This window comes from Capricornis sumatraensis, chromosome 21 (assembly GCF_032405125.1).
Source record: "Capricornis sumatraensis isolate serow.1 chromosome 21, serow.2, whole genome shotgun sequence".
NCBI classification, from domain to species: domain Eukaryota; kingdom Metazoa; phylum Chordata; class Mammalia; order Artiodactyla; family Bovidae; genus Capricornis; species Capricornis sumatraensis.
The window spans coordinates 10,051,299-10,628,014 of NC_091089.1; the positions used below are offsets into that span (position 1 = coordinate 10,051,299).

The following is a 576,716-nucleotide window of genomic DNA, read 5'->3' on the forward strand; positions in this document are numbered from 1 at the left end:
ATATTTCTCCCGGCAATCTTGATTCCAGCTTGTGTTTCTTCCAGTCCAGCGTTTCTCATGATGTACTCTGCATAGAAGTTAAATAAGCAGGGTGACAATATACAGCCTTGACGTACTCCTTTTCCTATTTGGAACCAGTCTGTTGTTCCATGTCCTAACTGTTGCTTCCTGACCTGCATACAGATTTCTCAACAGGCAGGTCAGGTGGTCTGGTATTCCCATCTCTCTCAGAATTTTCCACAGTTTATTGTGATCCACACAGTCAAAGGCTTCAGCATAGTCAATAAAGTAGAAATAGATGTTTTTCTAGAACTCTGTTGCTTTTTCGATGATCCACCGGATGTTGGCAATTTGATTTCTGGTTCCTCTGCCTTTTCTAAAGCCAGCTTGAATATCTGGGAGTTCATGGTTCACTTATTGCTTAAGCCTGGCTTGGAGAATTTTGAGCATTACTTTACTAGCATGTGAGATGAGTGCAATTGTGTGGTAGTTTGAGCATTCTTTGGCATTACCTTTCTTTGGGATTGGAACGAAAACTGACCTTTTCCAGTCCTGTGGCCACTGCTGAGTTTTCCCAATTTTCTGGCATATTGAGTGCAGCACTTTCACAGCATCATCTTTCAGGATTTGAAATAGCTCAACTGGAATTCCACCACCTCCACTTGCTTTGTTCGTAGTGATGCTTTCTAAGGCCCACTTGACTTCACATTCCAGGATGTCTGGCTCTAGATGAGTGATCACACTATCCTGATTATCTTGGTCATGAAGATCTCTTTTGTATAGTTCTTCTGTGTATTCTTGCGAACTTTTCTTAATATCTTCTGCTTCTGTTAGGTCCATAGCATTTCTGTCCTTATCGAGCCCATCTTTAGATGAAATGTTCCCTTGGTGTCTCTAATTTTCTTGAAGAGATCTCTAGTCTTTCCAATTCTGTTCTTTTCCTCTATTTCTTTGCATTGATTGCTGAAGAAGGCTTTCTTATCTCTTCTTGCTATTCTCTGGAACTCTGCATTCAGATGCTTATATCTTTCCTTTTCTCCTTTGTTTTTTTGCCTCTCTTCTTTTCACAGCTATTTGTAAGGCCTCCTCAGACAGCCATTTTGCTTTTTTGCATTTCTTTTCCTGGGGATGGGCTTCATCCCTGTCTCCTGTACAATGTCACGAACCTCATTCCATAGTTCATCAGGCACTCTAGCTATCAGATCTAGGCCCTTAAGTCTATTTCTCACTTCCACTGTATAATCATACGGGATTTGATTTAGGTCATACCTAAGTGGTCTAGTGGTTTTCCCTACTTTCTTCAATTTAAGTCTGAATTTGGCAATAGGAGTTAATGATCCATAGCCACCCCCATAGCCACTCTGGTGTTGATTTCATCATCATTTTGCAGTTGCTAAGACAAGTGTCCAGAAGTTCAAGCATCTTGTATTGGGGTCTTCCAGGGAAAAGAATTAGAAGACAGAATTTAGACCCCAAGGCTTGCCTTCTCAATCTGTTCTTTTCAGCAAATCAATATCTTGCTTGGGACAGGTTGGATATTTGCATCGTACCGTTAGTAAACAATTGGAATCGACCTGATAATGCTGAGTCTGTCCACTAACACATCCATCCTGTGGGAACACACATACCCTGTGTATATCCCGTCTGTACCTAGAGGGAACTTGAATACTTCTCCTTTTTAATGGGGTAATTCAGCACAGATAACTTTTACTGGTATCTACCATGACCTTTCCAGAGCTGGCTAGAGAGAGGGTCAGGACCTGTGAGTTTTTCCCAGCATGTTATTTTGATCCAGATATTTAGGTTTTGAATTACCTGGTCTCCCCACTCCCTGACCCCACCCCGACCGTAATAAAGGATGAACTGTAAACATCAATCCCTGCTCTTGCCCGCCTGGCTCTGAGGAATGGACCAGAAAGCATTTCTATCCAAGCCTTTCTAAAGAAAGGTTTATAACTCAGCCATAAATACTTGTCATCGGCAGAAACGTAGCTGGGAGGGCTGCAGTCCTGGAGTAAATTATTCATTTATATCTCTCACTGACGTGCTTTAAATTGTTTTAACTGTATTTATCTTTTCTGATGGGTGGGAAAATAATGGCTTTATGGTTCACGACACTTTTGTCCTCCCATGAATCAACACAGCATGGGAATGAAAATCGAAAAAAAAAAAAAAATCGGCCAAAAAGTGGCTGCCTGAGATGAGACAGTAATTCTTCTTTCTTTAAGAGAGGGGCTTGAGGGCTGACATTACTCAAGTTAGAATCTAGTAGCAGAATTTAGGAAAAAGTCAGCATTAGGAACTATTGAGTGACTCCCTAAAGCTTCCACCACCGTTTGCTTTTCCCTTTTGTTTCTGGTTTTAGTCACAGAGGGCCCAGCAAGTTGTGTGGTTACACTAGCCCCGGCAAGTATGGTTCACATTAATGCAGCCGAGGAGTGGGAGGCACAGAAGAGGTAAAAGATAGGATTACCTATGGACTGCCCTGGCAGGCCAGTGGTTAAGACTTCATACTTCCAATGCAGGGGGCACAGGTTTAATCCCTGCTTGGGGAACTAAGATCTCACATGCTGCACTGCCTGGCCAAAAAATTAAAAAAAGAAAGAAAGAGAGAAAAAATTTTAAAAAGTAGTATTGGCTTTAGGCCGAGATATCTGGATTGTCATACCTCTGCAGTATGATTGAATCTCTACCAGACTCTCATGATTTTTGTTTTTACCCACCATTTCATCTCTAATGCCAAGTACACACTGTGCCTTAAAATACTACGTGTTAAAAAATGAGTGAGTAAGATGGATCTGAGTCCAACATTTGCTAGAGAGGTTAAAAAGAGCCAACATACTTCACATGAAAAAATGTGAAGAATCTGAAAATTTGGTTTTGGTTTTATAAGTGAGCAGCGTGAAACAAATCACCACACTTTTTAGCGGTTTCTATTTAATTATTGTAATGGAGAGCTTAACAAAGAAAGCCATTGTGATTCTTAAGTGTTCTGAGTACAGTTCTGCAGAGAAACTCTCTACGTCCTGCACTTTAAATATAACCATTAAAAACTGGCAGAGTTTTAAGCAGGCAGACCTCTAAGTTTTCCTACTGTTTTTTTTTTTTTCTGATTGTTATCATTTAGTACATTTGGAAAATAGCAAAAAGCCTAAAGAAATAATTGCTTTTAATTCTATTCCCTGAAGCTCATCACTTTGAAACTGTGGCATGCTGTTTTTTGGCAGGCTTTTTTTTCCTCATAAGTTCTATCCTCTATTGAGATATCTTAGCATATGCATTTGTGAATTCTGGATTTGAAATTTTACTTAACTTTCTATCTAGAGTCAACAGTTTTCCATTTCATTGGAATTCTTTACATCCATCATTCTAACGTCCAGGCCCTGATTCTCAAAGAGGTGGCCCCAAACCAGCACCACACAGGACCTGCAAATTCTAGGATCCTCCCAGACCTGTGTGCTCAGTTGCTGAGTCATGTCCGACTCTTCATGACCTCATAGACAGCAGTCCACCAGGCTCTTCTGCTACCAGGTCCTTCTCTCCATGGAATTTTCCAGGCAAGAAGACTGTGGTGGGTTGCCTTTTCCTTCTCCAGGGGATCTTCCCAACCCAGGGATTGAACTCGAGTCACCTGTGTCTCCTGCATTGACAGGAGGATTCTTTACCACTCGCACCACCTGGGAAGTCCTCCCTAGCCTACTGAGTCAAAAACTCCGAGGGGACCACTCAACCATCTGCAGTTTAACAAGCCCCATAGTGATGCTAGTTACATTTGAGACCCTCCGCTATGTAGTCTTGCTTTAGTCTGCCCTCAGAAAATAAGGATTTTTTTTTTTTTTGCTGTTCTAAATGTTTCACAAAGCTCTTTGTTCACATTTCTGAACGTTTTTATAGAGAAAAAATTGATCAAATGTGCAAGCAGCTCATGAAAGGATCGATGCACAGAGAATGCTTTATTCCTAGAGGCTGGTCGCGGTAGATTTTGCACCCTAGATTGAACTTGAGGTCATCCATCTTGCCACTGGCTTCCTTTCATGCAAATTTAAGTGCTTTGGTTAATAAGTTATCCACATCCTTCTCATTGTCTTGCTTAGTTTTCTGTTAATAACAAGGGTCTGTTAAAGATGCTAACTGATTTTCTTGTTGCTGCATGTTGTTTGTGATGACTTTGACCTCCAGATACTTTTCATTTTGACCCAGTTGATCCTATGTATTTGCTTATTTGTATAAACTGGAAACTCATTTCTCATTGCAGAGATTAAATAATACTCACATTTTTCTCATGTTTACATTTAAACATTTAGATCTCTGTGGTCCACCCAGATTGGTTTTCTATCTTTTTTTACTGTAATTAAGATCTAAATAATATTTCAAAAAGTAGGTAAATTATTTTCCCAGAGTACTGTCAATGAATTTTTTGATCATAACAGTCACACGAGTGTATGTTCCTCGGTTATTTGTATTGTCACAACAAAGATTTGGAGTGACAGACATTAAAGCCCCCTCGGCATGTCACAGCTCTCAGGTCTCGAAAGGACCATGTTATAGCTCTTAGACAAATCAGTGTTACAGCTCTATTTCATTTAGAAGACAGCAGGAAAATCCATCTCTGAGGTGTGAGGGCACATGGATCCAAAGACGTGAAGAGAAGAGCGCCCCAGCGTGCGGGGTCGGGGGGGTGGAGAGAGAGAGAGAGAGAGAGAGTGAGCTAGCTTTGGTTCCTCTTTTCATATGTTTATCTCTCCCTGGGCCTGTCCTATGTAAATTGGGCCAGCCAGGAGTGTTGTTTGTTTTACCTGAGGTCCTCACTCTGGTCCTCGGACCTTCTTTTGTTTTATTTTCGCGGGCTTTTCCCTTCTTTGTCTTTTAGCCACCGCCATTTTGGACTCCTTTTCCCTGTTCTGCCTACCTAAGCTGTGCCCGTGGGGCCACCCAAGACGGGCAGGTCATGGTGGAGAGGTCTGACAGAATGTGGTCCACTGGAGAAGGGAATGGCAAACCACTTCAGTATTCTTGCCTTGAGAACCTCATGAACAGTATGAAAAGGCAAAATGATAGGATACTGAAAGAGGGACAGGGAGGCCTGGCGTGCTGTGATTCATGGGGTCTCAAAGGGTTGGACACGACTGAGTGACTGAACTGAACTGAACAATAACTTTCATTTTTTGCTTTCACGATTGTTCATTTGACTTAACCTTAGCATCTACTGTATTCAAATTATGTCAGCATAGCAACTGTGGTCCTTTTATAAGCCTGTGTTATAATGTAGAATAACTTAAGATATTTTGTTTACTTTTTAAAATGTGCCAAGAACCGAAAAATGCTAATTTATTATTTGATTGGGAGAAAATTCCCTTGTTCCTTTTGCAGTGGTGATTCAATATATTTTTGTTCTGAATAAATTTCACTTTTCTTCTCCCCATCATATCTGAACAAAACCCCATCTTAGATGCTACATACGAGGTCTTTAAAGTGTTCATATATTTTTCTACCTTTATTCACCTTATAGGTTAAACAAATTTATAGAGTAAAAATAATGTTTATTATATGATTTAGTCTTTCTTTGCAGTAAACCTTACCAAAGAATGAGTGAAGTAAACTTTGAGCTCTTATCATGAAAAAAAATCTCAGCTAAATAGGGAGCCAGGAAGGAAGAAATCATCTGAATGAGAGATTGGGAAGACTGCTATGAAAAGCATGGTTTTCAGGATGCCATGGGATTCCAGACAGCCTGGGAATCAGGAAATTAAAGCTCAGTTTCAAGAGGATGGGCAGTTGTGCTGGTCTCTGCCATAGCTACCCCTTTTCTGCAGGAGGAGGGCCTGGAAAATTTGCCACCTAAAGAGAGATGGCCATAAAGACAGTACCTCAGTTTCCATTCAATCCCACTTCCATCAACAACATATTCTGATGTCTTCTTGCAACGAGCTCTGTGGGTAGCGGTGGGTGAGGGGTGCTGTGGGCAGGAGGACATCTGAAAGATGAGATGGTCTCTGATCTCATGGGATCTCGGTCCAGAGGGGAGCAAATATTGCTCATTTGAATATTGCCTCTTTAAACTCTTATCCCAACTCCGCGATGTAATTAGGAGTGTTGGCATCACTTGACAGTTGGAGGAAGGCAGGCAGAGAAGGTTAGGAATTTGCTGGAGGTCAAATAGCTAAATAGTGAAAGAATCAGTGTGAAAATTTCAGATTTTCCCCGATTGCTGGTCTATCCAGTTAATACCTGAGTTGGAAAAGTAACATACTTTTCTTGATTATTTTTATGCTAAACTGTCATTAAGTAGACAGTATTTCTTAAGCAAAATTCTACTTACAGATATCAAAATTACATACTGTTGTGATGTACTTATTATTATCAGAACTAAGGAGTAATCTTCATTTTTTAAAAAAGATTTTTTTTTAATGTGGACCATTTAGAAAGTCTTTATTGAATCTGTTACAATATTGCTTCTGTTTTATATTTTGGGTTTTTGACTGTAAAGCATGTGGAATCTTAGTTCACTGACTAAGCATTGAACCTGCATCCCTTGTAGTGGAAGGCAAAGTCTTAACCGTTAGATCACCAGAGAAGTACCAGCAGTAATCTTCATTTATATTTTAGTTTGATAGTTTTTTTTTCCTACTAAAGATTTTGTGTTTCTGATTGGGAGTACATTAGAATGAAGTGCTACCTACCGTGAATAAATGCTTTCTATTCTTATTCTTCTTAAGGTGTCAAACCCACTATTAGATCAAGGAAGTAAGGAAAATCTGTGAGGAGTCAGAGATATTTAGGTGACTCTGAAAGAAGAAGTCTTTTACCCCTACTCATCCTATGTTTTTTAAATTGGATTCTTTGTTTTATATACGTTGTTATTCTGTGATGATTAACATTCCATGGGAAATAGATGGAGAAACAGTGGAAACAGTGTCAGACTTTATTTTTTGGGGCTCCAAAATCACTGCAGATGGTGATTGCAGCCATGAAATTAAAAGACGCTTACTCCTTGGAAGAAAACTTATGACCAACCTAGATAGCATATTCAAAAGCAGAGACATTACTTTGCTGACTAAGGTTCGTCTAGTCAAGGCTATGGTTTTTCCAGTAGTCATGTATGGATGTGAGAGTTGGACTGTGAAGAAGGCTGAGCGCCGAAGAGTTGATGCTTTTGAACTGTGGTGTTGGAGAAGACTCTCGAGAGTCCCTTGGACTGCAAGGAGATCAGCCCTGGGATTTCTTTGGAAGGGATGATGCTAAAGCTGAAACTCCAGTACTTTGGCCACTTCATGCGAAGAGCTGACTCATTGGAAAATACTTTGATGCTGGGACAGATTAGGGGCAGGAGAGGAAGGGGACGACTGAGGATGAGATGACTGGATGGCATCACTGACTCGATGAACGCGAGTCTGAGTGAACTCCGGGATTTGGTGATGGACAGGGAGGCCTGGCGTGGTGCAATTCATGGGGTCTCAAAGAGTTGGACACGACTGAGCGACTGAACTGAACTGAACTGAACATACCCTTTTAAAATTTTCCCAACTTCCTCTCTATTCTAGCTTTAGCTGAATTCCTAATTCCTCCTATAATTCATTTGTTTTTTTCCTCCTAGGTGAAACCAAGAACACATACATCCCCTTTGTGGCTGGTGGGGCAGTTCTGCTGTTGCTGTTGTTTATCCTAATTACCACCATCACTGTCATTACTTATAAGAGGTGAGTACTGGAACTCTTCCTGAGTAATTCTGATGCTCGAATTTCTCTATTAATGACCCAGTAGCTGGCCGAGCTGTCTTAGGACTCATGTACTGAGGCCACGTCCTTTAAACGCTGGTCTTAAAGGTAGAGGAGGAGCAGGGGCTGTGGGGGTGTTAGAGGAGAAGGCTAGAGCAGTTCATCTCAGAATTAGGAGGAGTGGGCCGTCTGCCCCCTCATCCACAGGTTCAACTGCCTGTCTGCAGCTGTATCTGTCTTCTTCCTCCTGCAAACACAAAAGGCTGGCAGGTGAGGGGCAAGGTGTGTGTGTGTGACAGAGGGGTCGGGGAGGGGGGGATTCTGAGGACAAGACCAGGGCTGAACACTCATTACACATGTGCTTGGTCATGTCCAACTCTTTGCTCCCCCAGGAACTGTAGCCACCAGGCTCCTCTGTCTGTGGGATTCTCCAGGCAAGAACACTGGAACGGGTTGCCATTTCCTCCTCCAGGGGTCTTCCTGACCCAGGGATCTATCCTGCATCTCTTGTGTCTCCAGCATTGGCAGGCAGGTCCTTTATCACTGCACCACCTGGGAACCCCCAACACCTTCATTTATTCATTCAGCAAATATTTATTCTGACCACGGTGAATGAGATGTGATGGCATGCACATTCTAATAAGCAAACTGTGATTTTAAATGGTTATATAATGTCTGAAACAAGTAATATAGGTGCCTTTATTACAGATTATTGAGAAGAAAGGAGTTGGGAGGGGCTACCCTAGAGAGAGCAGGGGGTCACCTGGCCTCTTCTAAAGTCTCCTACCTTTTATTGTCTATGACACACTTGGGAATTTTCTAGGATGTTCTTGGTTGGCCGTTCCCTCCTAGCTGCCCCACGTTCATCGACTCACCAGTCTAGGTATTTGTTGCAATCTTATTTGTAGTCACATTGGGTTGGAATCATTCCTTATAACTTGTGATTCTAACTAATGTATTAATTTATTTATTAAGTTATTTTTAATTGGATAGTTGCTTTACCATGTTGCGCTGGATTCTGCCATGAAACAAGCTGAATCAGTTACTTGTGTATGTATTCAGTTCAGTTCAGTTGCTCAGTTGTGTCTGACTCTTTGCAACTCCATGGACTGCAGAATGCCCTCCCTGTCCATCACCAACTCCCGGAGCTTGTGCAAACTCATGTCCATTGAGTCGGTGATGCCATCCAACCATCTCATCCTCTGTCGTCCCCTTCTCCTCCTGCCTTCAATCTTTCCCAGCATCAGGATCCTTTCCAATGAATCAGTTCTTCTCATCAGGTGGCCAAAGTATTGGACCTTCAGCTTTAGCATTGGTCCTTCCAATGAATATTCAGGACTGATTTCCTTTAGGATGGACTGTTTGGATCTCCTTGCAGTCCAAGGGACTCTTAAGGGTCTTCTCCAACACCACACTTCAAAAGCATCAATTTTTCGGCGCTCAGCTTTCTTTACAGTCCAACTCTCACATCCATACATTACCACTGGAAAAACCATAGCTTTGATTAGACAGACCTTTGTTGGCAAAGTCATGTCTCTGCTTTTTAATAAGCTGTCCAGGTTGGTCCTAACTTTTTGTCCAAGGAGCAAGTGTCTTTTAATTTCATGGCTGCAATCACCATCTGCAGTGATTTTGGAGCCCCTCCAAAATAAAGTCTGTCATTGTTTCCATTGTTTCCCCATCTATTTCCTGTAAAGTGATGGGCCCAGATGCCATGATCTTAGTTTTCTGAATGTTGAGCTTCAAGCCAACTTTTTCACTCTCCTCTTTGACTTTCATCAAGAGGCCCTTTAGTTCCTCTTTGCTTTCTGCCATAAGGGTGGTGTCATCTGCATATCTGAGGTTATTGATATTTCTCCTGGCAATCTTGATTCCAGCTTGTGCTTCATCTAGCCCAGTGTTTCTCATGATATACTCTGTGTATAAGTTAAATAAGCAGGGTAACAATATAGTCTTGACATACTCCTTTCCTGATTTGGAGCCAGTCTGTTGTTCCATGTCCATTTCTAACTGTTGCTTCTTGATCTGCATACAGATTTCTCAGGAGGTAACCGGTCAGGTGGTCTGGTATTCCCATCACTTGAAGTATTTTCCATAGTTTGTTGTGATCCACACAGTCAAAGGCTTTGGCATAGTCAATAAAGTAGAAGTAGATTTTTTTTCCGGAACTCTCTTGCTTTTTCAGTGATGATCCAATGGATGTTGTCAGTGTATGTATATCCCCTCTCTTTCAGCTTCCCTCCCACTCCCCATCCCATCCCTTATGTTAAAGTCTCAGGGAAAGAAGGAACCAAACTTTTGGTGTCTACTTTTTGAAAGTCTGACACATTGTAGCCATTTAGTATATGTTTGTTGAGTGAATGACTACATCCATCTCCACTCCTCTCCCCCAGTAATATTAATGTACACACACACACAGACACACACTCATGTGTGCTTATTGATAGGGTTTCTCATAGGTTTCTCCATCTTGTTGCCATGCCCCCAGCCTGCAGCTCTCCAAAAGTGGCCCTCACTGCTCACCTGCCTTCTGAGATCCCTCCAACTTGCTTGCCTGCTCCCAGGTATCTCTCTCCTTCTAACTCATCTGACGTTCCCCGGTTCCTCTTCTAAAAGTTAGACTGGCCACCTTGTCTCCCTGTTTAAAGACTATTTATTGTGTTTCCACTGCAACCAGAATAATGCTAAACTCATTAACCTTGTGTCACGGTTGCCCTCTGTTCAGCCTGATTAATCTAACCTCAATCTAATATTTAGGAACTTCCCTGGTGGCTCAGATGGTAAAGTGTCTGCCTGCAATGCTGGAGCCCAGGGTTCGATCCCTGGTTTGGGATGATCCCCTGGAAGAGGAAATGGCAACCCACTCTAGTATTCTTGCCTGGAAAATTCCATGGACGGAGGAGCCTGGTGACCTACAGTCCATGGGGCTGCAAACAGTTGGACACGCCTGAGTGACTTCACTTTCTTTCAATCTAATATTCATTTGTATTTTCTAGTTTACTTACTCTCCTGATATTGACCAGTTGTATTAAAATACAGCTTTTATTCTGTGAACACACCCGGCTCTTCCCCTCTGTGATGCCACCAAAATGCTGGTTTCCCCAGATTTAGTCTCAGTCCTGCAGATGTTCTGGTGCAGGAGCATGTCCCCTCTGGGAGGCTGCCCTGCATTCCACCTCCTGCCAGCAGACGGGAGGTCACCGTCCAGAGTGCCATCGCGCCTCTCACCCTCCCCACCTCGCAGCCTGCTTTGCAGTTTAATCATTTCCTCCTCACTTGTCTTCCCTGCTATTCATAATGGCAGGGGTTGTGTTTTGTTCATTTCTTCGTACTTGATGGCATTTACTGCTGGTCTTTCCAAACAGTGGATGGTCTACAAGCATTTGTCTAATTAAGTTGAAACATGAAACTGTCAACGTCCCTTTCTCTGCATCGTGGGCTGCCCTCCAGTCAATCCCTGGTCAGAAACAAGCAAATCGATGTGTGGAACCCAGGTGGTTAGTGGCAGTGAGGGTTTCTCTGCTGCTTCACCTTGGTTCATAAAAAATGTGCCAAGGGCCAACGTGACAGCCGGAGCACGTGGGAACACGAGGAACACAGCGGAGAGAGACTGAGTGACAGGCAGGTCTCGGGAGGGTCACAGGTGTCAGACAGGATGGATTTTGAGTCCTGAGAATGCATCACTTTTACATGAATAGCTAAATGGAACAGTAGAATATATTGTTCGACTTGGTTAAATGTGAGAAAAAGAAGATTAGTGGACCTGAATGCACGATCATGGCCAAAACCACAAAGCAAAAATTGAGTGCTCTTTTCTACCCTGTTGCTAGTATCCGTTTGTGGTCGTTGCTTAGAAAAGAAACATCTTGAAAAATAACCCAAGGGCCTGACAATGACCTTCTGAACTGTGTTTAACTGTGTTTAAAAAAAAAAAAAAACTCTTTTTTTTTTTTTTTTAATGTTTAAAATAATCCTGCTGCTTCAGCTTCAGATGCGCTGACCTGGAGAGAAGACAAAATACATCACAGGGTGCCTGGAGGAAACAAAATCCTTCCTTCATGCTTGGCACACACCCAGAAGCCCCTGGGCACCAAGAACCCTTTCCTTCTCCAGGGGATCTTCCTGACACAGGGATCAAACCCACGTCTCCTGTATTGTCAGGCAGATTCTTTACTGCTGAGCCTCCAGGAAAGCCCATACAGTGCTCCATGTTAGTTATATCTCAATAAAACTGGAAGAAAAAAATCATGTTCTCTTTTCTTTCATCACATTGTATACACTAAGGCTTATGTTAAAATATATTTCTTTACACATGCATACACACAGATACACACGTATACATATATTTATATATATTTGGACCTACTTAGAAAGCTAACTCTATATTATGATATAACAAGCCTTATGAATGATAATTTAACAATGAATCAAAGGTCAGAGATCTGCATATATTTCCTCACTTGTGAAAAGAGTTTGATCCCTGAGTCAGGAAGGACTCCTGGAGAAGGACTTGGCAACCCACTGCAGTCTTCTTGCCTGGAGAATCCCATGGACAGAGGAGCCTGGCAGGCTACGGTCCATAAGGTTGCAAAAAGTGGGACACAACTGAAGGGACTCAGCAAGCAAAGCAATACAGATGGTTTAGTGAAATGCCTGCAAGAGTCTGTAAAGCTTAGTTCTTTTGTCATTGTCATCCAAGAAGTTACACTGTGGGCATTTAAAAGGAACTTTTAATTGTGGGATATGTCTGAGATTATTTGGAGAAGGTTGTCAGTCATATATGTAATAACCCACTCTGCAGCATTCTTTAGTAAACTCCCTGAGATTAATTACTAAGCTATACTACTAGATATCCATTTAGTTGCCTTTGCCATTTGTGAGCACATTGGAGGATGTAGGAAAAATGGATAAATTTAGGTCAATGGAATTTTGAGTGACTACATATAAAGCATCCATGATCAACTTCAGAATAATCAGTAAGGGTCGGGGTGCAGGTGAGGTATAGAGCGTTTGAAATCATGAGAGTGCTGGGACTTACCTGGTGGTCCAGTGGTTAAGACTTCACCTCCTAATGCAGGGGGTACAGGTTCTGTCCCTGGTCAGGGAGCTGAGACCCACATGCCTTGCGGCAAAAAACCAAAACTTAAAACAGAAGCGGCATTGTAACACATTCAATAAGGACGTTAAAAATGGTCTACATCAAAAAAAATCTTTGGAAAAAAAAGAAGAAATACTGCTAGTGCTGACATGTCATTCTTAATTTCTCTTTTGTACATGCGTTCCCAGAAGGAAAAGGCAACAGAAAAGAGGCCTATTTAAAGACTTCTGGATCACACAGAATAGGGTAAGTGTTCTCAGAATAGTTACTCACCCCTCCCCCCCAACTCTTTCTTGCATCCTAAGTGTCTTGGTAAGTCAGTCCATTTTGCAGCTTGCAAGCTTCTTTTTTATTCTCAATAACCTAACCACATAGTCGCCTGTTGTTCAAGTCTCAGCTATTTGATGAAGCAGTTCTTTTCTGATTTAGTCTCCTATGATTTGCCGACTAAGATCCGGCTAGTCAAGGCTATGGTTTTTCCTGTGGTCATGTATGGGTGTGAGAGTTGGGCTGTGAAGAAAGCTGAGTGCCGAAGAATTGATGCTTTTGAACTGTGGTGTTGGAGAAGACTCTTGAGAGTCCCTTGGACTGCAAGGAGATCCAACCAGTCCATTCTGAAGGAGATCAACCCTGGGATTCCTTTGGAAGGAATGATGCTAAAGCTGAAACTCCAATACTTTGGCCACCTCATGCGAAGAGTTGACTCATTGGAAAATACTTTGATGCTAGGAGGGATTGGGGGCAGGAGAAGAGGCGGACGACGGAGGATGAGATGGCTGAATGGCATCACTGACTCGATGAACGCGAGTCTGGGTGAACTCCAGGAGTTGGTGATGGACAGGGAGGCCTGGCGTGCTGTGATTCATGGGGTCGCAGAGTCAGACACAACTGAGCGACTGAACTGAACTGATGATTAATACCCTTGGACACTGTTTTACATCCATATAAATAAAGGAGCAATTACACTTAAAATAATGGTCAACATTGTACATTTAGCTGCTGCCATCGGAGGCCTGCAACGACAAAATTACCACAAAGTGGGTGACTAGAAACAAGAGAATCCTGTTGTCTCACAGCTGTGGAGGGCTGAAATCTAGAATCAAGGTCTCCGCAGAGTCGGGTCCTTTTTGGCAGGAGGCTCTGCTCCATGTTTCTCTCTCAGTTGCCGTGGTTATCAGCGATCTGCAGCTTGCCGACACAGTGCTCAAACCTCTTCCTCTGTCTTCACATGGCGTTCTTCCGCGCGCACATGTGAATGTCTGTGGGGGGGGACCAGTCATATTGAGCTAAGGGCCCATGGTTCTTCAGTGCGACCTCATCTTAAACTGTGACAGCTGAAGCAACCCTATTTCCACATAAGGTCACATTCATCAAGGTCTAGGAACTACATACATTTGGGGGTGATGCTATCTGACCCGGTGCAGGGCTTGATAATATTTCTGTGTCTTGAGGTTTTTGTGAGGGTTAAATTAAATTGAACTAATGCATAGCAAGCACATAAAAGGACGCAATACAGGATATTCATTACTATGATGATGTTTGGATTAATTGATTAATTAATTGATGTCCAGATTATGAAGCTAGAGACCCTTCTGCTAGGCGGCAGGACTCGGGTTAACTGTGACATTGTTTCCGTGTTTCTACCTGCTCCTGCTCCTTCATGTTTAATTGAAAGAGGAGGAAATTTACTTCTGGGTTTGCAGATAAGATGTATGCTTATTTTCATGCTCACTCATTGTCTCCACTGTAGGTCAAATATTCCCTCTAATGCACATCAGTCTGTTTACAAAATCTTACAATAAAACATTTTCCTGAGTGTTATCTAAAATTACATCCATTTCTCTTCAATTAAATTATTTGCACTTGAATGCTACATGGCCAAAACGTCTAGTACTAAAAAGCTTCTGACAATCCAGTGTGTGCGCTTCAGACTTCTTAATAATCTCTCAGTTTAGCTTTCTTCTTCTATTTAGGAGTTACTCTTTGCAAAACAAATTTTTGTCTTCCTCAATAACTCATGTGTTGCTTCTGGGCACCAAGTGCAAAGGCTGGAGAAGTCTGGCTTTGTTCTGTCACATACGATTTTTGGGTCTCTTCTCTGTCCTTAGCTGTTGTCCACTCAAGCCAATGCAAAGGCACACGTACTGCTCTGAATTCCAGGGGAGGAAAGGCGCTTTGCAACTTCCTGCCCTAGATATTCAATGCTTCCAGGCTTCTGCAGGCTTTTTGATATTTTGAGTGGCAATTAGAAAGTTAGATAGTCAGCTGGTCTGTCAAAGTGAGACTTCCTTGATTCTTCAGGGGCTCTTTTAAAAAAGACAAATTGAGCAGACAGCAATAGCACTTGAACTTTCCTTTTACTTTCTCTGTGCAAACACCAACACCACTCTAAATTTTCAAGCTATTCACTACTCACCAAAAGGCCTCTCTCTTCTCTTCCTCCTCTTCCCTTCATTTCTGTCCCCTGTTCTCTCTCCCCGCTCTCACTTATGCCTCTGTATTTTCTGTCACACACATACATACATGTGGTCAAAGTGACTTGATTAGCTAGAGAAGATTAATGATTGTAAAAGATCGTCTTGAAAGTGAATGTAGTCTTGCTTTTGTAATTTTTAAGTTGTGTTCAGTTGCTTATTCCTAAGCCAGGACACGGTGTACTTTAAAAACATTTCTTTAGTAATTCATCCATTCAACAGAAATTAATGGTTATCCACTATGGGAAAATACTGTACTAGACTTTCCATATAAAAATGTGAATTATTGTTCTCTTTGAAATAGCATAACTTTAGGAGAGAGAATTTTGCATCTAAAGAGGTAATTTATACCCCTCTATATCAAGTGATAATCAAGACTAATCTCTGTTGTATCTCAGAGTCGTGAGATCAAGAATGTGATTTTCTCATGGAAAGTCCATGCAATGAAGAGAATGTTTTGTGAAATTAATCGTAATAGAAATTTGACCTATATTATGGATGAATTGAGGAGAAATTTGTTTTGAGTGTCTTGATTAAGTGCTGAAATGCAGTGAATTATTAACATCCTCTGTGTTTATCTTTCTAGGCAACCAACAACTACAGAAATCCCTTCCCTCCCAATCCACCATCAGGTGGTGCAGGAGAGGACATTTATGTCAACCACCCGGTCTTCTGTCTTGGACCAAGGGCTAGAGTCTAAGCCCATCATAGGAGAATGTAAATGATAACTGTTATGTACATGGATCGTCATAAAATGTCTTCCCACTATTTACTGTCTACCTTGGATATTGATTGATCAAATTTATTTCTTTTGACAAGAAAAATACTACCTAACCATAGAGAGCATTCTTAACAGATATGTTTTAGAAAACCTGACTCTAATTAGCTTATACATAAAAGGAAACATTGAATCATGTAATGGGACAATCCAGGGAAGATCAAGCTTCAGGGAAGGGTTATTTGCCAGGGCTTAAAGATTATGTCCAGAATTAAGAATGGACAAAAGACAGCTTCTGGATCCCCTGTCACAGCATTGGATCTACTTCCCTTGATGTTAGCCTCACTCTCCTTCAGACTCTCTGCTTGTGTTTCCAAGATGACTGCCGACAACTCTCAGCAAGTCATAATCCTTGTTTCTGCCTGGTAGAGAGCAAGCACATTCGATGACTTGTCCATTGTTAAGCCGTCATCATGGCCATAAAGGAAACCAACCCTGAATATCAGTTGGAAGGACTGATGCTGAAGCTGAAGCTCCAGTACTTTGGGCACCTGATGGGAAGAGCTGACTCACTGGAAAAGACCCTGATGCTGGGAAAGATTGAAGACGAAAGGCAAGGGGAGCAACAGAGGTTAAGATGGTTAGATAGCATCACTGACCCAGTAGACATGAATTTGAGCAAACTCCAGGAGAAAGTTGAGGGCAGAAGAGCCTGGTGTGCTGTAGTCCATGGGGTCACAAGGAGTCAGACATGACTTAGTGATGGAACAACAATAACAACAACACGGCCAGGAAGGGTGGGTGGGCTAAGTCAGTTAAGGGCTCGCTAGAGCTGTGTAGGAGTGGGGCCCAAGTCCATTGCTGGGAAGGAGAGGGGAAGAGGCTGAGGAGCGTGGAAGGAAGGAGGAAAAGGGATCAAAGAGTAGGAAGGTACAGAAAAACTTTTTTTGCTTCAAAGTTTTGACCAGGTACACAGCTTGGCCTCATGATATGACTCACAGAGCAATTAGACCATGCCTGCTGTTGTCCAAATTCTAGATGGAAGCAACAATGAAAAGTGTTTGTCAAACTCAGTAATGGTCATGGCCACCTTGAAACCACAGTGATTTGGTAATGACAAAACAGTGATCATTCCTGTCTCATGTCCTCATTACTCATCTTTAAAAGGTCCTCATTTCTAAAAGATTCATCTCAAAGATTCATTTAGGTTCCAAAGTTGGAGACTTGGCATGACAATCTGAAATGAACCCAAAGCAAATTCTCACATTGTCTGGATTCTTAAGCTGTAATTTACAGTTTTAGCAAGACAGTGGATATGTTGTGGTTTTATCTTTAAATACCATGCACACTAAATAGTGCAATTATTCTGTGAATTATGGAAACTGTGAGTGCCCCTAACTGTTTCAGAAGGGAAAGAATGAAAATGATCACTCCCAGTTGTACTATGTATGTGCAATGACAGTTAGCTGTCATTTTTATTTGTTTGCTTATAGATACTTATATCTGGATTCAAGAAGTGTTTCCACAGATATATTTGTAACAACGTAGGCAGGCAGTTTTACAAGAAAACCGTCTACTGTTTTGTTAACTAGATCAGATCTATGAAAGTGTCCCTTGCTGACTATCCGTTTGCATGGTGAAGCAAACTTGGCATCCTTTAAAAGATAAATGACTTCTTCCTAAAAGTTAATCAAAATATTACTTTCTGGGAGATTCGGATAACCAATCCTCTGGGAGATCCTGATAACTAATGACTAAATGACATAGATGAGAAGTAAAAAATTTCTACCATGGCAACATGATTTCATGGAGGATTTTTATGTAAACCACTTAATGTGTGATTTACAGAAACCACAGTATTTGAAATTTGTCTCTTTTTCCATGGATGTTTTAAACTTTTTAAAAAAAGTCTCTCAAAACACTTATGAGAATTATTTACTCTGTCCCTTCTTTTCTAAATTCTTCATCTCCAGGGTTCAGAATTTTTACGGATTTGGAACCTTCTTAAGTCCTGCTGAAATTTCTCCAACCTCCTCTGTAGGTCCTGCTGCACTGTCATCTGTTATGCCACTGAAACTCTGTTCATTCATTTTCTTTGGACATCTTTGCTTAACAAAGCACTTTCATTGTAGTCTCTTTAATATTACATAAACTTGCTAGAATTGTCAACTGTGCCTAATATATTAGGGTTGTAAATTCTAGTTTTATATATATATATATGTATACATATATATGTAAAAGTTAAGTCGCTCAGTCATGTCCCACTCTTTGTGACCCCATGGACTGTAGCCCACCAGGCTCCTCTGTCCATGGGATTCTCCAGGCAAGAATACTAGAGTGGGTTGCCATTTCCTTCTCCAGGGGATCTTCCTGACCCAGAGATCGAACCCAGGTCTCGCGCATTAGAGTCAGACACTTTAACCTCTTAGCCACCAGGGAAGAGCATATATATGTATATATATATATATAAAACTATGCCTACTGTATATGTATACAATATATGGTATCCATAGTAGGTATATGGTATATATAGTATGTGTGTATATATACGTACACACACTAGCACACACACACATATATTTCCCTAACCTACTGTACCTACTATTCCAGTTGTTACTAAGGAAACAGATCCGCAGCATGAAAGGTCAGAATTGAATTAAATTATGTGTTAAATCTTTTCTGCAAGGTGCTATTTAGGAAACAAATGCTTCCTAAGATTCTTTTTTACATACATGATTTTTATTGGTACTATATTAAATAAAATCTATGTTTTCTTTGAATGCCATTCTTTTAGTATCTGTAAAAGTAACCAATTACAGGGAGTTGCTGTGTGGTGACAAGGTAGGTAAGTTTGTTAAATGCCATCATAGAGTACACAGTTTTGTCAGGGGAAGAAGACATCTTATTAGCCTACAATGATTAGGTATTGATTATATTATCATCAGAGAGACCTTGAAACATTATTTAAAAGCCTTTATGCACACTGGGAAAATAGAATAGGAATTTCATTAAATTGAAATTATGCTTATAAATGGGAGGCAGGTGGATGAGGTTATAATTTTTAGCTAGTAAATACTGATACTTATAGAATTTTAAGTAATTAAGTTTATTACTAAAATATACATATACGTTTAAAAGATATTATCCATTTATACAGAATTAAATAAAAATGACTTAACTTTTATTGTAAATAACCAAATTATGTTTGTTTTTCTAAAACTATATTAAATAAAAAGTCCAGCTGCATTGCAGTAATTTTCTAATTTGGTAGAGTCCACATTGAAATTAGAAGTCACTGTAATCAAGGAGCTTCTCCTTGATTTTTAATAATATGCTGTTTTGTACCACTTGTATGAATTTCAGCAAGATTGAATATTGTAGAATACAGATGCTTATAAAGTATGGGTGGAGGTGCTAAATTGTGAATACAAAGTTAAGCTTTTTTCCACAATCATGATAAAAAAATATCTTTGAAAAAATATAAAACAGTATAAACATGTATTACCATTGTTTTGTTATCATCATTAGTTAAGCCATCGTTAGAATGTCCAGAAAGTATTGACCTTCACATTTGGGCTTTTTGCATAAATTAGTATGCTCTTCCACTGATCTGTCATTGCATTATTCTAAATCAAGTCTCTAAGCTCTTATACATTTGCTGGTCATCCAATAGGTGGAACTGTAGCTTCTAGAATTAACTGCAATGCTTTATAAAATTATTTTTTACAAATATTCAAAGTTGGTTTACGTATTTTACTGTCCCAGATTTAAAGCATTAACTATGTTGTAAGGAAAGATCTGATTTGTGGGTATGGGTAATAAATGTCTTAAATTATCCCCATTTATTATCTGTTTTCCCTGCTGGAATGATGTTATATAGTCACCCTCTTTAGAACATTTTTTTTTTTCCAGTTTTATGTGTAATTTTAGACTCAGGTTTTGTAGGGCATGCAAACGTTTACCTTGATTTACTATATTCTGTTGTTTGAATGAATAAAATGTAGAGCTCCACTATCATTAGTTTCACTTATCAAAGGATATTAGGGGAAAATTCCTGATAATATTAACATGAAGATTAAATGCAGAAAAAAAAATCAAATGAGTGACACTTTGTCGCTTCTATCTCAATGCCGCATTTAGTGTGTTTTGTAAGTGCATGTAGTTCAAAGAGTTGAAGTGTGCTGTACAAGGGTCATTTTGGCAAAAAATGAACAAAAAAACAAACAAAAAACCTGTCCTGATTTTACCTCCATTGAAACAAAAAAATGTCACTTCTGATTATTTATTTTTCTGCTGTTAAAAGAGTTTGTTTGGCAGCAGCAGGAGTTAGTTGCAGCATGCGGGATCTTAGTTCCCTGACCAGGGATTGGACCCAGACGCCCTGCATTGGGAGCATGGAGTCGTATCCACTGGACCGCCAGGGAAGTCCCTCTGCTTTTCTGAATCGTGTACATATATCACCACTAGATGTTTTTCCATTTTGGACATTCTTTATTGAATTTGATATTATCTTTTCTACAAACACCACACACACACACCTTTGTCATGTATCCATCCTTCCAAAATATTTACATTAAAGTTTTGATTATTTCAATATTTGTTGTTTATTTTTTAATGATCTTGCCAATGCTCTTCTTAGTTGAATACCATGATAAAAATGATTGTTCATTCTCTTCAGAGTTAATATCTTTTTTTTCTGTCTAGCATTAACACTTGTCTCTTTTCCTAGTTTACTGTTTTGGTATTTACCATAACTTTATCTCAGAGTCTTCAACCATGGTCTAAAGGCTCTCTCCAGATTCTCTGAGACACAGTGGATATTTAGACAATCTTGTGTTCCTAGAACAGAACCTTGACCTGGGCTGATAAGCAGTGGTTATAAGAACAAGTTATGACTGCATAACTGTCATCCCAATGTCTCTCTTCATCCAGAAAAATAGTGGAGAGGACCATACAAGCTGGAGTTGATTCTACAAAATTTCCCAGTTGGGCTGCTATCCAAAAGTCTACAAGCAATAAATGCTGGAGAGGGTGTGGAGAAAAGGGAATCCTCTTACACTGTTGGTGGGAATGCAAACTAGTACAGCCACTATGGAGAAGAGTGTGGAGATTCCTTTAAAAACTGGAAATAGAACTGCCATATGACCCAGCAATCCCACTGCTAGGCATACACACTGAGGAAACCAGAATTGAAAGAGACACGTGTACCCCAGTGTTCATTGCAGCACTGTTTATAAAAGCCAGGGCATGGAAGCAACCTAGATGTCCATCAGCAGACGAATGGATAAGAAAGCTGTGGTACATATACACAATGGAGTATTACTCAGCCATAAAAAAGAATACATTTGAATCAGTTCTAATGAGGTGGATGAAACTGGAGCCTATTATACAGAGTGAAGTAAGCCAGAAAGAAAAACACCAAAACAGTATACTAACATATATATGGAATTTAGAAAGATGGCAGTGACGACCCTGTATGCAAGACAGCAGAAGAGACACAGATGTATAGACTCTGTGGGAGAGGGCGAGGGTGGGATGGTTTGGGAGAATGGCATTGAAACATGTATATTATCATATGTGAAACAAATCGCCAGTCCAGGTTCAATGCATGATACAGGGTGCTTGGGGCTGGTGTACTAGGATGACCTGGAGGGATGGTATGGGGAGGTCGGTTGGAGGGGGATTTAGGATGGGGAACATGTGTACACCCGTGGTGGATTCACGAAGATACATGGCAAAACCAGTACAATATTATAAAGTAATTAGCCTCCAATTAAAATAAATAAATTTATATTAAAAAGCAATGGATATAAGGTGGCAGATTACAGATTTTTAATCAGTGCCCAGAACATGGCACGATAAGAAGCCTGTTATGTTTGGGTTTGTGTCTGTAAAAGTTGAGGGCATTGGTTTTAAGCATTAGAAGCAGATGCTGACTGTGTTATAGGAAAACAAAACAAAACAAAACCACAAAACCAATTAATTTATTTGAGTGATAGGGTGACTCAATAGCAGTTCCAGAATGTTGATGGAATAAGTTTGGAACATGGAAAATAAGTGGCAACTCCAGGGGTCCACAAGCAGGAAACCACTTTGAGCTTTGATAACTTTCTTTACTCACTCTTCAAAATTTGATCTCAACTGATTCTGTATTTTTCTGCAAATTCAGTCTTAAGATGATCTTCTTCTTATTTAATCGTTTATCCATAACAGCATTTATTCCAGATATTCAAAAATGCTTATAGTGAATAAGACTGTTATCCTTTAAGGGCTTCCTTGGTAGCGCAGTTGGTACAGAATCCGCCTGGAGATGCAGGAGACCCCGGTTCAATTCCTGGGTCTGGAAGATCCGCTGGAGAAGGGTTAGGCTACACACTCCAGTATTCTTGGGCTTCCTTAGTGGCTCAGCTGGTAAAGAATCTGCCTGCAATGCTGGAGACTTGGGTTTGATCCCTGGATTGGGAAGATCCCCTGGAGAAGGGAAAGGTTACCCATTCCAGTATTCTGGCCTACAGAATTCCATGGACTGTATTTTTTAATATTCCAGATATTGAAAAATACATTGAATAAGACCATTACCCTTTAATCTCATGACTGAATAAGACTGAACTCTCCAATTTACTCTCAATGTTATTAAAATTTCTTGCTACAGTTTTTGATGTGGCTTCAGTTGAGCTAATTTATCTTACTTTTAACTTTTATCATTTCTAATGAAGATCTTCAGAAGCAAATTTGAATTTTTTTAGCTCACGTGGTGAAAGGACAAAGAGATATAATGGCTCAGTAGTTTGTAGAGACATACAAACTTCTTCGAGCCTTTTTATAATCTTGGATGTCTGTTTGATCATCATTTCAATGGCTAATGAATAGCAAGATATTATAAATTTGGTTTATTGACAAAAATATCATTATATTATTTTCCTGTGCACTGTCATTCTCAAAGCACTTTCTTATGTTATTCCATTTAAGTTTTAAACAACTCTAAGATGTAGGCAAGGTAAATATTATTATCCCAATTGACAACTGAGGCAAAAAAAATCCAGAGACACTGTGCGTCCAACTGTGTTTTGTCAGTTGGTTTAACCGAGGAACTCTTACATCCCAGAATCTCCTTTTTAAATATGATTATGGGTTGCTGCTGCTGCTGCTAAGTCACTTCAGTCGTGTCCGACTCTGTGTGACCCCATAGATGGCAGCCCACCAGGCTCCCCCGTCCCTGGGATTCTCCAGGCAAGAACACTGGAGTGGGTTGCCATTTCTTTCTCCAATGCATGAAAGTGAAAAGTGAAAAGGAAGTCACTAATTATGGGTTAGAATTGGCCAAAATAGAGCTTTCATGCGATGTGGGCCACTGGGTATTGCTCTCTGTAGGTCATTTTGGGAAATGTTGATGAACAACTGGAGAAGGTCTGGCACGTTCTAGTTTGTCTTTGCCCCCTCTATTGTATGTCTTATTTTTCTTATCTTTTCAAAGAATCAAATTTTGGTTCCATTGATTTTTTTTCTATTATTTTCAATTGCATTGATCTGCTCTGTTTTTAAAATCATTTTCTTTATTCTGCTTGCCTTAGGTTTATTTTGTTCTTTTTCCTCTGGTTACCTAAGGTGTAAGCTTAAGTTATTGATTTTAGATTCTTCTTCCTTTTCAGTCTTGGCATGTGTGTGTGTGTGTGTGTGTGTGTGTGTGTGTGTGTGTGTGTTAGTTGCTCAGTCATGTCTGATTTTTTGCAACCCCATGGACCACAGCCCACCAGACTCCCCTGTCTATAGAATTCTCCAGGCTAGAACACTGGAGTGACTTGCTATTCCATTCTCCATCAGTCTTGGCATATAATGTTAGAAATTTCACTTCATCCCCCAAATTCTCTGTGTGTTAGGCACTCAGTCATGTCTCACTCTTTGAGATCCCATGGACTATAGCCCATGAGGCTCCATGGAATTCTCCAGGCAAGAATACTGGAGTGGGCAGCCATTTCCTTCTCCAGAGAATCTTATCTACCCAGGGATCAAACCCAGGTCCTCTTCAATGCAGGCAGATTCTTTACCAGCTGAGCCACTCTGGTAAGCTATAATTTTATTTTTATCAAATTAAAAAATTTTGGATTTCTCTTGAGGCTTCTTGGGTTATTCAAAAATGTGCTTTTAAAATCTCTCTGTATTTTTGGATTTCTCTGCTATATTTCTCTTATGGAACTCTGATTTAGTTTTATTGTAGCCTGAAAATATTATTTGTATGATTTCTCTTCTTTTAGATTTATTAAGGTGTGTTTTATGGTCCAGAATATGGCCTACCATGGGGAATATTTCATGTGAGCTTGGGAAGAATGTACATTCTGCTGTTGGATGTAAAATCCTATAAGTGATCAGTAGATCAAACTGACTGATAGTGCTGTTCAGGTCACCATACTCTTTCTGATTTTCTCCGCGTTTGATGGATCACATGCGGATAGAGGCAGGTTGCAGTCTCCAACCATAGCTATGGATTCGTCTATGTCACCTCTAATAGAAGAATTTATAAACGTCACACAGACATCTTATCAGCTTTTGCCTCATGGATTTTGATATTTTGTTATTAGGAACATATGCTTTTGGGACTGTCAATTTTTTTTTTTTTTTTTGAGAATTGACAACCTTTTCACATATGATGTGCTTTTTATCCCTGATAACATTCCTTGTTCTGAAGTCTGCCTTGTCTGAAGTCAAATAGTTGCTCTGGCTTTCCTTTGAATAGTGGCAGCATGTCTTGTCCACCTCCGGCTGTGGGCTGAACCATGGCAAACGCCCCCCAGGAGCCCTCACAGTGGCCTGGATGCTATGCTCTGGAAGTATACTCACTCTCAGTCCATGTGTGTGCATACATGTCCCCCCCTTGGCTGTGGGCATTCCTTCCCATGCACGTCCTCTGGCCCAGAGCCTGGTCCCCACAGCTGGCTGTGCCTTCGAGGTGAGACTTCAGGGCTCTGTGATTCTGACTGAGGGTTGGGAGCCCTTGGCATTCACGGTGGCTTGCTTGAAAGATGGCATGAACCAGCTCCTGTACTGACAAGTCTAGAATGAGGGCCTCCGGCAACTGGGGGGTTGGTGTTTCTCATCCAAGGGCTCTCATTCTTACCCCACCCCTCACCCCACCCAGGAGCTCCTGGGATCAGGAGACAGGGGGCTCCGTCAGGGATGGATGTTCCTGGCACTGACTTGGGCCTTTTCTGGGTTCCTGTTCGCTGCCCTGACCCTCTGCACACCCCAGCTTGTTGTGAGCTTCTACCTGGACCTGCCTTTTACTCCCCACCAATACACAACCATGGTCACAAAGTGTGCTCTCCTTCCCTTCCTGCGGGGCTTCACAAAGAAGAAAAAAGAGAAAAATGTACTGAGTACTCCTAGGTGCCCCTGCCACAGCTCTGTTGTCTGCAGTCAGCTGTGGTTACCCTGGATCCCTGCTGCTGCGATGGTAAGTGGTGGGGAAGGGGGCTTCTACCACCGTAGGATTAAGTCTCCATCTTTCAGTCAGCCTGTGACTTTGTAAGGTTCACAGCTATCTCCCCAGTGGAATCTCTTGCCCTCTACCTCAGGTCCTGGCTGCAGAGTTTCCAGTCTGTTTCCATGATGGCCTGGCACCTGCTGACTAGGTGATTATGATTATGATCTTTATTTCTCTCCCTTAGGTGAGACAGGAAGACTGCGGGAGCTGGGAGTAGACTTGAGGATTGGGCTCTGATCGTGTCCTTTCCTCTGGAGTGTTGTTGTTCAGTCGTTAAATCATGTCATACTCTTTGCGACCCCCATGGACTGCAGCATTCCAGGCTTCCCTGTCCTTGACTCTCTCCCGGAGTTTCCTCAAATTCATGTCCATTGAGGTGGTGATAATATCTAACCATCTCATCCTGAGTTGCCCTCTTCTCCTCCTGCCTTCAGTCTTTCCCAGCATCAAGGTCTTGTCTAATGAATCAGCTCTTCGCATCAAGGGGTCAGAGTATTGGAGCTTCAGCTTTGGCATCTTTTCTTCCGGTGAATATTCCTTTGGAGTGTAGGTCTTTGTTACAGAGAAGGCTCTCAGCTTGTTCTACAGGTTGATCCTGTTCTTTCCTGGCTAGATCTGTGAGGGGGTCTTGGATCCTCTTGGTGAGAATTTGGTGGCTTTTGGGTCTCTCTCAGACTGTGGTCCCCATGAGTTTCTCACACTCATTAGTCCACAGCTGTATCCAGCAATTCATCCAGCTGACTGTTTAGGTGTCCCTGTTAGTTTTCCGCCACAGCACTCTGTGTGAGGAGACGCTGCTTGCTGAAGGTCTCTGGATGTGTCTCTCTGCAGATTTTGGGGTGGAGGTTTGCCTTGGAACCTCAGTTTTCTGATAGGTTCAAGAAAAGAGATTTTAGTTTGTTCACCTTTTTCTTATCGTCACGGCCATTGCCAAGTGCTTTCTATGTTGGCATTAAAGCCAAAGTCCTTACCTGAGTGCTTTTGATATGTATGTTTCCTGCTATCTTGGTTTCTGACCTCTTTTTCCGTCCTGATCTTGTGATGCTTCAGTAGGGTGGTCTGACACTAGACTCCCACGCTTCTGACTCTCTCTGTTCCATACTGATTTCTTGCTTCCTTTCATAAGCTACAGATCTAGCTGACAAAAATTTCTATGGTTTATTAAAATTGAGCACAAATAAAACATAGAATATAATTGGAAGGTTTGTGTGGATTGTATGGTCATACTCAGTTTCCCTGACTATTCAGATCAGCATCAGGCCTCCTAAACTTTTAGTCCGAAAAGAATCAAAAAGGGAAGGAGGTTCAAGCGGAGGGAATGTCTGTATACTTATTGCTCCTTTGCTGATTCATGTTGATGTATGGCAGAAACCAACACAATATTGTTAAGCAATTATCCTCCAATTAAAGATAAATTAAAAAGAAACAAAAGGTAGTAAAGAGACATTCTATCTCAAGCCACAAGAAGACAGTAACGAGTCAAGTCTACCAGTTGGCAAAAACTAGGTCAGAGGCACTGTCAGTAACACCCACCCAGAGAACACTGTCTGAGGCACCAGACTTAACGATTTTTTTTTTTTTTTGGATTCTACTAAAATGAATGAAATGTGAGTCGGGAAAGTGTTTCCCTGGTTACATGTATTAAGTATTAATTTATTTCAAAGATTATCGCACAAAAGGTAAACGAGAGTCAGAAGAATGCCCGGCTAAGAAGAAAGAAGGCAGTCACAGCATGATCGGGGTGTATCTATGAACATTTGGTTTCCGTGGAAGAAATACACAATGGAAAGCAAGGCAAACAAAACAGAATGGCAACCTGAGGAAGTCCATACATCCAGAGTTACACAGTTCTAGTTAGTTATATGCTTTTATAAATGGGTGAAAGTGTCACTTTAACATGAACAATAGACCCAAGTCGCAATTGCCTTATAGCGTCTTCACTCCATAGGGCCATAAACCAAGATTTTCTCGATAGATCACTGAACAATTTCTTCTAAAATGTTACCCTCTTTCTCTTTACATGTTAATGGGGTGGTACTGAAGTTGAACATTTTTATTAAGTTAGACTGAAAAACAGACAACCCACTACTGCCCAAGTCTTGTTACCATCACTTCCCGATCAGATCACAACGTAAATAATGACCACCAGTGGTTACTGTAAGAATCACACGTCATTTAAGGAAGAGATGGTGTCTGGACAGGAAATAAAAAAGACAAAGACGATGTCTTTTACTCGAGTCATCAGCAATGACCTGAATTATCTGAGAGCTCACAGAGTTCTGACTCATTCAAAATAACGCTCCCATCTCTACCCATCAGCCCAACTTAAACACTCAGTTAAATATAGCATATAAATATTATTGCTTAAAATATCACACATCGTAATATAAAGTCTCTCTGGGGCTACTGTGCCTCTTGGATAAATATACATCTTAGGTCTACATTGAAGAGCTGGGAAGGACAAATGTAGCATAAAGGATGGAATTTCTACATTTTGTTCATGTATGCAGTGAGCAGGTTGTACTATAGGCAATGTTGATTTTACCCGAGATATCAAATATCACCCCAAGTAAGTCTATGCTGTGCACAGTGTTAAAAGTAGCAGTGGGCAAGCTTTCCTGTGTCATACCTAGTCCTGCCACTTCCTATTTCTAAATTTATGATAATTTATTTTAGTTACACTCCTTAGAATCCTCAGTGGTCCATGCAGTTTAAAATTTAGAATGTCGTTCCCTGTCAGTATTCAGGAAGAGGGACCAATGGTGAGGAAGGAGGGGTTGTGGGGAGCTGAACAGAACATTCACAAAATCTCCTTTGTGGCATTGTTACTTTAGATTATATCCCTGACAGTGAGGTGGCTGTAGTCAGAGTGAGTGAAATGGATTATTTCTGGCTAATGGACCTAATGGGCTTCCCTGATGGCTCAAAAGTAAAGAATTCACCTGGAATACAGGAGACGCAGGAGACGTGGGTTCAATCCCTGGGCCAGAAAGATCTCCTGGAGGAGGACTTGGCAACCCACTCCAGGATTCTTGCTGGGAAAATCCCATGGATGGAGGAGCCTGGCAGGCTACAGTCCATGGGATCACAGAGTCAGACATGACTGAAGCAACTGAGCTGAATGGCCCTAATATTTATCGTTTTTGGATATCAAACTCTACTTCAGTTCAGTTCAGTTCAGTTCAGTCGCTCAGTCGTGTCCTACTCTTTGAGACCCCATGAATCTCAGCACGCCAGGCCTCCCTGTCCATCACCAACTCCTGGAGTTCACTCAGACTCATGTCCATCGAGTCCGTGATGCCATCCAGCCATCTCATCCTCTGCTGTCCCCTTCTCCTCCTGCCCCTAATCCTTCCCAGCATCAGAGTCTTTTCCAATGAGTCAACTCTTCAGATGAGGTGGCAAAAGTACTGGAGTTTCAGCTTCAGCATCATTCCCTCCAAAGAAATCCCAGGGCTGATCTCCTTCAGAATGGACTGGTTGGATCTCCTTGCAGTCCAAGGGACTCTCAAGAGTCTTCTCCAACACCACAGTTCAAAAGCATCAATTCTTTGACCATCAGCTTTCTTCAAAGTCCAACTCTCACATCCATACATGACCACTGGAAAAACCATAGCCTTGACTAGACTGACCTTTGTTGGCAAAGTAATGTCTCTGCTTTTCAATATGCTATCGAGGTTGGTCATAACTTTCCTTCCAATGAGTAAGCGTCTTTTAATTTCATGGCTGAAGTCACCATCTGCAGTGATTTTAAAGCCCCCCAAAATAAAGTCTGACACTGTTTCCCCATCTATTTCCCATGAAGTGATGGGACCAGATGCCATGATCTTCCTTTTGTGAATGTTGAGCTTTAAGCCAACTTTTTCACTCTCCACTTTCACTTTCATCAAGAGGCTTTTTAGTTCCTCCTCACTTTCTGCCATAAGGGTGGTGTTATCTGCATATCTGAGCACCCTCTTCCAACAACACAAGAGAAGACTCTACACATGGACATCACCAGATGGTCAACACCGAAATCAGATTGATGATATTCTTTGCAGCCAAAGATGGAGAAGCTCTATACAGTCAACAAAAACAAGACCAGGAGCTGACTGTGGCTCAGGTCATGAACTCCTTATTACCAAATTCAGACTTAAATTGAAGAAAGTAGGGAAAACCGCTAGACCATTCAGGTATGACCTAAATCAAATCCCTTATGATTATACAGTGGAAGTGATAAATAGATTTAAGGGCCTAGATCTGATAGATAGAGTGCCTGATGAACTATGGACAGAGGTTCGTGACATTGTACAGGAGACAGGGATCAAGAGCATCCCCATGGAAAAGGAATGCAAAAAAGCAAAATGGCTGTCTGAGGAGGCCTTACAGATAGCTGGGAAAAGGAATGCAAAAAAGCAAAATGGCTGTCTGAGGAGGCCTTACAAATAGCTGTGAAAAGAAGAGAAGCGAACAGCAAAGGAGAAAAGGAAAGATATAAGCATCTGAATGCAGAGTTCCAAAGAATAGCAAGAAGAGATAAGAAAGCCTTCTTCAGCGAACAATGCAAAGAAATAGAGGAAAACAACAGAATGGGAAGGACTAGAGATCTCTTCGAGAAATTAGAGAAACTCTACTTAGGTCTCTGAAATAAAAATGTATTTGTTAAAAAACTATAAACTTAAAAAATAGCAAGGTCCTTAAAACATTTTTTTTTAATGAATATTGAAACAAAGAAGGATCAAGCGACATTAGTTGAACAGCGCTAAACTGAATATACCTGCTTCATAACTTGAAATGCATCCATTTCCTTAAATAGTGAGTTCCTTAAAGGATGATCCAAGTCTTATTCTTTTTTGAATACCCAGCTCTTAGAAGATCCAATTAATGTTTTTTAAAATTAAATTTTGAGATAGTAGGTTTTTTTCTTTTGGCTACCTAATAATCAAAGTTTGCAAATATTCAGAAGAGTATTAGGTATGTAGAACAGGTCTCTGTAAAATTCACACAGACATAGAAAGTGATGGAGAGCCCGTATTTGTCTTATGTACATATTTGCATCAGGAGGAATAGAGGATTTTAGAGAAAGTGGTTTAACAAAATTTATATGACTGAAATAGCAAGAAGTATTTTCGGAGTTATGTTAGACTGCTGCTGCTGCTGCTGCTAAGTCACTTCAGTCTCTGTGCAACCCCATAGACTATGCTGCTTAATAATTTCCTGTGATTAAAAAAAAAGGTGGGACTAAATATTTAGAGAGAAAAAGATAGAAAAGAAGGGAGAGGAGGGGGGAAGAGGGAGGGGGAGGAGGGAGAAGGTGGGAAAGGAAGGGGAGGAGGAGAAGGGTGGGAAAGGAGGGGAAAGAGGGGGAGAAGGGGGAGAGGGTGGGAAAGGAGGGAGAGGGGCAGAAGGCGGGAAAGGAGGGGGAGGAGGGGGAGGGAGAAAAGGAGGGGAAGGAGGGGGAGAGGGTGGGAAAGGAGGGGGAGGAGGGGGAGGGTGAAAAGGAGGGGGAGGAGGGGGAGAGGGTGGGAAAGGAGGGGGAGGAGGGGGAGGGAGAAAAGGAGGGGGAGGAGGGGGAGAGGGTGGGAAAGGAGGGGGAGGAGGGGGAGAGGGTGGGAAAGGAGGGGGAGAAGGGGGAGGGTGAAAAGGAGGGGGAGGAGGGGGAGGAGGGGGAGGGTGAAAAGGAGGGGGAGGAGGGGGAGAGGGTGGGAAAGGAGGGGGAGGAGGGGGAGAGGGTGGGAAAGGAGGGGGAGAAGGGGGAGGGTGAAAAGGAGGGGGAGGAGGGGGAGGAGGGGGAGGGTGAAAAGGAGGGGGAGGAGGGGGAGAGGGTGGGAAAGGAGGGGGAGGAGGGGGAGAGGGTGGGAAAGGAGGGGGAGAAGGGGGAGGGTGAAAAGGAGGGGGAGGAGGGGGAGGAGGGGGAGGGTGAAAAGGAGGGGGAGGAGGGGGAGAGGGTGGGAAAGGAGGGGGAGGAGGGGGAGAGGGTGGGAAAGGAGGGGGAGGAGGGGGAGGGTGAAAAGGAGGGGGAGGAGGGGGAGGGTGAAAAGGAGGGGCAGGAGGGGGAGAGGGTGGGAAAGGAGGGGGAGGAGGGGGAGGGTGAAAAGGAGGGGGAGGAGGGGGAGAGGGTGGGAAAGGAGGGGGAGGAGGGGGAGGGAGAAAAGGAGGGGCAGGGTGGGAAAGGAGGGGGAAGGAGGGGAGGGTGGGGGAAGAGGAAATGCAGAGAAACAGTTTTGAGAAAGGGATTTGGGGATCCTGATGAGGCTGGTCTTTCTTCCTTACCCTGCACCCTTATTTCTAGTCATCTCAGGTTTTCCGTGGAAGCCACACGCTTTGCCATCAGAGCTCACACCTGGCACTGATGCGTATCAAGAATATTTCAAAGGAGGTGAGAATAAGAGCCAAGAGGTATGGGCTGTCCTGTACTCACGTTCTGTTGGTAGCAAGCATTCAGGAAGTACTTATCCACTGACTCGCCTTTGAGATTATACAAATCAGCAGCCTGATTTCCTAAGATACCTAGATATTAGGATAATTCATGTTTCCATGAATATTTAGATACTCTATCTAGTTCTCGCTCAAACATTGATTTTAAAAATTACCATATGGATATCAAAATTAGGTATATTGGTCTAATATTTTTCTTGAATATTTGGAAATAAAGATAGCAGTTTTTCCATCTTGGGAGAATTACCAGATTTGGTTGTTTGGTACATTACAAAAATAGCATAGTAATTGCTTTTGGGCTGTACCCTCTGACCTGCATTTATTCAGTGTCTTGCTGCTGCTAAGTCGCTTCAGTCATGTCCGACTCTGTGCGACCCCAGAGACGCCAACCCACCAGGATCCCCCGTCCCCGGGATTCTCCAGGCAAGAATACTGGAGTGGGTTGCCATTTCTTTCTCCAATGCATGAAAGTGAAAAGTGAAAGTGAAGTCACTCAGTCGCGTCCGACTCTTAGCGACCCCGTGGACTACAGCCTACCAGGCTCCTCTGTCCATGGGATTTTCCAGGCAAGAGTACTGGAGTGGGGCGCCATTGCCTTCTCCATTCAATGTCTTATGTCGGCTCTAAACTTATACAAGCTTTTGTAATTTTCATACGCTTTCCCCAGTAAACATGATCCCCATGATTTTAATAGTGACAGAAAGGGAAAGAAAACTCCATCAAGTTCACATCAATTTGCTCTGGAAGCACGTAGAAGTCATAGACAGAAGAAGCTGTTTCATTCAGCATTTAGAAAGAATGAGTGTTTGCACCACCATCGCCCGCCTAAGCATTTTCAGTCTTCTACTGGCTGCACAGAATTGAAAACAATCATACATTTTTCATTGCTTTCCTCCAATTCATGACCTTGTCCAGACCTGCTTGAAGCAGGACACTTCAGCACTAGGACTGACCTCGTACTTCAAGCTTCCTCTCCCGTTTTGATTTCTATGATATTATGGAAGCTTCACTTTCTCTCTCTAAAGCCATGACTCTATAAAAGGACAAAAATATTCCTAACTAATTTGGTAATAGCGAATAAGAAATGCCCAGGTAATATTTAAAGGTTAAGTTTGAGAAACAGATTCTGCAAGTCTAAATCCAAGTCACAAAGGATTCTGAGTCACGAGAGAGAAAGTAGTAAAGAAAGCCACTGATGGCTAGCACAGTCATGACCACACACATTTCACTTTGGACGTTCAATCCTTTTCTACCAAATGCTCATTTTCAATAATTTTCTTTATTTATTAGAGGATGAGCATGGTTCTGGAGGAAAGCTGTTTTCTAGTTGTCTGACACTGCGAAAGCCACTTAAAAATTCTGGATATGGCTTCGCTAGTAAATGTGTTGATTGCCAATGTCATTTTCAACATTGATATTCTATGATTCTGTCAAACCAGAGTCAACCTAATAAAAATTATATTATACCAGAGTTAGGAAAACAGTGGAAATGCATAATAAATTCTCAGTGACCGCATATTTAATAAAGGCCTTCTTTTACTTTATTTTGAAAATAGCAAGCCAGTAAGTGAAGGAATAAGTGACATTTTAAAGGTTAGCAGAATATGATTGTCAAAATTCTGTTTAATTACATAGTTACAGCTCATCACACAATAACAAAAATTAAGGAAATCATATACTATTACAGTTTCAACAATATCAAATAACTCGTGAGTAAAAACCATCAATTTAGATGTTCAAAGTCTTGATCATGCAAAGTTGTATTCTTGAGCTGCTTTTCCTTTTTTACAGTGGGGTGGGGGAAATTTTAATACTGTGCAACTATAACATCTTCCTGGTAGTCATATCTTTTGTAAATTGCTTAAAATTATGAGTAAGATGTTAATAAGTTTTCTCTATTAAGAATTGAGATATAGAAACTATGAATTCAGAAAATGGTAATTCTTGAGCTATGCATTTCATGTATTTTACCAAGGGGAATAATCACACAGACAGATTTTTAAATAATTTAATTTCCTAATTTTATTATTGCCGCATTATAATAATATTTTCTGTTCTGCCAGAAATTCACATTTAGTTTCCAGGGACAGCTCTTTCTTTGCATTCCTTTTCCAAAGGTGGCCCAATGTTAAGTAGAGATGTCCCCAAACTGTTATTTATCTGGGATAAATTGTGATTCAAGGTAAAGGATGTCAAATCACATATTTTCCAATAGAAGCAAATTTGCAATGGATATTTTATTTCTTAACAAGGGCCTAGTGTCCAGTTATTTACCAAAATGCTCATAAACAGTAAATGGAATCAATGACAAATGACATATGTTTACAATGTACAGTATAAAACTTCACAAAGTATATATAAATTAATTTAAAAGTTTTACATAAAGCAAACATATAGCACACAATTTAATATAGTTTGAAGATCCACAGGGATGAGGAATTTACAAGATGGGATAATTCTGTGTAGACCTAAGAAAAAGATCATTGTAGTGGAACATAGACAGTGGGTAAAAAGTCAAAAATGTGTGTGCGTGACAGAGAGATAGGGCATGTGTGGAGTAAGAGGTTCTCTGCAGGTCCCAGGAGGTCTCCTGTCATCTGCAGTAAAGATGGTACCGGCTTTCATGCATTATTTATTGTCAAGGGGTAGACTGATTCGTTGCTATGATTTATATACTGCCTGCTATAACTAAAATAATTGTATCATAACTGGAAAGAAATTCTATTTCAGGTTGTCACAAAAAGTTGGAGCTCCATTTTGCCCCCCTCTGCCCACCGATACAGCCATATATATTTTTGATAAAAGAAAGCATTGTTCCTTGAATTATGCAATATATATGTAAATCTAAATTTTATTAATCAAATTATTTGCCAACCTATATCAGTCATACTAATTTCTAATTCATATTTAATATTAAGATACCCCTGTCATTTTCACTTTTCCTGCCTTTTCAGCTTCTGTCAAATAGTTAATGATATTGAAACACCATAAAAACCCTCTCATAATTTTTTTTTTGAGAGAAATCCTACAGTGACTTAAAAAAAAAATTCTTTAAATCATCTCAGTTTTCTTTTTCTCCTGAATTTAGGTTTTAAATGTCAGATTCCTGAAAATAAGCAACTCTTATGAGTCTTATGTGGATCATTTGAGTGTTAAGATAGTAATCAAGTTCCAGCATGAACACAACTACAGAGATAGCACGGAGACCTTGTGCCATTTGACTCACAATTCTGTGTCTACAAAAAGGGTTGAATTTATGTTCCTTAAAACCATCCTAAAATCAGAGCACAGACTGAAAAAGCTAACTGTGTCAGCTACCAAACCTACCAAAATAACTATTAGAAAATTTAAATCCAGTCATTTTTCTTCAAACCAGAATAGCAGGCAGAGAAAACAAAGCAAAATAAAAACTTACTAGGTAGAATTAGTAGAATAAAGTTGGTGTATTTTGATTACAAATGTATTTTTCCTTTAAGTGTATACAAGATGTTAAAATCTTCAACAAGAGAAAAGTGTATGAAAATCACAAGTAAAATGTGTTTTTCATATTATTTAATAATTTAACTTATTTACTTATCTAAAGTTGATTTAAATAATTGCCTACTGAAGTATGTAAGAAAAAACTTGATATTTAAGGTATTTTAATGTAAAAAAATGCCATTCTCCAAATTTCAGTTGAAAATGGAAGCTTTTTGAGTTCCCAGGGAAAAAATGTAGCCTAGATATTATTATCTAACAAAGATGTGACAATTGCAATAAATAATGAAACAAAAGTGCTACAGAGTGATAAAGATCCCCAAAACAACACTCATAAAGACATATGATGAACTAGTGGGAATACAAAACATAGACATCTACTTAATTTTTTTTGTTCAACTATCACATTAGGATAAGTAAATCTGGATTTCCAACAAAGAACTCAGTAATAATATAAAAGTAATAAAACTTATCCTAATCACTTATGACCTACAACCAGTCTAATGAATTGCCTCATCAAGCCTTTCTATTGAACTAGTGGTGATGGGTTCAGGAAGAGTTAGAAACATCTGAAAAACAGGGAGAGACACTTACACATGCAAGGGCCTATTTACTTGTGTGGCATTTCTCAGCTCCCACCATGTCTAACTGGGAGATGCCATGAGCCAAGGAAACATTCCTGGATTAGAAGCCTGGAACGAGGCAGGACTGTTCCTGACCATTTCTTTGCCTTTACATGAATTACAATACCAACAGGTTTGGGTTTTCTCCTGAGCAGAGCATAAAGTGGAAATGTTCTTCTACGTGATTGCTTTCAGAGCTGGCTAGCATTCCATCTATCTAGAAAGGGTATCCAACATCTAATGATACTTCCCCAAGAAGTATCCTGTGTCTCCACTAATTGTAATAGCTGCAGAAATGTACAACAAAGATTCACATTCTCAGGTAAGAAAAGGAGGATTTGTGGTCATTTCAGAAAGCAAAAGTGGGTGACTCTTTCCAATAGACTGATAGGGAACACACATGTGAGGCTGTTGACCTTTTAATTAGCCCCCAAGCAGTGTCACAGCTAATACACCTTTGTGTTGAAACTCAAATGAGGTTGACTGTACAGAGATGATCGTGTTACTGAAGAGATGTTTAACCATGGGTGTTTTGGGATACACATTATTTTGTGTGCGATAATTTTCACTAAACCAAAGGAAGCATACTTGATACGTGTTGTCTTTCTGTGGTGACTTCAAAACCTGATAAACTGACGTCTTCTTTTGATTGCATACTTAGTGTGAGGTGAAACTAGTAAAGGCCACATCTGTGACATAGAACTGAGGTCAGAATGTGAAGACAGCAGAGTCTGGGGTCATGCTGGACACTTCCCTGGAGTCTTTGTAATTTTGTCTGAACTGTTGCTCTCCTGACTCATCCCGTCAGCTTGTTCTGCCTGCCTCCAGGGGACACTGCACTCCACACATTACAAAGGCTAGAAGGGCATTCATGTGGCATATTGCCTGCCATAATTATTAACATAGGTCCAGTGGCAAATTTTTATCTATTTTGAGAAGGCCAAGGTCAGGGGATTGTAAAGTATATTAATAATTGGTAAAGTAATTTGAAATTGAAAGGTATTCAAAGTCATCACTGATTTGGAGAAAATGTCTAATTTTCACTTTGAGCAGTTTTCAGTATAATATTTGCTATAAGACACAAAGTGTTAGAGGCCTAAGTTCAGCCCCACTGAATGTAGACTGCACATCTATTGTGCTGTGTTGTAAAAATAAAATCTGGACTATAATTTTTTTTTACAAGAATATAATTTTCTCAGCTTCTTTTCACTGTAGCATTAGCGGTCCATTTTAGTAAATGGCTAAAATAACCTAGGGAGTAGGGTACTCATGCTTTTTACTGATTTTCTGAGATTCTGGCCAAAGAATGAGGGGCAGACATCAATTTTTATGGTTTTAATATCTCCTATAAAGATACCACATGCAATAAATTGGATTTGTAGAAACTACTAACAGTGCAAAGTTATTTACCCATCCACTGCTTCTATGCTGGACAAAAAGAATAAGTGGTTAATCATTTTATAGGTGATAAATTATTTTCAAAACATAATTGCCCAGGGAAGACAGAGGAAAATTGTATAAGATACAAGGACTAGCACTTTTTCACTACTTGGTGAAAAAGGTGAGGTTTACTTTTAATAAATACATTTCACTTTATTTCACATGCTCTATCAAACAGCATCTTCCCTAACATATAAGTAAATAGGTATTTCTTATTTCATTAAGTTCAAATGGCGGTAGTGGCCAAAACCTACTGATTCATAAGTATTTATTGTATAAACAATTTAGTTCTGAGTGCCTAGTATCATTTGATGAATAAGTGAAAGAAATGTTTTCTTTTTCCCTCCCACCAGGATAAAAAACCATTGGGTCACAGTTATTTTGTACTTCTCTGCATAAATATAACCTCATGGCTTGGTCGTGTGTACAGCAATTAATATTATCAGAAGAAAAAACGGGGACATAAAAAAAATAAATCCCTTCAGATAATCTTTCCATGAAATATGTGTGTCTTCCAGGCTTTCTCTGTGCTCAGAAGAGCCTTTGTGACTTGTGTTAGGTTCTTTGACCACGAGTTTCTTCCAACCCGATGTGGGAATTCTGACCACCTTCATCCACCTGTCTAAATCTGGGTGGAAAGCCATCTGAGTTTCAGAAGGAGTCAAAAGATGTTTTTGGTTTGTAACTGTCACTGCCTCATGATGAAAAAGTCACATGTATATTAAAGAAGAAGATAGTTTCTGAAGGGAGAGAAATGCTTGCAAAGTGTAGAGGCATCTTTAGTCAAAAACCTGCAACCTCGAGTGAGCTGGATACATGCCTATGACCCCTCTTCTGACTGCTATCGTTCTGGCTTTACGAAGTTCCAGCAGACTGGTTCAGTAACTTCATCTTTGGTTTGTGTAGAACATTTATCTGCTTGTCACGTTGATTACAATGTGCATTGCCTTATGCCAAGTATATTAGGTTAATATAAATTGTCCTATCTGTTCATTTAACAGTTTCAACTTAGCTACAATTTTAAGTACAGCTAGAGGAAGGCTAGAATAAGTCTCCAAAAATTTACCACGAAATCTTTTATAGCATTATTCTCATTGTGATAAGATTGGGTTAACGAACGACACAGGAAGGAAATTTCTCTCTCACTGACTCTTTTTATGACATGATTCTCTGAATGAACTGGCCCAAGGTTATGCCTGATCTTTGGGACCCCTCCTCAGTTACACTCACTGGTAATGATCACAAGCAAATGGCCTTCTGGAAACTACTTCATGCAGGTATCGTGTCTCCCGCCAAACAGACAAAAGAGCAGACTCGTCTAATCAGCAGAATCTCCCCCTCCCGCCCCCCTCCCCAGACCTGCTGTCTGTACTGCTGGCACGTTAATAACGCTGAGACGTAAATCAGGACCTCTGAGGGTCTCTCCCCCTAAGTCCCTTGTAGAAACTTGTGGTCTCTAGGCAACAGCTCTACCGAGTGAGCCGCAGGAGGCTTGCTGTGAACGCGGCACCACTAGGAGCTGGGCTCAAATGGTCTCAGCCAGGAGTCGCTCTGATGTGTTTCTTTAACGGCATTTCCAATGCAAATGCCACGTGCTCAGGTAATTCGGAGGTGTTCAACCCTGGAAGCTGGGACTTCAGGGAAGGCTGTATGAACATCAGCAACCCATCTCCTGCTCTTCTGCTGTGTCAGCAAAAGTCACAGCACAGAGCATTTGAGTAATTTTCTTTTTACCCCTGAAAGCTTAGGATAATTATTTTTCACAGCCACATTAACTCTTATGATTAGCATCTTGGTGGCATTTTCAAACTCATCTGAGAGATGTGGAGAGTCTAGGTAGTGGCTATAAGTGTGAAATTTTTCAAGAAGGGACTGGATACTGCTTTTATCTAGTAGTAACTGTCTATAATGAACTGTCAATCTGCATTCAAGCTATGGCCATGGGTGAAAGAAAAGTCTCATCACAGGTCAGCAAATCAGGTACCCTTTCAATAGACTAACTCTGAAAGCTTAAACAATTTTGATATTGGAAAAAAATCAGGTTTTCATCTTACAAGACCTAGGATCATGGTTCTTTAAATCCACCTTGGGGTGTTGGGAGCTGACCATTTTAGGTACGTGGCATCAGACAGTTCAGGCAGAATGATTTTTATTTTTACTTGAGTAAATTCCAAACTAGAAAAAAATATCTATGTTGATCTGAATTAGCCAAATTTCCCCAGTTCACGTGGGAATCACCACTTCCTTTTAAACCTTATAGGTCTGTCATTAGTCTCAGGGATGAAAAAACTTTTTGTTGTTGTTGGATACATTTTCTCTTATAATCCCAGCCAACCCATATCCAGTCAAAGGAGAGTAAAACCCAGCCAATTCTGGTTATGTAGTAATTACAAGCCCCTGATGGCTATCTGAGAACAGCATCTCTAACGCTTAAGAATGATACCTACCATCCTTTCCATGCTCTTCTTCTCTTGACTGCAAAATGTCTGAGTTCTTTTAAAGTGTATTTTTTTTTCCCTTAATCAGATTGTCATTTAGAGTCCTTTTCCTCCAGGTTAAGTGGAAGCTGATTGGGGATCACACCCTATCTTCCCATGTAGCTCAGAGGGGGCCCAAGGGAGAAACAGCATCAACAACAAGGGGTACTTAAACAGAAAGACAGGGCTGTGACGTGATGAGCAGGACAGCCAGACTGCTTCCTTCGCTTCCAGAGTAGTTCCCCGTTCTCACACTGTCACCTCCGTTTGTCATAGGAGCAGACGTGAATACATAAATACTTTGCTGATAAGAAGCCTTTTTTTTTTTACAGGACTATTTAAAAAATAGTTATTCAACATAACAATCTTAATTTTAATGCACCAAATTACAGTTTTCACCAATTTAAGTGAGCATATCCTGTCACTCTCGGCACACATGGATATATACGTGTTAGATATAGATGGATACAGCAATATCCATATCTGTATTGTCTACAGACACACACACACACACACACACACACACACACACACAGCATAGAGCTACAAGGCCCTGGGTAATAGTGTTCTAAATTTTGTGTTCCCTTAATTGTCACTGGGCTTACTTATATGGAGAGTTGTGATATCATTTGTAGAGCTTACTGAATTTGTCCCTGTTGAAACTCTCCGAGCCACACAGCTTGTGGTGGGTCACCTTTCTGCCCAAAGTCAGACCTCTCATCAGGTGGGAGGACTGAGCCCAGAGTAATAATGCCAGGGGTAATGCCCTCACCCAGGTCCGGTCCCGTCCAGCTTGGCAACTTCTCACCCTGCCCAGGTTCCTGCTGCTGTCAGACCCAAAGAATTTTATTTAAATGACTGTTCAGACGATTTGAATTCTATTTTTGTAAAACACCGACTCCCCCCCTCCCCCCCCATCCCAAGAAACTCAATAAATAAAGGACTTAGCCACAGAATCAAGGAAGCAGAACTCCAGTTTTGAACCTTCTACCGGGACTGGGGCCAGACCCGACCCAGGTCAATGTTCCCTGCAGTTGGTCCTCAGAGGGCGCATGCCTTGCAGGCAGGCAGGCGGTCCGGACAGACGGTCTCTCTGGTCTCAGCCTCGCCCTGGGTGTCACTGGATGAGGCTGGAGCTGTAGCTGAAGCCGTAGCTGCTGGAGCGCGATAGGGCCGGCTGCGTCTCCTCGCTCTGCTCCGAGGCATAGCTGGGGAAGGTCTGCGCACGTGACATCTTCGAGGGCCCGAAACCGTGACCTGGAGGGGCACAGAAGGAGAGCTGTTATGGGGGGGCTGGCTTGGTACCGGGGGCTGGCTCCGAGGGGCGCCGGGTGAGGGGGCAGTGAGCGCCCAGCGGCTAGTTCCTGGGGGGTGGCTAGGATGTGGTCTTCAGGGCCCAGTTTTGGACCCGGGTGGTGTCAGAAATTCTGGATGCCGGAGAGCTAGGGAGGACTTTCTAGGGATCTCAGACTTCTACTGTCCTTCAGTCTCTGGAACAAAAGCACAAAAGCTCCCCCCACGACCAAAAGCTGCTTTTGGTGGAGAATCTGTAAACGCCTTCTTTTCTTTGATGGTCCCTTTTCAGCATACAGGAACGAATGACACACTCCTTAAAACCTTTTTGAGCAGCCAACTTCATTTTATCCTAACCAGTGTCAATTATCAGGAAAATTATCAGGGGGATAGCGTTTCAGTACCCCAGGTTTGTGAGTAAAGGCACCCACTTCATGATGCGGTTATTAACCCAATTAGAGTGGTCTAAAAGCTAACTCTTACGGACAATTTATTTAAAAAAAATTCTATCTATGATTTTATAGCATAGATGTACCCCTGCGGTGAGAACTTTAATGCAAAATCCAAAGGTGACTATTGGAAAACTAATGGCACCCCACTCCAGTACTCTTGCCTGGGAAATCCCATGGATGAAGGAGCCTGGTAGGCTGCAGTCCATGGGGTCGCTGAGTCGGATAGGACTGAGTGACTTCATTTTCACTTTTCACTTTCATGCATTGGAGAAGGAAATGGCAAGCCACTCCAGTGTTCTTGCCTGGAGAATCTCAGGGACGGGGGAGCCTGGTGGGCTGCCGTCTATGGGGTCGCACAGAGTCGGACACGACTGAAGCAACTTAGCAGCAGCAGCAGCAGTGGAATGCTAACATCAGGAGAAAGGAGAGTTCTCGGGCCTCACGTGGACTTCCCAGGTGTCTGTTCTAAATGAATCAGGATTGTTCTTCGCACATGAGGATGAGTATCTGATGGATGAGCTCAGTGCGGAGAGAAGATGGAATAGATGTGGTGTGCTGTGCTCTCGGACCATCTGCGTCACACAAAGCAAGAAACGTACTGAGTCTGGTTGATACGTTTTCTGGTCTCTGTGGCGAGAAACCCAGGAAAGACGGTCTGCTAACACAGAAAGAGCAAACTCGGCTCCCTTTACAAGCTTACGCGCTTAAAGCCGGTCTCATCATCTTCGGGTGTGTCTGACGACTCAGAACCCTATCCTTGTTGAGATCTGGGAAGGAAATGCAGATACATCGGGTAATAATAAAAAGCTAATTAAAGTGGTAGAATCTCCTAACATTAAGAAAAATCGTGAGAACGGAGCCTTCTGTTCTAGATAAATATCCTTCTAGGGGCACTGTTAGCCCGGTTCTCTGGGTGAGCCTCAGAGCAGGGCAGGGCGGAGAGGGCCCCACCGCCCCTGCCAGCCTGCACATCTCCTGGCCTCCAGAATTTCGCACTCCCTCTCCTCCCTCTCCGGGTCCAGAAACCCCGTCTCCTCTCTCTGCTCCTTCAGGCCTGAGGGTGGCGGGTTGCCTTGCTCCCGCCTGTCGCTCACACGTCCTCATCGGCTCAGTACCTGGATCCACAGCTCATCCAAACCTCAGCTGAACGTGTCTTCTCTTTCCTGTCGGACCATGAAGATGCTGTGAGGAAAGGGAAGCTGGGTGTTGGAGGGAAGATGGAGCCACCAGAGGCGAGGTCAGGAGTGGGGTCTGGGGAACTGGCCCCGCGTGACCAGCTGTAACTGACTTTGAGAGACTACTGGTGTCTGGGTTTGTTGATTCCCTTCTCTGCACGGTCTGTATGGCAGCAGTGGTATAATATGGCTTTTTGAGTCTGAAATCAGTGTGTATCAATTAAATTCATACATGTTAAATGCATCGTCCCTGGTGGCTCAGTAGTAAAGTGTCTGCCTGCCAATGTAGGAGATGTCGGTTTGATCCCTGGGATGGGAAGATGCCCTGGAGAAGGAGTTGGCAGCCCACTCCAGTATTCTTACCTAGAGAATCCCATGGACAGAGGAGCCTGGTGGGCTCCCGTCCATAGGGCCACAGAGTCAGGCATGACTTAGTGACTAGACAATAACAAGTCTGTCATCCTAGCAAGAAACAGATGCCATGAGGGCCCTCCTCCAGTAGGGCCACCACAGGGGCAGTCAATGAAGACTTCCCTAAGGAGGTGGCCTTTTTACATGGTGCTTGTATGACAGGGTTAGGATACACTGACCTGATACTGGAAACTTCACTTAAAATTTTACAGTTTGCTTCCTTATCTCACCATTGACTTGCTGGATGATAATTCATAGTTCTTATAGGAGGAGAGACTAGCATTCATGAGCAAAAACCAGTTGGAAGTCCTAATGTTAAGACCATGTTACTGGCCTTGGTTTTACCTTGTTACTTAAAAAAAAAAAAAAAATTAGAAATATCTGAAAGAGAGCAATGTGAGAGCACACTTTGTTCACATTACTTGTGGCCTGAAGGCTAAGGTTGGAGTTGTGAAGATAGAAGCGTCTTTGCCCACGCACACAGGTTTCGACCCTGGAATCTTGGTGTAAAACTTCAGTCATTTAAGTAACATTTGCCAAGCAGCTACTAAAACAGTTCAAGACTCCACAGGGAAGACAAAGTAGTGGAAACCACGGTCCCTGCGTTTCTGTGGTCCACAAGCTGCTTTGGGACACTCATTAGACAGGGACAGGCAGCAGCAGACACCCAGTGCAGGGTCTGTGCAGGCAGTGTGGTCTGGGAGAAAAGCAGGACGCCAGCGTGGCCCATGGGCTTGGTTCCAGGGCTGTACACGTCAGTCCAGCCATCACAGTGACCCCTGCTCCAGACTGTGCAGACCTGCCATGCCCTCAACGGAAACAGCCCTGAGTTCAAATCCAACCCTACTATCCCTTTTTGAGCCTTATTTTCTTGCACAGACAGGACACACTTTCCTAAGGTTTTTTTTTGGGGGGGGTCATGCTGCATGGCATGTGCAATCTTAGTCCCCCAACCAGGGATTGAACCCCAACCCTTGCCCCCTGTAGTGGAAGCACAGAGTCTTAACCACTGGACCACGGGGGAAGTCCCTTTCCTAAGGCATTTTGAGGGTTAAACAAAACAACAGGTAGCACAATGGGAAAAGTGCCTGCAATGCAGGAGACCCAGGTTAGATCCCTGGGTCGGGACAATCCCCTGGAGGAGGAAATGGCAACCCACTCCAGTATTCTTGCCTGGAAAATTCTATGGACAGAGGAGCCTGGCAGGGGTCATGGGACTGCAAAGAGTTGGACATGACTGAACACACACACATACTTTCAAACAAAACAACATACAGGAAGCCACTTGGGGTGGTAGGTGCCTAATAAATGTTAGTTTTTCCCCTTCTTTCTACACTGAATGTGTCCACACTCTTGTCTGACTTCCTATTCAGTGTCTATACTTTCTCCATCATCGCTGTGTGCCGTCCTCATTATGACAGGCTTTGAATATTGTTCTCATTCAGTCATCTTGAAGATTTCATCATCTCCTCTACAAAGAGTTTCTAGTCTAATTGGAACTGAAATGGTGAATTTTTCTTACTTCAGTCATGTCTTTACAGTTGATAACTGATGCTATTTAATACTTATCACAAAAATAATATACCTCAATCTGAGCTGAATTTATGCTTAATAAATGCTGTTTGATTTTGGCAACAATGAGTATGGGAAGAAAAGAGAGAAATAATTAATGATTTTCTCAACATTCATTTGAATTCTGCCCCTAGGCACTGTTGATGAAAACAAAACAAAAAACAGAAATCAACTCTGTGGCTTAAAAACTTCCTGGAATAGACCTGTTCACTCCACTCAACAGAGACTCTATTTCAGTTCTTCCTAAACTTCCCCTCCGGTGCGTTGCGCTCAGTCGTGTCTGACTCTGTGCGACCCCATGGACTGCAGCCCGCCAGCCTCCAGGCAAGAACACTGGAGTGGGTTGCTGTGTCCTCCTCCAGGGGATCAGGGACTATTATTTTCTTGACTTTTTCTCTGGGAGGTATTTGTACTTGCTAATGAATTTCTTTAATTTGCTTTAAGATTACATAAAATGATTAAACATAACGTGTAGTTTTTCATCTTCAATGATCAAAAAAAGGCAAATTTTAAAAGTTCATGCCACCATGTTTCTGATATAAATTGTCAATTTGCATCACACTAATTTACATCCCCACCTAGAGGGTATTAAAATACTTTTTATCCTAATGTTAGATAGATCTGGATTATTAGATTAAAAAATTCTGCCAACTTGAAGGATAAAAAATTGCATCTTGTTTAATTTCTTTTTGCTACAATTAAGTGTTTAACTTTTGTAGTCAAGTGTTTGTGGTTTCTGGTTTTGTGTCTTGAAATAAGTCCTTCTTTATCACATTATTAAAATATTTTCGTACAAGTTGTTTTCACATTTTCATAAATTTCCTCTACTATCTTCAGCTTTTTAATTCATTGTAAATCTCTCTCGGTTCCTGCCCTGAGGATCCTGTGTTGTGCGATGGTTGATCGTGTTAGCTCTGACGGAAGAGGACACGGGTTTGAGTTCTCACTCTGTCCCTTGACTCTTCTGTCCCTCAAGTGTATAATGGCAGTTGTAATAGTTTCTGTCAATAGGATCATGTGCTAAATGTGTTAATTCATGATAGCACAGTCTCATAGTGTATTACATTCGTGTGTGTGTCACACAGGATTACCACTGAGAGCAGGGTATACTGTGGTACACACACACGCAGCCCACCAGTTCAGTCTTCACAGCCGGCTGCTGGGGAGAAGCAAAGCGTTTTCAGTAACACCTCTCATTGATCCTTTGTTATGAGGTTCATGAGTCTCAGTGTGAGTATTTTTCCGAAGGCGTCATGAGGTTTTTTTTTTCAATCAAGGAACAAAGGTGTCTAATTTCTGGGAAATACTTCTGAATTATTATTATAATTTTTGTTGATTATTTCCCTCCCACCATTTTTCTCTGCCCTCTCTCCCACCTTTGTTCTTTTTCTAACCTTCTATTATGTATACGTTCTAGGGCTGTTCTAACAATTTTCCAGTCTTTTCCATCTTCACTCTCTTTTTTGCTGCTTTATTTTGTGGATTTGAGGTTTACTTTACCTTCCAAGCTTACTAAATTATAAAAAAGATTCTGCTACTCTAATTTTAATTGGAAAAACCTTTCTTTTCCCTTTGTCCTTCCCTGCTTTGTTCTCCTTTCTTTAATATACATTCATATATTTTGTTATTTATAATGACACTTTCACCCCCAAAATGATGGACCTTTTTGGCTTATTTCATAAGTAGATATTTAATTTTTTTTTTTTTTTTCGATTCTCAGCCTTTTAATGCATTTAGCATCTGAGGGACGTAGACTTCTCTGAAGATTTTGGGAATCAAAACACTTGGATTCTAGAGGCTCGTGCTAATGGTTATCTCACAGACACTCCCTCTGTCTCTCCCTCTGTCTCTGAGAAGCGGCACATGGCTGTTCATTTCCTGACGGAGAACTCCCGGGACTTGGATGTTTCCGATGGATGCCCTTTATCTTTGGAATCCCTTCCTTCCCTCATTGGCAGAATCCAAATCTCTGGGCCTTCCACAACTCATCTCTTTAAAGATTAGAAAATTTTGAATGGAAAAATGCATGTTATTTAATTCTATGTAGTACCCTCCTCTAGTTATGAAAAACTGATGAGTTAGCAGCCACATTCTCATGCTGGGAAAAGAAAAATCAAACACAATATCCTTCTAATACTTCAATTTGCTTTAAAGATGGTTTAATTTGATTCATACAGAATTATGTTTTTTAATACCCATTTCATAAATTTTCTAGACCAAAAATAGTCTTCTGTTATTTTGGTTGATGTACCATTTATTTATTCCTGTTGTGTACATTTCATTTCTCTTGTATTCTAATTACCTACTGGGATCTAATTTTATACAGCTGTGATATTAATTTCCTATAACTGTAAAATTTAGTTGAACTCTGTCAGTGGACTGCATTTGAGTAGCTGTGGAATTTGTAAGCAATCTGTGGCAGCTAATAAAATGGTAAATATTAACATGGGATAAATCAAAGTTGAAATAGTAGAGAATATGTGAAAAAAGTTATTAATGGTGCTCAAAAAGAGGAATAGGACAATATTATAAAAATAAAAGTAGATATATTTAGTTTTTGAGCTATAAATTTTTCATTGCTATTTTCAAGAGTTTAGGTATAAATTTTTTAATATAATGTTAATATAAATTTGTTTAGTTGCTAAGTTGTGTCCAACTCTTTTATGACCCCATGAACTGTAGCTTGCCAGGCTCCTCTGTCCGTAGGATTTCTCAGGCAAGAATATTGGAGTGGGATGCCATTTCCTTCTCCATTAATATAAATGAGTTACATATTGATACACCTTTTTCCCATTTTGAATGTATTTATAGAAAGGTTTAGCAATCAAAGAACTATTAAGGATCATGAAGTAGGGTGTGCCCAGTTCAAGCTGAGATCTGCAGAACTAGTATCTGAAGCATTTTAACAAGTTTACTACCTAGTCACATTAATTGCCTGCAATGTAATTACAAGAATACATATCAGCTGATCATCCTTAAGATGACATCTTAAGGAGAAGATGGAGAATTTCATTTGCTGTAATTCTTCTCTAAAGATTTTAAACAAATGCACAGAAACAATTTTCCAAGAGAGTGAGGCTTTCCTATGTAGTATATGAGATTTATTATGAGAGTTATAAATTATAGATTTGATTTACAACAGAAATAGAAAAAACTGAATGTCACATACATTTACACAGGAGGAAGTTTGCAAAAAAAAAAAGACTAAATTGAGGGAGATAAGTTGATTGAAAATTTGATGCCAGGTTTTCATATAACGTGGTGCAGTTTTATTCTGCAGTGGATACAATGAGCTTGCATTTAGTCTGAGGACTCTGAGATGAGTTTGAGGATGTGTGTCCAGAAACCTGCTTAGCACTCAACACATCTGATTTCTCATCTCATCCTATGAAGAAATTTGCCTTGAACTTCTCCTTCTAGTAAGGATTAGGTTGATTTTTCAGAGATCTGGGAAACATTCCGATAACCACAAACAAAATTATGTCTTCTTAGGTTTTCTAAAAATACTTATTTGACAGCGTTGGGGTCTTAGTTGTGGGCCCTTAGTTCCCTGACTAGGGATCGAACCCACAGCCCCTCTACTGGAAGGTGGATTCTTAGTCACCAGACTACCAGGGATGTCTCTGTCTTCTTAGATTTGTAAACATTTTGTTTGTCTGCATAAGACCACAGTACCCAAACAGTCATGGCTTTCAGACTCTGTATCTCATTATTAGGAATCAGGCCCTCCTGATGCTCATGATGAAAGATAAAGTTCTAGATGGTGAGTTGTAGCAGGTGAGATGGAAGCATGGAGAGGGCACACCCTGGGGAGTCGGTTACATCTTATGAAGCCAACTGGATATTTTTTTCTAATGGATGAGGAAGAGTTTTGAATGATTTAAAGATGAGTGATTGGATCAGAGTTGCTGGCTTACTCAATGAGACTACAGAGGAGCTGTTGGCAATCCTTTCCCATCACACAACTGAGAGATAAAATTCAGCCCCAGAGAGAACAATTTCTCAGAGAAGGTGTTTCAAAGGTAGAAAGAAGCCTCTGATTTTATGTACATTTCCTTAGGTTTACTTATCACTCTTCCTTATTATCTCCAGCTCATCAGCATTCCTCCAAGTCCAATAACAGAGATGAAAACCGCTGGTATCAACTTGCACAGGAATGAGGCCAAAATGAGTGGGTGTAGTGAGAAGTGAGGATGTTTATTCTTGCTGAGAAAGACTTATGAGTACCTCTCAGTGTAATTATATTCAATATTTTAAGTTTCCTCATGTAGTCAATAAACTGCGAGGATTTCAGAACCTGGAAATCTGAAGCCTAGAGTTTCTGGTTAGTAGTGCTTCCTGGTAGGTCGATATTGCAGTGATTTCTCTGGTTGCTTTGAGAATAGCCAGATAAATAGAGAATAGGAGATCTGTGATTCATGAAAATGGAGTTAGGGAGTATAGAGCAAAGGAGGTGATGTGGACATTTCTTTTATGAAAAAGTACTGCCAAAATTCCAAAGTACTTTTCCAGGCAGGCTGAAAAATTGTTGGTATGCATTTTACCATCAGTGTACCCAGCAGACAGCAATGAAAGCCGTCTTAATCCCCAGTTAGTTTTTAATTAAAAAAATTAATTTTATTGTGTTTTTTGGCTGTGTTGAGTCTCTGTTGCTGTGCAGGTTTTCTCTGTTTAGGGTGAGCGGGGGCTACTCCCTCGTCGCGGGCCACAGGCTCCTCCTGTGATACTCGTTGCAGGGCACCGGCCCCCGGGCGGACGGTCTTCAGTAGCTGTGGCTCCGAGGCTCGGTAGCTGTGGTGCATGGGCTCAGTTGCCCCGGAACTTGGGATCTTCCCTGACCAAGGAGCAAACCAACGTCCCCTGCACTGGCAGGTGGATTCCCAACCGCTGGACCACCAGGCAAGCCCTTTTAATTTTTAATTAGTTATCTTTATGTTAGCTCTGTGAGAGATTGAAATGTATTTTCGTCAGTTATTTTTTTTAACAGTAGTACTCATGTCAAAAGGCTGAACGGTTTGTGGAATTATTGCCATTGTATAATGTCACATTGCCTGTAGTCATATCACTGAAAACAGGCTAGGCCAGGGAAGGGTTGGGAGCACAGCCACTGAGGCTGGTACTGGCCTCACCGGGTGACCTCGGGTCGGATACGATTGGACATTAAGTAGCTGAGTGCTCGGGTCATGATATTACTGCTCATTAATATGGAGCGCTAACTGTGTCCCAGGAAGTGGCAGAGGTTTCACTTGCATTGATTGACTTAATCCACCTGGTAGCCCTGCAGGACTGGCCCTCTTGCCCTCTCTCCTGGGCACAAAGACACCAAGGTTGTAGTCCAGGCTGCTGGCTCTAAACACTTCAGTGACCCCAGAAAGTTGTCTACCCTACAGTTAGCACAACAACCAGAGAAAGAGGCATGATTTTGAAAACAAAAACATATTTTAGAGGTAAGGGAGCAAGCAGGCCTCATGCCTTTTTTTTTCTTTTAATTCCCCTTAGTTATATTCATTTTCTAAAGAGCACAGGATAATCTGAATTACTTATATTTCATATTTCTTGATAATAAGAATATGGAGATTCACTGTTTTTTTCCCCCAAAAGTCTATATTTCTTTATGTTTTACTTCAATTTTATAATTGTGAAACTCAGAAATGTTAGTTTTTATCTTTTTCTTTTTTAATATTTAACAATCACTTACTAAAATAGCCTCAGTGGTAGAGAATCTGCCTGCCATGCAATCGAGATGCAGGTTGATTCCTGGGTCAGGAAGATCCCCTAGAGAAGGAAATGGTAACCTACTTCAGCGTCCTTGCCTGGAAAATCCCATGGACAGAGGAGCCTGACAGGCTATAGTCCATGGGGTTACAAAGAGTTGGACATGACTGAAGTGACTCAGTAGCAGTAGCAGCTTCTAGAAATAGGATGCTAAATCCTATAAAATTATCAGTAGCCCCTTTAGATTGATCTTAGATTATGTCCAAAATGGTGAATTGGCCATTGTTACCAAATTCACTCATTTTCACTACTGCTGTGGAACATAATATTTTAATGAAAACCATTTATGTTTACATAATTAATAATATTAACAGTATAAATTGATAAATCATGTAAAAATTAAAATTTGTAATTAAGTCTGAGACAGAACAGCTTTATGGTTGCTCAAGTCTTCATGCCTCTATATAAGCCTATTCTAATTCTTATCAACTTCAAAAAACTTCTAGTTCTGGGAAATTTGGCCAGTTCTTTAAGGAAACATACTAGTTTATATTATTTCCTATGTGATATATAAAAATAAATTGCAAAGACCTTGAAAAGAAGTGAAAAAATAAGCATTAAAGATCATTAGAAAGAAATTTAGGAAAATAGTTCAAATTGGGAGATTTTTCTAAGTACAAAAGCAATTGAAGTTAAAATAGAGGATCATTTGTCACTGTTTGACACCAAGTCTAAAAGGATGAAATTTTGAGTTTAACCCCCTGAAGCTGGACAGCATTCAGTTCTTTGAAGCCTCAATTTTAATGACTTTCCCAGGAAAGCATTCATTAGCTATCATTTATGTGTCAGAAAACATTTCAGCTGGGTTGATTCACTGAGGGGTCCTGATAGTGGTGGTGAGGGGCCTTGAAGTGGTCATAAAACTATTTTTGTTGAAAAATTTACAGGAAGTTACTTTTTTACCTAAGACAAGCTGCCCAATGTGAGAACATTGTCTACTTTCTTTGCTTTGGATGGATATATAAGTATAAATATATATGGGCTTCCCTAGTTTTGGTAGTGGCAAAGAATCTGACTGCCAGTGCAGAAGATTCAAGAGACATGGGTTCAATCCCTGGGTTGGAAAGATCCCCTGAAGGAGGGCATGGCAACCCACTCCAATATTCTTGCCTGGGAAATCCCATGGACAGAGGAGCCTGGTGGGTTACAGTCCATGTGGCCACAAAGAGTCAGACAAGACTGAGCAACTGAGCCCATACACACATAAATATATATTTGTGTGTATATATATATATATATATATATATATTTATTTCAGGCTAGTAATACTGTCATCTGACGATTGCAACTTTGGGTCTTAAGTCATGTGTATTTTTAAAACAGCATATTTTTTTGATAGACAACTCTTTCCAAACATGAATCCAATGAAATGATAATGAAAGAATCAATGAAGATGCGTGTAGCAACTAAGACAAAGAACAGGTATCTCGTGGGAGCTGGGAACACGGAATCATAGACAAGGGACCAGGAGGATGCTGAACAAAGAGAAAGGAGAGCATTTCCGTTTGACACCTTGAATTCCATGCAGTATTGTATGAGTTCGGCCACAGCAAATAGGCCCTCCTGTTTCCTTCCATCAGGAGGAGATTAGAAATTGTCATTCTTAGAAAGAAAATGAAGCCGAGAAGTTCAGCTGCGTAAGAAACATATTCCTCTCAGCCTGGGAGATGGGAGCTGGGACCTTGAGAACTGCTGCTTTGGGCAGAGCAGCAGCCTTTCTTTGGTTTACACCTCGAGCAGAGTTACGGGACAGCAGTGAAAATGGTTTTGGCAGGCTTAGAAACACGACTGAGATGGCAGAGTACCACACCTTTTAGAAACTCTGAGGAGAAACTGGATGGGGCACATAGGAACGTTAAATAATTCGGGGTGTGATAGACTTGAGTTCAGCATCCTGGCTGTAAGTGAAGCCTGAGGTTCCTCTCGTCTGTGGGATGAGAAGGGGCCTAGAAACCCCCCAGAGCCTTGAAGCAGAAGTGAGACAGTAACTAAACCAGCACAGGGGGCGGATCCCCGCATGGCGCGCTACTGCCTTCATTTCTGCTTCCCTTTTATTTGCAATGCGTTTCTAGATATTGTTGGATTGACTAAACTAGGCTCTGATACACTGAGGAGATAATTTTTTTTTTCTAAAAATGGAGGAGGGAAAAGTGAGTTGCTTTGGGGGTTCTTGTTTGGAAAAGCCTGACAGCTGGAGGTCAGATGGCTGCAAGTTCTCTGTCACCTACAGACAAAGAATGAGAGGCTTTAAAAACGAAGAAAACGAAAAAAAAAAAAAATGAAGAAAACGTTCATGCCTCTTCATCTTGGCATTGGTTGCTGAAACAGGAGAGCGTGGCCAGGAGACAAAAGCTTGTCTGGTACTGAGAAGGGGTGTTTCAACACTGAACACAGGATTCTTGCTTGATTTCCTGTCCTCCTGGACTTGCTGTTTCGGTGAGCAGCACCCATCAACGTGACAGCCCGGGTCAGCGAGCTGCGGCCGGTCTGGTCTGAGGGCTCTGCCACCATCAGCCACTGAGTCCTGCAGTTTCTTCCTCCCCGAAGCCTCGTGAATCCACGTGCTTTCTTCGTGCTCACTCCCTTCACCCTAAATTTCCCACCAGGTTTATGGCTGCAGCCGCCCAGCTGGTCTTCCTGACAGCAGTGTCTCCCTTCTTGGATCTGTTCTTTGTGGGGGTGACTGTGAGCATCGGGGCATCCCTCCCCTCCACACTGGTCCAGGATAAAGGCAGACTCGCCTGCACAGCACCTATGTATGCAGGGTCCTCAGTGCTGGTGACACGGGTGTGATTAGAGGATTCTTTACTCAACCCCCACGTGCAAAATCCATCAGTTCCACCCCTTTCCAGTAAAACTCCTTGTAAAAAACATTGTTTCATTTATAAATAAGCTCTAGACTTCCTCTAGGGCTTCCTTTTCAGGGAGGGGGATGTATTTCCCTTTTATTGATTTATTTAAATTAATTTTTACAGGCGTGTAGTTGGGATGAGGCTGGGAGAGCAGGCGTGGAGGTGGAGATTGGGATAAGTTGAAGCTGGAGAAGTGAGCGTGGCTCAAATTGCGTGAATATATGTGGAACCCAAGGCTTTCTTTTAACCAGACTGTTAACCCTCAGACTCTCTCATATATAACATATGTTTATAAACACGTCGGAACTTCCCCTGATGACTCTTTGATTTCAGCCGTACTCCACCCCACCTCGGCTCCCCCAGCCCCTTTTGAAAGGACACGCAGTTCCCCAGGAAGGCAGTTCCCTGCCCTGTGGCCTGGGCTCCTACCCCCCGTGGCAGTGTGCCCCCTCGCCCTCCTTTGCACCCACTCTTTCAAACTGGTTCCTGTTTTTCTTAAAGAATTCACGTAGGACGCCTCAGAGAGTTCTGCACACCATCTCGCCTGGCCTGATCCTGAGCCGCTACATGGCACTCTTACCCTCTCCTGTGTATCCAGCTCACCTCTTAACTCTTTGCCTTCGTATCTCCTCTGTGAGCTTATCCTGAATGTGAGGAAAGAAGGTCTATTTACCTTTGTGTCTGTGGAGCCTTGTGAAAGGCCAGGCTCACAGAGGGAACTCAGTAAATGTTAATGCATAAAACTGTGAGAAATGCTTGCAGCAGCTCTATGCAGAGAAGGTAGACTCATGTCTCATGGATCTCCTTGCACATGTTTGGTGGTCAGTAATTACTTTGTTGAATCAGAATAATTGAACGATATGGCCTGGTTCTGGCCAACTGGGAAATGATAATCCTTTTAAAAATGAGAATTTTAATAATAGTGTAAGACTATATATGATCGTCAAATGTATGCCATAGGTGTATAGGAGAATGAGGAAATGATTATTTTTAGCTGCCTCATAATATACTGATCTCAACAAATGTACCAGTTTAACAGGTTTTTCAGTCTAAACAGATGTGAGTTGAGTGGAAAAATGAGGAAAGTGAGAGTTTGCTGGTAGACAATCCTGCCTGAACCTCCCTCCCCTCTGCGTGTTTTGTGAGCAAAGGCAGGGAGGGCCCTTGTTCTGAAAGATGGAACAAGCATCTCCCTCTGGAGAAGAGGGGAGATTATGTCCCTCACAGTAAGGATGTCTCCCTCTGGGACAAAGTGTGGGCTGGATCATAAAATACGAGGGTTCCCTATGCTGTGATTCCTTTCCTGTAACACAACCTTCTTCATATGTGGGTGTCACCTGGCCCTCTCTGCACCTCCCTGTGAGAAATGGGACTCAGGAACCCGACAGAAATGCTGGTGCACTGGCTAATACTATTGCTCTGAGTAATAAAGCTTCCTGGGTCTCTGATCCAGGCATCCCTCCTCTTCTGCTGGCATCCATGAAACTGCGGCAGGCCGATTGGCTAGCTGGTACAGGGCGTGGAATCTTAGACCCTCACAGTTCTCGACAGTGTTAATACACAGTGATGCTTAATGCTTTTTTACCGTAAGGGTGGGCTTCCCTGGTGGCTTATATAGTAAAGAATCTGCCTGCAATGTGGGAGACCTGGGTTAGATCCCTGGGTTGGGAAGATCCCCTGGAGGAGGACATGGCAACCCACTCCAGTGCTCTTGCCTGGAGAATCCCAGGGACAGAGGAGCCTGGCAGGCTACAGTCCACGGGGTCACAAAGAGTTGGGCATGACTGGGCGACTAAGCAGAGCACGGCATAAGGGCAGTGACTCCCAGTTTCTGTTGGATTTTTACATTGACTTATTATTTAGTAAGACTTTGCTAAGCTTCAGTGAAATTCTTCCTTTTGTGAAATCATCATGGCTTTATGAAATAATTTCAAGATAGTGACCAGCAGCACAGTTTCAGAGAGAGAGCTGAATAACTCCTTGATATGTGAGAGAGAGAGAAAGAAAGAATATGGATATGTTGGAATTCTTACTGGAGAACAGAAAATTAGGTGAGTGGTTCTCTTACCACTCAAATGCATGGGGAAGAAATAATTATTAATGGAAATTAATTTCCAATAAAGGTAGTCCAGTCATCTAAGAAGAATTATCCAAACTGTTTCTTATAAGGCACATAGATTTTTGTTGCTGCTACTGCTTTGATGCGGGGAATCTCTTTTTTAGATATTTTTTTAAACAATAGCATGCTCTCAATGTAAAAATAAAATGGGGGATAAAAATCAGAGTGCTTATTTGATTTTCCCAGTGAAAAAAGAAACACTTGTTTTAGGACAAACACAAAGCAGAGAAAATGAATGATTCCTGCAGTTTTAGAATGAAGCTTTTATCTTGTTAGAGTCTTTGTTAAGAACAGCGAAAAGCAAGTTTAAATTCTGAATATGGAAAATTGTTCTCGAAGATTTTCTGCCCTTTAAAATTGCTCTGAGAGATGATTGCTACACCACAATAGGGAGCTTTAAAGATAGAAAATAAAGAGATTACAGGGTAAATAGCCTGCAAGCTGTGATGGTTAACATTCAGGGGATGAGTCACTGGTGAATGTATCACTTATCAGAGTTCTTTGGTGAGTATAGTTTCCTTTGTTTCCTTGACGGACAGTTAAACTGAACTGAGAAGATGCCGTCAATGTATTTTAGAATGTCCTGTTAACCACTGTCAGAATGTGGAGCGGACAGCAGAGAAACGTGGCCCATACAGGAAGCATGGTGCAGGGGCTGTGAGAAGCTGGTTGATAATCAGACAGCTCTGTCTATTGATAACTTTCAGTTACCGACTCGGTTCATTATTCTTAAGCATTTTAACCACTATGTGTCATTTTCACAGGATGGTTGACATGTGAGTTGATTGAAAAAATTTGATCCTATAATAAGTGAATGGTCGATGATAGTTATTGATATTCACAAACTTTTGAATGATTTTCCCTTTCGTTTAATAACAAAAGGTCCTGGCAGTGTTTATGTATTGCATCTGTATGTTTAAATTTAAATTTAAAGCACAGGCTTCCCTTGTGGCTCAGCTGATAAAGAATCCTCCTGCAATGCAGGAGACTTAGGTTCAATCCCTGGGTTGGGAAGATCCCCTGGAGAAGGGAAAGGCTACCCACTCTAGTATTCTTGCCTGGAGAATTCCATGGACTGAATAGTCCATGGGGTCACAAAGAGTCGGACATGACTGAGCAACTTTCAAAGTCAGCACAACTTTAAATCTCTTGAGTAGAAAGAGATATGGTATAAAAACAGTAATCAGTGTGTGTTCAGTGGCTTGATCGTATCTGACTCTTTGTGACCCCGTGGACTGTAGCCCACCAGGCTCCTCCATCCACTCCTGGTGGTACCGCCAGACACCTGGGTGTACTTTTTAAGAATATTTTTTGCTTCTGTAAATATAGGCAGACTTTCTCTGATACCAGTGCCAATGACAGTAAAACCGAAACTCTTGTATGTGTGCAAAATGTTTCTTTTTGGTCTCTTTTCACATTGTTTCACGAAGCCTGCCCGGTAGAGAACTACTTGTAGATGTCCTTGCGGTTGTGCCGCCATGTCTGGCAGCCTTGCGGGGGGGGGCGCCTGCAGGCTGGGTGGTCTTTGCTGAGTGTGAACTTGGCTGGGCCACAGCCCTGGTTTCGATCAAACACTAACTTAAGTGCTGCTCGGAGGAGTTTCATAGGTGTGATTAGAGTCCACAGGGAGCGAGATGATCCCAGACAATCTGGTGGAGCTGATTCCATCAGGCAAAAGACCAGCACCCAGGGTTTCAGTCCTGCCCGTTAACAGCAGCTTCACATTTGATAGTCAATAAAAAAGTGATACTCACAAACTTTTGAATGATTTGCCTTTTTGTTTGACAACAGAAGGTCCTAGAATTGTTTAAATATTGCCTCTATGTGTTTAAATTTAAATTTACCAGTTAAAGTAAGCACAACTTTAAATCTCTGGGTGGAGAGAAATATGATATAAAAATAGCAATCAATATATGCTCAGTTGCTATGTTGTGTCTGACTTTTTGTGACCCCCTGGACTGCAGCCTGCCAGGCTCCTCTGTCCATGGGATTTTGCTGGCAGGAATACTGGAGTGGGTTGCCATTTCCTTCTCCAGGGGATCTTCACATCCTGGAGTCCCTACCTGCTCTTCCTGAGGTTGTGGTCTGTGGGTCTGTTTTAAAAATAATTCTATTGTTTGTTTATTTTGGCGTGCTGGGTCTTAGCTGCTGCAGGCGGTCTTCCTCTAGTTGTAGTGAGCGGGGCTGTTCATGGACCGGCGGCAGGATGCTCACTGTGCATGAGCCTGTGATGGTCGGGACGCTGGACTGAACTCAGCGGTTACAGGACTGTGGTGGACTGAACTGTGTCCCACTAGATTCACTGGTTGAAGCTCTAACCTTTAGTGTGACTGATTTGGAGAGAAAGCTTTTAGGATGTAAGTTAGTTGAATGCGCTCATAAGAGTGAGTCCTAATCAGATAGTACTGGTGACTTCATGAGAAGAGAAAGCAGTCTGTCTACACTCACTGAGGAAAGGTCATGGGAGTTCACAGCAAGAGAGCAGCCATCTACAAGCCAGGAAGAAAGCTCTCACCAAAATCTGACCCTGCCGATGCCCTGATGTTGGACTTCCTGTCTCCAGAAGTGTGAGAGAATCAATTTCTCAGGTTTAACCACTCAGTCTACGGTATTTGGTTATGGCAGCATCAGTAAATTGTGGAGGGATTGATATTAGGGGCAAACATCCTCACGGACCATTTTCATTATTGCCTCATTTATTAAGAAGAAAACTGAAGCTCTTTCACTTAACAAAGAGCTAACACATCTGAACTGATCAGCAGTAGTGATCAGCGGTGATTGCTGACTGGCTTACTGGAGGTGTACAAGGCGTTTCAGGAAAGAATAAGAAAGAAACAGAAAAGGTGGGCTCAGATTCAACGAACGAACACCTACTGTGCAGGAACCGTCAAAATGTAACACCATTAAAAGCTTAGTCTGCACGTCCTTCTGATGCTTGTCGAAGCTGTGGGTCTACTGTCTGGTAATGGGGACGTGCAAGGATTGTCTCCTCCATAAATAACATGTCGAATGCACAACGTTCTCCTTCGGGGTTTTCTTCAGGCTCAAGCTGGCGGACGCAGCTGTCACTTTTGCTGCAGTGGCCCTCCTGCAGCCCTCGCTGGGGCCTCTGCTGTGGCCCTGGCTGTCTCTTCCTCTCCGTGGTCCTCCTGGCCTAGCTTTCAAAGGTCAGGAACAATTCCTAAACCAGTGGTTTGCCTGTAACTGGAAGTCACTGAAAGGCCCCAGGTTTTGCATTTTTTAAGTGGGGGTAATATTTACCTTGTGGCTTAGGTTAAGTAGAAAGTGTTTTAAACAGAGTGACCCATGTAAGGGCTTCCCAGGTGGCATTAGTGATAAAGAGTCCAGCTGCCAGTGCAGGAGACTTGGGTTTGGTCCCTGAGTTGGAAAGATCCCCTGGAGGAGGAAATGGCAATCCGCTCCAGTATTCTTGCCTGGAGGATCCCATGGACAGAGGAGTCTGGTGGGCTACAGTCCACGGGGCTGCAGAGAGTCAGATGCAACTGAGCACATGCATAACCCATGAGAAGTTCTTTGCACAGCACTTACTCCTGTAAGTGCTGCAAACACATTAGCTGGTTATGTTTATGACCATGGAATAAGATACCCCAGAGCAACAGATCTCCAACTTTCCTGGTCATAAAACATCATCCGTTCACTGCAAATCTGCTTTAAGGCTGTGGAGTTAATTTGCTAATTTGCTCATGGGGAATGGGTCTAATTATTGTGATATGTGTGGCCACTGTGTATTATTATGCACAGTTCTTGTTTTTTGGAAGAGGAGCACACTGCACTGGAGGTGGAAAATGGTCAGTTCTGTTGGCCGAGAGACATGTAGGAACAGCTACTGTCATCCAATGTCCAGCACATCAGACTAGACAGGAGCCGGGCAGTGCCCAGGGTGTTCACTGCTGGAATTTGATGCTTCAGCAACACAAAGTAGGACCAATGGGATTACTGAGGGCCTCCTAATGGATTCAGGAGATTGTTTTATGTTTTAAAAATTATCACTGAATGGAGGATATGAATTACGATGTTTGATCTGTCTCTAAAACTGCTATTTGTTGTTGTTCAGTTGCTAAGTCATGTCTGACTCTGTGACCCCATGGATTGTAGCATGCCAGGCTTCCTATCCCTCACCATCTCCAAGTGTTTGCTTAAACTTGTGTCCACTGAGTCAGTGATGCCATCCAACCATCTCATCCCCTGTCGCCCCCTTCTCCCCTTGCCCTCAGTCTTTCCTAGCATCAGGATCTTTTCCAAGGAGATCTTTGCATCTGGTGGCCCAAGTATTGTAGTTTTAGTTTTATCATCAGTCTTTCCAGTGAATACTCAAGGTTGATTTTCTTTGATTGACTGGTTTGATCTCCTTACAGTCCAAGGGACTCTCAAGAGTCTTTTCCAGCATCATAGTTCAAAAACATCAGTTCTTTGGTGCTCAGCCTTTTTTATGGTCCAACTCTTACATCCATACATGACTACTGGAAAAACCATAGTTTTGACTATATGGACCTTTGTCAGCAAAGTGACGTCTCTGATTTTTAATATGCTGTCTAGTTTGGTCATAGCTTTTCTTCCAAGGAGCAAGTGTCATTTAATTTCATGACTGCAGTCACCACCCAAAGTGATTTTGGAGCCCGCCCCCCGCCCCCCCCCCAAAAAAAAAATCTGTCACTGTTTCCACTTTTTCCCCATCTATTTGCCATGAAGTGCTGGGACTGGATACCATGATCTTAGTTTTTTGAATGTTGAGTTTTAAGCCAGCTTTTCAGTCTCTCACTTTCATCAAGAAGTTTTTTAGTTCCTCTTTGCTTTCTGCCATTAAAGTGGTATCATCTACATAGCTGAGGTTGGTGATATATATCCCAGCAGTCTTGATTCCAGCTTGTGAGTCATCCAGCCCAGCATTTCACATGATGTACTCTGCATATAAGTTAAATAAGCATGGTGACAATATGCAGCCTTGACGTACTCCTTTCCCAATTTTGAACCAGTCCATTGTTTCATGTCTGGTTCTAACTGTTGCTTCTTGTCCTGCATACAGGTTTCTCAGGAGGCAGATAATCTGGTCTAGTATTCCCATCTCTTTAAGAATTTCCTATAATTTGTTGTGATCTACACAATCAAAAGCGTTCAGTTCACTCAGTCATGTCCGACTCTTTGTGACCCCATGAACTGCAGCACGCCAGGCCTCCCTGTCCATCACCAACTCCCAGAACCTACCCAAACTCATGTCCATTGAGTTGGTGATGCCATCCAACCATCTCATCCTCTGTCGTCCCCTTCTCCTGCCTTCAGTCTTTCCCACCATCAGGGCCTTTTCCAATGTGTCAGCTTTTCACATCAGGTGGCCAAAGTATTGGAGTTTTAGCTTCAACATCAGTTCTTCCAATGAACACCCAGGACTGATCTCCTTAAGGATGGACTGATTGGATCTCCTTGCAGTCCAAGTCAAGAGACTTCTCCAACACCACAGTTCAAAAGCATCAACTCTTCAGTGCTCAGCTTTCTTTATAGTCCAACTCTCACATCCATACATTACTACTGGAAAAAACCATATCCTTGACTAGACAGACCTTTGTTGGCAAAGTAATGTCTCTGGTTTTTAATATGCTGTCTAGGTTGGTCATGACTTTCCTTCCAAGGAGTAAGCGTCTTTTAATTTCATGGCTGCAATCACCATCTGCAGCGATTTTGGAGCCCCCCAAAATAAAAGTCAGCCACTGTTTCCCCATCTATTTTCCATGAAGTGATGGGACTGGATGCCATGATCTTAATGTTGAGCTTTAAGCCAACTTTTTCACTCTCCTGTTTCACTTTCATCAAGAGGCTCTTTAGTTCTTCACTTTCTGCCATAAGGGTGGTGTCATCTGCGTATTTGAGGTTATGGATATTTCTCCTGGCAATCTTGATTCCAGCTTGTGCTTCATTCAGCCCAGTGTTTCTCATGATGTACTCTGCATATAAGTTAATTTAGTGTAGTTAATGAAGCAGAAGTAGATGGATTTTTGGAATTCCCTTGCTTTTTCTATGATCCAGCAGATGTTGGGATTTGACCTCTGGCTTCTCTGCCTTTTTTAAATCCACCTTGTACATCTGGAAGTTCTTAGTGCACATACTCCTGAAACATAGCTTGAAGGATTTTGAGCATAATCTTGCTAGCATGTGAAATGAGTCCAACTGTACGGTAATTTGAATATTCTTTGGCATTGCCTTTCTTTGGGATTGGAATGAAAACTGACCTTTTCCAGCCCTGTGGCCACTGCTGAGTTTTCTACATTTGCTGTCATATTGAGTGTAGCACTTTAATAGCATCAAGATATTTGATAATGACTTTTCTTAAGTCATATTGTTTTATTTTTGGATAGCATAATCATATCCGTAGAAAATAGCATTTTTCAGAAATCCTGCTGCTGCTGCTAAGTCGCTTCAGTCGTGTCCGACTCTGTGCAACCCCATAGAGGGCAGCCCACCAGGCTCCCCCGTCCCTGGGATTCTCCAGGCAAGAATACTAGAGTGGGTTGCCATTTCCTTCTCCAACGCATGAGGACATAAAATGTAGGAGGGAAAATACAGTTGTATAAATTGACACCTGTGCAGATTATTTTTCATGCAAATATGTTTAATCAGTGAAATGAAAATGAAACCAAAAAAGAGAATTTTAACCAAATACTGATAAATCTCAAGGCATATTATCTATTCAATAGGAGGATAGGATTGAATCCTATAATATTTCACTTTTTAGGTTATGAACTATAAAATATCAGAAATATCATGGCATGCAAGCCTAAAATACATACATTCAGATTTTAAAAATGTGATTATAACAAAGTTTTTTTGGTCATCTGTCAAACTTGGTTTGCTTTCATTTGCATGATTTATTCCTGTAACCATATTCTTATATCAGAGCATGGCAGTCATGTAGGAGCTGCAGCGCTGATCACGTTAACTCTGCAGATGCTCAGACCTTCTTCCTGGCCCCAGGTAATGGCTTCAGCGCCAATTTTAGCACACAGCTCCATAACATAGTATTGTTTATATTGATCTCTCTGTGTAAGGAATCCCTGGTGGCTCAATAAAGAATCTTCCTGTCAATGAAATAGATGCTGGTTCGATCCCCGGGTTGGAAGACCCCCTGGAGAAGGAAATGGCAACGTGCTTGCCCAGAGAACCCCACGGACCGAGGAACCTGGCGGGCGACAGTCATGAGGTGGCAAAGAGTCTGACAGGACTGAGCGGCTGAATCACCACCACAGCTGTCTGTTTGGCTGCCTCTTAGTTGCGGCACAGGGACTCTCTTGTTCTAACCCGCGGGCTTAGTAGTATCAGCACCCAGGCAGAGTTGCACCTCGTCACATGGAATCTTAGTTCCCAGGGACTGAACCTGCGTCCCCTGCATTGGAAGGTGGATTCTTAACCACTGGGGCGCCAGGGAGGTCCCTATGGTACTGTTTTTTATTCACATTTCTTTTCTCTGATGCATTTCCAATCACAGAAGGATCTCCTGTTGACTGCAGGGTGAGAAACCAAACGATATGAAGATGAGTAAAAGCAAGCCCACGTTCCCGCCTTCCTCCATTCCCCGCTGAGATGCTGCCTGTCTCTCTGCAGCTCTCCCCCCCGGGCCTCCGACCGCACCTGCCCCGCGGCCTCCGTCCCTCCCGGAGCTTCGCTTTCCTGCCCCCTTGGCGGCTTCCCCGGGTGCACCAGGCCCTGGTGTGCCCCCGCACCTTTCTGCTCTGGTCGCAGTGCCGGGCGCCCGGGGACCAGCCCGTTTCCCCTTTCATTCTTACAGAAGTCAGATTTTCAGACTGCCTGCAGTGATTTCAGAATTATCGAAGAGAAATGAAAATCCAGCCCCGACTCCACTGTACCTTTCTCCCTTATCCGGCCACTCTGGCTCTACTGGTCCCGTGGCCCCTGAGGGGCTGTGGCTTCATCTTTCACAGCACCCCTCCCCCATGTCTAATGTAGCCTTTAAAACACTTATTTGTTGTTGAGGTCCAGCCTTGTGATCAGGAACTTCTCCTTCTGCCCACCGCTTTCACTTCTCTTTCCGGTTGGTACTAGTTTCTGATTGCCGGCTCCTATATTTTTAATCAGCTCTTCTTCTAATTGCTTTTCTCAAGGCCACCCAGCTCTAGGCCAGGGTCTGTCCCTTCCTCTCTCCTGGGGCCCCGCCCATTACTCCCCCAGCACCTGCTCCCATCACTTCCGGGTTACACACTGTTCCTTCCTCTCTCCTAAGGCTGCAGTCAGCACTCCCTCAGCACCTGCTCCCATCACTTCCGGGTTACACCCTGTTGGCCACAGGTCTCAGTTTTGATCAAAGTAGGAAAATGTTTATATGTGGCTGTCAGGCTTCAGATATTTTCACAGATAATTACTTTTTCAATTCTAAAACCAGCACTGAGAAGTAAGAGGGAAGGCGTTGTTACTTGGTACTTGGAGTGACACCCTGGGGGCTGGTGTGACATTGCTAAGGTCTGTCAGGTGCCCGTGAGATTACAGCTCAGATGGCCAAATTCCTGGTTGTGTGTCTGCTCCCTCACATCATGCTCTAGGTGTCCTCTGAGCTCCGCTTTGTGGAGGCTGCAATATCAGATGTCTAACGACGAAGCTCTGGTTAGTCCCCTTCCTCCATTTTACTCCTCAAATGAGGTCCAGTTCTGCCACTCAAAAAAATGCAGTCATCTCTGTGAATAGTACAGGATATTCTCTTGGAAGTCAGATCTGGGAGTCCTTCTGACTTTATTGTCCAGTGATTTGTGTCAACCTGTCATTCAAAAAGTGGAAAAAAATGGGATGGGGTTGTTTGGAATTTAAGCATTTATCAGAATCACCTGAAGGTTTGCTGCACACATCTCCGGGGCTCCACCCCTAGAATTTCTGGCTCAGTAGGTCTGGACTTGCATTTTTGACAAGTTGCCTGATGCGAATGCTGCCGACTTGGGGACAACACTGTAAGAACTACTTTGTTGTTTAGTCACTTTGGTCGTGTTCGACTCTTTTGTGATCCCGTGGACTGTAGCTCACAGGTTCCTCTGTCCATGGGGTTCTCCAGGCAAGAATACTGGAGTGGGTTGCCATTCCCTTCTCCAGGGGATATTCTGGACCTAGGGACTGAATCCTCTTCTCCGGCATTGGCAGTCATGTTCTTCACCACTGAGCCACTTGGAAGAACACGTGCCCACGTAATTTCTAAATTCCTCTAAATACCAACCAGTTGTGACTGGGAGTGACAGCGCTCACCATCAGTGAGCTGCTGATGACACCGCATCCCTTGGCGCTTTTGATGACAGTCAGCTGGAGGCTGGAGATAGAGGATGTGCATAATAACACCCCCAGCACTTCCTGCAGGCCTGCTTGAAGCTGGGTGTGAATCCAGTGTTGGTCCTCTTTTCCATTTGAATGTAGGATGAACTTGGATGGCTAGTGTTTATTTTAGAAATTTGTAGAGACATAAAAGCCAGTCTGCATGCAATCTGATTCCTGAATGAGCTTGTCACTTAGCATAATAGCGTCATATAATAACCTGCCTGGTGGTGTAAGTCTCCAGTTACCTTGCCTGCCTTGTACAATACTGATCCTTAAGGTTGATGGTAACGGGACTACAGTGACTGATGAATGGGATTTTATTCTGTAATTCTGGGTCTCAGAAAATTACACAGAAAAGGAATTTATTTGGGTTCTGTAGCTGGTTTCTAGTCAGGGCAGGAGCTGCAAAATTTATGTTTCTTATCTATGATTCTGCTAGGTTCATGGGTTCTGAGGGAAATAATCCTATTCTCCTGCTAATAAATACAGGGTAAACTCATTAATTACACTGAGATTAATCTGGCATTTAGCACAGACACTAAAAAGAGCACTGCATTGAGTATTTGACCTTTTACAATATTAACAGTTGGAACGGGCTAAAATTTAACATACAGCACAAGTCCAAAAATAGAATTAGCAGCAGGCTCCAGAGAATTTTTGTATTTCATTCAGCTGTCTTCCCGTAAGAAATTACAGGCAGTGAAACCATCTAAGAAGACATAAATAAAACTGATTTTCTAAACTGTGTGGATACCATTAAATATATCATTTATTATACTAATTATATAATAGTAATTCTCTTTGGTGCTTTGCTAGGTTAGAGAGCTAAAAAGAGGCCAGATAAGAAAGACATTTAAATGGGTGTAATGCAAATTTCAATTTATAACTTTGAAATACATCCAAGAAATTTTGAAGGGAAAGTAAACAGTAAGGCTACACAATCTTTTTGTTTGGTTCTTTTTTTTTTTTTTTTTTTTTAGTATACACATCCACACAACATAAACTCAGTTTCAGAAACCAAATAATAATAAGGGAAGTTATTATCATACCATGTCCTTTAATAATAAAATGAAAAAACTTGTTTGAAAGGACAGATACAATTAATGACTTTTCTTCAGAGTTTATTCATATATTTGTACCCTAAGAAGTTTCAGCTAAGCCTGTGAACCTTTGGCCAAAGTTCAAGAAAATGTTTCTTGCTTGTTAATGGACAATGTTCAAACATTATCATGTATGTGCTTTCTATTAGATCAGGATTTATTTGGGAGAAGATCTGTTTGGAAATACTCTGGCCTGTCTTTTTTCTTTTTTTTCTTCCTGTGTGTAAGAGAACCATCTTAATAGTGCTGTGGTTTATCTGGAAAACTGAATGAAGATTACTGAACTGTAGAAACAAGTTCAATCCAAATTATAGCACCATCTATTTTGCATGTGGCTACGTGTATTGAAAAAGAGCCAAGTCTGTTTTTTGCATGGATTTTACATGGATTATTTCATCAATATTATTATTATTTCTTTCTCATCGCTCATTTCTTTCATGAAAACTCTCAGTGGCCTTCATACCCCTCTTCTCTCATCTTCATCCTCCCCTCACAGGACATAAGAGGTGAAATAAGACCACCGTCTAGGTACTCATGAACCTCCCTCCTCTGAGATGGAAGTACATCCCTTGGTGATGAGTTTTAATGTCTCGCCAGCATGTACGCCTCCCTTTAGATTATAAACCACAGGTGCAGGAGCCATGTCTCTTTATGTGCTGTCCAAGTTCTGACTTCTGATGGCACTTAATCATAAGAATCGTCAAATGAGTGAGTTAGAAAGTGCTCTTCCAAACGCCTCCATCTTGGCAGTAAAAGGATTAACTAGAGCTTGCCCTGAACTGTCGCCCTGACGTGCTCCCAGGGTGTAAGGAGTCCCCTTACCTTCTGAGCAGAAATGTATTTTGACCCTTCCCCTGTTGCTAAACTTCATTCTTTATTTTTATCCCACCCTGCAGAGACTCCATTTGGTAGATAGCCTGCACCAAAGTTAGAAAAAATTTATGACACAGAAAACACCAATACCAGTTGGGAGTCTGTGTTAATATCTAAGATGGCAGAGCAAGCATATGTGAGACTAAGGAAATTCATGGCTTACGGTTTCCTGAGGAAGCTTAAGAGGTAGTTTGGGTCCAGTAATAAGATACCTAAGTTACGGGGATATGAAGCACAGCACGGTGACTGTAGCTAACAATATTGGATTGTATTTTGGAGGTGCTAAAAAGGAGATGTTAAAGGGTCTCATCACCAGAAAAATACTGTGATGTTTAACAGCAAAATAAATAGAAAACCAAACCAAAAAACACAAACATGAAACAGTCTAAATGTTTGACAGTTGGAGTTGTTTATATGGATTAATCTACAGACCTACTGCTTGGAATATCATTTAGCTATTATAAGTGATGATGTACAAAGATATTAATGATGTGGCATTAATATCAGCCATGGCACACTGTTAAGGAAAAGGCTGATTAAAAAGTAGTATTGAAGGTAAGATGCACTGAGTAAAAAAATCAAACCAAATGAAAAGACTGGATATATCTTTATACATAAATACAACATGACAGTCTCTGGGAGATGGTTTTAAACATTTTATTTTATTCTCACTTCTCATTTTATTCTCAGTGCTTTATTCTTTCCCCAAATTTTCAATTCTCCAAAATTATTTTAATCAGAAGTATTTGTACTTACAGATAGATGTAAAATAGTAACTTGCTTGAATAAATATTCTTGGAGAGTTTATAATTTTGTAATTGTATTGTCCTAAAATATGCCAGCTACTGTTTACTGCCTAGACAACTGCCCATTTTGCCTTTTCTCCTTGTGGTAAGAAGCCAGGGTGGAAATATTTTGATCTCAGGGAAGTCAGGATTTTCCTTCAGCCAAGGAGATAAACAGTGACCATGACTAGTAAGCTCATCACAGCAGTTCCTTCCTCTTGGCCCAGTTACTAACTTTGCTAGCCTCCCTTGTCCACAGAGATGCCCATAATGTCAGAATTCTGGCCCATTAAATGGAAGACATCTGCATGGAAATTTGGAGAGATTTCCTTCACTGATTAAAAAATGAATAAGCCTCATAATAGGAAAGCTTCTTGTTTCTTCCTTTTGCATTTTGAGAGTGAGTGTGAAGCCTGGAGCTCTGGCAGTCATCTTGTGAGCAAGAGTTACAAGCATGAGGGTAAAAGGAAACTGGCTAAACACAACATAACAGAAGCATTGAAAGAGACTGGATCCCCAATGTCATCACTGAGCTGCTAAACCTGCAAGAGCCTCCAAATGATCAGGCTTTTTTATATGATAAAGAAATGAGCTATTGGTGTAAATGTCAGTTAGTTTTAACTTATTTGTAGCAAAAAACATTCCGAAGTATTACATGAAGTCCATTAGCAAAATTAGATGGTGGGATTGTAGCTATCTTTAAAAAAAAAATACTCTTAGAGCACCCCCACCCCATAAACACATTTTTTGAAAATGTATTTGAAAAGAGAGGATGTTGTAAACAATGTATTTGTTATAGTGCAGTCTGGAGTTGTTTCTCTTTCTAATGTGTTTGAGATCATGGTATCTGGTCCCATCACTTCATGGCAAATAGATGGGGAAACAATGGAAACAGTGACAGACTTTTATTTTTTGGGGCTCCAAAATCACTGCAGATGGTAACTGCAGCCATGAAATTAAAAGAAGATGCTTGCTCCTTGGAAGAAAAGTTATGGCCAACCTAGATAGCATATTCAAAAGCAGAGACATTACTTTGCCAACAAAGGTCCATCTAGTCTAAGTTATGGTTTTTTCCAGTAGTCATGTATGGATGTGAGAGTTGGACTATAAAGCTGAGTGCCAAAGAATTGATGCTTTTGAACTGTGTTGTTGGAGAAGTCTCTTGAGATCCCTTGGACTGCAAGGAGATCCAACCAGTCCATCCTAAAGGAGATCAGTCCTGGGTGTTCATTGGAAGGACTGATGCTGAAGCTGAAACTCCAAAAATTTGGCTACCTGATGCGAAGAGCTGACTCATTTGAAAAGACCCTGATGCTGGGAAAGATTGAAGGCTGGAGGAGAAGGGGACGACAGAGGATGAGATTGTTGGATGGCATTACTGACTCAATGGACACGAGTTTGAGTAAACTTGGGGGGTTGGTGATGGACAGGGAGGCCTGGCGTGCTGCAGCCCATGGGGTTGCAAAGAGTCAGACATCACTGAGCTGAACTGAATGTGTGTGTTAGTCGCTCAGCTGTGACCAACTCTTCGTGACCCCATAGACTGTAGCCCACTAGGTTTCTGTGTCCATGGGATTCTCCAGGCAAGAATACTGGAGTGCGTTGCTATGCCCTCCTCCAGGGGATCTTTCCCACCGAGGGATCCAACCCTGTTCTCCTGCATTGCGGGCACATTCTTTACCTTCTGAGTCACAAGGGCAGCCCCTCCTTCCTAGTAGTGGTGCCCAAAATGTTGTTCCCCTGAGACCCAGCCAACTGGGGGCTACTCTCTGTTTGCGAGGGGACAGAGGCAGGTGGTGGCTTCCTGCTGTCCTCCGGCACCTGGTGTGGGAGATGCTGATGCACCCCACTATAGCACAGTAAGTCTCGGGGCGGTGCTGGCCCCCACGGGCTGCCTGCTCAAGGCTCAGCTGCCAGCCTTCATCTCAGGCTTGAGCTTTCAGCTCACATGAATACTACAAATGTCGGTTTTGAAAAATAAAAAGAAAAAAACTTAAGTGGCCTTTAAAAAAATTTTATTTTTGGCTGTGCAGGGTTTTGTCTACGTGTGATGAGCAGGGGCTACGCCAGCTGTGTGACTGCGTGGCTTCTCTTATTGCTCAGCACTGGCTCTGGGCACACAGGCTCCAGTAGTTGCGGCACGTGGGCTCAGTAGTTAGGGTGCACGGGCTTAGTTGCTCTGTGGCATGTGGGATCTTCCTGGATCAGGGACTAAACCTGCGTCTCTTGCTTGGCAAGTGGATTCTTTACCACTGAGCCCCCAGGGAAGCCCCAGTGGCCTCTTAAACTGTGGAGAAATAATTGTCTTTTTTGAATTTTTTTTTACTGGAGTACACACTGCTTTACAATGTTGTGTTAGTTTCTGCTGCACGGTGGAGTGAATCGGTCACATGTATACATATATCCCCTCAAGAGGGAGGGGGCAGACATGTAGAGCCCCGAGCTGAGCGCCCTGCGTATACAGCAGCCTCCCACTGGCCGTCTGTTTTACATACAAGGGGATATGTGTATCAGTCCTACTTTCCCTGAATTTTCATCTTCGATAGTTTTTCGACAGTTAAACAAATTCCCAACTATGTGGTAGTGAAACAAGAGCCCAGTATTCTCTAGCACAGAGGTGACCTCAAATGGGCAGTGTTCTCTGTGGATTAGCCTAAAATGTGATGAAAAGTTTAACAGCCAGAGAGTCAGAGATGCGGTGATAGTTTTTGTATCCAGTCGGGCGACTGTTTTCCTACTGCTGCTGTAACGAATGGGCACAGACTTAAGGCCTTTAAAAGCACCGACTATTCATGGCGTCGCAAAGAGTCAGACACGACTGAGCGACTGAACTGAACTGATTCTCTTGCAGTCCTGGAGGTGGAGTCTGAAGGGCATGTCCCTGCACAGAAAGGCCAGCAGGTGGCGCCAGCTGCGGCCTGTTTCCTTGCCTCGGCCTGCTCCTCACTGGAGGTTTATGAGCCCAGAGCCTCATCTTTCCTCCGTCTGCTCCCACAGTCAGCTCATCTTGTCCCTCTTCTGTAGCCACATCAGGTCTCACCAGTCCATATCCTTAACTGAGTCGCCCCTGCAGAGTCTCTCTGTCATGTCAGGTCCTAGGGATTTGGACACGATGGATGTCTTTGGGGAACCATTATCCAGCCAACGACAACAGTCAGACCATTAAGTAAAAATAATACTGACAACTGAGCCCATATTGTGTTCCATGCATTATTCTAAGACCTTGAAAATGGGTAAAGTGAACATTTAGGAGAAAAATATTAACGCACTTTAATACTTGTGTCTTTATGTGTTTAAGTACTATAATTATTCTCATTTGACAGATGAAGATAATAAAGTATAGAGACACTAACTAGTTTACCTGAGATCATAACGCTTGAAGAGGCAGAGTGGTTCTTCAGTCCTAACCAAGAATCCCTACTCCTTCTCTCTGTACCACATGCCACCTTGATCTGTGACTGGAGGTTCATGGGGTGATGGGAGGGTTAGTAGAAATAGATAAGCTCTGTATTTCAGGTTCTAATGGATTCTTTCCAACTTAAGGTCATAAGTACCTTTTGCCCAATGAGAAAAATTCTAATAGTATCTTAGTTGTAGCAGCAAAGTCATTAAAGCAAATGTTTCAAATTCATTCATTATATTCTTTGGAAAGAGTCTAGTGTAGGGGGAAAGTCACATTTTTTAAACACAGACTTCACTGAAATGTTAGTAATGACATGTCTAAGCTGGCCCAGAGTGAGCTTTTCACAGGTGGGGTCTGAGAGGCCAGATTATGTATCAGACAGCTGATAACTAGTGAAAAAGAAACTCCATGTTTTTCAGAGGCCATGTTCATAAATGAATTTTAAAAATCTAGCATTCTGAAACTATTATGAAGCCAACAAAGGAGAAGTCTGGAGAAAATAAAACACATGAACATTTTTTATAAAATTATCAATTCTGACAAAATAAAGTAACAAAACTTTTTGTGTTAAGGCAAGCCTATTAGATATGTATACAGATAGAGTGCATATGTTTAATAATAGCACTTAATATCTTTCCCAGAAACATAATGGGCAATTTCTGAAGCATAAGTGATTTCTGAAAAGAGGAACTAAACAGAGAAAAAATAAATGTAGATATAATTTAACTTCTTTGTTATAAGCAATTTGAAACTATAATGAGGGAGAGCAGAATGTAATTGTAATGTAGAATGTATTTTAAAATCCCATTTATTGAGAAGCCATTTGGTAAGTGGTGTACCTAAAGAAAAATATTCACATACTTTGAAATCAGGGAAATTCATAGATTAGTGGCTTTAGAGTTCATTTACTGTTTCAATGCAATAGAAAAAGGAAGCCAAATTGGCTCCAAATGTTGTGTTTTTATAGCACATGTGGAGATAAAGAAAAACTAAGACTAGTAAAAATAACTCCATAAAGATAAGCTGAATGTTTCTTTCCTGCTGATTTCAGTTTGTTGCCTTAAAATTGTAACAGGCTGGGGACGGACTCCCACCCCTTGAAAGACGGCTGTTATAATTACTCCTCTTTGCTTCTATATTCAAGTCACGGGGCTTGGGGAATGAAGCTGTGCAGCTCAGTTTAGCGGGTTTCTCAGCTGAGATCCAAGCAGTCAAGTGTGAGGAAACTAACAGCGGGTAGGTCGTCAGGCCGGCATGGACGCAGACGAGATGGGCTCTCCGCGGAGAACCACAGCTCGGGTTTACTACGCTGTGCCCTCCGCAGATGACGGAAGCAGCCTCGGTACTCAGGACGGTGATTCTTCGTGACCAAGCCATTACATTTCAATGCCACGGCCAAAACTTGTTGTTAGAGTAGTTTCCTTTGTAGAGCTAACTCACTTGTTAGGGGCACTTCGTGAGCTTGGATGCTCGTCAAGAAAATATCAGAGGTGCTCAAGCAATGCTAAGGAAGTATATACCTTTTATGACCTTTTTCAGAATGAACAGTTTCAGTGATTTTAGATGGTGCTTTTCAAAGCCCATTTGTTGCTTTTTGGCTCATAGGCAAGTCAAAGTTAATGACTTTATTTATGTATGAATAAATACATACATTAGGCGTTCCCAGATTTAAAAATATTGAGTCTTTTTCACATATTGCTGCTGACAAAAATTTTTCTAAAAAAAAAAAGAGCTGCTAATTTTGAAATATCTTAATGAATTTTGAAAGAACATGATTACAGTATTTAAAATTCAAGTGAAAAAATTTCCTTTTAGCTCACAACTCTACTTTCTTGCTTCTTGGTCCATATATTAGGGTTAGGAGTAGCAGTTATTAGCAGTAGCAGTAGAAGAATGATCATAGCACTCATTTTAAGTTTACAATGTGCTAGGAGTTATGGTTTCCATAGACATATTAAATTCTGTTTATAAGCCAGTGACTTGCTAAAAAGATTTTTAGTTCTGTTTTGCACATTAGCAAACAGATTTATGGTAGGTAAGTTTTCTGCCCATGACTGTAGAGCCAGTACTCCAGTAACATTGGTTTGGCCTCAAAACTAACGCCCCCATCCCCTCCAAAATGCTACAAAACATGAAGTGAAAACAGTTGTCTCTGTAAACTGAAAACTTAGGAAAAAAACAATCAGCAGGGTGTTTCTTTCTAAATTTTATAATATTAAGAATAATATCAATGAATAACACACTATTGTTTCAGTTTATTTAAGAGATTCCAGAAGTATACAAAACAGAAAATAAAAGAATTCTGTTCTCCTCAAATCTGGTAAGATCAATTTATGGCATTTTTGATAGCCAAATTTTCACAAAGATTTGAAGACATTTTAATATGCAAATATTATGTAATTAATACAGTTAATTTTTAAAATTATGATTTTACTTTTTTGAGTTGTTTTAACTTCACAGCAAAATTGCAGGTGCAGAGATTTCCCATGCTCACTGCCCCTACACAAGTGTAGCTTCCCCTGTTATCAACACCACCCACTAGATGTTACGTTTGTTGCAGTAGATTAGCCTAATTTATTTTAGGGTTCACTCATGGTGTTGTACATTCTATGAGTTTGGACAAATGTATAAAGACATTTATCCATAATTATGGTATCATACAGAGTATCTTCACTGCCCTAAAAATCCTCCTTGCTCTGTCTGTAAACCTCCTCTCAACTGACCCTGGCAACCACTGATCTTTTTACTGTCTCTACAGTTTTGCTTTTCTCCAAATGTCATATAGTTGGAATCATAATTACATAGAAAGCATAGGTTAGTGAATTACTATAAAGAGAACACAATTAAACCCATCATTCAGGTTAAGTAACGTAACTGTGTCTTCCTGTCCTGAACCATTCAGTTTGCCCATCCTCATCACAGTCCTCTCCCTCCAAAATAACCCCTGTCCTGACATTTACAGTTGCCACTTCCCTATGTTTCTCTATGGTGTTAACCGCTCAAGCGTGCATTCCTAATCAGTGTAGTTCATTCTTGCCCATTTTAAAAAAGCTTGACTATATCTTTTATGTCTCTTTCAGTCCACAGGTTCTCTCTCTCACTTTATTCACCTCCCCATTTATCCGTTAAAGACCCTGGACTGACTGACCTGCAGGGTTGAGGGGCCCACAGGCTGGACTCCCCGTGTCACGTTTATATATGTGCAGGTCAGTATATTCTGCTCTTCTTCGTTTGTGGAAAATTAGCTGTATATGGAAACTTTATCAGATATATAAGATTGACAACTTATATAAATGATTTTTGACTAAGATGCCAAATCAATTCAGTGGGGGAAAATGAAGTCTGTTTGATTTTTGAACAGCTTGTACTAGAACAACTTAGTATCTATAGAGATTTGGAAAAAAAAAAAATCCTCTTCCTACTTCACTCTTTGTAGAAAAGTCAATTTGAGGTGAATCAAAGGCCTAATTGTAATAGTGAGACCACAGGGCTGCTAGAAGAAAACTAGAAGACAGTCCTTGTGTTCTTGAGGTGAGCAATGTATTCTCAGACAGGACTGAGCACAAAGCACAGAAGAAAATGGTGTGAAACTGGAGCTTTCCAAAGTTAAAAACTTCTGCTCCACAAAGGACTGCAGTCAGCAAGTACAGAGGCAAGCCACAGCAAGGGAAAGAGTTTGCAATATTTATACTTGACAGACAACTTATATCAGGAAAATACAGAGAACACCTATAAATCAAAAATAAGGAGACCTAAAACCCAGGGTTGAAAGAAGCAAAAGGCTTGAACAGAAGTGGGCACAGGGAAGGATGTTCAGCTTAATACTCACGTCACTGCAGATAAAAAACTGATCTACAGCAGCACACCCAAGGAGAATCACTGAAGGTGAAATCTGGAAACACCAAGATGGGATGGGAAACTGCGCTAACTACACACCCACCTGAACGACTGGTATAGGAGAGATGGGCAGCATCAGATGTGGAAGAGCAGCTGGAACTCTCCCAAGTGGTTGGTGGGAATGTAAAGTAACAAGGCTTGGGGGTTTCCTACAAACTTAAACACACATCCAGCTTATTACCTAGTGATTCCTCCCCGATTATTTACCCAAGAGCAATGAAAACATATGTCCAAAAAGACTTGTACAAGATTGTTTTTCAGTTTTACTCATGATAATGAAAACTGGGAATAATTCACAAGACGATCAGCAAGAGGATTAATAAATTGTGCACTGGACAATAAGGGGACAATATTTAATTAAAAAAACCCCAAAACACTACACTGTACAACAGTCTAAGTATCAAAAATGTGTCGTGAGAATGAAGTCAGAGACGATGATATACAATGTCTGATTACATTTTTAGAAGTCCAAGAACAAGTTAAATTGCCATGGTGATTGAGGTCTGAAAGGAGTTGTTTTGTGGTAGGGAATTTGACTGGAAAGATACACAAATGAACTTTATGAGGTGATAGAAATGTTCTGTGTTTAGATGGTGGTTATGTGAGTGTAATTTCAAACCTGGAAGATCTGAACTTAACCATCTGTTTATTGTATGTAAATTATAACTATAAAAAAATTATATGGGAAAACAAATCAATCAAGTTGGTTTATTGTAAGAGCCTGTATCAAAGTCCAGAGTGTAAGCTGTGATGAAAATCTGCATCAAGAATCATGTTGAAAGAGGAAAATTGTATGGAGGCAACACCTTATTTTTCAGGCTTAAAGATGAATAGATATTTAATGAAAGAATGAACAGAAAGAAGAAATGAATATAAGACAGTGATAGGTGAGGAAATAAAAAATACTGCCAACTTCTAGAGAAAATAAACTATGTAATACTATTTGTAATACAAAGTATGAAATAAGTGTCACCAAAGAAAAATAAATCTGGCAGTTCAACAGTGAAAAACACTATTCAGTTGGGGGAATCTGTGATAGAGAAAGCCTTAGTAGAAGAAGTAGAAGATAACTTACCTATGAAAATATGCATTAACAATTCACCTGTATTGTATATTTTAAACTTAGTATATTAACAATTTTGAGCTATATTTCCCCTAGCACTGAAAAATAGAAGATTCTGGCCCTACCTTGATGTATAAGGGTATTTTATAAAGGTTAATGTCATTTCAAGATGTTAGCATCCTGAGGTGACATTCTGACATTTTTATAGGCATCCTGAATGGAAATAAAAAGCCAAAAGGCAATTCAGAAAATGAGACATGGCTTATCCAGCATGCGGTAAATAATTTTCAGGCAAGTGTAATAAAAATGTGACAAAAATGAAAGTAAAGCAAACAATGACACATACTTTCCTAATTGTTCTATTTTTTTCACATTTAATATGCATTTGGTGAGTGCACATGACATTTTCTGACTCCAGTGAAGGTGGCATTTTATTCCCACAAAAAGGATACAGCTGTTTTCTTAGAGAATTCTAGAAGAATTATGCCACAAAGAATTTCTACATCATTTGTCTTCTTCCTTTCAGTTGGTGAGAAGACCTATCCCTCAGGGTAGGTTTTGTGCAGGAGCAAATCACTGGTTTCTAATTCACTTCTCTAAAGTATAGGCAGTGGCCACAGGACTGGAAAAGGTCAGTTTTCATTCCAATGCTAAAGAAAGGCAGTGCCAAAGATTGCTCAACCTACTGCACAATTGCATTCATCTCACATGCTAGTAAAGTAATGCTCAAAATTCTCCAAGCCAGGCTTCAGCAATATGTGAACCATGAACTTCCAGACGTTCAAGCCGGATTTTGAAAAGGCAGAGGAACCAGAGATCAAATTGCCAACATCCACTGGATCATTGAAAAAGCAAGACAGTTCCAGAAAAACATCTATTTCTGCTTTATTGACTATGTGAAAGCCTTTGACTGTATGGATCACAACAACCTGTGGAAAATTCTGCAAGAGATGGGAATACCAGACCACCTGACCTGCCTCTCGAGGAATCTGTATGCAGGTCAGGAAGCAACAGTTAGAACTGGCCATGAAACAACAGACTGGTTCCAAATAGGCAAAGGTGTACATCAAGGCTGTATATTGTCACCCTGCTTATTTAACTTATATGCAGAGTACACTGTGCGAAATGCCAGGCTGGATGAAGCACAAGCTGGAATCAAATTTGCTGGGAGAAACATCAGTAATCTCAGTGATGTGAATGACACCACCCTTATGGCAGAAAGCAAAGAAGAACTAAAGAGCCTCTTGATGAAAGTGAAAGAAGAGAGTGAAAAAGTTGGCTTAAAGCTCAACATTCAGAAAACTAAGATCATGGCATCCAGTCCCATCAGTTTATGGCAAATAGATGGGGAAACAATGGAAATAGAGACTTTCGGGCTCCAAAATCACTGCAGATGGTGACTGTAGCCATGAAATTAAAAAGATGCTTACTCCTTGGAAGAAGAGTTATGACCAACCTAGACAGCATATTGAAAAGCAGAGACAAAAAGCAAACAAACAAACAAAAAAAAAACCAAATAAAAAGCAGAGACATTACTTTGCCAACAAATGTCTGTCTAGTCAAAGCTATGGTTTTTCCAGTAGTCATGTATGGATGTGAGAGTTGGACTATAAAGAAAGCTGAGCACCGAAGAATTGATGCTTTTGAACTGTGGTGCTGAAGAAGACTCTTGAAAGTCCTTGGACTGCAAGGAGATCCAACCAGTCCATCCTAAAGGAAACCAATCCTGAATACTTACTGGAAGGACTGATGCTGAAGCTGAAACTCCAATACTTTGGCCACTGGATGTGAAGAACTGACTCACTGGAAAAGACCCTGATGCTGGGAAAGATTGAAGGCAGGAAGATAAAGGGAAGACAGAGGATGAGATGGTTGAATGGCATCACTGACTCAATGGACATGCGTTTGAGCAAGCTCTGAGAGTTGGTGATGGACAGGGAAGCCTGGTGTGTTGCAGTCCATGGGGTTGCAAAGAGTTGGACACGACTGAGCGACTGAACTGATTGCCAGTTTCCAGAAAATAATCGCCATAGTGAGGCTGAGTTGCCATGAGACATGAGCTGATTTCAAGAATCTTCCTAAAAAGTATTCACATGGACTTAGGGTGCTTTTAACCCGAAGTGTACCCTCTGTGCAGGATACCACCCTCTGCAGGAATCATGCAACAGCAAATAGCTCCCTTATCCTTATCCTAGGCTGCCCCCAAAGTAGGCCATGAGGATCAGAAGCCACGGCCACCTGCAGCCTTGTCGTTGGCTTGACAGTTGGGGGCTCTGACTACACTTTCTTCTCTGGAACAATGCTGAGCCCCTAACTGGACACGTACATTTCCTACGTTCATTCATGGCAGGAAATTTCAGCGAGTTGCCAGTGACTTTTAAAATTTTTCTGTAAACTATTAAGGAGCAAGATTTGCTCTCTTTTGAAATGTATCGAGCTCAGCAAATTCTGCTTCTAAGGGTATGTGCGTTCAGACATTAGATTGTTCCAAGCTGACAGCGTTCCCTCCGAGACAGTGGTCTTAGGCTCAGAAGGCTGGTTTTGGGTCGGCCAAAATGTTTGTTTGAGATTTTATGCAACATCTCATGGAAAAACCTGAACTTTTTGGCCAACCCAGTATATAGGTGAGAGCCGACAGAAAAGATGTCATTTCTGCCAAATCCATGTGTTAGACTTACATGCAGCCTTCCCAGGTGGCTCAGTGGTAAAGAATCTGCCTACTGATGCAGGGCATGCAGGAGACACCGGTTTGACCCCTGGGTCAGGAAAGATCCCCTGGAGAAGAAAGTAGCAACCCACTCCAGCGTTCTTGGCTGGAAATTTCCATGGACAGAGGAGCCTGGTGGGCTACAATCCATGGGGTCTCAGAGTGGGACATGACTGAGTGACTGAGCACCATAACCATAGACTTAATATGTCTGTGCGCTCAGCCGTGTTCAACTCCTTGTGACCCCACGGACTATAGCCTGCCGGGCTCCTCTGTCCGTGGGATTCCCCAGGCAAGAGCACTGGAGTGGGTTGCCATTTCCTCCTCCAGGGGATTTTCCTGACCCAGGGATAGAAGCCGAGTCTCCTGCATTGACAGGTGGTTTCTTTACTGCTCAGCCACCTGGGGAAGCCCCTGTTAGACTTACAAAGAGTACAGTGATTAGAACCAAGGGCAAGCGCAAATATCCCTGGAGGCGGATTCACAGTGACAACTTTTCCATCGTGTGGAAAGGCAGAGTTAAGGTTAGAGGAACTGGGACCGTGGATCCCCAACATCCTGAAAAGCAAGCCAGGCTCACTGGTGTTTCCAGGGCCTTTCTCCGGGTTTCTTCTCCACTTCCCATCATCCTGTCATGAGGCCCACCGGAAGTGCCAGGGACCCGCCGCTGTTTAATCCACTACTGGGACTTCCCTGCACTGCCCACCACCCAGGTCACCATTGTGACATCTCATTTCTCCTCTCGCAGAGACACTCAGGCAGAAAGTTCATTCTTTTAGAAAGTGCCCCAAGCCCTGAGTTACAGGACAACTGTGGTTCACAGGGATGTGACCAGCTCTGTCTCTATGTGGTTGGATTACTCAGAGCAAGAATAAGACTGGACAGATATACAGAGCTGTTTCTCCCTGCTTTCCCACTTATCAGTAGGTAGTTAAAAGGGGATAAAACTTCTCGTTAAAGACCCTTACTTTGAGTGCAGCAAGACTTTCTATTTACCCTGCCTGCCAAATGAGTAAAATTCCCAAACTGTGGTCTCATTAAGTGAGTCCGTTTGTATAGCAGGAACTTGGTCATACAGAAGACCAGGCCCTTTGCCTGGGGGTACAGTCAGTACTCAGGAAACATGTTACATGGACACAGCATCAGAACTGGACCCCTCTCCTCACATTAAACAGTGTTTTCTGAGCTTTTTAATCTTTATCTCTGCTTTCTCTGATGATCAGCTCACACCATCTTTCAGTGGATTGTTATTAAATCTTGCAAGCTGTTTGTACCTGCTGTTTCATAGTTCAAAATAAATAAATTCTTAGCTCTACAGAACTATCCCCATATCCTTCATCACACGTTTAAAGAGATTGAAGGATTTCTACAATCACTGTGAAACATATACTGAGTGAGGCAGATTGAAGGGCTGAGCATACCAAGCTCACCGGACCTCAGCTACACCTGGTCCACATTTTACAAGAGAACTGTACAGTTCTGAGAGGTGGTCAACTTGTCCACGGTTGTGTGAGAAGCTAATGACAGAAGCGAGATGAAAACCCAGGTCTCTCAGCATCTGGAATAACTGTCAGAAGGACCTGAAGACCACAGGGTCAGAGAGCATAGCGTCACTCTATTCATTTGGCATGCCTGTTCTGAAATCCCGAGCTTCTGTCTCCATCTGCAAACTAGGATGTGCTGTCACTACTCCCACTGCCAGTAATCTTAAGCCAAAGTAGTGCTTCATTTGAGGAAATGGTATCACTGGGTTTTAAAGCTAAAAAATCAAAATGAGGGGGAAAAAGCACATTTTTTGTGTGTTTGAAAAATAGATATTCACTTTCCATAGAATTACTTTCTCCTTTACCTTCCCTGGTGGCTCAGAGGGTAAAGTGTCTGCCTGCCAATGTGGGGGACCAGGTTCAAATCCAGGGTCAGGAAGGAAATGGCAGACCACTCCAGTATTCTTGCCTGGATGGAGGAGCCTGGGAAGCTATGATCCATGGGATTGCCAAGAGTCAAACATGACTGAGCAACTCCACTTTACCTATTGACATTAATACATACCTCTGTAGGGAGGTAACATGCAGCCCAGAACACCACAAAATATTTTGCAGAAACCAAACTAAAGTGTTTTGGATATCTGGTAGATCTATATGCTGTTGAATAGTCCTATACAATAGTGCTACAACTGAATAGCCACACTTGGTGTGCTAGCAATGATGATGGGACCCAAGTGACATGAAAAGTGGGCGGGATCCAATGACCATGAGACAAATAACATTCTAATACCTGTTTAAGTAGACCATCCTCATTTTCAGTGGAGACTACTCCTATTTTTCTGTAATTTGCATCATGTCAAATTTATTTCCTAAAGGATTATTTACCAAAATGATCATGGACGACAAAACCTAAGTGAGCATGTGATGTGTTGTCATTACAAAGCTCAAGAACTGACTGTTTTTATTCGTGATAGGTGATATTCACCCACACACCAGGATCTGGTTCAGCCCTGTGTGACTGCATGTATGCTAAATATAGACGACTGAGATCTAGGTATCTTCCATAGAGTTTAAAAGGAATTGCAAACATTCTTACGTAGAATGTTGGCTTCAGCTACGCAGCACAGTTATAAACATGGTCTAGATTTTGTCATGTGATTCTCAAAAACAGCACATTTTAAATGGCAGAGATGCCCAGTGCTTCTTTGGCCGAATGAGGAGACATCCTTTCCTTTGAGAAGATCCCTGACCACAGGTAACAGAGGGCTAGGGGTTTGTGCTCTGTTCAACTGTGAGGACGTGGGGCTTGTCATCCGCTGCGGCCACAAAGGGAAATTGGTGGTGATTTTCAGCATGTGACTATGTCACAGAGGAGAGGTGTTTTTGCCTCTCAGACACAGTATCTCCTCAGAGTCGCTGCATTGCAGCCTCTGCTCACGTGCTCACAGCTGTGTAGGGACCTTCATGGCAGAATGCCTGCTGGATATTCAAATTAAGAAGAAAAAATGTTTAAAAATTTATTCTGAACATGAGATTCAGATAGTCACAGCTGAAATCTTAGTGGTTACCCACAGTTACATTTGGAATAAACCTAGGTTTAATATATTTAATCTGGTTGGATATCGCTAGTAAATTGATACATATTTCAGGAAAAGTATTGCAAAGTATGGCTGTGTTAATGTTCCTTAAAATGTTATTTTTAGCAGCTCTGACAATCACAACCATAGTCGCAGTTACACTCAGTTATTAAAGAATAAATCTAGGGGGTCTGATGAGCATAGGGATTGCAGTTGATGTATTATGTACTTGCAAGTTGCTAAGACAGTAGATTTTGAATGTTTTTTGTGCAAAAAAAGGTAATTATGTAAGGTGGTGGCAGAGTTAAGAAATGCTATGGGAGTAATCATTTCTCAGTACAAATTATATCAAATTAACACATACACCTTAAACTTTCATAATAGTATATCTCATATATAAAGTTTTAAAAATTATAAACAGATATACAGTTAAAATTGGTGATTTTGTATTTGGGGTTACTGCAGCCTGCCAGGCTCCTCTGTCCATGGGAGTTTCCAGGCAAGAGTACTGGAGTGGGGTGCCATTGCCTTCTCCGCAACAATATAAGAGATGATAATTTCATTTTTAAAAGCTTTTTAGTTACAGACACACACACATCTTACCAAATGGTCACACATCTGTTTATAGTGTATTTTGTGAAAATTTGGGGAGGTCTGCCAATGTCTTGGACTGGCCAAAAAGTTTGTTCGGTTTAAAGTAAAAGATTTGTCCATTTTCTCCAAGAACTTTATCCATCAACATATTCCCTAATGGGATGAACTTTTTGGCCAATCTAGTAACTTAAGCATTTTTAAGATAGAGAAATTTAAATGGGGAACAAAAGAAAACTAAGATCTATCTTATAAGATAAATGGTTTACTTGTAAAACCAGTTTATATAAATATGTTATTTATTTGACATAGTAATTTACATAAATTCTATCAGTAAATACTAATTACTCTAGTGAAAAGAATTCAGAATCAGGGGTGAAAACTGTACTGCCTTCATTTTTCACAAATCATCATACACACTTGGGCTTTTACGATCATGTCTGTAAACAAAATATATGGGCTTGGTTTTGATTTGGCAACTTTTTAAAATAGCAAAACATTATTTACCTTTAAGACCGGCACTGAATGACGCTCTTCTCTTTCCTGTTGTAAGATATCTGGGGCATGCCAAGCAGGTTGAAGTGAGTGGAAGAGAGGGACTCCATTGTGTTGGAATGAATCACATTATTTCTATACTTATGAATGCCTTGCCAGAAGTGAAAACACAGGGAAGTGAAACCAATTTTTTACCCTCCTAATTTACAAAGTGGGACGTATTACAGAAGTAAACGAGACAGCCAATTCTGATCAAGTGCTCCACTCTCGTTACCTGGCAGTGACTGTTGCTGACATGGGTGCGTTTAGGAGGCGTGGTGACCACAATTCCCACTCTGACTGCACTCGGCGCGGTGTTTTACAAGCCAGCCCCTCTGGCCAGTGTTCCAGACGATCAGTGAGGACGGCTTGGACGGCTTTATTCAGAAGCTCCAAGCTTAAATGGATCCCATGCTTCACGTGACTTTAATGCTGGCATCTCCACCTACTCCTTCATTTCTCTTTGCTGCAGAACACTGGAAGCTTCCCTCCTGCCCCTCTGTTCCCCCACGCGGCATAAATGGAACGGAGCCCTCTAATCTCTTCTCATGACGAGTAGCCGTTTATGCTCCTCAGCTGGGCCCACCCCCACAGGAATCCATCATTACTCTGTGTGTCTGAGCTAGGCGGTTGCTCAGGGGTGAGGGGGGCTCCAGAGACCCCTACGTTCCTGCTGACATGTGCGCACCCCCTGGTCCGGTGTGGTTCTGCTCCCTGGAGGGCTGGCTAATTAATCTGCTCTGTGAAGAGAACTTCATGACCCTCAGTTCAGGGGAGACCCACATCACCTTCAGTTTTTCTAAAACTCGTTAGCACTTCAGAAACTGAAGTACAAGACAAGGTGTTGATCTTTAGAGGTTTGAGGGTTGCAGACAGGGTCCTCTCCTGTTTAACCCACGTCCACTGAGTGGGTTCAGGAAGACTGTGCCATTGGAGGGTTTCCTAGAGGCGCCGGTGACTCAGTGCTTCCTTCAGAAACACTCTGAGAGGCTCACAGACTTAGAGAACGAACTTCTGGTGGCCGGGGGAAAGGAAAGGATAATTAGGGAGTTTGGGATGGGCGTGTACACACTGCTGTATTTAAAATGGATCAGCAACAAGGCCCTATGCATGGCACAGAGAGCTCTGCTCAACGTTATGTGGCAGCCTGCATGGGAGGGGAGTTTGGGGGACAATGGATACGTGCATATGTACAGCTGAGCCCCTTCACTGTGCACCTGAAACTGTCACAAGGCTGTTCATTGGCTACGCTCCAGTACAAAATAAAAAGCTTAAAAAATACTCTTAAGGATGCTAATAAGTAAACAGGAACCAGGGTATGGACACCCTCAGAAGCAAGTGTAATTTTGAAGCTGAATGTATTTAAAATACATGTGGACAGAAAAGGGAGGAGACTAGAGATGAGTTATAACTTTTCAAGGTGAGACTCGAAAGATCCTTTGCTCCTCTGTTGGGCTGACTTGGGTTTCCCCAGACCCTGTAGGGACCCAGAGCCCCTCACCTCTGCTCACGGGGCCGCCTTCTGCAGAAGAGTTTGACAACAGGTTCTGAGTGATACTGGAACCACCTTTTAGATGGTCATTGTAGAACAACCCAGAATCCCACTACTGGCAGTGATGGAGGACTGGGCTGAATTTACTTCCTGACGGTGCTGTGCATGCTTAGTTGCCCAGTCATGTCAGACTCTTACGACCCCGTGCACTGTAGCCCACCAGGCACCTCTGTCCATGAAGATTCTCTAGGCAAGAATGCTGGAGTGGGTTGCTATGCCCTCCTCCAGGGGATCCTCCCAATCCAGGGATTGAACCCAGGTCTCCTGCTTTGTAGGCAGATTCTTTACCATCTGAGCCACAAGGGGAGCCCAAGCATACTGGAGTGGGTAGCCTTTCCCTTCTCCAGGGGATCTTCCCAACCCAGGAATGAAACCAGGGTCTCCTGCATTGTAGGCGGATTCTTTACCAGCTGAGCTACCAGGGAAGTCCACTTCCTGACTTAGTTCAGTCCAGTTCAGTCGCTCAGTTGTGTCCAACTCTTTGTGACCCCATGAATCGCAGCACACCAGGCCTCCCTGTCCATCACCAACTCCTGGAGTTTACTCAAACTCACGTCCATCAGGTTGGTGATGCCATCCAGCCATCTCATCCTCTGTCATCCCCTTCTCCTCCTGCCCCCAATCCCTCCCAGCATCAGAGTCTTTTCCAATGAGTCAACTCTTTGCATGAGGTGCCCAAAGTACTGGAGTTTCAGCTTTAGCATCATTCCTTCCAAAGAAATCCCCGGGTTGATCTCCTTCAGAATGGACTGGTTGGATCTCCTTGCAGTCCAAGGGACTCTCAAGAGTCTTCTCCAATGCCACAGTTCAAAAGCATCAGTTCTTCAGTGCTCAGCCTTCTTCACAGTCCAACTCTCACATGCATACATGACCACTGGGAAAACCATAACCTTGACTAGACGGACCTTTGTTGGCAAAGTAATGTCTCTGCTATAAACAACTAAAAAAAGTAGATACAGTATATGAAACAACTGACTTTGGACAGTAGGCTGCATGAGAATGTGACCCCAGACAGAAGTAGAACCCGTGAGGTCCGCGTGAATCCTCCTCTTTGCACACGGATTCCCTGGACTTTCTTGCTGCCATATGGACAAGGGTAAGAGTGTGAATGGAGGCCCACAGCCCATTTCTAAATGTTCACATGTTATAAATAAAGCCTGCATGTTGTCAAAGCAAAGATGCTATAGCACCTGATATTGACAAATAAACATTAGGACAAACCAAGTGTATTGATCTTGCTGCTGGTTACAGTTATTTTGAGAAAATCATCAAGCTGTACATTCGGATCTCAGTAGTTTTCTAATTCGGTTGATTCATATGAAATTGCTTTGGGACTACAAAAATGGTCATCCTGTGGCTCAACTTTGTATATATTAATATATGGTTTTTATATGAATAAATGTCTGCAAAGTATCAAAGTTTACTGATTTTAATGATTGAAATAATCCCAAGTACTTTTTTTTTTAGCACAAGGAAACTAGATATAAGTAAGATAATGAAAATGGGAAAATCTACAAACGTGAAAATAGTAACAAACTCTTAAGGAGTGTGAGAATGAATAACAAGCTTGTTTTTTTAAAAAAACATTTGTGACCTATTGTAGTATTTTTTTAAAAATAGAAATGGTTCAATAAAACAGAACTTGCTCTTTCCTCCTGGTGCAGCTTCTTCAGGGAGATGAATGAAGCTTTAGAAAATATTAAACACATGAAATTTCCAGATAGCTCTAGGTTTAAAAAAATTTTCTCTAGACATAGAGAGAAAAAGAGGAGCTCACTTCTTCAAAATGTCTATTCTTTATTTGGTCTCTATGTGCATTGATTCTATGCTCACGTGCTCACTTGTGTCTGACTCTTTGCGACCCCGTGGACTGTAACCCGCCAGGCTCCTTTGTCCATGGATTCTCCAAGCAAGAATACTGGAGTAGCCATTTTCTTCTCCAAGAGATCTTCCCCACCCAGGGATTGAACCTGTCTCTCCTGCTTTGCAGGTGGATTCTTTACCAACACAGCCACCAGAGAGAAGTCATTCTCTCTATAGTGTTTCCATTTTTTCCCCTTTGTAATTAAGATGCTTTATTAATTCTGGACCATAATAAAACAGCTACATTATTCTTTCTGATCTCTTATTTATCCTAAGCAAATCCCATATCACAAATGTGAATAACGGGCTGTCCAATTTTGCAAAGAACTCCTTTTCTTTAATGAAATCTCTCTCTTCTGTTATAAAACATGTTACTTGGGACTTTACAGGTGGTCTAGTGGTTAAGAATCCACCTTCCAATGCAGGGGGAAGGGGTTCGATCCCTGTTCAGGGAACTAAGATTGCACACGCCATGGGGCAACTAAGCCTGAGTGCTGTAACTAGAGAAGCCCTTATACCACAACTAAGACCAACACAGTCAAACAAATAAATAAGAGAAAAAAGTAAAACACGGGGGAGTATGGCTACCGTCACCACCTCTTTTAACAGGTGGGGCCTGGTCACCTCTTTATAAAACAAGAAAGAAAAGAAAATATATAATTTTAGTTGTTTACAACAAAGTTTTCTTTCAAAGGTAAATACCATGTCAAGGTAGTCATTTAGATGAAAAGGTCATTTGTACTTTGATAAGTTTGCTTTTGACAGAGGAAATGTCACCATCTTAGAAATTTATCTTCCAAACTATTTCCTTTTGTATAACTCAACATGATGATTTTAATCATACAAAATTCAACTAAAATGATCATTATTGTATAATCCCATTGATTATCATGTTAAGTGTACTTTTTAGCCTAGCTTTTCCATCTGTAGTGGAGACATTTATCTGCATAATAAAGAAAAATCTATTTAGTTACACTAGTAATGGAGTGTTTTTCATAATTTTACCTATATATATATATATAGGTATATAATATACCTATATGTTACATACGTAAAAGCCTTTGTTATATATAGGTATCCTATATATCTATATATTATATAGGTATATTGCTGTGCTGTGCTTAGTCACTCAGTTGTGTCTGACTCTGATTCCATGGACTGTCGCTCACCAGGCTCCTCTGTCCATGGGGATTCTCCAGGCAAGAATACTGGAGCGGGTTGCAGGCCCTCTTTCAGGGGGTCTTCCCAACCCAGATATCGTATTGGAGTCTCCTGCATTGCAGGTGGATTCTTCACCAGCTGAGCTACCAGGGAAGCCCATAGGTATATTATATAGGTAAAAACCTATATTATAGTTTTGCTTTCTCTGCATAATTGTAAGTTTTAAATAAGTAAATCATAACATCACTAACAGTTACTTCTGACCACATACAATGTATCTCTAATTAGCACTGATAAAACTGGGCTAGTTTACTTCAAGTTAGTGATAATTTTGCAAGTAAAAGTATCCTATGAACAGACGGTGGGTGACAACTTCCATATTTTGTTCAAGAAATCTAGAGAAAGTCACAGGAGAAAACAGCACAGTCACACTTACCCACCAAGGCTATGTGCTTCACTCTTCTTTTGGAAAACACTTTTTAAAAATAGCACTAAAGAACAATTTCTCTCATTTAAGAGTGCAAATTATTTAAGTTAAGGAAAACAATCTGCTAACATCCTCTGAACATTCTAAAGAGAACAAGCAAATGAAGTTGAAATTTGGAAACTGTTCGCAAAGTATTTTCTCTTGTTAGCCAAGTGCCTGCAGGTATAGCAGAGACACAGTGCACAGTATGATATTTCCAACAGATGGCCACCTGCCACTCTGTGAGCAGAAAAATCCACAGAAACCTCACCAGGCTAAACTAAGGAATCCCGCATGTGACTCCACAGGAGACAGACCACAGACATCCACACCTTTGGGGCCACTGAAAAACAAACTGACCCCAAACACAGAACTTTCCCATTCTATGTGCTTTCAGAAATTTAAAACGTGATTGCCTGGTTTTCACTTAAAGTCCTAGCCCTATTTTATAATTTGCCCTGATCATGGAGTCAAGTGTATAATGAATTCTCATACATAGCAGGAGATATTGTCTACTGTTCTGTGTTGTATGCAAATAGGTTGTGTCTGCCCCAATTTTTTATTCTATGTTCAGTTCAGTTCAGTCGCTCAGTCGTGTCTGACTCTTTGCGACCCCACGAATCGCAGCACGCCAGGCCTCCCTGTCTATCACCAACTCCCGGAGTTCACTCAGACTCACGTCCAGCGAGTTGGTGATGCCATCTAGCCATCTCATCCTCTGTCGTCCCTTTCTCCTCCTGCCCCCAATCCCTCCCAGCATCAGAGTCTTTTCCAATGAGTCAACTCTTCACATGAGGTGGCCAAAGTACTGGAGTTTCAGCTTTAGCATCATTCCTTCCAAAGAAATCCCCGGGTTGATCTCCTTCAGAATGGACTGGTTGGATCTCCTTGCAGTCCAAGGGACTCTCAAGAGTCTTCTCCAACACCACAGTTCAAAAGCATCAGTTCTTCGGCACTCAGCCTTCTTCACAGTCCAACTCTCACATCCATACATGACTACTGGAAAAACCATAGCCTTGACTAGACGGACCTTAGTCGGCAAAGTAATGTCTCTGCTTTTGAATGTGCTGTCTAGGTTGGTCATAACTTTTCTTCCAAGGAGTAAGCATCTTTTAATTTCATGGCAGCAGTCACCATCTGTGTTACTGACACATAACCTTCATTCCTAATTATAATTTTAGAATTACATATTTATGTTTAAATATATTAAGTAATATATTGATGTTAAATATATACTATCATATACAGGGTACTATAAGTTATATTAACATATATTAATGTATTATAGTATATTATGTTAATATGTTATAATTAATATATTAATATATGTTTCACATATTATTATTTATTCATATGTAAAGGTGGGCCCACATTTTCATGTCCTATTGTTTATATAATTATACAATCATTTATATAATTCAGATAAAAATAAGATATTTTCTTTTTCCAGTAATAGTACAGTAAATAAGACGCTTTGGCTTTGCAGGTGGCTCTAACACACCTGCTAACGTGGGTTCAGTCCCTGGGTTTGGAAGGTCCCCTGGAGGAGGGCAACCCACTCCAGTATTCTTGCTGGAGAGCCCCTTGGAAGGAGGAGCCCAACAGGCTGCAGTCCATAGGGCTGCACACAGTCAGACATGACTGAAGTGACTTCGCATGCATGCAAGGCCTCGTTACAGCTGGTGTGAAAGGGACCTGACTTAAAAACATTTCCCTGTGTAAGCAAAAGCTGATTCTATTACAAGTAGCAAACTTGAGTTGACTTGCCTCCTATTATTAGCTGGGATTACTGGGCCCAGCTGCAGCTAGGGAGCTGGCCGACCACAAACAGGATGCTATCGCTGGATTCAGATGATTTTTTTACAAAAGTGAAAATATGAAAAATATGTCAAATGTAGACTCAAAAGACAGAAAAGGTCAGGTTCAGGTTTGAAGGACTCTGAAGGCAGAAGCTGCTGGGCCGCTAACATCATTTACCAGGAAAAAAACCAGGGAAGAACTTCCTAAATATGAAGTCAAATGAATTATGGTACAACGGCAGGTTAAACACACACACAGAGAAGGACAGGGAGCTGGAGAGGGAAACCAAGCAGGACCCTGTGGGGCTTCTGGGCACAGAAGACTCTGTGTCCCCTATTTCTCGTTTGTTGGAAACAGACTCCAATCTCTTGACCTTCCCTGAGTTCCAAAGGGCAGGGAAGAGAGAGGATGCAGAGACAAGGAAGAGCAGTCAAGAAACAGGCCCCCGCTCTGCCTCAAGGGATACACATAATGGTATCTTCAAGCTCTTTATAGCACTAATGAGGGTGAAAGAGGAGAGTGAAAAAGCTGGCTTAAAACTCAACATTCAAAAAACAAGGATCATGGCATCCAGTCCCATCACTTCATGGCAAGTAGATGGGGAAACAGTGAAAAAAGTGTCAGACTTATTTTCTTGGGTTCCAAAATCACTGAAGATGGTGACTGCAGCCATGAAATTAAAAGACGCTTGCTCCTTGGAAGAAAAACTATGACAAATCTAGACAGTGTATTAAAAAGCAGAGACATTACTTTGCTGACAAAGGCCCATATAATCACAAGATGGCAGAGTAGAAGGATGTGCGCTCATCTTCTCATGAGAGAACTCCAAAATTACAACTTGCTGCTGAACCATCTACAGGAGAATGTTCGATCCCACCAAAAGAGGATACCCACATCCAAGGGCAAAGGAGAAACCCCAGCGAGACTGTAGGAGGGGTGAAATTTCATTTAGAATCAAATGCCACACCAGCCAGAGAAGCTCGGAGGGCTCAAACAAAATCTAGTGTGCACCAGGAGACACCACAGAGACTGACCAGACCTGCCTTCGAGTGTTTGAGTGTCTCCTGCACAGGTCAGCAGTGGCCTGCTGCAGGGGCACAGGCTATGGGTACAGCAGTCCTGGGTGTGGCAAAAGCCCTCTAGGAGGAGGTCGCCAATAACCCCACAAAAGAGCCACCAGAACTTATACAGGACTTGGGGAAACAGACTCTTGGAAGGCACAAACAAAACCTTGTGTACACCAAGACCCAGGAGAAAGGAGCAGTGACCCCACAGGAGACTGACCCAGACTTGCCTGTGAGTGTCCAGGAGTCTCTGGCAGAGGCCTGAGTTGGTGGTGGCCTGCTGCAGGGTTGGGGGCACGTTGTGTAGCAGTGCCTGCATGGGACCTTTTGAAGGAGGTCGCCATTATCTTCATTACCTCCACCATAGTTTGGTCTCAGGTTAAACAGCAGGGAGGGCCACAGCCCTGCTCATCAGCAGAAAATCTAATTAAAGATTTACTGAGCATGGCTCCGCTCATCAGAACAAGACCCAGTTTCTCCTACAGTCAGTCTCTCCCATCAGGAAGCTTCCATAAGCCTCTTATCCTTATCCCTGTCAGAGAGAAGACAGAATGAAAACCACAAGCACAGAAACCTAACCAATCTGATCACATCAACCACAGCCTTGTCTAACTCAATGAAACTATGAGCCATGCCATGTAGGGCCACCTAAGACGGATGGGACATGGTGGAGAGTTCTGACAAAATGTGGCCCACTGGAGAAGGGAATGGCAAACCACTTCAGTATTCTTGCCTTGAGAACCCCATGAACAGTATGAAAAGGCAAAAAGACAGGACACTAAAAAATGAACTTCCCAGGTTGGTAGGTGTCCAATATGCTACTGGAGAAGAGGGGAGAAATAGCTCCAGAAAGAATGAAGAGATGGAGCCAAAGTAACAACAACACCCAGTTGTGAATGTGACTAGTGATGGAAGTAAAGTCTGATGCTGTAAAGAACAATATTGCATAGGAACCTAGAATGTTAGGTCCATGAATCAAGGCAAATTGGAACTGGTCAAACAGGAGACAGCAAGAGTGAAGATCAACATTTTAGGAATCAGTGAAGTAAAATGGACTGGAATGGGCGAATTTAACTCAGATGATGATTATATCTACTACTGTGGGCAAGAACCCTTAGAAGAACTGGAGTAGGCATCATAGTCAACAAAAGAGTCCGAAATGCAGTACTTGGATGCAACCTCAAAAACAACAGGCAATGGTTTCCAAGGCAAACCATTCAATATTACAATAATCCAAGTCTACGCCCCAACCAGTAATGCTGAAGAAGCTGAAGTTGAATGGTTCTATGAAGACCTACAAGACCTTCTAGAACTAACACTAAAAGAAGATGTCCTTTTCATTACAGGGGACTGGTATGCAAAAGCAGGAAGTTAGGAGATACCTGGAGTAACAGGCAAGTTTGGCCTTGGAGTAAAAAATGAAGCAGGGCAAAGGCTAAAAGAGTTTTGCCAAGAGAACTCACCAATCATAGCAAACACCCTCTTCAAACAACACAAGAAAACAATCTACACATGGCCATCACCAGATGGTCAATACCCAAATCAGATTGTTCATATTCTTTGCAGCCAAAGATGGAGAAGCTCTATACAGTCAGCAAAAACAAGACCAGAAGTTGACTGGCTCAGATCATGAACTCCTTATGGCAAAATTCAGACTTAAATTGAAGAAAGTAGGGAAAATCACTAGACAATTCAGGTATGACGTAAATCAAATCCCTTAGATTATACAGTGGAAGTGACAAATAGGTTCAAGGGATTAGATCTGATAGACAGAGTGCTTGAAGAACTATGGATGGAGGTTTGTGACACTGTACAGGAGGCAGTGATCAAGACCATCCCCAAGAAAAAGAAATGCAAAGTGGCAAAATGGTTGTCTGAGGAGGCCTGACAATTAGCTGAGAAAAGAAGAGAAGCCAAAGGCAAAGGAGAAAAGGAAAGATATAGCCATTTGAATGCAGAGTTCCAAAGAATAGCAAGGAAAGATAAGAAGGCCTTCCTTAGTGATCAATGCCAAGAAATAGAGGAAAACAACAGAATGGGAAAGATTGGAGATCTTTTTAAGAAAATTAGAGATACCAAGGGAACATGTCAGACAAAGATGGTCACAATAAAGAAATGGTATGGACCTAACAGAAGCAGAAGATACTAAGTAGAGGTGGCAAGAATATACACAAGAACTACACAAAAAAGATCTTCATGACCCAGATAACCATGATGGTGTGATCATTCACCTTGAGCCAGACAACCTGGAATGTGAAGTCAAATGGACCTTAGGAAGCATCACTATGAACAAAGCTAGTGAAGGTGATGGAATTCCAGTTGAGCTATTGCAAATCCTAAAAGATAACACTGTGAAAGTGTTGCACTCAATATGCCAGCAAATTTGGAAAACTCAGCAGTGGCCATGGAATGGAAAAGGTCTGTTTTCATTCCAATCCCAAAGGAAGGCAATGTCAAAGAATGTTCAAACTACTGCACAATTACACTCATCTCACATGCTAGCAAAGTAATGCTCAAAATTCTCCAAGTGGGGCTGCAACTTACTTCCAGATGTTCAAGCTAGATTTAGAAAAGGCAGAGGAACCAGAGATCAAATTGCCAACATCCGTTGAATCATTGATAAGGCAAGACAGTTCCAGAAAAACATCTACTTCTGCTTTATTGACTACGCCAAAGCTTTGACTGTGTGGATCACAACAGACTGTGGAAAGTTCTTAAAGATGGGAATACCAGACCACCTTACCTGCCTCCTGAGAAATCTGTGTACAGGTCAAGAACCAGCAGTTAGAACTGGACATGGAACAATAGACTGGTTTCAAATAGGGAAAGGAGTACATCAAGGCTGTATACTGTCACCTTGCTTATTTAAATTATATGCAGAGTACATCATGCAAAATGCTGGGCTGGATGAAGCACAAGGTGGAATCAAGATTGCCAGGAGAAATATCAGTAATCTCAGATATGCAGATGACACCACCCTTATGGCAGAAAGCAAAGAGGCACTAAAGAGCCTCTTGATGAAAGTGAAAGAGGAGAGTGAAAAAGTTGGCTTAAAACTCAACATTCAGGAAACTAAGATCATGGCATCTGGTCCCATCATTTCATGGCAAATAGATGGGGAAACAATGGAAACAGTGAAAGACTTTATTTTGGGGGGCTCCAAAATCACTGTAGATGGTGACTGCAGCCATGAAATTAAAAGGCACTTGCTCCTTGGAAGAAAATCTATGCCAACCTAGACAGCATATTAAAGAGTAGAGACATTACTTTGCCGACAAAAGTCCATCTAGTCAAAGCTATGGTTTTTCTAGTAGTCAAGTATGGATGTGAGAGTTGGACTATATAGAAAGCTGAGCACCAAAGAATTGATGCTTTTGTACTGTGGTGCTGGAGAAGACTCTTGAGGGTCCCTTGGACTACAAGGACATCCAACCAGTCCATCCTAAAGGAAATCAGTCCTGAATATTCATTGGAAGGAGTAATGCTGAAGCTGAAACTCCAATCCTTTGGCCACCTGATGCAAAGAACTGAGTCACTGGAAACGACCCTGATGCTGGGAAAGACTGAAGGTGGGAGGAGAAGGGGACGGCAGAAGATGAGATGGTTGGATGGCATCACTGACTCAATGGACCTGAGTATGAGCAAGCTCTGGGAGTTGGTGATGAACAGGGAAGCCTGGTGTGCTGCAGTCCATGGGGTGCAAAGAGCTGGAGATGACTAAGCGACTGAACTGAACTGATGGTTTTCTAACAGTCATGTATAGATGTGAGAGTTGGTCCATAAAGAAGATTGAGCACCAAAGAATTGATGCTTTTGAACTGTGGTGATGGAGAAGACTCTTGAGAGACTTGGACAGTAATAGCATCAAACCAGTCAATACTAACGTTAGTCAACCCTGAATATTCACTTGAGGGACTGACACTGAAGCTCCAATACTTTGGCTACCTGATGTGAAGAGCTGACTCATTAGAAAAGACCTTGATGCTGGGAAAGACTGAGACCAGAAGGAGAAGGGGATGACAGAGGATGAGATGGTTAGACATCATCACTGACTCAGTAGACATGAGGTTGAGCAAACTCTGGGACTAGTGAATGACAGGGAAGACTGGCGTGCTGCAGTCCATGGTGGTCACAAAGAGTTGGACATGACTTAGTGACTGAATAACAAGAACAAGAACAAAACTTATGCAACCACAATTTAAAGTTTTAAAATATTGGATGTTTTCAGTTTGAAGTAGTAAACTTTGAATTAGCATGTATTATTTATAGAGCAGTGGGGTAAGTGCCAGAACTTTACTGAAGGCCACATCCCAGCTTAAATTTATATTAACTCTGCAGTATAATTTTCACATCCCTGGAAGAGGGCATGGCAACTCGCTCCAGTATTCTTGCCTGGAGAATCCCCCGGACAGAGCCTGGTGGGCTACAGTCATTAGGGTTGCACAGAGTCGGACATGACTGAAGTGACTTAGCATGCACACATCATTTTAATGATGTGAATTTCCTGATGTTTCTCATTTTTTCTTATTCTCCAATCATGACATCATCCAGATGTCATATTCTTTGGCAGACAAAAGAAAATAAGGAGTGGGGGATGGATGAAAAGCAAGTATTAATGTTAAATCTAGAATTAGGGTTGGGGTACATTTAGTTGAAGGGTAATGGGGTCGCACAGAGTTGGACATGACTGAAGCGACTTAGCAGCAGCAGCAGCAGCAAGAGGTAGAAATGAGGTTAAAAAAAACAGAACAAAAAACAGAATCAGGAAGAAAAATACAAGTGAACTGTTTTTCCTCTCAAGATTCTTCTATGTAGTTTCTAGTTTGTGAAGCATAGCTTAATAGGTACATGTTCAAGGGAAGTGATAAACAGTGGACAGCAATGAGCCAAATGGTCCCGTGTGTGTGTAGACGTGTGTGTGTGTGTGTGTGTACATGTTTGAGCATATGCACCCAAATCCATGACAGAGACAGCTGACCTTCTGTCGTGGTTGTGTTAACCTTTCCTTGAGCTAATATTATGTACCAATTTTATCCCCTACAGAATAAAATGGAATATATTTTTTCCATAAAAGTTTGATCAATATAGAACTACACGTGTTACCTATTGTGTTTTAGAATATTGCAAGGTAGAAGCTTGATGGAGGAAAATCAAGTAGAGAGACCAAGTTTCAGGTTTAATTCAAGTCTGAAATTGAAGTTTCAATTCCAGGTTTGAATTAGAGAGTGAAGCAGTCTGTTTGAATAAGGCCCTCGTTAGATTATCGCAATCCAATATACTATCTGGAAGCTCTGCGCCTTTTATTAACTACTTTTTATACCTAATAGACCAGGATTAAGTGGCTGACTATTGTATTTCACACTGAGTTATATTCCATTTTCACTGTGCTAGACTTAATTAACTAAACTGTGCCTTTCACCTGTGGTCCAGCCAGTAGAATGTACACCGTGATGAACCCGACTTGGTAATAATGGGATCAAGCAAAGCTGGTCTACCCAGGGAGAGAGGCTGTGCCTGAGGCGGGCACCAAGTGTTCAGAAAAGTTCTCAGGAGACAGGATGGGTGAGTCGTCAGAATGGATCTTGGGTGGGAGTGCAGGCTGCGGTGGGTTCACCTCTTTGTCACTGAGCTGGATAAAGTCCTTCAGGAGTTTTTAACTCCCCAGCCTGGAAAACGGAGTCCTGTTTTCCTTAGGCTACATGGACTGTGTGATGCAAACTTGGGAGGAGTGTCACCTCCTTAGAGGGCAAGAGCTGGCTTATACTGAGAGGGGAAAGAAAAAACCAATGAAGACTTAAGCCTGACATTGTCCCTTTTCCTCTTGCATCAAAAACTTAGGTTAGAGTTAGTTTTTCTCGAATTTCAGATGCTGGAAATGTATTTCTTTTTTTAATTTTTAATTTTACATCCTTAAAAAATTTTTTTTCTCTAATTGGAGGGTAACTGCTTTACAATGTTGTGTTGGTTTTTGCTGTGTGACAGTGTGAATCAGCCATAAGTGTACATATATCCTCTCCCTCTTGAGCCTCCCACTCCCGGAATACTATTACTTAAAGCTAGATTTTTATAACGTCCTTAGAACAAAACAGAATTCTTCATGCATAGTGGAAACTCTATAATAACATCTTAAAGTAAAAAAGTGGAATAAACTGGAGTAGGATAGCATGATTCTCTGTCTGGGAAAGAAACTTCTCAGCGTGAATTTAATTTACTTCAATATATTGACAATGGTTAATGACTAGGGAACCTTTACGCCTCATGTGGACAATCTCATTTAAGCACCGTAATAGGTAGTATTATCCTTGGTTTAGAGATGAAGACAGTGACGTTTAGAAAGATTAAGTAAATGGCCCCAAGACACACAACTTAGCTCTGGTAAATATTCAAACTCTGATTAACTTAGCTCCCAAACTCAAGATTGTAGCTTCTGCAGGTAGAGCCTCTTCATCATGACTGAGCCCCCAAATTTGGTGGCGCCATGGGGATAAAAAAAAAAAAAAAACAAACTTGCTACCTCACAACCTAGTGGAAGAAGCAGGTTTGTAAACAAATACATTGATGTATGGAAGTTAGACCTGAACGTCTGGGAGCCTGGAAGAGCGAGTGACGGACTGTGCATGCAGTGAGGACAGTTCGCGCTGAGACTATTGTAGCATTTTTATCTGACGTCTGTTTCGGGGGTGCAGATACCCAGGGAGGCCCTTCCCTGCACTCACCCTTTGTAAGGCAAGGCCATGCTGTAGGCGTCATGTGCTGTTGTGCTATGCTCAGTCATGTCTCAGTCTTATGTGACCCCGTGGACTGTAGCCCACCAGGCTCCTCTGTCCATGGGATTCTCTGGGCAAGAATACTGAGTGGGTTGCTGTTTCCTCCTCCAGGGGAATCTTCCTGACTTGGGGATCGAACCCACATCTCTTGGATGGGCAAGCAGATTCTCACCTGCTGAGCCATCCGGGAAGCCCACCATAAATGTTCACATAGATGAAAACTGATGATTCTAAAAACTAGCTCTTGTTTTTAATGGTTGTGGTAGAATCTCCAAGGGCAGGCCGGGGCCCTAGGGAAGACGTGTGATGTATTTGGCTGCCAGGGACCCAGCGAGACTGACTCACCCGACAACGTGCAGATCACATTCTGGGAAGACACGTGGCTCATGAAGTTCCTTTCTACCCCTAGTGCAGAAGTCTCTGTGTGTTTTACTTGCTGCAGGAGGCTTTCATTAACTTTGCAATTTGGAAAACATCATATCATGAAAATTTAAACAGAAGACCTCGATGGAAGCAATTTAAAAACCAGGCAAACTCGAAATTGAATGGGCAGTAAAAGAGGACAGAGGGTCAGAGCCGACGAAGAGTAAGTAAATCCTTTGATTTACCTCCCTCGTCTCCGCCAGAACTCTATTTACTATCTTGCGAAGGTTATCTCTAATTCTAATTGCCTGTTTGCATCCTGTCCTTCGGAGAAACTGGCGCCGCGGATGCCCTTTCGGCCAACATAAACTGCCTTCTGTGTAACCAGGTGCGCTGCTGTGCTAACACTCGGGGTCTGAAGCTAATTATGGGCGATGGGCGGAGGGCGGGCTTAAGGCAGTTGAGAACTGGCACGTATTAATCAGCGTTAATGAAAGCAGAACTCCAAAGTTATCACCTTTACAAACGGCATCTCCAATGGTCCTTAATTCAAAGAGCAAAGCTGTTCAGACTGTTCAAAAATGAGTCCCAGCCTATCTCATAAAAACTGGTGCAAAAAAGGAGTCAATAAATGTATCAGGGAACATTGACGGGTAACACCCAGTCCCCTAAGCCGGTGCACAGGGCTCATTTCCGGCCCATATTCTCGAGGCCCCTTCCATCACTGTAGCATGTGGGAGAACTCACCCTGGAGGCGAGCGGCAGATGGAGACAGAAACCTGGCTACCAGGGGCAGGAGCCTCGGCATCTCCTGGCGCCTCCTGGGCCACCTGAGCGAGGACCAGCAGCTGCAAGCATCGGTGTCCAGGGAGAATGACGGTCCTTTAGCGAGCAGCAGACGTGCCAGCTGTTCAGGCAGGCAGCCTGGCTGTGCAGGACATGGGCCGCCGGGCCGCTGGGGCTGGGTGCTGCTCCTTGAGACACAGGCTGAGGACTGTCCTCGGGGAGCGGTATCGACGCTACCCCTCCCAGTAGCTTTTCAATGCATTTTCTATGGCAACCCACTCCGGTATTCTTCCCTGGATAATCCCATGAACAGAGGGCCCTGGCAGGTTGCAGTCTGTGGGGCCGCAAAGAGCTGGATATGACCCAGCGACTAACTACTAAGTTTAAAGTGGGAACGCTTTTAATAAGAGGTGTAAGTAAAGATGACGTCAGCTTGATGTCTGATGCAAACTTGATTCCTCCCATAATCTATTTAAATTCGTACTTATGGCACGTTTCTTCGTTAAATGTTGCTGCTTTTTTGTTAAATGCAGCATTTCACCATTGACCTTCAGGCTTCAGACTTTCCCCAAAGCTCTGTGCTCCAGAGCTCTGAGTGATGAAAGCCCCAAACCATTTGACATTCTCTGGGCGTCTCTGGTGGCTCAGATGGTAAAGAAACTGCCTGCAATGCAGGAGGCCCGGGTTCAAACCCTGGGTCAGGAAAATCCCTTGGAGAAGGGAATGGCAACCCACTCCAGTATTCTTGCCTGGAGAATCCTACAGACAGTGCTTGGTGGGCTATAGTCCATGGGATCACAAAGAGTCGGACATGACTGAAGCGACTGACTCTGTTCCATAATCTGTTGTGTACATAAGTAGAATTGTGATTAAAAGTCATGTTGATGTATAGCAAAAACCATCACAATATTGTAAATAATAGAGTAACTAAAAAGCCTCTTGATGAAAGTAAAAGAGGAGAGTGAAAAAGTTGGCTTAAAGCTCAACATTCACAAAAGGAAAATCATGGCATCTGGTCCCATCACTCCATGTGAATAGATGGGGAAACAGTGTCAGACTTTATTTTTGGGGGCTCCAAAATCACTGCAGATGGTGATTGCAGCCATGAAATTAAAAGATGCTTACTCCTTGGAAGAAAAGTTATGACCAACCTAGATAGCATATTCAAAAGCAGAGACATTACTTTGCCGACTAAGGTCCGTCTAGTCAAGGCTATGGTTTTTCCAGTAGTCATGTATGGATGTGAGAGTTGGACTCTGAAGAAGATCGAGCGCCGAAGAATTGATGCTTTTGAACTGTGGTGTTGGAGAAGACTCTTGAGAGTCTCTTGGACTGCAAGGAGATCCAACCAGTCCATTCTGAAGGAGATCAGCCCTGGGATTTCTTTGGAAGGAATGATGCTAAAGATGAAACTCCAGTACTTCGGCCACCTCATGCGAAGAGTTGACTCATTAGAAAAGACTTTCATGCTAGGAGGGATTGGGGGCAGGAGGAGAAGGGGACGACAGAGGATGAGATGGTTGGATGGCATCACTGACTCAATGGACATGAGTCTGAGTGAATTCCAGGAGTTGGTGATGGACAGGGAGGCCTGGCGTGCTGCGATTCATGGGGTTGCAAAGAGTCGGACACGACTGAACGACTGAACTGAACTGAACTGAAGGACAACTCTGACCCCCTTACTGGAAGCAGCTTCCATGTCCCTTTTGTTTGTTTATCTCTGTTTTCCTTAGACTTTAATCATAAAGACTAGATCGTTAGGCAACAGTTAATGTAGCTCCTGATTTCTGCTTTCCTAAATATACACCTTAGGGCTTCCCAGGGGGCACAGTGGTAAAGAATTCATCTGCTAATACAGGAGACTACGGTTTGATCCCTTGGTTAGGAAGATCCCCTGGAGAAGGAATTGGCAGCCCACTCTAGAATTCTTGCCTGGAAAATTCCATGGACAAAGGAGTCCATGGGGGCTAGAATCCACGGGGTCGCAAAGAGTAGGACATGACTGAGCACACACACAAAAGTGTACACTTAATCTAGCCTGTTGATTCCTTTCCTAGATTAGAAGGAATAATTAAGTAGTTAAAGAAGCTAGGTCTCTACCCTTAGCTTCTTCTCCTTTGCAAATCCCCAGGCCGACTCTCCTGGCAAGACAGCATCCTAAGGATGACGGGGAGAAGTCAGCAGGCCTGCATGCAAGAGAAAATGATGAATAATCTGACTTCCTGCCTCAATGATTAACTGAGATTGTTCCCCCTCTTTTCCCTTTAAAAGCTCTCATGGCTGAGCAGAATCTTGGGAGTTGGTTTTCAGACATGAGGCCACCATCTCCCCAGATCACCAGCTTTTCTGAATAAAGTTCTTTCTTCTCTACCGAATTCTGCTCCTCAATTTCCTGGCTGTTGAGCGGTGAGCAGCTGAACCTGTACTCGCTTACATTACGGACTTATTTTCTTTTTCTCCCTCCCTTTCTTTTTGCTTTTCTGAGTGTTTCTCATCTTCCCAACACATTTTGTGCTGAAGGCCTTAGAACTAAAATCACAGTTCTGATATGAGTGAAACAAATAGTGTGTTTTAAGCCTTCACTTTTGGACCAAGAGTTCCCTGAGACTAGAAAGAGCATCACGAGAAGGTGTAGTGACATAAATGTTTTTCATAAATGCAGAAGTTAGAGACATAGAAAAACTACCTTCTAATAATCAACCATCCTGACTGCCCACTAAAAATCTAGAAAAGTCTTTATGAACACCCTCTGCAGGAAGGGGAGTCAGAACCCATCACAGCCGTTTAGGGGCAGAGATTTTCAACAGCAGCAGCCTTGGATTTAGCCACCTAAAGGTGAATTATTCTGTTTGTCAATTTTTTTTTTTTTTGACTCCAGAGAGCTAGCGTCCAACAGGGAAGCTGTAAGAGCCCACTCTTTCTGAGCGCCTAGTGGGAGATCTGGAAGATTACATTGCACCTCTTTTCCAGACATTAGTGTAAACACAGGATGTCAGTATTGATACGTCAATCTTTTAAGTCTATCTTGCCTCTACGGTTATAGAGTAGATGACAGACATGAATACAGTAAAACCAAAGAGAGTGCAGTTTTGAGGGTGATAGGCAGCTGAAGTTATAGGTAAGTCCTGTAGAGAATGGATTTGGTTTCACACCAGGAATTTTCTTTTCCACTTCCAGTACATGTGCTGCTTATTAATGAATTCCAATCTATTAAACTTTAAGCATATTCACTTCCCCCTATTACCTTGTGAATGAAAGCCTGATGAATTGAATTCATACTGGCCTCAGCTCCACAGTGAGAATGTTCACAGTATGCTGGAAAGACCCTAATGATATTTTTAGTCCCCGATGCCACCTGCGGTTTACTCGGTGATGTGTCTCCCCCCAGTGTCAGTTGTCCTCGGACTCTGGACAATCAGTGACGGCAGCTGCTTGACCATGTTCCCCTCCTTGTAAAGAGGGGGTACCACTTTAATGAGCACAGGTGAGGACTGAGATGCCAAAAACCACACTTGTATATGTAGTTTAGTGGGATGAAGGGGTGATGAGATTGTCTCTATTTTCCTTCTCTCTCTTTTTAAACATCTGCCTGCAATGCAGGAGACCCCGGTTCAATTCCTAGGCTGGGAAGATTCACTGGAGAAGAGATAGGCTACTCACTCCAGTATTCTTAGGCTTCCCTGGTGGCTCAGCTACTAAAGAATCCACCTGCAACGCAGGAGACCTTGGTTCGATCTCTGGGTTGGGAAGATCTCCTGGAGAAGGGCATGACAACCCACTCCAGCACTCCAGTATTCTGGCCTGGAGAATTCCATGGGCTGTATAGTATATGCGGTCACAATGAGTCGGACACAACTGAGTGACTTTTTTCACTTTTAATTTATTTGGGCTTCTCAGCTGGCGCAGCAGTAAAGAATCCGCCTGTCAATACAGGAGAAGCCAGAGACATGGGTTCGATACCTGGGTCAGGAAGATCCACATCCTGAGGAGGTGGATGAGGAGGAAATGGCAACTCATTCTCTACAATATTTTTGCCTGGAAAACTCCATGGACAGAGAAGCCTGGTGGGTTACAGTCCATGGTGCTGCAGAGTTGGACATACCTGAGCACGCAGGCAAGAGGTATGCAACGCAAAAATAAATGCCCAGAGAGGAGCATAAAGATGGCGGAGGAATAGGACGGGAAGACCACTCTCTCCCTCACTAATTCCTCAAAAGAACATTTCAACGCTGAGCAAACTCCACAAAACAACCTCTGTAGGCTGGCAGAGGACAGCAGGCAACCAGAAAAGCAGACCATTGTCTTCAAAAACAGGTAGGGAAAAATATAAACGACGAAAAAGGAGACAAAGGAGGTGGGGAGGGAACTCCGTCCCGGGAAGGGAAGCCCGTCCCGGGAAGGGAAGCCCGTCCCGGGAAGGGAATTTTAAGAAGAGAGGTTTCCAAACATCAGGAAACACTCTCCCTGCCGAGTCTGTGGCGAGTCTTGGAAACCCAGAGGGCAACATAACAGGAAGGAAAAATAAAGAAATAATTAAAACCAAGAGATTACAAGCCCAACAGTAACTCCCCCAGCGGAAAAGCAGCACAGACGCCTGCATCCGCCATTGGGAAGTGGGGGCAGGGTAGGGACGCGCGGGAGGCGCGGGCTGCAGTGCTTTGTAAGAATCGGGCAGGAACGCCCCACGCGCAACCAGAACGATCTAACTTGCGCTAGCAAACCAGACTGTGGGATAGCTACCGCACGAAAAGCTCGAACATAAGACGCCGCCAGGACCGAGCACAGAACAAAGGACGGAACGGAAAAAGCCGGCTGCAGACCATCCCCCGCCGGGGACAGGCAGCCAGAGCCGTAAGGACTGGAAAGGGGCAATTGCAGACCTGGAGAGACTTTACTTACCTAACTGCAAGCGGGCTTCTTTGCTAAAACTTCTGGGGGTGCTGGACAGTCACAATCTGCCTCACGGGGGACGCCAGCGGTCCACCCAGAAAGTTGAGCAGCAGAGACAGAAAAGGTGACAAGCCGCGGCGATCACGCTCGCCAAACTCCTGAGCTACTCGGACCTGGGAAGGGCACAAAGCGCAGTCCCAGCCGAATCTGTGCCTCTGAGGGCTGCCTGAGCGCCAAACATGAGCGGCTTGGACCGGGAAGTGCACGCAGCCTAGGGCCAGCCCCAGACGGTTCCCGGCTGTGCATCGTAGAGCCGGAGCGGTTTGTGCGCCGCGAGAAGGGACAGGTCAAGCGGGGCTGTGACACTGAGAGCACACGACAGCGCTATTTGTCTGCGGCATTCCCCCTCCCCACAGCGCGACTGAACTAGTGAGCCTGAAAAACCAGCAAACGGAAGAAGTTAAACAGAGGGAACCACCTTGGAAGTGATCCCACACGGCCCAAAACATCAGAGAAGAGCCAGATATATTTTTACTATTTTAAAAATCATTCCTTTTTTTTTTTTCTTTCTTTTTTTTTTTCTCTTTTTTTTTCCTAACCTTTTTTTTTAATTGTTAAATCTTCTATTTCTCCTTTAATTTTTATTACTATAACCTATTATTACTATTTTTAAAAAAAAAAGACTTTTTTTTTTTTTAAGGCAAACACCATATATAGCCTTTGGATGGTTGTTGGTGGGGTTTTTGTTTGTTTGTTTGTTTTGTTTTGTTTTGTTTGCTTGTTTTTTTTTTTTTAATAATTCTTGGTTTTTTTTCTTTCTTTCTTTCCTGCTTTTTCCTTCTGCTTCTTTTCTTTAATATTGTATTTTTGAAAATCCAACCTCTACTCTAGATTTTTAACCTTTGCTCTTAGGTTTTTGTTGTCAATTATGTTCATTTAAAAACCCAAACTTCACGACCCAAGTTTACCTGAGAGCGAGATTACTGGCTTGACCACTCTCTTCTCCTATAGACTCTCCTTTTTCTCCACCAGGTGGCCTCTGTCTCTTTTCTCCCCCATCTCTTCTCTATCCAACTCTGTGAATCTCTGTGTGTTCCAGACAGTGGAGAACACCTAAGGAACTGGTTACTGGCAGGATTTGTCTCTCTCCTTCTCATTCTTCTCTCTTATCCTCCTGGTCACCTCTGTCTACTTCCTCCCTCTCCTCTTCCCTGTATAACTCCGTAAATACCTGAGCGGGCCAGACTATAGAGCGCACATAAGGAAGTGACTACTGGCTAGCTTGCTCTCTCCTCTTTTGATCTCACCGCATCTCATTCCAGTTACCTCTAACTACCCCCTCCATCTTCTCTTCTCCTTGTAACTCAGTGAACCTCTCTGAGTGTCCCTCAATGTGGAGAAACTTTTCATCTTTAACCTAGATGTTTTATCATCGGTGCTGTATAGATGGAGAAGTCTAGAGGCTACTGTAAAAACTGAAGACCAGAAGCAGGAGGCTTAAATACAAAACCTGAAAACATTAGAGAACTCTTGAATTCAGGGAACATTAAGCAATAGGAGCTCATCAAATGCCTTCATACTTACACTGAAACCAAGCTCCACCCAAGGGCCAACAAGTTCCAAAACAAGACATATCACTCAAATTCTCCAGCAACACAGGAACACTCCCCTGAGCTTGAATATACAGGCAGCTCAAAATTATTCCAAAACCTTTGATGTCTCATAACCCATCACTGGTCACTCCACTGCACTCCAGAGAGAAGAAACCCAGCTCCACCCACCGGAACTCCAAGATAAGCCTCCCTAACCAAGAAACCTTGACAAGCCACTGATAGAACCCCACCCACAGTGAGGAAGCTCCATAATAAAGAGAACTCCACAAATCACCAGAATATAAAAAGACCACCCCAAACGCAGCAATATAACCAAGATGAAGAGACAGAGGAATACTCAGCAGGTAAAGGAACAGGAGAGTTGCCCACCAAACCAAACAAAAGAGGAAGAAGTAGGGAATCTACCTGAGAAGGAATTCCGAATATTGATAGTGAAAATGATCCAAAATCTTGAAATCAAAATGGAATCACAGATAAATAGCCTAGAGACAAGGATTGAGAAGATGCAAGAAAGGTTTAACAAGGACCTAGAAGAAATAAAAAAGAGTCAAAATATAATGAATAATGCAATAAATGAGATCAGAAACACTCTGGAGGCAACAAATAGTAGAATAACGGAGGCAGAAGATAGGATTAGTGAAATAGAAGATAGAATGGTAGAAATAAATGAATCAGAGAGGAAACAAGAAATACGAATTAAAAGAAACGAGGACAATCTCAGAGACCTCCAGGACAATATGAAACGCTCCAACATTCGAATTATAGGAGTCCCAGAAGAAGAAGACAGAAAGAAAGATCATGAGAAAATCCTTGAGGAGATAATAGTTGAAAACTTCCCTAAAATGGGGAAGGAAATAATCACCCAAGTCCAAGAAACACAGAGAGTTCCAAATAGGATAAACCCAAGGCGAAACACCCCAAGACACATATTAATTAAATTAACAAAGGTCAAACACAAAGAACAAATATTAAAAGCAGCAAGGGAAAAACAACAAATAACACACAAGGGGATTCCCATAAGGATAACAGCTGATCTTTCAATAGAAACTCTTCAGGCCAGGAGGGAATGGCAAGACATACTTAAAGTGATGAAAGACAATAACCTACAGCCCAGATTACTGTACCCAGCAAGGATCTCATTCAAATACGAAGGAGAAATCAAAAGCTTTACAGACAAGCAAAAGCTGAGAGAATTCAGCACCACCAAACCAGCTCTCCAACAAATTCTAAAGGATATTCTCTAGACAGGAAACCGAAAAGGGTGTATAAACCCGAACCCAAAACAATAAAGTAAATGGTAACGGGATCATACTTATCAATAATTACCTTAAACGTAAATGGGTTGAATGCCCCAACCAAAAGGCAAAGACTGGCCGAATGGATACAAAAACAAGACCCCTCTATATGTTGCTTACAAGAGACCCACCTCAAAACAAGGGACACATATAGACTGAAAGTGAAGGGCTGGAATAAGATATACCACGCAAATAGAGACCAAAAGAAAGCAGGAGTGGCAATACTCATATCTGATAAAATAGACTTTAAAACAAAGGCTGTGAAAAGAGACAAAGAAGGCCACTACATAGTGATCAAAGGATCAATCCAAGAAGAAGATATAACAATTATAAATATATATGCACCCAATATAGGAGCACCGCAATATGTAAGACAAATGCTAACAAGTATGAAAGGGGAAATCAACAATAACACAATAATAGTGGGAGACTTTAATACCCCACTCACACCTATGGACAGATCAACTAAACAGAAAATTAACAAAGAAACGCAAACTTTAAATGATACATTAGATCAATTAGACCTAATTGATATCTATAGGACATTTCACCCCAAAACAATGAATTTCACCTTTTTTTCAAGTGCTCATGGAACCTTCTCCAGGATAGATCACATCCTGGGCCATAAATCTAAACTTGATAAATTCAAAAAAATCGAAATCATTCCAAGCATCTTTTCTGACCATAATGCATTAAGATTAGATCTCAATTACAGGAGAAAAACTACTAAAAATTCCAACATATGGAGGTTGAACAACACACTTCTGAATAACCAACAAATCACAGAAGAAATCAAAAAAGAAATCAAAATATGCATAGAAACTAATGAAAATGAAAACACAACAACCCAAAACCTGTGGGACACTATAAAAGCAGTGCTAAGAGGAAAGTTCATAGCAATACAGGCATACCTCAAGAAACAAGAAAAAAGTCAAATAAATAACCTAACTCTACAACTAAAGCAACTAGAAAAGGAAGAATTGGAGAACCCCAGAGTTAGTAGAAGGAAAGAAATCTTAAAAATTAGGGCAGAAATAAATGCTAAAGAAACAAAAGAGACCATAGCAAAAATCAACAAGGCCAAAAGCTGGTTCTTTGAAAGGATAAATAAAATTGACAAACCACTAGCCAGACTCATCAAGAAGCAAAGAGAGAAAAATCAAATCAATAAAATTAGAAATGAAAATGGAGAGATCACAACAGACGACACAGAAATACAAAAGATCATAAGAGACTACTATCAGCAGTTGTATGCCAATAAAATGGACAATGTGGAAGAAATGGACAAATTCTTAGAAAAGTACAATTTTCCAAAACTGAACCAGGAAGAAATAGAAAATCTTAACAGACCCATCACCAGCACGGAAATTGAAACTGTAATCAGAAATCTTCCAGCAAACAAAAGCCCAGGTCCAGACGGCTTCACAGCTGAATTCTACCAAAAATTTAGAGAAGAGCTAACATCTATCCTACTCAAACTCTTCCAGAAAATTGCAGAGGAAGGTAAACTTCCAAACTCATTCTATGAGGCCACCATCACCCTAATACCAAAACCTGACAAAGATGTCACAAAAAAAGAAAACTACAGGCCAATATCACTGATGAACATAGATGCAAAAATCCTCAACAAAATTCTAGCAATCAGAATCCAACAACATATTAAAAAGATCATACACCATGACCAAGTGGGCTTTATCCCAGGGATGCAAGGATTCTTCAATATCCGCAAATCAATCAATGTAATTCACCACATTAACAAATTGAAAAATAAAAACCATATGATTATCTCAATAGATGCAGAGAAGGCCTTTGACAAAATTCAACATCCATTTATGATAAAAACTCTCCAGAAAGCAGGAATAGAAGGAACATACCTCAACATAATAAAAGCTATATATGACAAACCCACAGCAAACATTATCCTTAATGGTGAAAAATTGAAAGCATTTCCCCTAAAGTCAGGAACAAGACAAGGGTGTCCACTTTCACCGCTACTATTCAACATAGTTCTGGAAGTTTTGGCCACAGCAATCAGAGCAGAAAAAGAAATAAAAGGAATCCAAATTGGAAAAGAAGAAGTAAAACTCTCACTGTTTGCAGATGACATGATCCTCTACATGGAAAACCCTAAAGACTCCACCAGAAAATTACTAGAGCTCATCAATGAATATAGTAAAGTTGCAGGATATAAAATCAACACACAGAAATCCCTTGCATTCCTATACACTAATAATGAGAAAGTAGAAAAAGAAATTAAGGAAACAATTCCATTCACCATTGCAACAAAAAGAATAAAATACTTAGGAATATATCTACCCAAAGAAACTAAAGACCTATATATAGAAAACTATAAAACACTGATGAAAGAAATCAAAGAGGACACTAATAGATGGAGAAATATACCATGTTCATGGATTGGAAGAATCAATATAGTGAAAATGAGTATACTACCCAAAGCAATTTACAAATTCAACGCAATCCCTATCAAGCTACCAGCCATATTTTTCACAGAACTAGAACAAATAATTTCAAGATTTGTATGGAAATACAAAAAACCTCGAATAGCCAAAGCAATCTTGAGAAAGAAGAATGGAACTGGAGGAATCAACTTGCCTGACTTCAGGCTCTACTACAAAGCCACAGTCATCAAAACAGTATGGTACTGGCACAAAGACAGACATATAGATCAATGGAACAAAATAGAAAGCCCAGAGATAAATCCACACACATATGGACACCTTATCTTTGACAAAGGAGGCAAGAATATACAATGGAGTAAAGACAATCTCTTTAACAAGTGGTGCTGGGAAAACTGGTCAACCACTTGTAAAAGAATGAAACTAGATCACTTTCTAACACCGCACACAAAAATAAACTCAAAATGGATTAAAGATCTAAATGTAAGACCAGAAACTATAAAACTCCTAGAGGAGAATATAGGCAAAACACTCTCAGACATAAATCACAGCAGGATCCTCTATGATCCACCTCCCAGAATTCTGGAAATAAAAGCAAAAATAAACAAATGGGATCTAATTAAAATTAAAAGCTTCTGCACAACAAAGGAAACTATAAGCAAGGTGAAAAGACAGCCTTCTGAATGGGAGAAAATAATAGCAAATGAAGCAACTGACAAACAACTAATCTCAAAAATATACAAGCAACTTATGCAGCTCAATTCCAGAAAAATAAACGACCCAATCAAAAAATGGGCCAAAGAACTAAATAGACATTTCTCCAAAGAAGACATATGGATGGCTAACAAACACATGAAAAGATGCTCAACATCACTCATTATCAGAGAAATGCAAATCAAAACCACAATGAGGTACCACTTCACACCAGTCAGAATGGCTGCGATCCAAAAATCTGCAAGCAATAAATGCTGGAGAGGGTGTGGAGAAAAGGGAACCCTCCTACACTGTTGGTGGGAATGCAAACTAGTACAGCCACTATGGAGAACAGTGTGGAGATTCCTTAAAAAATTGCAAATAGAACTACCTTATGACCCAGCAATCCCACTGCTGGGTATACACACCGAGGAAACCAGAATTGAAAGAGACACATGTACCCCAATGTTCATCGCAGCACTGTTTATAATAGCCAGGACATGGAAACAACCTAGATGTCCATCAGCAGATGAATGGATAAGGAAGCTTTGGTACATATACACGATGGAGTATTACTCAGCCGTTAAAAAGAATTCATTTGAATCAGTTCTGATGAGATGGATGAAACTGGAGCCGATTATACAGAGTGAAGTAAGCCAGAAAGAAAAACACCAATACAGTATACTAACACATATATATGGAATTTAGAAAGATGGCAATGACGACCCTGTATGCAAGACAGGAAAAAAGACACAGCTGTGTATAATGGACTTTTGGACTCAGAGAGAGAGGGAGAGGGCGGGATGATTTGGGAGAATGGCATTCTATCATGTATACTATCATGTAAGAATTGAATCGCCAGTCTATGTCTGACGCAGGATACAGCATGATTGGGGCTGGTGCATGGGGATCACCCACAGAGATGTTATGGGGAGGGAGGTGGGAGGGGGTTTCATGTTTGGGAACACATGTAAGAATTAAAGATTTTAAAATTTAATAAAAAAAAAATACAAAAAAATAAAAAAATAAAAAAAATAAATGCCCAGCAGAGTGAAATGTACTCTGCATTGAATACATTTTATAGTTATCTGATTTACAGTGATTACCTTCGTCAATGCATTTTTTTTTTTTTTTTTTGGTCAGCTACAAACAACAACCAGAGAAGAATGTGACATTGAGATTGAAGGGGTTCAGAACGAGCTTCCCCAAAATGTTCCACTTTGGCAAGTGGATTATTTTGAGCCAAAGACAATGAAGGCCCAGAAGACTCAGGAAGAGTTTTTAACCTCCTGCTTAATTGCCTAAAAGAATCCAGACTGAGCGCCTGGCTCAGATGCAGAGCTGTTACCAGAGATAACTTTTATCAGAAGGACCAATCTGTGTGGCAGGGCAAACATCTAATTACCAAACACCTGCTCTTCTTGTCACCTGTGTCCTGCCACCCACCTCTACCCTTGGAAGCCCTAGGCCCTGTCCCTTCCCTTAGCTCAGAACACTGGATAAGCCTCAGCCACCATTCTTGGCTTTGGGTCTCATGGGAATCCCTAATGTATACCATTAGATTTATTTTTCTCCTGTTAATTTCACATCAATTTAATTATTAGAGCAGCCAAAGAACCCTGAAGGGTAGAAGGTATATTTTTCCTCCCCAACACAATCATCTAAATAGATCATAACTAATAAGGCATTTGAAACCCTTAACTGGAAATATTAGTGAGATAAATCATAGAGTATCTAATCACTTATTGATTCTGTTTTATTGTGTAAATCACCACTGTCCTCCAACAAGTCTCACGGCAATGTTTTCAGCAATTTCACTGCCTTCTGGCATTTTCTGTTGGGCGCTTATGACATTATTTTGGAAGTTATCCACCTAAATCTTAATACTACCTTCAGAGAAAAGTTTTCCATGTTACCATGAAAACCATAGTCTTTTATTTGCTGGAATTATAGACCAAAACCTTGTTAGAACCCAAAGTTATCAGTAGAGTTGTTCCAACCCATTTCCAACTGATTTGTAGTAGTATTTCTACAACTTATTTGCAGTAGCTTAGAGATTTAGTTTTTTTTGTTTTCTTCTTTGAATATTCCATATTTTTAGTTTTCTTCTATTGAATATTTACAGATATATGATTACATTTAAATAAAAATAAATTTATATTAAAAGCACATTTTCTAATTATTTCTAACCACAGGAACAAGCAAGATGAATTTTACAAGATCACGACTCGGGCAATTTAAGTGTGTAGTGCTGGCATTTCTGGAGGGAACCAATGGAATGAGAAGCACGTCTTCTCTGATTCATGAGCTGTCAGAGCAGTTTCCCCTCCCTTTCCCAGTCCTCTAGTCCTTATCCTACTAAAGATCTTCTCATACAAATAAATAATACAAAAAATAATCACCACCTGTTAAATACAGCAGTCAAGTTGGTGGTAAGACAGTTCATTGAAAATATCAAATGCAGTTATCTTCCATAAATGACTAAAATGGTTCTGCTTTTTCCTGCAGAATGTATCTTAATCATTCATTCCCACTCATTGAATCTCATTATTCTAGGTCTGAAACTCTGGCAAGCAAATATTGCTTAAAAAATAACACTATTTCAGGTTGTTTGTCACCATTTTTTTCCTCTCAAAACATTTAGTGTTGTTAATATGAGCAAAAGTTCATGCATAAAAAGAAGAATATTCTGAGTGCCTAATTACGTTGAAGGTTATAACGGTCATTCCTTCACCTGATATTTACTGGGTAGCTCCTACATTCAAGCCTTTTGTGCTCAAAAAAGGTTTGTCTGATGAGTTTTCAGCTGTGTGTGTTTGGTTTTGTTTTAAGCCTTATTTTCCCTAGTTCCTGCTTCCTCCTGTCTTGGTCAGTTATTAGTTTCTTGCAGCTGAATATTTTATTTGAAGGATAAGTTTATTCATTAAGGACAGAAGGGAAGAAACAGGAAGAGAACTGTGGAAGCTGAGTTCTGCTGTTATTGATCAAATACCTGCCACTGTTAACCTGATTCATCTGCACGTCTATGCAGTCAGTCAACCATTTACCATTAGGAAAAATACAGAAGCAACGGATTTACACTCCTCTTCTCCTGCCCTGCTCCCTCCCAAATGGTTTCGACATCAGCCTTAAAACTATGAGAGTTCACGGAGCATCTCATGACGAAGCCAGCAGTCAGCCTCCTGAACAGAGAGTCAACCCTCTTATGGCAAAAAGATGCTAAGAGGCAAACCCTTTGTAAGACACAGCAGGAAACAGACCCTGGTAGTAGCCACTTTTAGCTTCTGACAATGTTTGTATCATTTTTTCAGTTCCACTCCTTCGCCAAAGCAGTTCCTCGGCCCTTGGTTAGCTTTGCGATAATTTTTACCATGAGTCTATGAAATAATAATTTTAGAAAAGCCGTGGTAAGTCTCAGAGCTCCCACTGTGGGCAGGGAAAGCAGATAAATGAAAATGGAGGAGAAGCAAGCAGGGAAAATACAAAGCAAACTGCGTGGCTCCTGGTTTCACCCCCAGGAAGCTCACTTGCCTTGCAAACTGTAGATTTCTCCAACGCTGCTCTGCCGGGTGATGTGGTGCCAGTAGGCGCTGCGAGGAAGAGAGATCGATTTGGATAACGTCATGGGTTCCGTCAAGCTTGTCTGGAGCTAAAAGAAAAAGAAACTGTGTCTCAGGCTTTACTTAAAATATGCAATTGAAATCGGCTCTTGAAAAAGTTCAGGGTTAAATATGAGTGACATATAATAGACTCTGTTACAGGTTCGTGCATAACATGCTGTTTCAAGATATCATTGGGGGGTGGGCTGCGCTAGGCGGGCTTGAAGGATCTTAGTTCCCTGACTGGGGATTGAACCCGGGGCCACCGCAGTGAAAGTGCTGAGTCCTAACCACTGGATCGCCAGGGAAGTCCCAAGATCATCATTTTCAAGTAAGGAAAATCGTGACTTAAAAAAATATGAAATGAACACTTGTAAACAATTGATCTCATTAATTCAGAAGTGAAGTGAAGTCGCTCAGTCGTGTCCGACTCTTTGCGACCCCGTGGACTATAGCCCACCAGGCTCCTCTGTCCATGGGATTCTCCAGGCAAGAGTACTGGAGTGGGTTGCCATTTCCTTCTCCAGGGGATCTTCCCAATCCAGGGATCGGACCCAGGTCTCCTGCATCGTAGTCAGACGCTTTAACCTCTGAGCCACCAGGGAAGCCAAAGTTGGTCAGGAACGTGGGTGAAGAACCACAGTGGTGATCCATTCTATTCCACCAGATAAGTTTATCTACATTTCTATAAGCGAGAATTACCTGCATGACTATCAGCGCTCTACAGTTTACTGGACTGTAAAATAACTCAACAAATGGAGGTGCAACCCCTATCAGAAACAGATGCCCAAAATAGTAGCAAACGCAAGATAGCATTTCCTTTTCACCCGTGTGAGTGTCTGTTGGGCTGCACCCCCAGACCTATTCTAGGCTGAAGAAAGAGCCCAGAGTCAGAGACATCAGTGGTTTAAAGGCCACAGTCCCCAACCTTTTTGGCACCAGGACCGATTTCCTGGAAGAGAATTTTCCCACAGATGGAGTGGGGCAGATGGTTTGGGGATGGTTCAAATATATTACATTTATTGTGCATTTTATTCCTATAGTTATTACAACAGCCCCACCTCAGAGCATCAGGCATTTGATCCCAGAGTTTGGGGGGCCTTGGTTTAACAGATGGGGAAGCTCACATGTTGGAAGCAAGGTCCTGGAGTGACGCCCCACCGTGTGGGGCGAATACAGCAGCAGTGTTTGCTGGGGAGGGTCGGAGATCACCAGTTACAGTGGGATGGATGTCAGGAGGGCTTGTTAGTTACCAGGGTAACCAGCAGAGGCACCAGAGGCTCCTCAGCACCCCTTTGATTAGGGCAAGCACCAGGGGGTGCTGGGGTGGGCGTTCCAAGTGACTTTAGTGGTAAAGAACCCATCTGCCAAGGCAGGAGACTCAGGTTCCATCCCTGGGTCGGGAAGATCCCCTGGAGGGCATGGTAACCCACTCCAGTATTCTTCCCTGGTGAATTTCCACCCTCCATAGGGTCGCAAAGGGTCGGACAAAACTGAATTGACTTAGCACAGGGCCTGGGGCAAGTGCTTAGGCAGGTCAGTTATGCGAGCAGATTGTAGGTGAAGCAGACACCAGCCAGGCAGGGGACGGACAGAGAGCAAGAGGACAGCCATGCTGAGGAGCCTGACCACACAGCATCATCCGTTGTTCCTGACACCCGCTCCCAGCCTCGCCCCATGGCTCCTTCCTCAAACAGACCTTATCCCTCACTCCTTCAATAGAAAAAGTGCTTTCCCTGAGAAGTTCTGTGATAAAAGGGTGCCGCGTGCCTGGGTGCTCAGCTGCTTCAATCGTGTCTGACTCTTTGTGACCCCATGGACTGTAGCCCGCCAGGCTCCTCTGTCCATGGGATTCTCCGGGCAAGAATACTGCAGTGGGTTGCCCTGCCCTCCTCAAAGGGATGGTATCTTTTCTGATTTGAAAGATAAACTTAAGGTTAGTGACAGAGATCCACACAACATCACATCAGGTGATGCTCAGACACATGATTAGTTCAAAGAGAATGATACTTTACATTGCATTTTTAAGAAGAAATTCATTGTTATTGATTCAGAAGTCCTAGAAATGGTTTTGTTTGGCCTTGGCACACATTTCTCTGATGTAATCTGAATCAATGTGCACTTTCTGACAATGGGTGATCCTCTAATTAATAACACTGCACATGTCCCCTTTATTTAGTGACTGACTCCTGGCAAAACTGGGAGTCATAAGGTCACCTTGGAGTCCCATTTGCTCGCTGGTGGGGGACCCTGCCCCATGGGGCTTGTATGTCTGCATCCGGAGTCACTGCCCTTCCGAGAAGGTGCCATCCAGAGTCCCTGATATGATAAGTTAACAATAGGGCCTTAAAGCCACATAAAACTAGAAGGGTTTTAAATTTTAACTAAAGATGAAGCCATAGGACTGGAACGTATTTGTTTGATTTCACTTTTTAGTAGGGAGGACTGCTGTGTCTTGCCCTAGAAGTGCCCTACTTGGTGAATCTGAGAGTCTAACGCTCTTGAAGGTCTTTTTCTTTTTTATAAAGGATGGCTCCAAACATAGCAACAATGCAGCCAATTTTTCAAAATTTGCCGTATTTCAAAATTTTTCTTTTTTATTATGAAACGGGTATACTAACACACTGACACACCATGGTTGGTAGACAGGGGGTATAAGTGCTGTGCTAAGTCCCTTCAGTCGTGTCTGACTCTTTGTGACCACATGGCCTTCCCTGGTGACTCAAATGGTAAAGAATTTGAAGCAGCTGCAATGCGGGAGACCCGGGTTCAATCTCTGGGTTGGGAAGATCCCCTGGAGAAGGGAATGGCAACCCACTCCAGTATTCATGTCTGGAGAATCTCATGGACAGAGAAGCCTGGTGGGTCACAGTCCATGGGATTGCAGAGTTGGATACGACTGAAGCACTTAAAGTGAAAGTGTTAGTCCCTCAGCTGTGTCCGACTCTTTGGGACCCCATGGACTGTAGCCCATCAGGCTCCTCCATCCATGGGATTCTCCAGGCAAGAATACTAGAGTGGGTTGCCATGCGCTTCTCCAGGGGATCTTCCCAACCCAGAGATTGAGCCCCTGTTTCTTAAGTCTTCTGCATTGACAGGCGGGTTCTTTACCACTAGCGCCACCTCGGCTGTTAGGGAGAAGCCAAAACGTCTGGGTCACAGAAGGGCAGTGGAGGACTGATAAAGCGACGAAGACAAAGTGAAGTCACTCAGTCGTGCCCGACTCTGCGGCCCCATGGACAGTAGCCTGCACCAGGCTCCTCCGTCCATGGGATTTTCTTGGCAAGAGTACAGAGTGGGTTGCCATTTCCTTCTCCAGGGAATCTTCCCAACCCAGGGATCGAACCCAGGTCTCCTGCCTTGTAGACAGATGCTTTACCGTCTGAGCCACCAGGGAAGTTCTTGACAAGGTACTGAAGACCGCTGCAAATTATTGGAAAGCCTGTATTCAGAAACAGGGCATCTAGGTTCCAACCTTTCATGCCTGGGCTGGCTGGCGACTGCTCTAACTGATAAGGTCTGGTACTGTGACACTGTCCGTTTCGGGCATGCCCTTTAAGACCCTGAAGGCAGTCTCTTCTTGCCTCCCTTGTTCTGGGTCACCAGGTGAGCCTCACTGCTCTGAGGCTGCCGTGGGCTGAGGAAGCCCCAGCTCACTGTGTCCACAGGCCATGTAAATCGTGGTTTGACTCCCAGAAATCCAACTACTTTCATCTTACAGATGGAAAAATCCAAGTCCAGGAAAATTCAGGGATTTGCTCCAGGTAAAATCCCGCGTGCAGAACCCGCAACAGAAAACAGTTCTCCAGACTTCTGAGTCCACTGCTCTTTATCCCATTTATATGCTGATCTCTCCTGGGAAGGCGCGCTTCCTCCCGCATGAATGACGACATGTGACAACACAGCCTTGTGTTTTGAGAGGATTTTTGCTGCCAAGAAGCAGCAGGAAGGGCCTGACCACTGATGTGACTTTTGTGATTTCACTGATGTGATTTCCCAGCACCTCTTCCCATTTTACTAACAATATTTTCCAGCTTATACCACTGCCTCCTGCAATTTCCCTTCGCTGTTCTGGGACCCTGCTGGCCCTTGTGATAAAACTTAATGCTTATTTGTGTTCACCTACATAAAATTCATGTGTATTTTTTTTTTAAAAAACTGTTAAAAATCAATTTTCCTTTTTGCTGACTCTTCCTAATTATTGTCTTGAATTAAAAAAAATCATACTAGGACAAAAGTTACCATTTATAGATGAGCAGTTAGGAGGCATTCTCTATGTGCCTTGACCTATGCAAATTGGCTTCACAGGTTATCTCCTTTAATATCCACATAAATTATCAACAAATATACCATCTGACTTTTACAGACAAAGGAGATGGGGCCCTGGGGGGTCATGGGACTTGTTCACGGTGCCACAGCCAGTGGGCGATGCCTCTGGGGCTTGGAGCCCATGACATCCTTCCCTCTTTACCATAGTTCATTGTAAAATAATTGATTGGAAACTTCCTATTCAAAAAGCAGGTAAGATGAGAATTACACCAGTTGGGTCAATTCCACTGGACTGAGGCAGGAACGTGAGCGCCTCTCTCCTATGTTCAAAAATAGAAGACCATGATTTGTGTGGCAGAGTCACAGAGCTAAGCCCACTGGCTTTGTGGTCCGCAACTTGTTATCAAAGATCAACACCACAGTCACCTAGCCATTTGACTTCAGGCAAGGTATGTAAACTTTTTTTTTTTTCCTAAGATTCAATTTTTCCTTATCTCTAAATTAAAGATAAGACACATTAATACAATGTGCCTTCAGTGTTGTTGTAAATATCTTATATGATGCTTTTAGTATGAAAAGCACACTCATGTCCAAAGCGCTCAGTAAAGACCACCGATCTAACTCTAAGAGCTCAACAGAAGTAAAAAAACTCATTCCACCCTCTCCTTCCCCTGCTGTATTTGTAAGTCCATCAGTTCAGTTCAGTCACTCAGTCGTGTCTGACTCTTTGCGACCCCATGAATCGCAGCACGCCAGGCCTCCCTGTCCATCACCAACTCCCGGAGTTCACTCAGGTTCACGTCAGTCGAGTCAGTGATGCCATCCAGCCATCTCATCCTCTATCATCCCCTTCTCCTCCTGCCTCCAATCCCTCCCAACATCAAAGTCTTTTCCAATGAGTCAACTCTTCGCATGAGGTGGCCAAAGTACTGGAGTTTCAGCTTCAGCATCATTCCTTCCAAAGAAATCCCAGGGCTGATCTCCTTCAGAATGGACTGGTTGGATCTCCTTGGAGTCCAAGGGACTCTCAAGAGTCTCCTCCAACACCACAGTTCAAAAGCATCAATTCTTCAGTGCTCAGCCTTCTTCACAGTCCAACTCTCACATCCATACATGACCACAGGAAAAACCATAGCCTGGACTAGACGGATAGACATGCAGCTTTGGAGAAGGCAATGGCACCCCACTCCAGTACTCTTGCTTGGAAAAATCCCATGGATGGAGAAGCCTGGTGGGCTGCAGTCCATGGGGTCGCTGAGTCGGATACGACTGAGCGACTTCACTTTCACTTTTCACTTTCATGCATTGGAGAAGGCAATAGCAACCCACTCCAGTGTTCTTGCCTGGAGAATCCCAGGGACAGGGGAGCCTGGTGGGCTGCCGTCTGTGGGGTTGCACAGAGCCGGACACGACTGAAGCGACATAGCAGCAGCAGCAGCAGCAGCAGCAGCAGACATGCAGCTTATCAGAAACACATAACCCAATCAAAAAATGGGTGTAAACAGACATTTCTCCAACAAAGACATACAGATGGCCAACATGCATAAAAAAGATGCTCAAAATCGCTCATTATTTGAGATCTGTAAATCAAAACTACAATGAGGTAACACCTCGCAGCCATGAAAATGGTCATTATCAAAAAATGACAAACAAAAAAAAATGCTGGAAAGGATGTGGAGATAAAGGGAAAACCATCTTGCACAGTTGGTAGGAATGGAAATTGATACAGCCACTCTGGAGGATCCTTAAAATTCTAGGAATAAAGCTACCATATGACCCAGCAATCCCACTACTGGGCATGTACCCCGAGAAAACCAGTCTTCAAAAAGACACAGCTTCTCTGTATGATGAAGAGTTAAAACATGCCTCACATGGGCACATATATCGACCAGGCCCTGGTTTGCCTGAGACAAGGGGAATGGGTGGGGAAACCCTGTAGATGAGACGCAGGGCAGAAATCCAGGTGGTGGGGCAGAGCGTTCATGTGACGTGGGACATGCTGGTCAGTGTAAGAAAAAAACATGCTGCTTCATAAGGAAAAGCTCAACACCAGTGCACTCCCTCAAGATCAGTTAGTTTTGTTTGTTCTTGGAAAAGAGCTCATGAAACTTGAAAGCTGCACAGAAATCGAAGCCCAGGAGACCGTCCGCCAGCCAAGCTTGGCACTGTTAGGGTTCTGCCAGTTCTCTGGAGCTGGAAAGTTTATGGATGACGGGCTTCTCAAAGACTTGACTTAATTCTCAGTAGGGGACACACTCTTAATCTTCTATTTTATTCAACATAAATGGGAAAAAAAATAGAAGACACCTTGCTGAGTGCTGCTAAGTCGCTTCAGTTGTGTCCGACTCTGTGCGACCCCATAGACGGCAGCCCATCAGGCTCCCCCGTCCCTGGGATTCTCCAGGCAAGAACACTGGAGTGGGTTGCCATTTCCTTCTCCAATGCATGAAAGTGAAAAGTGAAAGTGAAGTCACTCAGTCGTGTCCAACCCTTAGCGACCCCATGGACTGTAGCCTACCAGGCTCCATCATCCATGGGATTTTCCAGGCAAGAGTACTGGAGTGCGTTGCCATTGCCTTCTCCTTGCTGAGTATAAATGCTCACAAATAAAACGTAGTTTATATGGTCGTGTATTGGAAGTTGTTAGGTGACGTTTAAAATTGGACTTTGTAGGATAGTATTTTCATTAACTTGAAACAAAATAGATGTCATCAGTACATATTTTAAACTGCATATTGACCAAAATACTTTCACAGGGTGTGAAAGAAAGCTGGACTTTGGAATAACATCAGAAATTATTACAAACATCTACATAAATACTTTGAATGCCACTCTAACCTATACTCAGTAAAGTTTTTTTTTTTTTTTTTAATGTTTATCAGCTTGCGTCTTCCGCCTCCTTTTTTTTCTTTATGGCATTTTGTTGTTGTTTTAATCTGTTTAGTTTTAGGCCATGCCATGCAGCACATGAGATCTTAGTTCCCCAACCAGGGATGGGATTCACGCTCCTGGAGTGGGAGCTCACAGTCTTAATCACAGGCCCACCAGGGAAGTCCCAGTAATGCTTTTAAGAATAAGTATTCTTTATCTATCTATCATCTGTAAGCAGATACATTTACAGAGCTACCCTTTGAATCTAAGGAATATGATGAATACATTAAATTAAAACATTAATTAAACATTAAAATTCATAGTTGTTTTAAATAAAAGTTTTGCTGTCATTTGATTTTGAAGTATATGGAGGCCATAATACATGTATGTAATTAATTTCCAGTGTATGCATATAGTGAATTCTGGGATGAACTTTTAAAATTTTACCCATTTAAAATGAAAGGTTTTCCTTTTGCCATGTTATGAATTACCTCATAATTACTGAGCTTTCACTAAAGACCAGGTGGTAGCCTAACCCTCTGATGTGGATATTATTGCTCCTTCTTCCTTCTTTTAAGGAGAGGTAGCCAAGACACAGCGAGGTAAGTGACTTGCAGGAGGTCACACAGCTCTGCTGGTGTTTCCCTAGAGTCTCCCTGGTTACCGACCATGCTGTGCAGCTTCCACATGGTGTGTGTGCATCCAGGCATTGACAACTATGCTCCCATTCTTTAACTGTAGCCTGAATGATCTTCTCATGCAATTCTTACATCAATTTCTTAGATTTTAGTTTGTCCCTACTGGCCTACTCCCCCACACCCATTTTACAGCATTGTCTCCAAGAGGAGTCGGTCTGATTCTTTGGGTTGTATGCATATATGTCATATACGTTTGTATGCTGAGTCATTTTGACTGACTTTTGAAATGTTTTTTTTTTTTTTTTCCTCTCTTAAGGATATTACTCTTGTAATTGGGGCTTTCCTGGTGGCTCACTGGGTAAAGAATCTGCCTGCCAAGCAGGAGACTTGGGTTCCACCCCTGGGTTGTGAAGATCTGGAGAAGGAAATGGCAACCCACTCCAGTATTCTTGCTTGGAGAATCCCATGGACAAGAAGAGTCTGGTGGGCTACAGTCCCCAGAGTCGAAAAGAGTTGGACACGACTCAGTGATGAAACAACAACACTCCTGTAATTGCCAAGAGCAGACTGTATGCCTCTGAATAAGTAAGACTACTATAGTTTAAAGAAATGAAAAAGAACAATATTTGTAGATTTCTCTACTACTGTTCTATTCTAGCAGTATAAATAAAAGAAACAAATTGTGTCTTTTTAAACACAGTTGAACTTTTTAATGTTAAACATTAATTTTCCTTATACCTTATAATTGTAATCAAGTTGATTATATGCTATACATATATGATATATAATATATTTTTTGAAGTAACATCTAGAGTCATAGAAACTTCTAAAGAAAAACAAAACACAAAATCTAAATAAAATTTTGACCATCACGCTATGTCTCAGCATGATGTATTAGAAAAATTACATACTGCCTTCCTGTCATTTCCATCTCATTTGTGTATTATTGCAGATAGAAATTAGTATTTTCTTTGTTTTTGTTTAGAAACTAATTTTCCTTTAGTGTTCTGAAACATCAGGAACACAGGCCCACTTTAGTTATCAACTATAATAATTTGTTCTAACTGAGCTTGTGTTAGTTTAATCAGTGTCGGCCAATCAGTAAAAGAAAATTTCACAAAAATGCAAACAGCATTTCCCAGCATGGAACTGGTCATTGTCAGTAATAATGAAGGCTCTTGTCTGCTGGTTAATAATTGATAATACTGAGCAAGAGAGTCAAGAATAGAATTTTGAAGAAAGAATTCACAAGCAGATATCCCTATATTTTGGTTGTAACGTACCATTTGCCATCATAAATCACACATTTAAGCAACTTATAGAATTTCATAACATTCTATGACTAAACCTAGAAAAGAGATTGCAAAAAATGTTAACATTTTCCTGTCTATAGCTTATAAGGTTATTTTGCTTCCAAATTCTTCACCTTTTCAGTGTGGGAGAACTAGTTTTTTTTCCCTTCATAGCTGATAGAGATTCACATAAAATGCATGTATGAAGGATGCTGTCACTCAAAAGAAAGCCAAACTGCCCAGGACAGGTCCCATTCTGGAAGCTTTCCTATTTCTTCAAAATGTATAAATGGGCACACGGTACTCCCCGCCTTGTTAGACAGGGACTCGAAAAGAACTGAAAGATATAATTTAGTGCCAGTTGGGAATAACAGTTTAGAGTCTTCAGAATACTTACGACAAGTATTATGGTATTTTATACACTCCAGGATGCCATCATTAGAAAGACACATGATTTTATGGAGCACTAGGAAAGAACAGTGCTGCTAATTAAACCGTTAACTCTCATCTGACTTGAGAGACATTAAACTGTGAAAAAGATACCCAGCTTGGAGTTCATGCCGTGGAACAGCATTTCCTTGGTCATACAGCTCCTTAGACAAGAACTATTTCATAGGCTGGTAGCAGTGAATACCTGGGTAAGATTGGCGATCATGTATAAATCTGGAAGGGCAAATACACTAACTTCGAGTCGCAGTCTAAGTCAGTTGTACATGAAACAACTTCGTTCTCCCCCTCCCCTTGCCCTCCTCTGAGGTAGGTGGCATTAGACTTACTACGTGCCAATGGGGTGGCTGGAGAGACAGACAGTGCTGCCTCCTCACCAGAAATTTCTTTTCATCTTACATTATAAAGGGAAATAAGATCATTTGTTTTTAAATGCTTACTGTTCAAAAGGCTTACTGTTTGGGGAACAGTAAAAGTTTCTAGTTTGTTAAATGTGTGACTTTAACTCTCTTTTATTTCTAGTAACAAGAACAAGTAAAATGACAGATCTTAGAGAAAGAAAACTATTTGTTTTCTAGGAAGGACATTTTATGTGAGACTTATGTTGTTCTTCTCCATCCACTGGAGCTTAGGAAGACCACAGAAGTGACAATTTTGGACAGTAGCCCCTTTAAGTCCTGCCAGTGGTGTTTTTTAGGCATTACCAGTGGTTTGCTATCTTGCTCATATTTCAACACCACCAATGCTATAAAAAGCCTCTTGATAAAAGTGAAAGTGGAGAGTGAAAAAGTTGGCTTAAAGCTCAACATTCAGAAAACGAAGATCATGGCATCTGGTCCCATTACTTCAAGGCAAATACATGGGGAAACAGTGGAAACAGGGTCAGATTTTATTTTGGGGGGCTCCAAAATCATTGCAGATGGTGATCGCAGCCATGAAATTAAAAGATGCTTACTCCTTGGAAGAAAAGTTATGACCAACCTAGATAGCATATTCAAAAGCAGAGACATTACTTTGCCAACAAAGGTCCATCTAGTCAAGGCTATGGTTTTTCCAGTGGCCATGTATGGATGTGAGAGTTGGGCTGTGAAGAAGGCTGAGCACCAAAGAATTGATGCTTTTGAACTATAGTGTTGGAGAAGACTCTTGAGAGTCCCGGACTGCAAGGAGATCCAACCACTCCATTTCTGAAGGAGATCAGCCCTGGGATTTCTTTGGAGAGAATGATGCTAAAGCTGAAACTCCAGTACTTTGGTCACCTCATGTGAAAAGTTGACTCATTGGAAAAGACTCTGATGCTGGGAGGGATTGGGGGCAGGAGGAGAAGGGGACGGCAGAGGATGAGATGGCTGGATGGCATCACGGACTCGATGGACGCGAGTCTGAGTGAACTCCGGGAGTTGGTGATGGACAGAGAGGCCTGGCATGCTGCGATTAATGGGGTCGCAAAGAGTCGGACACAACTGAGTGACTGAAATGAACTGAACTGAACTGATGCTGTTTGTCCTTAAACTGTGCACAGAGCTTTTCAGGTGACGAGGAAGCAAGAATGACTGAAAAGGGGAGCATTCCAGACACTATGTTTTTAAAGGACAAACTGTAACTTTTATTATGGGGGGTTCTTTGCTTTTAAATCACATTGTTACAAAGTTAGAAATGACTATCCCCTCTTCCTTCACTTATTTTTGATAAACTATAAGGGAAAACCTGTGTTTTGAAAATTTCATTTATGTCTTCTCATCATGTCCCTGTGGACATTTCATAGCACTTGTAAAGCTTAAGAACATACAAAGCAAATTAAAACAAGAAGTTTCTTTTATATTATTTGTGTTTGTGTGTATAATTTTATGTGTATGTGTGTAACAGATCCATTGAAATCCAAAATTAAATTATTTCAGGGCCTTTGAGGTTTTGTCGACGATGAGGTCAGCCTACACTCACCCTCCACGGGCAGGGCCATGCAAGCACCTTTGACATGCGTGTTTTGATGAATGGCTGTTATCACCGAAACAATGAAAACTTTCCTTGAAAATGTTGCACATGCAAAGTGGAGCACCTTTGTTTTTGACAACAGAATTAGAAGAACTTGGAGTGTTTTATCTAAGATTATGACCTCCATGAAAGTGAAAGTAAAAGTGAAGTCACTCAGTCATGTCCGACTCTTTGCGACCCCATGGACGGTAACCTACCAGGCTCCACGGTCCATGGGATTTTCCAGACAAGAATACTGGAGTGGGCTGCCATTTCCTTTTCCAGGGGATCTTCCCAATCCAGGGATCGAACCTGGGTCTCCTGCATTGCAGACAGATGCTTTATCATCTGAGCCACTAGGGAAGCCCAATAGAAACAAATTCGAGAGGTACCATTGGTTTAAATATGTAGCTTTAATAATTTCCCCTGTGTTCTCAAATAATTTCAAAGTTGGTAGTCACACTTTTTCACCCAGTTTAAGCCACTGGATGGTCAAAGATGCCCCGAGCCTGCTCTTTTAATATCTGTCCCCTTCCCCTTCCATCTTCAAGCACCCAGGTCTATGGTGTACCCCGATCCTGGCTTCCACTGCCTGAGATCTCAGTTGGTGGACCTTCCATCTGTACCATCCCCATCACAGCAATAGCCTCCCTCCTCTCCCCTTGCTTCTCAGTGGCACAGGATAAGACAAAATACAACTGCATCAAAGGCAAAGGTGAATTAAATTTGGTGTTGCAAATCTTTTGGCACAAGGTGCAGGTGTACTTGAAAGGGACGAACATATTACTGAGCTACAGCTGGGAACCAAAATATCGTGTCTTCACCACCATTGCAGATCTTAAAATTATTCAACATCACCATCGTAATAATGAACCTTTCACAGTACCTCCTGTGTGCCAGGTCTGTTCTCAGCACTTTGTATGCATTAATGCACAGATACATCTTTACAACCAAATCAGTAGAATGATTATATACCCATTCTACAGACAGAGGAAAACGAGACATTTAGAGGTTAAATGAGCTGCTCAAGATTATACAGTCCATGAGTAGGAGAACCAGAATGGGAAGCCAGCACACTGAGTGCTGTCCTTACTGCAGACAATTACTGTTGCCTGAAAGAGCTCCTGGACTCTCCTTCATGAAAATACCACCTAAGAGCCTTTACTTATGAGCATTTTGCCTGCTCAGAACAATCAGAAGTAAAGAACTACACTTGTTGACTAAGGCTTCTCTGGTGGCTTAGAGGGTAAAGCGTCCACCTGCAATGCAGGAGCCCCGGGTTCAGTCCCTGAGTTGAGAAGATCCCCTGGAGAAGGAAACGGCAACCCACTCCAGTACTCTTGCCTGGAAAATCCCATGGACGGAGGAGCCTGGGAGGCTGAAGTCCTTGGGGTCACAAACAGTCAGTACTCTTGCCTGGAAAATCCCATGGATGGAGGAGCCTGGGAGGCTGAAGTTCATGGGGTCGCAAAGAGTCAGACACGATTGAGCGACTTCACTTTGACTTTGACACCTGTTGACTAATCGCAAATGACCTCACAGTTGTTAATTTTAGGTGAAAATGAACACTAGCAGATTATAAATATGGGCTGATAATGATTGTGCCAGTTACTCAAATAATTTGAAATTTGGTAGTTATACATTTTTTTCTCCCAATTTAAGCCATTAGAAAAATGTCATATTAATTAGATAATTATTAAAATAATTTAAATTTAACCCAAATCTTTCTAAAGACTAAATTCTACCAACCTCCTGGTGGTGCTTCATCAATTAATCCCATAGTCTCATATTAATAATCCTTTTTATGTTCTAGCTACTCTTTTACCTCCCACTGAAGGCCAAATGGAAGCGTGACTTGCACTTGCCACCCTTAGATATTAGGAAGGCTCTTTAAACCATATCTTGGATAGAGAGATAAAAATGTATATGTAGTATTGACAAAATTTGAAATGTATTAAGAATAATGTAAAATCATTCCTTAAACCACTTTGTCTTCTTACATTTAAAAGATTATTTTACATTTCAAATTATTACATATTTGAAATTTTTTAAAGTCCAAATGAAATAATACTACATAGAAAGCCCCACAGTCTTTTAATGGAATAGAATTATGAGTATTTTTCTGGGTAGTGACCCATCTATTTCTCAAAATTCCACTTTTGTCCTTTCATAGATGGGTTCTTATGCATCCCTATCAATTCTGCAGAAAGACAATATTGATCTCTTTTGATGATCAATGACCAATAATAATTCTTTAGTTTGCTTTTCAAAGAAGTTAGTAGTAAAGCTTATATTGTTTTTCAGATACTTGTAAATTTTGCTATTTCAGATTCTTTATGAAATTATTTCTAAGCTCAACCTTGAAACTACAGCATAGTTCCAGGACAGGATAATAGACAACTGGTGAACAGTATAAGTGCTTTCTGAAAACATTTTAGTATTGGCTCTGAAACATGGACAGAAAGAGCTAGAAGTTTCAGAGAATTTAAAATACATACAAAGACAGAAAGAAAAATGGAACGCTTTCTGGTAGAAACATATTTTCCTTGTTATTGTGGGTCCATATTCACATCGCTGATTGTCTGGCTACGTGTGGAGATATGCAGAGGGCACCACTCCGTTTGACTCTCTGGGCACTCTATCCCTCTTTGGGTAACCATGGCAACAGGTCATAGGTACATACACAAAGTGCATGGCTCCCTGCAGCAGCCACAAACAGCTTCTTTTGTCATAAACTGAATAGAATATTTGAGAGATGAGGTTGGGTAATTGGGACAAGCTCTCAGGGCCGGGGTGGGGGTGGACACTCAGGTGCTGGCCTGAATGGGCCCACATGTACACGATGCGCATTGGAGCTCAGGGACATTCATTTCCAAGCTGTTAGGTTACCAAGGAAGGGGCCTTACCCGGGCCTTCTGCTCCATTTCTAGCATTAATCTCTCATGCTGCTCAGCTATGGCCAGTGTCGCAGAATGGACCTTCTGATAGATCATTTCTCCTTCCCTTGTTTGAAAAGTGAACAGGCCTTCTCCTGTGTCACACATTCTGTGAGAACAGAGACAGGGAAACAGATGGGTCTTCATGTGCTCAAGTGCGCAACAGTTCTCGCCCTGTAACCCCCTCCGCCTTGACCCACACAGGCATGAGTGAAGCAGATTCATCCTGGACCAAACCAACCAACCAACCAGCCGACTAACCAACTGATGCGTCTATAAACTGTGCACGAGGATGAAACTATGGGTGAATATCCATGCACATTTGGAATTTTAAAGATGAAGTGTTCACAGCAGTGTAAAAGCAATTTCAGGTATGACAGTGCATGTCTTACCAATATTTAAAGAATAAAAACAAACTGTTGTTTTAAGAATCTTCACATTGATATCATAGCACTATCTCCTATAACTTGACAGCTCTTGAAATGTTAAGAATGAAAATCTGCAATTTTATACTCATTGCAGCAGGAACCAAGGAGTAGACTTTAAGGATCTGCATACATGGGTTGAAGCTTTTATTCAAACTGAAGAATCCTTACGTAAATCTCAGAATACACTAAGAGACAACATGCCAGCGAGGAGACTCAACATGGATGTATGAATATTTGTTTGAACCTTGGCTCAGCCACTTACCAGCAGTGTGACCTTGAGCAAGATAACCCTCCTCTCAACATCTCCAGCAGGAAAAATTATAATACACATGTCATAAGATCATTATGACAGTTAAGAGACGATACAATATTTTTAGCATCATTTAGCATGTATTAAGTGCTCAAAAATGTTGGTTACTCTTATTTTCATCATAGAGAAAATATGAAACTAATCTCAATATCCACCATACAGAATCTGTTTGTGTAAATATAATATTTTTATCTGATGGACTATTACAAAGCTATTATTGTGTCATTTATGAAAGCACATAATAACATTGAAACTCTTTTTCTTCTTTCGGCCATGCCGCATGGCTCGTGAAATCTCAGTTCCCTAACCAGAGATTCAACCTGGACCACAGCAGTGAAAGCACAGAATTGTAACCACCTGGCCACCAGGGAACTGACTAAAATTCTTACAATGTAAATTCAAGTGGAAAAAAAATCAGAATACAAATTCCTTTTCAATTATTTAAGTATGATGACTTTTTAAAATGGGGTTTCCTAGGTGGTACTAATGGTAAAGAACCCACTTGCAAATGCAGGAGACTTTAGAGACACAAGTTTGATCCCTGGGTCAGGAAGATCCCCTGAAGGAGGAAATGGCAACCCACTCCAGTATTCTTGGCTGGGAAATCACATGGAGAGAGGAGCCTCATGGGCTATAGTCCCTGGCATCACAAAGAGTAGGACGTGACTGAGACGGCTTAGCACTCATGCACCTCTAAAACAATTTTTTCTTGGAATAAAACCACTGACAGTTTCTCAGGCAGCAAGATTATGGATATATTTTATTAACCAAGACTAATTCAACTTTACTTTTTTGGGCTCCAAAATCACTGCAGATGGTGATTGCAGCCATGAAATTAAAAGACGCTTACTCCTTGGAAGAAAAGTTATGACCAACCTAGATAGCATATTGAAAAGCAGAGACATTACTTTGCCAACAAAGGTCCGTCTAGTCAAGGCTATGGTTTTTCCAGTGGTCATGTATGGATGTGAGAGTTGGACTGTGAAGAAAGCTGAGCACCAAAGAATTGATGCTTTTGAACTGTGGTGTTGAAGAAGACTCTTGAGAGTCCCTTGGACTGCAAGGAGATCCAACCAGTCCATCCTAAAGAAGACCAGTCCTGGGTGTTCATTGGAGGGACTGATGCTGAAGCTGAAACTCCAATACTTTGGCCACCTCATGCGAAGAGTTGACTCACTGGAAAAGACTCTGATGCTGGGAGGGACTGGGGGCAGGGGGAGAAGAGGGTGACAGAAGATGAGATAGCTGGATGGCATCACCGACTCGACGGACATGAGTTTGGGTAAACTCCAGGAGTTGGTGATGGACACGGAGGCTTGGTGTACTGTGGTTCATGAAGTTGCAAAGAGTCAGACATGACTGAGCAACTGAACTGAACGGAACTGAATTCTAAAATAAAAATAATTAATTAGTATTTTAAACCAGCTTTTGAAAGTAGTTGGAGGCCTTCAGAAAGAGGCACTGAGTATTAGTATGATGTTCCCATTCACAGACTGGATATTAACAGGACTGCCGTGTTGGTGTTTTCAGGCTGTAATACCAAAAGATTTGCATGAAATACTCATGAGGCCAACTTCCATCTTCCATCACCAAAGAGATTTTAGATTCTTCTCTGTGATTTTCCGAGGACTTTTGGTAGAAAATAAATGTCTCAAGAGGCTTTAGAAATTACAGAGGCTGCGACTGCCAGCCCTTAGGGCCCCATAGAGCCAGCACTTAGCTTCTGTGAAAGAGATCTTAATAAAATTCACACAGCGTGAAATGGAAAGTCTGAGGGAAAAATGAAGAGTTTTCACAAAGTGAAACAAATGAGCTTTCTTTGTTGATTCCGAGGAGTAAAGAACTCCAACAGGAAGAGCAGGCAAAACATTGATAAACGGTGAGCCCATCTCATTTGAGGTTGAGTTTCGTTCACTGCCACTGGAAAAACACTGCTTATTAGCCTTTGGAAATCAGATAATGAAGATACAAATTGTTATTTTATACCTAGTCACTGAGATGCACAGGTCTAACCCTTCGCCACTTCCTGGGACTTAACTATGCCTAGTGGGGGTGTCTGAAGGCATACAGAAGGGATTGTATTTTTTTCCTCCAACCTCTGAAATAAAAATTTCATCCATTGGTCAAGAAACCAGGAATTTGAACACACTGGCTTAAAATAACAGAGTACATTTGGGCAGAAGATGCTGTTTTCTCAACAGATACCCAAAGCCAAGGTGAAATTACACTTCTTCAGTACAATTGGCTTAGATTTATGACTTCTGTCAGCAGTGTTGGAATAAACAGTTTACGTTTTTCCTAGTTACTATTTAAAACATTTACTCTTGGGAGTGGCAAGGAACAGATAAGATCTTTTTCTTATACGTCTAAACAGTTTTGTGGTAGTAAGCCAGTGCTAGAGAGGACAAGGTGAGACATGAAATCATTGTGATAACCGATGGCTTGCTCCTCAACATGGTCCCCTGACCAGCATCACTGGGAGCTGTCCAGAGTGCTGAAGCGGAACCTTCATTTGGACATTAAAAAGAATTTTTTTTTACATTGGAATATAATTGCTATGACAAAGGATGCAAGAAGATACAATGGAGAAAAGAGAGCCTCTTCAATAAGAGGTGCTGGGAAATCTGGACAGAGGCATGTAAAAGACTGAAATTAGAACAGTATCTAACACTATACACAAAAATAAACTCAAAATGGATTAAAGATGTAAATGTAAGACTGGACACTGTAAAACTCTTAGAGGAAAACACTAGAAAAACACTCTTTGACATAAGCCACAGAAAGATCTTTTATGACCCACTTCCTAGAGTAATGAAAACAAAACAAAAATAAACAAATAGGACCTAATTAAACTTAAAAGCTTTTGGTACAGCAAAGGAAATCATAAACAAGATGACAGCCCTCAGAATGGAAGAAAACATCTGCAAATGAAGCAATGGACAAAAGATTAATCTCTAAAATATACAAGCAGCTCATGAAGCTTGATAAAAACAAGCCAGTTAGAACCTGCATTGTGACAATATGCTTGCACACACATTATAGTTTGAAAAATACTGGCATATAGAACTCTTTCCATAGGTCACCATGTCATCTGAGGGAGTGGGGGATGATACTTGGGACACATAAGAGGAAAAATTAGGAGTGATATTTGTGCAGTTTAAGACTGTGACCCATGGACCTGAAAGAAAGGAAGAAGTATGACAAAATGGACAAAAAGCATAAAAGAACACTTTCCTTAACTTGGGAAGAACTAAGATAGTCACACATAGTAAACAACAGAGTCTGAAATGCAGTACTTGGGTGCAATCTCAAAAATGACTGAATGATCTCTGTTCATTTCCAAGGGAAACCATTCAATATCACAGTAATCCAAGTTTCTGCCCCAACTAGTAATGCTGAAGAAGCTGAAGTTGAATGGTTCTATGAAGACCTATAGGATCTTCTAGAACTAACACCCAATAAAGATGTCTTTTTCATTATACGGGACTGAAACGCAAAAGCAGGAAGTCAAGAGATACCTGCAGTAACAGGCAAATTTGACCTTGGAGTACAGGATGAAGCAGGGGGAAATGCTAACAGAGTTTTGCCAAGAGAATGCACTGGTCATAGCAAACACCCTCTTCCAGGAACAAAAGAGAAGACCGTACACATGGACATCACCAGATGGTCAATGCTGGAATCAGACTGATTATATTTTTTGCAGACAAAGATGGAGAAGCTCTATACAGTCAGCAAAAACAAGACCAGGAACTAACTGTGACTCAGATCATGAACTCCCTATTCCAAAATTCAGATTTCAATTGAAGAAAGTAGAGAAAACCACTAGACCATTCAGGTATGACCTAAATAAAATTCCTTACAATTATACAGTGGAAGTGACAAATAGATTCAAGGGATTAGACCTGATAGAGTGACTGAAGAACTATGGACAGAGGTTCATCAGACTATACAGGAGGCAGTGATCAAGACCATCCCCAAGAAAAAGAAATGCAGAAATGCAAAATGGTTGTCTGAGGAGGCCTTACAAATAGCTGAGAAAAGATGAGAAGTGAAAAGCAAAGGAGAAAAGGAAAGACATACCCATTTGAATGGAGAGTTCCAAAGAAGAGCAAGGAGAGATAAGAAAGCCTTCTTCAGTGATTAATGCAAAGAAATAGAGGAAAACAATAGAGTGCAAAGAAATAGAGGAAAACAATAGAGTGAGAAAGACTAGAGATCTCATCAAGAAAATTAGAGATACCAAGGGAACATTTCATGCAAAGATGGGCTTGATAAAGGACAGAAATGGTATGGACCTAACAGAAGCAGAAGATATTAAGAAGAGGTGGCAAGAATACACAGAAGAACTGTACAAAAAAGATCTTCATGACCCAGATAACCAGGATGGTGTTATCATTCAACTAGAGCCAGACATCCTGGAATGCGAAGTCAAGTGGGCCTTAGAAAGCATCACTACGAACAAAGCTAGTGGAGGTGATGGGATTCCAGTTGAGCTATTTCAAATCCTAAAGGATGATGCTGTGAAAGTGCTGCACTCAATATTCCAGCAAATTTGGAAAACTCAGCAGTGGCCACAGGACTGGAAAAGGTCAGTTTTTATTCCAATCCGAAAGAAGGGCAATGCCAAAGAATGTTCCAACTACCACACAATTGCACTCATCTCACAGGCTAACAAAGTAATGCTCAGAATCCTCCAAACCAGGCTTCAACAGTACATGCGAACTGTGAACTTCCTGATGTTCAAGCTGGATTTAGAAATGGCAGAGGAGTGAGAGATCAAACTGGTAACAACTGTTGAATCATCAAAAAAGCAAGAGAGTTCCAGAAAAACATTTACTTCTTCTTTATTGACTACGCCAATGCCTTTGACTGTGTGGATCACAATGAACTGTGGAAAATTCTTCAAGAGATGGGAATACCAGACCACCTTATTTGCCTCCTGAAATCTGTATGCAGATAAAGAAACAACAGTTAGAACTGGACATGGAACAACAGACTGCTTCCAAATCGGGAAAGGAATACATCAAGGCTGTATATTGTCACCCTGCTTATTTAACTTCTATGCAGAGAACATTATGAGAAATGCCAGGCTGGATGAAGCACAAGCTGGAATCAAGATTGCTGGGAGAAATATCAATAACCTCAGATATGCAGATGACACAACCCTTATGGCAGAAAGTGAAGGAGAACTAAAGAGCCTCTTGATGAAAGTGAAAGGAGTGAAAAAAAGTTGGCTTAAAACAACATTCAGACTTTATTTTTTTTTGGGCTCCAAAATCACTGCAGATGGTGACTGCAGCCATGAAATTAAAAGACACTTACTCCTTGGAAGAAAAGTTATGACCAACCTAGACAGCACATTCAAAAGCAGAGACACTACTTTGCCAACTAAGGTCCATCTAGTCAAGGCTATGGTTTTTCCAGTGGTCATGTATGGATGTGAGAGTTGGACTGTGAAGAAGGCTGAGCACCAAAGAACTGATGCTTTTGAACTGTGGTGTTGGAGAAGACTCTTGAGAGTCCCTTGGACTGCAAGGAGATCGAACCAGTCCATTCTGAAGGAGATCAACCCTGGGATTTCCTTGGAAGGAATGATGCTAAAGCTGAAGCTCCAGTACTTTGGTCAACTCATGGGAAGAGCTGACTCATTGGAAGAGACTCTGATGCTGGGAGGGATTGGGGGCAGGAGGAGAAGGGGACGACTGAGGATGAGATGGCTGGATGGCATCACGGACTCAATGGACGTGAGTCTGAGTGAACTCCGGGAGTTGGTGATGGACAGGGAGGCCTGGCATGCTGTGATTTGGGGTCGCAAAGAGTCGGACACGACTGAGTGAGTGAACTGAACTGAACTGAAAACAACATTCAGAAAACTAAAATCATGGCATCCAGTCCCATCACTTCAAAGTAAATAGATGGGGAAACAATGGAAACAGTGAGAAACTTTATTTTGGGGGGCTCCAAAATCACTGCAAATGGTGACTGCAGGCATGAAATTAAAAGACGCTTGCTCCTTGGAAGGAAAGCTATGCCAACTCAGACAGCATATTAAAAAGCAGAGATGTTACTTTGCCTACAAAGGTCCATCTAGTCAAAGCTATGGTTTGTCCAGTAGTCATGTCTGGATGTGAGAGTTGGACTATAAAGAAAGCTGAGTGCCGAAGAATTGATGCTTTTGAACTGTGGTGTTGGAGAAGATTCTTGAGAGTCCCCTGGACTGCAAGGAGATCCAACCAGTCCATCCTAAAGGAAATCAGTCCTGAATATTCATTGGAAGGACTGATGCTGAAGCCGAAGCTCCAATACTTTGGCCACCTGATGCAAAGAACTGACTCATTGGAAAAGACACTGCTGCTGGGAAGGATTGAAGGCGGGAGGAGAAGGGAATGATAGAGGATGAGATGGTTGGATGGCATCACCGACTTGATGGACATGAGTTTGAGCAAGCTCTGGGAGTTGGTGATGGACAAGGAAGCCTGGTATGCTGCAGTCCATGGAGTTGCAGAGTCAGACATGACTGAGTGACTGAACTGAACTGAATTGAAAATAGAGGTGCTACTTACTGAATATCCTAATTCCCACCAGTAACATGCACATTCCTCAACTGCACTGATGTGAAGAATAAGTCACAATAGGGACAATGTCTGTGTGTCCTGATTGCAAACTTGAATTCTTTTAAAATGTATAAACAATGACAAATGTTATCTCTCTTTATACTTAACAAGGTAGTTGAACAAAATTAATACTTCTTATCTAAAATAAGAGGTTAAAGAGCAGAAACTCTAAGGTCACTTTCAGCTTTAAAACAGTCTGGGGCCACATAAAAATTCTCAGAAGTAAATAGGAATGGACTTAGTTGCTCAGTCACATCTGACTCTGCCCGCCAGGCTCCTCTGTCCATGGGATTCTCCAGGCAAGAATACTGGATCTTCCTGACCCAGAGATCAAACCTGCATCTCTTATGTCTCCTGCATTTCAGGCAGGTTCTTTACCACTAGCACCACATGGGAAGCCTAAAGATATAGACAAGCTGGCAGCTCTGGGATTCAAACTGATGCCCCCAAAGAGACTGGAGCCTTAATCCAGCGCCTTTGACTGCTTGGCCATGCTACCCTGCTTGTCGTAGGTTGTTAATATATTTTGTATGTATATTTGATGTATATTGGATGTATATTTGGATGTAACGGGAATAAAAACAATCAGTCTTTTTGTTCAATGGCTCTTTTGCAAATTCCATTCCTCTAGGGATTTGAGGGCATGCTCTCGCCTCACCACTCTAGCCCAGAACCCTTGACATGGCAGTCTTGTCTCCACTGTGTTCTCCTGTGGCACTATTTACAATAGCCCGGATGTGGGAGGAGCCTAAAGGTGCTGACAGATGGATCGAGGAGTTGTGGTATACATGTACAGTGGAATATTCCTCAGCCATAAAAGAAATGAAATTGGGTCATTTGTAGAGACATGGGTGGACCTAGAATCTGCCATACAGAGTGAAGTAAGTCAGAAAAACAAATATCATGTTTTAACAAATAAATGTGGAATCTAGAAAAATAATACAGGTGAATCTATTTGCAGGGTAAGACTAGAGACACAGACACAGAGAACACGTGGACGTGTGGACATGGCATGGGAAAGGAGAGGGTGGGATGAATGGGGAGAACAGCTCCAACAAATACCCACTACCAAGTGTAAAACAGGTAACCAGTGGGAAGCTGCTGTCTGGTACAGGGGGCTCAGCTTGGTGCTCAGTGGTCACCCAGAAGGTGGGATGGGAGTGAGAGGGAAGGAGCTTCAGGAGGGAGAGTATATATGTATACAGTGACTGAGCCACTTCCTTGCACAGCAAAAATGAACACAACATTGTAAAGCAATTACATGCCAACAAAAAAAAAAAAAAAAAAAAAGGAGAGAAAGAACAAGAGTTCACTGTGAAGGTCTGTATTCACATGAAACTGAACTCCTTCTGTGAATCCACTCACTCTGTATCAACCTAGAGCGGTGCATGGGTCCAAAGTTCCCTCCAAGGGGAGAAGAAACCCTAAAAGATGGTGCCATGGAGGCAATCTCACTTGAGAAAAAGCCCCTGTCATGTAATCACTACACCACTGCCTTCTTTTTCTTGTCCTTAGGTCTCAAAATCAGCTTTTTATTTTTTCCACTTTTTAGTTTATTTTTTTAATTGAAGGATAATTGCTTTACAGAATTTTGCTGTCTTCTGTCAAACCTCAGCATGAATCAGCCATAGGTATACATATATCCCCTTCCTTTTGAACCGCATTCCCATCTCCCTCCCCATCCCACCCCACAGAGCCCCTCTTTGAGTCTCATGAGCCTTAGAGAAAATCCCATTGGCTCTCTATTTTACTTATAGTAATGTAGTTTTCATGTATGGATGTGAGAGTTGGACTGTGAAGAAGGCTGAGCGCTGAAGAATTGATGCTTTTGAACTGTGGTGTTGGAGAAGACTCTTGAGAGTCCCTTGGACTGCAAGGAGATCCAACCAGTCCATTCTGAAGGAGATCAACCCTGGGATTTCCTTGGAAGGAATGATGCTGAAGCTGAAACTCCAGTACTTTGGCCACCTCATGCGAAGAGTTGACTCACTGGAAAAGACTCTGATGCTAGGAGGGACTGGGGACAGTAGGAGAAGGGGACGACCGAGGATGGGATGGCTGGATGGCATCACCAACTCGATGGACATGAGTCTGAGTGAACTCCGGGAGTTGGTGATGGACAGGGAGGCCTGGCGTGCTGCAATTCATGGGGTTGCAAAGAGTTGGACACGACTGAGCGACTGAACTGAACTGAACTGACTGAATGTAGTTTTCATTGTTACTCTTTCTATACATCCCACCCTCTCCTCTCCTCTCCCCATGTCCATAAATCTGTTCTCTGTGCCTGTTTCTCCATTGCTGCCCTGTATGTAAATTCTTCAATATCATTTTTCTTATTCCATATATATACAGTAGAATATGATATTCATCTTTCTCTTTCTGACCCAGATCACTCTGTATAATAGGTTCTAGGTTCATCCACTTCATCAGGACTGACTCAAATGCACTCCTTTTTATGCCGGAGTAATATTCCATTGTGTATATGCACCACAACTTCTTTATCCATTCCTCTGTCGATGGACATCTAGGTTGCTTCCATGTTCTAGCTATTGTAAATAGTGCTGCAATGAACAATGGGATACATGTGTCTTTTTCAATTTTGGTTCCCTCAGGGTATATGCTGAGGAGTGGAATTCCTGAGTCATATGGTGGTTTTATTCCTAGTTTTTTAAGGAGTTTCCATACCGTCTTCCATAGTGGCTGTATCATTTTACATTCTCACCAACAGTGCAAGAGCATTCCCTTTTCTCCACACCCTCTCCAGCATTTATTGTTTGTAGACTTTTTTTTATCATGGCCATTCTGACAGGTGTGAGGTGGTATCTCATTGTAGCTTTCATTTGCATTTCTCTATTAATGAGTGATAAACAGTTCATGACCTGAGCCACCGTCAGCTCAATGAAGATTACCGGGAAAAATATCAATAACCTCAGATATGCAGATGACACCACCCTTATGGCAGAAAGTGAGGAGGAACTAAAAAGCCTCTTGATGAGTGTGAAAGAGGAGAGTGAAAAAGTTGGCTTAAAGCTCAACATTCAGAAAACGAAGATCATGGCATCTGGTCCCATCACTTCATGGGAAATAGATGGGGAAACAGTGGAAACAGTGTCAGACTTTATTTTTTGAGGCTCCAAATCACTGCAGATGGTGATTGCAGCCATGAAATTAAAAGACACTTACTCCTTGGAAGGAAAATTATGACTAACCTAGATAGCATATTCAAAAGTAGAGACATTATTTTGCCAACAAAAGTCTGTCTAGTCAAGGCTATGGTTTTTCCTGTGGTCATGTATGGATGTGAGAGTTGGACTGTGAAGAAAGCTGAGTGCTGAAGAATTGATGCTTTTGAACTGTGTTGTTAAAGAAGACTCTTGAGAGTCCCTTGGACTGCAAGGAGATCCAACCAGTCCATTCTGGTTGATCAGTCCTGGGTGCTCTTTGGAAGGACTTATGCTAAAGCTTAAACTCCAATATGTGGCCATCTCATGCGAAGAGTTGACTCTTTGGAAAAGACTCTGATGCTGGGAGGGATTGGGGGCAGGAGGAGAAGGGGACGACAGAGGATGAGATGGCTGGATGGCATCACTGACTCGATGGACATGAGTTTGAGTGAACTCCGGGAGTTGGTGATGGACAGGGAGGCCTGGTGTGCTGTGATTCACGGGGTCACAAAGAGTCGGACATGACTGAGTGACTGAACTGAACTGAACTGAATAATGAGTGATGTTGAGCATCTTTTCATGTGTTTGTTAGCCATACGTATGTCTTCTTTGGAGAAATGTGTTTAGGTCTTTCTCCCACATTTTGATTGGGTTGTCTGTTTTTCTGGCATTGAGTTGTATGAGCTGCTTGTATATTTTGGGAATTAATCCTTTGTGAGTTGTTTCATTTGCTATTATTTTTTTTCCCATTCTGAGGGTTGTCTTTTCATCTTGCTTATAGTTTCCTTTGCTGTGTAAAAGCTTTTAAGTTTAATCAGGTCCCACTTGTTTACTTTTCTTTTTATTTCCATTACTCTAGGAGGTGGGTCATAGAGGATCTTGCTTTGATTTATGTCATCGAGTGTTCTGCCTATGTTTTCCTCTAAAAGTTATATAGTTTCTGGTCTTATATTTAGGTCTTTAATCCATTTTGAGTTTATCTTTGTGTATGGTGTTAGGAAGTGTTATAATTTCATTCTTTTACATATAGCTGTCCAGTTTTCCCAGCATCATTTATTGAAGAGGCCGTCTTTGCCCCATTGCATATTTTTGCATTCTTTGTAAAAAAACAAGGTACTCATAGGTGCATGGGTTTATTTCTGGGCTTTCTATCTTGTTCCATTGGTCTATATTTCTGTTTTTGTGCCAGTACCATCCTGTCTTGATGACTGTAGCTTTGTAGTATAATCTGAAGTCAGGCAGGTTGATTCCTCCAGATCCATTCTTCTTTTTCAAGACTGCTTTGACTTTTTGGGGTCTTTTGTGTTTCCATATGAATTGTGAAATTTTTTGTTCTAGTTCTATGAAAAATGCCATTGGTAGTCTGATAGGGATCACACTGAATGTGTAGATTGCATTTGGTAGTACAGTCATTTTCACAATATTGATTCTTCCTATCCAGGAACATGGAAAATCTCTCCATCTGTTTATGTCATCTTTGATTTCTTTCATCAGTATTATAATTTTCTGTATACAGTTCTTTTGTCTCCTTAGGTAAGTTTATTCCTAGATATTTAATTCTTTTTGTTGCAATGGTAAATCAGATTGATTCCTTAATTTCTCTTTCTGATTTTTCATTGTTAGTATATAGAAATGCAAGTGATTTTGTGTATTAACTTTGTATCCTGCAACTTTGCTAAATTCACTGATTAGATCTAGTAATTTTCTGATACTACCTGTATGGTTTTCTATGTACAGTATCATGTCACCTGCAAACAGTGAGAGATTTACTTCTTTTCTGATCTAGATTCCTTTTATTTCATTTTCTTCTTCTTAGCTAGGACTTCCAGAACTATGCTGAATAATAGTGGTGAAAGTGGACACCCTTGTCTTGTTCTGATCTTAGGGGGAACGCTTTCAGCTTTTCACAACTGAGAATAATGTTTGCTGTAGCATTAGTTGCTCAGTCATGTCTGACTCTGTGACCGCATGGACTGTGACTCACCAGGCTCCTTTGTCCATGGGATTCTCCAGGCAAGAATAATGGGGTGGATTGCCATTCCCGTCTCCAAAATGGGTGCTGAATTTTATCAGAGGCTTTTTCTGCATCTATTGAGATGATCATAGGTTTTTATCTTTCAATTTGTTAATATTGTGTATCACATTGATTTGTATATTGAAGAATCCATGTATTCTTGGAATGAACCCAGCTTGATCATGGTGTATGAGCTTTTTGAATTGCTGCTGAATTCTGTTTGCTAAAATTTTGTTGAAGATTTTTTGCATCTATGTTCATCAGTGATATTGGTCTGTAGTTTTGTTTTCTTCTTCTTCTCCTTCTTTTTTTTTTTTTTTTTTTGCATTGTTTTTGTCTGGTTTTGGTATTAGGGTGATGGTGGCCTTGTAGAATAAGTTTGGAAGTGTTCCTTCCTCCACAATTTTTTGAAAGAGTTTTAGAAGGATAGCCATTAGCTCCTCACTAAATGTTTGATAGAAGTCTCCTCTGAAGCCATCCGGTCCTAGGCTTTGTTTTTTGGGAGATTTTTGATCACAATTTCAATTTACGTGCTTGTAATTGGGTTGTTCATAGTTTCTATTTCTCCCTGGTTCAGTCTTGAAAGACTGGACTTTTCTAAGAATCTGTCCATTTCTTCCAGGTTATCCATTTTATTGCCATATTGCTGATAATCCTTTGTGTTTCTGCATTGTCTGTTATAACCTCTCCTTTTTCATTTCTAATTTTGTTGATTTGATTCTTCTTTTTTTCTTGATGAGTCTGGCTAAAGGTTTGTCAATTTTGTTTATCTTCTAAAAGAACCAGCTTTTAGTTTTATTAATTTTTACTATTGTTTTTTATTTATTTCTGCTTGGATCTTTATGATTTCTTTCCTTCTACTAGTTTTGGTTTTGTTGTTGTTGTTCTTCCTTTTCCAATTGGTTTAGGTGTGACGTTAGGTTGTCTATTTGATGGTTTTGTTTTTTTCCCTTGCGGTAGGATTTGTATTACTATAAACTTCCTCTTAGAACTGCTTTTGCTGCATCCCACAGGTTTTGAGTTGTCACGTTTTGTCATTTGATTCTAGAAATTTTTTTATTTCCCTTTTGATTTCTTCAGTAACCTGTTGGTTATTTAGAAACATGTTGTTTAATCTCCATGTGTTTGGGTTTCTCACAGTTTTTTTTCTTGTAATTGATATCTAGTCTCATAGAGTTGTGGTCAGAGATGCTTGATATGATTTCAGTTTTCTTAAATTTACCGAGGTCTGATTTGTGACCCAAGATGTTGTCTATCCTGGATAATGTTCCATGTGCACTTGAGAAGAAGGTGTATTCTTCTGCATTTGGATGGAATGTCCTGAGGATATCAGTGAGATCCATCTCATCTAATGTATCATTTAAGACGTGCTTAATTATTAATTTTCTGTCTTATTGGTGTGAGTGGGGTGTTAAAGTCTCCTTCTGTTATTGTGTTACTGTCCGTTTCTCCTTTTAAGTCTGGTAGTGTTTGACTTATGTATTGTGGTGCTCCTATGTTGGGTACATAGATATTTACAATTGTTATGTCTTCCTCTTGGATTGATACCTTGATCATTATGTAGTGTCCTTCCTTATCTCCTGTAATCTTTATTTTAAGGTCTATTTGCCTGATACGAGGATTGCTACTCCAGCTTTCTTTTGCTTCCCACCTGCATGGAACATATTTTTCCATCCTCTCACTTTCAGTCTCTGTGTGTCATGAGGTCTGAAGTGGGTTTCTTGTAGACACCATATCTATGGGTCTTGTTTTTGTAACCATTCAGCCAGTCTGTGTCTTTTAGTTGGAGCATTTAATCCATTTATATTTAAAGTAATTATTGATATATATGTTCCTATTGCCATTTTCTTAATTGTTTGAGGTTGATTTTGTAGATCTTTTTTCTTCTCTTGTATTTCTTGACTATGTAAGTCTCTTTGACATTTGCTGTAAGGCTGGTTTGGTGGTACTGAATTCTCTTAACTTTTGCTTGTCTGAGAAGCTTTTTATTTCTCCATCAGTTTTGAATGAGATCCTTTCCAGGTACTGTAATCATGGTTGTAGATTTTCCCCTTTCAGTTACTTTAAATATCCTGCCATTCCCTTCTGGCCTGCAGAGTTTCTGCTGAAAGATCAGCTGTTAAACGTATGGGGTTTCACTTGTATGTTATTTGTTCTTTTTCCTTTGATGCTTCTAATATTCTTTCTTTGTGTTTAGTCTTTGTTTGTTTGATTAGTATGTGCCTTGGTGTGTTTCTTCTTGCCTTTATCCTGTATAGGACTCTTTGTGCCTCTTGGACTTGATTGACTATTTCCGTTTCCATGTTGGGGAAATTTTCAAGAAAAATTTCTTCAAAAAATTTCTCATACCCTTTCTTTTTCTCTTATTCTTCTGGGACCCCTATAATTTGAATGTTGGTGCATTTGATATGGTGTCAGAGGTCTCTGAGACTGTCCTCAGCTCTTTTCATTCTTTTTACATTATTCTGCTCTTCATAAGTTATTTCCACCATTTTATCTTCCAGCTCACTGATTTGTTCTTCTGCTTTTGATTTCTTCTGGAGTATTTTTAATTTCTGTCATTGTGTTGTTTGTGTATTTATTCTTTAATTCTTCTAGGTCTTTGTTAATTGATTGTTGCACTTTCTCCCTTCTGTTTTCAAGGTTTTTGATCATCTTTGCTATCATTATTCTGAATTCTTTCTCAGGTAGTTTGCCTATTTCCTCTTCATTTATTTGGACTTCTGTGTTTCCAGTTTGTTCCTTCATTTGTATAGTATTTCTCTGCCTTTTCATTATTATTTTTTTTAACTTATTGTGTTTGAGGTCTCCTTTTCCTTAAAGGTTGAATTCTTTCTTCCTTTTGGTTTCTGCCCTTCTAAAAGGCCCAGTGGTTTCTGTAAGCTTCATATAGGGTGAGATTTGTGCTGAGTTTTTGTTTTTTTGTTTTTCCTCTGATGGGCAAGGCTGAGGGAGGTGGTCATCTTGTCTGCTGATGATTGGGTTTGTATTTTTGTTTTGTTTGTTGTTTAGATGAGGCATCCTGCACAGGGTGCTACTGGTGGTTGGGTGATGCTGGGTCTTGTGTTCAAGTGGTTTCCTTTGTGTGAGTTCTCACTATCTGATACTCCTTAGGATTAGTTCTCTGATAATCTAGGGTCTTGGAGTTAGTGCTCTTACTCCAAAGGCTCAGGGCTTGATGTCTGGTCAGGAACAAAAATTCCACAAGTGGTTTGTTATGGCATTAACTGAGAGTAAGACAAATATCCAAAAATTAGAAACCAATGATGAAGCCCTGACAAATGGCAGTTACAAAATCAGGCAAATAATAGTTAAAATAATGGAATATACACATATACATATACACTCTTGAGCAAAGTCAAAACAGTCCAACAAAAATAAAGTACAGTAGACTGACCCAGCAAACAGAGGAAATAAAAAATTATATTTACCAGTTAAGAACAAAACTAACTAAAGCACAAACTGGAAAACAAAACTAAAGCAAGGTGCCAAGTGGGAAATAAAACAATGAAAACACAACTAATAAGTATGCTGAGAGAAAAGGAAAGAAAAAATAATATGCAAAGTTAAATAGAGGTAGATAAAGATTTATAGACATTAAAGATTAACTGCAAAGGGAAGAGAACAGTAGGACAAGCAAACAAAGGAATAAATGTAGAAAAAATAATAACAGGTTTAAAAAATTAAAAATTAAAATTAAAAAAAAGAGAGAGAGGGAAAAAAGGAACACTCCACAGAATTGAAAAAGCCCAACATAGAAGCAGAGGTCTATAACAACAATAAAAAATGTGACTGAGGAAAAAAAAAAGCTCAAAAGTTTAATTAGATTTCATAGTGCCAATAAAATCGACAACTACAACAGAGGGGGAATAAAAAGAAAAAAATCCAAAAGAATCTACATAACAAGTCAAAACATAAGAATAACAAATGTTTTTCTGAGTCACCGCTGTCAGAGTCCTTTCCCATGCTGGGAGTCACAGTCCACCTCATCTTCCTAGGATGCCCTCCAACACTGTGCTGGTCTCTGGACCTGCTGCAGGGGCAGCCCAGGTTCTAATCTGGTTCTACTCCTCTGTGTTCTTGACTCCAACATCCACAGCTAACAGAACTAGTGCGTTTTCTTTTGTGTGAGCTCTCAATGACCTTTTATATGTTCCATAGACACAGTCTGCCTAGTTGATCGTGTGGATTTAATCTGCAGCTTGTACAGCTGGTGGGAAGGTTTTGGGTCTTCTTCCTTAGACACACTGACCCTGAGTTTCAATTGTGGTTTTATTTCCACCTCTGCATGTGGGTGTCCACTGGGGTTTGCCCCTGAGGCTGCTCTGGAGGGCTTGGGTTTGCCCCTGGGAGGGCCAGGTGTGGAGGTGGTGCAGCTGCTTGGGTCACAGGGGTTCTGGCAGCACCAGCTACTCGGGAGTTGGTGGCTAGGGCAGCAGGAAATATAGTGCTCTAGAAGGGTATGGCAACCAGCATTGGCCAATACACTCCAGTACTCTTGCCTGGAGAATCCCCCCTGACAGAGAAGCCTGGCAGGCCACAGTCTACAGGGTCACAAAGAGTTGGACATGACAAAAGCAACCCTGTGTGCATGGACACAGGAGTTTTTTCCCTGTGGCAGCTCTGCCCCAGTGAGAGCTGAGTGTGAAGGTGGTGCAGCTGCTTGGCTTGTGGGGACCCTGGCAGTGCCAAGTGTGCAGGGACACAGACTGCTTCCACGGCAGGAGTTATGGCCCTATGAGAGTCTTTTTTCAGTCTCTTGTAGCTGGTGATCAGAAGGCCTCTTTGGCCAGATTTTCTCCGTAGCTCCACTCATTCAGGCACTTAGAGGGCTCCCTTGCCTGGGGTCCTTCTCTGTTGTTTGGCACATCTGCCCCCTGGCTGGGGTCTTATTCTGTAGATTGGCGCATCAGGCACTTAAAGGGGCAACCTGGGTGTGGTCCTGCTCTGTAGTTCAGTGTGTCAGGCTTTTGATGGGCCAGCCTCTCTATTGTTCAGCTGCTGATGCTGGCCTGTGAGGAGAGAGAGGCTATGGTGATGGCTCCACCCCCTACACGTGACTCAGCAGTATCACTTTGCTTCCATGGCTACCCAGCTTTCCTCCACAGGCATTTCCCACCATGATCTCCTCCCTCACATCCCCTTGATCTGTCTCTCCACAGTCAACTGCAGCCCTCACCCTAGGACTGCTCCACAATCCCTAAACTCAGCTCCCAGCCGCTGCACCTTCCAGGGGATCTGTGTCCCTGTCTGGGGTATGCATGGCTGGGGCGAGGACTGTCTGATTCTCATTCCATTTAGGCTGCCACAGGTCAGCTCTTTCACTCTGAGCCTTAAATGTTTCTCCTCTGACTCAGACAATTGCCCTGATGTGCAGATCAGACCCCTGCTTCAGTTCCCCCACCCACAGAGGGCAGGTGCAGTCCTTCTAACACTCCTGTTTTCCCCCTAGTTTCTTCATCCTACCGAGTTTTGCGTGGGTCTATATATTCCTTTCCACTGGTCAGGTCTTCCTGCCTGCTTTCCGGTGGTGTTCTGCATGCACATCTGTGTCTGAAGCTGTATTCCTGATGTATTCGTGGAGAGAGATGTACTCCACGTCCACCTACTCCTCTGCCATCCTGTTCTCTCCAAACTCAGCTCTTTATGAATGAGTGATGTCAGAATTCCAGCCTTTCCTCCAAATGACAAGCAAAAGAATTCTGCCAAGAAGGAAACAGTTTAAGAAGTGAAAATGGATGCTTTTAAAACAATTCTCTATGGGTCTTTAGATAAAATTTTTCTACAGGTGAATCTGTAGACCTCTGGCAATTCGGTCCATCTTCACACTGTGTCATTTCATTCCTGCAGTATGTTTTGCAATTTTAACCTTTATTTAGTGACTAGATATTTATTCTCTGTTCACACAGAAATTCTAAACTCTCTACAATGGTGTTAAAACAGGAGCACTTTCCTGAAAACCCAGTGGTGCTTCTTTCATTCATTTAATGTTTAATTATGGAAAGGAATGAAATTCCTAAAAGCACAGCTCTTCTGGAGAACAGTGTAAACCTATTAACACTTTTTTTCCTGATAACAGTTTAATTTTTATTGTCACTCAACAATGCTAGCATTTTACATCTTTTTTTTTTTTTTTTAAGCAGCTATGAAAAAGGCTGAAGTTTCTGTCTAAAACTTTGGTAAGTCAGATGTTGCTTTATGGTAAGAAATGATAAGCAAAATTGACAAACAGATGAAAGCAAGAGTAAGGAAAGTCTAGAAACAGACTCAATTCATACGAGAGTTAAACATGTGATACAAGCGTCATCTCGTATCTGTGGGGGAAAGCTGGACTGGTCAGTAAGCTGTGTTTGGACAACAGCCATTTGGAAAAGTATTTCAATCCATATTTCTGCTTCCACTGATATAAATTCAAGAAACAACAACAGCAAAAAAGTAAGAGAAGAAAGTAGGAAAGAATTCCTAAAGTTAGAAAATAGTAGGGTTTCAAGCTACAACCCAACACACAAAAAGTGACAAAAGACTAATAAATCTGCCTGTGAATTACTAGCATGAACTAGTAAATGGCAAATTAAATACTAGGGAAAATATTTATTAATATTAGGAAAAATATGCCTGTAAGTTAGGTATACTATCAGTAAGTACTTTGTTCATAGGGTTTGTTTGATTGTTAAATGAACTAATACATGTAAATTTTCAAACAGTGTTTATAATTTATTATAACTCATGAAATAGTACTTCTATTCTTATTATTACTACTACCAAATGGATATCTAAAACACTGCTAAATTAGTAAAAAAAAAAAAGGTGACTGTAATGTTTATAGTGTGCTAACAGTTTTGTAAAAAAAAGTACATGGGGAAGAATTTATATAAATCTTCGCTTATACGTACATTAAACTGTGGAGGAATGCACAAGAACTGTCTTATTAGTTGGGGATGAAATGAACATGACTGGCAGTCCATGAGTATGGGAGAGACACTTTCCACTGATTCTTCTTTATGCAAACCGTCATATTAAATAAAGGAATGCTATCAATTTATTAATTTAATTAATTTAAATTAGACCACATTAAAACTTAAATCAAAGGTCCAAAGACCCTCCCTTACAGGGTTTTTTGTGCAGATGTGGCGCTTACAATGTTCTCAGCTCAGTTCCTTGGCAAATAACAGGCTGCCCTTGGCAGTCATGGGGGACTGGCTCCAAGGGTGGGTACCCAAATCTAAGGATGCTCAAGCTCCTTATATAAAGTGATGCAGTACACTCAGCCCTCAGTATCAGCGGTTCCCCATCTACGGATCAATGCTCAGTTGGTTAAATTTGTGGATGTGGAACCCGCAGATAATGAGTGCCGACTGTACACTTTACTGTTAAATTTGTACAATATTGTAGTAGTGACTTTAAGGCCTCCCTTCCAGCTTAAACACACCCACACCATATACACATTTATATGCACATTTACTCTCTTTCCAGTCAGCACAGGCATCTCATCTGATTTTCAAGGGGACCAAGATTATGCAGAGTTCTGGCTTATAAATGGGCTTCCCTGGTGGCTCAAACAGTTAAGAATCTGCCTACAATGTGGGAGACTCGGGTTCAATCCCTGTGTCGGGAAGATCCCCTGGAGAAGGGAATGGCTACCCACTCCAGTGTTCTTGCCTGGAGAATCCCACGGAGAGAGGAGCCTGGAGGGCTGCAGTCCATGTGATCTCAAAGGGTCGGACACGACTGAGTGACTAATACCACCATCTGGGTTGTAAAGCACTGAGACAATACCCACTACCCATAGCAATGTTGCTGCTGCTGCTGCTGCTGCTGCTGCTAAGTCGCTTCAATCATGTCCAACTCTGTGCGACCCCACAGATGGCAGCCAACCAGGCTCCCCCGTCCCTGGGATTCTCCAGGCAAGAACACTGGAGTGGGTTGCCAGTTCCTTCTCCAATTCATGAAAGTGAAAAGTGAAAGTGAAGATACTCAGTCATGTCTGACTCTTCACAACCCTATGGACTGCAGCCTATCAGGCTCCTCTGTCCATGGGATTTTCCAGGCAAGAGTACTGGAGTGGGTTGCCATTGCCTTCTCCAACCCATAGCGATGAGAGGAAATGATAATAGCCAGCTTTTGGGGGAACACCTATAGTGCCAGGCGTGGTGATAAATGCTGTGTGTCCATTACCTCGTTGAGCTTCACAACACTCTACAAGGCTCTCACCATCCTGTTTTACAGAAAAATATCATGCTAAGGAGGCTAAGAAATTTGCCCAAGGTCATTAAAATCGAGGTGGCTGAGCCATGATCTGAACCCAGCCATATGATTTTGGAGTCTAGGCTTACTACCACTTAGCTCGGTTGCATTCATTCAAGATGAGCAGCAGAAAAGCAGGCATAGTTGTTTCATCATGACACTTTTCGTAGTGTCATGACAGACCATAGGACAGGGCTTGGGATAAAACATCTTAAAAGCACTCTCCTTTGCTGCAGTTCCATTTTTATCAAATCAGGTTTTCAAGACACATACCTCAATGGCATGGAGGAGGGCATGGCAACTTACTCCAGTACTCTTGCCTTGAGAATCCCATGGACAAAGGAGCCTGAAAGGCTACAGTCCATAATGTTGCAAAGAGTTGGACATGACTGAAGTGACCTAGCACACACACACATCTCAAAGGCATATGTGCACCAGGAAAATGCACATTAAGGTAAATTGATCAGAACTGTTAAATTGGACTCAAACATGCTCTGGACTCCCAGCTTCTTGTCAAGTCCTTTGTAAGGAGGAAAATATAATAGAACATCTGCCATCTGTCTCCTGACTGGACTACTGTACATGTTTAATACATACGGTGGCTGTTCTTGCTTTTATCACTGTTGGTACCTTAGGGCTACAAAGCTGTCCATCACACAAGCTGAAAAACTCAATCCTACAAGGAGATCTAGATTTTAGTCCAGGCTCCATTGCAAATTAGCCTGAAATGACACTTTTGATCCTTTATAAAACTAGGTTACAATGAAAGAGTTGATATAAATGATCTCTAAGGTACGAATTTCTTCCAATATTCTACAATTCCTCCACCCATATACTCAGTGATGACCAAATTATAATCACGCTAATTAAAATATCTCCATCTGTACACAATTTTCCTACTATTCTACTCTATTTACTTTTTATTATTGCCAAATGTTCTCTCTTGGTTTTTCATCTCCATGAAAAAGCCAGCTGAGTCTCCCAGAAGCAGTCTGAAGTTCTGGCTTCATAAAATTCTCGAGAAGATACATATATAACATGTTCTTTTTCTTACTTTCTTTCCTACCTCAAAAACTGAAAACTGAAAAGTCCACCAGGTGAGGATATAAATAAGCCATAACACTTTAGTTGCTATTTAGAACCTCAAAATATGATCCTAGGGCTTCCCTAGTGATTCAGTGGTAAAGAATCTGCCTGCCAATGCAGGATGGAAGTGGAAGTGTCAGTCGCTCAGTCGTGTCCGACTCTGCAGCCCCAGGGACTGCAGCCCTCCAGGCTTCTTGCCTGGGCCTCTCCAGGCAAGAATACTGCAGTGGGTTGCCATTCCCTTCTCCAGGAGATCTTCCCAATCCAAAAATCGAATTCATGTCTCTTGTGTCTCCTCATTGCATGTGGATTCTTTACCACTGAGCCACTAGGGAATACTGACAACTGTATTCCCTTAGAGCAAAAGAACAAGTAATCAGTGTTTAGAAATTATATTTTATTCTCTTTTTGCTCCAAGTGTAGTTAATTAAAATAATTTTAAAAATTATTTGAAAGATATGTTCACTGTTTCAAGTGACTATGGAGGAAAGTGCTTAAATTATAGCTAAACGAGAAAAAAAATCAAGATTATACTTGATTTTATGTTGGTAATATTGTCTTTTCTTCTCTGCTTATATTTGGTGATGGTTTAGTCACTAAGTCATGTCTGACTCTTGTAACCTCACGGGTTGCAGCCCACCAGGCTCCTCTGTCTATGGGGCTCTCCAGGCAAGAACAATGGAGTGGGTTGCCATTTCCTTCTCCGGGGGATCTTCCTGACCCAGGGACTGAACCTAGGTCTCCTGCACTGCAGGCAGATTCTTTACTGACTGAGTTACCAGGGGAGCCCAATTGCGTATATTTATTCATTTGATGACATTTTTTGAGGAGCATCAGTTAATAATGTGTCAGGTTCTGTATTAGCTTCTAGATAGTATTTCATAAATCATTTTAAAAATAAGTAAATAATAAACATTAACTCATGAGCTGCATTTGGTTTCATTATCAATCTACCCACCTACCTACCTACCTATCTTTCTGTGTGTTTACTTTTTTATTTAAAAACTCAGAAAATGAGTAGATGGCTATATGAAATACATGACACAATAACAGATTTTGAAGAACTGAACTGGTTATCAAATTGAAAACATCCATTGGATCATAAAAAAAGCAAGAGAATTCCAGAAAAACACCTATTTCTGCTTTATTGACTATGCCAAAGCCTTTGACTGTGTGGATCACAACAAAGTATGGGAAATTCTTCAAGAGATGGGAACACCAGACCACTTGACCTGCCTCCTGAGAAATCTGTATGCAGGTCAAAAAGCAATAGCTAGAACCGGACATGGAACAACAGACTGGTTCCAAATTAGGAAAGGAATACGTCAAGGCTGTGTATATTGTCACCCTGCTTCTTTAACTTATATGCAGAGTACATCATGAGAAACACTGGGCTGCATGAAGCACAAGTTGGAATCAAGATTGCCAGGAGAAATATCAATAACCTCAGATATGCAGATGACACCACCCTTATGGCAGAAAGTGAAGAGGAACTAAAGAGCCTCTCGATGAAAGTGAAAGAGGAGCATGAAAAAGTTGGCTTAAAGCTCAACATTCAAACAACGAAGATCATGGCATCCGGTCCCATCACTTCATGGCAAATAGATGGGGAAACAATGGAAGCAGTGAGCGACTTTATTTTTTGGGCTCTAAAATCATTGCTGATGGTGACTGCAGCCATGAAATCAAAAGACGTTTGATTCTTGGAAGAAAATCTATGAGCAACCTAGACAGCATATTAAAAAGCAGAGACATTACTTTGCTGACAAATGTCTGTCTAGTCAAAACTATGGTTTTTCCAGTAATCATGTCTGGATGTGAGAGTGGGACTATAAAGAAAGCTGAGAGCCAAAGATTTGATGCTCTTGAACTGCGGTGTTGGAGAAGATTCTTGAGAGTCCCTTGGACTGCAAGGAGATCCAACCAGTCCATACTAAAGGAAATCAGTCCTGAATATTCATTGGATGGACTGAGGCTGAAGTGGCAACTCTAATACTTTGGTCACGATGCAAGAACTGACTCACTGGAAAAAACCCTGGGTCTGGGAAAGACTGAAGGCGGGAGGAGAAGGGGACAATGGAGGATGAGATGGTTGGATGGCATCATCGACTGGATGGACATGAATCTGAGTAAGCTCCGAGAGTTGGTGATGGACAGGGAAGCCTGGCATGCTGTAGTCCATGGGGACGCAAAGAGTTGGACACGACTGAGCGACTGAACTGAACTGAACTGAACTGGTTATTCTTATTGTGTTAAAGTTTTCTCTAGAGGCTTTAGTTGATAGATCATTGATGCAGTATAACTTTCAGACTTTTACTGCCACTATTAAAACAAGCCACCCAGTCAAATGGTACAACACATATCATTTTAAGACACTGAGGGAGAATACTGATTGGTATCACAAAGGATGTGGGCATATCTGTATACTATGGCTTTTTCATTTGTTTAAAAACAGAAATTAAAATTAATACCATTAAAAAAATGAAACTACTAAAATTTTTAAAAATTAAAGAATTTCAAATGTAGACACTTAGATTTTTAAAAATAATTTCTGATGCCATCATTCCAGGTCAGAAAACTTTAAACCTTAATTTTGAAACTTCCTTTATAGTTTAAACTGCATTCTTTAAAAGTATCTGAAGTGAACATATGGTGAGCAGAGAATCTAAATTACCTTCAAAGTAGAAGTTAAAAAGTGAAATCAATATTTCCCCTCAAATAAAAATAATCAATTTTTTATATCTCTCGATATCATTAATCTTAGGCACAAGATTTTAATGCTCATTAAGGTTCAGATTGAGGGCTGCCCCAGTGGCTCAGTGGTAAAGTATTCACCTGAAATTCAGGAGATGTGGGTTTGATCCCTGGGTCAGGAAGATCCCCTGGAGAAGGGCATGGCAACCCACTCCAGTATTCTTGCTGGGAAAATCCTATGGATAGGGGAGCCTGGTGGGCTGCAGGCCAGGGGGTCACAAAGAGTCGGACATGACTGAGTGACTGAGCACACATCAGTATTAAAGAAGCTTTTGTCATTGTCAAAAAACCACAGGAAGAGCTCAAACCTAAGAGGTATTCTCAGATGTTGAGCGTAGAGGTTAGATGTGCTAGAACAAGCCCCAGTGACCCAGATTTCAGACACTTCAGAGAAGAGTTCACCTGGAGGAGGGTCAGGGGGTCAGGCATATTCGGGCGCTGCAGTCCTTTCATGCTGGGAGTAGGGGAGGATAATTAGTAAGCTACAAGCGATCTCTCGGGTGAGATTCGCACTTGGTAAGAAATGGGAGAAACAGTACGGAGGGAGAGAGGGAGCAGCGAATCAACAAAAAATTAAAGAAGAAAAAAGACGCTCAGGAAAGGTCAGGGAGTCCAATAGTGATAAACATCCACAAGGAGTGCGTGGAAATAATGATTATTCAAGCGGGAACGTCCTTCAGTGAACAAGCTGGCTAAGTCCTGAGGACACAGAAGGTTCTGAGAGCCAGAGAGGAGGGAGTGAGGATCAGCATGAGCCAAGGAAGTAGCTAGCTTCAATATGTAAGTGTTATTTTCAGAGTCCCATCATTAGAGAATATTCTGGATTCTCCCGGCTCATCCTGTCCACAGCCCTGGCTGATGCACTGAGTGCATTGCCCTGATATTTTAAGGGAGTGGATGGGTGAGACCATCAAAGTCTCCCTGTTTATTAACAACTTCAGCTATGAGACCCGGGGGGTAATAAAATCAGGGTTAGATGCTCAGGTGTGAAAGGAGAGACTTAGCGAAAAGGTGAACAGAGCTGGGCGAAGGTGTGCAGCCTCTTCCTGAATTTTTAGCTCTGCTTAATTTTGTCTGACTCCAGGTATACTTTGTTTCATGTGTTCAGGATAATGGGGATTGATTCTGTACATTAAATAAATACTATAGGTGATACTTTTGCAGATTTCAGCATGAAACTATTTCTTTTAGAGCACATCGTGATGGTTTCCTGCTCCACCGAATGTAGACGAGAACTAAGGGCTCCACAGAACCTTCTCGCAGGACCAAATGCTCATTAGCTTGTTTATTCAATCAACAAACACTTATTTGTCCATCACTGTATGCAAGGCATACAGTGCCTGACTCTTCACCTGACTGCAAATGGCTGTGTAAAGCTGGGTGGTGATTTGGAAAAGGAACCCAAATGAATGAGATTCTGGTACTTTATATGAGTGGTTTATACTCTATCTGCCACCTCCAGTTCACCAGTGTCTCCAGGCCTGGACCCAAATACATTCCCTTCATGTTTCCAGAAATATCTTCAATCATTAATTAAACATCTTCAGGGAAGTTGAAGGTCTGGTGGTACGAATGAATTAATCACTTGGAGTAACTGAGACGTATTTCTAGAAATAGAGTTATGCTTTTTCTGAAAAGGGCAATTTCAAGTCTTTAGCAGTGGAAACCACTGTAACGTTGGTTTTAACCAGCCAGGGGGCTGCCTGAAGATACTGGTGTCCTAGTGGGTCAGGTGGAGGAAAGGAGAAGACACAAAACATCCCAGGTAACAGATGATGCCATCTTAATATTCCTCATGATTCTGGCAGGAGCTGGTTAAGGCACCTCATGCAGTTGGCTGGACAACTGGACCTTTCTTAGGCTCTTTGAATTCTCCGTAGCAGAAGGGGCCGGCAGAGATGGGATAACGCAGAGGAGCTGACTGCCAGCATCCTCTTCTCTAGCTGCCATCTCTGCTCAAGATGAAATACTGGGGAAACGTCAAGGAGGTGGGAGTTTACTGGACTGTTTTCACTGTTCTCAGTCCAGCCCCAACTGCCGTAAAGAAATGGAATAAAAATGCCACAGGGCAAAGTAGTTGAGAGAAATTTACTCTTTCACCCTTGAGATCTAATGGGAATTCAAACAGTATACATTTTATTTCATTTTTCTTAATGGTCAAAGCCTTTGGCTACTTCTTGTAAATATCTATCACGAATGGAAGCAATCATAGTGAAAAATATCCCTTTCCGCTTTGCTAGTAGCTCAAGCTCCATGAAGCTCTCGTTTGAAATGCCACCTTCTCTATGGACAAAAGATCATCTGTTGCTAAGGAATATCTATATGATTTCCCTTTTCTTATTACATAAAAGGATGTTGCATGTGTGCGTGCTAAGTTGCTTCAGTCATGTCTGACTGTGACTCTATGGACCGTAATCCGCCAGGTTCTTCTGTCCATGGGATTCTCCAGGCAAGAATACTGGAGTGGGTTACCATGCCCTCCTCCAGGGGATCTTCCCAACCCAGGGATAGAACCCATGTCTCTGATATCTTCTGCATTGGCTGGTGAGTTCTTTACCACTAGAGCCACTTGGGAAGCCCCATGTAAGGATGTTACAGAATCTCAACATTCTGGGTTGCTTTGTTGTCTATCATTCTAGATGCTTGAGGTGTAAAGTTATCTTATGTTTATAGTATAGTGTAGTATGAATTATATAAACATAAGTAAGATATGTTATTCAATTATATAAATGAATTTATAGAACTCATTTTTTTCTATCTGGGGATTGATCCCTGGTTTTAATTCCCAATGATTGTTTCTCTCACTGTTTTCATTAGGTTTACCTACAGATTAAAGGCGAGAGGAATTTGCAAGGTAGTGAACAAAAGAGCACTCGAAAGCACAACTCCTCCAATTTGTGTTTAAGTCAGAGGAAGCAGTCAAGGTTTGGGGACCAGGGTTAAGAGTCTGAGCAGCCCTGGGTTGCAGTGGGTGGAAGCCACAGGGATAAGACAAAGCCTGGAGCAGACACCCAATGTCCCAGGAGAACACATGGAGGAGCCGAGCAGCTCGGGCTCAGCCTGGAGGCCTTGGGAAAGTCAGCTGACTTCAAAGTTGGGCGCTCATCAATAAAAACCATGCCTTTCTTTTTCTTGTCTATAGCAACTTTCTTCATAACTGCCAAAGAAGGCAGTGGCCCCCACTCCAGCACTCTTGCCTGGAAAATCCCATGATCGGAGGAGCCTGGTAGGCTGCAGTCCATGGGGTTGGAAAGAGTCGGACACGACTGAGCAACTTCACTTTCTCTTTTCACTTTCATGCATTGGAGAAGGAAATGGCAACCCACTCCAGTGTTCTTGCCTGGAGAATCCCAGGGATGGGGGAGCCTGGTGGGCTGCCGTCTGTGGGGTCGCACAGAGTTGGACACGACGGAAGCGACTTAGCAGTAGCAGCAGTCTTTATAATTGCTAAACCTTGAATGCAATGAAAATATCCTTCATTAGGTGAATGGATAGATAAACAGTGTAAAGCCATTTGTCACACACTCTAAAGGATTGCTATGAGGATCAAAATGTGGAAGCATCATGGAAACTGTTAAGGACTATGAAATGAAGGGCGTTATTGTCAACAGTGTGATTCTGCGAGAAGGTTCGGCCAGGGCACTCCTGCATCTGGGGAGCCCCTGCTTCCTCCTCGGCTATGTCTTCTGGCTGCTCTGGAACTGCGCTCGCCTCTACTGCACCTCCCCGGTGAGGCCGCATTGTGAACGTTTGGAGACGATGCTTCCTGTTATCAAACTATGGCTCGCAAGGCCTCTGGCAGGCTCGATCGCACCCTGGTGAATACTCTGTCCAACCAGCAATTGTCCCCGTCAGAGAATTTGCCTGTGAAAAACAGTTTCCTCTGGTAAAGTGGCAGCTTTCCACTGGGGAAACATGCCACTCGCTGCCACAAACAGACAATATTGGAGAAGGGAACAGAAAGCACTTTGCTGTTTCCCCAGCTCGTGTAAAGGTCCTTACTCAACCTGTTTCTCCTGCAGTGGAAGGTTTGATTTGTATGGCTCTAGCAATGTTGCCTTTTTGGAAATTCATCGTTTCTCAAGGGCTGTGCTGTCTTCCCCCTACACCAAGTTTCACTATGTTTAGTGCAGAATGTGTAAGTGATGTAGTTAGAATTGCAGGCAAAATAACCTATTCCCATTGAACCCAGGTCTCCCGCATTGCAGGCAGATTCTTTACCAGCTGAGCCACAAGGGAAGCCCTAAATAACCCATTACTACACCTATTGTCAACTTTCTGCATATTTAATAGAAATGCAGGCTATAAAACTATGTACAGGTCATCAGGACTGGCCTGAATGAAATGGCTTGGTTTCTGACTGGATTTGGGTGACTTTATATATTTTTCTCTGGGGTTCTATTTAAAATATGGCAATTCACTTTGGCACGAAGAGTAAGAAAACAATTTCTCTTAGTGAGAATGATTTCTTAGTGTTCCTGTTACTGTGAGTTCACTCTGAAGTAGGTTTACAGGTAAGGGGAGTGATGGGGCATAATTCCTCAGGATGCTGTGTTGTCATTTTAGATTTTGGTGCCAAATACTTGTCATTAATATTTTAAATTAACATTAATGTGATTGAATCTAACTTTAGAAATATCAAGTGTTTTGCTATTAATGCAAACACAGAGGAAAGGAAAGAACAATTTACCATTTAAATCGTGTGGACTAGAGTCTTACCAGAGAGAGAGCACAGGCTTCGAACACACTAGAGGTTTGGCTTAGAGGACTTCTCACTCTGGGCTAAAGAGTGTCTGGATGGAAGATGACACCATAGGTCCTGTGCTCAGGACAGTAGGGTTAGCCTCAGCACTAAAGGTTATCCAGACAGCCTTCTATCCTGAGGCATGACTGCCTGGGGAGCATGCCCTCAACAGCGTGGATCCTTCAGAAAACTGTGACAATGATCAGGCAGAAAAATTTGAGAGCTGCGTTTTAAAAACTGGATGCTCGGTACATTCAAAACGTCATGCTTGTCCAGTCCCTGCCAAGTCTGAGAGGTGCTGAGGAGATGGGCATTTTGGGGAAAAAAACATGGCAGTTGTCACTAAAGCTGAGTCACCAGTGTCTTCTGAGGTTTAGATCAAAGGCTGGGACCCGAGGCTGGCATCCGATGCTGGTGTCTCTACATCAAGAGGGAGTTGCTAGACTACTTGAGGGCACTCATTTGAAGTTAAGAATAATAACTTACTTGGAAAGCACTCTCTCCTATAAATATGAATGGAAATTTCAAAAGTATAAATGTGAATATGTTCCTAAAGAACATGTTCCTAAAGAACATATTCAGGGTAGCACAGCTTTTCAGCAGTGATTTCATTTTATTGTTGTTTTTCAGTCACTAAGTCACGTCCAATTCTGTGACCCCATGGGTTGCAGTATGCCAGGGTTCCCTGTCTTTTACTATCTCCCAGAGTTTGCTCAAACTCATGTCCATTGAGTCGGTAATTGATGCCATCCAACAATCTCATCCTCTGCTGCCCTCTTCTTCACCTGCCCTCAATCTTTCCCAACATCAGGGTCTTTTCCAATGAGTCTGCTCTTCATATCACGTGGCCAAAATACTGGTGCTTCAGCTTCAGCTTCAGTCCTTCCTGTGAATCTTCAGGGTTGACTTCCTTCAGGATGGACTGGTTTGATCCCCTTGCAGTCCAAAGGACTCTCAAGAGGCTTCTCCAACACTGTATTTGAGAACATCTTCCAGTAAAGAATCTGCCTGCCAGGAGACGTGGGTTCAATCCCTGGGTTGAGAAGATCCTCTGGAGAAGGAAATGGCAGCCTATACCAGTATTCTTGCCTGGAGAATTCCATGGACAGAGGAGCCTGGCGGGCTACAGTCCATGGGTTGCCAGGAGTCACACATGACTGAGTGACTAACACTTCATTTTATTACTTGGAATTAAATTAAGATCTTCACTGAAAAGAGATATAAGATAACACTGCATCTTCTCTGAGGGAGCTTTTAATTCCCTCCCAAGTTACCATAACATTCCAAATCGATGGATACCCTTGAACTGACCATTTTTTAAAATTTATTTTTAATTGGAGATAACTGCTTTACAATTCTGTGTTGGTTTCTACCATCCTGTTTTTATTCTAAAAGTTCTCTCATAATTTAAGCCTCTGTTTAAAGACAGATCAAGCAGGTTTTACCCAGTAGCTCTCGCTAAAGAGGATAAACTTTCAATGATCCTTTGACTTCTTTCTATTTAAAAAGACAACGCTGTTTATATTATTTATATTTTTTAGGCTGTCTTTGGTAACTTTAAGAAAAATCACTCTTTGGTATTTATTTTCTCTGTTTTTATAGTTCTTATCAATAAATGTACAAAATATATACTTTAAGTAAATTCATAATAATGCCTCCGCTGCATTTAAAAAATTCTTTCCTAGGCAGCTGGCTTAGGAAAGAACTAATATAATTAGCATTTTTTGATGGATGGCTCGTGTCAAGACAGAGAGATGAAAATGCTTGCTGCAGTGAGAGAATACACCTGAACATGCACCGCATGCAACAGAACAAAGTGACTGAGGACAGTGAATTAAGTTTCCTTTTTTTGTTTTACACAACCGAAGCATTATTCTTCCTAGTTTTAGAATTTATATCATCATAAACACATTTTTATTGAAAAACCTCCTCTTTATTTCCATGTTGAGTTTTGGCAAGATCTACACCTAGTTGCTCTGGTGAGCACTTCATGGAGCCCCTGCCACTGGAAGAGGAGGAAAGTTACCAGAACAAAACAAGACCCTCACTCCTCACGTCAATATTTAACTCAGGCCACAAACAGCTTCAGATAATTAAGCAAATATATTTTGTATGTCAGCTATGTATGCCAGGAATATATATGCTTGCTGGCAAAAAGAAAAGTAGGGATATGTTTTACAACACTTACTAAAGTGATCTTCTGAAAGAACATTTTAATCTAGACATTGGTGTAATATCCTAGGTACGTAGCGATAGGCTCTTCTTATTTATGGCCTGATGGAGGCAAGCTTTAAAATTTATGTGCAGTTTTTATGCTGGTGAACACAAACAATATTATGATGAAAATTATAAGAAAGTCAAGATTGAATCTCAAATATATTTTGGGGAAAGCTGTCCATGGGGCATTTCTAAGATATACAAGTCATTCTTTTAGATTGTATTTACTCTTTTATATAGAGTTCATGCTTTAGATTCTAAAGTATGTTCATTTGATTACAGCTGTCACTCTCGATGAACTGTCTTACAGGAAATCTTCTGAAGTTTTGACTTTGAGTCCAAGGGAATGAGATAATAAAATCACCATGTTAACTATATTTCAAAAACCAGAACACAGCAATTGTGAAATGTTGGAACTATATGAAGAAATAAATGAATTAAGTATTGTGTGTCTGTGTTAAGACACTTCTGTCATGTCCGACTCTTTGTGACTCTGTGGACCGTAGCTTGCCAAGTTCCTGTGTCCTTGGGATTCCCCATGCAAGAATACTGGAGTGGGTTGCCATGCCTTCCTCCAGAGGATCTTCCTGACCCACGGATCAAACCCATGCCTCTTATGTCTCTTGCATTGGCAGGGGGGTTCTTTACCACTACCGCTACCTGGGAAGCTTGAATTTAAGTATTATGTTCATATAAATATTCTGAAATAGAATTCAGAAACATTTGAACACTAAATACATTTCTTAAAAGTAAAGGTTTAATATTTTCATATTAAGCTTTTATTAATAATTGCAAATAACATGTACACAGGAAATGTGATAAAACAAAATATAAATGTGGCACTCAATGATACATCCAAAAGCAAATGCCAGTATAACTACCACCCAGTCAAAATTTAAAACATAGTTAATTAGCATCCTAGGTGTTTGTCCCTCCCAATTCCTACACCTTCCATGTTACACTATGATTTAACCAGATGTTTACGGCAACAGCATTCTGGGTTGTCTTTAGTTTTTCATGTAATTATGTATCATAAGCACTGTAGGTTAGCTTTCCAGGTGGCGCTCAAGGTAAAGAATCTGTCTGCCAATGCAGGAGATATGAGATGAACGAGAGGTGGGTTCAGTCCCTGGGTTGTGAAGATTCCCCTGGAGGAAGAAATGGCAACCCACTCCAGTATTCTTGCCTGGAGAATCTCACTGATGGAGGAGCTGGGAGGGGTTACATACAGTCCACAGGCTGGCAAAGAGTCGGACACGACTGAGCACAAACATTGTTGGTTAGCACTGATGATTTTCCAATTTCATTCTTTTGCGTTTAGCTTCTGCTTACTCAAAGTGCTATTTTTAATCTATGTAGGCATGTAGACTGTTGGATGCTCATTGTTTCTGAATTATCCTATTTAATTACATAAATTACTTCTCCATTCTAGTGCTGAAGCACATTCAGGTTATTTTCATGTTGTGGTTCTTACCACGTATATAAATACTTGAATCCATGTCTCTTGGTGGACATGTGCAACATTTCTATTGGGTACATAACTAGAAGTGGAATTGCTTGGTTGTGGAGTATGCGTATGTTCCTGGTAAAACAGATGAACTAGTGATTGTACAAATCTCACTCCTACTATAAAGATTAAGGGTTCCAGTTGCTTCACATCCTTACCAATGTTTGGCATTGTCTTTTTTTACTTTAGCCATTACTGAGTGTGTACAGTCTTATCTCATTGAAATCTGAATCTGTAACTCCCAATAACACTGCTGAATGACTGTACTGTTTTTATTGACTATTTGGATATCTTCTTTTGTCTAGTGTTTATTCAAAATACTTGTCTGTTTTTGTACCGAGTTGTCTTTTCCTCATTGCTCTTTTATTATATTGTCTGGATATGAGCACCTTATCAATTATATATGTTGCTACCAATTCTTTCTCACACTATGACTAATTTTCATGCCTTCAATGATCCTCTGATGGACAGTATTAATATTCTTAATTTTAATACGGTCCAAACTATTAATTGTTTTGTTAGTATTTTAGTTTTATTTAAAAAATTATTTCTCCTTTGAGCGCATGAAGATATTGTCTGCTGGTTCTAAACACTATATTAACTTTTTCTCTCATATTTTAAACACATAATTTGTCTGTAATTAATATTATTAGTGTTTATATATGTAAGGTTAGATCAAGTTACTTTTTAGTCCTTATAGTTATCCACTTGACTCAGCACCATTGATTTAAAACACTGACTATTCTCTACTACCTTTGCTATAAAACAAAAATTTATATAATGTGGCACATACAAACCCTGATATCGATTTTTGTTTTATAGCAAAGATAGTAGTAGAGAATACTGGAGAATGGTCACTGTTTTAAATAAATGGTGCTGAGTCAACTGGATAACTATAAGGAAAAGATGGGCTTGATAAAGGACAGAAATGGTATGGACCTAACAGAAGCAGAAGATATTAAGAAGAGGTGGCAAGAATACATGGAAGAACTGTACAAAAAAGATCTTCACGACCCAGATAATCATGATGATGTGATCACTAATCTAGAGCCAGACATCCTGGAATATGAAGTCAAGTGGGCCTTAGAAAGCATCACTACGAACAAAGCTAGTGGAGGTGATGGAATTCCAGTGGAGCTGTTTCAAATCCTGAAAGATGATGCTGTGAAAGTGCTGCACTCAATATGCCAGCAAATTGGGAAAACTCAGCAGTGGCCACAGGACTGGAAAAGGTCAGTTTTCATTCCAATCTCAAAGAAAGGCAATGCCAAAGAATGCTCAAACTACCACACAATTGCACTCATCTCACATGCTAGTAAAGTAATGCTCAAAATTCTCCAAGCCAGGCTTCAGCAATACGTGAACTGAACTTCCTGATGTTCAAGCTGGTTTTAGAAAAGGCAGAGGAACCAGAGATCAAATTGCCAACGTCCGCTGGATCATGGAAAAAGCAAGAGAGTTCCAGAAAAACATCTATTTCTGCTTTATTGACTATGCCAAAGCCTTTGACTGTGTGGATCACAATAAACTGTGGAAAATTCTGAGAGAGATGGGAATACCAGACCACCTGACCTGCCTCTTGAGAAATCTGTATGCAGGTCAGGAAGCAACAGTTAGAACTGGACATGGAACAACAGACTGGTTCCAAATAGGAAAAGGAGTCCATCAAGGCTGTATATTGTCACCCTGCTTATTGAATTTCTATGCAGAGTACATCATGGGAAACGCTGGACTGGAAGGAACACAAGCTGGAATCAAGATTGCCGGGAGAAATATCAATAACCTCATATATGCAGATGACATCACCCTTATGGCAGAAAGTGAAGAGGAGCTGAAAAGCCTCTTGATGAAAGTGAAAGAGGAGAGTGAAAAAGTTGGCTCAACATTCAGAAAACGAAGATCATGGCATCCAGTCCCATCACTTCATGGCAAATAGATGGGGAAACAGTGGCAACAGTGTCAGATTTTATTTTTTGGGCTCCAAAATCACCGCAGATGGTGACTGCAGTCATGAAATTAAAAGACGCTTATTCCTTGGAAGAAAAGTTATGACCAACCTAGACAGCATATTCAAAAGCAGAGACATTACTTTGTTGACTAAGGTCTGTCTAGTCAACGCTATGGTTTTTCCTGTGGTCATGTATGGATGTGAGAGTTGGACTGTGAAGAAGGCTGAGCACCAAAGAATTGATGCTTTTGAACCGTGGTGTTGGAGAAGACTCTTCAGAGTCCCTTGGACTGCAAGGAGATCCAACCAGTCCATTCTGAAGGAGATCAACCCTGGGATTTCTTTGGAAGGAATGATGCTGAAGCTGAAACTCCAGTACTTTGGCCACCTCATGCGAAGAGTTGACTCATTGGAAAAGACTCTGATGCTGGGAGGGATTGGGGGCAGGAGGAGAAAGGGATGACCGAGGATGAGATGGCTGGATGGCATCACGGACTTGATGGAAATGAGTCTGAGTGAACTCCGGGAGATGGTGATGAACAGGGAGGCCTGGCGTGCTGCGATTCATGGGGTCGCAAAGAGTCGGACACGACTGAGCGACTGAACTGACTGACTGTTGTGTCTTCCAATGGGCAAACATGTATTCCTCTGCTAATGCTATACTGCTAAAAATAATTTAACTTTATAATATGTCTAATTATCTGATAGGACTTGCCTTCTCAGCTTGTTCTTCAAGAATGAATTGGAAAATTCATACAACTTTTCCATTTTCATTTCCAGATATCTTTTAGAATCAGCTTTTAAAGTTTCACGTCTTTACTTATTTCATTTATCTTTATACAATATTTCATTTCTAATCCTCTGTCTGTGAATAGTTTCCTTTGGCATGACATCTATCTTTCTGCATATTTATATTTCCTTTGGCAAAAGGTCTGCTATCTGAGTTGGTCTGTATGAAACATTTTAATTTTGCATTTATTCTTGAATAATTTTTTTCCAAGAGTAGAATTCTGAGTGACAGTTATTTCTCTTTAGTACTTCATAGGTATCATTCCACTTTTTTCTGGCTTTCATAATTTCTGTTGAGCTGTTAGCTATAAATTACACTGTAACCTCAGAAAGTAACCTATTTCTTTCTAAAGGCAGTGCTCTTTTTATTTATCCATCTTAGGTTTAGTAGAAATTCTTCACTCTATAAAAAAAAAATTATTTTTATTTTTGAAAATTCTAGGCCATTATATCCTCAAATGTTGCACGTGTCCGATTTTTCCTGCTCCCTTACTCTAGAACTCCAATAAAGTAAAGGATCTGCCTGGTAATGCAGGGTGATATGGGTTTGAGCCCTGGTCTGGGAGGATTCCACATGCTGCGGAGCAACTAAGCCCATGTGCCACAGCTATTGAGCCTGTGCTCTAGAACCTGGGAGCCATACCTCCTGAATCCCCTGTACCCTAGGACCTGTGCTCCCAACAAGAGGCCGCCGCAATGAGAAGCTGGAGCACCACAGCTAGAGAGGAGCCAGTGCAGCAGTGAAGACCCGGTCCAGCCCCCAAAAAATAAAGTAAGTAAAATTATAAATAAAACATGGAATAAAGGCTTTAGCATTAAGAGAAGTAATTTGCTGCATTAGGAGAGTGCTGGAAGGCTTGGGTCACAATGAAGGAGTTACCTGTAGAGAGGGATGGGGAAGGGAAAAACGCATGCTGCATGGAAATTGCCCATTTTTCTCAGTTTTCAGACAGCTGCTGCGTGCTCCTACTCCAAGAGTACTTACTTCAAGAGTATCTACTCTTTTTCTCTCTTTATGTAAGCAGATATATCTGTATCTATTTATCTATCAAGAGATCATTCATAAGTATAACACCATAACATCTTGTGAAGCCAGTAGCTACTATGCTTAAAAATGCAAGTCAGATGATAAAGTACATAAATACCACCAATAAAGTCTTCTGTTTGCTAACTCAAGGTTCCATGCTTAATCTTTAAAGCATGTTTTGTTCATGAGAATTAATGTTAATGTAAACCACTCATCACCCACATGGAGCCTAGATGTTGATTACATTTTGCTTTCAACAATTTAGTTCTATTCTTTGCTCTTCCAAGACTATATAATTACTAAGGTCCAGGATATAGTAAACCATTATTTTGTACTCCCTATGTCTTAGCACTTTAGGTTTTGAGCAGACTCCAGTTTTCGTTTTTGTCAGAGTCTAGTATGTTGATGTACCACTCTGGATGGTTATCCTGGTTCTCTTTGCCAGTACTGACCCAGGTCAATGCTATCTTTGATCTCATTAAAAATTAGAGGTAAATAGAGCACTAGTGCACTGGAGATGAAGTAAGTGTCCATACTGAATACTGCTGAACTTATTTGACAGGTGGAACTCGTGGCTACTATAAAACACCAGGCAAGTTATCCTCTGTTTATGAGAAGTAAAGGTGTTAATGGGCTTCCCAGGTGGCGCCAGTGTAAAGAACCCCCTGACAATGCAGGAGACAGAGGAGACATGGGTTTGATCGACGATCCCCTGGAGGAGGGCATGGCAACCCACTCCAGTATTCTTGCCTGGAGAATCTCATGGGCAGAGGACCCTAGCAGGCTACAGTCCCTGAGGTTGCAAAGGATTGGACATGACTGAAGCGAGTTAGCATGCATGCACAAGGCCATTAGTACAATGAAAAGTGATTACTCACCCTATGAGCATGCCATAAGACATGTTTCCTTTTTTAAAACTAAATAGGGGCCTCATCATAGTAGTGGAGAAACAATTTCTGTAACAATTTAAAAATCTTGTTCTTTCCAAACCCTGCCTCAGTTCCTTCCTTGATAAAATGTGCTCTATTGTTGCTCCCAATTCACAGAAGAGTTCCTGCTTTCTGAATAGTGACTCAAATGACTCAACACTTCCTCTGGCTGCGTGGAAACTGCCTGCTTCCCTCAGCTGTCACACAGCTGCTGTGTACTCTTCCTTCCCTTCCATCCACTGCAGACCACTTCAAATGCACCAACATGCAAATCTACTCCTCATGTTTCCAAGGCTTCATGTGGACCCCTCAGGTTCCTTTGTCTTCATTCCCATCTCCTGGGGTGACAAGGATTCTGCAACTTCCTACTGATTGTAAATACATTCCTGCTGATTGTAAACTGTAAAGAAAGAATTACATTTCTCAATGGAATAAACCTTAAAATATAATACTGTATTAACTATATCTTTATTTTCTGTGTTCTGATGCTTTGATTGTTGTTATCCAGTCTTTAAGTCATACTTGACTCTTTGCAACCCCATGGACTGCAGCACTCCAGGCTTCCCTGTCCTTCACTATCTTCTGGATTTGCTCAAATTCATGTCCATTGAGTCAATGATGCTAGTGAACCATCTCATCCTCTGTCGCCCCCTTTTCCTTTTGCCTTCAGTCTTTCCCAGCATCAGGGTCTTTTCCAATGAGTTGGCTCTTTGCATCAGGTGGCCAAAGTATTGGAGCTTCAGCTTTAGCATCAGTCCTTCCAATGAATATTCAGGACTGATTTCCTTTAGGATTGACTGGTTTGATCTTGCTGTCCAAGGGATTCTCAAGAGTTTTCTCCAGCACCACAATTTGAAAGCATCAATTCTTCAGTGCTCAGCCTTCTTTATCATCCATACATGACTACTGGGAAAATCATAGCTTTGACTATATGGACCTTTGTGGGCAAAGTGATGTTTCTCCTTTTTAATATACTGTCTAGGTTTTTCATAACTTTCCTTTCAAAGAGCAAAGGTCTTTTAATTTCATGAGTGCAGTCATGATCCATAGTGATTCTGGAGCCCAACAAAATAAAACATTTAGGGTTTTGCAAACCCTAGAGGGACAGCCCCTCCCAGGGTTGGCTGATTCCTAGAGATAGCAAACCACCTGTAAGGACACTTCTCAAATGCAAACCAACCAACCCAGAGTCCACATCCCCAACCACCTTCTCTATGGGGCTCTCACACCTGAGCCACTACTCACAGATTCAGGGTCTTTACCAATGAGTCAGTTCTTTGCATCAGGTAGCCAGAGGATTGCAGTTTCAGCTTCAGCATCAGTCCTTCCAATGAACACCCAGGACTGATTTCCTTTAGGATGAACTGGATGGATCTCCTTGCAAGTCCAAGGGACTCTCAAGAGTCTTCTCAAACACCACAGTTCAAAAGCATCAGTTCTTCGGCACTCAGCTTTCTTTATGGTCCAACTCTCACATCCATACGACTACTGGAAAAATCATAGCCTTGACTAGATGGACCTTTGTTGGCAAAGTAATGTCTCTGCTTTTTAATAAGCTGTCTAGGTTGGTCATAACTTTTCTTCTAAGGAGTAAGAGTCTTTTAATTTCATGGCTGCAGTCACCATCTGCAGTGATTTTGGAGCCCAAAAAAATAAAGTCTGTCACCGTTTTCACTCTTTCCCCATCTATTTACCATGAAGTGGTGGGACCTGATGCCATGATCTTAGTTTTCTGAATGTTGAGCTTTAAGCCAAATTTTTCACTCTCCTCTTTCACTTTCATCAAGAGGCTCTTTAGTTCTTCTTCACCTTTTGCCATAAGGGTGGCATCATCTGCATATCTGAGGTTATTGATATTTCTTGGGAACTGTCAGTGACCAATTATCTTTTCAGTGGCATTCATCTGATCCGTAGGCCTCACCATGCTCTGTTGTGCTTAGTCACTCAGTCTAGACCGATTCTTTGTGACCCTATGGACTGTAGCCCACCAAGCTCCCCTGTCCATGGAATTTTCCAGGCAAGATACTCGAGTGGGTTGCCAAGTCCTCTTCTGGGGGATCTTCCCAACCCAGGGATCAAACCCAGGTCTTCCGGAATGCAGGTGGATTCTTTACCATCTGAGCCAGCAGGGAAGCCCAAGAATATTGGTGTGGTTAGCCTATCCCTTCTGCATGGGAGCTTCCCAACCCAGGGATTGAACCGAGGTCTCCTGCATTGCAGGAGGATTCTTTACCAACTGAGCTATCTGTGAAGCCCAGGCCTCACCATACTTAGATATTAATAAAACCCACTAAAATGATTACCCACATACTCTAATTCTTTTGTTTATGAGAACTTCTTGGGCACAATATGAAATATATATTTCCCATTTTTCCTATCATTTTTATAAAATATTTATTTTTTAAAGCTTATGTTTTATTCACAGAGAAATATATTTTTAAATGTGTTGTAACAAATACTTCTGCATATTATTGTTTGTATTTCAAAAGTTTTTTGTCATAAGATATTGTATTGCATGGGACTCCCCAGGTGGTGCTAGTGATAAAGAACCCACCTGCCAATTCAGGAGACATAAGAGATGCGGTTTCGATCCCTGGGTTGGGAAGATCTTCTGGAGGAGGGCATGGCAACCTCTCCAGTATTCTTGCCTGAAGAATCCCAAGGACAGGGGAGCCTGGCAGGCTACAGTCTGTAGGGTTGTAAAGAGTTGGACTTGACTGAAGCGACTGAGCATGTGTGCACTGTATTTTTTATATAGGGTTTCAAATTTAGTAATATGTCTATATTTGGAGTACAGAAATTCATGGAATCAAATGAATCAGGCTCTGACTGTGATGCAGAAAGTGTGAGAGAATTTTCCTTAAAAGCAGAGCTCACTGGTATATGTGAAACAAGAAACTACAATATGTTTAAACTTCTGAAACTGGTATATAGATAAAAGAGCTGTAGTATATTCACACCAACTCCACTCTTGGGTATATATTCACAGAAACATGTGGTCCGAAAGGATACATGTACCCCAATGTTCATTGCAGCACTTTTTAAATAGCCAAGGCATGGAAGCAATCTAATTGGCCATTGACAGGGGAATGGATAAAGAAGATGTGCTTTATATATATATGTATAATGGAATATTATTGAGTCATTAAAAAGAATGAAGGGCTTCCCAGGTGGCTCAGGGGTAAAGAATACACCTGCCAGTGCAGGAGACGTGGGTTTGATCCCTGGGTCATGAAAAGCCCCTGGAGAAGGAGATGGAAATCACTCCAGTACTCTTGCTTGGGAAATCTCACAGACAGAGGAGCCTGGCAGGCTACAGACCATGGGGCCACAAAAGAGTCAGACGCGACTGAGCGACTGAACCACAACAAAGATGGAATAGTGCCATCTGCAGCAACATGGATGGACCTAGAGACTATCATACTGAGTGAAGTCAGACAGAGAAGGCGAAATATTGTATGATATAGCTTTTATGTGGAATCTAAAAAGAAATGGTAGAAATGAACTTATTTACAAAGCAGACTCATAGGCTTAGAGAACAAACCTACAGTTATGGGGAGAGGAGAGGGATAGTCAGGGAGTTTGGAATGAATATGAACACTCTGCTATATTTAAAATGGATAATGAACAAGGACCTACTCTATAGCACATGTAAAACTGCTCAATGTTGTGTGGCAGCCTGGATGGGAGGGGAGTTTGGGGGAGAATGGATACATGTGCTTGTATAGCTGAGTCCCTTGGCTGTCCACCTGAAATATCACAACTTGTTAATTGGCTATTCCCCAATATAAAATAAAAATTAAGGAAAAAAGGAATAGACTCCTGTATATGAAGCACTATGTGCATGTGTTAATTGCTCAGCTATGTTTGACTCTTTGTGACCCCAAGGACTGTAGCCTGCCAGACTCCTCTGTCCATGGGATTCTCCAGGCAAGAATACTGGGGTGGGTAGCTGTTCCCTTCTCCAGGGGATCTTCCAGATCCAGGGATCGAACCCGGGTCTCCCACATTGCAGGCAGATTCTTTCCTATCTGAGCCACTAGGGAAGTCCATATTCACAAATAAAGTAGCAAATTCCAGCAGAATTATGAATGGCTTATCTTCTGACTCTTGCTGAGTGAATCAGTTTCTGCAGACTGTCTTAATAGCAGTACAGTGAATGCAAACATAGTCACCTGAGAATGCATAAGTAGAGCGGGTTCAGAGTGGTAACAGGGAAACAAATAGACAGTAAGTGGGGACTTCCAATGCTTACAGGGCCCATCTGACTTGTTTGAAACACAATCCCTTGACAGAGCAATGGGGAGTGAGTCGTTCAAATGTAACATTAGAGAGAGGCTTTTATTTCAAAGGCTGTAAAATTGGAAGAATTCATTCATCTGCAGAGCCTAATGTCAAAAGTTGTGCTTCTCATTCCTTACCAGCCCTGTGGTTAACAATGCACTTGACTGACAGTTCTGCCATGCAGAACAGGGTGTGCGTGTGTGCGTGTGTGTTGCGGGGTGGGGGCAAACTGACGCCTCGGCTTGAAAAGCTGTCAGTCCCCATGCTGTCTTGTCTGTTAGCATGGGTGCACAGCAAGCTGGGGTCCAACTCCTAATTTCTCTTTTAAAACAGAAAACTCTGGTGTCTGTTAAGTTCAGATAGTGCCTTAAAAATTTTGAAGACACAATTGATCTAATTAATAATAACTGGGGCTCCTGTATACTGCATAGCATTTAATGCTAAAAATGACCCTATGGCCTCAGCAAAATTCATCTCCAGTTTTCAGATGAGAATCTGACATTTAAAGGAGTTGACGCACAAGAGAATTTTAATCCAGAATTGATTGCCTGAGATTTCATATTCTAGTCTAAACCACTTCCTTATATGAACTTAATGTGAGAAATTTATAATGCCACAGTGCCAAAGTTGGTCAGAGAAAAAGGTTTTTTCAGTCTAATGTTTTTTCCTAGGGAACAAGTTTTCCAAATTACATTGATCACAACAAATATAACAAATAGAAATAAATATACAGAATGAATTTGTGGCAAGATTTGATTTATGCACATACATATTATTCATATCCAATCTTTCTTGATTCATATACCCTTGGAATAATTCTGTGAGCCAATGAAAACATAATTCAACTTACTTAAGTTCTTTACATGTTGACAAATATACTCATCATGTTTTAGAGAATGTCACTGTATTCATAAAATATTTATTACATAAAAATATTGCTAAATATTTAATAATCAAGATGAATTGCCCTTCAAAATCTCCTTCTCAGCTCTTTTTATCTAACGAGGGTGGTATATTGGTATTCACGTCTATTTGAAACATGTTTTTTATTTTTCTTCTGACGCATGTATGTGCTCAGTCATGTTGGACTCTTTGTGACCCCATGGACTGTAGCCTGCCAGGCTCCTCTCTCCATGGGATTCTCCTCCAGGCAAGAATACTGGAGTGGGTTGCCATTTCCTTCTTCAGGGAATCTTCTCGACCCAGGGATCAAACCTACGTCTTTTGCATTGGCAGGTGGGTTCTTTATCTCTAGCACCACCTAGGAAGCCATATATATTGCTAAACATATGTACATTTAGGGATTGATCATTTATAAGAAGTATTAATGGATCATAATGTCTTTCTGAATGTATATGATTTATTCCCTGTCAACCATCTTTGAGCATATTGGGGATGAGCCAATCCAAAGGGTCAGACCATCAAGAGATTTTACTGAACATAAAATCTTACCCCAACCAAGAGGCACAGCCAAGGCAAGAGAAGTGGTCGAGCCACTCTGCACCACTGAGAGCAGCTCCTCAGGACCTCCCCCCACTGCTCATGTGCACAGTCTGCTTCAGACTACATGAGTTCTCGGAGTGATGCGTACGGCAGGCACACCCAACAGGGGTAGGAAAGATGTAGCTTTATTTCCTTCCCCAAATATGTAGTTTAGGTGGTATTTAGCCTAGGGTGCACTGACTCAAGCCCACTGGTTGTAGGACTGCTGACCACAGGCAGTCTTAAACCAGGAGCATCCTGCTAAAAGCATTCTACAAATATCCTTTGTCTATTTACTAGCAGGGCTGTAAGCATGTTTGGGGTTTCCCAGGCAGTGCTGGTGGTAAAGAATCCTCCTGCTGATGCAAGAGATGTAAGAGACAGGGGGTTTGATCCGTGGGTTGGGAAGATGCCCTGGAGAAGGGAATGGCAACCCACTACAGTATTCGTACCTGGAGAATCCCATGGACAGAGGAGCCTGGTGGGCTACAATGGGGTCACAAAGAGTCAGACACGACTGAAGTGATTCAGCATGCATGCACACACAGTAACCAAGTATACAAGACTAGACTGGACCACTTGCTTTCTTTCTGTCCCCTGGACGTTCCTTCAGTGTTACTCAGGAGAGAAATGGATCCCAGACCAGGAGCTTTATTGACTCCTCTCTCCACAGTCTGATACATTGTTGAACCTGTAATTTTTTAAAAATCATTTTTCTTGGACCCTTGTCTCCTGCATTAGCAGGTGAATTCTTTACCGCTAAACACTAGGGGCAAGCCCAAAAATATTTATGAATTTTAGATTTCATTAGAGTCATGGGCTTCCCCAGAAGGCTTGGTGGTTAAGAATCTGCCTGCCAATACAGGTGACGTGGGTTTGATCCCCGAGTCAGGAATACCCTCTGGAGAAGGAAACGGCTACCCACTCCAGTATTCTTGCCTGGAGAATTCCATGGACAGAGGGGCCTGACTGGCTACAGTCCACGGGGTTGCAAAGAGTTGGGCACAACTGAGCACAATCCATATTTCTGCTTTTTGTTTCTTTGTCAGTCTTTCCTTGAACCAGGTAACACATTCTAGGGATAGACTGTGAACTAGGTATACTGTATATCCCTTCAAAGAGTAAGGGACTCAGTGACATTTTTTGTGTAAGAAAGAGTAACAGACACATTTTAGTCTACATAACCTAACATGTAAGGTATTTTGAAATTTCTAAGTTAAAATTTTAGTAAATGTAGGATCCTGTGGCTTCATATATAAATTGATGTTACACATTCTTCTGTTTCAGAGTTCTAAGAGATTTTTTTTTTTTAAGTTCATGAGTGGTTTATTTGACTTGATTTTTTTTTAGATAGATATGCTTTATTTATCAAGATACATATGCCTTATTTGGTCTTCCCAGGTGGCACTAGTGTAAAAGAACCCGGCTGCCAATGCAGGAGACATAAGAGACTCAGGTTCAATCCCTGGGTTGGGAAGATCCCCTGAAGAAGGAAATGGCAACCCACTCCAGTATTCTTGGCTGGAGAATCCCCATGGAAAGAGGAGCCTGACAGGCTACAGTCCATGGGGAGCAAAGAGTCGGACACAACTGAGCGACTGTTTATTTACATTTATGCTTTATTTATCTTTTTGCTGCACTGCACATGGGATCTTGGTTCCCTTACCAGGGATGGAACTGTGCCCTCTGCAGTGGAAGCACAGAGCCTTACTACTGGACCACCAGGGAAGTCAGAGACTGTATGCTTAGGAAGACTGACTTCTCGTGCAATTTAACAAGTTTTAGGAGGGAAGAGCTTGGGGAGAGTTTGACATTTTGGAGGGACTGGATCAGGATGTGTCAGGTCGGAAAGAGACAGGGACAGCAAAACAGATGCGAAAGTGGAGAATATCCACTGAAGAGAAGGGAGAGAAAGGAGAGAAAGGGGAGAGGTGTGGGGAGGGAAGGAGGGAGGGGAGGGGAGAAGCCAGCGGTGCAGAGGGAACCTTCTGTGAACGCGGAGAGGCAGGCGGAGTCCCACACCGCGGAGAGTGTAATAATGAAAGGACGACGCAGGAACGGGCTTCCTTTCTGCCAAATTCACCCTCACTTCACGAAACAGCAATATGTCACGGGCAACTGAGACACCAAAGGAATGAAAATAATACTCTTTCTTCATCTCTGTTAACTCTTCCCGTGATTTGCGGCGCAGCTTATCTGTCAGATTTTGTTGTAATAGGATCTAAGTGAAGAAAACACCAGACAGTTGGAAATAATAACTGAGGTTTTGTTCTCACTTGTCTGCCTCCCGAAGTGGCGGAACTGTCGCTATTATCTCTGCTGTCTCACTAGAGTCGAAAAGGCCTGCCTTAGAGACTTCTTGCTCCCTGCTTGACTAGAGTGAGCCAGAGCCGCAGAAGCGGAGCCGGGCTTCGGGTCTTGCAGGCGACACTGCCCTGCTGGCCAGGGATGGCCGCTGCCCTCGCTCAGCCCGCAGACTCTGATGGCAGAGCCCCGGCTCGCGGCTAGAAGCAGCCTCTCCTCTGAAAGGGCTCCGGGGGCAGCAGGAGGCTGACAGGCCGTGCGGGACTCTGTCATCCGGGTTCAGTCTACGGGATAGAGGATCTGTGTGGGTCACTGTGGGAGCATCCAGGTCAAACGACTGTGTGTGCGAGAGAGAGGGAGAGAGAGGGAGAGAGAGAGGGAGAGAGAGAGAGAGGGGGAGAGAGAGAGAGAGAGAGAGAGCGCGAGCGAGCTGTGGAGGGTGGGTTAGCAGGAGGGCAGTTGCAGAAGTGAAAGTGAGCCGATCGCAGGGGGAACAGAATGACAGGCGCCCAGGAAGCGTGCTGGAAGGAGGGGCGCCCCTGAGCAGCGCTCAGCTCCTTGAGGAGCCCGAGAACGTGCCAAGGAGGAGGCGCACAGCAGAGGAGGGCTGCGGCCGTCCAGGGGAGCCCCGCGGCCCCCAGTACGGCCACTCTGAGAGCAGGACACGAGCGACGGCAGAAGCGGGGTCTGAAGCGGACGGGCCCGAGCTGGAGCGCCGCCCGGCTCGCGCGTGGGGCCGCGGAGACCCGACGGGCGGGAGGCGGGCCGCGCGCAGGAGAGCGGCAGAGGCGCGGCTGATGGTAACAGGCCGCAGCGTGCTCGCGGGCGTCCTCCCTTCCTGCTGCGCTGGGTTCACTCGCTCTCTGCAAACAACTGTATCCCACCGTCTCCTGCATCAAGTCTGGGACTACCTTTCTCCAGCCTCACAGTCAGTTACCTTGCTTTCTATTTGACCAAGAAAAGAGACATGATCAGAAGACCACTTCCACACGCCTCTATCCGATCCTCAAATGCCTGCCTCCCCTTATTCCTCCATTATATCAGCCTCCATTACACTTTCCTGTTTAAAAGGATTTTTTTTTACATGTAGCCACTGACTTGTTCACTAGATCTTGTTTCCTCTCAACTCAAAGATACTGATTAGTGATGTTTCCCTCTTTCTTCTGTTTTATTATTTTTTTCCTCTTCATAGTATGACTCCCATGTGCATGCAGATTTTTTTAAAATATAGCTTGCCTTCAAAACAATTTAACGTCACATTCTTTTACAGCTACTTCTGTTTCTGTTATCTTCACAATAAAATTTCTTGAGACGTTGTCCTTGCTGACTCCACTTTCTCTCCTCATTTTCTTTGGAATCCATCCCGATCTTCTTTCCCCACGACTCCACTGAAATAGGTCTTTCCAAGTCTACCAGTGGCCTCTGATTTGCAAAATCAACATGACACTTCTCAAGCTTCACCTTACTCATCCTGTCTGCAGCACTTAACACGGTTAATATTATCTACTTCTTGAGGCACTTTTGTTTCCAGAGTAAGTAATAGATGTTTGTATCTTCTCTTCTCAAAAGCGAGGCATCCAGGTATATAACTTAAAAGCTATCTACTTGCTGGGGATTCTTTCCTGATATACAGACACATACATACAGCCACTTTCTGAAATTCCCCCTGGAAGTCCACAAGGTATCTCCAACTTACCAAGTCAAAAAACAAACAAGACTCAGGCTCACTTGTCATGGATTATTATGTTATCTTTTACATGAATAGAAAGAAAATCTAAGTAAAATAAGGTAGCCAAGGAATTTATAAAACCTTTGCACATACTGAGTCCAACTCTTCTGAATCAACTCAGAATTATCAATGTACTTTGGTTTTCTTTTTTTCACAAAATATTATTCTATTTGTCATCAGCAAGTTAGTGATACACATTTCTTCATTAAAGAGTATGCTGATTTTGACTTTTAAAATTTTCTTCTGAACCCCTGACACCTACTTTACAAGTTTTATGCTGCCTGGTGGATGTTTTGTCTACCAGATGGTGCTCACAGTTTTGTTTTTCTCAAATGGCCCTAATGGTTTCTTGAGTGAAACGCTGGAGAGCTGACATGGTACTGAAATATAATTAAACTCAAGAAGTAAAGCACCCACATTACACATAGGTTCAAGAGAAGGGATGAAAACTCTGGCATCCATGACTAAGGCTGTGAACCTGCGACAATGGCAACTGTATCACTTCCGCCCCCTGCTGGCCACCATCGGATGATGCCATTCAGTGTAAGCTGCATTAGTAGCAGGGGCTTCCCAGGTGGCTCAAGGGTAGAGAACTTGCCTGGCAATGCAGGAACCGCAGGAGAGGCGGGTTCGATCCCTGGGTTGGGAAGATCCCCGGTGAAGGAAATGGCAACCTACTCCAGTATTCTTTCCTGGGAAGTCCCATTGACAGAGGAGCCTGGCGGGCTACAATACATAGGGTTGCAAAGAGTCAGACATGACTGAGCAGGCCATGAGCACACCGTGAGCACACATGGAATTCTCCAGGCAAGAATACTTGAGTGGGTAGCCAGTCCCTGCTGTAGGGGATCTTCTCGACCCAGGGATAGAACCTGGGGTCTCCTGAATTGCTGGCAGATTCTTTACTGTCCAAACCACCAGAGAAGCCCAGTAGTAACTACATATATCTCAATTCCAGACATGTGAAAATAAGTGCATCTTTTGAATGAAGGAATCAATAAGCAATAAAAGAATGGTCCAACTGTTCTAAAGAAGCCAGCCTGCATCTCCTGTGAGATGAGAGTCTCATTGGTGGATGTGGAGACGTGCCACCATCCAAGGAGATCAAACTGGAACTTCTCATTGATTTTTCTTCCTCTTGATTCCAGCAATCATTCCTTGATTGAATGACTGTTACTAAAGTTTAGGAACTTTCGAAGGAGAATTAAAAAACCTAAAAGGAAGGCCAAACCTGTCATTGGAATCCCTATAGACCAATTAATGAAAAGCAATTCACACTAAAGCATGTGTGGGTTCAATAAAAATGTACTGAACTTTAAAGTTAATGGAGCAAAAACTAAGATCAGAGCCTCCATTTCTTGATAAGAACAGTTTCCTAAGTCATTTAATTAATGCTTTATCCTAGGGGGAAAAAATTAGTCCCAGTGTTGTAGCGGCAAGAGATTTAGCAAATTAAACACACACACAGAAGACGCCAGCATCCTCAAAGACTTTGTCTTAGCTTTACTTCTCTGGAATTAAAGAAAAGCTTATATAGACATGTGAATTTTAAAATCACATATATCCTTGATGCAAATTTTCCAGAAGGAGACCTTTCTTCCCTATCCTCTAATAGTTAAAACTCAGTTGAATATGATAACTTAATCTTTTTGTGACATCGAAAATCCCATTAATTTTCTAAGGTGCCTCCAATCATTTATCAAATACCATGATGTTTTAGAGAAACAGAGAAGAGTAACACATACTCCCTGTTTTTAGTGAGCTCATAGGGTTCTTGGAGAAACCGATGGACCAATGGTTATAATATTAAGTAGGAGTTGTAATAAAAGATTTAGTGAGTAGGTATTGAAATCACAAAAAGGTTGTGGATTAGGAAAATAAACCACACATTCCATAGGGTCGCAAAGAGTCGGACACAGCAGAAGCAACTTAGCACAGATGCTCTCACAGGCTGTGTAAGTAAAAACAAAAAAATAAAGCTTCAAATAATAACTTCAAACCTCAATGCCTTAACACAACAAATGTTTACTCCTCATTCAAGCTATGTGTTATGCATCTCTGGGCAAATCACCAGGGCAAAGTGGATTCAGAAACTGAGGTGGCTGAGATCCCATGGTTAAGGCATCTCAACACTAGACCATTTCAGCTGTACAGTGGGTAAAAGGGATGGGTGACCCCATGGACTGCAGCACACCAGGCTTCCCTGTTCTTCACTATCTCCTGGAGTTTGCTTACACCCATGTCCACTGAGTTGATTCTATTCAACCATCTCATCTTGTCCCCTTCTCCTCCTGCCTTCAATCTTTCTGGTATCAGGGTCTTTTCCAATGAGTCAGCTCTTCACATCAGGTGGCCAAAGTATTGGAGCTTCAGCATCAGTCCTTCCAATGTACATTCAGGGAATGATGTCTCACGTGGCCCCACCTAATTGCAAGGGCAAAGGTAAATACAGGGGAGGAGGTGGAAATTAAAAGATGCTTGCTCCTTGGAAGAAAAGTTATGACCAACCTAGATAGCATATTAAAAATAAGAGACATTACTTTGTTAACAAAGGTCTGTCTAGTCAAAGCTATTGCTTTTCCAGTAGTCATGTATGGATGTGAGAGTCAGACCATAAAGAAGGCTGAGAGCCAAAGAATTGACACTTTCAAACTGTAGTACTGGAGAAGACTCTTGAGAGTCCCTTGGACTGAAAGCAGATCAAACTAGTTTATCTTAAAGGAAATCAATCCTGAATATTCGTTGGAAGGACTGATGCTGGAGCTGCAACGCCAATGCTTTGGTCACCTGATGCAAAGAGCTGACTCAATGGAAAAGACCCCAATTTTGGGAAAATTTGAGGGCAGGAGGAAAAATGAGTGACAAAGGATGAGATGGTTGGACGGCATCATCAACTCAATGGACATGAATCTAAGCAAACTTTGGGAGATAGTGAAGGACAAAGGGGGCTGCTGTGCTGCAGTCCATGGGGCTGCAAAGAGTCGGACACAGTTTAGCGACTGAACAACAACAAACAGTAATATTGGAGACTGTACACTTAATCTCTTCTTTTTCTTGTGGCTGTTTAAACTTACTCTTGTCACTTAAGACTTCCTTAACTTTATCTCTTACTCTTTTGTGACTCAACATACTTATCTTTCCAGTGTTGCAGGGTTTTAATTTTTTTCAAATCCCTTTCATCTTTGCTTGCAAGTTCTCAGATTATTCCCGAGATCCTGTCTTTGTAGTATCTGGACAGCCAACAAACATTTTGTTTTCTAACTTCTTCCCCTTGATACTGTTGGGAAACACAATTAAAAAGAAAATCTTCCAATCTAGAAATCCTCTCCACAAAAGTAATAAAGAAAGAAAACACCCTTGTTATTGTTTTCACATTAAACCAGAATATGATACACATTTCAGGCAATCTGCTGAGAGATGGCAAAGACAAAAAGACATCTCACCCTTTTTATAGTTAAAAGCAGACAGAAGGCGCTATGTACATGTTCTCAAGATAAACGACACTGGTCTCAAGGGATGAGAGGGCTTCACAGCACCATTTTCCAGACAGAGTTCATTCTCGATTCACCTGGTAACTGTAGTGACAACCCAGACTAGCTAACTGGTTTTATCTAGAGGAAAAACAAACTTTTCACACCTTTATGAGAGCAGGGGGTTTTGCAATGTGGAGTCAAGTATCAATGCAGTTAGGTTCCTCCCCTCCCACAGCAACTGGGGGTTAGGGGCGTTCTCTTCTTTGATGTTTAACTTTCAAAGATGTGGCTCCAGAGTCCCTGAAATAAAGGCACTCCTGGTTCTTAAAGCTGACAAAAGCCCATTTTGTTTTCAAAAGGGTTTATATACATTTCAAAGAGAGAAATCTTAGGGCTTCCCTGGTGGCTCAGACAGTAGGAGAGACCCGGGTTTGATCCCTAGGTTGGGAAGATCCCCTGGAGAAAGAAATGATAACTCCAGTATTCTTGCGTGTGAAACCCCATGGACAGAGGAGCCTGGAGGGCTGCAGTCCATGGGATCGCAGAGTCCAACATGACTGAGTGACTAATACCACTTCAAAGAGGGGAGAAAGTACTAACAATTTTGTTGTGGTGGATTCATGTCAATGTATGGCAAAACCAATACAGTATTGTAAAGTAAAATAAAGTAAAAATAAAAATTAAAAAAAATAAAGTAAATGTTCTAAGAAAAAGGGAGGGGAGAGCAATCTTTCCCTAATTTTTAACAGAGAATGAAGCCTCTTAATTTTTAGGTTTTTTAAAAATGTTTTTGAGGAACTGCCATACTGCTTTCCATAGGGGCTCTACAAACCTTAAATCCCCACCAATAGTGCCCAAGGTTTCCGAGTTTTCTACAACCACACCAACACATTGCTATTGTTGTGGTTATTATTATTGTGATTGTAGCCCTCCTATTTGTGTGAGGAGGCATCTCATCATAGTTTTAATTTGCATTTTACTGAAAGTTTCTTATAGGTGCTTTTAGGACTTTCTTTTCAGGTGCTATTGTCTGTCTGCATATCTTCTTTGGAGAAATGCCTACTTAAGTCATTCGTGCATTTTTTTTTGTGTGTGTGTGTTGTTTGTTTTTTGTTGTTATGAACTTTTTGAAGTTCTCTCTATACTCCAGACGTTAACCCTTTATCAGATATGACTCGTAAATATTTTCTCCTGTTTTACGAGTTGCCTCTTTACTCCACTGATATTGTCTTTTGATGCACAAATTCCTTAAATTGTTAATAAGTTCCAACTTGTCTGTTTTTTCCTTTGTTGCCTTTTTGTGTCATATTCAAGAAATCACTGCCCAATCCGAAGCTGTAAAGTTCTGCTCTATATTTTCCTAGAGGAGTTTTATAGTTTCAGATGTTAAATGTAGGTCTTCGATTTGTTTTGACTTAATGTTTGTGATACACAGTAGTGATGGGCCAACTTCATCCTTTTGCATGTGGATATACAGTTTTTCCAGTTATCTGTTGAAAGACTTTCACCATTGAATTTTAGCAGCCTTGCCAAAAATCATTTGAGCATATATGTGAATCTCTTTCCTTTTTTAAAATTTATTTTTAAATTAAAACATTTCCACCTAACAGCATTCACTCTTTGCACTAGACAGTTCTCTGGGGTTTGACAGACGTATAGAATGACGTATCCACCACCACCATCAGGATAAATATCAGTTCCGCCATCGCCCTGACATTGCCCTTCTGTCGTTTCCTCATCCGGTCGTTCCCCTCCTTCCGCACAGCAACCCCTCCACAGCAATCACTGGTCTCCCTCCTGACCTTATAGCTCTATCCTCCATGTGCGTGGCATCATAGTGTACGCTGTTTGCTGGATCTGGCCTCTCACTTAGAACAAGGCATCTTTGATGCACTCATTGTGTATGTCATTCACTCCTTTTTGATGCTGAGTAGCTCTCTATAGGAGAAGGTGATGGCACCCTACTCCAGTACTCTTGCCTGGAAAATCCCACAGACAGAAGAGCCTGGTAGGCTGCAGTCCATGGGGTTGCAAAGAGTCGGACATGACTGAGCGACTTCCCTTTCACTTTTCACTTTCGTGCATTGGAGAAGGAAATGGCAACCCACTCCAGTATTCTTGCCTGGAGAATCCCAGGGACGGGGGAGCCTGGTGGGCTGCCGTCTATGGGGTCACACAGAGTCGGACACGACTGAAGTGACTTAGCAGCAGCAGCAGCAGCTCTCTATAGATTTATCATAGTTTGTTTACCCATTCAGTGAAGGATACTTAGTTTGTCCAGTTTTGGTCAATGAAGAATAAAATGGCAACATTCATGTACAGGTTTTGGTATGCGCATCTATTTTTATCTTTTGTGAGATAATACCAAGAAGTAGGAACCCGGATCAGATCTTCAGGCAATGCTGAGGTTTCTTTTAAAAACTTCAAAGTTTCTTTTCAAATCACTGTAGCACGCTACATTCCCACCAAAACCGTATGTGTTCCATCTGCTGTGCATCCTGTCTGCATTTGGTATTGTCAGATTTTCCTTTTTAAACTTTAGCCACTATAATAGCTATGCAGTTGTATCTCATCATAGTTTTAATTTGCATTCCCCTAATGAATAATTGGAGAAGGAACTGGTAACCCACCCCAGTGGTTTTGCCTGGAGAATCCCAAGGACAGAGGAGTCTGGTGGGCTAGAGTCCATGGGGTCGCAAAAAATCAGACACAACAGAGCGACTAACATGCACACGCAGTGAAAAATTAGGTCCGGCATCTTTTAGTGTGATTATTGATCAGTCATATGTCTTTTTTGGTGAAGTGTCTGCTTATATTTTTTGCCTGTTTTTAAAGCTGGGTTTCATTTTTTCTTATTTTTGACTTGGAAATTCTTTATATATTTTGGATACAAGTGCATTGTCTAATATGTGACTTCTGAATATCTTCTCTAGATCGGTGTCTGGACTTTCAGTCCCTTAAAAGTGTCTCTGGCAGAGACAAGTTTTTAATTTTGATGCAGTCCAATTTATCTTTTGTGGGGAGGGTAATCATGCTTTGGTATTCTATTTAAAAACTCTCTGCCTTACCTTTTATTATAACTGAGTGGTCATACATAACAGGAGGAGGGTTTCTCTCTGCATGACTGATGGAAAAGCTTTTTAAGGACTGAACAAGCCTCTGTGACATCAGGGAACCCTTGATTATAGCACACAGAGCATTTGCTTCCATTCACCATCTTCCTGTGGGAATTGTACTGCTTTTTATTTCCAATTATTAAAAATCTGTAACCAGATTGTTCCCAGGTTTCTCAACAGAGACAATACTATCAGAGTTAGTAAGACATATATTTTAAGCACCAATTGTTATATGAAGTGTTTTGCTGAATAGGGAGGTTATGTTTTGAACAATAATTTTATAAAAATTGATTTGGAGATTGTTTAATCTTGTTCTGCAGGCCTTTGAGCTCATCCTGACTTTTGCTTACAATACTTATAAGTTTCATGAAGTGAAAAAGCCCCATCAGCAAATTTAAAAAGTGGTTTTATCTTCTACAGGGTAAAACTGCACACTATCATGACTCCTGTGACGTCCTCTGCAGGTCTGGATATCTTGTTTTGATTTTTTGATTAAATAAGCTTGCGTGGTAAACCAGGTTGCTTTTCACTTTTAAAGTGCTCTTTTATGGTTAACTAGAAGGCAATGGCACCCTACTCCAGTACTCTTGCCTGGAAAATACCAGGCACAGAGGAGCCTGGTAGGCTGCAGTCCATGGAGTCGCAAAGAATCGGACACGACTGAGTGATTTCACTTTCACTTTTCACTTTCATGCATTGGAGAAGGAAATGGCAACCCACTCTAGTGTTCTTGCCTGGAGAATCCCAGGGACGGTGGAGTCTGGTGGGCTGCCATCCATGGAGTCACACAGAGTCGGGCATGACTGAAGCGACTTGGCAGCAGCAGCATCACCACCAGCAGCAGCAGCAATTACTCTAAGCAGTCAGGAGGCTGTGACTTCCTCTCCCAGGCCATGCCCTCTGAGTGAGGGCAGGTCCCAGTGAAAGCTCCCTGGTCCTCCTCTCCTGTCCTCACCCGCATGGGTGTATGAGTACGACTGTCGGGATGCGAGAGGTGTGTTCCTCCAGGAAGAATGATCTTGCTCCATTTCTACCATTCATGCTTATATTTTATTGGTACAGTAGAATTTAAAATGCATTTTTAAGAAAGCTCGTCAGTAGGGAGCCCAGAGCCTGGGCTCTACAAGAGAAGCCCTTGCAGTAACCTGGTGCACTGCCGCTGAGGGTGTCCCCGCTCACCGCAACCAGAGAAAACGCAGGCAGCAACAAAGACCCGGCGCGGCCAAGCACATAAGCAAAGTTGTACAAGGCCTGTCAGTAGAAAAAAGGCTAGTTTGACACCCAGTTTTATCACTTTCCAGTACATGCAGTAGTACAAGTAAACGGCTAGAAACTGCCTCCAAATGCTGTGCTCTGTGCAGAGAGGCACAAAATAAAACACAGAAGATGGAGCTCTTGAGCTCAAGGTCTACTGTGCTGACACCACAAAACTGACCTGCCAGGTTCTCCTTTAAACTGTCCCATGTCATCACCCATGCCCCTCCCACACCCCTTCTCCCAGTCCTGACTCGGGGAACTGGGTCGAACATGGACAAAACCTTCTGCTCTTGGTTACCTTTAATAGGAGTGAGATCTTTTGGAGTTTACAAAATAGATGCACAGAACAATGGTCAACATTCCAAGGGCAAGGGACACCCAAAATGCAGAGAAGGAAGAACACACAAATGAACAGTACCCACAAGGACAAACCTCTAAACATAAAGAAACAGAGGAGAAAAGAAAAAAAAAATTAACAAGATATCCAAGTCCTCTCTTAAAATAGAAACATCTAAATCATCTTTTTAATGCCTGCAGTTATGGGGTCAAGAACGCTCTTTGCACCATTAGAGGGTGTGTGAATTGAAACTGCTTTGAAAGCAATTTGCTATACTGTGAAGAACCTACGGCTTTTGACCCAGGAATTCTGCTTTAAAAAGGCTCTGCTAAAAAAATAATCAGATATTTGCACATCTTTTCACAGATGGTCAGTGTGGCTTTATTTATAATAGTTCATTTTGGGAACACCCTAATGTTAAATTGATGACAGTACAGCCATATGTTCAGATACCATATGGTCACAAAAATCTTGACTTGATACGACTTTATAGAAGACTACTTCTCAATATAATATTAAATGAAAATACGTTGATTTTAAAATACATTGGAAGGAAGTACAGCAAAATATTAAAAGCCATTTTCTCAAGATGCAGAAATAGTAAGTGATTTTAAGCTTTTCTTTCCAACTACTCCCTCAAAAGCCTGGCTTGACTTTTAAAATCAGACGATATAAAGTATTTTTTAAAAAATATTCATTTATTTCTTTGGCTGTGTCGGGTCTTAGCTGCCTCACCCAGGATCTTTGGTTATAGCATGCTGGCTCTCTATCTGGCGCATGCAGTTGCGGCAAGCAGGCTCAGTTGCCCATGACATGTGAGATCTTCGTTCCCCGACCAGGCATCGAACCTGCACCCCCAGCCTGGCACAGAGGATTCTTAACCACCTGGTGGGGCTAGTGGTAAAGAACCCGCCTGCCAGTGCAGGAGACAAGAGTCGTGGGTTCAATCCCTGAGTCGGGAAGATCCTCTGGAGGAGGGCATTGCAATCCTCTCCAGTATTCTTGCCTGGAGAATCCCATGGACACAGGAACTTGGCAGGTTACAGTCCATAGAGTCGCAAAAAGTTGGACACCACTGAAGCGACTTAGCATGCAGACCACTAAGGAAGTCCCGATGTCAAGTATTAAAACATCTCAATACTAAGGAAAAAGGGAGACCTACAAGGAAAACGTAAAAAGTGCAAGGCCTGCCTCAGGTTACAAGAACAGACTTCTGCCCTTACTGTACCTACCTAGGAATCAAGGCCTGCTGTCGCACACAGCTTCAAGGACCACCCACAAAGCTCCATCCAGAAATGCTCACAGCTCTCTCCCCTTCCTCGGGCACATTCCTCCCAGGGGAAGTGTTTTGTTGTAAAAGTGACAAATGCTCACTGTCAAACCTCAAACAGTGTAAAAGTATATAAAATAAGAAGAGTAAATACCCTCCTGCTTTCCCCCCACTTTTTTTTTTCCACGTTAAAAGCACTGAGGGATAATTTGCATGGAACGATGTGCACTGATACCGAGTAAACAGCTCCACGGCTCTCGACAAATGTCAGGATACAGGGCACGGTCACGCCCCCCACAGGTCCTGTGTGTTCCCTGGAGTCCATTCTCTCCCGACCCGAGGCAACCATTCATTTGCTTTCTGTCGCTATAAATCAATTTTGTCTGTTGCAGGGTTTCTTACCAATGTTACAACGACATTTTGGAGATTCATCCGTGCTGTGTGTTTCATGGTAGGTAGAATTCTGTTGCGTAACTGTCTTAATTTGTCTACTCTGTCACATGGCGACCTCATAATTACCTTATAAGGCCACTGATTCATTTTTAGAATGTGATAAATCATATCCCCAAGTGTGAATACATTAGACACTCCTGATATAGAATCCCCAAACCTAAGTCTTATCTTGGATGAGTGACAACAATATCACAAAGGGGTCACAACATAATGACTTGATACAGTTGATTGAAGCTCATGTCTAAATCCATATCTGTGAATAATGATTGTGAAGCAAGCATTTATTTTAGATATTTATGGATTCCGACCATATGCTGTGATCAAGAAATCAGTGTATCTGTCTTGACATACTACATTTAAAATCTGAGTCACACATTCCATAAATTATGGATTTGCCAACTTTCTTTTCAGTCATTCTGAATTAATATCAATATTTATACTTGACTAATGCTATTAACATAAACATCTAGATAAATGAATATTGCATTAAATTATCTCAAACCTAAAAAGTAATATTTAAGCAATTTTATATGAGTCCTTTCAACATTTTTTCCTTAAAAAAAAATCCACAAAGTAATGCCAGTAAGGACATGTTGACTTTTATGGAAATCCTACTGCACCAAAAATATAGGAGGATGCACCCAAAATCTCACAAATATACTTCATGATAAAAAATAATTATGAAACTAGTTTGATGCCAGCACAAGAGACTGAAGTTATTTTGAATGGGGTAATTAACCTGCCATAGAATTAACACAGTTTCATCCAGATTATCAACAAGGATCTAAAGAAATTATATTTTTGGTGACCTCTAACCTTTACGAAAACAACCATCTACCTGAGCACAGAACCTTGGTCCCAGGCCCCTCCTGCATGTTGCTTCTGCCCTCAGAGCTTACCTGCCCGACTCAAATGTGAACCACGTCGAGTCCCGCCCATATCTCCTCAGTGAGCTGAGGGGCCACATCACCAGCTTGACCTTGGCATTGTGGATATCCCAGAGATAGATATTCTCGTGTGTGATCTGCATTGTGCATTCGCCATAAATGTCCAGATTTGGTGTAGGCATAAGGTACACATTGAATCGTTCTGCAAAGAAACAAGGGATGGAGGCAATGAAGTGAAAAGAGGTGTGACTTTTACGGCAGCACTATGATAACCTGTATACCTACCTACAGCCTGCAAAAAGGGTCACTGTGTTCCTTGGTGACACCCATACACATTGTGAAACACTCTCTTTTTCCATTTTGTGGGAAAAGGGGTTGATGCATTCTTAATCATTCAGTCATTCACTCATTCTTCAACTTCTTGTGGCCTGCATCCTGTGCGCGCGTGTGTGTGTGCATGTGCGTGTGCTCAGTTGTGCCTAACTCTGAGACGCCATGGACTGTAGCCCACCATGCTCCTCTGTCCATGGGATTTCCTGGGCAAGAATACTGGAATTGCCATTTCCTTCTCCATGCATCCTCTATGGTGTGGATTAAATGGTTAAACTGTACCATGGGAACATAAGGGCAAAAAGCTAATTGGAGTCTCTGCCCAAATGGTGTTACTGTCTGCTTCTTCACACAATCTTAAGTGGATGTCATATAAACAACTCCAGGGAGGAATGCCTTATCTAATTTACACAAGAACTTACTCAATTTTACCTCTGTGGCATGAAGTGTTTAATGCCCACTCAGACTGACTCTCCAAGCACAGAGTACTCATGATCAAATTCAGCATATGATAAATGCAGATATTCGTGACTGCCTTCTGCAGAACTTCAGCCATTGTTTCAGTAAGCAAAATAAAGCCACATAAATGCTTTCATTCCTGGATATTTTGTAGTTGAAAATCTATTAGGCAATGATTCCAAACCCTTTATAAATGTCTGTGTATGTCAAACACCATTGCAAAATTCTGCAGCCATCAATTCCCATTTAAATGCATTAGAATACACTTTATTTTGAAAGATAAGGCCAGTTGGTAAGTTCCAGGAAGTAAAGAATTTGGTATGACCTACAAAGGGTCTTTATAAAATATCCCTAATTCCTAGCACCTTATCTTTGGTATACACCAAAATGTTAACTAATAAAATAAGTGAAATAAACATATCCCAAGAAGAAATAAATATATCCTTGTCAATCTTAAAGAAAAATCAACTCTGACTATTCATTGAAAAGACTGATGCTGACGAGGAAGCTCCAATACTTTGGCCACCTGATGCAAAGAGCTGACTCCTTGGAAAAGACCCTGATGCTGGGAAACACTGAAGGCAGGAGGAGAAGGGGCAACAGAAGATGAGATGGTTGAATGGTATCACCGTCTCAATGGACATGCATTTGAGCAAACTCAGGGAGATACAGAAAATCAGGGAAGCCTGGCATGCTGTAGTCCATGGGGTCTCAAAGAGTGGACATGACTTAGTGACTAAATAACAATATGACGAATATAAGGACTTCCCAGGTGGCTCAGTGGTAAAGAATCTGCCTGCTAATGCAGGAGACGCAGGTTCGATCTCTGGATCAGGAAGATCCCTTGGAGTAGGAAATGGCAACTCACTTCAACATTCTTGCCTGGGAAATTCCATGGACAGAGGAGCCTGGCAGGCTACAGTCCTTGGAGTCTCAAAGAGTCAGACAGGACTGAGTGACTAAACAACAATGAATATGGGCTGCAAGAATTGGGGAATTACAAAAAAATGAGTCATGACAACAGAAAGTTTAAGAATTACTAGCAGATACATCTTCGTGAGTTTTAATTTAATTGTGAACAGTGCTTTAAAGGCAGAGCTGTCGCATGAATTATTTGGAGAGGAATAATCTTGCAGCTGCAGTTGGTCAAGGACTGAGATATTTTCAAATATGCTACCATCCATCAGAATGTCACAGTCTTAAACACTATATATTTGCTGGTCCTGAGCTGCAACTCAGGTGGTTGTGGTGGCTGTGTGGGCGCAGGAGGGCCTAGAGGAGCTATCCCATGTTGAAGGTCAGGAAGGGCAGGGTGAGGAGATACCCTTCGTCCAAGGTAAGGAGGAGCAGCCGCGCCTTGCTAGAGCAGCCGTGAAGAGATACCCCATGCCCAAGGTAAGAAAAACCCATGTAAGATGGTAGGTGTTGCAACAGGGTATAGAGGGCAGACACACTGAAACCATATTCACAGAAAACTAGTCAATCTAATCACACTAGGACCACAGCCTTGTCTAACTCAATGAAACTAAGCCATGCCCACGGGGCAACCCAAGACGGGCAGGTTATGGTGGAGAGGTCTGACAGAATGTGGTCCACTGGAGAAGGGAATGGCAAGCCACTTCAGTATTCTTGCCTTGAGAACCCCATGAACAGTGAAGAGGCAAAATGATAGGATACTGAAATAGCAACTCCCCAGGTCAGTAGCTGCACAACATGCTACTGGAGATCAGTGGAGAAATAACTCCAGAAAGAATGAAGGGATGGAGCCAAAGCAAAAACAGTACCCAGTTGTGGCTGTGACTGGTGATAGAAGCAATGTCCGATGCTGTAAAGAGCAATATTGCATAGGAACCTGGAATGTCAGGTCCCTGAATCAAGGCAAATAGGAAGTGGTCAAACAAGAGATGGCAAGTATGAAGGTCGACATTCCAGAAATCAGCAAACTAAAATGGACTGGAATGGGTGAATTTAACTCAGATGACCATTATATCTACTATTGCGGGCAGGAACCCCTCAGAAGAAACGGAGTAGCCATCATGGTCAACAAAAGAGTCTGAAATGAAGTACTTGGATGCAATCCCAAAAACGACAGAATGATCTCTGTTCATTTCCAAGGCAAACCATTCAATATCACAGTAATCTAAGTCTATGCCCCAACCAGTAACACTGAAGAAGCTGAAGTTGAACGGTTTTATGAAGACCTACAAGACCTTTTAGAACTAACAACCAAAAAAGATGTCTTTTCATTATAGAGGACTGGAACGCAAAAGTAAGAAGTCAAGAAACACCTGGAGTAACAGGCAAATTTGGCCTTGGAATGTGGAATGAAGCAGGGCAAAGACTAATAGAGTTTTGCCAAGAAAATGCACTGGTCATAGCAAACACCCTCTTCCAGAAACACAAGAGAAGACTCTACACATGGACATCACCAGATGGTCAACACCGAAATCAGACTGATTCTATTCTTTGCAGCCAAAGATGGAGAAGCTCTATACAGTCAACAAAAACAAGACCAGGAGCTGACTGTGGCTCAGATCATGAACTCCTTATTCCCAAATTCAGACTGAAATTGAAGAAAGTAGGGAAAAACGCTAGACCATTCAGGTATGACCTAAATCAAATCCCTTATAATTGTACAGTGGAAGTGAGAAATAGATTTAAGGGCCTAGATCTGATAGATAGAGTGCCTGATGAACTATGGAATGAGATTCATGACATTGTACAGGAGACAGGGATCAAGACCATCCCCATGGAAAAGAAATGCAAAAAAGCAAAATGGCTGTCTGGGGAGGCCTTACAAATAGCTGTGAAAAGAAGAGAGGCGAAAAGCAAAGGAGAAAAGGACAGATATAAGCATCTGAATGCAGAGTTCCAAAGAATAGCAAGAAGAGATAAGAAAGCCTTCTTCAGTGATCAATGCAAAGAAATAGAGGAAAAGAACAGAATGGGGAAGACTAATTTTTCTCTTTAAGAAAATTAGAGATACCAAGGGAACATTTCATGCAAAGATGGGCTCGATAAAGGACAGAAATGGTATGGACCTAACAGAAGCAGAAGATATTAAGAAGAGGTGGCAAGAATACACAGAAGAACTGTACAAAAAAGATCTTCACGACCCAGATAATCATGATGGTGTGATCACTCATCTAGAGCCAGACATCCTGGAATGTGAAGTCAAGTGGGCCTTAGAAGGCATCACTATGAACAAAGCTAGTGGAAGTGATGGAATTCCAGTGGAGCTGTTTCAAATCCTGAAAGATGATGCTGTGAAAGTGCTGCACTCAATATGCCAGCAAATTGGGAAAACTCAGCAGTGGCCACAGGACTGGAAAAGGTCAGTTTTCATTCCAATCCCAAAGAAAGGCAATGCCAAAGAATGCTCAAACTACCACACAATTGCACTCATCTCACATGCTAGTACACTCCAGTACTCTTGCCTGGAAAATCCCACGGATGGAGAAGCCTGGTAGGCTGCAGTCCATGAGGTCGCTAAGAGTCGGACACGACTGAGTGACTTCACTTTCACTTTTCACTTTCATGCAATGGAGAAGGAAATGGCAACCCACTCCAGTGTTCTTGCCTGGAGAATCCCAGGAATGGTGGAGCCTGATGGGCTGCCATCTATGGGGTCGCACAGAGTCAGACACGACTGAAGCAACTTAGTAGCAGCAGCAGCAGCAGCAGCAGCAGCAGCACATGCTAGTAAAGTAATACTCAAAATTCTCCAAGCCAGGCTTCAGCAATATGTGAACTGAGAACTTCCTGATGTTCAAGCTGGTTTTAGAAAAGGCAGAGGAACCAGAGATCAAGTTGCCAACATCCGCTGGATCATCGAAAAAGCAAGAGAATTCCAGAAAAACATCTATTACTGCTTTATTGACTATGCCAAAGCCTTTGACTGTGTGGATGACAATAAACTGTGGAAAATTCTGAAAGAGATGGGAATACCAGACCACCTAACCTGCCTCTTGAGAAATCTGTATGCATGTCAGGAAGCAACAGTTAGAAATGAACATGGAACAACAGACTGGTTTCAAATAGGAAAAGGAGTCCGTCAAGGCTGTATATTGTCACCCTGCTTATTTAACTTCTATGCAGAGTACATCATGAGAAACGCTGGAGTGGAAGAAACACAAGCTGGAATCAAGATTGCCGGGAGAAATATCAATAACCTCAGATATGCAGATGACAACACCCTTATGGCAGAAAGTGAAGAGGAACTAAAAAGCCTTTTGATGACAGTGAAAGTGGAGAGTGAAAAAGTTGGCTTAAAGCTCAACATTCAGAAAACTTAGATCATGGCATCTGATCCCTTCACTTCATGGCAAACAGATGGGGAACAGTGGAAACAGTGTCAGACTTTATTTTTGGGGGCTCCAAAATCACTGCAGATGGTGATTGCAGCCATGAAATTAAAAGACGCTTACTCCTTGGAAGAAAAGTTATGACCAACCTAGGTAGTATATTCAAAAGCAGAGACATTACTTTGCTGACTAAGGTCCATCTAGTCAAGGCTATGGTTTTTCCTGTGGTCATGTAAGATGTGAGAGTTGGACTGTGAAGAAGGCTGAGAGCTGAAGAATTGATGCTTTTGAACTGTGGTGTTGGAGAAGACTCTTGAGAGTCCCTTGGGACTGCAAGGAGATCCAACCAGTCCATTCTGAAGGAGATCAGCCCTGGGATTTCTTTGGAAGGAATGATGCTAAAGCTGAAACTCCAGTACTTTGGCCACCTCATGCGAAGAGCTGACTCATTGGAAAGGACTCTGATGCTGGGAGGGATTGGGGGCAGGAGGAGAAGGGGACGACAGAGGATGAGATGGCTGGATGGCATCACGGACTCGATGGACGTGAGTCTGGGTGAACTCTTGGAGTTGGTGATGGACAGGGAGGCCTGGCATGCTGCGATTCATGGGGTCGCAAAGAGTCGGACACGACTGAGCGACTGAAATGAACTGAACTGAACTGAACTGAGCTGCAACTGTCTATATAATGGAAAGAATTGTTCCAGTTGCAGATATTTTATAAAGCAAAGATTTTCTGGTGCCAAGTTGGTTACATTAAACGTAAGCACAATAGTTTGAAATTTAGTAACCATATGGACACTATTTATGTTCAGTGTCTAAATATTTTGGGACCAAAAATAATGATTCAATATTTAACTTAGATTGTTGACCCCTGAAAGTATTATGGATATAGATTTCATATAATAATTATTTGAAATATAATTATTTCAAATAATTACAATTATTTCCTAAAGAAAAAGGCAAGATGAGGTAAGTTCTATGGCTGAGAAATGAAGGACACTGTCCCATCAGTTATCTTCAATGAAAGCCTGTATCTGTAGCTCCATGTTGTTACTGTTGTTCAGTCACTAAGTCATGCCTGTCTCTTCACGACCTCATGGACTGCAGCATGCCAGGCTTCCTTGTCCTCCACTTTCTCCTGAACTTTTCTCAAATTCATGTCCATTGAGTCAGTGACGTCATCTAACTCTCTCATCCTCAGTTGTCCCCTTCTCCTTTTGCCTTCAGTCTTTCCCAGCATCAGGGTCTTCTCCAATGAGTCAGTTTTTCGCATCAGGTGGCCAAAGTATTGGAGTTTCTGCTTCAGCATCAGTCCTTCCAATGAATATTTAGGACTAATTTCCTTTAGAATTGACTGGTTTGTTCTCCTTGCTGTCCAAGGGACTCTCATGAGAGTCTTCCCCAACATCACAATTTGAAAGCATCAATTCTTTGGTGCTCAGCCTTCTTTATGGTCCAGCTCTCACATCCATATATGACTACTGGAAAAACCATAGGTTTGACTAGACAGACCTTTGTCAGCAAAGTGATGTCTCTGTTTTTTAATACGCTCTCTAGGTTTGCACAGCTTTTCTCCCAAGGAGCAAGTCAGTGTCTTTTAAGTTCATGGCTGCAGTCACCGTCTGCAGTGACTCTGGAGCCCAAGAAAATAGAATAAAATAAAGTAAAGTAAAATCTGCCACTGTTTCCATTCTTTCTTCCCATCTATTTGCCATGAAGTGATGGGATGGGATGCCATGATCTTAGTTTTCTCAATCCTGAGTTTCAAGCCAACTTTTTCATGAATGATATCTGTCTGCAATTTTTTTATATTGACTTTTTCTGGCTTCAGTATCTGGTTATAGTGGCTTCATAAAATGAATTGTGAAATAATCCCTCCTCTTCTGCTTTCTGAAAAAGTTTGCATAGGACTAACATTATTTCTCCTTTAAACAGAATTCAAGAGTGCACAGTATGTGACTGGAGTTTGAGTATGGGATGTTGTACATTTTTCATTTTAATTTCTTGAATGGATACAGGGATCTTTAGGTTTTCTATTTTTTTCTTGAATCGTTTGGGTAATCTGAATCTCTATTAAGCAATAACAGTTTTATTTACAAAGTCTATAATCAGAGATAATATTTTCAATTTTTCTTTTATGGCAGATGGAAATTAAAAACATTTTTTCCCATTTTCTGCTCTGATTTTAAGATTTATTATAATCTGAGCTCTGAGAATGTTATTACTACAATTAGGATTTTAAACTATGCTCAAAGAAAAATGCAGAACTTTACAAAATATATTTTAAAAGTGAAAGGCTGAAAATTAACAATCTAAACATCCACCTAAAAGATTCGAAAAAGAATCCTGCAATTAAACGCAAAATGGTGGAGCAACTAACAGTGATTAGACATAGTGAGTGAGAGCATTTTAAATTATACTGAAAAAAGTTTTAATAAATAAGTTACCATCTGATGATGCCAATTAAGAGGGAAAAAAGCCACAAATAACCCACAGGAAGTATAAAAGGAGCTATCACTACAGTATAGACAGATATTAAGAAGGTAATACAAGGATGTTGTTATTAAATTTATGTCAGTAATTTTGAAACTTTGTAAGAAATCCAAGAAACTTTGCAAGAAATCATCCAATCATTTTAAGAATGATTTTCCTAAAATCATTGGTAGATGTTCTGAAGCTAATTATAATCAATAGTTTATCACCCTGAGTTTTCAAACTTTAGTGCATATTAGGGTTCCTGGGGTTATCAAAATACAGACATCTGGCCCCACATCCCAGAGATATTTACTTTAAAGGTGTGGGCCCAGAATTCTGTTTAATGCACACTTGATGTGAATGAATTGAAGACATTCAGAATATGCTAGAGAAATACTGTCTTTCCTGGTGGACGCTGTGCTACTTGCTTTCAGTTCAGTTCAGTTCAGTTCAGTCGCTCAGTCGTGTCCGACTCTGCGACCCTATGAAGCACAGCACGCCAGCCTTCCCTGTCCATCACCAACCCCCGGAGTTCACTCAAACTCACGTCCATTGAGTCGGTGATGCCATCCAGCCATCTCATCCTCTGTCGTCCCCTTCTCCTGCCCCCAATCCCTGCCAGCATCAGAGTCTTTTCCAATGAGTCAGCTCTTCACATGAGGTGGCCAAAGTGTTGGAGTTTCAGTTTTAGCATCATTCCTTCCAAAGAACACCCAGGACTGATCTCCTTTAGGATGAACTGGTTGGATCTCCTTGCAGTCCAAGGGACTCTCAAGAGTCTTCTCCAACACCACAGTTCAAAAGCATCAATTCTTCGGTGCTCAGCCTTCTTCACAGTCCAACTCTCACATCCATACATGACCACAGGAAAAACCATAGCCTTGACTAGATGGACCTTTGTTGGCAAAGTAACGTTTTTGCCTTTGAATATGCTATCTAGGTTGGTCATAACTTTTCTTCCAAGGAGTAAGTGTCTTTTAATTTCATGGATGCAATCACCATCTGCAGTGATTTTGGAGCCCCCCAAAATAAAGTCTGACAGTGTTTCCACTGTTCCCCATCTATTTGCCATGAAGTGATGGGACCGGATGCCATGATCTTAGTTTTCTGAATGTTGAGCTTTAAGCCAACTTTTTCACTCTCCTCTTTCACTTTCATCAAGAGGCTTTTTAGTCCCTCTTCAACTTTCTGCCATTAGAGTGGTGTCATCTGCATATCTGAGTGTATTGATATTTCTCCCAGCAATCTTGATTCCAGCTTGTGTTTCTTCCAGTCCAGCGTTTTTCATGATGTACTCTGCATAGAAGTTAAATAAGCAGGGTGACAATATATAGCCTTGACGGACTCCTTTCCTATTTGGAACCAGTCTGTTGTTCCATGTCCGTTTCTAACTCTTGCTTCCTGACCTGCATATAGGTTTCTCAAGAGTCAGGTCAGGTGGTCTGGTATTCCCATCTCTTTCAGAATTTTCCACAGTTTATTGTCATCCACACAGTCAAAGGCTTTGGCATAGTCAAGAAAGCAGAAATCGATGTTTTTCTGGAATTCTCTTGCTTTTTCGATGATCCAGCGGATGTTGGCAACTTGATCTCTGGTTCCTCTGCCTTTTCTAAAACCAGCTTGAATATTTGGAAGTTCACGATTCACGTATTGTTGAAGCCTGGCTTGGAGAATTTTGAGCATTAGTTTACTAGCGTGTGAGATGAGTGAAATTGTTTTGCACGCGGTATTTAATCCTTACTACCATCCTGTGGGATGTGTACCAACAGTATCATCCTCAAGGGCAGGAATTTGAGATTTAGAGCACTTTAGTCCCTTGACCCTGGCCCCAGAGCTCATGAGAAGTGGACACTTATGTTCCTCAGGCTAAGGGTCTGACTTTCAAGCTTTACACTATAGTTTTACTGTAGCAGGAAAATAACAAATCATCAAAAGTTGGATATATCCAAAATGACATTAGTGAACACTGAGATTTCTTTTCTCTTTTTTTGTGTGTGTATGTTTGTGCTTATTTTCTGTGAAATGAGGAGTCATTTAACTTGGTTTTTCATCATAGTTCAATCTATCCATCTTTCTTTGTGTGACCAAGAGCACAGCATACCTATGGCTGTTTCACATTGATGTATGGCAGAAACCAACACAGCATTGTAAAGCAATCATCCTCCAATTAAAAATAAATTAACTAATTTTTAAAAGATTTAAGAAATACAGAAAAATAAACAGTGATTGATACACGTTGTGGGTGTGAGTTTGTCTTGCTTACTACTCTGTAAGCTTCTTAAAAGTAATGGCCCTACTTTGTATGAAGGGAACAGCAACATACTCCAGTATTCTTGCCTGGAGAATCCCATGGACAGCGGAGCCTGGTGGGCTACAGTCCATGGGGTCACGAGAGAGGGACACAACTTAGTGACTAAACCACATTTCCTCAGCTTAGTTCTCACACAGCATAGCCTCAAAATTCTTTGATGAATGAATAATGAATGAGTGAATGACATACAAGGGTGTCTGAGTGGAATGTAGGGAGCATGGTTACTGGGGTAACCAAAGTAAATAATTTACAAACAACACTGGAATACTGTTTTGCTCCCGGAGAAAGGTTATATGCATATTCTTTGGCTAAAAGTAGGAATTCATGAGAATTCTAGCCCATTTCTAAGCAGGGACTCTTGGTCCTGGGAAAAAACCAAAGCCTCAAATCTGACTCTGAATTAACCAAATGACAAAGTCTGAGGTCACTTCTCCATTTTGTTCTGGAGGGTGATCTCTTGCATGAATAGCAAAACAGATCCTTGAATCCACTTGCAGCTGTAACAGCAGGAACTTCCTACAAGTGGCTGGCTTCTTGGTTGTGATGCTTACCTCTTCTACTAGTGATTAATACGTAACATTTGTTTCCTAGGATTGCTATTATGTATTGTGAGACTCCTTTCTAAATAAATATGACTGTAACACTGAACCAAAATGTTTTCTAAGGTCAGCATGAAATCGCTCAGTCGTGTCCAACTCTTCGCGACCCCATGGACTATACAGTCTATGGAATTCTCTAGGCCAGAATACTGCAGTGGGTAGCCTTTTCCTTCCCCAGGGGGTCTTCCTAACCCAGGGATCGAACCCAGGCCTCCTGCATTGTAGGCGGATTCTTTTTTTTTTTTTCTTTTACTTATTTTGCTATACAATACTGTGTTGGTTTTGCCGTACATCAACATGAATCCGCCACGGGTGTATACGTGTTCCCAATCCCGAACCCCCCTCCCACCCGAGCTTGGCAGGTGGATTCTTTACCAGCTGAGCCACATGGGAAGTCACAAGGTCAGCCACGAGGTCAGCACAGGCTATCTTAAATACAGCTGAAAGATGTGAAGAGTCTGAAAGCTGCAAGAAGTTAAAAGTTGAGATTGTCCACTTAATATGCACTCTTGTGTTATCTGAAGTCTAAGAATAAGTATGCATGTGTGTCTGTGTGTGGATAGGTGGGTGTGGCATGCTAGCCTCCCTTACTTTCCGTATACCATGCAGATTCGGAATCAATAGGAAAACAGCTGACAGCACTAGACAAAGATGATTAATGCAAAGAATTTAATCAATAATCACTTATCTTAGCAACACATGTTATACCTTTAAAAATTATTTGCAGGGTATACAGTGGTGGTTTAGTCACTAAGTTGCGTCTGACTCTTGCGACCCCATGGACACAAGAACCCATCAGGCTCCTCTGTCCGTGGGATTCTCCAGGCAAGACTACTGGAGTGCATTGCCATTTCCTTCTCCAGAGGAACTTCCTGACCCAGGGATTGAACCCAGGTCTCCTGCATTGCTGCTGCTGCTAAGTCGCTTCAGTCGTGTCCAACTCTGTGCGACTCCATACACGGCAGCCCACCAGGCTCCCCCATCCCTTGGATTCTCCAGGCAAGAACACTGGAGTGGGTTGTCATTTTCTTCCTTCTCCAATGCATGAAAGTGAAAAGTGAAACTGAAGTTGCTCAGTCATGTCCGACTCTTAGTGATCCCACGGACTGCAGCCTACGAGTCTCCTCCATCCATGGGATTTTCCAGGCAAGAGTACTGGAGTAGGGTGCCATTGCCTTCTCCCTCCTGCACTGCAGGCAGATTCTTTACCAACTGAGCTACAAGGGAAGCCCCTGCAGGGTATATGAACTGGGCAAACTCCGGGATGATGAGGGACAGGGGAGCCTGGCGAGCTGCAGTCCATGGAGTTGCGAAGGGTCAGACACGACTTGGCGACTGAATAAAAGCATGCCCAGTATATTAACAATGCATATATATGGCACCTAGAAAAATGGTATTAATGAACCCATTTGCAGGGAAGGGATGGAGATGCAAAGAATGGCTTTGTGGATACAGTAGGGGAAGGAAAGAACCGAACATGGAGAAAGAAGCATGGACATATATACACCACAATGCGTAAAACAGACAGCTGGTGAGAAGTTGCTGTGTAACACAGGAAGCCCAGATAGGCGCCCTGTGACGGTCTGGAAGGGTGGAGTGGGGAGGGGAGGGTGGCTCAGCAGTGATGATATATGTGTAATTATGGCTGAATTGTGCTGTTGTACCACAGCAACCATGACAACACTATAAAGCAATTTTCCTCCAATTAAAGAAAAAATAAACAATTCGCACAAATGTTTGTTCTTAGCTAGTCTCAGAGTAAATAAGACCAAGCTGTTTGAAAAGTCAAGAAAACCTTCAAGGACAAGTAGCAATTTTGAATGTCAAGAAATATGCTGTGGTCGGGACTGAGCAGTCGGTCTTCTCTTGGTGATGGGACCCCACAAAACCACCATGAGCCACGAATGATACAATAATTTATGACATCAATTCTGCACACATGTGCGTCTCATTGCTTAGGAGTAATTTCAAACGGGATCCAAGCCCATCATTGATAACATATTAAAATAATGTTTCTGATGAAAAAGAAATGGTAGAATTTAACTCTGAAATGCCTTAAGGAGAAACCCCTAAATCTGTAATAACAAATCTTTCATAAAGGAATGATTGTAATCTGAATGTATTAATGACTTCAAGCATGTATCAGGAAGTTAAAGTTTTGTTTACATGAAGAGATGTTATGATTAAAAACTGTGGAAGGACAGTTTTACAAGATAACATTGTTTTAAAAAATACTTGCATTAGCTAAACCAACAAATACTTTCCCTGCATGTAGTGAAATGAACAGGTGTCCTGTCTAACAAACAGATGTGTCCCTAAAGCAATTCTAGTGCTCAAGGGAGAGGATACACATTGATTAACAAGCACTCTTAGTCTTCAGCATGAGATTTTTATGGATTACTTCTAGTTATTTCAGGGCGGATCTTGAAATAGGATTATCATATTTATGGAAGAGGTCCATTGATTAGGAAGCAACAAAACTGGGGAATGCCAGTAACAACCTGTGCCAATCTGTGTGTGTGTGTGTGTGTGTGTGTGTGTGTGTGTGTGTGTTGGCAGCATGCATACACATATTCACTGGGATTTTTGAGCTACCAATAGTTGAGGCTGCAATTTTGACATTCTGTTGAGATTTATGCCTTCCGCATTGTCCTATGGTATAAATCACTATCTTACAAAGTTGTAGCTAGAGTTCAATGGGCCAAAAGAAATGGAGGAAAAATGCTGTTATCTGGACTTGGCGAAGCATTTTAAAGAAAGTGTATGAAGACTGGAAGAGGTGGAAGGAATGGCTATGTCCATGGCCTTGGGAGTCAGGGAGAAATTCTCCCACGTGGAAGGTGTTTCCTGGGGAAAAGAAATCCTCCCAGCTAGGATTTTCCTTTGAAAGCTTAATATGGAAGAGTTTCAATGTGTGTGTGAGTATGTGAGTGTGTGTGTGAATATGTGTGTGTGTGTATGAGTGTGTGTGTGTGTGTGAGTGTGTGTGATGTCTGCCAGTTTCCTTTAGGGTACCATGTACTTTCAAGAAGTCATTTAAACGGATCAAACACTACCTTCTCTAACTATTACTATATACTAAAAGCACATATAACCCTTTGTATAAATTTAGGATTATTTAAAAAGCACTGGATGATATTATAACTTTAGGTCTTCTCTAAACTATAACAGGAATTAATTTTTGATTTCTTTATTTTTACTTGGGCTTAAACAAACAGATTTGTGCTTTTTTTTTTTTAAAAATCTAAGCATGAGTTAGTCTTTATTTTATATTATCTCCTGTAACCATCATGATAACACCATAAATCAGTTTATTTTCACACAGTAGCAAACTGAAATTAGAAGTGACTAAGGAACCTGATCTATTTAAGGGGTGTAGCCCACATTCAAGTTGCATCCTAAAGAGTTTACTTACTAGGCTAAATTTGCTTGTGCTTCTTACACAGCTCTTGCTATTTAATTCTGTGTTTATCCTATCCTAAAAAATTTATATTAAAATTTTACCTTTATATAGTAGGTAAATTACTTTGACGTTATTATCAAATCAGCAATACAAATTATAATAATCAAAAGAGTACATTATCTATTTGGATAGGAACCATATACAACCCCAGATTTTTAAGGTAAAAGCATATAATTCACACTAAACAAGTTGCACACAGCAATGACTCCACCCACAGGCCTAATTTATTCAATTTCTTCATATTTTCTGTACGTAGTACTTGATGAATGTTTATTGGTAAAGAGTTTTTTCCTTCTTCTCTCAAACAGAATGAGCAGCATATTTTAAGCAATATGATTATGGATGTTCTGTACTTAGCACAGTTCTCAGAAAATAAGTCAGAGAGATGAAATCCAAGGAAGTGTGGGAAAGAAACTGAAATATCAAAAGTAAGCTAGAAAAAGAGTCACAGGAATGCCTTCATGACTTTCTGAAACTAGCAACATGGGCAAAATTTGTGCCTGTACGTGTTCATGATTAGTTAGTAGGGGAAAAACATTTTTTCAGTTCAGCAAAAAACAAAAAGCAATGATTTTTAATGGTATAATGAAGTCACCATCAGTGTTATCTTGATACATTTTTACCTGTGCTGTCTAGTGTATAACCACAGATTATTCCAGAATTTCTTTTAACAACTAGTGTCAAGCTTCACCAATATCCCTCATTATTTTTTAAAACACTAGTCATTAGAAATTAATAACATTGGAAAGTTTCTATTTTCATACCACTAGATATTCCAGTGATGATAGTTCATTTTAAAAATGGAGGGGAAAAAGCTCGTTACACTACTCTGATTGCATTATTCAGAGGCTTTAGACAAGAAGACACAGCATAAATTCTTAAGAGACATCAGAAAAGTTAAATTAGAGAATAGTACAGTAATATGTCACATAAACCTCAATTCTGTTATCTACACTCTGAGTTTTCAAGCATTCTACTTCCTCAGGTGTAGCACAGACTTCTCTTGTGGCTCAGCTGGTAAAGAATCCGCCTGCAAGGCCGGAGACCTGGGTTCAATCCCTGGGTTGGGAAGTTCCCCTGGAGAAGGGAAAGGCTACCCACTGCAGTATTCTAGCCTGAGAATTCCATGGACTGTATAGTCCACAGGGTCGCAAAGAGTCAGACATGACTCTTCATTTTCACTTTCAGGTGTCGTATGGAAGTGTAGTATGAAATTGGAAGTGGTCAAATAGGAGATGGCAAGAGCGAACATCAACATTTTAGGAATCAATGAACTAAAATGGACTGGAATGGCTGAATTTAACTCAGATGACTATTATATCTACTACTGTGGGCAAGAATCCCTTAAAAGAAATGGAGTAGCCATCACAGTCAACAAAAGAGTCCAAAATGCAGTACTGGATGCAATCTCAAAAACAATAAAATGATCTCTGTTTCCAGGCAAACTATTCAATATCTACATGGTAATCCAAGTCTATGCTGCAACCAGCAATGCTGAAGAAGCTGAAGTTGAATGGTTCTATGAAGACCTACAAGACCTTCTAGAACTAACACCCAAAAAAGATGTCCTTTTTATATAGGGGACTGGAATGCAAAAGTAGGAAGTCAAGAAATACCTGAAGTAACAGGCAAATTTGGCCTTGGAGTACAGAATGAAGCAGGGTAAAAGCTAACAGAGTTTTGCCAAGAGAACGCACTGGTCATAGCAAACACCCTCTTCCAACAACACAAGAGAAGACTCTACACATGGACATCACCAGATGGCCAATACCAAAATCAGATTGATTATATTCTTTGCAGCCAAAGATGGAGAAGCTATATAGAGTCAGCACAAACAAGACTGGGAGCTGACTGTGGCTCAGATCATGAACTCCTTATTGCCCAAATCAGACTTAAATTGAAGAAAGTAGGGAAAACCACTAGACCATTCAGGTATGACCTAAATCAAATCCCTTACAACTATACAGTGGAAGTGACAAATAGATTCAAGGGATTAAATATTATAGAGTGCCTGAAGAACTATGGATGGAGGTTCCTGACACTGTACAGGAGGCAGTGATCAAGACTATCCTTAAGAAAAAGAAATGCAAAAAGGCAAAATGGTTGTCTGAGGAGGCCTCACAATTAGCTGAGAAAAGAAGAGAAGCAAAAAGCAAAGAAGAAAAGGAAAGATATAGCCATTTAAATGCAGAGTTCCAAACAATAGCAAGGAGAGAGAAAGCCTTCCTCAGTGATCAGTGCCAAGAAATAGAGGAAAACAATAGAATGGGAAAGACTAGAGATCTCTTCAAGAAAATTAGAGGTACCAAGGGAACTTCTCATGCAAACATGGGCATGATAAAGGACAAAAATGGTATGGACCTAACAGAAGCAGAAGATATTAAGAAGAGGTGGCAAGAATACACAGAAGAACTATACAAAAAAGATTTTCATGACCCAGATAATCACAATGGTGTGATCACTCTCCTAGAGCCAGACATCCTGGAATGCAAAGTCAAGTGGGCCTTAGGAAGCATCACTACAAACAAAGCTAGTGGAGTTGATGGAATTCCAGTGGAGCTATTTCAAATCCTGAAAGATGATGTTGTGAAAGTGCTGCACTCAATATGCCAGCAAATTAGGAAAACTCAGCAGTGGCCACAGGACTGGAAAAGGTCAGTTTTCATTTCAATCCCAAAGTAAGGCAATGCCAAAGAATGCTCAAACTACTGCACAACTGCACTCATTTCACATGTTAGCAAAGTAATGCTCAAAATTCTCCAAGCCAGGCTTCAACAGTACATGAACTGTGAACTTCCAGACGTTCAAGCTGGATTCAGAAAAGGCAGAGGAACCAGAGATCAAATTTCTAGTATCTGTTGGATCACTGAAAAAGCAAGAGAATTCCAGAAAATCATCTATTTCTGCTTTATTGACTATGCCAGAGCCTTTGATTGTGTGGATCACAACAAACAGAAAATTCTGAAAGAGATAGGAATACCAGACCACCTGACCTGCCTCCTGAGAAATCTGTATGCAGGTCAGGAAGCAACAGTTAGAACCAGACATGAAACAACAGACTGGTTCCACTGGGAAAGGAGTAGGTCACTGCTGTATATTGCCATCCTACTTATTTAACTTATAAGCAGAATACATCATGAGAAATGCTAGACTGGATGAAGCACAATCTGGAATCAAGATTGCTGGGAAAAATATCAATAACCTCATATATGCAGATGACATCACCCTTCTGACAAAACAAAGAACTAAAGGGCCTCTTGATGAAAGAGAAAGAAGAGAGTGAAAAAGTTCCTTAAAACTCAACATTCAGAAAACTAAGATCATGGCATCTAGTCCCATTACTTCATCAAATAGATGGGGAAACTGGAAACAGTGAGAGACTTTATTTTTGGGGGCTCCAAAATCACTGCAGATGGTGACTGCAGCCATGAAATCAAAAGATGCTTGCCCCTTGAAAGAAAAGTTATGACCAACCTAGAGAGCTTATTACAAAGCAGAGCCATTACTTTGCCAACAAAGGACGGTCTAGTCAAAGCTATGGTTTCTCCAGTAGTCATGTATGGATGTGAGAGTGGGACTATAAAGAAAGCTGAGTACCAAAGAATTGATGTTTTTGAACTGTGGTGTTGGAGAAGATCCTGGGACTGCAAGGAGATCCAACCAGTCCATCCTAAAGGAAACCAGTCCTGAATATTCATTGGAAGGAATGATGCTGAAGCTGAAACTCCAATACTCTGGCCACCTGATGTGAAGAACTGACTCATTGGAAAAGACCCTGATGCTGGGAAAGATTGAAGGCGGGAGGAGAAGGGGATGATAGAGGATGACATGGTTGGATGGCATCACTGACTTGATGGACTTGAGTGAGTAAACTCCAGGAGCTGGTGATGGACAGGGAGGCCTGGCGTGCTACAGTCCATGGGGTTGCAAAGAGTCGGACATGACTGAACAACAGAAATGAAGTGAACTGTTGCTGTGGACTGAACTGTGTCTCCCTAAATTCATAGGTTTAAGCCCTAACTGCCAAGGTGATAGGATAGGAGATGGAGACTTTGGGAGTAATTAAGTTTAGAGGAATCATAATGATGGGGTCCTCATAATGAATGAGCACCCTTCTAAGGAAGGATAGGAGACAGCTTGTTCTTCTCTCCCTCTACCATATGGGTCCACAGCAATTAACTCCTGTTGTCCGAGCCACGCAGTCTGTGGTATTTTGTTATGGCAGCCTGAGCAAAGATATACTATTCTCCATATTCCCTAAAATCTACTGGAAAAAAAACATAAGCCAAGATTGTTTATTTAGACTCCAAATCTATGACAATGCTTCAAGAAGAAATGTAGGACTACTGCTGTCCATTCAAAACCTTATGTACAGTGAGTTAATGTATTGATTATTTATTGCAATAAATGGCAATGTCACAGAGCAAGAATGTAGGGGACCTGGGCTGTACCTTAGCATTTTTCTAGGTGGTATGCAGTCTTGAGACAGATCCTTAATATCTGAGGTTGATCAGTACACTTTCCTTTAAAGGATTGGTCTGATGTACCCCAGTGTTCATAGCAGCATTATTTATACAGCTAGGATATAGCAGCAACCTCAGTGTCCAACAACATGAATGGATAAAGCAGCTATAGGACATATATACAATGGAATATTACTTAGCAATAAAAAGTAATGCATTTGAGTCAGTTCTGGTGAGGTGGATGAACCTAGAGCCTGTTATACAGAATGAAGTAAGTCAGAAAGAGAACAATAGTATAGTACCAGATACATATGCAATCTAGAAAGATAGTAATGATGAACATATTTGCAGGGCAGGAACAGACACATAGACATAGAGAACAGATTTTGGACACAGTGAGGGATGGAGGGGTTGGAGCAAATTGAGAGACTAGCATTGAAACATATTCATCACCATATGTAAAACAGAGAGCTAATGGGAAGTTGCTGTATAATATGGGTGCTTGTCCCACAACTCATCCTGGTGGTTTGTGACAACCTGAAGGGGTGGGATGGGGTGGGGGCTGGGGGGGAGGTTCAAGAGACAGGGGGCATATGTATACAAGTGGGGCTGATTCACGTTGTTGTATGGCAGAAGCCAACAGAATATTGTAAAGTGATTATCCTCCAATTAAAACTTTTTTTTTTTTAAAAGATTGGTCCCAAACATTTCTGAGATCCTTTCAGTTTCAAAGTTCGACAACTCCCCGTGCACTTTAAAGGGAAGGACGGAGCCGCACACTTACCGTTCTGCTCCCTCTGCACGCCTGCCGCCAGGAGATCAGGCTCCCCGAGGCTGATGTCATTGAGCCGGGTCCCCAGACACTCCATGCAGAGGTGTTTGCACCACTCCTCAGCCTCCAGCTCTGAAAAGAAGCACAGGCCATCAGAGTCAGGCGAGGCTGCCTGGGAAGGATGGAGAGGACTGCTTCCTGAACCAACTACCCAGGCAAGTGGTGAGCCTTAAAAATCCACTTTAAGAAAACTAGAAAGCTGTATTCAAGAAGTGAAATAAAACAGTCTCCATGACTGTTGCCCATGATTTGACATTATAACATTATGTATCTATTGTATCTTAAAGATATTTTAAGTTATCCCTATGTAATTTACGGAGAAAGCAATGGCACCCCACTCTAGTACTCTTGCCTGGAAAATCCTATGAGTGAAGGACCTGGTAGGCTGCAGTCCATGGGGTCGCTTAGAGTTGGATACGACTGAGCGACTTCCCTTTCACTTTTCACTTTCATGCATTGGAGAAGGAAATGGCAACCCACTCCAGTGTTCTTGCCTGGAGAATCCCAGAGACGGGGGAGCCTGGTGGGCTGCCGTCTACGGGGTGGCACAGAGTTGGACACGACTGAAGTGACTTAGCAGTATGTAATTTATCTTATTTATAAAGAATAGACTGAGAAGATTTGTTTACTATCCAGTATACTTAAGATTGATTTAGTTTGAGGAGAGAATGCACTTAATTTAAATATTAAATATAAAAATTATGAAGTATATAATATTTAATTAAATATAAAGTAAAAATACGTAAGTGAAAAGCTGGAAAATGTCAAACTAAATGTGCGAATGTCTTCCTGAATGTAACATTGGTTTGTGCAAACGGAAGGTCTGATCTTTGAGCCATTCTGAACTGCAGTGGATCATGGATCCACAAAAGAATGTGACCATTTTTGTTCCTACAAACATCAGAAGTTTGTAAAGTAAGGGCCATCCTTACTTTAAAAACTTAGGGAGAGGATATTGAAAATAACTTTCCCCTTTCAGTTCAGTTCAGTCGCTCAGTCGTGTCCGACTCTTTGCGACCCCTTGAATCGCAGCACGCCAGGCCTTCCTGTCCATCACCAACTTCTGGAGTCCCCTTTAGAAAGCTACAATTGCCTAAAGATATTAATTAGATCACTCTTTACTGCCGTTACTCTGCAACTTCTCTGTATCTGTGTTTTTCCTTTGCTGAAAACATGAGAGTATCTCACACCTCACTGAATCTTGTACTATCAAATGCTTCCACAAACATGGATGAATTTGAACCTAATATAAGACCTAGGTGGGCGAGATGGTTAAGGATTAGCGGCATACCTGTCTCATATCCTAGCATGGGTCAGCACCAAAACAGAATTGGAAGCAAAGAGTTCTAACTATTTTTGTATCCAAAAGAGTATGAGGTTAGAAATTTGGGGCCAAGCCCTCTAATCAATTCACAGAAATTGAATAAGAGCTTTCCATTGACATCTGCCTAGAGAATAGAACTCTGTGGGAGACTGTGGGTTCTTTTTACTTTCTAACAATATTCCATGGTCTTGATAAAAGGGGAATTTCTGACTTTTTCATGTAGCATAATTCTGTACTATAGCCATTTAATATAGATTTCCTTTAAAGTTCTTGCTGCTCTCCGTGGATCACGTTCCAGCCCTTGCCTTGGCATTTTAAATCTCCATAACAACATTATCTGTGACAAGGTTTCTTGACTCCAGGGATGTGAGCACCAACTTCTCTGCTCCACGGCCAATGCCATCAAACCTGTCTAACACTTTCATCCTGTGCTGGGTCACTCTGCCTTAGCATCAAGAATGAGTTTGACCGAGATGTCAAGTCAAATTTGTCATTTATTTTTACTTTTATCAAGACCATGGAATATTGTTAAGAAAATAAAGAGAACACACAATCTCCCACAGAGCACTATTCTCATAAAAACAATAGTTCCCATGTTCCAATCACAAAAGTGATTTTTCTTCACAAAAGGTATGGTTAGTATCCTTTAGGGATGGTTCTCTGTGATGTTAGTCACTGTGCCTGCCTACATCAAGGAGAAAGTAGATTCTCATGTGGCCTGGTTTGGGTGATGGGCTTTTCCTCAGGAATCTAGAAATAAATCTAGAGAATAAACCTTCCCATTCACTCTATGATCTTTAGTTGCTAAATTGTGTCTGACTCTGCAACTTCATGGACTGTAGCCCACCAGGCTCCACTGTCCATGGAATTCTCAGGCAAGAATTCTGGAGTGGGTTGCCATTGCCCTCTCCAGGGGATCTTCCCCACCCAGGGATTGAACCTGTGTCTTCTGCATTGGCAGGCAGAGTCTCTACCACTGAGCCACCAGGGAAGCCCAGGGCTACTATAATGACAAAAAGGCGTTGCTGAGACTCACAGCTTTCTAAAAAACCCTTTTTCTTCTAGAAACAGAATGCCAGCATTCATAGAAAAAATTTATAGAAGCAACAGCAGCACATATTGAAAATAATTTTTATTAGGTATATGAGTTTTGACTTATATAATTTATGAAAGTTTTGAAAGCTTCTCTAACAACGATCAGAATCTCAAGCCAATTTCCATGACATGTCTCTAGAAGTCCTTGACATTTCTGGGAAGGGACACAACATGACTCCAGCTTTTTCTTTTTACATTTCAATGTTTTCAATGTTTCTCAGAATTATAATACTTTAAATCACCAGTGAAGTCACATCCAGGTAACACCTCATCTACAGGACTACCTGGTAGTATTTCCAGGACCCCAAAGACAGAAAGAAGAGTATCTACTATGCTATTTGAGGTGAAAATAAAAGTGTTAAATATGACAAGGCATCTTTGCACCAACGTTCCTTTTAATGTTTCTGGCCTCATGGTCCAGTGGTTCACGGGGTGTGGTGCTAGGATTCTCATTATCAAGATTTCCTGGGAGTTTGTTGAAACTGGAGATCTCCCCATTCCAGTCCTTGCTTGTTTGTTTAGTCCCTCAGCTGTGTCTGAATCTTTGTGACTCTTTGAGGGCAGGAGGAGAAGGGGACAGCAGAGGATGAGATGGTTGGATGGTATCACTGACTCGTGGACGTGAGTCTGAGTAGGCTCCGGCAGTTGGTGATGTACAGGGAGGCCTGGCGTGCTGCAGGCTATGGGGTTGCAAAGAGTTGGACATGGCTGAGTGACTGAACTCGACTGAACTGAACTGAGGGCTGTGGCTGAGCCTGGAGGAGCAGGGCCCTAGGACCTAGGCTGAGCAGCAAGCAGGGAGCCTGTTCAGGGACTTGCAGGGCGAGCAGCAAAAGGAGGGTGTGTGTGAGTGCATGTATTGGTGTGTGTCTTTGTGTGAGTGTGTATCAGTGCATGTGAGTGTGTCTAAGTGTCTATCAGTGCACGTGAGTGTGTATATGAGTGTGTCAGTGAGCATTTGTGGGAGTGAGTGATGAGTTAGTCCATGGGTCTACGTATCAGTATGTGAGTGCGTGAGGCATTTGTGTCAGAGTACGAGTAAGCATTGTCTGTCTGTGTGAGTGTGTGTCTGCACCGATGTGCTGGAGGAACCAGGCTGCATGGATGGTGGCCAGGACTGAAATGGGGAGGCAGGTCCAGGAGCCACACCGCTGCCCGTGACCAGCGCGGGTCAGCCCTGAGGTCACGGTCAAGTCTGAGAAGCAGTCGGCACTCTGGCCGCCCTCTTCTGGGTTGTGTTTGGCTCAGTTAGATCAGCCCCAAAAGTGCACGTCATGTCAAAAGTGTTCACCTTTGTAGGCTGCACACTTGATCTAACAGTCTTGTTGCAGACAAGTACATTTGTTGGGGAATTATACAAGGCTTTGTGGTTTAAAATCTGTTTTCGATGGTCACCTTTCAAATAATTATAGCTATGCTTTTTATTTGTTCTTTCTTAGGCAAATGCTCTGTATTGAAGTCCTTTAATATATTTTATTGCATGTTAATTTACTTTGTCCCATCATTATTTAACTAGCGTTTTTCTCCCAGTTAACCTTACATCATTCACCTTTCTATTTTCACAGAACTGAGCAGATTAAATACAAGGGCAATAATCTCAACCCACTGCATTTTAAAACAATTATTTTCTCATATATTCAGTGCCTTTTGTCTTCGTTTTATCTTTCAAACATCTATCTTGCTCTATACATAGTGTGTAAATAATGAAATTTCTTTGTGGAGAAATAAAGGCAGAAAGTGTTCTACAACGTTTTCTGCATTTTCTTCTTCATGGTGGAAGTGCTTTTTCATTTACATGTCTTTTTTGGGTAGCCTGCAGCTATGTTCAAATTCTTAATTCGATAAATAACTTTTCTCTGGCACAGAAACCTCAATAACATTTTCATTATGTATAGGATTAGTTAAATAGAGAAATCTGGCAATTTCCAAAAGAGAAAAGCTGAAAGATGTTTATGAATAACACGACAAATAGGAGAGAAGAGAGACTAAACTAACTGAGTGAATTATGAGACAAATGGGTTATTGATTGTAGGGAAAATGACAATCAGCAGTCCTGCAAAGGAGAGATACAGTCATAGACGGATGGCCACTCCTGAGTGTCTTCCCATCACTTCTTTTTAGAATTCTGGGGAAAGTACAGTTATATTCCTCTGCATAAGAGGAGGTCTTTACACCAGAGTCTTAATAAATACTTACTGAATAAGTGATTAAATTTAAGCTTAATTACTTTCACTAAATTTAGGCCTTAGGATAATGACATGAGCGTTAAATGATCCAAAAGGAGCTTTGAAAACAGTGAAAAATTTTCTCCCATGTATACAGAAAACAGGCTGTCAGCTAAAATCATATAGCAGAATTAAAAATAGCACCAACTCAGTCTCATGGTAATTTATTGTAAGATGCAGGCAAGACTAGCTTTATGTGGAAATAATAAATTAGTCCTCATTAAATCTGGCCTTTATCGAAAATCTTAGCAAAATGTAGGTAAAATAATACTGCTTTGTCTTCAGCAAAATGAAGAACTTTTAAGTATATGTAATTTTTATCTGCGGGGCAGATTTTCTATAATTTGGTGATAAATGTTTTTTTTTTGTGTGTGTTATTAAAATCTTCTTCAGTTCAGTTCAGTTCAGTAGCTCAGTCGTGTCCAACTCTTTGCGACCCCATGAATCGCAGCACGCCAGGCCTCCCTGTCTATCACCACCTCTCGGAGTTCACTCAGACTCACGTCCATCGAGTCCGTGATGCCATCCAGCCATCTCATCCTCTGTCGTCCCCTTCTCCTCCTGCCCCCAATCCCTCACAGCATCAGAGTCTTTTTCCAATGAGTCAACTCTTCGCATGAGGTGGCCAAAGTACTGGAGCTTCAGCTTTAGCATCATTCCTTCCAAAGAAATCCCAGGGCTGATCTCCTTCAGAATGGACTGGTTGGATCTCCTTGCAGTCCAAGGGACTCTCAAGAATCTTCTCCAACACCACAGTTCAAAAGCATCAAGTCTTCAGCGCTCAGCCTTCTTCACAGTCCAACTCTCACATCCATACATGACCACAGGAAAAACCATAGCCTTGACTAGATGGATCTTAGTCGGCAAAGTAATATCTCTGCTTTTGAACATACTATCTAGGTTGGTCATAACTTCTCTTCCAAGCAGTAAGTGTCTTTTAATTTCATGGCTGCAATCACCATCTGCAGTGATTTTGGAGCCCCCAAAATAAAGTGTGACACTGTTTCCACTGTTTCCCATCTATTTCCCATGAAGTGATGGGACCGGAAGCCATGATCTTCGTTTTCTGAATGTTGAGCTTTAAGCCAACTTTTTCACCCTCCTCTTTCACTTTCATTAGGAGGTTTTTTGGCTCCTCTTCATTTTCTGCCATAAGGGTGGTGTTATCGGCATATCTGACGTTATTGATATTTCTCCCAGCAATCTTGATTCCAGCTTGTGTTTCTTCCAGTCTAGCGTTTCTCATGATGTATTCTGCATAGAAGTTAAATAAGCAGGGTGACAATATACAGCCTCGACGGACTCCTTTTCCTATTTGGAACCAGTCTGTCATTCCATGTCCAGTTCTAACTGTTGCTTCCTGACCTGCATACAGATTTCTCAACGGGCAGGTTAGGTGGTCTGGTATTCCCATCTCTTTCAGAATTTTCCACAGTTGATTGTGATCCACACAGTCAAAGGCTTTGGCATAGTCAATAAAGCAGAAATAAATGTTTTTCTGGAACTCTCTTGCTTTTTTGATGATCCAGTGGATGTTGGCAATTTGATCTCTGGTTCCTCTGCCTTTTCTAAAACCAGCTTGAACATCAGGGAGTTCACGGTTCATGTATTGTTGAAGCCTGGCTTGGAGAATTTTGAGCATTACTTTACTAGCATGTGAGATGAGTGCAATTGTGCGGTAGTTTGAGCATTCTTTGGCAGTGCCTTTCCTTGGGATTGGAATGAAAACTGACCTTTTCCAGTCCTGTAGCCACTGCTGAGTCTTCCAAATTTGCTGGAATATTGAGTGCAGCACTTTTACAGCATCATCTTTCAGGATTTGAAACAGCTCAACTGGAATTCCATCACCTCCACTAGCTTTGTTCATAGTGATGCCTTCAAGGCCCACTTGACTTCACATTCCAGGATGTCTGTCTCTACGTGAGTGATCACATCATCATGATTATCTGGGTCGTGAAGATCTTTTTTGAACAGTTCTTCTGTGTATTCTTGCCACCTCTTCTTAATATCTTCTGCTTCTGTTAGGTCCATACCATTTCTGTCCTTTATCAAGCCCATCTTTGCATGAAATGTTCCCTTGGTATCTCTAATTTTCTTGAAGAGAAAAATTAGTCTTTCCCATTCTGTTCTTTTCCTCTATTTTTTTGCATTGATCACTGAAGAAGGCTTTCTTATCTCTTCTTGCTATTCTGTGGAACTCTGCATTCAGATGCTTATATCTTTCCTTTTCTCCTTTGCTTTTCTCCTCTCTTCTTTTCACAGCTATTTGTAAGGCCTCCCCAGACAGCCATTTTGCTTTTTTGCATTTCTTTTCCATGGGGATGGTCTTGATCCCTGTCTCCTGTACAATGCCATGAACCTCATTCCATAGTTCATCAGGCACTCTATCTATCAGATCTAGGCCCTTAAATCTATTTCTCACTTCCACTGTACAATTATAAGGGATTTGATTTAGGTCATACCTGAATGGTCTAGCGTTTTTCCCTACTTTCTTCAATTTAAGTCTGAATTTGGGAATAAGGAGTTCATGATCTGAGCCACAGTCAGCTCCTGGTCTTGTTTTTGTTGACTGTATAGAGCTTCTCCATCTTTGGCTGCAAAGAATAGAATCAGTCTGATTTCAGTGTTGACCATCTGGTGATGTCCATGTGTCGAATCTTCTCTTGTGTTGTTGGAAGAGGGTGTTTGCTATGACCAGTGCATTTTCTTGGCAAAACTCTACTAGTCTTTGCCCTGCTTCATTCCACATTCCAAGGCCAAATTTGCCTGTTACTCCAGGTGTTTCTTGACTTCCTACTTTTGCGTTCCAGTCCCCTATAATGAAAAGGACAGCTTTTTTCAGAGCCGGCGCACTGAGCGCAGGTGGTTGCAAGCCGGTGCACTGAGCATGGCCGAGCGGAGCTACCCCATGTCCGAGGTCAGGGGCAGCAGCCTAGAGTGCCAGGCTGCGACCGCACAGAAGCGGCCAAGAGGAGCTACCCTGCGTCCGAGGTCACTCGCACCCAGGAGGAGCTACCCCGCGTCCAAGGTCATGGGCCGTGACCAGGAGGAGACACCCCGTGTCCGAGGTCAGTGGTGGCTGGGAGGAGACACCTGGCTTCTGAGGTCAGGGGCGGCAGCTGGAGGAGCTACCCCAAGTCAGAGGCCAGTGGTGGCTGGGAGGAGACACCCTGCGTCCGTCCGAAGTCAGGGGCGGCCGGGAGAAGCCACCTCGTGCCCGAGGCCCGGGGCGGTGACCCTGAGGAGCCACCCTGAGCCTGAGGCCAGGGGCAGCAGCTAGGAGGAACCACCCACGCCCGAGGCCAGGGCCAGCGGCCGGGAGGAGCAACCTGAGAAGTGGTGGCTATGCAGGCGCGGGAGGGCCTAGACGAGCTATCCCACGTTGAAGGTCAGGAACGGCAGCGGTAAGGAGATACCCCTTGTCCAAGGTAAGGAGCAGTGGCTGTGCTTTACTGGAGCAGCCGTGAAGAGATACCCCACGTCCAAGGTAAGAGAAACCCAAGTAAGATGGTAGGTGTTGCAAGAGGGCATCAGAGGGCAGACACACTGAAACCATACTCCCAGAAAACTAGTCAATCTAATCACACTAGGACCACACCCTTGCCTAACTCAATGAAACCAAGCCATGCCTGCGGGGCAACCCATGATGGGTGGGTCATGGTGGAGAGGTCTGACAGAATGTGGTCCACTGGAGAAGGGAATGGCAAGCCACTTCAGTATTCTTGCCTTGAGAACCCCATGAACAGTATGAAAAGGCAAAATGATAGCATACCAAAAGAGGAACTCCCCAGGTCATTAGGTGCCCAATATGCTACTGGAGATCAGTGGAGAAATAACTCCAGAAAGAATGAAGGGATGGAGCTAAAGCAAAAACAATATCCAGTTGTGGATGTGACTGGTGATAGAAGCAAGATCCAATGCTGTAAAGAGCAATATTGCATAGGACCTGGAATGTCAGGTCCATGAATCAATGCAAATAGGAAGTGGTCAAACAAGAGATGGCAAGGGTGAACGTCGACATTCTAGGAATCAGCGAACTAAAATGGACTGGAATGGGTGACTTTAACTCAGATGACCATTATATCTGCTACTGCGGGCAGGAATCCTTCAGAAGAAATGGAGTAGCCATCATGGTCAACAAAAGAGTCCGAAATGCAGTACTTGGATGCAATCTCAAAAATGACAGAATGATCTCCGTTCATCTCCAAGGCAAACCATTCAATATCACAGTAATCCAAGTCTATGCCCCAACCAGCAATGCTGAAGAAGCTGCAGTTGAATGGTTTTATGAAGACCTACAAGACCTTTTAGAACTCACACTGTCCCCCCAACAAAAAAAGTCTTCTTAGATACACGCTTTTCTGGAAAGTGAAGAATAAAAGTCTCCTGATGTAGACTGTTGCTTAAAGACTACAAAGAACTCTCTTATTGTTATTTGAAATTGATAGGGCCATTAAAATATACATTTTGATGATACTTTTCATTCTGAAAAATTGGCACCTACTTGTTACTTAGCTGGCCTTGTGGATGCATTATGGGCTTTTCTGTTTCTCTTACTTTTTCTGTAGTAGGAAGACAAGAAGACAGTGACAACTGACCTGCTCACTTCAGCTAAGACAAGAAGAAGGTTGAGCTCACAGCAATGAGCCCCGTCTGCTGAAGTCTGACGGCCAGGATTGATCCGTTTGGAGATGTGGAACTTTTCATTTTCTAAGAGGTCCTGTTTCGTTTGGTTCCTTTAGACCCAATTTTGGATTTCACATCTTTCCTTTAAATCTCCATTTCATTCTGTGTTTACTGTTATCATATCCTTTATGAGGTGGTATAGCGGTTTAGTCATTCAGTCATGTCTGACTCTGTGACCCCATGGACTCTAGCCCACCAGGCTCCTCTGTCCATGGGATTTTCCAGGCAAGAATACTGCAGTGGGTTGCCATTCCCTACTCCAGGGGGAACTTCCCGGCACAGGGATTGAACCTGGGTCTCTTGTATTGCAGGCAGTCTCCTGTCTTGCAGGCAGATTCTTTACTGACTGAGTTACATGGGAAGCCCCATAGCCTTTATACTACTGAGCTATTTGTCTGTCCTTCCAACCAATATATTCTGATATAAGAGTGAGGGAGACACTGATAAAGTTAGAATGGGTGCAGCACTTGGATTTGGAAACTAATAAATAAATGTGGAGGGACTTCCCTGGTAGTCCAGTGGTTGAGAATCTGCCTTCCAGTGCAAGGAAAGTGGATTTGATCCCTGGTCCTGAAACATTCCACCTGTCATGAAGCAATCAAGCCTGTGTGCTGTAACTACTGAGCCCACGCTCACTAGAGCTGGTGCTCTGAGACTTGAGAAGCCACTGCACAGAAGTCCATGCACTGCAACCAGAGAAAGCCCATGTGCGGCGGTGAAGACTCAGCACCGCCAGAATGAGTAAATGAAGGAATGATCCTAAAAAGACTCAGCACAGCCAAAATGAATAAATGAATGAGCAGATAAATAATTTTAAAATGACTCAGCACAGCGAAATAAATGAATGAGTAGATAATTTTAAAAAGACAGCACAGCCAAAAACAAATAAATGAATGATTCAATAAATAATTTTTTTTTCTAAAATAGAGCTTTGGTCTTAGTCACGTTGTCATAAGGCCTAAAAGCAATTCCTTTCTACACAGCAAACATGAAGTACTTGGGAGCAGAAAGGAAAACATTTAAGAGGAGAGCCGAGTGTTGGAATATGGAAATGTGGCTAGTGCTGTGGTTAGCTGTGGAAGACTGTGACAGAAACCATATAGAGACCTGAGACAGTTTCTCTTGGTGGAGCACAATTTATTACAGAAAGCCTTGACAGCCGCTCAGAGTATGGAATGGTACTTGGTCAACAGCCCCAGTGAACTTGGGCTTGTGTCATCCTCAGAGCTCCCAGAAAGGAACGCAGCCTTGCCGGCCCTTCAGTTTCTGCCCAGTGAGCCTGCCGTTAGACTTCCGTCCTTTAGAATTCTAAGATGATGAATCTGTGTTGGTTTAAGCTGCTGCGTGTGGTGCCCTTTTTAATGTAAGAAATGGAACAACAAAACAAACAACAAAGGCCAATTAGTCTCTTTCTTTCTACCAGGAAAACTTCCAAGCAAGCAAATTAATTTAAGGGGATGTGATCTGTGAAAAATTAGGAGGGTATATAGATCTGGATGGAGCATGATGTGATTACATCTGTTTGAAGCTTAAGAAATAAAATAATGAGGAAAGATTTGCTGTTCAACAGTGGGGTTAGGAAGTCTCAAAACAGAGAATGCAAGAACTGCCAAGAATTAACCAAGAAAAAGCAGGGGGTTGGGGGAGGGATGCTGAAAGAGGACTGAGGTGAGATGGAGCAATCACTGGAAAGGTGAAACTCAGCTAGAGCCTAAAGATTTAAGAAAGGACCGGGTAACTGGGTGCATGATCTACAGGGAAGGGATGTAAAGGATGCAGAGACATCATATAAAAGGCTACTATGACTTCAAGGGACACACTGGGTTTAGAGGATCAACGGTGGTTTTTGTGGATAGTCTTCCAGTCATACAGCCTTTTAGGGAGGGGAAAAAAAGGCCAAAAAGGCCAAAAAGAAGAAGTAGCCTTTAGCAACTGGGTGGCGGAGAAGAAAAGAAGAAAAAGTAGAAAATGTATATAAGTGATACCGTGCAGCATTTGTCTCTCTCTGTCTGGCTTATTTCATTTGCCACAATGCCTCAAGGGCTTCCTTCTTTTTAAGGCTGAATAATATCCCATCACATATGTACCACATTTTCTTTATCCGTTCAACTGCTGATGGACGTTTAGGTGCTTCCATACCTTGGCTTGTGTGAATAATGCTGTCATGAATAGGGGAATAAACATATCTCTTTTAGATAATGATGTCTTTTTCTTTAGATATATAACCAGAAGTAGGAGATGGCAACCGTTCCAGTATTCTTGCCTGGATAATCCCATGGACAGAGGAGCCTGGTAGGTTACAGTCCGTGGGGTCACACAGAGTCAGACACGAATAACTGACTGAGAACCAGCAGGCAGGAATACAGCCCATGTGATGGCTCTATTTTTGATTTCTTGAGGAACTTCCACAGTGTTTTCCATTCTGTGTGCACCAAGTTATATTCCCGCCAACAGTGTACAAGCATTCCCTTTTCTCCACATCCTGGCCAGCGGAGAATTTGTTATCCCTTGCCTATTGCATATATGGTCAGTTAATTTTCTAAAAAGGCACCAAAAATACACAAAGAAAAAGTTCTTCTTTATTGAAGTAAACTTTATAATACCGGTGAAAGAGATTGAAAATCCACAGGATTCTCCAGGCAAGAATACTGGAGTGGATTGCCATGTCCTTCTCTAGGGGATCTTCCCGACCCAGGGATTGAACCCAGGGATGCTTTAGCCTCTGAGCCACCAGGGAAGCCCCTCTTATGCTTAGATTCAGCTAAAGCTACCACCTCAAAATAGTTGAATATCCTCACATTCTGAAAACATTCTGAAGAGATCCATGACTCTCTCATCCATTCACTCATGATCTAAAAGTAGAAATGTAAGACCAAGTGGCCGCCTTTGCTTGCAATGTCTCCTGATACCCATGCTGGAGTAAACCACCACCACAGAGACTAAGGGCAACGATCTGAGTACAGATTTGGCAGCCTAGGAGAGAGGACCACGGAGATTCCTCTAATTCTGAAAGGGAGGCGCCACACACCCTATTCCTCACTCAAGCCAAGGGAGGGTGTGCTCCTGTGCATCTCTGGGTGTACGTGGGAGGGGAGGCTATGTATCCATGGTGATAGAACCTCTCCTACATATTAGTGACTAAAGCTGTTGTTCTCACTCCTGGGTTCGGAATCTCCTTACTGAATTTTTTGTTCTACCTACTTGTCAATTAGATGAGGAGAATGACTGGAAAGAGACCCAAAGCCGGCACTGGAGACTGACGGACATTCTCAGACAATAGACTGCAAAGATAAAACTTTAGTGTGTCCCAAGTGGACCCTGCTGAGGTCCAAGAGGGCTGTCCGCTGGCTGGACAGGAGACCCAGGGACAGGAAGCTCTGCACATACCCTGGTGGTGGTCGCCGGCAGGGGTCAGCAAGGGACACTCAGCGGTGGAGTGCAGGGAGGCGGCCATCTGCTCAAAGAGCTCCCAAGACCCACCCAAACAGACCCTGCAGCTCAGAGACCATGCGTGTCCATGGCTCCTAGGCTGGCCAATCAAACAGGCGGCAGGGTCCCTGCTTCCATCCTTCTTCTCTGGACCCAACACTACAGTGAAGCCAGAATGTGTGGGGTGAGGAGGTCATAGAGAGGTTTATGCCCCATCTTCCCTAAAGCCTGAGTGGGGGAGAGGGAGCTGTGATCTAAGCCAAAGTCTGGCAGGCCTTGATTATAAGACCAAAGTGACCCGGGAAGGAGCTGGGGAGGGCAATCTGACAGACAGCAGAAGCTACACTGAGAGAAAACACCAACCTCCCCAGAATGCAGACTCCTCACTCTTCTGGTTCCATGCAAGTTCCCCAGTCACATTGTGATCAAAAAGGAAATATCCTTGCTTAAAGTAATTTCCTTAATAGGGAGCAAGAAAATATAATAAAACGGTGCTTTAAACTATGAAGAGTTTAAAGAGATTTTACATAAGAATAGAGAGGCTTAACAGACAAAATTGGTCAGGAAATATTCTCTGACATTAAGATTGGGATTTGTTAAAAGCTCCACTTCAGTCAGTACAAAACACATGACTGTTTCAGGGGGGAAAAGATAGCAAAACTCCCCAATTCTTTTTGGAAACATTGTTGTTGAGCTGCCAGGTCCTGTCCGACTCTTTGCGACCTCATGAACTGTTGCACGCCAGTCTCCCCTGTTCTCCACTATCTCCCGGAGTTTGCTCAAATTCACGTTCATTGAGTTGGTGATGCTATCTAACCATCTCATCCTCTGCCACCCTCTTCTCCTTTTGCCTTCAATCTTTCCCAGCATCAGGGTCCAAGGGATTCTCAAGGGTTTTCTGTACGTCTCCAGAATGTCTTAGTTAAACATTTTCCAAACAGCGGTGCTCCACAATGTATCTGTACTGTCATAATCAACCTGAGGATAACACAGGGACTATCCAGTTATTATCTCTCATTGGAGTCTGTTTTTACATCCCAGGTGGATTTTAGATTGAAGAGACTTCCTATGCTCAACTGACTTGTGAATTTTAAATTCTCTTGCAGAATCCTAAAATAAAACTAGGGAAGGCATGGCCCCAGAGCATAGCAGGACTTGGAGGATGGGGTGAATGCAAAATTGCTTCTGAGTACAGCGTGGTTTAGGGTTTTCCCTGCGGCCAAAGGGATTGGCTGAATCCATTCCACTTTTCAACCAAGTCCCTAAGGGCGACACTGCCCAGCATATCTGCAGGTACAAGTTGGCTTTCACTTTCTTGTCTTTGTTAATAACTGCACTATCTTTTAAGTGACTTGAGAACTGAAACACTGTTCCAAGGAGATAGCAAGAAGTAATTTACAAGCAGCTTAGGGATGTTTCCAAAAAACATTCTTTCATTTTCTTCATTAGCTTTGAACTAAGATGAAAAATGTCACCTTGAAGGCTGGATCCACCCTACTGCTTAAATTCATTTGTCCCCAGTAAGTATTTCTATGAAAGCAACTATTTTAACTTGGCTGAAGGTTGGTTTTGTAGCAATATGTTTAGTATGGCTGTTTGATTATTGTAGAGTTGGTGAGAGAACAATGCTACATTGACATGGCACAAGAGATTAATTTTCAAGTCATTATCACTTTGCTTATTTATGGATCACAGTTGATTTTTTCCCCTAAAGTACAGATTTGCAACCTGATGATAAAAAGTTTCAAGTCAACTGATGCACACTCATGCAAAATTTGGTTTGGTTACAATGAATCAATGTGAAACTGTGTACAAATATTTTCTATTCGAAAGAAATCATCTCTCAACAAAGACTGGAAGATAAAAGACACAAATAAACAATAAGGAGAGAGCTTAAAATCTGGAGAATATAGTTAAGTTAGAAGAAAAACATTTTCAAGGAAAGACTCTCTTTACAGGAAATGGCAGTAAAGAAAGCAGTAAGTTGTATCAGGATCAAGTATTTAAAAAGTACCTAAAAGTACATGCTGATTAAAACGTGAGTCTCAAGTCAGAGTGTGGGAGAAAGGAGAGAAGAAAACAGATTTGCTCCTGGAATTCTGAATCAAAATGCTTTGGGGAGATTCAATCCTGGGTTTTTTAGAAGAACTAGCTTGAGAAACCTATATGCAAGTCAGGAAGCAACAGTTAGAAATGGACAAGGAGCAACAGACTGGTTCCAAATTGGAAAAGGAGTCCGTCAAGGCTGTATATTGTCACCCCGCTTATTTAACTTATATGCAGAGTACATCATGAGAAACGCTGGGCTGATAGAAGCACAAGCTGGAATCAAGATTGCAGGAAGAAATATCAATAACCTCAGATATGCAGATGACACCACACTTATGGCAGAAAGTGAAGAGGAACTAAAAAGCCTCTTGAGGAAAGTGAAAGAGGAGGGTGAAAAAGGTGGCTTACAGCTCAACATTCAGAAAACAAAGATCATGGCATCTGGTCCCATTACTTCATGGCAAATAGATGGGGAAACAATGGAAACAGTGTCAGACTTTATTTTGGGGGGCTCCAAAATCACTGCAGATGGTGATTGCAGCCATGAAATTAAAAGACGCTTACTCCTTGGAAAGAAAGTTATGACCAACCTAGGTAGCATATTCAAAAGCAGAGACATTACTTTGCCAACGAAGGTCCGTCTAGTCAAGGCTATGGTTTTTCCTGTGGTCATGTATGGATGTGAGAGTTGGACTGTGAAGAAAGCTGAGTGCCGAAGAATTGATGCTTTTGAACTGTGTTCTTGAAGAAGACTCTTGAGAGTCCCTTGGACTGCAAGGAGATCCAACCAGTCCATTCTAAAGCAGATGAGTCCTGAGTGTTCTTTGGAAGGACTGATGCTAAAGCTGAAACTCCAGTACTTTGGCCACCTCATGCGAAGAGTTGACTCATTGGAAAAGACTCTGATGCTGGGTGGGATTGGGGGCAGGAGGAGAAGGGGACGACAGAGGATGAGATGGCTGGATGGCATCACTGACTCGATGGACGTGAGATTGAACTCCGGGAGTTGGTGATGGACAGGGAGGCCTGGCGTGCTGCGATTCATGGGGTCGCAAAGAGTCGGACACGACTGAGTGACTGAACTGAACTGAGGTTGAAAATAGACTAGCTATTTCTCTTCCTATTACTGTGTGTCTTTGTGCTAAGTCCAGAAGTCAGCTTCTCAGAGTGGTCGCGAGGTGAGTGTAATTATGATTGAGACAAAGAAATAAGAAGACATCTGTAATGTGCATTTATAGCCTGGGGTGATTGATTACAATCTTCATGTATTTTAAGCACTCTTTCTAGTTTTCCTTCACACTGTATCTGTGTTTTTATTCAGTTTTAAAAGTTAACCCAGTAAATTAAAATTATAATTTAATAAACAATTATTTTAGGCAAGAAGACCAAAATTAACTGGATGATCACTAATTATATTACATTTTGATATTTTCTGATAAAAATGAGCTAAGTTTTACAACCATTATCCCAATGACTACACAGAGGGAATTTTGACATTATTCTAGAGTGTAATGGGAAGGGGCTCCACTTTTTGTTCTTTTACCTTTTCACCCCCTCAACCAACCTGGACGTCTAGCACCATGAATCTATTCTCTCCCTCTACAAGCCTGCTTTGGTTTTTTTGTGTGTTTTGTTTTTAGATTTTACATATAAGAGATCATAAGGTGTTTGTCTTTTTCTGCCTGACTTATTTCACCCAGCACAATGCCCTTGAGATCCATTCCCGCTATTGCAAATGGCAGGGTGTTATTATTTTTTATGGCTGAATAATATTCACACACACCTATATACACACACATATATACATATGTATACATACATATATATATATATATATATATATATATAGCTGTCTAGTCTTCCCAAAATCATCTATTGAAGAGACTATTCTTTCCTAATTAGAGAGGGGTTCTTCCTGAAATTTTAGTTCTGATGATTATATCATTTGAGAGAGAAACATGAAATTATTTTAGTGATTGCATTAGGATCAAACTCCCCACGAAAGCCAGCCTCCTGCATTGGTTTGCTCCATCCTAAAACAGAATGAGAGAGAGAGGATGCCAGCCTCTTTGAGATTTGTATTTTGGAGTCAAAACTTACAAGCTGGTGTTAATCTTCTATTCATTAATTTTTGTTCAGGTAGACACAGACACTGCATCCTACTCCTCTTACCCTACAAAGTAACACATTTAGCTGTTGATTCAGGTCCACGTCCCCAGATATGAACAACTGGTGTCCCTTCCAGGCTGTCACGCACAGTGTCTGTCTCAGAAGCACAGAAAACATCCAGAAGAGATTTAAAACTGGCCTTCAGGGCTGCCCCGGCGACTCAGATGGAAAAGAATCCGCCTCCAGTGCAGGAGACTGGGGATTGATTCCTGAGTCTGGAAGATCCCCTGGAGAAGACAATGCAGCCCACTCCAGCATTCTTGCCCGGAGGATCTCACGGACAGAGGAGCCTGGCAGGCAGAGTTGGACCCGGCTGAATGACTACCAGTTTCGGGAAGGAAGTCCATTGGGGCCTCTCCCGTCAGCCAGCGGCTTGCACATCTATTTCTCACACGCGGAACAGCCGCTCCCAAGCGGACCTGGGGATGTGCTGAGGGTGAAGGGACTCCACAGCAGAGGCACCCCCCGCCCCTCCTCACATGTTAGGGACACACCCTGAGCCTCCACATCAGCTGACTCAGTTCTACTCTTCACTGCTTATAACGCAACATGGGATTTCTGACTGTTCATCCAACTATGCTTAAAACCTAGTACTTACTCAATGTCCAGAAAGATAGTCTCCTAGCAAGTAATCGCAGGTCCACCCAGATTAAGGTCCCTTTAGCCATTTCCAAGACACGCCCAGACACACCAGGGCTGTAAAGCTCTAGGCAGTGCGTGTTACCGCTGTCTGAGGCTCTTACTACCGTCACTGAGTTTAACGGTTGGCCTGCTCCTGTCCACAGCGCCCTTGACTTTATCTCAGGTGGCTTCACTGACAAAATTCTGCTGGTAAATATGAGCACTGCACATAGTTTCTCAGGGAACTGACTCTTAAATAAAAACACAAAGGAATGCATCGTGCAGAAACACATACCATTATGTGATTATCTTCTTTTGCAAAATCACAGCATGTATAACCTTCTTTCTCCTGTTCCTGGTCAGTTCAGCTCCTTCTTATGGGCCCTATTTTTTAATACTTTACCCTGCCTCCTTTTTAAAACAATCACCTCTTATAATAGCAAAGCCTGGATGTTGCTAGTTTCTTCTGAAAAATCAGAAGCAGAGAAAGTGGAGGTGACCCACGGGGTTAGGAGCTGGAGTGGCGGGAGCCCAGGCTGCCAGGAGCCCCCTTTCCACGTGGATTTGGGGGCTGCAGAACCAGATGCGGTGATCGCACGTGTACAGAGTTCTACCATTCGACTGCAGAGTACGAAGGAAGTTTTCAAACTCTGTATATTTGCTTTTAATATGTCTTCAAATGTTCAGAGTAGGAAAAAGTATCCCCTTAAGGGAACTGGAGGGCATTGGAAAGACTGATGCTGAAACTCCAAGACTTTGGCCACCTGATGGGAAGAGGTGACTCACTGGAAAAAAACCCTGATGCTGGGAAAGACTGAAGGCAGGTGGAGAAGGGGATGACAGAGGATGAGATGGTTGGCTGGATGGCATCACCGACTCAATGGACATGAGTTTGAGCAAGCTCTTGGAGATGGTAAGCCTGGCGTGCTACAACCCATAGGATTGCAAACAGCTGGACACGACTTAGTGACTGAACAACAAGGTACAATTCATCTTTCCTCATTCATTTTATTTCTATCACCTGGGACCTAACTTTTGTGTGTGTTTATCTTGTAAGAAACATATAACCAGGTTTTTCAAACCAATGTGATATCTCTTTAAAAAAAGTGGTAGATATTTAATTTATTTGGATTTTTATCAACCATTTCAAGTTTTCCACTTGTAACTACCCCCTCCCCACCCACCTTTCCTTGTTCTCTTCTCTACTGAAGGTTCTCAGACTTTGCTGAGCCTTCGAGTCACCTGGAGAGCTTGTTCAGTGGATTCTTGGACCCCCCCACTCACAGAGGTCCTGATTCAGCAGTTCTGAAGTGGGGCCTGACAACCTGCACTTCTTACAAGTTCCCTGTTTTGCTGCTGATGTTAAGACCATACCACCCAATTTTCTTTATTTTCTACCCTTCTCATGTAGAAGAAAAAAGTGATCTTAAAACACTTCAATAATTTCCTCTCCTCTTTGAACCATATTATTTTCCTGTAACATTTGTAACTTATCTTAAGTCTCTTATCTTTAAAGACCTAAACTAGTGATTATTTTTAGCATTTTATATCGAAGTTACTCCAAATTTGCTGCTAAGTCACTTCAGTCGTGTCCCCACGACTCTGTGTGACCCCATAGAGGGCAGCCCACCAGACTCTCCCGTCCCTGGGATTCTCCAGGCAAGAACACTGGAGTGGGTTTGCCATTTCCTTCTCCAATGTATGAAAGTGAGAAGTGAAAGTGAAGACTCTCTGTCGTATCCGACCCTCAGCGACCCCATGGACTGCAGCAGCCTTCCAGGCTCCTCCAACCATGGGATTTTCCAGACAAGAGTATTGGAGTGGGTGCCATTGCCTTCTCTGTACTCCAAATTTAGCAACTGTTTATTTATTATTCTTAGTCAACATTTACTGGACTTGTATTAATACTATTAACACGTGAAAGTGCTTTGCAAGTATTGACTTGTTTCCCTCTCATAAGAAACTTGTGATGCAATTGCTATGATCACTTTCATGTTTATTTTATATGTTGAAACTGAAGCACAGAGAGGTGAATGAGTTTTCTCTTAGCCACGCAGCACGGCTGGCTCTGGCACCTACGTCCTTAACCACCTTCACCACTGAGACGTGCAACCTTCTGTTTTCACTTTCCTTCTTCCTAAAGAATACATTTTTAGTACTTTCTGTGAAGTGTCAGGTTAATACATTTCCTCGGTTTTCATATTTCTGAAAATGTCTCTCTACCTTCACTCCTGAATGACATTCTGACAGTTATTTTCTCCAGCATTTAAAAAATATTTTTCTAGCGTCTTGCTGCTGACATTGAGGTCATCTATTCATCTGCCATTTCTTGATAAAGGTAGTCGGATTTTTTTGGGGTGTTGCTATTAAGATTTTTTTTGCTTTATATTTAATCTTGCATAAGTTGGTTTTATGTTAACGCTTGAAGACACATATCTTTCTTCAGTTCTGAGAATTTTTTTCAGCTATTTTGAGTTTTGACTCACTCCTATTCACTCTGTTTCTTTCTTGGAAAACTTGTCAGATGTATGTTAAGCATAATTTGGATATTCGCTTTCTCTTTTAAAGAGTTATGTCCCATAACCTAATATTTCTGTCTCTTCATATTTTGTGCTGCATTCTTGATTTTCTCAGATTCATCTTCTAATTAACTTGTAATCTCTTCAGTCTTTTTTTTCAGTTCTTTCAATTTCAGTAACTTAAAAAAATATCTAGAAATTCTAGTGATTTATTTTGTCTACATCCTGTTTTCATATTACTATGTTCTGATGTGATGTGTATTTGTTTATCATACTTATTTATTTTAAATGCAAGTATAACATTTAAGATTCTTTTTAAACTTTTCCTATTATTTCTGGTTCTTAGGGCACTGATATACCTTTTTTCAATCAGCTGACTTTTTTTCATTGTGACTTTTTCATATGGTTTGTACTGTTTTATTGTAATTTCATCTTCAGAAAGTTTCTCTCTCCTCTGGAAATCTTATAAGCCTGCTATTCTTAAAGTGTCTGAACCAAAAACACTGTTTCAGTTTTGCCTCCTTCAAAATACTACAGCAGCAAGCACCTCTGGATAAACTCTGAGTCTAATCCCAGCTTGGGATTCTTTCCTTATGCAAGTAGCTTATATTAATACATTATATTCATCTGTGGGGCGAGCTCTCATTTCTGTGATTCATTTCCACCTCACCTCTGAGATGAATGCCAGCCCTTCTCACTGCCTTCTCAGTCCTTTGTTGATCAACAAAGGAATCTCTGTCCTACTTCGCAGAGGAAATAGAAGTCATCATTACGGAAGACTTCCCATTACAAAACGTACAAACATCTGCGCCCGTCTTTTCTATGAAGCCCCCTGCTAACAACAGAGGTGCCAAGAACAGCAGAGGTAAAAGGGCAACAAAGGGGTTTGAAGGCACAACAGAGCCCATCAATATCCTGCAGATGGTAAAACAAACTGACCGAAAGGCAGAGGTAGAAGCTGCAAAAATAATTAGACTCTCTATTAGTCAGTGGAATGAGAAAAACAACAGAAGACATTGTCAAATAATATTTTAAAGACGTCCAGTGATGAAAGGCAGGAATCAAGCTACCTTTTTGAGTACCAAAAATAAAGGGATGACTCAGAGATCTTTCAGTGAGAGAAAAAAGTATGCCACAAGCAACAACCACCTATCAAAAATGGCTATTTCAGCTGCGGCATCACAAGCAAGAATGCAGTGGAAAGATGTCTTCAGAATTATAAGATAAATTTTTATCAATCTATTATCCAATGCCTAGATAAATTATAGATTAAACATTAAAGGAAAATCAACAGCTTTTCCTCACATATATCCTCAACCAAGTTCCAAATATTCATGAATCTTTTCTGGACTATTCCTTCTGGCCCTCTCTGATACTGGTCTGTTTGTTTATTCCATCACTCGCAAAACATAGTTATAATAACTGTGGCTTCTTAATATGTTTTGCTATCAAGTGGGACAAGTCTCTTCTTCTCCCCTGTCTTTATCGACATTTTTCTTATTTTTTGGTATTTTCCTTTTTAATTTTGGTAAGAAGGCTCACCATGTTCTTGTTAAGAGGTCTGTCCTCTTAATGTTTCAAGTGTACAACACAGTATCATGGACTGCAGTCACACTGTTGTATAGAAGATCTGTACAAGTTATCACCTTACTTAACTGAAACTTTATACCCTTGGATAGCAAGGGTGTCTCCCCTTCACTGGATATGGTCATTTTTGATCCATGTATACCAAAATATCACTGAAAATTTGAGAAGCCAAGACACAAACTTGTGAAAGTCTTTTCAGTTTTCTATTATTCCATATTAAATGCAGAGCAAGCAACTTCCAGACATTTTCTGCACGGCTCCTTTCTGTTTAGGGCTGGCGTGGCTCAGCCAGGATGGGGAAAAGATGACTGGACTGCTCTCCACTCCCGGGGGCAGACGCTCCGCCCACAGAACCTGGAGGCCACGATCGGGGCAGGCGGTGTCCTGACCCTCTGTCACTTCTCTTCCTCTCATTTGTGAGTATACTATGGTCCACGACACACCCAGAAGCAGTGCACCCTATATTTCATCCACAGATACATAAAATCAACAATGCTTTTTTTTTTTTAACAAGAAGGGAACTTTATAAGGAATTTTCAGAAATTCTTGTCTTACATGTGCCTGTCTCATTGTCTTACTTTACCTAAGAACAAAAGACAGGGGACACCGAGTGTTAATCTTAGGTACCTTTTCTTGGAAAGGAAATCCATTCCTTGTTGGTTTTTGGGCATCTAAGCTTCATGCAGGGGACTCTTAACGGGTGTCTCTTGAAAGATCTATGTTAGAATCAGTGCTCATGTTTTATTTTTTAAATTGTGATTATTAGGGTTCCAGTGCACAAACAGATGAATATAGAAAGACTAAACATAATTTACATTCTATAGAGACTTACATGTTTTTATTCAGGTCTTATATGTTTCTCAAATTGTTTACTTTGAGGAATATGATGAGAGTGTCATTTCAAATCAGTAAATTTGTTTTTATTACCTTTTATAAATATGTATTGCTTCTTTGTAAGCCTTTAATTTCCATGTATTGATTTTTTATCAAGCCACTCTACTAAACTCATTCATTTAAATACATTTTTTATTGATTTTATTTTGCACTTTCTAATTATACAGTCAGAATTTTCTGTGACTCGACTATTTAAAAAAGACAGTCATGCAGAAGAATTTCCTCATGGCAACATAAATTAATTGCCAAGCTCTGAAAGTATCTATTGAAGTTGACAAGTTTCTTCATCTTAAAAGAAAGGGACAAACTCCTGCCAGTGAAAGGGATGCAACCACAGGACACGTCCCAGACGAACAACCCCTTTTCTCATCATTACTGTGGATTTGTGCAAATTCAGGCCATTCAATGAAGAGCATCAGTTTTTAGAGCTCTGACCAGGGACTTGGTTTATATCGTCACAAAGTATTTCTGTAACAGCGTTGTTGTGACTATTTTTAAAACAAATATACAGTTACTATTTCTCTTTTATACATATAGACAAGCCTTTTAAATATAATGAGTGACAAGTATTGAAAAAGTACTAACCTCTCTCTCATGCCTGAGGTTTGCCTGTATTCTTAGAGAGAGATGCAGTCACAGACCCTCAAATGGGAAGTTGTATGGATAATGAGAAAAGTTAGGGGCACTCTGGTGCCAGGAAATGATTAGGCTATGCCATCTGGATAACACTATGCTCCAATAATGTCATATCCAGTGGGACTGTGTGCTTAACAGCACAAACTTTGTCTCTCTGTCTTTTAGTAAATTCAGCTCATGTTCTCTCTCAATTTATAGGTTTTAAAAAATACTGTACATCTGAAATTGGCCAGGGATTTAACCTCTTGCATAGAAACCAAGAAAGAAAAAAGAATCTACTGCTGTTTCCAATTGCTGATGGGAACAGGAGGCTGTTCTGACTACTTTCCACGGCCCAGGTCTAGGTACAAGCAGACACATATTGGCATTTAGTCAAGGAAAACGTGCCTGCTCCAGACTGCGGAATCCCAGGCACCGAGGTGCTTCCTACCAGTTACTATGGGGTATTCAGGGCACTCGTTCCCACACCCTCACACTGCCTAATTCTCAGTTCTTATTCTGAAGATACTAGAGCATCTTGGCAGCATGAGATGCTCCCGTTGTCTCTTCCTTTCAATCTACAATTAGTAAGACCTCTATAAAGTAACAAAGGTGCCTCTCTCCAACACGCCAGGATGCTGGAAAACTTCACCCACCTGTGCATATGAAGGTGGGTGAACAGGAACACACAGAGGAGGTGGAGCTGTGGGAACAGTGGACGAGGTGCCTCCAGTGCTGGCCCCCCAGCAGCGGCAGCTGAGTCCACGGCCCCAGAGAATCTGGAGCAGCAAGGGAGACAGTGCCCCCGACCCCAGCCTTCTGGCTGTGGCAGCACGTGGCCACAGGGAGATGGTAGCGGTGCCCGTGGCTCCTATGACCCCTTCCTATGGCTTCAGAGGCTCTAGCAACTCTGCCCCCCGTTCCTCCATGGACAGCTCCTGTGGACCTGCTAACCTCACCACAGTGGGCACACGCATGACCTAGCACCCCCTCGCCCCTTTCTTCCCCTGTAGCGGCAGAGCTTGTGACACCAGAGACCCCAAACGTAGTGTAGGTACCTGCCATCCCTGTGCCCCAGGTGACAACCCTGGTGACACCTGTGGCATCAAGGTACCAACTACCCAGAGGCACAAGCAGTGACAAGATGCTCCAATGCAAACAGAGGCAGCCCAGGTAAGGGACACCAAAAACTTGCCCCTAGAGCAGCATAGTGGAAAAGAAGAGAAAGGACCCTAACTACTAACCTGTTGAATCATTATGTGTGTATGCATGCTCAGTCACTCAGTTGTGTCTGACTCTTTGCAACCCTGTGGACAGTAGCCTACCAGGCTCCTCTGTCCATGGAATTCTCTTATAATCAGGTTATAAAAGCTTCAGTTAAAGAAGAACGGTGTTTGCTATTTCAAAGAGGAACAGCAAGAAGAACAACTCATCAGGACTTTTTAGAACCTCGGTAACATGGCATCACAAAAAGAAAATGACGATTCTTCAGAAACCAAAATAAAAGTAATGGAATACTGCAATCTGATAGAGAATTCAAAATCCCGACCCTGAAGAAACAATGAGCTACAAGAAAACTCAGAAATGTAGTTCCATGAGCTCAGGAATACAACTGATGAACAGAAGAAATACTTTACTAAAGATACTGAGACTTTAAAAAAAGAACCAAAGAAATTCTGGAACTAAATAACTCAATGAGATGAAGAATGCATTATAAAGCATTGAAAGTAGAGAAGACCATAGGGAAGAGAGAATTCGTGAGCTTGAAGATAGAAATCTAGAAATAATACTGATCGAAGAAGAGAGAGAATCAAGAGATAACGAAATGAAAAAAAAAAATTACAACTCTATCCAACTCTATTAAGAAGAGCAACATTAAGGTAATGGGTATCCAGAAGGAGAAGAGAAGAGAGCTGTGTGTTTATCTAAAGAAATAATAGCAGAGAACTTCCCAAACCTGGGGAAGAAACTGGATATACGAGTTCACTGAGCTAAAAGAACACTCTCAGAAGTCCATGACAAAGAATTTTAAAGGTAACCAGGGGGGGAAAAAGGATGGTAAATGCAAAGAAATCACCCTAGAGATTTCTCAGTAGAAGCCCTACAGGCCAGGGGGAAGTGGAGTGACATTCTCAAATACCAAAAGATAAAAACTGTCATCGAAGAATACTCTATCAACATGATCTAGGCTTTTGCAAACAAACAAAAACTGATGGAGATCATCAACACCAGACCTGCCTTAGAAGAAATGTTGAAAGGAGCTCTTCTATTTGAAACAAAAGGCAAAAGTACACGAAGCTTTGAGTAATATGAAAATGGACAGAATCAGAAAACTGCAACACTATCCCAGATTTAGTTGCTAAATACTTAACTATAGCATAACTATTAAAATAACTATAGATACCTAGTAAAAATAACTATAGCTACCCAGGCAAGAATACTGGAGTGGGTTGCCATTTCCTTCTCCAGGGAATCTTTCTAACCCAAGGATCGAATCTGTGTTTCCAGCTTTAGCAGGCAGATGCTTAACCAGTGAACCACCAGAGAGGCCCTATAGCTACTTCAACTTGGTAACAAATTTATGACATCAAAAGAGGAAAGAATGCTTCTTAACTCATTTTAAGAGGCCAACACTACCCGATACCAAGACCAGACAAAGACAATACACACAAAAAGAAAACTACAGGTCAATATCTATGATGAACAAAGATGCAAAAATCCTGAACGAAATAGTGGCAAAGTGAATGAAATAACAATTACAAAGATCATACACCATGATCAAATGGGTTTCACTCCAGGGATGCAAGGATGGTTCAACATCCACAGGCCAGTGTGACAACACATTAACAAAATGAAAGATAAAATGCATATGGTCATCTCAACAGATGCCGAAAAAAAGATTCTGATCAAGTTCAGCATCCCTTTATGATAATAAATTCTCAATAAAATGGGCATAGAAGGAATGTACTCCAACAGAATAAAGGCCAAATATGATAAACCCATAGCTAGCATCATACTCAGTGTTAGATACTGAATTTATCCTTTCAATCCTTTATTTTCCCGACAGAAAAGATAAAGAAAATGTGCTTTGGTTTTGTTTGTTTGCTTTTTTTCAGGAGCAAACACATTGTAACCCTGGTTTGCACTTAACTTACAAATATTCTGAAATTCAGCACAATAATTTTGAATTTAGTCTTTTAATAGTTACCTCAGCTATTATAGTACAGAACTGTAGGAAACTAAAATCCTTATGAAGATGTGAATGTGATCATAGTTTCCCTTTCTAGGTGTATGGAGACAAAGGTAAAACAAAATTTTGAAAGTGCTTTGCAACAAGAAAAAGAGGAAAAAAGGAGGTCCCAAGCTTCGTGATGATTCTAAACTAAGTATCTTATAGCCTCTACGTCACTGTACACTGGTTCTAAAACAAAGCTGCACGTGCACAAACGAATAAAGATGAATTCATCCTCACTCTGCCTGGGTGGTTCAAACCACTGCCTTTACAAGTAGGGTCCAGTTTGCACTGTCCCTGTCTGCAGTCAGAGGAGGGACTTTCTGTGGCCCGTTCATCACATTCTCTACTGCACTGATTCTACTGCCGCAGGCTATTACCCTGAAGGCATGGAGCTGGTTCCCAACACTTCTGTTTTCAGACGTGTCTTTTAAATATGTAGGACATAAGCTTCCATGTCACCGGAGTCTCCCTAATGCATTCAAATCCTCTTTTCCATAACTTCACCTAAAATGTATAGGAACATAGGAAGTACTTGGGCTAAGTGGGGAGTAGCGTGTTGAAGAAACAAGATCATACTGTGTCTCTCTCTCTCTCTCACACACACACACATACACATACACACACACCTTTCTCTAAAGTCTTAGGTGTCTTACTCCCCGTGGTGATATTCATCTAGCTTCGAATCTCATTTCTCTGTTTGTACATTCATATAATAATATCATTAACTATGAAGGAACTAAGATTTAGCTTCTTTATTTAGATGCTATATATAAAAAGCAGAGGCATTACTTTGCCAACAAAGGTCCATCTAGTCAAGGCTATGGTTTTTCCAGTAGTCATGTATGGATGTGAGAGTTGGACTATAAGGAAAACTGAGTGCTGAAGAACTGATGCTTTTGAACTGTGGTGTTGGAGAAGACTCTTGAGAGTCCCTTGGACTGCAAGGAGATCCAACCAGTCCATTTTAAAGGAAATCAGTCCGGAATATTCACTGGAAGGACTGATGCTGAAGCTGAAACTGCCATACTTTGGCTACCTGATGCAAAGAACTGACTCACTGGAAAAGATTGAAGATACTGAATCTTTCCCTGATGCTGGGAAATATTAAAGGCAGGAGGAAAAGGGGACGACAGAGGATGAGATGGTTGAATGGCATCACCAACTCAATGGTCATGAGTTTGAGTAAGCTCTGGGAGTTGGTGATGGACAGGGAAGCCTAGTGTGTTGCAGTCCATGGGGTCGCAAAGATTTGGACATGACTAAGTGACTGAACTGAACTGAGAGCAATTCCACCTGTTACCCTTTCATGGATCCTGGCTGATGACAAGAAACTCTTGGGTCAGAGAAAAAGGACTTTACTACTGAAGACACAGCAGTCAGCATCAGTATCAGGAGGTTCTGAGTAGCTAAAACACTCTTAACAAAGAATAATTAAGTCGACAGATTCACTCTATTCAACATTAAGGCTTATGATGTAACTATAGTAATCAATGGTACAGTCTTGGCAGGAGGTAGATCATGGTTCACGGACTTACAAGTAAAAAGCAAAACTATAAAACTAAATTGCTGGGGGCCAGCGTGAGGAACTCCGCCCATGGCAAAGGTCATGAGGAAGGAGGCTTGGCATACGCAAAGGCGTGATCAAGCCTCAGGAAACCCTCTGTTCCCGAGCATCTACCCCCAAAACCAGAGTCTGTTTTATGCTCTCACCTACACCTCTGACTTTATGGGGGGCTCTCCCCCATAACCATTTCCCTCGAAGGAGTTAACTTGCAGCTCCAAGTCAATAAAAATTCCTGGGCGTGACAAGAGTGTTTCAGCTTATGAACTCCTCTGAAGGATATCTAGCCTGCCTATATAGGTTCGTACGGCCACATGTGATTGTTTACAGCCTCCCAACCTGAGAGGCATGAGATGTTTTAGACTTACTAAAGGCAAATTCTTTTGGGGAGTTAGAAATTATTAGTATAGTGGGTTGGTTAGGAATTATATTGGTGAAGAGTTTTTTCATTTGTTGTGCCAATAATTGCTGCTAATTCCCTGCCCTGGGTGGGACAAGGGTGTCTCAGGTCAAACCTCTCTGCTGGCAAACTAGCTTGTGTGACAGGATTATCCATACTCCTGCCACTACGCACATGATTGTTTACTACCTCTCAACCATAAATAGCACAGAGAGTTTTGGAGTATTTTGAAAGTCTTAATTAGCATAGGGCTTTTCTCATTGTTGAGTCAATGATTGCCGCCAGGCCTCCATATCCTTAGGCACCTGGGAATATATTAATCAATGTATTTGCAATATAGAAAAGGAAATATAGTAGTTTTAAGGTCAGCAATACTAGACTTTTTGAGTTAATGAATTTTCTCTTTTGTAATAGATCACTGTATTTTGTTATAAATCACTGTGTCTTTGCTATGTAAAAATGTAACTTTATCACTATCTTAAGACTAAATAGATCTTAAGGGGAGCATTGGTGAAAGGATTTTCATTTGTTGGGCTGATGTTTGCTGCTAAATCTCCATATTCCCTGTCCTTATAATGAATATAACTAACATATAGGAGAAATAAGTATTAACCTTTAAGCATATAGGAGAAATAAGTGTTAACCTTTAAGATTAATCATGTTAAGCTTGGGTTAAATAAATTCCTTTTTTGACTGTAACTCACTACACCCTCACCCTATAGGAATGTAACTTTATTTGGAGGGTGGTGCTTGGTTTAAGAAAAAACACCCTTGGGAAAAATAAGTTTTTTGGTTATCAGAAAGAAAGGATCATAAAATGTCAGCAGGTCTCATGACCAGAAGATGATGTAAAATCCATAAAACCTTTTTATGTGAAGTACCTGATTTTGATAAAGGTCAGGACTGCTGACTCCGCGTGACTCTGTATTCATCCTTACGTGTAACGAAAGGTATATAAGCAAACCCAAAAATAAAGAAATCGGATCAGTTTCCAGAAAGACTGATTCCCCATGTTGCTTCTTTCTTGCTCCCCGTTTCTCTGGCTGAATGGATGCTATTCCACGTAAACCAAGTTATTCAGCCTCTTTTTCTCCACTAATTTTCCTACTACACTATCTGTTTCTAATCTCTCTATATATCTGTAATTAAATATATATTTTTCCAAGGATGCCGACTCTGTCCCCACCTTCAAATCACCCTGGATCCACCGGGGCTGGACCCCAGCACTAAATAAAAAGTAGAAAAAAATCTTGAACAAAGACTAGACAAAGAATTCTTAGGTTTGACGTCGAAAGCATGACTCATAAAAAGAAAAAGTGGATACACTGGGCCTCATCAAAGTGAAAAGCTTTTTTCTCTTTAAAAGTTCATGTAAAGAAGATGAAAATAAAACCTACCCACTGGGAGAAAAAAATTTATAAACCACTTATCTAACAAAGCACTAATATCTAAACAGTATAAAGAACTTTCAAAACTTAACAGTAAAAATAGTTTAAAAATCTAGTTAGAAAATGGGCAAAAGATGCAAACAGATATATGAATGAAGAGAATGCATGAATGGCAGATAAGAACATGACAATGTGCTCAGCATCCCTTACAATTAAGGAAACATAAACTATGAACACAATGAGGCATCATTACACACCTATCGAAACGGCTAAAATAAATAATTGTGACAACAACAGATGCTGGGGGGCATGGAAAATGGGACAGGCATTATAAAAAACATGCATCTACTATTTTAACCAGCAGTGGATCTCTTGAGCATTTATCCTAGGTCAATGAAAACTTATGCCCACACAAAAACTTATACATGAGTACCTATATCAGCTTTACTGTCAAGGCTCCAAACTGGAAACAACCCATAGGTCCTTCAGGAGGTGAATGATTAAACATATTTCAATAAAATCACATAATGAACGGAGAAGGCAATGGCACCCCACCATGGAGGAGCCTGGTAGGCTGCAGTCCATGGGGTCGCTAAGAGTTGGACACGACTGAGCAACTTCACTTTCACTTTTCACTTCCATGCATTGGAGAAGGAAATGGCAACCCACTCTAGTGTTCTTGCCTGGAGAATCCCAGGGACGGGGGAGCCTGGTGGGCTACGGTCTATGGGGTCGCACAGAGTCGGACACGACTGAAGTGACTTAGCTTAGCAGTAGCACATAATGAAACACCCAGGAGCAAACTACTGACATACGCAGGGAGGTATCATTCTACCTGTTACATGAATATAACAAGATGTTTTCAAAGGGACTGTGTTGAGTGACAAAAGACAGTCTCTAAAAGTTACATACTGTATGATTCCATTTAGGTAACACTTTGAAAGTGAAAATTTAGAGATGGAGGTCAATTACTGTGGGTTAGAGACAGGGGTGGGGTGGGGTAGGATAAGAGATGGGTGTGGTTATAAAAGAGCAACAGGAGGAACCCTTGTGATGTTGCAGTGGGTCGATATCTTGATTGTGGTGATGGATACACAAGGTGATAAGTGTATAAAACTACACACACACACACACACACACACACACACACATACACACAGGAGAAAAATCTGAATAGACTGGTGGATTATAACAATGTCAGTATCCTGGTTGTGATATTACACTACAGTTTTACAAAATGCTCTCATATTAATTTCAACTGCACATGAATGCAATAACATTAATAAACATTTCAATTAAAATAATATAAATGGTTTATAACAGTGAGTATAAAAGGAATCCATGAGATCATAATGCTACTAAGATCAGAAAGCAATCAAATAAAAATACATAAATAATAAGGAAAAATTCTTCTTTACATACTAAGGCCACCTAAAGATAGAAGTCATAGTAAAACCTCTGTTTTGAGGTTATCAGCGTGACATTTGATTCAGACATTGATCACCGATGGATATTTAACCCACTGGGCTCATGTTTGTGAGGAAAACATATGAATTACAAAGGGAAAGAGTTACTTTTACAGAAGGGAAATTTGGCAAAGTCTACCATCTCCAAAGGACAACAGCTGTAAACCCCCATAAGAGGACAAACTGACATTGTACACCTTCTAATGACAGGCCGTGTCACTCACAGTTATTCTTGAAAAAATGTTTAACCTGAGGGAAAAATGCAACAAATCCAGGCTGAGGGGTGTTGTAAAAGACAAGTTCCTGTTCTCTTCTATCATCTCAATGTCTTGGAAGACAAAAAGGGAAAATGAAAAAAGGCGGGGAGATTAAATAAAGGAGATTAAAGACGACAACCAATGCAATGAGCCAGTTTTGGGAGAACAGAATATGAAATAGGGACTCTATTATTTTACCAGTATTAAATGCCTTGTATATGACAATGCATTGTTGTTTAGTCGCTAGGTCGTGTCTGGCTCTTTTGTGACCCCATGGACTGCAGCCTGCCAGGCTCTTCTGTCCATGGGATTCTCCAGGCAAGAATACTGGCGAGGGTTGCCATTTCCTTCTGCAGGGGATCTTCCCAACCCAGGGACAGAACCTTCATTTCCTGCATTGGCAGGCGGATTCTTCACAGCTGAACAACCTGGGAAGCCCTTGATAACGTATTATACTCACATAACATTTTTAAAAAAATATTGAAATATACAGAGTAGATATGATGATGTCTACAATCCACTTTCAAAAATGCAGTTGAAAAGTTCAGAGAGGTACACAGAGACAGGGAGAGGGAAAAGAAGTCAATTAATATTGTAAACCAACAGCCACTGGGCTCAAGTGTAAATTCTATTCCTCCAATTTTCCTCAAGTTTGCAATTTTTCAAAACACAAAAACCCAGGGGCTATTAAATTTCCCTAAATAAAATTTTTAAATATATTGGCATTGTTGCTTTCAACAGAGTAAGGGAGGGTGGCTGGGAAGGAAGAGAACAGAACATACAATTTCACATCTCGGGTAATTATTCTGCAGAACACTTCTTATGTTTTCCATGCTATTCTTGTGCATGGCAAGATGGCTGTGGTAGCAGTTGGCTGTTTGGAGATTTAGGATCCTATGTCATTAAACACTGATATTTAAGGAGCTAGTTGAAAATTCAAGTCAAGAAGCCATATTTAAAAATAATAGTCATAAACATGTACCCTAATGTTCACAGTAGCATTGTTTACAACTGTCAAGATGTGGAAGTAACCTAAGTGTCCATGAACAGACAATGAATACATATATCATATCTTCAGTCAGTCAGTTCAGTCACTCAGTCATGTCTGACTCTTTGCGACCCCATGGACTGCAGCATGCCAGGCTTCCCCGTCCATCACCAACTCCTGGAATTTGCTCAAACTCATGTCCATCGAGTTGGTGATGCCATTCAACCATCTCATCCTCTGTCGTCACCTTCTCCTCCTGCCTTCAACCTTTCCCAGCATTAGGATCTTTTCTAATGAGTTAGCTCTTCTCATCCGGTGGCCAAAGTATTGGAACTTCAGCTTCAACGTCAGTCCTTCCAATGAATATTCAGGGTTGATTTTCTTTAGTTTTGACTGGTTTGGTCTCCTTGCAGTCCCAGGGACTCTCAAGAGTCTTCTACAACACCACAGTTCAAAAGCATGGATTCTTCAGTGCTCACCTTTCTTTATGGTCCACATCTTACACACACACATATACAATGGGATACTACTGAGCCATAAAAAAAATTAAATTTTCTCATTTGCAGCAACATGGATGGCATTGGAAGACATTATACTAAGTGAAATAAGTGAGATAGAGAAAGACAAGTACTGTATGATATCACTTATAAAGTAAAGTCTGAAATAAAACAAACTAGTGAATATGACAAAAAATAAAATAATAGTTATTTTGGGGTAGTGTTCTTATTGTAGAGATTCTAACATAACAGAATTACCACGGGCAGCTGAAATCTAGCTCACAAGACAACTCATGATGATACAAATACAGAATAGTAACAAGTTTGAATTACTTTCATAGTTTATCATCCGTTTCTTTAAGCAGTTTCTAAGCCTCGTTCCAAACTTAATGAATTAAAAACTCTGTGGGTAGCTCTGGACTCTAAAATTTAGTCTAATTCTTCAAAAACATTAATCAGCTGAGGTCTGTGAACCACTGGTGTAAGGTGTTATTGCTATTGTTCAAATATAAAAACAAATGTAGTTACGTTGCCCATTACCACATCTAGTCAATGGTTTAATTGAAAACTGTTTGTGGAATAACTTTGGCACTACTTCCTGTTTGTTTCATCATTAAACTTGTGTTTAGTTTTTTATGGAGATAAGCAGAAAACACATATTTTAAAGCACACAGAGGAACTTTCTTGGCGGTTTAGTGGTTAAGATGCTGCTTCCACTGCAGGGGCTGCTGGTTCGACCCCTGGTTGGGGAACTGAGATCCCACAGGCCCTGTGGCACAGCCAAAAAACAAAACAAAACAAAAAAAACCCTGTATGCAAGACAGCAAAAGAGACACAGATGTGTAGAGTGGACTTTTGGACTCAGAGGGAGAGGGAGAGGGTGGGATGATTTGGGAGAATGGCATTGAAACATGTATACTATCATGTAAGAAACAAATCGCCAGTCTATGTCCAATGCAGGATACAGGATGCTTGGGGCTGGTGCACGGGGATGACCCAGAGGGATGTTATGGGGAGGGAGGTGAGAGGGGGGTTCATGTTTGGGAACGCATGTACCCCCGTGGTGGATTCATGTCAATGTATGGCAAAACCAATACAGTATTGTAAAGTAAAATAAAGTTAAAAAAAAAAAAGTGTTTAAGAATAGCTATGATATATATTTCACTTCTGTTAAGTTGGCTAAAATAAAAAAAATTAAAAGCCAGTGGAAAGCAAGCAATTTTACTAATCTGTTACTGGGCAGCCAACATTGTTTAGAACAAGTGAAGAGTACACTGTTAAGAAAGAAAGAATAATGAACAGCATTCTGAAAGAGATGTCGGGTGGCTAAATGGTTGTATCTTTTTATGCTCTTGGAATAAGACTGTATTTTTTCATGTCTTGTTAGCCACTCATCAAACACAGACACTTGGCCACTTCCTTTAGTAAAGTTTGAGTCCTGACTCTACAACTATGAAAGCCCACCTACAATCCAATGGTCCTTCCATCCCCCTCCTCAGTCTCCTCCTCTCTTTTTCCCAAAGTATGTTGCTGTTACTTCTGTCACTCAGCTAAGAGGTGACTAAGTTGCTCTGAGCAGGGAGGTTTTTCAGTTGTTGCTGGCCATGCACAAGTGAACTACCACGCCGTTTTCTCCATTCATCAATATACACCACCGTATGTAAAGGAGGTAGTGGGGATTTGTTACATAACTCAGGGAGCTCACACCCTGTGCTCTGTGAGAACCTAGAGGGGTGGGATTGGGTGGGAGGTGGGAGGCAGGGGACACAGGCACACCTATGGCTGATTCATGTTGATGTATGGCAGGAACCAACACAATACTGGAAAGCAATCATCCTGCAATTTAAAGTAAATAAGACAAAGAAACAAAACTGAGCTATCACACTGCTGTAGAAACCATGCTGCCAGCTTGGAAACAGAGACCCTGAATGGCTGGGCATTTTATCCAGTGGCATGGAGTGGAATACAGCATAGTCTTTCTGACTCCAGAGTGCTCTTACACAACTCTGCCTCTACGAGGTTGCTGTTGTTTGGTCACTAAGTTGTGTCTGACTCTTTGTGACCCCATGGACTGTAACCTGCCAGGCTCCTGTGTATGGGATTTCCCAGGCAAGGATACTGGAGTGGGTTGCCATTTCCCTCTCCAGGGATCTTCCCAACCCAGGGAATCAAACTTGTGTCTCCTGCATTGGCAAGCGGATTCTTTACCTCTGAGCCACTAGAATGAGAAAAAAATTGCTTACCAGGAAAACTCAAACTGATGAGGAAGCTTAAAGGCAGTCAGATTCTCTTTGAGATAAAATCTGAGAACCCCTTTCAAAGAATAGATGGAGAATTGACAAGGAAAAGAGTGGGAATACCAGACTGAGCATGTCTGTGAACAGCAATTTCTCAGGCAGCTGGCAAGAAGACAGTAGCCCTCAGTAGGGCCAGAGAGTGAGTCTAGCTTGGCATGCAAAGGGCTTGGGGGCCAGCCAAATTATTCAGATTTTACTAGGCAATATGGAAACATCAAAGGCTTTTTACTAGAACTATGCTGTAGGTTAATCAAACATTTTCATTTACAACAAATTGAGCAGAGATGCCAGAATCAGGAGAACTAGATAAAAAGATCACCGAGAAACATTTGCTCAATGCACTCATGGTCACCTGGAAACCAACTGTTGACCCTCATCATCAATTAATAGGGCCATGATCTAGCTATGAAGATCAGAAAAGGACGAGGGACATTGTGGGAGATGATTCTCCTCTAAGTTAGGGACAGGAAAGAAACAGTAATGTAAGGGGTGAAGAAACTCAGGTATCTCTTGGCCAATTAATAATGATGTCATGTCTCATGTGTTCTGTTGACAGTCATGTTTTTTTCTTTCTTTTCTCTCTTTCTGACTCTCCTTCCCCTCCCCACACCCACCTCCTTTCTTCCTTTTTTCTTGAATTCATTAAGTTCTCTCCAAGCATTAGATACCGTGCTTTGGTTAGTCCCTAACCAAAAGGAGTAAAACAGTACATAAGGCTTCTCATTAGGATCCTGTTGTGTCTTACAGCAGAATTAGAAGGGTGTTAATGAGGACCAGCATGCACAGAGATGCAAAGGTGTTGGCCAGGTTGTCAGAAAGCTGTACGAGAACAGCTGGGAAAGACTTTATAGAGAAGACAGGTGAGGAGTCAGTTCCGTTGACTTCACAGGAACCCCTTTACAAATTCTCCCCAGCCCCTTCCGTCATCCCCCCTGAAGCATGGGCTCTTGGCCTGGTTTTCTTAAGTTACAGGAAGGGTTCTTCACGGCTGCAAAGTGTCTGCACTACAGCAGCCACAGGATTGGAAGACATTTAGACTTTTTGCAAATCTGTTTCTTGAAGTGGCTCTTAAGGGCCTTGGATTTCCTTCTGTTCACACAATACTGGAGAAATGGACTCCCTGATGAAGTTTTTTCCTTGATTCATATATGCTTCTAGCTTCTGTTATTACCTTTCTTTTACTCCTCTCTCCTTGACTGTAGGAGAAAGGACACAGAATTTGACATTTAAAAATCCCAGTTTCATTTACCAGCTGTGTGACTTGAGCCTGTTTTTTCAGCTACAGAATGAGGACAAAAGACCTACCTCCCAGGATGGCAAATATCAAGTGAGAATCATGTATCCTGTCAGTGGTGCAGTAGCACATTAATTCTTCTTATTATTTAATAGCTTTATAAAACCTCATTTCTAATTAGCCATCATCTCTCTTGTAATATCACATATACATCAACTGTATGTACCTATATACACACTTATCTTTTACATTTCCTTAAGTAGGCATCTGGTCCTTTAGAGCAGGGGTCCCCAACCTCCAGGATCTAATGCCTGATGACCTGAGGTGGAGGTGATATAATAATAATAGGAATAAAGTGCACAATAAATGCAATGTGCTTGAATCACTCTGAAACCACTGCCCTCTTGCTGGTCTGTGGAAAAACTGTCTTCCATAAAAACCATCCCTGGTGCCAAAAGGGTTGGGGACCGTTGCTTTAGAGGATGAGCCTTCATCTTTCTTTGAGCTACTCTAATAAATAGCTAAAGAACCAGAAATAAATCATTTAAGAGTTCACATAGCAACCAGGAACATAAACTGAACCACAAATCAATAATATAAATCATATTAATCTGCTAAATCAAATCGAAGCCAAACACTAAAGTCCTCTTGACTCAACCTTGACCTGACATGTTTTGGAAAAGTCATTATTAATCACTTAAACCTGATTTATTTATGGAAATAAACATTTGTGGTTTCCTAATATTACAAAGCAAGATAATTATACCCTAGGCCAGTGTTCCGCCAACTTGTCCCTTGGCCAAAAAATCACCTGATATGTTTGAAAAGAATGAAGATTCCTGGGCTTCACCCTACATTAGAATCAGAAAGAAAGGAGACGACAGAATCTGTGAAAAAATGAAAGTGTTATTTCCTCAGTCGGGCCCATGCTTTGCAATCCCCTTGACTGTTGCCTGCCAGGCTCCTCTGTCCATGGAATTCTCCAGGCAAGAATACTGCAGCGGGTTGCCATTCCCTTTTCCAGGGGATCTTCCCTACCCAGGGATCAAAGCCAGGTCTCCTGTATTGTGGCAGATTCTTTACTGTCTGAGCCACCAGAGAAACCCACCAGTTCATCCCAAAGGCCAGGTGATTTTTATAACTTGGGAGATAGATGAAAGAGTGCATTATAGAAGCACTTGGCCAGCTATAGCTTCGAGGCCAAATCCAGATTGTTCCATGCTTTTGTAAATAAAGTTTTATTGGAACAGAGTCACATTCATTTGTATTGTCAATTGCTGCTTTCACGCAGCTATAGCAAAGTTGAGCAGTGTCAACAGAGACTGTATGACTCACAAAGCCTAAAATATTATCTGGCTCCTTGTAAAAATGGTTTGCCAACCCCTACTCTAGAGAAACATCTAAGCCAATAGGAAGATCATGGATTAGGGAATCAGGAACTGTGAGTTTATAGTTTACAGTTCTACAAAAAAACAGTGGGCTCTAGGTAGGACATTCACTCTTTGAGAAACCAAAGCTTGTGATCTGAAAATAGCTAAGCACAGGTAAAATGTAGATCTGCCCTTAGGAGATCATAGAAAGAAGTCTTTTTTTTTTTTTTTTTCTGAAAACTTAGAAGTTTTCCAACTAAAATATCAAGATCCTTTGATATTTTGCTGCAAGTACTACTAAACCACCAAAATAAATATGTAACTCAAAGGCTCTGAGAGGTAGCTCTATAACCCTTTGCTGAATAAAAAAGGAGAAATCATTTACTGAGTGATTGATAGGATACTTCTCTCAAAACGTGTAAATATGGGAAGAAGTTAAAAATTTTTTTGTGATAAAATGTTTGAGAACTACCAAATTAGATGTTCTCCGATGTCCCTTTGAATTCTAAAATTCCGTGAACGCAAATACACCGCATGGATACTTCAAAGGTATCATGATCACTTCTCTTTTTTTTCTTCCTGAATGATGAGAAGGCCAAGGCACTGGGGACGGAAGAGGGTGAATGGCTAAAACAAAGATTAAATGGAGTTATGTATGTACATAAGTCTGGTAACTGCTGAACTGAATAAGGATAAAAGTGTCTTTTCATTGCCTTTCTACTCTCTTTTTGAAGCTTTAATATGTAAATGTGCCTGATGTATTTTCAAAAGGGGAGACATAGTATATTGTATTTCCCAAACTCATATAACTGTGAAGACTCATTTTTCTGAACATCTCTTGTGACCTCTTTTCTACAGAAAACACTGCTTTAAATAATGATGATCAGTGGGCTGTTACATTGATTTACGATAAAATAAAGCTGAGTGGCAAGAGCAATTTGGTTGTAAGATCAAGAGGATGGGGGGCAGTGGGGAGAGGTTGGGGATCTCTATCCTGCAGGCTCCAGGTAATGCCTCTGGTGCCAGGCAGTTGGTGTGGCACTGGAGTGAGGCAGGGGCTCTGCATTCAGGACAGAAAAATAAAGTCTTTCAAGTCCACACACACACCCAATCATCACAGAAACACATACTACGTGCTACACTGAAGTCACTCCACCTACTTAACACCCTCACTTTCCAGGCTGTATTTTTGCCTCTCTGACCTTATTTTGGCTTTTAAAATGACTATGAACATCTCTGAACTGGACTTTATTTGCATAAGTGCATGTGTTTTGCAGGTGTTTAGTCGCTAAATTGTGTCTGACCCTATTGAGGCCCTATTGACTCTATTGTAGCCTGCCAGGCTCCTCTGTCCATGACATTCTCCAGACAAGAATATTGGAGTGGGTTAGCCACATCCTTCTGGGGGATCTTCCCGACTCAGGGATTGAACCCTTGGCCCTGCAATGGCAAGTGGATTCTTTACCATGAGCCACCAGGGAAGCCCTGAGAATTGGGCAGTTAAAGCTTTAAGGATATTTCAGCTTTGGAACAAGCTGATGTGGGTGGGCATGTTAGGAAATCAATACAAAATGAATCAGCAGTAAGGCTCCAGCTGAAGTCAGAGTCACTTTAGTGTGATTCTTTGACTCTTCTCAGCATTATGCCCTTGGCAGAGAACAGATAAAGCTGTTACTGTGGGAAAGATAGATTTTATTGCTGGTACAGCACACACAGCATACAGAAGGTCAGTGGGATGAGGAGGCCAAGAGACCTTGGATCTTGAACCGTGGTGGTTGGATATAACCAAGAAAACCAAAGTGACGCTGATAAAAAGAACATCAGAAGGCTTACACTACCTAATTTCAAGACTTACTATAAATAAAACCCTAAGTAATTAAGACAGAGTGGCTTTGGCATAAATACAGACAGATAACATCAAAGAGGAAGAGAGAATCCATAAAGAGACCCATACATGGATGATTGATGGATTTTCTTTTAAAGCATTAATATATTTCAAAGAGTAAGACAGTCCATTCAAAACATGGTGTTGGAACAATTGCGTATCTATATAGAAAAATGAACGTTGACTCCCTTCTCACTCCATACGCTAAAATGTGAATGGATGATGGCCCTGCAAGTGAAAGCCTTGCGTTCACACCACCAACTCCACACCAGTGTCCACACTAACTCTTCCCCTCACTCGCTCCTCTCCAGCCACACCGCCCACCTTGGTGCGTAGGCATGTGCTTCCCTCTGCCTAGAATCTCCAGGTCTGCTCACAGCTTATTCCTTGCCCAAGTCAGGTCTTGGCTCAGTTGTCAGCATTTCAGGTAGACCTTTCTTGAATGGGCAATGTGGGAGACCCAGGTTGGATCCCTGGGTTCGGAAGATCCCCTGGAGGAGGGCATGGCAACCCACTCCAGTATTCTTGCCTAGAGAATCCCATGGACAGAGGAGCCTGGCGGGCTACAGTCCATGGGGTCACAAAGAATCGGACCCAGCTGAGCGACTTACACCTTCCTGAATACCTCACTGGAAACTGTCTCTGTACCCTGGGTCACTTCCCAGTCTCTAACCCTGCCATGTTTTTGTTCATTGCCCTTATTATTACCTGGAATTACATGTTCATTTTTTTACTTGTCCGTTGTCTGTCTCCCCATCCAGAATGTTTTCTCTTGGTCTGAATTTTATCTGCCTTGATCATTTCTCAAACCTCAAGCAAAGAGTAGGCAACCCGTAACTATTTATTGAATTAGTAACAGTAACTGCTATATGGAGAAGGCAATGGCACCCCACTCCAGTACTCTATAAGCTGAGTCGTGTCCTACTCTTTGTGGTCCCATGGACTATAGACCAACAGACTCCTCTGTGCATGGGATTCTCTAGGCAAGAATACTGGAATGGGTTGCTATGCCCTCCTCCAGGGGATCTTCCTGACCCAGGAATTGAACTGGCATCGCTCATGTCTCCTGCATTGGTAGATGGGTTCTTTACCAGTAGCATCACCTGGGAATCCAGTTCACCCAATGCCACACTACAATTCTGTGTAGGGCATAGTACTGAACTCAAGTTATCTAACTCCCCTATTGGATATTTTATTCTTGAATTTGTTTTTCAAGAGGAGAAAACACAGAACCACACTGCATCTTTTTGGCTGGAAGATAGCTGTCTGATATTCCTCTAGTTGAACTTTTGAACTGTGGTATTTTTGAACTGTAGTGTTGGAGAAGACTCTTGAGAGTTCCTTGGACTACAGGGAGATCAATCCAGTCAATACTAAAGGAAATCAACCCTGAATATTCATTGGAAGGACTGATGCTAAAGCTGAAACTCCAATACTTTTGCCACCTGATGTGAACAACTGACTCACTGGAAAAGACCCTGATGCTGCAAAAGGCTGAAAGTGGGAGGAAAGGGGACAACAGAGGACGAGATGGTTGGAGGGCATCACTGACTCAATGGACATGCGTTTGAGCAGGCTCCAGGAGTTGGTGATGGACAGGGAAGCCTGGTGTGCTACAGTCCATGGGGTTTCAGAGTTGGACACGACTGAGTGACTGAACTGAACTGATTCCTCTAGCTATGATTAGAACAAACTCACTGCTAAATTAATAGCCCATTTTTCTTCTGTATTCTCATGCAAGCCTTTCAGTATTTTTTTCTCTTATTTATTCTTTTCTTTTTCCCTAAAGACTAGAACTGGTGAGCAAATGACAGCCATTTAAAAATGTTCCCATATTCATTATTTGACACAGAAGTTTATGTTTTGAGTTAAAATATTTGTTACATGATCTCACAAACATCCTCCAATACAAACTACTCATTGTACCATCCACTTTTGCCAGAATTCAAGAGTGGAAATGGCAACCTGGGTATCACTGAGTGATGAGTTAGATGGCTTTCTTTAATCCAATAAGTAAATGGCTACGTTTTATGAGTGAAAAGATTTATTTAGATATAATCTGCTTCATTTAAAATAGATTTGAAAGAAAAATATTAATTTTTAAAAATTCAAAATTCCTGGTCAATAAATATTTGGCATATAATTCTAAATTGTGGCCAAAATAATTTACAAGTTAGAACTTGGCTGCAGAATTGATTATAAGAGAAGATAAATGGAAACCTACAGGGAAAAATATACTCTGCAAGACAAAATGAGCTATAGTCTCAAAAAGTTTAGCTTCATGGTTAGCAGTATAAGTTTTGCAAGAAGTCTTTGGGCTTATATTTTAGCTCTGTCAGTTATAAAATGTATGAGTCTGAGCAATTTCTTAAACTGCCTTACTAACATTTCCTTGTCTGTAAAATGTGAGTGTTCACTGCAGGTGATTATTGTGAGGAAAAGTAAGTTGAAAGTGTGAGTTGTTCAGTCATGTCCAACTCTTTGCGACCTCATGGACTATAGCCTGCCAGGCCCCTCTGTCCATAGGATTTTCCAGACAAGAATAATGGAGTGGGTTTCCATTTCCTTCTCCAGGGGATCTTCCTGACCCAGGGATCGAACCCGGGGTTCGATCATGCTGTTCTAAACTATCATGCTATTCACTGAAGTCCTCCAGTCACACATTAACTGTCAGTGCCTCAAATTCCATTTACAAATTACTGTCAGGATTCTGTTGGCCAGCCATTTGCTAGAGGTATCCATCAGTCTCAGAAGATACTGGGCTTAGACATTAACAATTATATCTTCTGTAAATCCATAGTGATTGGATTTTCTCATCCATGGGGACAATTAGCAAGCATGCTTTTCCAGATAATCTCTGTTTGCTGTATCCATGGCTGATGCTTGATTGAGGAGGAACACTGAAATGCATTTTTAAAATTCAAGACAAGAGTTGCTTTTTCAAAGCAGATTTAGCTAGAGGAAACTTATTAGAACAGGAATAATTCCCTGGCAAAGAAATGTATCCTAATTCAACAATGAATACCACACTGGATGTTGCTTATTTAACGATTTTAGTTGACTCCTTCAGACTGCAAAATAACCCTCAGTTACTGGCATTTTTAAATATTGAAAGTTACTTGGGGGCATCTACTTTTCACAGCTTCAAGAAATTATCTGAAGAAAAGGCCTATAAATTTACCTTTTCCTGAATAACACACAGTATTCAGCAATACCCAAAACATTTTGCAGAAGCATTTCACGGGAATTTGACAAAGATTTGTAATGTACAAGGCAATACATGCAGTCAGAGTATAATTTGACCATTCAGCAGAGAACAACAACAACAAAAAATCCAAAATAATGCCTGGAGCTTTGAAAAGAGAAATGCATATAATGATTAATGCTCTATGAGACTTGGGGGACATTTCCTCAGGAAGAACCATGTATCTACCCCCCATTATTATGATTTCAATTTTTTATGGCACTTTACATGGTAACAGCGAGGCTCTTAGTCTAAATTCAGCCCTTTGGCTATCTTTTGACAGTCTATTTGTGTTCTGATTTCATGAATAATAAATGACTGAATGTGAAGAAATATATAGCCTTTCTCACTCATGCAAAAAGTTTTAAGATAAAATACATTTAAAAACTTTGCTTGTTGTTTAGTCACTAAGTCATGTCCAACTCTTTTGCAACCCCATGGGCTGTAGCCCACCAAGGTTCCTCTGTCCATGGGATTTCTGCCATTTTCTTCTCCATTTAAACGTAAATGCTACTGGTTTGTTTGTTTGTTTTTTTTAATCCAAAGGAATAAAATTTGACAAAGTGAGCCATTCTCCACCCTTCCCTCCATTCCAAAGAAGCATGGTGTAATAAAAAGAGCAATGGAATCAAGAAGTCATTTTCCAGCTGGTCTTGGAAACACCATTAAAATGATCAGAGTCTGGCTGGATCCTTCAGGCATTTCTTGAGTGCTTTACTGTTCACAAGTAGAGATATGCCAGGGGGATATGTGTTCAGGGTAGACTTGCCTTGTTGTCGTTCAGTTGCCAAGTCGTGCCTGACACTTCCTGACCCCATGGATTGCAACACGCCAGGCTTCTCTGTCCCTCACTGCCTCCCTAATAGGTTGTCAACAGGAACTAAGAAATTATTAAAACATGACAAATGCAGAGTTGACTGTATATTACAGTTTCTCTTGGAATTGTGCTGGAGAGCTGAAGGTAATGAAGATCTGGGGCTGAAGGAAGGTTTGAATTGGGGTGCAGCATCCTCAGGACCCATATGTCATCCCAGAATCAATCTTTCAACATAGAAATGATGGCTTCCAGCCCTTAACTACATGGGGATGGGCTTCAACAAGAAATGATGGATTCCAGCCCTTAAGTACATGGGTTGGGCTTCAACAAGAAATGATGGATTCCAGCCCTTAACTATATGGAGACAGGCTTCAACAACCTCCATTTAAATGTATCGCTTTCTCTTCTTACTTCCATGTTGACATGATTTATCTAGTTTTTTGCTGTTGCTCAGTTGCTAAGTCATATCCGACTCTTTGTGACCCCATGGACTGGAGCATGCCAGACTTCCTACCTCACTGTCTCCTGGAGCATGCTCAGATTCATGTCCATTGAGTCAGTGATGCTATTTAACCATCTCATTCTCTGCTGCCCTCTTCTCCTGCCCACAGTCATTCCCAGCATCAGGGTCTTTTCCAATGAGTTGCCTCTTCACATCAGATGGTCAAATTATTGGAGCTTCAGCTTCAGCATCAGTCCTTCCAATGAATATTCAGGGTTGATTTGCTTCAGGATTTACTAGTTTGATCCTAGTTCCATAGGAATTGTCAATTCAAGTCTCTAGCTAATGGGAACAATGTTGTCCCCATGGGGTCATCCAAATGGAAACTCGTACAGGACCATGAATCTATTGTGGTTGGCAGTTATAAAAGAAAAATATTAACTAGCTCCTCAATGCCAAGTTCAGATGATGGTTTTTATCCCACTTCTAAGTAAATTAATAGCACAATAAAATTATATTGCTAATTTCTCTCTCAAAAATAATGACAGATGCTGGGAGAAAGATGAAGGAAAGGAGTCTGTCAGGCTGCCACTCTTCTAATTAGGTACAGAATGTGGGATGCAAAATATGTCAGGAATAAGTTTAATATGTGACCATGTAGTATGATAGGGAAAAATAGCATATCAGAAGTGAGCAACAATCATTTCTGACATCTTATTCTGAAGCTCAGCGAGCTTCCATCTGAGCTTGTGTGCACTGAGATTACAGAAAGACTGCCACTTGCTGTGTCTCTGAAGACCATAACACTCTTCTGCATTGCTCCAGGGGAAGCAGGCTATAAAGACCATAAAATGAAGCTACTGGATAGCTTTGGAGTTGCCCCAAAACTCTCAGAACAGCTGCCGGGTTAATTTGGCAGGAACCATAATCCTCAAACTGGCAGACCCTTAACATTCCCTCTGATTAGCTAGGACACCCTAAAATATTTCAGCCTTTGTGAATAAATTAGCAGTTGTTTTCCTACTATAGGATCATTTTTCCAGCCAAGGAATAGGTGCCCTCTGGTGCTGTGACTAAGCACTTAACCTTGATGTCTAATCAAGCATTTTTTTTTTAACTTTATGTCCTATATACTAATTTAAAATTTTTTCTTTTTTTTTAACTTTCTATTTTGCATTGGGGGTATAGCCAATTAACAATATTGTGATAGTTTTAGGTGAACAGCAAAGGGGCTCAGTCATACATACACATGTACCCATTCTCCCCCAAATTCCCCTCCCATCCAGGCTGCCACATAACATTCAGCAGAGTTCCCTGTGCTATACAGGAAACTGTTGGTTACCCATTCAAAATATAGCAGTGTGTACATGTCCATCCCAAACCCCCTAAATATCCCTTCCCCCCACCCCAGCAACCGTAAGTTCGTTCTCTGTTTTGTAAGTTCATTTGTATCATTTCTTTTTTAGATTCCACGTATAAGGGATGTCATATGACATTTCACCTTCTCTGTCTGACTTCACTCAGTAGGACGCTCTCTAGGTCCGTCCATGTTGCAGAAAATGACATTAATTCATTCTTTTTAATGGCTGAGTAATATTCCACTGTATAAATGTACCATATCTTCTTTATCCATTCCTCTGATCAAGCATCTTAATGTTCCCCTAGCTGGACTCTAGGTCTCTGATACCCTGCTTTCCATACCCTGATTACAGAATCCAGATGGCCTAACCACGGAGGTCCTTCTCTCCCTTTTCGTAGAGCATTCACTTTGTCCTTTTATAGGAGTTAAGTCTTTTTAAGAGTGTGATTCCTGGTTTTATGCACCAAGAATTATTTGACAGAATCTGTTTGAGACGGAACCATCTCCTAGTGTCTGTGAGAGGGAAATAGGCTCTCTTCCCTGGATGCCTTGCTCCAAGTTGCACAACTACCTCCCAGAGATAAGTACTTTTACTTTCCTCTGGGTTAGACCAGTTCTTCCTGATTCTTGCTCGTTTTCTTGATAGCACTTATCACCAACCTATTAAACATTTTACTTATTTGTTGTGATTATTTTTTAGCCTCCTTCAACTAGATTATGAGCTTTCCTGGTGGCTCAGACAGTGAAGAATCTGCCTGCCAATGCAGGAGACCCGGCTTTGATCCCTGGGTGGGGAAGATCCCCCAGAGAAGGGAATGGATACCCACTCCAGTCTTCTTGCTGGAGAATCCCATGGACAGAGGAGCCTGGTGCGCTATAGTCTGCAGGGTGGCAAAGAGTAGTATGACTAGGTACATGCACATGTCAGGATGTCAACCTGATTAAAAGCTCTTTGCAGACATGAATTTCCCTCTGCTTGTTCACAGCTGTATCCTTAATGTCTGGAACCAAGCCTTTACATGGCAGACATTTAATAAATATATTATTTTTGAATTAATGAAGGAAGAAATATAGAAAGGTGCACATATTATTTTCATTGTTGTCAACTAACTTTACACCTAAAACAACTGGAAAAAAGAGAATGAACCGCCCCCCCCTCCCCAAATTAGCAGAAGGAAAGAAATCATAAAGATCTGAGCAGAAGTAAATAAAAAGAAATGAAAGAAACAAGAGTAAAGATTAATAAAACTAAAAGCTGGTTCTTTGAGAAGCAAAATTGACAAACCTTTAGCCAGACTCATCAAGAAAAAAAGAGAGGAGAATCAAATCAACAAAATTAGAAATGAAAAAGGAGAGGTTACAGCAGACAATGGAGAAATACAAAGGATTATAAGAGACTATTATGAACAACTATATGGCAATAAAACGAATAATCTGGAAGAAACAGACAGATTCTTAGAAAAGTTCAGTCTTCCAAGACTGAACCAGAAAGATATAGAAATCATGAACAACCCAATTACAAGCACTAAAATTGAAGCTGTGACCAAAAATCTCCCCCAAAACAAAAGCCCAGGACCAGATGGCTTCACAGGAGAATTCTATCAAATATTTAGAGAAGAGCTAATGCCTACCCTTCTAAAACTCTCTCAAAAAGTTGCAGAGGAAAAACTCCTTCCACGAGGACACCATCACCCTGATATCAAAACCAAAGACAACACAAAAAAAGAAAACTACAGGCAAATATCACTGATGAACATAGATGCAAAAATCATCAACAAAATATTAGCAAACAGAATTCAGCAACACATCAAAAAGCTCATAAACTATGATCAAGTTGGGTTTATTCCACAGATGCAAGGATTCTTCAGTATACACAAATCAATCCATAAGATACACATATTAACAAATTGAAAGATAAAAACTATATGATCATCTCAATTGATGCAGAAAAAGCCTTTGACAAAATTCAGCACCAATGTATGATGAAAACTCTTTAAAAAATGGGCCTCAAAGGAACTTACATCAACATAGTAAAGGCCATATATGATAAGCCTACAACAAACATTATTCTCAATGGTGAAAAACTGAAAGCATTCCCCCTAAGATCAGGAGTAAAACAAGGGTGTCTACTTTCAGCACTATTATTTAACATAGTTTTGGAAGTCCTAGCTACAGCAATCAGAGAAGAAAAAGAAATAAAAGGAATCCAGATTGGAAAACAAGAAGTAAAGCTCTCACTGTTTGCAGGTGACATGATAAAGACAGTATCAGAAAAATACTAGAGCTAATCAGTGAATTTAGCAAAGTTGCAGGATACAAAATCAATACACAGAAATCACTTGCCTTTCTAAATAATAACAATGAAAAATCAGAAAGAGCAACTAAGGAATCAATCATATTCACCATTTCAACAAAGATAATAAAATATCTAGGAATAAACTTACCTAAGGAGAGAAAAGAACTGTACACAGAAAATTGTAAGACACTTATGAAAGAAATCAAAGATGACATAAACAGATGGAGAGATATTCCATGTTCCTGGGTAGGAATAATCAATATTGTGAAAATGACTATACTACCAAAGCAATCTATAGTTTCAATGTGATCTCTATCAAATTACCAATGGCATTTTTGACAGAACTACAACAAAAAATTTCACAATTCATATGGAAACACAAAAGATCCTGAATAGCCAAAGTAGTCTTGAGAAAGAATGGAACTAGACGAATCAACCTTCCTGACTTCAGATTATACTACAAAGACAGTATCATCAAGACAGTATGGTACTGGCACAAAAACAGAAATATAGACCAATGGAACAAGATATAAAGTTCAGAAATAAACCCATGCACCTAGGGGTATCTTATTTTTGACAAAGGAGGCAGGAATATACAATGGGGCAAAGACAGCCTCTTCAATAAATGATGCTGGGAAAACTGGACAGCTACATGTGAAAGAATGAAATCAGAACACTTCATAACACTATATGTAAAGATAAACTTAAAATGGATTAAATACCTAAATGTATGACCAGAGACTATAAAACTTTTAGAGGAAAACATAGGCAGAACACTTGATGACATAAATCAAAGCAAGATCCTCTATGACCTGTGTCTTAGAGTAATGGAAATAAAAGGAAAAGTAAATAAGTGGGACCTGATTTAACTTAAAAGCTTTTTCACAGCAAAGGAAACTATAAACAAGGTGAAAAGACAACCCTCAGAATGGGAGAAAATAAAAAAAAAAAAAGAATGGGAGAAAATAATAGCAAATGAAACAACTGACAAAGGATTAATTTCCAAAATATACAAGCAGCCCATACAACTTAAGACCAGAAAAACAAACAACCCAATCAAAAAGTGGGAGAATGACCTAAACAGACATTTCTCCAGAGAAGTCACTAGACGGCTAACAAACATATGAAAAGATGCTCAACACTGCTCATTATTAAAGAAATGCAAATCGAAACTACAATGAGATATCACCTCACACTGGTCAGAATGGCCATCACCAAAATGTCTACAAACAATAAATGCTGGAGAGGGTGTGGAGAAAAGGGAATGCTCTTGCACTCTTTGTGGGAATGTAAATTGATACAGCCACCATGAAGGATGGTATGGAAATTCCTTAGAAAACCAGGAATAAAACCACCATCTGACCCAGCAATCCCACTCCTAGGCGTATACCCTGAGTGTTAGTTGCTTAGTCGTGTCCAGCTCTTTGCGACCCCATGGACTGTAGCCCACCAGGCTGCTCTGTCCATGGCATTTTCCAGGCAAGAGTACTGGAGTGGGTTGTTATTCCCTTCTCCAAGGCATATACCTTGAGGAAACAAAAATTGAAACAGACACATATATCCCATTGTTCACTGCAGCACTATTTACAATAGCTAGAACAGGGAAGCAACCTAGATGTCCATCAACAGATGAATGGATAAAGAAGCAGAGGTACATAAATACAATGGAATATCACTCAGCCATAAAAAGGAACACATTTGAGTCAGTTCTAATGTGGTAGATGAACCTAGAGCCTATTATACAGAGTGAAGTGAGTCAGAAAGAGAAAGATAAATATTGTATACTAATGCATACGTATGGAATCTAGAAAAATGGTACTGAAGAATTCATTTGCAGGGCAATAAAAGAGAAATAGTGAAAGAGAATAGACTTATGGACATGGGGAGAGGGGAGGAGAGGGTGAGATGTACGAAAGGGTAACATGGAAACTTACATTACCATATGTAAAACAGAGAGCCAACGGGAATTTGCTGTATGGCTCAGGAAACTCAAACAGGGTCTCTGTATCAACCTAGAGGGGTGGGATGGTGAGGGAGATGGGAGGGAGTTTCAAAGGGATGGGATATATGTATATCTATGGCTGATTCATGTTGAGGTTTGACAGAAAACAGTAAAATTCTATAAAGCAATTATCATTCAATTAAAAAATAAATAAAATTTTAAAAAAGAGTCAATGTGGATGGATTGAGTGGGGATTTAAAGTTATAAGGTGAGAGGGCAAAGGGCAAAGGTTATGTTAACTAGTTTTTCTAATCAGGAGTGAATGGTGGAATTAGATGTTATCTGAAGTCAAGCGTGTTAGCAGCATCTTTGATGTGAAAGTGAACAGAGGTATGGGGCCAAGAAAAGAGGTATGGGGCCACATTTCCCTACTCCAAGTCTCAGAATTCACTTAGTTCAAGTCATGAAAATACTTCCCTGGTGGGTCAGATGGTAAAAGCATCTGCTTGCAATGTGGGAGACCCAGGTTCAATCCCTGGGTCGGGAAGATCCCCTGGAGAAGGAAAAGGCGGCCCACTCCAGTATTCTTGCCTGGAAAATGCCAAGGATGGAGGAGCCTTCTAGGCTACAGTCCATGGGGTCCCAAAGAGTCAGAAACAACGGAACAACTTCACTTTCACTTTTCATGAAAATACTTAATCTTTTAGTGACTTTGTTTTCACAGAGATAACATTTATAAGATCAAATTTTGAAACAAAAATTAAACAGGCTTCAACATCATAGAGCCTGAGTATGTGAACATTTTCTCATAGATAGCCAGTATTTGAGGTGAACAGTGAGTCCTGGTCCAAAGAAAGCATATGAAAATGATAACAGTGCTGCTATTACTGACATAGAAAAGAGTTAAATGATCTGCATCTTTTCTGAAGCTAATTTAAGACACCTTGGGAAAAAAAAAATACTTCTTAAGCTTTGAATACTTCTTTCTATCTTCAGGATTTGAATTTATACATAGGAGCATGTCCATTTGATGTTAAACTTATGAAACAAAGATAAATATTTATTATCAATAACAGACATAAGGAGTCTGGGGCAGAGTTGGCTGATGTTGACGGGCCCTTGTTATGTGTAGGACCTACTGTAAAATTTATTCTTTAAAGCAGAGTCTCAACCAAGACAACTGAAGGTGAGTCGCCCTTCTGAGAAACAATATCAGAGAACTGGATCAAGCCATAGATTTTTATTTCCCTGACAAATTATAAAACAAACTTACTCTCTGGCCATAAAACATGCTCCTCTTAGGATTTTGACTCATGAAAATGTAATAAAACCACTCCAACTTGTGACCTTAAAGTGAATTCTAATTTGGTCTTGACACTAATAAAGAGTTTACTGCATCCTCAGGTCACCTACTCACACTGCTTTATAGCCTTTTAAGTGGCACTTGGGGTATTACCTATGTGATAAGGACATGGACAATGCTAGGGAAAAAAAAATAGAAGAAAACTAGTTTTCAGATCTTCTGTAGAGTTGCCTTGTCGAGTTGTTCTAGAATGCATTTCAGCCTTCAGTATATTTTAGTAATGACTTTAAGAGCAGTATTTAAAAGATAAAAATTTATAGGTGATACCCAGTAGAATGAGATGTAGAGAAGCTTTAAAAAAAGTACTGACCTTCAAAAAAGTTTGGAAAAGCAGATAGGAGGAAAAAGGACCATATGGATAAAATTAGGTATAACTCCTGCAGCATAGTGTAAAAGTATGCACAAAATACTATTTTATATGTGCAAGTTGGGAAGAAACTGGCTTCTAGTATGTAATCTAAAGTGATTCAAAATCAAGATTCATTATAAAATGAAGAGCAAATAAAGTGGCATAAGAGAAAAAAATACGTAGTGATAATTAATTTAAAACTATGGCCCCTAAAAATAATCAGAAAGCAATTCTGTCATGAAATTCATGGCTAGGTTTTTGTTTGGTTAACTGGATATGGTTTAGGTGAAACAGGGCAAGACTCTATGGTTCTTGTCCCCCACGTCCTCCACCTGCCTTTTTTTCTGTGGAAAAACTTTAGCAAAGAAATAGTTTAATCAGAGAAATGAGAACATGCAGACACAAAGAAAAACAGCCAAAGGAGACCAAATAATAATAGTTTAGTCATTAAGCTTAGTCAAGGACTTTTAGTTCCTTCTCAAGGGCCATACATAATATTCTGAGCCATATCCTATGAGCTGTCTTATAGATACTGAAACCTCACCAGGTGAAAGAAGCTAATGACATGATGACCAGACTGTAGCTATGACATAAGCTGCTGGAATTCTGAGAATTGGTCTCAAAGATATGAGAACAAACTGCCCTGGAGGTTAACTATACTTAAAACAATTAAGATGATGCAGGTCAGACCACTGATAACCAATTTCAAGATGACCGTCAGAGCTGACTGTGCTGTTTCTACATGTAGCCTCCTCCCAGCCTGTAAATCTCTTGCTCATTGATTGTCAGTGAGGGAGGAGTTGACACTTGGGAGAGTTGTCTACCCCATTCCATTGTCAGCATCCAAAAGAAAGCTAACTTTTCAACTTACCTTTACATCAATCTGGGCTCCTTACTGTCTTCTGAGTGATGAGCAGTGGACCTGGGTTTGGTAACACAAGAATCTAATGGATAGCCAAAGATTAAAGGGAGAGATTTAACATTTGCCTGGGTTCCTATCTGGTTTTAGATTACCAATGAATAAAGCTTGAAATACAATCCTGCTGCTGGCATTTGCTATAAGAAAAGCTTGCTTTATTTTAAACCTATGTTAGGTCATTGTCTTTCTCAGCTGACAGGTGAGAGGAGTAAAAGTCATAATGATTTACTAAATCTTCTGGCACCAAAAGGGATGATGACACAGCTTTAAACTAACCTTTTTAAGGACAGATTTCAGAAAGGGGGAGAGAATTTCAGGGGCCAAAAATTAAAGCAAATCTACTTTTAAATTGTCTTTAGATTTATCTAAAAACATCACTTTTCTAACAAAGGTCCATCTAGTCAAGGCTATGGTTTTTCCAGTTGTCAAGTATGGATGTGAGAGTTGGACTATGAAGAAAGCTGAGCGCCAAAGAATTGATGCTTTTGAACTGTGGTGTTGGAGTAGACTTTTGAGAGTCCCTTGGACTGCTAGGAGATCTAACCAGTCCATCCTAAGGGAAATCAGTCCTGAATATGCATTAGGAGGACTGATGTTGAAGCTGAAGCTCTAATACTTTGGCCACCGGATGTGACTCATTAGAAAAGATCCTAATGCTGGGAAAGATTGACGGTGGGAGAAGGGGATGACAGGGGATGACAGAGTATGAAATGGTTGGATGGCATCACTGACTCAATGGACATGAGTTTTAGCAAACTCCAAGAGATGGTGAAGGATAGAGAAGTCTGGTGTAATACAGTCCATGGGTCACAAAGAGTCAGACACACCTGAGTGACTGAACAACAACAAAAACTCCCCAAATACTGAAATGGCACTGGTCCCTTAGTCTACACCAAAACTCGAGAGAAAATTGAGCCAAAAGTGGTGTAGTTACCACAACGGGCTTACTCTATACTAAGGATTATATATCTACAACGTCTTTCTGTGTATGTTTGTTTGTGTGCGTGTTCTAATACATTTATTAGAACCCACTCTAATAGTCTTGCCTGGAAAATTCTATGGACAGAGGAGCCTGGCAGGTGACAGTCCATGAGGTCACAACGAGTTGGACATGACTGACTAACACACACACACACATATACTTTATATCTATGCTGCTATTTGTTAGCAGCACTCTAAATTATTCCTTTTTGCAGATGCCAACATCAAATTTAAAATATACGTAATGCAGCAACTAGGACTATAGTTTCCTAATTCACATCCTGGCTCTAGCACTTACTAATTATGGGCATCATCCCAGCTTCCCTGTGCCTTCATTTTATCACCTCTAAGATGGGAACGACTGCCTATTACAAGTTCTGTGAGAATTGCTGTGAGATTGAAATGAAGCCACAGCGTAGCACACAGGGCTGGAAACACAACGCATGCGCGGCTGCCGAGTTGCTTCAGTCCTGTCATACTCTTCGCGACCCTATGGACTGCAGCGTTCCAGGTTCCTACGTCCGTGGGATTCTCCAGGCATCCCAGGCGAGAATACTGGAGTGGGCTGCCATTTCCTTCTCCAGGGGATCTTCCTGATTAACCTGCGTCTCTTGTGTCTCCTGCATCAGCAGGCAGGTTCTTTACCACTAGCCACGTGGACACCAACCATCATTAAAGGGATTTAATATGTTGCTTGGAGTCACAGAGCAAATAATTGGCTGGACGGGATTCATCTGTTTCCTCTGCTTACTTTCTTAGAAGACGGAGAACTTCTCTTGGAAATATGATTGTGCATATTATGAGCCAATATTAACTAGACAGCACAGATGTTTAATAAATTATTTAGACCTAGGTTGAATTTTACTCCCCTAGTTATGCTTTCGGAGAAGGCAATGGAACCCCACTCCAGTACTCTTGCCTGGAAAATCCCATGGATGGAGGAGCCTGGTGGGCTGCAGTCCAGGGGGTCGCTAAGAGTCGGACACGACTGAGCGACTCCACTTTCATTTTTCACTTCCATGCATTGGAGAAGGAAATGGCAACCCACTCCAGTGTTCTTGCCTGGAGAATCCCAGGGACAGGGGAGCCTGGTGGGCTGCCGTCTGTGGGGTCGCACAGAGTTGGACACAAATGAAGCGACTTAGCAGCAGCAGCAGCAGTTATGCTTTAGTTAGATTTTAACACCTTATCCCTATATGGGAAAACTTCCCCAATATAATACATGGAAGTTCACATTAATTATCATAGTCTATAAACAAAGTATTGTGGAAATAGGGAGATGGCAATTCCAATGTGAATGGCTTTATTTCACTTTTATATCATTCAAGAGTGATAGTGATAAACATGAGTGATTTTTTTGCTTCCCAGTTGGGTCAGTTCAGTTCAGTTCAGTTGCTCAGTCATGTCCAACTCTTTGAGACCCCATGGACTGCAGCATGCCAGGATTCCCTGTCCATCACCAACCCCTGCAGCTGCTCAAACTCATGTCCATCGAGTTGGTGGTACCAACCAACTGTTTTGTCCTCTGTCGTCCCCTTCTCTTCCTGCCCTCAATCTTTCCCAGCATCAGGGACTTTTCCAATGAATCAGTTCTTTGTATCAGGTGGCCAAAGGATTGGAGCTTCAGCTTCAACATCAGTCCTTCCAATGAATATTTAGGACTGATTTCCTTTAAAATGGACTGGCTGGATCTCCTTGCAGTCCAAGGGACTTTCAAGAGTCTTCTGTAACACCACAGTTCAAAAGCATCAGTTCTTCAGCGCTCAGCTTTCTTTATGGTCCAAATCTCACATCCATCCATGACTACTGGAAAAACCATAGCTTTGACTAGATGGACCTTTGTCAGCAAAGTAATGTCTCTGCTTTTTAATATGTTTTCTAGGTTTGTCATAGCAACAAACCTATAAACTCTTATCTTCCTGAAGTTCACAAGTGAGAGCTGGCCTCAAGGTCAATGGTTTTGCTTGTTTGTTTTTACCACTTGTATCCCTTAAACACTAACAATAGTTGCTGCACCTAGTAGTTGTTCGAATCTCTGAATCTCAAGTTTCTTTGTGTCATTATGCAATTTCCATTCAATGTCTGCAAGCTCTTGATCTGAAGAGGCCATGGGGACTTGCATAGTCTAATTTGCTGCTTACGTCTGCCTCACTATTTATAAATGATATTAGTATGATTTAGTGAATGATGACTATGTTGTTAGAAGTAGTCCACCTAAAGACAGAAAAACATAGCTTGAAGCAAACGGCAACAGAGTATTTAAACACAGAATCCTATTGCTCATTTCATAGCATTTTTCTTGACACACTAAAGAAAGATGCTTTTGGCTGCAGACATTAACAGGCAGCTTTGTGATATATTCTGCCCCAAAATTATAGTTATCAAAACAAATAAATCCTTCAGATGTCAATGTGATGTACGTCCATAATACAAAGCTGGAACTCACAGGAGACAAAGGTTATCAAACAGTGGACTAGATATAATTCTCCAGTCTCTATTTCTTTCCTTATACAGCTGGTGAACGTCATAAAGATACAGTGATAGCTTTATAAGTTAATAAGAAGGTGTGGGCCTGGAAAAAACAAAAAATAGGAAAGACTTAAGAAATTTAATAGGATTTCCCATGAGACATTTCTTAGCAGAGTACCAGGCTCAGTGGATCGTGTTTCTAGCATCTAAATCTGTTGAAATGTGAAAAATTCAAAAGGGAAATTAACACAGTATGTTTTATTTGCAAGTCATAAAATTAAAATAGTATATTTAATCATTATAAGATTATTATAATATTATATTGCTTTATCTTCTACTGCCTGTGTGCTCAGTCGTGTCTGACTCTTTGTAACCTTATGGACAGTAGCCCACCAGGCTCCTCTGTCAGTGGGATTCTCCAGGCAAGAATACTGAAGTGGGTTGCCATTACCTCCTCCAGGGAATCTTCCTAACCCAGGGATGGAACCCAAATCTCCTGCATTGGCAGGTAGATTCTTTACTACTGAGTCACCTGGGAAGCCCCATAATATTTTAATATCATTATAAAATAATAATATTTTCCTATTAAAAAATTATATGCTCCCAATAAAGAAACACAAATACAACAGGATAAACTTTTAATGATATTATTTTAAATATATATATATATTTATTTTTTATTTTTACTTTATTTTACTTTACAATACTGTATTGGTTTTGCCATACATTGACATGAATCTGCCACGGGTGTACATGAGTTCCCAAACATGAACCCCCCTCCCACCTCCCACCCCATATCATCTCTCTGGATCATCCCCGTGCACCAGCTCCAAGCATCCTGTATCCTGCATCGAACATAGACTGGCGATTCGTTTCTTACATGATAGTATACATGTTTCAATGCCGTTCTCCCAAATCATCCCACCCTCTCCCTCTCCCTCAGAGTCCAAAAGTCTGCTCTATACATCTGTGTCTCTTTTGCTGTCTCGCATACAGGGTCATCATTACCATCTTTCTAAATTCCATATATATGTGTTAGTATACTGTATTGGTGTTTTTCTTTCAGGCTTACTTCACTCTGTATATCAGCTCCAGTTTCATCCATCTCATTAGAACTGATTCAAACTATTCTTTAGAACTGTATTAGAACTGTATTCTTTTCAGTGGCAGTCATTTTCTCTTTCAAAACATGTGATTGGTAACAACATAGTTTGTGTGAAACTAATATGTGCCAGCCATCATCTTTTCTTGTTTAGGAATTAATTATTTCTCATAAGTGAAATTTCCAAATAACTGAAGTTTGTATCTTTCATTAAATCTATTTTCACATATTCCAGCATCAAACTTCACTTCTTATTTTTTTCAGTTGACTCCATTGAGTATCTCAGCCCTACATCCTTGAACTCCATCCCAACTACCAATCTACTGCTGATTCTACCTTATTTTCAAACTCAGTCACCCCCTCATGGCCCCACTCTCATCCTTATTCAGTTTAAACGCTAATGTCAACCATGATAATCACCCCAGACCCCCAAAGTCAACTTCCTTGACTCTCTCCCTTGCTGCTTCTTATTCACTTGCCAAAACAAGACAGAAAAATACATACATTCCTAAGCACTCTGAATAGAGAGAAAAAGAGAAAGGCATACAATTAAATGTTAGTAATGAGAAGAGAACTATTCAAGTGAAAGGAAATTAGAATAATAAGTTAATATTAATAAGAGCTAACACTAACAAGCACTTATGAAGCCCAGTTAACCTGCTCAGTGATCAACAATTTTAGTACTTTATGTAATTGTCCTTTTAAAGATGACAAGGGCAAGGTTTGTGAAAGGGAAGTTCCTTTCTCCCAAACACACGACTAGAAAGGGAGAATGGCATTGAAACGTGTATACTATCATGTAAGAAACGAATTGCCAGTTTAGGTTTGATACAGGATACAGGATGCTTGGGGCTGGTGCACTGGGATGACCCAGAGAGATGATATGGGGAGGGTGGTGGGAGGGGGGTTCAGGATTGGGAACTCATGTACACCCGTGGCGGATTCATGTCAATGTATGGCAAAACCAATACAGTATTGTAAAGTAAAAAAAATAAAAAATAAAGAGCAAAAACCAAACCAAAACAAACAAACAAACAAAAAAACAAAAAAATAAAGATAGGAAAGCCATTTTTCAAAAAAAAAAAAAAAAAAAAAGAAAGTAGAAAGCCAGTATTTGAACTCAGGCAGTTGACGGAGGCTGTGGTCTTGCCTGGTCAGATACAAAGAACTCTGAAAACCAGGATAAAACAAACAGTGTTTCAGGAAAATAAAATTACCACAATGCCTGCAGCTGGAAGCAGAACGCCTGCCTGGCCAAGAAGTCTATAAACAAAGTAACATGGTTTCAGAAGCAACATGGAAATAATATTTCACTTGTTTTCTAAACTGTTGGCGAGCTTAAAAACATGAATACTTGGACATTCATTTTTATGAACATTGATAATATTCTGATATAAAAGCCTGTCTAGGAAAGTAACAAAAATTCATAGACCCCCGCCCCCCCCAACTGTGAATATAGTTGTAAAAATCCTGTTAACAGAAAATTGAATTTGTTCATTAAGAATAATGCTTCAACATGTCCAATTGGGTCTGACTCTTGAAACATAAAGATAATATTCACTACCATTTGTCAAATGCTTAATATGTACCAGGTGCTGTTCTTTTGATACTAAATCTTTATTACCCCATGAGGTGAAATTGTTATTGGTCCCTTTTACAGAGGAGGAATTGGGATGCAGGGAGCATCTGAACTCAGACAGGGTGGCTCCAGAGTATGATTTTGGCCATGACTTTGCAGGAAATATATTATCATAGTTCATCCTATTAACTGTTTGAGGGAAAAGAGCCATGTAATTATACTGCTGACTTTGAGGGAATCAACATATTTTAAGAACATGACTTTTCTATCAGAAATAGAGCATAATATAGCCCTGTAGTGATATAAAATGAAGGAACTAGGATCACAGAAGATCACAAATATGACAATGAGGAAAAACAGCAACTTTCCAAAGACTAGAGGATGAAACACAGTTTTACAAATTTCAAAAATATGTAAAAAAATAAGCCATGATTCTAGAAATAAATGTAAACATAATAAACCTATAATTCACAAATGTTTAATAACTAAAACATGTAATTACAATTTTAGGGATTATACAATGGCAGCCAAAAGTATGTGTCACCTATTTACAGTGTATTTGATTTATTTCTTAAGGTGGTTGTTGGGGTCAGTGGCTTATAATATTATTACTTATATTTTTGTTTATGTATGTCATTTTAATAATATATATTAATATTCTAATAAAGTAATAAAATATTATTAAAATAATATTCTAATAAAGTAATAAAATCAATACAGACAAATTAAACAACTTTTTAGACAATAAAGATAAAAGAGAACATCACTGATATTTCTTAACCAAAACAAAGTCATAAATATGAATTTCAGTATTTCATGTTTTATGACACACAGACATATTTGGGTGTATATGCGCCTGTGTGTTTGCATGTGTTTATACACTTGTTCAAAATATTGAATCACCTTATGGTACATTTTATGAACTGCATTATTCACTTAATAAATGATCTCCATCTTTTCAAGTTAATCAATACAAATTTACATCATCAGTTTTAATTGCTGCAAATTATTTTTTTTTAAATCAGTGACAAACTAGTGGACAATTACTGTATTAAGTTTTATGTTTCATTAAAAAGCACTGTAGTGATCTTCCTTGAACATAAATTTGTCTATATCCTAACTTTGATCCATGGTGCTTATTTGCTTATAACTTGATATCTTTACTGGAAAATCCCTATTTTAGAGGTTACTTGTGGGACTCCTGAGAAATTATGTGCCACTGAAGGAGAATTACCAATACTGAGTCATTTTAGATAAACTTTTGGGCTTGCAATGTCCAGAATCACAAAAGTGGTATAATGTTACAAAAATTCCAGGGAGGGCAGGAGAGGAAGCCTAGGAGAAGAAGTCTCCTAGACATTTTTCTTTTCTGGCATTTGAATATTTTTAAAATTAATGACTTTTTACTGAAAGCTTTGAATTCCGTTTCCCTAGTTTGTAGGAGCCCAGGAACTGTCTGCTGCACCCAAGGCACAGCTGTGAGGAGCAAGGCATGTCCCATGTTCATTATAGAGATGAACAAAGGCTCCCAGGTCTTGAAAGCTTTCTCCTCATTCCTTCTTTTTGTGGTACTTCCTTGCTCCTTAGAAGAAAAGCTATGATCAATCTAGACAGCGTATTAAAAAGCTGTGACATTCCTTTGTTGACAAAGTTCTGTCTAGTCAAAGCTATGGCTTTTCCAGTAGTCATGTATAGATGTAAGAGTTGGACTATAATGAAAGCTGAGCACCACAGAATTGATGCTTTTGAACTGTGGTGTTGGAGAAGACTCTTGAGAGTCTCTTGGACTGCAGGGAGATCAAACTAGTCAACCCTAAAGGAAATCAACTCTGAATATTCAATGGAAGGAGTGATGCTGAAGCTGAAACTCCAATACTTTGGCCACCTGATGCAAAGAACTGGACTCGTTTGAAAAGACCTTGATGTTGGGAAAGATTGAAGGTGGGAGGAAAAGGGGACAACAGAGGACGAGATGGTTGGATTGCATCACTGACTTCAAGCTCCGGGAGTTGGTGATGGACAGGAAGGACTGGCATGCTGCAGTCCATGGGGTCACAAAGAGTCGGAAACAACTGAGTGACTGAACTGAGTTTCTCTGTCTCATAAGCTGAAATATGCACTTGAATATTTGTTATATTTTGCTTAGTGCTTACTTCTATTTTCAGTACATAAAGCAGCCTTATTTTTGGAGACAGGAAGCCTGTATCCCTTTGATAATCAGAAAAAAAAGTTTTTAAAAAATAACTTTAATTTGCTCCATTTGGACATGTTCAAAACAGCATCCAAACTCTGGAGCTCCTCTCAGCTATTTCCATTCCTCTTCCTCTGCTCCCAAAACTACTTTGAAAACATGAAGAAATTTCATCATTTCTTGTTTACATTTATACTCGAAATTATTTTTTCTCTCCACTGATCTGTTGAAAGCCATTCAAAGCCCTCCACAAATGACAGATTATATATATAAAATATGGAAATATATATATGTATATAGGGATGTCTTTACTTTTAAAAAATGTTGTTTTATTCTTTATTCATTTATTCAGTTGTGCTGGGTCTTTGATCGTTGTTGTGGTGTGTGGGATCTTTAGTTTCAGCATATGTGATCCAGTTCCCTGATGAGGGATCAAATCCAGGCCCCCTCCATTGGGAGCATGGAGTCTTAGCCACAGGACCATCAAGGAAGTCCCTAATGACATATATATATGTCATATAAATGTATGACATAATGACATATATATATTTCTTAAATATATATATATATATATTTAAACCTGATTTGGAAGAGCTCTGCATTAGTAGTAGGACTGCCAACTAAACGGGCTGGGTGGCTTAATGGTGTGTGTGCTCAGTCATGCCTGACTCTTTGTGACCCCTTGGATGGTAGCCCACCAGGCTCCTCCGTCCATGGGATTCTCCAGGCAAGAATATTGGAGTGGGCTGCCATTTCCTTCTCCAGGAGATCTTCCTCAGGGATCAAACCTGTGTCTCCCACGTCTCCTGCATTAGTGTGTGGATTCCCTACCACTGAGCCACCGTTGAACATTAATTGCTTAAAACATTTTCTAGAAAGCTTAAAGAAGACAGTCTTACATATTTTTAAGCTTTTTTTTTTTTACTGAGATGAGTTGCCTCTTTAAGAAACATACTCAGTTCTAAGTCTTCATTCAGCACTTCAAATTAAAATTTTTTTCTGAATAAAAATATTCAAACCACTTTTCTGCTTCAAAGATTTCAAAAGTCTGGCGCCCAATTATAGATGGCTTGCTATCTCAGAAAGAACAGTTCCATATAACAGAATAACATATGGTACAATTTTGGAGTGACACATCAAAGGTAATAGTCTTTATGTAAATCCTGAATATAAAGCAAAAGTACATTTTCTTAATGTGCAGGAATAAGGAATGACAACGATGCCTTCCCATCTGATCATTTTCCAGCTGACACCCTGTGGTAATTGTTCATAAAACTTAAAAAATATTTTGTGTAGTCTTGCCGGGAGAGCAGTTAGTTCTAACTTTCTGCAGCTTGATTGACTTTGGGGGAAATCTACTTGGTTCGCTCCAAGAAAGAGCATGAGAGCTGGATAGGGCTTCACGGTATGAAATGATGGGTAGAGAACCACGCAGAGGCAGCCCCTCTGAGGGGCAGCATGCTGGACCCAAAGATGGCATGACAGGGTGAGACAGGGTTCTGACCCAGCAGATAGTCAGTTAGCTGAAGCTCATTTTAGTGTGTACAAAGTTCAAAAGTAGGGATCTAAAGCAGGTGAGGGCCTCCCAGGTGGTGCTAGTGACAAAGAACTCACCTGCTAACGCAGGAGATGTAAGGGACTCTGGTTCTATCCCTGGGTTGGGAAGATCCCCTGGAGGAGGAACTGGTAACCCATTCCAGTATTCTTGCCTGGAGAAGCCCATGAGTAGAGCCTGGTGGACTACAGCCCACGGGGTCAAAAACAGTTAGACACGACTGAAGTGACTAAACAAAGGGGTGAAGGAGAGGGTGGGACGAATTGAGAGATTAGCACTGACATGTATACACTATCGTTTGTAAAATAGTCAGCTAGTGGGGAGCTGCTGTATAGCAGAGGAGCTCAGCTTGGTGCTCTGGGATGACCTAGAAGCGGGGGTGGGAGAGGGAAGGAGGCTCAAGAGGAAGTGGATGTATGTATACATAGAGCTGATTCACGCTGCACAGCAGAAACCAATACAACACTGCAAAGCGATTATACTCCAATAAAAATAACTTTTCATTTATCTTAAAAAAAGAAAGTAGAGCCAGGGTAAAACTGAAAAAGCAAACCACTGGAACTGGAACTTAAACAGAAGACTCTAGGGATATCTGTTAGGTTTTATTCTCCAGTTACCAATTTCTAGAGTTTATCAGTCTTGAGTGAGTAAAGCAGGATATGTCAGTATTACACATGTTACACTTAATGGTATATGCTTCTGTTGTTGTTCAGTCTCTAAGTCTCGTCCAACTCTTTGTGACCCATGGCCTGCAGCACACCAGGCTTCCCTGTCCTTCACCATCTCCTGGAGTTTGCTCACACTCATGTCCATTGAGTCAGGGATGCCATCCAGTTATTACATCCTCTGCTTAATATAACTGTTAATCAGCTTATACATTTTCTTCTCACAACAAACTAATTTGTCTTCGTTTTCAATGTCTCAAATCAAAGAACATCTTTCAGGTGATGGTGCATTAGTCCCATTCACCTTCAGTCAGTTCAGCTGCTCAGTTGTGTCCGACTTTTTAAGACCCCATGGACTGCAGCACGCCGCAGGGTCGCAAAGAGTCGGACACGACTGAGGGATTGAACTGACTGAAGGTGAATGGGACTAATGTAGTCATCTCAAATGGCATCAACTCACCTCAGCCACAATTCTAGTGTCTATGAAGGGACGGCTCTGGACTGAATCTACAAGACCACCCCACTTATCTCCATTACACATCAGTGCCTTGACACTGTAGAGTAACAAGTCATTAAATTTTGCTTAAACCAGTTCTATCTGATTTGTTAACTAGCATACCAACCTTATAAAACCATGTCTAAATTTTACAAGATGCATATAGTCTTGTTATGAGAGGGTGCAACTGGAGGTTTGGCATTTTTATTCCATGTGAATCTGAAAGAGCATTAAAAATTCAAAGTCTCATTACACTGGCACTGCTACACAGTGTTTCACTTTCTCTAAAGAAATAACTTGGAGATCACAATACATTTCAGATCACATAGGGCCACTAGCTTCTGTTTTTTAAATCACTTCTTCCAAATCTCATAGCAGGATAGCTAAGAACCAGATGGTTATAAATGGGCAATTCTATTACGCAGTGACTGAGTCAGCTACAAATATAAGTTGTTACAACTTCATTCAAGTTGTCTTTTGTATCAAACAATCGATAAACCAAAAAGTCTCCCATTATCCCCAAAGTAAAAAGACTGCTCATAAAAGAGCCTTCCTGACATCACTTGAACTTGAAGAAGTATGTTTATCCACAGACCATGTGACTGAGCAGCTGCAGGGAACTTTTTTCTAATGTCGCACCCTGATTTGACTTCTTAAAGTGTTAGTCACTCCATCATGTCTGACTCTTTGCGACCCCATAGATGTAGCCCACCAGGCTCCTCTGTCCATGGGATTTTCCAGGGAAGAATACTGGAGTGGGTTGCCATTTCCTTCTCCAGGGGATCTTCCTAAACCAGGGATCAAACCTGGGTCTCCTGCATTGCAGGCAGATTCTTTACCATCTGAGCCACCAGGAACGTTGACTACTTAAATGCAATACTGCCGGGAGCCATCACGGGAGATCCCACCCATGACAAGGTCATGTGGAAGAGAACTGTTAAGCAAGGCTTCAGGACTCAACGGGCTCCCTAGGCTTTCTCGAGCATCTACCCCCAAACCAGAATCTGTCTGTTTTACTATTTCATGACTTTCACCAACTCCTCTGACATTAACAGGGGGCTTTTCCTGACCACCTTTCTCTGGAGAAAATTAACTTAGGGCTATAGCTAATAAGTCTCCTGGACATGAGAGGAATATTTCCAATCAAAACCCCTCTGTTAGCATTTTAGCTTGCTTGGCAGATATATCCAGACTCTTGCAGCTACACATGTGATTATTTATAGCCTCCGAACTGTGAGAGGCATGGAAAGCCTAAAACATAGAGCCTTTCAAAGAGTTAAAAGTTATTAGAGTAGTGCTAATGTAGGATTTCATTATTGGGCCAATGCTTGTTGCTAAGTTCCCATATCTCTTATCCACTGTGCACCTGGGAGTGCATTAGTTAACATAGTTGGAAAGTAAGAAAAACAAGTGTAGCCTTGAAATTAACCACATCAAACTTTTGAGCTAATTGGTTCTTTCTTGTAACTTACTGCACCTTTGCTCTGTGAGAAATGTAACTTGTTTAATACTTTTTGAGGCTGACATAGATTAGAAATATAAGAAAAAACATTTCAAAGGAAAATAAGTTTTCTGGTTGGGAAGCCTTTATCAAAAGAGGGTCATAAAATGTTCACAGGCCTCCAAGGCCAGAAGATAATGTGCACAATATTGTTTATGGGAAAGGTTTGCAGAAAAAATCCTGGTTTCGATAAAGACAAAACAGATGTAATGTTTGGGCTGACTCTGTATGACTCTGCATCTTTCATTTCCCTCTATCTACAAGTAAAGGTGTAAAAGACCCTTTTGAAAATAAAAACAATGGGCCTCACTTGAAAAAGCTTGGTCACCCCATGTTTTTCTTTTCTCTCTTTTTTTCTCTCTTACTTTCTTTTTTCAGGCTGATCCCTTGGAGCATAGAGGCTCCCTGCGTTCACTTATCTGCCCAGGTTTCTAAGACCTGAATGGGAAGACGCTCTGCGTCTTCACTCCCTCGGGAGACCGGGAAGGCACCTGTGGCCTCCATGAACAGGGCAAACTTCTTGTCTCGAAGTTTTATTGGCTTTCTATGTAAACCAAGGAATATCAGCCTCTTTCTCTCCTCTATTTTCTTATCTACAATATTCTTTCCTTATCTCTCTCTAAATCAATCGCCGACGCCGTTTTTCCTTCAGGTTCCCCTGGGTCCTGCAGGGGCTGGACCCCGGCACAATACAATTGATATCCTCCTTACTGGATAAATACCAGCTGTTATTTTAAGCTCTGCAAACCAGATTTTAACAACTGAAAGTCATATTTGACTATGAACTGAACAATCATCAGAATTTGTTAGTTGTTGCACTAGCTTACTTTTATCAAATTAAATTTAATACTACAAACTTGAAAACTTCTACAACTTGGGGCCATACTTGAGGAGATTTTCCTTCACCCTTAAGCAGAAGTTGAGCCCTATATTATTATTATCCTATTATTATAACTGCAATTTAATTACTATTAAGTAATCTACATGGTTCAAAGGAGTTCTTAATCAGGAAAGGGGAATTTAGAAAAATCAAATAAAAAGCATTTTTGGTAAAATAACACACGCATATTTTATTATAATATTAATGAATAAGTAATTGGAGTTTATAGTAGTCCAAGAATATATTCTTACTCCAGTGCTTCTAAACCTTTAATGCAGATGCGTAACCAGTTCATTTCTAATGTTCACAGGTCCGATGCCACAGGTGGGAGGCAATACAGGTTTTGCAACTGCATATACAATAAAAATGTTAGTCAAAAATGGCTTAAATGTGTGCCTATTACCTGTCAATCTAAATTCAAGAGTGATCTTTGACTGCATCTTTTTTGGACTTATTTGTCGGAGGAAAGAGTATTGGAAACCTGAGAAGCAGAAAAAACCATAGAAAATCCTCTGGAAAAAAGATGTCTTCTTAAAACAGTAATAAAATATAAGATACAGGTATATTTTACTGACAAATATAAACAATTACAGGGAAAGACATTATTTTAAAATATAATGTTTTCTTGGAAACAAACCTAAAGGATTTGGAAAATACAATGTGAATAAACTGAAACAGGTATTAACTGATATCCAGGTATTCTAGGTATAAAGTATTACTTGTGTAAAAATTTTTAAAATTTTAATGATAAACATATCAATATGTTGGATTTGGGTTTTACACAAATAATTTTCATTTTACTGTGGGAGAATTTATTCAATTATGAATATTCCATTATAAATTCTGAATGGGAGAAATTATAAAAATAACTGTATTACAGAATAAATTCAATGCTTCAAGTAATTATTTAGGAAATTAACTAGGTTGTTCAGACTTTAAATATTATTTGTTCTAAATTATTTGGAGATAACTTTTCAGATTTCATATACTGACAAAGACATAGCTGAGTTGTTTTTTCCTTTTCTCTTTTCCTTAATGAATATAACAGAAACTATTACCCAACCTCTGGGTTTTCAACATCTAAGCAATCTGCTTATTCACCAGAAGGACTGATGCTGAAGCTGAAACTCCAATGCTTTGGCCACCTGATGCTAAAAGCTGAGTCATTTGAAAAGACCCTGATGCTGGGAAAGATTGAAGGCGGGAAGAGAAGGGGACAACAGAGGATGAGATGGTTGGATGGCATCACTAACTCGATGGACATGAGTTTCAGTAAGCTCTGGGAGTTGGTGATGGACAGGGAGGCCTGGCGTGCTGCAGTCCATGGGTTCGCAAAGAGTCAGAGACGACTGAGCGACTGAACTGAACTGAAGCAATCTGCTCTTTTAGTCACTAGGAAATGTACATACTCCAAAAAAAGAAGAATGAACAAAGGCTTTCTTTTCAGGGAATAGTAAATGCAGAAATTTTCATTTGTATTCGAGAATGTATTACTCACAGCAGTTACAGCAGACCTGGCGGGCTGTGGTGATTTGCACACACACACAGGACACTGATCACCATCCCCCACTCACCATCACAACACAGAGCAATCTGTTACTTGGCAATGTAAGCAATTTTTCCCATGAGGCAGTCAAATTAATCCCTTAAACTTGTTTGGAAAAAGGAGAATGATACACATATCATGATAACAAAAATTAAGTATAAATTTTACTCATTGACTAATTCAACAAATGTTCCTTAGCACGGTGGGAGGGGAATTTTTGTGGTGCGGGGGAGAAAGACACCAGAGTCGTGTTTTCATTGAGCTTAAAATCCCACAGAGCAGAGAGATTCTGAAGAGAGTACATGAAGTCCAAGCTCCAGTGCTGGGGGCGGGGGGGCGGGGGGTGGCGGGTGTGGAGGCATGCCATCCTAAGCTGAGGATGGAAGGAAACAGGGAAGTAACTGGGTGAAGTGTGTGTGAGGGCTCACTAGGCTGGGGGAGCCCGTGCAAGGACCACAGGTTAGGAAGGAGCAAGACACCCATGTGACCGAGTGCACACGTGTCTCTGTGCTCGTGAAGCATACACAGGCTGCATAGGTACACATTTAGATTTGTTTTTGTTGCTTGTTGTGATTACTGTCAGTTTCTTTAGAGAATATTAGAATATACCACTTCCTATTTCTGCAATTCTCTCCCTACTCAGTTTTTAACTTAAAAATACATCATCATCTAGATGGCTAGTGCGAAACCGCTATGTAAGACAGGGAGCCAGCCTGGCACTCTGTGATGACTTGGAGGGAAGGGATGGTGGGAGGGGAGGGAGGTTCACAAGGGAGGGGACATATATAATTATGCATGGTTTGCATTGTTGTAAGGCAGAAACCAGCACAGCATTGTAAAGCAACTTTCCTCCAATTAAAATATAAATGAAAAAATATATCATAGATGACCTTACAGATAACTGATATAGATCTAATATTTTATTGCAAATTTTACTGAGATAATTGTAGATTCATACATCGTAGTAAGAAATACTACACAGAGACCCTGCGTATATTTTGCCTACTTTCCTCCAGTGTTAGTATTCTGTGAAAGTATACTACAACATCATAACCAGGAGATTGACATTGGAAGATCACTGGTTTTATTCAGATTTCCTCAGTTTTACCTGTGTGTGTATGAAGTTTGACACAATTTATCACTCGTGTGGGTTGTGTATGCACCACTATCATCAAGATAACCACTCAGTTCCAACAGAAGCTCATGTTACCCTTTTATGACCACACAGTCCTGCTCTCACACACCCAGTTCAGTTCAGTTCAGTTCATTTGCTCAGTCGTGTCCGACTCTTTGCGACCCCATGAATCGCAGCATGCCAGGCCTCCCTGTCCATCACCAAATCCCGGAGTTCACCCAAACTCATGTCCATCAAGTCAGTGATGCCATCCAGCCTTCTCATCTTCTGTCATCCCCTTCTTCTCCTGCCCCCAATCCCTCCCAGCATCAGAGTCTTTTCCAATGAGTCAACTCTGTGCATGAGGTGGCCAAAGTACTGGAGTTTCAGCTTTAGCATCATTCCTTCCAAAGAAATCCCAGGGCTGATCTCTTTCAGAATGGACTGGTTGGATCTCCTTGCAGTCCAAGGGACTCTCAAGAGTCTTCTCCAACACCACAGTTCAACAGCATCAATTCTTTGGTGCTCAGCTTTCTTTACAATCCAACTCTCACATCCATACATGACCACTGGAAAAACCATAGCCTTGACTAAACAGAACTTTGTTGGCAAAGTAATGTCTCTGCTTTTGCAAATGCTATCTAGGTTGGTCATAACTTTTCTTCCAAGGAGTAAGTGTCTTTGAATTTCATGGCTTCAATCACCATCTACAGTGATTTTGGAGCCCCCCAAAATAAAGTCTGACACTGTTTCCACTGTTTCCCCATCTATTTCCCATGTCATGATGGGATCAGATGCCATGATCCAAGGCCCTATCCCTAATCTCTGGCAACTTACATGTCCTCCATTTGTAAAATGCTTCATTTCACAGATGCTGTATAAATGAAATCACAGAGTGTATAATCTTTTGGGGCTGTTCTTTCTTCACTGGGCATAATTCACTTGAGATTCCTCCAGATTGCTATATGTATCAAATGTTTGCTCCTTTTTACTATTGAGGAGTAGTTCATGGGGTCGGTATACCACAGTTTGTTGAAGCATCTCTGGGCTCTTTCCAGTTCTGGACTACTATGAATAAAGCTATTATGAGCACTTTTTGTACAGGTGTGTGTTTGTGTGTGTGTGTGTGTGTGTGAGTATGTTTTCTTTTTTTCTCTTCCTGAGATACATATTCAAGAGTGCAATTGCTGGATTGTGTAATAATTACATATTTAATTTTATAAGAAGCTGCCACCCATTTTCCAGGGTGGCTGTACCACGTGACATTCCTACCAGCAACGTATGAGTTGATCCAGTGTTCCTGCAACCATACGAGCATTCAGTGGTCTCACTTTTTTTTTTTTTTTTTTTAAATTTTAGCCATTTAGACAGATGCATAGTGATGTCTCCTTATGGTCTAATTTGGATTTCCCTGATGACTAACTTTTCAAAAACTTCATGGTTACATTCACATACGCATGTGCCTGTGCTAAGTCACATCAGTCGTGTCTGATTCTTGTGACCCCATAGACTGTAGCCCACCAGGCTCCTCCATGAATTTCTCCAGGCAAGAACACTGGAGTGGGTTACCATGCCCTCCTCCAGGAGATCCTCCTGACCCAGGGACAGAACCCGTCTCCTGTGCCTGCTGCATTGGCAGGCAGGTTCTTTACCACTATGCCACCTGGACACCTCACATATGCATAATTTCATACAAATGGGACAGTCTGTATACTGGATATTTTTTTCTGTTCACTGTATTTTCTTACTTTTCCTTTTTGCTTGCTGATTTTACCCATCTTCCTTTCTATCCCACTTCATTATCATCTCTTCTCACCCAGGTAATGCTTGTGAAGACACACACTCTTTCTCTCACTTTTTATTTTACAAAATGTGGCTCAGTACATTCTTCTCTGCTGGTTCTTTTGCCTGAAGAACTACACTTCACAAAATGCCTTTAAGTTAATTGGGTTATTTAGAATTCTTTCTAGTGATTGTATAATATTTCATGATAAGGATATACTATGACTTATTCAACAATTTTCTTGATAGGCAATCGGCAATTTTGTTATCATTACACATAATGTATAATACACCAAATACGTTCCCCAAAAGGTTCACTGAGTCAAGGGTATACATGTTTACAACAGCAGTTGTCAGTTTTCTTGAAAAAATAATTGAAACAATTCACATTCCCACTAACCATTATGACAGTACAATTTTATCTGCACTTTCATTCCAAATAAATGTGAGAGCTCGTTTTAATCTTGGCTTTAATCTTGTTATTTTGATTTTCACAACTCTGACTGCTTTTCAGTGTAGTCTGTTTCCATATAATTTTGTCATTTTAATAAAAGATATAGACTACTGCATTTTAGTATCTATCTAAAAAACATAACTTCCGAGGAAAAGTACTCAAATTCCTTATCGGTTTTTAAGTACTTCCTTTTTTCCCACTGGCATGCCATGAAGTTAAGACAATTTAAAAAAGCTGTGCCATGACTTTTTAAACATTTTTACTACCATCTAAAAGCAGATTGTTACATCAACATATTAAAAATGGTTTAAAAAATAATACCCTCAAATTAATCATAATTTAAGCTAGCTGAAAACTCTCTGCAAGAATTGCACATAGAAGCATTCTTCATTTTTACACTTAGATCGTGCCTCAGCTTCACTGTCAGGAAACTCTTCTCTTGGAATTTAAGGCCATTTTCTTTGAGTGAAGAGACCTTCATTTCTCAAAATTCTACCATGAAACCACCACCAATGACAAAGTAAACAAAATCTTCCAATTTCAGACTTGGGGTTTATAGCTGTGAGCCTAAATTTCAGAATTAGAGCAGAAACCAACACAATGTAAAGCAACTGTTCTCCAGTTAATAATAAATAAATTAAAATAAAAAAATAAATTTCAGAATTATGTAGAAACATAATTCACTATCCTTATCTGAAATAATAGCCTCCAGTACTGTCTCTGTACCCGAAACACAACTCAGGACAACTGAAAACTGTAAAACAACAGTGAAAACTGAAACATACAAACAACAGAGAAAATGACATTTTATCTGTTTTGGAAAACTAGTTTTCTGGGAGTTATTAGGTTTAATCTAAGACATTATTTAAGAGCTCAGAGAAAACTGAAGTGGTCAAGTAGTAAGACAGTGAACAAGAAGGCACAGATGTTAATATATGATTATTCATGGATATTAATATATGATACTAGCAAGGCTGGGACAGGTTCTATTATCACATGGGGATTTATATTACCAGAAAGACTTCTATTCAACCACCACAAAAGTCAATTCTAAATGATGAAATGAGGTCAGATGGCAATTGAAGAAAGTATATAAGAAGGATAAAGGCATTCAAGGAAAGAGGAACACTCTTGACACATTCTAATTCAATTTAGCAAAACTAAGATAAGTGTAGGTGAGTAGGTATGAGCAATTTATTTAGGCAAAGTGATCTTATCAGTCTTGAATAATATAATCCAGTAATAAATACACCTATAAACTTTAACCATAAATACAGAAGGTTTACTCCTTTTAAAAAGTTACTTAACAAAGCATCTCCTAAAAGACTTAACCATTATTTTAAATTCACATCTTTCAAAGACGTAGTGCTTTCTGCTTCCATCCAGTATAAAATGAAAACACCATTCCATTGAGAAAAATCTTTAAAAAACTATAATAAGCCAACTAATATATTACACAGTACAGGGATTCCAGGGCTTCTCGGGTGGCTCAGCTGGTAAAGAATCCGCCTGCAATGGGGGAGACCTGGGTTCAGTCCCTGGGTTGGGAAGATCCCTTGGAGAAGGGAACGGTTATCCACTCCAGTATTCCAGCCCAGAGAATTCCTATGACTGTATAGTCCATGGGGTCACGAAGAGTCAGACACGACTGAGTGACTTTCACTTCTCACAGGAATTCCAAAATGAGAAACACCACGAGTTCCAAAGGTAAACTGCCTAGTGTCTCAATAATGTCAGAGAGCTTTATGAACTGGGATGCTAAAATTCAATCTGAAATGTATTTAACTTGTAATACTGAGGATCTATGAAAGCAACCAATTGCTCACAGGTCTGCTCTGGAGTGTCTAGGGACCGTGGCTGTGCTCCCGTGCCACACTTTTACACTGTTAACGCCTTACCACCTGCCTCCAACGGCACTTGGCAAGAGCCAGAGCACATGTCAGGAGCTTGCTCTAACAAACACCCCCACAGGCATTGTTTGCTTAATTCTCCAAGCTTGGATGGAAACCTCAGAAGTCCTCAGACCACCTGGGAACAAAATCCAGACACAGCCAGATAACAAACAGGCACCCATAAGATCTGTAGCAACAGAGAGACCAAGCTTACTAATAGTCTTCCACAGCACATTCTCACCACAATAAGCCATGCAGTTCATAGGTGGATCTTAATCCATCTGGGCTCTTGTCTCAGAAGCAGCTCCAGGGCTGTGATTGCTTACCTGATTCACAAGCAAATGTCTTTGATGTTTCATCATGAAAGATAATTGCCACTGCATGCTTCTTTGTCTCTCGAGGCAGCCTGGTTATATTTTTGATGTTGTGCAGTTCAGTTACCTTGAACAAAAAACATTTTTAACTTAGCATACAGTACATGCTCTATGCTGGGTGCGCACACAAAATGATCCGTTATTACTGTCCTAAGTCACTTTCCAATGGATATTTTTACTTGTTTCTAATTAACAGGAGCCATATACCATGCAGAATGAAAACAAAATACTTTTTTGATGCCATCGATTGTGGTTATGCTTTGCTCAATTTTGAAAGAGTCTAAAAATTATGTAGAAGAATAACTCTGAAAGCAAGGACTCCCGTGTTTTTTAAAAATTGTTATCTTTTACAAACAATAGCCAGTATGACACACAGAAGAGTCTCAATAAATTTCCATTAAATACTGATTGGATTTAACATCTCAGCTGTCTTCTAAAACCCACTCATCATGCAAGTCCCTGGTAGAAATGCAGTCTAACTGACACCTGTCAATCAGCAGACAGTGACTCTAAAATTCTGGAAACATTACATAAAAGCAATGGACTTCCTTCCCAGACCAAACCACAAAGTGTTCACGGACGCTTATACCCCTGATCGCCACCCTGTTCTCTCACCAAGGCTCATTCGTGATTTATGGACCCACGTTAACACCTCTACTCTTTTAGCAACTAATAATTGTAATGAACAAGTATTTTAGCTCTCAGTTGTACGGGTATAAGGCTTTCTGCTGTAACTTGTGCATTTTTATTTCTCTTCACAGTCCCTAGAAATGAGCAGTTTATCTACTTCCCCACTTACTCTGCAAATACAACTTTACGATAAAAATGTGTGAGTTAATTTCTAAAATGCACTCAACATGCTACGTCAGTATTTTCTTCTAATAAAAGATCCAACAGGTTCATTTTCATTTCCATTTATATAAATACTTAAAATTTTCTCTTCAAGTTTCTTTGACCTATGTGCATTGTTCACTCTCCAAGTATTTCAGAATTTTCTAGCTATTTTCTATTATTGGTTTCCAGTTTCACTGCATTCTAGTTTAATTTCATCTGGTAGAGAGAAGGTATGCTACGGTTTCCATTTTTAATAAATTGGTTATGTTCTATAGCCCAAATTACCGCTCAAACCAGTGGACAATTACACTCATCTCACATGCTAGTAATGCTCAAAATTCTCCAAGCCAGGCTTCAGCAATACGTGAACCATAAACTTCCAGATATTCAAGCTGGTTTTAGAAAAGGCAGAGGAACCAGAGATCAAATTGCCAACATCCGCTGGATTATTGAAAAAGCAAGAGAATTCCAGAAAAGACATCTATTTCTGCTTTACTGACTATGCCAAAGCATATTTTGAATATGCTTTCTGAATAGTTTAAGTCAACTTTTTGGCTTAGTTTTAAGCCAATTTTTTCACTCTTCTCTTTCATTTTCATCAAGAGGCTCCTTAGTTCTTCTCTTTCTGACATAAGGGTGGTGTCATCTCCATATCTGAGGTGTTGATATTTCTCCTGGCAAACTTGATTTCAGTTTGTGCTACTCTGCATATAAGTTAAATAAGCAGGGTGACAATATACAGCCTTGGTGTACTCCTTTCCCGATTTAGAACCAGTCTGTTCCATGTCTAGTTCTAACCGTTGCTTCTTGACCTGCATACAGATTTCTCAGGAGGCAGGTCAGGTGGTCTGGTATTCCCATCTCTTGAAGAATTTTCCATAGTTTCTTGTGATCCAAATAGTCAAAGGCTGTGGAGTAGTCAATAAGCAGAAGTAGATGTTTTTCTGGAACTCCCTCGCTTTTTTGATGATCAAATGTTGGCAATTTAATCTCTGGTTCCTCTGCCTTTTCTAAATCCAGCTTGAATATCTGGAAGTTCATGGTTCATGTACTTGACTTGGAGAATTTTGAGCATTACTTTGCTAGTGTTTGAGATGAGTGCAATTGTGTAGTAGTTTGAACATTCTTTGGCATTGTTTTTCTTTGGGATTGGAATGAAAACTGACCTTTCCCAGTCTTGTGGCCACTGCTGTGTTTTCCAACTTTGTTGGCATATTGAGTGCAGCGCTTTCACAGCATCAAATTTTAGGATTTGAAATAGCTCAACTGGAATTCTATCACCTCCACTAGCTTTGTTCACAGTGATGCTTCCCAAGGCCCACTTGACTTTGCATTTCAGGATGTCTGGCTCAAGGTCAGTGATCACACCATTGTGGTTATCTGGGTCATGAAGATCTTTTTTTATACAGTTCTTCTGTGTATTCTTGCCACCTTAAGGATTCTTGCCATCTCGCAGATATGAGAGTTGGACCACAAAGAAGTCGGAGTGGCGAAGAATTGATGCTTTTGAACTGTGGTGCTGGAGAAGAGTCCTGAGAGTTCCTTGGACTGCAAGAAGATCAAACGAATTGATCCTAAAGGAAATCAACCCTGAATATTCACTGGAAGGACTGATGCTGAAGGTGAGGCTCCAGTATTTGGCCATGTGATGTGAAGAGCTGACTGATTAGTTAGAAAAGACTCTGATGATGGGAAAGATTGAAGGCAGAATGAGAAGAAGGCAGCAGAGGATGAGACGGTTTGATAGCACTGCTGACTAAATGCACATAAATTTGGGCAAATTCTAGGAGACAGTGAAGGACAGGGAAGCCTGGCATGTTGCCATCCATCAGGTCAAAAGACCTACACATGACACAGTGACTGAACAACAACAAAGTATGATTTTCTATATCCACATATTTTTAATTTATAGATGTCTTTACATTTATGGTGGGTTTCTTTATGACAGTGTATAGTTGCATCTTGTTTGATCCACTCTGACAATCCTCATCTTCTAATTGGTGCATTTAAGCCATTGATATTCAAAGTAAATATCAGTGTAACTGGACTAATATATAGAATACTTGTACTGGTTTTCTATTTCTTGTCCATCTTCCCTGTTTCTATTTTATCTTTCACTTTTTTCCTGTCTTTTGTGGTTTTAATTGTGAATTTTATATGATTCCATTTTTCCTCCTTCCTGACATGTTATGACATGATGTCATATATGACATCATATATATATTTATAACTGTATACAAAATCAAAAATATTGCTGATGCTATTTTGAACAAACTGTCACCTGTTAGATCAATTAAGAATAAGAAACAATGAAACTTTTTATTTTATCTCCACTTACATCTTTTTGATGCTTTTCCTTTCTTTATATAGATCTGAGTATCTAACCTACATTATTATTTTCTCTAAAGAAATAATTTTAACATTTTTTACAAAGTTTTACCAGCAATAAATTCAGTTTTGTTTGAAAAAGTCAATTTCTGCTTCACTTTTAAAGATAATTTTACAGGGCATATAGAACTCTAGGTCGATGGGTATTTTTCATCTTAAACATTAAATATAGTTAGCTCTCGATATCCTAGGGTTCCACATTGTCAGATTCAACCAACCTTGGATTGGGTACTACTTTTACGATCCACAGTTGGTTGAATCTGAGGACATGGGACCCGCAGATATGAGACTCAGCTGTGCTTGCTATTTTATGTAAGGGTTTTAGGCATCCATGGATTTTGGTATCTGTGTAGGATACTGGAACTGATTCCCCATTAGATACTGAGAGATGGCTGTGTTTCACTCTAATCTGTTGCTTGCATAGTTTCTGAGGGAAAGGGAAATGTAATTCCTCTTTGTTCCTCTATGGAGAAGGTGGTTTTTCCTCTCTCTGGTTTCTTTCAGGATTTTTCCCTTGATTTTCCATAGTTGAAAATGCCTAGGTATACTTTTCATTCATTCATTTTTTTTTTTTTTTTTTTTTTTGTGGGGAGCAGTAATACTGCTTGGGGTTCACTGAGATTCCTGGATCTGTAGTTTTGTGTCTGACATTAATTTGAGGAAAATTGTTAGTTATTATTGGTAGAATTTTTCTTTCTTCTCATGTTGGTACGTACTTCCATTGTGCATATATTATACCTTTTATAGACGTCCCAACAGTGCTGGAGTATTGGTTTTATTCTTACTATTTCAGTCTCTGTTCTCTCTGCTTTTCAGCTTTGGAGTTGTCTTTTTATTCATTTACTTATGGCTGTTCTGGATCTTTGTTGCTGCACAGGCTTTTCTCTAGTTGCAGCGAGTGGAGGCTACTCTCCAGTTGCCTTGCAGGAGCTGCTCACTGCGGCGGCTCCTCTTGTTTGCAGCACAGGGTCTAGGGCACAGGCTTCCGCGGCTGCAGCACATGGCCTCAGTGGCTGCAGCTCCCGGGCTCTAAAACTCAGGCTCAACAGCTGTGGAGCACGGGCTCATCTCCTCAGCGTGTGGGATTCTTCCAGATCAGGGATTGAACTCATGTCTCCTGCATTGGCAGGTGGGTTGTTTACCACTGAGCCACCAGGGAACCCTGGAAGTTTCTACTGAGACATCCTCAAGCTTGTAGATTCTTTCATCAGCCATGTCCAGTGTTGATGCAGTCATTGAAGGCATCCTTCATTTCTGTTACAGTATTTTTTTTTTGGTTCTTTAGACTTTCTGTTTCTCTTCTGACAGTTCCCATCTGTTCTTGCATACTGTCTACTTTATCCACTAGCACCCTTAGTGTAGTAATCATAGTTTTTTTAAATCCCTGGTCTGATAATTTCAACATCCCTGCCTTTTCTGATTTTGATGTTCCATCTATCTCTTCAAATTATATATTTTGAAGAGATATTTTCAAATATCTTTGAAATGCTATTGGTGTTTTATCTTTTGGTAATGCCTTGTAATTTTTTCTTGGTAGTCATTGACTTTTTTTGGGGGGGTAATATTTTCTTTTAAAATCTGTAATGATTTGGACTTCTAGCCTCATAAAATAACAAGCTTATCACTCAAGGTTGCTGTGCAGTCTGTCCAGAGGGGCCCTTATGGTCTCTGTCATAATAAATTTATAGTCTATAGTCTACATGCTGGAAAAATTATTTTAATATTTAAAAAATACTTATTTTTTCTCTCCTTGTCATTATTTCATTTAACATGCGAAACCAAAATTGGTAAGGTAAGTAATTTTAAGTTAAATAAACTAAAAATGGTTTGCTTCATATATATGCATGTATAAAAACACCTATATATGTGTATATATGCATTCATATGTGAATTTATACATATACTATATCTATCTATTTATCTAAAAAAAGAAACTCATTTTCTCTTCCACGGAAGAAAATTTAGGCACTAGTATCTTCAAGTGTCAGATCCCAGGGAGAAAGATGAGAATTTTTTTGGAACAATGATTTGTATATTATATTTGAAGTATATTAAAGCATACTCTCAACAATAAACTCTTAAATTTTTAAATCATTTGATAATGGACTCAAGTAATAGGCCAAATTTTATTCTAAAATAGTAGATTAAAGATACTTTAAAAAGAGACATTATTTCCACATGTTATTAATTTTAATAAGCAAATGATTTTACCAAAATTAAGTAGAGTTTAAAAGCAATGAAGATCATGTGTTGCTTAAGAACAGATACTATCCATGTTGCTGCTGCTGCTGCTGCTAAGACGCTTCAGTCGTGTCCGACCCCATAGATGGAAGCCCACCAGGCTCCCCTGTCCCCTGGATTCTCCAGGCAAGAACACTAGAGTGGGTTGCCATTTCCTTCTCCATGTTAGGTGAGTACAAAAGTGATAAGCCACTATATAAGATATATATAATATCAAGTTGTGTCAAAAAATATCATAAAAACTTTATTATTCTGCTCCAAGGCCTTTTCCAAATATTTTTATTTACAAATATAAAAGAATATTGGAATATTGCATAGGACATCTTTTTTTCACCTCATAGCAAAAAATCAACAGAGCAAATTAATAAACAGCCTAGCAAAATGCAGCAAGCACTAGAGATTTTCTAACTTTTGTGCCTCAGGCAATCTGACAAACAATGTAGTTCTAACAAAGTGTTTGGTCTTCTGTAAAATTCACATTTAGAAATGCAGAGAAGCTCTTCAAGCAGACATGGTTACACTGGTTTCCACAACAGCGTGAGGCTTTTTGTTGATCAATAGTGCAATGCTACCCACTTCAGTGTGTGCCCTAACAAACTGAAGGGATACCAGGAAGCAGAGCACTCACGGAGGCATAAAATCTCACCTCTCAGATTGTCTTGGTTAGGAAGTTCAAGAGTTCTGTTAGATTACAAAACGTTACAAAATCATACTGGAAGATTTTCTAAGGACTTGGTATATCTTTGGAATTTGGATGCATGCATGCTCAGTTGCTTCCGTTGTGTCCGACTCTGCAACCTTACAAACTATAGCCCGCCAGGCTCCTCTGTCCATGGGGATTCTCCAGACAAGAATACTGGAGCCAGATGTTATGCCCTCCTGCAGGGGATCTTCCCAACCCAGGGATCGAATCTGCATCTCTTATGTCTCCTGCATTGGCGGGTGGGTTCTCTACAGTTAGCACCGACTCGGAAACCCCTTGGAATCTGATATATCTTTTATTCAAAATATATTTTAAAAATATTTAGAATCATAGCAATTCAGGTCAAGATATATCTGAATCTCTTGTCCTCACTTTTCACTTTCAGTACTAAATGATTTTATGACCCAGTACAAAACTGTTTGCATTTTCTTAGAGGAAGGTAATTTTTAAAACAATATCTTTAAATGCTTTAAAATAAAAATATTTTTATTGGTCTACAACCTAACAGTGTGACATAAAACTGTGAACTTATTATTGAGTGTGAAATCCTTGTGTGCATGCTAAGTCACTTCAGGCCTGTCCGATTCTTTGAGACCCCATGGGCTGTAGCCCACCAGGCTCGTCTGTGGGATTTTCCAGGCAAGAATACTGGAGTGGGTTGCTATGTGTTTCTCCAGGGGATCTTCCAGATCCAAGGATTGAACCCATGTCTCCCACATTGGCAGGCGAATTCTTTACCACTAGCACCACGAAACCCTAGAGCATTTCAATAATATATATCTATAAATTATTACATCATTTAATAATTCAACCCATATTTCTGAAATATTAATTTTTCATATTGCCCTAAAAGGATAAAACAGTTTAATAATAAGGCATTAAAATAACTAAATATGATATTAGCAGAATTTAATTAAAGGAAAAATTACTTGAAAATAATTCAGGTTGTTCAAGTCTAAGTCAATAAATGCCATGGTCAGTAATTTAAAATACTGAGGTCTAGTAAGTGTATGTAGGTATACAAAAACAGCATGTTTTACACCTTAAATATATACAATTTTTATTTTGTTATTTTAAAAAGAATATAGTAACTGTACTTTCTTGGTGACTCAGTAGGAAAGATTTTTGTCTGCAATGCAGAAGATGCAGTTTTGATCCCTGGGTTGGGAAGTTCCCCCAAGGGAGGAAATGACAAACCCTCTCCAGTATTCTTGCCTTGGAAACTCCTTGGACAGAGGAGTCTGGCAGGCTTCGGTCTACGGGGTCAAAGAGCATTGGACACAACTTAGCAACTAAACAACAACCTTGTTTGGAGCCACTGCCTTGATTCCTGCTGCAGTTTTACCTATTATTGCCTTTGCTCCAAAACAAAGTGAAAATGACAAGTAATATGTTAGTGTTATGATGAAAAGAGTGCTGTCTGCAAGGACAATTCTGAGGTCCACTGTTTCAAACACAGGCTTCTCTCAGGCCCGCAACACCTACTCTGTCCTGAAACTCTGCCAGCATCTATTTCATGCACACGCCCCTTCTCCCTTCCCCTCCACAACTTCACAACTGCTCTTTCTCATCTCAAATATTTCCATTTGTTTTTCCATCTGGCTTCATATCCTTCATCTTCCATTGTCTTGTTCACACTGGTCTTAGACTTATATTTTTAACCCAAACGTTTTATCATGCCCCTTCATTTATCATGCCTTCAGTTAGTTAGTCAGTGTTAGATGCTAAGTCATGTCTGACACTTTGCAATGACTGTAGTCTGCCAGGCTCCCCTGTCCAAGGCATTCTCCAGGCCAGAATACTGGAGTGGGTGGCCATTTCCTTCTCCAGGGACTCTTAATCCAAAGATCAAACCTGGGTCTCCCACATTGCAGGCAGATTCTTTACTGTCTGAGCCACAAGGCATTAAAACCATTTAATTACACCTTAAAATTAAGTTCTCACTCCTTAGCAAGGACTCAATGACTTTAATGACTCAGTTCCTTCCTGGAAATTGAATATCATCTTTCTCTACATTAACCTTGAACACAAGTTAGTGTCCAGCCATGTACAAAGTCTTTGAGTTGTCTTGAATAGAAATGTGCTCTTTAAAGGTAATGCTAAAGCTGAAGCTCCAATACTTTGGCCACCTGATGTGAAGAGCTGACTTATTAGAAAAGGCCCTGATGCTCAGAAAGATTGAGGGCAGGAGGAGAAGGGAGTGACAGAGGATGAGGTGGTTAGATAGCATCACTGACTCAATGGACATGAATTTGAGCAAACTCCAGAGATAGCGGAGGACAGAGGAGCCTGGCGTGCTAGTTTATGAGCTTGCAAAGAGTCAGACACGACTTAGCGATGGTACAACAGCATTCAAAGGTTACAGAGTCTTTAACAGAATAATCTTCTTGGAGCTTCCTTCAGCTTCCTATCAAGCTCACAATCATTCATCAAGACCAACAAGCCTCCCTTAACCTTCCCTGAATGACTCATGCACAGTTAATAGCCTGTCGCTGATGGTGGTGGTAGGTGGTGTTTCTCAAGCCCTTGACAGTGTGATCTGAATTTAGATGGCTTCCCGACTCATTATGAAATCTGGTTGTGTTTGTACAGTGGACTCAGTAAGTAAATTATTGAGTTGTTCCTTTATTAATTCATGTCATTTATTTATCAATTCTCAACATAACTAGACTTCTACATAGGATTTTTTTTTCATTTTAAATATATGCTTTTCTCAGTGAAGACGAGTAGACACCTGTTAAGTGATTGGCTCTTTCATATCTGATGAGAAAAGAAAAGATTAAAGATAAAGAAGAGGATAGCATACAGCTTCACTGGGCTATATGTTCTGAAATGGAGGGCATATTTCTGTGTATCACTTAATAAGACCAAACAAAAGAGAAGCTGCTTCACTTGCAGATGAAAATAGTTCATTAGATTTTAGTTGTTCTACCAATACTTAGTTTGTAGAACTTTCAGGAGGAATCTGATACGGGCTGAAGGGCATAGTGATATTTTCTCCAATTAAGCCCAAGTTTTTCAGAGGGATCTTCTTTGCATACTTAGCAAAGTTAGGATGAACAAATTAAGGTTTACTGTAAAATTTAAAAATCACCATACTATTTTGTAATATATCTTTCCCCTTAGCCTAACTGTGCATATTAAACTATTCACTTTCAGTTCAGTTCAGTCACTCAGTCGTGTCCGATGCTTTGTGACCCCATGAATCGCAGCACGTCGGGCCTCCCTGTCCATCACCAGCTCCTGGAGTTCTCTCAGACTCGTGTCCATCGAGTCAGTGATGCCATCCAGCCATCTCATCCTCTGTCGTCCCCTTCTCCTCCTGCCCCCAATCCCTCCCAGCATCAGAGTTTTTCCCAATGAGTCAGCTCTTCACATGAGGTGGCCAAAGTACTGGAGTTTCAGCTTTAGCATCATTCCTTCCAAAGAAATCCCAGGGTTGATCTCCTTCAGAATGGACAGGTTGGATCTCCTTGCAGTCCAAGGGACTCTCAAGAGTCTTCTCCAACACCACAGTTCAAAAGCATCAAGTCTTCAGCGCTCAGCCTTCTTCACAGTCCAACTCTCACATCCATATATGACCACTGGAAAAACCATAGCCTTGACTAGACATACCTTAGTCGGCAAAGTAATGTCTCTGCTTTTGAATATACTATCTAGGTTGGTTATAACTTTTCTTCCAAGGAGTAAGTGTCTTTTAATTTCATGGCTTCAGTCACCATCTGCAGTGATTTTGGAACCCCCCAAAATAAAGTCTGACACTGTTTCCACTGTTTCCCATCTATTTCCCATGAAGTGATGGGACCGGATGCCATGATCTTTGTTTTCTGAATGTTGAGCTTTGAGCCAACTTTTCCATTCTCTTTCACTTTCATCAAGAGGCTTTTTAGTTCCCCTTCAACTTTCTGCCATAAGGGTGGTGTCATCTGCATATCTGAGGTTATTGATATTTCTCCTGGCAATCTTGATTCCAGCTTGTGTTTCTTCCAGTCCAGCGTTTCTCATGATGTACTCTGCATAGAAGTTAAATAAGCAGAGTGACAATATGCAGCCTTGATGTACTCCTTTTCCTATTTGGAACCAGTCTGTTGTTCCATGCCCAGTTCTAACTGTTGCTTCCTGACCTGCATACAGATTTCTCAAGAGGCAGGTCAGGTGGTCTGGTATTCCCATCTCTTTCAGAATTTTCCACAGTTTATTGTGATCCACACAGTCATAAGCTTTGGCATAGTCAATAAAGCAGACATAGATGTTTTTCTGGAACTCTCTTGCTTTTTCCATGATCCAGCGGATGTTGGCAATTTGATCTCTGGTTCCTCTGCGTTTTCTAAAACCAGCTTCTCAGAAGCATAAAATAAATTTTCAGTAATTAGTATACAGATAAATAACTGAAAAAAAGCCTGTTTGGTAAATTTTTTTTTAATTTTAAAGTATCTCATCAGTTTAATGTTATGACAATTGAGATTAGATACTGCCTATTGAGGCATTCAGTTTCTTCCTTTAAAGATAATTACATTTTGAAAAGTTAAAGAACTTAACTTTCAGATTTTTTTCAAGTATATTCAAATGAACCAGAATACAAACTGCACTCTTCTTTCTTATTAATCTTACTAATAATTCTTATCTCTCCTGACATTTTACTAATCTCCTATGGTGGTTTTAATTAGGTTAGAGTTTTTATTTTTGGGAATAAACACTTTAGAGGATAGTTTAAGAAAATTCTCTTCATTAGGATAGAGAATATTGATTTTCCAGTAAGAGAAAAGGTGAAAAACTTACTAAAGTTGTAGATTATTTCAATTATTACATATCAATCTCTTTTGAAAGCCCAAGTCCTAAGTGTTCATAATTATAATTTAAGTATTGGTGTTACCCTATATATTGTATGCTTTAATATTCTGGTCACAATATTTGAATAGAAAGTGTATAATTGCTTCCTTCCAAAAATTTTATATATATTTTCCAATAGCTGTTTCCTTATATTTATCTATCACTGAAAAATATGAAATGTGTACCATTGAAAAAATCAATATAACTCATTTTTTAAGCTCCTTGTGACACACTTTCATGTTTGCTGTCTGACAATCCCAACATGTTCATAATCAATAGTCACAAGTTCTGTTGTCAGCTGGCAGAGTGGTAAAGAATCTGCCTGCCAACGCAGGAGACACAAGAGACACAGATTTGATCCTTGGGTCGGGAAAATCCTTTGGAGAAGGAAACGGCAAGCCACTCCAGTATTCTTGCCTGGAAAATCCCGTGGACAGAGAAGCCTGGTGGACTACAGTCCACAGGGTCAAAAAGAGCCAGACACACCTGAGCAAGCACATGCCACTCAAATATTAAACTACATTACAAAATGCATCTTCTAGAGAAAATAATTATGGATAAAATTACAGTGGACTTAGAATTAACTATAACAGTCACTGTTGGCTGTCTACTCAGCATCCAGTTCCAGCTCCTTCATTCCTAATAGAATCTGATTTTGTTCGTTGTGCACCCCTATGTCATTTCACCCATTTACCCAGGTAGGCATTGCTCACTCTCAGTATCATGGTAGAATTTGTTACTCCTAGGGTTATAGTCTCCTTGCTCATGATTAGTTTAAGAAAGACAATATGACCTAAATATAACCAGAAGTCTTCTGGTGGCTTCAGAGAAATGTTTTCCAATCTGGAGGTAACCACCAGATGAATCTAGCCCCTTCTCCGGGGGATGCTGTGTTGTCTGGGTGTCACAATTCAGAGATGCTTCAGCTATCATTCTAGTAGACTGAAGATGAGGGCAACCATACAAATGGCAGAGCAGAGACAGGAAGAGGGGAAAAACAACAACAACAACAACAACAACACAGGTCCTTAATTTTCATTCTTGAGCAACAATCAAGAATGAACCTACCCTGGAGCCATTTTCTTTTTCTGGACATGCTGTAATATGTGAGCATGCTCGTCTTTAAGTTGTTTGAAGTGGGGTTTCTTCAACCAAAATCATTCTACCTTACAACACCGAGAGCTGAGCTGCCCTCACTTCACAAAAAGGAAACGGCTGTCCTCACGCGGTGGCCAGCACAAGCTAGAGTGATGACCAGAACCTGGCCACGCCTCCTGCTTCTCACACTGGTGCTCCTCCCACCAGTTTATGCGATAGCTACTGCTCTGAAATCCATGCTATTTAATAATGGCAAACAATGGCTAATTGAGACGTCATCACAGGAAGGAGAATTCAACTACAAAAGAGCCTCAGATTGCAGGGAGGATGAAAGGTATCCCAGAAAACTCTTTATGTTATTGCTCCAAAATTATTTTGAAGTTGTCTATTACAGAAAAAAAAAAAAAAAAAAGAATCTATTTTCAGGGCTAAGAAATACAGAACATCAGTACAAAGGAAAAATAAGCACTAAACAGGAAATCTCCATGGCTCTTTCCTCCCCCCTCTCTCCTGCCACCCCCCATCCTGGTCTCTCTCTCAACATGTTTCATTGACTCTAAAAACAAAAAGGCATGAAACAGGTCTGTCAGCTCTCGTGTCATTCTCCCCTTGAGAGGCAGAGCTTTGCTACACAGATACTAGCAGAGACACCACAGCTTCTAGGACTTTACTCAGTAGATGCACAAGTTTAGATATTTTAGTGACAGTAATGAGTAGAAGAGCGCTCTTCCCAGTGGTATGTCAGGTCCTAAACCCCAGAACCTGTGACTGGGAACTTATTTGGGAAAAGGGTCTTTGCAGGTGTGATTAAGGGCAGGACCTTGAGAGGGGTGCATCCTGGATTCAGTGAGGACACTGGAGCTGATGACCAGAGTCCTGAGAACAGAGGAGCAGAGGGGGCTGTGAGGCAGGATGCAGTGGACACGGCCATGTGCGTGTAGGCTGAATGGACCCCTGGAGCCACCAGAGGCTGAGGATCCTCTCAGAGACTCTGGGGGTGCAGCCTAGCCAACACCCTGACCCTTGACCTCTGATCCGCAGACATTAGAGAAAATAAATAGCAATTTTAAGACAAATCTGCAGTAGTCTGTTAGGCTAACCTAGGAAACTTACATGATTCAGTTCAGTTCAGTTCAGTTCACTCAATCATGTCCAACTTTCTGCAACCCCATGCCATGCCTCCCTGTCCATCACCAACTCCTGGAGTCTACCCAAATTCATGCCCATTGAGTCAGTGATGTCATCCAACCATCTCATCCTCTATCGTCTCCTTCTCCTCCTGCCTTCAATCTTTCCCAGCATCAGGGTCTTTTCAAATGAGTCAGTTCTTTGCATCAGGTGATCAAAGTATTGGAGTTTCAGCTTCAGCATCAGTCCTGCCAATGAACACTCAGGACTGATTGCCTTTAGGATGGATTGGTTGGATTTCCTTGCAGTCCAAGGGATTCTCAAGAGTCTTCTCCAACATGATTACACAGTGTTATTTGAATTTGGACAGCCAATTTGTGCTTTAAAGTCAGTTGTCTTGAGTGAAGGTAAAATGTCAGGAAGAAAATGACAAAAAATGTGTATAGAGACCTATTTCTCTAGATATTACTTTCCTAAGAAGCAAAGAACACATCTGTATTTACCTTGAGTCACCTAAAGCATAGCTAACATCAGAAAGTGTCCAAAAGTGGTTCTCAAAATTGATAGACTCCATGAGAAAAATCACATGGTTACCTCGGCGGGCTAAAAAAAATAATATCATTGATACAGTTCAATACCTTTATGAGAAAAAGACCCCTAGACATATGAAGAATAGAAAGGGATTTTATTTACAATTGATTCACCAAAACTTGTTTTACTTTATGCACAAGTACTAGACACAGTCCCTTTCCTACTGGAAGAATGGCAAAGGGGATCTTGATCAGGTAGCACAGGTCCTGGACAGGAAGGTAAGAAAAAGACTAAGAAAGGAGGAGACAGAACTATCGATATTTGCAGACGATATGATCACCGATATGAAAATACAAACAGCATTAATAGGAAAAAACTATTAAAACAAAAGTATACAGCAGTTATCAAATATAGTTAACACAAGAGACTAACAGGATCTGTATATACTAACAATTGTTAATTAGAAAAAATTACCTTCACTATAGCAAGAAAAACTGTAAAGTACCCATGGATTTTGTTGGAGAGAAATTTGAAACTTAAAGAGAGAAGCTAAAGTAAAGTGAAAGTGTTAGCTGCTCAGTTGTGTCCGACTCTTTGTGACCCCACAGACTGTAGCCCACCAGGCTCCTCTGTCCATGGGATTCTCCAGGCAAGAATACTGGAGTAAGGTGCCATTCCCTTCTCCAGGGGATCAGAACCCAGATCTCCTGCACTGCAGGCAGATTCTTTACTGTCTGAGCCACCAGGAAAGCCCAAAGTAAAAAAAAAAAAAAGCATATTCTATGCCCTTAGATAAATTGTTAAGGTACCTTCGTAAAGTAAGATTTGAGTGTGTTTGGGAAACAGTTGCTCTAACAAATGCTATAACATCATGTGATCTGCTGGCAGTTTAAGACAAGTGGCATGTTAGTGGTCCAAGAACAAACATCCAGACAGTACAGAGTAGAAAAATCCAAGAAAAACATTATGTGTGCGAGTATCGCCTCCTGGGAAGCCCTGTGAAATACATGCCACCACAATAACTGAGAAAATAGCTCATTTAACAAATAGACTAGTGAAAACTGGGTCCCTAAGTATTAAAAAAAAATGGAGTTCCTAACTTCATATAAGATCTGGACACCAGTTAGATGAAAGACAAAACTATAATCCTAATTGAATAAAATGTCAGATGATACCTTTGTGATGTATGGTGTAGGGATGTAGGGAAGTATTTCTTAAAGAAAGCTTCTGAAGCCTAACTGGCAAAGGGGCAAATTTGAATACATCCAAGTTTGGAGATTTCTGGACTCCAGAAAGTGAATAGACAGTTGACAGAGGTGAGAATTTATTTATAATACCTAAAACTGAAGTAAGACTAGTGTTTAGAATAGACAGAAAACCTCATAAAACAGCCAGAAAAATAAAGGGACCCCAATATGATATGGACCAATGATATGATCAAATGGTTCAGAGAAGAATAAATTTGGAAAGCAATTATGCATAGGAAGAATTTCCCAAATTCACTGGCAATAGAAAAACATTACACTCAAACACAATTGAATATCACTTCACACCCATCAGATTGGGAAAACTGAAAGAGTAATGGTAGGTGTCAATGAAAATGTGAGAATACAGAACCGTCATGTACCAAGTAGATCGACAGAGTGGAGATGCTTTCCGGAAATTCATCTGGTTGCACATATTCAGGCACTCCCACACTCAACACAATGATCTCATTCTTTTCATATATCCCAGAAAGCTGCTCGCATCGGGTCATAAAGGCACAGAACTAAAATCTTAATTACAGCAGTCTGAGGTAATGAGCAGTAGGTGGCTGTCTAGTTTCTATCACTGGGAAAAATGGAGAAGTAAAACACAATGGGTGCAAACCGTCAGGCTCAGTGTAACAGAAGCAACTGACAAACAGGCCTTAAAAGCCATGATGCAGCAAGAATTAAAAATAAGAAGCACAGGAAGTTATAATACAATATTAAGTGAATTTACAAAGCAGGACATGTTCAAGAAATCAACCGCATACACTTATAAGAGTCACATAAAGTTTTCCATCAAACTCATTATAATGATAATGGAAGTGGAGAGATGAATGGGATTAAGAAATGAGAAGAAAATAGATTAATCAATTATAGAGATGAATGATGATACCAATGAAATCAATCTTTGCAGCTGAGTTCTATCACACTTCAGTTCACTTTCAGTTCAGTTCAGTCGCTCAGTCATGTCTGACTCTTTGCAATCCCATGAACCACAGCATGCCAAGCCTCCCTGTCCATTACCAACTCCCAGAGTCCACCCAAACCCATGTCCACTGAGTCGGTGATGCCATCCAACCATCTCATCCTCTGTCATCCCCTTCTCCTCCTGCCCTCAATCTTTCCCAGAATCAGGGTCTTTTCAAATGAGTCAGCTCTATGCATCAGGTGGCCAAAGTATTGTAGTTTCAGCTTCAAAATCAGTCTTACCAATAAAAACCCAGGACTGATTTCCTTTAGGATGGACTGGTTGGATCTCCTTAAAGTCCAAGGGACTCTCAAGAGTCTTCTCCAACACCACAGTTCAAAAGCATCAGTTCTTTGGTGTTCAGCTTGGTTTATAGCTGAGCTCTCACATCCATACATGACCACTGGAAAAACCATAGCCTTGACTAGATGGACCTTTGTTGACAAAGTAATGTCTCTGCTTTTTAATATGCTGTCTAGGTTGGTCATAACTTTCCTTCCAAGGAGCAAGTGTCTTTTAATTTCATGGCTGCAATCACCATTTGCAGTGATTTTGGAGCCCAGAAAAATAAAGTCAGCCACTGTTTCCCCATCTATTTGCCATGAAATGATGGGACCGGATGCCATGATCTTAGTTTCCTGAATGTTGAGATTTAAGCCAACTTTTTCACTCTCCTCTTCACTTTCATCAAGAGTCTCTTTAGTTCTTCTTCACTTTCTGCCATAAGGATGGTGTCATCTGCATATCTGAGGTTATTGATATTTCTCCTGGCAATCTTGATTCCAGCTTGTGCTTCCTCAAGCTCAGCGTTTCTCATGATGTACTCTGCATATAAGTTAAATAAGCAGGGTGACAATATGCAGCCTTGACATACTCTTTTTCCTATTTGGAAGCAGTCTGTTGTTCCATGTCCAGTTCTAACTGTTGCTTCCTGACCTGCATACAGATTTCTCAAGAGGCAGGCCAGGTGGTCTGGTATTTCCAACTCTTTCAGAATTTTCCACAGCTTATTGTGATCCACACAGTCACTGGCTTTGGCATAGTCAACAAAGCAGACTTAGATGCTTTTCTGGAACTCTTGCTTTTTCAATGATCCAGCAGATGTTGGCAATTTGATCTCTGGTTCTTCTGCCTTTTCTAAAACCAACTTGAACATCTGGAAGTTCACGGTTCATGTATTGCTGAAGCCTAGCTTGGAGAAATTTGGCCAGTCCTGTGGCCAGAACTGGAAAAGGTCATTTTTTTTTTTTTCCTATCATGCTAGAAAAACAAAAAGAAGGAAGGAAGGAGAGGGAAGAGGGGAAGGGAGAGAGGGAAGAGAGGGAAGAGAGGGAGGGAGAGAGGGAGGGAGGGAAATCCACTTTCCATAGAAAGTCAACTGAATGATATTCTAATGAAATTCTAGCAGGTTATCTGCTATTAATTATATGACAATTACAACTTCCCAGTGCTCTGAGTTAGTCTTCCGCTCAGCTCTCTATGGCCTAGTATGTGATAACTCCTAATATAGCTAATGGGAACAATTATGTTTCTCTAGTAAAGGACACAGAGTGGAAAAGAGTATGTTCACTGTTTTAGTTGTTTAGTTGCTAAGCCGTGTTCGACTTTCTGCAACCCCATGGACTGTAGACTCCGCTGTCCATGGGATTTCCCAGGCAAGAATACTGGAGTGGGTTGCCATTAAAGTGAAAGCAACATTCCAATTATTGTTCGAATGTGATTATAGTGCATAATATATCCAAGCTTGGGGGATAATAATGGGTCTGACCTTGTGAGTTTACTTGCAAGGTAGAACTGGAATAAAAGAGAGCAAAGCTGACTTTTAGGTCCACCATCAGCGAGTCAGGTGTACCAGCTCTAAGACTATGAGAACTTCCTAGTAGCTCCATGATTAGGACAATTCCCAATACACCAAGAAAACCTTTTTATGAGAGGGTAAAAGGATTAGTGGAGAAATACAGTCTACTGCAAATCTGATTAAACTTTAATTTTATAGTACCCGGATTTCTATGATTAACTTGTTTCAAAGGAAAACTAGGGGGAAAATAGTTGCATAACACTTAACAATCTCTCTCTTATTTTCTCTCTTTGTCTCCAAATAAATAGGGGAAAAACATTAATTTCCCTGAATATTGTATATAAGGAATTCAATCACCTCTTCAGTCTAGACATCAAATTATGTATAAAAATAATTTTGATTTCAAAATTATTTCTACACATAATTTAACAAATGCAATAATTATCATCAAAACAAGAATTTCACTGACTCTCAAAGCCTATGGTTCCTTGAACTAAGAATATGTTCTCTAAATAAAATCAGGTTAGAGGATATTATTAGTTTCTAACTTAAGATTGTTTCATGGGCGATTAAAATTTTACCTTTTGTTACTGAAGTATTAGATGTAAAAAGGATTTATAATTTTTAAAATATTATATAAATTTGAAACAAACATTAAACACCATTATCTATAAAAGATGCTACATAGATATTTATAGCAAGGCACAAAGTCATAATTCAAGAATAAAGTCTCACTGAAACATCCTTAAAATTGTAAGTTGTAAATAAATATGCATTCATTACTTGAAATGTAATACATGACATTCCATTAATGATAGAAAAACAATTTATCCTCAGTGAACATTATGCAATTATCATTTCTCCTGCTGCATCTGTCAGATATTAGACAATTAAGTCGAGTTTGTTAATGGTTAAAAAGAGATTTTGAAAAACTCCAGATGCATTGATGATATTCTGAAATAATAATTAAGGGCACTGGATCTAAATCCATTATATATATGTAAAAATGCTTCAGAAATGATGGAAATAATGTCATAACAAAATCATGCTGTTGAATATTCTTTCTCAAATTACTATCTGATTTACCAGGGAAAATGGCTTGTTTGAAACTACGAATTACTTTATCATGCAAATTGGTCTCAGAATTTTTTAAAGTTGGTATGAAAAATGTCCCTGGTTTCAAAGATGCAAAATCTGAGGCAGAAATGACTTGTATAACCCTAGCTGTTTTACATTTACACATCATCTTACATGAAATTGTCATCTTACTTTCTGAGCTATAATATTATTTGCATTTTACAGATAGGAAAGTGAGAGAAAGACATTGTTTAAATCACACTACACTTTCTCCTGATGTAGTACCACTGTGTATGACTGCCTACACACAAGTGAGAGTTTAAAAAAGTGAACAAAGACAGTAATTTTCCTAACATAAATCTTACTGCTGCATACTCTAAATCAAGCCCAGAATACTCTTACAGATATTTTCTAAGAGTGTGATTCCTATTACTCACAGAAGAGATGACTCTCATGGACCAGTAGGTAATAAACAAATCATGATGACTGAGTGGTAGCTTTTCTAAGACTTCCTTAAACCACACAGAATGATCATTACTGAAGATTTCTTAGATGCTGCAAAATTTCAACTGGCCTTGACTCAAAATTACAAAGATCAAGTCTACCTCTGCAAGTTCCTTATTATTTTGGGAGCACAACTTTACAAATTCTCTCCATCTAGAAGTCTTTACCCTTGGCCTTTCTTGCTGATCTCCACCTCTGCCAGTCAAGTGCATCCAGCCTTGGGCATAGCCCCCCTTCATCTTATCCCACATCAAACCAACCTTTGTATTCCATTTCCATGAGCCTTCCCTGAATGACTAGCACTAGCACTCAGATATTATGAGACAATTAATAAATGACCATGGATTAACTGTGACTGCTGCAGGAACCAAGGTGTGTGTCCATGGAAGCTTCTGTTCAAGAAACTGAGATATCTTCAAACTAAGGGATTATAGGAGGATGAATGAATCAATGAGTAAATACACAAGTGGATACAATGCCCTAACCTGAATAAGTGAATATCACTCACTTGTTCCAGTGAACTTATCCCAGAAGTTCACTTACGGGAACTTCTCGAGGGGTTTCAGGAGGATCCACACCAATGATTATTCTTCACATGGTGCCCAGGAGCTGCTCATCTAAGCATTAAGCTATTTCTTCATGGAATCAAAGAGAAAATCTTCAAGACATCACATTGTACACAGTGCTACTTTCACAGTTCCCAATGCTTTTCCTTCTAGCAAAAGGATACGCTCTATTTATAGGTGGCTAGTCTTCATAAGGACATTTTCATCTTTTCCCCAATTCTCTTGGATGTTTACATATAGTTAAATACTGACAACTCCAATAGGAGTAAAGAGGATGGAATAAAATGATGTTTTCAATGTCAGGTTGTCGGGGATTTAGAAATAAGACTGGTCCCAAAACGAGCATTGCTTTTCTTGCGTCACGTAGAACTTCTCATAGGTCTATCTTCATTCATCCTTTTAAGAGACTTTATTTATATTTTCCTCCCCACAGACTGTACTCATATTTACTTTGTTAAAATTTCTATAAACTGTTTCTTTTTCATCTGCTTAGGAAATTAAGGAAAATTTATTTGCTGATTCTATGTAAATTGCTTTAGCTCAGTTTTCATTGAGGATAAATTTGTTTTGAATATCTGTTATGACAATTATATACAGCCACATTTTCAACCCTAATGCATTTTTAATAACTCGCTTCAGCAGCTAGTGATTTGAATTTCAAATTTCTTTCTGCCAAGAAGTAAAAAAAAGTACATACCATCTTATGGCAGTTTCATATAAAAATTGATTTATGCTGCAAGATCTCTCTCACAGTAAACATATCAAATGTCTAAATGAGATCATTAATACTCATAAGCTCTAGAATATGTATGTTCCATATAGAGTATAGCATTAATTTAAACTTGGTGCAGAAATAATTGTATCTTTAGATTATTTTTCAGAAGCCCCTCACTTAGGTTCGAAACATTTCATTTGATTAATTATTTTAATTAATTGCTATTGAACACTACAGAGTATTTTAGAGCATATCAAAATAACTGACTAATCACAAGTTTAAGGTATTTCAGTTCAGTTCAGTTACTCAGTCGTGTCCGACTCTTTGTGACCCCATAAATCGCAGCATGCCAGGCCCCCCGTCCATCACCAACTCCCGGAGTTCACTCAAACTCGTGTCCATTGAGTCGGTGATGCCATCCACTCATCTCATCCTCTGTTGTCCCCTTCTCCTCTTGCCTCCAATCCCTCCCAGCATCAGGGTCTTTTCCAATGAGTCAACTCTTTATATGAGGTGGCCAAAGTATTGGAGTTTCAGCTTTAGTATTTAAACATTAACAAATTGAATAATTTGGAAAATCCATAAAGGTCTATATCTTTAGGCCATCTTGAAAATGAAGTCTTTTTTTTTTTCCCCCAGTTCTGGTGATCTGATAATTGGACTGACTATCAATGCTTGAGGGAAAACAAAGATTTTTAAATATGCCACGTTCTTTCACACAGAGACCTTTATTGACCTGCCTGTCAGAGGCTGTTGCTGTTGCTCAGTCTCTACGTTGTGCCCGAGTCTTTGTGGCCCCACGGACTGCAGCACACCAGGTTCCTCTGTCCTCCACTTTCTCCAGAGTTTGCTCACATCCATGTTCGTTGAGTCAGCCATGCAATCGAACCATCTCATTCTCTGGGTTGTCTTCAATCTTTTGTCTCCCCTTTGGTCTCCAATCGTTCCCAGCATCAGGGTCTTTTCCAGTGAGTCGGTTCTTCTCATCTCATGGCCAACGTGCTGGAGCCTCAGCTTCAGCATCAGTTGTTCCAATGAACATTCAGAGTTAGGATTGACTGGTTTCATCTCCTTGCTGTCCAAGGGACTCTCAAGAGTCTTCTCCAGCATTAAAATTCCAGAAGACTTTAGAATTATCTCTTTAGAATTATTCCGTTTTTCAGCTAGAAGTATATTTAAAGAGTCTTGGTAGTGACTATACATTTTATAAATAATACTGGTTAGGATTTTCATGTTTATTTTACTAGCAGTTTCTCACTTAAACGGGACTTTTCATAATATTCTAACATTCCTTGAATTAGCTGTTTTTTTTTTTTTTTCAGTCCAAGTTTCTACCTTTTGGTTTGTAAGTCTAGATAAATTTATAATTGAAATATCTGTGAAATATCCTGATGTCACCCGAAGTTTGGAACTAAGGTCAGTGTCTTTTAGGGAAAATGATTTATTTTATACTGATAAGGGGCTTCCCTGATAGCTTAGTTGGTAAAGAATCTGCCTGCAATTCAGAAGACCCCAGTTCAATTCCTGGGTCAGGAAGATCATCTGGAGAAGGGATTGGCTACCCACTCCAGTATTCTTGGGCTTCCCTTGTGACTCAGCTGGTAAAGAATCCTCTTGCAATGCAGGAAACCTGGGTTTGATCCCTGGGTTGGGAAGATCCCCCAGAGAAGGGAACAGCTACCCACTCCAGTATTCTGGCCTGGAGAATTCCATGGTCTGTATAGTCCACGGGGTCACAAAGAGTCAGACACGACTGAGCGACTTTCACTTTCATTTCACTTCAAGGTTTTACAGATGTTAATATACACTCATCTTCATAAGAATTCTCTTCAATTGATCTCCTGGGTAGTTTCACTATAATCTGGCTGCACTTCCAACTGTTTAATAGTAGATACATGTATATACCATATATAAATCCCTCAAAATCTAACGTGCGAACAATGACCTTTTCTTCACCCTGTCTCTGTGAACAGCACGACCGCCCATCCCTCATCCAGTTCCTGAAAGGCATCAAGTCTCACTCCTGTCTCTTCCATTTCCCCAATATCCAATCAGTCACTAAGGCTTTTTTCTTACTGCGGGTGTTTTGCAGGGCTGTGTTAGCGCCTCCTGTGCGACAGTGTGCAGGGGGTGTATGGAGACGCGTGCCCCTGCCTCGTGGGCCCCTCTCCCGTCCCCAGTCCGCCCCTCTGGGCCAGCCCGAGCCCCGCGCAGAGCCCCTGTGCTGTGCTGCAGGCCCCCACTCTAACACGCGGCGGCGCATGTGTGCCAGTGCCACTCTCCCAGCTCATCCCGCCCTCCCTGCCCCCTGGTTTACATGCCCGTCGTCCACATTTGCATCTCCAGCCCTGCCCTGGAAACCAGTTCATCTGTACCGTTTTCTAGATTGCACACATATGCACTAATATATGATACTTTGTTTCTCCTTCTGACTTACTTCATTCTGTATGACAGACACTAGGTCCGTCCACGTCTCCAGTAAGTCTTCCTAATTCTCCTTGACTGTATCTGGAAAATATCACCAAAATCTATCTCCTCTTCATTCACTTCACCTTTCACCATTCAGGAGTGTGTTGTCTATTTTGGGGAAATGACAATATTACAGCATTTCATTATATTGTTTCTCTATGTATATTCTACTAGCCTATCCATTTGACGTGATGTCACACAAACTGTTTTTTTCTAAATACATATTTGATGATATGAAAAACCATTTAAAACCCTTCACAACTGCTCTGCTGCTTAAAGGACAAAGGTCAAAGTCACATGGAAGGCATTTATGACCCTTCACTGACCCCATCCACGTCCTTCGAGCTTACCATCCATCACCGTAGTCCTCTCAAGCTTCGCCAACACTAGATAGATACCTCAGATTTTCTTCAACTCACCATACAGTGTAACTTTTCAGTATGTTTATTCACCTTTTCTCCCTCATATAATGCATTCCTCTCCATTATTTTGCTTTGTCAAAAACAGAGTGATCTAAAGAAGCGCCTTGGAAAGTCCTGTTCTCCAGAGGTAGACAACCGTTCCCTTGTACTTTTATTACCACATTTCATCGTATTTCATTATAGTTAGCTATTTATAACCTTACTTTCTCAGACTGTAAAAACATAAGACGATAATGATAAGAACTCAACATTTTCTGACTGCTCTAGCCTCAGAGAGTTCACAGGTAGTATCTTCTTTATGGCTCAGTACTCCTAGAGAAGGAGGGCGACTCTCCCTACCGGGAAAAGAAGAAGAGCATCTTATCTTCATCCTCTGAACTTCAGTATCTATTTTGTCACTGGACATTGTTGTCTCACAGAACAATGTATCTTGCTGTTGCTGTTCAGTCACTAAGTCGTGTCTGACTTTGTGACACCAAGGACTGCGGCATGCCAGGCTTCCCTGTTTTTCATTGAATCAGTGATGCTATCTGACCATCTCATTTTCTGTTGCCTGCTTCTATTGCCTTCAATCTTTCCCAACATCAGGGTCTTTTCCAATGAGTCAGCTCCTTGCATCAGGTGGCCAAAATTTTTTATATATCTAATTAAAATAGCACTTTATTTGTTATACTGAATTGGGTTTGATTGTCACCTCCCCATATTCAGGGCAAGCCTCTTTTCCTTCGTAGCAGAATGGAAATTACTTTTATAGGCAAGATGCACCTGTATGTTCCTTATCTCATCCAGTGAAAGCAAATATTTACATGGAAAGTTTTTACTTTAACTTGACGAACATCAGAGTTGCCTAAAGGTGATATAATTTTGATGGCTAGGTACAACTTTATTGTGTGTGAGTGATAAAGAATGGCAGTATTGACTAATAGAAGAGATGATAAATGAGACTTTAAATAATGCTAGCTGTATATTAAGAAAAAAAAAGAAGCAAAAATCAGTGTCATGGAGCTACTTAAGACTGTAGGAAGAAGAAGAGAAGTAGTGAGGTTGATACGAATATTTTGGTTTGGATGCCTAAGAGACATTTCAGACTTAACATATACAAAGTGGAAAGCTTGTGATTTTTTTTTTCACTCACCTAAGAGACATTTCAGACTTAACATATACAAAGTGGAAAGCTTGTGATTTTTTTTTTTTTTCACTCTAAGCCTATAATAAAATAGCCAGTCAAGCATTAGGCAAAACTTGCTAAAACAGTATTAAAATAAGAGAAGAGACCATTTATATATTTTCCTGAAAACACCCTTTAAGATTTCTTATTACTGATGAATCATGACGAAATTGTTCTTCTATATCAAAACTGGTCTCTACTTCATGGTATTACTTTGCAATCACCAAAGAAAAAATAAGATAAAATTTCTGAAAGGAAATTTAAATCAGTAGGAAACAGAATTAGGCTCTCGAATGCTGTGAAGGATAAGTTGCAATAACAGAAAACTTTAATCTTCCTAACACACCCACCAGAAAAGTACATTTTAGCTGTCACATACACTGAATCTAGTTATTAATGTGCTTTAGGAAGCGCCAAGCTACAGTCAGTGATATCTGTTTAGTTATTTATTAGACGATGAACCATTCCTATTCTCACTGTGCTCCGCAGGATCTTTCGTGACTCAATTTTCACAGACTGGAGAAAGCTCACATACGTAAACTGTGTATGTTTTAAAAGTGTTAGTGATAGTTTTCTAACATTAATTTTTATTTAACCCATTTATATCTACAGTCATTTTCTTCTTCTTTTTTTGTTAAAATGAAAGCTCTCTGGTTCTGTTAAAGACCAAACCCTATCATTATACAAAGGAAACATCTAATCATTGCATCTTTAGTCTACTAGATTATTCCCACTGGCATACAAGGATATTAAATACATTTCATATTTTAAAAACAACTGTTATACACAGGCTCAATTTTACAGCAAAATATCTTGAAAATAATTGCCTGGGTTGCTGTTTGTTTCTTCCCCCTCAATCTCATGTAAGCTACTCCAAGTGAAATTAGTCCCCATATTTCATTGAAAAAATTCTTGGCAAAGGCATCGAAGACCATGTTATAAATCCAACAGTCCCTTTTCTGTCACCTTTCTCAATCTCTACAACTAGACACAGATGACCATTCGTTCAGAATTTTTAAAAACTGTATGTTCAAGTGTTTTTAGCCCAGTTTTCTCTTAGTTTCCAATGGTCTACCCTTCAAGTTATTCTTCTGCTCTTACTGCCTGCTGGTCTCAGCTTTCTCTCCTGGACCCTCCACCTCTGCTAATCCTCTAAGTGTTGGAATGTTAATTATCTCCTTTTCCTTCATTTTCTCCTAATGACATTTTATCCAGTGCTCCAGAGTAAAGCACTATCAACAGGCCAATGACAGTCAAATGAATAACTTTAACAGTGACATTTCTCCCACCCAAGCCCACATCTGTTTATCTAATTGACTACTTGACATTTTAGTTTGAATACCTAATATACATTTCAAATTTAACATATGCTAAGTGAAATCTTCTGATTTGTACTCAAAGGCTGCTCTTCTGTCTTCCTCATCTTCATAAACTGCACCATTTCTCATCTCTGTTGCTCAAGTACATGAGTCCAACCCTTCATTTACATACTACATTCAATCCATAAGTACTTTCAGTCTGTTTTCACAAACTATACCCAAAATTTGTCCTTTAACCTCCAACTTCAATAATATCAAATTCATTGAAATCACCATCATATCTAGTCTAGATAAACAATGGCCAGCATTTGCTAAATTAACCATATGACATCTTTGTCTAGTTTTGGTTTTCGGTTTTGGTTTTATCAGTCTGATAAAGTGAGTTCGAAAGGGTTTCCTCTTTATATTTTCCTTAAGAATTTATGTGGATTCTTTTTTCACTTTAAATATGTTATAGTATTAATTAACAAGTGAAATGATATGGAGATCAAGATTTTTTGGTAGGAATATTATTGAACTGTAAGTTAAAAGTTTTTATTAGATCTTGAACTACTGAATAAGCCTGGGTGGTTTGTGTCTTTCAAGGAGTTTGTCTATTTCACTTAATTTGTCAAAAATTTTAAATCACATTTGCTCACAATATACTCTTATTATCCTTTTAATATTTGTAGAATTTGTAGTGGATAACCCATCTACTCATCCCAGTCTTTGATTTTTTAAAATATTTTTTTCTTGATAAATTTGGTTAACAGTTTATCAAGTAATTTTTTTTTTTTTAAAGAAGCAGCTATGGACTTTATAAAATTTCCTTATTATTACTTTGGTTTTTATTTCATTGATATTTTCTTCTCCATTTATTGTTTCTTGGTAATGTAAGAACTTACAGATATACATTTCCCTATAATTACTCATGTAGTTCTATATTCCACACATGTTGATACTTGTATTTTATGATTTTTGAGTTTAGAATATTTGCTAATAGCCTCTGTGACTACTGCATTTCCTTTTTGATTATTACCCCTTGGAATATGCTAATTCCCAAATAATTAGAGTTTACTTGATAACGCCAACTTCTAATTTAAATTATTTATGGTCAGAGAACACACTCTTTATGACTTCAACTCTTTTCAATTTATTAAGACTTGCTCATATTGAATTAAAGTTATCTGCATATGGGTGTCTTTTCACTGGAATACAAACTCTTTCAGGGTACGTATATCTCAGTATTCCCAGTGAAGAGCCCAGGGCAAGGTATAAATCAGATACCTTATTTCAGTCTAAACTATTAACCCTAATAAGTGGTTACAATACTGGAATGTTGCCGTTTGTCAAGTAAAAGATGGCTGAGTATGAGGACTCTAGATGCACTGGCTAGAGAGTGGGCAGCCAGGACACATCAATGACCAGCAGGCAAGTGTTCTGACCAGGAATCCACAGAACATATACTATGCTTAGTCTTTCAAAATTTTACTCAAAAACTCAATGTCACAGACATACCTGGTAGTTTCTTATTAAGTCAGGTTTAAAACTATTGTCACGATCTTTATCATCATACAAAATATCAACATGACTTCAGGCTACAAATATCTTTTCCTCTAAAAACAGACATGTGATATAATGATTTTAAAATCCATGTACTCAAGAGAAAACCAAACTCTCATGAGCTTATAAGTGTTTTGGCAGGAACTTAAACTTGGATTCTCCAGTTATAAATGTATATTAATATATAGAATACCTCATAGAGAGTTAAAGAAGTTCACATTTTAAGCCTTATGATATAGGTTCAAATCTAATACAAATGACTGCTAGCTATTTGTGTAATACAATTGGTTACCACATGATTGCTGAATAATCTATTTTTAATAGATTTTACTTTTTAGAGCAGTTTTATGTTCACTGCAATACTGAGCGGAAATTACAGAGATTTCCCTTTTACTGCCTGCCCCCATATGCACGTGGGCTTCCCAGGTGGTGCAGTGGTAAAGAATCCACCTGTCAATGCAGGAGACACAGGAGATGCAAGTTCAATCCCTGGGTCAGGAAGATCCCCTGGAGGAGTGCATGGCAACTCACTCCAGTATTCTTGTCTGGAGAGGATCATGGACAAAGAAGCCTGGAGGGCTACAGTCCACAGGGTCGCAAGAGTCGGATATGACTGAGCACACACACACACGGACAGCCTCTCCCATTAGCAACATCCTCACCAGATGGCACATTTGTTATAACTCATGAATGAATCTGCTTTAATATAACATAATCACCCAAAGTTCATATTTTATAGCAAGGTTCACTCTTGGTGTTGTATATTTTATGGCTTTGGACAAATGTATAATGGCATACATTCACCGTTATAACAAAGGGTAGTTTCACTCTCCTAAAAACCTTTGTTGTTCAGTTGCTAAGCTGTGCCCAACTTTTGCGACCCCAAGGACTGCAGCAAGCCAGGGCTTCCCTGTTCTTCACAAAAAATCCTTGGTGCTACGCTTATTTAGCCCTGCCATGCTCCTCATCCCTGGAATGCACTCTATCTTTTAATAAAAGAAGAAATAAGAACTATATATTACAGAAAATAAGTTCCACAGACTCATTACAGTATTCAGGGTAACTTATTCTATGTTACTGCCATAAAGGAATTAAGGTCTTCCCTGAGCTTATGTGGGCATTCTGTCAAAAAGCAACACTGCTCCACAGTTCTGCATTCTGATCATGAATCCTCCATCTTACTAGCAAATACCTAACTCGTTTTGACATTATCACCAGAGGTAACTTTCAGCAGCACATTCGGCATCATTCTACGGTGATTTCTTACATATTTTTAACTTTCAACTCATACTCACATATTTTTAGGAAATTGATATTTGACTCATGGGATTTATGCCACATCTCTATATATCAGCATGCACAATGATCGCCTTCTTGTTAAGCTGTAAACATCAAGTGCTTTGTACATTAACAGTGTCATTAACACTGCTCACACCAGCCTCAAAAGTTTTATCTCCTAAACATTGCCCACAGTTAAAATCAAAGTAACAAATGCACAATTAACCTGAACAGAGGGAAACTGCCTACTCAGCACCTTGGGAAATGATCTGGTTGAGTTATGAGGCATCTCATTTTGCAAAGTAGCAATAAAAATGAGCCTTTCATTTTGCAGAGGTACCACTGGCATTTACAGTAGATGATTAAAATAAAGGAGAAAAATAACTTTTGCATTTTATCAGCACAGGGACGTTTTATCCTAGCCATGCATTATGGCCTCTGCAGATTTTATCTATCAAAAGAAATGTCTCCACAGTTGTTGCCAAGGGTCCAGTTATTCCCCAGAGATTCCAGAGACCATGACTTACCTTATGAAAGTTCCTGAAATATGCTGCCTTCTCATCGGGAAATTTTTCTAGCCTTCTGGGTCCTTTACTAGATGCCTTCTTGAAAACCAACCAGCAACGTCTGAAAATCTGAAAGGAAATACAGGAATCTTATTCTCTCTCTTTTTACATGCATTTAGTAGCATCAGAGGTTTATCTATTCAACTAAGCCAGTGGGAATAAATTATTTTAAATGCACTTGTTTTACAGAGAGAAAAAATTGGGATCATAGGCATGTTATTCTTTCATATATCAGCAAAACTTTAAAACCATATTAAATATAAAATTTTATGTGAAAAAATTTTGTGTTGTGAGATTTTCAGTGCACTGGTTCCAATCCTCTTCAGTCTAATTAAATCATCTGGGTATCAACACCATAAAAAATTCTTACATTCTAGTGACACACAATTCTGTTTTCCACGATAATGAAGTAACAATTGACTAACTTACGTACTTTCATAATGCTCAATTTACTATTTTGGAGAGACATCACATTTAAAAATTAACTTATCTTGTACTATTAATTTTAAAAAACCTAAACGCTCATGTATTACTTTAGAAAATGAAAGAGATGTTTGTTATAATGGATACATCTGTTTCATCCTTTATATTTTCATAGCAACTAGTATTTATTAAGTTCTTATTGGTGCAATAAGCATTTTAAAATAAATTTTAAGTAAATTGAAAAATTTAGACACATTAATCCTCATATTCACTATATGAGGTTGCCAGCACTTTAGGATAGTTAAAAGTATCAGGATTTGAACATACATCTGTCTGAACAAACATCTCTTCAGCTTCAGTTTAAAAAAAAGAGAGGAATGTATTACACAAACACAGGCCCTTCTCTCTGGACTTCCTCCTGACTTACAGGACTGATTCTTACACTATCAACTCATGCCCCGCTTATCACCCTCCCTCCACAGGCATGTTTAAGGCAAAGTAATTAAAAGAGTCTCCTTTTCAACCACCGAAGAGGTCCAGAAATACAAATTTCCTATTTCAAAGTCTTATAGAAATGTATATTTTTGCGGGAGTTAATAATTCTCCATTGCCGGAAAATCAGATCACTCTATTTCTTTTCTATGTCTTTATTTAAACTGCAAAGTGGCTATGCACGTGCAGGTTAAGTAGCTTCAGTCGCGTTTGACTCTTTGCAACCCTACGGACTGCAGCCCTCCAGGCTCCTCTGTCCATGGGATTTTCCAGGCAAGAATACTGGAGTGGGTTGCCATGCCCTTCTCCTGGGGATCTTCCCGACCCAGGGATCGAACCAGCATCTTTTAGGTCTCCTATACTGGCAAGCAGCGTCTTCACCACTAGCGCCACCTGGGAACTAATACAGGCCAGATACTGTAATTCCTCTGGAGTGTGCATTGTTCATTTTTCACTAGAAGACAGTCTTTACCCTGTTCAAAGGCACTCAGAACAGTCACGTGAAGACCTTTTCATCATAAAAGCAGAATAAACAGAATGATTCAAATACACAATTTCACTTTACTCTTGCCAGCTTTTCCGGCTCCTTCCTGGTGGCTTTGCGAAGTGAGTGAAGGGCAGCCCTGGGCTTCCAGCACATCTGACAGCATCTCTTCTCCACCAGGTGGAGATGTGTCTCCTCCCATCACAAGTCTCCTAACCCCTCACTGGAAACAAGGAGTTAGCCTTTCAGAGCTCCAGCTCTTCTTTCTACATGCTTGTGCTTCACACGCAAAGTTCTAGTTATTTATTTGCTGACCCCTTATTAATCTCCATCCCAAAGTAAAACATTAGAAGATGTAACATAAATGTTGATAATAATATGATATCAGCATATGGTTTGTTGGATTCCTCAGCCCAATGTGATGGTTTGGAGGTGGGGCCCCTAGGGAGGTAATTAGGATTAGATGAGATCTTGAGGGTGGGGCCCTCAGGATGGGATTAGTGTCCTAATGGATTATGTTCTTATGTAAAGAATCTGCCTGCAGGATACCACCTGCAGGGCAGGAGACTCAGGTTCGATTCCTGGGTCAGGAAGATCCCCTGGAGAAGGAAATGGCAACCCACTCCAATATTCTTGCCTGGAAAATCCCATGGACAGAGGGGTCTGGCGGGCTATAGTCCATGGAGTTGCAAAGAGTAGGACATGACTGAGCACCTAAATCATCACCATCAAGACAAGACACCAGAGAGCACGCCCTCTCTCCATGCCCTTACAGAGAGGTCACGTGGGCATGTGGTGAGATGGTGGCTGTGGGCAAGCCAGGAAGAGGGCTCTCCTTAGAACCTGACCACACTGGCCCTTGATCTTGGACTTCTAGCCCCCAGAACTGTGAAAAAAATTAATGTTTGTTGTTTATGTCACCCAGTCTACAGCATTGCATTATGGCAGCCCACAATGACTAAGACAGATACTTCTCCAGATTTTGTTTTATTAGCAGAGTAGTAGTCATAGGAGTATTGTGAAAGTGAAAACAGTTACATGAATCTGAGTAGAAATTTGAGAGATTGGAGGTATATAAATAAACACATCATTTGCAAAGTGGGACATATATAGATTACTAGTGGGGCATATATAGATTAGTAGTATTTATCTCTTGATTATTTTTAGTGGGTTGGGAATTCTAGTTGAGGTAGAAAGATCCTGTTTAAACTGAATTGAGACCCAAAACTCTGGTAATACAGTTTCTGTTCTTTCCTACAGAAGAATTATTTTCCTTGTACCCTGTGCACTTTATTGCTCAGGAACCATGGTGATGTTCAAATGAAGTCTTGTAATGTTCATGGAAATACACAAACACACTGACTGCAGTGTCCCAGCTATGGACAACACTATTTTCTGCTAAAGAGAGAGATAAACATTGTCAGAAGGCATAAGTATTTCCATTTAGGCACTCGATATTGCTATAGAACAAATCTGATAACAGATAATAAGGGAAAATAGATTTGGTATTTTCGATAGTATCTTATCTCTTTGCTATTACATTAACAGGCAACCACATATAGATAAAACTGATTGCTAAAGACCTGATGTAATAGACTGTTTACCAAGCAAAGGCCTTCAAGTTATTATTTCCTTGCTTTGGGATAATTCTAGATTTATAAAACACTAGCAAAAATGTAAAAGATTTCACCCAACTTCTCCTAATATTAACATCCTCAATAAACATGATAGATTTTTCTAAAAATGAGAAATAAACATTGGTAAAATGCTATTATCAAAAATACAGATTCTTTTCAGAAATCAGTTTTTCCCCACCAATGTCCTATTTCGCTTTGGGTCCAGTCCAGGGTTTCCCTGGTGGCTTAGAGGTGAAGAATACGCCTGCCAGTGCAGGAGACACAGGTTTGATCCCTGGGTCAGGAAGATCTCTGGAGAAGGAAATGGCAACCACTCCAGTATTCTTGCCTGGGAAATCCCATGGACAGTGGAGCCTGTCGATGAGGTCTCAAAAGAGTCGGACATGGCTTAGCGACTGAACACCAACCAGGTGACCGTGCTGGACTCAGTTTCCTGTCTCCTTGCGTGTGGACAGTGCTCAACTGTGTCTGGCTCTTTGCAAACCCATGGACCCTCCAGGCTCCTCTGGCCATGGGATTCTCCATGCAAGAATAACAGAGTGGGTTGCCATTTCCTACTCCAGGGGATCTTCCTGACCCAGGGATCGAACCTGTGTCTCTTATGTCTCCTGCATTGGCAGGCAGGTTCTTTGCCACTGCGCCACCTGAGCTTCCTGTCTCCTCCCCTGTCACCTTAGTCTCCTCTGATCTTTGATAGTTTCTCAGCTTTTTAACTTTTCATGACCCTGACAGTATGGAAGACTATTGGTCAGGCATTTCGCAAAAAAGTTCCTCAATTTCTGTTTATCTCAATAAAATTATTTTTGATATTTCAAAAGTCTAATGAAAATCTCACAATAAAGTGATTAAAATAAAATAATTTACTGGGAAAAATAGTATGAATTATCATGATTGTGGACTAGTTATATTTTGATGTTTATTTGATTTTTAAATTATTTCATAAATGCTAATAAATGCAGAGGGTTTCATTTTTGGCTTTTATTGTCTTATGTTTTTTTCAAAACATTTTGCTTTGTGATGGGAGTCAGATAATAAAAAGGGACTTGCTGCTGAGAATTTGTAAGTGCCATTCTGTGTCAATGTGAAGTCAAATTCAGCACGAGTCAGCACGCTGAAAGCCACCTTCAGACCAGAAACATGCAATTCGTGGGAGCATGAGGAAATCACCTCTCTGTTCCTCTTTACCAAGCAGGATTTCAAAGTGTGCTATGCTCTGCTTTAGGCCCTATAGCTGATGCCTGATATGATTATGTTGGCAAAATTCTGGAGATGAGCAGCAAAAATGACTGCTTTAGTCCAGGAGGGCTGTAAGCACTTGTGGCACAGTGGTAAAGAATCTGCCTGCAATGCAGGAGACTCGGGTTCCATCCCTGGGTTGGCAAGATCTGCTGGAGAAGGAAATAGCAGCCCACTCTAGTATTCTTGCCTGGAGAATTCCACAGACAGAGGAGCCTGGCAGCCTACAGTCCATGGGGTCACAGAGTCAGACATGACTGAGCAACTAACACTTAGACCTCCAGGAAATCACTCCTCTGAAAATAAAAAGTAAAGGAATAGGTCTTATTTTGCTTATTTTTTGAGTGCATGAAACAGATCCATACTAATTAAATAGGTATTTTTATTTTTGTTCCGTGAGACAGGACATACGTCAGTGCCCTTCATTAGCAGCGTGTGGGCGGACAGATACTGCTTGGCTTTTCAAGGGCATGCGAACATGCAGGGACCATTTGGCTGGTTATCGACAGGATTAATTGCCTGCAGGAAGACTCACCTTCTCACGAGTCCTGTCCCTTCTCGGAAGACATGCCTGCCATTGCTATTCAAGATGCTGCTTCATTCTGTCCTGGGGAATTAACCCATATCACCTTCTCATTCACAGCTATCTCCTAAACATGTCAGTGGTCTCACCAAACAGGCTCCTGGGTACCTTTCAGGTTTTCCTTCTAGAAAATTCCATGTTGCTGCCAGGAGTGCAGGAATCCCCAGGATGCAAAACTGCTCCACACCTCAGTTTTCTACCACATTAGCCAGCCAGGAAGCTTGCCATAGTCAAATACGCCCTGGATTCCCTGCCACCTGATGAAAACCCTCTTGCTGCTGCTGCTGCTGCTGCTAAGTCGCTTCAGTCATGTCCGACCCTGTGCGACCCCAGAGATGGCAGCCCACCAGGCTCTGCCGTCCCTGGGATTCTCCAGGCAAGAACACTGGAGTGGGTTGCCATTTCCTTCTCCAGTGAAGGAAAGTGAAAAGTGAACAAAGTCGCTCAGTCATGTCCTACTCTTTGCAACCCCATGGACTGCAGCCTATCAGGCTCCTCCGTCCATGGGATTTTCCAGGCAAGAGTACTGGAGTGGGGTGCCATCGCCTTCTCCAGAAAACCCTCTTACCTCATGAAAGAAAGAGATTGCTATGAAAACCCTCTTACCTTATAGCAGTCTCTTTCTTTCATGCTGTCTCCTCTCCAAAGTGATTTTACGAACGGCATCCTTTTTCCATTTAAGACTCACTGTGATGTAGGCGGTTTGATTTCTTGGCTGGAGTTCGTAGCCATAACAATGCTCTTTACCCAGAATCCATTCCTAAGATTTGACTTGACTAAAAGTTGGATCTAATGGGACTGTTCCATCACAAGATGGTGACCTAATGAACTCTGCACTTCAGGTAGGATTTTGGTTAAAACACTTGGGAGAATTTTTCATTATACAAGTTGTCAAATGTGAGGGTCCATTGCCCTAAATGGAGTGATAGAAATTTCATTTCTGGGGATTTCAGAGAATACAGAAGACAGTGGCATATCCAGAGCATCTTATATTTGTTTTCCCTTCTGAAAGCAAGATACTATATATATGATTACTTGGGCTATAGGATTCAATTGTTTACTTATAACTGCATATAAGATGACTATTTCAAGACAACAAATAAACAACCAAATAAGTAAAGCCCATTCAGGAATAGTTACTGCAGGTCATGTTATGGATAAATTCATTTACTTAGTCCTGGGTCTTTGTCCTCTCACAAAACATATATGGTACTATGAAAGACATACTGTGTTTTTGCAAAAAGAGTTAATATACAGGATTAAGCTTAATGCACAGATGAGTTTAGCTTCAGCTATCTTTTCAGCAGGGATATGAACTTTCAATACTGACATATTTAATTGCTGTCAAATATATACCAATATTAGAATCAGTCTCAACCATTCATTCATTCAAAAAAATACTTGAGAGCTCTTTGTTCCCTGGATATGGTAGTAAAAAAAAAAAAATACAGATTAAAACAGTAACAGCAACCAAAAGCACAAAACTTTTTGCCCTTATGGAAACAGAGTTTCTGCCTCTTGGAACATCCATTCAACTGGGTAGCCAGATGATGGTAGATAAATAAGTGCATTTGTAAATAGCATTTTTCAGTCGTGCTAAGTGCTATGGAGGGGTGGCAAGGGAAGGCTCACCTGTGGGCCCACGTTTCAGCAGTAGAGTAAGTGAGAGAAAGGGTGATGCAGACATTTGGGGAAAAGGTGCTTCAGTGAGACAAAACTGTGAGAGCAAACACCCTAATGAGGGAGTCTGCCTGAACTATTATTCCAAGAACTGCAAAGAGCCAGTATGGAGGGCGGTGAACCACAGTAAGGATTGTAGGAAATAAGAAAAATATGGGAGACCCAGGTCAGGGAAGATCTCAGCTTTAAGAATTCAATCAGATTCATCAACTCTTTCTCTAAGTTATAGTAGATGTTCTTAAACTGAAGTCTAAGCAAATGTAGGATTATAAATTAAACAAAAGTCACAAACAGAATGAAATTTAAAAAACAGAGGTACAGGGTCAGAAATCTTAGGCATTTCAGATTGATTTCTCTTAAATGCCTAGATTTTTCAAGGCACATGTCATCTCTAAACTGTAAGACCTGCAGTTGTCAATTTGCAGTGTCTACAGTCCTGTGGCTTCTGGATGTCCAGAGAATAGACTACTAGAATCAAGTATAGCCACTGTGAGTCCTCCTTTGTATACACTTGCAACTCTAGATATAGTTCACAGCCTACTGAGTTCCCTGAAACAAATGCAGTGGCTCTCTGATAAATGTAGACCCAAAGGGTTTTCTCTAACTGTGAACTGATTAGAAATACTTAAGAATACAAAAGCAATGAAAAGAAGTGAGCCAAAGGTAACTTTAAAGGTTTTATAAGGGGAATCCTGGTGGCTCAAACAGTAAAGAATTTGCCTGCAATGCAGGAGACCTCGCTTTGATCCCCCTGTCAGGAAGAGTCCCTGGAGAATGGAACAGCAACCCACTCCAGTATTCTTGTCTGAAGAATTCCATGGACAGAGGAGCCTGGCGGGCTACAGTTCATGGGGTCCCAAATAGTCAGACAAGACTGAGCAACTCACACTTTTAAGCAGCCCACAGTGTAAAAAAGCAGAGTATATTTTTGGGGATGGGGAGATGTAAATACATTTTCTTAAATATCCACAAGTCTAAATACATTCATTTTAATCTGTAACTTAATTTAGCAAAAAGCTAATATCTCATAAAATATAAGAATTCATATCACTAGTTTAAAGATTGTTTTCATTAATATTTTAGTGTTTTAAAAATACTTCTACTGGCCATTTCTGGTTTAGATTATATAATATTTGACTGTAAAAAGCAGAGATCATTAAGGATGAGAGGAAGCAGTGTATATGGCTATCCATTTATGTTTATATATAAATGCATTTGCCCTTACATCTATTTGCCTTTTAAAATCTCAGTTTACATATGTATATAAATAATACATATAAATCTGCAGCAATCTCTATGTAAACACTCACCTATTTAAATATAAACCACAGAACAAAGAAATTAAAAACTTCTTTCCTTTCTCCTTGGAGCATAATTTAAGTTTAATTTTAAAAGAGAAAGTTCTCACTAATTTTGTTTACTCAAAACTTTGCACCATTCACCACTGTTAGATGCAAAATATAAATATTGCTATCCATTAACAGTGAAATATGTATATCTCATTTTTTTTTCATTTCACGGTTGGAAAGTCCAAAATAAGTGTTCATCTTTTCTGTTTCTATTGTCTTGCTTTCTCTTTATCTTAATAATCCAGAAGAACAGTTGGAAATTCACAAAAGGCAAACGATGATTCCCCCAAGTCTCACCATTCCCCATTTTTGTGGAGGCCAACTGTTTTTTGTTTTCCGCCTGAATATACATAGGTCTCTCTACTGCATTTGTCTACCAGGCCATCCATGAAATGCTGGGAGAGAACACACACATGGTTGAGAGTCACAGCCAGAAATGAAACGCTTCACAGCAGCACCAAGGTTTAGGTGGAGAGTGTGAAATTGTCATCATCATGAGAATGAAAACCAGTTGTCGAGCAGACCTGGAACGCAGTAACCCAAGCAGGTGGCAATTTCTAGAAACCATTACAGCGCTGGAAGGATATCTACAATTATTAACCCTCTCTTCTTGCTCCCCACTTTCAGACATTATACCGAACAAAACACCCTTGCTCTTTGCTCAAAATCTCCAGGAAAGAACCATGTCTTCTGGCTTTTAGTTTATCTAAAATCAGAGTAACTCTTTGGCTCTATCAACTTAGTTTTTGGAAACTGATGGTGTTTTATTTTCATCAGTCAGCTGTAGAGGTATAACGCTACTGTAAGTGAAAACTCTATTCCCAGGTACAACCTGTATGCTTCTGTTTTATGGACTCAGTTACTATGGGGCTAAGGAAGTACAAGTCAAACATGCAAATCACAGCTCAAAATATTTCCTCTTCAGTTTACTTCTCCTTTCGGTTTTTTTTTTAATTATATTTCCTCCACGTTAACCGTATTTTTAGTCACATAAGCTTCAGATCTTGGTGCTGTCATTAATTTTCCCCTTTACCTGCACCATCTCAAAATCTGCGGGCAAAATACAAAAACGAGAGGCTCTTGTGATGTAATAAGAATGGGCTGAATTGAGGAAAACACACACACACACACAAACATACCCCCTTAGGAAAGAAACAAAAGATATAAATACAAATGGCAGAAGACCTTAAAAGCCAAAGAGAGTTTTCATTTCATGCAGCAGAAAATGGACTTAACAGTTTCACATACACATACTCCCTTAGGAAAGAAATAAAGGATATAAATACAAATGGCAGAAGACCTCAAAAGTCAAAGAGAGTTTTCATTTCATGCAGCAGAAAACGGAGACAACAGTTTTATTAAGGGAGTGATATTATGGGACTAATATATTTAAATATTAGATCAGTAGCAGGGTTCATATAATGGTGCCCTCAGTAGCTCAGTTATGTCCGACTCTTTGTGATCCCAGGGACTATAGCCCACCGGGCTCCTCTGTCCATGGAATTTTCAGGCAAGAATACTAGAACAGGATGCCATTTCCTTCTCCAGGGGATCTTTACGACCCAGGGATCAAATGACAATAGAATAATTTCTTTAGATAATCAGTACATTCACACCAGAGGAGATGAGAACTCAGCCATTGCTGAGGGCAGCAGAGAGAGAGGAGATGAAATCCAAGATGAAAAACATTACAGGAAAAATTTGAACTTCATAATAAACTTAATACAAGTGAAGAATTAAAGATATATCTAAGTTTTTATACCTAGATAGCTAAGTGAATGATGGCATTTATGCAACTGTCACAAAACCTAGAAATGAGTTCAGGTTTAGATATGCTGTTTAATATGATATTTAAACAACTGTGCTACCAAAACTGTTCTGAACAAAGTTAAAAACTGCAGTCTTCTGCAAAGTGGATGCTTTCCACACTTCCCAGGAATAACTTCTCACCATTAAACTATATCCTCCTTGTGAAAACAGAAAACTTCACTTTCTGGACATAAATTTGCAGTCTCATTCAATGTTGATTCAACATCCAGTGCTTTTTTGAACACTTACTGCCTCTTTAAAACTACAAAGTGCAATATACTTAAAATGTTGAATCAGCAAACACGTTTCCATTACTTGTTTCAAATTGGTGTATCAACCTGACTTAAATCTACATACCTGTGAACTGTCTTGAATAAAACGTTTAAACCCAGCATAGAATTATTCCATGCCTCTTGTAATCCACTGTTTTTTAAAGGTAATGGTATTATTCAGATGTTGCTTTCAAATGAGGAATACATAGGAAAGTTTCAACTGATAAGACATGAGTTTTCTGGCAACAAATTTGGTTATATCTGAAGGTACCCTTTCGTTGTAGAAAGGGGACCCCTTTCAGGGCCCGAAAGGGGCTCTTGTCTAACATTTGGGAATGAATTTCTGAGGAGACACACATGCTGACAAAGCAAGAGACTTCACTGGGAAGGGGCGCCCGACGAGTGGAGAGCTAGAGGGTAACGGAGCCCAGGGGGGCTGCTCCACCACGGGACTCATGCTCTCGGGTTTTAGGGCAATGGGGTTAGTTTCCAGGTCGTCTCTGGCTGCTCACTGACTTAGGGGCCTTCCTGGTGGCGCCTGCATCTCTCAGCCAAGGTGGACGCCAGTGAGGATTCTGGGAGCTGACAGGATGTGTGGCGTCACCTTTTGACCTTTCCCAAATTCTCCCAGTTGGGGTTGGCTGAAGAAAAGTTATGACCAACCTAGATAGCATATTCAAAAGCAGAGACATTACTTTGCCAACAAAGGTCCGTCTAGTCAAGGCTATGGTTGTTCCTGTGGTCATGTATGGATGTGAGAGTTGGACTGTGAAGAAGGCTGAGCGCCGAAGAATTGATGCTTTTGAACTGTGGTGTTGGAGAAGACTCTTGAGGGTCCCTTGGACTGCAAGGAGATCCAACCAGTCCACTCTGAAGGAGGTCAACCCTGGGATTTCTTTGGAAGGAATGATGCTAAAGCTGAAACTCCAGTACTTTGGCCACCTCATGCAAAGAGTTGACTCATTGGAAAAGACTTTGATGCTGGGAGGGATTGGGGGCAGGAGGAGAAGGGGACGACAGAGGATGAGATGGCTGGGTGGCATCATGGACTTGATGGATGTGAGTCTGAGTGAACTCCGGGAGTTGGTGATGGACAGGGAGGCCTGGCGTGCTGCGATTCATGGAGTCGCAAAGAGTCGGACATGACTGAACCAACTAACTGACTGACTAACTGACTGAGTTCTGTGTTCCTTACCAGGACCTTATTGTCATAAAATAACTCACATGAACGGTTCCTATGGTGCCTGGCCAGGGTCGGAGGCATCAGTCAGTGTGCTTCCCTTAAGAGTTTCATTTCAGTCCACCATAAATAGCTGTCAGGTTTAGTAATTAACTTAAAGAATTATGAAAATGTCAGTTGTAAGAGAAGTTCTGTAGTGATCTTTAAGAAATTCCAGAACTTGTAGGGTCAGTAGTTACTAACCTTTAAGTTCTCATTTTCATATGTGTACCGCATATGACATATCATGGGCTTCCCAGGTGGCGCTAGTGGTAAAGAACCTGCCTGCCAATGCAGGTTATGATGTTAACAGATGTGGGTTCAATCCCTGAGTCAGGAAGATTCCCTGGAGGAGGAAATGGCAACCCACTCCAGTATTCTTGCCTGGAGCATCCCATGGGCAGAGGAGCCTGGTGGGCTACAGTCATAAAGAGACAGACTTGTCTGAAGCGACTTAGCTCACACGCACGCATGCCATATCTTAAAGTTAATGTATATCCTTCCAATCAAAAACTTTAATATATCAACTATATCTGATACCTTTATTAACAACATTAATTAGTTTTTATATTTCACATTGTGCAAGATAGTATAAAATGTTACATATGAAACATTATAAAATCTAACACTTCCAATTATATGACAGAGCTTGTTGATATACTATTTTGTTGTAGACAGTCCTTGCTCTCAAGGGCTGGAAACTAGCCAGTGAGGAAGAATTACCCATTTATTCTGATAAACTGAAAACTTCAGCACAGCTACAACATTTCATGTCTAAAAACTCAAGTGATGAGAGAGACAAAAAAAAAAAAAAAAAGCTAATGAAGAGTGAAAAGAAGAATGATCTGAAACTGACTTTCCTTGTAAAGCCTACAAAACCTACAGGCAACACGGGGCTTGCTTGTCAGTATACCCACGAAGAACTCTTCAATCCAAGTGCTTAGTTATAAATAAATGTTTGCCTCCCAAACAGACTGTTCTGAAAATACCCATTTGAACCTTTGTATCCAGAAATAAGTGATTTTTTTTTAAAAAGATCAAGAATAAAGAAAGTATCAAGATCTAAACTAACTGGTTTTGAAAGTATGGGTTTCTTGAAGCGTTAGGCATTAATCCACGCTCAGTAGCTGAACAGAAGCTTATTTCCTCATAGCATGGAAAAGATATGAAAGCTTCAGGAGTTTGAAAATCCAGGGAAGAAATAGCTTAAAGGGTGACTGATTGCAAATGTATAAAGCTCGTTTTGAAATGAAATGTCTTAAGTGAGAGGTTTTACTCAGAAAAGAAAATTAATTTCTTTGCAAAATGTACACAGTGTTTCTTATCTACTTGACACTTTTTTTTTTTCTACTTTACATTTTTGTGTCTCTCATGTGCCCTAATTTAATTTTAGCTGCTGTTTAAAAAATGTACTGGCTTTCTGTTTAGAGCTACATAATTAGATTCGGATGCTCTTTTCTTGATTTAGTGTTATTTGAATTTTGTGGTTTAACCTGACTTTGTCTCTTTATTCAGCATGTTGGGCATCACTTCAATCATGCAGCAGCAGCAACGTTGACTTTCAGTAATAGTGACGATAAAGGTGGCACCTCAAACGCAGAAAGGATAACAAACATTTTAAATTTGGAAAAAAAGTATCAAATTTGTATCCATGACTTTGACCCAGCATCCTCTCATTCTAAATTTTACACCATCAATTCATTTGCATTCATAACAACGTTATGTGGATAAATGATATACTGCAGGGTTGCTGGTAATAGCAAAGTAACCACAATACCGGTTGATAAGAACTTCCCAAATACACTATAGTACATTTACAAAATGGGTAAGACAGCTTTCTACATTCTGATTGAAAATATCTCCAGGTTATGTTTATGTGTGGAGAAATGCCTTGCTTTTTCATACACATGTGTCTTTCGCATGAGAAAGAAAGAAAATGAAAAATATTCTGCCACATGTTCTTGGATCTCCATAAAGGAACACTAGAACTGCAAAAAAGAACTTAAAAATTGGTTCCACCACAGGATTGATGGGTAGGGTCTAGGTCTACCAAGATGAGGGTGGGAGAGATACTTTTCAATTCATGAATTATGTGCCACTAATATTCCTTACCTACCTGGTAAGGAATATTAAAATATGATCAACAAGGGTTTAAAGCTCCATAGACAGAGCTGAAAGAAAAATTTATATGGGCAGCCAATGGAGGCTCCACGGTCACATCTGCATTTTAGAATGGCTGACTCTGGCAGTGGGGTGCAGAGTAGGTTGATGAGAAAATGCCTGAGGCATGGAGGTCTCTTACCTTGGCTTTACTTCTAACAATAATTGCCATTCAGTACCCAAATTTGTCATGTTAAGCACTTTCTTACTCAACCCTCACACCAATATTGTGTGGTAATAACTGCTAATATTTCCATTTTACTGATGAAGCAACTGAGGCTCAAACTGTCTACCAATCTTGGAGGACCAAGGACAACATGTTGCATGGGGGAGGGGAGAGAAAAGGGAGGGAGAAAAGAAGAAAGGGAAGCTGGATATTTAAAGGGAAATTGAGACACTGTACTGTACATTTGAAAGTTGCTAAGAGAGTAGATCTTAAAAGTTCTCAACATAGGAAAAAAATTGTAACTATGCACAGTGGTGTATGCTAACTAGTTTTGATAGCTCTTTGCAAAATATATACATGTATCAAAGTCATTGTTAAACTAATACAATCTCATATGTTGACTATTGTTGTTGTTCAGTTGCTCTGAAGCATGCCAGGCTTCCTGGTCCCTCACTATCTCCCAGGGTTAGCCCAAGTTTATCTCCATTGCGTCAGTGATGCCATTCAGCCATCTCATCCTCTGACACCTTCTTCTCTTTCTGCCCTCAATCTTTCCCAGCATCACAGCATCAAGGACTTTTCCAGTGAGTCGGCTGTTTGTGTCAGATGACCAAAACACTGGAGCTTCAGCTTCAGCATCAGTCCTTCCAACAAGTATTCAGGGTTGATTTCCCTTATGATTGACTGGTTTGATCTCCTTGCTGTTCACGGGGCTTTCAGGAGTCTTCTCCAGCGCCACAGTTCGAAGGCATTGATTCTTTGGTGCTCTGCCTTCTTTACGGTCCAGCTCTTACAACCATACATGACCACTGGGAAGACCAGAGCCTTGATTATATGGACCTCTGTTGGCAGAACAATGTCTTGGCTTTTCAACACACTGTCTAGGTTTGTCATAGTTTTCCTGCCAAGAAGCAATCATCTGATTTCATGGTTGCAGTCACTATATGCAGTGATTTTGGATCCCAACAAGAGGAAATCTATCATTGCTTCCACTTTTCCCCTCCTATTTGCCATGAACTAATGGGGCTAGAAGAAGCACAAGCTGGAATCAAGATTGCCAGGAGAAATATCAATAACCTCAGATATGCAGATGACACCACCCTTATGGCAGAAAGTGAAGACGAACTAAAAAGCCTCTTGATGAAAGTGAAGGAGGAGAGTGGAAAAGTTGGCTTAAAGTTCAACATTCAGAAAACGAAGATCATGGCATCTGGTCCCATCACTTCATGGGAAATAGATGGGGAAACAGTGGAAACGGTGTCAGACTTTATTTTTTGGGTCTCCAAAATCACTGCAGATGGTGACTGCAGCCATGAAATTAAAAGACGCTTACTCCTTGGAAGAAAAGTTATGACCAACCTAGATAGCATATTCAAAAGCAGAGACATTACTTTGCCAACTAAGGTCTATCTAGTCAAGGCTCTGGTTTTTCCAGTGGTCATGTATGGGTGTGAGAGTTGGACTGTGAAGAAAGCTAAGCGCCGAAGACTTGATGCTGTTGAACTGTGGTGTTGCAGAAGACTCTTGAGAGTCCCTTGGACTGCAAGGAGATCCAACCAGTTCATTCTGAAGGAGATCAGCCCTGGGATTTCTTTGAGAGAATGATGCTAAAGCTGAAACTCCAGTACTTTGGCCACCTCATGCGAAGAGTTGACTCGTTGGAAAAGACTCTGATGCTGGGAGGGATTGGGGGCAGGAGGAGAAGGGGACGACAGAGGATGAGATGGCTGGATGGCATCACTGACTCAATGGACATGGGTCTGAGTGAACTCTGGGAGTTGGTGATGGACAGCGAGGCCTGGCGTGCTGAGATTCATGGGGTCGCAAAGAGTCGGACATGACTGAACGACTGAACTGAACTGAACTGAACCGAATGGGGCTGGATGCCATGATCTTAAGCTTTTTTAATGTTAGTTTTAAGCCAGCTCTTTCACTCTCCTCCTTCACCCTTATCAAAGGGCTCTTTAGTTCTTCTTCATTTCCTGTCATTAGAGTGGTATTATCCACATACCTGCTGATGTTTCTCCCACCTATGTCAGTTGTATCTCAATTAAAAGTATACATAGAGATGAAGGGGAAGAGTGGAAACTGGGATAGATTGGGAGTTTCAGATGGACAGGTACACACTACTACATTTACAGTGGATAACCAACAAGGACCTACCATATATCATGGGGACCTCTACTCAATATTACTAACAACTTAAATGGGAAAACAATTTGAAAAAGGATAGAACAGGTACATGTGTAACTGAATCACTTTGCTGTACACCTGAAACTAATAAAACATTGTGAATCAACTGTACTCGGATACAACATAAAAATTTAAATATGTAAAAAATAATAGAAGGGAATGGAGGAAAGGAATTCCCAGGAAGACAATCAGAAAGGGAAAAGGAGTTAACTGAAGAGCTAATATTCAGTAATTAAGACAGTAGGAATATAACGGTGATGAAGTAGAAGAGAAATCTTCTAAGGTGCCTATTTTAACTATTCCTTTGGGGTAAAATAAAAGGTAATGTGTAGCCTGCATGAAAGAAATGACATTAACAATGAGACAGCAGGTCCACGGTGGTCTCTGCTGTAATGTAAATGTTATAGGATTTGCTTATCTGTTTCCTCACTCTTTTCATATTTATCTTCTATGTAAGTTCTCATACATCAAAATAACATTTCTACTGTCAAAATGTATTTTTCCAACCAACAAGATACCTGGAAAAAGAGCGTACTTAACTAGTTTTTGAAAAACTAATGACAGCCCTGTAACTTCACGTATCTGTCATGTGTCACAATAGTAAAATCAAATTGAACATAGCAGGTTTATTTTAAAATCTCTGCTTTGATACAAGTCCTTATGAAAAATCCTTCAATCATTCCTTTATAAAAAATAGTAACACAAAAAGCTTCTAAGAAGCTTATTTTTACTAGAAGCTCTATCTCTGATACATCTTAGATACCATGGACTATATATAAATGCAATTTTAAGATGTACTGTTATAAAAAATCATACAAAAGCAAAGAAAATTCCCTCTGCAAAAGAGATTTCATTGGCATCTTGGCCTGGCAACCCCTGATGATGTCTCTGAAATGTATTTGCCAGATAGCAGTCATAAATTATTCTTATTCAAAAGCATAAAATCAGAAGAGGAATAGAAGCCTGCATATTTGTATAAAATTAACAGCCTTCTAGATGTAAAGGACACAATGGATATGAGTTTGAGCAAACTCTGGGAGTCAGTGCAGGGAAGCCTTCACTGTCAGGGAAGCCTGGCAAGCTGAAGTTCATGGGGTCACAAAGAGTTTGACACGACTTAGTGTCCAAAACAAGACAGAAAGGAATAATCCAACTCTTTATCAGTATATCTTATTCATACTAGTGTTAACTGCTCAGTCATGTCTGACTCTTTGAGACCCCATGGACTGTAGCCCTCCAGGCTCCTCTGTCCATGGGACTCTCCAAGCAAGAATACTGGAGTGGGTTGCCACTCCCTTCTCCAGGGGATCTTTCCAACCCAGGGATTGAATGCAGTTCTCTTGCACCGCAGGTAGATTCATTACCATCTGAGCCATCAGGGAAGTCTTATCCATATTAAATGCTCAATAATTATCTGAGAGTATAGATCCTTAAATGCAAATAAGCTCAATAAATATTCACAGAACACTGACTATAAGCCACTGTACTAGGCACTGGCCAATGCAATAATGAATGGTTCCTGGCTTGATGGAACATGCAGTCCAGTGGGGCAGAACAGCATGCAAAGACTAATTTCAACTCATTAAAGAAAGCACCACAGTAGTGATGCTTTCAATGCACTGAGACAAAGAGGAGCATTTGATACAGCCTGAGAAGAAAGGCTGGATGAAGAAAAGCTGATTAGAGAGAGAGAAGCAGGCAACATCAGCAGCAGGAAGCAAGTCTTTTATAAAATCAAATTGGTATCATCTGGTGAATCATTTTACTTGTAATTACTTGAATAGGATTTAAATAATACTTCTTTCTTGTATGTTAATGTGTATATTCTTTTGTCTGTATGACAGTTTTGGTGAATTAATTTCAGATATATGAAGTTGGTCCCTCATTCATACATTCATTAACTAGCTACACAATACTGGTTCCAAATCACTTGAGCTTACTTATTCTCTCCTATAAAATGGAGTTGAACTAAGTCATTTAATTCTTTAGTCACTTCAGTTCAGTTCAGTCACTCAGTTGTGTCCGACTTGTTGAGACCCCATGGACTGCAGCACCCCAGGACTCCCTGTCCGTCACCAACTCCCGGAGTTTACCTAAATTCATGTCCATTGAGTCAGTGATGCCATCCAACCATCTCATCCTCTGTCGCCCCCTTCTCCTTCTGCCCTCAATCTTTCCCAGCATCAAGGTCTTTTCAAATGAGTCAGTTCTTCACATCAGGTGGCCAAAGTACTGGAGTTTCAGCTTCAACATCAGTCCTTCCAATGAATACCCTGTACTGATCTCCTTTAGGATGGACTGGTTGGATCTCCTTGCAGTCCAAGGGACTCTCAAGAGTCTTCTCCAACACCACAGTTCAAATCAATTCTTCAGTCCTCAGCTTTCTTAATAGTCCAACTCTCACATCCATACATGACCACTGGAAAAACAATAGCCTTGACTAGACAGACCTTTGTTGGCAAAATAATGTCTCTGCTTTTTAATATGCTGTCTAGGTTGGTCATGACTTTCCTTCCAAGGATTAAGTGTCTTTGAATCTCATGGCTGCAGTCACCACCTGCAGTGATTTTGGAACCCCCCAAAATAAAAGTATGCCACTGTTTCCATTGTTTCTCCATCTATCTGCCATGAAGTGATGGGACCAGATGCCATGATCTTAGTTTCCTGAACATTGAGCTTTAAGCCAACTTTTTCGCTCTACTCTTTCACTTTCATCAAGAGGTTCTTTAGTTCTTCTTCACTTTCTGCCATAAGGGTGGTGTCATCCGCATAGCTGAGGTTATTAGTATTTCTCCTGGCGATCTTGATTCCAGCTTGGGCTTCCTCCAGCCCAGCGTTTCTCATGATGTACTCTGCATAGAAGTTAAATACGCAGGGTGACAATATACAGCCTTGACATACTCCTTTTCCTATTTGGAACCAGTCCATTGTTCCATGTCCAGTTCTAAATGTTGCTTCCTGACCTGCATACAGGTTTCTCAAGAGGCAGGTTAGGTGGTCTGGTATTCCCATCTCTTTCAGAATTTTCCACAGTTTATTGTGATCCACACAGTCAAAGGCTATGGCATAGTCAATAGGGCAGAAATAGATGTTTCTCTGGAACTCTCTTCGATGATCCAACGGATGTTGGCAATTTGATCTCTGGTTCCTCTGCCTTTTCTAAAACCAGCTTGAACATCTGGAATTTCACGGTTCAAGTACTGTTGAAGCCTGGCTTGGAGAATTTTGAGCATTACTTTGCTAGCGTGTGAGATGAGTGCAATTGTGTGGTAGTCTGAACATTCTTTGGCATTGCCTTTCTTTAGTCACTTAAGAGTCGTTTAAAACAAAACACATCATGATTTATTGTGGATATATTAACACTGTGAATACACAGGCTATATCTCTGCCATTTATTGTTCTAAGTTAAGAATGATTAAGAACAGTGATGTGAGAAGTTTTATAAGATAATGATATCTATATTATAAAATTTTCAAATAGTATAAAAGTACATAGAAGACAGAAAGCCATCTAGCTATCAGAAATAACTGTAATTAATAAAGTGACCAACATTTTATACAGATTCTTCCAATGAAGTCAGAGAATTTTACAAAAATGAGATGTTTAATAAAATTATATTTAATTTAATAATAGTAAAATATTCATTCTACTTTTCTGTTTTAATAATATATTTTGTTGTTCATTTGCTAAGTCATATATTTAGCAGGTTGTATTTCATTAGTCATATTTTTACATATCAAATTGTATGGCATTTAATTTGCACTTTGGTAATAACTGAATAAATTATACATAAAGATAAATGTACATAAAGATAAATGTACTCAAAACTATTTAAATCTCTTACCATAGATTCTCTATTCCTGAGTTAATTATTTCCATGCAGTTTTCAGTGGGCCCATTTTACTGCCAAGTTATTTGTTCTAAGAAAGATTTGTAGGTGTAATTCCTTGAATTTTTACATATTGAATACTGTCACATGTCCTCTTTATATTCATTGACTATTTAGCTGGATTGAATTTCATGGTAAATGCCTGATTCTGTGAGACTTACAGACATTGTGTAATTATGTAGATATTGTATCTGGCACTGGTCCTTTTCTATGACATCTCCATTTATTGTCTGGCAGGATTTTGTACTTCATTATTATTTTTTAAGAATTCTTTCTAGGTGTTATATAATTCCTAAGACATTTCATGTTTAAGAATATAAGTCCATTCCACTGACATTTGGGTAACAATTTGGCCAAGTACTAATACAATATTTTTTGGAAAACATTTCCTATCACTCAGAACTTTGTAGGTATTGATATACTATACTCTAGAATCCAAAGTTGCATAAGAAAATTTTAGACTCATTTGAGTGATCCCATTGTCAATTGTTTTCTTCTCTGGATGGAAATCTGAAGAACTCAAGATATTTATTTCTTGGTATAGTCTAAGAGTAAAGACACTAATAATAAAACACAGAGGTAACATCTTTGAAATCAAGAACATGATTAGAATGTTCAGTGTCACATATGTTACATATGATTCCTAGAAAGTTCATTAATCAAGAAAAAACTATGTAAGTGTTAAGAAAACATCAAGGAAACAGAAGTGATCACTATTTATAGTTTATAGAAATTATATTGCCTGCATTAAAAAAAACAAGTTATAATAATCATAATTTTTAAAACCTCTACATGGTATTTTATGCAGCTTTGTAAATCTGAAATCATGGCAGGTGTTAAAGAAGAACAAGGTAAAGGGTTTTCCCATTCTGCTATGAAGATTTAAGGTGGAGGTACGGTAATTAAGACATGTGGTATTGATACAGAGACAGATAAGGGACAAGTGGAAACTATTATGGGGCCACCAACAGACACATGTGGGACACTGAGGTATGGCAGAGCTGGGATTCAGAACAACAGAGTTAGAGCCTGCTCAATAAATGGTAAGGGGAAAACTCATTATTCACACGGGAAAAACAAAGACTATGTTTCCAACCTCTCACCTTATACAAAATCAGTTCCTGTGAATAAATACTGTAAATAAAAGAGGCAATGCTTTAAAACTTTTAGAACCAAATAAAGGATAGCAAGTTCATTATATACACACTTGAGAAAGAATATTTTAAGCCTTACATCAAACTCACAAGATATAAACACAAATATTGGGAGACATAACTATATTGAAATTTACGGGGATGATCCGGAGGGATGATGTGGGGTGGGAGGTGGGAGGGGGGTTCATGTTTGGGAGCTCATGTACACCTGTGGCGGATTCATGTCAATGTATGCCAAAACCAATACAGTATTGTACAGTAAAATAAAGTAAAAATAAAAATTGAAAAAAATAAAAATAAAAATAAAGTGCTATTTGTCAAAATATATCATTAACGCTTTTTAAATTCCTGGAGATGATATGTGAAACAGATAAGAGATGACAATATGTATATAACTTATTATGCACATCTGGATATTCTGAGTGAAGGTCAGGACACATGAAAAAATACACAAAAGGTATTCAGTTGTAGATAAAAAAAATTCTTCTAGATTTGTGGACAATATTTAAGTATTGATTTTTTAAATTCTTTAAACCTATGAGTGGTTTAAACATTGCAAAAAAAAAAAGGCTTTAAGAGAAGAAAAATTTTAATTTTATTCAGTTCACATAGGAGCATTTTAACATCCTAGTTCCTGCTCTCTCTCAAACTTGGGGAAACTAAATATTATTGCTTGTAAGTTATGGGAGTTTCGCTGTCTCTAATAAGAATCAGAAAGAATCCAGACTTTATTAGAATTTACTGTTCTAATGGGATAGTTTTGATGCACCAGAGATTAGTTAGCTACTTGAGGTAAAACTCAGGGCATTCAATTCAAAATTTTCAGCATGCGGGCAAGGTATGGCCAAGAATCACTGTTAGGCTAAATTAGAGCCTGAACTGAAACACACAGAAAGAACAAGGACTGCGGCTGGGAAAAAGAATGGAGCTACAAAAGCAAACCGGGAGCGGATGCCAAATATAACAGATGTTCCAGAGGTGCAGGGCAGAACCATAAACACAGACAGGCATGAGAGAGGGCAGAGTGCAAAATTCCTTAGCACCTGGTGAGAGTATCAGATTGCATTCATGTATCAGTAATTTTACATCACATTTCTCTAAATCTCCATATGTCCTGGCTCACAGAGCAATCACTTTATGTAGCTGATAATTAGAGCATGGCTTTCCCATGCTGTGGACTGACCAAATAACACATTCATGTACTCAAACTCTCAGGAAGTATATACAAATAGAAGGTTCATTTGAATACATTTTATATTAACTGCATCAAAATTTAAAAATAATTTTGTCTGATTCTTATTTATTAGGATGAAAAAGTAAAAGATGTTTGTTTAAACATCATTCATCTAATCAGATCATCTAAATGATTCTAGCTTTAATTTCATACATGTGAAAAGGGGGACAAAATAACTGCCCTAAAATCATCCTCACTTCATAATTAAACATTTAGAATTAGAATTTAATTCTGCTAATCTTGAGCTAGTATTATCCCCTTATTCCATATACCTTCCCATTAGAAAGTGAGACAGTAACACAGTGCTTCATACAGGGTACCTTGTTGATTGGCTAATTTAATTTTTATTATATATAAAATGTCACACTTAGATGAACATTTAATAACAACTATGAAAAATTTTCATATATAAAATATATACAATTTTGTTGTTATGCAGTTGCTCAGTCATATCCAACTCTTTGTGACCCCCATGGACTGCAGCACGCCAGGCTTTCCTGTCCTTCACCATCTCCCACAGCTTGCTCAAACTCATGTCCATCGAGTTGGTGATGCCAACCAACCATCCTGTCCTCTGTAGTCTCCTTATCCTCCTGCCTTCAATCTTTCCCAGCATCACGATCCTCTCTAATGAGTCGGCTCTTCATATTAGGTGGCTGAAGTATTGGAGTGTCAGCTTCAGCATTGGTCCTTCCAATGAACATTCACGGTTGATTTCCTTTAGGATTGACTGGTTGGATCTCCTTGCAGTCCAAGGGACTCTCAAGAGTCCTCTCCAACACCACAGTTCAAAAGCATCAATTCTTCGGCACTCAGCCTTCTTTATGGTCCAACTCTAACACCCATACATGACTACTGGAAAAACAGCCATCTTGCACTTACATCATATACAACAGTATATAGAAGTAATATAGGCTGTATAGGTTTCCCGGGTGGCTTAGCAAAAAAGAATCTGCTTTTCAGGAGATGCAAGTTTGATCCCTGGGTCAGAAAGATCCCCTGGAGAAGGGAATGGCTACCCATGCCAGTATTCTTGTCTGGAGAATTTCATGGACAAAGGAACCTGGTGGGCTACAGTCCATGTGGTCAAAAGTCAGACACGACTGAGTAATTAACACTTTCACTTTTTTTTTTCACCTGTGAATTCATGTATAGGATTAAGCATCTTATTTCCTATGTTACAGAGAAATATAATTCTGGAGAACAGAGAGAGATATAGCATAGCCAGAGATCTGGGTTAAACATGCTACTAACAGCAGCAGAACTTGCAAACTAGTTCTTACTTAGTGCCTCTCCAGTTTTGCTACATTCAGATTCAAGACAAGGATGAGTCATCTCACCAGAGGACAAATGCTTTGGCATGGACAATGATGCCTAGAAGTAAACAGAAGGCCTACAAATTGGAAACGAAGAAGAAAACTGTCTTCATTTTCAGATAACATAATTTTATATTTTAAAGAGCTAAGAGACGTCTAAGGAACAAGGGCTAACAAAATAACTATGTTGAAAACAGGAATTCTACTGAAGATCTGAAATAACAAAGATGACTGCTTTTCTGTATACTAGTAACTGACAGTGGGAAAATAAAGTTTAAAAGGTAAAGCAATATAAAATACTTGGAAAAACACATACCAAGATCTAAGAAAGACCTCTATACTGAAAACTACACAACTCTTGAAAGAATTAAAGAAGCTGCATACAAAGGGACATCGCCAACAAAAGTCTGTATGGTCAAAGCTATGGTTTTTCCAGTAGTCATGTATAGATATGAGAGTTGGACCATAAAGAAGGTTGAGTGCTAAAGAATTGATGCTTTTGAAATGTGGTGTTGGAGAAGACCCTTGAGAGTCACTTGGACTGCAAGGAAATCAAACCTGTCAGTCCTAAAGGAATTGGAAGGACTGATGCTGAAGCTGAAGCTCCAATACTTTGGCCACCTGATGTGAAAAGCTGACTCATTAAAAAAGACCCTGATGCTGGGAAAGCTTGAAGGCAGGAAAAGGGGCTCTAGTTAAGTATTTAACAACTAAATTTGGTGTATAACTGGAGTGTTCCAATTCTGTTCATTTTCAAATCTTTTGTTTGGTCGCTGAGTCATGTCTGACTATTTGTGACCCCACGTACTGCAGGATACCAGGCTTCCCTGTCCTTCACTGTCTCCTACAGTTTTCTCAAACTCATGTCCATTGAGTTGGTGAGCCATCCAACCATCTCATCCTCTGCTGTCTCCTAAGCCTAATGGTTAACAGGTACATACTATTTATATTCTCGAATTTGGTTTTTGGCTTTATAAATATGCTAGTTACAAAGTGAATTGTGATTTGTTTTATTCTATTTAAAATCATCTTAAATACCCTAGTTATAGCAAGGGCTTATAGCCTACTCAGAATGCAATGAAGCCAGACTATTCTGTGTGTCTATGTGTCTTTCAGTATCACCTTCAGTCACTCAGTTGTGTCCAACTCAGCGACCGCATGGACTGTAGCCTGCCAGGCTCCTCTGTCCATGGGGTTCTCCAGGCAAGAATACTGGAATGGGTTACCATTTCCTCCTCCAGGGGATCTTCCTGACCCAGGAATGGAACCCACATCTTCTGCATTGCAGGCAGATTCTTTAGGACTGAGCTACCCGGAAAGCCCCCATCTTTCAGTACATAATCAGCACACTGAAAGTTATTCAAAAAACTATATCCTATCTTACCCCACTTTTTGTCTTGAAGGGACTAGGCACACAAACTCTTAAATAAATAAATAAATTTGATTGTCTTAAATATATCAGCATTTATTCAAAACCAACTAAATCCAAGACCCAGAATATTCAAAGAAGGGATGAACAAGGCTTGGTTCTATGCAGATTAGCTACACTAACCATGAAATAATATAGCTGCTATAATTTGGGTAAACACAGAAAGACCTGGAACTACAAACAAACCGTGTTTTACTCCACTGCTTTTCTTTCCAATTATTTTAAGTCCTTCTAAATAACTGGAGAACAAAAGTCTTAAGTGATACATTTTGTTATAATAATATATCACATTTAACATATCCACAGGTCAGACAAAAATCTGACTTCCTTTATCTTAGAAAACTTATAAGAACAGATCCATACATGGCTGATCTGATTATATGAGTGGTTCTATTCAATCTCTTGGTATTTGAAGACATACATGCACACAAATATACCCACAAAGGGATTTCTGGTGGTTCCCTCCATCCTCCAGACATCTGCTGGTAATCAAATATTTCTATTAAAGTATAAAAGACCAATGTTTTAGGAATTTTAAAAAGAAAGAATAATTTCCTTGATTTCAAACCAAGGGAGAAATAACTTAAAGAGAAAATAAAGCAGTTTGCTTTAATAAGAATCTTATAAATTTAAAATTGTATAATAAGTTTATGAATTATACATTTTTATTAAATACTGAAAACAAAATAATGAATCTGTCTATATGGAATGTATTGTAACATGTACTTCTTCTTTAAATAAAATAATTACTGAAGTTTCTTTCCTGTAGCTGTCAGGTTAATGATCATATTTGCATAATAGGAATCTATTCTATTTTTTTTTACTCTTTTCTGTGCATAATTCTTAGTATCTTATTTTGATTCAGTTTGACTGAATAGAAAAACCTGTTGTCATAACGTTTGTTATTGTTGAGTCACTAAATTGTGTCCAACTCTTTTGTGGCCTCACGGACTGTGGCTAGCCAGGGTTCTCAGTCCACAGAATTTCCCAGGCAAGAATACTTAGTGGGGATAAGGCTCTTTGCTAAGAAAACATTGCTTATTTTGAGAAATATTCAATCACTATTGAAATCTTATTTTTAAAACAATTTTAGTTCCATATATATCTTAAGGCCATTGACAGAGAATACTCATTTAAAGTATCACCTAATTTGTTAAGAAAACTATTATCTGATCCCACATATCCAATTACAGTTTTGAATGATGATGAAATACATTCTGACCAGAACTGACAGGAAAAGCCTCTATTTTCTTTTTTTTTAATGAGAAAACGCCCCTTCTTTGCCTATTGTTTCATGAAGTAGTGCTGTGTAGACTGAAAATGGTATGGAGAACTTTGCCAGCATGTCTTGATTAAAGTTCTACCTTCCCAGGGTTAACTGCAAAACTGAAAAGGGATGAGAGCTCTGTGTTTAAAGAGGGCTCTCAATGGCACCCCACTCCAGCACTCTTGCCTGGAAAATCCCATGGACAGAGGAGCCCGGTAGGCTGAAGTCCAGGGGGTCGCTAAGAGCTGGACACAACTGAGCGACTTCACTTTCACCTTTCACTTTCATGCATTGGAGAAGGAAATGGCAACCCACTCCAATGTTCTTGCCTGGAGAATCCCAGGGACGGGGGAGCCTGGTGGGCTGAAACTGCTGGTCTGGGCACCACACACCTGCCCTAGGAGGCTGTGTGTTGACAGCTGGGTCACGAGCTTACTTTCCTTGTGAGGGATCCCAGAGAGAGAGTCAGTCTACACTCCTAGGCTCAGTCCTGGGAGTCCATGGGGTCGCACAGAGTCGGACACGACTGAAGCGACTTGGCAGCAGCAGCATCACTGAATTCTGACAGAAACCTGCGAGGTGTACTTTCACAAGTAACATCTAGTGTTTCCTACAGACAGGCATGACCTTGTTTTGCTGTGCTTCATGTTGTTGGGATTCTCAGACATGGCATTTTCTTTCCAAATTGAAGGCTTGTGGCAACCTTGTGTTGAACAAGTCTGTAGACACTGCTTTTCCAACAGCACTCTTTTTAAACTAAGGTATGTACACTGTTTTTTAGATATAATGCTATTGCACACTTAACAGACTACAGTACAGTATAAATATATAACTTTTATATGTGCTGGGATTAAAGAGTAGGGCATGTATTAAAATCACACAGAAAATTAACGTTTTTAATGTGTATATATGTCATACAAAAAATTCTCTTGTTTCCTTATCAAATTATGATAAGTATTAAAGTCTTTCTTTTATTAGTGGCCAATTAGGAAATTTGATTTCACATACATTTATTTTCAAGGGCTCAGCTTAAATTAATATTAAACTATGAAATCAGCAGGTTCTTCCTGATGAGTGCCATTAGCCTACAAAATTACTGCCTGATGAAAATTGGCTCCCCAATGAAAAATTCATTCATAAAGTTTAGAAATTCTTAAGAAATAAAAGGTTACATTTATTAATAACTCTGATTGGTAATGCCCTTTTAAAAGAAATTGTCAAACAGGAAAATTAACCAATGGATTTATTCATTTATTTGTAAAATACCTGTTGGTAATAGACTTACTTTTAATCTGTAAAGATGAGCCAATTCAAATTTCCTAAGCAAAAATTAAAAACAAAAAGCTACTGTACTTTTCAGAAAATCACTCCAGGGTACAATATTGATTTTCTGCTTAGTCAACATACAGATGAAAATGTTATTAACATGCTAGCATACATGCATTGTTTTCATCAATTTTTAACTATTTACAAGAATCCATCAAAAAATTATGCTTTTATTACTTGCTGTCATTACCTTCCAAAGAAAACATTCTATACATACCTGGACAATTAATTTTCTCATAAACTTTGAGCAAACAGCATAAGAAGAGCCTAGGAGTCTAGACTGACTCTCTCTCTGGGATCCCTCACAACGAAAGTAAGCTCGTGAACCAGTCGTCAACACACAGCCTCCTAGGGCAGGTGTGTGGTGCCCAGACCAGCAGTTTCAGCACCACCTGGGAAAAAATGATGAATCAAAATCCCTGAGTGTGAGGTCCAGCCCCTTACATTTCAACAATCCCTCCAAGCGATTCTGACATATATGAAATGTACTATTTAAGAATGTATTTTAAGGGACTTCCCTGGCGACCCAGTGGTTAAGACTCTGTGTCCCAGTGCAGAGGACCCACCGTCATTCCTTGGTCAGGGAACTAGATTCCATATACCACAATTAAAGATCCTGCTTGCCACAGTGAAGACTGGGCACAGCCAAACAAACAGACCAATAAATAAAATTAAAAATAGCTCATCTGCAATATCTTTTTTAAAAAGAATTCATTTTAAATAGAACATTAGATCATTCTTTGAGTCCACACACAAAAATAAACTCAAAGTGGATTAAAGACCTAAATGTAAGACTGGATACTATAAAACTCTTAGAGGAAAACTTAGGCAGGATTTCTGACATAAATCACAGCAATATCTTTTTCCATCCACCTCCAAAAGTAATGGAAATAAAAACAAAAATAAAGAAATGGGACCTAATTAAACTCAAAGGCTTTTGCACAGCAAAGGAAAACATAAACAAAACAAAAAGACAACCCAGAGACTGGGAGAAAATGTTTGCAGATGATGTGACCCATGAGGGATTAGTCTCCAAAATTTAGAAACAGCTCCTGAGGATTAATATCACCGAAACAAACCACCCAATCAAAATATGGGCAGAAGACCTAAACAGACAATTCTCCAAAGAAGACACTGCCAAGAGTCACATGAAAAGATGTTCAATATCGCTAATTACTAGAGAAATGCAAAGCAAAACTACAATGAGGTATCACCTCACACCAATCAGAAATGGATATCATCAAATAGTAAATGTTGGAGAGGGTGTGGAGAGAAAGGAACTCTCCTACACTGTTGGTGGGAATATAAACTGGAACAGCCAGTGTGGACAACAGTATGGAGGTTCCTTAAACAATGAAAATAGAGTTGCCATATGATCCTGAAATTCCACTCCTGGCACATATGGTCCAAAAGGATACATACATCCAAATGTTCATTGTAGCACTGTTTATAGCAGGTAAGACACAGAAGCAACCTAAATGTCTATTGACAGAGAAATGGATAAAGAGGATATGGTACATATATACCACGAAATATTACTCATCCATTAAAAAGAATGAAATAATGTCATTTGCAGCAACATGGATGGACCTAGAAACTGCGATATTGAATGATGTAAGTCAGACAGAGAAAGAGAAATATAGTTTGATATTGCTTATATGCAGAACCTTAAAAAACAATACAAATGTACTTATTTACAGAACAGAAACACACTTACAGACTCAGGGAAGGAACTTATGGGGGGAACGGTGCGAGGGGAGGGACAGTCAGGGAGTTTGGGATTGACATGTACACACTGCTATATTTGAAATGGATAACCAACAAGGACCTACTGTATAATACAGGGAACTTGGCTCAGTATTATGTAACGACCTATATGGGAAAGGAAATTTGAAAAAGAAAAGATATGGGTATTGCCAAAAAGTTCACATGGGGTTTTCCATAAGCTGTTATGGAAAAACTCAGACGAACTTTCTGGCCAACTCAACGTATGTATAACTGAATCACTTTGCTGTACACCTGAAACTAACACAATATTGTTAATCAACTCTGCTGCTGCTGCTGCTAAGTCACTTCAGTCGTGTCCAACTCTGTGCGACCCCATAGATGGCAGCCCACCAGGCTCCCTCATCCCTGGGATTCTCCAGGCAAGAACACTGGAGTGGGTTGCTATTTCCTTCTCCAATGCATGAAAGTGAAAGGTGAAAGTGAAGTCACTCAGTCATGTCCAACTCTTAGCCACCCCCTGGACTACAGCCTACCGGGCTCCTCCATCCATGGGATTCTCAAGGCAAGAGTACTGGAGTGGGTTGCCATTGCAACTCTACTCTGATATAAAATAAAAAGTCTAAAAAATGTATTTTGTTCAGCAATAATAATGAGCAAAGATTTAAAGGAAGAAAACAGAGTCTTTGGGGCAGAAGGTACTTATGTTGTGGTATACCTAGTGTGATATCTTGCAATTACTGCCTCATACAGCAGAAGGCGGAACCCAGAATATTTGTACTCCTTTCCAACTCAAGGGCAGGTCTCCTTAATTGAGTGTTACGTGCATAAATAAGTCGAAATTGCAGAGGGAAGCTTCTTTAGAGAACACAGTTTGGAGTTCACTGAGAAATGAAAGCAAGATCTGAAATGGAGGTATAAGATTGTGCTGATGATGGGAATTCAAAAGAACTGGCCAGCAGAAAAAGTTGTAAAGCAATGAAAAGAGTTACTGGTTAGTTGGACAGGAGAGTAAAGGAGAAAGAAAGGGAAACTGCAATTATTAAACAAAGACTAGAATGGAATTTATGGCACTTTCAATAATGCCTGGTGTATTACTACAATTTGGTTTAGGTGGTAGGTCATCTAATTTACTATAGAATTTAATGTAATTTCCTTTCATTACAGATGGCGAGGAGGATATAAATAGAAATGTTGAGAAAGAGAAAGAAAAAAAAATCACAGGGAAAACTGTAATACTAAACCAATATACATTGTTCACTGCAAGATTTGACCACAAAAATCCAGAAATGCAGGTGGTTTCTGTCTGGTGATTTATGCAGTTCTTGATTCCTTTTATACTGCTAGATCCACTGTGTTTTGTTCTTTGGACCTGACAGGGCAACAGAAATTCAGGTTTGTTTTCTTTTTTCCTGGAAAGAGGTGATAGTGAGCAACACAATGTAAGCGCTGCCAGTTGCTCTAAAGCAATGCTTGTTTCAATAGTTTCCAACCGAGAGAGATGTTGAACAATGTTACATACGTCATGATGGTGCTACAGATTAATTAATGTGGTCCAGGCAGAATTACAGCATGAATGATGAACACTTAGATGACGGAGATCCAATTTTATCAAACCTCACATTTAAATAGAAAGTTTGAACAATAAATGCTGGAGTGGAGGACTATTTAGAGATCCTTAGCATTTTAAAAACTGGCAAGATGAGAGCCTTCCTTGAGAGAGGAATTGTTATAATCAGTGAGTTAGGCTACAGTTCGGGGAATTTCCTGTATCAATGCCAAACACAAAGTCCTTGCACTAATTCCCTTTGATTCAGAAGTCTAATATACTGTTAGAACCCCTCGAGGAGTAATTTGTTTCAAAGTTATTTTCTGCCTTATACAAACTCTAGTTATTTTGTGTGCTAAATCACTTCAGTCTTGTCTGACTCTCTGTGATCCCATGGACCATGGCCCACCAGGCTCCTCTGTCCATGGGATTCTCCAGGCAAGAATACTGGAGTGGGCTGCTATGCCCTCCTCCAGGGGTTCTTCCCAACCCAGGGATCTAGCCCATGTCTCTTATGGTCTCCTTCATCGGCAGGCAAGTTCTTTACCACTAGTGCCACCTGGGAAGCCCCTGGTTATCTTAGAAAAGTTAAAGTCTGAAAGGAAAATGATTAGAAAATATTAGCTGATACTGTATCCGAGAGAATAGAAGATAAGAACATTCTTCTTAGAGTAGCCTCAAGGCTAATCTGGTTTCACCGTTAATTTACTATGATATTAATAATTTATATATCTCAGTCTTGGTTTATGCCTCTGTAAGATGAAGCATTTGTATTAGAAGACAGCTTTACAATTATGCTTACCACTAAGTTTAAGGTTCCTTAATGGTGACTATTATTAAGGCACAGAAAACAGAATCACTAGTTTTTATGTCGAAGAAGGCAATGGCACCCTACTCCAGCACTCTTGCCTGAAAAATCCCATGGACAAAGGAGCCTGGTGGGCTGCCGTCTATGGGGTCGCACAGAGTCGGACACGACTGAAGCAACTTAGCAGCAGCAGCAGCAACAGCAGCAGTTTTTATGTGGAAAATCAAATCAACAAAAGCTCAGCATTTGCCTTTTAAAAGTAGGCTCCCTATTTTTGTACAAGTCAGTAGTAATTAAAGGATTTTCAATTAAAAGTATGTATATCTAAGATATATTTTCTTGGACTCCAAAATCACTGCAGACAGTGACTGCAGCCATGAAATTAAAAGACACTTACTCCTTGGAAGAAAAGCTACAACCAACCTAGACAGTGCATTAAACAGAAGAGAAATTACTTTGCCGACAAAGATCTGTATAGTCAATGCCATTATTTTACCACTAGTCATGTACAGAGTGACAGCTGGACCATAAAGAAGGCTGAGGAACTAAAGAACTGATGCTTTTGAACTATGGTGCTGGAGAAGACTCTTGAGAGTCCCTTGGACTGCAAGGAGATCCAACCAGTCCATCCTAAAGGAAATCAGTCCTGAATATTCATTGGAAGGACTGATGCTGAAGCTGAAGTTCTAATACTTTGGCCACCTTATGGGAAGAGCCGACTCACTGGAAAAGATCCTGATGCTGGGAATGACTGAGGGCAGGATGAGAAGGGGACGACAGAGGATGAGACTGTTAGATGGCATCACTGACTCAAAGGACATGAGTTTGAGTAAGCCCGACGAGACGGTGAAGGGCAGGGAAGGCTGGCATCCTTCAGTCCATGGGGTTGCAGAGCTGGACTCTGCTTAGCAACTGAACAGTAATAACAGTATCTAAGATAGAATGTAGAATGTGACTAAATAATATACATGTTTGAAATGACCTCACTGAAGTGGATGCTTTTGAACTGTGGTGTTGGAGAAGACTCCTGGGAGTCCCTTGGACTGCAAGAAGATCCAACCTGTCCATCCTAAGGGAGATCAGTCCTGGGTGTTCATTGGAAGGACTGATGTTGAAGCTGAAACTCCAATACTTTGGCCACCTCATGCGAAGAGCTGACTCATTGGAAAAGACCCTGATGCTGGGAGGGATTGGGGGCAGGAGGAGAAGGGGACAATAGAGGATGAGATGGTTGCATGGCATCACTGACTCAATGGACATGAGTTTGGGTAAACTCTGGGAGACGGTGATGGACAGAGAGGCCTGGTGTGCTGCAATTCATGGGGTTGCAAAGAGTCGGACATGACTGAACGACTGAACTGAACTGAACTGAAGTGGATGAGGGAATAGGTGCTGAATTAAGTAACTTTGAAAAGGAGGGGAGACTGTGAGATTAACAGCAAAAAGAATAATACAAATTACAGACTCTTATGGACAAAGCTGCTTCCCACAGAAGTTGCTGTTGTTGTTCAGTCACTAAGTCATGTCCGACTCTTTGCAACCCCATGGAGTGCAGCATGCCAGGCTCCTCCCATCTCTGCTATCTCCCGGTTTGCTAAAACTCATATCTGCCCACAGAAGTACAGGACAATCATTCTGAAACTATTATACTCGTAACCTGGAATTAAAAAATTAGGCAAAGATGGTGGTGGTAGGTACCAGGTTTCTTTCTTACTGTTGGAATGGGAGGTCTCAGATAAGCAAGGGGAGGAGATGGAATGATTGACATGATAATGAATGAGATATGCAGACATCAGTAGGAACTCAAGTTTCACTTAATATAGAGATTTATGTTTATAGTTATAAATAGTTACACATGTGAATATATACATGGGTTAGTATATACCCCTATATTCCCTGTTCTCCCAGAAACTTAATGTAAAATATTTATATTCTTCTCAAGTGTGCATGAAACACTGTCCGGGATAGACCATACATGGAACCATAAAAGAAACCTTAACTTTAAATGGAATGAAATTACACAAAGTTCCAAGACTACAGTGAAATGAGACTAGGAATCACTAACAAAAGAAATTTGGCAAATTTCTATATGACTCTCCAACTCCCCTGCTAGGGCTTTATCCAAGAAAAATGAAAACATAGGCCCACACAAAAGTCTGTATATGAATGTTGACAGTAGCATTATTAACCATAGTCAAAAAGTACAAACAAGCCAAATGGCCATTACATGATGAGTAGATAAAGTGAGAGACCGCCATGCGGTGGAATATCATTTGGCAATATACAGGAACAAAGTGCACATACATGCTGCAGCACTGACGAACCTTGAAAACATGGTACTAAGTGAAAGAAGTCACAGAAGACCACATGTTGTATGATTCTATCTGTATGAAATGTACAGAATAGGCACACCAATAGAAATCACTCACCAGCAGCTGTCTAGGCTTGCAGAATTGTGAAAAAAATGGAAGTGAAGGGTAATGGTTATAGAATTTCTTTCTATGGTGATGAAAACGTTCTAAATTTGATTGGGTGATGCAAGAATAAATCTGTGACTATTCCAGCAATCATTAAATTGTACACATTAAAGGGGTATAACGGACTTTTGGACTCAGAGGGAGAGGGAGAGGGTGGGATGATTTGGGAGAATGGCATTCTAACATGTATACTATCATGTAAGAATCGAATCGCCAGTCTATGTCTGACGCAGGATACAGCATGCTTGGGGCTGGTGCATGGGGATGACCCAGAGAGATGTTATGGGGAGGGAGGTGGGAGGGGGGTTCATGTTTGGGAACTCATGTAAGAATTAAAGATTTTAAAATTAAAAAAATAATAATAAAAAAATAAAATAATAAAATAAAAATAAAACTTGAGATTAGGCAAGTGCCCAATAAAAAATAAAAATAAAAAAAAATAAAGGGGTAAACTATAAGGTAGTGATTTATTTCTCAAAAAGCTGATATTAAAATATAGCAAGGAAAGGAAGAGTATGTATAAATTTATTACAAAATGCATTTTTATAAATATGACTTACTGAATAAATTTTAAATTGTGTAGCTCAGTGGTGTTAAAACTTTATGTGGCCCATACAAAATATAGACCACGGGCCAGATTTATGCCTGACTCAAATGGCGCAGTGGTAAAGAATCTGCCTGCCAGTGCAGGAGGTACAAGAGACATGGGTTGAATACCTGTGTCAAGAAGATCTCCTGCAGTGGGGAAATGGCAACCCACTCCAGTATTCTTGCCTGAAAAGTCCTATGGACAGAGTAGCCTGACAGGGTACAGTTCATGGCGTCACAGAGTCAGACACAACTGAAGCAACTTAGCACGCAAAGACCCAAGAATAATTTTTACATTTCTAAATGACTGAACAATTGGAGAAGACTATTTCATGACAGGTGGAAATTATATGAAATTCAAATTTCAATATCCATTTCATTGGGCCCTAGCCATGTTCATTCATTTATGCACTATGGTAGATTTTACAATACAGTGGCTCAGCTGAGTGCTTGTGACCTTACGGTCCACAAAGGAGCCTAAAATATTTACTATTTGGGTTTCTGCAGGGAAAAAAATGGCTATATTTCCCAGTCACGGTGAGGAGCCCAGAGCAGGGAAATATATAGTTAAGTGTACTAGTGTGTATCAGAACTAAAGCAGTGAAGATGAAAAAGAGATGTTGGATTCAAATTAAACAGCATGACAGATTAATTACACATCTCCTGTGCTTTCTGCATGGCAAGTGGATTCTTTAGCACTGAGCCACCAGGAACTCTAAAGTAAACATTACCTAGAATCTACTTAGATAACTGAAGGCCCTCACGCCATATCCATACTCTCCAGTTCATTAAGTCACTACACATTCTTACTCAGGAAAGACAATGTAACTGACATTCCAGCTTCACCACCCGACTTTGGAGAAATGCTCTAAGCACATTAAACTGTACAGCCAAACCTCGGAGGTATTATGGGTTCGATTCCAGACCACCAAAATAAACAATATCACAATGAAGTGAGTCCACATGAATTTTTTTTATCTCCCGGTGCTTATATGAATTATATTCATACTATACTGTAGTCTACAAGGTGTGCAGTAGAATTATGGCTTAAAAAACATGCATTAATTAAATATATTAATTAAAAAATAATCTACTGCTAAAAAATGGTCAACTATGCCCTCAGTGAGTCATAATATTTTTTCAATAGCTACATCACAGATCACTGATCATGGTAATAAATACACTAACAAAAAATTTTGGAATCTTGTCAAAACTACCATAATGTGACACAGACAAAATGTGAGCAAATGCTATTGAAAAAATGGTGTCGATGAACTTGCTTGATGCAGAGTTGCCACAAAACTTCAGTTTGGAAAAGATTCATGATTTGTGAAGTGCAACAAAGCAAAAAACACAATAAAACAAAGTACGTCTGTACAATAACACATGAAATAGAAGAAGGTTTAATAAAAGACACTTTCTGCTAAGGGGTTGTGACACACAAAACATTTGGAAAGTACTGCCTGTTCATTTCTCATGTTTAGGTTGCTTAATCTATAATACTTTCAATTTTTTAATTTTTAATAATTCACTCTGTAGCCTCCATTCTTACCAGAACCGTCCAGTTTGACCAAAATAGCAGCAAAATCACAAAATTAATGTGTTCTTCAAACACAAAATAAAGATTTCATCCATATAAGGGTAGAGAAGTTACTGTATAAGACATACACGGATGTGAATAGAATCTTTGATAAGAGTTAGACTTCTTCACCTGTGCATTTGAAGACATCACCTCTTCACTCTCCCAGCTGCTGAAAAACTGAGATGGAAGTTGGAAAAACATTTGAATGTATAAATTTAAGAACCAGGAATACCTTTAGGTCAATTTTCAAGTCAATATTTAACTTTTAAATCACGTGGACCTAATGCATTTGCAGATGGTGTGCTCAGTCATGTCTGACTCCTTTGCTACCCCATGGACTATAGCCCACCTGGCTCCTCTCTCCATGGGATCTCCCAGGTGAGAATATTGGAGTGGGTTGCCAGTTCCTTCTCCAGGAGATCTTCCCAACCCAGGGATCAAATCCATGTCTCTTGCAGTGGCAGGCAGACTCTACCACTATCGCCACCTGCAAATGGAAGTTCCATTTGCAGATTATGAGCAGATAATTCCTGTAGATCAGATGACCATAACCATTACCAGAAAGAATGCATGCTTCATGAAATTACCAACAGCACAAACATCAATGCTGCTGACACAGCAGTTCTCCTTTGGCCCAGTTAAGGAAATATACAGAAAAACATAAACAAATAAAACTAAAGAAACAATGGGGAAAAAAACCTCACATAAAGAAAAGAAAAATGTTTTTCTTTCACAGCAGATCAATATCTACAATGTCTGAAAAAACCATTAAAGTGAAAATATTTTTAACCATCTAGCAAAGCATCTGTTTTGAAACCAAAATGGAAACGCTGGGATAAACCAGTAGATCATATCTATCTATGGCATTCCAACCCCAAAGAAAGGCAATGCAAAAGAATGCTCAAACTACCACACATTGCAATCATCTCATATGCTAGCAAAGTAATGCTCAAAATTCTCCAAGCCAGGCTTCAACAGTATGTGAACCGTGAACTTCCAGATGTTCAAGTTGGATTTAGAAAAGGCAGACGAACCAGAGATCAAATTGCAACATCTGTTGGATCATCGAAAAAGCCAGAGAGTTCCAGAAAAACATCTACTTCTGCTTTATTGACTATGCCAAAGACTGTGTGGATCACAACAAACTGTAGAAAATTCTTAAAGAGATGTATACACCAGACCACCTTACCTGCCTCCTGAGAAATATGTATGCAGGTCAGGAAGCAACAGTCAGAACTGGACGTGGAACAACAGACTGGTTCCAAATAGGAAAAGGAATATGTCAAGGCTGTATATTGTCACCATGCTTATTTAACTTATATGCAGAGTACACCATGAGAAATGCTGGGCTGGATGAAGCACAATCTGGAATCAAAATTGCTGGGAGAAATATCAATAACCTTAGATATGCAGATAATATGACACTTAAGGCAGAAAGTGAAGAAGAATTAAAGAGCCTCTTGACGAAAGTGAAAAAGAAGAGTGAAAAAGTTGGCTTAAAACTCAACATTCAGAATACTAAGAGCATGGCATCTGGTCCCATCACTTCATGGCAAATAGATGGGGAAACAGTGGAAACAGTGGCTGACTTTATTTTGGGGGGCTCTAAAATCACTGCAGATGGTGACTGCAGCCATGAAATTAAAAGACACTCCTTGAAAGAAAAGCTATGAGCAACCTTGATAGCATATTAAAAAGCAGACATTACTTTGCCAATAAAGGTCTGTCTAGTCAAAACTATGACTTTTCCACTAGTCATGTATGGATGTGAGAGTTGGACTATAAAGAAAGCTGAGCGCTGAAGAATTGATGGTTTTGAACTATGGTGTTGGAGAAGACTCTTGAGAGTCCCTTGGACTGCAAGGAGATCCAACCAGTCCATCCTAAAGGAACTCAGTCCTGGATATTCATTGGCAGGACTGATCCTGAAACTGAAACTCCAATACTTTGATCACCTGATGCAAGGAACTGACTCATTTGAAAAGACCCTGATGCTGGGAAAGATTGAAGGCAGAGGATGGGATGGTTGGATGACATCACCAACTCGATGGCAATGAGTTTGAATAAGCTCTATGAGTTAGTGATGGACAGAGAGGCCTGGCATGCTACATTCCTTGGGTCACAGAGTCGACACGACTGAGTGAATGAACTGAACTGATTGATGGCACGTATTACACTAAACTAATCTTAGAGAGTTTAAATTGAGATTTGTTTCTCTGGAGGATAAATAAGGCTATAAGTTATTTTTCAAGTGAAGTACATATTAAGGATATTGCTTGATTTTTCTAAAAAATAATTGGTAACTACTCATGGAACATAAGCATTAAAATAGGTTCATTTAAATTTTTCAATCAAATCGCCTCATTCCTCATCCACATTTCATAAAATACTAATTTTAGATCAAGTTGGTGGCTCTGTGTACGACTTCTGTTGGTGGACTGTGTCATTCACGAAGATGAGCTTTGTTGAATCAAAGCTTAGAAATATGGGCTTCAGTGAAAAATCTGTGGGAATCTGAGAGGCATTACATAACAAGTCACAAAATAAAACAACATAGCAATAAATTTATGTTACACGTTTCCAGCCACTCCAACATTCTGTTTTGCCAGTCCACTGACTTCCTGGATCCCACCCACAACCCCCAGCTTTCTTTCTAGACTCTTTCTTTCCCTTTCAGAGCAATTAACCCTTGTCTCCTTGCCTCCTTTCTTACCCATCATAACCACACTGCTGCTGCTGCTAAGTCATTTCAGTCGTGTCCGACTCTGTGCGACCCCATGGATGGCAGCCCACCAGGCTCCCCTGTCCCTGGGATTCTCCAGGCAAGAACACTGGAATGGGTTGCCATTTCCTTCTCCAATGCATGAAAGTGAAAAGTCAAAGTGAAGTCACTCAGTCATGTCCGACTCTTAGCGACCCCCTGGACTGCAGCTCACCAGGCTCCTCTGTCCATGGGATTTTCCAGGCAAGAGTATTGGAGTGGGGTGCCATTGCCTTCTCTATAACCAGGTTCAAAAAACAAGACAAGTCCTGTTGCCATGATTTATCTTCCTTTGAAAGCAGGAAGGGAATTAATAAGGATAGATTTATTTTCCTCTGTCACATTTTTGAACTGTAATTCAGTAAGTTTTGAAAAGCTAGAAGATAATTGAATAACGTGGAACAATACTCCACATCTCAGAAGATATCATGAAAGCTAGATAGAATCATATCTATAAATTTCACATGAGAACTATTACTTTTGCCCAAACCAAGTCAGTTACTGACATAAAAATGTTTATATGACAACAATTTATTTTAACTAATGAATCCAGAATATAGACAATCAATAATTCTATTTCTCTTGGAAAGAATAATTTAGTTGTGCAAGTATCTATGTATTTTCTCCTAAAAGAATAAAGGTCTATTGTAAACTTTTGTTCCACAGAAAATTTTGAGCCTCTGTGTTATCTTCTCATTGTCTGTTAAAAATGTACTTAAAACACTATGTTTGACTTAAAAAAATCTTTTCTTAAAGGTTGCTGCAAAGATGGAAATAAATCCACAAGTTTAAAAAATAATGGTAAATTTCAAGATATTAGATGCAGCAAACTTTCTAAAAGAACCCAGAACACTGTCAAAATAATGTTAAACGATTTGGTTGACTTTTGTCTCACATGACTTAACATAAAGATCTTTGATTATTGCTGTTGTTCATTTGCTCAGTCATGTCCATCTTTTTGAGAGTCCATGGATTGCAGCATGCCAGGCTTCCCTGTCCTCTATCTCCCAGAATTTGTTCAAACTCATGGCCATTGAGTCAGTGATGGCATCCAACCATCTCATCCTCTGTCGTCCCCTTCTCCTCCTTCCCTCACTCTTTCCCAGCATCAGGTCTTTTCCAGATGATAAAGAAACTAAATTATATACTACCTCACATAGTGTCAGAGGTAAGTATATATTATTATTTAAAACATGCAAAGTAAAATAAAATCTCAGACATTTATTTCTGAAAGTGAAATTTGATAGTACATACAAATATTTAAGCAAAATTTTAAAATGCAGAATATCACTTTGCAACTGCAGTGCCATCTCATATATAGAATAGATATTTTATCAGAACAATCCATTAAAAACTAAGCTTTATGGACTAACATCTTTTAATTCATCAGTGTGTTTATTGTTATTACCATCCTATATTTCATATGTCATTAATTGCTTTTACATCCTGCCTGTCAAAATATGAACCATGTAGTGAGAGACAATGTCTTTTTAATCATTTTATCCCATACAGTTTAGGTAGGACTTCCCATATTTCATAGTGGTAAACTCAACTGAACTGAAAGAAAACGTCCTGGCTGACCTCACCCTATTACACAGTTTTCTAAAGCAAAATTTAAAAAAAAAGATCTGAACCAATCAGTGATTCAAAAAAAGAAATAAATTAAGATTTAAAAACCTTGAGTCTATGACATACATAATACTCAAGTATATTTAAAAATATACAAAGAAGATGATATGATTTAAATCACTTCAGCTTACTCTAATAATACTTCACCCAAATCCAATAGTGTAATAACTATTTTTAACCAGGGTAATTAGTAACTAAGTCTTTTAAACAAGCAAATATACTTTCTTTAAAAAAAATCACCTTCAGAAACATGATTTCTAAATCATGGAGGGTAACTAAAGCTGCAAGGAACTATACAATGCACACATGCCAAGTCGCTTCAGTCCTGTCTGATCTTTGGACACCTATGGACTGTAGCCCGCCAGGCTCCTCTGTTCATGGGCTTCTCCAGGCAAGAACACTGGAGTGGGTAGCCATGCCCTCCTCCAGGGGTCTTCCGGACCCAGGGATCAAACCCACGACTCTTGCATCTCCTGCCTTGCAGGCAAGTTCTTTACCACTAGTGCCACCTGGTAAGCCCATAAAATGCATAAATTACCCTTAATGTAATAAACATTAAGGTTTTCCTATATAATGAATTGAGATTAGAATTCAATGTATTCAAAGGTGTTTCATCTGCACAGAATTTTATTTATTTCACGACACGACTGAAGCAATTTAGTAGCAGCAGCAGCAGCAGTCTTATTATGCTCCTCAGACTAACAGTGTCCTAGACACATTTTTGGCAGTGTTATTTTATGCAATTAAATTGTAACAAGCAATAAAATTTCCCTTTAAAACTGGAAACTAAAAAACCCCCGAAGTCCTACATTAAATTATGTAACCTTTCTACTGAAGGCTGTATTATATTAACAATGCCGATGTGACAGTTTATATTGATAAATATTAACACTAGTTTTCTTTATAATCATATTTATGCCATTTATACAAGATTTATTATGCTATTTCAAACACTCAAGAAAACTTTTTCTAGTTGTAAAAGTAATATGAAGCCATTATTGAAAATTTAGAATAGTAAAATTTATAAAAATCATATATTTTAATGTTTACTTCCAAAGTAGCTTTTTTCAATATTAGTATATTTTTCCAAATTATATTAACATTTTTTCAAAATTGTGGAGCTCCTTTTTAATGAGCTTTTTACGCACTCCATTTTAGTCAACATCTTCCTAAAAATCTAAGCAATCTCCCCAAATCTTAATGTTTAATAACTCCATACAAATCCAATAAATGGATTTAATTTATTTAAATTTTGCTTATATTTGTGGCATTCAGTTAATTTTTATGGTATATGTGAATAATGAAAATATTCTTGTATCTGAATTATTTTCTTCTGCTTCTTTATTTCAATTGCTTAGTTTCACTAGTAAGTGACTATAACTGTAATTTGGCACTTGAAGGCTTTTTTAAAAATTCAAGAGGAAATATTAAATTATCCCCCCCAAAGTCTGCACCAATATACACTTATCTTCACAGTTTGTAATTATGTTCAATACAATTTTATGTTCTAAATAATCAAAACATAAATATTTCTTCTATATTTGTTTGTATATAATGAAACTTTAAATATATAATTTTCAAAGTTATACTGAGTCAGTGTCCTTCACTGGGTTCATTCTATCAAATTACCCTTTCTGCATAGCATGATTTTAATGTTTAATCCTACCTTTTACTCTTTTAAGACATATTCTGTTTTCTTTAGCCAAGAAGATGAAGTTCTGCAAAGATTCAGTTCAGCTCAGTCATGTCCAACTATTTGTGACCCCATGGACTGTAGCATGCCAGGCCTCCCTGTCCATCACCAACTCCTGGAGTTTACTCAAACTCATGTCCATTGAATCAGTGATGCCATTCAACCATCTCATCCTCTGTCATCTCCTTCTCCTTCCACCTTCAATCTTTCCCAGCATCAAGGTCTTTTCCAATGAGTCAGTTCCTCACATCAGGTGGCCAAAGTACTGGAGTTTCAGCTTCAGCATCAGTCCTTCCAATGAATATTCAGGAAATATGATTTCCTTTAGGATGGACAGGTTGGATCTCCTTGCAGTCCAAAGGACTCTCAAGAGTCTTCTCCAAAGATTATCCATGTATTATCTTGCCAAATATCTATGAATTTTCTGCTGCTGACTCCTCACATAATTTTCACATAAAATTTTCAAATTCAAATACCTGAACAACAGTAATAATGATTCTAGGCAAAATGATCAATGTTGCTACCTAATTTACACATTTAAGTGTTTAAAACATGATGTACTGAAGTGCTTGCTCATAAATGAGCATAAAAAGGAAGATGCCTAAGAAGGAAGAGGAGGATAATAAGCAGACAGACAGGGAGAAGAACCTGCGCTGGGGGCAGGACACATCAAAAAGTAATAATAATATTGAAAGGGATGAGGAGGGCTGGAAAGGATATCTCATTCTCTTTTTAGGCATTCTGTGTTGGAGTATGCATATTTTTGGCTTCCCAGGTGGTGGGAGTAGCCTCAGCACATCTGCAGGTTTCCTGTGAACTCCTCTGGAATAGAAACTTAAATCGTGTTGGAAATTACAAAGCTTCAGAAAAGTGAGAATTGATGATCAGTGTCTCCTAAATAATGAAACCAAAACAATATATACTAAAGTGAGTACTGGTGAAAATTAAGCATGGTCTAAAGAATATGGAAATATATGACCCTTATCTGTCTGAGAACTTTATGAGACGTATTAGTGTGCTTGAAAGCTCTATAATGATGAATCATTCCCTCAATTATAAGGCTTCCTAAACTAATGGAGAAGGTGATGGCACCCCACTCCAGTACTCTTGCCTGGAAAATCCCATGGACAGAGGAGCCTGGTGGGCTGCAGTCCATGGGGTCGCTAAGAGTCGGACGCGACTGAGCGACTTCACTTTCACTTTTCACGTTCATGCATTGGAGAAGGAAATGGCAACCTACTCCAGTGTTCTTGCCTGGAGAATCCCAGGGACGGGGGAGCCTGGTGGGCTGCTGTCTATGGTGTCGCACAGAGTCGGACACGACTGAAATGACTTAGCAGCAACAGCAGCAGCAAACTTACTTAATTACAGAGAGAGAGAGAGCCTATTATTATTCTATGAACCTAGTGTTACACAAAAGGTTTTATTTTTCCTCAAAAAAGGCTGACGTAAAGTTACTCAGCCAGGGCAAGTGAAGTCAAAACACCAGTGCCATGCATGTTCCACATCCATATTATTTCTCTGTGGATTTCTCTGATTTTTCTCTCTCCTCTGTCTCATTTTAGACATGTTTATTTTTCCAAATTCATTCTATTTTTGTTTCATCTGAGGTGTAGCAGAAACAAAGAGTATTAAACATAGCTTGCATGATCTTTAACTCATGCCTGCATCCCTCATTTATTCAGCATGTCACCGGCTTTGTGCTAACGATGCCCTCAGAGGGCTGAGAAACAGAGGGAGACAAGACAAATGACTGACCGAGCGGTAACAAAAAGGGAGCTTATCTGGTGACTATCAGGAAACACTGAAGCTGGAGGGATGCTGAATTCATTATCAGGTTCACCATAGAACCAGAAAAAAATAGCTGATCTTTCCTCTTATATGCATTAGAAAGGTCATCTGACCGCAAACATATGGGAAATCTCTCTTCAGTTATACATATTTTTATAATACAATGCTTTGAGGTCTAAAAGAAGTCTCAGAAGAAATGGTAGATGTGATAAATTGTACACAATTAAACATGTTGGATAAAATACTTTTGGTGGAAAAATACTTGTTTCATACAGTGAAAAAAAGGTAAGGTAAGGTGGGGTAAGGTGAAGTCGCTCAGTCGTGTCTGACTCTTTGCGACCCCACAGACTGTAGCCTACCAGGCTCTTCCATCCATGGGATTTTCCAGGCAAGAGTACTGGAGTGGGTTGCCATTTCCTTCTCCAGAGGATCTTCCCAACCCAGGGATCGAACCCAGGTCTCCCGCATTATAGGCAGACACTTTACCGTCTGAGCCACCAGGGTAAGCATGTTAAAAAAGGAAAAAAAAAAAAACAAACAGAAGACTTACATTATCTTGACCTTAACAAAAGAATCCACATACAAAGAGCCAATCTGAAGTCATTACAAATTCACCAATCATTCTAACAGTTATCCACCACCCACCATGTCATCCAAGTAATTTAGGGGAACTTCCAATTAGTCTGAGATTATAGACAGAAAAGACAGATCTGAGTGTTGTTGAATGGCGCCACCTACAAAGGCATATGCTGATGACCTGTGTGTCCAAAAGAATGGGGAACTCTAGCCATGACTGGTCTCAAAAGGGGACACACTGCCCAGTTACTTGGCAGGGCAGGGCACATAGGGAAGCGACTTTGTCTTTCCTGCTAGCAAGAAATACAATTTAATGTTTAGATTAAAATGGATTCTTAAAAAAAACACATAATTTTTATGAGAAAAATGATGTGTAATAAACTAATACACTTGTAGCTCAAATGACATCAGTTATGATTTTGAAAGTTAATGAACTAATCCCCTATTTGTTTGTTAACATCAAGGGTATCTATATGTGTCATATGGACTCTGTTTTCATTTTAAAGTTTCTGAATACATTACATGGTTTATTCATTATCTTTCAGGATTCAGTCAACTATTTGGCTAATAAACAATTTTACAATATGATATCCTATTAAAATTTTTAGGAATTCACCTCTCAAGAGGAAAAAAAATTCTAAATGGAAAATGATCTTATACTTTATCCTTTTTGCATATTTGACTCTGGATTGACTGTTGCTTAATGTCTTAAAATATATACTCAACAAATTATATGCATTAACAGGAAGTTAAAACCTAACCAGAGAGAATATATTTTACCTTAAAATGGACTTGTGTGTGTGCATCTTCAGTCGTGTCCAGCTCCTTGTGACCTCATGGACTGTGGCCCACTAGGCTCCTCTGTCCATGGGATTTTCCAGGCAAGAATACTGGAGTGGGTTGCCATATCCTCCTCCAGGGGATTTTCCCCACCCAGGCATTGAACCCACATCTCCTGCACTGGCAAGCAGGTTCTTTACCACTAGTGTCACCCAGGGTGCCCAAAATGGACTTGGTGTTTATTAAATTTTAATCTGTCAAATGTTACCATGAAATGAGAAATACATTTGATTGCAGAGAGCTTAGTTTCTAGAAGACAATGCAATTTTCTTCTAAAGATAAAATATATTTTCACTAGTTTACTAGCTTTTAAGATAAAATTATAATATAGCAGTCTTACAATACTAAGAAATGTGTTGGTCTTCTAGCAAGTAAGAACTATTTATCACTGAATTTTTTAAATAGCTAAGCTATTGAGTCAAACTAGGATCTCACGATAAAAAATGATGCTACACTACTTCTCTGCTGGTTTGCTGCCCTAGAATTTTACCACAATGCATATATTGACAAAAGTCTCTCCTATTATGCAAGATTTTCTAATGATAAAAATGTCTCTTTGTGTTTTATCAGAGAATGAAATGTAGGCATTGGACCCAAAAGGAAAATACTGTTCTTCATCAGTGTTAGGTTGGATAGAAATGAAATGATTTTTTCTTTGTTTGGAAATTGCTTAAAGCTGGAAATTCTCATTATCTGGGGTGACTGCAACTTTCCATAAGCAAAGTATGGTCCCTACGTGCTGAGGTCAGTTGTACCGAAGGGTGTTCCCCTGTCAAAACCCTGAATTAATCAAGTGCCAAGCCTGACTGCACTTATGTAACTCTGTCAGACATTTGCATTTGCATTTTCATATGTGTACATACGGACAGACAGGACTGAGTGACTAAAACAAAAACATCAAAGAGCACTGAGGCAAGGCAGACTCAGAGACTTGGAAAACAAATGTATGCTTACCAAAAGGGAAACACTGGGGAGGTATAAGTTAGGAGTGTGGGATTAACACTTACACACTAGAAAGAAGTGTTAGTTGCTCAGTCGTGTCCTACTCTTGTGACCCCGTGGACTGTAGCCCACCAGGCTCCTCTGTCCATGGGATTTTCCAGGCAAAGATATTGGAGTGGGTTTCCATTCCCTTCTCCAGGAGATCTTCTGGACCCAGGGATTGAACCTGGGTCTCCAAATTGCAGGTAGATTCTTTGCCGTTTGAGCCACCAGGGAGGCCAACATACACGATACTATATATAAAATAGACAACCAACAAGGACCTACTGCATTGCACAGGGAACTCTACTCACTATTCTGTAATAACGTATATGGGAAGAGAACCTGAAAAAGAACGAATATTTGTATATGTATAATTGAATCACTTTGTTGTATGACTGAAACTAATACAACATTTTTTTAATAATTTTTTTTAAAAGAGGATGCTTTTTAATTCCAAGGACAGTGGGGGTGGGAGGGTGATAAAAAGAGTGAACAGAAAAATCAACTAATATCCACTATAATCAGCATTCCTGTGACTGTCAGGATCAACTTAAAAAATCTGCTCAACCATAACCCAATGGGTACTACCAAACAAACCTCTCTTCCATTCTGTATCCAAGCTGTACCAATTCACGGATTTCTCAGGGTTATCTAACATTCTGCTAAAATGTGTTAATACAGGTGTAATAGGTTTAGTCTGTTGGATGCTTAATTTGTCACATTCTAGAAAAGATTTAGTGAAAGACAATATTAAGATAGCTGTATTGTATATCTGCAAGGCAAATTGTTTAAACTTTTGTAGGATATTTCCTAAATATGGATGAGATGTTTCCGAGGTAACAATCAGTGGGATCACCAAATTTGAAACTTTCAATATGCCATGTGCCTTACCCAAATGTTGCTCCTACTTGTGTTACTGTTATTTTATAATAACAATAATAAATTGGAATAATGACAATGTGCCTGTGTGTATAAGACTGCATCTCCCTAAGTGAGTATCTGCATAAAAATGATAAAATCGAAGGGTTTATAGACTTTGAAGTTCTCTTACTTTTTTTTTTTTTAACATGAGCCCTTCAAGTATTTGTCCTTAATTCCTAGGCAAGTAGTTACTGTATCTTAACTCCCCAATGAAATTAAGGCTGAGATAAAAAGAATTGAAAAGAAATAGTCCCACAAACACAGTATTACAGATCTGTACCTTGTTCCTCATTTGGAATGTAATGCATCCCTAAAATAAGGGACTGTCATAATGTATTAGAGCAATGTGCCAAGATATAAACAGCAGGTGATATGGGAGAGACATGGTTCAAGGTCATGAAGAGTTACATAATGCTATAATAATAGGGTGTGAAAGATATGAGAGAAGATATGAGAGAACTCATGCAAATAGGAGTCACCTGTTTGCATAAATCACCTCTACCTCCAAAATTAATTTCCTCTGCTAATGTTTTGTTTTAATTTTGCATTTTTTATTAATTAGATACCATTGCCAGAGAATTTGTACTCTTCCCTAGCCTGCCCACTTAACTTCACTCAGTCAATCAATTCTGAATATTCACTGGAAGGACTGATGCTGAAGTTGAAGCTCCAATATTTTGGCCACCTAATGCAAAGAGACGACTCACTGGAAAAGAAACTGATGCTGGGAAAGATTGAAGGTGGGAGGAGAAAGGGACGACGGAAAAGAAGATGGTTGGATGGTATCACCAACTCAATGGACATGAGTTTGAACAAACTCCAGGAGACAGTGAAGGACATTTAAGCCTGGCATGCGGCATGCAGTTCATGGGGTCACAAAGAGTCATACACAGCTTAGTGACTGAACAACAACATGATTTGGTAATATGTATAACTTTGTCCAAATAAAAAATAATTTAGACAAAGAGAAAAAGAGAAGGGGGCCAGAGAAAAGATGAAGCTGAAGAGGAAAAGAAAAAGCAAAGGTCAATAAATCAAAATTAAAATAATTTTTTAAAAATTAGTACAGTAATGTAATCCCTTGAGTTAAAATTAGTTGTTAAATGGGTTTATAAAATGAGTGATTGATCAAATTGACTAAGTCAAATCTGATTTCCTTTCTCTTTTATAACAATTTAGGATCATAACACTTATCGTATGTTGAGTAAAGGTAATTTTAAAAACCTTGTATTATTGCCAATATACAGATATATACATCATTTTGGATACAATACAAATTTGTGACATTCACATTGGTAATATCCTTTCAGAAAACCTTTAAAAATTTTAAAAACAATTGGGCTCAGTATTTGGCACTGAAATGTAATAAGCTAAACAACAAAACTCCAAATCATTTCATTCATTAAAAAACATTTGGCATTAATGTTTTAAAAGTAATTAGTGAAGAAGTTAATATAAATGCAGGAGTCAATATTCACAAAAGCAAAACTGATGGGGCAATCAGTGAGAAGCAAGGTACCTTGTCAAGTGATTAAAGATGTTTTCATTATTTAATGATGGGTATTACCAAAAAGCAATATTGTACAATTCTAACATCATGAAAAAGAAATATACTAGTAATAAAGAATTAAACAGACAATACCCTGCAGCTCCAATTCAGTGTAATAAATTTACATTTTATTGCTTTTTGTGCTTAATAAGAATTCTGGGATTCATTTGTTGAAAACATTTTCAAATTTTAGCCAAAATAATTCTAAAATAATAATAAGATCATGAAGCACAAATTAGGGTATTAATCTCCTAGGAGAGTAATCGTAGGGTAAACTTTACACTGAATCATCATTTTTCCATTAGACTTCTGTGCTGCAACATTGATTTAATAAAACTACCATCCAGACAGAGCCGTTCAACCAAATTGAACGTTACTAGCATAAAACTGTTGCTGCTGCTGCGGTTCCCATAAAATGTCTTGGAAATAACGACAGCATTGCACATCCATTTGCTGGTGCATAAAGGCACAGGACCCTGAGAGCATCAATAACAGCATTAATTGCAATTTAGTTGTATTCACTGAAGAATAAAATCCTATAGGGAGTGCTTTATTTAAACTGGAGGAGTCATATTTAATATGTGTATATATTACTCATATTTGGGGAGTGTTGGGGAATATTTTATGGGTGTGAAGGAAATTAACATGCTTTAATCAAGCATTTATATATAAAAATTTATTGCTTCACTCTGTATTATGTAATTTCATATTCAAAGTCCTCAAATTTTTATTGTAATAAAATTGAGATATTAATGGAAAATTGGGGAAAACATTTAAATATTTTTCATGTGAAATCTCAAAATCCCTAGATCACAAGACCTGTAAATGATCAAAAATTCTTTAAACTTTATCTGAATGACCCATGTCTTGAAAACATATGTTAGGTGTTAAACTATCATAAAGTGATATTCATATAATCATATGTAAAAAGATGCTTCTTTTCTTTAAGAAGGAAAAATATTTCCTCTTGAATAGATTGCTAATGAGGACAATCTCAGAGACCTTTGGGACAATGTTAAACACACCAACATTCGAATCATAGGAGTTCCAGAAGAAAAAGGCAAAAAGAAAGACCATGAAAAAATACTTGAGGAGATAACAGTTGAAAACTTCCCTAAAATGGGGAAGGAAATTATCATCCAAGTCCGAGAGAGTCCCAAACAGGATAAACCCAGGGTGAAACATCCCAAGACACATATTAATCAAATAACAAAGATCAAACACAAAGAACAAATATTAAAAGCTGCAAGGAAAAACAACAAATAACACACAAGGGGATTCCAATAAGGATAACAGCTGATCTTTCAATAGAAACTCTTCAGGCCAGGAGGGAATGTCAGGACTTACTTAACGTGATGAAAGAAAATAACCTACAGCCAAGATTACTGTACCCAGCAAGGATCTCATTCAAATATGAAGGAGAAATCAAAAGCTTTCAGACAAGCAAAAGCAGAGAGAATTCACCAAGACCAAACCAGCTCTCCAACAAATGCTAAAGGATCTTCTCTAGACAGGAAACACAAAAAGGGTATATAAACTCAAACCCAAAACAATAAAGTAAATGACAACAGGATCATACTTATCAATAACTATCTTAAACGTAAATGGGTTGAATGCCCCAAACAAAAGACAAAGACTGGCTGAATGGATACAAAAACAAGACCCCTATATATGTTGTCTACAAGAGACACACCTCAAAACAAAGGACACATACAGACTGAAAGTGAAGGGCTGGAAAAAGATATTCCATGCAAATAGAGACCAAAAAGAAAGCAGGAGTAGCAATACTCATATAAGATAAAATGGACTTTAAAACAAGACTGTGAAAAGACACAAAGATGGACACTACATAATGATCAAAAGATCAAGCGAAGAAGAAGATATAACAATTATAAATATATATCCACCCAATATAGGAGCACTGCAATATGTAAGACAAATGCTAACAAGTGTGAAAAGGGAAATTAACAATAACACGATAATAGCAGGAAACTTTAATACCCCACTCACACCTATGGATAGATCAACTAAACAGAAAATTAACAAGGAAACACAAACTTTAAATGATACAATAGACCAGTTAGACCTAATTGATACCTATAGGCCATTTCACCCCAAAACAATGAATTTCACCATTTTCTCAAGTGCACATGCAAACTTCTCCAGGATAGATCACATCCTGGGACATAAATCTAACCTTGGTAAATTCAAAAAATATTGAAATCATTCCAAGAATCTTTTCTGACCACAATGCAGTAAGATTAGATCTCAAATACAGGAGAAAAACAATTAAAAATTCCAGCATATGGAGGCTGAACAACACATTGCTGAATAACCAACAAATCACAGAAGAAATAAAAAAGAAATCAAAATATGCATAGAAATGAATGAAAATGAAAACACAACAACCCAAACCCTGTGGGACACTGTGAAAGCAGTGCTAAGGGGAAGGTTCATAGCAATACAGGCATATCTCAAGAAACAAGAAAAAAGTCAAATAAATAACTTAACTCTACACCTAAAGCAATTAGAAAAGGAAGAAATGAAGAACCTCAGGGTTAGTAGAAGGAAAGAAATCTTAAAAATTAGGGCAGAAATTAATGCAAAAGAAACAAAAGAGACCATAGCAAAAATCAACAAAGCCAAAATCTGGTTCTTTGAGAGGATAAATAAAATTGACAAACCATTAGCCAGACTCATCAAGAAACAAAGGGAGAAAAATCAAATCAATAAAATTAGAAATGAAAATGGAGAGATCACAACAGACAACACAGAAATACAGAGGATCATAAGAGACTACTATCAGTAACAATATGCCAATAAAATGGACAACTTGGAAGAAATGGATGAACTCCTTAGAAAAGTACAACATTCCAAAACTGAACCAGAAAGAAACAGAAAATCTTAACAGACCCATCACAAGCACAGAAATTGAAACTGTAATCAGAAATCTTCCAACAAACAAAAGTCCAGGTCCAGACGGCTTCACAGCTGAATTCTACCAAAAATTTCGAGAAGAGCTAACAACTATCCTACTCAAACTCTTCCAGAAAATTGCAGAGGAAGGTAAACTTCCAAATTCATTCTATGAGGCCACCATCACCCTAATACCGAAACCTGACAAAGATGCCACAGAAAAAGAAAACTACAGGCCAATATCACTGATGAACATAGATGCAAAAATCCTCAACAAAATTCTAGCAATCAGAATCCAACAACACATAAAAAGATCATACACCATGACCAAGTGGGCTTTATCCCAGGGATGCAAGGATTCTTCAACATCCGGAAATCAATGTAATTCACCACATTAACAAATTGAAAAATAAAAACCATATGATTATCTCAATAGATGCAGAGAAAGCCTTTGACAAAATCCATGTATGATAAAAAAAAAAAAACCCTCCAGAAAGCAGGAATAGAAGGAACATACCTCAACATAATAAAAGCTATATATGACAAACCCACAGCAAACATTATCCTCAATGGTGAAAAATTGAAAGCAGTTCCCCTAAAGTCAGGGACAAGACAAGGGTGCCCACTCTCACCACTACTATTCAACATAGTTTAGGAAGTTTTGGGCACAGCAATCAGAGGAGAAAAAGAAATAAAAGGAATGCAAATTGGAAAAGAAGAAGTAAAACTCTGTTTGCAGATGACATGATCCTCTACATAGAAAACCCTAAAGACTCCACCAGAAAACGAGCTAATTAATGAATACAGTAAAGTTACAGGACATAAAATAAACACACAGAAATCCCTTGCATTCCTATACACTAATAATGAGAAAATAGAGAAATTAAGGAAACAATTCCATTCACCATTGCAATGAAAAGAATAAAATACTTAGGAATATATCTACCTAAAGAAACTAAAGACCTATATATAAAGACCTATAAAAGAATAAAATACTTAGGAATATATCTACCTAAAGAAACTAAAGACCTATATATAGAAAACTATAAAACACTGGTGAAAGAAATCAAGAGGACACTAATAGATGGAGAAATATATCATGTTCATGGATCAGAAGAATCAATATAGTGAAAATGAGTACACTACGCAAAGCAATCTATAAATTCAATGCAATCCCTATCAAGCTACCAACGGTATTTTTCACAGAGTGAGAACAAATAATTTCACAATTTGTATGGAAATACAAAAAACTTCAAATAGCCAAAGCAATCTTGAGAAAGAAGAATGGAACTGGAGGAATCAACCTGCCTGACTTCAGGCTCTACTACAAAGCCACAGTCATCAAGACAGTATGGTACTGGCACAAAGACAGAAATATAGATCAATGGAACAAAATAGAAAGCCCAAAGATAAATCCACACACCTATGGACACCTTATCTTTGACAAAGGAGGCAAGAATATACAATGGAGAAAAGACAATCTCTTTAACAAGTGGTGCTGGGAAAACTGGTCAACCACTTGTAAAAGAATGAAACTAGAACACTTTCTAACACCATACACAAAAATAAACTCAAAGTAGATTAAAGATCTAAATGTAAGACCAGAAACTATAAAACTCCTAGAGGAGAACATAGGCAAAACACTCTCCGACATACATCAGAGCAGGATCCTCTATGACCCGCTCCCAGAATATTGGAAATAAAAGCAAAAATAAACAAATGGGACTTAGTTAAAATCAAAAGCTTCTGCACAATAAAGGATATTATAAGCAAGGTGAAAAGACAGCCTTCAAAATGGGAGAAAATAATAGCAAATGAAGCAACTGACAAACAACTAATCTCAAAAATATACAAGCAACTCCTGTAGCTCAATTCCAGAAAAATAAACGACCCAATCAAAAAAATGGGCCAAAGAACTAAACAGACATTTCTCCAAAGAAAACATACAGATGGCTAACAAACACATGAAAAGATGCTCAACATCACTCATTATCAGAGAAATGAAAATCAAGACCACAATGAGGTACCATTTCACACCAGTCAGAATGGCTGCTATCCAAAAGTCAACAAGCAATAAATGCTGGAGAGGGTGTGGAGAAAAGGGAACCCTCTTACACTGTTGGTGGGAATGCAAACTAGTACAGCCACTATGGAGAACAGTGTGGAGATTCCTTAAAAAACTGGAAATAGAACTGCCTTATGACCCAGCAATCCCACTGTTGGGCATACACACCAAGGAAACTAGAATTGAAAGAGACACGTGTACTCCAATGTTCACTGCAGCTCTGTTTATAATAGCCAGGACATGGAAGCAATCTAGAGGTCGATCAGCAGATGAATGGATAAGCAAGCTGTGGTACATATACACAATGGAGTATTACTCAGCCATTAAAAAAAAATACATTTGAATCAGTTCTAATGAGGTGGATGAAACTGGAGCCGATTATACAGAGTGAAGTAAGCCAGAAAGAAAAACACCAATAGAATATAATAATGTATATATATGGAATTTAGAAAGATAGTAATGATAACCCTGTATGTGAGACAGCAAAAGAAACACAGATGTATAGAACAGTCTTTTGGACTCTGTGGGAGAGCGTGAGAGGGGGATGATTTGGGAGAATGGCATTGAAACATGTATATTATTATATGTGAAATGAATCACCAGTCCAGGTTCGATGCATGATACAGGTTGCTCGGGGCTGGTGCACTGGGATGACTCAGAGGGAGGGGATGGGGAGGGAGGCGTGAGGGGGGGTTCAGGATGAGGAACATATGTACATCCATGGTGGATTCATGTCCATGTATGGCAAAACCAATACAATATTGTAAAGTAATTAGCCTCCAATTAAAATAAATAAATTTATATTAAAAAACAAAACAAAACCAAAAAAGAATAGATTTCTAAAGAATATGTATTCGTATAAATACATTTTATCCCTTTCATTCATAATATTAATTGGGTGAAAAATGTTTATTACTGAGATTAATAAGTCCATTGATCTAGGTTATAAGACTACAAATGGCAAACATTAAAATAAGCACTAACCAAAGGCTAGGGTGAGATAAGTATTAGGCATATGTTTAAATACTGTATTAAACTTCTTATATACTGTCTATTCCCTTCTTAGGTTAATTTCAAGAAAAGCTGTGTTTCTTAAGAATTGTTGTACGTATTTTAAGCAATTCTGATGTCCTCTCCTTGCTTGTATTTTGTTAAATGGAATGAGATGATTTGGATAATTTCAATTCAGACTTGGAAATTTGCACTTAATAGATTTTTTGGACTCACATATTTCTAAAAGATTTTTTTTGGAGACAACTACTCATCTAGCTGCCAAGGTTAAATTACAGTTCTCTGCATTACAGGTACCTCACTAACTCTCAGAGTAGACATGACTGTCACCTAGATTGGTAATCAGTTAAATATTTGACATGAAAACCTATTGTATTATAACTTTCCATTGTGACTCTATGTGGAGGATATGACTAAAGATTCATCATCTGAATCACTGAAAACTTACAGAATTTCTTTACTTCTCAAAAGTTATTTTTCTTGAAACAATCTTTTAGCCATGAATATAACATTTCCTCTATTGTTCAAGAAGAAAAGTGACTGCTTATTCTTTTTTCTGTCTTGGAATAAAAAATCAGTCTAAAAAATATTACTCAATACAAAATGACATGTTTTTCAAATTATATTTCTAAATTTCCTTTTTGTAAATGAAATTAAAGATTTGTATTCTTTGTTAAGGTGATGATATTGGTTAAGGCAAGAAACATTAACCAAAAGGAAATTCCTGTTTTTAAAAATACCACATATATTGAGCTGAAAAATAAATATTTGTGCTTTTAAGATACAGTGTAAAGTGAACAATGCGAAAAATAAAGGAAAACAATAAAATGGGAAAGCCTAGAGATCTCTTCAAAAAAGCTAGAGATACCAAGGGAACATTTCATGCAAAGATGGGCTCAATAAAGGACAGAAACAGTATGGACCTCACACAAGCACAGAGATTAAGACAAGGTGGCAAGAATACACAGGAGACCTGTACAAAAAGGTCTTAAAGACTCAGATAACCACAATAGTGTGCTCACTCACCTAGAGAGAGACATCCTGGAGTGTGAGTTCAAGTGACCCTTAGGAAACATCCCTACGAACAAAGCTAGTGGAGGTGATGGAATTACAGCTGAACTATTTCAAATCCTAAAAGATGAAGACTGATAAAGTGCTGCACTCAATATGCCTGCAAATTTGGAAAACTCGGCAGTGGCCACAGGACTGGAAAAGGTCAGTTTCCATTCCAATCCCAAAGAAGGGCAATGCCAAAAAATGTTCAAACTACTGTGCAATTGCACTCATTTCACATGCTAGCAAGGTAATACTCAAAATCCTTCAAGCTAGGTTTCAACAGTACATGTGTGAACCGAGAATGTCCACATGTACAAGCTGGATTTAGAAAAGGCATCTGACTGCAATGCAGGAGACGTGGGGTTTGATCCCTGGGTCGGGAAGATTCCCTGGAGTAGGAAATGGCAACCCACTCCAGTATCCTTGCCTGGAAAATCCCATGGACAGAAGAAGAGCCTGGCAGGCTGTACAGTCTATGGGGTCACAAAGAGTCAGACATGACTGAGCGACTAACACACACCGAAAAGGCAGAGGAACCAGAGATCAAACTACCAACATCTGTTGGATCATCGAAAAAGCAAGAGAGTTCCAGAAAAATATCTATTTCTGCTTTATTGACTATGCCAAAGCCTTTGGCTGTGTGGATCACAACAAACTGGAAAATTCTTCAAGAGATGGGAATACCAGACCACCTTATCTGCCTCCTGAGAAATCTGTATGCAGGTCAGGAAGCAACAGTTAGAACCAGACAGGTAGTGATTGTGGCTATTAAGACAGATAAGGCAGGGTTAGGAAGGTGAGAGCCAGCACAGTGAGTATATTTCTGTGCATTTGACAGCCTTCCTCCTGTTTGGTGGGTCAGATGGTAAAGAATCTGCCTGCAATGTGGGAGACCCAGGTTCAGTCCCTGGGTCGGGAAGATCCCCTGAAGAAGACAATGGTAACCCACTCCAGTATTCTTGCCTGGAGAATTTCATAGACAGAGGAGCCTGGTGGGCTACAGTCTACAGTGTCACAAAGAGTCAGACACGACTGAACAACTAACATTGACTGATAGTTATTAACTAATTGCTGCTCATATTTTGACCATTATCCTTAGTTGCTCTATCTAGAGCAGTGGCTCTCAAATTTTAGCATGTATTAAAATTCCCCAGAATGCTTATTTCAAGACCTTTAGTGCCCTACCAGCAGAGCCTAGGATTCTACAGAATCATAGGCTAGGAATTTGAGCTCTAACAAGCTCCATGTGATACTAATGCTACTATTCCAGAACCAGCATCGTTACTGCTCTTGGGTATTTAAGGAAGTGATGTGTCTAACACTTTTCCATTGTGTATGATATAAGTTTAAATCAACAATTGGATGTCACCAAACTCTCATGTAAAAATATTGTGATTTTTATAACTTTAAATATTTTAAAGTGTGCATTTTCACAAAAGGAAATGTGTTATTCTTCCTACAGGCTTTATGTCTCTACATGAGATAATTAGAAATACAGATGCACAACACTCAACTCTTCAGTTTTCTGTCTGCTACTGGCCAGATGATTATCTCTGCACTAAAAAAAGAGATAGATTTGGGAATGAATGCTTTCTTACAAATATAGCCATAATGACCTATCTGAGCTCTCAGTTTAGAGATGTCTATTATTAATATCTCTGGTTCTCTGCTGCACATTGATTGCCATTTACTGAGTGGTAACGTCTAGCCAGTTGGCAAAAAAAAATAATGATGATTTATATATTTAGATAGCATGTTACATTTCTGAAACATGCGTAGGCAACCTATTACACACAAATTCAAATTCAACAGATACAATAAACAACCTCCTACTACATACAAATTCATATTCAACAGATACAATAAACAACCTCCAAGACCAAAGCTGTGTGCAAAATAACACCATGATAAATGATTATTGCAATTGAGAAAACCCTCAGTCATGCTGGAATTAATATTCAGCACTGATTCTTAATTCTTCCTTAGGAAATATACAGATAAAAAACTAAATATTTTGCCAATTTATGATCTTCAGTACATCACACAAAGGATATACAGTACACTAATGGGAACAAAGAGATGATATTTCAGAATCTCAAATTTAGCCCCATGCCATTTTATTGAAATTTCAGAAAACACTTTTTCTAAGCCTGAAGCTATTTTCAGAATAAGTATTCAAGAACATATTTTTTTTTAAAAAACCATTATATAATGTACACAAAACATGTATTTATTGTGTCATAAAATGATAGGCAATATAATTTCTCAGTTGTTGGCTTTTTTTCCTTTTGTGAAGGGCATTTGAGCCAATGAAGACAGCAAAGGGCAAAAGCTATACATTTCCTCTAGGAATTAGTCAATAAAAGTATTCACTAATGATTTAAATAAACTCAGCAGATGTTCTGTACTGATAACATTATTCAGTTTAGACAATTTCCATTTCATTGGTGTTATTACTATTAATAGCTGACATTTACTGAGTGCTTAGTATATGCCATGCCATGTGTGGTAATTTTACACTTCAACAAACTTTTTATTTCAAGAAGTAGAGAATACACGACTTTCAGCCCCTGGTATACAATTGATTTTGAAAGTCATGTATGAATTTATATAATCACTGATAGTGTATAAATATATTAATTTTGCACATTCCTTTCCATATTAGAAATTATGTATACAAATTTTTCTTACCTTTCAGTATGTGTTCTTATATGTTTTGTGGAAGGAGAAAATTCTTATGTAATTTGTTAATACTGTTTTAGTGAAACAGCTAACTGTATTCCTATCTTAATTAGTATATACACTCAAGCAATGTTGTGAGCAACCCCAGAGAATCATTTCTATAAAGAAATACATATAAGTATTGAATCCAATTAAACTTCTGCAACCCTGAAAATTATAAATATATAATGCTAATACATTATCTCGACATATGATGGGGGCTTCCCTGGTGACTCAGATGGTAAAGAATCCACCTGCAATGCAGGAGACCTAAGTTCGATCCCTCAGTTGCGAAGATTCCCTGGAGGAGGGCATGGCAACCCACTCCAGTATTCTTGCCTGGAGAATCCCCATGGACAGAGGAGCCTGGTGGGCTACAGTCCACGGGGTCACAAAGAGTTGGGCATGACTAAGCGACTAAGCACACACATGCAGACAAATGATAGGCTAACTTTGCCTACTAAAAATTCTAGGGAATTTTGAGAGAGTAATGTTTGTTATTTGTTTAAAAAGCAAATCCAAAAGAGAAAAATAATTTTTCAATGATGATTTTCATTTTCTTTAGTATATTCTTACTGTTGTATTTCCTATTTTTTATAACAAATATCTACTTAATATATAGTTGGAAAACACTTAGGCAAGTAAAGTTTATTCACTGGAACCACTGAACTGGAAGTGACTGAGTAAACATCTACTCCAGTGGTCAATCTTTTCTGCAATCATTATTTATTTTTAAATAAAATATTTCTTGGAAGCCAAAATGAATAAAAGCAATGAACCTTCCAGTTTGGAAAATTCTGTCGTTTGTGAAAAACAATTCCTTACTCGTAGAAACTCTAAGCATTTCCGTGTTCTGACAAACACCCCCAAGATCCCCATGCAGACACCATTTGCAGTCCTCCTGATTTCTCAGCCAGGTTTGTTGTTGTTTAGCTGCTTAGTTGTGTCTTTGTGACCCTAGGAATTGTAGCCCACTGGATTCCTCTGTCCATGGAATCTTCCAGGCCAGAATACTGGAGAGGGTTGCCATTTCCTTCTCCAGGGGTTATTCCCAACCCAGGGACTGAACCTGTGTCGCCTGGATTGGTAGGTAGATTTTTTATCACTGAGCTAGCAGGGAAGCCTCACAATTTCCTGCCAATATTTATTTCATTCTAGAGTCTATCAGATAGAAGAATCATCTCTCCTCAAACTGAGTTGCATATTTGACTATCTTATCCTCTGTTCACTAATCTTAATTCAAAGCCCATTTCTGGAATTTCCTCCTGGAAGCTGGGGGACCCTCTGACAACCTTGACCAACAGCATCTGACACAATGAAGCATTTCCAGTCCCAGGCAAGGCAGTGAATGGTCTAGGAGCTTCTCTCCAGTTTGCTGAAAGCCAGCTGGCATATAAAGGTGTGACTCTACCAGGAGAACCAGGCTTGAGGAGCTTGAGCCCCAGGTGGGAGGCTGTGGAGGTTGAGGTGGCCAGAGGAGAGGAGACATGTGAACCAAGAAACCAAACAACCTGGAAATAGATCCCAGCCTCAGGGACTCCCACTGGCACCCCATCCATCAAGGACAATCCACTCAGCAAGCCCTTCCCCATGGTGGCAAAATTTGAATAAAATAGAATCATTGTTTCTAGCCTCTAAATTTTGGGGTTATCGATGTGGTAGCAATAAAAAGCAAAACAAATGATGTTTCTGTCATTCTAACAATTTTGTGTTATATGAACCTATCTTAATTTGTCCAGGCATGAACTTATAAACATATAACCAGTTCCATGTGGTTAATTATTCAAGGCACATGGCCCAGCAGCTTAATGCCTTTTTCTTGTTGCCAAAAAGGTTACCCCAGGCTTAAAAGAGCCTGGTACCATACCAAAACACACACACACACACAACACCAGCAATTTCTTATTTTCAATGTGCAAAAGAAAAAAGCAAGAAAGTTTAAATATATGAATCTTTATCTGGTTGTCATATTTTCCCGCACACAATTTCTATCTAGAATAGTAAGTTTTGAGTTTATTTCTGAAAATTTCTGTGATTCAATACATTACATTCATACTTGAGAAAATAAGAGAAGTCTAATATATATAAATATAAAAGCATTTTCCTCAAAGGTCACAGGAAGACTAATTTGTTTATCAATTGATTTTCCTCTATCTTTAGACTTTTAATCTGAAATGTATCTTAAATATTAAACAATGGAAACAAATGTTTCACAGGGGAAATAAATGTCAGAGGCTTAAACAACACTACAGAAATTTCTGTCAATGATTTAAACTTCACTGTCAAATATTTACATAACATAGTTTAAATGAAAGCAAAAACTATGCACTTACTGTGAATGAAGTGGCTTTTTTCCAAAGGATAATTCTTTTTAAGAGCTTGTTCAAAATCTATTGTGGATGATTTAATAAGATTTCATTATTTCGACTCTTTTGATCCCAGCAACTGTAAGATTTTTCTGCATTTTCACAGTTCCTTTATTTACTGTGATATATATGTATATATATATATATAATTTTATACTTTCTGCATTCACTGTGAAAATATTACTATAAAATTATTAAACCACAAGCATCCCCTGCTTTTCAAAAGTTCCCATTATGCCATTTCACTTTTACAAAAATCTACATTAGTAGCTGTTTTCGATAACCAAAAGAAACCTGAAGAGGATTTTTGCTTTCACTAAAGGTGAAAAGCAAAAACAGGATTCAGCATTGGTTTTCCAAGGAGCCAATTTCTGGCGTGCTACAGCCCATGGGGTCGCAGGGGTGTCGAACACAACTGAGCAACTGAACACGAAAAATAATACAAAGGAAGCATCCACCTAGAGAAGCGGGACTGGGGCAGCCAAGCTCTTTTCCTGGTAACTCTCAGCATCTCAGTGTCAAGCTGCCACAGCTTTAATCTGTGTCTATGAGCACCTGTGCTTTATCTTGATCTATTTTGTGCCTCCGTTAGCAAGATGTGTCCTAATGTAACTGCTTCTTCTCTTTACACCATTTTGGCTTCTGAAAGCTTTCATAGAACATTCTACCTTCAGGCAGTGTGGGAAAGCTGTACCATGACTTATGCTCTTTCAGTGATTAAGGTCTTTACTTATTATCAGTGATTTCCTCATAAAAACACAACTCTCACATACACAACCATGTACTCAGGCTCAGTTACTTTAGTTGTGTTAGACTCTTTGTGACCCTATGGACCAGCCTGCCAGGCTCCTCTGCCCTGGGGATTTTCCAGGCAAGAATACTGGAGTGGATTACCATGCCTTCCTCCAGGGGATCTTCCTGATCCAGGGAACAAACTCGCATCTCATGCATCTCCTGAACTGCAGGTGGATTTTTTACCGCTGACCCACTGGGGAAGCCTTATATGACATTACAGATTAGAAAGTTAATTTTTAGATTAGAATTAGATAATTAAAATACTCAAACATCAAGTAAACAAGAATATGCTTGTCACAAGCAGATTCAATCGCTAAGAGAAGTCCTTCAAAGGTATATGTGCTCATACTTTGTTGAAATTTTAAAGACACTGTTGACAAGAAGCTCAAATTCCATCTTTTTATACCATTTATCTTAAAAATCAATTCAGTGATAAATATGAAGTGATTTTCTATTGGTTTTCAAATGATCCTTCAGTAGCAAAAGTTTTGGGGGGGTAAGGGGGATGGTAGGAAAACCTTCCTCACAATCACAATGAATGAAACAGCGGAGGGTATCTCTGTTCTAGGGGATGGAGGCTGGGGACTGGGCCCATTTCTGCCCCTGACCTCCCTCTTCTGCTGAGGTAACTCCAGTGTATCTGGAGTTGGAAGCATCAGTATCACTGTGTCTTTTGGAGTGAACAATGAGTGGGTTTAAACAAAACATCAATTAAAAGTCATCCACATTTGTCACGGCCTTCCAGCAAGACACACGGCACACCAGTGAGCTGAGCACTAGTTGGAAACTATTTTCAGGTTATAAACAGTGTTCATTCTTCGAGACAAGAGAGACCATTCACCAAGCATTCTAGCTGCTCTCCCTGCTTCCTGGCCCTTTGCCCTTATGGAAGCAAAGGCTCCCATATTGTGACTCATCTATAAAGCAACATCTGCCACCTTCAGCTCGGATAGGGGAAAGTCCTTGTGAGATCCCGTAGCCTCCTAACCATCTGTGATGCCAGCCAAGAAGACCTGCGTCAAACGGACATGGCGGCACTTTCATCAACTGGCTCCCTGGTGACCACACGAAGCAGGGCCCAAACCAGCCCAAGGCATTTGTTACACATTTGCTTCAACTCTTCAAACAGAGGAATGATCTTCTCTCCTAATTAAATGCTCTTATTCTTCCACTACTTTTTGACAGTGTGACACAGAGACTGATAATCAGCCATCTATCTAGTAGAATTTTTCAAGAATGTGCCTGACCTAATCATTTGTATTGGAGTCACTCTATCTCCTTCTCCAAGTGCTGTACAAATTCTCTATTTTTCAATATTCATATATATTACTGCCTTTAGGGCTTGGACTTCCTGCTCAGTTGCTAAAGAATCCACCTGCAATGCAGGAGACCCCAGTTTGATTCCTGGGTTGGGAAGATCCGCTGGAGAAGGGATAGGCTATCCACTCCAGTATTCTTGGGTTTCCCTTGTGGCTCAGCTGGTAAAGAATCTGCCTACAGTGCGGGAGACCTGGGTTTGATCCCTGGGTTGGGAAGATCCCCTGGAGAAGGGAACGGCCACCCACTCCAGTATTCTGGCCTAGAGAATTCCATGGACTGTATAGTCCATGGGGTCACAAAGAGTCGAACATGACTGAGTGACTTTCACTTTCACTATATAGGTCTTAATAGAAATTGATTTTTTTAATCTAAAAAAATGCTTTGAAGAATCAATGACTAATGAAATCATTCAACAAATATGTATTGAACAATTCCTGAAACATGGTAGGCTGTTATTTGGTATCTGTTGTAAATTAATGAATAAAAGTGTGACATGATTTGGGGCTTGAGAACATATAAATATACATTGTGAATATATATGCATATATTATGTGAATACATATGCATAGATAACATATATATATCTTTTGTAAATATTTTACTCTAGAGATATGGAAAGAATCTGAGACTGTTCATGGGAATATTTCTAAAATTATAAAATTACTTTTTTTCTGTGCTATAAGAGGTGGAGGGAGAGAAAACTATAACAGCTGTCATTCTATGTTTAGGAAAAGATATGCAGTATGTTTGCATTTAAAATTTTCAGTAGAATCAGAGAATATTTTGTCTGATCACTTAAACCAGAGCAGAAAAGTATTTTTTCTAGAGCTTTACCAATTCTATCTTCCTAAGAAGGGTGAACCAGATGAGCCAGTGGTCAACAAGGCCTTTCTTTACTCTTCTGAAGGATCTCAATATTAGAGGATGACAAAAGTGTCACCCTCCCATCTCAGATGCAGACTTGGGGGGAAGGATCACATGGACAATGGACAATGAGGATTAGACCACAGGACATCTGCTGCCCGATTTGCTCTACTTTCCAGGCCAGTGGGACAGAGTTAAACAAATACCTGCAGCCATGACTTTCCAAATGTACAAGGGAAAGGGCCAGTTTTTTTCTTTTTTTCTAATCTATTAATAAGCTTTATAAGGTACATTAAAAGTTAATATTTTAAAAATAAACATATTTAAAATGTAAATATGTTTATATTTTTAAAATTCAACCTAAAATCACTCTGCCAAATGACTATGAAGTCTTCAAGCCTGGTTCTCACTTTTGGCCCTAACTCACCTGGACTGAGAATGTGAGCTGTGTGTCCCAGCTCCACCCCAGCCACATCACATGCTGAAAAGTTGATTCAAGAGTCCCAAATCAGACCTTAAAGGTGAGAACAGGATATGCTGTAAAATACACTTGATCCTCATTATCTGAGAATTCTACATTTGAGAATTCATCTACTGATATTTTTGTAATCCCAAGATCAACTTGGGTCAACCAATGCTCACACATATCCAGTTGAGGTCTTATAACACAAGGCTCCATCTTCTTTGTCTCAAGTCTCTTAACTATAAACTAGGATTTTTTTTTTCACATTCTATTTATTTGCCACGTTTTTCACACTTGTGTGCATTTTGCGGGTGATTTCATTGTTTAAAATAGCCCCAAGCACAGCACTGAAGTGCTGCCCAATGTCCCTGATCAGGCACAAGAAGGTTACAACATGCCTTAGGGAGGAAACAGGCATGCCAGATAACCTTAGTCCAAGCATGAGTTACAATGCTGTTGATGTGCGTTGTTCAGTGTTAATGAATCAACAATATATGCTGGAGTATCTTTAAACAGAAACAGACTAAAAATATACTTAAAATACATGTATGTATTGATCGCTTGATGAAAATGCTGTGACCAGTCATTGGCAGGGCCTAAGTCTGTATTTCTTTTAAGAACAATGGTTCAGTATTAGCTAATTCAATGCTTTTTGGTGACTTCATAAAATGTAACTACCATGAATAACGAGAATTAACTACATACACAACTCTTTCCTTAAATGACTGTGGCAGAGTTACTTTTTTCAAGCCAACTAGAAGCTGTCTAAAAATGTAGTTTAAAAATACACTTATATGTTAATTCTTCGTGAGTTGGAAACAAAAATTTTTCAAAATATATTATCCGAGGATGGACCAAGCTTAAAATCCTTTTAGACTTAGCTATACTGATTCTTTAATTAACCTAAGAAATACAAAATACAAAAACCAAAAACGTCTGGCAGAATTTTAGGACTGTACTGTCAAAGAAAGATAGTTTCTAAATTTAGGCTTCTTTCTCATCACCAAAAATAAATCAACAGAGTATCCCCATGCATACTTATGAAGCTGAGACATTTATTTGGATTCCTTCTATAAAATAAATATTTCAGTTGCTTACAGAATAGAGACTGTAAATTTTTTTACAAAGCATACACATATTACATAGAAATCAGCTTGTCAAAGTGTCTTCTAAGAATAGATTTCTATAAACCAACAGTGGCTGATATATTCTTGTAAGAAACTTTGAGAAACTGATTTGTATTCTGATAGGCCTGATAGCTCAGCTGGTAAAGAATCTGTCTGCAATGTGGGAGACCTGGGTTTGATCCCTGGGTTGGGAAGATCCCCTGAAGAAGGGAAACATTACCCACTCCAGTATTCTGGCCTGGAGAATTCCATGGACAGTAGTCCATGAGGTTGCAATGAATTGTACACGACTGAGCGATTTTTACTTTCACTTTTGAGGTAACGCTTGGGCCTTCAGTTCAGTTCAGTTCAGTTCAGTCGTTCAGTCGTGTCCCACTCTTTGAGACCCCATGAATCGCAGCACGCCAGGCCTCCCTGTCCATCACTAACTCCCGGAGTTCACTCAGACTCATGTCCATTGAGTTTGTGATGCCATCCAGCCATCTCATCCTCGGTCGTCCCTTTCTCCCCCTGCCTCCAATCCCTCCCAGCATCAGACTCTTTTCCAAGGAGTCAACTCTTCACATGAGGTGACCAAAGTACTGGAGCTTCAGCTTTAGCATCATTCCTTCCAAAGAAATCCCAGGGCTGATCTCCTTCAGAATGGACTGGTTGGATCTCCTTGCAGTTCAAGGGACTCTCAAGAGTCTTCTCCAACACCACAGTTCAAAAGCACCAATTCTTCGGCGCTTAGCTTTCTTCACAGTCCAACTCACATTCATACATGACCACAGGAAAAACCATAGCCTTGACTAGATGGACCTTAGTCGGCAAAGTAATGTCTCTGCTTTTGAATATGCTATCTAGGTTGGTCATAACTTTTCTTCCAAGGAGTAAGCGTCTTTTAATTTCATGGCTGCAGTCACCATCTGTAGTGATTCTGGAGCCCAAAAAAATAAAGTCTGACACTGTTTCTACTGTTTCCCCATCTATTTCTCATGAAGTGATGGGACCGGATGCCATGATCTTCGTTTTCTGAATGTTGAGCTTTAAGCCAACTTTTTCACTCTCCTCTTTCACTTTCATCAAGAGGCTTTTTAGCTCCTCTTCACTTTCTGCCATAAGGGTGGTGTCATCTGCATATCTGAGGTTATTGATATTTCTCCCGGCAATCTTGTGTTTCTTCCAGCCCAGCGTTTCTCATGAGTTACTCTGCATATAAGTTAAATAAGCAGGGTGACAATATAGAGCCTTGACTCACTCCTTTTCCTATTTGGAACCAGTCTGTTGTTCCATGCCCAGTTCTAACTGTTGCTTCCTTACCTGCATACAGATTTCTCAAGAGGCAGGTTAGGTGGTCTGGTATTTCCATCTCTTTCAGAATTTTCCACAGTTGATTGTGATCCACACAGTCAAAGGCTTTGGCATAGTCAATAAAGCAGAAATAGATGTTTTTCTGGAACTCTCTTGCTTTTTCCATGATCCAGCATATGTTGACAATTTGATCTCTGGTTCCTCTGCCTTTTCTAAACCCAGCTTGAACATCAGGGAGTTCACGGTTCACATATTGCTGAAGCCTGGCTTGGAGAATTTTGAGCATTACTTTACTAGCATGTGAGATGAGTGCAATTGTGCGGTAGTTTGAGCATTCTTTGGCATTGCCTTTCTTTGGGATCAGAATGAAAACTGACCTTTTCTAGTCCTGTGGCCACTGCTGAGTTTTCCAAATTTGCTGGCATATTTAGTGCAGCACTTTCACAGCATCATCTTTCAGGATTTGAAACAGCTCAACTGGAATTCCATCGCCTCCACTAGCTTTGTTCATAGGCCTTAGGCTTTATAAATTAAGCAAATAGGGCCTTTTTTCGTGGCTCAGTGGTAAAGAATCTGCCTGCCAATGCAGGAGACATGGGTTCAATCCCTAGTCTGGGAAGATCCCTCATGCCTCAGGGTAACTAAGCCCATGCACCACAACTACTGAGCTACAGCAACAACTGCTGCAGCCTGCATGCTCAGTCTATGCTCTGCAATAACAGAAGCCTCCACAAGGAGAAACCCACACGCTGAAACCAAGAGTAGCCCTCACGCTTCACAACTGGAGAAAAGCCTGTGTTGCAATGGAGACCCAGCACAGGCCAAAATAAAAGAAAGAAAGAAAATTATTTTAAAATAAAATAAGCAAACAGTAATTCAAAATACATTAAGGTCACAGGATGTCAGCAAAGAGCAGAACACCTCAACCTGTTAGCTGATACAATTAATTAATCTGGATTAATTCTTGAGTAGTTAAATATTCTTGCTTATTTGGAAAATCTAAAAAAAAGGTGTAAATAACCAAATAAACAGGCAGGCAGATTACTGGACAAAAACATTATTTTAATCATTAAAGAAAAGCAATTAACTTCTGTAACTAGTAGGAAAAAAATCTCGAAAGCCAATGTCTTTCTTTACATTTTATTATGTCAAGTATAAGTAAAGCCTGCAGTCTGCTAAGGCACTGTTTCCTTTAAGCAAGTGTATCCTGCACAATGTGACCTAGCAACCTGGTGGGAACAGTTTCTGGAGGTTTGAACTTCACCTGCTGTTACCGAGGACAAAGGACTTCAAAGACTCTCATGTCAGAAATTTCAGGAGACAGGAGTGGGCAACACAAGCAAAATCATTTGATGATATAAATTTAGAGAATGACATTAATTATAGGAGAGGCCACATAAATATTTTAAAAGAGCTACCTCATTTCCATAAAATAATTTAGTCAAGGATGTATAACCAACAAATGAAAAATGTGTTACGTTCTTCTCACTGCTGTGTTGTATTCATATTCATATCTTTGAGATTCATCTCAAAGTGAGATAAAATGGGGCCAAAAAGAAGAGACAGTTTCCCATTTGTATCATTTATGAGCTTAAATCTTATAAATTACACATTAATAGGCTTAAAAAATATAAGAGCATAGTCTATAAGCTATTATTGAAAAATTAAACTCCATAGTTCATCTTTAAAATAGAGAATACCATTTTAAGGTAAGTTATCACTATCATTAAATATATTTTATTATTTCTATTAATATGTGATTAATAACAATCCATTCAGCTATATTAGTATATCAACAAATAGACTGTAACATCTCATTAGTTCAGATGCTAAAGAATTAAATGAGTTTTAAGTGTGCCAATTTATTAATAACTCTTGAGGTGGACCTGCTCCCTCTTGATTTTTGTCTAAATTTATTAGGGGGTTTGACAATTAAATTAAGATCAGGTCATTACCACATTCTCACATGAGATTCAACAGATGCAAATGAAATGTTTAATCACATTAGTGTCATCCTTCATTCAAAATACTTTGTGAATTTTAAGCATTTCCTTAAATTATTTTTATATCTCTACTTAAGAGTGTTAAATACCTTTTTTCCTCATGGGAAGAAATTACAATTCCATGTTGACTGATACTATAGATAGCAAAGCATATTTCCTTTTTTTATGAAAATGTGCCAAAGTTAATGAAGAAATTACCTGGAGAAGAATGTTTTAACTTATATATATTAACTTTTACTAATGGGTCATTTTTCTTCCAATCAGTATCAGTTCAGTTGCTCAGTCATGTCTGACTCTTTGCGAACCCATGGACTGCAGCATGCCAGGCCTACCTGTCCATCACCAACACCCAGAGCCTGCTCAAACTCATGTCCATTGAGTCGGTGATGCTATCCAACCATCTCATCCTCTGTCGTCCCCTTCTTCTCTCACCTTCAACTTTTCCCAGCATCAGGGTCTTTTTCAAAGAGTCAGTTCTTAGCATCAGGTGGCCAAAGTATTGGAGCTTCAGCTTCAGCATCAGTCTTTCCAATGAATAGTCAGGACTGATTTCCTTTAGGATGGACTGGTTGGATCTCCTTGTAGTCCAAGGAACTCTCAAGAGGCTTCTCCAACACCACAGTTCAAAAGCACCAATTCTTCAGCACTCAGCTTTCTTTATGATCCAACTCACATCCATACATGACTACTGGAAAAACCATCACTTTGACTAGATGGACCTTTGTTGGCAAAGGAATGTCTCTGCTTTTTAATATGCTTTCAGTTGGTCATAGCTCTTCTTCCAAGGAGCAAATATCTTTTGATTTCATGGCTGCAGTCACTACCTGCATCTTTAATTTCAAGACTGCAGTTGTGATTTTGGAGCCCAAGAAAACTGTCACTGTTTTCACTGTTTCCCCATCTATTTGCCATGAAGTGATGGGACCGGATGTCATGATCTTAACTTTTGAATGGTGAGTTTTAAGCCAGCTTTTTCACTCTCCTCTTTCACTTTCATCAAGAGACTCTTCAGTTCCTCTTCACTTTCTGCCATAAGAGTAGCATCATCTGCATATCTGAGGTTACTGATATTTCTCCCTGCAATTTTGATTTCAGCTTGTGCTTCATCCAGCCTGGCATTTCGCATGAGGTACTCTGCATATAAATTAAATAAGTAGGGTGACAACATACAGCCTTGACATACTCCTTTCCCAATTTCTTCCAAAGAGCTCACAATTAGATCTCTAAAAATGGAGTCGGTAGCCATTCCCTTCTCCGGGGGATCTTCCAGACCCAAGGATCAAACCTAGGTCTTCAACACTGCAGGTGGATTCTTTACTGTCTGAGCCACCAAGGAAGCCCTTACAGATGTATTATGGTGGGCATGTTACTGAAACATATCTGCAGTGAGATACAAGTGGAGTAAAACGCTGTCCTCCTCGAATCCTCAGAATCCTGCAAAACGTGCTTCTGCATTTACTATCATGTATCAACTGACTTACATATGCATTATCTACTGAGGGCAAGGTATGGAAGTCTCATTCAATAATCACTCCAGCCAGCCCTGTTAAATGCACTACAAGCTGCTAGACTTTAAGTAAGTAAATAAGTGTTAGTTGCTCAGTTGTGCCTGACTCTGCAACCCCATGTGTCCATGAGATTTTCCAGGTAAGGATACTGGAGTGGGTTGCCATTTCCTTCTCCAGGGGATCTTCCTGACCCAGGGATTGGACCCAGATCTCCTGCACTGCAGGCAGATTCTTTACCGACCCCCACTTATATTATCCCATCTTCTCTGGATTACTCCAGAACTCTTTAGTGAATTCCATTCTCATATTTTTAACTGGAATCCTTCTGGATAAAACTGTCCATTATGAAATCAATATTTCCTCCCCTCTCTCCTACTAACTAATCCCTTGTTCTTTGTTTATTCTTTTTGTTTATAGAACCACAGGTTGCTAGGACAGACTTCCTGCGTTTGTTTTTCAGTTAAACCCTTCCCTACCTTGTAACATAAGCACTGAGTGGACTAAACGTTCACGAAATAGTTTAGCAAAAATGAAACTAAAAAATATTTAAATTGGATATGTACCCAAAATACAGCTTAATTGAAATCTATACCATCATCTGGCAATCTATTCCTACAACTGAAAAAGCATCAGGCAACTGAAGAAAAATAAGTAGTTGAAATGACATGAAACCAAAAACATCTGCACAGCAAAGAGAACAATCTCTGACAATCTCCAACAGTCCTTGAGACTGATGCTCTCACTTGAAATGGATCTGTGAAACCTGTGTCTACACTTGAGACTTGATGGGAATCTCCCAAAGATCTTCCAGCCTTTATTTCAAATAGCATTGTCACCACTGGTTTATCACACACTTTATGTAACACAGCAGTACACAGTCATCACTCCACCACACCCCTCTTTAAACATAATACTATCCCATGCCACAAGCAGTCTGTTTGGAAGGCTGCCATGCAAACAGTTTCAGGGATGGGATCATTAAGAAGACTCATAGCCTCAGGACCTCCTCTGACTTGTTCCACCGGTCCCCTCCTGAGCCCCCCCATCTCACTGCACCCTGGTCAAGCTCTGCACCCAGAAGCTGATCTGCATAGACTAGAGAGCAAGGCCCTATGCTTCCAGCTGGTCCCAGCTGGGTTCTCACAGAACGAAGTTCCATGAGATATGGGAGGGGGGCTTGTACTGCGTGTCCCTTCTCTCCCCCTCAGGCTTCAGCAGGCACCACTGCCCCCCTCCCCAGGCCACTCCCTTGGGCGGCCCCTCTGTCATCCTCAGCTCCTAGCTGGCCATCAATCCCTTCTCTTGTTCTTTGTGCCTGGGCACAGCAGAGGGTGACTCCTGCTCTCTCCTGGCTTTTGTTGGTTTCCCTTACCCATCTCACCTACGGTAAGATTGCTCTAACTCCTTCTGAGAGGGCCATCTTTTTCCTCCAGGAGCCCGAAATAACAAAGTGACAGTTTTGTGTAGTTTTCCAAGAAACCCCCTGACTGCTGTTTCATTCTTGGGAAAATAAAATAAGAATTCATGAGTTCTCAGAAACTTGTATTCCTTATGAGACAAAGAGTTTAGGAACATCTGGAAAATGTCTTGCTCTTGTATATATTTTTTTCCATATGAAAAAATTCACATATGTGCATATATCTAGGAAAAATATTATCCCTACATGTTAAAGAAAAATTAATCAAAACATTATAAAACTCTTTTACAATCTATATATGGATCAAATCAATTATACTACGGTCATGAAAAACTACCTGTGAAGAACTGAATTTAAAATGTCAGGTACCAGGCAAAGATGCTCATATTGTTAATGCCTGTTGAGTAGAGATGGAAGGTCAGTATTTATAAAGCAGAATGGAGACAGTTTCTCAAGTGGGCAGCAAAACAAGAATAGCTCTTACATATTTACTAGATGAGCTGATATGTCTAAAGGAGGACAATTAATTTTCAAGCAGATATATAACTCATTATGATACCAGTAAGTGCTTCCCTGGTGGCTCAGATGGTAAAGAATCTGCCTGCAATGCAGGAGACCCTGGTTCAATCCCTAGGTTGGGAAGATTCCCCTGGAGAAAAGAAAGTCTACCTACTCAAGTTTGCTTGCCTGGAGAATTCCATGAATAGAGGAGGAGCCTGGCAGGCTATCCGTGGGGTCACAAAGAGTTGGACACGATGGAGCGACTAACACTTTCACTTTTCATGATACCAGTAAGACCCAAGCCTCCTTAGTTTTGGGAACATAATTTCAGGTAAAGCTGGGGCAGTTTAAACCAGGGCTCACCTAGGGACGTGTCCAGTGCAACGCTCAGCAGCACACCAGACAGTGAATTTCTCTCTTCAAAATTTTAAATGATTTGAAAATAATTCTGTGACAAATGTTTCGTGTTTTTTTCTTTGTTTTATACTTCCAATTTCAAAGTACTGTATTTTTTACTATCTCATTAGGACAAGTCACAAAATACTAAGGAGGTATTTGTAATCAATACGATTGCATTTTCACAGGGTCTCACTGCTTTGTTTTCACTTTATGTCTTGTAAACTAGTTACTCTCTGTAAGATGATACTTCTGGTTTTCCAAGTTTCCCAGTGAAAATAAGATTCCAATATTATCTTCTACTTAACCACAGCCTCCTTTTTTCTAAGATGATCATACATGTTATACAATTATCTTTTTTATGTTGTACTAATGCAGATTAAAATATTGATCTGCATATTAAATATTGATCATCATAAAATATTGATCTGCACAGCAATAAAATACATTGCTATTCATTAGCTATATTATTTCTTCAGTAGTGATTTGTTGACTTTTTGTTAAAAAATCAACACAAATGTGCCCACCTAGAACTCAAAAGTTAAACATCTGGCCCAGGATTTATTTAGAAACTTTGATAAAATATAAATTTTATACAAGATAACATTTTTTTTCAAATATGTAGAATAGATAATCGATGTTTAATGAAACATTACATTCCGTTACACATTTTGATTTGGTTCAAGTTTTTAGAAAATATCATTGGCTGTAGTATTTCTGAAGAGATTGTTTTAGTTTTATTGTTGGTGAGAATTACAAGAGAACATTAATTTTTATTTTTGACAAGTTATCCCAGCTCTGGATACACAGATTGGAAAACATTTCATCAGGAAATCTGCGGAACTATTTTAGTTATGCTATGTCGAAAGATTTTCTTGCCCAAGAAGCTAAAGGCAGTTTCAAAGGGAGTTATGTGTTGGTTTAAAAATGAAAAATGGCATTAAAAAGATTTTTGACGCATTTTCTAACCAATATGCTTTTGAAATATATTAAATCTTATTGAAACCATACCAAGAGTCAAATCAAATGTCTCATAGGGAAACATTTTAGTTTAAAGATCCAAGCACATATTTTCTGGATGAGCCTAAATAAAATATATGTTTGTCATATGTATTAGAATAAAGTGAAAAGTGAAAGTGAAAGTCGCTTACTCCGTATCCGACTCTTTGTGACCCCATGGACTACACAGTCCATGGAATTCTCCAGGCCAGGATACTGGGGTGGGTAGGGTATTAAAATAGAGAAGCCTGAATTTGCAATTTATCTCAAAATTCAGCACCAGATTATTTAACCTTTCAAGTGATTTTGTGCTTCTCTAATACAGTCGCTTTTTAATTATGCACACACAATTATACAGTCTCCAAGAAAAGAGAGAGAAGAGAATGCATATGTGCCTGCATGAGAGACAGAGACGAAGGAAGAAGCCCCCCAAGCTCACACACACCTGAACCCACATAACGAAGGCTAGATTATGGAGGGTCTAAAAAGTAATTTTGCAATGGACTTCCCTGGTGGCTCAGATGGTAAAGCCTCTATCTGCAATGTGGGAGACCCAGGTTCGATCCCTGGGTCAGGAAGATCCCCTGGAGAAGGAAATGGCAACCCACTCCAGTATTCTTGCCTGGGAAATCCCATGGATGGAGGAGCCTGGTGGGCTACAGTCCATAGGGTCGCAAAGAGTCGGAGACAACTGAGCGACTTCACTTCCTTCCTGAAAAATCCTATTGCAGTGAAGCTTTTTCTATGGTTTTCCTTCTTTCAATAGGAAGGATAATACTACCTGAAATAAAGGGTCATTGAGTCTGAAGCATGGTTTTCTTGAATCTTCACTGTGTCTTAAAAGCTTAGGTATGTTGGGATGGAAAAAATACTCATTTTTAAAAGCTCATTTTACACTGAAAAGCAAAGCATTAAGCCATTTCTGGAGAGTAAGCAGGCTAAATATATATACAGGTTATGACAGGAAGGTGCCCTCTGTGTTGGGAGGAAGAAAGAAAACAGGCACAAAAAAACAGGGCAGGATTCCAGAATCCACAGCCTTGTTGCCCTCAAACTTCCATTAGGTGTGAACTTCAAGAGGGCTGGTGACGGAAGAGTCTGGAAAGAGTGAACAGGCGCTACAAGCAATAGGAACATGTGTACATTCTGTAACCCTGCAGAGGTCTCCATGGCAAGCTATGTGGTCAAAGTGATCTCCAGCTACTATGAAGGTCAAGAAAGGACCCAAAGCAATGTTCTTGAGTCTCTTTCCCAAGTTTGTGATGTGGAAGGGACCTCATACACCTGCATGTTACCCAGCAAGGACATGGGAGACCTCAGTGAGGGTCTAGCTGACCCCAGAGCAGAGACTCACGGCAGTAGGTCCAAGACTGAGGCCAGAGGCACAGCAGAGTGACGCAGGAGTATCTTCAGTGGTGGCAAGAACTTAGGTGAGTCTGTGTTAACAGGGACCAAGGGATGTGACCCTGGAAATATATCAGGGACCATCACTTCACTATTGTGATTATGCAAACTAATTAGAGATACTTTAACACGTTTTTCCTTTGTTCTTAGGTCGCTAAGTCATGCCCAACTCTGCAACCCCATGGACTGTAGCCAACCAGGCTCCCCTGTCCATGGGATTTTCCAGGCAAGAATACTGGAGTGGGTTGCCATTTCTTTCTCCAGGGGATCTTCCCAACCCAGAGATGGAAACTGCGTCTCCTGCATTGTATTATTTACCACTGAACCACTAGGGAAGCCTGCTGTTTCCATCACTCAACCTTTAAACTTTTAACTAAAAATAGTTTTATGATTAAAGTTATATTTAGGGTTGCAAGATTTGGCAAATAAAAATACAAACATTGTATCACACTTACACTAAAAAAATTCATTGTTTACTTGAAATTCAAACTTAATTGTGTATCCTACACTCTATTTGACAAGTATATTTGTAATTAAATGGCAAGTTCAAACTCTTAAACTTGGGAAGCAAGATTAGTCTCATAAAATATAGAATGTTAATCTTTCCACCTACGTCTGGACTGGTGAAATTTTTATTGTACTATATGAGGTAAACATAAAATGTACTTTCCCTCTGATGTGTAGGTTAACACTGCTATAAAACAAAAGGAGGAAATGCCAGCAATTATCTTTGAAGGGGTTTCAAACAGTGCTGAGATTCTCAACACAGATCAGAACAGGGCAGATACAATAACCTACTCTTAGAATTCTTTGTTTCTTGTTAAGGAGTTCTTGAAATAGATAAGGTGTTAGCCTCTGGGCCAGGCATTTTTAACTGAGAAAGGGAAAAATGTTTCTTTGAAGAAATAGAGAGGTCAGACATGTGTGGGTTTTCCCCAAATATGACGAAATGGAAAAGACGACAAAGAGAAAAGCGTTCCAGAAATAACTGAAGAATCTTTTTCCTCCTGACTTGAGTGAGGAGTAGGAGGAGAAGTCCCAGAAACCGTGGAGAAGGGGAAGGACCAGGGCGATTCCAAGGCCAGTCATTAAGGGAGCCCAGGCCGGAATTCCACCAAAACCTTAATCCCAGAAGCAGGACTTTAATCTGCCTCCTTTTCTTCTGAGGAGGGTGAGTCCCAGGAGGGATCTTCAGCACAGGGACTGAGGACAGCACCCCAGGAGGGATGGGGAAGCTGCATCCAGCGAGCACGCTGCTTCTTGGGGTGGGTGTCAAGCTCGGAACTCGGCCAAGGTCATCAGGCAGGCTCCACCTGTCTCTGCTTGTCTCCTTAGCTGCAAATGAAGGAACCTTCCAAGTGGTTTTCTGAAACTGTTTTCTGGCTTTTCATATACAGCATTGGGGGAATCATTTCTTAGGTGGGGTCATGCTTCGGTTTCCTTGTATGTAAGAGGGCCATTTATGTCACCTAACTGATAGCGTTGTTTGGGAAACTGATATGAGATAATGTGTGTAAAACATTCACCACAGTCTCTGCCTAATAAATAAATGCAAACTGGTACAATAATAACTTAATGATTATTATTATCCTATAACAACTCTGCAAGGTAAGTGCTGTGGTGAAATGGAGGCAATACACTTGCCGTGAAAAATGGGGTAGGACAGAATTCTCAGTATGAGCACACACAGGCAGATTTCATTAGCAGCCTGCAAAGATTTGTTATTTCCTGGAATCAACCAAAACCTATTCTCTGTTTCAGATATCAGAAGTAAAATTCATTCATTCGATATTTACTGATTAGAATTTTCTTTCAAGCATGACAATATTGTAACAGCAGCTTCAGTGGTCTCCCTGATTCTCTTCTGACCCCTCCAACCCTCATCCACTTTTAACACAGCAGCCAGCTATGTGTGGTCCTGTCGCTCACTCATTTCCAACTCTTTGCAACCCTGTGGACTGTAGCCCACCAAGCTCCTCTGTCCATGGGATTTCCCAAGCAAGAATACTGAAATGGGTTGCCATTTCCTTCTCCAGAGGACCTTCTTGACCCAGGGACTGAACCTATGTCTCCAGCATTGCAGGCAGAGTCTTTACTGTCTGAGCTACCAGGGAATACACAGTATATATAATACATATGTGTATAATATATTCAAAATAACTATATATAATATATACACTCTCTATATAGTTTCTACTGAATGCATTTTGTTTGACACAAAATGTAGTAGAAACCCCATCTATTAAGTCACACATTCCTCAAGGATATGGAACATCTCTGGTGGCTCAGACAGTAAAGAACCCACCTGCAATGTGGGAGACCCAGGTTTGATCCCTGGGTCGGGAAGCTCCCCTGGAGAAGGGAATGGCAACCCACTCCAGTATTCTTTTTTTTTTTTAATTTTTATTTTTACTTTATTTTACTTTACAATACTGTATCGGTTTTGCCATACATTGACATGAATCCACCACGGGTGTACATGCGATCCCAAATATGAACCTCCCTCTGACCTCCCTCCTCACAACATCCATCTGGGTCATCCCCGTGCACCAGCCCCAAGCATGCTGTATCCTGCATCGGACATAGACTGGAGATTCGATACTTACATGATAGTATACATGATAGAATGCCATTCTCCCAAATCATCCCACCCTCTCCCTCTCCCTCTGACTCCAGTATTCTTGCCTGGAGAATCCCATGGACAGAGAAGCCTGGCGGGCTACAATTCATGGGGTCGCAAAGAGTTGGACATGACTGAGCAAGTAACACTCCTCAAGGGTACAGATACTCTCCATGACTTCTCATAGGATCTTGTTCATACCAGAGCATCAAATTTATTACCTGTGTTATCAGTGTGCTGAGTTTAACTGAGTTTCAAAATCTAAGTACAACAAAATTTAATGGGAAGACCTGTTCAGTGACATGTTTCTATTTGTTAAGTAAGTATTCATAATTTGCTTCCTGAAATACAGAAGCCTCCTTTACTGTATAAAAGGAACATAATTCCACTGTAATGAGAAATATCAAATTCCCACCATTATATAATGGCAACTGGATATATAATACAAGTCAGGCAGTGATACATGAATCATGATAATCACCAAAGGAGGATAAATTGTGAATTAATAAAGAGGCTCATAGTAAGAAACAAGGTAGATTTCTCATTTCATTTGAAAGTAATAAAATAACTTCAAAATTAAATCACTGCCTATTGCAGGCATAGGGTTATTCAGAAGTGCCAACTGTTTTTCCATGCTATTACTCACAGTAAATTGGGGAGCCACCATACTCTTTAAATCACTTTGGTAACTATATCACTTATCACTTCTAATATAGATATAGCAAGAACAACGATTGTTAATACCATGACTAGTGGTTAATATGTACTTCATAAAAATAACTATCATGAATGAAACAGAAAAGAGTATACTCAGACTTTTGGATTTCTGGTATAGTAAGTTTTGATTATCTGGTGGAATATAGAAGAATATTTTTTTAAAAGGACCAACTTTTTCAGTATATATGTAAGAGATATAAGAAATTAACTGACTTGATAATATCTAAAGAGCTTCCCTGGTGGCTCAGAGGTAAAGAATATGCATGCAATGCAGGAGACCCAGGTTCGATCCCTGGATCAAGAAGATCCCTTGGAAAAGAGAATGGCAACCCACTCCAGTATTCTTGCCTGGAGGATCCCATGGACACAGGAGCCTGATGGGCTACAGTCCATGGGGCTGCAAAGGTTGGATGTAACTGAGCACTCATGTGAGGTGTGTCACTAGACAGCTTTCTAGAAAACACACATAAATTATTAATTTATACAATATTATGAGTCAAACACAGATTCCCTGAATACAGACTAGGAAAGAAAACTCAGTGTTTCCTCCAGTTCAGTTCAGTGGCTCAGTCATGTCTAACTCTTTGCGACCCCATGGCTGCAGTATGTAAGGCCTACCTGTCCACCAGCAACTCCCGGAGTTTACTCAACTCATGTCCATTGAGTCAGTGATGCCATCCCACCATCTCATCCTCTGTCGTCCCCTTCTCTTCCCACCTTCAACCTTTCCCAGGATCAGGGTCTTTTCAAATGAGTCAGCTCTTCACATCAGGTGGCCAAAGTATTGGAGTTTCAGCTTCAGCATCAGTCCTTCCAGTGAATATTCAGGACTGATTTCCTTTAGGATGGACTGGCTGGGTCTCTTTGCAGTCCAAGGTACTCTCAAGAGTATTCTCCAATACCACAGTTCAAAAGCATCAATTCTTCAGCATTCAGCTTTAAAGCTGAGTCCAACTCTCACATCCATACATGACTACTGGAAAAACCATAGCTTTGACTTGACGGACCTTTGCCAGCAAAGTAATGTCTCTGCTTTTTAATATGCTGTCTAGGTTGGTTATACTTTTTCTTCCAAGAAGCAAGCGTCTTTTAATTTCATGGATGCAGTCAACATCTGTAGTGATTTTGGAGCCCCTCAAAATAGTTTGTTACTATTTCCACTGTTTCCCCATCTACTGCCATGAAGTGATGGGACCAGATGCCATGATCTTAGTTTTCTGAATGTTGAGTTTTAAGCCAACTTTTTCACTCTTTAGTTCTTCTTCGCTTTCTTCCATAAGGGTGGTGTCATCTACATATCTGAGTTTATTGATATTTCTCCTCACAATCTTGATTCCAGTTTGTGCTTCAACCAGCCCAGCATTTCTCATGATGTACTCTGCATATAAGTTAAATAAGCACGGTGAAAATATACAGCCTTGACATACCCCTTCCCCCATTTGGAACCAGTCTGTTGTTCCATGTCCAGCTCTGCTGCTTCTTGACCTGCATACAGATTTCTCAAGAGGCAGATCAGGTGGTCTGATATTCCCATCTCTTTCAGAATTTTCCAGTTCGTTGTGATTCACACAGTCATAGGCTTTGGCATAGTCAATAAAGCAGACATAGATGTTTTTCTGGAACTCTCTTGCTTTTTCCATGATCCAGCAGATGTTGGCAATTTGATCTCTGGTTCCTCTGCCTTTTCTAAATCCAGCTTGAACACCTGGAAGTTTATGGTTCACCCACTATTGAAGCCTGGCTTGGAGAATTTTGAGTATTACTTTGCTAGCATGTGAGATGAGTGCAATTGTGCAGTAGTTTGAACATTCTTTGGCATTGCCCTTCTTTGAGATTTGAATGAAAAATGACGTTTTCCAGTCCTGTGGCCACTGCTGAGTTTTCCAGATTTGCTGGGAAATTGAATGCAGCACATTCACAGCATTATCTTTTAGGATTTGAACTAGCTCAACTGGAATTCCATCACCTCCACTAGCTTTACTCATAGTGATGCTTCCTAAGGCACACTTGACTTCACAGTGTTTCCTTGAGAAACCACAAATCACTGTTGAAACTGCTCAGGTTTTAGTGTGTTTCACTTCTGTAACAGGACCACTTCACATTCCTGATTCAAGGCAAATTTTACCTAATTCATTGCCAATTTTCACTCATGTTAAGGTAAATATTTGCTTCCTTAACATTCACATTCATCTTTTAAAAGCAGTCATCTGATCTTACATGAGAGTATCAATAACTTCAGAAACTAATTTGTAATTTGCTGTTGCATATTAAACCATCTTTTATCAGCTATAAAGAATACAGTATATTTTAACCATTCTTTCAAATATTTACTAGTCTTATCCTCCTCTTTGGTGGCTGCACGAGCGCAGGAGTGCTGAGAGGAGCTACTCCACATTCAAGGTCAGGAGGAGCAGCTGTGAGGAGATACCCCTCATCCAAGGTAAGAGCAGCAGCTGTGCTTCGCTGAAGCAGCCGTGAAGAGATACCCTACTTCCCAGCTAAGAGAAACCCACGTAAGATGGTAGGTGTTGTGAGAGGCATCAGAGGGCAGAAACACAAACCATAATCACAGAAGATTAGTCAATCTAATCACACGGACCACAGCCTTGTCTAACTCAATGAAACTAAGCCATGTCAGATGGGGCCAGCCAAGATGGGCGGGTCATGGTGGAGAGGTCTGACAGAATGTGGTCCACTGGAGAAGGGAATGGCAAACCACTTCAGTATTCTTGCCTTGAGAACCCCATGAACAGTATGAAAAGGCAAAATGATAGGATACTGAAAGAGGAACTCCCCAGGTCAGTAGCTGCCCAATATGCTACTGGATCAGTGGAGAATACTCAGTTGTGGATGTGACTGGTGATAGAAGCAAGGTCCAGTGCTGTAAAGAGCAATATTGCATAGGAACCTGGAATGTTAGGTCCATGAATCAAGGCAAATTGGAAGCAATCAAACAGGAGATGGCAAGAGTGAATGTCGACATTCTAGGAAGCAGTGAACTAAAATGGACTGGAATGGATGAATTTAAATCAGATGACCACTATATCTACTACTGTGGGCAGGAATCCTTTAGAAGAAATGGAGTAGCCATCATGGTACAAAGAGTCCAAAATGCAGTACTTGGATGCAATCTCAAAAACGACAGAATGATCTCTGTTCGTTTCCAAGGAAAACCATTCAATATTACAGTAATCCAAGTCTATGCCCCAACGGGTAATGCTGAAGAAGCTGAAGTTGAACGGTTCTATGAACACCTACAAGACCTTTTAGAACTAACACTCAAAAAAGATGTCCTTTTCATTATAGGGGACTGGGATGCAAAAATAGGAAGTCAAGAAACACCTGGAGTAACAGGCAAATTTGGCCTTAGAATGCGGTATGAAGCAGGGCAAAGGCTAATAAGAGTTTTGCCAAGAGAACGCACTGGTCATAGCAAACACGCTCTTCCAACAACACAAGAGAAGACTATACATGTGGATATCACCAGATGGTCAGCACCAAAATCAGATTGATTATATTCTTTGTAGCCAAAGATGGAGAAGCTCTATACAGTCAAAAAAACAAGACCAGGAGCTGACTGTGGCTCACAGAATTAACTCCTTATTACCAAATTCAGACTTAAATTGAAGAAAGTAGGGAAAACCACTAGACCATTCAGGTATGACCTAAATCAAATCCCTTATAATTATACAGTGGAAGTGAGAAATAGATTTAAGGGACTAGATCTGACAGATAGAGTGCCTGATGAACTATGGATGAAGGTTCGTGACATTGTACAGGAGACAGGGATCAAGACCATCCCAATGGAAAAGAAATGCAAAGAAGAAAAATGGCTGTCTGGGTAGGAATTACAAATAGCTGTGAAAAGAGGAGAGGTGAAAAGCAAAGCAGAAAAGGAAAGATACAAGTATCTGAATGCAGAGTTCCGAAGAATAGCAAAAAGAGATAAGAAAGCCTTCCTCAGCGATCAATGCAAAGAAATAGAGGAAAACAACAGATGGGAAAGACTAGAGATCTCTTCAAGAAAATTAGAGATACCAAGGGAACATTTCATGCAAAGATGGGCTCGATAAAGGACAGAAATGGTATGGACATAAGAGAAGCAGAAGATATTAAGAAGAGGTGGCAAGAATACACAGAACTGTACAAAAAAGAGCTTCATGGCCAAGATAATCACAATGGTGTGATCACTCACTTAGAGCCAGACATTCTGGAATGTGAAGTCAAGTGGGGCTTAGAAAGCATCACTACAAACAAAGCTAGTGGAGGTGATGGAATTCCTATTGAGCTCTTTCAAATCCTGAAAGATGATGCTCTGAAAGTGCGGCACTCAATATGCCAGCAAATTTGGAAAACTCAGAAGTGGCCACAGGACTGGAAAAGGTCAGTTTTCATTCCAATCCCAAAGAAATGCAATGCCAAAGAATGCTCAAACTACCACACAATTGCACTCATCTCACACGCTAATAGAGTAACGCTCAAAATTCTCCAAGTCAGGCTTCAGCAATATGTGAACTGTCAACTTCCAAATGTTCAAGCTGGTTTTAGAAAAGGCAGAGGAACCAGAGATCAAATTGCCAACATCTGCTGGGTCATCAAAAAAGCAAGAGAGATCCAGAAAAACATCTATTTCTGCTTTGTTGATTATGCCAAACCCTTTGACTGTGTGGTTCACAACAAACTGTGGAAAATTCTGAAAGAGATGGGAATACCAGACCACCTGACCTGCCTCTTGAGAAACCTATATGCAGATCAGGAAGCAACAGTTAGAACTGGACACAGAAGAACAGACTGGTTCCAAATAGGAAAAGGAATATGTCATGGCTGTATATTGTCACCCTGCTTATTTAAGTTCTATGCAGAGTACATCATGAGAAACGCTGGGCTCGAAGAAGCACGAGGTGGAATCAAGATTGCCCGGAGAAATACCAATAACCTCAGATATGCAGATGACATCACCCTTATGGCAGAAAGTGAAGAGGAACTAAAAAGCCTCTTGATTAAAGTGAAAGAGGAGAGTGAAAAGTTGGCTTAAAGTTCAACATTCAGAAAACGAAGATCATGGCATTTGGTCCCATCACTTCACGGGAAATAGATGGGGAAACAGTGGAAACAGTGTCAGACTTTATTTTTGGGGGCTCCAAAATCACTGCAGATGGTGATTGCAGCCATGAAGTTCAAAGACACTTACTCCTTGGAAGGAAAGTTATGACCAACCTAGATAGCATATTAAAAAGCCAGAGACATTACTTTGCCAACGAAGGTATGTCTAGTCAAGGCTATGGTTTTTCCAGTGGTCATGTATGGATGTGAAGGTTGGACTGTGAAGAAAGCTGAGCACCGAAGAATTGGTGCTTTTGAACTGTGGTGTTGGAGAAGACTCTTGAGAGTCCCTTGGACTGCAAAGAGATCCAACCAGTCCATTTTAAAGGAGATCAGCCCTGCGTGTTCTTTGGAAGGTCTGATGCTAAAGCTGAAATTCCAATACTTTGGCCACCTCATGCAAAGAGTTGACTCATTGGAAAAGACTTTGATGCTGGGAGGGATTGGGGGCAGGAGGAGAAGGGGATGACAGAGGATGAGATGGCTGGATGGCATCACCGACTTGATGGACATGAGTTTGGGTGAACTCTGGGAGTTGGTGATGGACAGAGAGCCCCGGTGTGTTACAATTAATGGGGTCACAAAGAGTCGGGCACAACTGAGCAACTGAACTGAACTATCTTCCTCTTTATAGCATTATTAAATAAGAAAATGGTCTGACTAGCATTTTCCCTGTATTAAAATATGTAGACAGAATGCATCCTTGCCAAAAATAATATTAATAATCAGTAAGGTTAAAATGAGTCATGGTTTCTAAAATGTTGCTGCCTATCTTCAGCACTCAGTGCCTTCACAGTCTCCCCTTCTTCCTACCTAAGTAAAACAGGGAAGGCAAAGGAATCTTTATTTCCCTTGGTTTCAGTATAAAAGTAACTGGTTGGATCAACACCTTACTCATCAGAAAAGAGTATTTCATTATGAACAGGAAGTCCTGCTTCCCATCTCTCTCCTCTGTCTTTCTCCAATTTCTGTATTGCATTATGTATATGTAATACACAGTATTACATTATGAATATGGCTAATTTATCATGAAACAAATTAGAGGATTCTCACTTCTTCATCCTGCTTTCTGTTTTTGAAAACCTTTCAAAGACAGAAAAATGTGTACAATTTATTTTAAATTTAAGGGCCAAAAGAAAATTCTATTAAGAACTTTGCTTATTCTTTTACAGTCACATCACAAAAATCCAAAAAAGTAAAATCAGTTCCTTCTGTCCTAAAGGAAGATGTAAGTTTATCAATATCTGCTTTCCATGATTTTGTATTATTAAAAAACTGAAGGTCCTGTGATCTAGGAATGAAATCAAACATTCTGCACAACAAAATCAGTGAACTGGTTTCCAGTTGCACGTGTGTGCACATGTGTGTGTGCATTTAATAGTCAATTAAGTTATATTAAAATGCTATAAGGAAATATAAGTAATTTGATGAAATGAAAGTTAGTTTGAAGTCCTTGTGAAGAGCAATTACCCTAAAAAGTATGGTCTGAAATTTAAGCATAGCGATTATTTCTGGTTTTGTTTTCATAGAATCAGGTCATGATTAGTTTTACATAATAATATTATACATCTTTAAAGACATTTGTACTGCTTATTAATTCAGGCTGGCTCTGCTCAAAATTAGCCCAAATTGCAAACATTTTATGACATATATAAGACATCTACAGCATTTCACCTACTGAATGGTATGGATTATGCTTCTACAGTATCTTATAGATCATTTTCCTTCATTAATTTGTCAGAGCAAAATACTTCAAGAAACATCTCTGTCTTAGCCTGGAGATGATGAAAGAAAAGTATCAAAATGCATTAGCTTCAGGCTCTCAAAATCTAACAAAAAGCCCCATTTAAAAAAGTCAAACAATCATCATCAAACTTTCAAGATACAGATAACTCTGGGAATAGGTTTTCCCTTAAAGAACAGAAAAGTGGACCTTTAATACCTAAAATTCAAAAAGCAAAATAAACATACCCCCTCCACTGTGATGTATACCATATTCACAATCTCCTGAGACAAGCTTTCAGCTACAAAGTTTTTACAAAATGCCAATCCCACATCAGGATAGGTGGCAAATGATGAGAATTCACATTGATTAGATGATTTCTTTTCAGATATGAGTCTATCATTATGCAAACATGTATGTAAACAACACTCATAAGGTTATTACACTCATTAAGTGTGTTACAATTACATCTGAAGCCCAGGACTCACTGTGCACTTTAAAAATTGCCAAATCTTCAGATGGCCCAGATGTTTATGCTTTGATGCCCAGAGTTCAGAATGCTAGAAATACAAGATGAAGCACTGTAACAAAAAGCTGACAAAAACCTATAGTAGATAATATTTTCAAACAAAAGCAGCAGTAATTTCAAGGATGGCAGTTTAAACTGTATTCGATGTCAATAAGATGTTGTGCCCTATCCTGGTGATACAGACACACTAGCAAGAAATCTAAAGAGAGATCACGATGGAAACGTAAGACATACACACACATGCACACACATGTACGCAAGCGCAGGGCAAGAGACAGGAAAGGCAAACTATTTATAGCGCATCAAACTGGGACGTGCTCCGTGAACTTCTTTATCAAGTATCTTATTCAGGCGTAAGTTGGTTAAATGTTCCAGTTAAGTTTAACGAGAAAACTTGAGTATTTCATCTAACCAAACACATTCTTAAGAAGGAAAGGGAGCGGGCGAGGCCAACAGTACGTAGCCATGTGCTACCTGCTGGGAGTTGACCAAATCTCACAAACAGGAGGAAGAGTGGGCGTGGTGACACAGACTGTGTGATGCCGAGCCAAAGACTAACTTGCAAGTACCACTGCGGAAAGTCCTGCATCACCGGCAGAGCTGCCTGCCATCCCTTCAGGCTCACAGAATGGAAAAGACAGGACAGCTCCTAACGGCTTGAGTTACTTGGGCATAGGGCTAAAATAATTGCTCATGCTCCCAAGGGAAACCACCTTTCCGATGTTTAAATGCTATTAATTTGGATTTGTTGAATTCTGCACAGATTTGAGGGCTTCTGTAATCTTCTAGCAAAAGGATTAATCACTTAATATCCTACAAGAATGTTCTATAAAAACATTTTCTAAAAGCCGAAGCAATTCACCAAAGCTTTCAATAAAAATAAAGACCAGAAATCAAGCTCAAATAGGACAGGAATTTTCTATCATTTACAAGAATGTGCTGAATAAATACACCTCTAAATATACATAACATTTAGAATTTTTAATACCAGAATGGAAAGAAGCAATAATGTAATCAAAATATTCATGGAAAGCTGATGTTTGAGGATATAGTTTTTATATATTCTTAACTATCCTACCCAAGGCGAAGTTCCAGGACAGACAGACAGACAGACACAGACACAGACACAGACACAGACACACACACACACACACACACACAGCAGGTTAAAAGGACCAACCATGAGGCAGAAAGTGTTGCTACTCAGAGAATTCCAAAGTGAGCAGGAACTGGGTGGAGATGAGACTTGAAAGACAGAAGTGAGATTTTTAACGCAATAAAAAATATTGAAAGAAGATAATACATTATTTAGCATAGATGTCACAATTCTACCAGTTGTTTGCAAATAAAAAATAACAGATTCAGTGGCTTAGTTAGAAAATCATAAATTCACAAAAGTGTCAGCTAACATAAATTTCTGATACTGCCCATGGAAGCTACAAATGATATCAAACTTAATTACTATTTCAGATGTAATATATATATACAAACGTTAATATATTTACACACAAATATAATGATCAAACCCACCTAGTAGTTTTACTAAGTGGCTTTACAATATAAAGCCACTGCATATTTTAGTTTCACATGCATAAAAACTTCTTGGTATCTTTCTAATTGGTATTTATATAAATATATACAAATCAATGCATATGTTATAGATATATCATTACATTATTGACATGCATATTACTTTGACATATGTATCTTCTTATTATTGCATTATAACAGGATATAGTAATATCATTAGGCCCATTTCTGGTGATGTTAAGTTTTATCATTTAAATTGTGAATATTCTCTTTGCTATTTTTTCTCAGTGATTGATGACGCCAGAGTAATTTAATTATTACTTTAGTAATTGTAAGAGAATATTTTCTATTTCTGTCACTGATTTTGTGCTTTTATTGCTCATCCTTTGGTAAAGAAGGGTTTCTCTTCTCCCTAACACCCCGTATGTTATTTATTGTGCCTGTAAGTAAGGATAGGCTTTAAGGCTTATGGGAAATGGCTAGGGGACACACAGAAACAAGCTGGAAGAGGCTGCCATGGGCCACATTAAAGTCAATTTAAGTATCAAAGTAAATAATGACAGGAATCGACTACAAACTGAGTTTTTAAGGCTCCATAAATGATATTAGAGAAATAAGAGAAAGTCATTTTTAAACACAAATAACATACTAATAGGAAAGTAACTCCATTATATAATGACCTTTATCCATAGATATAACATCAAAGTAATATTACATTCTTTAATAAAATTATCTGAAATATATGGCTTTATACAAATTACATATATGTAAGCCAAGTATCAGATGTAATGAATATACTGCTTTTGCATTTATATTGAGTTTTTTTCCTGACTGAATTATCAAATAGTATTCATTGTGCTCAGTGAAAGGAAAAGTTCTAACCACAGTGAGAGGAGCCTGGTCATGAAGAGGATAAATATAGAAAGAGAAGACACTATACTCTGCTATAATCACCAGTAGTAAGTAGAACTGTTCTGAGCACAGGTTCTAGGGACAAGGCTGACTAGGATTTACCCTTATTTAAGAATTTGCTACTTACTCACCAGGGGTTTCCCCAGTGGCTCAGTGGTAACAAATCCACCTACAAAGCAGATGCAGGTTCGATCCCTGGGTTGGGAAGATCCCCTGGAGGAGGAAATGGCAACCCACTCCAGTCTTCTTGCCTGGGAAATCCCATGAACAGAGGGGCCATACAGTCCATGGGGTTGCAAAGAGGTGGGCATTACTGAGTGACTGAAGACACACACACACACACACACACACACACACACCAGACACCTGACTTTCCCCAAATATACAAAGAAGCATGTATTAAATTATTTAAAAAGCAAAATGTCAAAAACATTGGCACATTTTAAGTTTCAATAAAGGTTAGTCATTTATTATTATTGGTGTTATCAACTGGATAAAATAAAGACCAACAAAGAAAGAAGGCAAGAAAAAAAGAGAAAGTAGATTCAAAGTAAGAAAGAATGCAAACCATTTAGAAAAACTGGCGAGTGCTGGAAAGTATAAAAGGAAAATCTTATCTGTTATGGAATGTAATAAATTAAATAGTACTTTAATGAAATAATTTATTTTTGAAACATATTCCTGAAGAAAAACAATGTTTTACTATCAACGCTTTATTTAAAGGCACATTTTGATGCCATAGATATGGTTCCTCATTTTAATGCATGAATGAGAAACATTTGTTTGTATATGGCAGAAATAAATCTGAACTCTTGTGTCTCCTCTATTTCAAACATTTAAAGTTCTTAATCCCTTCTTTAAACTCTCATTTTTAATCTAGATACACTGTGTGTGTTAGTCGCTCAGTCGTGTCTGACCCACGAACTATCCATGAGATTCTCCAGGCAAGAATACTGGAGTGGATTGCTGTTCCCTTCTCCAGAGGATCTTCCTGACCCACGGATCAAACCCAGGTCTCCTGCATTGCAGGCAGATTCTTTATCATCTGAGCTATAAGGAAGATCTCAGATACACTAGAGAAATGGAAATCTCTTTAAAGAACTGGCATTTCAAACTAGTTGTTCATTCTTTTGTAGAAAAAAAGATTAATGTTGTGATTATTTGCATGGATTTAAAAAAGATAAATGAGTTCAAATTGCCCATACTTTAGCTTTTTGAATATACATGATAAGCCATTTGCCAATACAGCTGCAGGTAATTTTACTGAAAGAAAAGGATTGCCAATATTTTACAATTTATGCTGTGGCATTTGCCCTTAAAATATTCTGCTTTTCTCATCTGCTGTCAGTTAAAATCCTGAGTCTCTAAGGATCTTACTTGCCATTTCTATGTAAAACAAACAGACACAGTGATCAAATTACCTCCCAACATACAACTGTGACTCTGGACAAGTCTAATGAACATGCCACATTTACCAAAAAGGGAGAAAGCACTTGGAAAGGAACTTACTGAGATATTCTGCAGCATGAATTATTTTATAAATGAATAATATATACATATAGCATACATCACAGTCCATGAACAGGGGATGTATGGATAGTCATATTAAAAGAATGAAGGTGGGCCCTTTAAGTGTTAGTTGCTCAGTCATGTCTGACTATTTGCAACCCCATGGACGGTAGCCCGCCAGGCTCCTTTGTCCATGGAATTCTCCAGGCAAGAATCCTGGAGCGGGTTGCTATTCCATTCTCATGGGATCTTCCAAACCCAGGAATCGAACCAGGGTATCCTGCATTGCAGGCAGACTGTTTACCACTGAGGCTCCAGGGAAGCCCCTTTACACCAGATACCATACTTACCTTAAAGATTGAAAAAAAAAAGGAGTCAATTTTTCATTACTGCATATTAAATTACATTTTAAAAATATTGATACAAAAGTTCATAACATAATGTCTACCATAAATGTGATTATTTCCAAGTGAGAATGAAAAATACTGTTCATAGATGTATTATGAATAAGAAAAGCAAACTCATCCCGCATGCAACTCTTTAGCAACAAGTCCTTTGCACAGCTACCTAAGAATAACAAAAATTAATAACTATAAGACCACAGAGGACTAGACCATAAGTAAATTTTATCAATCACTAGAGAGAAAGAACTAGCCTGAATATATAACAGATAGTGAAATATAGTCCAGGTTACACCTTAATCCTGATTTCCTGACTGGTTAGCTCTTCTTTTTATTTTCAAAGTGTTCTGGTTTTGGTGGTGAATCATTTCATCACATTATATACAGTTTATATTTTGTATATTCTACTTTTTTAAAATATGGTCATTTATATAGAAGTTATTCAATCAGTATTTGCTAAATGCAAATTAAATATGTCACTTTTCATTATTGCTAATATTTGATTTTAAAGATATCATAGTTCCTTACTATTCAGAACTCAAGGATATATTTAATAATCTCTCACTAGGAGCACAGGATGGTATAATCAACTATTAAGACCCCATATGGAATTACATCATCAAAATAGCAATGTAGGGAACTCCAGGGCTCCATCTTTTCACAAAAGCAACTAAAACACCAGCACAAAACTGTCAGAGTTAACTTTTGTGGAGCTCTGGATTCAAGTCAGAATCTCACAATGACCAGGGGCAAACTTACTGAAGAAAGATGCTGCTGCATTTTCATAAGAGAGAACCCTCACATTTTTAATTGCCTGCATCCCATCTCCCAATTTGAGATTACCAGTGGCCAGTGAGACAAGAGACCATACTCTTGGCACAGGCTACTAGTGCCAGAAGGCACAACATGGATGCTATTCTCAAAGAATTGTGGTTGTGTTTTCTGACCTGTTTGATAGCTCCCTGAACTACTAGCTTCTTTTCTTTGCATTCAAATGGGTATATCTTTCCTTTTCTCCTTTGCTTTAGCTTCACTTCATTCAAAAGATTTAGCTTCTTTTCATTCAAAAGATAAACCTATTTGAATGCAGAGTTCCAAATAGCAAGGAGAGAGCAGAAAGCCTTCCACAATGATCAATGGAAAGAAATAGAGGAAAACAATAGAATGGGAAAGACAAGAGATCTCTTCAAGAAGATTAGTGATACCAAGGGAACATTTCATGCAAAGATGGGCACAATAAAGGACAGAAATGGTAAGGACCTAACAGAAGCAGAAGATATTAAGAATAGGTGGCAAGAATACACAGAAATATACTAAAAAGATCTTCATGACCCAGATAACCATGATGGTGTGATCACTCAACAAGAGCCAGACATCCTGGAATGTGAAGTCAAGTGGGCCTTAAGAAGCATCACTATGAACAAAGCTAGTGGAGGTGATGGAATTCCAGTTGAGCTATTTCAAATCCTAAAAGATGATGCTGTGAAAGTGCTGCACTAAATATGCCAGCAAATTTGGAAACCTCAGCAGTGGCCACAGGACTGGAAAAGGTAGGTTTTCATTCCAATCCCAAAGAAAGGCAATGCCAAAGAATGCTCAAACTACTGCATAATTGCATTCATCTCATACACTAACAAAGTAATACTCAAAATTCTCCAAGCCAGGCTTCAACAGTACGTGAACTGTGAACTTCTATTCCTGAACACAATCCTGTGTTCAGGCTGCATTTAGAAAAGGCAGAGGAACCAGAGATCAAATTGCCAACATCAGTTGGATCATTGAAAAAGCAAGAGTGTTCCAGAAAAACACCTACTTTTGCTTTACTGACTATGACAAGGCCTTTGTGTGTATCACAACAACTGCGGAAAATTCTGAAAGAGATGGGAATACCAGACCACCTGACCTGCCTCTTGAGAAATCTGTATGCAGGTCAAGAAGCAACAGTTAGAACTGAACATGGAATAACAGACTGGTTCCTAATCAGGAAAGGAGTATGTCAAGGCTGTATATTTTCACCCTGCTTATTTAACTTATATACATAGTACATCATGCAAAATGCAGGACTGGATGAAGTACAAGCTGGAATCAAGATTGCCAGGAGGAATATCAATAGCCTCAGATATGCAGATGACAGCACCCTTATGGCAGAAAGCAAAGAAGAATTAAAGAGCCTCTTGATGAAAGTGAAAGAGGAGAGTGAAAAAGTTGGCTTAAAACTAACCATTCAGAAAACTAAGATCATGGCATCTGATCCCATCACTTCACGGCAAAGTAACAGTGAGAGAATTTATTTTGGGGAGCTCCAAAATCACTGCAGACAGTGACTGGAGCCATGAAATTAAAAGACACTTGCTCCTTGAAAGAAAACCTATGACCAATCTAGACAGCATATTAAAAAGAAGAGACATCCCTTTGCCAACAAAGGTACATCTAGTCAAAGGTATAGTTTTTCCAGCAGTCATGTACAGATGTGACGAGTTGGACTATGAAGAAAGCTCAGTGCCAAAGAATTGATGTGTTTGAACTGTGATGTTGGAAAAGACTCTTCAGAGTCTCTTGGACTGCAACGAGATCCAACCTGTCAATCCTAAATGAAATCAGTCCCGAGTATTCATTGGAAGGGCTGATGCTGAAACTGAAACTCCAATACTTTGGCCTGATGTGAAGAACTGACTCATTGGAAAAGACCCTGATGCTGGGAAAGGTTGAAGGCGGGAGGAGAAGGGGATGACAGCAGATGAGATGGTTGGATGGCATCACCAGCTCAATGGACATGAGTTTGAGTAAGCTCCGGGATTTGGTGGTGGATAAGGAAGCCTGGTATGCTGCAGTCCATGGGGTCGCAAAGAGTCAGACACGACTAAGCAAGTGAACTGAACTGAACAACTACATGAGGGCTTACAGTGTTGAACTGAGGCATTCCCAGGCTGGGGTAGCATTTGCCAAAAGCACTTAAAGGCAAAAATACTGGCCACAGATGTCCAAATCAAGGGATAACAGTCAGGACAAGCAATAGACCAAAAGCCAGGGAGAAAGAGGTTCGGAAAAGAAATATGAGGCAAAATAAAAGCTTGTAAAAGATGTGTGTATATTGGGCAACTGAGAAGACCACGCACATGCCCAGAGCTGTACACTTAATGCTGAAAAGAGGGAGGACAAGCTACACATTCACCTCTCTGTCACTTTCAAGTTTCCTGCCAGCATAGTGAAGGCTAAGGCAGAGTTGTAAATGGTCTGGATGAGTACTGAAGGATTGAGCAGAAGAAAGGAAATTTATACATATGGGAGCACAGATAAATGAACTAGAGGACAGAAAAACAACAGAGAAAAATCAACAAAACCTAAGATTGATTCTTTAAAAAAATAAAAATGAGTAAAACCGACAAACTTTCAGTTAGACTAACCAAGAAAAAAAGAGAGAAGATTCAAATTACTGTAATCAGAAATGAAAGTGGGGACATTACTACAGACCTACTAGAAATCCAAAGAATTAGAAGAGATACTATGAACAACTGCATATCGAAAATTTAGAAAATGTAGATGAAATGAACAAACTCCTAGAAACACAAACTACCAAAACTGATTGAAGAAGAAAGAGAAAATGTAAATAGATTTATAACAGGTAAGAGGTTAAATTAATAACTAAACTTTACCCCTACAGGAAATCCCAGCATCAGATAGCCTAACTGGTGAATTAAGCAAATTTTTCAAACAAGAATTAACATCAATTCATTTCCACCTCCTGCAGATAACTGATAGAAAAGGAGTGGGACACACTCCTATTTCATTCTATTAGAAGACTGTTTTCTTGACACCAAAGCCAAATAAGGACGTCATAAAGAAACAAAAACAAACAAGAAAAAACTATAGACCAGTTATCCTTATGAAACTATATGCAGAACTCTTCAACAAAATACTAGCGTATTAAACCTGGCAGCATATTAGAAAAATTACACAACATGACCAAGTGGGACTTAAGAAGGCAAGTGTGGTTCAACATATAAAAACCAATCAAAGTAAGACACCACAATAGACTGAAGGAAAATCCCTGTCACACAATAATCTCAATTGATGCAAAAATAGCATGTGACAAAATCCAAAACTTCATGATAAAAACACTGAATAAACTAGGAATAGAAGGAAACGTCCTCAGCCTAATAAAGGGCATCCATGAAAATGAGGTACCATTTCACGCCAGTCAGAATGGCTGCTATCCAAAAGTCTACAAGCAATAAATGCTGGAGAGGGTGTGGAGAAAAGGGAACCCTCTTACACTGTTGGTGGGAATGCAAACTAGTACAGCCACTATGGAAAACATTGTGGAGATTCCTTAAAAAACTGGAAAGAGAATTCCCATATGACCCAGCAATCCCACTGCTGGGCATACACACCAAGGAAACTAGAATTGAAAGAGACATGTGTACACCAATGTTCATTGCAGCACTGTTTATAATAGCCAGGACATGGAGGCAACTTAGAGGTCCATCAGCAGATGAATGGATAAGAAAGCTGTGGTACATATACACAATGGAGTATTACTCAGCCACTAAAAAGAATACATTTGAATCAGTTCTAATGAGGTGGACGAAACTGGAGCCTATTATACAGAGTGAAGTAAGCCAGAAAGAAAAACACCAATAGTAATGCATGCATATGGAATTTAGAAAGATGGTAACGATAACCCTCTATGTGAGACAGCAAGAGAGACACAGACGTATAGAACAGTCTTTTGGGCTTTGTGGGAGAGGGAGAGGGTGAGATGATTTGGGAGAATGGCAATGAAACATGTATAATATCATTAAGAAATGAATCGCCAGTCCAGGTTCGATGCAGGATACAGGATGCTTGGGGCTGGTGCACTGGGATGACCCAGAGGGATAGTATGGGGAGGGAGGTGGGAGGGGGTTCAGAAGGGTAACACGTGTACACCCGTGGCAGATTCATGTTGATGTATGGCAAAACCAATACAATATTGCAAAATAAATAAATAAATAAACATCATTAATTTTAAAATGACATCGAAGTTGGAAAAAAGTAAAGTATCTCTACTTACAGAAAACCTAATCTTATATATAGAAAATCCACACACAGAAAATCATTAAAACGAATAAAATCTGCAAAGTAGCAGAATACAAGGTCAACACATGAGAAAATCAGCTATAATTCTATACACTGTCAATGAAAAATCTGAAAAGGAATTTAAGAAAACAATTCAATTTTGATTATATCAAAAATATAATACTCAAGAATAAATTTAAACAAAAAGGGACACGACTTGTACACTGAAACTCTAAAGCACTGCCCCCCAAATTCTTAAATACCTCAATAAATGGAAAGAAATCCCATGTTCATCTATCAGAGAACTTAATAATGTTAAAATGGCCATACCCCAACCCCTGCAAGTGATCCACATAATCAATAAAATTCCCATCAAAATCTCATTAGCCTTTTGCAAAAACTTATATTATTCAAAATCCACATGCAATTTTAAGCACTCCAAATTTCCAAAATAACCATGATAAACAGAGCTGGAGGACTCAGTTCTCAACTTTAAAACTTAGTACAAAGCTACAATAATCATAAGAATGCAGTGTTGCCATTAGGACAGACACGTGAGTCAATGAAATAGAACAGTCTAAAAATAAATCCACACATCTGTGGCCAGTTGATTTTCAACAAGGGTGCCATAACCATTCTAAAGGGAAGGAATAATCTCTTCAATAAATGGTGCTATTACCTGGAAACAGAAAAGAATGAACTGGAATCTCACTCAAGCAACAGAAAAAATTAACATAAAAGTGAATCAAAGACCTAAATGTAAGAGTTAAAGCTATAAAACTATTAGAAGAAAACATGGGAGTAAGTCTACATAACACTGGATTTGGCAGGGGAATCTCAGATATGATACCAACAGCACAAGCAACAGAAGAAAAAATAGATAAAACTGGATTTCATCAAAATTAATTTTTTGTGCATCAAAGCATATTACCAATAAAATGAAAAGAGGAGAGCCTACTTTAGAATAGAAGAAAAAATGCAAGTCATAAATATGATAAGGGTTTATTTTTCCAGAACACATAAAGGAAATTTACAGTACAACAACCAAAAGCAACCAACTATCTCCCCACAAAGGACTTGGGTAGGCATTTCCCCAAAGATAAATATTCAACCAACCCATGAAATGATGTTTAAATATACACGTTCAACAAGTCACTAGAGAAAAGAAAATCAAAACCACTAGAGAAACTTACATCCACCAGGATGGCCATCATAATCACAGTCACAACAAGAAAGAAAATATCAAGTGTTGGCAAGGATATGGATAAGTTGGACTCTTCATACACTGCTGATAGAATGTAAAATGGAGCAGTCATTGTTTAAAACAGTTTGGAGATTCCTCAAGAAGTGAAACAAGGAATTAATATTAATATATAAGACAGCAATTCCATTCATCTGTATATATTCAAAATAATTTTTAAAGGTATCACCAAAAGCTTGTACACAAATGTCCACAGAAGTACTATTTTTGATTACCCAAAGGTAGAAACATCCCAAATACCCATCAACTGATCACTGGGTAAACAAAATATATATTCATACAATGAAGCACTATTCATGCATAAATGAAATACATGCTACATAACATAGATGAACCTCATAAAAAGTCACACTATTTATATATCCTGAATAGTTAAATGCATAGAGACAGAGGCAAACTGGTGACTGCCGGGGGCTGAGGGAGTATGATATAGATAGTGATTGAGTATGGAACAGGGTTTTCCTTTGAGGTGATGAAAATGTTTTGGAACTGGACAAGAATAACAGTTGCACAACACTATCAATGTACTTAATTCTACTGAATGATACTTTTAAATGGTTCAGTTCAGTTGCTCAGTCATGTGCGACTCTTTGCGACCCCATGAATCGCAGCACGCCAGGCCTCCCTGTTCATCACCAACTCCCAGAGTTCACTCAGACTCACGCCCATCGAGTCAGTGATGCCATCCAGCCATCTCATCCTCGGTCATCCCCTTCTCCTCCTGCCCCCAATCCCTCCCAGCATCAGAGTCTTTTCCAATGAGTTAACTCTTTGCATGAGGTGGCCAAAGTACTGGAGTTTCAGCTTCAGCATCATTCCCTCCAAAGAAATCCCAGGGCTGATCTCCTTCAGAATGGACTGGTTGGATCTCCTTGCAGTCCAAGGGACTCTCAAGAGTCTTTTCCAACACCACAGTTCAAAAGCATCAATTCTTAAGTTTATACTAATATGATTTTGCTTCAATAATATAATATTTCTTAGGAAAAAAAAAAAGAAAAACTAATATGGTGATCAGCACTGAGGAGATAGCGATACAGATGACACAAATTCTCCCTGTGAGGTTTTTAACCAAGTAAACCTCAGAGAAACAATTACAAAACGGTCATAGTTCATATGTGGGGTTGGAGAGTTGGGAAATGCATCCTTGGAAAATGACCACGAATTGAACCAACACTATAATGTTGCCCCTTTGGCACAGTTGTGAAGGCAGCAAGTTCCTGGGTCAAATATTCTTTGACTCTTCAAATAGCCAGCCATCACGATATATCTCCAATGATCTTATATTGCAAGTGAACTGGCTTCGGTGGTGAGCGCCATACCTTCCAAAAAACATCAGAGGTCTTTAAAAATTCCAAATTGCCTCCTGAACTTGATCCTTGATTAGGGCAGCCATTTCCCTGAAGTCATCTAAAATTATCTTAAAACTTGCATTTTTAATTCCCTGCTTACTATCCATCCTGGCTTGCTTTACAGGTTCAAGAAACAGACACGAATTCAACTTTTTCCAGCTTAGGAAGAGTAACCCCTGACCTAACCAGAGCTGTGAACTGGGTCCCCCAGTATTTATAATAACAATTACATACACTTCTATAGTACTCTACTTGTATCACTTTTCCAAACAAACGACTTACATGATTTAACTCATTTACTCATCACTCCAACACTATTTTGCAAGGAGATGAGAGATCAAAGAGGAGATAAATATCCCCAGGTCACATTGCTAGGAAGTGCTGGATCTGGGTTTCAAGCTGAGACAGTCCTGCTTTAGAATCCATACACTGAACTAATATGTAAAGATTCTCACAAGGCCTCTGTATTCAAGAGGCAGTCAAATTTCACGTTCAGACACTAAAGTCATTTTTTAAATACAGGGATGGTTTAAAACCAACATGTGAAAATCATGTTCTTAACTCAATAGATTCTATATAATCTTTTATTTTGAAAGAAATTAATTCAGGCCCTGAACTTACTGATGCATTCATTATGAGGTAGACTATTTATGCCAAATGAAAATAATCTGAGTCATCTCCATTATTTTGAAATAAAATAAGTGTGAAATATCATTCATTCCCTCTCCCCATTTGTTTATATATTAATTCAATACATACTTCTAAGCACTGGCTATGGGTCAGCCTTGTGCTATGAGAATGTAGTGAGAAATACCGGAAGTGATCTTTAACCTCATGGAATTCACAGTCAGTGAAACAAACACTAAAACAATATTCATACAGATGTATAATGTAAGATTATGATAGTTATTATGTGAGGAAAATGGAAGTGGCTTCAAAATAATGACCAGCATGTAAAAAAAAAATCAAATGGAAATTAAATTTCTATTGCTGAAAAATAATTTGCCAAGCCTATTAAGAATCCTGAAAGATACTTAGAAATAAGAAGCCCATAAAAGATAATCCCAAATAATTTTGTTAATATTCATAAGATGAGCACATTTATCCCATTTTAGGGAACAAACATAAATCAAAATAACATTAATGGTGAAATGTAATAAAAATAAAGCATAAGTAAAGAAAGCCTGATTCATTATGCAAGGATTGTACACAATTCAGGATTATCCAAATCCTCTGATCCCTTATTTTGTTCCCTTACTCCATCTCTGCAATTTTAATCCCCAGCTTAAATCGTTATCTCCTTTCCAAAGTATCATTCTGAACTCTGCCCTCCTTCCAGCCAGCACAATTTGTTCTTTTCTCTCAATATCCAAAATACTTGATTGTGTCTTTTGTAAGGCACTCAAAACATTTGGTGTTGCACTGTGTGTATCAGGGTTTTACCTCTACCTGAACCATCTCTTTGTACCACAGAGCACCTGGAGTGCTTTTCACAGGCAACAGCTGTTGAGTGAACAATTATTCTGTTATCCCCTGGCAGTTGATATTTCTATTATAAAAAAAGAATAACAGATTTGTAGCTACGTTTATTGCTACACCATCCAATGCATATTCTAGTGGACCAAACAATATAATTCACTAACTCAGAAATAACTTGCAAATTTAAGCTACCTACATCAACCACATTTGAATGAGTCACTAGGGGTAGGTTTGGTATGGCTCTAAACATTTTTTACACTATACACATTTCAAAACAAGCAATTCATCTTAAGTTGTACAATAGATGTTACGTACAATAGATGTTATGTACAGATGCCCTATTGAATTTATTTGTTGTCTTCTAATGCCATCCATTGAAAAAATGTTTCAAAAAGCAAAAAGGAATTGAGATCCTGAAACACCAACCACAAAATAGTACAATGAACAGAATGACATAATTTTCAGTTTCAAAAATTAAATACAGCATGGTCCAGTGGTTAAGACTGCACTCTCAACCCAGAGGGTCCAGGTTCCACCTCTGGTGAAGGAACTAGACCTTGCATGCCCCAACTAAGAGCACAAGTATGGAAAACAAAGATTCTTTTGTTTGCATGCAGTAACTAAGACCCAGAGGAGTCAAATAGATTTTTTTTTAAATAAGCACGGCTACAACAGAATATTTGGCATACTTTTATACTATTTTTGACAGTAACACAGTATTATAACAATAACTGAATGAAATGGTACTTTAACTTCACTTGGTATTGATAGAAAGTAGGGGTTTTTTGGTCCGCTATTAGTTCTGATTTAATATTAAAAAAAACACACACACACAATTTACTGGGAATAGAAAGAATAGAGAACTGATTTTAAAAGTTGAATCTTCATGGTTTTTTATTTCTATTGTAAATTCAAAGCTTAGAGTAGTCAATTAAAAAAAAATTAGCACGTTGAGAAACAGTGGGATTTGAAATATCCCAAGAAGCTGCTGAATTTCACTACCCACTCACTCAGTACTCTCAACTATTCAACGAACAGTTGTTTTTCTTTTTAAAGATAGCAATTTTACACGATCATTTTTTGTTTCATGTTCAGCGTTTTTCATAGGCAAGGCAAGCAAAATAGATGTTTTTAATAAGAATGGATTTTCGAGGAGAAAACGCAATTTTTTTTACAGAAAGTGAGGATAATAGAAAAACCAAATTCTCCTCAGAAGCAGTAAATGTTTGAAGACAGTGAAACTGTCTACAGCGTTCTCAGTGAAAAAGGCTGTAATCGTAGAAATACAATCAGCTACATTTTCGCTACATTTACTTAAATGTAGTTCAAGTTATTGTTCAAGTGTTAAAGTACTGTAGCAAGCAGATACTCCCATGGAGGCAATAAGTCAAAAGACAGGGATACCTCGTTTTGTTGCGCTTCCCAGAAAGTGAATGGTTTAAAAATGGAAGGTTTGAGGCATTCCAGCCTCCAGCAGGTCTGCTGCTGCTGCTGCTAAGTCTCTTCAGTCGTGTCCCACTCTGTGCGACCCCATAAACGGCAGCCTACCAGGCTCCCCTGTTACTGGGATTCTCCAGGCAAGGACACTGGAGTGGGTCTATTTGGGCCATTTCTCTAGAAGCACCTGCTCATTTCACGGCTGTGTTGCTTGTTGCTAATTCTCGCGATATTTCAGATCTTCTACCAACAAAAAACTTACTACTGGCTGAAGGAGTGCATGATGGTTAGGACTGTTTAGCAGGGAGGTGTATTTTAATTAATGCATGTGTATTTTAATTAATGCATGTGCATTTTTCAATACAGAATGCTATAGCTCACTTAAACTACAATGTAGTGTGAACATAGCTTTTATTTTATGTATCTACTTATTTATTTTTGACTGTGCTGGGTGGGTCTTTGTTGCTGCACAGGCTTCTCCCTAGTTGAAGCTAGCAGGGGCTGCTCTTCTCTGCGATGATGTGTGGGCTTCTCATTGCGGGGGCTTCTCTTGTTTCGGAGCCTGGACTCTAGAGCACAGGCTCAGTAGTTGTGGCACATGGACTTTGTGGCTCACCAGCATGTGGGATCTTCCTCGATCAGGAGTCGAACTGTGTCCCCTGCATTGGCAGGCGGAGTCTTTACCACTGAGCCATTCCGGGAGCCCCGAACATGGCTTTTTCCGCACTGGGAAACAAAAAATTCCTGGAACTCGACTGCAATATTCTTTCAGGCAGTGGTCTGGAAGGGAACCTCTGATGGCTTCAAGGTATGCCTGTACTCACGACTACTTTTAAAATGTCCTTAAAAACAACTATTTAATAATAGCATCCTGCTAATCCAATGCCTTTCAAAATAAAGGAATCAAGAACAGGGAGGCTGTGATGGCTCATATAACACAGTTAATATACAACCAAGGTAAGGCATAAGAATTATAATTACAAAACAAGATGTAAATATTGAAAACTGTAACAAATTAGAATAGTATGCAAAAATCGGAAAGAGAATCGTGTGTTGACTTTATCAATTTTCATAGCAGAGAATAAAGAGATATGATCTTAAATTATCATAAATATTATCTATAAATCTAAAGAAAAAGCACATATAAACAAAGAGAAATTTTACCTCAGAGGGATGAAACTGAGAGGAAAAAATTCTAATGTAAAAATGTATCTATAAAATTTTTCTTGAATGCAATAATATATATTCTCTGAAAATAAAACCAAACATAATAAATTGGAAATAATTTAGGGAAAAATAAACAAACAAAATTATTTTTCAATACATTCATTAAAGTGCAATTATAATACTTAATGCTATTCTGCATCCTGAACTTCTTACCATGTCATCATCAATCCTGACTTACTGAAACAAAGCCCCAGTTCAAGACCCATCTCTGCAAGGAATTCCTTTCCACTTGTCTGCAATCTACTGGAAACTGTCTCCATCCCCATAAGCACAGAGCAGACAAATGTAGTACTGTTGCCAGCAGCCAGTATTTAATTAGCCAAACTGTGAATAAGATTCATTTTTACATTCTGAAACCTTGCTGAAATACAGCAATATGTCTAGCTGCTCCTTCTTGTCTCAAAATAGTATTATATTATGAACAATGAGCTTAAAGTTTCACATTTCTCACTCAGTTTATCTATGGGTTTGCTATCTTTTTATATATTCAGAATAACTGCAATATTAAAATTGTTCAATTTAACAAGTTTTAGGGAAATTTTTCACTAAAATTTTAATTACAATTAAATTTTAGTGTATTTTTAAATTTTTAAATCTTTTTCTTGGGTTATTGTAACTTATATAGTTTCTTATAATTTAATGACCATGGTTTAAAGAAACAATGCTTAAAGGCAGGATGCTGTTTATAATGAAGTAAAATTAAAAATAAGATAGAGAATTATTCTGTTTTGTAAGATATTAACAAGAGCAAACAGGATAAAGGGCATACAGAATTCTCTGTACTATTTTTTTTTTGTAACTTTTATGTAAAATTATCTCAAATAAAAAAGTTACAAATTATATAACTTTGATGCAACAATTCCACTTCTAAGACATTATCCAGGAGGTAAGAGGAATCCAACAGTAGCAAATATGTTAAACTAATTATATAATACCCACAAATCATACCCAATGAAAATTGAATATATATACTATATAATATCCACAAATCATACCCATTGAAAATTGAAAATTTATTATGGGAAAGTAAAAATTATCTTGAAGTGCAAACAGCAGTCCTACTGTTTGCTATACTGTAACAAAAGTTCTGCCCTATATTTTATAATCTATATTCCCTACTGTATATAAGCCATAGTCTCTATATTTTATAATCTAATCATCAGTGTAATACAAAGCAGAATAAGCTAAAGGCTGGGTTTCCCAGATGGCAGTAGTGGTGAAGTCTCCCCACCGGCCAGTGCGGGAGACATAAGAGATGTGGGTTAAATCCCTGAGTCAGAAAGATCCCCTGGAGAAGGAAATGGAAACCTGCTCCAGTATTATTATTATTGTTTTAATGTATTTATTTATTTGGCTGTGCCATGTCTTACTTGTGGCATGTGGGATCAAACCCAGGTCCATCTACACTGGGAGCATGGAATCTTAGCCACTGGACCACCAGGGAAGTCCCCACTCCAGTATTCTTGCCTAGAAAATCCGACAGACAGGAGACTGGTGGGCTACAATCCATGCGGTTGCAAAGAGTAGGACATGACTGAGCAACTCGGCACTAAGTCAAATTCAAGTAAGTGCAGGAGCTGGAAATCAAGTCCATTCAGTCGTTCAACAGTTAACATTTATGTGTCTCCTTCTCAGAGTCGACCAGACCATCGGACTGAGCACCGGTGGGGGCTGGGGTGGGGGTGGTGATGGGCAAGAGAGGCAAGGTCCCTGTCCTACAGGGGCTTATGGGGATGAGTTCCCTCTATTTCATTATTTGTTAATAGTATAAATCAGCTTCCCTGGTGGGTCATGGGGAAAGAAACTGCCTGCAATGCAGGAGTTGCAGGTTCGACTCCTGGGTCAGGAAGATACCCTAGAGTGGGGCATGGCAACCCACTCCAGCATTCCTGCCTGGAGAATCCCACGGACAGAGGAGCCTGGCGGACTACAGCCCATGGGATCGCAAAGAGTCAGACAGGACTGAAGCGACTTGAGCACACACATACGATAGTACAGACATGGCATCTACAGTATTTAGTAAATGGTCCATATTTTAGTCATGCTCATTTTCTCACAGAAATTAAGACCCAAATGTTCTCTATAAGAACACAAAATGTTTTAAGAAATTATCACTGGTATTTATGTTCACCAATCTAGAAAATGTTAATGTAAAAGACAGCTCATAATTGCTTACTTCTTAGTTTTCACTAGAAATTAAGGTTTTTAAGTTGAGAGTTCTAATTTAAGTGAGTAACTAAAACAAAAGGAATAATATGGAAACACTTCAATACTCAGTAGGAAGTAGGATATGTGTTTTCAATAAAGGAGGTATGAGACAACAAAAAAAGAAATTTGAACTCAAGATGTTTTTTAAGGTAGTCTGAAAGTACTCCTTTGGGCTTTCATTTCCATATGGGTAACGTTAAGGCATTGAAATATCATGTCTAAAGGTCATTTTTAATTGCATTTCCAATATTAAGTCAAGGAAAAGGAATTAATTCTCAGTGAAGTTTCTGATGCAACTTAATAACAAATCCCAAAATGCAAATGACAAAAGATTAAAAATCCTGGACAACTTTGGAGAGGAAGTATTCATATTAAGTTTGCTGGAGGCAGAGAGTAAGATCGAGGCTCATTACACACAAATGAACAGTGGGGAGAGAACAGGGAGCCCAGATACAACCCACAGAGATAGAGAAACTTTGTCTATGAAAAACACTGCATTGAACCTGAAAGGAAAAGGACAGACTATTTAACAATAATGATGAGAAAACTGGCTGAATATTTAGAAACATAAATCTGATCGTTATCTCCACACTAAGAATTATTCCAGGCGAACTGACAAACCTACACATGAAAATTAAAATTGAGAATGGTTAGAATAAAATGTAGAAGAATATCTTTATGATCTATAGTAGGTCAGGGAAGAAATTCTCCAAAAATAAAAAAAAAGTTAAGTATGTATTTCTAGCTACAGTATGCTAAAGATCAAATAATCTTAAAGATAGTCTTGCCCAATGCCTTAGTATATAGATAGAGAAATACAATCAAGGGGGACACAATCAGAAAATCAAGTATATAGCTAGTAAGTAAGTAAGTGAAAGTCACTCAGTCCTGTCTGACTCTTTGCAACCCCATGGACTATAGTCCATGGAATTCTCCAGGTCAGAATACTGGAGTGGGTAACCTTTCCCTTCTTCAGGGGATATTCCCAACCCAGGGACTGAACCCAGATCTTGCACATTGCAGGCGGGTTCTTTACCAGCTGAACCATCTAGTAGTACAGCTTAATTTTCTGATTGTCCCCTTGACTTGAATACTTTATGTGATTTCGTATATTTTAATTCAGAAACAGTTCTTCAATATTTTAATTCAGAATCATTTTGTATCTGATTACAGATGGTTAAAGGATGCCATTTTGAAAAATTCTTGCTTAAAAATAAGAAATTGCATTAATGATTTAATGAATAAAATAAAATACTGTAAAATAAACTCAAATTTTCTTACATTTTAAAAATCTTACAGAATAAGCATAATTGTGGGATAATTGTAAACTAATTTCATGAGCAAATAAATTGAAAAGCAGGAAAAAGGAATATAAAAAAATAGGAGCAAAGCACTATAAACAATTGAAAACAAAGAGAGGGAAAACCACATGTTGTTTGGAAATGATGGAAAAGGCTTTGTAAATGCAGTGACTTTTTAAATGGTCTTAGGACTTCCCTGGTGGTCAAGGGTTAGGAATTTGCCTGCAAATGCAAGGGACACAGCTGCTATCCGTGGTTCAGGAGGATCCCACGTGCCTCGCAGTAGCTAGGGGCACGTGCCACAACTACTGAGCCCAGGCTTCAGAGCCCATGCACTGAAATGAAGCGGGGCCTCCACGCACCACAGCTAGAGAAACCCCACACACAGCAACAGAAATAAACAACACATTTTTAAAATATATTTTTTAAAAAGTTAAATTGTCTCAAGGACAGGTAGCACTGTGACAAGCCATGACCGTGAGAGCAGGACGAATGTTACATACAAAGTGTATACAATCAAGAGGCCGGAAGTGGGAAAACCCACCCGTTTTCTAACACACAAAAGGCACCATGACAGCAATGCTCTTCTCTTATTTTTGCTGCCTATCCTGGCTCTTTCTTGCATTTTTTGGCTTGATTTCTATATAGCATCCCCACTTCCTAAATACTGATCATACCAACTCACACCTCAAATGCACAATTATTATTGTATGACTCGCCTGCTTAAAACTCCTCTTCTGAAAAATCAATGAATACACATCACAGTCATAACTTATTATAACTTTAAATATCTTCTAAAATCCCCACTCCAGAACACTTTACACACAAGTGGTGCTGGGTCACTCCTGGTTCACACACTCAGATATTCCGTGACCTTTGTCCTGCCCAGGTTACTCCATTATTCACCCAATCCTTCCTCCACACCCACTTGATGAGCCCTCCCATTCATCAGAACTAACTCAGTTACCTCCACTGTGGGACCTTCTGGGTTCTCGGTAGCAAAATCCCCTCCTATCTTCTTCACCATCTTCCCTTGCAAAACATGCATGTGACTCTCCATGGCAACTGTGTGTTTCATTTTGACTCCCTTATTAAATGTGCTCCTTGAAGGCAAGATTCGTGCTCTTTGCTTTGATGTGTCCTAGGCACCTACACAGTGTCTGCACAGAGCAAGACCTCAACCCATTCAATATTCAATTAGATCCAAGATACACAATAACAATAGTTTTCCTCCAAGTCAGTATCAACCACTTAGAAAAAGTCATTTAAAAAGATTTCATTCAAAGCAGCAGCAAAACCTTTAAAGTGCATTAAGAGTAAATACAACAAAATGTTGGAAATATATGCAGACATGAAAAATTGGACCTGTTAAACAAGCTCATGGATAAGAATATTTAATAAATGAAGGTGAAAAAAATTGGCATACCATATGGAAAGCAATAGATTACCAATGTAAAGCCTAAAATGAGGATTAACTGCAGATTGATTAAAGATTGAAATGTATACATGCTTAAATGCATGAAAACAACTGACAAAAATATAAAAATAGCAGTTTTATATTACCATGTGGAGTAAATTCTTAAATAAGATACAGAAAGCATAAGCCATAAAGAAAGTATATTTGATTTCATTAAAATTTAAAATATCAGGAAGACACAAGAGACTATAAGCAAATTTAAAGGCAAGTCATAACGTGAGACAAGATAATTATATAGTTTATTAACTGCATTTGAATAGTGTTCAAAATACAATGAGAACCCTTGTGAACCATTAAGAAAAAAACATCACATAGAAAAATGGGCAGTGGAACTGTAGAGATAGTTCATAAACCAGGAACATCAACTGATCAACAAACATATGAAAACATGTTCAAACTGTAGAGAATATGTAACTTTCACACATCTACTTCCCCATGGGAAGAAAAAATCTCATCTGAAAATACCCAGTGTTGGTGAGGAAGCAGGGCAGAGGATATCAAACTCAGGAGAGAATATATCTGGATGGATCATCTGGGAACAATTTGGCAAAATCTAATTTGTGTCGATCTATGCCCAGAAATGGAGAAGGAAATGGCAATCCACTCCAGTACTATTGCCTGGAAAATCCCATGGACAGAGGAGCCTGGCAGGCTGCAGTCTATGGGGTCACAAAGAGTTGGATACGACTGAGCGACTTCACTTCACTTCTAGTATTCTTGCCTAGAAAATTCCACGAACAGAGGAACCTGGTCACCTACAGTCTATGGAGTTTCAAAGAGTCAGACACCACTGAGCGACTGAGCATACACAAGCCCAGAAAATCTGCCTCTAAGTATATAAGCTAGAAAAAAATGAATTGATAAAGATCTGGTACAGATATACAATGGAATATTACTCAGCCATAACAAGAAATGAAATTAGGTCATTTGTAGAGATGTGGATGAACCTGCTGCTACTGCTAAGTTGCTTCAGTCATGTCCAACTCTGTGCAACCCCATAGAGGCAGCCCACCTGGCTCCTCCATCCCTGGGATTCTCTAGGCAAGAACACTGGAATGGGTTGCCATTTCCTTCTCCAATGCATGAAAGTGAAAAGTGAAAGTGAAGTTGCTCAGTCGTGTCCAACCCTCAGCGAACCCATGGACTGCAGCCTTCCACGCTCCTCTGTCCATGGGATTTTCCAGGCAAGAATACTGGAGTGGGGTGCTGTTGCCTTCTCCGTGGATGAACCTAGAGTGTGTCATACAGAGTGAAGTTAAGTCAGTAAGAGAAAAACAAGTATCATATATTAATGCACATATGTGGAATCTAGAAAAATGATACAGATGAACCTAGTTCTGAAGCAGGAATAGAGACACAGACATAGAGAGTGGATGTGTGGAAGTCAAGGGAAGGGTGGGATGAACTGGGAGATTAAGACTGACATGCATACACTACCATGTGTGAAAGAGACAGCTAGTGGGAAGCTGCTGCCGAGCACAGGGAGCTCAGCTCAGTGCCCCGTGATGACCTAGAGGGGTGGGGTTGGGGGAGTGGAAAAGAGGCTCAAGAAGGAGGCAATATATGTGTACATATAGCTGGTTGTACATTAGAAACTTGCACAACATTGTAAAGCAACTATACACCAATAATAATAATAATAATAAAATTTTTCACAATTGTACTAGGAAATACAAATTGTGTGATGTTTATACCAAGGAACAGTGTACTGAAGTAAAACTGAATAAACAGGAACTCCATCAAAACTGCTAAAATCTCAAAAACAATCTTGAGCAAAGACAAATATTTTTCAGGAAGTTACAGAGTATATGATTCCAATCATGCAAAGCTGAAACTATGCAAAGCAATAGTGAGTATTATTCAAATAAATTTCAAAATGTAATAAATGTAGAAATACTGTGTATATAGCATTATAAACTTAAGTGTACTTCTGAAGTTACTATGTTGGGATACAAAGTGAAAGTCGCTCAGTCATGTCTGACTCTTTGCGACTCTATGGACTATACAGTCCATGGAATCCTCCAGGCCAGAATACTGGAGTGGGTAGCCTTTCCCTTCTCCAGGGGAACTTCCCAACCCAGGGACTGAACCCAGGTCTCCCGCATGGTAGGCGGATTCTTTACCAGCTGAGCCACAAAGGAAGCCCATGTTGGGATACAAAAGTGGCCTCAAATTGACCCATTTTATTTCTACTATTAAAAAACTGAAGTAAATATGGCAAAATATTATTTTTAAGACAGTTATATATACTCTGCTTGAATTTTTAATAATTTAAAGAAATATGGCAATAGCTATTACTTCTGAGGATGTAATATAATAAGTTCTCTCATTTCATTGCAACAACTGGAACAATTATTTGTGAGCAAACTGAAAATTTTAAAAACTGCAATTCTAGTTCGAACCACACTCCTTGGAGAAACTTGGATATATGGGATCAGGAAGAATTATATAAGTGTATTTGTTGAAGTATGGTTTATAATAGCAAAAACAGCAAAACCTCAGTGATGTCCATTAACAGAGGAAGTATAGTTTATGTATATAATACAGGACAATACAACCAATGAAATAAACTAGATCTATGGAGAAGGCAATGGCACCCCATTCCAGTACTCTTGCCTGGAAAATTCCATGGACAGAGGAGCCTGTTGGGCTGCAGTCCATGGGGTTGCTAGGAGTTGGACACGACTGAGCGACTTCACTTTCACTTTTTACTTTCATGCATTGGAGAAGGAAATGGCAACCCACTCCAGTGTTCTTGCCTGGAGAATCCCAGGGACGGGGGAGCCTGGTGGGCTGCCATCTATGGGGTCTCACCGAGTTGGACACGACTGAAGCAACTTAGCAGCAGCAGCAGCAAGTAGTAATGTGGATAAATATTGAATACAGTTGTTCAGTGTGTCAAAAGCAAGAGATTCAAACAGGTCTGCAACTCTCCGCATTTTTTCTATCTTAAAAAATTTGAAACAAAAAAATACAGGATTAGATTGGTAAAATATGGGTAGTCTGCATGTGTTGGTTTGTAGTATGATTACATGTAGCTTCCAGTATGTTTGAAACATTAATTAAAAAAACTAAATGAAACAATAGTAGATATTGTCAATAGCTTTGAATTATAAGTTTTAGTTTAATTATTACTCTAGGTAATGAGAACCCTGGGAAAATTTAAGAGGGGGGAATTATATGTTTCAAACTGAAATTTAGGAAAATTAATCTGGCAGAAGTACAAGGAAAATTGAGCTGGTAGTAAAAAGAACCACTGGAAAATCTCACCAACATTTAAGCCTGAAGTTAAAAAAGCAGAATTTCAACTGGAAAGACCACAGAGGACGGACATCCCCGGTCAGCACCAGTAAGATATGGCATTTGGTTGTCTGCAGTGACTCAGAGAAACGGAAGAGCCATCATCATCTCTGACATCTGAAACTAAATCATTTTGAAAAGACTGACAGTGTTAACAGAAATATCTACTTATACATGTTTCTATATGACAAAGTGGCTGGTTTGAGGAAAAAATACAGTATGTTCTATGTAGACTCATTGCATTGGGGGTGCAGTATGGGTAATAAAAGCAGGAAATTTTTCATAAAAATTTGGGCATGCCAATCTGGAGATTGGAAATGAGATTAAAGTTTAAAATATCTACTTTAGATAATTTTTTTGAGAAATAGGAATAAAACCGTACTGCATGCTTAACTGTTTCGGTCATTTCTGACTTTTTGAGACCCTGTGAACTGTAGCCCACTAGACTCCTCTGTCTGTGGGATTCTCCAGGCAAGAATACTGGAGTGGGTTGCTGTTTCCTCCTCCAAGATATCTTCCCGACCCAGGGATCAAACCCATATCTCTCATGTCTCCTGCATTGGCAGGTGGGTTCTTTACCACTAGTGCCACCTGGGAAGCCCAAAACTGTAGGGCTCAGGACTAAATAAGGATTCTAAGAATAGGTTGAGTTTAAGAAACAGATGATTTCCCCTTGAAAATTAGTTTGCGTACTTTGCATGGATGATAAAAAAAAAAGTTTAAAACTGAAAAAAAAAAAAAAAAAGAAACATGATTGAGAGAAGTCTTACAATGGTGAGTGCTGGGAGGCTGGGAGGAGGAGCAGAAGCCAGTGAAAGCTGAAGATGCGGCCGAAAAGGCAGAGGGAGGCACCAGTTCAGGGCGACCTCGCCTTCCACACGGACGACGTGACAGCAGGTATCAGGTGACAGCAGACAGCAAGATCAGGTGTGCTTATGGCTGAAAATCGGTAAGGTATATGTAATGGCAAGTCCAGAAGTGGAGGGCTTTCTAGGTGATACTACCTGTGCTTCTATTCGCTGACACAAATCAGACAGTTGGGAAAAAAACAAAACATTGAATGACAGAGAAGAACTAGTCATCAAAGTCCAGGAGGCTCAGCACTCCAGGTAGGGAAGCATGGCAGCCCAATGCAGGGGCAGCCAAGGCGTGATCACCCTGGCAACCTTCACTCTGGTTACCACGCCTTCACTCACATCAATCCGCATGCATCATTTTGCCAGACTAAAATGTCTAAAACACCTTTCATCAAGTAATTGCCCTGGATTAAAACCCTGCCACACTCCCGCTATGTATCAAATAAAAAATCCAGTGAAGTGTGTCACCGAAAGCAAAGAAAGAAGTACTGTTCCAAAGAGGTGAAATGTATTAAATACTCCAAAAAAGGATGATATTTCTTCACTGTGGCAAGTCAAGTCAGTGCTTATTATTTAGAAACATTAATGTCAATAGATGAAATAGTGTGTGGTCTATTGCGTACCTGCAACTTTGAGTAGTTTATCTTATTTACAGCTAACAGTAACCCTATAGAATAGTCTTTGGCATGTGACAATCAATTTACAGATGAGATACAGAGTTGGAAAGTCATCAGACTCAACAAAAGGTCTTTCCAGAGCTCTCCTCTCCATGACCCTGTGCTAATGCTCGAAGCCTGGAACTCTTAAATTGAGGCTTAAATCTTGTGAATAACCTGAAATACTGAGATTTCCTCAAGCAGAGTTTTGTGGAGAGTTGTTTCAGGGACCAAAAGAATGTAATCATTGCTAGAAGAGGGGGATCCATCAGTTTCATCTAAGTCAGAAAGTGACATGTCAGAAAAGCGAAAATCAAGGAAATGGAACAAGACCTATTTCAGAATTACGCTTTTACATATAGGGCTATTTTTTATGATGGTTTTCATGTTTAACAATAAACAGTGTGAAAGTTGCTCAGTCATGTCCGACTCTGCGGACCCCATGGAGTATACAGTTAATGGAATTCTCCAGGCCAGAATACTGGAGTAGGTAAGCCATTCCCTTCTCCTGGGGATCGTCCCAACCCAGGGACTGAACCCAAGTCTCCTGCATTGCGGGCAGATTCTTTACCAGCTGAGCTACCAGGGAAGCCCTTAAAAATAAAGACAAGGGTGAAAATTTCACAATTCTCAAACACATTTAAAGTGATGCACACACCAAAATTTCAAGGCTGGAAGATTACATGCAGCTTAAGGAAAGTGGTAATGAGATCTGAGGACCCACTGGAGACACCACCTTTGAGATTAGGAATTCAGACTCAGTAGAGACAAAGTATTAGAACAGAGACATTGAATGACTCTCATCTACATTGGGAGGAAGTCTACACAAAATAGGAGTTTCATCATTTGTACAGGTCATAAAGAAAAAGTATCGTTCGTTCAGCCGTGTTCTGACTCTTTGTTATCCCAGTCGACTGCAGCCTGCCAGTTCCCTCTGTCCAAGATGTTTCCCAGGCAAGAATACTGGAGTGGGTTGCCATTTCCTCCCCCAGGGAATCTTTCTGTGTCTCTGGCACTAGCAGGTGGATTCTCTACCACTGAGCCACCAGGGAAGCCCAAGAAAAAACACATGCCATGTCCTAATCAAGGATGCCACATCAGAGGGGAGCCTCTACTGGGGTGAGAGTGAAATGCATTGTCATCAAAATGTGTGCAGTGGTTAGCTGGTATTCTTGGAAGAAACTAGAAATGACTATAAAAGAATGACACTTTTGGACACATGGTATTTTATCTTACCTCACTTAGAATCTTCCTGTAGAAAATAAAGATGGTATCTAATCTCCCTGGTGAAGAATGTGCTATTTTAAAGGAGGACCATACAGAAAAGCATGCTTCAAAATGTAAAATGCTATAACAATACAAGTTGTTGGTATGATTCTTAATGGAAAATTCCTCTTGCTCAAAAAGTTATCACAAGGTTCTAACTCATATAACTATTTGAAATTTCACAACCAATATTAAAAATCAACATACACATAAAGCATAGTCAAAATAGCAACTGAAACAAATAATACAACACAATATAAGAAATACATGGGATATTGTAGAACTGCTTTTTTTTTTTTTTTAAATATTGGTAGCCTTTAAACAAAACATTCTCTCCAAAAAACAAATGCACTTTGGGGGGGTTTTGTTGTTACATGGTGTGTTTTTGGAGAAGCTAAATTTTAGTGCTTTCTCAAAGAATTTTCAGAAAGGGCCTTTAGATGAAGTTAAAAAATATTACAGAAAAATGAAGCACAGGGTAACATCTTTTAGGTAAGATGTAAGGCATATGCTAGCTGATATATTCCCTACTACAGCCTTTGTATTGCAATTCAGTTGATATTCCTAAGGCTAATTACAAACAGGAAAATTACAAAGTGCCTTCAAGACAGCAGTGCCAATACTACGTTTGTGTCAGTCAAAACCCTGGTAGTGCAGTTCTGAATAAACTCATCTAAAAATTTAACAAAGGTGTACTGACATTGGGTCTCACTCATCTCAGAACCCCGCAGAGCAGAGACCACTACTAGACGTGCAGGCTGTTCAGTCGCTAAGTCGTGTCTGGCTCTTTGTGACCCCATCCTTCCTCCTTTAGCATGCTAGTCCCCTATGATGAACAGGACATCTTTTTTTTTTTTTTTTTGGTGTTAGCTCTAGAAGGTCTTGGAGGTCTTCATAGAACTGCTGGACTTCGTCTTCTTCAGCATTAGCGGCTGTGGCACAGACTGGGATTACTGTGATGTTGAATGGTTTGCCTTAGAAACGAACAGAGATCATGTCATTTTTGAGATTGCCTTTCAGATTCTTCTATTGACTGTGAGGGCCACTCTACTTCTTCTAAGGGATTTCTGCCCACAGTGGTAGATGTAATGGTCCCCTGACTTGCAGGCATTGATGCAAATGTTTCTTTTCCTTCTTTTTACTTCTTTATCTTGATATATTTCATATTAATATAGCCTTAGTTAATATTTAAAAACAATCATGATATTTTTAATTGAAAAATGTACCAAATAGGTTATAGATTCTAATTACATAGAAAAATGATTATTTCCTTCACCACTGATTCTGAATCCGATATGCTTCAGGTGTCATACTATTTTTCAAAAGTACTCTTACGGTTCCCCCTTCACGTCTTATCCAGCTACTGAAATTAACTTGTCATCAGATAGCATAATAACTGAAACTGTTCCTAGATGCTTTATTTGGGACTTCATTTACTTTATATTCTGGGCAGTTTTATTATCGTTTAAAAAGGAACTGCAATGAGGTAATATCTTGGGAATCAAAATAGCTAATGGCACTTTTGGATGGGAATGTAGCCAAGTGGTCTCTTACTGGAGATATAAAAAGAAATTCCATTGAAATTGTTGCTGACCTTTATCTTCCTCCAAGTAATGGCATTTTTCTAAAATTTGGACAAGGTGGCTCACTTCGAATTCAGAAGCAAAGGCAGAGAAGTTTTCATTGCTGTTTGCTTCCACAGTCAATGGAGTATTCAAGCTGCTTGCCTCCTAGTAATTAAGCAGTCCTGTGGGCAAACCTAGCTCATCTAAGCCTCCTTCACAGAGAACACTCACTTGCAACTGCAAAATAATCAACATTTGTATTTTTCACAAATCGAAGAGAGGACGTCTACTTCAAACTAAGTAAGCTTCTGCACAGCAAAAGAAACCATCAACAAAATAAAAAGGCAACCTATGAAATAAGAGAAAATATTTGCCAATCATTTATCTGATAAGGGGTTAATATCCAAAATAAAACCTTAACAACAGTATTACAAATGGGCAGAAGACTTAAATAGATATTTCCGAAGAAGACATGTGGATGTTATACAAATGAAATCACATAGCATATTACCTTTGGGGATTTTTTTTTTCACTCAATATAATTCTCTCAAGATTCATCTTTAGGGGGTAACAAGAGTTTAATCATTTTTACTGCTGAGTAGTATTACATGATGAGGATGTCCTACAGTTTAACCATTTATCCAATGATGGATATCTGGCTTGTTTTCAGTTTGGGGATATTTAAAATAAAGCTGCTGTGAACATTTGTATGGTTTTCATGGGAACAAAAGTCTTCATTTCCCTGGGATAGATTACTGATGGTACTGCTGATGGCCGTATGGCCACTGCATAGTTTAAGAAACTGCCACATTATTTTCAAGAGTGTCTGAACCAAATCACCTTCCCAAGAGCAGTGTATGAGTGATTCAGGTTTTCTGTATCCTGTCAGTATTTGGTGGTGTCACTGTTTTTCATTTTAGCCTTTCCAATAGGTATTTACTGATAACTCATGATGTTTTTAATTTGCATGTCACTAATGGATGCTTACTCCTTGGAAGGACAGTTATGACCAACCTAAATAGCATATTCAAAAGCAGAGACATTACTTTGCCAACAAAGGTCCATCTATTCAAGGCTATGGTTTTTCCAGTGGTCATGTATGGATGCGAGAGTTGGACTGTGAAGAAGGCTGAGTGCAGAAGAATTGATGCTTTTGAACTGTGGTGTTGGAGAAGACTCTTGAGAGTCCCTTGGACTGCAAGGAGATCCAACCGGTCCATCCTAAAGGAGATCAGCCCTGGGATTTCTTTGGAAGGAATGATGCTAAAGCTGAAACTCCAGTACTTTGGCCACCTCATGCGAAGAGTTGACTCATTGGAAAAGACTCTGATGCTGGGAGGGATTGGGGGCAGGAGGAAGAGGGGACGACAGAGGATGAGATGGCTGCATGGCATCACTGACTCTATGGACGTGAGTCTGAGTGAACTCTGGGAGCTGGTGATGGACAGGGACCCCTGGCGTGCTGCGATTCATGGGGTCGCAAAGAGATGGACACGACTGAGCGACTGAACTGAACTGAACTGAACTGAATGGCTAATGATGTTGACATCTGTTCATGTATTTATCAACTTTTGTGAAGTATCAGTTCATGATTTTTGCCCATTTCCTAACTGAATTGTTGTTTTTAAAATTTAACTTAGAGTTTTAAGAGTTTTTTATTCTCTTTATCTGTTAGAGACATGTAGTTTGTAAATAATTCCTCCCCCCATAGCTTTTTAAAATTCTCTTAACAGCCTCTTTCCTAAAGCAAAAGTTTTCATTTTGATGAAGTTAATTTATCAAGTTTTCCTTTTAAGGGTCACACTTTTGTGTCAACTCTTTGCCTAGTCCTAGTTCCTAAATATTTTCTTTTATGTTTTGTTACAAATTTCATACTTTTACTTTTTACACTTAAATCACTAATCTGTTTAGAGCTATAAGGTGTGAGGTTTATGTTGAGATTCAGTTATTTTGCCTATGGATGTCCAAATTTTCCCAGCACATTTGTTTGAAAGATATCCTTTCTTCATCAAATTGTTTTTGTATCTTTGTCAAAAATTTGTTGGGTATATTAGAAAATCTTTTTTCTTCATTATATGGTCTAAATGTATGCTTCCATCGAAGCTCCTAACTTCTCCATGGATGAGCAGAGTAATTCACTAAATATGCTCTAAATGTCCTCGCTAGGAGTGACTACAGCAGAAAATGAATTCTAGCATCTACATATTGCTAAGGATAATTACTTAATCATAAATGCTCTAAAAATTAGTTACTTTAGAATATATTTAGCATATATTGGATTTAAGTATATTTTCAAATTTAATTTCATCACTTCCAATAATGCTGTCTTATTTGTTGTGTGTCTTAGTTGCTACCAGTTGTGATCAAAGCTGACACTGGCTGATTCAGATGAGAAAACATTGATTTAATATTTTATTACCTCAAATCAGGAAGAGCAGGCTAGAGAACAAGGTAAAAAGCACTGTATTCACAGTTGAATAGACAATAGTGAACTGGAAGGACTGTCGGTAGTAAACCTCTATCTTGAATCTCTGAGACACAAAACTAGGGCAAAAGAAGGAAAAAAACCAAAAGGCACAGGACATGTGGTACAAATGATTTAACGTGCGAGAAGAAAGAACAGACAGAATTAATGTGTGAAAGAGTAATGGTAGATCATCTTTCAGACCTGCAGGAAGATATCAAGCCATGGGATAAGCAGCACTATACACCCCCAAATAATGAACAGAATAAACACCGCACCTCCGCATTTCACAGCAAACCCCCTGAAAACCAGGAAAAGGGGAAGTTACAAGTGGCCAGAAGAAAAAAGACCAATCCAAAAGGTAACAGGATGCCTGATAGCTGACTTCTCAATGCAAACAATAATACGTTGAAGAACTGGTTCTTCTCCGTGCTGAGGAGAAAAAAACAAATACGTCAGTGATTCTCAGAGCTAACCACTAGAATTATCAGCACCCCATTTGGTCTCCTTGCCAAAAGTCATACTTGACTGCAATCCTTTTATACACCCAAGATTCGTGGATATTGCTAATTTGAGAATAAACATTTAACCTTTCTTGTAAACACATTAGTGACCTCCCAGACCCTCAGCATAGTGCAAGCCCCTTTAGTCTGGTCCTTTACTTCAATGTTCCATACTCATCCTGGGAACGGCAATACACAGTCCCTCACAAGTACTGAGAACCATTTTTTTGGTTAAGGGCTAAGTAATGTACAGATTTCGGCAAAGTATCAGGGTGCAACAGTATGTGTGTTAAGTAGCCTTTGGAGGTGTAAGCAGTTGCTATGTTCTAAATGTACAGAAGAGTACATTTCATACTTATTAATAAATTTGGTACCTTAAAGTTATACATCATGATTTGTGACTGGATGTACTTTTATTTAAGGCTCCCCTGAAAGGTCCATCTAGTCAAAGCTATGGTTTTTCCAGTAGTCATGTATGGATGTGAGAGTTGGACTATAAAGAAAGCTGAGTGCTGAAGAATGGATGCTTTTGAACTGTGGTATTGGAGAAGACTCTTGAGAATTCCTTAGACAGCAAGAAGATCCAACCAGTTCATCCTACAGGAAATCAGTCCTGAATATTCATTGGAAGAACTGATGCTGAAGTTGAAACTCCAATACTTTGGCCACCTGATGCAAAGAACCGACTCATTGGAAAAGACCCTGATGCTGGGAAAGATTGAGGGCAGGAGGAGAAGGGGACGACAGAGGATGAAATGGTTGGATGGCATCACGGACTCAATGGACATGAGTTTGGGTAAGCTCTGGGAATGGGTGATGGAAAGGGAAGCCTGGTGTGCCGCAGTCCATGGGGTCACAAAGAGTCAGGCACAACTGAGTGACTGAACTGAACTGGTGGTTCAGATGGTAAAGAATCTGTCTGCAATGCGGGAGACCTGCATTCAATCCCTGGGTGAGGAAGGTCCCCTGGAGGAAGGGAATGGCTATCCACTCCAGGGAATGGCTATCCATTCTTGCCTGGAGAATCCCATGGACAGAGGAGCTATAGTCCATGGGGTCACAAAGAGCTGGACATGACTAAGCGACTAACACTTTTGGGGACTTCCCTGGTGGTTCACAGGTACAAAGCTAATACTTAAAGATTCCAAAGTGTAATGAAGTCGACAAAAGCATCAGTAAAATAACATGGGTCCTTTCTACAGCACAGTCCCAAGGGTCTTTAAAGCACTCAGACAGATATAATTCCTTTTTCCTAGTAAGTTAAATGAAAGGCATAGCTTTTCAGGCAAGTTCAAATATGTCAAAAGTATTTTTTCATTCTTTTTCTTGAATAACATGTGAAAAGTTTTACTAGACTTATATAGACAGAGATATAGAATTTTCTCTTACTGGCTGCCACCCTTTAAAAGTTGTAATTTTTAAAACATACATTAAAATTCAATTTTAAACTAATACCAAACATTTTTCCAAATAAAAGTATAATGTGAAGATGTAACAATTTATATAATGAATATAAGACATTTTATGAACATTTTATTCTCCTGGAGTAGGGCTAGGTGCCTTTACATAGTTAGGGAAGATAACAATTCATCACTAACTAACGAGGGCTAACAACTTGTTTGAAAATATGTACATATTCTACTTAATATATAACATAAATTATATATATGCATGTATTTAAGTATGTGTACATATGTACATTCGTAGACATGTACACTGGAGAAGGCAATGGCACCCCACTCCAGTACTCTTGCCTGGAAAATCCCATGGACACAGGAGCCTGGTAGGCTGCAATCCATGGGGTCACTAAGAGTTGGACACGACTGAGTGACTTCACTTTGACTTTTCACTTTCATGCATTGGAGAAGGAAATGGCAACCCACTCCAGTATTCTTACCTAGAGAATCCCAGGGACAGGGGAGCCTGGTGCGCTGCCATCTATGGGGTCGCACAGAGTTGGACACGACTGAAGTGACTTAGCAGCAGCAGCAGCAGACATGTACACATGCATATTTTAAAGATTAATGAATGGTCAGAAAATGTATTTATATTTACAAAACAATCAAGAGAAAAATAACTATACATGTTTACACACATAATACATCATATATTTAAACAGTTACAAACATAACTGAGAATGGCATATAGGCAATTTTAAAAAATAAGGAAACTAAGAAAAGAAAAGGAACATCACTTAAGTATGCATGGTTCAATTCCTGCCACTTAAAAGCAGCTGGCTACAAAAATAAACAAATAACTGATCCCAGCCTCTTAGATAGTGTTCACAGTATATTTCAGTGCTGTCTGATGTTAAAGACATTGGGCAGCTTCTTGCTGAATAACTGTATCACCCCTTGATTTGTCAGATCCCAGTAAATGTGTATTATTTTTTAGTTGTGTTTTTCTTTAAATAAACTCACTTTCCATTAGGTTAATTCAAACATAAGCTTTTATATAACCACCTTAAATAAAAGACCATTTTTCATAAATAAAGGTAATGATAAAATAAACAGATTTAAATATTTGTAAAGCATTTTAAATTCTACCAGAACACTGTCAGTTTTTGAAATTTGTTTTGTTTTCTTAAAAGGAGAGATCATCTGGGTTTTAGATGGTACAATGGAAATGAAATCATGGCCATTTAAAGTGGACTAGAGAAATATCAGTATAGAGACTCCTTATTGTGACAAAGATTCTCTTACTATCTAGCAGTTTTTCTAGCTTTACTGAGATATAATTGGCATGAAACACTGTATAAGCTTAAGGTGTCCATCATAATGACTTCATATGCATATACTGTGATCTGATCAATGTAATAAGTTTGTGTGCTCAGTCCCTCAGTCATGTCCGACTCTGGGCGACCCCATGGACTATAGCCTGCCAGGCTTCTCTGTCCATGGAAATTTTCCAGGCAAAAATACTGGAGTGGTTGCCATTTCCTTCTCTAATTCAAATGGCTTATTATGATCTAGCTGGAACAACAAGTTAGAATAAAAATACTTCAAAACAATGGCCACTATTTCAAATACATAACTTCAGATTAAACTTTTTTTTTACATTATTTTATACTCATCCACAATGTCAACCTTTACAGAGCACCTCTGAAATACTCTTAAGGAAACTGGGAATGTAAAACTTATAGAGATAGTGACCACTCTTTGGTTACCCTACGTACAATTTATTTTGGTTATCTGGAAGATCTCCCTGAGTGCTGAGCATAATCTTTGTTATCTGAGGGGACGCCATCTTCAAAAGTTCACCTTGCCAGCAGTCCTGTATAAACCTATCAAGACAAAAGCTGAGATATGAACTCTCATATCTCACCCCTGATTTAATGACTTCCCCCAGGTATTGCATGGGAATAATCATTTCATATCAAAATCCAGCAAAATGTTTTGGTTTGGTTTTTATAGGTATGCTTACTTTTATTTTCTTTGCTTTCTGGCTTTAAGGCTTGAAAATGAAAAAAAAAAAAAAAACTTAGTCATGCCCATATGCATAGGTAGGAATGTTTTAAGAAGGAAAAAAAAAAAATCTCACTAATGCAGATAATAGAGTTTTTTAGGATAGCTAAAATGTCATATCCACAAACATATGGCTGCAAACCAATTAATATAGAGAAACTGAATAGATGGTATACAAGACCACTTTCTACTATAAAATTCTAAGAACAAGTGAGACTTGTAGACAGATGGAGAAATAAGTGGCATATACACCTAACATTAAACATATACATAACATAAAAACCTGAATTTAGCACAGAGAGCTCAGCTCTGTGTTCTGTGATGACCTAGATGGGTAGAACTGGAGGCAAGGGAGGTCCAAGAGGAAGGAGATATATGCATACATATAGCAGACTCACTTCATTGTATAGCAAACCATAACCCAACAATGTAAAGCAAATAACTCCAACAAAAAATGTAGAGCTAAAATAATTGGAATTTTATACATTCTAAATCCATATTTAATGAGAAAGAGATAAATAATAAATCATCATGTATATAACAGATCCACTTCAGAAAGCAAAATGCCTAGCATACGCAGTATTCAGAAATGAGTAAGGATTTAAAGGTACCAAAGTGTGGATTACAATAAACTGTGGAAAATTCTGAAAGAGATGGCAATACCAGAGCACCTGACCTGCCTCTTGAGAAATGTGTATGCAGGCCAGGAAGCAACAGTTAGAACTGGACATGGAACAACAGACTGGTTCCAAATAGGAAAAGGAGTACGTCAAGGCTGTATATTGTCACCATGCTTATTTAACTTATATGCAGAGTACATCATGAGAAATGCTGGACTGGAAGAAACACAAGCTGGAATCAAGATTGCCGGGAGAAATATCAATAACCTCAGATATGCAGATGATACCACTCTTATGGCAGAAAGTGAAGACGAACTAAAAAGCCTCTTGATTAAAGTAAAAGAGGAGAGTGAAAAAGTTGGCTTAAAGCTCAACATTCAGAAAATGAAGATCATGACATCCGGTCACATCACTTCATGGGAAATAGATGGGGAAACAGTGGAAACAGTATCAGACTTTATTCTTTTGGGCTCCAAAGTCACTGCAGATGGTGATTGCAGCCATGAAATTAAAAGACACTTACTCCTTGGAAGAAAAGTTATGACCAACCTAGACAGCATATTCAAAAGCAGAGACATTACTTTGCCAACAAAGGTCCATCTAGTCAAGGCTATGGTTTTTCCAGTGGTCATGTATGAATGTGAGAGTTGAACTGTGAAGAAAGCTGAGCCTCAAATTTTGAACTATGGTGTTGGAGAAAACTCTTGAGAGTCCCTTGGACTGCAAGGAGATACAACCAGTCCATTCTAAAGGAGATCAGCCCTGGGTGTTCTTTAAAAGGAATGATGCTAAAGCTGAAACTCCAATACTTTGGCCATCTCATGTGAAGAGTTGACTCATTGGAAAAGACTCTGATGCTGGGAGGGATTGGGGGCTGGAGGAGAAGGGGACGACAGAGGATGAGATGGCTGGATGGCATCACCGACTCAACGGATGTGAGTTTGAGTGAACTCTGGGTGTTGGTGATGTACAGGGAGGCCTGGCGTGCTGTGATTCATGGGGTCCCAAAGAGTCGGACACGACTGAGTGACTGAACTGAACTGAACTGAATACAACTTCCACATCTTAAATCCTTAGATTGAGAACTCATACCTGTGGTAATGATCCTGAAAGTTCTTTCAAACTTTTGAATGGTCAAAATTATTTTGCCCATATCTTATGTTAAATATATTTATTATATCAAAACTAAGATCATGGCATCTGGTCCGATCACTTCATGGGAAATAGATGGGGAAACAGTGGAAACAGTATCAGACTTCATTTTGGGGGCTCGAAAATCACTGCATATGGTGATTGCAGCCATGAAATTAAAAGATGCCTACTCCTTGGAAGGAAAGTTATGACCAACCTAGACAGCATATTAAAAAGCAGAGATATTATTTTGCCAACAAAGGTCCATCTAGTCAAGGCTATGGTTTTTGCAGTAGTCATGTATGGATGTGAGAATTGGACTATAAATAAAGCTGAGTGCTGAAGAATTGATGCTTTTGAACTGTGGTGTTGGAGAAGACTCTTGAGAGTCCCTTGGACTGTAAGGAGATCCAACCAGTCCATCCTAAAGGAGATCAGTCCTGGCTGTTCATTGGAAGGACTGATGCTGAAGCTGAAACTCCAATACTTTAGCCACTGCATGTGAAGAGTTGACTCATTGGAAAAGACATGCTGGGACGGATTGGGGGCAGGAGGAGAAGGGGACGACAGAGGATGAGATGGCTAGATGGCATCACCAACTCGATGGAGATGAGTTTGGGTGAACTTCGGGAGTTGATGATGGACAGGAAGGCCTGATGTGCTGTGACTCATGGGGTCGCAAAGAGTCGGACACGCCTGAGCGACTGAACTGAACTGAACTGAATTATTGGCAAACTACTAATGCATTTCATACACGACATAATCTCTTTTCACAAAACACTTTCTAGAGACTTGGGAGTCCAAAAAATTTTTTAATGCTCTGCTGCTGCTATGTTGCTTCAGTCATGTCCGACTCTGTGCGACCCCATAGACGGCAGCCCACCAGGCTCCTGCGTCCAAGGGGTTTTCCAGGCAAGAGTACTGGAGTGGGTTGCCATTGCCTTCTCCTTTATATGCTCTAGGGACCAAAAATATGCAAATGCACAAACAAAGGTTCCTATTTGTATTAATGAGGGAGATTCTATAAAGGGATACATTTTCAGAAAACATGTCTCATGGAAACATACTCTCTTCCATCATCAGGTAAAAGCTGTTTATAAGGACAGGAAAACTCAGAAGAGTTTTCAAGAAGCAGACAAGTAATCATCAGACAAGGAATGGGGGTGTCTTGAGGTTTTAATCCAGGAGGGAAAGAGGGCAAGGGACAGACGAATCTATGATCAGTTGTTAGAACAAATGGAGACCATGCAGAAGAGAAAACCCTCAACAGATGATGAGCTCATCAAGCTTCTGCTCATCAGATACTCCAGAAGTGTGCTCTACTTTCACCTGCTTCCTCTACAGCTGGGTGGGGACACAGTGATTACCGTAAGTCTCCTACATATAAACCTCAAGTTGCAAACTTTCAAAGACGCTAGTGTGCCCCTGTTTGCCAACCGTTGTACTGTACTACTGTACTTTTCAAGGTACTGTACTGTAAGGTTAAAAATGTTTTCTCTTTTGTGTGTTCTTTAGGTATTATTTGTGTGAAAAGTATTACAAACCTATCACCATACAGTAGTATATAGCCAATTATATTAGCTGGGTAACAAGGCTAACTCTGTTGGACTTCGGAACAAACTGGACTCACCAGCACTGTCGGAATGGACCTCATTCTTACGTAGGGGGCTTGCTGTATTCCTGACCTAATACACCATGAGTAGTGGTGATATAGAAGATGCTGTGCTGTACTAAATCACTTCAGTCGGGTTCAACTCTCTGCGACCCTATGAACTGTAGCCCACCAGGCTCCTCTATCCATGGGGTTCTCCAGGCAAGAATACTGGAGTGAGTTGCCATGCCCTCCTCAAGGGAATCTTCCCCACCCAGGGATCAAACCCACATCACTATACGTCTCCTGCATTGGCAGGTGGGTTCTTCACCACTAGCGCCACCTGGGAAGCTCCACTTACAGTTGATAATAACCCTGACTTAATACAACCTGACTCTGGAATATTCATACGCACACAACCAGTGTACACAAGCTGACAAACAGTAGATGCTGCATAATTATTTAACCATTTGTTGAATGTGTAATACCACCCTATCCTGAGACACTGCTTCAATACCCACACATACCAAGCCAACCTCTCACCTGAGTACTAAGAACTAGAAAAAAGCTGCATAAAATACTATCTGTGAACTCCTGCCTGTGAACATGCACGTTGATGTATTTGAATAAAATTCCTTGAGGACAATGGCATGAGAGCCTAGAGACAGTCAAGTTTCAGAATCACAGTAGCCTATTTGCAGTCTGGAACTTGTGCACTGATGACAGTGATGGTAATGATGTGATGTCATTCCACTATGCTGCGTTTACTGCTGCTATATTTTTAGAGTCAATAAGCTAAGTATAAAGTGACTAAGTTTCAGTGATTGTGTTCTATCTGCAAACCAAGAATAGCTGGGGTATTTTGTAATATATGCCTTGTTGATTAAACTTAACCCATTAGAGGTTAGAAGAAAAACAGATAATCAAGGTTAAGAAATAAACAATACTGACCAACATGCGTTTGCTTTATTTTTATTACAGCTTTTAAGTACTCTTTTCTTTAAAAATAAAACACTGGCCACCATGGTATCCTGTGAATTATAACATTAATCATGCAACAGATAAGATGGTGAGAACTCAACTATCGTAAAGGCTTTTAAATCCTGCAAAATGAAAAGATATTATAGAAACAGTAATGTATTACAATGAAAAATAATACAGAATTTAAAGAAATGATTCTTTATGAGTCATGTCATTGTATTTTTAATAATTGAACACCTTTAAAGATGCAATAATTTAACAAGAATATTTTTAAAGGGCAAAAGTAAAATTCAGGAAAATGATTCTATTTTTTTCCTCAAAATTATTTTCCTAAATGGAAGAAAAACTAATTGAGTGAAGACAAATTTCAAAGCAAAAAAGTGTTCAACATTTACCACTTCATCCAACTATTTGGCTGAAGAACCATCCACAACAGGTAGCACTGCTGCTGCTGCTGCTAAGTCACTTCAGTGGAGTCCGACTCTAGTTTCTATTACAAGACACATGGCAGGGGCCGTTTCAAGCACTGACCCGGAAGCACCTCTGGAAAAGTTGCCCCACAGGGTAGAGGGAAGGAAGTGCTTTTCTGCCCTCGTTCAGCATAACGATAAGCACTAACTTGTGAGGAGTAAAGGGCATATTAAACATTTTATCTCAAAATATATTTTCATGTCATCCTTTTCCTCTCTAATATGATTGGCCTCATACCTAGCCCTTCTCCCTCCCCTTAGAATACTATAAAACTTGTTTCCTGAAAGCATGCCTTCTACCCATAGTAAATCAAATATCTGTGCATATTTAATTAGATTTCTATTTTGAAACTTAACCCATAAAAGAACTATTATGTATCCGCTGAGATAAAAATATTTTGCTTACAAAAGTTCATAGTTCTGAGTCCATAAAATTAGGAATATGTATTATTAACTATGAAAACGAATGCTTAGATAATTCCTATATCTCTGATTTTGGGGTATGACTATACGTTTTCATTTTTAAGGCACACAATATTCACTTAGTGTTTTAACTATCTTAAGGGACACATTTAAAACTTACTAAGCTTTACAGAATCACGTGTGTGAAGTTCTGTCATTTGAACTCCCTCTTTTGAATACTACCATATTCTGAATAGAAAAGTTTCTAAAATTTAAGTAAATAATATTTTCCAAAACAGTCAAAGCTAATGTAGCTTAATATTTTGATTTACTATTAAAAGCAGACAAAACTGTTTCAACACCAACCTATGAAATTCATATTTCTCAAGCAGAAATGGAACACAAAAGCAAGTCCAATGAACATAAACATGCTTTTACTGTTTTCTGGGTCCTTTACACAGGCATGGTTCTACACAGTGAGTGTGGAAACAGAGGCTTTGGAAAGGAAATGAACATTGGCACCCATCTTTAGGGGAGAAACTGTCTGGTGAACCAAGAGGACATTTCAAAGGCTGCAAATGTCGTAGTTATTCAAGAAGCGTTGAATACCCTTCCCCTGGATCCTATCTTATAATTAAGTAGCAAATTCGGTTTTAATTGTAGGAAATCCTGGAAAGCTCTGACGGGAGGAGGAATCCTACAGACTCCAAGGCCAAGTGCGCAAGGAGGTGATTTCTCAGCGTTCTCCTCCTTATTCTGATTTTCACATACAGGGTAACTGTGCAACCAGATGCCCGTCTCCCCGCGGGGCTGAAATCACCCACCAGCTTATAGCGTGTGAGGTGTCAGACACAATGGAAATTTCAAGGAGAGGAGCCAGAATGCTGAGCAGGCACCCTGTGGGAGAGCAAAGGGCGTCAAAGGTCAAGTTCCTGAAACCCTTCTCGTCCGGCCCACCCCCACGCTCTAGCTCCACATCTCGCGTTTCGGCTGATGGCTCTGGGGGCCACAGATGGAAGCACCGTGTCCCGGCCGCGCGCAGCTTTTCCCGGGGCGTTCTTGCTTTCCTCTCCGGGAAAGAACGCGTTCCTCTACCCAGAGGAGCCCCGAAACCTGGCCTAGGGCGCCCGCCCTCTCCCGCCCGGTGGGGCGCCAGGCTGCGGGGGAGGGTCGCCACCCAGATCTGTGCTCCCCACTTGGACGAATCTGCTGGGGCTCGAGAAGGGGTCCCGTGTGTCCTTGGGGGTACCGTCCGCATCTCGAAAGTGAAGCCAGCAGGGGCAGCACCCACAGGCAAGTCAGCCCGGCCCCTTCCTCCGGCCTCCGGCACCTGCCCCCACCAACTGGCCACGCAGCGGCTCCTGGGTGCGGGTGATCCTTCTTTCGGGGACTCTGCCCTTCCTTAGTTTTCCAACGATATATTAAAGATCTAGCATTTACCTTCTCCTTCTTTTTTCTTTTCCTTTCTTTCCCCTCCTTCCTTCCCTTTAAATGAGAAAAGAAGTCTCCCTCCTTCCCTCCCTCTCCAAGTTAAGAGTGCTCATCTCTTCAGCAGAGAAAGCAGGGAATGTTCTCGGTCAAGGCCGCGTGGCCCCAGCATCCCGGAGCTCCGCAGAACTGGAACTCAGAGAAGAGTGAGGCGGAGAGACATCCAGGGAATCGGGAAAATCGGCACCCTGGCCTCCGCACATGGAGCGTCCCTCGCGCCCTGGACCGGCCCGGCCCGGCCCGGTGGGTGTCAGGACTCAACTCCACGTTGCGCCTCCCCGAGGGGGCCCCCGCCCCGTGCTCCGACCCTGCCGCTCCGCACCCACACCCCGACGTCCGCCTAGTCGGGGCAGTGCTCGGCCCGGGTGACCCCCCCTCTCCGGCTCCCTCCAGTCCACATCCCGGGTCCTCTACCACCGTCTACGCGTTCCTCTTACCTCCTCCTCCGGTCACTAGTGAAGTTTTTACAGCCCTCAAGGGTCTACACTGTCTCTCTCTCAAATCGGGCAGATCATCTTTCAAAAGACGGTGAGCGGGTCTCCGGAAACTTTTCGGCCGCCGAGGCTCCCGGGTCAGCGACCGTGAGCACACCCCTGGCGCGCATACCCGGGCGCAGGTCCACCTGTCCGGGCGCACCCCGAGCCGGGGAGCTTGCCCGCCGGCAACCGCAAAACTCGCCAGCTCGCCCCGCAGAGACGCGGGGCGCTACCCGGTCATCGAAAGAGAAATTGGAAATGGGCTGGGGCAGCGGGGACTGGGAAACGGTGACGATTTTGGATACACACTCACAGGAGCGTGTGTCCACGCCCTGCACCCTGAGCGGTTGTACCCCGAAGGCGCACACTTCCCCGAGATCAGAGCCCTGTGGATGCTCTGAATGTAACCCCTTCTCCGGGGCGCATCCATCTCGGAACTGATCATCCTTTCGCCTAGGCGACTTCTCAGTCTGGGTCTGAACCAGCGCCGCGCACGGGAGGATGCGGATCCGGGTGCTCCTGGCGCCCGAGCCCCATCTCCGAGACCCCCCGCCCCCCACCCCGAGGCAGGTGCGGGCCCCCAGCGCGGCCGAGCAACAAGCGGGCCGTGCGCCGGGGAGCCGGGTCCCTGTCCGCCTCCGTCCCCGCGTGGGTCACCTCTCCCCGCCCCCCACCGCTAGCCGCGCCAAACGGGCGCCGGGGACAAGAAAGCCGCGCGGGCGACTCACCCCCAGCTTCCTGCTGCGGATTTTCACGTAGCCCTGCTTGACTATGTCGTTAAAGTTGGAGGCCATGGTTGGCGCGCTCGGCTTCCCCGGGTCGAGAGCCGCCGCCGTCCGCCGCGGGGTCCGCGCAAGTCTCGCATGCAGCCGGCCGCCCCCGAGCTCCCGCCGCCGGGGACGCGGGCGGGGTGGCGGGGCGACCGCGGGCGGGGAGCGAAGGCGGCCCGGCGCTGCGAGCCGCGCGCGCCCTCCGCGTCCCGGTCCTCACCTCCGCCCCCGCCGCGCGCCGCCGCCGCCGCCCCCGGCCAGCACCCTCGGGCCGGCGGCTCCCTCGGCGGCGCGGCGCCGGCCGGAGCGCACCCGCGCCGGGGAGGGGCGGGCCGGGGGGGCGGGCCGACTCGCCCGCGCGCCTCCCTCCCCGCGGCCCGCGCGGCGGCGGAGCCCGGAGACGCTCGCCAGACGCGCTCCATCACTCGCGGCTCGGGCGCCGCGCTCCTCCCGCCGCCCCGCGCCCGGCTCCCACCCCGGCAGCCGGGGCCCGCTGCGCTCTCCCCGGTCGCGGGGTTCTTCCCCGGGCTCTGGCTCTCCACGCCCCGGGCCGCACCCCGGTGACCCCAGGGCTGAGGTGGGGGGGGTATGCTCCCCGGGAAGATAGGCCAAGGAGGTGGTGGCGAGACAATTGTTTATTTCGAGGTCCGTGTTTACAGTGCGATTTGATTCCTGCCGCACACGCTCGCGTGCCCAGTCTGCGCCCGGTTAAGAAGTGTAAAATCGAGCCCTTCCCGGTGCACACAAAGAGACCGATCGTGCGCATGTGTCTAGTCCCTCGGCTGCTGGGGAGACTGGAGCGATCAGGCGAGGCGCCGGCCGCCGACGTCCTCTCCCGGAGAGGCGGCTGGCCCTAGGCTGGAGTAATGTGTGCCGGCGTTTTCCTGAACTGTGGCTAAAAGCGGCTCGTGGCTCCCCGTCTTCTAGAGGAAATGGAGACCACAGCTGCTCCCAGTGGACGCAAACGATTCATTGAAACGTTCCACTCAACAAAGCAACGAAGAACTTTGTCCCCTTAATGTATGAACACATGACATTCAAGTCGGCTCTTCTCTGTTGTAAAAGAAATCTTAAGCTAAAAATCGTTTGATAAGATTGGAGGGAAAACGACGGAGTATCAAATGTTGGCTGAGGCAATGTAAGGATTTGTGCTAGAGGAAAGGATATTTAATACCTTAGTAGGTAAGGGTGTTTCTAATTAAGGAAGAAATGTATCAAGATTGAAAATTTTCTAAGTGACTCCTTTATTTATAGTCAATATTGAATATAACTTCAAAAGATCGTGTTTCTTTCTGCTTATTTGGGTTAGCAGTATTTTTCTAAGTTCTCAGATAAATTTTCTTAGCTCTATTGGGATAATAGTAAGAGAGAAAGGAAACTACTTGATTGAGGGGAGAAAAATACTAAAATTTGCAGGATAAAGTAATATGCCCTTCACTGTACTAAATGGATGCCCCAAGGGTGATTTTTGTCCGGACATTAGCAAGAGTCTCCATCTAAAACCGTTACAACCCGGTGGAAACATCTAAACAGCACACTATTCCTATCTGCTCATCTATGTAGCCAGCACTGTTTGAAGACACAATCATGCGGAGGACCAGGTGCTAGGCAGATCTCAATATATCCAATCACATGGCAATATTTCTTAGGCTGCCACTCTGGAATGAGCTCAAATTCTGACCTTTCCAGAAAACTTGCATAAACTCCCTATAGACTCCATGTGATTCCTCTTCTCCAAACACCTGGAGCATGCATGTGCCTAGTCCACAGGAGCTAAATCTCTTCAGCTGTGTTGGACTCTGTGACCCCATGAGCTGTGCTCCTCCGTCCATGGGATCCTCCAGGCAAGCCTACTGGAGTGGGTTGCCATTTCCTTCTTCAGGGGATCTTCCCAACCCAGGGATCGAACCCACGTCTCTCACGTCTTCCACATTGACAGGCAGGTTCTTTACCACTAGTGCCAGCTGGGAAGTCCCATTTGCTTCTGTTTTCATATACTACCTGGCTATTATTGGTTTCCTTTATCTGAAGACTGTTTTAGATTTGCAAATACTTTAAATACATTCAGTCCTCTTTGCAACCCAAGGAGACTTGCCATTTAATAGATGAGGAAACTGAAGCTCAGAGATGTTCAGTTTCAGAGGCACAATTTGAAGACAGGTTTTGTGTCCACAATAATTTCCCTGACCACTAACTTCCACCATCACTTATATAGTAATTGGTTTCCACAAATCGATTGTAAGCTGTTTGAAGTCAGGGATTAATTTTGTCTCAGTAACAATCTTAGGGCATACTCAAGGATAAAATAAGGGTGGTAGCTCTGGCTTTTAAAGATTATGGAAAGATGATGCCTTTGTTCATATGCTTATGTAGGTCTCTGTAATGCCCTAATATGATTTAACTATTTTCCTGTATTTACTTTTGATTCTTAGACTGCTGGTATAGTAATTTGTGTGTGTATGTATATGTGAGAGTGTGTCTACAACAAAATTTCCTCCCCCTCTTTTTATGCTGTTTGTTTGCCTCCTGAAAACACTAGGCTATGCTGTATAAATTTATCATGTAAATTTTTCCAGATATGGATTGGTTGCTTGTATTCTCATGGCATCATTTATTTTAGTCACCTAAGTCTCAAACTATTAATGTGACTTATACATTTGAGTACATTCTTCTTTTTATTTTCAAGAATAATTTATGAGGTGTTGTATATATCCTACTGAATCACATCAAGGGTAACAAAATGTCTGATGCTCCCATTTGTTGGAGAAATCAAGTCTTGTCAGCCTGATCCATACATTACAAAATTCTCCTTCAAACTTCCACTTAATGGCTTTGTAGCTTCTGATGATCACAGTTTAGATACATTCTTACAGATTGCAATGCTGTGACTTTCTGATTTGATTTCATTCCTGCATTTATGAATTATTTTCTTACAAAACTCCTTTGCAAATTACAGGACTGCCCTGAGATAGATTCCTTGTAAGAAAGGCAGGGAATATGCTTGATTCTTAACCTTTATCAACCCTTTTTTTTTTCCCCCAGAAATACTGACTACGTTATAACAAACACAAAAGGAAACTCTGCTCCTTTTAGAATACCATCAAAGATGGTGTTTTGCGTATGTGACATGTCAACCCAACACAGTGCAAATTCTTTTCGCTGTTTGAATTCCTCCATCCTTGACCAAAAGGAACTGCTTCAGTAGAGGCTTTTTGTGTTTCTGTCAGTTTCCCATGAACCTTAATAGCTTTGCTGTGATCAATCACAAGATATCTCAGGCTCATCTTGCACATTTCCAACTCAAGACCTGGAATCCATTATGTCTTCTAGGAACCTTTGTTCCTTTTAATGGGAAATGAAATTCATTTCCCATAATCTGGCTACCAGCTTATTCTTTTTGCTACTGATTCTGTGCTTTTCAGTTATTGAGAAATGAAACACTCTTCTTTTAGGAATAAATCTTAAAAGAGAAAAATTCTCAGGTTGTACAAATATTTCCAGTACAAATGAATGTTGACAGATTTGATATTTAAAGATTGCTTCTTTTCTTTTAAGGTTTCATTATGTGAAATATTTACAGATTTCCAAATTCAAACCTACCAAACAAGGTGCATTGAGAGATAATAGCTCTGATTTCTGTCCCTTCCTTCTGTTTTCTACTTCTCTTTTTAAGAAGCCATTTTTATTAGTTTGGGGTTTATCTTTCCACTGTTATTTTTGGCTATATAAGACAAGACACATGTGTGCTCCTATCTCTATATTAGTTACCAAAAATTGCATAATGTTCACACTTTTATCACTATAGTACCCATCCTTTAAACCGGGACCTCAGGATCCCCATCTCTTGGCCTGATGGGTTCATGTAATCCACCATTTGAGTCTGGGCTGGATATTTTGATTAACTTCTAGTGGACGGAATGGCAGAAGTGATGGGTGTCCTTCCTAGATTAAGTTATAAAAGACTGTGGCTTCTCTCTTGGGTGATCTTGGTTGGAGACTCACCCTTGGGGAAACCAGCTGCCACAATGTAAAGCAATCTGATGGAGAGGCCCCTGTAAATAAACCTGGAGGTAGACCTTCTCAGGCTTTCCAACAACCAAGGTGACCTACCTCACAGGTGGATTCTCCCCCAGGGAAGCCTTCTTTAAAGGCTGACAATTGGAGAAAGACCCAAAGACAATCAGCCACCTAAGTTGCTGCTGCTGCTGCTAAGTCGCTTCAGTTGTGTCCGACTCTGTGTGACCCCATAGACAGCTGCCCACCAGGCTCCCCTGTCCCTGGGATTCTCGAGGCAAGAACACTGGAGTGGGTTGCCATTTCCTTCTCCAATGCATGAAAGTGAAGAGTGAAAGTGAAGTTGCTCAGTTGTGTCCGGCTCTTCGTGACCCCATGGACTGCAGCCTACCTGGCTCCTGTGTCCATGGGATTTTCCAGGCAAGAGTAATGGAGTGGGGTGCCATTGTCTTCACCTAAGTTGCTACTGAAACTGAAAGTGAAGTCGCTCAGTCATGTCTGACTCTTTGCGACCCCATGGACTGTAGCCTACCAGGTTCCTCCATCCATGGGATTTTCCAGGCGAGAATTCTGGAGTGGGTTGCCATTGCTACTAGCTGTTTCTAAATAACAGAAGTAGTAAGATAACAAATGCTTGTCTCCATCTGCTAATTTGGGGGTAAGTTATTATTGGTATGCATAAATGGATTTTGTTACCTGGAAGTAGGGTGCTGCCTTAAACCAAAACTGTATAATTGGGGAATGGTTTTGGAATCCATCACTGGTCTTGAGGAGGGTATTGGTGAAAGCTTTAAGTAACTGGCACACACTGTTTGCAAAAGTTTGGAGACTAAAGACACTGTGAGTGAGATCTTACAATAAAGTAAGGAAAATAATTGGAAATAAGAGGACGGAGCATTCTGGTTAGGTAGTGGAAGGAAACTTAGCAATATACCTTTTTGCAACTATGTGGAAACTAGTAGAATATACCTCATAAACTGTGTCATCAAGATAAGATTTCCAGGCAAAGTATTGGTGGGGGAGCCTTTTTCTTCTTCCTATTTAGTAAAATGAGAGAGGAGAAAGATAAACTGAAGAAAGGACCGTTAAAGAAAAAGGAGCCAAGAATTGATGTTTTTTAATGTTCTCAGCCTTTCCAAGCCAAAATAGTGCCAAAATTAAGAAAAGGCTTTTGAACAAAGATCTAATCTTGGGCACTACTGTGAAAATTTGCTATAAAGATACAGCCAAGGATGTGACTGTAAAATATGTATCTTTTAAGATTTCAGAAAATTAATGATTTTATTCACTTCCTTTGCTGTATCTTTAAACCAAAATTTTTGGCAGTGTCCTGGATGAGATCCAATAAAGAGATTCACAAGAAACCCACAAAGCTCTTAAAAGAGCTATTTATGCAGGAACAGAAACAAACAAATATCATGTGGAATGAGAGGCACTTTGACTCAGAAAACAACAACAACAAAAAGCTACCTTTCATGAAAAAGTAAATATGATTGATTACTCAGAGACAGGAATTAAATGTCTAGAAAGAAGAGTCAAGAATTGTGGAGAAGTATTAGCAGATGGTGATTACAGCCATGACATTAAAAGACGCTTACTCCTTGGAAGGAAAGTTATGACCAACCTAGACAGCATATTAAAAAGCAGAGACATTACTTTGCCAACAAAGGTCCGTCTAGGCAAGGCTATGGTTTTTCCAGTGGTCATGTATGGATGTGAGAGTTGGACGGTGAGGAAAGCTGAGTGCCGAAGAATTGATGCTTTTGAACTGTGGTGTTGGAGAAGACTCTTGAGAGTCCCTTGGACTGCAAGGAGATCCAACCAGTCCATTCTGAAGGAGATCAGTCCTGGGTGTTCTTTGGAAGGACTGATGCTGAAGCTGAAACCCCAATACTTTGGCCACCTCATGTGAAGAGTTGACTCATTGGAAAAGACCCTGATGCTGGGAGGAACTAGGGGCAGGAGGAGAAGGGGACAACAGAGGATGATATGGCTGGATGGCATCACCGACTCAGTGGACATGAATTTAGGTAAACTCCGGGAGATGGTGATGGACAGGGAGGCCTGGCGTGCTGTGATTCATGGGGTCGAAAAGAGACGGACACAACTGAGCAACTGAACTGAACTAAACTGAACTGCTTCCTTGATCTTCAGGACTAATCTGGGAGCGTCCATCATTTTCTCATTTAGATTTCAGAGTTGTTAGGAGCCATGATTCTGCAGGCTTTTTTCTGCCTCCTTTTGAGCAGGAATGTGTATATAGTAGTTGTACTGTGCTTGTCCGACCATTACATGTTGGAACTGTGGGAGGCAGATTCCTTGTGTTTTTAGATTCAAAAGTCTACAGTTTGAGAATGAAATCCACATTTGAGAAACTGCCTGAGGTACCACACTTGAAGACCCACACTGACAACAGCACCTGTCTTATATGACAAGATTTGGTACTTTGAGCTCATATTCTAAAGAGATGAGAATCTGAGGGGTCTTAGGAAAGGTAAACACATTTTGTATGTGAAGGACATGAATCACTGGGATCCAAAAGGCAGATTGTCGTTGGCAGCTTCGAAAAGGGGTCACAGAGATCCCAAGCCTCTCCTTCAGTGTGGGCTGGATTTGTGGGATGAAGTTGAGCAAACACAGTAGGGCAGGAGTAATGAGATGTCACTTTCCAGATTAGGTTATCAAAACACACAGGTGTCTCGTCTCATTCTCAGGGATCTCTCCCCATCTTTAATAGACAACATGAGCATACCTCTTCTTCAGTGCTGCTGCTGTTGCTGCTAAGTCTCTTCAGTTGTGTCCGACTCTGTGCGACCCCATAGACGGCAGCCCACCAGGCTCCCCTGTCCCTGGGATTCTTCAGGCAAGAACACTGGAGTGGGTTGCCATTTCCTTCTCCAATGCATGAAAGTGAAAAGTGAAAGTGAAGTCGCTCAGTCAGTGGTGCCCTCTAAAAGTAGTACGAATCCATGTAAAAACTTGAAATACTAGAAATATAAAATATTCCACAGCTTTTCATATTATTTTATGAATAATTTTTTAATGAATCTGGTTTTCCCTTGACTTTAGGACTAAAGTTTTATCAGGGGGAAAAGGCTAAGTTAAGCTGGCCTTCTTCCCTTGTATCATAAAGTGTTCCAAGGATGTAGCTTCTCAATGCATTCATCTTGACACATTCTGTGATTGACTTACTAAACTGGTTCTGGTACCTGTTCCCCTGTGAAGCTGGGCAGGGGGAGGGGAGGGCTTCATGCCTGCTTGAAATACTCAGGACCCCAGGTGGGTGTCCTGCTATCTAACTTACTTCTGACATGGTCTACCCAGAGATAGCATTGATATTCTGAGGGTTAAGAAATCTGACTCTTACCAGACTGCACCCCTTCCTTCCCTCCACCCACCTCCAGGCTCCAGGCACGAGTCTAAGCCGTTACCTCTACCTCTGACTGACTGCATATACATTAGAGGCTTCCAAGCCCCCCACCACCCCGCCCCTTCTCTGGTTTGATTTTGATTCATTTGCTAGAGTGGCTCACAGAGCTCAGAGAAACATTTTACTTACTGGGTTATTGGTTTATTCCATGGCCTCTCTGAGGTCACACTGCTCTCCCAGCACCTCCACGTGTTCACCAACCTGGGAGCTCTCCAAATCTTGTCATTTGGAGTTTTTATGGAGGCTCCATTTGCATAGGTGGGCTTCCCAGGTGGCGCTAGTGGTAAAGAACTGCCTGCCAATGCAGGAGACAGAGGAGACATGGGTTTAATCCCTGGGTCCGGAAGATCCCCTGGAGGAGGAAATGGCAACCCACTCCAGTATTCCTCCCGGGATAATCCCAAGGACAGAGGAGCCTGGCCAGCCACAGTCCATGGGCTGGAGAAGAGCAGGACATGACTGAGTGACAGCGCGCACACACTCACATTACATAAGCATGAGTAATTAAATCATAAACTTGAATTGACTCAACCTCCAGCCCCTCTCTCTGGTCCCTGGGAGGTCAAGGGGGTAAGGCTGAAAATCCAAAACTTCAATCACAGGATTGGTTCTCCCAACAACCAGCCTTCAACCTTAGGTGACTTCTGGGGATTCCAAAGTCACCTCATTGACATCACTAAAGAAACTATGACCTCTTGGCCTCTGAGGAATTTCCAAGGGTTTTAGAATCTCTGCACTAGAACCAAGTAGAAGACCAAATATACATTTCTAAAGTCACAGTATCAGTCCTACTGGGTCTCCTTCTTTTCTAATATTTGAACTTTTTCGTGTTCATACTGTTGGAATTCCTCTCCTGGTTCACTTTTATTCTATTCCCAATAGGCTTTGCCTTTCAAAGAGTACTAAGGACTGAGGCCCAGGTCACTTACTCCACTTACACATTTTGTTGTGGTTGTTTAGTCGATAAATCGTGTCCAACTCTTTTGTGACTTCGTGGACTGTAGCCTGCCAGGCTCCTCTGTCCATGGGATTTCTCAGACAAGAATACTGGAGTGGGTTGCCATTTCCTCCTGCAGGAGATTTTCCCAGCTCAGGGACTGAACCTTTGTTTCCTGCATTGGCAGATGGATTCTTTACTGCTGAGCCACCAGGGAAGCCCGACTTATATGATGCAACATCACAAATATCTTCATGATTTTAAATTAATATATTGTGTTATATATACAGCTGAAAAAAAACTTTGACATTTGCATTTCTAGTCTCTTTCTTCTTTCTAATAGTTTGAGTTCCTTTCTTTTGATTATGTTTACAAGATGTAACATTAAGCATCATAATTGATGCTTTTGAACTGTGGTGTTGGAGAAGACTCTTGAGAGTCCCTTGGACTGCAAGGAGATCAAAGCAGTCAATCATAAAAGAAATCAGCCCTGAATATTCATTGGAAGGACTGATGCTGAAGCTGAAACTCCAATACTTTGGCTACCTGATGCAAAGAACTGACTCATTTGAAAAGACCATGATGCTGGGAAAGATTGAAGGCAGCATGAGAAGGGGACGACAGAGGATGAGATGGTTGGATGGCATCACTGACTTGATGGATATGAGTTTGAGCAAGCTCCGGGAGTTGGTGATGGACAGGGAAGCCTGGCATGCTGCAGTCCATGGAGTCACAAAGAGTCGGACACAACTGAGCGACTGAACTGAACTGAACAAGATGTAGGTCTATTCTTTTCTCATTAATTATCTGTTGTTTTTAGTAATAAGTTCCATTCATTTTATTTTTTGCTTACCTTTAACACATAGCTTAAAAAAGTAGGCCAAAAGATTTTATAAATTCAATAACTAGTTTCCAGCTATATGTAGTCATAGTCCTATTCCTAGAGTCAGCCATATTTTAAAAGTCTTATATTTAGTTATTTGAGAGTTACTCCAAATTAACTGAAAGCTTGCCCTACTGTTTCTTTATTTCTCAATTTTAGAATTTATCTGGTATCAGTTTTTTTTCAAGGATTAATGCTTTTTCCCATATCTAGAGTTATACTATGAGAATCATTGATCTTGTAGAACTATATATTGGATCAATTATTTAAGTTACCTAATCATCATTATTTTTATGAAAGGTTTAGTCGCACATTTGATAATTTGAGAAATAATAATCTTGTAAAATATCAGAATGTAAGTAATATAGCTAATAATGTTAATAAGTTCATAGGTGACTGTGGTGCTGGAGAAGACTCCTGTGAGTCTCTTGCACAGTGAGATCAAACCAGTCAATCTTAAAGGAAATCAACCCTGAATAGTCATTGGAAGGACTGATGCTAAAGCAGAAGTTCCAATATTTTAGCCACCTGATGCAAAGAGCTGACTCACTGGAAAAGACCTTGATGCTGAGAAAAATTGAAGGCAAAAGGAGAAAGGGATGGCAGATGATGAGATGGTTAAATAGCACCATGAACTCAATGGACATGAATTTGAGCAAACTCCAGGGGATAATGGAAGACAAAGGATCTGGTTGTACTTTAGTCTGTGAGGTCGAAAAAAGTCGGACACACTTAAGGACTGAACAAGAAGAATAAACTAAGTTTAAAACTTCCACCGGGTGTGGCTGAATATCTCCCCAGGTGGTCTGACCAATCATTTTTGCACCAAACTCTGTCTTTAAAGGAAAGTTCACTGAAGATGCCTGCACATAAAGGATGAGCAGTGAGTTATCCTTACCCCTTACAGGATTCAGGAAGGAATGTTATCTTCTAAGGAGTTACATGGTTGGGGTCAAAACAAGAAAATGATCTTTATGGTTGAGCACATTGGGGAGGTCTGGTGAAATCATCCTGCAGCTACACACTTAGAGAGGAGGGAGGAGGCCCAAATAGCTAGAGAAAAATTTTATGTTTAAATTTTTCTTGTGTTGCCTTAAAATAGGATTCTTTTTTCCTCAACACAATCCCTTATAAAAGAAAAACATGAACAGGAATAATAGGATGCTCCCATATTGGAGTTCCACAACCCTGAGGTTGACTGCCCACTAGAGAGATACTATCCTTGCAAATCTGTCTAGTTCAAGATAAACGCGCAACATTCCCATCTCTACTAGTTTCTTAACAAATCTTTGATGCTAATCTTACATATGATGTTCAGCTTCTCTGTTTTTCAAAAACATCATTAATCTTTGCCACTCACATTTCATCTCTGAAACCTTATTTGTTGAAGAAATAGCAAGAGCATCAGAGCAAGACGAATTATAACCTCCATGAGCCTCAGTTTTTTGGCAATTAACCAAGGTGAATATCAATGATTTAGAGATGTCTGTTAACATTAGGTAATATGATGTCCCTGGTACAGTGCCCATCTCATAGTTTATATAAAAATGAATATCAACTGTCCTCTTCTGTCTTAAATAATTGTTTTGGTATAAGGGTTTAGCCTTTCTGTATGTCTAGGGATATTATATCTTGAATCACAGATAATCAGTGTCATCTAAATGTATCACAACTGTCCACATTATTTTTCAACTTGAAGAGATAAGTAAACTTTTTTTAGAAAAAATAGCTTATTTAGTTCAAACTAATGGCCAGTCCAAATATATATATATATGTATATAAACACATTCATTGGAAAAAACCCTCATGCTGTGAAAGATTGAGGGCAGGAGGAGAAGGGGGCAACAGAGAATGAGATGGTTGAATGGCATCACTGACTCAATGGACATGAGCTGGAGCAAACTCAGGGAGATAGTGAAGGACAGGGAAGCCTGGTGTGCTGCAGTCCATGGGGCTGCAAAGAGTCACACATGACTTAGCAACTAGACAACAACAATGATCTTAAGTTTCTTTAGTAAAATTAAAGTGGGTATCCAATGCAAACAAAATGTTCTGTATAATCGGTTTGATGATCAAATGACAGATGAAAGCAGCATAACTTTAAAGCATATTATAAATACAAATTGCATTATCTATAACTCCATTGACTACAAATCATTTAAAAAATATTTAGAGGTTAGTGAAAAAAGAACATTTACTTCACCAAAGACTGCACTTAACTCTCTAAAGCAGACTTAGATAAATATCACAGATATTTGCTTGTTCAAGGTGTGAAAGAAATTCAGCATATCCAGCGTGGCAGCCTACCCCAACCTTTTTTGGCACCAGGACTGGGATTGTGGAAGACAATTTTTCTGTGGACTTGGGTGGGGGGAGGGTGGTTTCAGGATGATTCAAGAATATTGCATTTATTGTGCAGTTTATTTCTGTCATTATTATGTCAGCTTCACCTCAGAATGTCAGGCATTAGATCCTGGAGGTTGGGAACCCCAGCAGTGAGGAATATAGAGAACCATTTAAATAAATAGAAGCAGTTACTGAATTAAAGTATGCAAAAGCGACTCATAGAGGGTACTTACCACACATTTTTAAAATAAAGATAATATTGATTCTAAATAAAGAGACAGCGTGTTGTATAAAAATAGAGCTGGATAAATTAAGAATGTACATAAAAGATGGAAGCTTAAACCTTCCTCTGAAAGAACAAGTCAGAATCATCAGAAAAGAAACTCAGATCAGTGACAAGAAGTTTATTCTTGAGGAGCATTTAAAAAGTGAATAGGAAAAAGACAATGGGAAGAATTTTTTTGTCCCTCTGAGGATACGCCAGCATATCCTAAGGCTGAATGACGGCTCTCTGGCTTAGTGAGTCATAGGAGATTTTATAGACCACGGGGACCAGGCAAGGCTCTGGGTCAGTCCTGACTCAGAGAGGCAATTTCTCACCAAGTTTCACAAACCCCAGTGATTCATCAGTGTCTTCCTTCTTCAATCCCTTCTCATTACCACGGCAATTCATACAACTCAAGGGAGTCAGAAAAGGTGTCAGAGTTTATCTTCTATTCCCTGAATTTCAAATATCCATTGGAGCAAGTTTCAATCAGAACACAGTTGTAAATATCAGGTGCATAATGTCATTTAATTCAGGCAAAGCGAGAAAAACAGAATCACTGGAAAATGAATGTGGAACTACCTGACTGTTTAAAAATATGTTGCATTTATGCTGTAATATCAGATCCCACACCCTAGGTGGTTCATTGGTAAAGAATCTGCCTGCCAATGCAGGAGACACAGGAGGCAGGGTTTGATGCCTGGGTCAGAAAGATCCCCTGGAGGAGGAAATGGCAACCTACTCCAGTATAATTGCCTGGGAAATCTCATGGACAGAGGAGCCTGGCAGCCTACACTCCATAAGGGCACAAAAAGCTAGACATGACTGAACGACTGAATACTCATCAGATCCATGGCAGATAATTAAGGAAAGAACAAATGCAAAGCTTTCTGTTTACTTGAGTTCACTTCAGTAGTATTTGAATATTAGGTTTCCTTAAGATTAATTTTTGGAGAAGGCAATGGCAACCCACTCTAGTACTCTTGCCTGGGAAGTCCCATGGACGGAGGAGCCTGGTGGGCTGCAGTCCGTGGGGTCGCAAAGAGTTGGACGCGACTGAGCAACTTCACTTTCACTTTTCACTTTCATGCATTGGAAAAGGAAATGGCAACCCACTCCAGTGTTCTTGCCTGGAGAATCCCAGGGACGGGGGAGCCTCGTGGGCTGCCGCCTATGGGGTCACACAGAGTTGGACACGACTGAAGCAACTTCGCAGGATTAATTTTAGGTATTTATCATAGCAGTTCTCTGAAAATGAGAGGAGATTAAAAGTAGCCTACACAATAAAGATAGAAGATAAAATAGATGGCAAGGAATCACAAAATGGGGAATTGTTTTTAAAAGACATAAAGATTAACACCAGGAAATGATGGTTCGAACGTGAAAATTTGGAAAGTTTCACTAACTATAGGTTATACTTTATTATATCTTATAAGCCCACAATATATCCATGAGATGTTTGTAATTCAAATGTGACTATTTTCTAGGTAACGTTAAATATCTCAATTTCAAAAATGTAGCACTATACAAAATGAAACTGTCAAATTTAAATGGACCTGTAAAAGGCAGACAAAAATAAATAACATTTTACAATTCATAGTAAAACCTGTATGTTAATTGTAAAGCACTAGTCAAATTCCAACCACAACTTTTTTTTTTAAAACAACTACTCAGTTCGAAGTATATTTTGGTTAAAGAAGCAGTTAAAGTTCAGTAGATTAATTAAAATATGTAATAAAGGTACATGATAAGAAAATACTATGGGCCATATACTCAAAGTTTACTAAGACATAAATTCATGGTGGTAAATTATATCATTATTAAAAATAAAGGATAAATTGAATGGAACATATTGAGTTTACTTTGTAAATAATCCTTCATTAATCCTTACAGATGTCCTGAAAGGTATTTATCACTCTAAAGATGAAAAAAACTCAAGTGCAGAGGGGTTAAGTAACCTGCTGCAAATACAGTTTCTATATATTTTGTCTGTCTGGATTAGGAACTTGCAATTTTTATTGCTGTAATTTTCTCAAGAATAGAAATAAAGAAACTATTTAACAACAGTATATTTTCAGTGAAATAAAATAGAAGGATTGCTATGCTAGTTATAAGTACATGCAAATTAAAAAATAGCTAAATAGTAATATTGATGCGGAGAAGGCAATGGCACCCACTCCAATACTCTTGCCTGGAAAATCCCATGGATGGAGGAGTCTGGTAGGCTGTAGTCCATGGGGTCGCTAAGATTCGGACACGACTAAATGACTTCCCTTTCACTTTTCACTTTTATGCCTTGGAGAAGGAAATGGCAACCCACTCCAGTGTTCTTGCCTGGAGAATCCCAGGGACGGGGAAGCCTGGTGGGCTTCTGTCTATGGGGTCAAACAGAGTCAGACATGACTGAAGCGACTTAGCAGCAGCAGTAATATTGATGAGTCCAGGAGTGACTCATCAGTATTTCTGAAAATACTGATCTAATCATCAAAAGAAGGTAAATTATAAATACAATTGAAAAATGAAAGAACAAAATATGTAATGATTTTTAAGTGAAAAGAAAATAGTATTACATAGAAAGTCATGCTGAACAATTTAATGAATGGAAACACATCCTTAAAGATAAAATCAAAACTATTTTTTAGGTTAACAGTTTTAATAGTGTCAGTCGCTTAGTCCTGTCCAACTCTGCCGCCACATGGACTATAGCTTGGCAGGTTCTTCAGTCCATGGAATTCTCCAGGCCAGAATACTGAAGTGGGTAGCCATTCCCTTCTCCAGGGAGTCTTCCCGACCCAGGGACTGAACCCAGGTCTCCTGCATTCCAGGCAGATTCTTTCCCATCTGAGACAGCAGATTCTTTCACAATTCAACAGATTAATTAAGCTATTAATTAAAACAGCAGTTTTACCCTGGGCATTGTCCTAAGCACAAAGCCTATAGCTGTGAATATTACACAGACATGACCGTAATGAGACATCACCTCATGCCTGTTAGAATGGTTACTATGAAAAAAAAAAAAAAAAAGAAATAACAAATGTTGGCAAGAATGCAGAGAAAAGGGAACCCTTGTGCACTGTTGATAGGCATGTAAATTGGTAAAGCCATTATGAAAACAGTATGGAGGTTCCTCAAAATATTAAACCTAGAACTTCCATTGTTGTTGTTCAGTTGCTAAGTTGTGTTCAATTATGTGACCCTATGGACTGCAACACTCCAGGTTTCTCCATCCTTCACTATCTCCTGGAGTTTGCTCAAATTATTGTCCACTGAGTTGGTGATGCTATCCAACCATCTCATCCTTTGTTGCCCTCTTCTACCATTTCTGAGTATTTATCTGAAGAAAATAAAAACATTAATTGGGAAAGATAGGCACCCCCATGTTCCAGCAGCTTTATTTACAATAGATGAGATATGGAAACAACCTAAATGTCCATTAGTAGATGAATGAATACAGAAATTGTGAGATGCACACATATACAAATGAGTATTATTCAGTCATTAAAAGCAGTGAAATCTCGCCACGTGCAGTGACACAGGTGGGCCTCTAGGTACTATGCTAAGTGAAATAAGTCAGATGTAGAAAGACAAACCCTGTATGTTTTCACTTACATGTAGATTCTCAGAAAGAAAAACAAACAGTACATTCATAGATACGGAGAATGGATAGTTAGTTACCCTGGGTGAAAGATGGGAGAAATGGATGAAATTTTTTGTTGTTTTTGTTTAAATAAGTTGAATATAAAGTTAAAAAAGAGACCAACCTAGTTTAAGCCCTCATCTTTTTAAGTACCATATGAAGGAATAAGGGCTTCCCTGGTGGCTCAGTGGTAAAGAAGCTGCCTGCAATGCAGGAGATCCAGGTTCAATCCCTGATTTGGGAAGATATGCTGGAGAAGGGAATGGCCATGCACTCCAGTATTCCTACCTGGAGAATTCCATGGACAGAGGAACCTGGAGGGCTACAGTCTGTGGGGTCACAAAGAGTAGGACACGACTGAGTGACTAACTTCCTGAAGCAATAAACTAACCATCATGGATGACACGGAAAAAATTAAAATTAAATTCCATTGTTTGCTGACACCAATAAATACCTAAGACCCGATCATTTCTTGGTACATTAAAGAACAGGTTATTCACATATGGCATAGTGTGCTAGAGAAAATAACTATAAAAAGTGTTCAGATTAATTTTACATAGCTATTAGAACATTCATCCAATCTGGAAAATAATGGTAAGAAAAATAATTCAAGGGAAACTCATGGTGAGATTGGGCATTCTGTCTGCAATCTGCCCCAATCAGCTCTAGTGTTGTCGTTGCCCTTCCAACATGGGTCCTTTTAGCTGGTGTGGCTTATGTCAGTTGGAGATCAAGTTTGGTGCAGAAGCCAAGGAAAGGTATACGCTGATCATGAGCCCAAGCTCCAGAACACATGCTCTCTGGAACAGGTGGTGGGCGGGGCTACTTTATGGTAAATCTCAACAGTTCTCACGGAACTGGTACAGTTCATGTCCAGATCAGTGTGCTAGGTGCAGTGTCTCTACACTGGCAGCCTCCATCTTGAGCTGACTGGATGTCCTGTGAGGCGCTTCTGCCCACCGCCGGCAGCTGAGGTGTTGGGCGCCATTTTGTTCCAGGAATTCTGGTCTGAAAGGCTGGGTGTGAGTCCTCTGTTCGCCCCATCCTCGGAGCGGGTGAAACCTGACTAAGCACAAAGGAAAACAAGGCTAGACTTTATTACCCAGATTCTATTTTTATCTACCAGGCATTGTTCATGGGTTTGACTGGTGACACTGTCCCTTTGGGGAGATTCTTCATTGTAGACAGTTTTGACAGAAGGAATCTTCCCACCAGGGGATCTTTCCCACCTCTCAAGGAACATCACAGTTCCCAGACCCATCTGCCAGGGTTCTGGATCCTGGAAGGACAGGCACAGGCTGCACCTGGGCCATGAGGCATTCTCTCTGGGAATCTTGTGTCTTGGCCTCAGAACAAGTTCGCTTCTCTTGTGTGCTGGCTGTGACTGGCTGTCTCTCCATTAGAGCTCCTTTGGCTCCTGTTCTACAAGTCCAATTTCAGCCTTCTGACCATTCTGTGTGTTCCCAATAGTCACCAGTCAAGGTCTTCCTAGCTTAAGATGGCTTGTGTTACTTGCACATAATACCAGCTAGCAAGATAGGAACATAAAAATTCCAATGAATATTCTAACAGTGAAATTAAAATGAAGTTATAAAATTAAGATGTTAAACTTACTTCTTTCCTCAAAGAAGCTTAAGGATGGGTTAGGAGGAAATTCTCAGTAAAATAGAATAGGCACATAGACATTTCACTAAAATGTGAAAATCTATTTGGTAAAATTCAGTATCTACACATTTACTAAAAACTCTTCATAATAGGGGGCTTCACTTGTGGTTCAGCTGGTAAAGAATCCACCTGCAATGCTGGAGACCTGGGTTGGGGAGATTCCTCTGGAGAAGGGAATGGCTACCCACTCCAGTACTCTGGCCTGGAGAATCCCATGGATTGTATAATCCATGGGGTCGCAGAGTCAGAGATGACTGAGCCACTTTGACTTTCTTCATAATAGGAGCATTCGTTTATTATGTAACAAAGAAAGTCGTTCCTTATTTTATAATTTTTCCCAGTTTTTTAAAATGAAATTTTTTGGGGGTATAGTTGCATTACAATATTGTGTTAGTTTCCGCTATACAGTAAACTGAATCAGTTATATGTATATATGTGTGTATGGGTGCTAAGTCACTTCAGTTGTGTCTGACTCTTTGTGACCCCATGGACTGCAGCACACCAGGCCATGGTTCTCCAGGCAAGAATACTGGAGTGAGTTGCAATGCCCTCCTCCAAGGGATCTTCCCAACCCAGGGATCAAACCCACATCTCTATGTCTCTGGCATTGGCAGGCAGGTTCTTTATCACTAGTGCCACCTGGGAAGCCCCTATCAGTTCAGTTCAGTTGCTCAGTTGTGTCTGACTCTTTGTGACCCCATGGACTGCAACAAACCAGGCCTTCTTGTCCAAAACAAACTCCCAGAGCTTGCTCAAACTCATGTCCATTGAGTTAGTGATGCCATCTGCGCTGCCATAGGAAGCCCTATACTTATACATATATCCCCTTCTTTTTGGATTTCCTTCCCATTTAGGTCACCACAGAGCATTGAATTCCCTGTGCTATATAATGGGTTGTCATTTGTTAATCTATTTTATACATAGTATTGTATAAATGTCAATTACAATCTCTCAGTCCATTCTACTTTCCCTTACCCCCCTCATATCCTTATGTTTGTTCACTATATCTCTATTTCTGCTTTGCAAATAAGTTCATTGCTATAGTTTTTCTAGATTCCACATATAAGTGTTGTTATATGGTATTTGCTTTTCTCTGATTTACTACTTCCTCCAGGTCCATCTGCATCTCTGCAAATTGCACAATTTCAGTTTGTTTGTTTTTTTTTATTGTCCTTGTTTTATGCCTGAGTAATAGTCCGCTGTATGTATTTACTACATTTTTATCCATTCCTCTGTTGATGGACATCTAGGTTCGTTCCATGTCCTGCCTATTATAAATAGTGCTGCAATGAATATTGGAATGTATGTCTTTTTGAATTATGGCTTTCTCAAGGTATATATCCAGAAGTGGGAGCTCTGGGTCATATGGTAATTCTATTTTTAGTGTTTTTAAGGGACCTCCATACTATTCATATGGCTGAACCAAATTGCATTCTCCCCAGCAGTGTACGAGGGTTGCCGCTTCTCCATATCCTCTTCAGCAATTATTGTTGGAGATTTGTCTATGATGGCCATTCTGACTGATGTGAAGTGATACCTCTATGGGGACAAGGACACTGACAGCAGAAGCCTCAGGAAAATATTATTACTAAAATATTATTACTTTTTTGTTACCAACTTTTTTCATAATAAAAAACATCATAGAAAATCCAGAAAACAGGAGATTATCAGAAGATTAATTTACATAAACCTTTTAAAGCAGTTGGACAATATATGTGGCTTTGTTAGCTTAGATAGCAATACCTTAAATGCCTTAAGGTCACAAAAGTATCATCGTGCAAGACCTCAGGATCCTAAACCCACCTGACTCCAAGGCTTCTGCTTGTAGGGCAGGCTTGTTGTTACACTCAGGACTGTACTTCTAACTGCATTCCAAATACTGCATGGAAATCATTTGATTGATATGATGAATCACTTAATTGTTGTGTCATTGCCCATAGTATCCACTCTAACCTTTCTTTTTTTTTTTTTTTAATGAATTCTGTTGGTCTTTCTGGCATATTCTATGTTCATTTTATCCTTCAGTCATTCATTTATTCATTCAACAAATATTTATGGAGCACTTATAATGGGACAGGGTATTCTAGACACTTGGGAAAACAGTGGTGAACAAGACAGACAAGAACTTCTGCCCTTCTGGAATGGAAATTTTAGTTAAAAAAAAAAAAAAAGAAAGCAAAGTACTGTAGTGTTTTAGGTTGTGAAAACTCTAAATTTAACTCTAAACAGAAGGAAGCAAAGCATTCAACACATTTCTTCCAATATCTTTACAGAAGTTGCTAGATGGCTCTTGCTAGAGGCACAGAGTAGGTACCACATTTATGTTGCAGATGAGAAATTAGACTCACAGAGATTAGACCACTGTGGATACCTGACTGGTGGGGCATTTAGCACCAGGCATCTAAGAGTGAAGTCTGGGCTAAACCACACCTGCATTATCCCAAACTCAGCCTTTCCTCACATAGGGTAAATCAGAACTGTCTTTAGAAATAGGTTCTTATCAGGCAAAGAGGAAGAACAGATCTTAAGAATTATGAGGACATTTTCCTCATGTCTGTAGAGTAATGAAATACTGTAGCTGATGTCTGGAGAATCATTACTGAAGATATGGAAAGTAACTGTGTATCAACGTGATTCATCCAATTCAAAGATATGCTTTTGTCTTAGATGACAATCTATACAGTAAATAACCCAGCTACTGCTCTTTCCTGGGACCTCAACTAAAATAATATATCTTCTTGAGGCTCTTTCTTTTTTTATTTTCCCCCTGGTATCTCCATGTTTTCAGACAAAAGTCAGTGATTTCTTTATCCTTTATAGTAAAAGTAATTAATATTATATTCTTGAAAATGCATTCAGTTCAGTTCAGTTGCTCAGTCATGTCCGACTCTTGGCGACCCTGTGGACTGCAGCACGCCAGGCTTCCCTGAGAGTCACCAACTCTGGAACCTTGTTCAAACTCATGTCCATTGAGTCGGTGATGCCATCAAACCATCTCATCCTCTATCATGCCCTTCTCCTCCTGCCTTCAATCTTCTCCAGCATCAGGGTCTTTTCAAATGAGTCAGTTCTTCACATCAGGTGGGCAAAGTATTGGAGCTTCAGCTTCAGCATCAGTCCTTCCAATGAATATTCAGGACTGATTTCCTTTAGGATGGACTGGTTGGATCTCCTTCCAGTCCAAGAGACTCTCAAGGGTCTTCTCCAATACCACAGTTCAAAAGCATCAATTATTTGCATAGAAAATACATAGATTTAATATTTTCTAGTGTGAACAGAGAATTACATATCCAATATAATAAACTGAGCACTCCATTATTATAAAGACAATTTCTGATATGCCTTTCCATATATACAGTTGAGCACATATTAATTTGAATATGATAAATGCTCAATAAAAATTCATATGTGGGGTGAATCAATGTAATAACAAATGTTATAGTTAGGAAAATAAGAGATAAAAAGGAAATATCAAATGTGACTGGAATCCTTATAAGAATCAGAACATTTTAAGGATAAATGTTAGACTTTAATTTCTTGTTTTTGTGTGAAGCTGAAAATTGACAAAGTTTTAGAATAAAGTGAACAAAACAACTCATCTTTCTGGTACATGGGTTAGTGTCGAGTACATTGATTCTGCTCTAGGGCCAGATGACTCTTGTGAAGATTATAAAAAGGATATATTTTCCTTGAGTTTTATCGATTTCTTGGCAAAAAATTTAAGCTTAAGAGGAGGGGGAGAAAAAAATGGTCTGATATATCTGTAATATGGATAGGATGCAGGAAATCTTGTCTGTCAAGAGATAAAGAAAGTCAATAAAAGGAAGCCTCAGCAGTTCTTGGGAGAAATTATTGTAAAGCATATCAGAAATCATGTTCATGACTTTGGATGGCACAACATATGGGTCACAGAATGAACTTGAGATTTAAATATGAGTAGAACAATGCAATCACAAGGTATTACGGGATCCTGAGAGCTAGAATATAGGCATGTAGAAATGTACATTGTACAAAAGGAACATGTCTGACAGAATGTGCCAGTTATTGATTGCCATGGATAGAAATGCATCTAACTATGCATGCCTTCATATGCCTAAGAATATAAGCATGGTAGGCTACATGTGAGTGAGGAAGAGAGAAAGGAAGAGATAAAGAAATGAGAAGGAGTCAGAAAGAGAGAGACAGAGAGGGAAGAAGGAAGAGAGAGACTTCAGGGGAAAGAGAATAAAGGAACCAGGGAAGAACAGAGGAAGAGAAAGCTCGAGAAAAGAAGGGGTCCAGAGGGAGACAGGAAGGGAAAGAGGAAGGCAGGGAAAAGGGAGAAAGAGAGAGAGAGAGAGGTACTAAAGCTATTTCCCTCAGATGGAAAAGAATAGGTGAGCTAAACAGCTCCTGTTTGTGTCTCCAATAACAGATTGTGATATGGAAGGCTATATTTTCAAAGATATGTTCAGATGAGTTCTTCTACTAAAGTCAGAATTATGATTATCTTCAAGTAAGTAGTTGGAGTGAGTGTTTGAAAAGGAAATTTGAATTTTTATGGTCTTCAAGAATAAAGCTGGGATACAGAGATGGAATGCACAAGAAAGGATTTTTTTTCCTTCATTCACTGCAGTCCTTCAGAAATAGCTCTTTCTGAGCTATTCAGGAAGAATGTATCTGATTTCAGGGGATCATATTTTGCCACCAGGGGAAGTTTCAAGAGACTCTTATTCTTCTATTTCCTGAATTCAGTTCAGTTGAGTTCAGTTCAGGCACTCAGTTGTGTCCGACTCTTTGCGACCCCATGAATCGCAGCACGCCAGGCGTCCCTGTCCATCACCAACTCCCAGAGTTCACTCAGACTCACGTCCATCGAGTCAGTGATGCCATCCAACCATCTCATCCTCTGTCGTCCCCTTCTCCTCCTGCCCCCAATCCCTCCCAGCATCAGTCTTTTCCAATGAGTCAACTCTTCACATGAGGTGACCAAAGTACCGGAGTTTCAGCTTTAGCATCATTCCTTCCAAAGAAATCTCAGGGCTGATCTCCTTCAGAATGGACTGGTGGGATCTCCTTTCAGTCCAAGGGACTCTCAAGTGTCTTCTCCAACACCAGTTACTTTATAATAAATAACTTATCATTTCTATTATGGGGAAAAAAAGACTCTTTCTAATGTTGTTTTTGTTCTCATGTTAATCATGTAGGAAAAGATAACGAACCCTATTGAAGGGGTGAGGATGGCAGGGTAGAAAAATCTCAAACCATCTGTCATTTGAGTGCCTGTTTTCCTCAGATCTTTCACCTGCGCCTTCTCATTCAATTATCCCTGATATAAGAAAAGTGTTATTATTCCGAACCACTTGATAGGAAAGCTAAATCTGGGTAAAGCAACCTGATCAAGGTCTCAACTTGTTTACTTGACTACACACTGCTTACTTTTCTCCACAGCACACTGCCTCTTTAATCAGACTAATTCTGGGGGAAATCAGGTGAGTGTAAACCCCCTGAAGTCCAGAACATTTTAGAGACATTTTGCAGGCAGATACAAAAAGAGCTGTCTTTCACTGTCCTTTCAATCGCTGATTCCTGGGAAGAACCACTAAGATAACTTACTCCACTAGACTTCTGTTGCATATGAGAATGGTTCTTCTGTCTCCAGCGATGAGGTACTTTGAAATCCATCTTTGAACTTATCTAGAGACTTTTTGATTAGAGCTACCAAGGGAATATTTCATGCAAAGATGGGAACAATAAAGGACAGACATGGTAGGGACCTAACAGAAGTAGAAGATATTAAGAAGAGGTGGCAAGAATACACAGAAGAACTGTACAAAAAAGATCTTCATGACCCAGATAATCACGATGGTGTGATCACTCACGTAGAGCCAGACATCCTGGAATGAGAAGTCAAGTGGGCTTTAGAAAGCATCACTACAAACAAAGCTAGTGGAGGTGATAGAATTCCAGTTGAGCTATTTCAAATCCTGAAAGATGATGCTGTGAAAGTGCTCTACTCAATATGCCAGCAAATTTGGAAAACTCAGCAGTGGCCACAGGACTGGAAAAGGTCAGTTTTCATTCCAATCCCTCAAAAAGGCAATGCCAAAGAATGGTCAACCTACCGCACAATTGCACTCATCTCACACGCTAGTAAAGTAATGCTAAAATACTCCAAGGCAGTCTTCAGCAATATGTGAACCATGAACTTCCAGATGTTCAAGCTGGTTTTAGAAAAGGCAGAAGAACCAGAGATCAAATTGCCAACATATGCTGGATCATGGAAAAAGCAAGAGAGTTCCAAAAAAACATCTATTTCTGCTTTATTGACTATGCCAAAGACTTTGACTGTGTGGATGACAACAAACTGTGGAAAATTCTGAGAGATGGGAATACCAGACCACCTGACCTGCCTCTTGAGAAACCTATATGCAGATCAGGAAGCAACAGTTAGAACTGGACACGGAAGAACAGGCTGGTTCCAAATAGGAAAAGGAGTATGTCAAGGCTGTATATTGGCACCCTGCTTATTTAACTTATATGAAGAGTACATCATGAGAAATTCTGGGCTGGAGGAAGCATAAGCTGGAATCAAGATTGCCAGGAGAAATATCAGTAACCTCATATATGGAGATGACACCACCCTTGTGGCAGAAAGTGAAGAACTAAAGAACCTCCCAATGAAAGTGAAAGAAGAGAGTGAAAAAGTTGGCTGAAAGTTCAACATTCAGAAAACTAAGATCGTGGCATTTGGTCCCATCACTTCATGGCAAACAGATGGAGAAACAGTGGAAACAGTGTCAGACTTTATTTTTGGGGGCTCCAGAATCACTGCAGATGGTGATTGTAGCCATGAAATTCAAAGACGCTTACTCCTTGGAAGAAAAGTTATGAGCAACCTAGACAGCACATTCAAAAGCAAAGACATTACTTAGCCAACAAAGGTCCATCTAGTCAAGGCTATAGTTTTTCCAGTGGTCATGTATGGATGTGAGAGTTGGACTATAAAGAAAGCTGAGTGCTGAAGAATTGATGCTTTGAACTGTGGTGTTGGAGAAGACTCTTGAGAGTCCCTTGGACTGCAAGGAGATCCAACCAGTCTATCCTAAAGGAGATCAATCCTGGGTGTTCATTGGAAGGACTGATGTTGAGGTTGAAGCTCTAATACTTTGGTCACCTGATGTGAAGAGCTGACTCATTTGAAAAGACCCTGATGCTGGGAAAGACTGAGGGCAGGAGAAGGGGATGACAGAGGATGAGATGGTTGGATGGCATCACCGACTCAATGGACATAGGTTTGGGTGGACTCCAGGAGTTGATGGACAGGGAGGCCTGGGATGCTGTGGTTCATGGGGTCGCAAAGAGTCGTGCAGGACTGAGCAACTGAACTGAACTGAAGAGAGTTTGTGTGTGAGAGATCATGAAGCTGACTGTGCTTTTCATATTTTTTTTGAATACGACCTCCTGGTAATTTCAGGAGAAGGAAATGCCAACTGACTCCAGTACTCTTGCCTGGAAACGCCCATGGGTGGAGGAGCCCGGTAGGCTGTAGTCCATGGGGTCGCTAAGGGTCGGACATGACTGAACGACTTCACTTTCACTTTTCACTTTCATGCATTAGAGAAGGAAATGGCAACCCACTCCAGTGTTCTTGCCTGGAGACTCCCAGCGATGGGGGAGCCTGGTGGGCTACTGTCTATGGGGTTGCACAGAGTCAAACACTACTGAATCGACTTAGCAGCAGCAGTAGTACTTCATCATAATACTTAATTACAGAACAGTATAAATGTAGCATGGGTTTTTGGAACCAGGCAAAAGAGAGAATAAGCATTAGCATTTGCACATTTGGGGACATTTTAGAGAAGTGGATGTGACATTAAGGGTGACACAGATATCAGTGTGGTCTGATTGGAGTGGAGATTGTAAAAACAGTATTTCCAGGTTCTCAAGGTATGAAGATTAGAAAATTTAAGATGCCAAAGTAGAGTATCAATACGCTAGGACAGTAAGAAGAAATGGAAAGTCTGGTAATGGTGGAGGGCAGCTGACATACCTTCTTCCTATTATATTTTTCACTGACTTAAAAATTTTTTTATCTATAAATGAATTCTATGAATTTTAATTAGCATAATAAAATGGTGCTTGACTATTCTGTCATATAGTAGGGATTCGGTAAACTTTTATTTAGCTTAACCTTTATTCCATGACTTATATAGACTTAAATAGACTTAAATATTTGTATGTGGATAATTTTTATACCTAAGGCATTAAATTATAGTATAAAAACAGTGCTTTAATGTTGCTAAGTATTTAAGTGTTCTCTGAAGGTTGCTTCTGAAAGCCTATTACTGCTTTCTTTAGGAGAGCAGTAAATTGTGAATACATTTAGTCTTGTTGTTCTTCCAACTGAAAATATGATAAAAAGGAGTAAGGCATTCCATGTTTTGGTTTATGATGAAGGTTAGGATTTGTCCTTTGGCTGGAGTCAATGTGGAAAATAAATTCTAGATGCCACTTGGTTTTAAAAAATTGTTTCTGCAGTATACTTTCTTATGCAACTCTTGCTGTACCAGAAATGGAAGAGTCATGTTAAGGTAAAGAACACTGGAATGTATGTGTAAGGCACTGGGTGGTAGAAATGTGGGGTTATTCAATGCCTATTCTTTACAAGGAAAGTTGTGAGAAACCTAGACAGAGTATTAAAAAGCAGAGACATCGTATTAAAAAGCAGAGACAGAACCTATGGTTTTTCCAGCAGTCATGTATGGATATGACAGACCGTAAGGAAGTGTGAGCACTGAAGAATTGATGCTTTCAAATTGTGGTGTTGGAGAAGACTCTTGAGAATTCCTTGGACAGCAAAGAGATCAAACCAGTGTATCCTAAAGGAAACCAACCCTGAATATTCACTGGAAGGACTGATGTTGAAGCTGAAGCTCCAATACTTTGGCCACCTGATGTAAAGAACTGACTCATTGGAAAAGACCCTGATGCTGGGAAAAGTTGAAGGCAAAAGGAGAAGGAGGTAGTCGATGATGAGATGGTTAGATTGTATCACTGACTCAATGGACATGAATCTGAGCAAATTCTGGGAATTGGTGAATGACAGAAAAGCCTGACATGCTGCAGTCCATGGGGTTGCAAAAGTCGGACATGAATTAGTGACTGAACAATAACAACAATCCAACTGAAAGTTCAGGAGAGGTCCTGAAATAAAAGGACACTCAGCGCAGAAAAAACTGTGAAGTAGGTGTTTATACTTACACAAGTATTCAAATGATGTGCCACTTGAAGTCATATGTTCATCTGTCTCTGAGTCTACTGAGTGACTGAACTGAACTGAACTGAAGAAATGAAAATCAAAGCAGTCAATCCTAAAAGAAATCAACCCTGAATATTCACTGGAAGAAGTGATGCTGAAGCTGAAGCTGCAATACACTGGCCGCCTGATGAGAAGACCGAGATCATTGGGAAAGACTCAGACGCTGGGAAAGATTGAAGGCAAAAGAAGAAGAGGGCAGCAGAGTATGAGATGGTTAGATAGCATCACTGACTATGAATCTGAGCAAAGTCTGGGAGATAGTGAAGGACAGGGAAGCCTAGCATTTCCCAGTCCATGGGGTCACAAAGAGTTGGACTTGAATTCAGTTCAGTTCAGTCACTCAGTCGTGTCCATCTCTTTGCGACCCTATGAATCGCAGCACACCAGGCCTTCCTGTCTATCACCAACTCTGGGGAGTTCATTCAAACTCATGTCCATCGAGTCGGTGATGCCTTCCAGCCATCTCATCCTCTGTCGTCCCCTTTTCCTCCTGCCGCCAATCCCTCCCAGCATCAGAGTCTTTTCCAATGAGTCAACTCTTCGCATGAGGTGGCCAAAGTACTGGAGATTCACCTTTAGCATCATTTGTTCCAAAGAACATCCAGGGCTGATCTCCTTTAGAATGGACTGGTTGTATCTCCTTGCAGTCCAAGGGACTCTCAAGAGTCTTCTCCAACATCACAGTTCAAAAGCATCAATTCTTCGGCGCTCAGCCTTCTTCACAGTCTAACTCTCACATCCATACATGACCACTGGAAAAACCATAGCCTTGACTAGACGAACCTTTGTTGGCAAACTAATGTCTCTGCTTAACTTAGGGACTAAGTAACAACAGAGAAATGGAAGCAAATGAATGTAAGACTTGAGGGGTCCTAGAGAAAGAGATCAGATGTTAGAAATAGGAAGAGTGTGAAAGAGTCCATGGTCATTACCAAGCACACTTCCTGGGTTATTCTTCTGATCTCTCATTTTGCTATCTGTGAATAACTTGCCCATGCATCATCTTTCTTAGAATCTGGGAGGTTCTTCCTTATCTGTGATCCTCAGTGGTCTAGTCTGAAGTCCATGATGGAGAAATTTCTCATAAGGGCTGGTGCAGGCATAGGACAAAGAGTAACTGAAAATTAAACAGTCATGTCTTTGCAAAGATCTGTAATTTCTGTGGCAATACAACTTTCTCAAGTTTTGGCAGTGTTCATGTCTATTTGCTTTCAATGCATTCTACATGAAGTTAATCATACATGTAGTTTTGAAAATTGATGACTCACCTCTTTTATTTACTGGGACTCTTGTTTGCACATCTCTCTTCCCCTCAGTTTAATGGCAATTACCTTTAGGCCATGGGAAATTATAGACTTGGAGAACAAGGAGGGCACTCTTAATTAGGTTGGTATCATTGGACTGGCTTGTAGACAAACGTCTCTCTTGTATCTTGGGTTACATGTACAGTTGGCTTTTCCAGTCCTGGAAAGCTGCAAATTATTGGACTCTCAACCATTTTTAGTGGGAGTCCATAGCACAGAGAGAAACCTTTAGTGAAATTATATTCTTTTATTTTTCTCAATATTTGGTCAACTCTCACCTCACCATGTCTCTTGATACCTCGTTAAAAGCATTAAGAAGCAGTCAAGGTATATCAGTATTGTGATTTTTTTTTTTTTTTTTGCCTACCCTGATAACAACAGACTTATTAGGCAAAGCTTATGCTCACAAATTATCAATTTAGCTCTATCAGAAATTCATTTGAACTTGTCCCTCACCCTCGTATTCCATTATGTACCATGTCTAACATATTTTAATTTCTAATTACTTCTCAAATGCAAAAATAATTTCCTATCTCCCTGTAACCATGTGGACAAGCTGTTTAGAAGACTGCTGACTGGAGGCAGAAATCATTTAGAAAATAAATTATTTTTTTGACAGACAAACTATATTCAAATAATAATCAAGGAATGGCTATATATCATAAATGTGTGGTTAGTCAAAAATACATCTGCATTAGTTATTTCCCAAGGCTGATATTCAGCTGTATGAAATAGAAGAATAATACACTAATTTTCAAAAAATATATTCTTAAATTGATAGATTCTGTAATTTCTTTTATTTAGATCCTAAGAATGTCTACTAATGTCTTCCTGTATGAGTTATAGCAAGGAAGATAAATAGGGTTTTCTCTCTGGTCTTTAGGACATAAACCCTGATTTGTTCATTTAACGAATATTTACTCTTGTGTTTTGTTTGTTCTGTACCCACGCTGTGTTGCATCCTGAGAATACATTAGGAAAGACAGATATGGAGACAGAGTCTGATAGAAAGATGGATTTTAAAGTGATGAAAACCCATGTGAATTTATAATTATGAAATCAGAAAGGTGTTGTTTAAAACAGAGGATGCTTTACATGAAGGAACAAAGCAGAGAGATCTTTATCAGACTGGGTTATCAGAGCAGACTTCTCCAAGAGAATGCTGTTTAAAGCACTTTATCTGCTTATTTAACTTCATATTCTTGTATTTTATGGACATGCTTTTGGAATTCATTTATTAGAAATGGGAAAATGAGATATGTTCTAAACAGGTTAAATAGAAGTTTCAGGTTAACCACTTCACCTAAAAATTTCAGATGAGTCCAAAAATATCAGGAATTATTTCAAAATATTTTCAGAATCCAAATAATTGAAAGCAACTTTTATTATTTTTCATTATACTTTTCTCTTTGCTTCTTTCTTTCCTTACCCCTAACCAAGTGAAATCCTATTGTTTTGTGTAATATTTCAGAAATCACATCACCCCTCTACTTAAATCCCTCCAACACTTTACTTTGAACTCAGTCAACTCAAATCCCTTCTTTTGGGCTACAAAACTTCTTGTGTGATTTGTGTCCATTTCCCTCCAATCATACTGCGCTGTTTCCTCTCATATGCTGTTTGAAGAAATGTGATCAACACTTGGGAAAAGTGTTGAAGAAAGCAATTTGGATGAATATATTAAAATTAAAATTATAAAATCACTCTGACCCACTGTTTGTCATTTATGGAAATGTAGACATGCTGGTCGGAGAAGGCAATGGCACCCTACTCCAGTACTCTTGCCTGGAAAATCCCATGGATGGAGGAGCCTGGTAGGCTGCAGTCCATTGGATCGTGAAGAGTCGGACACGACTGGGCGCCTTCACTTTCACTTTTCACTTTCATGCATTGGAGAAAGAAATGGCAACCCACTCCAGTGTTCTTGCCTGGGGGCTGCGGTCTATGGGGTCGCACAAAGTTGAACACGACTGAAGCAACTTAGCAGCAGCAGCAGCAGCAGGCATGCTGGTACTGATAACAGAGACTTTGTACATGGAGGTTTTTTTCAATTGGAGGACAATTGTTTTACAAGATTGTGGTGATCTCTGCCATACATCAAAGTGAATCAGTCATAATTATGTATATTATCCCCTCCTTCTTGATCCTCTTTGCTCCCCTATTCCACCCTTCCAGGTTGTTACAGAGTGCCAGGCTGGCTCCCTGTGTTATATACAGCAGATCTCACTAGTTATCTGTTTTACACATGATAGTATATATATGTCAGTGTCACTTTCTCAGTTCGTCCTACCCTCTCCTTCCTGCGCTGTGTCCACCAGGCCTTTCTCAATATCTACATCTTCATTTCTTCTCTGTAAATAGGTTCATCAGTACTATTTTTCTAGATTCTTTATATATGTGTTGTGTGTATGCATGCGTGTGTGTGTGTTAAGTCATTTCAGTCATGTTGGACTCTTTGCAACCTCATGGACTGTGGTCTCCCAGGCTCCTCTGTCCATGGGATCCTCCAGGCAAGAATACTGGAGTGGGTTGCCATGCCCTTCTCCAGGGGATCTTCCCGACCCAGGAACTGAACCCGTGGCTCTTATGTCTCCTGCATTGGCAGGTGGGTTCTTTACCACTAGAGCCACCAAGAAGCCCTATACATGCCTTAATATATTCTATTTGTTGTAACTGGAGGTTTAATGCAGAAGTTCTTTGTTTCAGTAAAAATCAGTTAACAAACCATCTTAATATTCATCAGTTTGTGAAAGACCCTGGAAAGTCATTTTAAGGAAACCTTTGTTGCCAACTAAAAGACATATTTGGTATTGATTTTAAAATGCATTTTTTTCCAGGTATCTGGGAATAAGTTTGTCAGGGCAAAGATCCAGTGCTGTATGGTAGAGTGGAGTTGTCACAGTGGAGATGAGAAAATGTCTCTGGTTGTTTCAAATCAACTAGACATATGATTTTCTTCCTCTTCCCGAGTCCCCCTGTGAGCCAAGCTGAGTGTGAGCTAGTGAAGAGGTTAATATTCATTCAAGCTTGAGCTTGAGAAGAAAAGACATGGAGAGAAAGATGGGAGAAGTAAGACAAAAATCTTAAGAAATAACCTGAGTCAAAGAAAGTTAGCTGAGTAAGAGGGACATGCTTCAAAGCAGCTTAAATATATTATCCTTTATTAAGAAAAGACCCTGATGCTGGGAAAGATTGAAGGCAGAGGGACAAGAGGGCAACCGAGGATGAGATGGTTGGATGGCATCACCAACTCAATGGACATGAACTGGGGCAAACTCTGGGAGATGGTGAGGGAGGGACAGGGAAGCCTGGCATGCTGCAGTCCGTGGGGACTTGAAGAGTCAGAACGGACTTGGTGACTAGACAACAATATATTAAGAAATGTGAAAGGAAAAGAAGAAAGTAAAATATGGTTTAAAGTTCTTTATGTGTTAAATCATGGATAACTAGATGAAACCAGGATTACAGTTTGGATGAAATATAAATGGGGGTAGATTATGCGTAAGTGTATAGTTAGCTAATATAGTAACTTTATTACCAGCAACTTGTTCTTTTCTTCATAAATTTGAATACATAAAATGAAGTTTTTATTTAGGCATTCAGCTACTGATTCTGGCAAAGGGTTGTACATCATCAAATTTGATAATGCATAGTGACAGGATACATAGTAAGATTAAAATTGGAGTTTAGAAAACTATCATAGCAGTTCTGTAGATAAATAAAGGGCAGATGGATGGAAGAGCCTTATTTTTTTGTGAGTTCAACTTAGTGTTTAGAAAATCAGGTCAGAATTGTAGCTCAGAGAGACTGATTTTTTCAGTGGAGTTCTCTGTCAGCTTTGTTTGGAGGCTGCTAGAGACTTCTCACATTTGTGCTGACAGTTTTCAAAGGCTTCAGCTGATTTTTAAGCTGGGAAAGTTAAACTCTCTCTAGACTTTTCAAAAGTCAGCCTTATCTGTGCTTACAGATATACTTCTGTATTTCACAACTGAGTTTTCAGTGTAGTTGTTAAGAAATAACTACTTATTCATATCTGTTTTTTAGAATTTTAAAGTAAAGGATGACAAGTGTCTTTTTAATTAGCAATGTTATTAAATATATTAACAGAGTTTAGAATTGAAGGCACATAAAAATAACTCAAAGATGATTCTTTAGCCAATTATGGAAAGTACTAACTTCCATTCTGGAACTAGCTTTATTGATGCAAAAATTTGATGTAGAATGTATGATTTTTGAAAAATAAAATACTTAGGGCAGTATTACATTAATATGGTGAAAGAAAATTATCTCTGGTTGCAGATGACATGAACTTATAGGTAGAAAATCTTAAAGACTCCACAAAACAAAAACAAACTTTTATAATTAATAGACAAACTCAGTAATGTTGCAGAGTACAAAATCAATATATAAAAATCAGTTAATTTCTGTACATTAACAACAAATTATCTGGAAAAAATTTTAAATATGAATAAAGTTAAACAAAGAGTAAGGATTTGTACACTGAAAACTATAAAACATTGATGAAAGAAAAATTTAAAAGATAAAAATAAATGGAATGATATCCCATGTTCATAGACTTAAGTAATTAATATTAGTAAAGTGTCCATTCATCCATAGATTCAATGAAATTCTTATTTAAATCTCAATGGAATTTTCTACAGAAATAAAAAAGAAAGCCTAAAACTCACATGAAACTACAAGATACCATGAATAGTTAAAACAACTTTGAGACAGAGCAAAGCTGGAGGCATCACACATCCTGATTCCAAAATATATTGCAAAATGACAGTACTTTAAAACAGTACTTTAACTGGTATAAAGACAAACATACAAGCCAATGGAGCATCTGGATGGTCTAGAGCCATTTCACTGTCAAAAAATATATATATATTCTGGGCATAAAATAAAGAAATTGATCAGTTCAGTTGCTCAGTTGTGTCTGAGTCTTTGGAATCCCATGGACTGCAGCACGCCAGGCCTTCCTGTCCATCACCAACTCCTGGAGTTTACTCAAACTCATGTCTGTTGAGTCAGTGATGCCCTCCAACCATCTCATCCTCTGTCATCCCCTTCTCCTCTTGCCTTCAATCTTTCCCAGCATCAGGGTCTTTTCAAATGAATCAGCTCTTCGCACCAGGTGGCCGAAGTATCAGAGTTTCAGCTTCAGCATCAGTCCTTCCAATGAACATTTAGGACTGATTTCCTTTAGGATGGACTGGTTGGATCTTCCTGCAGTCCAAGGGACTCTCAAGAGTCTTTTCCTGTTGGGAGCTGCATTAGGCGTTACTGACAAAATGGAGGCACGGGCCCAGGCCCCCCTCCTCATTCCAAAGGCCCAGACCTGGGATGAAGGAGTTAGGCCTTGTAATTCTGACTTGTTTTTTCCTCTCCTCTGCTGAGTTGACTGAAAAGGAATATTAAGGTGCTTGTTGTTCTTGAGAGGAGCATGAGAAGGCACAAAGCCTTCTGCAGCTGTGCTCAGAAAATAATTCATAAAGTTAATCATTAACATTTGTTCATGGACTTTTACAAAAGAGTGTTCCAGGATGAGCACATAGGCCATAGCTTGAAGCCATGGGAGGGATTGCTCTCTGAAGCCTATTTGTGAGGAGAATGTTTATGGCAAAGGAGTTTACTGAATTTAGGGCTTAGAAATAATTAAAACAGTTAGAAGTTAAAGATTTAAGGAATGTTGTAAAGTTAGCATATTTTACTATAGTTTATAGAAGTTAGGAATTTTTAGAGACACTATGGCTAGAAGCCTTTTTAAGAGATAGTGAGCTCAGGATGTTAGGGGCAAACAGGATTTAGGAAGATAAGTAGTAAACTGAGGAATGTAGCATGAGTTACAATGTAATCACAAGTTAACTATAGGACACCTTAGAAGAGGTAGATAATAGATGATAAGGCTGATTCCCAAAGAATCACTGAAGCAGGAACTCTCTTTGAAGAGCAACAATGATTTATGGAGATAATAAATCTGGGAGAGGGGGAACTGAAAATGTCAAACCTCGGGCCTAATGTTTTTGTAAAAGTATAAAAGAGAATCTTAAACTTGAAATAAACAGGCAGTCCAAAAGAGAACTGAGAGGCTGCCTCATCACCGACACCGTCCATCTCGTCAGGTTGAATCCCTGGCTACTGCAGCTGGACTCTGGCATTCTCCAACACCACAGTTCAAAAGCATCAGTTCTTCAGCGCTCAGCTTTCTTTATAGTCCAACTCTCACATCCATACATGACCACTGGAAAAACCATAGCCTTGACTAGACGGACCTTTGTTGACAAAGCAGTGTCTCTGCTTTTTAATATGCTGCCTAGCTTTTCTTCCAAGGAGTAAGCGTCTTTTAATTTCATGGCTGCAGTCACCATCTGCAGTGCTTTGGAGCCCCAAAAAGTGAAGTCTGCCACTGTTTTCACTGTTTCTCCATCTCTTTGCCATGAAGTGATGGGACCAGATGCCATGATCTTTGTTTTCTAAATGTTGAACTTTAAACCAACTTTTTCACTCTCCTTTTTCACTTTCATCAAGAGGCTCTTTAGTTCTTCTTCACTTTCTGCCATAAGGGTGGTGTCATCTGCATATCTGAGGTTATTGATATGTCTCCCGGCAATCTTGATTCCAGCCTGTGCTTCATCCAGTCCAGCATTTCTCATGATGTACCCTGCATACAAATTAAATATGCAGGGTGACAGTATACAGCCTTGATGTACTCCTTTTCCTATCTGAAACCAGTCTGTTGTTCCATGTCCATTTCTAACTGTTGCTTCCTGACCTGCATACAGGTTTCTCAAGAGGCATGTCAGGAGGTCTGGTATTCCCATATGTTTCAGAATTTTCCACAGTTTGTTGTGATCCACACAGTCAAAGGCTTTGGCATAATCAATAAAGCAGAAAAAGAAATTATTAAAGGGAGGAAATGAGTCAATTCTAGCAAACCCAGAGAAGGCAATGGCAACCCATTCCAGTACTCTTGCCTGGAAAGGAGCCTGGTAGGCTGTAGTCCATGGAGTCGCTAAGAGTCGGACACGACTGAGCGACTTCCCTTTCACTTTTCACTTTCATGCGTTGGAGAAGGAAATGGCAACCCACTCCAGTATTCTTGCCTGGAGAATTCCAGGGACGGCAGAGCCTGGTGGACTGCCGTCTATGGGGTCACACAGAGTTGGACATGACTGAAGTGACTTAGCAGCAGCAGCAGCAGCAAACCCAGTATAAAAATATCCTGCATGTATTACAGAAGGAAAGAAACCAAGTTAAATCAAGTGAAGAATAAACTTGGATTTTCAGAAATCCAGCTGAACCTTCTTGAAAGGAATAAGACAATGGCAGAGAGAATTAGTGTGAGAAGCACGTTCCATGATTGTAGAAAAAAAGCAACATAAAGTAACTTATGTTTCAATGTTTGGAAGATTCAAAAATTGCATAAAAATACCTCATGGATTGTAGCTCCTGTGTCCATGGACTTCTCCAGGCAAGTATACTGGACTGGGTTGCTATTTCCTTCTCCAGGGCATGTTCCCAACCGACAGACCAAACTGGGGTCTCCTGCATTGCTGGCAGATTCTTTACCATCTGAGCCACCAGGGAAGCCCAAGACAAAAAAATCAACATAAAGTAATTTATATTTCAATGTTTGGAAGATTCAAAAATTGGATAAAAACACACTTATTGAAGAGAACATGCACAATTAGTGGTTCTTACAGGTTCCTTTTGGCAAAGGTTTCAAAAGCATCAAATAACAGCTACAGATCATTAATCTGAAGGTAGTTTTCCAACTAAAGGGATGAAGAAGCATCATTACTAGAAGGTAGTTCTTGTAGGGTTCAAGTTTTCCTATAATAAGAGGCAGTGGAACCAGAGCCACTGTGCCCCAGGAATTTGAAAGTTTGCTCAGAAAATTAATAGATCCTGTCTCAGATAGACACGAGCCACGGTACAACATTGGATCAGAAAAATGTGAGTCAGGGGAGAAATAGAAATTTCTGCCTTTGGTTGTAAAATAGAGATGCATCAAATGTGATCTACTGCTGTCCTCTTTCCATTGGAATTTTCTAGATTTCCAAGACAGTAGTAGAATTTCAATGCCAAAGTATGAGATAGGATATAGATGTACGTTTAAGTCAAACTTTTTTGCAGATGCCATATTTGCATATAAAGAAAAGCAATGCTTTGCAGGATTGTTGCTTCCAAACAAATGTGAATTTATAGGCCATGGATTTTGAATAACAGAAATGGACTGGTTATCCTTCTGGCCTGGGTGATTCCATGAAGATGATCTCTGTAGATTCTGTGTCTCCTGAGTCTCCTGATTTTCCAACTAAAACAACTTGGTCTCCTTCATTTGGTTTGTGCTGTGGATTTTGGTAACACTGTGTACTGAGTCCTGGGAACATAACTTTCCTGGGATTACTGCTACAAGTCTCATGATGGTCCTGTTTTCCAAATTTTATGATGATGGAGACAGCAAATTGAATATTTGGCAGTCTATGAACCCTTTCACGGCTTCTCCGATGACTCAGCAGGTAAAGAATCCACCTGCAATGTGGAAGACACAGGAGATGACGGCTCAATACCTGGATTGGGATGATCTCCTGGAGAAGGAAATGGCAACCCATTCCAGTATTCTTGTCTGGAAAATCCCATGGATGGAGGAGCCTGGTGGGCTATAGCCCACAGGGTTGCAAAGAATCAGACACTATTGAGTGACTAAACACGCACGTACACATGAACCCTTTTAAACTAATAAAAGTGAAACTGTTGAGAGATTTGGTTCACCTCTAAGTTCTCAGGCCCTGAAGGATTCACACCCAGTGAAAAGAGAAATAGCCCAAGCTGCTTCCGGCTGCTGTAAGAAGCATATTTCCAGGCAGTCATCAAGAACACCTCTGCTGCTGCTGTTAAGTTGCTTCAGTTGTGTCTGACTCTGTGCGACTGCATAGACAGCAGCCCACCAGGCTCTGCCGTCCCTGGGATTCTCCAGGCAAGAACACTGGAGTGGGTTGCCATTTCCTTCTCCAATGCATGAAAGTAAAAAGTGAAAGTGAAGTTGCTCAATCGTTTCTGACTCTCAGCAACCCCATGGACTGCAGCCTACCAGGCTTCCCTGTGCATGTGAATGAGATTAAATAGGGTAAGAAATTGAGGAAGACATGCTTTTCCCCCTCAAATGTAACAAAATTTTGGATTTTAGGATTTTTAACTTATAAAAACAAAATAGTTGATTTTAATGGCATTGGACTTTTATCTTTAAATTTTAACTTGAAAAGAAGTTGCATAGTTGACCTTTAATTTCTCACTAGGAATTTTATAATCATGTAGAATTAAAATCGGGGCATATCTCAGTTGACATTTTTAAATGAGATTTTTGCCTTGGGTTTTATTCATTTCATATCACTGTTGGCTTCTGATTTCACAGTACTCAGAGGCTAGATATGACTTTGGATTTAAAAAAAAAAAGGTATAGAATGGAAATGGGATGACTGAGTAGTATTTAAATCATATGCTTTTCTCACCCATGTTAAAGACCAGCGGAGTCCTAGAAAGATATCCAAAGGACCTGCATTTGGCATAAAAGGAGTAGATTCCTGAAGGTGGGGCAGGGCTGCATTAATACATGGTGTAAAACAGACAGCTAGTGGGAAGCTGCTGTATAGCACAGGGATCTCAGGGGTCTCGACCTGGTGCTCTGTGACCACCTAGAGGGGTGGGATGGGAGGTGGACTGGGAGGGAGGCTCAGGAGGGATACATATAGCTGGCTCACACTGTTGTATGGCAGAAACCAACACAATATGGGAAAGCAGTTATCCTACAATTCAGTTCAGTTCAGTTCAGTGGCTCAGTTGTGTCTGACTCTTTGGAACCCCATGGACTGCAGCACGCCAGGCCTCCGTGTCCATCACCAGCTCCCGTAGTTTACTCAAGCTCATGTCCATTGAGTCAATGATGCCATCCAACCACCTCATCCTCTGTCGCCCCCTTCTCCTCCTGCCTGCAATCTTTCCCAGCATCAGGGTCTTTTCTAATGAGTCAGTTCTTCACATCAGGTGGCCAAAGTACTGGAGTACACACATCCTCCAATTAAAAATACATTTTTAAAAAATGAATAAAATGAAAATGCAGGCTTGTCTCCAACCTCAGGGAGTGTCATACCCTTCTTTAGAGCAGGAATAGTGATTAGGCACAAAGAATCCTCAGGCCAAAATCGTCTCAGATGAATGCAGGTCTCAGCCTGACAGGGAAGGCTGCTCCCTGCTTTCTCTTGTTTTGTGAATAGGGAGCTTCTCCAGACCAACCAAAGCCAATCCACCCTTCCTTCTCTTCACCCGTAGTGTGGTGCACAAACTTCATAGATTGGTAAACTTGGAGAAAAAAGAAAAAACTAGGTGTGTATAGCTCAACACTGCCCTCACTTTTCCTTCTGGGAATCAGTTGCTAACAATGAGAACATAATTTAATTTTGCTGGCAAATAGATGGAGAATGTCATAATTCTGAGGTTTGGGTGATATTTGTCTTTTCCCAAGCTCTCTGCTTCAATTTACCTTCAGTAATAAGCTGATATTTTGGCAGACAGAGTTGTAATTGATTCTCAGACTATTTGGAATCTGATGAAGAGGTGTGATCATTACTGTAGGATCTTCCCTGAGGGGCTCTGAGCAGTGAATACTATTATTCCTATTTTAAAGAAGGAATAGAAATGCTGAGTTTAAATTATGATGTATAGGATCACACATATAAGTAGATAAATTGTGACTCAGTTCCCTGTAATGCTACTCTAGAGACTGTGTTCTTAACTATGTTATATCCTCCTGTGAAAAGTTGAGTTTCTGAAAATGTAGCCACAGATAAAACAAAACAAAACAAAGGTAACAGAATAAAAGCCCAGGATATTCAAGAGCAGTGATGAGACTTTTGGCCAAAATTTTCACACTTTCTTTCCCTTTCCCTCTCACCTCCAATTTCTCACATCTTTGGGATTAATTTAGCCCAGGCTTAAGGATTGCTTTCTATCAGTTACTTGGCGAGAGCCAGTTTGAGGCTTTTGTGGGGGAATTATGTGTCTGGAGACTATTAATAATAGTGGGTGATACTGAAGAGGGGAAAGAAAGTTATGGATCTTGGGAAGAGGTTGACCTGCCAAGATCTGTGTTTGCGATAAAAGAGGGTCAAACTCAATCTACCATGCGTTTGTCTGATCTTCCTGGCTCCCTAGACACTGATAAGGAGCTTATGGGAGCCCTGCCTGGGAAACATAAAGAACCTGGGAACAGGGATGTGCTTCAAAACTAGGATTCGAAACCTGCTTTCTGATAATTCCTAGTACATAGTTGTAGTTGTTAAGTCTCTAAGTTGTGTCTGACTCTCTTGTGATCCCATGGACTGTAGCCCACCAGGCTCCTCTGTCTTTGGGATTTCCCAGGCAAGAACACTACAATGGCTTGCCATTTCCTCCTCAAAGGGACCCAGGGATGGAACCCCTGTCTCCTAAAATGGCAGGTGGATTCTTTACTGCTGAGCTACCCAGGAAGCCTAGCATGTAGACTTTGCCCCATATCTCATATGGCTTTCTACCACTGGGGAGCTGCTATTATTTAGGGTACTCTCCAGACTTCAGCCTTATAATTCCACAAAGAAACACAGATTGGTAGAGGCATTCTGAATGCAGACCACAAGGAAATGGTAAATGGCAAAGTAAAGCTGCTGGGAAATATATGCTATTAAAAAAATTATTATACCTGAGATTTAAATGGAGCCTACATAAGCACAGCTACTCACAAAATAATTCCTGGAGAAAACAAAATGAAATGATTTCTCAGCTGAAAATTCTGGGTAATTAAGTATGGTACTTTCTTTCTGTAGTAGCTGCTTGGTACATAAATGCAAATATTAATATAAAATACAGAGCAAAAATTTATAAGACATTAATATACACATACATATATGTGTGTATACAATATATATATATGTACATATGTATTAATGTACATATATGTGTGTGTGCATGTGTATGTAAAAAGCAGAGACATCACTTTGCCAACAAAGGTGCATATAGTCAAAGCTATGGTTTTTCCAGTAGTCAAGTACAGATGTGAGAGCTGGACCATAAGGAAGGCTGAGTGCCGGAGAATTGATTCTTTCAAACTGTGATGCTGGAGAAGACTTTTGAGAGTCCGTTGGACTGCAAGGAGATCCAACCAGTCCATCCTAAAGGAGATCAGTCCTGGGTGTTCATTGGAAGGACTGATGCTGAAGCTGAAGCTTCAATACTTTGGCCACCTGATGTGATGAGCCAATTCATTGGAAAAGGCTCTGATACTGGGAAAGATTCAGGGCAGGAGGAGTAGGGGGCAACAGAGGATGAGATTGTTGGATAGCATCACTGACTCAATGAACATGAGTTTGAGTAAACTTCGGGAGATAGTTAAGGATAGGGAAGCCTGGCGTGCGTGTTGCCATCCATGGGGTTGCAAAGAGTTGAACATGACTTAGTGACTGAAGCCACTGAATAGAAACCCCACACATTTTCCCCAGGAAGACATTTTAGGTCCCATGAGCCCTCAGTAGGATTTACTGAAGGGAGACAGGTGGCAGAAGATGGTGGCAAAGCTGGTTTTGGACAAGAACAGTAACAAAGCTTGGGATCTGATTTTAGGCACTATCCCTAATGGTAAATGCTATGAAAGTGAAAGTGAAAGTCTCTCAGTTGTGTCCAACTCTTTTCAACCCCATGGACTATATCCATGGAATTCTCCAGGCCAGAATACTGGAGTGGGTAGCCTTTCCTTCTCCAGGGGATCTTCCCGACCCAGGGATCGAACCCAGGTCTCCTGTATTGTAGGTGGATTCTTTGCCAGCTGAGCCACAAGGGAAGTAAATATTATTAGTAAGTAAGTTAATGTTAGTCACAGTCATGCCCGACTCTTTGGAACCCCATGGGCTGCAGCCCACCAGGCTCCTCTATTCATGAGATTTTCCAGGCAAGGGTACTGGAGTGGATAGCCATTTCCATCTCCAGGGGATCTTCCCAGCCCAGGGATTGAACCCGGGTCTCCTACACTGCAGGCAGATTCTTTACTGACTGAGCTACAAGGGAAGCCCAGTAAATGCTATAGATCTCATTAAATTCTGTAGCTTGAATATAGGTAAACCGTATTTCTAAAACATTTTAGCTAACCATAAAATTGATTACTTTTTTTAAAAAAATAAGAGCCTATTTGTCACATTCACTGTGCTAAAAAAACAAGTCAGTAATTTTTCCAATGAACATACATCTCTAACGCTTACCTTGTGTTCAGCCACTGGCTTAGGAAGAATTCTTCTTTTTGTGTCTGATGCATAAAATCTGCTTTTTTGAATAGCATTATGTTTCCTTCGAGTAAACCACTCACAAAATGTTCAATTCAGTTCATACAATTAAAGCTCATAAATATTTTCTGAGCACACACTGTCTTTCACAGATGCAAAATAATAGCAAATCGTCATAATCATAATAACCATCTTATGGCATTTAAGAATCTGCTAGGGGACGTTAATTTTGAACACCACAAATAGATATATAAAAATTACTGCAAACATGACAGAAGTGTTATTTTCAAATAATAGTAATTGGTCAATTCAGCGTTTTCCCCAGGGTGGCATTGAGGTCCCAGGTGCCTTATGTAGCATTATGTCATCTGGGGGAGAGCATCTGGACTTCAGCTGGCAACTGCCCATGCTGTTAGCAGCTAAGATGTACATGATATATTATCCCTGTTGGGGTTTTAGTTTTCAAAATTACTCCATGCTGGAATCCCCTAAGAAGTCTGGATGAAATATGAGCTGCTGGGAATGTAGCTGGGGATGGTCTACAGTGGGATCGCACTTTAACTCAGCTCACAGACCTCTCCTGAATATTCAGCACATGCATTTCCTGTTCTTGTTAGTAGTACACAATATTAGAAGAAGACATTTACGTTCTGAGAGCAAATGACGTAGAAGCTAACGTTCTGTAGCTATTCAACTAACCATCTGACAATGAAGCTGCTGCTAAGTCACTTTAGTCGTGTCCGACTCTGTGCGACCCCAGAGACGGCAGCCCAACAGGCTCCTCCATCCCTTGGATTCTCCAGGCAGGAACAGTGGAGTGGGTTGCCATTCCCTTCTCCAACGCATGAAAATGAAAAGTGAAAGTGAAGTCGCTCAGTCGTGTCCGACTCCTAGCTTCCCCATGGACTGCAGCCTACCAGGCTCCTCCATCCATGGGATTTTCCAGGCAAGAGTACTAGAGTGGGTAGCCATTACCTTCTCCACTGACAATGAAGGGAAATAACTTATTCATATATGCTAGGCCAAGATATTTTCCATCACCTACTATTCTGGAAAAAAGTGACAGAAGTTGTATTCCATTAACATAAAAAAATAAATCCAAGAAAGAAGAAGCTATGGGATATATAAAATATTGGAAAACTGCATGGTTAAGTCTAAATTATTATTGAAGGACAACTTTTTCATTTAATACAAATAAGAAATAGATGTTTTAAACAAGAAATTGGAAAGGTAGTGATCTCACAATTAAAATTAGGAGTTACAACTAAGCAAATTTTTTTTTTTTTTGGTGTATAGACAAAGTTACCATCTTTGTTTAAAAAAGCAACACTAACAAAAAATAACCCTACATTGTGTAAAGTGTTACACATGTGTTCAGTTGTTAAGGCATGTCCAACTCTTTGCGACCCCATTGACTCTACCCCACCAGGCTCCTCTGCCCATGGAATTTTCCAGGCAAGAATACTTGAGTGGGTAGTCATTGCTACTGAGGGGATCTTTCTGACCCAGGGATTGAACCTGCATCCCTTGCATTGGTAGACAGATTCTTCACTGTAGTATAAAGTAATACAAGACATTTATTTATCTATCAATATATAATCTTTTGAGGAAATTAGTGCTTAATGGAGAATACACATTTTTCTTAGTATCCATAAAACATTAAAATAATTGACCATTTACTCAACATGGAAAGAAAAAAAACAAAATAAAACGAAAAGAGGTGAAATCATACATATTTATTCTCTGAATATAAAATAAAACATTAAAAAATGAATAGTGCAAACTACCCTTCAACTGTTAAATTTGAGAGTTAAAATTAAAACGTCTAAATATATTAGGTTAATTTTAAAAAATCAAGTTCTATTACAAATAAATGAAATGAAAGCATTAAATATCAAACCCATGGAGTCTAAAATTATAGAGGCCAATTAAAAACTTAAATATCATAGAGAACAAAATAAACTGAGGATAAGCAAAAATACCTTTAAATTCATGAATTTAGAGAAAAATAAAAATTTAAAAATGGGCAATATGGAGGATTTAACATGAAATGGAAAATTTTAATTAAGTCCTTGGTTTATGATTGCTTAAGGTAAGCAATACTTTGGCTACCTGGTGTGCAGGACCGACTCACTGGGAAAGACCCTGATGCTAGAAAAGACTGAAGGGAAAAAGAGAAGGGGAGACAGAGGATGAGATGGTTGGATGGCATCACCAACTCAGTGGACATGAGTTGGAGCAAACTCATGAGAGGTAGTGAATGATAGATGATCCTGGCATGCTTCAGTCCATGGAGTTGCAAAGAGTCAGACCAACTTAGTAAGAGTCAGTTCCCAGGCAGGTTGATAAGAACTCTGGGGGTCCCCAAGGAGAGAGGGGTCTGGGGTTCTCAAGGAGGAGGTAGATGTCTGAAATTCTCAAACAGGAAGAAAGGACAAACGTTCTTTTTCCCTCTACATTCCTTAGTCTTAGTCACATAAAACATTTTTATCTTTGAGCCTGGAACTGATGATTATACAAAAAACAACTCAGTTTAAACTCTGTTCAGTTTAATTCACTTCAGTCGCTCAGTTGTGTCCGACTCTTTGCGACCCCATGAATCGCAGCACGCCAGGCCTCCCTGTCCATCACCAACTCCGGGGAGTTCACTCAGACTCACGTCCATCCAGTCAGTGATGCCATCCAGCCATCTCATCCTCGGTCGTCCCCTTCTCCTCCTGCCCCCAATCCCTCCCAGCATCAGAGTCTTTTCCAATTAGTCAACTCTTCGCATGAGGTGGCCGAAGTACTGGAGTTTCAGCTTTAGCATCATTCCTTCCAAAGAAATCCCAGGGTTGATCTCCTTCAGAATCGACTGGTTGGATCTCCTTGCAGTCTAAGGGACTCTCAAGAGTCTTCTCCAACACCACAGTTCAAAAGCATCAATTCTTCGGCGCTCAGCCTTCTTCACAGTCCAACTCTCACATCCATATGTGACCACAGGAAAAACCAGAGCCTTGACTAGGTGGACCTTAGTTGGCAAAGTAATGTCTCTGCTTTTGAATATGCTATCTAGGTTGGTCATAACTTTTCTTCCAAGGAGTAAGCATCTTTTAATGTCATGGCTGCAGTCACCATCTGCAGTGATTTTGGAGCCCCCCAAAATAAAGCCTGACACTGTTTCCACTGTTTCTCCATCTATTTCCCATGAAGTGATGAGACCAGATGCCATGATCTTCGTTTTCTGAATGTGGAGCTTTAAGCCAACTTTTTCACTCTCCTCTTTCACTTTTATCACGAGGCTTTTTAGTTCCTCTTCACTTTCTGCCATAAGGGTGGTGTCATCTGCATATCTGAGGTTACTGATATTTCTCCCGGCAATCTTGATATAACAGCAATGTATCCTGCTTGAGGACAGTTTCTCCTTCCTGAAAATCTTCTGGCTAATCTTGTTATCTTAAAATGTAAATTATGGGAGTGGGTCTAGTAAGGTCTTTACAACCTCCAGACATTCTTTTGATTCATTGTAATAACTAATTTAAAAGTATATAACTTCCCTGATGGCTCAGAGGTTAAAGCATCTGCCTGGAATGCGAGAGACCTGGGTTCGATCCCTGGGTCGGGCAGATCCCCTGGAGAAGGAAATGGCAACCCACTCCAGTACTCTTGCTTGGAGAATCCCATGCAGGGAGGAGCCTGGTGGGCTACAGTCCATGGGGTCACAAAGAGTCGGATGTGACTTCACTTTCACTTTCACTTGCTAACACGAGCGAAGGGGGCACTCTCCTTCCCCCTTTTGATGTCTATGTCAGAAGCTTTCCCTATCCCTTTTCTTACTTTAATAAAACTTTATTACACAAAAGTTCTGAGTGATCAAGCCTCATCTCTGGCCCCAGATTGAATTCTTCTCCTCCAGAGGCCAAGAATCCCGGGGTCTTTCATGGTTAAGCAACAACCTTTCATTAGTGACTGAACAACAAATAGCAATGTAAACAATATAATAATGTATGGATTTATGAGGCATAGCTCTCTGGAAAATGCCACATAATTTAAGCACAAAACTGGGCATAAAATAAAGATACATGATAATGCAAATATGTCCTGGTCTAAGGACAGGACAGGTTTCTTAAAGATCTCACCTCTTCCTCTGTCTTTCCCATGTAAGAAAGAACAAGGGAAAATACCTTTGATATCCCAGACTCCTATTTTTTTCACTCAGGTCTATTGATTATTTGTATTCTTTAATTTATTAGAAAAGTTTAATACTGAATAAATTTTCTGATATGTGTGAGTCTGATTGGACAATTTCATTTTTTATGCTGCCTGAGCTAGTAAATGATGGAATTAAATTTCCCATTCTTATACACAGCAGAGCAACACAGATGGTTCTTAATACTTATGATATATTTTTGTTGTTGTTTTTAGCCTTATTAATCATCAAAGACCTCTGTTCTACTAAGGTTCTGAAAAGAATTCATTCTCTACTTTTGTATCTTCATAAAGGTTCAGTCTATATTTTGCAACATTCATTACAACAGAAATTCTTGTTTCCAGTGAAGAGACTCTAGACATTCTACTTATTGTATCTAGACATACAAAATTTGCTACTAATAAATATCTAAAATAAATTTACCTTTAATAAAATATAGATATTTTATAGCAGATTTGCAAATTATCTTTTCCAGCATTCCCAAAACAAAATAAAAATTAGCATTTGTATCGTAGTTTATAATTTACAATCAAGTTATGTGTAAACTGCCCCAGTGATAACAAAACATACTGAAGGGAGTTTCTGCAAATCATTGAATAAGGTTTATTACAGACTTTATCAATTGATTTAATGTAATTCTAAGACTCTTCCTACACTAGGATTTATCTATACCACTTCTCAGGTGACACTAGTGGTAGAGAACCTGCCTGCCAATGCAAGAGATGTAAGACATGTGGTTCAATCCCTGGGTCAGAAGTTCTGCACCATGCTTTTCTCTCTTCAGTTGAATGGTTTCTCAAACTCATGGTACTGTGTATTGGATTTGTTGTTGTTGTTGTGGTTGTTGTTCAGTAACTAAGCTGTGTCCAACTCTTTGCAACCCCATGCACTGCGGCATGCCAGGCTTTTCTATCCTTCACTAGCTCCTTGAGTTTGCTCAAACTCATGTCCATTGAGTCGGTGATGCCATCCAACCATCTCATCCTCTGTCCCCCTCTTCTCCTCCTGCCCTCAATCTTTCCCAGCATCATGGTCTTTTCCAATGAGTTGGCTCTCTGCATCAGGTGGTCAAAGTATTGGAGCTTCGGCCTCAACATCAGTCCTTCCAGTGAATATTCAGGAATCATTCAATATTCAGTTGATTTCCTTTAGGATTGACTGGTTTGATCTTACAGTCCAAGGGACTCTTAAGAGTCTTCTCCAGCACCACAGTTTGAAAGCATCAGTTCTTCAGCACTCAACCTTCTTTATGGTCACATCAGTATAAGACTACTAGAAAAACCATAGCGTTGACTAACAATCCTTCATTGGCAAAGTGATGTCTCTGTTTTTTAATACACTGTCTAGATTTGTTATAGCTTTTCTTCCAAGGAGCAAGCTTCTTTTAATTTTGTGGCTGCAATCACTATCTGCAGTGATTTTGGAGCCCAAGAAAATAAGTTCTGTCACCGTTTTCACTTTTTCCTCATCTATTTGCCATGAAGTGATGGGACTGGATGCCGTGATCTTAGATTTTTGAATGTTTTAAGCCAGCGTTTTCACTCTCTACTTTAACCTTCATCAAGAGGCTCTTTAGCTTGCTTTCTGCCACTGTAGTGCTATCATCTGCATATGTGAGGTTGATGACTTGAGGAGATGTACCTAGGTACCCAGGGACTGGGCTTCCCTGGTCACTCAGTCTGTAAAGAATCTGCCTGCAGTGCAGGAGACCCAAGTTTGATTCCTGGATTGGGAAGATTCCCTGGAGAAGGAAATGGCAACCCATTCCAGACTTCTTACTGGAAAATTTCATGGACAGAAGAGCATGGTGGGCTACAGTCCATGGGGTCGCATGAGTTGGACATGACTTAGTGACTAAACTACCACCAAAGTACCGATAGCCATTTTATCTCTTTTTGGAAGAGAGTTGCCTTGCATTATGTTTTGGGGTTATGTTAATTACTCTTAAAATTCAGCCACAATCCCAAAATAATGTTCAGTTGCCTAAAACCTCAATTGCTATGTCAACTTTCAACAGCAGCAGTATGAAAATACTAACAGGAAGGAGGAGAGAGAAGGAGAAAGATGATGCTCACATGCACAGTGGAGGAGCTGAACAAGCACAGGTACTGCAGTCTTCATTCCTGTCAGTCCTGATGAGACAGTCGTGGGTATTTTTTAACTTCCTTTTTCTACTATACCTCCGTGTTTCATTTCCTTTACCATAATCCTTTGGGAGAGCGAACTAAACCGCACTTCATTCAGATTTTTCAATCTTGTACTTCTGGGTTACAGTTGATAATTAGACAATTCAATCTGGACTACATAGCCATGAATTCAGATGAAAGCAACATCATCCAACTAAAATTTTCTTCAACTTACTTGCAAAATATCATAAAAGTGCATTTGAAGAAGGACTTCTGGTAGCTGAGGACAATGGGGTCAGCGTAGCTGTATATTTCCAAAAATATTCTTCCTAACCCATAAATAAAACCAGAAGAAAAGCAAATTCTATACAAAACTACATCCTCAGCATAGCTTGAAGACAAAGAATGCTGAAACTACAAAATAAATAAAAAGAAAGAATGTCACCAAATTCTATCATGCTTTCTCTCAAACAAAGCTACCTCCATCCAGTAACATAGGCAGACTAAGAAACACTGTGGTGGAGATATAAGAGGGAAGCTAATGAGAAGATGTCAGTGTAGTTTGGGGAGAGGGGAAGGAAATGCCAAAAGATTAAATCTACCCTAAATAGGAATATACTGAGAAACTGTTCATGAGGATTTGGGCATAGAACAAAGAAAAATAATTCTAAGTATGCTCCATTTAAAGGTCTAGGTGCCATGTAAAGATCCAGAAACTATTTTTAAGCATGCATGATTTAAAAGGATGGTGGTGGTTTAGTCACTAAGTTGTGTCCAACTATGTGTGACTCCATGGACTATAGCCTTCCAGGTTCCTCTGTCCATGGGATTTTCCAGGCAAGAATACTAAAGTGGGTTGCCAGGTCCTTCTCCAGGGGATCTTCCCAACCCAGAGATTGAACCCTAGTCTCCTGCTTGGCAGGAAGATTCTTTAGCACTGAGCCACCTGGGAAGCTGATTTAAAGGAATAGGTATAATTAAGTGAGGAATCTATTGAAATGTATAACTTCTAAATGAAGAAAAAAGGTCAAGCGAAAGGAAGAAACACCTTTGGCAACTGGGTGGTAAAAGAAAAAAAAATGAAAAGAAAATTTAGTATCCTGAAAGACAAATAGCAACAAAAATATAGAAGGGTTCTTTGATAGGATTCTTAGATATAATATCAAGAGCACAAGCAGCAAAAAGAAAAAAAAAAAATTCATTGGATTTTTTCAAAATGAAAAACTGTTGTGCACCAAAGGACATTAGCAAGAGATTGACAAGACCACATATGGAATGAAAGAAAATATTTGCAATTCCTTTATTTTCATGGATGTCTAATATCCAAAATATGTGAAGAACACCTACAAATCAGCAAAAACAAGGGGAGGCAAAATGACCCAATTAAATCACTGGCAAAATACTTGTGTAGACACTTCTACAAAGACATACAGAAGATCAATAAATTCATGAAGTGCTTATCATCATTAGTCATTAAGGTAATGCAAGCATAAGCAAACCTTAAAGAAGTATCACTCCGATGATGGTAATAAAAACAATACTCTGAAAATATCACATGTTGGATAGGATGTGAAAATATTAGGACACTTCTACATTGCTGGGAGGAATGCAAAATTGTTCAGCCACTGTGGAATAGTTTGGCAGTTACTAAATGGCTTTTTTCCCACTCTTAGATATATACCCTAAAGAACTGAAAATAGGTACTCAAACTAGTATATGTGCATGTATCTTTAAAACAGAACAATTTACATTATCCAAAAGATGAAAGCAACCCAAATACCTATCAATGGATGAATGGATAAAGGAATTTTGATAAATACATGCAATGTAATCTAACTAACTCCAGTTTTAGTGGGATTAGGACAAGAAACATATTTATGTTTTACCTAGGCTTTTCCCTCTGAAACAGTAGGTTAAGGATAACTGGGAATAAGTGTACATGATATTTTGGCCTGATTCTACTTTCTGAGGACTCATGGCCAACACAGATCATAAAATCAGGGATAGACCTTCTGTTGCATGAAAATTATATCTTTAATATAGGGATATACAAAAGGAAGTATTAGGTTGGCATCACAAAGATCTGCAGGGTGCATCTGTTTTCCTAGTAATGTTAGAAAACTTTACAACTGAAACAAAAGAAATCTCACACTAGTCCAGCACAGATGAACTTGATTTTAGAAGAAATTTGAGAAGCCCAGACCTAAACAGTGATTTGCAAACTTTGATAATAAGAGAGAATGACTTTATTTAAAGTTGAGCAAAAAGCTACATTAGCTTTTAGAGTAGAATTTGTTGGTCAATCAGAGAAAGCTTTATATACAACAGCTTATAATCTATAATAAATGCAGGACAAAAGAAAGGAAGAAAGAAGCTGAAAATTCAGAAGAAAGTATTATTATAGAATTCAGTAATCATAGAATACTTTAACATATTGGCATTTTCCATAAAATGCAAAAAAGCTCCAGTACAAAAAAAAAAAAAAAACACCTTGAGAATGTAGGCTAAGATATACATAGTCTGTAAAGGCTGCATGAGTAATCAAATAGCAGCAGATTAATTAAAATACAACCAAAAAATAACTAACAAAATTAAAATATAAATCAACTAAGAAATCCAAAAAAGGGCAAAGATTGGCATAACTGATAAATATGTGATCCAACCATATGCTTTTCACAAGATACACACTTTGAGATACTTTTAGAATAAAAAGATGGGAAAAAGTATGCCAAATATATAGTACTCTAATGAAAGGTAGGATGATTATACTAATATTAATACAAACAAAATAGACTATGAGACCAAAATTTTTAGTAGAGAAAATTGTTACTGGAGAAGGACATTTTTTAATGATAAAAAGATGAGTCCATAGGAACATAAGAAATTTATAAACATACATGCACCCAACAACACAGTCAAAATGCATGAAGCAAAGCTGACAGAACTGAACAGACCAATAGATAACAAAATGGCAGCCAAGAGCATGGTTCTCATCCCTTCTTTCCCTCCCCAACACCTATCCCAACAAGTGCAGTTGAGTCCTGAGACGTGGAATGGAATGCATTGGTAGCAGTGATACACTATTATACTGTTGTTGCAACTTTCCTGAACACTACTGGGACTGGGGAAAGAGAAAATCATCCAGTTCTGTCCTATGTTCCATCTCAAGATGGTTAGATGGACTTCTTGTGATGTCATCTACCCTTTTGATTATTTATTTAAACCACAATGCCAGTTCAACTAATTAGACATCATTTATACTGTATTGATAATTCCTTAAAAATATCTGCCAAAGTTAACTTCATATTAAAATTCATAACCTCATTCTTAGTTTATTTTTTGTATGGTAATTTACATATGAAGTTATTTTCAGCAGATATTGTTAAAGGAGCTATCAACACACTATAAACAATCACTCAGTTGTGTCTGACCCTTTGGAACCCCATGGGCTGCAGCATGCCAGGCTTCCCTGTCCTTCACCATCTCCTGGGGTTTGCTCAAACTCCTGTCCATTGAGTTAGTGATGCCATCCAACCATCTTATCTTCTGTCATCTCCTTCTTCTCTGGCCTCGGATCGGGGTCTTTTCCGATGATTTGGCTCTGCACATCAGGTGGCCAAACTATTGGAGCTGCAGCCTCAGTCCTTCCAATGAATATTCAGAGTTGATTTCCTTTAGGATTGACTGGTTTGATCTTCTTGCTCTCCAAGGGACTCTCAACAGTCTTCTCCACTACCACAATTTGAAAGCATCAATTCTTTGGTGCTCGGCCTTCTTTACAGTCCAACTCTCACATCCATACATGACTCCTGGAAAGACCATAGCTTTGACTCTATAGACCTTTGTTGGCAAGGTGATGTCTCTGTTTTTCAATATGCTGTCTCGGTTTGTCATAGCTGGAGAAAGGAATCACAAAACCACTCCAGTATTCTAGTCTTGAGAATCCCATGAACAGTACAAAAAGACAAAGAGTACTACTTACTTTATTGACACTTCAAATATTTTGAAATTGGTTTGATAAATGCATGTTTCCTAGTTTATGTCTTATTAATGGTATTAAATTTAGAAGCTGAACTTAATGACTAAGCAATAGGTATTGAAATGAAGCATTAATTTGGAGTTATTTAACACCAAATCTTGGTCATAATAATGGTTAGACATTTTCATAGCTTTTTGAGCCTAATAAAAGCTTGAAAAATAATTTACATTGTTTGAAAATAATGAGACTTAATAAAACCCTTAATTGTAATATTTTATCACAGTTGAAGGATATCCTTTATTAATAAGAGAGCACTGTAACTAACCTGCTTAGTTGGCATTACCTAGTAAATTAATTTGATTGAGATTAATAGTCACTAATGTTAAAAACTTATACACTGATAAATTTCAATGCTAATGTAGTTAAAAATGCTTTCATCAGTGATATGTCAATTCATACTTTTACATTTGGATTCTAATGGTACTAAATGTGATGGCTGAATATTTCTAAGTCTATTGAAGTAATTATTAATTTTTAACAATAATTCCTTTTAGCTTAATCTGTGAATTAAGCAGTAAAATGTGATTTCAAGATGATATTGAATTTATATGCATATTCAATAGTTTCATGTTAGATTGTTGTATGTTTTGCAATTTGTAGAGTTGTATTTCCAATGTTAAGACTTTTAAATCCATATTATATAAGAAGAGAGTATATTATAAATATATATTTTGGATAACCAAGTAATTTTTTAAAGAAAACTTTTTAAATTTCTTAAACTTATAGTGAAATATATAACATTTTTATTATTCTTTCTTCCCCACAAATCCATAGATGAACTTCCCTGGTGGCTCAGACTGTAAAGCATCTGCCTACAATGCGGGAGATCCAGGTCCAATCCCTGGGTCGGGAATATCCCCTGGAGAAGGAAATGGCACCCCAGTCCAGTACTCTTGCCTGGAAAATCCCATGGATGGAGGAGCCTGGTGGGCTCCATATCATGGGGTGGCAAAGAGTCGGAAACGATGGAGTGACCTCACTTTCACTTTCACAAATCCATTAAATTTACTAAAATATGAATACTATTTTTAATCCTGGTCCATGCTTCTCTGATGGCTCAGTGGTAAAGAATCTTCTTGCTAATGCAAGAAATGTAAGAGACACAGGTTTGATCCCTGGGTCAGGAAGATCCCTTGGAGAAGGAAATGGCAAGCCACTCCATTATTCTAGCCTGGACAATGTCATGGACAGAGGAGCCTGGCAGATGATAGTCTACGGGGTTGTAAAAGAGTTGGACATGACTTCACAACTAAACAACAACAACAACAGCAATGAATTGTGTGACTATAAAGCGGTTATTTATTCTCACATTAATAGACATTTTGATCACTTACAGATTTGGGATATCTCATATAAATTCTTTCTGTGATGTCAACGGAGGCATATGTTTCAATTTGTTAAATGGTGAATCTTTTTATACTACTATAAGAAATTAATAAAACTTCTAGTTTTTTCACATCATAGCCAATATTGGTGCTATCAGGCTTTGTAATTTTTCTCACTCTAGTGATTGTGAAGTAGTATCTTACTTTAATTTTTGTTGTAACTGTTGTTCAATCTCTCAGTCATGTTTGATTCTTTGTGACCCCATGCACTGCAGCACACCGGGCTTCCCTGCACTTCACCTTCTCCCGGAGTTTACTCAAACTTGTGTTCATTGAGTTTGTGATGTCATCCAAGTATCTCATCCTCTGTTCTTCCCTTCTTTGACTTTGCTTTGATTTTCACCTACATTTCCCCAAAATATTCTGATCTAGAGTAATAGTTTATGAACTTATTGGCCATTTGTATACATTATTTTTTGAATTATTCACATTTCCCCTTTATTGTTTTGTATTTTTAAATAATTTTTCAGTTGTTTGCTGGTAGCATGTAAAAACAACTGATGTTTGTATACTTGTTGAAAGTGAAAATTGCTCAGTCATGTCTGACTCTTTGAGACCCCATGGACTATACAGTCCATGGAATTCTCCAGGCCAGAATACTGGAGTGGGTACCCTTTCCCTTCTCCAGGGGATCTTCCCAACCCAAGGATTGAACCCAGGTCTCCTGCACTGCAGGCGGATTCCTTACAAGCTGAGACACCAGGAGCTGTTCCTGATTATTCACAGCACACAGACTTGCAGGGCCTCCATGTGATTCTGAATTTGAGAAGAAGCTGTTTTAGACTCTATTTTACCTTTACATTGTCACAGTTGACTGCCATTAATATATCCATTTCTTGTCCTTTGTGACGTTTTTAATGCATTTTGTTTCTTTATGTGTTATAAACCCCATAGTACATTGATATCATTATCAAACAAATAATCAGTGGTCCTTGAAGTGATTTTGAAAAGAAAAACTCCATTATATGTAGAAGGCAGCAGAGGATGAGATGGTTGAATGGCATCACTGACTCAATGGACATTAGTCTGAGCAAACTCCAGGAGATACTGAAGGGCAGGCAAGCCTGGTGTACTGCAGTCTGTGTGGTCACAAAGAGTCGGACACGACTTAGTGACTGAATGATGACAACAGATTGACATCTTGTTTTCTGTTGCTCTTCATTTCTTTCTTATGTGCAGGTTTCCATATGTTAAATGCTCTGTCTGCCTAAAGGAATTTATTTATCATTACTTAAAGTAATGATGTGCTGGTGATAAATTCTCTTGACTAATCTTTTTTTTTTTTTTTCCTGAAAAAGTATCCTTATTTTGCCATTAATTTTAAAAAAATATTTTCACAGAGTATAGAATTCTGCGTTCCGTTCTATCTGTGAGTATATTTTTCTACATCACTAAAGGCATGCTTCTCCATTGTTTCTGGCCAACCAAAGCCTTTGTCTATCTGAAAAAGCTATTTCCCCTGTCTTTCAAATATATTTCTTCCAGGAAAAGAATCCTAAGTTGGCAGCTTTCTTTAATAGCTTAAAGCTGTTAGTTATATGCATAAATTTCACTTACCACCGTTCAGTTAGGTAACACCAGTCTCTCAGCTGTAGAGTTAAAATTTCAATGATCACAGTATGTTAAGTGTGAGTAATGACATAGAGTCAAAATTTTAGTTATCACAGTATATTAAATGTGAGTAATTTCATAAAGTACAAATATTGCTTCCAGCTGTTTAATCCAAAAACCACCATGTGAATAGTAGACACCTATTATGACTGGTGTCCCGTCACGTCAGGTCTTTCAGATTCTCCTAGTGACTGGTCACCGTGCAGCTGTTACTTCAATTACACAAAGACAAAAGGTGTCTACTTGTGATCCTAGAGCCTCCCAGTGATAAACTCGCATGAAGAATTGAATCGCCAGTCTATGTCTGACGCAGGATACAGCATGCTTGGGGCTGGTGCATGGGGATGACCCACAGAGATGTTATGGGGAGGGAGGTGGGAGGGGGTTTCATGTTTGGGAACACATGTAAGAATTAAAGATTTTAAAATTAAATAAAAAAAATTAATTTAAAAAAAAAAAAAAAGAAAGTTTACAGCAGATACTCGAAAGAGTTTCCTCTTTTTGGCCAGTAAAGATGAACACGCAGCAAAGGAGAGAAAGGGATGACATTTGCAAGTGAAATTCGAGTGGAGCATAAATCAAATCATGGAAGGAATAGCTGATGGTGGGGATGTTGACACTTGTTTCTCAAGAAGCTCTAGACATGCAGCCGGAGGAATGTCGTGAAAGCTAGTTTATCAATGTAATGAGGAAAGTGTTTTTGACAAAAAGGATGAAGATGTCCCACAGGAAATGATGTCAGCCCTGCCTTTTGTTTTATTCTCAGCTATGTTGTTGTTTTTGTTCACTCACTAAGTCATGCCTGATTCTTTGCGACCCCCAGGGACTGCAGCACACCAGGCTTCCCTGTCCTTCACTGTCTCCCAGAGTTTGCTCAGATTCAAGTCCATTGAGTCAGTGATGCTAGTGAACCATCTCATTCTCTGTGGACCCCTACTCTTTTTGCATTCAACCTTTCCCAGCATCAGGGTCTTTGCCAATGAGTCAGGTCTTCACATCGCTCTTCTCAGCTGTGTGCTGTGCTGTGCTTTGTCACTTACTTGTGTCTGATTTTTTGCAAATCCATGGACTGTAGCCCGCCAGGCTCCTCTGTCCATGGGATTTTTCAGGCAAGAGTACTGGAGTGGATTGCCGTTATCTTCTCTAGGGAAAATCTTCCCAACCCAGGTCTCCCACATTACAGGCAGATTCTTTACCATTTGAGCCACCAGAGAAGCCCAAGAATACTGGAGTGGGTAGCTATCCCTGCTCCAGGGAATCTCCCTTACCCAGAATCGAACTGGGGTCTCCTGCATTGCAGGAGAATTCTTTACCAGCTGAGTCACCAGGGAAGCCACTTCTATAGTGGGTTCTAAATAAATGTTATAATTTTAATCAATATTTTATTACTCTGCCACTGACTAGAAAATATAACTCCTTTTATTTTTTCCCAAATAGGATCATTTGGAGAAAACTAAGTTCCATACATCAGGTCACATATATAATTTTTGGTAATGGCTATCCTGATTTTTGTGTGCATGAAATAATCTTTCTATCACTGAAACAATCTTTCCATGACCCTCCTAGCAGAATCAGCTATCTCTTGCATGATTATTTTAGTGAATACCATCCCTCATCCATAAATCTTTTGTTGTCATATTGACTTATGAATCAGTTGTTCACCTCTACATGTTAAATATGCCTTTGTTAGTCAAGGACTCTGACTTTAAATGATCAAATTGTCTTTGATTTACATCTTTCCTGAATGCTTACTGTGTGAAATGCATCTTTCTTATATTTTATTATGTTAGACTTTGGTTTATTAACTTTATTTAGAATTAAACCTTACTGAGTTTCCATGTTTCATTAGTACTGGGAGCATGAAAGAAAAAAGGTGTTATTCTGCTTTCACAGAATCCTCTGAAGGAAAAATTTATATAGCATTTTCTTTTTAAAGAAATTCTTAATTATATAGTATAGACATAAAAACATATTTTAATTGGAAGATATCCAGATCATAAATTGAGAGTCATAGTCAGAAGATACACTTTTGTAACTAAGATTTTTTTTTTGTGAGCTAAGAATTCTATAAGAATTATGGCTTTGTCATTTATAGCTTTTACAGAAAGAATCAATGATTATTTCTCTTATAGTCATGAAATTGGCATTTTCATTATATTCACTTATTGAATATTTTTGATGTCTAAAAATGTTTATCTTTAAAGGTATTCTATAGGGAATAGAGGACAAACCAGAGTATTGAAAATTACCTTCAAGGGTGTTTAATAAGAACATAGTAAGAGATCATAGTGGAACCTATTAGTGATAGTTCTCAAAACATTTTCAGATACTTAATTTAATCAAATCTAGGAAAAGCCAAATCATACAACACAATAGGGAATGTGTACCTAGACAGAGTATAAAATAGAAAATAATAATTTCCAGTGTGCTTGCCTTGAAGATTGATGACCTAAAACGATTTGAAAAATATCCAACATTTTTAAATTTAGCTTATTCCGTTTTCAGTGGGAGGTGATGGAGAACATATACAGAAAACTAGACATGGATTCTGTTTTCAATAAGGGTTTGGACCATATCATGTTAAAACGTGTAAAGTAATAAGTTTTATATAGGGGATATTAATAAAGTATTGGTTTGGCCAAAAAGTTCATTTGGGTTTTTCCATAAGATCTTATGAAAAACTCAAACAAATTTTTAGCTAACTTAACACTATGGAAAGTAGGGATAAATGATTGAAGTCTGATGGTGAATAAATAAAAAAGCTTCCATTTCTTTAAAATGGTAAAGAGGAAGCATGCTAAATGTAGAAACCAAAGCCTGGAACAAAGTGAAAATGAAGAAAATAGAAAATAAACCAAGGTATAAATAGGTGCCAGACATACCTTCTCCCACTAAAAAACAAACAATAACGACAAAAACTCTTAAAGGGATGAAGAATATAACTGAAAAATTTAGGTAGGAATCAGATTGTGGATGAACTTGGTCTTCTAGGTTTCCTATGGCCTTGGAGTTGATTCCAAGAAGGGATAAAAAAACGGAATTAAAACCATTGTACAGGCTACTATTTTTTAAAAAAAGGACAACAAAATAAAGTCACATACATCCATATTACCTTTGCATTATCACTCATATTCTGATGAATTTTATCTTAATTGGTAAAACTCCATTAGAACACAAGTGGGTAGTTCATAATTAAACTTTTGAGTGATTTCTTAATTACTTACTTGGTTAGAGAAAGCAAATGAAATCTAGGGCTATAGAGCTGCTTTATTGCTCTGACAGGTGAGTAAATCATATGCAAGAAAGCAGAGAAGCTCCAACAGATCTCCCTGGCCTTTGAGCAGAGTGGAACTCTTCACTGACAGCAACCACTTTTTTAAGAACCTCCTGGAAGAAAAGGAAATAGATGAGAATATGAACTCCATAATCATGGCAGACACATTTTAAAAGTCCTTTCCAGTAAACTAGGGTGTTTTGTCTGGTTCCAGCTGGCCAGGAGACTATTTCTGCTGTCATGATGATAAATGAACCCTGACATTCTCCATATTTGTCATATCTAGACTCAGTCATTATAATGTGCTTTATCTGAACATTAACACAGCAAGCAAATACAACTGCAGTAAGCACAAAACAGAGAAGCTCACCTTCTGGTAGGAGCAAATCCCTCACAAACAGAAAGGCACTTGTTCACCACTGCCACCATATACAAGAGTCAAAGGTTGAAGGGGTCTGGATGACATTCTTGAGAGAACTGTGCCCTCAAGTTCATTATCTTTCTTTTCATAATGCCTCAAATTTTATCAAATGCAGGATCATTTATCCCAAAACCATTTTTTAAATTTATTTTTCTAATAAGGACTGTTTTTAAAGTTTTTATTGAATTTGTTACAATATTGTTTCTGTTTTATGGCTTGGTGTTTTGGCTGCAAGGCATGTGGGATCTTGGCTGGCTGACCAAGGATCGAACCTGCACCCTTTGCATTGGAAGGTGAAGTCTTAACCACTGGACCACCAGGGAGGTCTCCTCAATGCTATTTTTAAGTTGATTGTTATATGAAGTAGTGATAATCTTGGGGAAAAAAAAGTTACTTTAACCTTCAACAAATGGATACATGGCAAGTTAAATAAAGTTAAATAAATATCTGACTGTCATTTCCCCATTATTTCATAAAATCCTTAGCCTACAATATTCCTGCTTTGTTACTTGGACTACTTAGAAAGTTTCTTCTTAAAACTGAGCAGTATTTTCTCTTCATTGTCAATCATGCCCTTAGGACTCAGGAATCAAATTTCTCCATGAATATTGCCATTTGCCAACCTGTAAATCAAAAGAGGTTGTTTTTTTATTTCTGTGTCTATTTTTCCTCCTGGGCAAAGTTACATTGGACTGCATATCTTAGACATTAGGATTCACCAAAATTTTCAATGGGTATATGCCTAACTCTTTTAAGGTATACTTTAATGTTTGAAATCTCATTCTTTGGCTGAGAAAGCAGGTTATCATACATCTCATGTTTTGTAGTGTATGTCCAACAAATTAGGAGGCAGAGGGGGAGTGATATTTGGGATATGAAAGGCTGCAGTGAAGGAAAACAACATTTGAACTTCTAGGAAGTATTGTAGTACATTCTAATGCTACAAGTTACCTGACAAACATGAGAAAATTAAAAATTTTTATAGTGTCTTATTGTGCAATTCTGAGAAGTAAGAATATGAACTACAATCTAGTGAAATTTGAGTACGAACTTAGTATTGAGTAGCATCAAAGTGTGACTTTTTCTTAACAGTGAGAAAAATAATACATTACTTCATTAGGTATATTAGATATTATAGTAACATGTATGTTATTAAAGTTATATTCCCTAGCATATAATAAATATTTTAAAACATGAGTTAGGACTTTGTGGGGTATCTTTATATAAAAATAAACTTCCTGCTTGATGCCTATAGAATATTTGTATCAACCTTAACAATTTCATAGTATGAATATTTTCTATGAGAATGTGTAAACTATTCATATTTTATGATATTACAAATCACAGACAAAGGCTTTCACAAATGTGTCACTGAATATTAATAACAGAGTTAAACATAGAACTTGTTTTCTTATTCAAGATCAAATATTGCAAGATAATTTTTTTTTCACTTTTGTTAAATAAATATATTTTGTTGTTGTTCAGTTGCCAAGTCGTGTCTGTTCAGTTGCCACCCCATGGACTGCAGCACACCAGGCTTCATAGTCCCTCAGCATCTCCTGGAGTTTGCCCAAGTTCATGTTCAATGCACTGGTGATCCCATCCAACCATCTCATCCAAAATTCAAAATGTTGCCAACATCAAATATGCTGCTTATAAACATAAGTATTTTCATAAAGCAGAAGAAATATATTTATAAGCAGCTTATTCAATGTTGGCAGTATTTGATTAGGCAGAAGTTACCTAAAATTTGAGAAGCTTATCCCTCTATATCCTACAATGCAGTTTTTGCAAAAATGAGTTTTAGTTCCACTTCTGGCCATGATGGAATCAGAGACATGATTAAGTAGTCCACAATAAGCAACTGAAAACTGGACAAAATAGATTAAACAACATTTGTTTTTCAGATATTGGATAAGTTGTTCAGGATTGTAATCACTGAGAAATAAAATAGGATCACTTTATTATTGCCTTGGCATTCTGTCTGCAGGCATCCATACTTTAATTTATGCATCCATACTTAAATTTACTTACATTTGTTTACCTGTTTGGGCTTCCCACATGGTGCTAGTGGTAAAGAAACTGCCAACGCAGGGAATGCAGGAGACAAGAGTTCCATCCCTGGGTGGGAAAGATCCCCTGGAGGAGGAAATGGCAAACCACTCCAGTATTCTTTCCTGGAGAATTCCTTGGATACAGGAGGCTGGCAGGCTACAGTCCATGGAGTCTCAAAGAGTCAGACATGATTGAGTGACTTAGCATGCATGCACATATTTATCTATTTATTTGACAATGGGACTGTTTTAAAAATTTACATTATTTTGTTGCTGTAGTTCGGTTGCCCAGTCGTGTCCAACTGCAACCCCATGTACTGCAGCACAGCAAGCCTCCCTGTCCCTCACCATCTACAGGAGTTCACCCAAGTTCATGTCCATTGCATTGGTGATGTCATCCAGCCGTCACATCCTCTGATGCTGTCTTCTCCTTCTGCCCTCAATCTTTCCCATCATCAGGGACTTTTCCAAAGAGAGTGACTATTCGCATCAGGTGACCAAAATACTGGAGCTTCAGCATCAGTCCTTCCATTGAGTATTCAGGGTTGATTTCCTTTAAGAAAAAACCATCTTACTTGAAATCTTGTTATATAAAATAAATTTTAAAAACTGAATTCCTTTTATTGAGGTGGGAAGGAAGATGAATTTTGCTTTTACCACCCTGAACACATTCTTAATGACACTAGTAACAGAACTCTAGAAAACACAGTTGGAAAAGCTGTAATAAGATAAACTTATTCTAGCATATTAGACAGATTGTAAAATCTTGGTAGCATGCATTGTTTACATATTCAATTGAATATACCAAGTTTTGAAATTTAATCATTTAATATCAAACTGAAACATATATACACCTGTTCCATTATCTAGGCTCTGTCCATATTACCATAGGGATTTGAATGAGTCTTCCTGTTTGATCGATATTGATCAATCTGTTTTTAACAAAGTTAGCCCAATTGTTCGAGCAATATAACTTATCCTTTGAATATGTTTGCTTTACATTGAACATGGTTACTTCTGATGGACCAGATTTGCCATTTTAGGTGAAAAGTAATTTCCATACCTAATTTATGTTTTCCTGCAAAGACAGCCCACATTGTTGATGTTTATTTTTAGTCTGAATTATCTTAATAAATTATCATTACTTGAGCATTCAGATTTAAGTAGATGATTAATGTAGAGTCTATTTAAAATGATGGATTAGAGTGATCACCATGATTTATTAAACCTTTCCGCTAATATAGTCAACCTTCTAAAAATTTATACCTTTTGGACAAAAGTGTACACTTTTATCATTTTTAAATGAGAAAAGCATCATTTTAAAATTAAGTATACATTTTAGGCTATATATAAAAAAAGAGAAACTACAATGGCTAGCCTGGAATATAATTGTCATTCATTGAATCATTCAACTGCTTTCATTTTGATATACTTACTTATCTTGAGATTTCTGTAAGAAATGAAAGTGTTTTTGATTAGTTTTCAGTATATACATATATGTATATGAATTTTTAACTTAAAATAATTGTTCTGGTCTTTCTTATTTTGTCTAAAATGTGTTTTAAAGCTAGAATAAATATTCCACATTCATTCTAATTTATTCTAATAGTGAATTATCTAATGATTTAACATTTTAAGGATTTTTAAACTTATCAACACATCAACTATATCCAATATTTTCTCTAGAAGAAAAGAAAAAACTGAAATTTGAAAACAATTAAGTTGCATTCCCTTCAGAATCCATACCTCTTCTTAATTTTGACTCTTTTTAATGGGAAGGATTTTGCATTTTCTTGGGACATTAGTGTACTATTTATTGATATAGAAGTCAAAATGTCTAATTTCTTTATTTTTTTTTCAGGAGTGAACTTTTATTTTTTATTTTTTAAAAATAAGTTTATTTATTTTAATTGGAGGTTAATTACTTTACAATATTGTATTGGTTTTGCCATACATCAACATGTATCCACCACAGGTATACACTTGTTCCCCATCCTGAACCCCCCTCCCTCATACCTCCCCATACCATCCTTCTGGGTCATCCCAGTGCACCAGCCCCAAGCATCCAGTATCATGCATTGAACCTGGGCTGGCGAATCGTTTCCTATATGATATTATACATGTTTCAATGCCATTCTCCCAAATCATCCCACCCTCTTCCTCTCCCACAGAGTCCAAAAGACTGTTCTATACATCTGTGTCTCTTTTGCTGTCTTGCATACAGGGTTATCATTACCATCTTTCTAAATTCCATATAGATGTGTTAGTATACTGTATTGGTGTTTTTCTTTCTGGCTTACTTCACTCTGTATAATAGGCTTCAGTTTCATCCACCTCATTAGAACTGATTCAAATGTGTTCTTTTTAATGGCTGAGTAATACTCCATTGTGTATATGTACCACAGCTTTCTTATCCATTCATCTGCTGATGGATATCTAGGATGCTCCCATGTCCTGGCTATTATAGACAGTGCTGTGATGAACATTGGGGTACATGTGTGTTTTTCAGTGGGATTGCTGGGTCATACAGCAGTTCTATTTGCAGTTTTTTAAGGAATCTCCACACTGTTCTCCATAGTGGCTGTAATAGTTTGCATTCCCACCAACAGTGTAAGAGGGTTCCCTTTTCTCCACACCCTCTCCAGCATTTATTGCTTGTTGACTTTTGGATTGCAGCCATTCTGACTGGCATGAAATGGTACCTCATTGTGGTTTTGATTTGCATTTCTCTGATAATGAGTGATGTTGAGCATCTTTTCATGTGTTTGTTATCCATCCGTATGTCTTCTTTGAAGAAATGTCTATTTAATTCTTTGGCCCATTTTTTGATTGGGTCATTTATTTTTCTGGAATTGAGCTGCAGGAGTTGCTTGTATATTTTTGAGATTAATTCTTTGTCAGTTGCTTCATTTGCTATTATTTTCTCCCATTCTGAAGACTGTCTTTTCACCTTGCTTATAGTTTCCTTTGTTGTGCAGAAGCTTTTAAGTTTAATTAGGTCCCATTTGTTTATTTTTGCTTTTATTTCCAATATTCTGGGAGGCGGGTCATAGAGGATCCTGCTGTGATGTATGTCAGAGAGTGTTTTGCCTATGTTCTCTTCTAGGAGTTTTATAGTTTCTGGTCTTACATTTAGATCTTTAATCCATTTTGAGTTTATTTTTGTGTATAGTGTTAGAAAGTGTTCTAGTTTCATTCTTTTACAAGTGGTTGACCAGTTTTCCCAGCATCACTTGTTAAAGAGATTGTCTTTAATCCATTGTATATTCTTGCCTCCTTTGTCAATGATAAGGTGTCCATAGGTGTGTGGATTTATCTCTGGGCTTTCTATTTTGTTCCATTGATCTATATTTCTGTCTTTGTGCCAGTACCATACTGTCTTGATGACTGTGGCTTTGTAGTAGAGCCTGAAGTCAGGCAGGTTGATTCCTCCAGTTCCATTCTTCTTTCTCAAGATTACTTTGGCTATTCAAGGTTTTTTGTATTTCCGTACAAATTGTGAAATTATTTGTTCTCACTCTGTGAAAAATATTGTTGGTAGCTTGATAGGTTTGGGTAGTATACTCATTTTGACTATATTGATTCTTCCAATCCATGAACATGGTATATTTCTCCATCTATTAGTGTCCTCTTTGATTTCTTTCACCAGTTTTATATATATAGGTTTTTAGTTTCTTTAGGTAGATATATTCCTAAGTATTTTATTCTCTTCGTTGCAATGGTGAATGGAATTGTTTCCTTAATTTTTCTTTCTATTTTCTCATTATTAGTGTATAGGAATGCAAGGGATTTCTCTGTGTTGATTTTATATCCCGTAACTTTACTATATTCATTGGTTAGCTCTAGTAATTTTCTGGTGGAGTCTTTAGGGTTTTCCATGTAGAGGATCATGTCATCTGCAAACAGTGAGAGTTTTACTTCTTCTTTTCCAATTTGCATTCCTTTTATTTCTTTTTCTCCTCTGATTGCTGTGCCCAAAACTTCCAGAACTATGTTGAATAGTAGTGGTGAAAGTGGGCACCGTTGTCTTGTTCCTGACTTTAGGGGAAATGCTTTCAATTTTTCACCATTGAGGATAATGTTTGCTGTGGGTTTGTCATATATAGCTTTTATTATGTTGAGGTATGTTCCTTCTATTCCCGCTTTCTGGAGAGTTTTTATTATAAATAGATGTTGAATTTTGTCAAAGGCCCTCTCTGCATCTATTGAGATAATCATATGGTTTTTATTTTTCAATTTGTTAATGTGGTGCATTACATTGATTGATTTGCAGATATTGATGAATCCTTGCATCCCTGGGATAAAGCCCACTTGGTCATGGTGTATGATCTTTTTGTGTGTTGTTGGATTCTGATTGCTAGAATTTTGTTGAGGATTTTTGCATCTATGTTCATCAGTGATATTGGCCTGTAGTTTTCTTTTTGTGTGGCATCTTTGTCAGGTTTTGGTATTAGGGTGATGGTGGCCTCATAGAATGAGTTTGGAAGTTTACCTTCCTCTGCAATTTTCTGGAAGAGTTTGAGTAGGATGGGTGTTAGCTCTTCTCTAAATTTTTGGTAGAATTCAGCTGTGAAGCCATCTGGACCTGGGCTTTTGTTTGCTGGAAGATTCCTGATTACAGGTTCAATTTCCATGCTTGTGATGGGTCTGTTAAGATTTTCTATTTCTTCCTGGTTCAGTTTTGAAAAGTTGTACTTTTCTAAGAATTTGTCCATTTCTTCCAAGTTGTCCATTTTATTGGCATATAGTTGCTGATAGTAGTCTCTTATGATCCTCTGTATTTCTGTGTTGTCTGATGTGATCTCTCCATTTTCATTTCTAATTTTATTGATTTGATTTTTCTCCCTTTGTTTCTTGATGAGTCTGGCTAATGGTTTGTCAATTTTATTTATCCTTTCAAAGAACCAGCTTTTGGCTTTGTTGATTTTTGCTATGGAAAATATATACACATATACATTTATATAATACTATAATGAGTATATATGCATACAATATTTATATATTATTATTCATATAATGTGGTGGTGGTGGTTTAGTCACTAAGTCATGTCCTACTCTTTTAAACCCCATGAACTGCTGCCTGCCAGGCTCCTCTGTCCATGGGATTCTCCAGGCAAGAATACTGACGTGGGTGGCCAGTTCCTTCTCCAATTCATATAATGTAAATCATTCCAAAACTCAACTGTTAAATTCAATACAATTTTAACTAGAATTCTAACAATGCTTTTCTGAATAGAAAGCAAAATGTTTATTTGTTCCACTGTGTTTGTTGAATACACAAATGCCACGACTGGCATTAATCTTGTCCTTGAGCCTGTAGAGGAAACAAAATGTACACCCTTACGGTGTTTATCATCTGTAAGAGGAGAAATTCATTGTAAAACTACAAAATGTAATGTCAGGTAAGGATTAGTGACATGAGGAAAAAATAAGAAAAGATGCTAAAAGATATTAGAGAGATTGGTCTGGAACCATCTCTCTGAGGAAGTGACACCTAAATCAAGACGTGAGTGAAGTACATGAATACTTAATAAAAACTCTTCAGTTACATGGAGGAAAAGAATTATAAGCAGTTAGTGTCAATGTCTGAGGTTAAAAAAAAGACAAAAATGTGTGCTTTAAGATCAGCAAGGTCACAGCAGTTTAAAAAGAATCAGAGAAGCACTGTAGGAATTTAATTGAAATTGTGTTGAATTTAACTATTGAGTTTTGGAGTAATTTACTTTATATAATGTTGTTTTCACATCCGTGGAATTTTTTTTTCATTTGTTGACATCTTTTTTTTTTTTATAGTAGTTTTTAGTTTTATAAAGGCCCAGGACTCAGTAAATGTATTTCTAACTACATCATAATTTGTTGGTGTGATGGAGTATTTTTCTCATCTCTGTCCTGTATTCACAAAGAGTTGGACATGACTGAGCAACTGAACTGAACTGAACTGATCTCATATTCAGTCATTTTAATAAAACATTTAAGTCTAATGAATTCTGTGAATTTAAGTATAAAATCAAAACATTAGAAAACTCAATTTCTGTTTACTTAATGCTCATAATTATTTTTAGCTTAATACTTCTGTTACAATATTCTAGATAATAGCATTTAATAATGTTGGTAAACAGGCAATGTCAGTGTATTCCCAGATATTTTATTTATTTAATTTTTTCTTCTATTTTATCTTTACATATTTTTCTATGTCTCGAGACGTTTTTTCACTCAATATTTTAAGCTTAATTCTGGGGTTTTACAGTTTTCCTCCTGTATTCGACAATACCTAATGAAGTTTTGAAATTGTGTAATGTTATTTAAATTCCAAAAGTAGAATTACTTTGATTCAAGTGCTGCTGCTTTGTTCTTCCTTCATCTCTGTCTTTTGAGTAACTACACCTAAGTGTTCCCCTTATAGTCTCTTTTAAATGTCCCTAGATGGATTATTTTCCCTTGTTTGCTGCTTGGGACTAAGGTCCAACTACCCAGAAACCACGTGGAGAGTCAGGCCCGTGAGGGGGCTCTGCTGTGTTTGCAGTTGTGCACTGGCCCTTCCGCAGATAGCAGGTGGAAATGACCTGAGCTTGCCCCTCAGGGGATCAGAAACACCCGGAGGCTGTGTTTGACTCCTGTTCTGTAGACAGGCTAGGAAGGACAGACAATGTCATTTTCTTCAAGGAATGGTGGTGGTCAAGGCTTTTATTATGGGTCTCAGGGGCCCATATCACCAAGCTTCTCATTTCATTTCTTTCCCCAAATGCTCCTTCCTAGATCCTTGTTCAGTCTGAAATCTGCACTTGTCTTTGCAGAGGTAGCCAGAGTTGTAATCATCTGACCATTAGCCTAGTAGCCCACAAAAAGCCTGACCTGAGAATGGTCGATGGATCCTGGGTTCTCTTAAAAGTAGTCTTTTCTCTATTATTGTTTTAAACTAGATGAGACTGTATAAAAATTTCAGATTTGTCTAAAGTTAAAAATTAGACACTTAGGTTTCAGTTTACATGGTTAATTTAGGTGAACGAAGATAACTCTGTAATATTCCAAATGCCTTTATTGGTACCTGATGAGTAATTTTCTTTTATATTTAAAATCAATCATGATTTAATAAATGTTAAATGCAGTATATATTTATATATACAGCTGAATTATCATTTTTATACAAACAATTGATTTATAGTTTCATTTTTAAAGATGAAAAATTTTATTTACATTCCCAAGATATTGAATTTTCACAATACTAAAAGAAAAAAATGTTTAAAAATCAGGCAATCCCCACTAAGTTTTAAGACATAGCTATAGCCAAGCTACCAGATGGCACGATTACAAGAAGTAATCAAAATTTTATGAGCATGTAGTTGGAACTTTAGGAGCTGTTCTATTGTTATAATGGTGCTGGAGATTTTAGTGAACTGTTAATTATGGTTTGAAAATAAATTAATTTTAGAGAATCATGGAATTTATCCCTGAGGGTTAAAGCTTAATCTCATAATAGAGCAAAACTTTAAAATATCATTCTGTGTGATATCAATAATGTCTTTATTTAAGAAAAGGAGTAATATAAAGAATTTAATGCCTCAGTGTGGGCTAAGAAATCATCTCTCTTTAAAATGGTGCTCTGGTCCCTAGATGCTTGTTGTGTCATGATATATGATGGTCTCATTGTTAATTAGGAAGACACTGAAAGGTTATGGGGGCTGAAGAAATGAGTCATGTCTTATGTGGGGACTCATTGTCCCTGGGCTGTCCTTCCTTCCTCAGATGAGTCCTGTTATTTTATCTGTTCTATGCATGGCCTCAGGCAGTTCAGCAGATGTTGAACTGATAGCCAAGGTTAAACATCTTCTCTTGTGCCCTATGACTGCCATCAACTGACGTGAGCAACCCAATTAACTAATTTTATACTTGTTTAGTGCCTCATTTCGGATTAAAGTCCTTATATATGATTTGATGATAGCAAAAACTTCTCTGTCTTCTACAAATCAGTAAAAATCAGACTAAAGTCCTCACCTCAACATCGTGACTCATTGGGCTAATATGCCTTTGATATTAGTATATTCACTGCAGATTGCCGTTTTATAATTTCTAGAACTTTTCTTGGGCTTCCCAAGGGTGCAGTGGTAAAGAATCCACCTGCCAATGCAGGACACACAAGAGACACAGGTTCAATACCTGGGTTGGAAAGATCCCCTGGAGGAGGAAATGGCAACCCACTCCAGTATTCTTGCCTGGAGAATTCCATGGACAGAGGAGCCTGGTGGGCTATAGTGTCTGGTGGGCTATAGTCTATGGGGTCACAAATAGTTGGTCATGGCTGAGTACCAGATAATTGCACCAGGTGATGAAGATACCGTTTGTAAAGGTAAGCAAGATTTTTAATATGGTTAAAGAAATCAAGATCATATATTTTCAAGAAATCCTCTGTGCTCCTGTATGCATTCTTTGCTAGTACACTTTTTACAGTTACAAACACTAGACTCAGCCATGGATGTTGCAGGGTAGAATATTAAGATAGCTTTTGCTAAAACATCACCAATAAAGGCATCACTGTTTATTTCTCCTGACTTCTCCTCATTTATCCAGGTTACCCCCACTAAAGTACATTTGCTATCTTCTATTTTTGATGTATGTCCTTACTCAGGGTTGGCCGCACAACTTGCTGGGAAACATGAGGCAATAACTTAAATGTTGTCAGTGTGTCAGAAAGGAAGCCAATGAACAATGCATTTTCTATGACAAGAATACAAGAAATCTGAGAATGCAACTATTGATAGAAGCTGTAGGAAAATGAAGAGATAATAGTAAAGGTTACTCTTTACTCTTGCTTACTCTTTAAAAATTATGAAATCCAAGTAATTTCAGACAAATTGAAAAAAATTAGTAAAGAAGAGATTTAAGAATGCATTTTCTCCGTAAATGTCAAAGAATGAAACATCTCTTATAACACCTTTGTTTCTAGAGGGAACATTGCTGCTCCCACATAAAGGGCTAAGTGATTTTAAAAATAATCAAACTTTTTTTAAAATTTAAATTTATTTATTTTAATTGGAAGCTAATTACTTTGCAATATTGTATTGGTTTTGCCATACATCAACATGAATCTGCCACGGTGTACACGTGTTCCCCATCCTGAAAGCCCCCCTCCCACCTCCCTCCCCGAACCATCCTTCTGGGTCATCCCAGTGCACCAGTCCCAAGCATCCTGTATCCTGCATTGAACCTGGACTGGTGATTCGTTTCTTATATGATATTATACATGTTTCAATGCCATTCTCCCAAATCATCCCACCTCCCTCTCCCACATAGTCCAAAAGACTGTTCTATACAACTGTGTCTCTTTTGCTGTCTTGCATACAGGGTTATCGTTACCATCTTTCTAAATTCCATATATATGCATTAGTATACTGTATTGGTGTTTTTCTTTCTGGCTTACTTCACTCTGTATAATATGCTCCAGTCAAACATTTAATTTCAGAATCACTTTTGGTTTCTAGAAAAGTTGTAAAGATAATACAGAGAGTCCCTTGTGCTCAGTTACTCAGTTGTGTCAGACTCTTTTCGACTCTATGGACTGTAGCCCTCCAGGCTCCTCGGTCCATGAGATTCTCCAGGAAAGAGTACTGAAGTGGGTTACCATTTCCTCCTCCAGGGGATCTTCCTGACCCAGGGATCAAACCCAGGTTTCCTGCACTGCAGGTGGATTCATTACCAACTGAGCTACCAGGGAAGCCTACAAATACTGTAGACATTGTCTATAGTAATTTATTTGACATATGTTTTTAGCAAATTTTTTCTTACCTGCCTTTTGACAGCAGTAGCGGTAACGTGTGATTTGTAAGAATATGTTGTGCAGATGGAGCTATATTTCTGATTTCATGATTTTGACTGAAAAAAACTATAGTTTTACTAATTAAGAAAGAAACACACACACAATCAATAGTGGTGCTTGCTCTGGGTCCAGATGATTTTTTTCTGAATGTATGAATACAATGAAACCTTACTCTTCTCTTTAGCCCATATATGCCAAAGTAAATATTCACAATGTTACTGGACTTGTGTTAAAAAGTACTATTCGTGTTTGGTTCCCATTGATGTTAGCTTTAATATAACTTTCAATTTTTCAGTTAATTATGAGACAAATATTTATTAACTCAATTCATTTACTCAGTGTTTCAGCTCAGAGATTTCAATTTATTCCATTTCAAATTTTGAAAAGGTTAACATAATTGGTCATGAAAACTGATATTACATTTTTTTTCATTCTCTTTCTGTGCAAGAAATAAATCCTATGATTTTGAATTACATCTATTATAGAATATTTAAATATTTTAACATTAGCTGTTGCTGATAACATGGTTCTATAAAAGCACAATAAAGATTTGTTTTAGTTGTTTTATTAGCTTGTAAACGATATTTGGGAAAGTGGGAGGAGGAAGAGCTTATTTCAGAGTATAGGACGTCTCTTCCTGAGCCTCAAAGATATTTCAAGGGTTTTTCATTTTAGGGAATGCTGGCCGAGAAGAAATTAAATTCATTTCTCAGGATTAAAGCTAAATTAATAATTTAATAAGGGAAATGAGGACATGACATAATTGGTGAAATGTGCATTTGTGAATAGCTATCTTCACTCTATCATCAAATCTGGTAGAGACAGACCAATGCTCTGAAACCTTGCTTCAATATCCTTAAATATCCTAGACTGCAAACATGTTGCACTTCTAATACCACCATTTAAACAGCTATTAACACCATAAACATGTATAACCTTTGGCTCAGTTCAGTTCAGTCGCTCAGCTATGTCCGACTCCTCGCTACCCCATGGCCTACAGAACACCAGACCTCCCTGTCCATCACCAACTCCCGGAGTTCAGACAAACTCACGTCCATCGAGTCGGTGATGCCATCCAACCATCTCATCCTCTGTTGTACCCTTCTCCTCCTGCCTTCAATCCTTCCCAGCATCAGGGTCTTTTCCAGTGAGTCAGCTCTTTGCACCGGGTGGCCAAAGTATTGGAGTTTCAGCTTCAACATAAGTTCTTCCAATGATCATTCAGGACAGATCTCCTTTAGGATGGACTGGTTGCATCTCCTTGCAGTCCAAGGGACTCTCAAGAGTCTTCTCCAACACCACAGTTCAAAAGCATCAATTCTTCATTGCTCAGCTTTCTTTATAGTCCAACTCTCATATCCACACATGACTACTAGAAAAACCATAGCTTTGACTAGACAGACCTTTACTGGCAAAGTAATGTCTCTGCTTTTTAATATGCTGTCTAGGTTGGTCATAATTTTCCTTCCAAGGAGTAAGTGTCTTAATTTCATGGCTGCAGTCATCATCTGCAGTGATTTTGGAGCCCCTCCAAATAAAGTTAGCCTTTGTTTCCACGGTTTCCCCATCTATTTCCCATGAAGTGATGGGACCAGATGCCATGATCTTAGTTTTCTGAATGTTGAACTTTAAGCCAACTTTTTCACTCTCCTCTTTCACTTTCATCATGACCTTTGGTACAACCACAATAAGTGAGTTGAGATCCTATTATTGTGAGACACTGTACTAATTTTCTCATTTGTTTTTACCAGTTATCCTTTCAATGAGCAATAATTCTCAATTACTTCCTCCATTTTGCATGATTAACTAAATTTTGAAGAGTCTAAATAACCAGCCTCAGATAACATTTCATATCTCCCCAAAGCCAGGGGATGTTCCTTTTTTCGTGCCACAGATCTTGACACGTTTTTGTGTGTGGTTTATACTCCCAGTGACACCTTTTCTCTTGTTTACCTCTTGAATTCATATGAATTCTTTAAGATTTATTCCAAACATCTCAGTCAGCTCAAGTGCTTTCTTCTTAGGAAAGTCCTGCTGAGTTAAATGCTCCACACTCTCTCCTCTTTATCCATTAGAGACACATTATATTTCATGGTAGCTTCCACATATAGAATCTCATGAAATAAGATTATAGAATCCTTCAGAGCCAAAATTGCCTATTATTTGTCTTGATTTCCATAACATCTAGCACAGGCTTGGCACATCCATGCCAATTTTAGAATCAGATTATAATGTTTGCCTATGATATTTATGTATTAAAAGGTGAAAATCAGAAGGAGTTGTTCTACATGTGCATCTGAAAAATATTTCCAGTGTGACATGAGTGGGAGAGTACATGCAAACAAAAGTTAAGAGATAGTAAATGACTGTTGCAAATAAAGCATAAGCCAAATGGAGTATATGTCAAGTGTTTTAACAATTGAAAGGGAAAACTGTTGGAGATGGTTCTGACATCCCCAATGTCCCAAGTCTGACAAATCCACATCCTGTAGATGTAAGAAAACAAATAAAGAATATCATAATATACTCTGGTTCTTCAACTGTCATGTCGGGCTTCCCTTGACTCCAAATAGAATTTTATTAACTGAAAACTTTTTTCTAGATGAATTTTAGGAGCTGAATTTCATTACTCTGAAGTAATCTCTGATAAGTATGAAAACTCATGCACATAACAGCCCCTTGAAATAAGGCAAATATTTTATTTCACATCTCTTCAAAATAACAAGGATTACATGAGGCCAAATGATTTGCATTCCTCTTAATACTGCTGCTACGTTTTGAATCAGGGTATTATATAAGATTTTCAGCTTCCCATCTTCTTTTATTGGTATAAGGGGTGAGTGCTGTTCCTCAACGGGCCTTCATATCATGCTAAGAAGTTTACATTTTATAATGAACCAATGGTTTATCACTAAAGAGGCAAGTAGCCTGTGTCTTATAAAAACCCTCTGACACGAAGTAGAAGGAGACTAGAGGCGAGGAGATATAAATACGGTGTGTAATATTTCTGTCAGTAAAGAGTGGAAGCCTTAGTTAAATGCAGTTGGAAATGGAGAAAAGGAGGACATTGTACTTTTGTATCTATATGCACATATGAAAATACATGGGTTTCCCTGGTGGCTGAGTGTAAAGAATCTGCCTGCAGTGCAGGAAACACAGGTTCGAACCCTGGGTCAGGAAGATCCCCTGGATAAAGAAATGGTAACCCACTTGAGTATTTTTGCCTAGGAAATCTCATGGACAGAGGAGCCTGGAGGACTACAGTATATGGGCTCAAGAGTCTGACATGATTTAGCAACTAAACAGCATGAAAACACATAATCACACACACAGGCATCTGCCCTGTAGAACCCTGGTAGATAAAATTAAAGCATGATGATGCTCTTTCCCCTATTAAAACTTACATGCATCCGAAAATAAGAACAAAACAGACATTAAAGTGGATATTTCTTGTGAAATCATATACCCTCATCAACTATATCCAGCTACAGAATTAAATTCATAAATACTTTAGATTGTTTCAATATTGTTCTGTTCTCATTAGTCTTTCCAAAGGACAGAGACATATCAACCTCATTTCTTAATGAAATTTAGAGTAAAATCTTGCATATACATGGATTGCTTTCCAGTTGTAAACCTAGGGCTAAGGAGCCTTCTATGAAAGAATGAAGCTCGAAGTTTCAGTCACTTTCATGCCATATTAGGGACCTGATGGGACACTGAGTGTCAGGGAGTGGTTAGCGGTTAGGTGTCAGTACCTGTGGGTACCTGGCAGCCCCCCCAGCAAGGGACTGTGATGAGAGGTGACATGCCTATTGAACCAGCAGCAGATATGGATGCAAACAAGTGTGAAACTTGCTGGTTGTGTGATAGCACCCACCAGCAGTGAATGGGCTTGCCACTAGCCCTGGGGCTCCCATGATTATTCAGTGAATGGGGACATGTGTCAGTGGGGGTGGGGCGGTAGAGACTGGCGGGGAGTGCAGCCTGTGGGGGTTGCAACTTTGAGGGACACCTTATGTATCAGAGACTGCTTAGCCTGGAGAAATTTGTCTTATTTCTAAGAAAGTCATTCTCTCCATTCTCTTACCTTTTATCTTCATAGTCTTTTTCAGAGATCATATTGTATCTGCTCTTTCGTTTGGAAGTCATACACTGGCCTTGGTCCAAAACCAATAAAATTTTTACTTGCCTAAGAATTATTAAACACTGGAAGAGGTCAGTGAGAAACCCTGAGAAATCTCTTTGAAGGGGACCTTTTAATTTTCTTTCTTTTTTTTTTTTTTTTTGACAAAATTCATCAAGGTTGTGGGCATTCTTATTTGAAAGCAAGGTTCAACTTATTTAATGTAAGATTATATAATGCCAAACCTGCCTTAAATTTCATGACAATAAAACATTCCTTTTAATCAGTCTTCCCAGTTACTTTGGCTTTGACTCAGACTGTTAAGAGAGTCAAGGTTTTGGCAGATGGATTCACATTGTTGAGTTGTCAGTGGTTTCTCCATTCAACTTCATTGCCATTGTGTTGGCTGATCACTTGCTAAGCAACCTACAGCAAGTACAGATGTGCGGTTTCATCAAGTTGATGTTAGATATTTAAAAGGTGGATTTCATCAGACTTCAATTCACTTGTGTTTTTAATAAACCATTCTTAAAAATTCCATTTAACATGTATAAGGATATGACTCAGAAAAGAGCAATTTAACATTATAGTTTTAAAAAAAGTGCTAGGTTTGCAATTGTGAGAAGTACAGAAATGAAGCCTGTTTCATACACTTGGAAGTGGCATAAGGCCTGTATGCTGGTTCCATGAATTTTAAGGTGAACATTAAGTCTATTGAATTGTCAGCACAAAGTATTCATCACGAAATAGGTCTACTTGCAGAAATTCTATGTAGTCTAAAGTTGGAGAAAAGGTGTGAAATTAACTTAACAGATGGAAGCAGGCTAAAGTAATTAAGCATTGAGAATTCAGTCCCTCTTATAGCTGCACAGAATGTTAAATCAGATGTTTGACCAGCGAGATCAGACAAAGAGGGAAATGTGCTTCTGCTCAGAATAATTTGTATATTTAATATATTCAAAGTGCTCCTGAATTGGTATATGGACACTGAATATTACCTTGGTAGGAACAATTTTATTTTATATTATTTGAATCCTGCAAAATATGCTTATGGGAAAGTTTGAGTTCTAAAAGCAATTATCCTGTTATTATTTGTTCTCAGTATCTTGTATCATTTGTTCTCAGCATTCAAATACAGAGAACGCTTCTCTAGTTAAATCCATTTAGTCAATTCAGTTGTCAAATAAAGTAAAGGACATGGGAAAAAACAGACTTGTCATTATTCAAACAAAGTGGCCCTGAATAAAATATTCTATCTACACTATGGCTTGGAAAATGCATTTTTCTGTGACTTTAAAATCATAAATTTATAATCATAAATACTATAATTCTGGCTAAAGAGAGATTTACATTGTAAACATCTATAATTTAGATATTTATAGAATATCTAATCTGATTTATTGAATTAAAATAATTTACATAAGCTTTGATTGTACTAGAGGTAGCCTCTGTGTTCCATTGTACTGAACAGATTTATGGACATGGGAGGGGGTTGGTGAGGAAAGAAAGGGTGGGATTATGGAGAGAATAACATGGGAACATACATTGCTATATGTAAAATAGATTGCCAATGGGAATTTTCTGTATGACTCAGGAAACTCAAACCAGGGCTCTGTAACAACCTAGAGAGGAGGGAGGTGGGAGGGAGCTTCATGAGGGAGGGGATATAGGTATACTTAGGGCTGATTCAAAAGGAACAATGGACGGGTTCCAAAGTGGGGAAGGAGTACATCAAGGCTGCATATTGTCACTGTGCTTATTTAATTTATATGCAGAGTACATAAGGCGAAATGCCAGGCTGGATGAAGCACAAGCTGGAATCAAGATTGCGGGAGAAATATCAATAACCTCAGATAGGCAGATGACACCACCATTATGGCAGAAATGAAGAATTTAAGAGCCTCTTGATGAAAGTGAAAGGGGAGAGTGAAAAAGTTGACTTAAAGCTCAACATTCAAAAAACGAAGATCATGGCATCCGGTCCCATTACTTCATGGCAAATAGATGAGGAAACAATGAAAACAGTGAAAGACTTTATTTCTTGGCTCCAAAATCACTGCAGATGGTGATTGCAGTCATAAAATTAAAAGATGCTCCTTTGAAGAAAAGCCATGACCAAACTAGACAGCATATTAAAAAAGAGACATTCCTTTACTGACAAGGGTATGTCTGGTCAAAGCTACGGTTTTTCCAGTAGTCATGTATGGAAGTGAGCATTGGACTATAAAGAAAGCTGAGCAATGGAGAATTGATGCTTTTAAACTGTGGTGTTGGAGACTCTTGAGAGTCCCTTGGACTGCAAGGAGATCAAACCAGTCAATCCTAAAGGAAATTAGTACTGAATATTCATTGGAAGGACTGATGCTGAAGCTGAAACTCCAATACTCTGGCCACCTGATGCGAAGAACTGACTCATTGGAAAATCTCCTGATGCTGGGAAAGATTGAAGGAGGGAGGAGAAGGGGATGGCAGAGGATAACATAGTTGGATGGCCTCATTGACTCAATGGACATGAGTCTGAGCAAGTTCTGGGAGTTGGTGATGGACAGGGAGGCCTGGCTTGCTGCAGTCCATTGGGTTGCAATGAATCGGACATGATTGAGCAACTGAACTGAACTGAAGGCTGATTTATGTTGATGTTTGGCAGAAAGCAACACAATACTGTAAAGCAATTATCCTTCAATTAAAAATATATAAATTAAAAAAAATTTAATAGCATTATCTTCGAATCAAAATTTACTTAAGCAGTTAGAACAATAAAATAAAGTGGTATTTTATTATAGCCCAAAGTGTAAAACTACTTATCCATGAATCCATATTGATATAAATGATTGAATAAATAGATAAATGGGGGAGGGTACAAATCTCTCCTGCAGAAGAAATGCAAATAATTTATGTCTATATAAATAAGTTATATAGCTACCCTACTCTTGAAGAGGAGAAGCTTAATTCCCTAGTTCTTTTTTTTTTTTTTCCTTCACCACCCCACATGGCATTCAGAATCTTAGTTCCCCTACTGGAGATCGAACCCATGCCCCCTGCAGTGGAAGCAGTCTTTTTTTAAAAAATGTATTTATTTTTAATTGGAGGATAATTGCTTCATAATATTGTGTTGGTTTCTGCCATACATCAACATGAATTAGCCACAGGTATACATATGTCCCCTTCCTTTTGAATCTCCGCCTACCTCCCACTCCATCCCACCCGTCACTGAGCACCAGTTTGAACTCCCAGCATCATACAGCAAATTCCCATTGGTTATCTATTTAACATATGGTAATGTGTATGTTCAGAGAAGGCAATGGCATCCCACTTCAGTGCTCTTGCCTGGAAAATCCCATGGACAGAGGAGCCTGGTAGACTGCCCTCTATGGGGTCACACAGAGTTGGACATGACTGAAGCGACTTAGCAGCAGCAGCAATGTGTATGTTTCCATCTACTCCCTCAGTTTTTCCCACCCTCTCCTTCCCCCACTGTGTCCACAATTTTATATCTCTGTCTCCATTGCTGCCTTGCAAATAAGTTCATCAGTACCATCTTTCTAGATTCCATTCATATATGTGTTAATATATGGTGTTTCTTTTTCTTTCTGTCTTACTTCACTCTGTATAACAGGCTCTATGTTCATGCACCTCATTAGAACTGACTCAAAATGCATTCCTTTTCATGGCTGAGTAATATTCCATTGTATATATGTACTACAGCTTCTTTATCCATTCATTTGTCAATGGACATCTAGGTTGCTCCCACGTCCTAGCTATTGTAAATAGTGCTGCAATTGGAAGTTCAGAGTCTTAACCACTTGACCACCAGGGAAGTCCCAAAACTCCTTTCTTCTTAAATCATAGCTGCAAATAGTGACTTCCTTCCAAAGAGTCAGTATGACAGGATAGGAGAGAGTAATGTCATAGAAGAGTCTGGCACATCCTTCCTCAGCCAGCTCATCAAGTTCAAGTCATGTGGATAGCATGTGTCTTTGATGTGACATGATAAAAATGGTGTGTTATCTTTGTGGTCTTCTTCCCCAACCCTGTTTTAATCAGGAGAAAACTTCAGAGACATTCCAATAAAAGGACCTATTACAAAATGCCTGACCTGTAATCCTAACTATCAAAAACAACAGAAGTCAGACAGACTGTCACAGCCAAGAGGAGCCAGGGGTGTGTGGTGACTAAATGTAATATGGGAACCTGGGTAAGATCCTGCAACAGAAGAAGGACCTTCGGTAAAAATTAAAGAAATCTGAGTAACGTATGGACTCTGGATAGTAGTGATATGTCAATTAATTGTTCATTAATTGTAACAAATATGCTACAATAATGAAGACATTAATGATAGGGAAACTGGGTACAGAGTGTATGTTCTTCTTCTTAGTCTTCCTGTAAATTTAAAACTGTTCTAAAAAATAAAGACAATTTAAAATAATGTTTTAAAACAATATATATAAAGTATATGTATATATACATACATATAAAACTTAAAAAAAATCTGAAGTCATGATATAGTGTTATGACCAATAAGATTTCTATAGGAAAATAATAATTCTATTAATTAGAGAATTATAACTCTCTAAAACAAAGATTTTAGTTACTTTTTTTTTTCAGTTGACATTTGTGATGTTGATTTTGAGGTGATTAAAATGCCAATTTGGATGCCTAAATTACAAATTAAGAGTTGACTTTATCTGCTGACAAGTTGCTAAGAAACATCCCTCAGATTCTCAGATTTTTGTGTTAGGTGCTTCTTGCTCAGCTTAAATATTTGTTCAAGGCACAGGAATTTATCTTTAAGCTATTTTTGAGCTTCCTCACAGGTATGTCATGAGCATTTTCAGCTTGCCTAGTCTTTGAGAGTTGAAGGAATAGGTATAGCTTTGCTTTCAGAGAGGGCTTGTCAGGTACAATATGTTATTGTTTCATTATATCCACATCTTTTCCTCTGCAGAATTCTTACGGCATTTTGTTCCCAATCACATTTTAGAAGTAATTATCATGAAGCTTTTCCTAAGCTCTCAACCTTCTCTATCTCCTTTGCACCTGTGATAGGCGGCAAAATATGTTCCCCAAAGCTGTCCATGTCCTAATCCCCCAAAGCTGGGACTATGTTAGGTCACATGGAAAAAGGAAATTAAGGTTGTAGATGGAATTAAGTTGCTGAATCTAATCTTAAGATAGGGATGTTATCCTATATTATCCAGTTATACTGAACATAATCACAAAGATCTTTAAAAGTGGAAGTGGGGGAGAAAGAGGACAGCCAACAGGAGATGTGACTGAGGGACCGAGGTCAGAGGGATGCTCTGATGGCTTTGAATGTATGGGAGCCGGTCATAGGTCAAGGAATGCAGCAAACCTCTGGGCACTGCAGAAGGAAATGAATGAATTATCTCTGAACCTATGGACTAGAATGCACCCGGCTAACATCTCGATTTTGACATAGTGAGACCCATTTTAGACGAAAATGATAAGTAACACATTTGTATGGCTTTAAGAGACTAAGTTTATAGTAATTTTTTATGATGGTCACTGGACACCAATACAATGACCCCAATATATGTTATGCTGTGCAGGCATTTAATAAGCATTCTTTCATGATACTGTGCCCTTATTTTTTCATTCATATTTTCCCAAAGGACTGTAAATTCTACCAGGTCAAGAAATATATTTTTTTGCAGGCAATACCATACTTGGGCCATATTTTGGTGCTAAGTAAATAATTACTGATCAATAGATAATATAACATATCAGACAAATGTTTACACTTTGAGAAAGATGAGACTCACAGCTTCTTTGATTTTTGGTTTCCTCACTTATAAACATCAAAATTGTGTTCTCATGGTTATTAATTAGAATATTAGAGTGAAATTGAATATTAACCTGAAGGCATTATGCAGATATAAAGGTTTGTAATTTATATGGCAGTTAGTTTTCTGCTTGTCACTGCCCTTTTCCCAACAAATCTGATGAATACTTGATAGAATTCTACCTCATTCATCTTTTCTTCAGCGTGAATCATATAGCTTTTCTACTTATTGTTCAAAAATAGGTACCTAATTGTTATCTTAATTAGATATAGTAAATTTGAGTTAAATCAAAGAAAGCATAATGAATTAAAAAGAGGAAAAAGATTTTATTGTTATCCTAAGAGCTATTTCTTGCCTTCCTTTTTCTGAATTTTTTTTAAGAATGTGGCTCCTTATTGTTTTAAGTGTCTGCAGTATCATTCACAGTACCTTTAAAAAGATGGGTAAATGCTAAATGGTGACAATGGTATTATGATATAATTATATGATTTACTCATATAAGTAAGAAAATAAGTTTGTGCTTGAATTACCCATAGCCACAGTCTCCACATATAAGCTATGGGGTCCAGTTCTCCATTTCTATACCATGTTTTAGCCAAGCGTCTTTTAGTCAGGGTTACAGTAAAGGGCAAAGTTCCAAAGCAAATATGCAAACTGTTAAAGATTTGGGAACTTATGTGAGTACCGCAGGGTCTCTACCTGAAGTCCTTTCTTTTACCATGAAAACTTTATTTTTCAGCGAGGTGTCTAGAATTCTCCTGTTCTCAGTGACTTCCTGACCAAAGAAAAATATCACTGCTCTTAAGCCTACCAGGTTACTTGCATTTTAAGGTTTTCAACTAACTCTGGGATGAAAAAATTTGGCTATGCTGGAATGAATTTCAACCATCACTGAGCAAATTGGGAATGAAGATTTTGGAACTTGAGATCTAATATTCTAAAATCTTATCACCTATGCAGCAGCATATACTACTCTCTTCTGAGAACGGCTCTGCTGTTCCTTTTACTTAGCATATCAGTGTCAGAGCTTGAAACACCCTTGACCCTGGGAAAATAAGCAAAGTTTCAATGTATCATATCTCTGCAAAAATGAAGTTTTTATAATGAGCTTCCCTCATATAGTACTTTAATATCAGTGGTTTTGTAAGATTTAATCAGTACATTTTTAAAGCATGTGGAGATCCTTTAAGGATGACAGTTAACCAATAGAAAGATTTTCTGTTACCTGCTATCTTCTGTCACATTACATACTAAAAAAATATAGCTTTGATATTTAAGGGAAAGAAAAGTGTGTTGGGGGTAGGATTTCCTAAGTGTTTTATGATGGAATAATGCAGATATATGAAATTAATTCATGAATGCAAGCAGTTTTACAACGCAGGTCATAAAAACTATATTTGATGAACAGTTCTTGTTCAGAATTAATGTTCACATTTTCTCAAATTTCTGTCATTTAGATTGAAGTGATTTCACTTTAGATTTGCCAGTTCACTTAACCTCATGATTATCTTCTATAATGTTTTGTCATTTTTCAAATTTTCAATTTCTATACGGCTTTTTGGCAGCAATAATTCACTATCTACCAAAAGTGCTGGAATATGTTATATTATATCCTAAGCAAAATTTTCATATTACTTAAGATGTTCCTTGGCAATTTTCTATTGCCTAGAAACACTAATAAAAACTTTATATTTTGGGTCATTTCTAGATTTAACTATTAAGTTAGAAGTTATGCCTCAGTTCAGTTCAGTCCAATCACTCAGTCATGTCCCACTCTTTGTGACCCCATGGACTGCAGCACGCCAGGCCATCCTGTCCATCAACACTCCCAGAACTTACTCAAACTCATGTCCATCAATCATGATGCCATCCAGCCATCTCATCCTCTGTCATCCCCTTCTCCTCCCACCTTCAATCTTTCCCAGCATCAGGGTCTTTTCACTGAGTCAGTTCTTAGCATCAGGTGACCAAGTTTCGGAGTTTCAGCTTCAGGATCAGTCCTTCCAATGAACGTTCAGGACTGATTTCCTTTAGGATGGACTAATTGGATCTCCTTTCAGTCCAAGGGACTCTCAAGAGTCTTCTTCAACACCACGGTTCAAAAGCATCAATTCTTTGGTGCTCAGCTTTTTTTAAAGTCCACCTCTCTCATCCATACATGACTACTGGAAAAACTATAGATTTGACCAGATGGACCTTTGTTGGGAGTGTAGTGTTTCTGCTTTTCAATATGCTGCCTACCTAGCTTTTCTTTCAAGAAGCAAGTATCTTTTAATTTCAAGGCCATGAAGTTATACCTGCTTACTGTTAATTATATCTTCCAATCCATGGAAACCAATCTATAGACTATTTGTAGTAAACTTGCTAAAGCTGATTCCAAAAGCCAAATGAGTCATTTACAGTCTGAAGACTAGAAAAAGAGGAGAAAACTGAGTCGTTTTAAGCTAGTTGTGTCCAAATATTTCACTAATTATTGTTGGCAAGTGTGAGTCATAATGATCAACGCTCCATCATCATTTTAGGACACACAGACGAATTAAAAAACTATTATACTGCTTGGCTTTATTAGCTACCATATTTCCTACTGAGTTTCAATGCTAGAGTCAATTTTTGTCCAATTAATTGCCATAACAAGTTCCAATTATCAGTTCAGTACATAGTCTCTCTCTTTCAATCTCTTTGTTTCAGGGTTCACAAGTGCTTAACAATCACAAGTACATGTGTGCCCAGTCATGTCTGACTCTTTGCTGCCCTATGGACTGTAGCCTGCCCGGGTCCTCAATCCATGAGATTTTTCAGGCAAGAATACTAGAGTGGGTTGCATTTCCTCCTCCAAGGGATCTTCCTGACTCAGGGATGGAACTTGTGTCTCTTGCATTGGCAGGTGGATTCTTTACCACTGAGCCACCTGGGAAGCCCCAACAATTACATAGCCATAAGAAGAAACTCCTTAGCATGTGCCTTAAATATTAATAAATTCATTTTCACATAAGGAGCATTTTACCATGAAGCTACTTTGGTCCTCAGTTTCTGTTGAAACCCAGAAATATAAATTATATGTTTCAAAGGAGGATTTCAGACTTCTTTGTAATTCATGCAAAGATGGTTTCTGCAAATATCATCAGTCAACCAAAAAGGATAGAAGAGATAAGAAAAGCACTGGAGATTAAGGAAGATTAATTGAAAAAGTTGTTACTCTACTGGGAGTTCGTCTCCCAAACCAAAGCCCAGAAAATGTGCTTCAGCATGATGAGTTAGATCGTTTGATATTGGTTTCCCACAGTGAAAGTGAGTCCGAATCTTTGTGACTCCATGGACTGTAGCCCACCAGGCTCCTCCATCCATGGAATTTTCCAGGCAAGAATACCGGAGTGGGTTGCCATTTCCTTCTCCAGGGGTTCTCCCCGACCGAGGGATCGAACCCAGGTCTCCCACATTGCAGGCAGACACTTTTACCCTCTGAGCCGCCAGGGAAGCCCACAGAGAACACGTGTTCAGTTCATGACTGAGAAACAGGCACACAAGAACTTGGCTCTGTAACTTGTAATGGCAAGAAAAGGAGTGATGTTAGCGCTAGACTCTGTGAAGTCAGAGGTCTGTGAGTGCTTCCCACAGATGAGAGAAAATCAGCATGAAGTTGCTGTAGAACTCATCTTGGAGGGCATCCTGGAGACCAGTGGGAACTATAGTAGGAAGGAGAAAGAGAAGGAAGAAGAGGAGGAGAAGTAGCCTTGAAAGCACACATCCAGGTGCTCAGATCCTCCGGGTAGGGCGATAATGGGAAGAACTGCTGATCTCACAGACCCACAGTGCATCGGATCAGCAGGGAAAGTGGCAGCTCTTTACAGGACCAGGACATGCACGTGTGCTTCTCTCATCCTCTTAACAACCTGAAATCGAAAGAGTCTCAAAATCAGAGTCAGCAAGGAGAGTGGAAACGCAGATGGAAAAAAAGGGAAAGCAAACACCTCCGTCCCTTTTCTTGACTGGTTTCTAGCAGCCAGAGCTGGGGGAGGGGGCTCCCTATGAATGCAATTCGAAGATTTACTCATAACTGGAATCAAGTATATTATTTACGTGAACCTTTTTGTGAGTAGAAATAACTGAAGCTCCTGTTATCATCTGAAAATAGCCAGAGGACTCATGAGCAACTATTTTATTTGTTGTCTAATGGTGCAGGGAAGAACCAGTGTCTAAAATAGATTGCTATGGACTGTGGAGAGAGGAGATAAAATGCAGGGCTTTTAAAATTTGATCCTGTGAGGCCTGCTTTTTAACTCTAACAGAGCACGTGCATGTGTGCGAAGTTGCTTCAGTCGTGTCTGACTCTTTGTAACCCCATGGACCGTAGCCAGCCAGGCTCCTCTGTCCACGGGTGTCTCCTGGCAAGCATACTGGAGTGGGTTGCCATGCTTGCCTCCAGAGGATCTTCCCCACCCAGGGATCAAACCCGTGCCTCCTACATCTTCTGCACTGGCAGAAGGGGTCTTTACCACTGTGGCCACCTGCCACCTGGAAAACCCCTAATCAAGCACATTCGGGGTAAAAATGAATGGGTAAGTGAAATGAATGAATGAACGAATGAGCAAATAAACAAAACCAAATAATAAACACTTTTCTAAATCCAGTTTCCTCTACTGGTATATTTATTCACCTAGCTCCTTATATTAACCGTTCAAGTATAGACCATTTTTTTTTCTGAAAATATTGCTTTATGTGTCTTTCTATTGAAATGTTTCCTATTAATTTTTAAAAAATTATTTGTGTCTATATAGTATCAAATTATGTATCTCAAGGAAACTTTTAAAAATCAAAATTTCTTTGATTTAATGGCTTTTCTTATATTTATCCTCAGATATATTTATGAATTTGTTATGGCATTGTCATTTATGCTTTTAAGATTTCTTTATTATGAGATATATAAACCATTTAAAGCCATAGATGTGACATTAAATTCTGTGAGAAACACCACTTTCAAAATTATTATTACATTTAAAGTCATTAGAATCAATTATTTGATTAAAATGAAATCATTTTAATTTTGTATTATTTAACTTTATATGTACTTTATATTACTTTAGCTTTATAAAATGTAGCCTTTTGATACATTAATATTTAGCTAAATTAAGGGTGTCCTCTTTATGCAAATAAATAGAATATATATTATTAACCAGATAATTCTGGATATTATATAACATAAAGGAAAAGGGGGCATTATCATTTATGCTTTTAAGGTTTCTTTACTATGGGGCATAGAAACTATTTCAGGTCATAGGTGGGATTTAAGTGATGGTAAATTCTGTGAGCAAATTAGTTGGGGAGCAACATCCACCCCTTATGGCGAACGTGAACATCTCTGGTGCTGACCCCACATTCTGCCTCCATTCACATCTTCAGAAGCAGCGCTGGGGCTCCAGGAAAGTCTCTGTCCTGGACATCAGCTCAGTATCTGAGTGTCATTGCTTCTGGGCACTTCAGCACTGGAGCCAGGAGGTTGATGCACATGTACTGACCCAGGGACGCCTGGCGTGTTGCAGTCCATGGGGTCAGAAAGAGTCGGACACAACTTAGCAACTGTACAACAACATACTCACTCATGCATATGCAGGTCTGTGTGTGTGTGTGTGTGTGTGTGTGTGTGTGTGTGTAAGTATGTATTTATGTCTGTCTGTCTGTCTATCCATAATGAGTTCATACTGACACCTCTGATTTCATTGCAGCACCACAGAGTGCTTTTTGGTCTTTCCTTTTTCTCACACAGAGAGATTATATTTTCAATCTTCATATACACATAAAATAGATTACCAACCAGATTACAACATTTATGCACAGCTTCTGTTTTTAACCTTACAGTGTCTATTCAAGACATCATTTAAAAAATTTTCTTAGATTAGCTCTTTCCTCACCTTCCACTTTCAGCATGTTTATATTATAAATTTGTAATAGAGTTAGGTTTATTTGTTAGTGTTTATATTCCCTTTGTGGGATCCTGCCAAATCCTACGTGGTTTCCTTTTTTATTTATATATATTTTAAATTAAATTCTGCTTCCCTCTCAGGCTCACACTGTCTCCCACACAAGTTTTCTGTTGTCTTTATGAAGCCTACAATATGGGTTTTTATTTAAGTTGGCTATTCAGGCGAAATTGATCTGGATGCTGCAGATGTACAGAATGTGTTAGGCTGTCTGGTTAACCTGTCATGTAGTCACTGAACAAGCACCATGACTGAGAGTGTGTTTAAAGGAAAGATGACTGACAGTAGATCTAAGAGCAGATCCTCAGCTCTTAGAAGCTAACTCAGAGAAACAATACATGCACAGATCGGTATTTTACTTTGGCTTGTGAATCTTTTTTATATAATGGATACTTGGCTCCTAAAAAATGTCCTTTAATTTTCAAATGATATATCTTTCTCTTATGGACTGAACTTTTGTGTTCTTCCCAAAATGCATATGTTTAAACCATAACTTCCAATTGGACGGTATTTGGAGGTGGAGGCTTTGGAGGTAATCGGGTCATGGGAGGGGGGAAACCTTCACTATGGGGTTAGTACCCTTAGAAGATGAGACAGAGTGAGCTTGCTTTCTCTCTCTGCTCTCCACTATGTGAGGTCACAATAAGAAGATCATCCTCAGTAGACCAGGAAGATGGCACTCGCCTAAAATCCACCCAAGCTGGGTCCCTTGGGCTTCCAGAACTGTGAAAAATGAAAGATTGTTGTATCAGTCACCAAGTATAATGTATTTTTGTCTGATCAACCACTAGAAAAGAAACACAAAATCAGGGCTTAGATTCTAACCCGCTGGATTTGGAAGACTTTGGTTGTTTGGAATTATATTGGTAGCGTGCAAAAGACACTAGGCATGATACAGTAGTGATGAAGTCTATCTTTAGTAAGTAATGAAATAGTTAAAGAGGAAAGTGTGAAAACAACTTACAGCATATTTTGATAAGAACCAATCCCAGAAACTTCAGGCTATATAGGGGTCAAACTGAATCATCCCAATGGGGGCTTTTGAAGACATTACTGTCATGACTAGCAAGAAAAATTCAAGTGATGAAGCCATACTTCATTTTTTCTAACATGAATTTAACTTTGTTACACATCAGAAAATTTAATTGGTAAGGTGAGCTGCCATTGGATAGGTATGGATGTGAAATATTAATGGGTAGAAAAAAAGACGTAACAAGTTCAAAATGGTATGATGCCTTCTTTACTCTCAGAAATGATTCTAAGATTCTCACTGAGAAAGAGTAGCTCTAGATTTTCTGTCTGTCATTTTCCTGTAAGTCTTGTTGGGAAAGTTTTTCCAAATATGATGTCTGTCATTTTCCTGTAAGTCTTGTTGGGAAAGTTTTTCCAAATATGATAAAACTTGTAAATCAACTACACTCCAACAACAAAAAAATTTTTTAATGTGATAAACTGAGAGAGTAATTTAGTAGTGTATTTTGGTTTTGATATTTCAAGGCATTCTTTTATATAGAATGCTTCATTGCAGTTATGTTCAAGGTGACATCCCTCTATTAATTTTAATGCCCAGAAAAATTATTGAGGTCACCATTTACCTTCACAAGTAATTATATCTGAAGTTAGGAAAACAACCTAAAATCAGGTTATATCTACTAAATTGAAGCAGTACACATCATACGCATTCATAGAGAACTATTTGCTAGCCTCACTGTACCATAAAACCAACATCTTATACATTATTTCCAAAAATAATATCTTTTTTATTTCCCACGTGTTCCTCTCTATCTCTCCATTTCTCCAAAGAAAAAAGTGTCGATGATATTGGCAACTAAAAGTTGAAATTGGAAACCAAAGTATACACTTTTAATGTCTACAAGAAGAAAAAATACTGCATGGATTTAAAATAAATGCTAGCTCTTATCAGTGAAGTAGAGGGAAGAGGATTGAGTCAACCAAACATTCCAGGGTTCCATCCACCAGAAGGAAGGGAGGCATGTCCAGGTGAGGGGAGAACTTGAACAGTCCACTGTCTTCATCACAGACTTTCAGTTACCCATGGTGCTTCCATCGTGGCTTAGCTGGTAAAGAATCCACCTGCAAAGTGGGAGACCTGAGTTCCATCCCTGGGTTGGGAAGATCCCCAGGAAAAGAGAACAGCTAACCACTGCAGTATTCTGGCCTGAAGAATTCCAGGGACTGTATCATCCATGGGGTCACAAAGAGTCGGACACGACTGAGAGAGTGACTTTCTTTGTCTTTCATATTACTTTATATGACTTGTCTCTCTTCTTTGTGGAGCTTCCTGAGAATAAGTATCAAGAGTTGCTGAACTTAGTGGTTACATATAAAATTTTGGAATGTAATTCTTTGGGAATTAAATATCGAGTTAATTGTCCTTTTTGCAACAATGAACATGAGAGTGCAGATATTTTTTGAGATCTTGATTTTAATACTTTTGTATATATACCCATAAGTGGGACTACTGGATTACTTGGTAGTTCTATTTTTAAATTTTGAGGAAATTCCATTCTGTTTTCATAGTGTCTGCACCATTTTGTTTTCCCACTAACCATGAATAAGAATTTGAATTTCTTCACACTCTCTCCAATACTTTTTTCTTTTTTGATAATAGCCATCCTAATGGCAAATAGATGGGAAAAAAAGGAAACAGTGCAGACTTTATTTCTTGGGCTCCAGAATCATTGCAGATGGTGACTGAAGCCATTAAATTAAAAGATGCTCCTTGGAAGAAAAGCTATGACAAATCTAGATAGTCCTTTAAAAAGCAGAGACATTACTTTGCCAACAAAGGTCCATATAGTCAAAGCTACGGTTTTCCAGTAGTCATATATGGATGTGAGAGTTGACCATAAAGAAGGCTGAGTGCCAAAGAATAGATGCTTTTGGAACGATGGTGCTGGAGAAGACTCTTGAGAGTTCCTTGGACAGTAAGGAGATTAAACCAGTCAATTCTAAAGGAAATCAACCCTGAATATTCATTGGAAGGACTGATGTTGAAGTTGATGCTCCAATACTCTGGCCACTTGATGCGAAGAGCTGACTCATTGGAAAGGCCCCTGATGCTGGGAAGGGTTGAGGGCAGGAGGAGAAGGAGATGACAGAGGATGAGATTGGAATCATGGACTCAACGGACATGAGTTTGAGCAAACTCTGGGAGATAGTGAAGGACAGGAAAGGGTGATGCTGCAGTCCACGGGGTCACACATAGTTGGACAGGACTTAGCGAATGAATGACAAAGTCCTGATGGTATGAAGTGATATCTCATTGTGGTTTTGATGGGCATTTCCCTGATGATTAATGATGCTGAGCATCTTTTCATATACCTGTTGATTATACACGTCTTCTTTGGAGAAATTTCCATTCCAGTCCTTTGTCCATTTTAAAATGTTTTGTTGTTGTTGTCGTTTTAATTTTGTTTTTTTGCTATTGACTTATAGACCTTTTGTTTATATTTTGGATATTGACCCCTTATCAGATATATAATTTGCAAATTTTTTTCCCATCCCTTAGGTTGCTTTTCACTGTGTTGAATTTTTATTTTGCTGTGCAGAACTTTCTAGTTTGATGTAGTCCCATGCGTCTCTTTTAGCTTTTGTTGCTTATCCTTTTGGTATAAATCATTGCCTAGGCTAATGTCATGAGTTTTTCCCTTGTTTGTTTTTTCTAGGAGTTTTGCAGTTTAAAGTTTTACATTTAAATCTTTAACATCTAGCCTTTAAAAAAGAAGGAAATCCTGACATGCGTGACAACTTGGATGAGCCTGGAAGACATTATTGTAAATGAAACAAGCAAATCACAAGAGGACAAATACTTCATGATTCCACTTACATAAGGTATCTGCTGCTGCTGCTGCTAAGCCACTTCAGTTGTGTCCAACTCTTTGCAACCCCATAGACGGCAGCCCACCAGGCTCCCCCATCCCTGGGATTCTCCAGGCAAGAACACTGGAGTGGGTTGCCATTTCCTTCTCCAATGCATAGAAATGAAAAGTGAAAGTGAAGTCGCTCAGTCACGTCCGACTCTTAGCGACCCCATGGACTGCAGCCTACCAGGCTCCTCTGTCCATGGGATTTTCTAGACAAGAGTACTGGAGTGGGGTGCCATTGCCTTCTCTGATACAAGGTATCTAGAATAGTCAAACCCATAGAAACAGGGACTAGAATGGTAAGTGCCAGATATTGAGGGGAGAGTAAAATAGGGAATTGTTTGGCAGATATAAAGTTTCAGTTATAAAAGATGAATAAGTTCTAGAGATCCCCTGTACAACACTGTGGCTACAGTCAATACTGTATTATGCACTTAGCATTTTGTTAAGAGAAGGGATCTCATGTTAAGTGTTCTTACCAAAATGAAATAAATAAATAAGGTTAAAACATGCAGATGGTCAATAAGCATATGACAAGATGCTGAACCTTGCAAATCAAAATGACAGTGAGGTTTTACCTCACACTGGTCAGAATGGCCATCATTGAAAAGTCTACAAATAATAAATTCTGAAGAAGGTGTGGCGAAAAGGGAACCCTCCTACACTGTTGATAGGAATGTAAATTGGTGCAGCCACTATGCAAAACAATATGGAGGTTCCTTTAAAAACTAAAAATAGAGTTACCATATGATCCACCAATCCCACTCTTGAGGATATATCTGAAAAAGATGAAAACTCTAATTCAAAAAGGTACATGCATCCCAGTGTTTATAGCAGCACTATTTATAATAATTGAGCCAAGGATGGAACCTGAATGTCCATTGGCAGGTAAATGAATAAAGAAGATGTGGGGAGTATGTGTATGTGTGTATACTCACACACATATATACAATGGAATTCTACTCAACCTAGAGAAATAATGAAATAATGCCATTTGCTGCAACATGGGTGGACCTAGGGATTATCATACTAAATTGTAAGTCAGAGGGAGACAAATATATGACATCACTTATATGTGGGATCTAAATTAAAAAGTCATACAAATGAGCTTATTTACAAAACAGAAATACAGATATAGAAAACAAACTTATGGTTTCCAAAGTGGAAGGGCGAGAGGGATAAATTAGGAGTTTTGGATTCGCAGATACACACACTGCTATATAGAAAATAGATAAGCAATAAGGGCCTACTACATAGCACAGGGAACCGTATTCAATATCTCGTAATAAACTATAATGGAAAAGAAACAAAGAATTGTATGATGTAAATAGGAAATAAAATACTGTATTTTAAAACCTGAATGCCACAAATCAATTTAGAACATACCAAGTGAGTGGCAAAGTTTTTCATGTTGAATCATAACATTCAAAGTTTTAGTTCATCTGGAATTAATTTTGTTCTATGAAGTGAAGTTAGACTAACTTGATTAGGTTTTTCCTGAAGAAGAAGCAATTATATCTGTACTATTCTGACTTTTGGTTTCTATGATTCATTTTACATATATCATGCTATATTAACTTGAAAAAAGGAAATCTCCTAGTGATTATATGGAGGAAATGTTGCTTAAGATTACAGTTACTTCCCTAATCATCTCTTTGTTCCACTACAATTTATCTACCATATATTTCACCTCAACAGCCATTCTCATAGATCTGTTTTGGGAGTGGTGGTGATTCTTTTCTTTTGAATTTAAATATCTGAAAATTCACCTTTCCAGAAATCTCTGGCTCCATGTTTTGTGTGTGTGTGTGTGTTTTTTTTTTTTTGTTTGTTTGTTTGTTTGTTTTAATACGGACCATTTAAAAAGTCTTTATTGATTTTGTTGTTGTTTGGTCACTAAATTGTGTCCGACTCTTTGGCAACCTCGTGGCCTATAGCCACCAGGCTCCTCAGTCCATGGGATTTCCCAGGCAGGAAGACTGGAGTGGGTTGCCATTTTCTTCTCTAGTGGGTCTGCCCAACCCAGGGATAGAACCTGGGTCTCCTGAACTGACAGGCAGATTACCACTGAGACACCTGGAAAGCCTCAATATTGCTTCTGCTTTATGTTTTGGCTTTTTGGCCATGAGATTTATAGTATCTTAGCTCCTAGACCAGGGATTGAAACTGTACCCCCTGTATTGGAAGGGGAAGTCTTAACCCTAGACCACTAGGGAAGTCCCAGCCTCCATGCTTTTTAAGGGAAGAAAATTTCAAACTAAATGAAAATTCCTCTGACGCTCAACTTAACTCTTACTGAGCAATCTTTCAGTCTCTTTCTTAAATTCACCTCAATAAACAACAGGATTAAAGCATGAAAAATATGGTGATTTATCTGAGTGATTCAGTTTCCCAGATTGGTCTTTGAGGATTGTCTACAAATGACCCAAATTCTAGCCAAGAGCAGCTCTACTTTATAGCCACTCTGAATGTCACCTTGTTACTGCAACATATCCAATCCGTCAACTCTGGTACTTTGTACAGGGGTGTCGAAAAAGTGAAGCCATTTCTTTTCTGTTGTTTTTCACTTGAGTGGCCAAAAATATTTTATTTTTATCCAAAATAACAGCAGCACACTGTTAGGTTTCTGCCTCAAGGTCATGTAAACTTCCTAGTCCATATTCTAATGTTGTCCACTGGCAAGTTGACGGATTTACTCTCCGGGGACATTGTCCTTGTCTTTTAAATTTATAACATCAAGTATGAAATGACAAGTTTTTTACTCTAGAAGAGGAAGACAGCTAAGCCTTCTGCAAATCCATGGCATTTCTGAAGTTTCTGGGCATCCAATAACTTAGGCCACAAGGGTAGATATGTGAAGAGCAAGAAGCTGTGTCTTGAACATCACACCAAGAAGAAGGTGTAGGAAGACCAGTGTAACATTTTAGATTTTAAGTGACTAGGACCACCAAGTGAGTGACTTTCTCCAACTCATTTCTGTTATGACTCCCATAGCTGTTTGCTACATAGAGGGAAATCTTTACAAGTTCACTTGTGCTTGACTATCTAGAAGAGAGGTGATAAACTTGAGGCAAGAATTTTAATAGGAGAATTGCAAGAAATATTTCTTTGGGAAATTGGAACAAAGACATATTTTTCTTCATGCATGCTAAGTTGCTTCAGGCATGTCTGACTCTGCAACCCAATGGATTGTAGCCCACCAGGCTCCTTTGTCAATCGGATTTTCCTGGTAAGAATATTGGAGTGGTTGCCATTTCTTTCTCCAGGGGATCTTCCCAACCCAGGGATTTGAATCCGTATCTCCTGCAGCTCCTGAGTTGGCAGGTGGATTCTTTACCTCTTGCGCCACCATAGAAGTCCCTATTTTTTCTTTATATGTGTAAATAATTCACATTTTGGAAAATAGAATTTGGCTTGCTTTAGAATCTACTGGAGTCTAAATACTTGATCACAGGTTATTAGATAGCTTTTCAACCCAAGCTACACATTAAGCTGGCAGATAAATTATACATCTTGAAGCAAAGTTGATTTACCCCAACAGAGTTATATGTGTCTTCAAATTGTTTCCTTATTAAATGGCATCAGTATGAAACATTTGATGCCAGTGTCACTGAAAACACAAGTTTCTTAAATTAGCAGATTCCTCAAACACTTTGTGTAGATGTATCTGTGGTTCTAAAAATCTGAATCCTAAAAATAAACACTTTCTGGAGTTTTGAAAGAGGTCTCTTATTGCTATAAGATATAAAATAGTAATTCTTTTCTTCATAGGTATCTTTACAAGGAAAGATTTTAGTATTCTGAGCATTCACAGGAATGACCTCAGAAAAGACATCCTAGACATGATTTTGAGCAGGAAGTTGATTGCTCATTCTACTTGGAAGGTGAGTTAGTGTGCAATCAGGAACTGAACCTACAACTGGGTAGGTCGACAAAGAGAGCTGGGAAGAATAGGAGGAGGCAAAGTGTTTGACACACAGTAGACGGCAGCCTCTAAGACAATGACATTATTATTGTCTCTTAGTTATTGATGACCTAATATATAACCCAGTCCTGGGAGATTTATAAGCAAACAATTGATTATAAAAGGCATGCCCACCCCCCTTAAATTCTCCAGGAAAAATAGCTTCCTAATAACAGCTTGGAGAAGATTCTTGAGAGTCCCTTGGACTGTAAGAGATCCAACCAGTCCATCCTAAATGAAATCAGTCCTGAATAGTCATTGGAAGGACTGATGCTGAAGCTGAAACTCCAATACTTTGGCCACCTGATGAGAAGAGCTGACTCATTGGAATAGACCCTGATGCTGGGAAGGATTGAAGGCAGGAGAAGAAGGGGACAAGAGAGGATGAAATGGTTGGATGGCATCACTGACTCGATGGACATGAGTTTAAGTAAGCTCTGGGAGTTAGTGATGGACAGGGAGGCCTGGCGTGCTGCGATTCATGGGGTCACAAAGAGTCAGACACGACTGAGCGACTGAACTGAACTGAACTGAATAGCAGCTTGTGGTCATTCCAGTCGTCACTTCCTGGTTGATCTGTATATTTTATAGGTCATGAGATGGTTCCTTATGGTTCCTTCATACCTTTTAGAGTATCCTTATAATAAGCAGATAATTCTGTATCAGCTAAGATAATATGCATGTGTCTTTTTCTTTCAACACAAAATAATCTAACTTGTACAAATTAAGTAGAATAATGATTTTTAAAATATTAACATATGCCACTTTCTTAGAGCTTCCCAGGTGACTCAATGGTAAAGAATCCACTTGCCAATGCAGGAGATTCAGGAGATGTGGGTTCAATCCTTGGGTTGGGCAGATTCCGTGGAAAGGAAAATGTCAACCTACTCGAATATTCTTGCCTGGAGAATCCCATGGACAGAGAAGCATGGTGGGTTACTGTCCATGGGGTCACAAAGAGCCGGACGCAACTGAGTTATTGAGCATGCACGCATGCCATTTTCTTAGACTCTGAAAAGAAAGGTGTTACATCTGCAAAAGAAGGGGCTGTCATTTACTCTGGGACTGTCAGATATATCAACACTTATGGTGGCATATTCTTAGCAACTAAATGCCTAATCAAGATTTTTAAGGAAGATGTCAGGTTTCTTTTTTCCATTTTCAGACAAGACCTTGGAAAATAGAGGGAGAGGGATTTTATGTTGGTACAGGAGATGTCTGTGTTAAGTTTTACCCTGCACCTAAAACTGCTGAGTTGAATTTTAAAATGAGATACAGTAATGTAAACCTTGAAATGTTGAGGAATCTGAGAGCAGCAGAAATAGTTCTGTATGTCCTACAGTCTATATAAACTAGGTAGACAGTTTTGAGAGAGAAGTCTACTCCATTGTGAAGGAGCAGCAGGGAACAGAAACATCCGTGTGATGCTTTTAACGTATTATTCCAGATGAAGAGAGGTTTCTAATGAATGTAGAATACTTGGCTGTTAGAGACTGTGCATGTCTGTTTGTGTGTGCGTGTGTGTGAGTATTAGTTGCTGAGTCATATCCAACTCTTTGCAACCCCATGGACCATAGACTGGCAGGCTCCTCTGCCCATGGAATTCTCCAGGCAGGAATACTGGACTGGGTTGCCATTCCCTTCTTCGGGAGATTTTCCTGTCCCAGGTCTCCTGCATTGCAGCCAGTTTCTTTACCATCTGAGCCACTAGGGAAGCCCAGAGAATGTCAAATGGTTTGGGGATTTCCTAATTCAGAGCTCTGGAGCACACAGCTTTGGGGAAAGTCTGAAGCATTTAGGTCAATGGCAAAATGCAGCATTTAACAAAAAAGCAGCAACATTTAATATGCAATGCAGCTTCTAACAAAGAAACTTGCCATCAAGTACGAATTTAAAGTAGATTCTGGGAGGAATCAAGTTTGCATCAGACATGAAGCTGACGTCATCTTTACTTACACCTGTTATTAAAAGCGTTCCCACTTTAAACTTAATAGTAGTAGTGTTACTCGCTCGGTCATATCCGACTCTTTGCGGCCCCACAGACTGCACCCTGCCAGGGTCCTCTGTTCATGGGATTCTCCAGGCAAGGATACTGGAGTGGGTTGCCATTCCCTTCTCCAGAGGATCTTTCCAACCCAGGAATTGAACCTGGGTCCCCTGTGTTTCAGGCAGATTCTTTACTGTCTGAGCTATAAGTTCAGTAATTTCTTGTTGGTCCGTTGAACCAGCTCTTTGATTTTAGCTGGACCTCCAAACTGTACCAGAGAAAATCATTCATGGTTATTCCTCTCAGCAACCAGTGTTTCATTTTTACAACTTAAATATAAGAGTTATAAAATATAAAATTTGTAAATTAATGAAAGCTATATGAACAGTTAGATCACAGCACTCAGGACCAGGCCTGAGAGAAGACGGGAAGGTTAGGCAGAAACAGGCAGCGTCTAAGATGTAGAAGTTATTCTTGCAGTCGTGATCCACTGTGAAATCACCCCTCAACAGTGTTGAACTTGTTGGGATTTAGAAACCACACAATGAATTGTGTTTTTCTTGTAATGCTATATCTTGTCATTTCAACCTTGAGACCTTAGTGTATACATGCCTTTGTGATCTTTAACATTGTGTATCTTCCACTGGTGCCAAGATGATTCCTTTTAATATTAGGTTTTCAGTCTTACTACAAAGTGTTAATTTCGGTCTGACAAAACTTAACAGAGAATCATTCCACAATATTTCTCCTTGCCACTATATATATACATACATACATACATATATATATGCATACACATGAATATATGTTAATCTTATGTATATGTATGTATGTGTGTGCTTAGTCACTCAGTGGTGTCCAACTTTTTGCAGTCCCATGGACTATGGCCCATCAATCTCCTCTTGTCCATTGAATTTTTTAGGCAAGAATGCAGGAGTGGGTTACCATTTTCCTCCTCCAGGAAATCTTGACCAGGGATAGAACATGCACATCTCTTGCATCTCCTGCTAAGGCCACCTGGGAAGCCCGTGTATATGTGTGTGTATATATACATATAATATACATATATATAACATGGAATATCTTCAGAAATCTATCAAAAGGAAGTCAGTTTTCACTAGTGTATAAATTATTCCAACATACACTTGCCCAAAAGCAGCAAGTTAACATTAATGAATTACTATATTAGAGAGACTTCAGATACCAAGATATTTGAATGTTTAAGATATTTCTGAGTTTCCATTCATGAAGGCATTTCTCCAAGAAATATTTGTTGAATGACTACTATTAATCAAAATTATTCTCAATATTGGGTTAGTTAGTTAGTTCAGTCACTCAGTCGTGTCTGACTCTTTGCAACCCATGAATCGCAGCATGCCAGGCCTCCCTGTCCATCACCAACTTCCAGAGTTCACTCAGACTCACGTCCATTGAGTCAGTGATGCCATCCAGCCATCTCATCCTCTGTCGTCCCCTTCTCCTCCTGCCCCCAATCCCTCCCAGCATCAGAGTCTTTTCCAATGAGTCAGCTCTTCGCAGGAGGTGGCCAAAGTACTGGAGCTTCAGCTTTAGCATCATTCCTTCCAAAGAAATCCCAGGGCTGATCTCGTTCAGAATGGACTGGTTGGATCCCCTTGCAGTCCAAGGGACTCTCAAGAGTCTTCTCCAACACCACAGTTCAAAACCATCAATTCTTCGGCACTCAGCCTTCTTCAAAGTCCAACTCTCACATCCATACATGACTACTGGAAAAACCATAGTCTTGACTAGATGGACCTTAGTCAGCAAAGAAATGTCTCTGCTTTTGAATATGCTATCTAGATTGGTCATAACTTTTCTCCCAAGGAGCAAGCGTCTTTTAATTTCATGGCTGCAGTCACCATCTGCAGTGATTTTGGAGCCCCCCAAAATAAAGTCTGACACTGTTTCCACTGTTTCCCCATCTATTTCCCATGAACTGATGGGACTGGATGCCATGATCTTTGTTTTCTGAATGTTGAGCTTTAAGCCAACTTTTTAACTCTCCTCTTTCACTTTTATCAAGAGGCTTTTTAATTCCTCTTCACTTTCTGCCATAAGGGTGGTGTCATCTGCATATCTGAGGTTATTGATATTTCTCCCGGCAATCTTGATTCCAGCTTGTGTTTCTTCCACTCCAGTATTTCTCATGATGTACTCTGCATATAAGTTAAATAAGCAGGGTGACAATATACAGCCTTGAAGCACTCCTTTTCCTATTTGGAACCAGTCTGTTGTTCCATGTCCAGTTCTAACAATTGTTCCTGGCCTGCATACAGATTTCTCAAGAGGCAGGTCAGGTGGTCTGGTATTCCCATCTCTCTCAGAATTTTCCACAGTTTATTGTGATCCACACAGTCAAAGGCTTTGGCATAGTCAATAAAGGAGAAATAGATGTTTTTCTGGAACTCTCTTGCTTTTTCCATGATCCAGCGGATGTTGGCAATTTGATCTCTGGTTCCTCTGCCTTTTCTAAACCCAGCTTGAACATCAGGAAGTTCATGGTTCACATATTGTTGAAGCCTGGCTTGGAGAATTTTGAGCATTACTTTACTAGCGTGTGAGGTGAGTGCAATTGTGTGGTAGTTTGAGCATTCTTTGGCATTGCCTTTCTTTGGGATTGGAATGAAAACTGATCTTTTCCAGTCCTGTGGCCACTTCTGAGTTTTCCAAATTTGCTGGCATATTGAGTGCAGCACTTTCACAGCATCATCTTTCAGGATTTGAAATAGCTCAACTGGAATCCCATCACCTCCACTAGCTTTGTTCGTAGTGATGCTTTCTAAGGCCCACTTGACTTCACATTCCAGGATGTCTGGCTCTACTTGAGTGATAACACCATCGTGATTATCCAGGTCATGAAAATCTTTTTTGTACAGTTCTTCTGTGTATTGGGTATATAATGGCAAATATTGGAAGGACTGATGTTGAAGCTGAAACTCTAATACTCTGGCCACATGATGCAAAGAGCGGACTCATTGGAATAGACTCTGATTCTGGAAAAGATTGAGGGCAGGAGGAGAAGGGGACGACAGAGGATAAGATGGTTGGATGGCATCACCAACTCAATGACATGGGTTTGGGTGGACTCTGGGAGTTGGTGATGGACCAGGAGGCCTGGCATGGGGTTGCAGAGTCGACATGACTGAGTGACTGAACTGAACTGAATGGCAAATAAGATAATTTAAAAGTTTATAGAATAGTTGAAAAACATGACAATTAACAAATAAAGTAAAAAGATAATTTTAGATTACCTCAAGTGATATGAAGGGAGTAAATTGGATAATGTAATCCAAGAATGATTGTGAAGAGACCACTTTAGATAAAGTGGTCAAGTAAGGTTCCTTCCAGCACAGATATTTGTAATAGCAGAAGAATGAAAAGGCACAAACCCTTTGAAGACTCCACAAAAGAGCATTTTAGGTAGGAGGAACAAAAATTACAGTGTAAAACAATCCTGAGAAATACCATTTCTTTAAGTTATATAGTGAATAGATAGGTAGAATGTAAGAGTGGAAAGAAATATAGATCAGTTAAGAAGCTAATACAGTAACTTCAGAAAGAGAGCATGGTGTTTTGAAATGGAATTAAGAGGTACTTAAGATATATTTTGAAGGTATAATTCACAAAATTTAGTGGTGGAATGGTTTGGGAGCTGGGAAGGAGGGAATAATAGAAATAGAGATACAGACAGCTATTAGAAATGCTTTGAGCTGCAAGTACCAGAGTAACTGACTGTAGTGGTTCAACATATGAGGGTTACAGGAAATCTGGCAGCAAGCGTTCACTGGCAACGGTTCCATTCTTACTAATTCCATCAAAGATCCGTGCTATATTCCAGGTTCTAAATCCTTTACTGGAGGAAATTTTACTCATCTATTTCCTGCCTCTCTGTCACATGAAAGCAAACACAACTTCAGGTATCATGTCCACCTATTGAAAGAAGGGAAAAGTAAAGAGATTTAGTGCCATGAGTTACATCTATTCCTTTGATCGGGACCATAAAAATCAGCTTAGAAACCTCAAAATTTCTTGCTCTCTTTTACATTGATTGGAACCTGGTCACGTGGCAACCTTTGGCTGTAGGCATGAATGGGAAACATGTATTTCTTGTTTCCTAGACTACAGAATGAAGAATAAATGAAGAAAAGGGGATTGGTCAGTATTAGGAGTTGCTGATGAAGTGTTGTCCACAGGAGGGTTCAGTGACAACGTCTGGCTTTTCAGCTTGATCTAAACAGGGATGCTGTTTAGAAAAGAGGAGGGAAGCAACACTAGAGGGGAACAATAAATTAAAAGTTTTGTTTTAGATGTGATATGGTCATGTGAATTTGATACAACCCTTAAAAAACCGTGTGAGAATGTTAAGGAGAATACAATTGGATATGATTCTAAAGGACTGGTCAGAGCTAGAGGCTTCTTGGACTTCACAGGTAGCACTAGTGAAGAACCCGCTTGCCGATGTAGGAGATGGAGAAGACATTGATTCAATCCCTGAGCCAGATAGATCCCCTGGAGGACGGCATGGCAACACACTCCAATATTCTTGCCTGGAAAATCCCATGGACAGAGGAGCCTGGAGGGCTGCAGTCCATAGGGGTGCGAAGACTTGGACATGACTGAGGTGACTTAGCATACAGATGCAGAGGCTTCCTAGTTGTTGTTGGTTAGTTGTTAAGTCCAGCTTTTTTGCAACCCCATGGACTGTAGCCCACCAGACTCCTCTGTCCATGGGATTTCCCAGGTAAGAATACTGGAGTGGGTTGCCATTTCCTTCTACAGGGCATCTTCCTGACCCAGGGATTGAACCTGCCTCTCATGTGTCTCCTGCATTGGCAAGTGGATTCTTTACCACTGGGCCAGGACAACATAAATCACATGCATGGATTTCAAAAATCCGATCACTTCTAAGATCTGCTTTCCCCATTTAGTTCGTTTTATTTTCTAATATTAGAGAGGAAAGGATTACTCTAATATTAGAAAGGAAAAAAGGGAAAAAGGAAGAAAAGAGGGAGTTAATAAGGTATGATTTTTCAGAGGAAAGAAAACAAAGACTATATCTGCATAAAGTCAGATTGCAATTTTTGTGGGGGGATTAATTTGAGATTTTAATTTTTGGTTTTTTTTTTGGAATGGAATGCCTAAAAATTTCAGATTATAAAGGATAAAAGGTAAAAAATTTTAATTTATAAATATGTGTTTGGACAGTGGTTAATATTAGAATATATACATTCTACTATATAGCTTTGGGCTTCTCCGGTAGCTCAGATGGTAAAGAATCTGCCTGCAGTGCGGGAGACCTGGGTTTGATGCCTGGGATGGGAAGATCCTCTAGAGGAGGGCATGGCAACCCACTCCAGTATTCTTGCCTGGAGAATCCCCCATGGACAGAGGAGCCTGGTGGGCTACAGTCCACGGGGTGGCAAAGAGTTGGACATGACTGAGTGACTAAGCACAGCAGAGCATATATAGTTTTATATGTAAAACTTTTTCATTTAATCTATATGAAATATGTTCCAATAGCAGATAAAATAAATAACATTTAAGTAGTTAAAGGCAAAAAAACAAATTTAAAGGTGTTATTGTATGAATTATGTGTGTGTATATATACATATATATGTATATACTTCAAATACTGTACAAAGCCAGTCTTTCTGATGAATAGCAACTTTTTAATGAATTCAGATGATATTACACTGAGCTATAGAAACGGGGAAGTTATGTTTGTTCTACTCATCCTAAATCTGAATAAAAAGCAGTATTTAAAAGCTTGTAAAATCCTCACCTAGTACATTTTTTCTCTTACAAAGCATTTTAATTTTAAGTATTATTGTTTTTCATTTTCATACAATGTGGGGATCTTGCAACTCCTTATTCTTTTATGTTTTTCCCATTGAAAATATGTCCCACAATAAATCACTTTGATATTGAATATTTTTTGGTTTCCTTTCTTCTGATCCCAGTCCATAGCTTCTTGAAAAAAAAAAAAAAAATAGGTGAAATGACAATGAAGGAAAAATAATTACCAAATCCATATTTAAAACTCATTTTGTATTTAAGCTCAGAGGAAACACCTCAGTTCAGTTCAGTTCAGTTGCTCAGTAGTGTTCCACTCTTTGCGACCCCATGAATCACAGCACGCCAGGCCTCCCTGTCCATCACCAACTCCCGGAGTTCACTCAGACTCACGTCCATCGAGTCGATGATGCCATTCAGCCATCGCATCCTCTGTCGTCCCCTTTTCCTCCTTCCCCGAATCCCTCCCAGCATCAGAGTCTTTCCCAATGAGTCAACTCTTCACATGAGGTGGCCAAAGAACTGGAGTTTCAGCTTAGCATCATTCCTTCCAAAGAAATCCCAGGGCTGATCTCCTTCAGAATGGACTGGTTGGATCTCCTTGCAGTCCAAGGGACTCTCAAGAGTCTTCTCCAACACCACAGTTCAAAAGCATCAATTCTTCAGCACTCAGCCTTCTTCACAGTCCAACTCTCACATCCATACATGACTACTGGAAAAACCATAGCCTTGTCTAGATGGACCTTTGTTGGGAAATATCTAGATGTATTTAATTACAATCATAGGACAATAATTGCATACATTAGAATCTGCTAGAGCATCTTTCATATGTTTTCAGATTCTGAATGAAAAGGCATAAAAGATAACATTATAATTGTATGAGTTGTTTGATGGGTCTTCTGAAATGTCTGTCCAGTAATCTAATTTCATTCTGCTCCATGGTACCCTCTTTTAGGGTCTTGAGTGTTTTACCTTACTGAAACATTTGTGGGGAATGCAACATCATATTTGATTAATAAATATTTTCATTCATATAATAATATTAATTAAGCATCTAACATGTTCATGATATCAGTGCTAGAATACTGGGGACTAGGCCTGTAGTTTGTATCAAGATATTTAACAAATAGTGGCACAGGCAAATATGATAAATAGATTATATTAAGTTTGAGTGCTGTAAGCTTTGTATAATTGAAGATAAGGTAAAATGCATTGCAAGCCTTTAAGAATAAAGAAATAGTTTAAGCCAAGTTATAGAAAGTATACAGTGCATTCAGAATGAAACGTATTGCAGTAAGTCTGGGGGATACAGAGCATATTAATAGGAAGAAAAATTGAATAAAAGTTTTGCAGACATAGTTTAGGAACTTTGTAAAGAATTAGGAAGTTAGTGTGTTTGCAATGATGAGTACCTATTTTTTAACAGCACAGTGAGAATTATCCAAGTTGGTGACATACTCTGAAAGTTTATCACTTCAGAGCCACATGTTTGAATAATGCAGTCCAGATAGCATTCTCTTAACACATCTCTGGTTCCTTCACACAGCATAGTTTGTCTCATTGAAATGCAGGCACGAGGTTAAGGGGACTCTGTAAATGAATACCTAATCCAGGGATTCAGAATTGTCCAAACATAAGACTTAATGTTTTTTAAGAAGTTTCGGAGACTAGAAAGAATTCCAGAGATGATTAATATTACCCAATTCAAACTGAGGATGGTTAAACATGTATATTTTCTATATGAAGAGTTTAGAAATTATTATGTATACAATAAATGTGTGAGTAAGGACAAGCAGCTAGGTTCTCAGTGGGCCATGTCTAGATCAGCTAGAAAGGATGTGAAAAACGTCAAGTGAAGAATGCCTGTGATCCGTGAGGTCTACGCATCTAATCTAAGAGGGCCTAGCTTGTGAGTAGGGCAAAGAGCATACCTACAGCTGGGGCGAACCGCTTCTGCACATGCCCTACCCATCCACACAATCTTACCTACTCATGTTACTTAGGATTAAGATTTTTAAGGAGGAATGAGAGAGAATGTATCATGTGGATAGCCTCAGTTAATTTGAATTTGTCATGACCACCACCCTGTTTCAGCATAAATCTAAAGTGTTAACCATCCTCTTTAAGTATTACAAAATGGGTGAATTTGTCCAAGTGTAGGAATACTGCTAAAACTTTTCTCTGTAACCTTTTATCAGCAGCAACAATAGAATCAAAACTTACTGTATTAGCTCAAATGCTTTATTTCAGCTTTTATTCTAATTTTATTTTTGCCATTCTACCATTGGATGATTTTAAAGTATATTCTATGGTTGATTGTAGACTATGTGTGCAATTTAACATCCAGCACTATGTAAGTTTAATAAGAAATTGTTTACCTTTTGTCTTGAAGATAACAACTAAGAAATAGAATTCTTACACTTCCTTTTGTTTTTATTCACAAAGCAAGCACAGCAAAATAAGTGTGATGAGAGCATACAACATCCAGGATAAAACCTAAAGGTTTATTGAGGTAAAGATTTTATCAGGGGTAATTGCTTTACTGTGTTGTATTGGTTTCTGCTGTTCAATAAAGTGAATCCATTCTAAGTAAGTAAGTGTTGACCAACTCTTTGTGACCCCACGGACTGCAGCTCACTAGGTTCCTCTGTCCATGGGCATTTCCAGGCAAGAATGCTGGAGTGGGCTGCCATTTCCTTCTCCAGGGGATCTTCCCAACCCAAGGATCGAACCACAGGTCTCCTGCACTGCAGGCAGATTCTTTACCAACTGAGTTACAAGGGAAGCCTATGTATACATATATCCCCTTCTTATAGGACCTCCCTCCGCGGACTATCCCACCTCTCTAGGTCATCACAGAGCATCAAGCTGAGCCCCCTGTGCTGTTCAGCAGGTTCCAATGGGCCATCTGTTTCACACGTGGTACATAGTAGTGACTATGCTGCTGCTGCTGCTGCTGCTAAGTCACTTCAATCATGTCCGACTCTGTGCAACCCCATAGATGGCAGCCCACCAGGCTCCCCCATCCCTGGGATTCTCCAGGCAAGAACACTGGAGTGGATTGCCATTTCCTTCTCCAAGTGACTATACTGCAATCTCCTAATTCAGTCCCCCACCCCCCACCATGTCCACACATCTATTCCCTACATCTGCATCTCTAGTCCTGCCCTGCAAATAGGTTCATCTGTACCATTTATAGTGTATATTAACACATATATGCACAAGCTGGGATCGAGATGGCCAGGAGAAGTATCAACAACCTCAGATATGCAGATGATACCACCCTTATGGCAGAAAGTGAAGAGGAACTGAAGAGCCTCTTGATGAAAGTGAAAGAGGAGAGTGAAAAAGCTGGCTTAAAACTCAGCATTTAAAAAACTAAGATCATAGCATTCAGTTCCATCATTTCATGACAAATAGATAGGGAAAAACTGGAAACAGTGGCAGATTTTATTTTCTTGGGCTCCAAATTCACTGTGAAAGGTGACTGCAGCTATGAAGTTAAAAAAGATGTTTGTCCCTTGGAATGAAAGCTATGACCAACCTAGACAGTATCACAAAAAAACAAAGACATCACATTGTCAACAAAGATCTGTCTAGTCAAACCTATGGCTTTTCCAGCGGTCATGTATGAATGTGAGAGTTGGACCATAAAGAAGGCTAAGCTGCCAAAGAATTGATGCTTTCAAATTGTGTTTTTGGAGAAGATTCTTCCATGGTGGCTCAGAGGGTAACCTACAATGCAGGTCCTCAGAGGGACCTGGGTTTGATCCCTGGGTCAGGAAGATCCCCTGGATATGGAAATGGCAACTCACTCCAGTACTCTTGCCTGAAAAAATCCCATGGATGGAGAAGCCTGGTAGGTTACAGTCCATGGTGTCACAAAGAGCCGCACATGACTGAGCAACTTCACTTTCACTTTCTTGAGAGTCCCTTGAACTGCAAGGACATTAAACCAGTCACTCCTAAAGGAAATCAGTCCTGAATATTTATTGGAAGGACTGATGCTGAAGCTCCAGTACTTTGGTCACCTGATGCAAAGAGCCAAATCATTGGAAAATACTCTTGTGCTAGGAAGGATTGAGGGCAGGAGGAGAAGGGAATGAAAGACGACAAGATGCTTGGATGGCATCATGGGCTCAGTGGACAAAAGTTTGAGCAAACCCTGGGACATACTGAAGAACAGGGAACACTGGTGTGCTACAGTCCATAGGGTTGCAAAGTCAGACACAACTTAGCAAGTGAACAACAAAATGAGTAAAAAATGCTAATCACCGAGTCCAAAATATATTTGCAATTACTGCTTTCACCGGTGGAAAGCGGCTCTTTCAGTTCTTTTCCTTAGGGGAAAATTATGTGAGAGAAGTTACAAATTATTATTTGTAAATGCCATTGTGGGAAAAATTCTAAATAATGCAGAAGCTTCAAAAATAATAATTCAATTAGCAAATGGGAGAATGATAGACTTCATATGTTTTTATCATTCTTTAAAAATTTCTGAACTGGAAAGGAAAAATAAATGCTATATTTCTTTTCATGACATAGTTAACTCCACATTAATTAAAACATTTAACAATGCTTAAAAGTTTCTATACCAGTAAGCTGAGAAAATTGATGTGCTACTTGTTAAGTTTTACCTTAAAGAAATCTCAGTTTATATGAACACATTGAAATGCCTGTAAGAATTTTTTTCTTATTAAATATGAAGAATGGGAATTTTTCTACGAAACTCTCTGTCTTATTATTATTTAAAAATAAGAAGCACAGTAATACCTGTTTTATGACAGATTTTTTTAAGTTATCACAATAAATAAAGAAGAATCATTTAAAGATCGTATTTATCACCAAAAATGATAGAGATAGATGCTTGAGTGTTTAATATTAAATAAATGATTTCAACATTTAATCTTCTTTTTTATGCCAAGTAGGAAGCAAAAAAGTTGAGGAAAAGACAATGTAATACAATTTTAAGTCATTTTTGGAATGATTGCTTCTCTTTCAAAGACAACATTAATGAGCTATATTTCCTCTAAAAGAAATGCTGAGATTACATTTACTTTTCTCCACCCCAACCCCCGCAGCACTTAACATTCCTCGTTTTTATTTGCTTTGGCTTGTTCTGCTTTCTTTCTGTCCATATCATCTATAATGCAAAGCCTGTCAAAATGGCATGGGATGCATTTCTTAGAACGTAAACCACTTTAGAAATATCTTTGTAGCCGAAGATAAAATGAAGTGTAAAAAGAGTGTAAATTGATTTAACATTTCCCCCCAAATAAGAGCATTTAAAAATCCTGAACCTACTATTGTGCATGCTTTAGGCTTAGAAGATTCAAGAAGAAAGAAAATGCCACTGCTCAAATTTTTCTTCACCTTTTTAAAACGTTTTTGGAAAATGTGATTGTTCCCATTGTGAATAGAGATCCTCAAGCAAGAAGATCTTGTAAGCATATTTGGACAAATGCCACCTTCATCTTAAAAGGAAGAAATGAAAAAGAGAAACTGACATGCTCCCAAAATTTTATACTTAGGTACATAATCATGCTAGGATTAAATAAAAACAATAATGAGTATATGGGATAACTTAAAGGTCTGAGAATGTTTTGAGTTCATTCATGATCAGATAGAGCTGAGATAAATTTGAGAACAAAAATTTCCTATTATTCTCACACAAGTTTTATTGTGACTAAATCTATGATAGAAGGGTTTTTGCTGTAATACAGTGTTACCAAAATTCACATGTGAATTAAATTTTGCTCAAAAGTTAACCAAACTAAGAAGTTTGGAATATAATATTTAGCTGGTAAATGTGCTAAATTAGCTCTACTTTCACTGGACTTCAGGCTAGAACCGTATTCATTTGTTGTGAGGTTGCTATTTGTATTGGGGACAGTTGCACTGGGATAAATTATTGAAAAATTAAGCTCTGGATACTAAGAAAAGTCAACTGCAATATATTTTTTGTGAAAAAGAACAAATTGAAGGCAATCATTTTTATTAACAATTTTATAATAATATTAATAAATTCTTCAACAAAGTCAAATCAAAATCCTAGTCTGTTTAAGCAGAAAATGAAGATTGTGATTAGTGAAAGTCAAAATACAAATGTTATGCAATACAGTACAAAGGGGGCTTCAAATGGTGTGGTCTAGATTTGGTTTATAATGAAAAAAGAAAGAAGTAAATTAGAGCCTTGGAACAAATGAAATATTAAGAAAGATTATTCTGAAAGATAGATTCAAATCTGGAAGATGATTTGGAGAAAGAGTGGCTTATCTTAAATAAACAACAGATTAAAAAAAATCAGAAATAAAGCCCAAGTTAGCGTTTGTTACTATAGCAGTATATAGATCGAGGTCAAAAAGACCTGCCCCGAGTACATTTTAAAAAATGCATATTCTGGACTCAATGCAGAAAGTCAACCTAAATAAATATGAAACAACTTTCAATATGAACAGGGACTTGTTTTTGTAAGAAACACATAACATGCGCCTATAAAATGAGGATGATTTAAGTAAAAGACACAACAGCAATATATTCTGTAGCTTAGAACATATTACCTTTTCTTTTTTCATGTATCATTATGAACTCATGACGTTTTGGCTTCAATTATTTTTTAATTAAAGTTTTTATTCATCCTTGGATGCTCAACTGTCAACACTTTGTTCAACGGGAGTCCCTTTATATGCACTTTTGTTACAATTCCTTGAACCTTGGAATAATATTCTGCTTTCTGGCACCAGAGTATGTTTCAGGCTCACGTTTGACAGATGGAATTACCTGTATCTTCATGGAACTCTTGATCTTCTTAGTAAACAATGGAAACTTAGGGTGATAGTATCTTTTGACCATTTTGGTGGTCAGAGGTAAGACTCCTGGAAATTACATGTCCTTTTAAAGACAAGAATTCACATTGGAATTTCAATTCAGTTCTAATATGATAGTGTTCCACTTAAAATGCTTAAAGCTGTAAGTGAACTTCATTTTTCTATATTTAAAACACTAATTACTAAAAAGTTTCAAAATACAGCCATCTCTTGCTGTCTGTGAGGGATTGGCTGCAAGAACCCCTACAGATACCAAAATCCACAAGTCTCAAATTCCTTACATAAACTGGCATGGTGTTTGTGTCTAACTTAGTATTGGAACTAAATTCTTTCTATTAAAGCTTTTAAGTTGATTGTTATTTACTGTAGAGCTAAAGCTTTTCTTTATGCTATTATATAAGATAGCCTTTTACACCACATTTAATGTATCATCAGTTCAATTCAGTTCAGTTGCTCAATCATGTCAGACTCTTTGTGACCCCATGAACTGCAGCACGCCAGCCTTCCTTTTCCATCACCCACTCCTGGAGCTTGCTCAAACTCACGTCCAATGAGTCTGTGATGCCATCCAACCAACTGATTCTCTGTCATCCCCTTCTCCTCCTGTGTTCAGTCTTTCCCAGCATCATGGTCTTTTCCAGTGAGTCAAATCTTCGCATGAGGTGGCAAAAGTATTGGAGTTTCAGCTTCAGCATCAATCCTTCCAATGAATATTCAGGACTCATTTACTTTAGGATGGACTGGTTGGATCACCTTGTAGTCCAAGGGACTCTCAAGAGTCTTCTCCAACACCACAGTTCAAAACCATCAATTCTTTGGCACTCAGTTTTCCTTATGGTCCAACTCTCACATCCATACATGACTAATGGAAAAACCATAGCTTTGACCAGATGGATGTTTGTCAGCAAAGTAATGTCTCTGCTTTTTAATATGCTGTCTCAGTTGGTCATAGCTTTTCTTCCAAGGAGCAAGCGTCTTTTAATTTCATGGCTGCAGTCACCATCTGCAGTGATTTTGGAGCACCCAAATTAAAGTCTGTTACTCTTTCCACTTCTTCCCCATCTATTTGTCATGATGTGATGGGACTGGATGCCATGAACTTAGTTTATATGCCAACTTTTTCACTCTCCTCTTTCACTTTCATCAAGAGGCTTTTTAGTTCTTCTTTGCTTTCTGCCATAAGGGTGGTGTCATCTGCATATCTGAGGGTATTGATATTTCCCCCAGCAATCTTGATCCCAGCTTGTGCTTCTTCCAGCCCAGCATTTCTCATGATGTGGTCTACATATAAGTTAAATAAGCGGGGTGACAATATACAGAGTTGATGTACTCCTTTTCTGATTTGGAACCAGTCAGTTGTTCTATGTCCAGTTCTAACTGTTGCTTCTTGACCTGCATACAGATTTCTCAAGAGGCAAGTCAGGTGGTCTGGTATTTCCATTTCTAAGAATTTTCCACAGTTCGTTGTGATGCACACAGTCAAAGGCTTTGGCATAGTCAATAAAGCAGAAATAGATGTTTTTATGGAACTCTCTTGCTTTTTCAATGATCCAGCAGATGTTGGCAATTTGATCTCTGGTTCCTCTGCCTTTTCTAAAACCAGCTTGAACATTTAGAAGTCATGGTTCACGTACTTTTGAAGCCTGGCTTGGAGAATTTTGAGCATTACTTTACTAGCATGTGAGATGAGTGCAGTTGTATGATAGTTTGAGCATTCTTTGTGGACATTTTACTAAACATCTCTTTTTCAATAACATGATGCTGCGACTTCATACATCTTTGTTCTTTTAAGCATTCTTATTCTAAAAACAAAATTCCCTATCATGAAATCCAAAATTTCAGATGCCATTGGAAAAGTATAGATATCTATTTCCATAATAAACTCTTACTTCCACCAAAAAATTAACAATGTTAGAAAGGATAAAGCTTATATAAACTCTGTATAAAATTAATGTTTATTTTTTAGATTGTAGAGATTTCATTTATAGATTCACATTTTTAAAGCATTATTTTATAAAATTCAAAGTCACTTAAATCCTAAAACATTTCAGTGCTAATACTAAAGCCCTATTACATTTATGCAGGGGTTTGTATACTTTGATTCAGTGATGAAATGCAAATTCTACCAGGAAATTAGTATACGTTGTGTCTCAAATACCCAGTTTTTTTTTTATTACTAGTAACTGTGTTCATTTCCATGAAAAAAAACCCAAAATATTCTTCTAAAATAAATAAGACAAAACAGTAAGTTTTCAGTTTTATTGTACTATTCATACTTTAAAATAACTTTTTCAAATTTAAATGGAATTTAATATTCTTCTTGAAAAATGAAGGGACTAATGAATAGCTCTTTAACCAATGGATGAGGTTTGGAGGAGATGTTGATCACTCTTTAAAATCTGGATATTTGCTATTAGAAGATTTAAAACTGACTCTTGAAAAAATAAAGACCTTTCAGCCTTTGAGTAGTTAATCCTTTTATCATTTCCTTGGCTTGCAGCCTGCTCCTATCACTCCATTAGTTAAATTTCTTTCTAAATATAGGATTGTGCTTTTAAAATGAGAGAGCATTTTTAGTTTAATAAGTTCAATCCTTATAATTTTTAACTTAGAAAAATGATTCACAACCATTTTGTCTTTTTAGCTAGAAACACTACATCTAAGCAAAGAACTTAAACGTCTTCATAGTTTTACTACAGAATGTCTTTTTTCCATTTTTTAGAAACTTTTTTTTGGAGGCAGCTTTTCCAGTGTCTTTGGTTTGGCATGCTATGTCAATTCTGCCCTTCTACACCTCATCTCTCATCAGGACACTGGCCTATATGAACCTCAACACCAGGGATTCTCATTTCCTGTTAGCCAGTGGAAACCCTAGAAGAAGGTCAGAGAAAGGGAATGACAAGAGATGAGGACTTTCATTTCCACTCAATGCTTCAAAGTCACCTTAGGCTGGAAGCATCTCTACGACCATGTCCCAAGATGCATCCTTCTGGGTTGTGGTGACTGCTCTCCAGGTGCACCCAACACTGCTAGCTGGAGGTCACTGCCTTGTCCTGCGATTCTGCCACACTCTGCTCATAATTTGTAAATATCATCTTTATTAAACTCTCCCTAAAGTATACTAATTTAATTGTACCACCACTATCTGTTAGGTCTATGACTGTTCCAGGAGTCTTTCCAAAGATTCCTTCTTGAAACATGAGTTCTCTGAAGAATTTTTTTAGTTCAATAAGCTTATGTTTGTTTTTAGAAGAATCACAATACTTCTAAGTTCTTTTTGGTGGTTGTAAATCCTGAGGATGTAAAATAAAAGAGCATTTCAGATATTAAAATGTAATGGCTTATAGTCATACATCTTTAATTTGGTTTCTACTCAATGATTCTTGATTAGGATATATTATTTCAAATACACACAATCCTTTACTATTGCATCCTAAATGATAAAGCCTTCTTTGAAAGGAAAATTTCCCCATTTTTGCTATTTCTAAGTTTTCAAATTTAAGATTCAAAATCTTAAGAAATTACTTTAAATAAAATAGATTTCTTCTCAGGAGGATTCTTCAGTTTGTTTAATAACAATGGGTGTCCTTTAGCTTATGGAATGGGTTTTACCTGGTGGGTGTTAAGTAATTTAATTTTTCCCCTCTTTGGCATATCTCTTGCTGATTTGAAACCTTTTGTTACAGTGCCTCCATGGCTTAATTTTGTATTTAGATAATCTGATAGAAGAATTGCTGACATTCAGGGGATTGGAAGCTGAGCAAAGTTGTTGCAGGTAGTCTTGGGGCAGAGTAGGAATTAGAAGCTGGGGATCAAAAAGATGAATGGGTCTTTCCACAGTTAGGGGGAATAAAGTCCACTGTTGGTCTTGCTTTGTGTCTAGAAGCAACATTTGGTGTTTCATGAACTTTGCACTTTCTCTTTTATAATTTTTTAAAATTATTATCATTATTTAACTTATGGTAAATTTCCTGTGGTTGGCTGGGGCCTGAGCTTCTCAATGTAAAAGTTTGGTCTTTTGCCTTTGTAGGTTATTATTATTATTTTAGCAAACAAAGTATCTACCTGAATTCTTTCCCTTTTCCCTCTCACCACTTGGTGGTCTGCACAGTTTCATGATCATTCTTGGGTATCTGCAGGAAGAAGTCAAGGATTTTAAAATATCTTTTGTGGGCACTACTTTCCACTGAAACCATGGGACAGTAATAGTGGAGCTAAGACTTACCAGGTCACAGAAGGTCATAATTTAACACAATTTCTAAGATATTCAAACTTCAGCATAAGTCTACAAAGCAGATGCTATTATTTTCATCCCTTTTTTAGGTCTTATAAAAAATTAATAAACATGAACTTCAATTAAACAGAGCCAAGAGACCTGAAGGGGAAACTCTCACACCCTAAGCACTAGAGCAGAGACAAACAGGAAGATGGGGCTCAGCCAATGAGAGATGATGACAGCTCAGCCACAGATTTTTGTTTGCTATAGCTCCCTCAAATTCCTTCCCCCCGCTCCTCTGTAAAAGAATTCTGTCCATTTACACAAGGGACTTGCATTAGTTGCAGACCGAAAATTGCATACTTTATTAATCCTGAAAAAACCCTATTTTTGCTAGAGAAATAACTGTCAGTTCATTTATTTTAGGTCAATAAGTTGAAACACAAAGTAATTTGTTCATGGTTTGAACTAAGGCACTCTTGGTTACAGGCTTCCCTGGTGGCTCAGGGGTAAAGAATCCTCTTGCATTGTAGATGAGGGTTCAATCCCTGGGTCAGGAAGATCCCATGGAGAAGGAAATGGCAACCCACTCCAGTATTCCTGCCTGGGCAATCACATGGACAGAGGAGCCTGGTGGGTTACAGTCCCTGGGGTCATGAAGAGTTGGAGACAACTGAGCAACTGAACCACCACCACTCTTGGGTACAGAGTCTGTCTGTAATCTCTATCTGTAATTGGTGAATTTACATGATTTACATTCAAAGTGAAATAATATATCCAATAGAATACAGTGGTATTACTATCTACCAAATTTGTTACTATTTTCTCTTCGTTACCCTTGTGTTTTTTTCTAATTTTGTCTTCCACTCTTTTTTTGCCTTTTGTGGTTTAATTGAGCATTGCATGTAATTTAATTTCTCTTCTTGCTTAGCATATCAATTATACTACTTTTTTTTTTTTACTATTTTTACACTGAACAAACTTATCTGTGAGATGAATTAAGAATAAGAAACATAACAGATTTTATTTTTACTTTCACTTACTCTTTTTTCTGTGCACTTTCTTTACTTTTGTAGATCCAAGTTTCTGACCTATATCATTTTTCCTTCTCTCTAAAGAGCTTCTTTTAACATTTCTTTCAAGGATGGGCTAGTGGCAATAAAGTGCCTCAATATTAGTTTGTCTGAGAAGGTCTTTATTTCTGCTTCACTTGCAAAGGGTAATTTCATAGGATAATTTTCTATATCTTTGATCTTCAGTAATTTGAAATGATTTGTCTAAGTGTAGAGTTTTTTAATTTAAACTTTTCTTTAAAAATTTTTATCCTCTGTTTTTGAGAAGCTTCTTGGACCTGTGGTTTTGTGTCTGATGTTAACTTGGGGAAATTCTCAATTATTATTATTATTTCATATATTTCTTCTGTTCTTTTCTTTGTTCTCCTTTGGATATTCCCATTTCTCATATGCTATACTTCAACAGTTGTCCCACAGTCTTTGGATGTTCTGTTTTTTCAGTCTGTGTTCTTTGCTTGTCAGTATTCAAGGATTTTACCGCTGTATGCTCTAGCTCAGAGATTCGTTCATCAGCTGTGTCCAGTCTCCTGATAGCCCCTCAAAGGCGCTCTTCATTCTGTTGTAGTGGTTTTTATCTCTAGCATTTCTTTTTGGTTTTTTCTTAGTATCCCCATCTGCTTACATTGCCCATCTGTTCTTGCATGCTGTCTACATTTTCCATTAGAGTCCTTAGTATATAATCTTAACTGTTTTAAATTCCCAGTCTGATAATTCCACCATCTCTGCCATGTCTGGTTCTGATTCTTGTTCTGTTTCTTCTAACTGTGTTTTATGTCTTTTGATACACATTGTAATTTTTTGTTGATAGCCAGGCATGATGACTGGTTAGAAGGTACTGCTGTAAATATGTCTTTAGTCGTGGGGTGGTCAGGTGTGGGTGAAGAATTTGCTAGTTGGATAATTATGTCTCAGTCTTTTAGGGATGCTATGCCTGTGAACTGTGAACTTCACAAGTGTTTTTAATACTTTTTCTGCTTCTTTAGTGGAAGAGAATGGTTAAAACAGGCAGGAGTTGGTGTTTCCCTCCTTCCACACACAAGTCAGGAGCCTGCTGGAGTGGGTATTCACCTTCCCCCAGGTGAGTCAGATTCTGATAACAACCAGAAAGTTGGTCTAAAGTTAACTAGCTTCCCCTGTGGGCAAGTCTTAAGGAGACCAGAGTGCTTTGGGGTAATTCAAAATGGCTCCTCTCCCTTTGTCCTGCAGTTATTGTGAGAGGATTTTTCTCAGCTATTTCCTGTGTGAATCTGGTGTAGACCCTGGAAGAAAACCCCCAGGGTTGTGCGGGTCCCCCTCTGACTGAGTCCCCCTGGAGTTTGTCAATAGAGTTTTCCACACTGAGCCTGCAGCAATTCGTCGGTTACAGTTCTTGTTTTCCTACGTTGACGCTGGTCCCTGTGGTGGTTTCTGCTTGTTCCCCTCTGCTTGGGTAAGTTATTTCCTTCTGTATTTACCTGTTGGTTTGTTCATCCTCATGGGCAGCAGTTTGGTTTGTTTCTCTACCTCATATGGATTCTAAAATAGTTGATATTTTCATTCTCTTTATTTTTTTTACTTGAGTTAGGATAGAATGGGGGTTTCTGAGTTCTTTACATGCAGAAGCAGAAATGGGAAAGCCCCCTTTATATACTTTAAAATATTTCATTCTTGGTTTGGTTAAATATGTAACCAATTTGTTTCTTAGTAACCCGTGATCCTATCTTAAATAACTGTAAAGCTGTTATATTCCAAAAGAAGAAAAAAAGTATACAGAAAAGCACACAAATTATATATATTCTTACATCTCTGATATTTTACATGCCCCCAAATCTAATTCCCCAGAGAATATCCTTTGTGACTAAAACCACCTTAAAGGGCCCCTGGAAAATGAAAAAGATTTGTTCTTTCACCTTGTAAAAAGAAAGGTGTTAGATACCATTAAGGGCTTACATGGAAAATGTCATGTCTTTAGGTTAAATTGATATAGGTAAAATATTATTAATATAAATCAGAAATTGTAAGTTTTATGGAAAATCTAAAGATTGTCAAAGCTCTTGTTAACTTGCTTCTATCAGAAGCCTAATGCTTGAAATTATAGTATTGTGCCATCAGATATAAATTTATTTTGTAATTTTGATGACAACTTTTCTTCTTTAGTTTGAATCAAGTATCTTCTAGGATAATGGTTTTCAGCTGGGGTTACACATCCCTTACCTATGGAGTTTTGTTAATATGCAGACTTAACAGAAGCTCTTGATTATCTTGATATATTAATAATATATTCTAGTGATAAATTGGTATATTAATGGCATATAACCTAATGATATTATATATTTTATCTGAGATCTTTTTCCTCTGTAAAAATTATATTCACCCATTTTTATGTATTAGATATAGTATCTAGTCTTCTGAAATCCATTTGACTTCATTTTGCACACTTCAGAAGTAACCATATTTCCCTACTGCCTTTTCTTAATGAACCCACATCAAATCTTTCACTTTTGAAAATTATCAGCAAAATATAACCATAGCCATTTTACTGTTTTAAATTATTTTTTATTATGATCAAAAGCCCTCACGTATACAAAGCTTGGCATATTGTGAAGCTACAGAAATACCCTCTAGAACCACTATTGGAGTATGCAATTAACGCTTCACCCATTCCTCAGTTCTGTAGTGTAATCCCCTAGTCCTATTTTGGAGCCTGATCTTTTTTTGCCTGATATAAATCTTGGAGATTAGCGTCTGCCTTACACTCATAAACTAGAAGAAAAGACTTTTTCTATATTCCAACTTGAGAGAAGACTGAATATGAATCAATGATATACTGGCCAATAAATAATAATTGTCTCACTCTACTACTAATTGATTTATCAATTAGAGCAACAGAAAAAACCTAGTTTTTGGAGCCAGTTTAATTCTCCAGAGCTTCAAGCTTAGCCCAGGAGGAGTGGGCAGATAAGGTCCATTATATTACTTGAGAGGCCAGCCAACCACTATTTCCTGAAATTTCACATTTGGTAATTCATCAGTTGCTATCTTGAAGGTTTTCCTGTTTTCAAGCTCCTCTTACAAACATTTATCCCTGAAGGAAGCAATGATTTAAAACCATTTGAGAAAGATCACTGACAGCTCTGTGAGACCAAGATTAGGGTCCATAAAGGCAGAGAGAAAAACCTGATAGGGAACTGAGAATAAAAGTTACCTTTTACCAAGTTCAAATTTTGCTTGCATTCTGATCCTTTTAATTGAAAAGGGGATGTTTAATTGAATTACATAATTATAGTATAATGGCATTTTAATTTTGAAAAGAACCTTAAGAATTCTTTCCTTTTAAAAATGAGGAAGAGTTCCATTAATTAAAATATTGCAATTCAACCCATAGGAAAGGAACCTTTCTGTGTTTATTACTGCTCAAGCATAACCAAAAATGCTCCTTAGAAAGTAAATTTGTGATCAAAGTAGTGACCCAAATTGTTTTTTGTAGAGTAGTAACTGAACTATGGCAAAACTGAAACTCTATCTTATTGGCAGAATGATATTTCACTTATTAGGACAGCAGTCTTGGGCAGCACAGAGACACTAGATTTGGTTGGTTCATAGGACAGGAATATTAGCTGTCTGATAGGCATGCTTTAGGATTTAATTATTTAATCAACTTTCTTAAAAAGAATAATGCAACACATTCACTTTGGGAATTAAACTTGAGATGAAAGAGAGAAAGAAAAGAACTTTAGCTCTTATAATGTAGCAGTATTTTATCCTACTTATTTATTTTGTGTTAAATTCCTGGCTTTCTGCAAACTGAGAGAAGAAAAGTAGCATTATCAGAACTTCAAAGGGCCATCAAAGGATGCACCATTAACTGTGGGCAGAATGACAACAAAGATGTAGAGAAATACACTCTATTGCAATTTACTGAGTGACATAAAATTGTATAAAGTAAGCTTGGAGCCCAAAACAAACAGTGAAACTGCTTCCCTCATAGCTCAGTTGGTAAAGAATCTGCCTGCAAAGAAGAAGCTAGTTCGATTCCTGGGTCATAAAGCTCCCCTGGAGAAGGGAAAGGCTACCCAATCCATTATTCTGGCCTGGAGAATTCCATGGACTGTATAGTCCATGGGGTCACAAAGAGTCAGACATGACTGAGCAACTTTCACTTCACTGATTCATTAGAAAGTGTTATAGCTGCAACTGAGCACTTCATGATACAGTTTACCAACCAGTAAGGCATGTACTCAAAACAGTAGACAAAGTCACAATATATACACAGATCCAGCAAATCTGCAGTACCTTTAAACGTGCTATAGCTAGAAAACATGATGATAAAATTAACTTGATATGTAGATGATACCAACCACTAAGCTCGCTTCATAAACAGCAACCTTGCTGAGTTCAACAGGATGAAGCTAACAAATGTGTAGATAAGATGGTGCTGATAAGATCCCTGAATCTGTTTCACAGATTTAACATCCCTTGTCCACTGAGTCTCTCCACCCATAGGGTACACCTATGCTCCTGGCGATAAACCCAGTGTGTGGTACACCCCTAATTCAACGGCAGTGACCAGTGACTTCTGGCCTCTATACAGAATAGCTTATAACACTCTTTGGAGAATTGGAACTTGGAAAACTGAGAAATTGACTATTTAGTCGTAGTCAGTTGAAGTCATAACAATGTGCAAACTTAAGTGATAAGGAAGGGGATGATATGAAAAAAAGAACAAAATCAACAGGTAGAAAGAATTTGTGCTATCATGAAAAAGATTATTTTTTTTGCTTTCAAGAGTATAGGGTTCTTGCCAGAGTTTCAATTCATACTTTAGATGGGAGACATGTGGCAATCTGGAGTTCCTGGTCTTGAATTTCCTTCTGTCTGACTCACTTCTTCCCTTAAATCCTTGCCCCAATCCCCTTTTCTCCCTATGCTAAGGTAATTGAGTGAATCTCTATGCTCTTAAACTGAACAGAGCTCTGCGTAGTTCAAATACAAATGGGAACAGCATTATAAGAAGAGAGAAACAAATACCGAAGCTCATGATTTCACCAAAGACAACTGATGCCTTTTGGTTTGACTGGATGGTTTCATCCTTCAGTACTTTCATTCTATGTTTGACTTTTTCAGAAACCTTACAAAATTTTATATTTTGCTTCAGAGTTCCGGAATTTCAAACCAATACTGGCATCAAATACCTTCTAGTAGTTAATAAAGCTATCTTAAGATATGCTATTTAAGAAATAGGAGCATGCCGCAGTGGATCTCCAATTTTAAAGAAATCTGTTTAAGAGCCGCATATGCTTCACATTTTACCGAATCTACTGTAACACAGATAGAAAATCAAGTTAGATACTTTGGAGTGGGGAAACAGATCTTTATTGTGTCACCTTCTTAGATCCATACCTTGAAATTAGTTTTAGATTACCTAGAAAGATGATAGGAACTTTAGCTTGCAGACAGATTTACTGTATATTAAAAGGTACAAAATCTGAATTGTTTTCTCTATTCTCTGTTCTCTGTGGCCTTCATCAGGGGTGATCAGGAAACAAGGTTAAGTTCTTGTAGGGTCAATTATGTTGGACTTCTCTTTTTTCCCACACACAAGCTTAATTATATTCATCATCACTTACGTCTCTATCCCATGTAGCCAATTGGGATTGGGATTTGGTCATGATAAAGTGGAGAATTTAGGGCTTTAGACTGGGCCTCCCTTGTGACTCAGACAGTAAAAAAAAAAAAAAATGCCTGCAAAGCAAGAGATCTGGGCTCGATTCCTGTGTCAGGCTGATCCCCTGGAGAAGGAAATGGCAACCCACTCCAGTTTTCTTGCCTGGAGAATTCCATGGACAGAGGGGTTTGGTGGGCTCCAATCCAAGAAGTCACAGTCGGACAGTTCAGTTCAGTTGCTCAGTCATGTCCAACTCATGGACTGCAGCATGCCAGGCTTCCCTGTCCATTACCAACTCCCAGAGCTTACTCAAACTCATGTCCATTGAGTTGGTGATGCCATCCAACCAACTCATCCTCTGTCATCCCCTTCTCATCCTGCCTTCAATCTTTGCAGCATCAGAGTCTTTTCCTGAGTCATTTCTTCCCATCAGGTGGCCAAATTATTGGAGCTTCAGCATTAGTCCTTCCAATGAATAATCAGGGGTGATTTTCTTTAGGACTGACTGGTTGGATCTCCTGGCAGTCCAAGGGATGCTTAAGAGTCTTCTCCAACACCACAGTTCAAAAGCATCAATTCTTCAGCGCTCAGGTTTCTTTATGGTCCGGCTCTCACATCCACACATGATTACTGGAAAAACCATAGCTTGGACTCGACAGACCTTTGATGGCAAAGTAATTTCTGTGCTTTTTAATATGCTGTCTAGCTTGGTCATAGCTTTTCTTCCAAGGAGCAAACTTCTTTTAATTTTATGACTGCAGTCACCATCTGCAGTGATTTTTGCCCAAGAAAACAAAGTCTGTCACTCTTTCCATTGTTTCCCCACCTGTTTGCCATGAAGTGATGGGACTGGATGCCATGATCTTCGTTTTTAAGCTAGCTTTTTCACTGTCCTCTTTCACTTTCATCAAAGATTCTTTAATTCCTCTCTGCTTTCTGCCATGCGGGTGGTGTCATCTGCATATCTGAGGTTATTGATATTTCTCCTGGCAATCTTGATTCCAGCTTGTGCTTCATCCAGTCTGGCATTTCTCATGATGTACTCCGCATAAAAGTTAAATAAGCAGGGTGACAATATGCAGCTTTAACCTACTCATTTCCTGATTTGGAACCATTCTATTGTTCCATGTCCATTTCTAACTGTTGCTTCTTGAACTGCAAACAGATTCTCAGGAAGCAAGTAAGGTGGTCTGATATTCCCATCTCTAAGAATTTTCCACAGTTTGTTGTGAGCCACACAGTCAAAGCCTTTGGCATAGTCAATAAAGCAGAAGTAGATGTTTTTCTGGAACTCTTCTGCTTTTTTGATGATCCAATGGATGTTGGCAGTTTGATATCTGGTTCCTCCTGCCTTTTCTAAAACCAGCTTGAGCATCTGGAAGTTCACAGTTCATGTACTGTTGAAGCCTGGCTTGGAGAATTTGAGCATTACTTTGCTAGTGTGTGAGATGAGTACAACTGTGTGGTAGTTTGAGCATTCTTTGGCATTGCCTTTTTTTGAGATTGGAGTGAAAACTGACCTTTTCCAGTCCAGTGACCACTACTGAGTTTTCCAAATTTGCTGGCATATTGAGTACAACACTTTCACAGCTTCACCTTTTAGGGTTTGAAATAGCTCAACTGGAATTCCATCACCTCCACTAGCTTGTTCATAGTGATGCTTCCTAAGGCCCACTTGACTTCACATTCTAGAATGTCTGGCTCTAGGTGAGTGATCACACCATCGGGGTTATCTGGGTTATGAAGATATTTTTTGTACAATTCTTCTTTGTGTTCTTATGCCCTCTTTATATCTCCTGCTTCTGTTAGGTCCATACCATTTCTGTCCTTTGTCGAGCCCATCTTTGCATGAAATGTTCCCTTGGGATCTCTAATTTTCTTGAAGAGATCTCTAGTCTTTCCCATTCTGTTGTTTTCCTCTATTTCTTTGCATTGATCACTGAGGAAGGCTTTCTTATCTCTCCTTGATATTCTTTGGAACTCTGCATTCAGATGGGTCTATCTTTCCTTTTCTCCTTTGCCTTTCACTTCTCTTCTTTTCACAACTATTTGTAAGGCCTCCTTAGACAACCATTTTGCCTTTTGCATTTCTTTTTCTTGGGGATGGTTTTGAACACTGCCACCTGTACCACATCATGGACCTCTGTCCATAGTTCTTCAGGCACCCTGTCTATCAAATCTAATGCCTTGAATCTATTTGTCACTTCCACTGTATAATCGTAAGGGATTTGATTTAGGTCATACCTGAATGGTGTAGTGATTTCCCCTACTTTCTCCAATTTAAGTCTGAATTTGGCAATAAGGAGTTCATGATCTGAGTCATGGCCAGCTTCTGGGCTTATTTTTGCTGACTGTATAGAGCTTCTCCATCTTTGGCTGCAAAGAATATAATCAGTCTGATTTCTATATTGACCATTTGGTGGTGTCCCTGTGTAGAGTCATCTCTTGTGTTGTTTGAAGAGTGTGTTTGCTATGACCAGTGCATTCTCATGGCAAAACTCTCTTAGCCTTTGTCCTGCTTCATTCTATACTCCAAGGCCAAATGTGCCTATTACTCCAGGTATCTCTTGGCTTCCTACTTTTGCATTACAATCCCCCATGAGGAAAAGGACATCTTTTTTAGGGTGTTAGTTCTAGAAGGTCATGTAGGTCTTCATAGAACCATTCAATTTCAGTTTTTCAGCATTACATGGATTACTCTAATATTGGATGGTTTGCCTTGAAAGTGAACAGAGATCATTCTGTCATTTTTGAGATTGCACCCAAGTATGTATTTTGGACTCTTTTTGACTATGAGGGTTACTCTGTTTCTTCTAAGGGATTCTTGCCCACAGTAGGAGACATAATGGTCATCTGAGTTAAATTCACCCATTCTGATCCTTTTTAGTTCATTGATTCCTAAAATGTTGATGTTCACTCTTGCCATCTCCTGTTCGACTACTTCCAATTTACCCTGATTAATGGACCTAACATTCCAGGTTCCTATGCAATATTGTTCTTTACAGCACTGGACTTTGCTACCATCACCAGTCACATCCACAACTGGGCATTGTTTTAGCTTCGGCTCCGTCTCTTCATTCTTTCTGGAGTTATTTTTCCACTCTTCTCCATAGCATGTTGGGCACCTACTGACCTGAGGAGTTCATCTTTCAGTGTCCTGTCCTTTTGCCTTTTCATACTGTTCATGGGGTTCTCAAGGCAAGAATACTGAAGTGGTTTGCCATTCCCTTCTCCAGTGGACTACCTTTTGTCAGAACTCTCCACTATGACCTGTCTGTCTTGGGTGGCCCTACACAGCATGGCTCATAGTTTCAACAAGCTAGACAATGCTGTAGTCCATGTGATCAGTTTGGTTAATTTTCTGTGATTGTGGTTTTCATTCTGTCTGCCCTCTGAAAGATAAGGATAAGAGGCTTATGGAAACTTCCTGATAACAAATAGCACACACAAAACAATCTGAAGGCTAAGTATCATAACTCTGGGTAACCTAAAAGAAATAAGTTTGGGTGGCCCCATTTGCTTCTTTGTAAACATTGTACCAGCAAGTTGGTAAGGTTGCGAGTTAAAACCAGATTCAGACCTTCCTGGATTCCCAGCCAAATACCTTCTAGCAGCAGTTCCACGATGACCCTTAACACATGCCCACTCTGAGTTTAGGTAAAAGCTGTTTACTGGGTACAGTACAGTCACAACTGACATTCCTTAGACTCCATAGGTGGTTTGTAAAATGAAGATTGTATAAATTAAGTACTTCCCTTGACAGTTGCTTAGAAGATCTCCACATTGGAGTCTAATATATGATTTCCCACTAAGTTTTCTCGCCAGTATGAAGCCAATTACACTTTTTAGTTGAGCATCCAGTGAATTAGTCATCTGTATCCAGGTGATATGCTGTAACAAAACTACGTGCCTTTAACTGATGGATTCACATTCAAATCTTGAAATGCTTATGTTATGAATAGTCTGAGGAAGCTGACGGAGAAGGCAATGGTAACCCACTCCAGTACTCTTGCCTGGAAAATCCCATGGACGGAGGAGCCTGGTGGGCTACAGCCAATGGGGTTGCTAAGAGTCAGACATGAGAAAGCTGAACACAGTTGGAATGAGCACTGATTCACACCTCCTCTCACATTGACACTAGGGTAGGTTCTCATGGACTAGCATGCGTGCATGCTCAGTCACTCAGTCATGACTGACTCTATGCGACCCGGTGGACTGTAGCTTGCCAGTTTCCTCTGTCCATGGAGTTTTCCAAGGAAGAGCAGTGGAGTGGGTTGCCATTCCCTACTCTAGGGGATCTTGGTGACCCAGGGATTGAACCCATATCTGTTACATCTCCTGCAATGGCAGGCAGATTCTTTACCACTAGCATTACCTGGGACGCCCCTCATGGACTAGAAGGCATCCAAAATCCTCACCATTTAAATTCCTACTCTCTTTTCTCTCTTGGAATTACACTACATTTACTTAGGTTGAACAAGTATATGTTATCATTTCACTGTCTAAACAGTATGAATGGCACTGTTTTAAAAATCTGAGGGGAAAAATAAAGAAATATGAGAGGTAGTCTTTATTCTTTGGAGAGAATATGAGTACAAACAGGAAATAAGTAACCATGATTGCAAAGGGATTTATAATAACTAATGTATGCAAAGATAAGTGATACAGAGAAAAGAATCAACGCAACTTCAGAAATGGATCGTGTAGGTCCGTGAAGGAGACTCTGAAAGATCTATCCTGTTTTTGAAGATGCTACAGAAAAGTTGGAGGCCATCTTGGTCATTTATGACCATAACTTGGCACTGCTTGTTAAATTTTATTCTCTGCTAATACTGGACCAGTGTACTTGGCTACATTTGAAACTATGATCAATTTTTTTTTTGGTGCATGGACTAGCTCTTCCATCATGCCAACTTCCTTCTAGCCTGTGCGAGTCATATCCAATCTTGGGAATTCTTATGAGAATCAAACTTTCTCTGTTTCTACTTCCTACTTCATCTATGTGTTTTGTCATAAGTTTGTTACTTATCAGCTAGAAACAGTCATGATCTTGAATGACGATGGCATAGTTCGGAAAAAGAGTCTGAAGACAGATTACCTGAGTTTGAATCCATCTGTGGTGTGCTGTGCTTAGTTGCTCAGTTGTGTCCAACTCTCAACACAACTACAACTACTAACACATATTAGATACGTAACTTCATTGCAAAACTATTAGCCCCTGTATTCTTTAGTTTCACTATACCTTAAGCATAACAGTATCTAACTATCTACCCTTGGGGGTAATATGAGACTTAATGAGGTAATATTTGTAAAATGCCGTTACTCAGTTTTAAATGTTGGCTCTGATTTATGTTATTCTCTAAGTAAGTAGACTATTACTGTGCATTCTCTTTAATGAGCACTCTTGAAACTGATAAAAATCTTATAGTAGATGATATAGAAAGGCACTTTACATATTGAAATAATTTAGCTATTAGCTGAAATGCAATTTGTTTCATTAAGCATTCCTTATCAAAGCACTTGCTTATCTATTAATTATTCCTCTTGCTGTTATAAATACACTTAATTACTTTCTTCAACTGACACAGTCTTCCTTATTTCTGAGGAACATATATCACCTATCCTCTTTCAAATAGCCTTCCCTGATACCTTTCAGGCTTGACAAAGTATTCTGTTCTCCTTCCACACTTTCTGGGATGGATTTTATCATGACACTTTGAGCATTATACTGAAATGATCTGTTTGGCAGTTTGTAAGCAGACTGAGAGACTCTCTAGAGAAGGGTAATTTGGTTTTCTCATTTGTATCCTTGACACCTTTTGTAGTGCCAAAATGTAAGGAACTCTTCAATGTTGAATTGAACTTGACCTTTGTTATGATCACAAAGATAACAAAGGGTATTAAGAGAACTTGCAAGATGAAGGTCTGCAATACAAAGGCATATTTGTTACCACAGAGAATTCTTTCTAAAGAAATCAATGAAGAAGCCTTGGGAAATGATGCAGCACAAAACAACTTTGTTTTTATTTCTTAGTGTAACATTATCCACTTAAAATGAGGAATGGTAGAAAACGTCTCTAAAATCACTCGGGGAATATTGAGCTCTCTTACAAATTATTCTTCAGAGAATTTAGATCTTTGCAGGAATGCTGATTCCTGTACTTACAGGAAATTATACATCTTTTTTTTCAATGTTAATTTTAACATCAAATAACTCCCTCGTACAACCACATCATAAAAGGTTCAGTCTTCTTGTACAAGTAATTATTTATGTTAATTGTAGTCATTAGAATTGAAATTGATGAGAAAAAGTATACTCAAAAGGTAACATCTGAACATTTTAATAGTATGTGTTAAACATTAGATAAAGTTAATAAGAATATTAAAAGATGTGTTTAACAATGTAGTTAGATGACAAGAATATTTTACTTATCCTCAAGTAAGTACAGATCTTACAAAAGCTTGGAACACATATCAAAAAGCAGAAAAAAGGGAACAGTTTACTGAAGGCATACTTTAAATACAATTTAAATAATCAATTAAAAGATCACCACCAGGGGACTTCCCTGGTGGTCCAGTGGTTAAGACTTTGTCTTCCAATGCAGGAGGTACAGGTTCCATCCCTGGTCTGGAAGCTGAGATCCCACATGCCTCACAGCCAAAAACCCCAAAAAACGTAAAACAGAAGTAATACTGAAACAAATTCAATAAAGATTAAAAAAAAAAAATCACCCCCAAGCTTGAAGTGACCACAAAGTTTTGGGTTAAATATAAAAGCTGATATTTGCTGATCTATCAGCTGATATATAGCTGATATTTGCTATAATATTGTTTAGTAAAATATAATATTTTTATATTTATAAAAATATATTTACTGTATGCTGCTGCTGCTAAGTTGCTTCAGTCGTGTCTGACTCTGTGCGACCCCATAGATGGAAGCCCACCAGGCTCTTCCGTCCCTGGGATTCTCCAGGCAAGAATACTGGAGTGGGTTGCCATTTCCTTCTCCAATGCATGAAAGTGAAAAGTGAAAGGGAAGTCGCTCAGTCGTCTCCGCCTACCAGGCTCCTCATCCATGGGATTTTCCAGGCAAGAGTACTGGAGTAGGGTGCCATCAAAGAAGCAGAATAATTCAGAGGCAAGAAAATCATGCATGGTCCCTCAAAAAAAATTTGTCTAGGCTATAAATTTCAAATCTGACTTAAAGTCTTAGATTGAATTTAATGGTTTCTGAAAGATTTGACTTCTCTAGATCAGTTTTGCACCACATGTCATAAGAATTCCCCAAAGTCTGTACACTTGTTGGTTTTTGTAGTCATGTTTGATAGGTAACTGTATGTTTACAAAGCATATAGTTAAAACTACATTTAATTTCTAAAAAATTTGACTGGCTTTTGTTTATTAAAAGATACATTTAATGCTTACTTGTCATAAAGACTTTCATTAATTAGAATATCCCATTGTTAATTAAATGAAAACAACTAAAGAGCTACATATTAAGATATTTTTATATTAGTTCCTATTATAAATCCTATTTTGAAGTTAGCATAAATTGCCCTTTAACAGAATTTTGGGATTCCGGCTAGAGTTATTGGGAAATTAGATTTATTAGATTCAAAATTTGCTTAGCTGTTTTGTTTGTTTTTTAAATTGAAGGATAGTTTATTTAAAATGTTGTGTTAGTTTCAGGTATACAGCAAAGTTATTCAGTTATACATATATATGTATCCTTTTTCCAATTCTTTTATTTTACATTTTTGTTGCTGTTCAGTCTCTAAGTTGCGTTTGACTCTTTGCAACCTCATGGACTGCAGCATGCCAGGCTCCTCTGTCCTCCACTGTCTTCCGGAGTTTGCTCAGATTCATGTCCATTGAGTTGGTGATGCTATTTAACCATCTCATCCTCTGTCGCCCTCTTCTTTTGTGATCAATCTTCCCTAACATCAAGGTCTTTTCCAATAAGTCAGCTCTTTGCATCAGGGAGCCAAGTATTGGAACAACAGCTTCAGTCTTTCCAATGAATATTCAGGGTTGATTTCCAGTACAATTGAATGGTTTGATCTCCTTGGAGTTCAAGGGACTCTCAAGAGTCTTCTCTAGCACCACAATTCAAAAGTACCAATTCTTTGGTGCTCAGCGTTCTTTATGGTCTGGCTCACATCTGACTACTGGAAAAACTGTAGCTTTGGCTATACAGACCTTTGTTGGCAAAGTGATGTCTCTGCTTTTTAATGCACTGACTTTTAATATTAAATATCTTGCAATAACGTGTAAAAAATAGCTTTTTACACGTTATTGCAAGATAGTTAATGTTTCCTGTGCTATGCAGTAGATGCCTATTGTTTATCTATTTTATATACAGTAATGTGTATCTATTAATCCCAAGCTCCTATTTATCCCTCCCCCTTTCCCCTTTGATAACCGTAAGTTTGTTTGCTATGTCTGAGAGTCTGTTTCTGTTTTGTAAATAAGTTCACTTGTGCCGTATTTTAGATTCCACATATGAGTGATATTATATGATCTGGTCTTTGTCTGACTTACTTCAATTAGTATGATAATATCTAGGTCCATCCATGTTGCTAAAAATGGCATTATTTCATTCTTTTTGTTTGTTAAATTTTTATTTATTACTTATTAAATTTTCTCAAGTTATTATATCAGATCATGTTGAGTAATTCATACACCCTAAATGCTGTTGGTTTTCTGAGTCATTCCTGAGGAATTGTCAAACCCAGAGGCTGAAGGCGGTAGGCAGATACTGGAGAACATAACCCAGATACGTATTCAATTCTGGGAATTTTGTGTGAATAGCTAATAGGGTTTCTAGTCTGTCCAGGGTTCTAGATGTATTTTCAACCCCGAAACATCAACAGTCATTTCCCGGGTTTTACTTGCTGGGCACATGGCAGCCTCAGGTCACATGCAGTCCTTAGATGAGAAGGATGTTGTTAAGCTGGATGGCTTATGGGATATGGGTCCTGGGATGGGGACCCCAGTGGCTCAGGAAGAAAGAAACAGGCTCAGAGTCAAACCCGCCGGCTTGACTGTGATGCAGTTTTCCTCACTTAGGTCTGCCTCCAGCCACCTACATCTTGATTCATCTCCCCCGGCCAACAGTGAGTGTTTGGTGTGAGGCATTAGGGCTGTGGCGGGTATACCAGGATCCCTTTTCCTTTTTCTTGCTTCCTAGTTTCTCATCTGTCGTGCGACTGTTTGGGAGGCTGTAACTTAATATTATATTATCGTCAGCAAAATAGCAGTGGGAAGATGATTTCCGCCCTGCTGGCCAAAGAGCTGTCTGCATGAGAGCAACCTGTCTTTTTCTATCCTCTCTGGTCATATGGAAGGCCAGATGTCACAGGAAGTGTTTTATAACTTGCTGACTCTGTGAATGTTCCAGAAAATATAAATGACTCTAAAACTTAAGAAAAAAGCATTCATGTATAAAGGTCTATTTTTTTGGATTATGGCCATGTTGAGGGTTCACCCACAGAGTCACTGACAGAAAAGTGTTTGGACTTACCCTTTGACCTTGAGACATATCCATGTATGGAACTTTGTAGGGGGGGAGGGCTTGTTAAAGATGACATGGGAAGTACTGTCCCTCACCCCCTCGTGGCTGCCTTCAAGCTGTGCTCTCATTGGCCAGTAGTTATTGGGAATAAACCACCTCTGAAGACCAAAGGACAGGGAGCCCCAATCTATAAGTAGTTACTACTGCTGCTACTGCTAAGTTGCTTCAGTCATATCTGACTCTGTGCGACCCCATAGACGGCAGCCCACCAGGCTCCCCTGTCCCTGGGATTCTCCAAGCAAGAACACTGGAGTGGGTTGCCATTTCCTTCTCCAATGCATGAAAGTGAAAAGTGAAAGCGAAGTCGCCCAGTCGTGTCTGGCCTAAGAGCCTCCTAAAGCCTTGCATGGGACAGAGAAAAAGCTTTGCATGTGACACAGAGCATAGCCATCTTTTCTGAAGTGGGCTGAAACTGGGTGCTGCATGGAAGTGGAAAGAGTAAGAAGTAACTCCTGCTGATGATTCCTCCTGGAGACTGGCCTGATGGTCCATAATTAGGCCAAATCTGTGTTCAATCAATTCCCCACCCCCCGACTACTTAAAAAAATTATTTTTAATTGGAGGATAATTGTCTTACAGTGTTGCGCTGGATTCTGCTGTACAGCAGTGTGAATCAGCTATAGGTAGTTATATATATACTCCCTGCTTCTTGAGCCTCCCACCCCACATGCCACTCATCTAGGTCCTCGCAGAACACCACGCTGAGCTCGCCTGCGCTGTGCTGCGGGTTCCCACTAGCTGCCTGTTTCACACGTGGTAGGGTGTCTGTGTCAGTGCTCCTCTCTCAATTCACCCCACTCTGTCCTTCCCCAACTGGGTCCACAAGTCCATTCTTTATGTCTGTGTCTCTATTCCTGCCTTGCAGGAATGGTTCATCAGAACCATTTTTTTTTAGATCCCGCATATACACACACACACACATATATATGCATTAATATATGGCATTTGTTTTTCTCTTTCTGACTTGCTTTGTTTAACAGGCTCTAGGTTTATCCACCTAACTACAACTGACTCAAATTCATTCCTTTTTATGGCAAAGTTATAGCCCATTGCATATATGTACCACAGCTTCTTTATCCATTCATCTGTTGATGGGCACCTAGGTTGCTTCCATGTCCTGGCTGTGTAAATAATGCTGCAGTGAATATTGGGGTAAATGTGTCCTCTTGAATTAAGGTTTTCTCAGAGTATGTGCTCAGTAATGGGATTTCTGGGTCACAGTATTTTTATTTCTAGTTTTTTAAAAGAATCTGCATATACATCCTCTCCAAAACAAGTTGATGACTCATGTGGCCCAATCCCAGATGAAAAGGCTGCATGTGTCTCCATGAAAATATCAGTGGAGACTTAAAAATATTCTTTAGCAAGACAAGGTTAGTAACATCAGCACCAAAAATTCCTGGAAGTGAGGAGTCATTGTCAGCAGTCACAGATTCTGAATGAGAGATATTAAAAATAAAACAATCAATAAATAAAAGAGAAAGATGGATCAAAGGTGAAGAAAGTGTGGGGAGAGATTATAATTAGAAACCACTGAGAACAAAATAACCTAAGACAAAAGGGAAGGCAAAACCAAAACTAGCTGGCTATTTATATCATCCCCAAGAAAAAGAAATGCAAAAAGGCAAAATGGTGGTCTGAGGAGGCCTTAAAAATACCTGAGAAAAGAGGAGAAGCTAAAGGCAAAGGAGAAATGGAATGATATACCCATTTGAAAGCAGAGTTTCAAAAAGTAGCAAGAAGAGATAAGAAAGCCTTCTTCAATGATCAGTGCAAAGAAATAGAAGAAAAGAATAGAATAGGAAAGACTAGAGATCTCTTCAAGAAAATTAAAGATACCAAGGGAACTTTTCATGCAAAAGTGGGCATAGTAAAGGACAGAAATGGTATGGACCTAACAGAAGCAGAAGATTAAGAAGAGTTGGGAAGAATACACAGAAGAGCTATACAAAAAAGATCTTCATGACCCAGATAATCACAATGGTGTGATCACTCACCTAGAGCCAAAGATCCTGGAATGCGAAGCCAAGTGTGACTTAGGAAGCATCACTACAAACAAAGCTAGTGGAGGTGATAGAATTCCATTTGAGCCATTTCAAATCCTAAAAGATGATGCTGTGAAAGTGCTGCACTCAACATACCAGCATATTTGGAAAACTCAGCAGTGGCCACAGGACTGGAAAAGGTCAGTTTTCATTCCAATCCCAAAGAAAGGCAATGCCAAAGAATGCTCAAACTACTGCACAATTGCACTCATCTCACACACTAGTAAAGTAATGCTCAAAATTCTCCAAGCCAGGCTTCAGTAAAACGTGAACCATGAACTTCCAGATGTTCAAGCTGGTTTTAGAAAAGGCAGAGGAACCAGAGATCAAATTGCCAACATCTACTGGATCATCCAAAAAGCAAGAGAGTTCCAGAAAAACATCTATTTCTGCTTTATTGACTATGCCAAAGCCATTGTCTGTGTGGATCACAGCAGACTGTGGAAAATTCCTAAAGAGATGGGAATACCAGACCACCTGACCTGCATCCTGAGAGATCTGTATGGAGGTCAAGAGGCAACAGTTAAAACTGGACATGGAATAACAGACTGGTTCCAAACTGGAAAAGGAGTACACCAAGGCTGTATATTGTCACCCTGCTTATTTAACTTATATGCAGAGTACATCATGTGAAATCCCAGGCTATATGAAACACAAGCTGGAATCAAGATTGCTGGGAGAAATATCAGTTACCTCAGATATGCAGATGATACCAGCCTCATGGCAGAAAGTGAAAAGGAGCTAAAGAGCCTCTTGATGAAAGTGAAAGAGGAGAATGAAAAAGCTGGCTTAAAAACAAAAAAAATGAACATCATGGCATCCACTCCCAACACTTCATGGCAAACAGGTGGGGAAACAATGGAAAGAGTGACAGACTTTATATTTTTGGGCTCCAAAATCACTGCTAATGGTGACTGCAGCTATGAAATTAAAAGATGCTTGCTCCTTGGAAGAAAAGCTGTGACCAACTAATATATCATATTAAAAAGCAGATGCTGTACTTTGCCAACAGAGGTCCACCTAGTCAAAGCTATGGTTTTTCCAGTAGTCATGTATGGATGTGAGAGTTGGAATATAAAGAAAGCTGAGTGCTGAAGAACTGATGCTTTTGAACTGTTGTGTTGGAGAAGACTCTTGAGAGTCCCTTGGACTGCAAGGGGATCCAATCAGTCTATCCTAAAGGAAATAAGTCCTGAATATTCATTGGAAAGACTGATGCTGAAGGTGAAACTCCAATACTCTAGCCACTTGATGGAAAGAATTGACTCATTTGGAAAGACCTTGATGCTGGGAAAGATTGTAGGTGGGAGAAGAAGGGGACAACAGAAGATGAGATAGTTGGATGGCATCACCGACTCAATGGACATGAGTTTGAGCAAGCTCCCGGAGTTATTGAAGGACAGGGAAGTCTGGCGTGCTGCAGTCTGTTGGGTCACAAAGATTCAGACACAACTGAACGGCTGAACTGAACTGACTTATTTACATCATGGCCCAGTGTGTGCTAAGTCACTTTAGTCGTGTCTGACTCCGTGTGACCCTATGGACTGTAGCCTGCCGTGCCCCTCTGTCCATGGGATTTTCCAGGCAAGGGTATTGGAGTGGGTTGCCATTTCCTTCTCGAGGGGATCTCTCTGACCCAGGGATTGAACCCACATCTCTGACATCTCCTGCAGTGGCAGGCAGATTCCTTACCACTAGTGCCATCTGGTAAACCCATTGTAGGCCAGAAACATCATTTATTATTTATTATTAAATCAATCCAATGAGGCTGAGAAACAGTTCAGTGCAGAGACAGATCGAGGAATTTGGTGGGTGGCTTAGAAGGATCACAGACTCAGATATTTTCTGACTGTTGTGAGAAAGGATGGTTCAGCCCCATATAATATCAGCTCTCAGTACACAGCAGAGGGAGTGCGGTGATTAATTTGAAAATCCCTGAGCTGCTACAAGTGTGAAGCAAGCGGTGTGTTAAGGCTGTGATATAGGAAGTGTCCAGGTGGCCAAGTTTCTGTGTAATGAGGAAACCTGTTTCCAGATTGTACTGTAAAGAAGCTACCCTTCCCCCATCCAGATTCCCTGCCAGCCTGCCGAGGAAGCAGATTTTACATCTCTCTACATCTGCAACCAAGAAGGGCACCAGCTAAGCCTGTGTAAATAGAAAGTTACAGGCCTGAGTCGGAGAGAGATAAGTCATTTCTCAGGGGTCAGCATCGATGGAAGCCAGAAATTAGCACTCCTTACATACAGGAAAGCCTTAGCTGCACGGGGTCCAGCTGAATGTGGGGCAGGATGAGAGCAGAAGTCAAGGACAAGTGGGCCAGGAGGCTGGGGGGGTGGGGTGGGGTCTGCCTGTCTAATAGGTGACAGTGGAATATCAGCCAAACCTAGAACCAAGTAGATCTTGACTCTGTCCAAAGAGATCAGCTAAGGACTCAGCTTATTTCTTATGGAGGAAGAAATAGATCCTCTCCTGAGGTCCCTACTTTGTAGCATGTGTGCTTGGTGGGCAGCCTATTCCCACCAGGGCATCTGCAGTGGTTGTTAAAATCCTTACTGGTTGGTAAATAGCTGCTGTCCTGAGCCACAGTTCCTTTCCACATGCCCAGAAGTTGGATTTCTGCAGTTTTTTGAAAGTTGGTTCCTGGTTTCAGTCTTCAACTTCTTTAGGTGACCCAGGTTGCTGTTGATATCAAAGTAACAAAGCTGTCTCACACTGGTGGAATTTCTTGGGTGCTAACCTTTCTGCTATATCAGTGATCAGTTCTTCCAGTGAAATAGTTTTGGAAAATTCTCTTTCAGAGAAGCTTGTGGTTACAGTAATCTTGTGGTTCTGTCCTCTCTTGTTGGCGTGTTGAGATTGTTCTTGATTTTGTTTGCCATATCCAGGGGTGGATACTGTGTCTTCGTCAAGATAAACGTGTCCTCTCTTCTCCCACTCCAGCTCTGCCTTGACCATCACACTACCCACAGTGCCAGGTCACCGTATGACCAACACACGTCCTTGTGTTGTGCCAGATTCCATCGTGTTATTAATGCAGCACAGAGGCCAGGCCTCTGTGGAACAGCTAGTAAGGATAGGCTTAGAAATGTCCACTCTGAAGGACTGTTCTCCACTCATTACTCATTCAAAACAACATAGAATTACAGGATATTTTTCAAGAATAAAATAAAGATAATATAATCTAGCTATTTTATATTCATTGAAGTAATTTATTCCTCAATATCTATGACAATTGGTCATTAAATCTTTTTTTTTCTATCAATAAAAACACTTTATTAGAACACCAAAGTCCTCACCTACAGTTTGAGTACCTATAACATGTAGAGGTGACCTATTTTTATAGTTGCATCTTAACTCTAAGTACTGATGCTTCTTTTCAATTATTTTTAAAATTTATTTTTTATTGTAGGATAATTGCTTTACAATGTTGTGTTGGTTTCTGCCCTACAAGAACATCAATCAGCCACAGGTATACATATGTCCCCTCCCTCCACATATGGAATCTAGGAAGATAGCACTGATTAATCCTCTTCTTAATTATGTCCACTAATAAGTATTCCACTTCACTATGATGAATATAACTATAGACACACACACACACGCACACACACACACACACACACACACACACATACACTCGGCCCTCCATAGCTGTGGATTCTGTATATGTAGATTGAATCAACTGTGGGTTGAATATATGGGGGTGGGGGATGGGAAATTCAGAGAATTCCAAAAAGGAAAACTTGAATTTTCCATATATTGGCAACTATTTATATAGCATTTTCATTGTGTTAGGTATTATACGTAATTTGGATATGATTTAAGGTATACAGGAGGAATTACTGATGAATAGTTTACATGCAAATACTGTGCTGTTCTATAAGGACTTGAGCATCCTTAGATTTTGGTATTCATGGGGACCCTGGAACCAATCTCCAAGGGATACCAAGAAATGACTGCACGTATCTTCAATATCAGAATTTTTTCTATAGATGAAGTCTACTTCTCAGTAATTTAAAAGAATGCAATAGATATGTTCATCTAGCCTCTGTCACAAGTTATCTCTACAACAGAGTTAGCCAGCTTCTTTCTTTCTCTTTCTGACTCACTTCACTCTGTATAATAGGCTTTAGGTTCATCTAGCTCATTAGCACTGACTCAAATGCATTCCTTTTATGGCTAAGTAATATTCCATTGTATATATGGGCCACAGCTTCTATATCCATTCATCTGTTGCTGGACATCTAGGTTGCTCCTGAGAACTTACAGTGAATGGTGTGGCCAGATTCGTGGTCTCTGAAGAAGAAGATTTAACTCTGGGACCAAAGACAGTCTCAGTTACTCAGAACTTTGTGTAGATTTTCTTTAAAGTGAAAGTGACAGAAAAAGCTTCTGACATAGACATCAGAAGGGGGCAGGAGACTACCCGCCTCAGTAGTTTGAGTGGGACCTTATACACTTCTCAACTAGCTGCTGAGAATAGATAAAAAAGATACCTCAAAGTTGTAAGAGTTCCACCAGACCCTTTCCCAAGGCATACGTCTTAAGATAACTTTGGCACAAGATTAGCCAGGGAAAACAGGGTTCCAGGCAATGTCTCTGGGTGTGATACTCTGTTGCTGTGTAATCAGGGGTGTAAGTCCTGAGAAGCAGGTTCCCAGGCAAGATTTGTTACAATTATAATTATTAATATAGAGCCTAAGGAAAGCATTTCCATGAGTAAGACATTGTGCTGTGTGATCCTAAAGAAAGGCCAGTTCTGAGGCAAGATAAGTTGTCACACAAGGCTAAAGGGCAGCCTGAGTGAGAATGTTCACTACCTCCTCAAAGGGCCTTGGATGGGCCTGCCTAAGCTTTAACTCTGTCACTCCCATATCCTAGCTACTGTAAATAATGCTGCAACAGACACTGGGGTACATGCAAGGTAGGAAGGAGGTTCAAGAGGGAGGGGACTTATGTGTCCCTGTGGCTGATTCATATTGATGTATGCCAGAAACCAGCACAACATTGTAAAGCAATTATCCTTCAAATTTAATTTTAAATTAAAACTTAAAAAAAGAGAAAGCTTATTTGAACTCGGATGCTGGAAACAGGCTAATCCCAGAGTGTGGCAAATACCTAAGGCCATTTTTTTCTCCCCTCAAAGGGTTCACAGTCCCCTAAGGGAGGCAGACAGACACACTACAAACTAACTAGATTACTATGTGGAAAGACAGTGGTCACCTAGGTGCAGAATGTGATGACTCCACAGAACACATCACCCAGACCGAGTAACCGTGGAAGGTGTCACCAAGAAGTAAAGAAGCCACGCATCTCGTGAATTTCAGAGGAGTCAGAATGAGCAACAGGGAATGAGAGATGCTGAGGGTTCAAAGTGAATGAAGACACAGAAGATAACACTAGGCCTTTTCAAAAGGACAAGCACTTCAGTGCTGAGAACTCAGAGACTCACTATGCCCCCAGGCTTCAGTCTCTGAAGTCAACTTTCCTCTCTTCGCGGCCATGAGGGGATCCTATAGTGCTGCAACCCTCATTCTTGTCAACAGCAGGCATTGCTGCCCCTGAGCTTGTGCTGAACTTTCATCTTAATTTATGGCACAACCATCGTGATGAAAGCACAGGCTGGAAAGTCAGACTGATGCTCAGCCACTTCTACTTGATTGGTTATCAGCGGGCTATGTAACTTCTGTGGACTTTAAAAGCTTATTTGTAGAATGGTGGGTATACATAAAGCACCCACCTGAATCTCGAGAGTGTGAAGGATGAAGTAATCCACTGAATGACTACAACTTTGAAATGAGCATTCTATGAGTAGAGTAGCGTGGTGCCTTGTCCATAATGAATAAGAGAGCAAAGTGTTAGTCACTCAGTTGTGTCCGACTCTTTGTGACCCCATGGACTGCGGTCCACCAGAGTCCTCTGTCCATGGAATTCTCCAAGCAGCAATACTGGAGTGGGTTGCCATTTCCTTCTCCAGGGGATCTTCCCAACCCAGGGATAGAACTCAGGTCTCCAGCATTGCAGGCATATTCTTTGCTGTCTGAGCCACCAGGGAAGCCCTCAATAATGAAGCTATTGGTATTATTTATCTTTATGATGATAACATTAGTATTAATACAAATTGACATGTTAATACCATTGTTATCTAACTATCCCTTTTAGTTAAAGACAAGGGAAGAAACTGAAACCCTTGCCTCTCTTTTATTGTCCTCCTTTCCCCTCTAGGAACATGTCACTGTGCAAATGCTGCTACCCTGAAATTTCCGTTCATTTTTTACTACCATGATAAATCTTCCTCTAATATATGTATGTATAATCTTATACTTTTGATGAGTCTGGGATCTTTAGACGTATTTCCCTTGGAGGACACATGAAAGCAGGAATGTGCAATGACTGGCGAATGTTTCATAAGCACTGTTCAGTTTATGCTAATATCTAAGACATGCTACGCTTGCGATGGTTGAAATGGTACCAATAATAAAAACAAACACCACAAGTGCAGAGACCCTCCTGGGATGGTGAACATTCCTGGAGATAAAGCTTTCCCTTGACCAGCGCTTTTGACAATACTTCTAAAGTCAAAGCTAAGCAACACTTCTTCCTTGTGGAATGTTTTCATTATATCACATTTGGAAGCAACTGTCTTTGGAGGGATCCACGTTAGATGCAGCTCTATCTTGGTATAGCCTGCTGACCTCTGGGACCCGCGAGATGGAGCAAAATTCCCAGGGAAGTTATCTCTGACTTCCCCACCAGGTCCCCTGCCTGTCCCCAACTTCAGCCTTGTTTGCTGACTTTCCAGGACTTGCCTGTCACTCTGTGCTCTGGCAGTGCTGACAGCCTCAGCCTGACCCCCACGTGTGCTGGGGTGGCCTGCACCCATTTCACAGGTTGGCTCCTGCCCAGCCAACAAGAGAAGGCTGCAGACAGGATCTGGAATGCACTTTTCTCCAAACACATTAAATTTTGCTTTATGTACATTTGCTGGGGTACGTGCCGTTACGTCTGTCTCTCCTACTGTGTTACGGACATGGCTCTTGATTCTGTCACACTGTCTCTGCAGTTTTCATTTCATCAAATAGTTCTCTTTTTTTCCCATTTAGTCATAGGCCCTTTTGTTGAATAAATTTTGTCTCTGTTGCTATTCCAACCATGTCTAAGAACCTTGTCTCAAACAGGCCCAGAGAATTGACATTGCATCCTGCTTGTGTTCTATGTCGTAGGCAGAATTAGCCTTTCATGCTTCCTAACAATTCGACCACTTTGCAGAGAATTCACTTACATTATTCTTTTAAAATCATGTATTTTTTATCCATTTTTTTTCCAGTATATGAGGCTATTCAAGAATAGAGCCCTTTTATTTATTTTTAATCACTCCAACCCCTAGTACAGTACCTACCTGAATGAATGTTGGCTGAAGTTAAAAATATATTAATAACAACATCACTTTGTACTTTGCACTCAGTTAATCACTGAGCACTTCACTCAGGGAGGGGGGGTTAACACAAGCTCTTCAGATCTATGTAACAATTCCCTGCATGGCCAAACACTCTTTGAATCAAGATGAACCACAAACGCTTATGTTTTCTCCCCAATACTGTCTTACATTTAAGTCTAGCTGGAAATACATGTGCACGAATTAAGCTTCTTAAAAGGCCACTACCATGAGATAAGTACTCTGTTATCTTCAAACTCTGCTTAAAAATTGGATGCAAGAATGCTGACTATTGACTACACAATGCATAATTAAGGTTCTGCTCAGCAAATAGAAAATCTAATTTAAGAAAACTGCTATCATGCCCCCCCCACCCTGAATTATTCCCTTGCTTTAACAAATAATTCTTTTCTGTTCTCACTATAGTACATGTATTATTGGACTATCTTGTATGGTTTAACACTAAATAAAACAATCACTGCATGCAGAGTAAAGAGCAGGATATAATTCTCCTAGAAGGTAATTTCCCCTTAGATGTTATGGGTTAGAAAAAAGGATAAAGTTCTATGTGTTTAGGGGGTGTTGGTCTTTCTACTGTTAATAGGTGATTCTTCTGGTTCAGCTGCCTACTCTTCACGCTCATCACTTCCTCCACTCACTCTATCCACCTCCGAATCAGCTGGGTTTGTAAAGTCCAGTTGCTGGGAGAAAATGGCTCCCCTGTGCCATATACAGATGACATTTGTAAAATAATTTGGTTGCATTGGGAAAGGGAGTGCAGAAAAGATTTAAGGTTCATTACTTTCAGCATATGTAAAAACTTTCTTCTTCCGAAGACAAGTATAGGTTGTGATGGTTGACAGTGGTATTTGCACAGTTCTTTTAGAAAGGGCACAAAACTCTTAAGTTGTCACTAGATGACCAACATACCCAGCCCTGTCCTTCAAATGTATCCATAGCTCACAAACACTTCTCATCTTACTTTCTCATCTCAACTTGGTTAGAAATTGGAACATTTACCCTGCCTGATAAAGCTCAGTACTCCTGGAAACTTCGTATCTTACTCTGCCACCTAAACTATCCCATTGTTCTTCTTATTTTGCCAAAATTCTTCTGCAGATGGTTAGCAATGAATAATTAGATCAACTAATCTCAGCTAATTTGGTAGAAAATTAATTATCTGCTTAAACTTAAATAATGTCTTAAGCTAGGTAAAGAGCACTTAAGGGCATTAAAACTGTAATGATTTTGGAATGGGTGAAAGCAAAGCAGGGTTTTATAGTTATTTTTGGTCAAGAGGACCTTTTGACTATCACGGCTTTGTGGACAGTGGCTGTTCCTATTTGCAGTGAGGCCAGAGGAGAAGTCAGCTAGCACAGCTCTCAGTTATCTTAGAATAATGTCTACTCACTGGTCCTGCTGTTCTTCCCAGGTCTGCATGTCAGGGATAACCCGAGGTCAAATGGTTTTAGACAGAACACTCTGAAGGCTTGTGCCTTTAATAGAGTAGAACTTCTTCTCATAAATCAGAGAGGCTCCCACTAAGATTTTATAATAGTGCATTTCATCCCTGTGTGAAAAACATGTTAGGATAATTAATCCTTTCCTGCCTAAGAAGATTTTAAGACAAAAGAAATCCGAGGGTCTCACATGGTCACTTTATAGATAAATATGTGGAGATGGAATTTGGAATTATAGTTTTTGTTTTAATGAGAACTTCAGAATCCACT

General features: G+C 39.9%; 1 protein-coding gene across 1 annotated transcript; it reads right to left on the reverse strand.

Annotated features, from left to right (window-relative positions):
• Positions 1-41,034: 41,034 nt before the first annotated feature.
• On the reverse strand, positions 41,035-436,639 carry DOK6 (docking protein 6). Its single transcript, XM_068993932.1, has 8 exons — positions 436,574-436,639; positions 307,716-307,823; positions 278,313-278,427; positions 205,209-205,328; positions 186,031-186,220; positions 127,622-127,760; positions 113,160-113,277; positions 41,035-41,174 (listed from the first exon to the last, which is right to left on the reverse strand). The coding sequence occupies exons 1-8, from the start codon at positions 436,637-436,639 to the stop codon at positions 41,035-41,037; spliced, it is 996 nt and encodes a 331-aa protein (XP_068850033.1).
• Between the last annotated feature and the right edge of the window lie 140,077 nt (positions 436,640-576,716).

Bases quoted from the DNA above. Each gene is read 5' to 3' on its own strand.
- DOK6 (XM_068993932.1), bottom strand. From the start codon at position 436,639: ATGGCCTCCAACTTTAACGACATAGTCAAGCAGGGCTACGTGAAAATC. The intron at 278,428-307,715 runs GTAAGTCATGGT...TTTTTGTTCAAG, and splicing joins ATTTCAGGAACTTTCATAAG to GTAACTGAACTGCACAACAT. The intron at 113,278-127,621 runs GTAAGGCCCCTT...TTTTTCTTTTAG, and splicing joins AAATGGAGCAGAAGGCCCGG to CTCCAGACAAGCTTGACGGA.